Source organism: Delphinapterus leucas, chromosome X, assembly GCF_059928025.1.
Source record: "Delphinapterus leucas isolate spDelLeu-1000000601 "Yukka" chromosome X, BTC_Dleu_Yukka2, whole genome shotgun sequence".
In the NCBI taxonomy this organism is placed as follows: Eukaryota; Metazoa; Chordata; class Mammalia; order Artiodactyla; family Monodontidae; genus Delphinapterus; species Delphinapterus leucas.
Genome location: NC_143150.1, coordinates 66417381 through 66994096, shown reverse-complemented (window position 1 = coordinate 66994096; position 576716 = coordinate 66417381). Strand labels below are relative to the sequence as shown.

The following is a 576716-nucleotide window of genomic DNA, read 5'->3' as shown; positions in this document are numbered from 1 at the left end:
AGTTTTATTGATCTTTGCTCTTGTTTCTTTCATTTCTTTTTTATTTATATCTGACCTGATCTTTACGATTTCTTTCCTTCTCTGAAATTTGGGGTTTTCTGTTTTTCTTTCTCTAGTTGCTTTAAGTGTAAGGTTAGGTTGTTTTTTTGAAATTTTTCTTTTTTCTTGAGGTACGATTGCATTGCTATAAACTTCCCTCTTAGAACTGCTTTTGCTGTGTCCCAGAGCTTTTGGGTCATCTTGTTTTCCTGTCTTTTGCATCCAGGTATTTTTTGATTTCCTCTTTGATTTCCTCTGTGACCTCTTGGTTATTTAGTAGTGTATTGTTTAGCCTTCATTTGTTTGTAGTTTTACATTTTTTTTTCCTGAAATTGATATCTAGCCTCACAGCATTGTGGTTGGAAAAGATGCTTGATATGATTTCAATTTTCTTAAATTTACCAAGACTTGATTTGTGACCCAAGGTGTGATCTATCTTGGAGAATGTTCCATGTGCACTTGAGAAGAAAGTGTACTCTTTTGTTTTTGGATGGAATGTCCTAGAAATATCAATTAAGTCCATCTGCTCTAATGTGTCATTTAAAGCTTGTTTTTATTTATTTTCTGCTTGGTTGATCTGTCTATTGGTGAAAGTGGGGTGTTAACGTCCCCTACTCTTATAGTGTTACTGTTGATTTCCCCTTTTATGGCTGTTAGCCTTTGCCTTATGTATTAAGGTATTCCTATGTTGGGTGCATAGATATTTATAATTGTTATACCTTCTTCTTGTATTGATCCCTTGATCATTATGTAGGGTCCTTCCTTGTCTCTTGTAATAGTCTCTATTTTAAAGTCTAGTTTTTCTGTTATGAGAATTGCTACTACATCTTTCTTTTCATTTCCATTTGCATGGAACATCTTTTTTCCATCCCCTCACTTTCAGTCTGTATTTGTCCCTAGGTCTGAAGTGGGTCTCTTGTAGACAGCATCTATATAGGTCTTCTTTTGTATCCATTATGCCAGTGTGTGTCTTTTGGTTGGGGCATTTAATCCACTAACATTTAAGGTAATTATTGATATGTATGTTCCTATTACCATTTTCTCAATTGTTTTGGGTGGGGGTTTTTTGTAGGTCTTTTCCTTTTCTTGTGTTTCCTGCCTAGAAAAGTTCCTTTAGCATTTGTTGTAGACATGGTTTGGTGGTGCTGAATTCTCTTAACTTTTGCTTGTCTGTAAAGTGTTTGATTTCTCTGTTGAACCTGAATGACATCCTTGAATGTGTAGAGTAATCTTGGTTGTAGGTTTTTCCCTTTCATCACTTTAACTATATCCTGCCATGCCCTTCTGGCCTGCCAAGTTTCTGCTGAAAGATCAGCTGGAAGCCTTTTGGGGATTCCCTTTTTTAATTATTTTATTTTATTTATTTATTTTTTCCTGCTTTTGGTCTTCATCCTTGTGCATGGGTTTTCTCTAGTTATGGTGAATGGTGACTACTCTTCATTGTGGTGCATGGGCTTCTCATTGCAGTGGTTTCTCTTGTTGTGGAGCACAGGCTCTAGGCACCTGGGTTTCAGTAGTTGTGGAATACTGGCTCATTTAGTTGTGGCGCATGGGCTTAGTTGCTCCGAGGTATGTGGCATCTTCCCAGACCAGGGATGGAACCCATACCTTCTGCATTGCCAGGTGGATTCTTAACCACTGTGACACCAGGAAAGTCCCTGGGCATTCCCTTGTATGTTATTTTTGCTTTTCCCCTGCTGTTTTTAATATTTTTTCTTTGTATTAAATTTTGTTAGTTTGATTAATATGTTTCGTGGCATGTTTCTCCTTGCCTTTATCCTGTATGGTACTCTCTGTGCTTCCTGGACTTGACTATTTCCTTTACCAAGTTGGGGAAATTTTCACTATAATCTCTTCAAATATTTTCTCAGACCCTTTCTTTTTTTCTTCTTCTTCTGGTACACCTATAATCGAAATGTTGGTGTGCTTAATATTCCAGAGGTCTCTGAGACTGTGCTCATTTCTTTTCATTCTTTTTTCTTTATTCTGCTCTGTGGCAGTTATTTCCACCATTCTGTCTTCCTGCTCACTTATCCATTCTTCTGCCTCAGTTATTCTGCTTTTGATTCCTTCCTGAGTATTTTTAATTTCAGTTATTTTATTGTTCATTACTGTTTGTTTGCTGTTTAGTTCCTCTAGGTTTTGTTAAACATTTCTTGTATTTTTCTCTATTCTGTTTCTGAGATTTTGGATCATCTTTACTATAATTACTGCGAATTCTTTTTCAGGTAGTTTGCCTATTTCTTCTTCATTTATTTGGTCTTTTGGGGTTTTGTCTTGCTCCTTTGCCTGCAAGATGTTTCTCTGTCTTATCATTTTGTCTAGTTTACAGTATTTGAAGTCTCCTTTCCATATGCTGCAGGGTTATAGTTCTTCTTGCTTCTGTTCTCTGCCCCTGGTGGTGAGGTTTGTCCAGTGGCTTGTGTAGGCTTCCTGATGGGAGAGACTGGTGCCTGCACTCTGGTGGGTGGAGCTGAGTCTTTTCCCTCTGATGAACAGGGTCGTGTCAGGTGGTGTGTTTTGGGGAGTCTGTTAGCTTAATATGACTTTAGGTAGTCTGTTTCCTGATGGGTGGGTTTTTGTTCCTGTCTTGTTTGTTGTTTGGTTGAGGTGTCCAGGACTGGGAGCTGCTGGTGGTTGGATGGAACTGGGTCTTGGTTAATCTTCCCTGGGGCCAGGAATTCTCTCATGGTCCAGCATCCTGGCTTTGGTACTCCCACTCCAGAGCCTCAGTCCCAACTTCCTGTCAAGGAACCAAGACCCTGCAAGTCGCTTGTCCTGGCAATAAAGAGGATTTAAAAAAAAAAACTAACAAAACCCCAGACCAATGGTAAAAAGTAAAATCAAACAAACAGAAACAAGGAAACATGCACACACATAAAAGAAACAAAAATAGAACCAAATAAAACAAAAGGCAAGAGAACAACCAGACAAACAAAAGAAACCAAGAATGAAATCAAACAATTAAAAAGAAAACTTTTGTCAGTTATTTAATTTTTTCCTGGAAACACCAGGAAAGGGAAAGGGTAGCATGAAGTGATTTTCCATATTGTCCACAGCAGGCCCATAGCAAATAATCTATAATGACACATCCACTGACTAATCGAACAGTGGCCTTGGCATAGAAACAGAATGTCAGGTGGTCATACTCCCTACAAAAGCTCTGCTTTTAAACCCTTAGCAGAGGTTTTTGCCCATGTAGGGTCTTAATGAATACTTACTCAATTTTTAAAAGTTCTCTCTAAGAGAAGCCTGGTCCAGAAGGAAGCTGCCTTTAGGCTTTGAGACCCTGTCCATATTACATAATAACAAACAGCTAATATTGATTGGAAATATATGCTAGGCACTATTATAAGTGCTTTATGTGAATTATATATTTTTAATCATCTCAGCCTTAGGAGATATGTTATAAAGCTCATTTTACAGGTGAGGAAATTGAAGGACAATGAAGTTAAATAACTAGCCTGAAGTCACACAGCTAGTTAGTAGGGGAGCTGCAATAAAAACCCACGAAGTCTGACTCTAAGGTGTGTTCTTTTAACTGCTATGCTATAGTACTGCCCTCACTTAGAAGCAGAAAGACAATAGCGACAAATAATTATAATTAGAACTTTAAATGACAGTATCTAAAAGATGTACTTTTTAAAAAAAAAAGTTGTCAAAAACAAACAACCTTGTTGTCATAGACACAAAGTCAGTACTATGCAGGTGAGTGTACACGTGATGCTGCCATCTCTGGGAAAACCATATTAATTCTAAGGGAAGTTGGAACTATCACCAGCTGCCTAGGAGAAGGGTATTTGACAGGATGTTTCTTTAAAGTGGGGAGGGAGAATTTATAGAGATTTAAATCAAATGACTAAAGAGTTACAAAACAAATTAGCAGGAAGATATTTTCAGAGTTCAAAAAAATGAGACATCTTTAAGAACAGCATTTCCTAGTTTCAAAAGAATGTAAATTTTTGGTTCCCTCAGTGTTTAATTACTCTTCTCTGTGTACTCAGACAGGTCCTGGCAGCACATTTACAGGCAGACCAGTTTTAATCAATGACCCATAACAGGAAACTCAAATTTAGATAGCTATTGTAGCAATTATTTATTGCTATGTAACAAACCACCTCAAAACTTAGTAACAAAAACCAACCATTTAATTACGCTCACAAATGTTGGGAATCAGGAATTTGGGCTAGACTTAGCAGGGTGTTGTTTCTGCTGGATTCTCTTGGGTCACTCATGTGGCTATAGCTATCAAATAGCTCAGCTGGGGCTAGATAGTCTAAGATGTCCTTCCTCATGTGTGGCAGTGGGTACTGCCTGTCAGATGGGCTTCTCAATATGGTCACTCGTCCTCAAGATCTCTCATCCTCAAAGTGTGGTATATTTCAGATGGTGGCAGAAGAGTTCCCTGGAGCAAGAGATGACAACCACACATCACAAGGATTTTGCAAGCTTCTGTTTGTGTCACATTTGCTAATATTCCAATGGCCAAAGCAAGATATTTGGCCAAACATCAGTGTGGGAAAGAACCATAAAAGTGCATAGATCCCGGGAGGCATGACTCATTAGGAACAATTACTTAAACAATCTACCACAGCTGTTATTTAGAATTTAGGCAGACACATCCAGTGGCTGGCACTATTGTCTGCTTATTTTCCCATCCTGTCTGGGTTACTCATGAAAAACTATTCAAAAGTCTTCCAAAAACAATGCCTAGCAGAAATCCCAAGTGGGAGAAGGCCCTGAGGCTATACTCAGGTCTGCCTCTGGCCTGCTTGTGATGCCAAATGCCAACAAAAGGGAAAGGGAAACTTAAATGCATATTTCTAAGTCAAAGAAGCCTATCTGGAAAGGCTACATACTGTATGATTTCAAGTATATAACATTCTGCAAAAAGGCAAAACTATGGAGATGGTAAAAAAGATCAGTGGTTGCCAGGGACTGGGGGAGGAGGGAGGGATGAATAGGTGAAACAAAAGGGATTTTTAGGGCAGTGAAACTATTTTGTATGATACTGTAATGTTGGATACATGACATTATGCATTTGTCAAAACCCATGGAACTCTATAATACAAAGTGTGAACCTTAACGTAAACTATGGATTTCAGTTAATAACAATGTATCAATATTGGTTCATGAATTTTAACAAATGGACCACACTAATTTAATAATATTCAGCCTTTAAAAAGAAGGAGCGATTCAAGATGGCAGAGGAGTAGGTGGACATGGAGTTCATCTCTCTCCAAGGATGTATCAGGAATATATCTATAGATGCAACAATTCACACAGAACACCAACTGAAAACTAGCAGAAGACCTTGAACACTGGAAAGGACTATAAAGATCCCTGCATAACTAGGTATGACAGAAAAAACAAAGAAGAAAGAGGAGTAAAGGAAGCAGGACAGGACCTGCACCCTGGGGCAGGGGAGCTGAAGCAGAGGAGAGATTCCCGAATTTGCAGAAATCCCCTCTCTGACTGGGAAATCGATTGGGACAGAAGGGAAGCATTTGAGGCTGTCAGTAGAGGGTGAAGCGGCCAATCTGTGGCAGACAGGACAGAGTGAGAAATATGCAGATGGTCTGTACCAAGGCCCTACGTGCCCCAGACTGGGACGTGTGTTCACAGGTGTGCAAGGAGGCTGGGAGCTTGTGCGTGGGGATTGGAGAATAGGCCTGGAGCAAAAACTGTTGTTGGATGTGGGGAGATGGACTGAGGGGAGGGGAGGGAGGAAATCCACAGCAGGGAATGCCTACAGAGGAAGGCCAGACTGCCATGGAAGCAGGGCACTACTGCTGAGTCACACGCAGGGGGAGGAGCTACTATGGTAACCTCTATCTCCCCACATGCTGACGCTTGCCAACAATAATAAAAGAAACCCACTCAAGGCTGGCTCTTGCCCATTGGCTGCCGAGCAATAAAACAAGCCCCCTCAGAGCTGGCCCTCATGTGCTGGCTGCAGGGCAATTAAAAAAAAAATAAAGCCCTCTCAGGACTGGCCCTCATGCGCCTGCTGTTGGGACCAGAAAAAGCCTGGCCCTCACACACCTTATGCCAGGCATGAAAAAAGGCCCTCACTAGGGCCATATCTCTTGCACCCATGGCTGCCGGCTTCCCTGCGCATTTGGCACCACTGGGACTGCCACGATCCAAGCAGTCACACCACGCCTGCACCCTATCCTCATAGGAGCAGACCCAAGAGCTCCAAGGCAGACTCAGGACCAGACTCCTGTGGGTGGACCACATACAGAGGTGAGGGTAAAACCAAACCTGAGGGGCTTCCCTGGTGGCACAGTGGTTGAGAGTCTGCCTGATGATGCAGGGGACATGGGTTTGTGCCCCGGTCTGGGAAGATCCCACATGCTGCGGAGTGGCTGGGCCCATGAGCCATGGCCGCTGAGCCTGCGCGTCCGGAGCCTGTGCTCCACAAGGGGAGAGGCCATAACAGTGGGAGGCCCATGTACCGCCAAAAAAAAAACCAAACCTGAGCCCCAGGGATGGGGCGACTAATGAAGAAGATTGAAAATCTCTCCATGAGCTGTACAAGCTGCAGATTAAATCCCCACAACCAGCTAGGTAGACCCTGTGTCTATGGAATATCTGAGTAGACGATGAGTGTTCCCACAAATGAAAACGGTCTAGCTCCAGCAGCTGTGGACTTTGGGGGCAAGCACACACAGGAATTGGGCCAGATCAGAGTCTGAGTGCTCCCCACAGAGCCCACAGCAGGTCCAGGCACCAGCCCAGAGACAGAAGTGGGCTTTGGCTCATGGTGTGTGCAAGGACACTTACAGCAGAGACCCCAGGAAAATATAATTGTTACTATTAATTTTATTATGTTTTGATTCATTCTGCTATTGGTTCTGGCTTTTTGGGGGGGGGCTTTCTTTTTTCTTTTTTTTGTTTATTTGTTTATTATTGTTTTAGTATTTTTTATTTCATCTTTTGGGATCCCCATGTTTATAACTTATTTTTTATTTTTATTTTTTAAATATTTCTATTTTTACTTTATTTTCTGTTGTCTGTGTTCTTTTCCCTTATTTTTTTCTTCTTCTATTTCTTTCATATATTTTTCTTTTTTTATTATTTCCATTTCTACTTTACTTTTCTGCTGTCTTGTGTTTCTTCCCTTTTTATTTTATTTTATTCTATTATGATTATTACTTTTTTAATCATTTTTATCAGTTTGTTCTGTTTCCTTGCTTTATTCTTCAGTTCGCACAATGATTTGATTTTGTTTTTAGGATACGTGTATTTGTTAGTTTTAATCCTAATTGCTTGATTTCATTTTTGAGTTCTTCTATTTGTCTGGATATTTTCTAGCTGTTTGTTATATTTGGCTCTGTTTTTGTTTTGTTTAATTGTGTGTGTGTTTCCTTGTTTCTGTTTTTCTTTGTCTCATTTTATTTTTATCATTTCTCTGGGGTTTTGCTTGCATTTATTTTTCTTTAATATACTTTCTATTTTATTTTTCTTATAATTCTATTTCTACATTTCTTTTCTGTTGTTCTGTCTTCTTTCCCATTTCTTGTTTTCTTCTTTTTTTAATCATCTTTGTTGGTTTTGTTTCTTTGCTTCATTCTTCAGTTGGCACTCTGCTTTGGTTTTGTTTTTTGGTTCTGTGCTTTTGTCAGGTTTCTTTTTAATTCTTTGATTTCCTTTTGGGGTTCTCTTGCTTGGTTGGCTCTTCCCTTCCTTTTTGATTTATTTGGTTAAGTTTTTGTTTCTTCTGTATGTGTGCATGGTTCCTTGTTTCTGTTTCTGTTTGTTTGATTTTACTTTTTACCATTTGTCTGGGGTTTTGTTAGTCTTTCTTTTTAAATCCCCTTTATTGCCAGCACAAGCAACTTGCAGGGTCTTGGTTCCTCGAGGGGAAATCGGGTCTGAGGCTCTGGAGTGGGAGCAAGGAGCCAGGATGCTGGACCACAAGAGAATTCCCAGCCCCAGGAAAGACTAATGAAGACCTAGCTCCACCCAACTGCCAGCAGCTCCCAGCGCTGGACACCTCAACCAAACAACAAACAAGACAGGGACACAAACACACCCATCAGCAGACTACCTAAAGTCATATTAAGCTAACAGACTCCCCAAAACACACCACCTGACATGGCCCTGCTCATCAGAAGGACAAGACTCAGCTCCACCCACCAGAACACAGGCACCAAAATCTCCCAACAGGAAGCCAACATAAGTCACTGGACCAATCACACCACTGTGGGCAGAGAACAGAAGCAAGAGGAACTACGACCCTACAGCCCAGGGAAAGGAGACTTCAAATACTGTAAACTAAACAAAATTATAATACAGAGAAATATCTTGCAAGCAAAGGAGCAAGATAAAAACACACAAGACTGGGCTTCCCTGGTGGCGCAGTGGTTGAGAGTCCGCCTGCCGATGCAGGGGACATGGGTTCGTGTCCCGGTCTGGGAAGATCCCACGTGCCGCAGAGCGGCTGGGCCCATGAGCCGTGGTCGCTGAGCCTGCACGTCCAGAGCCTGTGCTCCTCAACAGGAGAGGCCACAACAGTGAGAGGCCCGCATACCAAAAAAAAAAAAAAAAAACCCACAAGACCAAAAAAATGAAGAGGAAATAAGCAAATTACCTGAAAAAGAATTCAGAGTAATGACAGTAAAGATGATCCAAAATCTCAGAGACAGAATAGAGAAAATATAAGAAATGTTTTAAAAGGACCTACAGGAAATAAAGAGCAGACAAACAGTAATGAACAATACAATAACTGAAATTAAAAATACTCCACAAGGAATCAATAACATAATAACTGAGGCAGAAGAACGGGTAAGAAAGGTGGAGGACAGACTAGTGAAAATAACTGTCATGGAACAGAATAAAGAAAAAGAATGAAAAGAAATGAAGACAGTCTCAGAGACTCCTGAACCAACATTAAGCTCACCAACATTCTAATTATAGGTGTCCGAGAAGAAGAAGAAAAAAATAAAGGGTCTGAGAAACTATTTGAAGAGACTATAGCCAAAATCTTCCCCAACGTGGGAAAGGAAATTGTCAATCAAGACCAGGAAGCACAGAGAGTACCATACAGGATAAACCCAAGGAGAAACATGCCAAGACACATACTAATCAAACTAACAAAAATTAAATACAGATAGAAAATATTAAAAACAGCAATGGAAAAACAACAAGTAACATACAAGGGAATTCCCAGAGACTTCCCTGGTGGCACAGTGGTTAAGAATCTGCCTGCCAATGCAGGGGGCACGGGTTCGATCTCTGGTCGGTAAGATCCCACACCTTGGAGCAACTAAGCTGACATGCCACAACTACTGAACCTGTGCTCTAGAGTCCACAAATAACTTCTTAGCCCATGTGCCACAACCACTGAAACTTACATGTCTAGAACCTGTGTTCCGCAACAAGAAAAGCCACTGCAGTGAGAAGCCCTCACACAACAATGAAGAGTAGGGCCTGCTCACCATAACTAGACAAAGTCCATCTGAAGCAATGAAGACAAAGCACAGCCAAAAAAAAATACAAGAAAATAAATTAATTTTTTATAAAAAGGGAATCCCTATAAGGTTCCCAGCTGATCTTTCAGCAGAAACTCAGCAGGCGAGAAGGGAGTGGCAGGATATATTTAACATGATGAAAGGGAAAAACCTACAACCAAGACTACTCTACAAAGCAAGGATGTCCTTCAGGTTTGACAGAGAAATCCAAAGCTTTACAAAGAAGCAAAAGTTAAGAGAATCCAGCACCACCAAACCATGTTTACAACAAATGCTAAAGGAACTTTTCTAGGCAGGAAACACAAGAGGAGGAAAAGACCTACAAAAACAAACCAAAAACAATTAAGAAAATGGTCATAGGAATATACATATCAATAATTACCTTAAAGGTAAATGGATTAAATGCCCAAACCAAAAGACACAGAATGTCTGAATGGATACAAAACAAGACCCGTATATATGCTGTCTACAAAAGACCCACTTCAGACCAAGGGACACATGTAGACTGAAAGTGAGGGGATGGAAAAAGATATTCCATGAAATGGCAATCAAAGGAAAGTTGGAGTAGCGATACTCATATCAGGCAATATAGACTTTAAAATAAAGACTATTACAAGAGACAAGGAAGGACACTACATAATGATCAAGGCATCAATACAAGAAAAAGGTATAACAAATGTAAAAATCTATGCACCCAACATAGGACACCTTAATACATAAGGCAGATGCTACAAGCCATAAAAGAGGAAATCAACAGTAACACAATAATAGTAAGGGACCTTAACACCTCACTTTCACCAATGGACAGATCATCCAAAGAGAAAATGAATAAAGAAGCACAAGCTTTAAATGACACATTAGAGCAGATGAACTTAATTGATATTTCTAGGACATTCCATCCAAAAACAACAGAATACACTTTCTTCTTAAGTGCAAACAGAACATTCTCCAAGATAGATCACATCTTGGGTCAAAAATCAACCCTCAGTAAATTTAACAAGATTGAAATACTATCAAGCAACTATTCCAACCACAACACTATGAGGCTAGATATCAATTACAGGAAAAAAATCTGTAAAAAATATTAACAAATGGAGGCTGAACAATACACTATTAAACAACCAAGAGGTCACTGAAGAAATCAAAGAGGAAATCAAAAAATACCTTGAAACAAATGACAATGAAAACACAATGATTGGGATTGACATATATACACTAATATGTATAAAATAGATAAATAATAAGAACCTGCTGTATAAAACAATAAATAAATAAAATAAAATTCAAAAAAAGAAGAAAAGAAAAAGAAGAAAAAGAAAACATGACAACCCAAAATCTATGGGATGCAGCAAAAAGAGTTCTAAGAAGGAAGTTTATAGCAATAAACTCCTACCAAAAGAAACAAGAAATATCTCAAATAAACCACCTAAACTTACACTTAAAGCAATTAGAGAAAGAACAAAAAAAAACTGCAAATTACCAGAAAGAAAGAAACCATAAAGATCAGACCAGAAATAAATGAAAAAGAAATGAAGGAAACAATAGCAAAGATCAATAAAACTAAAAGCATGTTCTTTGAAAAGATAAACTAAATTCATAATTTGATACCCAGATTCATCAAGAAAATAAGAGAGAATACTTCCATCAACATAATTAGAAATGAAAAAGAAGTAACGACTGACACCACAAAAATAAAAGGATCAGGAGAGATTACTACAAGCAACGCTATGCCAATAAAATGGACAACCTGGAAGAAATGGACAAATTATTAGAAAAGTACAACGTTTCAAAACTGGATCAGGCAGATAGAAAATACGAACAGAGCAATCACAAGCACTGAAATTGAAACTGTCTTTAAAAACCTTCCAACAAACAAAAGCACAGGGCCAGGTGGCTTCACAGGCAAATTCTTTCAAGCATTTAGAGAATGTGTACCTATCCTTCTCAAACTCTTCCAAAATATAGCACTCGCAAACTTATTCTACGAGGCCACCATCACCCTGATACCAAAAACAGACAAAGATGTCACAAAAAAAGAAAAATACAGGCCAATATCACTGATGAACATAGATGCAAAAATCCTCAACAAAATACTAGCAAGCAGAATCCAACAGCACATTAAAAGGATCATACACCATGATCAAGTGAGGTTTATCCCAGGAATGCAAGCATTCTTCAATACACGCAAATCAATCAATGTGATACACCATATTAACAAATTGAAGGAGATAAACCATATGGTCATCTCAATAGATGCAGAGAAAGCTTTCGACAAAATTCAACACCAATCTATGATAAAAACCCTGCAGAAAGTAGGCATAGAGGGAACTTTCCTCAACATAATAAAGGCCATATATGACAAACGCACAGCCAACATCGTCCTCAATGGTGAAAAATTGAAAGCATTTCCATTAAGATCATGAGCAAGACAAGGTTGCCCACTCTCACCACTCTTATTCAACATAGTTTTGGAAGTTTTAGCCACAGCAATCAGAGAAGAAAAGGAAATAAAAGGAATCCAAATCGGAAAAGAAGAAGTAAAGCTGTCACTGTTTGCAGATGACAGGACGCTATACATAAAGAATCCTAAAGATGCTACCAGAAAACTACTAGAGCTAAACAATGATTTTGGTAAAGTTGCAGGATACAAAATTAATGCACAGAAAACTCTTGCATTCCTATACACTAATGATGAAAATCTGAAAGTGAAATCAAGAAAACACTCCCATTTACCACTGAAACAAAAAGAATAAAATATCTAGGAATAAACCTACCTAAGGAGACAAAAGACCTGTATGCAGAAAATTATAAGACACTGATGAAAGAAATTAAAGATGATACAAATGTATGTAGAGATATACCATGTTCTTGGATTGGAAGAATCAACAATGTGAAAATGACTCTACTACCCAAAGCAATCTACAGATTCAATGCAATCCCTATCAGACTACCACTGGCATTTTTCACAGGACTAGAACAAAATATTTCAAAATTTGTATGGAAGCACAAAAGACTCCAATAGCCAAAGCAATCTTGAGAATGAAAAACGGAGCTGGAGGAATCAGGCTCCTTGACTTCAGACTATACTACAAAGCTACAGTAATCAAGACAGTATGGTACTGGCACAAAAACAGAAAGATAGATCAATGGAACAGGATAGAAAGCCCAGAGATAAACCCACGCACATATGGTAACCTTATCTTTGATAAAGGAGGCAGGAATGTACAGTGGAAGAAGGACAGACCCTTCAATAGGTGGTGCTGGGAAAACTGGACAGACACCTGTAAAACTATGAGATTACAACACTCCCTAACACCATACAGAAAAATAAGCTCAAAATGGATTAAAGACCTAAACATAAGGCCAGAAACTATCAAACTCTTAGAGGAAAACACAGGCAGAACACCCTATGACATAAATCACAGCAAGATCCTTTTTGACTCACCTCCTAGAGAAATGGAAATAAAAACAAAAATAAACAAATGGGACCTAATGAAACTTCAAAGCTTTTGCACAGCAAAGGAAACCATAAACAAGACCAAAAGACAACCCTCAGAATGGGAGAAAATATTTGCAAATGAAGCAACTGACAAAGGATTAATCCCCAAAATTTACAAGCAGCTCAATAACAAAAAAACAAAAACCCCAATACAAAAATGGGCAGAAGACCTAAATAGACATTTCTCCAAAGAAGATATACAGACTGCCAACAAACACATGAAAGAATGCTCAACATCATTAATCATTAGAAAAATGCAAATCAAAACTACAATGACATACCATCTCACACCAGTCAGAATGGCCATCATCAAAAAATCTAGAAACAATAAATGCTGGAGAGGGTGTGGAGAAAAGGGAACACTCTTGCACTGCTGGTGGGAATGTGGATTAGTACAGACCGTATGGAGAACAGTATGGAGCTTCCTTAAAAAACTACGACTAGAACTACCATATGACCCAGCAATCTCACTACTGGGCATATACCCTGAGAAAACCATAACTCAAAAATAGTCATGTGCCAAAATGTTCATTGCAGTTCTATTTACAATAACCAGGACATGGAAGCAAATTAAGTGTCCATCAACAGATGAATGGATAAAGAAGATGTGGCACATATATACAATGGAATATTACTCAGCCATACAAAGAAACGAAATTGAGTTATTTGTAGTGAGGTGGATGGACCTAGAGTCTTTCATACAGAGTGAAGTAACTCAGAAAAAGAAAACCAATACCGTATGCTAACACATATATATGGAATCTAAGAAAAAAATAATGTCATGAAGAACCTAGGGTTAAGACAGGAATAAAGACACAGACTTACTAGAGAATAGACTTGAGGATATGGGGAGGGGGAAGGGTAAGCTGTGACAAAGTGATAGAGTGACATGGACATATATACACTACCAAAGGTAAAATAGATAGCTAGTGGGAAGCAGCCGCATAGCACAAGGATATCAACTCAATGATTTGGAACCACCTAGACAGGTGGGATAGGGAGGGTGGGAGGGAGGGAGACACAAGCGGGAAGCAATATGGGAACATATGTTTATGTATAACTGATTCCCTTTGTTATAAAGCAGAAACTAACAAAACATTGTAAAGCAATTATACTCCAATAAAGATGTAAAAAAAATGTGAAACACCAGATTAACAAATTGAAGGATAAAAATCATATGATAATCTCAAAAAAAAATCATATGATAAACTCAAAAGATGCAGTAAAAGCTTTTGACAATTCAACACTCATATATGATAAAAACTCTCCAGAGGGACTTCCGGGAAGATGGTGGAAGAGTGAGACGCGGAGATCACCTTCCTCCCCACAGATACACCACAAATACATCTACACGTGGAAAAACTCCTACCGAACACCTACTGGATGCTGGCAGAAGACCTCAGACCTCCCAAAAGGCAAGAAAACCCCCACGTACCTGGGTAGGGCAAAAGAAAAAACAGAGACAAAACTATAGGGACGGGACCTGCACCAGTGGGAGGGAGCTGTGAAGGAGGAAAGGTTTCCACACACTAGAAGCCCCTTCGTGGGCAGAGACTGCAACTGGCGGAGTGGGGAGCTTTGGAGCCGCGGAGGAGAGCACAGCAACAGGGGTGCAGGGGGCAAAGCGGAGAGATTGCCGCACAGAGGATCAGTGCCGGCCAGCACTCACCAGCCCGAGAGGCTTCTCTGCTCACCGGCTGGGGCGGGCGGGTCTGGGAGCTGAGGGTGGGAGAGGACTGGGGTTGGTGGCGAGAACACAGCCTGAAGGGGGTTACTGCACCACGGCTAGCCGGGAGGGAGTCCGGGGGAAAGTCTGGACCTGCTGAAGAGGCAAGAGACTTTTTCTTCCCTCTTTGTTTCCTGGTGCGCGAGGAGAGGGTATTAAGAACACTGCTTAAAGGAGCTCCAGAGAAGGGCGCGAGCAGCGGCTAAAAGCGCAGACCACAGAGACAGGCATGGGACGCTAAGGCTGCTGCTTCTGTCACCAAGAAGCCTGTGTGCAAGCACAGGTCACTATCCCCCCCCCACGCTTCCAGGGAGCCTGTGCAGCCCGCCACTGCCAGGGTCCCGTGATCCAGGGACAACTTACCCGCGAGAATGCAAGGTGCGCCCGAGGCTGGTGCAACGTCACGCCGGCCTCTGCCACCGCAGGCTCGCCCCGCATTGTGCCCTTCCCTTCCACCAGCCTCAGTGAGCCAGAGCCCCCGAATAAGCGGCTCCTTTAACCCCGTCCTGTCTGAGCGAAAAACAGATGCCCTCCAGCGACGTACACGCAGGGGCGGGGCCAAATCCAAAGCTGAACACCTGGGAGCTGTGAGAACAAAGAATAGAAAGGGAAATCTATCCCAGCAGCCTCAGAAGCAGCGGATTAAAGCTCCACAATCAACTTGATGTTCCCTGCATCTGTGAAATACATGAATAGACAACGAATCATCCCAAATTACGGAGGTGGACTTTGAGGGCAAGATTTATGATTTTTTCCCCTTTTCCTCTTTTTGTGAGTGTGTATGTGTATGCTTCTGTGTGAGATTTTGTCTGTATAGCTTTCTTCCACCGTTTGTCCCAGGGTTCTATCCATCCATTTTTTTGTTTTTTGGTTTCATTCTCTTAATAATTATTTTTTTAATAACTTTATTATATTTGAATACTACGTTATTTTATTTTACTTTCTCTTCTTTCTTTCTGTTTTTCCTTTCTTCCCTCCTTCCTTCCTTCCTCCCTCCCTCCATCCCTCCTTCTCTCCCTCCCTCCTTTCTTTCTTTCTTTCTTTCTTTCTTTCTTTCTTCCTATGTCTACTAATTCTTTCTTTCTACTTTTTCTTCTGAGCCATGTGGATGAAAGGCTCTTGTTGCTGCAGCCAGGAGTCAGTGCTGCACCTCTGAGGTGGGAGAGCCAACTTCAGGACACTGGTCCACAAGAGACCTCCCAGCTCCACATAATATCAAATGGCAAAAATCTCCCAGAGATCTCCATCTCAACACCACCACCCAGCTTCACTCAATGACCAGCAAGCTACAGTGCCGGACATCCCATGCCAAACAACTAGCAAGACAGGAACACAGCCCCACCAATTAGCAGAGAGGCTGCCCAAAATCATAATAAGTCAACAGACACCCCAAAACACACCACCAGACGTGGACCTGCCTACCAAAAAGACAACATCCAGCCTCATCCACCAGAACACAGGCACTAGTCCCATCCACCAAGAAGCCTATATTACCCACTGAACCAACCTTAGCCACTGGGGACAGACACCAAAAACAACAGGAACTACAAACCTGCAGCCTGCAAAAGTGAGACACCAAACACAGTAAGATAAGCAAAATGAGAAGACATAAAAACACACCACAGTTGAAGGAGCAAGATAAAAACCCACCAGACCTAACAAATGAAGAGGAAATAGGCAGTCTACCTGAAAAAGAATTCAGAATAATGATAGTAAAGATGATCCAAAATCTTGGAAATAGAATAGACAAAATGCAAGAAACATTTAACAAGGACCTAGAAGAACTAAAGATGAAACAAACAATGATGAACAATACAATAAATGAAATGAAAAATGCTCTAGATGGGATCAATAGCAGAATAAATGAGGCAAAAGAACGGAAAAGTGACCTGGAAGATAAAACAGTGGAAAAAACTACTGCAGAGCAGAATAAAGAAAAAAGAATGAAAAGAACTGAGGACAGTCTCAGAGACCTCTGGGACAACATTAAACGCACCAACATTCGAATTATAGGGGTTCCAGAAGAAGAAGAGAAAAAGGAAGGGACTGAGAAAATATTTGAAGAGATTGTAGTTGAAAACTTACCTAATATGGGAAAGGAAAGAGTTAATCAAGTCCAGGAAGCACAGAGTCCCATACAGGATAAATCCAAGGAGAACTACGCCAAGACACATATTAATCAAACTGTCAAAAATTAAATACAAAGAAAACATATTAAAAGCAGCAAGGGAAAAACAACAAATAACACACAAGGGAATCCACATAAGGTTAACAATTGATCTTTCAGCAGAAACTCTGCAAGCCAGAAGGGACTGGCAGGACATATTTAAAGTGATGAAGGAGAAAAACCTGCAACCAAGATTACTCTACCCATCAAGGATCTCGTTCAGATTTGATGGAGAAATTAAAACGCTTACAGACAATCAAAAGCTGAGAGAGTTCAGCACCACCAAACCAGCTCTACAACAACCTAAAGGACCATGTCTAGGCAAGAAACACAAGAGAAGAAAAAGACCTACAATAACGAACCCAAAACAATTAAGAAAATGGGAATAGGAACATACATATCGAGAATTACCTTAAATGTAAATGGACCAAAAGACACAGATTGGCTGAATGGATACAAAAGCAAGACCCATATATTTGGTGTCTACAAGAGACCCACTTCAGAACTAGAGACACATACAGACTGAAAGTAAGGGGATGGAAAAAGTTATTCCATGCAAATGGAAACCAAAAGAAAGCTGGAGTAGCAATTCTCATATCAGACAAAATGACTTTAAAATAAAGACTATTAGAAGAGACAAAGAAGGACACTACATAACCATCAAGGGATCGATCCAAGAAGAAGATATAACAATTGTAAATATTTATGCACCCAACATAGGAGCACCTCAATACATAAGGCAAATACTAATGGCCATAAAAGGGGAAATCGACAGTAACACATTCATAGTAGGAGACTTTAACACCCCACTTTCACCAATGGACAGATCATCCAAAATGAAAATAAATAAGGAAACATAAGCTTTAAATGATACATTAAACAAGATGGACTTAATTGATATTTATAGGACATTCCATCCAAAAACAACAGAATACATATTTTTCTCTAGTGCTCACGGAATATTCTCCAGGATAGATCATATCTTGGGTCACAAATCAAGCCTTGGTAAATTTAAGAAAATTGAAATTTATCAAGTATTTTTTCCGACCACAACACTACGAGACTAGGTATCAACTACAGGAAAAGATCTGTAGAAAATACGAACACATGGAGGCTAAACAATACACTACTTAATAACGAAGTGATTACTGAATAAATCAAAGAGGAAATCAAAAAATACCTAGAAACAAATGACAATGGAGAGAAGATTACCAAAAATCTATGGGATGCAGCAAAAGCAGTTCTAAGAGGGAAGTTAAAGCAATACAATCCTACCTCAAGAAACAGGAAGCATCTCGAATAAACAACCTAACCTTTCACCTAAAGCAACTAGAGAAAGAAGAACAAAAAACCCCCAAAGTTAGCAGAAGGAAAGAAATCATAAAAATCAGATCAGAAATTAATGAAAAAGAAATGAAGGAAACAATAGCAAAGATCAATAAAACTAAAAGCTTGTTCTTTGAGAAGATACACAATATTGATAGACCATTAGCCAGACTCATCAAGATAAAAAGGGAAAAGACTCAAATCAACAGAATTAGAAATGAAAAAGGACAAGTAACAACTGATACTGCAGAAATACAAAGGATCATGAGAGATTACTACAAGCAACACTATGCAAATAAACTGGACAACTTGGAAGAATTGGACAAATTCTTAGGAATGCACAACCTGCCAAGACTGAATCAGGAAGAAACAGAAAATGTGAACAGACAAATCACAAGCATTGAAAATGAAACTGTGATTAAAAATCTTCCAACAAACAAAAGCCCAGGACCAGATGGCTTCACAGGCATATTCTATCAAACATTTAGAAAAGAGCTAACACCTATCCTTCTCAAACTCTTCCAAAATATAGCAGAGGGAGGAACACTCCCAAACTCATTCTACAAGGCCACCATCACCATGATACCAAAACCAGACAAGGATGTCACGAAGAAAGAAAACTACAGGCCAATATCACTGATGAAAATAGAGGCAAAAATCCTGAACAAAATACTAGCAAACAGAATCCAACAGCACATTAAAAGGATCATACACCATGATCAAGTGGGGTTTATTCCAGGAATGCAAGGATTCTTCAATATACGCAAATCAATCAACGTCATACACCATATTAACAAATTGAAGGAGAAAAAACCTATGATCATCTCAATAGATGCAGAGAAAGCTTTCGACAAAATTCAACACCCAATTATGATAAAAACCCTGCAGAAAGTAGGCATAGAGGGAAATTTCCTCAACATAATAAAGGCCATATATGACAAAGCCACAGCCAACATTGTCCTCAATGGTGAAAAACTGAAAGCATTTCCACTAAGATCAGGAACAAGACAAGGTTGCCCACTCTCACCATTCTTATTCAACATAGTTTTGGAAGTTTTAGCCACAGCAATCAGAGAAGATAAGGAAATAAAAGGAATCCAAATCGGAAAAGAAGAAGTAAAGCTGTCACTATTTGCAGATGGCATGATACTATATATAGAGAATCCTAAAGATGCTACCAAAAAACTACTAGAGCTAATCAATGACTTTGGTAAAGTTGCAGGATACAAAATTAATGCACGGAGAACCGTTGCATTCCTATACACTAATGATGAAAAATCTGAAACCGAAATCAAGAAAGCACTCCCATTTACTATTGCAACAAAAAGAATAAAATATCTAGGAATAAACCTACCTAGGGAGACAAAAGACCTGTATGCAGAAAATTATAAGACACGGATGAAAGAAATTAAAGATGATACAAATAGATGGAGAGACATACCATGTTCTTGGATTGGAAGAATCAACATTGTGAAAATTACTCTACTACCCAACGCAATCTACAGATTCTGTGCAATCCCTATCAAACTACCAGTGAAATTTTTCACAGAAGTAGATCAAAAAATTTCACAATATGTATGGAAACACAAAAGACCCCGAATAGCCAAAGCAATGCTGAGTACGAAAAACGGAGCTGGAGGAATCAGGCTCCCTGACTTCAGACTATGCTACAAAGCTACAGTAATCAAGACAGTATGGCACTGGCACAAAAACAAAAAGATAGATCAAGGGAACAGGATAGAAAGCCCAGAGATAAACCTACGCACATATGGTCACCTTATCTTTGATAAAGGAGGCAGGAATGTACAGTGGAGAAAGGACAGCCTGTTCAATAAGTTGTTTTCGGAAAACAGGACAGGTACATGTAAAAGTATGAGATTAGATCACTCCCTAACACCATACACAAAAATAAGCTCAAAATGGATTAAAGACCTAAATGTAAAGCCAGAAGCTATCAAACTCTTAGAGGAAAACATAGGCAGAACACTCTATGACATAAATCACAGCAAGATCCTTTTTGACCCACCTCCTAGAGAAATGGAAACAAAAATAAACAAATGGGACCTAATGAAACTTCAAAGCTTTTGCACAGCAAAGGAAACCATAAACAACACGAAAAGACAACCCTCAGAATGGGAGAAAATATTTGTAAATGAAGCAGCTGACAAAGGATTAATCTCGAAAATTTATAAGCAGCTCATGCAGCTTAGTAACAAATAAACAAACAACCCAATCCAAAAATGGGCAGAAGATCTAAATAGATATTTCTCCAAAGAAGATATACAGATTACCAACAAAGACATGAAAGAATGCTCAACATCACTTATCATTAGAGAAATGCAAATCAAAACTACAATGAGATATCCTCTCACACCAGTCAGAATGGCCATCATCAAAAAATGTACAAACAATAAATGCTGGAGAGGGTGTGGAGAAAAGGGAACCCTCTTGCACTGTTGGTGGGAATGTAAATTGATACAGCCACTGTGGAGAACAGTATGGAGGTTCCTTAAAAAACTACAAATAGAACTACCATATGACCCAGCAATCCCACTACTGGGCATATACCCTGAGAAAACCATAATTCAAAAAGAGTCATGTACCAAAATATTCATTGTTGCTCTATTTACAATAGCCCGGAGATGGAAACAACCTAAGTGTCCATCATCGGATGAATGGATAAAGAAGATGTGTCACATATATACAATGGAATCTTACTCAGCCATAAAAAGAAATGAAACTGAGCTATTTGTAATGAGGTGGATACACCTAGAGTCTCTCATACAGAGTGAAGTAAGTGAGAATGAGAGAGACAAATACCGTATGCTAACACAAATATATGGAATTTAAGAAAAATGTCGTCAAGAACCTAGGGGTAAAACAGTAAGAAAGACACAGACCTTCTAGAGTATGGACTTGAGGATGTGGGGAGGGGGAAGAGTAAGCTGTGACAAAGCGAGAGAGAGGCATGGACATATATACACTACCAAAGGTAAAATAGATAGCTAGTGGGAAGCAGCCGCATAGCACAGGGAGATCAGCTCGGTGCTTTGTGACTGCCTGGAGGGGTGGGATAGCTAGGGTGGGAATGAGGGAGACGCAAGTGAGAAGAGATATGGAAATATATGTATGTATATAACTGATTCATTTTGTTGTAAAGCAGAAACTAACACACCATTGTAAAGCAATTATACTCCAATAAAGATGTCACACACACAAAAAAAAACTCTCCAGATAGTGGGCATAGAGGGAACATACCTCAACATAATAAAAACCATATATGACAAACCCACAGCAAACATCTTTCTCAATGGTGAAAAACTGAAATCATTTCCTCTAAGATCAGGAGCAAAACAAGGTTGCCCACTCTCACCATTATTATTTAACATAGTTCTGGAAGTTTTACCTACAGAAATCAGAAAAGGAAAAGAAATAGAAGGAATCCAAATTGGAAAAGAAGAATAAAATTGCCAGTGTTTGCAGATGACATGATACTCTACATGGAGAATCCTAAAGATGCTACCAGAAAACTACTAGAGCTAATCAATGAATCTGATAAAATAGCAGGACACAAAATTAATGCACAGAAAACTCTTGCATTCCTATACACTAATGATGAAAATCTGAAAGACAAATTAAGGAAACACTCCCATTTACCATTGCAACAAAAAGAATAAAATACCTAGGAATAAACCTACCTAAGGAGGCAAAAGACCTGAATACAGAAAATTATAAGACACTGATGAAAGAAATCAAAGATTATACAAACAGATTGAAAGATATACCACATTCTTGGATTGGATCAATCAACATTATGAAAATAACTCTCCTACCCAAAGCAATCTACAGATTCAATGCAATCCCTATCAAACTACCAATGGCAGTTTTCAGAGAACTAGAACAAAAAATTTTACAATTTGTATGGAACCACAAAGATCCCAAATAGCCAAAACCAATCTTGACAAAGAAACATGGAGCTGGAGGAATCAGGCTTCCTGACGTCAGACTCTACTACAACGCTGCAGTAATCATGACAGTATTGTACTGATACAAAAACAGAAATATAGATCAGTGGAACAGGATAGAAAGCCCAGAGGTAAACCCATAGTCATATGGTCAACTTATCTTTGACAAAGCAGGCAAGAATATATAATGGAGCAAAGACAGCCCCTTCAATAAATGGTACTGGGGAAACTGGACAGCTACATGTAAGAGAATGAAATTAGAACACTCCTAACACCATACACAAAAATAAACTCAAAATGGATTCAATAGCTAAATGTAAGGCCAGGCACTATAAAACTCTTAGTGTAAAACACAGGTAGAACACTCTATGACATAAATCACAGCAAGATCCTTTTTGACCCACCTCCTAGAGAAATGGATATAAAAACAGAAATAAACAAATGGGACCTAATTAAACTTAAAACCTTTTGCACAGCAAAGGAAACCAAAACCAAGATGAAAAGGCAACCCTCAGAATGGGAGAAAATATTTTCAAACAAAGTAACTGACAAAAGATTAATCTCCAGAATTTACAAGCAGCTCATGCAGCTCAATATCAAAAAACAAACAACCCAATCCAAAATGGGCAGAAGACCTACATAGACATTTCTCCCAAGAAGATATACAGATGGCCAGAAAACACATGAAAGGGTGCTCAGCATCACTAATCATTAGAGAAATGCAAATCAAAACTACAATGAGGTATCACCTCACACCAGTTAGAATGGGCATCATCAGAAAATTTACAAACAATAAATGCTGGAATGGGTGTGGAGAAAAAGGAAAACTCTTGCACTGTTGCTGGGAATGTAAATTGATACAGCCACTATGGAGAACAGTATGGAGGATCCTTAAAAAACTAAAAATAGAATTACCATATGACCCAGCAATCCCACTACTGGGCATATACACAGAAAAAAACATAATTCAGAAAGACACATGCACCCCAATGTTCATTGCAGCACTATTTACAATAGCCAGGTCATGGAAGCAATCTAAATGCTCATCGACAGACGAATGGATAAAGAAGTTGTGGTATATATATATATATATATATATATATATATATATACAATGGAATATTACTCAGGCACAAAAAGGAACGAAATTGGGTCATTTGTAGAGACCTGGATGGATCTAGAGACTATCATACAGAGTGAAGTAAGTCAGAAAGAGAAAAACAAATATCATGTATTAACACATATATGTGGAATGTAGAAAAATGGTACAGATGAACTGGTTTGCAGGGCAGAAATTGAGACACAGATGCAGAGAACAAACGTATGGATACCAAGGGGTGAAAGTGGTGGAGGGTGGTGGTGTAATGAATTGGGAGATTGGGATTGACATATATACACTAATATGTATTAAATGGATAACTAATAAGAACCTGGTGTATAAAATAAACAAAACAACAAACAAATGGGACCTAATGAAACTTTCAACTTTAGTACGGCAAAGGAAACCATAAACAAGACGAAAAGACAACTCTCAGAATGGGAGAAAATATTTTCAAATGAAGCAACTGACAAAGGATTATTCTCCAAAGTTTACAAGCAGTTCTTGCAGCTCAATATCAGAGAACAAAAAGCCCAATCCAAAAATGGGCAGAAGACCTAAATAGACATTTCTCCAAAGAAGATATACAGATTGCCAACAAACACATGAAAGATTGCTCAACATCACTAATCATTAGAGAAATGCAAATCAAAACTACAATGAGGTATCACTTCACACCAGTCAGAATGGCCATCATCAAAAAATCTACCAATGATAAATGCTGGAGAGGGTGTGGAGAAAACGGAACACTCTTGCACTGTTGGTGGGAATGTAAATTGATACAGCCACTATGGAGAACTGTATGGAGGTTCCTTAAAAAACTAAAAATAGAATGACCATACGACCCAGCAATCCCACTACTGGGCATATACCCTGAGAAAACCATAATTCAAAAAGAGTCATGTACCATAATGTTCATTGAAGCTCTATTTACAGTAGCCAGGACATGGAAGCAACCTAAGTGTCCATCGACAGATGAATGAATAAAGAAGATGTGGCACATATATACAATGGAATATTACTCAGCCATACAAAGAAATGAAATTGAGTTATTTGTAGTGAGGTGGATGGACCTAGATACTGTCATACAGAATGAAGTAAGTCAGAAAGAGAAAAACAAATACCGTATGCTAACACATATATATGGAATGTAAAAAAAAAAGAAAAAGGTTCTGAAGCACCTAGGGGCAGGACAGGAATAATGACACAGACCTACTAGAGAATGGACTTGAGGATATGGGGAGGGGGAAGGGTAAGCTGGGGCGAAGTGAGAGAGTGGCATGGACGTATATACACTACCAAATATAAAATAGATAACTAGTGGGAAACAGCCGCATAGAACAGGGAGATAAGCTCGGTGCTTTGTGACCACCTAGAGGGGTGGGATAGGGAAGGTTGGAGGGCGACGCAAGAGGGATGGGATGTGAGCTATATGTATACTTACAGCTGATTCACTTTGTTATACAGCAGAAACTAACACACCATTGTAAAGCAATCATACTCCAATAAAGATGTAAAAAATAAATAAATAAAACAACATATATGTATTATCCTACAGTTTGTTGGTACAAAGTCTGATGTGGGTTTCACTAAGCTAAAATCAAGGTGTCAACCAGCTGCCTTCCTTTTTGGAGGTTCTTGGCTAGAATACTTTTCCTTGCCTTTTGAAGCTTCTAGAATCCACCCACACTCCTTGCCTCATGACCCTCTTCCTCCACCTTCAAAGCCAGCAGCATTGCATCTCTGAATCTCTTGTTCTTAATCACATCTGCCTGTTACTCTCCCTTTACCTCCTTCTTCCACTTTAAGGACTCTTGTGATTACATTGGGCCCACCAGGTAATCTAGGAGACTCTCTCCATCCAGAGGTCAGCTGATTAGCAACTTTAATTCCTTAATAATTCCTGCAACCTTAATTCTTTGTCATGTAACAACATATTCAAAGCTTCTGATATTAGGGCACAAACATCTTTGGGGTTTGGAGGAACTATTCTACTTACCAAGAGCTTCAGGGGTTAGAACTTGGGAGCTCACAAGGATGATAGTGCCACTGATGATGATGGAGAAAACAAGAGAAATCCATTTTGATGGGAAGACAACAAAGTTGTGCAAATTAAGTGGAGTGTCCTAATGGTAACGACACCTAGAACTGTTGGTCTTGAGGATCTGGATCCCAGAAAGCATACCATGATTAGGGACATGAATTTAGGGAGCCTTACACCTGGAGGTAAAGTCTGAAAGCCCTTAAGCCAATGATCCCTTAGTCATTTTAGAAAGAGAATAACACAAGAATGAGAAGGTGAAAAAGGAAGTGCCCTCATCATCTCTTATCTAGAATTAACACTGGGCAAACACTCATTTTTTGGAGAACTGAAAGGACCAAGGGAAGTCCTAGAGGGTCCTGAAGATGGTGCAACAAAATTCCAAAAGGGACCATTTAGCTGGTCCCTCCAACCACATCTGTAGCCCAGATGTTCCGTGTAACCAGAGCACATGCCCACACCAAAAAGCCAACATTATATGCTCCATGAGGTCCGTGGCCAATGTAAAAGTGTGGAAGAACCTGTCCACATGGCAAACCAAATTTGTTATTTGTGTCACATCAAAGCCAGAGCCTCAATGAATTACTGCCCTCTGAGGTCATTTAATTATGATTAAGTGAACTATGAACCAGTGTAAATGGCATTTTATACTCTAGTGAATTAAGGTATGAGATATAGCCGAAGTGAATAAGATTTATGACTCAAATTCATGCAACCTTACAGTAATTTCATGACACTTTTACTATGAGGCAAGCGATGCCAGCTCTTGAAATAATTAAAAGTACATACCAACTCCAAGGCTGGGTTTCAGGCATTTATGGGAAGCCAGGAGACAGAATGAGGAGCAGGCTTCATTGTGACTAATTTACTCTGGATAGCAGCAGCTCTTTCTTTTACCTGCAGCAAAAGTCTTAATTAGGGTGGGAAAACTGCCCCTGAGCAGGCCATGGAGGCTCCGGGAGGTCAGATGACACCACACATCTCCAGGAATCAGGTTCCTCCCCACATGAATCAGTCCCTCCCCAAATGAGAAATGCTTCATAGACAAGTAGCTTTTCAAATCCCTAGGTTCATACACCACTGCCCTCTGCAGATCCCTTTGTTCCCTTGAGATTACCTTAGTCTGGGTTACCATCCACAGAAGCAAGGAATCAGTGTCCATAGATCCCAAGGGAACTGGTAGAGCAGGACAAAAGTCAGCCAGAATATGCCCCATTTACCTTGGGTACTTTTTTCCCATTGCCAGCTATCTCTTGTCTTCTGGCACTTCTGCTTCTTCAGGTTTATGCACCAATTGGCATCTTCCTGACTTCTGACTTTGCACTCCATCTCAGGGATTCTGATCTCACCTCTCCCATTCAATGAAGGGGGTCCCATGGACAGAACCCAGTGCCAACCATAAGGGAAGACCTCCGTTATCTTCAGTTTCTTATATTTCCAATTTAAGAAACTTCAGGTGTGAGAAAGAATGTTTGCCATCATAATCAGTTAAATTCAAATACGGAACAAAATATTTTCCTTGCAGCTCCTGATACTCATGACAGTACCTGATTATATCAGGCATAAAGAAAACAGGGGGATGAGAAGAGTGTTGTTAACCTCTAATCATGGAATAAAACCATATATTTTTATTTATCAGGCCAGATAAGTTGAGGAATTTAGCTATTGCAATATTCTCCTAAAATATCTCCCCATCTTCAATCTTGTCCCCACTCTAATACAGTCTCTTGTAAAGTGAATAATTTTTCTAAACAACAAATCAATTCAAGTTACTTTCTCCCTAAAACATTTCAGTGGATCCCCATTGCCTATTAAACAAAGTCTGTACTCCTTATCATGGTCAACAGCAGAGCTGCTCAACCAGTGTGCCCTAAATGGATTGCAAGTGTACCTAGATATTGATCAACTCAGCCCAGCATAGAGGCCTGGAGTGGCTGAGCCCTAGAGGCCTTGGCCTTAGGAAAGGTCTTTTGACTTATGAAAAAGACTTGAGAGAAGCCTTTCAAAAATGTGGTGTCTGAATCCCTCTCTAATCTTCTATTTAGCTCCTAAATACACACACACACACACACACACACACACACACACACACATTCACATTCATATTATTTTTCTTGATATATGAATGTATAGACACTCACCATATAGACTATATAGGACATTATAGTGCATCAGAATCACCAAGGAAACAAATTGAAATGCAGATTTACAGATCCCACCACAGAGATATAGTAAGTCTGGGACTCTTTCTTAAGAAACAGCTCATGTAACTCTGGTGCAAATGGTTGGTGTATCATACTTGGAGAATGACAACCTACTCTAGCTATACTGGACCATACCATAATTCTTCAAATGCATATGTTCTCTCCCTTGTTTTTGCCCATGCTGTTCCCTGTGCCCGGGATGCCTGTCCTCCATCTGATCACCTAGATAACACTTATTTGTCCTCCAGGCCTATGCTTCGACTTCATTTCCTCTGGAAAGCTTTCCCAGATTCACAAGGTATGTTGGGTGTCTCTCCTATATTCTCTCTGAGGCCCCATACTTCTCTTGTAGCATTTAAATGATTACCTGCCATAGAGGTAAAGGTCACGTCAATCCTTATGTTTATCATTTTATCCCTAACACACTCTAGGCATTTTGTAAACATTCGAATTAATGCCTTATCTTGAACACAGGTCCTAAAGGAAATTTAACTTCAATTGACCATTTCAGATCTAGGTGTGATAACCTCTGTCAGCCTCAAAATGGAGTGAGCCACTGCTCTAGTTCTACACTCAGAGAGCCAGGAACCTAGTTCTTCCCCATCTCCTAGTTTGTATGAGCAGTCCTTATGCTCTGAAGCAAAACTGCTCCTGCTTCCAAAAATTTTATCTTCTATGGATTATCATTTATAAGGTCCACATTTACAACCAGAAGATATTCCTTGTCATCCTTGACAGTTTCTCATTGACCAGCATCTTGACAATGGCTTTAATTGCCCAGTATCTCTCAGAATTTTTTCCTTCTGGCTTCCTTTCTGAATGATTTTCTCCTATCCCAATTAGGGACAAGATTTCACTTTCATCTAAACCAAAGGGTTGTAAAGCATTCCTCAGGCCCTGTCACCATATCTGCTAACAGGGTTGCTAGTTTTAGGGCAACTTGATATAGGGAAAATAGGCCCAAGACATTTTCACTTTTAACATTGAAAGTCCCCCATCTCTCACTTTCCCCACCCTCAGCCTCGGGCAACCACCACTCTACTCTATGGTTCTGTGAGTTTGATTTTTTTAGATCCCACATATAAGCAATAGCATAAAGTATTTCTCTTTCCATGTCTGGTTTATTTCACTCAACATAATGCCCTCCAGGTCGATCCATTTGTCATGAATAAAAGAATTTCTTTCTTTTTCATAGCTGAATAATATTCCATTTTACAGTCATACCACATTTTCTTTACCCATTGATGCATTCATGGACACTTAGATTTTTGGTCAAAGAGTAAAAACTATCAGTTATCAGATGAGTAAGTTCTGAAGATCTAACATGGAGCATGGTGATTATACAAGCATACTTTGTTTTATTGTCCTTTGCTTTACTGTGCTTCACAGATACTGTGTTTTCTACAAATTGAAGGTTTGTGGCAATTCTGCATCAGAACAAGCCTATTGGCACCATTTCTCCAAAAGCATTTGCTCATTTCATGTCTCTATGTCACATTTTGATAATTCTCTCAATATTTCAAAATTTTTCATTATTATATTGATTATGGTGATCCAATCAGTGATCTTTGATGTTACTATTGTAGCTGTTTTGGGTCACCAACAACAGTGCCTATATAAGATGGTGAAGTTACTCGATAAATGTTGTGTGTGTCCTGAATGCTCCACCAACCAGCGGTTCCTTCGTCTATCTATCTCACCTGGGGTCCCCCTATTCCCTGAGGGGTAACAATATTGAAAGTAGGCCAATTAGTAACCTTACAATGGCCTCTAAGTGCTCAAGTGAAAGGGAGAGTCACGCTTTTCTCACTTCAAATCAAAAGCTAGAAATGCTTAAGCACATTCACAGTAATTTCAAAATATTACTGCTATTGGTCACCCAAGAGCTCTGATGGAGAGTGCAATGAGAAAATATTGTTTTTAAGCCTGCTAACACAACATCCATACTGCAGCTCATGGATCAAGGAGTCATTTCAACTCTCAAGCATTATCATTTAAGAATTATATTTGGTGAAATAGAAACAAAGGAAACAATAGCAAAGATCAATAAAAACTAAAAGCTGGTTCTTTGAGAAGATAAACAAAATTGATAAACCATTAGCCAGACTCATCAAGGAAAAAAGGGAGAAGACTCAAATCAATAGAATTAGAAATGAAAAAGAAGTAACAACTGACACTGCAGAAATACAATGGATCATGAGAAATTACTACAAACAACTCTATGCCAATAAAATGGACAACCTGGAAGAAATGGACAAATTCTTAGAAAGGCACAACCTGTCGGGACTAAACCAGGAAGAAACAGAAAATATTAACACACCAATCACAAGCACTGAAATTGAAACTGTGATTAAAAATATTCCAACAAACAAAAGCCCAGGACCAGATGGCTTCACAGGTGAATTCTATCAAACATTTAGGGAAGAGCTAACACCTATCCTTCTCAAACTCTTTCAAAATATAGCAGAGGGAGGAACACTCCCAAATTCATTCTACAAGGCCACCATCACCTTGATACCAAAACCAAACAAGGATGTCACAAAGAAAGAAAACTACAGGCCAATATCACTGATGAACATAGATGCAAAAATCCTCAACAAAATACTAGCAGACAGAATCCAACAGCACATTAAAAGGATCATACACCAAGATCAAGTGGGGTTTATTCCAGGAATGCAAGGATTCTTCAATATATGCAAATCAATCAATGTGCTAAACCATATTAACAAATTGAAGGAGAAAAACCATATGATCATCTCAATAGATGCAGAGAAAGCTTTTCACAAAATTCAACACCCATTTATGATAAAAACCCTGCAGAAAGTAGGCCTAGAGGGAACTTTCCTTAACATAATAAAGGCCATATATGACAAACGCACAGCCAACATCATCCTCAATGGTGAAAAACTGAAAGCATTTCCACTAAGATCAGGAACAAGACAAGGTTGCCCACTCTCACCACTCTTACTCAATATAGTTTTGGAAGTTTTAGCCACAGCAATAAAAGAAGAAAAGGAAATAAAAGGAATCCAAATCGGAAAAGAAGAAGTAAAGATGTCACTGTTTGCAGATGACATGATACTATACATAAAGAATCCTAAAGATGCTACCAGAAAACTACTAGAGCTAAACAATGAATTTGGTAAAGTTGCAGGACGCAAAATTAATGCAAAGAAATCTCTTGCATTCCTCTACACTAATGATGAAAAATCTGGAAGTGAAATCAAGAAAACACTCCCGGGCTTCCCTGGTGGCACAATGGTTGAGAATCCGCCTGTCAATACAGGGAAGAAGGGTTCGTGCCCCAGTCCGGGAAGATCCCACATGCCGCAGAGCAGCTGGGCCCGTGAGCCATGGCCGCTGAGCCTGCACATCCGGAGCCTGTGCTCTGCAACGGGAGAGGCCACAGAAGTAAGAGGCCCGTGTACTGCAAAAAAAAAAAAAAAAGGAAGGAAGAAAACACTCCCATTTACCATTGCAACAAAAAGAATAAAATATCTAGGAATAAACCTACCTAAGGAGACAAAAGACCTGTATGCAGAAAATTATAAGACTCTGATGAAAGAAATTAAAGATGATACAAATAGATGGAGAGATATACCATGTTATTGGATTGGAAGAGTCAACATTGTCAAAATGATTCTACTACCCAAAGCAATCTACAGATTCAATGCAATCCCTATCAAACTACCACTGGCATTTTTCACAGAACTAGAACAAACAAATTCACTGTTTGTATGGAAACACAAAAGACCCCGAATAGCCAAAGCAATCTTGAGAACAAAAAACCAAGCTGGAGGAATCAGGCTCCCTGACTTCAGACTATACTACAAAGCTACAGTAATCAAGACAGTATGGTACTGGCACAAAAACAGAACTATAGAACAATGGAACAGGATAGAAAGCCCAGAGGTAAAGCCATGCACATATGGTCACCTTATCTTTGAAAAAGGAGGCAAGAATATACAGTGGAGAAAAGACAGCCTCTTCAATAAGTGATGCTGGGAAAACTAGACATGTACATGTAAAAGTGTGAAATTAGAACAGTCCCTAAGACCATCACAAAAATAAGCTCAAAATGGATTAAAGACCTAAATGTAAGGCCAGAAACTATCCAACTCTTAGAGGAAAACATAGGCAGAACACTCTATGACATAAATCACAGCAAGATCCTTTTTGACCCACCTCCTAGAGAAATGGAAGAAAACAAAAATAAACAAATGGGACCTAATGAAACTTCAAAGATTTTGCACAGCAAAGGGAACCATAAACAAGAACAAAAGACAACCCTCAGAATGGGAGAAAATATTTGCAAATGAAGCAACTGACAAAGGATTAACTTCCAAAATTTACAAGCAGCTCATGCAGCTCAATAAGAAAAAACCAAACAACCCAATCCAAAAATGGGCAGAAGACCTAAATAGACATTTCTCCAAAGAAGATATACAGACTGCCAACAAACACATGAAAGAATGCTCAACATCATTAATCATTAGAGAAATGCAAATCAAAACTACAATGAGATATCATCTCACACCGGTCAGAATGGCCATCATCAAAAAATCTAGAAACAATAAATGCTGGAGAGGGTGTGGAGAAAAGGGAACACTCTTGCACTGCTGGTGGGAATGTGAATTGGTACAGCCACTATGGAGAACATTATGACGTTCCTTAAAAAACTACGAATAGAACTACCATATGACCCAGCAATCCCAGTACTGGGCATATACCCTGAGAAACCATAATTCAAAAAGTGTCACATACCAAAATGTTCATTGCAGCTCTATTTACCATAGCCAGGCAACGGAAGCAACCTAAGTGTCCATCATCGGATGAATGGATAAAGAAGACGTGGCACATATATACAATGGAACATTACTCAGCCATAAAATGAAACGAAATTGAGTTACTTGTAGTCAGGTGGATGGAACTAGAGTCTGTCATACAGAGTGAAGTAAGTCAGAAAGAAAAAAACAAATACCGTATGCTAACACATATATATGGAATCTAAGAAAAAATAAAAAAGAAATGGTCATGAAGAACATAGGGACAAATACGGGAATAAAGACGCAGACCTACTAGAGAATGGGCTTGAAGATATGGGGCGGTGGAAGGATAAGCTGTGACAAAGTGAGAGAGTGGCATGGACATATGTACACTACCAAACGTAAAACAGATAGTTAGTGGGAAGCAGCCACATAGCACAGGGAGATCAGGTCGGTGCTTTGTGACCACCTAGAGGGGTGTGATAGGGAGGGTGGGAGGGAGGGAGATGCAAAAGGGAAGAGATATGGGAACATATGTATATTTATAACTGATTCACTTTGTTATAAAGCAGAAACTAACAAACAATTGTAAAGCAATTATACTCCAGTAAAAATGTTTAAAAAATCATATATTGAAAAAAAAAGAATTGTATTTTGTAAGGCTATAGATGCCATACATAGTCATTCTTCTCATGAATCTGGGCAAAGTCAATTGAAAACTTCCTGGACAGGAACAGCATTACATGCAACAGAGAAATTGTTCATGAAAGGAAAAGCCAACTGATGTAGCAAACTTCATTGTTGTCTTATTTTATGAAATTGCCACAGCCACCCCAGTCATCAGCAAGCACCAGCCTTATCAGTCAGCAGCCATCAACATGGCGGCAATACCCCTCACCAGCAAAAAGATCACAGTTCACCTCAGCAAGATGATAGTTAGCATTCCTTAGTAATAAAGCATTTTTTGGCTGTGCCACACAGCTTACAGGATCGTAGTTTCCCAACCAGGGATCAAACCTGGGCCCCTGCAGTGAAAGCACCGAGTCCTAATCACTGGACAGTCAGGGAATTACCTAAAGTTCTTTTTTTTTTTTTTTTTTTTGTGGTACGCGGGCCTCTCACTGTTGTGGCCTCTCCCGTTGCGGAGCACAGGCTCCGGACGTGCAGGCTCAGCGTCCATGGCTCACGGGCACAGACGCTCCGCGGCATGTGGGATCCTCCCAGTCCGGGGCATGAATGCACGTCCCTGCATTGGCAGGTGGACTCTCAACAACTGCGCCACCAGGGAAGCCCAGCCTAAAGTATTTTTAATTAATGTATGAACATTATTTTTTAGGCATAGTGCAATTGCACACATAATAGACTACAGCATAGTGTAGACATAATTTTTATATGCACTAGAATGCCAAAAAATTCATGTGACTCACTTTATTGGAATTGAACACATAATATTTCTGAGGTGTGCTGGTAATCAGTTAAGGGGTACACAATATAAATGATGTAAAATGTGACATCAAAATCATAAAACAGGAGGAGAAGCTTCAAGCTGGAGGAAGAGTAAGACGCGGAGATCACCTTCCTCCCCACAGATACAGCAGAAATACATCTACACGTGGAACAGCTCCTACAGAACACCTACTGAACGCTGGCAGAAGACCTCAGACCTTCCAAAAGGCAAGAAACTCCCCACGTAACTGGGTAGCGCAAAAGAAAAAAGAATAAACAGAGACAAAAGAATAGGGACGGGATCTGCAACCACTGGGAGGGAGTTGTGAAGGAGGAAAGTTTTCCAAACACTAGAAAGCCCCTTCATGGGCGGAGACTGCGGGTGGCAGAGGGGGGAAGCTTCAGAGCCACAGAGGAGAGTGCAGCAACAGGGGTGCGAAGGGCAAAGCAGAGAGATTCCCGCACAGAGGATCAGTGCCGACCAGCACTCACCAGCCTGAGAGGATTGTCTGCTCACCCGCTGGGGCGGGCGGGGGATGGGAGCTGAGGCTCCAGCTTTGGTCGGTTGCAAGGAGAGGACTGGGGTTGGCAGTGTAAACACAGCCTGAAGGGGTTAGTGCACCACGGCTAGCCGGGAGGGAGTCCGGGAAAAAGTCTGGACCTGCCGAAGAAGCAAGAGACTTTTTCTTCCCTCTTTGTTTCCTGGCACTCGAGGAGAGGGGATTAAGAGCGATGCTTAAAGGAGCTCCAGAGACGGGCGCGAGCCGCGGCTATCAGCTTGGACCACAGAGATGGGTATGGGACACTAAGGCTGCTGCTGCCGCCACCAAGAACCTCTGTGCAAGCACAGGTCACTGTCCACACCTGCCCTCCCGGGAGCCTGTGCAGCCCGCCACTGCCATGGTCCCGTGATCCAGGGACAATTTCCCTGGGAGAGCACACGGCATGCCCCAGGCTGTTGCAACGTCACGCCAGCCTCTGCCACCGCAGGCTCACCCCGGATCTGTACCCCTCCCTCTCCCCAGCCTCAGTGAGCCAGAGCCCCCGAACCAGCTGCTCCTTTAACCCTGTCCTCTCTGAGCAAAGAGCAGATTCCCTCAGGCAACCTATATGCAGAGGTGGTTCCAAATCCAAAGCTGAACCCCGGGAGCTGTGCGAACAAAGAAGAGAAAGGGAAATTTCTCCCAGCAGCCTCAGGAGCAGTGGATTAAATCTCCACAATCAACTTGATGTACCCTGCATCTGTGGAATACCTGAACAGACAACGAATCATCCCAAATTGAGGAGGTGGACTTTGGAAGCAAAGATGTATTTTTTCGCCACTTTTTCTCTTTTTGTGAGTGTGTATGTGTATCTTTCTGTGTGTGACTTTGTCTGTATAGCTTTGATTTTACCACTTGTCCTAGGGTTCTGTCCGTAGGTTTTGTTTTGTTTTGTTTTTTACTTTTTAAAATTTTTTTCTTAATAATTAGTTTTTATTTTAATAACATTTTATTTTATTTTTCTTCTTTCTTTCTTTCTATTCTTGCTCACTTTTATTCTAAGCCATGTGGATGAAAGGCTCATGGTGTTCCAGCCAGGCAAGAGGGCTGTGCCTCTGAGGTGGGAAAGCCAACTTCAGGACACTGGTCCACAAGAGACCTCCCAGCTCCACATAATATCAAATGGCAAAAATCACCCAGAAATCTCCATCTCAACACCAACACCCAGCTTCACTCAACGACCAGCAAGCTACAGTGCTGGACACCCTATGCCAAACAACTAGCAAGACAGGAACACAACCCCATCCATTAGCAGAGAGACTGCCTAAAATTATAATAAGGCCACAAACAACCCTAAAACACACCACCAGACGTGGACCTGCCCACCAGAAAGACAAGGTCCAGCCTCATCCACCATAAAACAGGCACTAGTCCCCTGCACCAGGGAGCCTATACAACCCACTGAACCAATATTAGCCACTGGGGACAGACGCCAAAAATAACGGGAACTACAAACCTGCAGCCTGAGAAAAGGAGACCCCAAACACAGTAAGTTAAGCAAAATGAGGAGACGAAAAACACACAGCAGATGAATGAGCAAGGTAAAAACCCACCAGACCTAACAAATGAAGAGGAAATAGGCAGTCTACCTGAAAAAGAATTCAGAATAATGAGAGTAAAGATGATCCAAAATCTTGGAAATAAAATAGAGAAAATACAAGAAAAGTTTAACAAGGACCTAGAAGAACTAAAAAGCAAACAAACAATGATGAACAACAAAATAAATAAAATTTAAAATTCTCTAGAAGGGATCAATAGTAGAATAACTGAGGCAGAAGAACGGATAACTGACCTGGAAGATAAAATAGTGGAAATAACTATTGCAGAACAGAGTAAAGAAAAAACAATGAAAAGAACTAAGGACAGTCTCAGAGATCTCTGGAACAACATTAAACGCATGAACATTCGAATTATAGGGGTTCCACAAGAAGAAGACAATAAGAAAGGAACTGAGAAAATATTTGAAGAGATTATAGTAGAAAAATACCCTAATATGGGAAAGGAAATAGTTATTCAAGTCCAGAAACACAGAAAGTCCCATACAGCATAAATCCATGGAGATACACACCAAGAAACATATTTTTTTGTTTTTGTTTTTGTTTTTGTTTCTTGTGGTATTCTGGCCTCTCACTATTTTGGCCTCTCCCGTTGCAGAGCACAGGATCTGGACACGCAGGCTTAGCGGCCATGGCTCATGGGCCCAGCCGCTCCGTGGCATGTGGGATCTTCCTGGACCGGGGCACAAACCCATGTCCCCTGCATCGGCAGGTGGACTCTCAACCACTGTGCCACCAGGGAAGCACAAGAAACATATTAATCAAACTATCAAAATTAAATACAAAGAAAAATATTAAAAGCAGCAAGGGAAAAACAACAAATAACACACAAGGGAATCCCCATAAGGTTAACAGCTGATCTTTCAGCAGAAACTCTGCAAGCCAGAAGGGAGTGGCAGGATATATTTTTAGTGAAGAAGGAGAAAAATCTACAACCAAGATTACTCTACCAGGCAAGGATCTCATTCAGATTTGATGTATAAATTAAAATCTTTACAGACAAGCAAAAGGTAAGAGAATTAAGCACCAGCAAACCAGCATTACAACAAATGCTAAAGGAAATTCTCTAGGCAAGAAACACAAGAGAAGGAAAAGACCTACAATAACAAACCCAAAACAATTAAGAATACGGGAATAGAAACATACATATCAATAATTACCTTAAATGTAAATGGATTAAATGCTCCAACCAAAACACATAGATTGGCTGAATGGAAACAAAAACAAGACCCGTATATATGCTGCCTACTGGAGACCCAATTCAGACCTAGGGAAGCATACAGACTGAAACTGAGGGGATGGAAAATGATATTCCATGCAAATGGAAATCAAAAGAAAGCTGGAATAGCAATTCTCATATGAGACAAAATAGACTTTAGAATAAAGACTATTACAAGAGACAAAGAAGGACACTACATAATGATCAAGGGATAGATCCAAGAAGAAGATATAACAATTGTAAGTATTTATGCACCCAACGTAGGAGCACCACAATACATAAGGCAAATACTAACAGCCCTAAAAGGGGAAATTGACAGTAACACAATAATAGTAGGGGACATTAACCCCCCACTTTCACCAATGGACAGATCATCCAAAATGAAAACAAATAAGGAAACACAAGCTTCAAATGATTCATTAAACAACATGGACTTAATTGATATTTATAGGACATTCCATCCAAAAACAACAGAATACACATTCTTCTCAAGTGCTTATGGAACATTCTCCAGGATAGATCATATATTGGGTCACAAAACAAGCCTTGGTAAATTTAAGAAAACTGAAATCATATCAGGTATCTTTTCTGACCACAATGCTATGAGATGAGATATCAATTACAGGAAAAAATCTATAAAAAAATGCAAGCACATGGAGGCTAAACAAAACACAACTTAATAACAAAGAGATCACTGAAGAAATCAAAGAAGATATCAAAAACTACCTAGAAACAAATGACAGGGAAAAGACGACGATCCAAAACCTATGGGATGCAGCAAAAGCAGTTCTAAGAAGGAACATTATAGCAATACAATACTACCTTAAGAAACAAGAAACATCTCAAATGAACAACCTAAGCTTAAACCTAAAGCAATTAGTGAAAGAAGAACAAGAAAAACCCAAAGTTAGCAGAAGGAAAGAAATCATAAAGATAACATAAGAAAGAAATGAAACAGAAATGAAGGAAACGATAGCCAAGACAAATAAAACTAAAAGCTCTTTCTTAGAGAAGATTAAAAACTTGATAAACCATTAGCCACCTTATCAAGAAAAAAAAGGAGGAGACTCAAATCAATAGAATTAGAAATGGAAAAGGAGAAGTAACAACTGACACTCCAGAAATACAAAGGATCATGATAGATTACTACAAGCAACTCTATGCCAAAAAAATGGACAACCTGGAAGAAATGGACAAATTCTTAGAAAGGAACAACCTTACGAGAATGAACCAGGAAGAAATAGAAAATATGAACACACCAATCACAAGCACTGAAATTGAAACTGTGATTAAAAATATTCGAACAAACAAAAGCCCAGGACCAGATGGCTTCACAGGTGAATTCTATCAAACATTTAGAGAAGAGCCAACACCTATCCTTCTCAAACTCTTCCAAAATACAGCAGAGGGTTGAACACTCCCAAACTCATTCTAAGAGGCCACCATCACCTGGATACCAAAACCAGACAAAGATGTCACAAGGAAAGAAATCTACAGGCCAATATCACTGATGAATATAGATGCAAAAACCCTCAACAAAATACTAGCAAAGAGAATCCAACAGCACATTAAAGGGATCATACACTTATGTTACTGTCTCTCCCACCTCAGAGGCACAGCACTGACTCCTGGCTGGAGCAGCAAGAGCCTTTCATCAACATGGCTCAGAATAAAACGGAGAAAAATAGAAGAAAGAAAGAAAGAAAGAAAGAAAGAAAGAAAGAAAGAAAGAAAGAAAGAAAGAAAGAAAGAAAGAAAGAAAGAAAGAAAGAAAGAAAGAAAGGAAGGAAGGAAGGAAGGAAGGAAGGAAGAAAGAAAGAAAGAGGACAATATAAAATTTAAAAAGTAAGATAAAATAAAGTTATTAAAATAAAACAAATTTTTAAGTAATAAATAAAAAGCAGAGAGACACAGACCTACTAAAAAATGGACTTGAGGATATGGGGAGGGGGAAGGGTAAGCTGTACAAAGTGAGAGCGTGGCATGGACATATATACACTACCATACAAAAATTGATAGCTAGTGGGAAGAAGCCACATAGCACAGGGAGATCAGCTTGGTGGTTTGTGACCACCTAGAGGGGTGGGAGGGAGGGAGACACAAGAGGGAAGAGATATGGGAACATATGTATATGTATAACTGATTCACTTTGTTATAAAGCAGAAACTAACACACCATTGTAAAGCAATTATAATCCAATAAAGATGTTAAGAAAAAAAGGATCATACACTATGATCAAGTGGGGTTTATCCCAGGAATGCAAGAGATCTTCAATATATGCAAATCAATAAATGTGACACACCATATTAACAAATTGAAGGAGAAAAACCATATGATCATCTCAATAGGTACAGAGAAAGCTTTCCACAAAATTCAGTTCCCATTTATGATAAAAACCCTGCAGGAAGTAGGCATAGAGGGAACTTTCTTCAACATAATAAAGGCCATATATGACAAAGCCACAGCCAACATCATCCTCAATGGTGAAAAACTGAAAGCATTTCCACTAAGATCAGGAGCAAGACAAGGTTGCCCACTCTCACCACTATTATTCAAAATAGTTTAGGAAGTTTTAGCCACAGCAATCAGAGAACAAAAATGAATAAAAGGAATCCAAATCTTAAGAGAAGAAGTAAAGCTATCACTGTGTGCAGATGACATGATACTCTACATAGAGAATCCTAAAGATGCTACCAGAAAACTACTAGAGTTAATCAATGAATTTGGTAAAGTAGCAGGATACAAAATTAATGCACAGAAATTTCTCACATTCCTATACACTAATGATGAAAAATCTGAAAGTGAAATTAAGAAAACCCTCCCATTTACCATGGCAACAAAAAGAATAAAAGATCTAGGAATAAACCTACCTAAGGAGCCAAAAGACCTGTATGCAGATAATTATAAGACAGTGATGAAATAAATTAAAGATGATACAAATAGATGGAGAGATATACCATTTTCTTGGAGAGGAAGAATCAATATCGTGAAAATGACTATATTATCCAAAGCAATCTACAGATTCAGTGCAATCCGTATCCAACTACCACTGGCTTTTTTCACAGAACTGGAACAAAAAATTTCACAATTTATATGGAAATGCAAAAGACCCCGAATAGACAACCAATCTTGAGAAAGAAAAACAGAGCTGCCACAACAAGAGAAAACACCGCAATGAGAAACCCACGAACCACAACAAAGCGTAGTGTCTGTGTACTGCAGTGAAAAGTAGCACCTGCTCGACAGAACTAGAGAAAGCCTGCACTCAGCAACAAAGGCCAAACACAGCCAAAATTAAATAAATTTAATAAATAAAAAGTGAATTTAAAAAAAAACCCTCAAAACAAATGCAAGTGGAAACACCATCTACTGAAACCTATGGGATGCTGCAAAGGCAATTCATAGAGTAAAAAATAAAATAATTAAAAATTTAAAAAAAGAAACATGGAGCTGGAGGAATCAGACTCCCTGACTTCACATAATTCTACAAAGCTACAGTAATCAAGACAGTATGGTACTGCCACAAAAACAGAAAGATAGATCAATGGAACAGGATAGAAAGCCCAGAGATAGACCCACGCACAGATGGTCACCGTATCTTTGATAAAGGAGGCAGGAATGTACAGTGGAAAAAGGGCAGCCTCTTCAATAAGTGGTGCTGGGAAAACAGGACAGGTACATGTAAAAGTATGACATTAGATCACTCCCTAACACCATACACGAAACTAAGCTCAAAATGGATTAAATACCTAAATGTAAGGCCAGAAGCTATCAAACTCTTAGAGGAAAACATAGGCAGAACACTCTATGACATAAATCACAGCAAGATCCTTTTTAACTCACCTCGTAGAGAAATGGAAATAAAAACAAAAATAAACAAATGGGACCCAATGAAACTTCAAAGCTTTTGAACAGCAAAGGAAAGCATAAACAAGACAAAAAGCAACCCTCAGAATGGGAGAAAATATTTGCAAATGAAGCAACTGACAAAGCATTAACTTCCAAAAGTTACAAGCAGCTCATGCAGCTCAATAAGAAAAAAACAAACAACCCAATCCAAAAATGGGCAGAAGACCTAAATACACATTTCTCTAAAGAAGATATACAGAATGCCAACAAACACATGAAAGAATGCTCAACATCATTAATCATTAGAGAAATGCAAATCAAAACTACAATGAGATATCATCTCACACCGGTCAGAATGGCCATCATCAAAATATCTAGAAACAATAAATGCTGGAGAGGGTGTGGAGAAAAGGGAACACTCCTGCACTGCTGGTGGAAATGTGAATTGGTACAGCCACTATGGAGAACAGTATGGAGGTTCCTTAAAAAACTACAAATAGAACTACCATATGACCCAGCAATCCCACTACTAGGCACATACCCTGAGAAAACCAGAATTCAAAAAGAGTCATGTACCAAAATGTTCATTGCAGCTCTATTTACAATAGCCCGGAGGTGGAAACAACCTAAGTGCCCATCATCGGATGAATGAATAAAGAAGATGTGGCACATATATACAATGGAATATTACTCAGCCATGAAAAGAATCGAAATTGAGCTATTTGTAATAAAGGGGATAGACCTAGAGTCTGTTATACACAGTGAAGTAAGTCAGAAAGAAAAAGACAAATACCATATGCTAACTCATATATATGGAATTTAAGGGGAAAATGTCATGAAGAACCTAGGGGTAAGACAGGAATAAAGACACAGACCTAATGGAGAATGGATTTGAGGATATGGGGAGGGGGGAGGGTGAGCTGTGACAAAGTGAGAGAGAATCATGGACATATATACATTACCAAACGTAAGGTAGATAGCTAGTGGGAAGCAGCCGCATAGCAGAGGGATATCAGCTTGGTGCTTTGTGACTGCCTGGAGGGGTGGGATAGGGAGGGTGGGAGGGAGGGAGATGCAAGAGGGAAGAGATATGGCAACATATGTGTATGTATAACTGATTCACTTTGTTATCAAGCAGAAACTAACACACCATTGTAAAGCAATTATACACCAATAAAGATGTTTTAAAAAAAAAGAAATATAAAAATAAAACAACTACTCTACGTGGGATCAATAGCAGAATAACTGAGGCAGAAGAACGGATAAGTGACCTGGAAGATAAAATATTGGAAATAACTACTGCAGTGCAGAATAAAGAAAAAAGAATGAAAAGAACTGAGGACAGTCTCAGAGACCTCTGGGACAACATTAAATGCACCAACATGAATTATAGGGGTTCCAGAAGAAGAAGAGACAAAGAAAGGGACTGAGAAAATATTTGAAGAGATTATAGTTGAAAACTTCCTTCATATGGAAAAGGAAAGAGTTAAACAAGTCCAGGAAGCACAGAGAGTCCCATACAGCATAAATCCAACGAGAAGCACACCAAGACACATATTAATCAAAGTGTCAAAAATGAAATACAAAGAAAACATATTAAAATCAGCAAGGGAAAAACGACAAATAACACACAAGGGAATCCACATAAGGTTAACAGCTGAACTTTCAGCAGAAACTCTGCAAGCCAGAAGAGACTGGCAGGACATATTTAAACTGATGAAGGAGAAAAACCTGCACCCAAGATTACTCAACCCAGCAAGGATCTCATTCAGATTTGATTGACAAATTAAAACCTTTACAGACAAGCAAAAGCTGAGAGAGTTCACCACCACCAAACCAGCTTTACAACAAATCCTAAAGGACCTTCTCTAGGTAAGAAACACAAGAAAAGGAAAAGACCTACAATAACAAACCCAAAACAATTAAGAAAATGGGAATAGGAACATACATATCGATAATTACCTTAAATGTAAATGGATTAAATGCTCCCACTAAAAGACACAGACTGGCTGAATGTATACAAAAACAAGACCCATAAATATGTTGTCTACAATAGACCCACTTCAGACCTAGAGACACATAGAGACTGAAAGTGAGGGAATGGAAAAAGATATTCCATGCAAATGGAAATCACAAGAAAGCTGGAGTAGCAATTCTCATATCATATAAAATAGACTTTAAAATAAAGCCTATTACAAGAGACAAAGAAGAACACTACATAATGATCAAGGAAACGATCCAAGAAGAAGATATAACAATTGTAAATATTTATGCACCCAACATAGGAGCATCTCAATACATAAGGCAAATACTAACAGCCATAAAAGGGGAAATCGACAGTAACACATTCATAGTAAGGGACTTTAACACCCCACTTTCGCCAATGGACAGATCATCCAAAATGAAAATAAATAAGGAAACACAAGCTTTAAATGATACATTAAACAAGATAGTCTTAATTGATATTTATAGGACATTCGATCCAAAAACAACAGAATACACATTTTTCTCAAGTGCTCATGGAACATTCTTCAGGATAGATCATATCTTGGTTCACAAATCAAGCCTTGGTAAATTTTAAAAAATTGAAATTATATCAAGTATCTTTGCCGACCACAACGCTATGAGACTAGATATCAATTAGAGGAGATCTATAAAAGATACAAACACATGGAGGCTAAACACTACACTACTTAATAATGAAGTGATCACTGAAGAAATCAAAGGGGAAATCAAAAAATATCTAGAAATAAATGACAAGGGAGGCACGACGACCCAAAACCTATGGGATGAAGAAAAAGCAGTTATAAGAGGGAAGTTTATAGCAATAAAATCCTACCTTAAGAAAGAGGAAACATTCTGAATAAACAACCTAATCTTGCACCTAAAGCAATTAGAGAAAGAAGAACAATAAAGCCCAAAGTTAGCAGAAGGAATGCAATCATAAAGATCAGATCATAAATAAATGTAAAAGAAATGAAGGAAATGATAGCAAAGATCCATAAAACTAACAGCTGGTTCTTTGAGAAGATAAGCAAAATTGATAAACCACTAGCCAGACTCATCAAGAGAAAAAGCGAGAAGACTCAAATCAATAGAATTAGAAATGAAAAAGGAGAAGTAACAACTGACACTGAAGAAATACAAAAGATCATGAGAGATTACTATAAGCAACTCTATGCCAATAAAATGGACAACCTAGAAAAAACGGACAAATTCTTAGAAAAGCACAACCTGCCAAGACTGAATCAGGAAGAAATAGAACATATGAACAGACCAATCACAAGCACTGAAATTGAAACTGTAATTTAAAATCTTCCAAAAAACAAAAGCCCAGGACGAGATGGCTTCACAGGCGAATTCTATCAAACATTTAGAGAATAGCTAACACCTATCCTTCTCAAACTCTTCCAAAATATGGCAGAGATAGGAACACTCCCAAACTCATTCTACAAGGCCACCATCACCCTGACACCAAAACCAAACAAGGATGTCACTTAGAAAGAAAACTACAGGCTAATATTACTGATGAACATAGATGCAAAAATTCTCAACAAAATACTAGCAAACAGAATCCAACAGCACATTTAAAGGATCATACAGCATGATCAAGTGGGGTTTATTCCAGGAATGCAAGGATTCTTCAAAATACGCAAATCAATCAACGTCATACACCATATTAACAAATTGAAGGAGATAAACCATATGATCATCTCAATAGATACAGAGAAAGCTTTCCACAAAATTCAACACCAATTTATGATAAAAACCCTGCAGAAAGTAGGCCTAGAGGAAACTTTCTTCAACATAATGAAGGCCATATATGACAAACCCACACACAGCATTGTCCTCAGTGGTGAAAAACTGAAAGCATTTCCACTAAGATCAGGAACAAGACAAGGTTGCCCACTCTCACTGCTCTTATTCAACATAGTTTTGGAAGTTTTAGCCACAGCAATAAGAGAAGAAAAGGAAATAAAAAGAATCCAAATTGGAAAAGAAGAAGTAAAGCTGTCACTCTTTGCAGATGACATGATACTATACATAGAGAATCCTAAAGATGCTACCAGAAAACTACTAGAGCTAATCAATCAATCTGGTAAAGTTGCAGGATACAAAATTAATGCACAGAAATCTCTTGCATTCCTATACACTAATGATGAAAAATCTGAAAGTGAAATCAAGAAAACACTCCCATTTACCATTGCAACAAAAAGAATAAAATATCTAGGAATAAACCTACCTAAGGAGACAAAAGACCTGTATGCAGAAAATTATAAGACACTGTTGAAAGAAATTAAAGATGATACAAATAGATGGAGAGATATACCATGTTCTTGGATGGGAAGAATCAACATTGTGAAAATGACTCTACTACCCAAAGCAATCTACAGATTCAATGCAATCCCTATCAAACTACCACTGGCATTTTTCACAGAATTAGAACAAAAAAATTCACTGTTTGTATGGAAACACAAAAGACCCAGAATAGCCAAAGCAATCTTGAGAACGAAAAGTGGAGCTGGACGAATCAGTCTCCCCAACTTCGGACTGTACTACAAAGCTACAGTAATCAAGACAGTATGGTACTGGCACAAAAACAGAAAGATAGATCAAGGGAACAGGATAGAAAGCCCAGAGATAAACCCACGCATATATGGTCACCTTATCTTTGATAAAGGAGGCAGGAATGTACAGTGGAGAAATGACAGCCTCTTCAATAAGTGTTGCTGGGATAACTGGACAGGTACATATAAAATTATGAGATTAGATCACTCCCTAACACCATACACCAAAATAAGCTCAAAATGGATTAAAGACCTAAATGTAAGGCCAGAAACTATCCAACTCTTAGAGGAAAACATAGGCAGAACACTCTATGACATAAATCACAGCAAGATCCTTTTTGACCCACCTCCTAGAGAAATGGAAATAAAAACAAAAATAAACAAATGGGACCTAAAAAAACTTCAAATCTTTTTCACACCAAAGGAAACCATACACAAGACGAAAATACAACCCTCAGAATGGGAGAAAATATTTGCCAATGAAGCAACTGAGAAAGGATTAATCTCCAAAATTTACAAGCAGCTCATGCAGCTCAATAACAAAAAACCAAACAACCCAACCCAAAAATGTGCAGAAGATCTAAATAGACATTTCACCAAAGAAAATATACAGACTACCAACAAACACATGAAAGAATGCTCAACATCATTAATCATTAGAGAAATGCTGATCATAACTACAATGCAATATCATCTCATACCAAGCAGAATGGCCATCATCTAAAAATCTAGAAACAATAAATGCTGGAGAGGGTGTGGAGAAAAGGGAACACTCTTGCACTGCTGGTGGGAATGTGAATTGGTACAGCCACTATGGAGAACAGTATGGAGGTTCCGTAAATAACTACAGATAGAACTACCATATGACCCAGCAATCCCACTACTGGGCATATACCCTGAGAAAACCATAATTCAAAAAGAGTCATGTACCAAAATGTTCATTGCAGCTCTATTTACAATAGCCCGGAGATGGAAACAACCTAAGTGTCCATCATCGGATGAATGGATAAAGAAGATATGGCACATATATACAATGGAATATTACTCAGCCATAAAAAGAAATGAAATTGAGCTGTTTGTCATGAGGTGGATGGACCTAGAGTCTGTAATACAGAGTGAAGTAAGTCAGAAAGAGAAAGACAAATACCATATGCTAACACATATATATGGAATTTAAGGAAAAAATGTCATGAAAAACCTAGGGGTAAGACAGGAATAAAGACACAGACCTACTAGAGAATGGACTTGAGGATATGGGGAGGGGGAAAGGTGAGCTTTGACAAAGGGAGGGAGTGGCATGGACATATATCCACTACCAAACGTAAAATAAATAGTTAGTGGGAAGCAGCCGCATAGCACAGCGATATCAGCTTGGTGCTTTGTGACCACCTAGAGGGGTGGTATAGGGAGGGTGGGAGGGTGGGAGATGCAAGAGGGAAGAGATATGGGAAAATATGTATGTGTATTACTGATTCACTTTGTTAAAAAGCAGAAACTAACACACCATTGTAAAGCAATTATACTCCAATAAAGATGTTAAAAAAAAACTATTGTAACTAATAAACAAATTCACTAAAGTTGCAGGATACAAATCAATATACATAAATCTGTTGTGTTTTTATACACTAATAACATGCTATCAGAAAATGAAATTAAGAAAACAATCCCATTTACAATTGCATCAAGAAGAATAAAACACCAAGGGATAAATTTAGCCAAGCAGGTGAAAGACCTGTACACTCTAAACTATGAGACATTAATTAAAGGAATTGAAGACACAAATAAATGGAAAGATATTCCACGCTCATGGGTTGGAAGAATTAATATTGTTAAAATCTCCATACTAACCAAAGCAATCTACAAAGTTAATACAATCTCTATCAAAATTCCAATGGAGTTTTTGCAGAAATAGAATAATCCTGTAATATGTATGGAAGCTCAGCAGACCCTGAATAGTCAAAGCAGTCTTGCAAAAAAAGAACAAAGCTGGAGGCATAACAATGCTTGGTTTCAAAGTATATTACAAAGCTATAGTAATTAAAACTGTGTGGTATTGGCATAAAAATAGACACGTAGATCAGTGGGACAGAATAGAGAGCCCAGAATAAAAACATATATATATGACCAATTAGTTTATGACAAAGGAGCCAAGAATATACATGGGAAAACACAGTCTCTTCAATAGTGTTGAGAGGTTTGGATAACCACATGCAAAAGAATGAAACTGAACATCTTATGCCATATGCCAAAATTAACTCAAAGTGGATTAAATACTGGAACATAAGACCTGAAACTATAAAACTTCTAGAAGAAAGCCTTCTGACATAGTTCCTGGTGATTATTTTTTAAATCTCACATCAAAAGCAAAAATAAACAAGTGAGACTACAACAGACTAAAAGCCTTCTGCATAGCAAGGGAAACCATCAACAAAATGAAAAGGCAACCTACTGAATGACAGAAAATAATTGCAAATCATATATCTGATAAGGGGCTAATATCCAAAATATATTTTAAAACTCATACAACTCAATAGCAAAAAAAAATCTGATTAAAAAATGGGCAGAAGACCTGAATAGACATTTTTCCAAAGAAGGCATACAGATGGTCAACAAGTTCATGAAAAGATGCTCTACATCATTAATCATCAGGGAAATGCAAATCAAAGTACAATGAGATATCTCCTCACTCCTTTTAGAATGGCTAGTATCAAAAAGACAAGAAATAACAAGTGTTAGGGAGGATGTGGAGAAAAGGAAACCCTCCTGCCCTTGCTGGTGGGAATGTAAATTGGTGCAACCACTATGAAAAACAGTATGGAGGTTCCTCAAAATATTAAAAATAGAGCTACCATATGATCTAGCATTTTCACTTTGGGTATTTATTTGAAAAAAATGAAAATGTTAATTTGAAAAGATATCTGCATCCCCATGTTCATCACCACATTATTTACAATAGCCAAGACATGGAAACAACCGAAGTGTCCATCATTGGATGAATGGATAAAGAAATTGTGTATATGTATATACAACAGAATATTATTCAACCATACAAAAGAATGAAATCTTACCATTTGCTACAATATAAATGGACCTCGAGAGCATGCTGCTAACTGAAATGTCAGACAGAGAAAGACACATAACACATGATCTCTCTTACATGTGGAATCATTAAAAAAAAAAAAAGCTCATAGGTACAGAAAACAGATGGTGACTGCAAGAGGTGGATGGTGGGGGTAGGAGAAATGGGTGAACTTTTTAAAATTTAAATAAATTGAATTTAAAAATTTTTAAATATTCATGCCATTTTGGCAATCATTCATGAACAGGCATAGAGCAGTGAGAATTTTGAGTTGCCCAAGGCATGTGTTCCCAGCTGAGGTTGAACAGGGCAATACTCTGCCTTTTGTTTCAGCTCTCATTTTGTAAACAAGAGTCCTATTTGAAATCTATTTAGTGCCATGTTCTTCCCCTTTTATGTGCTTTTTGTTGGTGATTTTGCTATTTAAAATGGCCTTCATGCATAGTGCTGAAGTGCTGTCTAGTGTTCCTAAGCACAAGATTGTGATGTCTTACAGAAAAAATATGTGTGTTTGATAAGCTTCATTCAGGCTTGAGTTACAGTGATGTTGGCCATGAGTTAAATGTTCATGACTCAACAACTTATATTAAATAAACTATCTTTAAACAGAGACACACATAAAACAAAGCTATGTGTTGATCAGCTGATAAAAGCATTGTGACCAGGGGCTCACAGGAACTTAAGTCTGTATTTCGCTGGGAGCAGTGGTTTAGGATTCACTAATTTAGTGTTGGCGGCAACTTTATAGAGTGTAACAACTGTGAATAATGAGAATCAACTGTACTTTGGTCTTTTCCTTCATAGTACTGATCACACGTTATAAGTATATATTTATTTGTGTGATTTTTAAATGTCAGTCTCCTCCAGCAGAATGTAAGCTTCAGGGGAACAGGGACTAGGATTTTTCTCATTTGATTAGATCCCCAGTACCTGATATCCCAGTGCTGGTGCTTGGTAAAAAATTGTTGAATGAAAAATTAAATGAGTGAATGAATGAACAAAGTGCCTGTGGCTGTGTGGCACAGAGGAATACCTGGGCAGGGAGCCAGGCAGGTCATTACAGAGAGAGGTTGCAGACTGTGGTAGGAGGGACCATCAGTCTGTTTCCCTTTTCCATTATAGTAACTCTTGTCCTATAGTGTTGACTATACTCAATGTATAATGTAAGGATTTTCCATTGAGAGTAAGACTTTTCAGGTGCCAAAGCAAAGTACCACCTTCCTCTAAGTAGTTTAACATCCTTTCATTGTGCTGATAGTGAAAACAGTCAAAAGCAGCTCCTGTAACTTGGTGGCTACAAATACCAGACAGATTTAGAAGGGGCATGGGGTTTTCTTCCTCCTTTCCATTGGAGGCCTTAAATTGGCTCTCAGATGTAGTCACAACTCCTTTTGGGGTTCATATCTGTTAATATTCCCCAGGCAGGCCTGGAACACATCTCCACATTATGTGTATTGAAATTGAATCACTCAGGCCTTTCTAGGTGTCCTGACCTAACACAGCTAGACAAATATTTATTTATTTAGTAATCCCAGAAGGTAGAAGATAATCCATCTATCAGAAAGCCATCTTAAGGAACCAGCCAGTTGGGTCATTGTGGAAAGGAAGTCATAATAAGCACAGGGCCAAGTCAGGGAAGGCTTTATCTAACTTAGTAAAGGATTGTTTGAAAGCTGACCTTATATGTAAGCAGAAATGGTAAGTAACCTGCTCTGTGGTCACCTTTGGAGAATGATTTGAGGGTCATCAGGAAGGATCCTCCCACACTTATTCCTTAGTAAGATCTTGTTTTACACCCAAACTATGTTCTTGGTTGTTCTGTTCCCCTAGACTAACCTTCCTTTTTTCTTTCAGCCTCATTAAATCTTAGTTATCATTCAAGGCCCTGCTCCTCCAAGAAGTCTCACTGGACGTTAGGTCTCAGTGCCCTCACTGTCAGACTGTCTGGGCATCCTAGGACTTCTTTGCATGTACTGACTGCCTTTATCAGTGATAAACAGTGATGCAACTAACATTGTATGGCTCTGTTGACATGTTTTCCTGAAGGATGTTATACACTATTGGAAGACAGGGAAAATGTCCAACATTTCCTCTGTATTCCCAACATTTCCTAGCACAATCTTCTGTACATTTTGGTCTTTAGTAAAGATTTGTTCAAAAATGGAGTCAAGCAATTGAACTTTGTAAAGCCTTCTGTGTCCACCTTACCTGGAAGGGACCTCTCCTTCCCCAGAGAACTATATTGCCTTGAGAGTTTACTATATTCCAGAGACAACTATGGATAAAGAAAGTTTGGGTGGTAGGGTCTGATACAAATATGATCATGACCTGGGATTTACCTTCTCCACTGACCAAGCAAGAGTTGATTTTGGCATGTGGGACCAGCCCAAACACATTTGGAATGCAGGTAGAGATGGTCTTTAGTGTCCTTAAATCCCTGTTTGGTCCCTTCTCCCTCTGAGATTCAGCACCCTCTTGCTTATGATCCCGCTACCCCCACCCCTATCCATTCCATTTAGTTGTGTTTACACAGTCCAAATACATGCAGGTTGCTATCATTTCCCTCCTCACGCTTGCTCCAGTCCAGATTTAGTTTCTTTCACCGGTCTTCACCAATCATCCTGGCTGATTCTCCAGGATCATATTTCAAGATCTTCTCTAGGCCTCCCACTGCCAGTCTGCCCAGGTCAGGGTATTTTTCCTAATGACTAGAACCCTGCCTAGAGAACCAGATCTCCCTGTGCCCCAGCTGGACCTTGGGACAGTCCAGGCATCACCAGAATGACCTCTGCAACTCTCCACAGGTTAAGGCCAACCCCTGGCTCATTGGTTAGCAAGGCCAGATATCTCTCAGCCCTGGCGTTCTTCAGCTTCCTCCTACCTCAGAAACATGTCTTTCTTAGATTAATTTTTTCCCAGTTACATGATTTATTTTGTGAGTATCCAAGTAGAATCTCTTTTGGCTATTTCCTGTGCATATTCTGAAGCTTGTTCTCTCTGTATGCTGCCCATGTCTCTATTTCTGTTTCTCTGCTTTTTTTCTCCATGTCCCTTTCTGCTGAGTCTTCTCTCCTTTGTGAGGGTAAGTTACTCTCACTCATAGTAGTGTGAACTGTTCTAAAACTGATGGGAACTGTGGTTCTAAAGACCCCTTTCAAAAGTTCCAGACAAAAGGAGAATTGGTGCATCACTTTTAGGACTCTTTAGCAAAAGACCTCCACAGTATATCTGAGAACCCTATGGCCAGGGGCTGGGCATTGCGGTGCCTGGGCTCTGGCCTTATTTTCTACCTTATTTCTACCTCATTTCTACCTTATTCTCTATTTTTAGCTAAAATAAGCATATTACCCCATCTTCGACCATTTTCTTACACTCTAGGCCAAGGTTTCATTGGCACTCTTGACGTTTTAGGCCAGATAATTCATTGGTGTGCATATGTATATATAGGGGGGGCTGCCCTGTGCACTATAGGAAGTCTAGCAGCATCCTTGGCCTCTACTCATTAGGTGCCAATAGCACCCCCTACCCAGTTGCAGACTCTGACCCAGTTGTGACAATTTAAAATGTCTCCAGACATTACCAAATGTCCCCTGGGGCAACGGTCCCCAACCTTTTTGGCACCAGGGACCGGTTTTGTGGAAGACAATTTTTCCACGGACAGTGGGGGGAGGGGGGCATGGTTCAGGTGGTAATGCAAGTGATGGGGAGCGGCAGATGAAGCTTTGCTCACTCGCCCACTGCTCGCCTCCGACTGTGCGGCCCAGTTCCTAACAGGCCATGGACCAGTACCAGTCCGTGGCCTGGGGATTGGGGACCCCTGCCCTGGGGGGCAAAAAACATCCCAGATTGAGGACCACTTCCCTAGGTTCCCTTGCCTTGGTCCCTAGTCCCTGCCTGATATTCCCTTGTACTCCAGCCCTTTCCCCAGTCTCACTGGGAAGTCACCATCACTTGGCTAATAAAGTCATCAGGGAAGTAGCAAAAGGAACAATAGACTTAGGAGAACTTTCTTTCCATTGCTCAGTCCGCCACTTATCTATGTGACCCTGAACAAGTTGCTGAATCCTCAGTTTCCTCATCTATAAAATGGAAACAATAATACTCCCACACCACAGAGTTTTGTGAAGATTAAATATCTTTCTTCTTTCTAAAATCATTATTGCTAACCATTGCTTTTACCATTCATGGCTTCAAAAAGTAATATGACAGTGAATGGAGCCCAGGGTAGAGCTGACAGCCTTTGACAGTGCTGTAACTCACAGTGGTATAGAAGAAGAATGCCACATATCTGGAAGGAAGAAGAATAGAAGCATTGGTTTGCAAAGCTAGTTGAGCATCAGAATCATCTGGAAACATTTTTGAAAGGACAGAGTCTTGAACTGTACACTAGGTGTCCTGAATGCTGACATCTGGGTGTGGGACACAGGATCTGTACCAAACAAACTTCCCAGTGTATTCTCTTGACAAGCCATGTTTGGATACCACAGAGTTAGATGCTCTCTAATGTCCCTTCTAGCTCTGAAATTTGGTGATTGTACATTGCTATTTATCCTGGAAAATATTATACAAACTGGAATTGCACCTTCTGAGCATGATCTTAGGGAATTTTCATGGAATTTTTTTCAGAGACTGGAGTTGAAGAATGTCACCTTGTTCCAAGAGAATAAAGCAGCTTCTAGAGGCACGTTTGATCTTATAAGTAGGGAATAAGGAGGCAGCTCCATGAAGCTTCAATTGGCAGTTGTTTCCACTTCAGTAAAGAGCACAAATCTACAAACTGGCTGATGAATAAGCTTCAGTCAATGGTCCACAGACCAGAGGGCAGACTAGGCCAGAATAGAAGGTAAGATTTCCAGTGGCAAGAGTCCTGAAAATCTCTCTGACTGGCTGCAGAGGTGACTGCAACTTTGGTGCAGGAAGGTATGTAACCCCAAAGACAGGGTTCAGAAACCTCCAGGACAAAAACAGAAAGGGCCTTTCTGTTCAAGAAGACTAGGTAGTTTGATAGGGATTGCATTGAATCTGTAGATTGCTTTCGGTAGTATAGTCATTTTCACAATGTTGATTCTTCCAATCCAAGAACATGGTATATCTCTCCATCTGTTTGCATTGTCTTTGATTTCTTTCATCAGTCTCTTATAATTTTCTGCATACAGGTCTTTTGTCTCCTTAGGTAGGTAGGTTTATTCCTAGGTATTTTATTCTTTTTGTTGCAGTAGTAAATGGGAGTGTTTCCTTAATTTCTCTTTCAGATTTTTCATCATTAGTGTACAGGAATGCAAGAGATTTCTGTGCATTAATTTTGCATTCTGCTACTTTACCAAATTCATTGATTAGCTCTAGTGCTTTTCTGGTACGATTCTCTATGTATAGTATCGTGTCACCTGCAAACAGTGACAGTTTTACTTCTTCTTTTCTGATTTGGATTCCTTTTATTTCTTTTTCTTCTGTGATTGCCATGGCTAAAACTTCTAAAACTATGTTCAATAATAGTGGTAGAGTGGGCAACCTTGTCTTGTTCCTGATCTTAGTGGAAATGGTTTCAGTTTTTCACCATTGAGAATGATGTTGGCTGTAGGTTTGTCATATATGGTGTTTATTATGTTGAGGTAGGTTCCTTCTATGCCCAGTTTTTTGAACCACCTCCTAGAGGAATGGAAATAAAAGCAAAAATAAACAAATGGGACCTAATGAAACTTAAAAGCTTTTGCACAGCAAAGGAAACCACAAACAAGACGAAAAGACAGCTCTCTGAATGGGAGAAAATATTTGCAAACAAAGCAACTGACAAAGGATTAATCTCCAAAATATACAAGCAGCTCATGCAGCTCAATGTCAAAAAAAGAAACAACCCAATCCAAAAATGGGCAGAAGACCACAGACATTTCCCAAAGAAGATATACAGATTGCCAACAAACACATGAAAGATTGCTCAACATCATTAATCATTAGAGAAATGCAAATCAAAACTACAATGAGGTATCACCTCACACCAGTCAGAATGACCATCATCAAAAAATCTAGAAATGATAAATGTTGGAAAGGGTGTGGAGAAAACGGAACCCTCTTGCACTGTTGGTGGGAATGTAAATTGATACAGCCACTATGGAGAACAGTATGGAAGTTCCTTAAAAAACTAAAAATAGAACTACCATATGACCCAGCAATCCCACTACTGGGCATATACCCTGAGAAAACCGTAATTCAAAAAGAGTCATGTACCACAATGTTCATTGCAACACTATTTACAATAGCCAGGACATGGAAGCAACCTAAGTGTTCATCGACAGATGAATGGATAAAGAAGATGAGGCACATATATACAATGGAATATTACTCAGCCATAAAAAGAAACAAAATTGAGTTATTTGTAGTGAGGTGGATGGACCTAGAGTCTGTCTGTATGACAGACAGTGAAGTAAATCAGAAAGAGAAAACAAATACTGTATGCTAACACATATATATGGTATCTAAAAAAAATGGTTCTCATGAACCTAGGGGCAGGACAGAAATAAAGACACAGATGTAGAGAATGGACTTGAGGACACAGGGAGGGGGAAGGGTAAGCTGAGACGAAGTGAGACAGTAGCACTGACATATATACACTACCAAATGTAAAATAGATAGCTAGTGGGAAGCAGCTGCATAGCACAGGGAGATCAGCTCGATGCTTTGTGACCACCTAGAGGAGTGGGATAGGGAGGGTGGGAGGGAGACGCAAGAGGGAGGGGATATGGAAATATATGTATACATATAGCTGATTCACTTTTTTATACAGCGGAAACTAACACAACATTGTAAAGATATTATACTCCAATAGAGATGTTAAAAAAAAAAAAGCATCCTGACAAACCACATAACTGTGTACTTACTTTCTTGCTTTCTTCCTTCTTTACAAACCTGATGAATGATTGAGGAGCTGAACCACAAACAACAGGGTATTGGCTTTGAGTTGTAGTACAACAAAAGACATATTTTGTTTAAAAACTGTGAATCACTAAGTTGTACAGCTGAAATTTATATAATATTGTACATCAACTACACCTCAATAAAAATAAATAAAGCAATGAAAAAGAAGACTAGGTAGACTTTGGAAGTGAAAAAGGACATAGCCCAGAACCTGAGGTTCTGTGTCTCAGTGGCTTGCTTTAGCACTGACTCCTTCACCCCAGGAATTGCTGAGGTATAAGAAGAAAGAACTGGGATGTTATGTTCCATTAGCTATGTCAGACAGACCAACTTGTCTGAGTTACTCTTCGGTCAGAGTTCAACGTTATATAAAATTACCTGGATCTGTGTTGTTTTGTTTGCCCTTGGTTTCCTGGTAAAAACTCTTTCTGACAAATTCCAAACTTGTCTTCACTGACCTAAGGGAAAAGAAGGAATTTCCACACTGTATTAGTTTTCTATTGTTGTGTAACAAATTACCACAAATTCAGTGACTTAAAACAACACAAACTGATTATCCCACAGCTTCCATGGGTCAGGATCCAAGTACAGATTATCTGGGTCCTCTGTTCAGGGTATCACCAGGCTGACATCAAGGCTGCAGTTTCATTTGAGGCCTTGTGTCCTCTTCTAAGGTCACTGATTTTGGAAAGAATGTATTTCCTTGTGGTTGTAGGACTGAGGTCTCCATTTTCTTTCTGGCTGTTGGTTGGGGACCACTCTCAGTTACTATAGGTTACCTCCCATGTCTTTGCCATGTGGCCTCCTCCACAGGCAGTTCACAACATAACTGTTTGCCTCCCCAAGGCCAATAGGATAACCTATGCTGATTTGAATGTCTCTGACTTATTTTAAGTGCTCACTTGCTTAGGTCAGGCCCACTCAGGATAATCTCCCTAAAATAAAGTCTGCTGATTAGGGACTTTAATTGAATCTGCAAAATCTCTTCACAGCACCACCTAAATTAATGTTTGATTGAATAAGTGGGAGATGTGTATACCAGGAGCGGGAAATCTTGGCAGACCATCTTAGAATTCTGCTTGCTTGGTCAAGAAGTGCGGCAACGGGGCCCAGAGAGAAAACTGTTCAGGGAATTAGGTGGATTGTGTGATTGGATTGTTAGGCAAGTCTCTTCAGCAACATGGCTCCTCTTGGAGAGGGGAGGAATGCCTTTGGTCATAATCTTTACCCCCCCCCACTTGCTACCCTAAGTTGCTTATTTGGCTTACAGGGCAAATATTCCAGTCAGTTTTTTCCTCTTTTTTCAAGTTAGATTGGACTGTGATTTGAAACAGAATCAAGGGCAGTATGGTGTAGAAGAAAGACACTTCCTTTGACAAAGACTGCTCTAGCCCTTTGCAAGTGTTCTGTCCAAGTGACCCTAACCATGATTCAGCAAAGACAGATGAAAAAGGAGTCACACAGGCAAGAGGAAGCTCTATGGCTTCAGGCCACTGTGACTGAGTGCTTAGGGGTGTGAAAGTTGAAGGAAGTTGTCTCTTTGGGGGAAAAGTATAAACTCCTATTGGTGTGGAGACCTCAGAAGACCTAGAAGACAGTTCATGAATTTGTGTGTATGTGGCAATAATGGGGGAAGGAGGAGATGCAATACTGGCACACTGACCTGCGTCTCTTAGGAGCAATTGAATAAGTGGGATTTGTTGGGGGTAAAACAGTAATAACATTTTTTTAAATTAATTAATTTATTTTGGCTGCATTGGATCTTCGTTGCTGCACATGGGCTTTCTCTAATTGCGGCAAGCGGGGGCTACTCTTCATTATGGTGCGCAGGCTTCTCGTTGCAGTGGCTTCTCCTGTTGCAGAGTACGGGCTCTAGGCACATGAGCTTCAGTAGTTGTGGCACATGGGCTCAGTAGTTGTGGCTCATGGGCTCTAGAGCACAGGCTCAGTAGTTGTGGCACACGGGCTTAGTTGTTCTACTGCATGTGGGATCTTCCCGAACCAGGGCTCGAACCTGTGTCCCCTACATTGGCTGGCGGATTCTTAACCACTGCACCACCAGGGAAGTCTCAAAACAGTAATAACTTTTTTGACTACTTTCTATACGCAGGCACTATTCTAAGTGTTTACTTGTATTAACCCTCCCCCAAAGTTTTTGAAGTAGCTATTAATATTATCCCCGTTTTTTATAGATGAGGAAACTTGCACAGAGAAGTTAAATACAAATTATTCTAAATTCTAGTTAATAACATGCATGCTACAGTGTTTAGGAGCAAGTGTGCTGATGTCTGCAACCAGTAAAATATTAATGGTAGAATCTAGAGGTAGATATATGGGTATTCACTGTAAAATTCTTTCAACTTTTGTATATGTTTGGAAATTTGAAAAAAGTGAATTGTCCAAGATCACACAGTTAGTAATGATGGAAACAGGATTCTAACACAAGTAATCTGGCTCAGAAGTATGTGCTCTTAACAACTATGCTAAACTGCTTCTCAGAAGCTGGTTTTCCAAGGATTTGTAATGTATTGAATGCTTGAAATCAGGTTGCTCTCTCAAGTCATTTGTTCTTTATAAGCTTTGCTGTGGAAACTACGGAACAGTGTAACAGTCTCTGATGCAAGGGGCTCAGAGTTTTTTTGGGGAGACAAGATGCACACACTTAAATCAACCTGAGAAGGGATAAAATGAGGGAGCAGAGCTCTGGAGGGAGACTAGGGGGAACTGAATTGAAGGCATTGATTTGGGCACTGGTGTTCTCCTCAAAGACAGGAGGAAAGAAAAGAGGGAGAACAAGGGTATAAAGTTTGAGATACCTGAGGTAGAGTGGAAGGAGTTTGGGTCTGATAAGACTATCTTGTAGGTACATATAGCAGATGAGATCATCTGCCAAGAAAGAATAGGTGAAGGCCAATGAGTTAAGGAAAGTGGACAAGAATTGAAACCATTGTTTTGGGGAGAGAACATGAAATGCCTAGAAAATGTGTTGGACAGTAGGGAGATCCCAGCTTGTATCAGAGGGCAAATATTTGCTATGGTTCTATATTTCTTCAGTCAAGTTCAATGTAATCTATTAGAAACAGGATAGAACAGGGCAGGAAGTGGGATAAGATTGGAAGAAAACAGGAAGGAGACCAAGGAGTCTAAGGTGACTTTGATATCTCCCTCTCCTTGAAAGTCCTCTGGTTGACGTTGCTATTCATGTAAGAATCTGGCTGTTCCCTCCATCCTGTCATTGGTCTGCAAATCTTTCAAACCTGGATGCCAGCTCTGACAACCCTACCTCTCAGATAATAGTTCTCTGCTGCCTAGATTTTGCCCTTAAGGCTTAATTCTTTCAAAGCTCACCAAATCAAGTAGTTTTTATTCTGTGCTCATTTCCTTGACCACTTTTCTCTGTGCTTACCTTCTTTCTAAGAACTGTCTTCCCTAGATTTTCATGATGACGTTCTCTTGGTTCTCCTTCTGCTTTCTGACTGTTCTTTCTCAGTCTCCTTGGTTGAACTATCTGACTTCTTCCTCTCATTTCTCACAATAATTGGGCCCAGGAGCCCTTTCTTGACCCTCTTCCATTCTTGCTCTAGAAGGTATCCCTCATATCTCTGACAAATCCTATTTACTCCCTTGGTTTAACAATGATCTCTTTCAAGATGAGTCTCAAATCTCTACCTCCAGACTTTACCTTTTTCTGGAGCTTCAGATATTCCATTGGTTGGTGAAACCTCCACTTAGATGTCCCTTACGTAGCTCAGATAAAACATGTCTTAAACAGCGAGTCACGTCTTCAAGTCTGTGAGTGTCTCTTTCCCCCATTACAGGTATGAGCTCCTGGAGGACAGAACTTGGGCTCCTTGGCTGTCTTTGTAGACTGACGCTAAGCCAGCATCACAATGAGAGGGGATCTTTTCCTTGCACAAGCCTCAGCAAATGTGTCTTGATGGAGGAGTGAGTTAATAGCAGGTAGAAAAGAGGGCTGGGTGAGGGAGTGAGGATGGGCACTGCTGTGCTTTGTACATGGATGTGACTCATACACTTTAGGCACATTAGTCATTATGCCTCTTGGCATCCCTAGTCCCCCTACTCCAATGATTGCTCATACACATATGGACTCATGCCCAGACCATTCTCGTGTCTGCTTGGGAAGCACTCCACACACACAGTCTTCACATGCCACGTGCAACAGCATCAATTTAAATAACCTTCAGATGCAGGGAACAGAGTGGAAGGTTCTGGGAAGGCAGTGCATGCTTTAACTGCTCCATTGTCCTTCTTGGAGCACTCTTATCTCCAGTCCCAGGGGTTGACTGTGCCCTGGGACTGGGGCTGAGGGATTGTGGGCTTAACAAATTTGTTCCATACTTTCTGTCATTTTTAAAAGGATTTTTCATTTTCTGTGTAACACCCTATAGAGGCAGGCTAGGAAGACACTATTACCTTTGCTTTCTAGATTAGAAAACTTAGGCCTCACAAGGAGTGATTTGAGATAGAGGTGGACCTAGGAGTCTTGGGCTGCTCATTTCCAGCCCAAGGCACTTACCACTGCCCCACAAAGCTAAGCTCAATCAGTTCCTGGTGGCCCTGGTTCCTAATTCAGGTAAGCAGTCAGCAATTAAGGGGGACGCTGCTGGGGCCAGGCTGAGCTAAGATTCTTTTTGCTTTCCTTAGGAGATGTTGGGGCATTTGGAGAGCAGGGGCCTGTGAGTTTCTGTGAGAAGGGAAGGAGGGGTTAGGATTTGGGCCCAGGAATTCCCATCAGGAATGAAACACTTTCCACCTGCTAGCGCCTAAAGCGCCTAACTCTGTCATGGAATTTGCGTGCAGACAGCTAGATCGGACTTTGGAAAGAAAGGATGAAAAACGAGTTTCCTTCTTTCTGTTCACAGAGGCCAGCCAAGAGCCAGAGCTGGAGCCAGGTCTCTAGTCATGAACTAAACAACAGAACCAGTTATCGGTTTCAAGTCTGACTGCCTCCTCTTGTAAGGACTTTGGAACTTGGAGAGGCTCCCTGACCCTTTATAAACCAGCAGAAAGAAGTATGATTGTCAAGACCCCAGATAGAATGGCAGGTATGCTCAAAGGTGAAGTGGGAGGTTGAAAATGCTGCTTAGAATATATTTAATAATTTTATTATTTTAATTCTCTATGTAAAATTTTCTGGGAAAGACCAGATTTAGGGGTGTGGGAGAAGTGTGGGTTAAGTAGGCAATATCAAGGCACTGGGTGCCTTGGAATTCGGAGCTGGGTGCATAAAAAGATATAACTTCCTGGGGCCCAGGGAGCCCATAGCTAACCATCACAAGACTACCAGGAGACTAATCCTCTAGTCAAGTCTTAACAGGATGGGAGTTGAATATTTAACACGTGTCCCCGTCAAGACACCTGTCTTTGACTCTTGGCTCTTCCACCTAACTGTGGGACAAAAAAAAAAATTTCTTGTCACTCCTCTGGGTCTTGATTGCCTTTTATGTTAAATGAGGATGATGTTCTATGAAACAGAAACAGACTCACAGACATAGAGAACAGACTTGTGATTGCCAAGGGGGAGGGGGTTGAGGGAGGGAAGGATTGAGAGTTTGGGATTAGCAGATGCAAACTATAATATATAGGGTGGATAAACAACAAGGTCCTACTGTATAGTACTGGGAACTATATTCAATATTCTGTGATAAACCATAATGGAAAAGAATATGAAATGCAATACACCTGTGTATAACTGAGTCACTTTGCTGTACAGCAGAAATTAACACAACATCGTAAATCAACTATGCTTCAATAAAATAATTTTTTTTAAACGGGGATGATGTTAATCTACCTCACAGGGTCATTAAGAGGATTACAAAGCCACACAAAGCCTGGTGCAGATATGAGGGTCCAATGTCATTATTACCACATGGTCTGGCTTCTCCTACTTAACACCTCTAGGAGGGAATAAGGAAATCCCAGGATTAAGGGGGAAATATAAGTGAGTATATTTTAGTATGGGTGACCTCTAAAGAGGAGAAATGTATGGTTGGTGAGACTAGAGCTCTTCCAATGATATCTATTCCCCTGCGTATATGTTCCCCTTGTCCTCAGGGTGGAGGTGCCAAGTTGGGCCTTCAGTTTGGGCTATAACTCCCTTTTGGGTGTCATCCTCAGTTGCCTCTCTACCTGGCTGGAGTTTGAGAAGGCAAATAACACTAAGCTCAGGAGTTATAGTCCTATCAGAAGTCAATCAACTTTATATCAAAATGAAGATTGACTCTATAAACACTGGCTAGGCCAACAATCAGCCCAGCCAGAGAGGCAGCATAAAGTCAAGGAAGAGAATTTGACTAGGAGTCAAGCCAGAGATTCTGCTCTGGCTCTGCTCTTGACCAGCTGTGAGACCTTGCATGAGTCTGAGAGTTGTATGAGAGAGGGAGTATGTGAGAACCCCTTCTAGGCTGTAAAGCAGCATATAAGTGGAAGCAGTTAATACTATTGCTTATATTATGTAATGTAGGAAATCGTTATTTTTGTTATTCTACCCTCAAATGTGAGCTCTTTGGTTGCAAAGGGGACCCAACATGTTGGATTGATATATCCCATTTCCATTTATTAGATAAACAATTGAAAATGCAGGAACTATTGTTTTTATCATTATTATCACATTTGAAGAACAGGTTTATTCAATAGTGGAGGGAGACCTTAAAGATCTCTTCCCACATACAGGGTTTATTTGAGGGGTAATGGAAATGGTCTGGAATGAGAAGGAGTGATGGTTGTACAACATTGTGAATATACTAAAAAAAAAAAAACTGAAATCACTTTTAAATGGCAAATTTTATCTCAGTTTTTAAAATTACAACAATAAAAAAATCCCTGCCCAGAAGTCATAAAGGCCATGAAGCCTAGATCTGAAGCAGTGAGAACAGACCCAGAGCAGATAAGTCAAACATTGCTTCTTACTCTGTGAATTGTGTACTTGTGAGAAATAGGGGAGTCTTTTGGGTGGTGTGTGTGTGAGAGAGAGACAGACTACTTAGATATAAAAACAGTACATCCCAGAAATAGTTAAGATGCAGTAGTATTGATAATGGGTAAAGAAATGGTGTTCCCAGAACAATTTGAGGGACCTTGACTGGAGGATCCCTATTGGCTTCAGGGATTAGTAGCTCAAATTTACTTATCTGAGGGTAAGGTAAATGCAAACTTAGATTGGCCAACCATTCTGATTTGCCCAGAATTGAGGGGTTTCCTGAGATGTGGCAACTTAGTTTCTTTCTTTCTTTTTTCAATTTTCTAAAAGACTTTACCAGCTTTAGTGAGGTATGACTGCAAATAAAAATTGTATATATTAGCTTGTCCAATGTGATTTTTAAGGAGTATAATGTGATGATTTAATATATCTATACATTGTGAAATTATTACCACAACACATCCATCACCTCACATAGTTACCATTATTTTTTGTGTGTGGTGAGAACACTTAAGATCCTCTCATAGCAAATTTCAAGTATACAATACAGTATTATTAACTATAGGGACACCTCAGAGATATTACGGGATTCCAGACCACTGCAATAAATTGAATATCATAATAAAGTGAGTCACGTGACATTTTTGGCGTTCTAGTGTATATAAAAGATATGTCTACACTATTCTGTAGTTTATTAAGTGTACAATAGCGTTCTGTCTTAAAAAACAATGTACATACCTTAATTTAAAAATACTTTATTACTAAAATAATGCTTGCATCGTCTCGTCATAACCTTTTTGCTGGTGGAGGGTCTTGCCTCCATGTTGATGGCTGCTGACTGGTCAGGGTGGTGGCTGCTGATGACTAGGGTGGCTGTGGCAATTTCTTAACATAAGACAACAATGAAGTTTGCTGAATCGATAATGGCTCTTCCTTTCATGAACGATCTCTCTGTAGCATGCAATGCTGTGTGACAGCATTTTACCCACAGTAGAATTTCTTTCAAAATGGGAGTCAATCCTCTCACACCCTGAAATTGATTTATCAACTAAGTTTATGAAATGTTCTAAATCCTCTGTTGTCATTTCCACCATCTTCACAGCACCTTCGCCAGGAACAGATTCCATCTCAAGAAACCACTCTCTTTGCTCATCTATAAGAAGCAACTCTTCATCCATTAAAGTTTTACCATGAGATTGCAGCAATTCAGTCACATCTTCAGGCTCCACTTCTAATTCTAGTTCTCTTGCTATTTCCACCACATCAGCAGTGACTTCCTACCCTGAAGACTTGAACCCCTCAAAGTCATCCATGAGGGTTGGAATCAACTGCTTCCCAACTCCTGTTAATGTTGATATTTTGACCTCTTCCCATGAATCACGAATGTTCTTAATGGCATCTAAAATGGTGAATCCTTTCCAGGAGGTTTTCAATTGACTCTGCCCAGATCCATCAGTGGAATCACTATCTATGGCAGCTATAGCCTTACAAAGTGTACTTAAATAATAAGACCTGAGAGTCAAAATGACTCCTTGATCCATGGGCTGCATAATGGACAATGTGTTATCAGGCATGAAAATATAATCTCGTGGTACATCTCCATCAGAGCTCTTGAGTGACCAGGTGCAGTAATATTTTAAAAGGAATCTTTTTTTCTGACCAGTACGTCTCAACAGTGAGCTTAAAATACTCAGTAAACCGTGTTGTAAACAGATGTGAAGTCATCCAGGCTTTGTTGTTCCATTTATAAAGCACAGGCAGAGTATATTTAGCATAATTCTTAAGGGCCCTAGAATTTTCAGAATGGTAAATGAGCACCGGCTACAACTTCAAGTCACCAGATGCATTAGCCCCCAACAAGAGTCAGCCTGTTGGGCTTCCCTGTGGCACAGTGGTTGAGGGTCCGCCTGCCGATGTGGGGGACGGGGGTTCGTGCCCCGGTCCGAGAGGATCACACATGCTACGGTGCGGCTGGGCCCGTGAGCCATGGCCGCTGGCCTGTGCGTCCGGAGCCTGTGCTCTGCAACGGGAGAGGCCGCAGAGGTAAGAGACCCACGTACCGCAAAAAAAAAAAAGAGTCAGCCTGTCCTCTGAGGCTTTGAAGCCCGGCACTGGCTTTCTCCTCTCTGGCTGTGAAAGTCCTAAATGGCATCTTCCTCCAATAGAAGTCTGTTTTGAAATTCTATTGTTTAGCATGCCCTCCTTTATTAATTATCTTAGCTACATCTGCTGGATATTTGGCTGCAGCTTCTACATTAGCACTTGCTGCTTCACCTTGCACTTTTATGTTATAGAGATGACTTCCTTCCTTAAACCTCATGAATCGACTTCTGCTTGCTTCAAACTTTTCTTCTGCAGCTTCCTTACCTCTCTCACCTTTTATAGAATTGAAGACAATTAGCACCCTGCTCTGGATTAAGCTTTGGTTTAAGAGAATGTTGTGGCTGGTTTGCTCTTCTATCCAGACCACGACAACTTTCTCCAAATCAGAAATAAGGCTGTTTCACTTTCTTATCATTCGTGTGTTCACTGGCGTAGCACTTTTAATTTCCTTCAAGAATTTTTCCTTTGAATTCACAACTTGGCTAACTGTTTGTTGCAAGAGGCCTAGTTTTGGCCTATCTTGGCTTTCGACATGCCTTCCTCAAGAAGCTTAATCATCTCTAGCTTTAGATTTAAAGTGAGAGACAAACGAGTCTTGCTTTCACTTGAACACTTAGAGACCATTGTAAGGTTATTAACTGGCCTAATTTCAATATTGTTGCCTCTCAGGGAATAGGGAGGCCCAAGGTGAGGGAGAAAGATGGGGGAATGGACAGTCAGTTGAGCAGTCAGAACACACACAACATTTGTCAATTAAGTTCACCATCATATATGGGCATGCTCTGGTGCCCCAAAACAATTACAAGAGTAACATCAAAGATCACTGATCACAGATCACCGTAAGAAATATAATAATAATGAAAATTTTCAAATATTGGGAGAATAACCAAAATGTGACACAGAGACACAAAGTGTGCAAATACTTTTGGGAAAATGGTGCCAACAGACTTGCTCAACACAGGGTTACCATTAACCTTCAATCTGTGAAAAAAAAGAAAAAAAAAACAATATCTGTGAAGCACAAGAAAATGAGGTGTGCCTGTATTGTAATCATAGTGATTTTTACTACTTTTGTCTTTTAACCTTCACACCAGCTTTATAATTAATTAATCTGCTACCTTTACTATGTATTTACTTTCCCAGTGAGGTTCATTCTTTCATTATGTGTTCTTGTTAACCGAATTAGCACCCTTTCTTTTCAGCTTAAAGAAGTGCCTTCAACATTTTAGTGGTCATGAACTCCTTTAGCTTTTGCTTGTCTTAGAAACTCTATTTCTCCTTCGACTCTGAATGATAATTTTTCCAGGCACAGTAATCTTGGTTGGAAGCCTTTTTTTTCTTTTTCCAGCACTTTGAATATATTATGCCACTCCCTTCTGGACTGCAAATTTTGTGCCGAAAATATCTGCTAGTAGTCTTATTGGGGTTCCATTGCATGTAACAAGTTGTTTTGCTGATTTTAATATTCTTTCCTCATCTTTAACTTTTGACATTTTAATTATAATGTGTCTTGGTGCGGGTCTCTTTGGATTCATCTTTTTTGGAACTCTCTGGACCTCCTGCATCTGGATGTATGTCTTTCCCCAAGTTGGGAAAGCATTCAACCACTATCTCTTCAAATAATATTTTTGTCCCTTTCTCTCTTCTCCTTCTGGGAGCCCTATAATGCAAATGTTCGTCTGTTTGATGTTGTCATATAAGTCTTTTAAGCAATCTTCACTTTTTTCCATTCTCTTTTTCTTTTTGATGCTCTGATTAGGTGAGTTCTACTGCCTTGTCTTTGAGCAGAGTGATCCTTTCTTTTGCTTCATCTAGTCTGCTGTTGAACCCCACTAGTGTATTTTTTAGTTCAGTTATTTTATTCTTCAGTTCTTTGACTTTTACTTGGTACTTTATTATATTTTCCATCTCTTTGTTGAAGTTCTCACTGTTTTCATCCATTCTTCTCTGCAGTTCAGTGAACATCTTTGTTACCATTACTTTGAACTTTTTATCAGGTAAATTACTTACCTCCATTTTATTAATGTTTTTTCCTGATATTTTTATCTTATTCTTTTGTTTGGAACATACTGCTATGTTTCTTCACTTTTCTTGACTCTCTGTGCGGGTTTCTATGCAGTAGATGAAACAACCCCCTCTGCCAGTCTTGAAGGAGTGTTCTCATGTAGAAGATGAAACTCTTTATTCAGCCCTGCCCAAGCCCTTTGTCGTCTCTCAGATCTCTGTGCTTGTCCAAGCATCAGATTATATTTTTAATTGCTTCCAGTAGTTGAGGATGTGCCAAGACCTGTCAGTGTCCCAAAGGGAGGATCTCAGCACCTAGATTCAGGCTAACTGGAAGCCAGACCCTCAGGCAGCGGCTTTTAGAAGTATGCAAATATATATACAGTCCTGAGGGACCACAAGCATAAGGCTCACTGGCTGCCAGAACCAGGTGATCTTGGAGATGTCCCCTGGGTGGCAGTCACAAAACTTGGGGCTCCAGAGAGGTGTATAAATTCCTTTCTGGGAGATACTGGAAAGCTGGAGCAAGAGAGAGGGAAAGCGCAAAGATGGTGTCCACAGCTTATGTTCCTTGAAAACAGCTCCATAGGCCACTAAATATGTGCCACACTTGAAGACTACCATCAGTCCAAAGCTCCAGGAGAAGCAAAGTGGCCTCCTTCACAGAAAGACTGGGTGGGGGGGTGGGGCGTGCCTTAGTCCACTGTTTGTGCAGTGCCCTGGGTGTGGTAGCCTGCCAAGAACCACATCTCCGATTGCGACAGTTCTGTGAGACCCAGGAACACAAACCCCTCTGGCCACCAGAGCCCGATATTCAAGGAGTGTCTCTTGGGCATCAGCCGCAAAATGCTGGCATCAGATGCATGTAAAACTCTCCTCCAGGAGACACTGGCTCTGTGGAGCATACCAGAGGGTTAGGGTAAAGATAGCATCCACCCTCTGAGGTCTCTGGGAAGAGTTACAGTCAGCCCCTAGATACATGTTTAATTAGAAGCCTACCACTCAGGCCACAGTCATGATGATTAGCTAATAGGTCTACTTCACAGAAAGATTGAGCTCTTGGGTCTGTTGCCTCTTGCTATACCTGTGGGTGGTAGCTGTTTAAGAATTCTTTCTCCATTGGTTACAGTCCTGAGGGACCCACAAGTGCAAGCCCCACTGGCCACCAGAGCCAGACAATGTATAGGTGTCCCCTGCTAGGAGTCAAAAAAACTGGGGTACCAGACAGGGGTATAAACTCCTTTCTGGGTGATACTGATTATTACAGTCCCATATGACCAGGAATGCAAGTTACCCTGGCCTCCAGAGCCAGGTGATCAAGAGGCATCTCCTGGGTGGCAGCCACAAAAGTTGGGGCACCATACATGTGTAAATGCTTCTTTCCAGGAGCACAGCAAAGGGAGAGTGTGAAGATGTCACCCATAAGTCTCCATCCCCAGAGAGTTTTCCAGCAGGATCCTAGATGTGTGTGCCAAATTACATGCCTGCCCCTCAGGCTGAAGTTTTAATGTAAGCAGGTGAGCCTCCTTCATTTTAAGTCTATGCATGATCAGCTCCCTCTGATCTGGTAGAGTTGGACTTTGGGGTGGGTGAGCCCAAGTGTTTGAGCCCCTTAGGAGGCATTTCTCAGATCACTACCATCTTGTGTGTCTTGGAACACGAGCCTTGCTGATTTTCAAAATTAGATGTTTTAGGGGCTTATCTCTCAAGTGCCTGTCTTAGAAGTTGGGGTGACTGATGTGAGGTTTGAACCCTTCACTCCTCAGGGAGAAGCTCCAGGTTTTGAGTTCTCTCTCAGTTATGGGTCACTGAGCCAGGGGTGGGGTTTATGGTGAGATTTTATCCCAGCCTCTCCTACCTGCTTTGATGTGGTTTCCTTCTCATTTGCCCAATATGTAGTCATTACTCAGCCAGACTTCAGGATTTTTAAGAGGAAATTTTTCCATATGTAGCTGTAGACTCAGTGTGTCCATGGGAGGAAGTGAATTCAGGATCATCCTACATCACCACTTTGAACCGGAACCCCACCATGAGTATTGAGTTTGAGGTTAGAAACAAATTTTATCAAGTAAGCTAATTCACAAATACAGAACCCACAAATAATGAAGATCAACTGTACTATGAGAAACAATAATGGAGAGGGGTACTCTGACCTATCTGAAGAAGTAACATCTGAGCTGAGCTGGATGAGAGGGAGGGGTGAAAAAGAACATTCCAGTACAGGGAGCAGCATGTTCACAGGCTCTAAATCAGAGAGAATTTAGGCCTGCTCTAGGGACAAAAAGGCCAGTGTGGTTTGATTATAGTGAACAAGGGAGAGAGAGTTAGGTGATAAGCCTGGAAAGAAAGGTAGGGGCCTATAAAAGACAAAATGCACTGGACAATTAAGGAGATAATTTTATTCAATCTACTGCAATAAGAAGCATATTCGTAAATGAGGAACATCTCAAAAAAGGAAGGAAACAAGGTTTTATATAAAAGAGGGAAGTCATTGAGGAAGGGTAGAGGTGGGTCTTAAAAGGATAGAAGAGTTCTTATCTATCATTGCTTTCCAGGAGCACAGGGTTCAGATAAAATTCAACATCATCAGTTCCACCCTTTTGTTATAAATAAATAAATATCATTCATTGCTGAACCACTCAGAGGCAGCCACAAACCTCCTGAATGGGGTAAAACAGGGCCTGAGAAGTAGTCTCTCAGGCTACTTTATGCAATTTTGCATAATTTTATGCAAAATTGTTGAACCATCTGTTGAGGAGTGGTGGCAAAGATCAGTTGTTTTAGGATCCTAAAGATTAGGCATCCTCAAAGAGGTGTATATAAAATGAAAAAAAGAGAAATATTAATATAAAAGGTTGTATAAAGGAGTTGAATTCTTAGGGTAACCAGACCAGTAGATTCTAAGAGGCCAGTAGAGAAAGATCTCGGTTATACAGCACCACTCATTGAGTTTTTTGAAACTAGAATGTTGCTACTCTTGGTGATGTTGCCCACAATCTTAGTTACTTCTCATATAAGGGTGTACATGACTCAAACATTTCATTCAAATTCTTTAATGGTCCAGGCAGTGGCTTGTTCAGGGAGAAAATGGACCTATGCATTGTCTGCAGCAGTGATGTCTTCTTCCAAGTTTGTATCAAGTTACTAGGCTTTAGCTTGAAGATCTGCTTCAGATCTTAGATAAAAGGGCAAGCTGCAAGGCAAGCTACAGTTTCAATAGCAGTCTAAACTGTCAGGTTTTAGTTCTCAGTGTACCAAGCCAAGGGGAGGAAGAAAAATTAGAAAGTTAATTTGGAGGGTTGTAGCCAGATATTGAAGGAAGCTAGAAGAATTGAAAATTTGGTAAGGATTGACAATTAACATGATCCAGTCCAGTTTGCAGATAGGTGTCAAAACTGGTTTACCATGGTTGAGGAAAAGTCAATTAAATCTCCACCAGACAAGACAGAGTTTTCATAGTCATCAGTTGCTTGCAATTTACAAAGAGATGCAAAGTAGCTCAAAGACAATAAACAGGACCAGGAATTGATAACCCAGAAGGATTTGATAGTTTCCTATTGAAACACAAAATTTACCTCTACCATCTCCCCATTTTGCATGAAAGATAATCTCAGAGAAAGATTATTCTTGATCACACAAATAGGCTGTTCTCATTAGATTTGATCTAATTATTTACATAGTTGCAGAAAGAATAAGTTACTATTTAGGGCTTCTTAAACTGGCTTTGCTAGAAGTTTTCATAAGGAACCTCAGATTGGAATTTTAAAAGCCCTGAGTCTGGGAGGCCAAATCAAGAACTTCACCACCAGATTTCACCTTAGTACCTATAAATTTAGGCAAATTCCTCTCTTTCCAAGGTCTCCAAAATATCCCATTTTCCTGGTCTGCCAGGAAATGACTTTCCTTACTCACCTGGAAGACTGGGAACCCTGTAAACCAGGTACCAAACAAGTTTCCCCAAGAGAGCTGTGTAATCATTGGTTCCATAAAGTCAATCCAAGTTCCTAAAAAGCATCTGGTCATATCTGATTCAGTGAGCATCATTCTCAAATATAGCATTTGGGCAAGGCCTTTGTTGTATGGGCAAGACCTTGGTTGCATAAGCAATGTTTCCAATCACCTCGTGTTAACCAGGACAACAGATTCTCACTGAGCCTATGCAAATTATCATATTGCCATGAAAATTAAAATACTGAATAAAAGTTTCAGAATTCTGGAGTGTTTAAACAGGATGAATAAGATATCATTTATAAATATTTCCTTTCTGTTTACAAAAGCATAGTCTACTAAATTGTCATGTGTTATAGATAACTTAAGACAAAAGAAAAGAGGGTTCCTTATATATCTGGGAAAGAGAACATTAAAACATTAGTAGTATTCCAAACAAAACCCACAATCTGGGAGTTCCCTGGTTGCCTAGTGGTTAAGATTCTGGGCTTTCACTGCCATGGCCTGGGTTCAATCCCTGGTCAGGGAACTGAGATTCCACAAGCCGCACGGCATGGCAAAAAACCCCACAATAACCCACAATCATCCCTCATCTGTTCATTCAGATTTATGTATTTGTTCTTATTCCATGTAATCTTGGTTAGTGATCTCATGGACCCATCTGTTTTCTGACTGGAGTTCTGGAAATTCAAACTCAGTATATTGGTACATCTCAAAGTTGTTTAAATGATGCCATCAGAACTCTGTACCCAGTAGTACCTGGAATAGTCCTTTTCAAAGGAACTTTGAGACAGTCCTTTGTTGAAGATGAAGCACTCTGGCCTGTAGCTGATTGCAAATGCTTTCAGGGAAGCATCAAATTAAAACATTTTTTTAAAGTATCTGTAGATTACAAAAGACTTACATTAGCTGTGGTTTAATACTGATCATTCTCAAAAGTGAAAGATCAAATGAGAGTTCATTACAAAAATAAAATAACTGTCAAGGAAATTTGGTTGTTTCTGTGGCATGCAAAACAAGACAATAAAGTCAATCCCCCAAAAAGTTTAAAAATATCTATAAACATAATGATTAACACAATTTTCAAAGAAGAGTGTATGTTGCATCTAAGTTATAAAAAAAATGGATTAACATAATCTTTACAAAGAAAAATTACTCAAACATAGTAATCCTAACATAACATGCATGAATATGTTAAGGATATTGTTGGAATATACCAAGAATATATGAAGAATATCAAGTAAAGAGTTTCTACAAGTCTAGAGTAGGTCCTAAACAGGCTTATATTAATAAAACTCCATGGCTAAGTGACATGAATCCCCAATTAATAATCATTGGCTTAGAAGATGCTATATTCAAATTAAATAAGCAAAGTTACAACCAAATTAACATTTTTAAAAAACTGAGATTATGACTGATAATACTATACTGTTGATTTCTATTATCAGGCAAAGCAACACTAGGACTCTGACAAATAGAAACATTTCATGGACAGCAAGGACATTGACGATTCTCTACGAATTTCCCCTACAGCATACAATTTCTGAAATATTTAAATTAATAACATTTACCTATACCACTTTAACCTAGAGAAGGCTGAGGATCTCCTCTGATTTAACCACTCTTCTCATGCAACTCATCAATAGTAATATATCAAAGAAACCCAATTATTTCTAGCAATTCTATTTTACAAGATAAAAGAACAAATTCTTTTTTTCCCCCAGGGGCCCTTTGGGAAATCTGAAAGACAATTGTAGGTGCAAAAGATATCATTTAGGATTAGATTTGGGGAATCCAAAATATCAAAAGTTGTCAGGATATTTGAACACTTAAAATAGGATCATGGGTTACTGAAAAACTACTTGGATGCCTATTTGACCAACTAGACAATAAAAGATTTGGAAAGTAAACATAGGAGGTAACATGATTGTAAAGAACCATACCTCTTTCCTAAGAAGGGAAATACTTTGCTTTCTTAAATAATCAAGGACATCAAAAAGTCAATATAAACCATAGAAGGTTACTCTAGCAAGACACAGAATCTTTGACTTCTAGGCAGATTACACAGAAAGTAAAGAATAATCTTTTACAACCTCTTATTAAGAGCAGACCAATAGTGGCTTCCCTGGTGGCACAGTGGTTAAGAATCCGCCTGCCAATGCTGGTGAAACGGGTTTGAGCCCTGGTCTGGGAAGATCCCACATGCCACAGAGCAACTAAGCCCATGCTCCACAACTACTGAGCCTGTGCTCTAGAGCCGGTGAGCCACAACTACTGAGTCCATGCACCACAACTGCTGAAGCCCACGTGCCTAGAGCCCGTGCTCCGCAACAAGAGAAGCCACCACAGTGAGAAGCCTGCGCACCACAATGAAGAGTAGCCCCCACTCACTGCAACTAGAGTAAGCCTGCACGCAGCAAAGATGACCCAACACAGCCAAAAAAATTTTTAAATAAATAAATTTTTAAAAAAGAGCAGACCAATAATCCAAGAAAAAATTGATGTTTTAACAGAGAGAAAATCCAATTCTACTTTTGCCTCAGTAAGATATTTAACACTAAAGCTCTTTTTGAAAATCTTATAAACAAGCACATCAAGCCTTAGCCAGCTTTGAACTCAACAAAATAAATTCCCTTTCCACAAACCTTCTACAACTGTCTATATCCATATACAACCCTTACATTACTTTTCAAAGTAGCAAAAACCAACACATTTATTAAATTTGCAAAGTATATATAGCCTCTCTGTAGTATGTAAAAATAAGAAACAAAGGTATATAAACTTAAAATTATGCTTAGTAATTAATATTTCAGTATTCTATCTTGGAAATGATCTAAGGTATTTAATGAATATCCATTAATCAAGTCGATTTAGTATCAGTTCAAGGTTTTAAGTTACCTAAATATTTTGGAAATTATCTTCAAGCTAACATGCTACAAAACATAATTACTCTTGAAATAGAGTTTGTCAGAATAATGATTTGATTTGGTTAAACACAAATTTACAGTTTTCATATCTTAAACACTTAATAGAAGTAATACTAGCTTATTTGATTAGTAAACTTATATAAATTTAGGAAGAACATACCCAAGTAGAATAATTATGTATGCTTGTAGCATATTCAACACTGATAAATAAGAAAAAGCATAGCTCTTTTTATTAAATCAAAATATTAAACTACTCTCATTTGCTATATTTATCTAAATTATGTGAACTTGAATTCTTAAAATATTTGAATTAGTTTCTGTAAAAACACTTCTGTTTAGCATATTGAAAGTGTCTAATACAATACAATTCCTTAATTTCTGGGAATTCTAGGAACATTCAATTTATACAAGCACTTATTTATCTCTAAGCCAATCAGAATAGAGCTCCTTTAAGAGATTTTACAATCTAATTTGGTAATACCATCCAGAAGTAGAAAAATATTACATGATCACACAATGAAAGGTAAAGGCCTTTCTGAATTACATATAAACATACAGACAGACATAGATAGAAGGACAGCTTATTGCTTTAATTCTAAAATTTTGTCATGGGTCAAGTGTAAACACAGATTACAAAACTCCCTGATCCATATTAAACAGCCATTCTCTTCCTGATGGGCATGGAATTCTTAATTGATTTGAGCTCAAAATAGAAAAGACTAACCATCATCTTTCACCCAACAGAGATAAGATCTCTATAAACCATTACAGACGGTCCTGGACTTATGATGGTTCGACTTACGTTTTTTGGCGTTATGATGGTATGAAAACAATATGCATTCAGAAGAATCCATACTTTGAATTTTGATTTTTGATCTTTTCCTGAGTTAGCAATATGTGGTGCAATACCCTTTCATGTGCGGCACTGAGCCACAGCTCCCAGTCAGCCACACAATCACAAGGGTAAACAACTGATACACTTATAAGCATTCTGTTGTTCATTTTCAGTACAGTATTCAATAAATTACATGAGATATTCAACACTTTATTATAAAATAGGCTCTATTAGATGATTTTGCCCAAATGTAGTTTGTAAGTGTTCTGAGCATGTTTTTAAGGTAAGCTAAGCTATGATGTTTGGAAGGTTAGGTGTATTGAATGCATAATTGACTTACAATATTTTCAACTTACAGTGGGTTTATCAGAATGTAACCCCATCATAAGTCAAGAGTTGTAATCCACTTACAGAGATCACTGAATGGTCAGACAATGAAACCAAAAGAAGCCAGAGATCAAGCAAACACTCAAAAATAATCAAAATCAAATCCTTAGAGTGCTAACAGTAGACAAGAGTCTGAAACCGAGGATCTGGAGCTGGACTCACTGTTGGGTCCTCTGATCACCCACCAGTCAGGAGAGGAGCACAAGCAGCTCTGAGAGGCCTTATTACCTGGGTGGAGTAAATATGGATCTGAAGGTGAGGTCCAATCCCATTCAAATCATGGCACCAAAGCCCTGAAAGACAAAATGCAACAGACAATTAAGGAGATGATTTTATTCAGGCTATTGCAATAGGGAGAATGTTCATGAATGAGGACTATATCAAAATAAATGGAGAAAACTTGGGGTGGAGCTTATCTGAGTCATTTAGAAAGGGTTAAGGAGGGTCTTGTCTTATAATTTGTGAGGGTGGGGTGGTCCTTTGCTGTTAGTCATTTCTCCTAACACAAAATAGTCACAAAAGGATAAGGGGTTTTCTAGAAGTATGGGGCTCAAGATAAACTTCAACATCATCAGGCCAAACCATGCAGCACCTTGCTGACCATAGTAAGGCTGTTTGTCTTTTTCCTTAGAACAAAGGGAAGTCATCGAGAGTTTATGTAGGACTATGGTGGAGTCACTTGACCTCAAACAGTCTGGCTTTATCCTCCTACTTGCAGAATATTCCTTCCCTTGATGCTTCCTGCCCAGGTCTTCACAAGATGCTAGATTCTGGGCTCCCTTTTGCTGTGATCCCTCTGCCTGACAGGATGCCAAATCATGATCTCCAGCTGACCCTTTCAGGCTTTCAGGCTTTCTCATTATTTTCCAGCCCTACTACTCATCTGGTCTCCCATCCCCTGCAGCAGAATCTCCCCCTAAGGCCTATTCCACCATGATGAGTGTTCAAAGTTCAGGGATCACAAACTGGTCTGTAGGAGCCAGACAGGTAGTCTAAGTAAGAGAAGCACACAGGGTATAATGCAACTGATAAGGAAATGGGGGACTATGGCAAACTGGAAAGTATAGATCTTGCCCAAATGTGGTAGCCACTACTCAGTATAACTGAGTACTATTAAGCAGGCAACTTGCCCAGTGTTATGTGATCCTATTACTTTCAAGTTTCTGAATTTTTAAATGGGGGAAACAATTCAAATGTTTTAAAACACTGTTCAAGTCACAATGGGGTGTGAATGCTGGATTTGGCCTTCAGATTCCCACTTGGCAGCTAGTACCCTCATCAGGAGATCCTGTCCCTCTTAGCCTGCTCCCAACCCCCACCCCAGCTGCCAATAGAGCTCTGAGCTCCTGTTCTGATGCCCTTGGCCCAAGAAGGAATTAACCTACAATCCCACTGCACTGAAAGCAAATCACCTGTCAATCCCCTCCTGGCCCATCAAAAACATTAGTATTCACATTTATATATTAAGCCTGCCCCATTCAGAGAAAAGATCTATCTGAATCTACCACAGAGAGAGGGTACAATTCCAGTACACAAATATGGGTGGAGGCTTCATCAGCGCTCCTGGCAGGGGCTGGAGTGTGGGGCAACCTGCTGACCACTGACCCTACAAAGACTGGGAAATGAGACATTTTCCAACTGAAGGGAGGTGATGCTCACCTCTTTCCCTCTTCAGTCTTCCTCTGGAGAAGTGAGCAAGAGGCAGACAAGTAGAAATGGAAGGCAAGCCCTGCGATAACCTACCAGCCACAAGACAAACAGCCCCTGGCAAATTCAGGTCCTCTGATCCAACCTCTCCTGGGTCACTTTCCCCAAATTTATCCAAGGTCCCCACATTCTGAATGGAGAACATTGATACATAGAGTGGCAACCTATCATGCCCTGGGTATTGTCAGACCTCAACACAATCAGGAACAATGCTCTAAGAAGATTAGGCGGTGATTTTACTTACATATAAGGCAGCAAGGAAGAACCATTTCTTTTCATAGCAAACTCTTAAAGTAGAGAATCCTGAAAATAACCAAAGGGCAAATTCACAGAGCATGAATACAGCGCATGCACGCTCAAAATACACACTTATGCCCACAACCCACAAAAGAACATTCCCCCACCCCTTCGCCCTGTACGTACCTACAAACTAGCCTCAGCCAGTAACCCCCTCACCTTCACCCCCACCCCGGTCCTCAACACACATGAGATCCTTGGCATTGATATTTCAGGCACAAAACTTATTTCTGTTCAACATTAATAGCACTAGAGGAACTTTTAACTAGGAATTACACCTCTCTCCAAAGGAGTTTAACACTAGGCCCCAGGCTATTCTGTGAGCATGTGAAAAGCCTCAGGAGCTGCTTAGGGGGATTAGCAGAAATAATCTTTCCAGACTAATGGCTTTTCTGAGCCCCAGGTCTGATCTCCAAGCCTGGAACAGAGCTCATCAGGCCTCTTGAGTCAGTGTGACTCAAAACTCAGGGAAGGAGCAGGTAAATTGCTAGAAATTGGTTCTTTGTGCTCTCAGAGGCCTCACACAAGAGAAGACCCCAAGGTGGTCCTAGACACCTCAGGCATTTTCTGCACACAAACCACAGTGTGTGCTGCAGAGCAAGTCCTATGCAGAGGAAAAGTAAGTGGCCCCCTACCAGGGCAATCTGAGAAATGCCTTAAGAGGCCCCCTAACAACAGCAACTAAACCTAGCCCTCCCCTGAATGAGCACCTGGAATCCACCATTACTCATTCCTCCTGAAGCAGGGAAATCTCCCTGTTGAAATGTAAATATATCGTCCAATTAACAGCCCTTAACACACTAGCATGGAATCCTTTTCCAGATTTGGAGATAAAATAGCCTAGAGAACAGAAAGTAGAGTCCTAAAGCGATGGTAAATAGGTTTAGGTAAAGGTCAGCAGGGCTGGGAGGGAAGGGGCAGGTAAGAGGCCTGAAAAGCAGTAACTGTGATTCTCTTACAGGTTACAAAGTGCTTGGGCCTCACAATAACCCTGGTAAATTGTTTATCCATCCTCCTCTTATAGGCTTAAAGAGGTTAATTAATTTGCCCAAAGCTAATCAATGGCTAAACTCAACAGTACATCAGCTCATCACTTGAATTGAGCTCTATAAACATTTCCTGCACATCTGCTCCACTCAGGCAATATGCTGTTTGTCCAGGATACAGAGATGGTCAAGACATTGTCCTCACTCTCAAAGAGCTCAGTCTACTGTGGATGACAGTTGGAAGGTAGTGACAACAGAAGCAAATACCATGATAAGGGAAATAGTAGGCACTGTGAGGAGGAAGAGACAAGGCACCTGACCCAGATAGGGAGGTGGGATACCGCAAGGTCAAGGAACGCTTCCTGCAAAAACTAAGACTTGAACCCAAATGTTCTCACTCCAAAACCCATACTCTCTCCATATCACTGATGATAAACATCATGATGCTTTGACACTCCAGTTTTCCCAGCCCACGGATAAGGTACATGGATAAAGTATAGCATGTTCCAAGATCCCAGACCATCGTTCCCAAGTTCTAAGTCAGGTCCTCACAGCTATGGCTGTCAGATCAGCCAGGCTGCCAGGCCCTGCCCTCATAGTCAGGCCTCTGTGAGCTTCCCAAAACATTGATTTTCTTCCCCTTTAACTTGTGGGCCAGTGGGAAAGGGGGAGACCTGAGGAGTCTAGGATATGGTTGAAGTTCACATTCTGCCTCATTGGAAATCAATCATTTGCTCCTCATTGGGATGACCTAATTAAAAACAAAGGTATTTTTAAAAAAGGTATTGTTTACTATGTGCCAGACACTGTGCTAAGCTTTAAGCTTTTTGTAGACATTATCTCATTTCATCCTCCAACAGCCCTATACAGTAGGTACTATTAACACCTCCAATTTACAGATGAGAAAATGGAGAGTTGGAGAGATCACATGACTTGGCAGAGACTGGGATTCTAACACAGGCCTGTAATGTGGTTCACTACACTATTGTCCCTGAATTGTCATAATGCCCCCCTCTCCTGCCTTCCAGCCACTCACTCCATTCAGTCACTCATCGGCTTTTATTAAGCACCTCCTACATTTAAGGTACTACACTTGAATATGCTGTAATTAAGATTCTAAGATATGTAAGCCAAGGAATTTACCTTCCAAGAGTTCACAGAATATAAACTTGCTGATTTTTAAAACTGAAAGGTCATATTGCCCAACCCCTTCATCCTACAATGAGGAAATAAAAGCCCAGAGAGGACAAGTGAGTCACCCAAAGTCACATAGCTGGTTAGTGACTGAGCCAGGATGAAGATGAGTCTCCCTAAATCACAGGCACTCAAACTTTGTGCATCAGAAGGATCTTCTTTCAAATGCAGATTCCAGAGTCCCACCCCAGACTACACATTTTGAACCTTTGGAGATAGTACCTGGGAATCTGCATTTAAAGAAGGGCTGCTTGGATGTAGAGAATGGACTTGAGGACACGGAGAGGGGGAAGGGTAAGCTGGGACGAAGTGAGAGAGTGGCATGGACATATATACACTACCAAATGTAAAACCGATAGCTAGTGGGAAGCAGCCGCATAGCACAGGGAGATCAGCTCAGTGCTTTGTGACCACCTAGAGGGGTGGGATAGGGAGGGTGGGAGGGAGATGCAAGAGGGAGGGGATATAGTTATATATGTATACATATAGCTGATTCACTTTGTTGTACAGCAGAAACACACAACATTGTAAAGCAGTTATACTCCAATAAAGATGTTAAAAAGAAAGAAAGAAAGAAGGGCTGCTTGTCTTCCTTGGACCGCACATAGATAAACTGTTTCCTGTGTCCTGATGCATCCTTTGTATCACTGAATAAGAGCAAACTCATTTTTATTCCAAAGTAAGACAGAAGAGCTAGACCAGATCAAAAGCACAAAGTACTGTGGACACGATCTACTTGGAGAGGTAAGACCAATGCAAAGGAAACAACTGGGAAGGAATACATGACAGTAAAGAAAGAATTAGCAAAATACATAGCAAAGACAGGGCTATAGCAGTCAGAGAAGGAAAAGCTCTCTGTGAGCTGAGGTGATCAAGGGGGCCTTTCGGGAAGAGGTGGGACTTGAGTCCAGCATTGCAGGACAAGAAGGATTGGACAAACAGGGAGAAATACATTCCAGAGATGGGAAATACTTTGAACAAAGGTACAAAGTGAGCACATGTATGTTGTATTCAGGAGACAGAGAAGAGGCCGGCTCAATTCTGGGGACGAAGTGGGGACCAAACACAGTCAGTGCCTGCTCTCATGGGGCGTACACGGGACAGGAGGATGGGGAGGGACAAGAAACAACCAAATAACCAAATGGCAATTTGAGGTAGTAATAGGTGCTATGAAGACAATAAACAGAGTGATATGGCTATAGGTGTTGGAGGAGCTATCAAACTAGTGAAGTGATGGAAAGCCTCTGAGGAGGTGTCACTTTTGCCACAAGCCAAATGAAGGTAGATGTAGGAGAGCAGTGAAGACTATGATAGGAAAAATGTTTGTTGAGACCATAACTGGAGACTCTGCACACTAGCTTTCATCTAAGCCCAGGTGAAAGACACGTAGGGTAGCACTGAGCCTGTTTTGTTCCTTTTTTAATATACAGCAGGTTCTTATTAGTTATCCATTTTATACATATTAGTGTATATATGTCAATCCCAATCTCCCAATTCATCACACCACCACCCCCTCCCCTGCCACTTGAGCCTGTTTTTTTTGATTTGTTCAAGATAGAGTGGGGTCCAGAAAAAGGGAGAATGTATTTCTGGGTCAGTGGATAAAAACAGGCTTGGAGGGGGGTCTAGCCTGGCAGAATGGGCTACATCTAAGGGCACACTTTTCTCTAACATTCCGGTCTGTCACTCAGCCCAAGTCTTCACACACTCTCCTCCTCCCCTCAAATACCTAGAAGTTCCCAAGCTGGTTCAGCTCTCTCAACTCAGTGGGAACCAGAGGTCCTACAGCCAAAGTGTGACCCACAGAAGTTGCCCAGTGCCCAGGGGCTCAGCCTAAACTGGCCCAAATGCATGAGCAGGCAGTCGTCTCTCTCCTTTTTTTGAGGCCAGGGTCTGTCACTCTAGAACCAGGGCCTGAGGCCCATGCTGGGAAAATGGCTCATTAAACTTAAGTGCATCTTCTTTTTACCTCCCTCCCCTTACCATCCCTCTACCTCCCAACCCCCACCCCAGGAACAGACCCCCTGCAGTGGTAGCCATGACCTCTGTCTACAAATAGTTTGTGGAAAAACCATCAGGTTGGTGATTTGTTTGCAGTGCTCCAACATCCCCTTTGTATGCCTTTCTCTTCCCTTGAGGGTGATCTCTCCCTGGCCAGGTGTCTAGTACCCTCATGGTCTCTCCTTTCAGCCCATCTCCTTCTCTCAGGAAACAATAGTAAAAGCCCATTAATATTAAAAATAGAAGTAACTAATGAGGCATTTGAATTTTGACAGAGTGGAATTGTAGGTCTTAGTAAATAGATGTGGAGTTTTTTTTTTAATTAGGTACTTTACTGCATCCCTAAAAATGATATTAGGAAGACAGTGGCCTAGTCTGGCAATATGGAGTTAAACTCTGGTTCCCTAAGGCAGGAGCTAAAAGAAAGACAATGCAGGGGCAAGAAAGAGCCAAGACACAGATTTGTCATAACTTCAGGATGAGTTTATTTGTTTTTAACCATAATAATGATTAATATTATGGCAACACCCTGTATTGCGGGTATAAAAACACAATCCTCTCCCAAAATATGACTCAGCCTCTGTGCTCCCAGATACACTGAAATTCCTTGGAAGGCAGCTGCAGGCCTTTGTGGAGACTCCCATTCTTGCTTCTTTCACAGTTGGACAAACCAAAGACCCACAACCCTGCTGCTAGGTACCCAGTCATAAGGAAAGAGGCACTGGGCCCACAGATCCCCACACAGTACAGTCAAGTATGTTTTGTTCAGACTGACAGTTCCCTACCCCCAACTACCACCCAAAACCAGCCTGCTTCCAGGCCTAACTCTGGGTTTAACAGCAATCCAAACATTTCATCCTGGACCTCTGAGTGGAGGGGCTTGGGAAAGGTCAGGGGGTTAACTGTTTGCCTTTATCCACAAAATTCCTACACTTCTAGAACCTTACGCCTGCCCTCTTCTTGCTTGGTAACTCTCTGTGATTATATCTTTTACACTAAGAAGTGAAAAATAACTCAGTCCCTCTACTCAGACCATACCCTTGGGTGTGGCTTTTCGGTTAAGGAACTGCTTCCTGGGAGGAGGAGAGATAGTAAGGAGGGGGTGGGGCAAGGGCTAGGAAGATCTTAGAAGCCCCAGTATTCTAATTAGCATCACTTTTGAGTGTGGGCTCCAAAGGTTTTCCTTTCCGTTTATCAAATTTATTGAAAGGGAAGCTAAGGCCCCAAAGAGGGTAGAAACTTGCTCAAGGTCACACCAAAAGTATAGAGTAGAGCTTGGGAATGGGAGCCAGGTCCTCTGCCTCCAGCCAAGTGCTCCATCCAAAAAGATGTGTGATTCTCCCCAGTGAGTCAGGGAAAAATGCAGTGAAACAGGGTTATCAGAGGAGAAGGTTGCAGCTCATGTGCTTTCATTCAGCCTCACAAAATGAACGGGAAGGAGAGACACAGAAAAGGCCTTGAATGGATGCACTAGAAATCCTGAACTGTAGAGGAAAAGGGCTGTGCGATTACAGTCTCCTGTTTTCAAAGGTGCTGCTCCAGCATTGGGCCACTTCGAGTGTCCAGATGTCCTTCACTATCCTGGAGAGAGGGAAGGAGGGGAGTGAGAAAAGGGTGGAAAGGGAGACAAGGAGAGGAAGAAGTGGGGAAGAAAAGAAAGGAAAGAAGCTGAGGGAAAGATGTGGAAGAAAAAAGGTTGGCTGAAAGAATGTTTGAAAAAGAACAACATGCCATCCCAGGATGCTTTGGGACCCTAAGTTATAGGGCCCTTTCTCCTCTCTCCCTTTCTTCTCTCTCCCTTCCCTCATTCTGCACTGTCTTAGGTGCATGAACACACACACACACACACACACACACACACACACACACACACACTCATTCTCATTGGTCTCCCTTGGGCCTGCCCCTCTTTCTTTCCCAGACGTGCTGGCCCAGGCTCTGTAGCCTCGGGCTTCAACGGTTGTGAAGGAATTGCTGGGCCAGCCCAGCCTGTATGCTGCTTGACCCATGTATTTCGCAGATGTTAGTTCCCTCTGCCATTCCCCAGGGGACTTGAACAGAGACAGTTTAGCAGGAAAATGTCTATACCAAATGGTCTCATTATATTCAAAAGAAAGATGCCACATTTCCTAACCTCCATCTACTACCAAAACAAAAAGGCCCCTTCCTGATGGCCCTAGAGACTACCCCCTTGGGGCAGGTCCACCTAGACAGTTGGGCTAAAACTACATCTACAGCTCTACCACCTGACAGCTGCCTTTGACCCATAGCAGTGGGGATTCACTGGCCCCAGAGGAGAAGGGGGTCAAAGACAACAATAAAACTGCTGAAGCAAGGCAAGACCCACTCTCCAGAACCAAACAGACTAACACCTGACTCATCTGGAGGTCACTTCTTTGGCAACCTCATATATCTGGAACAAAGCAGAGAATAAAGAAGTGAGAAGGGAAAAAAAGCCTCGAGGAAGTCAGAATAGATGTCAGCATCCATACAGTGAAGTTTTCAGGCTTTACTCATAAAACAATCTTTCTAGGAGCCAATTTACTTTACTTCAGACTAAATCCTTACAAGGGTGTTTATTGTTTTCATAGCCACAGCAAATTGTGAGGAAGCAGAAATATTGATAATAGCAAAAGTGACAGTTGAATATAGATGTAGATGATGAATCAAAGTCTTCAGGTTTTGTCCTCTTAATAATACACCATGACTGACTCCTGTTGTCAGATGTCAAAGAGCAACTTGCTGAGTGATGAGAAATTTGTCAAGTCTTGCTGGCCAATCTTACCCAGCTATCCACTTTAGGGATAAAGTTAGTTGTCTCTAGACTGTCCTTTCAGCCTAACCATTTGCTTGAGGGTGATGAGTTATGATGATGACAGCTCAGCTAAGTTTCCTTCTTTAAAAAAAAATCACTTCACCTAATAAATAAACCAGTAAATCAATTAATACAGTGTTGTGTTAGTTTCAGGTGTACAGCAAAGTGATTCAGTTATACATATACATACATAGATATATTTTTTCAAATTCTTTTCCCTTATACGTTATAAAATATTGAGTGTAGTTCCCTGTGGTATACAGTATGTCATTGTTTCTTATCTATTTTATATATAGATATATAAATATACATAGAGAGAGAATATATAAATATATCCTTTTCCCCCTTCCCCTTTGGTAACCATAAGTTTGTTTTCTATGTCTGTAGGTTTATTTCAATAAAAAAATTAATTTTTTTAAAATAAAAATTATAAATAAATAAACTCCTTAAGCCCAGCTAAAGTAAACCCAAGCTCATTGTCAGAAATTATGGAGCTCAGAGGTGTGATTGCAGGACGTCTGGGATGGGACTCAGAGCATCAGGCTGTCTTTAGAAAAGGAGCTACCACCGACAGGACGCAAGTCTCTTCCCTGGAATGGTCCTGCCAAATCATTGTAGCTGATTTGTAGCTTTCCACGGAGATTTCCTCTGGAAAGAGAGGTGCTGGGCTGAAGGCTGGACCAAGCAGCTCCACCTGCTCTACACTCCTCTCTCCATGTTGCTTTTAGCATTAGAATCTCGCCCAGAGCAGCTAGTATCAACAGTTCCTGGGTATGCTCTTTGCAGAATGGGCAAGATAACAAGATTACACTTTACTGTCACTTGAGTGGGTTTAGGTGTGAGACATGTAATATGGACCAGTGGAGAGGAGGAAGACATTAGAACCGGGTGAGAGGAGAACTAGGAGTCACCACCCTGACTACTGAGGCTGGGCTCTGAGGGAGGAAGCAGTGGAGCAGGACAACGCAACTTGGCTAAAGGGCATGTGGATATCTGGGGTCCATTAGGGACAGAATGTGGGGTCCCAGAGGGAAGGCAGGACCAGGAGCACCTCCCTCCCAATCACAGCCAGAGAACTTAGGTAGCAGGCCGCAACCCTCCAAATTAGACAGATGGTAGCATTGAATTCATTCACAGCTGAACCTCAGCCACTGGCAGGAGAGGACAGGAAAAAGCATTTAGCCTCCAGGGGAGGAACTTGGCCAGAGCCAGGTGGGGAATCAAGGTCCCAACCAAGTGGGCCTTAGTCCAAGCAGAGAACCAAAACCCAGGCAGATGAACCGAGCCACACAGTGGGGAATAGAAAAAGGCTGTCATAAGAGGGCTGCAAGGTACTTGGGACTTTCTTGTGGCTCACTCCAGTCACCAGTGGGCTGAGGCAGCTGAGGCGTCCCCATACCCCATTCAGGACTGGCTCGGTGCGGGGGCGGGGAACTGGGAAAGGCTGGGAAGGCAGAGGCTTGTAGTTTTCTTGAACAAAATAACAACTCCACCGTCAGGGTCATCCTTTGTGGGCCAGTAATTTACCTTGGACTCCTTAGCTTCCCTGATGATCCTTGCACCCACTTTAACAGCTTTATTGAGATATACTTCACATATCATACAATTCACCCATTTAAAATGTACAATTCAATGTGTTTTAATATATGCCCAGGGCTGTCCAACCATTGCCACAAATCTCCTGATTTTTTAATTAAATTTTTTATTTTAAGATAATTGTAGATTCACATATAGTTGTAAGAAATAACACAGAGGTCTCTTGTGCACTTTATCCAGTTTCCCCCAACAGCAACACCTCATAAAACTGTAGAACCATATCACAGCCAGAACATTGACATTGATACAATCTACCCATCTTTTTCAGATTTCTCCAGTTTTACTTGTATTTATTTGTGTGTGTATGTGTGTGTTTCATTCTATGCTATTTTATGACCTGTGTAGGTTTGTGTATCTACCACCAGAGTCCAGACACTGAATAGTTCCATTGCCACAAGGATTCCTCATGTTGCCCTCATCCCTCACACCTGCCTCACTCCCTCTTCCTTCCGTAAACCCTGGCCACCACTAATCTGTTCTCTATTTTTATAATTTTGTCATTGCAAGAATGTTATATAAACAGAATCATACAACATGCAACCATTTGAGAATGACTTTTTTTACTCAGCCTAATACCCTTGAGATTCATCCAAGTTGTTGCATGTTTCGATAGTTCATTCCTTTTTATCTTGCACTCACTTTTAAGTTAGGGAAATCTGCCAGTGGCTTAATACACTGAAGGAAAGGTCCTGGAGATGGCATTGCAGCCCAGTGAAGGAACTATAGAAGCAGAGGGCATGTGCCTCAGTGGAATTCTTCCTTCCTTGAAGACATGCCTGGAATCCTGAACTGCACATAAGCATGTGGCTCCCTCTTTTAGTTGAAAAGTACACAGCCCTGTTCTTTAGCAATCAGCCACCAGCAGTTGTCACCACAAGACATCTGGCATTTGGGGGTTCCACCCAGATCAGACTCCACTCTCTAGAGGAGAAGCCTCAGAGGTAAGAAATCTTTAGCAGAGCCCAACTATTGAGTGCTTAACATTCCAGAAACTGTCCACATACTGAGCAACAGTTACCTTTTGGGGAAGAAAAAAACATGGCAGAAGCCAAGGAGCCTCAGGAAAGCCAAAGGCAAGAGCTGGAATTCTCGAATTATTTTGAGGAAGATATTCTCCAGCAGTCTTCATGGTACTGATTTCGTATTTCTCTTCTTTCACTCATATTGAAACCCTAAAGACTTTCTGCTTCTTCAACTTCTATTGATTCCAGGATCATCAGAATGAGGCACCTGCTATGGTGTCTGTAATTTACTTTAAAATACTAAAGCAGAGACAGTGTGATGTTCTGTGTGATTAGTTTAAATATATATTCTATGTAGGGTTACCTTAATCAAGACCTCTCACTCAAAAGCCGCGCTCCAGAGATGGCTACTACAGCTATCTGCTTCAACTATCATTACTTCCTAGTAATACCAGAGGCTATGATAATTAGCATAATAAATGTTAGAAATAAGTTTTCATTGGAGAAAACAGAGGCATGTTAACTAATATTGAATACAATGGTTGTTAAAATTGGGTTCTTACTGGTGAAATTAGTGGTATTCAAAATATGTGGACAGACTAGAATATTTTGCTTGAACAGGGTATTAAAATCTAGTAGTCTCTACTTTTTAGGGAGGGTACTCTTTTTTTTTTTTTTTTTTTTGCGGTACGCGGGCCTCTCACTGTTGTGGCCTCTCCCATTGCAGAGCGCAGGCTCCAGACGCGCAGGCTCAGCGGCCATGGTTCATGGGCCCAGCCGCTCTGCGGCATGTGGGATCTTCCCGGACCGGGGCACGAACCCGTGTCCCCCGCATCAACAGGCGGACTCTCAACCACTGCGCCACCAGGGAAGCCCCGGGAGGGTACTCTTGACCTGATTCCCAAAGGGTCCTGGGTCCTGCTGCTGTTTCCAGATAATTCTTGGTCCCCTGACCAACTAAATGGTTAATTGAATCTGTGGCTGGGATATTATCACATTTACCTCAGGTGAACCTTTCATACAAGAAGAACCAAAAAGGACAGAGATATGAAGTATCACTGAGCTTCTAGAACAGGTTTTATGACTGTTTTGTACCTGCTTGCTAATAAATATTTACATGTGTGGCAGATTTGGGTGTGATGCTTGCTTTTATTCTAAACCAGCAGCAAGGTTGTGGGGAGGTAGCTAAACCCTTCACCTTCTTCCCACTATTGGTGACTACCGAGATCTACTCACAAAACCTAATAATTGTACAGGACCAAATTTGTTTACATCGGTTCACCACAGGACCTTAAGAATACAGAGAGGGACTTATCTGGTGGCGCAGTGGTTAAGAATCTGCCTGCCAATGCAGGGGACACGGGTTCGATCCCTGGTCCGGGAAGATCCCACATGACGCGGAACAACTAAGCCCGTGCACCACACTACTGAGCCTGCGCTGTAGAGCCCGCGAGCCACAACTACTGAGCCCGTGCACCTAGAGCCCGTACTCTGCAACAGGAGAAGCCACTGCAGTGAGAAGCCCGCGTACCACAACGACGAGTAGCCCCTGCTCGCCGCAACTAGAGAAAGTCCATGCACAGCAACGAAGATCCAACACAGCCATAAATAAATAAATAGGAAAATAAAGAATACAAAGAAGGAGCCCTGGGCTTCCCTGGTGGCGCAGTGGTTGAGAGTCCGCCTGCCGATGCAGGGGACACGGGTTCATGCCCTGGTCCGGGAGGATCCCACATGCCACGGAGCGGCTGGGCCCGTGAGCCATGGCTGCTGAGCCTGCGTGTCTGCAGCCTGTGCTCCGCAACGAGAGAGGCCACAACAGTGAGAGGCCCACATACCGCAAAAAAAAAAAAAAAAAAAAGAAGAAGAAGAAGAAGGAGCCCTTATGGTAGGACCTCCAGAAAGTTCTGAAAAATCCCAAGAGCCACAAAACTTCTGAAGGGAAGATACTGAACTCAGTAGCAAACAGCAGTCTTTGTCACGTGAGCAAACTAGGTATCTAGATGTCAGGTGAGGAGACCTGCAACTTGTGAGTCTGCATATTCGTTGGGAAGGATGTTTCTGTGGCATAATTTCTCAAAGTGGATCTTCTTGAAAAATCAACATTTCAAATCCTTGAAACCGTGGAGTATGAATAAGCCTTTCACAGCCTTAGCTAACCCACACATCTTTAAAAATCTAAAATCTCTGAACAATGATTGAGAGAATAAAAACTTCTCTGTATATTTAAGTGCCAAGCATGTTACACGCTTTATCTCTTTTGATTCTTAAAAAAAAATCCTTCAAAGAAAGTGAAGTTCAGAGACATTAACATGACTTATCTGGAGTTCTATGGCCTGTAAGTGGCACAGTTGGGGTTCAATCCCCATCCGTCTGACTCTTTCTGCTCCACACCATGCTGCTTCTCATCCTTTAAAAAGATAATGGGTGGATAGAAGGGGAAAAGTCAAACAAGCAAGAAGCATGCATTCATAAAACAGTCCTCTATTGCTTCAAAGTCACTCTAACCCACCTCTCAAAAACTTCACTATAATCAACAATCATGGAGATAAAAAAGAATCAAAAGACCCAATAATGTAGAACCACAGGGTCCCTGGCATACATAACCCAGTATAACTGTGTTACTAACTCACTGTCAGAGTTTCAGATAAATATGTATAGTCATATTTTAGTCTCAAAATCACCTAAGAGGTAGCTTCAGTTATTGTTTCAATTTTACAGCAAGAGGCAGAATTGGAGAGGACTCACTGCCTTGCCTAAAGCCACACAGCCAAGGATGGAACCAGGAGTCAAACTCAGATCTGATTCTATATCCAGTACACTCCACTGCTTATCAATGCTTTACCTGATATTTCACACCTTCCACAAATTCACTCTTGGACTCAGAGAGAGCCTGAGACCCACCAGTTATTGTGTGTATCTAATTTTAAGACCATCAGCTGGCCCAGCCCCAAACCCTTGCTGGAGGGCAAGACATCTTGCCCCATGCAAGCAGCCAGTTGGCCCCAGTTATGGTTTAGGAGGCTAAGCAATTCCTGCTAGGATTTTCTCTTTCTCTCTTACTATTTTTTTCCAGGTTGGGGTCAGTAGGTTAAGCACCCTCTGCTTTGGAAATCTTCAAGGCACTTGAAAAGACAAAGCTTTTTATATCTCCAGAAGAGGAGACCCCTATCACATTAAGAGAAACCATGAGTGTTGGTCTCACCCTTGAACCATCTGGGCCTTGCTTGTCTCCCCAGCTCTCAGCTCTTCCATCCCCCACACTGCCATAACCATCCCCTAATCCACACTTGGTTCAGAAGAAAGTCAGAATTTTACAAATAGCTTCATGGTCATTGCTTTGAATTACACAACCCCTTGGGTAAACTATGAGATTACAAAATTTAGCTTTAAAAGCAGTTGTTTTATGGCCAGCCAAGTCATGATACTGTCATTTCATCTCACACCAGGGTGACCTCATCCTCCACTGTGGGCCTGAAATGCTAATCAAGAAAGGCCTGGTTTTGGGGAGGTCCAGACAGTCAAGAGCCAATGAAGTTAACACCCTGAAACGACAATTCAGTGCTCCATTCTTGGGGTGGTGTCAAGGGGGACAGGGGCAGGGGGTGATGAGGAAACATATGTCTCTGGATCCTGCGGCAGAGATTTTGAACAGTAGTATGGCTATGGGAGCTTGCCTGGGTGGCACTGTGATGACCTGTCCAGCTCCGTGGCCCTTCTAAGGCCACCTAACCCTCACTGGTAGGTTTTTCCCCCATTTCTACAAAACCTGGACTCTGGGATTCATTCTGTCCTGAACCAGGGGGAAGTATAAGATATCTCCATCCATACCTTACCAGCTGAGGCTCAAGTGAGTGGCATTTGGCCCTGCTCTGAGCTCATAATTTCAGTTCCAGTAACAGGGGTCTTGTCCCTTCCTGTGTGTCCCTTCCTGCAGGTACGTGCTTTGTACCCAGTTCCTGCGATTGGGCTGCTGTCTTATTTCCTCTATATCCAAGGCCCTGTAGTTTCCCTAGGTCTCCAAATTCTTCCAACACTGAGGGGAGAGGGTTTTTTTTTTGCCAATCCTTCCAATGCCTACCCAACCTGGGTCCTTTATGGCAATTGAAGTACTTTGGAATTTTTAAATTTATACATTTCAATTTTAGATGTTATAAATCGGCTCCCTGGTAGGAAAGATTAAGGACTCCACATTCAGTTATGCTAGATGAATAAGTCCTAGAGAGCTACTCTACAGGGTAGCAACTATGGTTAATAATACTATATTGTATACTTAAAATTCTGTTAAGAGAGTAGATCTTATGTTAAGTGTTCCTATGACAAAAAAATAATAGCAATAATAATAAAGAAATCAAGAGGATAGGAAGACACTTTTGCAGGCGATGGATAGGTTTATTGCATAGATTGTAGTGATGGTTTCATGGGTACATATTTATCCCCAAACACACCAAAGTTGTATATATTTACATATGTACAGGTTTTTGTATGTCAATCATGCCTCAATATTTTTAAAAAATCAGCACTTATTCATTTCTGCTTATTTTCTCTTCCTTCACCTCCTTAATTCTGTTAGTCACGTTAATATTTTTACTTTTTCTGGATTTGTAACCTATTGGTAATGTGTCCCTGCCATTTGCAACTGCACTTGCTTGACACCAGCTTGCTCCCTAGACCTTATCTGAACCCCGCCACCAGGCTCCCAGGATGCTGGCTGTGCCCCCTTCAGGGCCACCTGTGACTGCCTGTTGCCTGGTTCCCTGGTCCTGTGACCACTGGCCTACAACCTCGTTCTACCTGGGCCTATTGTTGAAACCTCCCCTTGTCACCAACTCTGCTCCCCTTGGGTGTGTTTCTCCTTAGGCTCTGAGGCAATGCTGGCATCGCCAACCCCAGCCACCAGCAGGTCCTAGGCAGGTTCCTTCACTCTGGCCCTCACACTCTGCTCTGAGGTGGTGCAGACAGGGGCTGGGAGCTCCCCTGCACCCTAGGCTGCCCTGAGCCACATGCGCTGTGCAGGTACTATCCAGCCTCCCTTGAAGGGAATTTTTACCAGTAAATTAAAGAAAACCAGAGGAAATAGCATGCACCCCAAAGAACGGAAATCAAATGGCTTACAGAATAAGCATACATCTAATCACAGATTGGATTGGATGACAGTATATGAGGTCATGTAGATATCTTTTTATCCTCCACTCTCTCCCCCAAATCCCTTTTGGAAGGTTGTTTTGGTTTTTTCCAGGGATTTCCTACTCCCTGCAGGAGAGGGGATCAGCCCTAGTCACAACCTCCTTAAAAAGAAGACAGTGAACTGATAAGTAGCTAATAATTCATGCCCAGGGGGAGAAAGACCCCATTTCAGCTTTCTGTGTCTCCTGCCACTGAGCAAGACTCTGGCCCCAACCTAAGCAGGCCATGATCCTGACAGCCTCCAGACCTTTACTCTTGCCCTCCTCCCAGCTGGATTGTCCCTCTCCCTCTACTCCATTTACCTGAACTATCATCCTATCACCTCCTCCAAGAAGCACATCTATGTTCTACTTCTCAAACTCTTGCTGCACTTAAAATCCACAGCCCACAGTTTACTACTTAACTCACCAAACTCTTAACCCCTATTGCTTCATGGAAGCTAGATTAAGCGCCACAGTAGTGCCATAAGAATCCCCAGGACAACTTAGCATAAGCCTGAGCCTGTACTTGGGGCTCAGCAAAGACATATTGGAGATGCTTGTTCTAGAAACAAAATCAGAGGTTTCCATTCCTTTTGCATAACTGTCTAGAAAATGGAGTGCTCAGATGGAGCCATTAAAAAAAAAACTCTCTAGCATCCTGGGGAGCAGTTACAAAAGACACCACAGGTATTCCCAGGTCATTGAGCCAGAGTGTTAGAGCGGAAAGGAATCTTAATCATTTACTTCCAAACTTTTAAACCAGAGTATGCATACCCCTGGGGATCCATGGCAGTGTGCCAAGGGGGTCCACAGAGTCACAGGATAAACATGGCATGTTCTTAGAGTGTCAATTTTACTTGAGTATAAGAAATTTAAAATTTTTCTTTATCGGACTTCCCTGGTGGCACAGTGGTTGAGAATCTGCCTGCTAATGCAGGGGACACGGGTTCGAGCCCTGGTCTGGGAGGATCCCACATGCCGTGGAACAACTAGGCCCGTGAGCCACAACTACTGAGCCTGCGCGTCTGGAGCCTGTGCTCCACAACAAGAGAGGCCGCGATAGTGAGAGGCCCGCGCACCACGATGAAGAGTGGTCCCCGCTTGCCACAACTAGAGAAAGCCCTTGCACAGAAACAAAGACCCAACACAGCAAAAATAAATAAATAAAATTAGTAAACTCCTACCCCCAACATCTTCTAAAAAAATATATTTCTTTATCAAAACAAATATGGCTATATCATGGAAGGGAATGCAAATTTTGAACACATTTTTAGGATAAAACATGACACTTCAAGCTCACTTTGACCTTGCAGTAGGCTGCTTTGGATTACCCCCATCCACCCCTCTCCTCCACCCATGCTCCTCTGCCATTAGGGTTACTTCAGTTAAGAAATAAACAAAAGTTTGAGAAGACGGATCTAGTCCAGCTCCCTCTTTTCATACTTAGGAAAACGGAGGCCCACAGATGAGAAATAATCTGGCCAAAGCCCCAGACAGTGAGTTGAGCGAGAGCTAGGACCACAATCCACCCCCTCGGAATGTACATTTCTCCTTAGTGACTTGCTCAGGTGACTACTGACTGAACTACACTTCCTTGCTAACTCTGTTCCACGCTTTGTACCCTTCAACATTTTTTTTTAACTTGCCAAGGGTTCTGTAACCTGTGCTTGTGGCACCAGCAGCTCTGAGAGCAGGACAGAACTGTTAGTCCCTTTCTAAATCTTCAAATGCAGTGAATAATGCTCCATTTCCCAGAAATCAGATTGTAACTGATGAGATTCAAATCCCTTGCAGAAACAAGATGAAGTCCATAGCTTTAGGGAGAAAGAGGAAAAGCAGGGAGGAGGTCCTGCTAATCAGAGGCCAGGAAGCAAAGATCTGATCTTAAGAGTCTGCTTTGTTCCTTGGTTTATGTAAGAAAGAGATTCTATAAGGCCACCTCAACAAGGCTCCAAGGAAACTGGGCCCTCAGAGGAGTCCCCCAACTGGTTTTCCTATCTCCTGATGTGAATGTGCCCTCAGGCTGTGCGACCAAAACAATCACCTTGGGTTTAAAAAAAAGCGGGGGGGGGGGGCTTCCCTAGTGGCGCAGTGGTTGAGAGTCCGCCTGCTGATGCAGGGGGCACGGGTTCGTGCCCTGGTCCGGGAAGATCCCACATGCCGCGGAGTGGCTGGGCCCATGAGCCGTGGTCGCTGAGCCTGTGCGTCCAGAGCCTGTGCTCTGCAACGGGAGAGGCCACAACAGTGAGAGGCCCGCGTACCACAAAAAAAAAAGGAAATGACTTTAGATTCAAATGAACTCAGCTTCACAGCCATCATATATCTTCTTCGTGCAAATTAACAGAGGCTGCCAGTAGATTCACATACTTAAATCCACTTATTCACACCGTAAACCCACAACTCTTGCTGTTACACAGACATATGCAAACTCTTCTGCATCCAGTCACAAACACAAACATAAGCACACATTTGTATTGAGAAAACCAGTACAGTCATGCTCTCTGCCCATATTTCTCCCCCAACACCCAGCCCCAGACACACACAGCCACCATTGTACCCACATTCACAGTCACATACACCAGGTTGAGAAGTGACCCAGATTGCCAGGGTTAGAGCCACATTCCACAGTGTCCCATTCTTCTCAGAGAACTAACAGATCATTTCACAAAGATGTCATCACCTGCCGACTAATGGCAAGTTACAGCCAGAATAAATGGTCCATTACCCACCCCCATTACAGGTAGGCCCAGAGAAGAATGACAGCAGAGACAAAGGAGACTTGTGGCTCAGTGTCACTGCAGGAGACTGACCGGAAAGGTAAGAAGGGGGCTCATTCAAACCAAAGAGATTGGCTTTCCTCTCTGGACGCTAGAGTCGGGGGTGGGGAGATTGGAAGGTGGTCTGACTTTTTGCAGATTTCGCAAACTCTAGCTACAAATCACCTGGGCGGGGAGTGGGAGTGGTATTGCTCTTTTAACCTGGGTTTTCCCTGTCCAGAAGAGGATTGTGTCATGATATAATACTTTCTCTTTTGAACAAGGCCCCAACGCTCTTCAGAGTAGTGTAGTGACCAACAGCATGGTCTCTGGAGTTACTCTCCAGGTTTGAATTTTAGCCCCACCATATACAAGCTGTGTGACCTTAAGCAAGTTACTTAACCTCTCAAGCCCTCAGTTTTGTCATCTGTTAAAAATCGGAATGATAATATCTACCTTGTGCGGGTGTGATGTGAGTTAAATGTAAGGCAACCAGATAATGCCTGGTACTTAGGATGCTCAATAAATGAAACTCTACAGGTGAGCAATTTCCTGTTTCTCTCAGACCTCCACTCCCTCACTACCTGCTTGCCCACACAGAGGTGACAGTTTGGTGACCCCATTTCTGAGACAGGCCTTCTAAAACCCAGAGAGAACAAGACTGGCCCAATATCACACAGAAAGAGTAATAGGATTGGAATTGATTGCTTTGGGGTGACTAGGCCAGTGTTCTCATTCAGTTCATTTCTCCCTTAGGAAAATATGAGCATAATTTGAGGGAACCTGGGGAGGAAATATGACTGGGGCCAGATAGGATGTAAATAATATTAAGAAAAATGACCACTTAATATGTGCCAGGCACCGTTTTAAGTATATTCTGTATATTATTTCACTTAAACCTCATAGCATCTCTATGAGGTTATGAGGACCATCATCATCTGCATTGTACAGAAGAGGAAACTGAGGCTCCAACACCTAGAATGGCTTTAAGCTGGGATTTGAACCCAGGTTGTCTGACACCGGAGATGGAATGTGCAACTGCTGCATTATACTGCTGCCTACAAGGAAAGCAGGAGAGGGGAGACAGGAACAAAAGACAAAGAAGAAATACAAATTCTTTTTGAAGTAAATAGATTGAGGCAGTGTAGTGTCATGGTTAGGTTCGAACTTAAGATCAAAAATTTATCCCTTAAGATCAGAGGTCCTACCTCTGCTACTAGTTATTGAATATCTCTGGGCCTCAGTTTCCTCCTCTGCAAAATGGGAAGAAAACTACTCCTTAGAGCAGGTGTCCCCAAATGGTACTGGTCCGTGGCCCGTTAAGAACTGGGCTGCACAGCAGGAGGTGAGCGGTAGACGAGTGAGTGAAGCTTCATTTGTATTTACAGCCAATCCCCATTGCTCGCATTACCACTTGAGCTCCGCCTCCTGTCAGATTAGAGGCGGCATTAGACTCTCATAGGAGCGCGGGCCCTACTGTGAACTGCATATGCGAGGGATCTAGGTTGCGCGCTCCTTATGGGAATCTAATGCCTGATGATCTGAGGTGGAGCTGAGGCAGTGGTGCTAGTGCTGGGGAGTGGCTGCAAATACAGGTTAACATTAGCAGAGAGGTTTGACTGCACAGAGACCATAATAAATCAATTGCTTGCAGACTCATATCAAAACCCTATCATTGAGTAGCAAGTGACAATTAAGCTGCATCTGGTGGCAGCATTTATAGTGGCAAGTGAGTTGATGTACTTCAACTATACAGCTGCATCTGGTGGCAGGCTTTAAGTCAGAATCCAACACTTAATTTAGTCCGTGCCAGCTACATGTAAAAGAATGAAATTAGAACACTTCCTAACACCATACACAAAAATAAACTCAAAATGGATTAAAGACCTAAATATAAGGTTGGATATTATAAAACTCTTAGAGGAAAACATAGGCAGAACACTCTTTGACATAAATCACAGCAAGATCCTTTTTGAACCACCTCCTAGAGAAATGGAAATAAAAACAAAAATAAACAAATGGGACCTAATGAAACTTAAAAGCTTTTGCACAACAAAGGAAACCATAAACAAGATGAAAAGACAACCCTCAGGGCTTCCCTGGTGGCGCGGTGGTTGAGAGTCCCCCTGCCGATGCAGGGGACACAGGTTCGTGCCCCGGTCCGGGAAGATCCCACATGCCACGGAGCGGCTGGGCCCGTGAGCCATGGCTGCTGAGTCTGCACGTCCGCAGCCTGTGCTCCGCAGAGGGAGAGGCCACAACAGTGAGAGGCCCGTGTACCACAAAAAAAAAAAAAAAAGACAACCCTCAGAATGGGAGAAAATATTTGCAAACGAAGCAACTGACAAAGGACTAATCTCCAAAATTTGCAAGCAGCACATGCAGCTCAATATCAAAAAACAAACAACCCAATCCAAAAATGGGCAGAAGACCTAAACAGACATTTCTCCAAAGAAGATATACAGATTGCCAACAAACACATGAAAGGATGCTCAATATCACTAATCATTAGAGAAATGCAAATCAAAATTCAATGAGGTATCACCTCACACCGGTCAGAATGGCCATCATCAAAAAATCTAGAAACAATAAATGCTGGAGAGGGTGTGGAGAAAAGGAACCCTCTTGCACTGTTGGTGGGAATGTAAATTGATACAGTCACTATGGAGAACAATATGGAGTTTCCTTAAAAAACTAAAAATAGAACGACCATATGACCCAGCAATCCCACTATTGGGCATATACCCTGAGAAAACCATAATTCAAAAAGAGTCATGTACCACAATGTTCATTGCAGCTCTATTTACAATAGCCAGGACATGGGAGCAACCTAAGTGTCCATCGACAGATGAATGGATAAAGAAGATGTGGCACATATATACAATGGAATGTTACTCAGCCAGAAAAAGAAACGAAATTGAATTATTTGTAGTGAGGTGGGTGGACCTAGAGTCTGTCATACAGAGTGAAGTAAGTCAGAAAGAATAAAATAAATACCCTATGCTAACACATATATATGGAATCTAAAAAAAAAATGTTCTAATAAACCTAGGGGCAGGAAGAATAAAGACACAGATGTAGAGAATGGACTTGAGGACCCGGGGAGGGGAAAGGGTAAGCTGGGACGAAGTGAGAGAGTAGCATGGGCATATATACACTACCAAATGTAAAATAGATAGCTAGTGGGAAGCAGCTGCATAGCACCGGGATATCAGGTCTGTGCTTTGTGACCACCTAGAGGGGTGCGATAGGGAGGGTGGGAGGGAGACGCAAGAGGGAGGAGATACGGGGATATATGTATATGTATAGCTGATTTACTTTGTTATAGAGCAGAAACTAACACAGCATTGTAAAGTAATTATACTCCAATAAAGCTGTTTAAAAAATGAAATTTAGTCCGCGCGTGGCCCGCCCATTATTTTATTTACCACTTCCGTCCGCGCCTCTTTCCCGCACTGCGCGCTTGTCTCAGTCACAGTCTTGGTAAGCCCACAAGCTAACCCTAGCCAAAATGAGTAAAAAATAGACGTCGCTGGAGAGATTCTTTGAAAAGGGGGAAAGACCAAATGATGAGACAGCAGAAGACTCTAAGACTGCCAACAAAAGGAAAGCTGCATTTAAAAGAAAATACGAAGAGTCCTACTTAAATTACGGGTCCGTTGCAACAGGTGATTCACATTCTCCAAGCCCACTTTGTATAATGTGAGACCAAGAACCCTGCATTAAAAGACAAGCCTTTGGAGTTTTTCCAAAGAAAAAACACGAAGAACAGAAGCAATTATTGAAGGCCACCACTTCATCAAACGTGTCTGCTCTGAGAGCATCATTCTTAGTGGCTAACCACATTGCTAAAGCTAGGAAGTCCTTTACTATTGGTGAAGAGTTGATCCTGCCTGCTGCTAAGGACTTTTGTCGTGAACTTTTAGAAGAGGCTACAGTTCAAAAGGTGGCACGTGTTCCTCTTTCGGCTAGCACCATAACTAGACGAATTGATGAAATAGCAGAGGATATTGAGGCACAATTGTTAGAGAGGATTAATGAGTCACCGTGGTACGCAATCCAGGTTGACTAGTCTACTGATGTTGACAACAAGGCAACAATGCTTGTTTGTGTGATATATTTTTCAGGAGGATGTGCATGCGGATATGTTATGTGCACTTTTGTTGCCAACCAACACCACAGCTGGAGAGCTATTCAAGCTTTTGGATGATTACATATCAGGAAAACAGAATTTGTCATTTTGTGTCAGTATACGCATGGACGGAGCAGCTGCCATGACTGGACGGCTTTCTGGTTTCACTACTCGGGTCAAAGAGGTCTCTTCTGAATGTGAGTCTACGCACTGTGTCATCCATAGGGAAATGCTGGCTAGACGAAAAATGTCACCTGAACTTAACGTTTTGCAGGATGTGATTAAAATTATCAACCACATTAAAGTACATGCTCTTAACTCACCTCTGTTTGCGCAGCTCTGTGAGGAAATGGACATATAAGAGCACACACGTCTTCTCTTTTACACAGAAGTGAGATGGCTTTCTAAAGGTAGATCACTGGCCAGAGTTTTTGAGCTATGAGAGCCGCTCCAGAGATTTCTTTTAAAAAAACAGTCACCACTGGCAGCACATTTCAGTGACACAGAATGGGTCGCAAAATTTGCTTACTCGTGTGACATATTCAATCTGCTCAACGAACTCAATCTGTCACTTCAGGGGAGAATGACAACTGTGTTCAAGTGGGCAGATAAAGTGGCTGCATTCCAAGCCAAACTGGAATTATGGGGGCAACAAGTGAACATTGGGATTTCTGACATGTTTCAAACATGAGCAGAGATTTTGAAAGAGACTGAGCCAGGGCCTTCTTTCTCCCAGCTGGTGCATGATCACCTATCTCAGCTTTCAAAAGAGTTTGAGCATTACTTCCCAACAACAAAAGACCCCCGAACTGGGAAGGAATGGGTCCGCAACCCATTTGTGAATAAGCTGGGTGAATCAACTTTGTCCATGCTAGAAGAGGATCAACTGCTTGAGATCGCAAATGACGGTGGCCTTAAAAGTATGTTTGAGGCAACTTCAATTCTCCATACATTCTGGATTAAAGTCAAGGCGGAATATCCCGAGATTGCCGCAAAAGCAGTGAAAAGCCTGCTTCCATTTCCAGCATCCTATCTTTGTGAAGCAGGGTTTTCTGCAGTGACAGCAACCAAAACGAGATCATGGAACAGACTGGACATAAGCAACACACCTCGGGTGTCACTGTCTCCCATCACCCCCAGATGGGACCATCTAGTTGCAGGAAAATAAGCTCAGGGCTCCCACTGATTCTGCATTATGGTGAGTTGTATAATTATTTCAGTATATATTACAGTGTAATAATAATAATAATAATAAAGTGCACAATAAATGTAATGCACTTGAATCATCCCGAAACCATCTCTCCCCACCCCCGCCCGGTCCGTGGAAAAATTGTCTTCCACGAAACCGGTCCCTGGTGCCCAAAAGATTGGGGACCACTGCCTTAGAGAATTCCCTGGTGGTCCAGTGGTTAGGACTCCACGCTTTCACTGCCGAGGGCCCAGGTTCAATCCCTTGGGGAACTAAGGTCCCACAAGCTGCATGGTGTGGCCAAAAAACAAAAAACAAAACAAAACTCTTCCTTAGAGTTTTTATAAGGCTTAGGGAGATAATGCATGTAAAGCGCCCAGGGCAATGCTTAACCCAAAGTAAGTACTAAATAAACTGGAGCAAGTGATGGAGTTAACTGCACTTCCTGCTGGATTTGCCAAGCAATACAGCTCCTGCTGTCCGTTATCAGGGAAAATGTATTAGGAAGGAAAAAACATTTATAAGCTGTTGGGAAAACGAAGAACCGGGCAGAGCAACAATTCCAGACATCTTTTCCCCTCTCCGAGGTGTACTGTTGTGGCAGGGGGAAGGGGAGGTGAGCATCAGAAGTATTAGCTTCACCATCTCCTTCTTCAAGGAACAGATCCCAGCAGGCTGCCCTCAGCCTCTGGTCACCTACAGCCTGAGTCAGAACTCCCATTTTTTTAATGGAGTTTTATTTTTCCATGTCCTTTCCACATAGGTTGCTTAATTTTTCACATTAGCCCTGTGAGATATTGGGAAAGGAGGATGGAACCTCAGATGTGTTGAGTTATCTTCCGTGTGCTGGACAGAATGCTGGGCACTTTCCATCAGTTTTTTTCTCTTTTTTTTTGCGGTAACGGGCCTCTCACTGTTGTGGCCTCTCCCATTGCGGAGCACAGGCTCCGGACGCGCAGGCTCAGCGGCCATGGCTCACAGGCCCAGCTGTTCCACAGCATGTGGGATCTTCCTGGACCGGGGCCCGAACCCATGTCCCCTGCATCGGGGACAGTTATTTTATTTCATCTTCGTAATACCACTGTGAAGGGGTACAGTTATCTTCACTTTACAAGTGACATCCCGAATCCAGAGAGGGTCGCTTCCTTTTTTATGTACATTTTCCTCTCATCCCATGCATCCAGCACAATGCTGCCCTGGGGTTGTGCCCTGCTGAGGATATTTGATAAACAAAAATATTCTGAAATCTCACTGTCCTTCACATGCCAATCTTTGCATAATCCCAAGGCCCATAAATTGAGAGTAAATTGCCCCCAGTGGAGCTGAGATTAAATGACGACTCTGCTCCTTATTAGCTATATGATTCTGTGCTAGTCACTTAACTTCACCTCTAAAATAGGGATAATGGTACCGCCTACTCCACAAGGTTGTGAAAATTAAATAACTTTCATGAAAGTGCTCTGTCAATTGGGATACTTCATGGAAACATTACTTAAACAGAATTATCAGTCAGCTTAATCTCAAAAGAGGGAGGCGCAAGAGGGAGGAGATATGGGGATATATGTATATGTATAGCTGACTCACTTTGTTATAAAGCAGAAACTGACACACCATTGTAAAGCAATTGTACTCCAACAAAAATGTTTAAAAAAATGAAAATAAAAAGAACCCAAGAAGGGCAATGGGATGCTTATATCTCTAACATTTGGACAAGTAGGACTCCAGATATGCAACTGCAATTGGTGACTTTGGGAATATTGGGGGACAAAGAATGTAGAAATTCCCTGAAGTGACTGTTGAAGAAATGGGCTTTGACCATTATCAATGTGTAATTTATATAATCATAGAGACATCTAACTCCTTCACATCACATACTTCTCAAAGCAGTTTCATCAACATTATTTCATTTGACATTCACCAAAACCCCCAGGAATTAGTCTTTACCAATTAAAATTTTTCCACTTGCTTCATTACTATTTTCCCCTTCCTGGAAGTGGCCCATCTGAATTTGCAAGATCTTCCCCATCTTCCCTTCAAGGCCCATCCATCACAAAGGCCACTTTGGTCCAGAACCCGGCTCTAAACCCCCAGATCAACCTTCTCTGTGCTTTCTGAATCCACACAGTACTATGCACCTTAAACTGCCTGCATTCTAGTCATTTATACACTTAGCTAACCTCTGCTCCACCTTCCCCACCTCCTCACTAAATCCACAAACTCTTTGAAGGGAAGAATGAAGAAGGAAAGAAGGATTTCTTTGTTGTTTCATGTCAGTCCCATTTTTTAAAGCTTTTAATATGGAAATTTCACGTTTGTGTGTTTATAGAGAGATTAGAGGACATATATAATGAACACCCATGTACCCATCACCCAGCTTCAATAATTAGTAACATGAACAATGTTATTATCTCATCTAAACCTCCATTCCTCCTGCTTTCTCACTCTAGATTATTTTAAAGCAAATCGTTGATAGCCTGCCATTTCATCCGTAAATACTCCAATACAGACACCATTTTTTGCATTTCTGTCCTGTAGAGTCGGAAGATTACTTGCATCTGTGTTCCCCACTACTGGGTGCACACCAGAAGATGATTTCTGAGCACCTACCACGTGCCAGACCTTGTGCTTGGCTCTGGAGGTTCTGTCTGAGCTAGGGAGGCACACCAGAACCAAGCCACGATGTTCCAAACCAAGAACTGCTACAGTTCTGGAGACTGAGCACAGGGTGCCCGTGTGAGCTGAGGAGCAGGACCTCAAATTGCACTAACTGAATTGAGCTGAGTCAGTTTTCTCCTCTCCTGGAGACTGAATTCCAACTCGCCGCGAGACACGGGTTCTCCAGCAGGAGGCGCTGCAAAGGAGTGGCGGGGATGGGGTGCTCGCTCTTGCAGTTTCTCCTGATGGAGCCGGAGCCAGGGAAGGTAGCCAGAGCCCCCATGCGGGTGCAAACTGCAGACAACGTAGTTTAATAGGCAGGCGAGCAGGACGCTGAGCGCGAGGCCCCGAGAGGGGCCCCAGGGTTCTGGTGCCGGGTAGGGGCGCGGGGCGCGGGGCAGGCCGGGCACCTGCTCCCCAGGTCTTCTCAACGCTGCCCGTTGCCCTGGCTGCCTCCAGTTCCCGCCCCAACTGCCGCTCTTCCTGATAGAATATCTCCGAGGAGGGCACAGGACAGAGCGAGGAAACACCTGTTTCCAACAAGAAAAGAGGTGGGGGAAAACCCCCACCAGACTTCCAATGGTCTCTCATCAAGCTTGCTCTCGAGAGCCTAGTAAAAGCGCGCCCAGAAAGCCAGAGATCATTTTTCAAAAAGATCGCTTTCTATTTCTTACTCCCCACCTCCTTTTCCTAAGCTGTAACGTCCCTTTTTAAAAAAATGCCTTCTTTCCTCCGTGGGGCTTCCCGCTCCTCCCAGGCCCCTTAAGGCCCCTTGAGGCCCCCAGCCTGGGTGCCTACAGGAACCACCAACACCCCCAATCCCACGCTTTGCAACTGCATGCGTTTCCGAATCCTTCACTTCCTCAGCCCCCTGCCGACCTACAGGTGGGGAGTGGGACTAGGGGGCAACACAACAAAGAAACCAGGGAGCCACTGACCCAGGCCAGGCGCCCCTTCTGCAGCCTCCGACCGGCCGGGGAACAAGAGAGGCTCACGAACGCGTGAACCCCCCAGCCCGGGTCTCACGCCACTTTCCAAAGGCGAGCAGCCACAGGCCGCGTGGGAGGTGGGTGCTGCCCCAGCGCAACAGGCCTGAGTGGCAGTGGACGCCAACAGCCTCCACGCACTGGGCTCCGTTATTTCATCAGCAGTTTCAGAAAAACCTGCCAAAAGCAGTTATGCCTCACTGCAATGTGTAGCTTTTTCCTGCCATTTTTTCATAATAAAAGAGGGAGTGAAGCTCGCTCGCTCTCTCCCACTCCACCCCCCTCTCCTAAAAAGAGCCAAAAGGATACGAGGAGGAAAAAAAAAAAGAACCCACACACCAATCTCCGAGGGGATGCCATTGAGGTGTGGCTTGTATTTAAATATCCAATATGTCAATGTAAGGGGAGTGGGTATGTATATAAAGTGCCGTTTGCATCTGATAGCTTGACGAAGCCAGCTATGAGAGGCCTGGGGAGATGGATGCGGAGGGGAAGCGGCACTTTGACTGAGCGCAAGGTCAGGAGCGCGCTGCCCCACGCTCCCCGCCGCTGAGAAGTTCCTTGGACAAGAACAGACGTCGACTGCAGCTCGGCAGAGCGCGGAGCGAGCTAGCAAGCGAGCGCCGCCGAGTCGCCCGCGCCCGCGGCGGGGAGAGGCAGTTCGCGCCCCACGGCCCGGACTCGGCCCCGCGCACCCCGCCATGGCTGAGGTGGGGGGGGTCTTCTCTTCCTTGGACTGGGATCTGCACGGCTTCTCCTCGTCTCTGGGGAACGTGCCTTTAGCTGACTCCCCAGGTTTCCTGAACGAGCGCCTGGGCCAGATCGAAGGGAAGCTGCAGCGCGGCTCGCCCACCGACTTCGCCCACTTGAAGGGGATCCTGCGACGCCGCCAGCTCTACTGCCGCACCGGCTTCCACCTGGAGATCTTCCCCAACGGCACGGTGCACGGCACCCGCCACGACCACAGCCGCTTCGGTGAGGACGCGGCCGGGAGGGACGGGAGGCGAGCAGACGGCGCACTGGGGAGCCGACGGCTCGAGGCTCCGGCTTGGGGCCCGCGGACCGCCCCCCCCCCGCCCCTCGGCTCGGCGCCGTCTGAGCCCTTCGAGGCGGGAGGCCGACGGGGACGCGGGGCAGGCGGGACGCGACGGTGCGGACTTGAGCCGCGCAGCGGCGTCGGGGCGCCTGACACCCTCAGACACTCTCGGGAGGAGGCGGGGGCGCCTTGAGGTGCGGCTTCTCCTTTCCCCACTCCACCCTCCCTCCCCCGGGAGCTAGGGGATTGTTCTGGGACCTGGACGCTGCAGGTGGAGCTGGGAGAGGGGTAGGAGCATCCGCCGAGGAGGTCGGGGACCGTGGCTACAGCGTGAGGCTGAGCCTCCAGGGCAGCTGGGTTGTCGCGGCAGATTACCTGAAGCTGGAGCCTTCGTGGGCCGTGGATACGGCGTGTGGACGGTCCGCGCCCGAGTCGATTTTGGCCCGCGGGGACGCGGCAGCCGTGGCGCCTGCCTACCTCTGTGTTGCTCTGCCCGCGTTGAGGTACAACCCAGACAGCACGGCGGGATCTGGGTATTAGAAAAACTAGGAAAGCCTCCCGGTGGCTACTGTGTAAGGGCACAAGCCCTGGGGCAGCTTTTGCCGGAGCTACCTCTGGACTGCTTGCCTCAGTGAGGAAACCGTTCTGGGCCCACTCCCAGCCCCCAAAACAGGTGTATTCTGGGCCCAGGGCAGAAGACACCCAGCCTCCATCCAGGATTTTCTCTGCCTGCCACTCTGCAGATTGTTCAAAGGGCACAGCTGCCTGTCTCACATACAGAACACAATTAGTATAAACCTTGACCTGGGACAGAGATCATTGGGTTTCTAAGCAAATGTGTTCACTCCTCAATAATTTGGCCATTTTCAGTTTCAATTTCCTATCCTCTACTAAACTGTTATTTTGATGCTGTGACAGCTACCCTTCTTTGGGTCCCCGCATCTCCCAATGCCCTCTGCTTCTTCCCAAGGACCCTATGGGCCAAAGACACCATCTAAGCCAGTGAGAGGCTTTGCCTACCATCAGGCGTGATACTCTTCCCTTCTTTTTCCCATCCTCCCTCACTTCCCCCAAACCTCCCTATCCTCCTATTCCCCGTGCCTTGCTAGAGCTGCACCCCAGTGCACCATAAAAAGTCTGGGGTGGATGGGGAGAGGGGCAGAGGCCTGTTCCTGGGCAAGGCTAAGTCTAGCAAACAACTTGGGGCCAGGGCTGGTCTTCCTTGCTGGGAGCAAGCAGGAACCCTAATGAGGTCTATGTCATCTTGGAAAAATGCACTTGGAGAGCTGGAGTACAGTAGGTTGTGTGTGGGATGGGGGTAATGGAGGGGTGCAGGTGTCTGTATAAACTTGCAGCAGGTCCTCAAAAGGGTGACAAGATGGGGTGGGGTGAGGGGAGAGGGAGGGTTAACTTAGCTCCTTTCCCTTCCATCACTAGTGACTTTGCAGTCCCCTTTTGTTCCTCTTCAGAAGGAATGGGACTCCCACCCTAGCCTCAGAGCCTCCCAAAACTCCCAGAAATGGCCTAAAGATATTGGGGTAGCTCATTCCTGAGATGTAGAATAAAAATTCTGAAATGATGGAGAAATGTGAGGTGGGGGCAGCAGAGGTGGAGAAACTGTGAGCTTGACTCCCAGCAGCTACAAGTGTTCGTCTGATTCTGTGCCTAAACTGAGCCCAGTAACCTACAAGGTCAACATAAAGCAGTAATAGGCTCTTGGGATAAGTGGTCTTTAATTACCTCCCTAAGGAACATCTTGATTTCTTTTCATCTCCCAGGTCTGCTAAGGGTGTTAAGTTTAAGGAGAAACCAAAGGAAATAAAACTGGCAGGAGGAAGGGGTGTTTTCACTGCTGCTTAACTGTTTCATTTTGGGTTTTGCCTTAAGCGCATGCGCACACACACACACATACTGACTGAGACCACCTCTGCATCACCTTTTCCCTTTCCTCCTTCCCTGGCTTCCTGGCAGTTCCGTGTATTTCCTGTAAAGGAAATGATAACTGGTCAAAGCTGTGTCTTTGTAACGTCCCCTGCCAACATGCAAGCACACATTTACTCTTTCTCAGTTTAGCTTTTGGCAGAGAAAGAGGTGGCGTTTGAGTTTGCTAACTCTCTCCTCCCTCCACATTTGAGTTAATCAGCCAGGGTATTCAATAAATCGAAACTTTAACATTCCATAAGTGCTTTAGCAGTCAACATTCCAGCAGGGTAAAGTAGGCCAGACTTAAGATATAAAATATTATAGATTTCTGCTTGGGGGGAGGAGGTAGTCTCCAAAGGCCATGTAAAGTAAATAGCTATTTGTTGTAATTGGAGAGCAGGGCCCCCAAGGATTACCCTGGAATCCATGTGTTCGGAATGAGTCAGGCTGAGCCCAAGAGCAGCCTCGACTCCAAATAATAACCTGTTGGCACAGCCTATGCTCCCCCTCCCCTCCCCCACACCCCTCCCCCACCCCACCCCCATTCTGCAATCAGTAGCCAGGAGTATTTCGATCTCCGCCTGGCTGGCTGGTGGCATTTACATAAGGTTCACAGGGATCCTGACATTCCTGAGGGGCACCTGTGGGCTGGCAGAGCGGAGCTTGGGAGCCAGACTGCAGGAGAGGCCTCCCGCCAGGTGGGATGGAACAGGCTCGTGCAGCTGCTTTGGTTTGTGAGCGATATGGTTCTTATTTGGCAAGGTGCCAAAACAGCACTGTCTTGGCCCTGAAAGGCTGAAAGGATGGCTGAGGGCATTCGGGTGAGTTATGGAGCCAGATTAAATGACATACTAGGCCAGTCATCTAGCTAGGTTCTGAAGCAGTGGGACCCAGAACAGATCTGTTTTCACTGAAGCCATAGGGCAAAAGGTGTAAGAAGAGAAGAGTCTGGAAACTGTCGAACACAGGCCAGAACCTGAGGTGGACAGGTCAAATGAGGCAGGGGAGAGGGAGGTCCTGGGCTTTGAAGGGGGTGAAAGTACTGAGGACAAACTTTGTCTACTTAATACTTTGCTTCAACGTTTTGCTGTTAACACCTCTCTCCAGCTGTAGTTGGGAAAATGTGAAAATGGCTTGTTTTCTCTCTCCCTTCAGGCTGGCTGGAATTCAGGAGAAGGTTTAGGAATATCTGTTCCATCATCATGTGCCACTGGGTTCCCACAGTTTGAATCCAGCTAATAGGAAAGTTGGCAAAGGGAAATGATGCCCAAAGACAGCTGGGCAGGGATGATTCCAGCTGTTGGAGACCCCTGTTACTGGACACAACCCAAGTGACTTCCTCTATGATCTGTCCTTTGGCATCAGGGTTAACAGAGAGCTGGAGAAAAACGGTGGTGACTCAAATGGCCACACCTCTTGGGTTTCATGATTTGTTCTCATACCAGGTTTTGGATGGTGAGATCACAAGCTGCCCTCTGCTACTTAATGAGCTCAGGGTGGTCAGAGACATGAGATAGAGAATGAGGGAACTAAGACTCAGAAGCTCAGAAGTAAGCTGCCTAAGCAAAGAACCGAAGGCTTCAGCGGGTTGGTATCCCTCAAAGTTTAGCACCCAGAACTGAATCATGACCTGGCTTCTCGTTTCCTGGCCATACTGGCCACTCTCCTTTGAACACCCTCCTGTGTTTCCATAGCCCTCTTTAAACACAGTAGAACTAAAAACGGCACTCTTGTGATCTGAGGCAGAGCAGAATGGGGCAATCCCCTCCTTTATGCCAGTTACTAGATCTTGATCAATACAGCCTTAGATCACATTAGTTTTTTTTCTATTTTTTTACATTAGCTTTTAGCAATTTTTAATTTTTACATGACTAGCTTCACATTAGCTTTTTAATAATCTCATGAATCAGCCATACTGAGGTTACCTTGTTCAATCAAATTCTGTACTCCATTGTTGTGCATGTTTTGCTAAGCCACGTCTCCCCATTCCAAAGCTGAGCAGACTTGCATTTAGTAAAAATGCATGAAAACACAAAAGAACAGTCCATGTTTTCAAGAAAATATACGTGGTTGCCTGAAGGGGGGAGGAGAGGGGGAGAAGCTTATGGAAATAAAAAGAAAGAGATAGATAAATAAAAAAGCCTTTACGCAGACCAATTATGATAATAGGCCATGAAATAAGGAGTATGATTGACTCATACTGTACTTGAGGCTTGCCCTCCCCCAACAAAACCCCAAACACAAAACATCTTGGGTAACTGGTTTGGGGACCAAAATGCAGGACTTTACTTTTATTCTAATTAAAGCTTATTTTGTTGGAGTCAGCCCATTTTTCCATTCTCTTGAAATCTCTTTGGATTTTTATTGTCGCCCTCTCAGCTGTATGTCTTCTGGAACTAGGGTAAACGGTCCCCCTATGTCCTTTTATAAGTCATTTATTAAAATGTTAAACAGGGCAGAACCAAAATCAGAACCCTGTGCAGTGTAACTAAAGGTTTTGGTCCACTAAATCAGTATCTGCTTAAGCCCTACTTGGCACCAGGTATTTTCCCTTCCCCTCTTACCATCTTGTGTCAATATCCTTTCCCAAAACTCTTTTTTTGTACTACAAGAGTTAGTAACAACCAGACTGAGACTAAAGCTTGGAGGATGTCAATGCTAGAGGACAAAGGCCACGTTCTGAGTGTTCTATACAATGGCAGCAGAAGAGCGTTACATTCTCCAAATAGGTCCGAGTGTGCCCTAAAAGCTTCCATACCTGAATGCCCACCCACCAGCCCAAGTCACTGGGGCTCTTCAGGAGACTTCCCACTGGAGTTCTGAACCTGATTTCACAATTGCCCACTTAATTTTTTAAAGTGATCTTTAAGGAATCAGTCCCACTCCCTGTGTAGATTACATAGAATATTATTACCCTTAAGAATTACATTTTTGGATGAGAAAGACAGCCAGATATGAGCTCATTTCATACCTTTGGATGCCTGTGTGAGTCAATAGTATCACGTTTTGGTCTGTATGTTGAAAAACATGGTTAGAGAAAATCAAAGAGAAATCTAGTTGACCATTACATCTGTATCCAAATAATAGATGTGCTATCTTAGAACAAAACTGTGAAGTCTTCAGTATCACCAGGATTTCAGTTCTGTTTCTTTTTTCCCTCTTAGTAGTCAATTTCTTTTTTCCCCGGTACTGCTCCTGGGTAAATGAAAACTTTTTCAAATCCTCACCTCTAACTTTGTCAGCTAGAGGGACATTTCTGAGTATCTTCCCTTTTCCCTTAAAGCTGCAACATCTCACATCAGTATCAAGTCTAATACTACCTGCCAACTCTTTGCCATAGATAAATTTAAAATCCTCAAGAGGTAAGGGGAGAATGACAGGCTTGTCAGCCTGAGGCTGCACTGGCCAAGAGTACTTTTGAGGAGAAAGCTCTCACCAGGCCAAGTTTTGCTTCCTGCCATAGGCTGGAGGAACAAACTTTGTGAGTGGCCTGTGTGGCCTTTGTTAGAGTCAGTTACAGGCAGTTGACAGCCTCATGTGGCTTTAAGGACATGGGAGCTAAGAGGCTGCAAAACAAGTTCAGCCTAGAGGACAGCAAGGTAATGCTGTGTGCTCTGGGGAGGAGGGAAGTGACTTTGGGAAGATACAGAAACCTGGCCACATTCTTTCATTTTGAAAGCTGCCCTCCCAGTTCTTGAAATGGTGGTATTTAACAGCAATAGTACCTTGTAATTATGGAGCTTCTGTAGCCAAACCCTTCTCATGGTCTTTTCCTTATAATATGCCTAAGAGTGTTGAATAGAGGCAGAGATTATGTCCCCCATTTTACATATGGACAAGCCGAGACCCAGAGAGACTCAGTGTCTTCTCTGAGGTTCCATTCTTGCTGCAAAAGATGGTTTCATCAGGTAACTCACCAAAGGCACACAGAGCTGGCCTCCAGTTGGGCATAAAGGACTAGTAGCTCATGTCACCTGAACAGTTTCCTCTTAGCTTGATATCAGTGATGGAAATGGCATTCACTTTTTTGCTCTAGGAATTCTGGAGTTTATCAGCCTGGCTGTGGGGCTGATCAGCATCCGGGGAGTGGACTCTGGCCTGTATTTAGGAATGAACGAGCGAGGAGAACTCTATGGGTCGGTAAGTTTAAGGTTTTTTGTCCTCGGAAGCTGTTACCACAAGTGTTTGGACAATGTAAGGCAAAACATTCATCTAGCACTTGAAAGCACTTTTGTCAACTTTAAAGGATTAGTGTCTTCTAGTCAGTTCTTGACTGCCCAGGAACTTGCTACATAACACTTTCACTCATTCAGCCTCCATCAAAACAGAAGCTTTTCTGTAGTACATTTGCTTTCACTTCTCCATTAGAGGGCCAGCTCATCTGATAATAATAGGAAGCTGTACTGGTTTGTCAGTAGATGGTAAGGGTTTGGGGCATTAACTCTCCCAAGGAGCACATCTTATTTGTGATGGGTACCCAGAGGAGTAGCCAACTGGCTGGCACAAAAATAGGCAATGGTAAAGCTGGCCTTCAGATTGAGGATTCTGAGATTAACGACACAGTCCTTGATGTCCAGATTGCTTCAGCTGAATCCCAAAGGCCAAACAAAATAAACAAACAAATGAAGAGTGAGGGTTCCAGGGTCTGGTGACAGCCCTAAAGTCCCCAGCTGGAACTGGGTTGGCTGCAGTGCATGTTCACTATTTTGGAAGCCAGCCCAGAGCTGGGGAATGGTGACTTTGCTGATCTTAACCCCTTCAGAGGATCCCAACTCCTGGCTTTGGCTTTTGAGTCACAGAGCATACTTTCTGGCTGCCTGCACCCCATGAAATCAGAGCACATTCTTCCCTGACACCTAAGAGATAGGCCTGTCCCCAGCACTCAGTATCGGCAAAACCCCAGCAAGTAGTATGGTGGCTGGATCAAGTGTGAGAAGGGACAGAGGCAAGAGACCCAGGAGCTGCCAGCTTGAAGTAGCCAGATTTGGAGGAACTTTTCAAGGAGATCTTTTCTGAGCTTTCCAACTGACAGGCCTGAGACCCTTCATTAGGAGAGATCACAGCTCACCTCCCATGGAGCTTTATATAGATCTGAGGCCTTTGCCTGTCAGTTGACATAGTTGACTGCAATCTCAGTGGATTTGAACATCATTAGCCCTAAATAGGGAGAAAACTCCGGGGTGCCAGCGGGGCATTGGGAGGCCATAGCAGAAATTCTCAGGCTCAAAGTGCCAGGTGAGCCCATCTCTTTCAGTCTCCTGCCTTCAGAAAAAAATATCACTGGAAACATTTTTGCGTGGCTCACAAAAGAGGGTGAAAGTGATACCGACAGGGCTGTTTTGTGCTGTTTGGAAAGAAGATGCCTCAGGAATACCGGGAGATAGGACTGAAATATTCTAATATCAATGTGCTATTACTATTTTAGTTTCCCCACCAGCAAGCTGGGATGGGAGAAATAGTCATATAATGGGCTCTGCTTTATTTTCTTACCCTCACAGAAGAAACTCACACGTGAATGTGTTTTCCGGGAACAGTTTGAAGAAAACTGGTACAACACCTATGCCTCCACCTTGTACAAACACTCGGACTCGGAGAGACAGTATTATGTGGCCCTGAATAAAGACGGCTCACCCCGGGAGGGATACAGGACTAAACGACACCAGAAATTCACTCACTTTTTACCCAGGCCAGTAGATCCTTCTAAGTTGCCCTCCATGTCCAGAGACCTTTTCCGCTATAGGTAACGGACCCCTAGTGTGACCTCTGTGACCTGTATACTCTGGGGCCACAGTTGTCTCTGGAAGCACTATATTCATAGCTTTTCAATCTTCTTTCCTATCAATTTAGATAACAGAGAAGCACTTACTGTTCAACTCGACCCAGCTGTTCCCTTGTTGTTCAAAGTGTATATCAAGGTTGGGTTATTTTGGGGAGGGATGTGGGGGGAGGGGGAGGTCTAGAGGGAATCTTGTATATACTTTTTTCTTTACTCATGTTCTTTCCCCTGAGGTGGCACAAGAAAGAATGGGGTCCCCACCAAGGGCCAGAGGTGTCTTGCCCCACAATCTACCCAAATACCTTGACAGTGGGTAAATGAAAGACCAAGGAATCTGCCATAGATGCTACCTACAGAGCTTTGGAGAAGTCTCATTAAGAAAATCCTTGGGGCTACAGCCCTGCTGCAAGCCATCCCTGCACTGGCTCTGCAGATTTCTCATCTGTCCTGACATGCAGTTTCCCTGCCATTGGAAGTGGGAGATGGGGTAGGCTGTAAGAAAATGATATTAAAATGTAAGCATGGATACTGTGCATAAGGACAAACTATTTATGAAATGTATATGCTATTTATTTTATATATTTATTTATTTCAAAATAATTTTATTTTTAATGAGAGATGCTATGACTGGATTTTCATCAGAAAGAATAAGGTCCTACTGAAACAGGATAAATGAGTTAGTAAAGGCTTTTATTGGCAATAAAATTGTCTTTATATTGTAACCACTGTCTAATTCTATTCATTTGTACACTTAGAATTAGAAGGTTGGTTAGCTTCTTTCACTAATCAGAATCTCTTGATGTTGGCATCACACTGCCTAGGCTAGGTGACCCACTATCTACAATATTAGCATTATCTAGGGGCCCTATCTGAAGTTCCTTCTGGTTCTATGACTTTAACCTTAGTGGTGAATCAAAGCTTCAGGAAGGCCCGGACCAACAGCCCTTATGGAAGCACCCATTTGTGCTTAGGACTAAGCATAGAGAAACCCTCCTTTGGGATTTGGTTAGGGCCCAAAGCCTGAAGGTCAGAAACCCTAATTGGTGGCTTCTTACTTAACATATGAAGATGACGGGATTCAAAAAAAACAACAATCAATAGGGAGAATGATTTGTTTTGAACCAGTCAGCTTCCCTTTTGGAGGTGTTCTCCCACTCCCTCTCCAAACCCCCAGCCCCCTCCTCTGCCAGTGTTTCTCCTAGAGAGCAACAGTTCTTAGAGTATATGGTCTCTTCACCAGCAGCATCATCTGAGCACTTGTTAGAAATGTAAGAGATCAGGTCGTATCCCAGACCTGCCAAATCAGAATAACTGGGTGTGGGGCCCAACAATCTGCATGTTAACAAGCCTTCCAGAGGATTCCTATGCACAATAAAGTTTGAAATCTAGTGCCCTAAAAGAATGGTTTTCAAGAAGAATTCTTTTTGCATCTGAATTGTCTATAAAGAAAGTTTTAGGATAAATTCAGTCCATAAAATAAGAGTGGCTGTAGTTGAAGTGGGGAAGGCATTCTTGGAGCTCCGTCTTCTCCAGAGCAGCCTCTGAGATATCTTGCTTTGAAATCCCTGGCCTCTTGACTGATATTTACTGAGGTGGGAGTATAGGGTTATTTACATTTTCAAAGCAAATGCTGTCTGGAAACAAGAACCAAAGGAATAAAAGTCTCATTGAGTACTCAGGCACCATGAAGTACTGGTGGGAGAAGTTTTTGGGTTTAGGATCGTTCCTCCTGGTGCTCCTCAGTCACATCCACTATTTCCCCAACTGATTGGTAAAACAAATAGCTTAGGTAGTGGCTCACTTAAAAATCAAAACCAAAAACTCTATAAAAGTTCACCCAAATCTAAGTACCCAACAGAGAAACCACACGTATGAGCATACACACGTCAAAGAGCAAATACGACTGTATGATTGATAGAAAGTGCTAAGTTGCACAGTGTATGTGATCACAGACTAGAATGCTTGCCCACGGAACCACCAAGGCAGAGATCACACAGGGCTGGGGTGAGCAGGGAAAGTTTCCTGAAAGGGATAATGCCTGCTGCGGAGAACCAACAGGAGGATTTAGAGAGCCAAGAGGCTGATGGCAATGTCTGTGTTGGGCTACAGGGAAGAAACACCACCTCTAGAGGTCTCTGGGAGGAGGGTAAAAATCAGCCGTGTGACATTTTTTATCACATTTTGAATGTGCATCACACCTTTATTTTAAAACCAAAATTTTACCTATATTCTCTATGGTCAGCTACCTAGAACTTCTGATACACAGCCCCAACTTCTGAGGGCTTGTGAGATAAGTGAGATCTGTTTTAACCAATAGGAAGCTGGCACTTCCCTGTGAGTAGGGCCAGTGTTACTCTAGTGAGGCAGTTGACATGGGCCTGGCAATGCCACAAGCACCATACTACACAGGGTGGGATTTACAATGAAAATGCCAATGTAATGAAAAGGCAAAGATTCCAAATCCTAGGGTCAGGCCTCACCTTTTTCCTCTGGGTAGAAGTAGAGGGGAAAAGAAGAGAAGAAGGGTCCCAAGATGCAGAAGGGGTTCATAGGGGAGGCACTCTTGTACTGAGCTTTAGGAATAACAATGAATGGGGCACATTGCCAGCAAATGTCAGTGGGCATCTGTTGTCACAGTCAAAAAGAGGGAAAAGATAAATTCTGGAAATTAAAATGTAAGATGGATGACCTAGTACCACTAGAGCAATCAGCAGCTGATTGACACTGTATCCCCAAAGTGCTAAAGTAATGGATTTTGTGCCAACCTAGAGGGAATTGTAGAGTAGTAAGCTCTGGACCTCTGGTTTTGAATGAAAACATGCACAGAGACTGTTTACTAGTCATCTTTTCATCCCCTCCCAGTGTTTAGGGTGTTCCTGGAACAAAACAAACACTTAGGAAATGGTTGCTGAATAAATGAATGGTTGGCTGAAAGAAAGAATGAGTAAATGAATGAATGGACAAAGACATAGACACCTTTAGCAAATATGTATATGATGCAAATGCCGGGCTAGAGAAAGCAAATGCATTACATACAAGCATCATCTGAACTATTAAGTTCCCAGTACACTTAAATATGCACAATGACAAACTAGGCTGTATCTTAAGAAAGATACTCAGTTCCCTGTCACTGGAAGTGTTTAAGCAGAGGCTAGACAAAGTCTTGAGAAGGATATTGCATCATTTGGATGGAACAGGGTGAATGCTAAATAAAAGTGACCGAATGTGGTGGCATTATTTACTAATTACATACTCCACGGGACCCCCAGATTTCTCCTGGGCACCTATCGTGTCCTAGGAGAAAGAGGATATAAGACCTAGGAGTGCTACACAACTGCTATTCCAGGCCAAGAAAAACACTGTACACCAGAGTTTCCAAACTTGGGGTTCACAAGGTCCTTAATGGTCCATGGAAGGCCCTTTGGACCTGAACTCCCAAAACAGTATGCAAATTTTTATGTGTGTGTACATTTGATCTTCCATTGGTTCTCAGAGGATCCCCCAACATGTTAGGAACCACTACCCTAGGAGTTTCCACAGCCTCAAAACATTTGGCATAAGAACTGGTGGCCACTGCGATCCTGTGTGAAACCTTGACAGAGTTTTAGTTTAGTTTTGTTTTTCTCAAAGACATAGATTTTATGTGTGAAATCTCTGACTCCTATCACCTAAGAGATAGCTGTAAGTTTGGCAACAGTGAGGTAGGAGTGAGGGGAGGGAAGAGCTGGGCTGGCTTCACTGCTCAGTAGTTCTGCACAAAGCTCAACCCAGGGCCAACCCTGACAGCAGTTCTGATGGCAACAAGACTCTCCTTCCCCTGCCTTCCAGCCCTCTTTTCACCCCTACTGCCACAGCCAAATGTTGTTCATGCTGAAAAAACAATCAGAGACTGAACCCACCAGGCCCAGACACAAGGAGCTTATCAGAACCATCAGAGCAGACTCCCTCCCCAGAGGACTTTAATCAAAGGCTTAAGATAATAAAAGAACCCAAGTTTATCTTACCTTCAAGTCACTGTGGTGCTCAGCCACTGAATCCCTGGCTACATAGTCAGAAATCCATCAGGCTTAGGGCTCTAGTGGGGCCACAAGTCACACAGGCTTTGTCCAAGTTGCCTAAAGCACGGGTTTAGCCTTCCTCTCCCTGACTCTTCAGCTGACTTTCGGGGACTGCTGCTTTCCTTCTCTCTGGAGTAGTTGGAGCTGCATTGCCTTTTCCCAGCACTTCATGAACAGGGAGCTGCTGAGGAGGAATGTGGGATGTTAGGGAGAAAGCCATCAGTGAGGAAGGACACTTTCTTTTGGAAAGACACGTTCACGGTCAGTCATCTAACTAACTTCCTTGCTCAGCAGGAGGAACAGAACATAATTTAGTTTGTCATTCCTAGAGCTCCCTCTGTTCTCAAAAGAGAAAATGGAAGACCTTTCTAATAGGCCTCTACGCCAGGGCTCTGGTGTCAACTGCGGAGATACCCAACTCTTGCAACCCAGCACAGGCTGTTGCTCCTCTAAATCTCTTTCCAATTCCCAGACGAAGTATGGGCTCAGCTCTGTTCCTTATCGTTGCAATGTAGCACAAGACATGCAGATAACATGTTCTTCAGGTCCTGAAGTCAGACCAACCTTGTTTTATATCCAGATTCCTTTACTTCCTCTTTGACCCTGAACAAATTCATTAATTAATTCATTGATTCAACGAGTATTTGTTGAGCATTTTTTCATCTTTAGAGACATAACAGTAAATAGGACAGGTGTAGCTCCTCTCCTCCTGATATGGTCTAGTCAGGAAGACAGACATAAACAAGTAAACCTACAAATTGTAACACGTGCCATAAAGAAAGAGTGCAAGGTGCTATGAGAGTATATAGCAAGGCAGGCATAACCTTTTAAGGGGATTAGGGGAAGGCTTCCTGAAAAAGTGATTCTTATGGTGAGACCTGAAGGGTGACTAGGAGGGTAGGAATAGCTTTCCAGGGATAGAGAACAGGAATATGTAAAAGCCCAGAGGCAGGAAGGAGTTAGGCATGATCAAAAAACTATGAGAATGTGATATGGCTCAATTGTAGTAAGCCACAGGGTCTTCACCTGTAAGGTGAAAATAAATACAGAACCTACCTCAAGGGCAATTGCTATGAAGACTAAATAAGATAATGTATTGAAAGTGTAAAGTGCTTAGCACAGCTCCTGGTGCATAGTAAGCGCTCAATAAATGTTTGCTATCGCTATTACACTTAGTTCATTATTTATTAGTAGCAGTATTAATTTGAAGACATATCTCAGAAAGAACATATGCATCACTCCACCCCCTCTCCATATGTACGATTTTGCTGGGGTTTTACAAAGGACAGGTACCAGAAGGTAAGGTGGTACATGAGACAGCCATGCCATACACATGCCAACCTCTTACTAAGAACACATAATGAGAGTACCCACTTGGAAACTCCACTGTCTAATGTACCTAATGAAGCAAACCAACAGAATCTGTCAGCCCTCATCCAACTTCTATTTTAGTTATATTTTAGCAGTGCATCCTATGGTCACAGGAGACTCCCTTCTGCAGGCTCCCATGACCACACCATGAATAGACAGCCTCACCTGGGTCCCACATATCCAGAACCCTCCTTCTTCATTTCTCTTCCTTATAGTCATGCACTCTGAGCCCCATCCCAGTCCTCTTTAACATGCCACACACTATACTCCTAGTAAACTCGTGGTGGCAGATGCATGCTTGCCCTGTCTGTTTCCAATTTCCCTGTGTCCCACCAGTTGTAAATGTTCCAAGTTTCCAAAACCCATCACACCATCCTAACCTCACCTAACACTATATCCTATAGGTTTCTCCATGCTTGCCCCTTAAGCTATTATACCCACACCCAATAGATCCCACAATTCTCCTCCAATATAAACCCAGGGCACAGCCTCCTCAATGTACAATCTGAATGTCATGTATATATACAGGACAGAATAACTTGGAGAGCCCACACCCAAAGCTCCATCCAACTCAGTTTAAAGTGCCCACTTTCTCTGCTTCTGCTCCTGGATTGCCAACATTGCTAGGTAAAGCTATGAAAATTGGGTCATCAAATGACTCCACTACAAATACAGTCACATCAGTCTCAAACAGATCAGCCTTTTCCCACTTAACAGGCCTTTTATTCATTTAGTTTTGAGTCTGTCTGGCATTCACCGTAGCCTATCATAAAAATCCCTAACATCTAAACAGCTTTATATTGGCTTAGTGTTAACCAAACTTTTCTTCTAAGCATCTGGTAAAATTGTCTAAAAATAGACTCTGGGCTCTGTTGGGACTTCCTAAATCAGAATTTCCAGCTGAAAGGCTTGGTTATCTATATCAATATTTCTCAAAATTTTGATCTGAGGAGCCCTTACAAACTTAAAAACTATGTAGGACCTCAAAGAGCTTTTATTTATTTGGATTATAGCTATTGGTATTTAACATATTAGAAATTAAAATTCAGCAATTTTAATTATCTAATAATTCATTTAAAATAACAAACCCATTAACATTAACATAAATTACATTTTTATGAAAAAAGTAACTCTATTCTCAAAAATTTAATGAGTGGTATTATTTTACATTTTTCCAAACCTCTTTGATGTCTGCCTTAATAGCAGACAGCTGAATTCTTATATCTGCTTCTGCATTCAATTTGTTGCTATATGTTCTTTTGGCTGAAATATGGGGAGAAAATCTGGCCTCTCCTAGATCTGTAATTAGGAAAGAAAGGACCTCATGGACCCCCAAGAATCCTTAGACTACCTTTGAGAATCACTGATCTGTATATTTAAGTCCCCAAGGAATTCTTATCAAGAAAATAGGTGGCAAACACTGCATTTTTCATGTGAGATATTACAAATCTCCATTCGTCTCTAGCTCTCAGCTCCAGACTGTTCCAGATCAGGCATTCTCCGGTCTCTCTCTGTAGATGAAACCTCCCTCATGTTTTACTAAGACCTAAGCCATCTAGTAGTGGCTTCCTAGCATTCATTTTTTGATATTGTTTAGTTTGGCCTCTTTCTTTCTTTCTTTCTTTCTTTTATTGGCCATTTGTATATTTTCTTTTTTTAAATTTTCTTAATTTTTTTGGCTGCATTGGGCCTTAGTTGCGGCTCACAGGATATTTCGCTGTGGCACACGGGCTTCTCTCTACTTGTGGCGTGCGGGTTTTCTCTCTCTAGTTGTGGCGCAGGGCTCCAGAGCACGTGGGCTCTGTAGTTTGCGGCATGCAGGCTCTCTTGTTGAGGTGCGTGAGCTCAGTAGTTGTGGCATGCGGGCTTAGTTGTCCACGCATGTGGAATCTTAGTTCCCTGACCAGGGATTGAACCCACGTCCCCTGCATTGGAAGGTGGATTCTTAACCACTGGACCACCAGGGAAGTCCTGGCCTTTTTCTTTTAAAGAAAACAGTTTTTTGAATTTTTTATGGTGGTAAAATATATATAACAAAATTTGCCATTTTAACCATTTTCAAGTGTACAATTCAGGGCCATTAATTACATTCACAGTGTTATGTAACCATCATCACTTTCTATTTCCAAAATTTTTCATCACCCCAAACAAAAACTCTGAAACCTCATTACTTCCTCCTCCCAGCCTCTGGTGACCCCCTAATCTACTTTGTCTCTATGGATTTTCCTATTTTGAACATTTCATATAAATGGAATCATAGAATATGTGGTGTTTTGTGACTGGCTTCTTTCATGTAACATAATATTTTGAAGGTTCATCCATATTGCAGCATGTGTTAATACTGCATTTCTTTTTATAGGAATAGAATTGCTAGGAATAGCATTGCTGAGTTATATGGTACCTCTATGGTCAACCATTTGAGAAACTGCCAAACACTTTTTCAAAGAGGCTGTGCAATTTTCCATTCCCACCAACAATGTAAGAGGGTTCCAATTTCTTCATATCTTCACTATCACTTGTTATTTTCCATCTTTTTTTATTGTAGCAATCCTAGTGGATATGAAATGGCATCCCACTGTCGTTTTGATTTGCATTTTCCTGTTGAGCATCTTTTCATGTGCTTATTGGCCATTCGTATATTTTTCTTGGAGAAATGTCTATTCAGATTATCTGTCCATCTTTAATAGAGTTTTATGTCTTTTTATTATTGAATTATAAAATTTCTTTATACGTGGGGAACCTGGTGCTAAACCATTCGTAGACAACCTGCTTCTGGGTCAGGGTTTCGTATGTAGCAGAGCAGCTCCCTTGCCGCAATCTATTGAAAGTCAGCCCTCAACACAAGGGTTTGTAAAATAAATTTTAAAGAAGAGTATAAGATGAAATAGAAACAAATAAAAGACTTAAAAAGAAAAAAATGATTTCTTTATATATTCTGGACACAGTATATGGGATGAGGTAGAGACCCAACTTCATTCTTTTGCATGTGTATACTAAATGTCATGGCACCGTATGTTGAAAAGACTATTCTTTCCCCACTGGATAGTCTTGGCACTCTTGTGGATAATCAATTGACCATAGATGTATGGGTTTACTTCTCCATTCTCAATTCTATCCATCTATGTATGTGTCTATCCTTATGCTAGTACCACACAATCAAAATTACTGTAGATTTTTTGTAAGTTTTGAAATCATGATGTAGGAGTCCTCCACTTTGTTCTTCTTTTTCAAGACTGTTTTGGCTATTCTGGGCCCCTTGCAATCCCATATGAATTTTAGGATCAGCTTGTAAATTTTTTACAAAGAAACCATCTGGGATTTTGATAGAGATTGTGATGAATCTGTAGATCAATTTGGGGGGTATTGCCATCTTAATAATATTAAATCTTCCAGTCCCTGACCATGGGACGTCTTTCCATTTATTTAGGTCTCCTTTAATCTTTTTCAAGCAGGCTTTAGACTCATTTTTCCTTTCTTCCTCTTTCAGATAGTGTTCCTCCATCTCTGAAAGTTATGTCCTTCCTCTGCATGCTTGATTCCAACTCCTCCACATAGCCTTTCCCTTTCAATATGTCCAAATTTCTCTAGTTCTTAAAGAACTTCCTAAACATACAAGTAAAGGATGGAATCATTAAGGAAAAAAATCAAGAAGTTTGTAAACTGCTAAATATAAAAAAAATTAATAAAATTAAAAGCTTAAAAAAACTGGGGAAACATTTGCCACAAAATTTTAAAAAGTTATTATCATTAACATACTGACTATAGGACCCATACAAATATATAACAAAAACACTAAGCTTCCAATAGAATATGGGTAAAGAAAATATATAGACAATTCACAAAAGAAGATATACAACTTGTAAAAATCATAAGCAACATACTTCAACCTCACAAGTAATTAATGAAATGCAAAACAATGAAATATATTTTTCTTATGACATTAAGAAAGTTTTTTAAAATATAATAATACTTAAAACCAGCAAGGGTGCAGAGAACTAGTTTCAATCATATACTGCTGTTGAGAAAATACTGATGATGCAACTTGATAATATAAATCCAGAACTTTACATTTTTCATGTTTTTTGACCCAGTAATTCTTCTAAAATGCAATCGATGTTCTTTGCAACATTATTTATAAAAGAAAAAGAAAACTAACTTTCCAACAATAGAAGAATAGCTATAAATTACAGTACATTATTGTGATCAATCATTCTGCAGTCCATGATAAATATTTTAATGACATAGAGATATTCTCTCAGGATAATTTAAAGGGAAAAGCAGAATATGGAATTGTATTACACTATGATCTCAATTATGTAAATATACCATACATACATAATATGAATAGAAAAAATAATAGAGGTAAAGGAGACAAAATGTTGAGCGCTTGTCTCTGAGCAGTAGGTTTTTATGATCTTTATCTTCTATATTTTTCTAACTTTTCTACAGTGGGCATGTATAATTATCTATAGTGCCTTGAGGCCATTACAGTATTTAATCAGTCCCCCATCAATGGGCATTTAGGTTGTTTCTAGTCTTCTGTCACTATGACCAAGATTCAAGTGAATATACTTAAACATATATCTTTGTGCACATATGTGAGTATATCTGTAAGACAAATTTCTAAAAGTGAAATGTTCTGGGACAAATGTGATGAGCATTTTAAATTTCAGTAGATAGTGCCAAATTATCCTTCAGTGAGGTTGTACCAATTTATACGACCACCAATAATTTATGAGGGTGCCTGTTTCCCCATGATCTTGTCAACAAAATAAACAATTGTTTTATCTTTGCCAATGAAACATAGATGAAAATTGTATTTGTTTTAGCTCATTTGCATTTTATGACTGAGATTAAGCATCTTTCTATTTGTTTAAAAACCATTTGCATTTCTTCAAATGGGGAGACTGACACCCAAAGAGGGTAATATATTTAAGGGCACATACCTAATTAGTGACAGAATCAAAACTGGCTCCATAGTTTACTGAACATCAATCCTAGACTCTTTGTATCACATCATTTTGTTTTTACCTATACCACACATTACCACCTGATCGTATACTGCTCCAGTGTGCTGTCTTCATATCAAGATCATCAGCTCTATCTTTCCAAGCAGGTTGCAAGAAGTGCCCTAAAAGAAAAAGAAGGGGCTTTGCAGGTGGCAGACTTGGATTTGAAACCCGTGTGTTCCACGTTCTTCTTCTGTGACCTTTGGCAAGGCTCAGTTTCCTCATCTATAAAAAGATGGCAATAATACAGGACTAAATGACATTATGGGTGTAAATAACCTAGGATAGTGCCTGGCACAAAGATACTTCATAAATGGGACATAAACGCACACATACATAGGCTTCTTAATGCCGGGATCCAGACCAGCAAGTTCTCTATAACTTTTTATCATATCCAACACAGTGCAGGGTACTGAGTAGGTGCTAACAAATTTTCTTTGACTTGACTTGACTTGACGGGGTGGGGGCTTACAGTGTAATAGTGTAATACGGTGATTGACTGCACAGTAATGACTCAAAACCCTGAGGCTAACTGACAGAGAAAACAATCACGAGTCCCCACCCCCACCCCCGCCCCACACTCCCGACCCCGCACCCACACTGCTCCTCAAGGCAAATCTGGATGGGAAGGGCAGAACTCCTAGGCTAATGAGGCCGAGCCCTCTAGCAGTTTTGATCACTTTTAGGAGTTTAGTGGCGAATGTACTATATGAGCTATATGGTGGGAAGCAACCTAAGGAAATGTAACATGGTCAGATTTGTGTTTTAATAAGATCATTCTGACTGCAGTGTGGAAGATGGATTGTATGGGTGGGGAGACCAACCAAGAGGCTACTGCAGTTATCGCATCAGGAAGAGATCAGAGCTGGGGAGCTGGAGGTTGAAGGAAGGTATAGGAGAAAGAGGGGATGATGGATGGAGCCAAATCTCTAAGGAAGAGGGAGGAACTTGGCTCCATAGCACAGGTGGAAGAATTCATTTATTGACAGAAGGGAGACACTGAAACACGAGAGAAGGGAAAAGGAAAGGTAAGTTTTTGAAGGAGACTGGGTGGAAAGGTGGTCGAGAAGTTCTGACTTGATGCTCTTGTCATTCAAAGTGAACTGGGAGGCACCATCTCCTGAGCATGGAGAGGAAGGTAGTAGGCAGCTGATTAGGGACACTTAGAAGGGTTTCTAGACAGCTGACTTTAGAGATCATGACTTTGTTGTGGCTCCAGTCCATAGAGTTGTGGGCTTTTCTTTTTGAGAAAAAGTTATATGGTTATGGTGATTAGGATATCATGGGTTCCTGTCAAGAAAGTATTGATATCTTCTGTGGAGGAGTAGGAGTAGAAGGCATATTGCTGGACCTGAGGAATGAAGAGAATGGTGAGGGGAACTGTAGGCAGCAAGTACAGACCACGCTTTCAAGAGGTTTAGCAGAAAAGAGAAGAAGGGAGATAGGGCCATGGCTTGAGGAAGAAGTAAATAAAGAACACTTGTGTTTATTTTTAGGGTAGCAGAGACTTCGAGGTCTAAAAAAGATGCTATGTATGTATTCTAATGGAGGTCATATAAAGTAATGTTTAAGAGCACAGGCTCTGTAGCCATCAGTGCCTGGGTTCAAATTCTGGCTTTGCCATTTTTATTTAAAATTAATTAAAGTCACTTAACCTCTTTGTGCCTCAATTTTCTCAATGGAAAAATGGGAAAAATTACGGTACCTACCTCAGGATTCTTGCAAGTAATAAATGAGATAATATTTCTAAAACACTTAGAACAGTAACTAGAGTATGGTAAGTACTTGATAAGTATTAGATTATTATTATTATTTAAGCAAAAGGCACATGCAGGATATGATTGGGTTTGTTTTGCTTTTGGCAAACCTTTTTCCTTATTGTAAAAGTGATAGATGTGCCCTTTTTTAAAAGTAGCTTTTGAAAAATTATACAAGTATTTTTTTGCTACAGAAAAATCAGAAAATAAAGATTAGCAAAAAATAAGAAAACAAAATTCCCTATCATCTTTAACATTCTGGTGTATATCACTCTGGACATTTTTCTATTCATTCAATAATGGTTTTCAAATTGTCTTTCAGTATGTGTGCCCGCATACAGCAAGGGGTCAGGCAAGTACTTTGGCTGAGCTTTTGAGCTTTGTCTCTGTGGCAGCTAGGGTTAATTACCCTAATACACGTGCTTGCCTCACTTTCCTTAACCCCCTACACACACACACAGGGAAGGCCAGACTCGCTGTACTCTGCCTCAGCCCCTGATTCTGGGGGCCCAGCATATGAGATACCTAAGCCCTCCATCTGCTTGAAAGGAGAGGGGCACTCAGACACCTTCTGTGAGGCTCTGGTTCTAGAAATGACCACCTTCTGGTTCCCCTATGCAGAATGCAGATACTCTAGCTCTGATTGTCCTAGATCCGCTGTCCTCTTGCTCCTCAAAGTGTGGTCCCTGGACCAGATGAATCAACATCACCTGATAGCTTGTTAGAAATGCAAATTCTTGGACCCTACCTCAGACCTACTGTATCAGAATCTAAAGTTTAATGAGCTCCCTGGGTGATTTGCACATACATTAAAATTTCAGAAGCACTGGACTAGCACAGGTCCTTTCAATTCTAGGAATGTAGATTTTCCTAAATGTTCTTGAACATTAGAAATTTCAAGAACTTTCCCACCAAAAGTTTTACCTTTCCTTAGGCCATTCTACTTCATGGAACAGGCTGAGCTTTGTGGATTAACAATAGGCCCAATGCTTTCCTCAGGATTCCAAGTGCATACCATTCAAACATTAAACATCTTTATGATCAAACTCAGTAGCCGGCAGAATGGAACCAGGGAAAAGACTAAATAATTCTGATCCTAAGGGGGGATCCAATTTCTTCTAAGTACACAAGGTCAAACAATTTCCTCTCAGAAGAGAGGAAATTATGTTATCTGGCTAATGTAGGCCATGCAATCAGGGAATGAGTTCCCACCATCAGGTACAAAGGCATAGCTTCTGTGGGATGTTTCTACCCCTGGTTTCTATACACCCTCCTAAGTCAGAAATGAGAAACTTCTATCAGGGGTCACTCACCCACTGATGTCGATTAAACAGGTAATAAAGGAAGGGGGCCCTTGAGTAGAAAGCAATTTTTTCAGTGCAATGAACTATATAACTTATTTCTTTTTAAAAACCATGAACAGATAATATGACCTTATTCCATAAACATAATAGAGAATTACAAGATGTACTGCAGTTCTTTGTTATGGCCAATTAAGAAATAGGGACAGAAGTCAGGAAGAGGGGCTTCCCTGGTGGCGCAGTGGTTAAGAATCTGCCTGCCAACGCAGGGGACATGGGTTCGAGCCCTGGCCTGGGAAGATCCCACATGCAGCAGAGCAACTAAGCTCGTGTGCCACAAGTACTGAGCCTGCGCTCTAGAGCCCGTGAGCCACAAGTACTGAGCTCACACACCACAACTACTGAAGCCTGCATGCCTACAGCCCAGGCTCTGCAACAAGAGAAGCCCAAGCACCGCAATGGAGAGTAGCCCCTGCTCACCGCAACTAGAGAAAGCCCACGCACAGCAACAAAGACCCAATGCAGCCAAAAATAAATAAATAAATTTATATTAAAAAAAAAAGAAGTCAGGAAGAGAGAAGGGCGACTAAAGAAGGGGAAGGAGAAAGACAAAGAGACCCAAAGAAAAAGGCAGAGAAACAGACATACATATACATTTAGGGACACAGAAACAGACATTGATGGTATTGACATTGCCATAATTTTCTCAGGTAATATATGACCACCAAGACATTCACACACCAATTCATCAAACTATCTCATACTTTTTCTGTGTCAGGTGCTGAGGATATTAAAGTGAGCAAAATAGACAGGGTTCTGCCCTTAAAGAGCTCACATATCTAGCAGGGGAGAAAGACATTAATCAAGTAATCACACAAATAACCATTTGATTCGTTTCTTGTTTCTGTTGTAACAAATCACCACTAATTTAGTGGCTTACAACAACACCTGTTTATTATCTTACAGTTCGGCAGGTAGGATAGAAGTCTGATGCAGGTCTCACTGGGCTAAAATCAAGGTGTTGGCAGAGCTGCGTTCCCTTTTGGAAATTCTAGGTGAGAATTCTTCTCCTTGGCCTTTCCCAGCACCACCAGGAAAAAGGCCACACACATTCCTTGCCTCATGACCCTTTCCAACCACCTTCAAAGCCAGCAGCACTGCATCTCTCTGAACCTCTTGTTCCTTGTCACACCTGTCTGTAACTCTACCTCTGCCTCCCTCTTCCACTTTTAAGGACCCCTGTGATTACATTGGACCCACCAGATAATCCAGGAGGTGCTCCCATTTCAAGATCAGTTGATTAGCAACCTTAATTCCTGTAATCTTAATTCTCCTTTGCCAAGTAACTTAACATTCACAGGTTCTGTGATTAGGAGGTGGATATCTTTGGGGGATCATTATTCAGCCTACCATGCCATTTAATTACAATTTGTGTATTCCAGAAACTATTGGCTTAAATGGGGCTTTGACCTTCTGTGCACAAGTACAGAAGCATGGCATTTCCTAGAACTATCCTGAGTTCTGTTCTTTGCTGCCTACATGTGTTTGTGTTTGTGTTTGTGTTTGCTGTTTCCTCTGAGATGCCCTTCTCCTCAATCTCTGCATGTCCATATTCTAGCTCTTTTAAGGCCTTGCTTGAATGGTACCTAGACTTTACCAGGTGGAAAAATGAAAAATAAACTTAGTTCAGAATAGTTCTATCTTTAGGATTCTCAATTGGTGCCTAATTGGACTTGTGAGGAAGCCACTGTATTAAAAATGAGTTCTGATATCTTAAAACAAGAATTTCAAAGTACTCACACTGGATTTTTCAGACACTTCTATTTGGATCACAGAAGGAAATGAAAGGATAAAGCTAAACCCTCTAGGCACCACCAAAGAGAGACAGAAGGAAGTGCCCTGAAAACAAGCTTGTTCAATGGCAAAAACAGAATCCTGCCTCTTCCAGTTAGTCATGTGACACTGAGTGAATAATTTAATTATTTTAAACCTATTTCCTCATCTGTAAAACACAATTATAAAAGTGACTAGTCATAGTGCCTGACACATAATAGGCATTCAATAAATATTGCTATGCGAGAGAAGATTCAGAGAGGTGAAGTAACTTGTCCAAGTTTATAAAAATAGAACCTGGCTCCCAAATTCTAGCATATTAAGATCATTTTGCTGTTTCTTAGTTCTTTGGAAATATGACTATTCATGATCCTTCTGGCACATCTCTATAACTCAAGAATAGTTAGTTGCCCCTATCCTGACAGATGTCACTACACTAACACAGAACTTTGTTTTGTTCCCTTGTGAATACAGCAGCATTTCTCATTTGAAATAGAGGATTTTGAAGTACTTGGTACATCAATCTACCTCATCTGAGGAAGGCTGAATTATTCCATCCTTGGCTCTGAAGGAAACTGAGATCCAGAAAGCAGAACAGTGCTTCCAGATCCTATTGGTCTAAACTGTGCTGAGTGTGGTGAAAGAAGAAACAAATAAAGATCCCATTGTACAGTTATCACACAGGAATTTGTTTCCGTCATCTTGGTTCACATACCCCTCTACTTCCCACAAACAGTTCTCATTTTAAAGTTTAGTTCAGTACCAGTTATTCTGAAAATTTGCTTAACGTGGTCTGACAGATTGAAAAAAAATTGAATTGGAATACAAGTGTAATAGGAAGCATCTGAACAGAGTGGAATGAGAAGTGGAATAGAGGCTAGAAGACGTGGGTGCCCTTGGGCATCTCTTCCCCTCTCTGGACCTTTGTTTTTCCCGACTATAAAGGGAGAGGGATAGGCTACAGGGTCTCTAAGACCCCTACCATCTTTAGCACTGTATGATTCTATAATTATAGAATTATAATTATAAATTATAATTCTAATGTATAATTTATAATAAAGTATAATTTATTATAATAAAGTATAATTTATAAATTACAATTCTATAATTATAGAATAATTATCCCATAATTATTCTATAATTATAGAATATTCTATAATTACAATTATAAATTATAATTCTAAATGATAATTTATAAATTATAATTCTATAATTCCCCTACACAGACACTGAGGTATTAGAATATAAAGGGATGTGTGTGTGGTGAGGTGTGGGGAGATGATAGTTTGGAGAAAGGGAAAAAAATTGCAGGCAGGTACTTCATTTGAGCTTAGCACATACGGTGGAGTGTGCAAGATATGGGAAGAGAGGACAGAATCACTTGCTAATAGAAAAATAGTTTTACTTTGCTAAGGATAGGGTCCAAGCAAGCCTGTATCACTAAAGCCTTTGAAGGCCAACCTCTATGCTGTATATTATTGAAAACCTACCAAGAGCTGGTAATGAATGAACAATACCTCAAATGATTTATATTAACCATGTTTCTTTTTCTTTTTTGTTTGGTTTTGTTTTCATTGAAATGTATTCAGCGGGCCAGACACAAGCTTCTACCTGCTTTGCTACTGGCAGGTGGGGACAAGCAGCTACAGAAAAAAATGATCACTATTTCACTCTTCTATTAGTTTTTGTCACAAGATTTGACTATTATAAAACCTACATCTCAAAAAGTATGCCATATGCATTGTTATGTAAGAGTCAATATAAACAAATATTGCCTCCTACTCACTATAAACTTTGTCCAGACCAATTTAAATATCGGCCTAATTTGGGCTTTACAGTTATGAACAATCAAATGGGAAGTTACCAATTATTTGCTTAAAAGCTGACTTTACAAAAGCGGATTTATATTTACCTTGGTGTTTTGTCATGTATAATATATAACCCAATCAGGTGACAAAGCTATAAGAATCAGATCCTTAAACATGTTTTTTCATTTTCTGCGGAGTTCCAGAAGCAGTAAGAAACACAGCTCTGAGAGTGCCCCTGGGCAATAGATAAAGGTTACAGCTTGTGGAAGTGGTAATTAGAGCCAATTACAACTTGACTTACCTGCTTTGTCATTAAAATGCCTGTCAGACCTCTCATTTTTCTAACCAGAGGAAAAGAAAAGGTATAGCTTAGTAGGGGAGAGGGTTAGCTAAAGGGAAGGGATTTCTAATTGTTCACAAACTTACTGTGTAACTTTAGATAAACATTGCCTTTTGGCTTCAAACTGTGCTTTGCTCACAGCTAAACCCTAACTCTTGGAGCTGAAAAGGACCTCAAGAAATCACCTGGTCCAGCCTCCTGCCTTCAAGAAAGTAAGGTATTATTATAGTCCCATTTTCCAAATGAGACATGAAAGGCTCAGATAAATTGACTAGAATATGTCTTCTGCATCCTAAGTGCCAATAGATTTGATTTTGGTCTTTTAGCTTAACTGTCACGAGGAAAATGTAACTATTCTCCTCACTTTTCTCACAGATACGTTGTACACAGGCTAATACGTAATAAGCACAAAGCACTTTGAAAATAACAAGGGAAGATTATAAATATAACATTATCAACTGAGATACTAGCCCTTGGAATGGATGGGTCTCAAGGAAAAGTAACAGGAATGGATTTAGCTCTTTGAAGAGTTAGCTTGAGGAAAGATGTAGAATTACACTCGACTTAAACGGACCAAACTCACTTTCTGCAAATAATGTATACGGGTTAATTAGGAGTAACGAAAAATTGTGAAAGAACATGAATGCCACTAATGCATTTATCACTATGTTTCAGAGGGTAAACAAAGAGTAAGTGAACTTTTGCATGTAAAATCAGAAATCCTAAACAAATTGGGCTCCTTGGGGAAGGGTAAAAGGAAATAAGGTTTTTCTTACAATTTAAGAAGTTCACTATCCTATACAAGCTCAGATGACTGTGCCTTTTGTCCTTAAAATTGTCAGTAGTCTGGTCACTGAATGCCTAATTATCCATCTTCCTGTCTGCAATCTTTCTTCACCTAACCATTCAAATTACCCCTGCCCAAATCACTATCTTTACCTGCTACTTTGAACACATCTGCTCCCTCACAAACCCTTGTTATCCTCCGTATTGAATTACTCATTCAGGATTTCAAGGTCCTCCATCAATCCACTCCAATCTAGTCTGTCTTTCCCGATCCTTCTCTAACCTTTGTTCTTTTTCTTTCAATACTACACTTTCTCCTCATATACCTGAAACAAATCCCATCCTTGCATCTGATGTCATCTCTCGTCACCTTTCTTGAAAACCAGCACATATCTGATGTGAGAACTATAGGCAGGGGGCTGAGTCTACTTAATAGGTAGAAGTCTCTCAGTAGTTATCTGATATGATTACCCAAAGGAGATTGGAGCCAAGCTCCCCCTCCCTTAACGTGTTTCTATCAGGGAGGAGAAGTGAGGGCATAATGTTCAGGAATAGAATGCGGAAGAGTGCTGCTGAGTAGACTGCTTGGAAAATGTGGCAGTTCTGAGTATTAAAAGAGGAGTATTTTAGGATTTGTCTCACCCTTTCATTCCTTTAAAGCTTTATCTTTATTGTTTTTAATAAAGGTGTCAATATATATGCTGCCTTCCTTGTCACACCTCCCTTGGTGAAGGTATGCAGTGGTCACTATCAGAAAGACAGATCCCTAGAGTGGGGGGAGGAAGAATGATTTCCATAGTCAGCCAAGTAGGCACAATGGTTTCAGGAAGGTTATTTCAAAGAGAGGGTGGCAGTATATATTGTATAGAAATTTTATGGTAGTACATACTCTAGGGAGTAAAACTAGGGGCTGCAAAGGCCATTCTCTTATTAGATCCAACATGAGTGATGTGGGCAGTTTGGTTACCTGGCAGATATTGAGCTTAGAAACAGTATATATTTTGGATTTTAAATTTTTATTCACTTCCATATAACCGCATATATAAAATGTTGCACAGACAAAAAGCATTTCTGGTCACTCCTTTGAGATTGGCAAAGATTACATACTTTTGAAAAAAAAATCAACGGTGGAAGAATTTTCATCTCTAAGGGTAGATTTTATTTGGAGATAGCCAAAAGTCACTTGAGATTAAGTCTGGTGAACTAAGGTGGGGAATAACCTGAAAATAATTTTTAGTGAAATAAGCATGTAAAAGGATGACCTATTTTACTGTTAAAATATCTCACAACATGCCACCCTCAAAGGAAACAATTTTTACTGGGGTATGTAATTAATTGTCTTTAAAGTTTTGTTTAGGGTACAGAAATATGTATCTGATTTTATGATACTAGAGGGAGAATGGGCATAGCTAAGGGAAGACTACAAAGTATTCACCTTCTTTGGAGGTCACGTAACAAGGTTTCCATCAACCTGCTATTGCTCCGGGATAGTAAGCAACTTTTGTATCAAGTGTGGAGTTGTAGCTCTGCTTGACTTAAATGAGTGACGCAGCAGTTGGGAAGCAAGAAATGGTACTGGATTACACACAGACAACCAAAACTAACACAAACACACATAGACTTCCTGGGATGTAAATTATTTTTGAGGTTTGAGATCTCCTTTTACAGAATTTAGTATATAACAGATTTAAAAACCAAACTTCTTGACCTCCCAATATTAAATAACTAAATGTGCAAAAGAACCACCATTAAATAGCACATAAAAAGCTATACATTTTCTATGAAACAATATGTGCACAGATTTTCAAAGCTGTGAAAATGCAATAAAGAGCACAACACATTTTGGTCACTTTATTAAATGACATTAAATAGTTTAAGTTTCAACTACTAAACAGCACTTTGAATGGTGAAAACACAGATAGTATTATTGTCATACTTGAATGCTTTTCTTTAAAAACACAATTCCAGTCCTTATATATATTACAAAACAGCCTTAAAGGAAGAAGTGACATCATTTCTACAGTACTTAAGATACTCAATACGGAACTGAAAAGCAGTCTAACAGAAACAAAGGCAAGTCTTCACAGCTGTATGATTTAAGCAGCCAAAGCTGGATGATGGACTGAAACATTACTATACAACTGGGACAAAACATATACAATATCACAATACTAAGCAAAAACGCTTTACACCCAAAGAAATAAAACAGGTTACAAAATGTGGAGAATTTAGCAGGCAAAACTGTATTACAAGCAACATTTTAAATCGTCATTTTTTTAAGCCATTGCAACTATTTAAAACATCTAAAACAAATATAAAAATGAGCCTTTTAGTATCTTATTGATGTGATTTTGTCTTTAAATATTTGTTAAAGCTTGATGTTATACTCAAAGTACATATTATGTAGCTAAAATGTCAAGTGAAGAAGAGTATGCAAAGTGGTCCAAGTTTTATCTCAAACTTTCTTATTTCCAAATCATTCTTCTATGTATTATCCTTTAAGTCATAGTTTCATTAATGATGAAAAAGGTTTAGAAGGTTGCCTAAAATTTTGACACCTATGTCTTTGAGCAAGCAATCAGACCATGATGAAAGTTCACAGGTCTAGTAAATCAGGTTTAAAGTATTCTGGACTTGTAGAAATACCAACTGATAACAGTTGGCCAAAGTATACTGTCTTCAAATATTTATCTCATAAATCTTGTCTCTTTCATTTCTTCTAAAGTAAAAACACCCCCCCCACACACACCAACTGAATGAACTTGATTATATGGCTGGCATAATATCCAAATACATGGAATTTGTTAGTGATAACTCACCACGGGAAGGTGGAGGGTGGATCCACCAAACCTCAAAATTCTATATGACAAACTTAGTACTCTTGGATGTTTACCACTAGTTTTTCATGATCAAAGTGGAAATCTCTTAATCATCCTAACAATTCAAAACAGTTTTAGCTAATGTTAAACTCATTCCTCATTCTAATCCAGTGATACCTAGAGCAAATCCTCCACCCAGCTTTCTCTTTTTTGGAATTCGTTGGCCATTTCCACTACATGTTACGTCACCATCTCAAAAATAGTTTTGCCATGTTGAGTTGACTCTCATAGTCTTAACAATCTTTTTCTTTAAGAAACTCAAGCAACCAAATTGTACATGAATAAGCTTATAAGTCATTTTTACAGGCCTGGATTAAGAAAAATGACAATGTAATGACTTTCTAGTAAAACCTCATAAAAGGGCATTAGAGATGAATTAATTTTGATCAGAAAATTGCCTCACAGATCTAAACTAAAAAAAAAAAATCGAGCTTTGAAACATAATTTACGTAAGAAAATGTAGTTGGGAAAAAAGAACATACTGATGAGAGAAAAGAAGAAGAGCATAGAAGCCAGTGAACCTTATCTTTAGGAGGAATTATTTCACAATACTGACAGTACTGGGAATTGTTTTAAAGCACATTCCTCATGTGAACTTAAAGTCAGCAATGGTTCTGCCATTTTGATGTTGTTTATAAAACGGTGTGAAGCTAACAACCACAACATCATCCTTAACCTCCTAAAATGCTAGAACTTGATTTTGTTAGTCCACATCCCACTGCCAGCAACAGGATGAAGCACTAGCACTGACACCAAGCAGTTAAGAGATGTGCTTTATATTAGTGCCAGGAGAGAGAAAATTCTTGTGTGGAAGATAATCCACAACCCTGAAATTTTACCAGTAATTATTTCAGCACGTATAACTGAAAATAAAAAATGGCAAAGACTACAGAAGAAAAAGGAATTCTCTTCTTAAGCTGTACTTAAGGCTGTTTATACAATGCTAAGATAACTGCAAGACTCCTCCAAGTTTTAGAGCAGTAGTATTTAAGAATATTGCACACAATTCTGTGTCAAAGATAACCCTTAGTTTCTAATTTTCAGTCACAGATATGATAAAGTAGGAGCCTAGTTTCAGACTTCAGTCAAAAGAACATTAAAACCATTTCAATCACTTTAATCAAGAAATGGATTAATACAAAAGTATTTCGTAACTTGAGGAATCAACTCTAAGAACTCAGCTGTGTGTTTTTATATGTAAAGAATGAATATATAAATCTGTATTCTTTCATAAATCCATTAATTTATGACAATTTTATGGTCGCTAAAAGCAGGCATAAAAATTTAGAGAGGAAATCTGTGGAGTTGTTACTGTTATGGAAGGACTTGTTTTCACTGAAAACAATTTGAAAGATCTTCTGTACTCAGTGTGTGTAAGAAGATTCTAGGCAACATCACTGACAAATGTCAGGAAGAAATGGTATGCCCTATTAAAAAAATTTAAAACTAATATGGAAGATTGCCATTTAAGGGGAACAAACTATTTATACAGTTGAGTTCTGTTAAGTCATTGATTCCTAAAAAAATAAAAGATCTTTCTATGATTTTAGCAATCTTTTAATCTTTTAGTGCAAAATCACATTGATTTCCCTTGGGAAGGTCCCGGATTTTTGCTTCTCATTGGGGGTGGTGCACGCTGTAATGGTGGTGGCTGCATACCACCAGCCACTGACTGATACATTCCTCTCATATCAATCTGCTGGTAGTTAGAAGGATTCATGATTAAATTTGGAGGCTTTGGCATCATGAGGTGACCCAGTGTTGCTTGTTGATAAGTCATTTGCTGCTGTTGCTGCTGATTGTACTGCTGCTGGAGCCTTCGGTTCATAAGTATTCGCTGAACACAGCTGATTAACTAAAGAGAGAAAAGAGAGCTGTTACAAGTGCATGACCTGTCTCAAAGAGGCAGTATCAAGTTTTGAGTTAAAATCAATTTGTTAAGGGGGTACCATACCAAAAGGGAAACACATTATTGTTATCACCATTACTAATTTGATGGCATTCACAGGACCATTACTGTAGAAACCGGTTAGTAACACCATTTAGGGCTAAATTCTCTTAATGACTTGACTATTGTAGTGCAAGCAGCATTTAGGTTAGTTGCCATAGTAACCCATCCTGCACTGTGATTAGTCTCAAGTATTAGTTACAGCACTTTTTTGTCAAGTCTCCTTTCTTTGTCATTCTTTTGAATATTTCACCTGATGACAGACAAACAGTTTTAGTGACAAACACCCAAGGGAAAAGGCACTTGCAGTGGGAATAATTCCTACTTGGAATGGCTCAAATTTCCTAAGATAATTTAAAACCACATAATTCTACAGTGCTTTCTAAGTAAAATTCATGCCACAGAAATTGATTCCCTGGTGTCAAGAGTTGAAATTTCCCAGTGCAAGGCAGATGGCTGGCAAAGACCATGCTAGGAAAGATGATCAAGGATCCTGGAATATGCTAGTCTTTTAAAGAATTACATAATTTAGTAGGAACCTGTGTCATGTATCATTTATAGCTCCACTTTTTATCTCAAATTAAATATATTAAAAAGTATACATATTTGTGGAAGTTGTTTTAAAATAGTAAATGTGGTAAAAAGTCTGGCAAAAATCCCTTTTTAGATGTCCAGAATATACAAAAATAAAATTATAGGGAAGAGAGTCTATGTAAACTTCAAGGAGACCCATTTGGGAAGTTGTTGCTCCTTTGCAACAAAAGACATTACCTTTATTTGACATTACTAGGTTTTTGGATAAAGTTTCTCTGGGAATAACCAATGACCATCCATCCGTCCATATGAGGGAATGGTTATTGACACAGATGTCACACAAACCGATTATTATAAATTCAAGAAAATTAAACATAACCTAGAGATAGTCCAAATTCTTACCATCTGTTGTTTTGTCAATACGTCATTGTAGATTGCTTCTCTTCGTTTAACATCAAGCTCCTGGCTGGCTTGTCTACTTAATGCTAACGCCTGTACCTGGGCCTCTGAGAGATTCATGTTTTCCTTCCACTAAAAGAAAAGTTTCTATTTACTCCTTATTGCAGTAGAGTTGAGAAAAAATAATTAAGGTACTTAAAGATACTGAGGATTTTTTAAGTTTTTTTTTTCCTTTTCCTTTACTCTTTTCTAAAGAAGACAATGATGTAAAAGCTGGGTACTAAGTTGTCCACTATTGTACAAGGGTTACCTATGTCTGGAATAAAACTATTTGGATTTAATTCATGTAACTGGTAATTAAAGTACATTTATGTAAACAATGCACACATTTCTATGATTAACTGATTTCCAAATTCTTAGATTTTACATTTCTCTTTTGTGCCAACATCCAGGTAAAACTGAATTACATATAGCTTGGCACTATTATCCAGTTTATTAGTATTTTACTGTTGCAAATCAAGTTATAAGGATTACGCTCTTTTCCCCATGGAAGTAGTGAATCAAACAACAATTAAAAATTAAAACAAATGGAGGGGGGAGAACACAAACTGCAAGTTGGAATAAACAATTGCCAATTAACTTACTACAGCTGAAATTATATCTTCAAGAGGCTGAATCCTCACTGCTGTCACACTGTTTGTTGCTTCCACAACTTTTTCTCTTCCCTGATTAATGAGGTCCTAGAAGAATGCGAGAAATAACTTTATAAGGGCATGTAAAAGACAGCATAGTTTTAAAGTATAGGGATCCTTTCTCTTGCCAATTTATAGCAGTCGGTCTTAAAACTCTTTAAATAATTGAAAAGAACAGCAAAATTCAGCATCAATAAAATGGAGTAAGACTCATCAGTGAGGGTCTTGTTAGGAAGATAAAAGTTTGGGTTCTATTGCACCAATATTTTAATAATTTAAATGACTCCATAAGCACATTTTAAAAAGAAAACCACAGATTAAATTATTAAAATTATTGGTATATTAAAACCTAGTCCTTCTTATTTAAATCATAACTGATTCTAGTTTTCAATTACTTATTTCAAAATACTGTGCATTATCGTATACTTAATGTTGCATCTACACTGCATTAGAACATAAATCAATGTGTGTATTTATCCTGTTTATTCAAAATATTTTATAACTGAAGAAAGTGCTATTTCCCTAGCCAGTCAGCTGCTCTATTGTTCCTTAATTAAAATTATTCAAACTACATTATTTCAAGGCCTGATTCCCTTGTGCTCTGAACAAACCACATTTTATTATACTATGCTGGTTCAAAAAGGTCAACAAATAAAAGAAAACTTTCTTGGTCTCTTCAGAGGTAATCTTTTGGAGAATGTGATATTCCAGCATAGGGAACCTTCAACAACAGGGCATTTGAAATTGCCTTTAATTCAAGTTAAACTACTTTTGTACTTCACAACATACCTCCAGCTGTTGATTACTCATTGCTGACAGGGCTCCCAAATTGAAAGGAATATAAGGAGTTTGAGAGTTGAAACTGACAGGGGGTAAATTGGTCCCAGTTGGTATGTTGAAACGCATGGTCAGTCCCTAAAAACAAAAAATTATGCACTTTCCACACTGTGATTTAAAACTTGAAATTCTACATCACCTACTGGTTTAGAAAAAAATCCACATTCTCAGATCTAGGAAATTATTAACACTCTTTCACACACAAACAAAACACCCTTTTCACCCGAAACCAAGATCTTCTTACATAGAAAGCTTTAACCCCTAAAGGTGTACTTTTTCTGATAATTCCCACAGAATGGGGCAACTCAGAGAATTCTGATGAGACTACTAAAATCACAACGTTAAAGAAGTTTGGTACAATGAGTTTAAAAAGGATTCAGGCATTAGGATAAGGTTTCCCATATGCTCAGGCATATTTTTGCTCAAGTGGGGGTGGTGTTTAAAACAGATGTAGAACTATTTTAAATAAAGTTGCTGCTGGAGATTGACACTAATGTCTAATAATGGAGTCTTTTTGTGTTCTGATAATCAGTCAAAACTTAGATTTCATGGTACACATGCTAAAAGCAACATTTACTCCTACCTCCAAACTCTAAGCTCCTATATGTCTGTTACTACTGTGAGGGTGTTGATGGAAGTTAAGTGATGCTAAATATATAGCTTCCCACTAATCTCTCAATTTAGCAAGTGCTAATCAGAAATGAGGTTACTACTCTTTAAGGGGAAAATATTTTCTTCTCTCCTCTCCTCCCACTCTATCACCAAAGGTACCGAAAAGCCCATAAACAGAGTCTCCTACTTGGAGACTCTGTTCCTGAAGATTCACTACATTACTACCTGTTCCAAATGTGACGTTTTTCTTCCCCCACTGTTCTTTTAAATGACTAACATAAAAAAAAAAAAAGCATTTCAAATGAACTACCTTCTTCTCTGCTTCATACTCAGCCCAAGCTGCTTTTCTCTCTTCTTCAGTCAACTCTTCTTCTTCTTTGTGGTCCAAAAGAGAATCATGTTCATGATATCCTACAATGTGTTCTTTATGTATTTGAAGAAGTTCTGCAAGTATGGTGTCCTGTTTAGAGGGGTTGAAATAATAATTATTTTCTCCCTCTGGATCATATCTCCATAGTTCTTTGGTCTACTGTTAGACTAGAAGCTAGAAACTGCCTGCTATACATATTTCTGATATATATGACAAATTACCTAGAAAACATTCACAATACATGCAACACCAGCCTCTTATGTAAGAATATTATGTTTATATAGCATGTTTTAGGGGCTCAATTTTTTAATGACTACTTTCCATCTTTCAAGGTTTTTTCCTCCAACTCTTTTCTAACTTTTTCATATGCATTTTGTTTTGTGCTTTTTTCTGAGTTGATAAAAAAATGCTAACAGAAGTCTGCTTAACTCAGAGATTACACTGAATGAATGACTGTGCTAAAAATCATGGCTACTCCTGTTCATACATGTTTAACAACTTTATTTTCATAATCACTTCAGCTACCAACCACTATACTAACAAAAACTAAATTTAAATTAATCAAAACAGCTACAGAACAGTTTAACTGGAACATACAATCCTTATATTTCAATTGTAAGAAGGTCAAATATAAATTACACTGTAAGGACACATGGTTCAAATTTAAACTGATATACACTGTTTATCAATTTATTATCATAGTGTCTTTTTTAAAAGTCATAATGTCTTAAGCCAGTCTTTTAAGGTTAAAAAAACTAAAAGCTTAAAAATTGGGATCATTTATATACTCAGTAAGAACACCAAACTCCTGCTCTGCGTGATTATGATTATGAGAGAGACACACACAAACGGAGATTTGGGGGGCAGGGGGTTAAAGTGAACCATGGGTATGTTACTTGCTAATAAAAAATTAAAATATTCACAAGTTGTTTATTAAGAAATAAAAGATGAAAACCTGGATATATAAAAGGCAAATTAATTCACTTTACAAAAGGATTTTCCATAGCTTCTAACAGCAAGTTTCCTTAGAACACACTTTCTAAATTGAGTGTGAACTTAGTGAAAGAACGTAAATAATATTTGACTGGCCAAAGGAAGGTACAGCGAGGTATATAGCACATTAAATTTAAACTTAATCTGCATCTAATAATGCTTAATGCCTCCATAAGTTTAGCATAGACAAAGCCCACACTTGAAAAGAATTTTGGCTTTACATCTTCAACCATACCTAGAGTATAGCATCCAACACAGGGTAGGGGCTCAAATGTTTGTTAAATAACTCAAGATGAAAAATTCAGCTCATGAGGCCCTAAGTTTTTTTCTGTACAAGAGCAAATGCTGACACCAATTCCAAACATTCTGATATTTGGCATCATGTTAACAAACTTTTTTATCTTGCTACCTCAATAAATAATCACTTCATAATTTCACGAAAGAAAAGGAACTGATTTTCTTAATGGATACAGCTGTAATTGAGATTTTATAATTCATTTTGAAGGCATGTGCTATTTCTTTCGTTGAAAACATTAAAAGACCATACAAGCAAGAGGGCTCAAGAAAGTCTACTGGTGGAACACATATATATTAATAAGTCTATTCTTTTAAAATGTTAAGTAAACATTTCTCTCCTGCACCAGTGTAGAAGTCTTCCATCAAAGCTGACTTCTCTGGCCTATGACATATAGAACAGGTTTATCATCACTAGGTAGATCTCCAAAGTTCAGAGTTACTGACCAGGCAGGCAGGGAGATAGGGCAGTCTGAATTAAATTCTGTTAAAAGATAATGCTTTCTTAGATGTGTGTCTCCCATGCTTACCCCCCAAGCATGATTCAGGAGAGAGGTATGTAATAAAACCAGATAACATTGACTAATATTTTTAGCAAGTGACCATGCCAAGTACAATTAGGAAAGTCAGCTGTTCTACAAAATACCAAATAAATTACAAGGTAGAAATGTTCTATAGATAGTCCCTAATTTTACTTCTGTCTGACAATAGGTGATGTTCTTAACCATAGTCAAAAATCACTTCATTTCTCTAAGACAGCAACCTAAGGGAAAGACCAGGAGAACTGTGTGCTAGGAATTGAATTTATTTTTCAGCTGTGTGGTTTCTCTGTAATACTGGATAATAACTTAATCTAGTTATGACTATAAGTTAAACATGGATGAAATATTCTACCATCACATATGTAATAGGATGAGATAAGAATAGCAGGAATAAATGAAATACCCAATTATTTGGAAATAAACACTATGTCAATCAAGTGTAACGTTTATTTCTCAATTATAAATACCACAATCCATACATTAACTACTTTTTATGGTTAGAGAAAAACCTTTCCAGAAATGCATGTATGCAGTGTGCATACATGCACACACATACACACAAACACACCCATATACACCCTTTTAAAAAGTGTCTGTGATTTCAGGGAGCTTTATCAAGTTAGTCCTTAGCATCCTGTAATTTCAAAGTCCAAACTTATCATCTTGAAATTGGTAGAAACTGATGTCCAGAGAGGCAAAGTAAACTTTTTCCAATCACAGAACTAAGGACTAGCTGGGACTAGAAGATAAATTTCCTGACTCCTATCCAGTGATCATTCTATCACACTGTAAAGAATGACTGTTTTCTTGAGGTATAGTGCCCTCTATTTCCCAGATCTATTCTCTTAAAAAAAGAAAATTCCCTAAAGGATTCCAGGGGAAGGAAAAACTTAAGTAGGTCTATTTTTTCTCTTTTTAACACCTTTGTTCTTTCTGAAGTTTTTAAAAACAAGTATGTGTTAATTTTTTAATAAAAGAAAATATAAAAACTGAAACAAACACAATTCTTAGACAAAAACTTGTGAAAGGCCAGTTCATGCTTAGCCTGAACCTGACATGAACTATTTTTACCATTTTCATCTTCAGGAGATATTCATTTCAGGAAATCCCATTCTAAAACCTTTAAATATCTTCTCCCCACCAATTCCAGATTTAAGATCTATGCTATCAAGTCAAACATGATTGCCTAATTTTAAGGTCAGATTATGATAGAGGTTCAGCTTCTGCCCATGCAATAACTTTCATTTTGACCCACAGTCAACTAAAATGTCAACAAGTCAGAGGAAAAGTGCATGTGACTTAGCTTTTTATCATTAAAAAAATTTGGACCCTTTTCCTAAAACATTACCTCCCTGCTAACATCAAGCCAAAAAAGCAATCATATTGCTACTACTGGCTACAGCACTCCCTTCTTTTCAAAGAATTTTTAAAAATTTTAATGGAAACGATGTTAATATCTATTATAAAAACTAGAGATAACTACTGGTAACATTTGTTGTATATCCCTCCACACATTTACACTTAACACACGTGTGTGCACACATTTTCACATAAAAATGGGATTGTACTATATTTAAAACCTACCTTTTTGCCTTAATATCTTTCCATGAACATTATTTTACATTAAATACAAACTTTCATTGTTTTTAATGGCTGCAAGGTGTGAACATTATATAGATACACTTTATCATCTATTTAATTATTCTCTTCAGAGTTTATCAAGACATTTATGCCACTTCTAGTTTTTAATTATTACCAAATCTGCAATGAAATAGGTTAATGGATAAATTTTAGGGACTTCCCTGGTGGCACGGTGGTTAAGAATCTGCCTGCCAATGCAGGGGACACAGGTTCAAGCCCTGGTCCGGGAAGATCCCACATGCCGCGGAGCAACTAAGCCCGTGAGCCTCTGCTCTAGAGCCCATGAGCCACAACTACTGAAGCCCATGCGCCTAGAGCCCGTGCTCCGCGACAAGAGAAGCCACCACAAAAAGAAGCCCGTGCACTGCAACGAAGAGTAGCCTCCACTCACCGCAACTAGAGAAAAGCCTGCCGCAGCAGCAAAGACCCAATGCAGCCAAAAATAAATTAATTTAAAAAATTTTAATGTATTATTATATGAACCACTTGTTCATACAATAATATGCCGACAATACTCAAGGACTCAGACGAGTATGTTTACCACTATCTTCATTTTAACAAAGAAAAGGCATTACATAAAAGTTAACTGACTTTTATAGGAACAAGATTCATTTATACATTTCAGAAGCATGAAAGCAGAAATCTTTCTTTCTTCCAGAGTGTTGTGTAAGACACAAATAACAGAAAGAAGACACAGGATTTCTGATACAAACTGTTTCTACATCTTTCCCATTTAAATTAATTGCAGCATACTGTCAATACAAGAAACTTGATGAGATTAAGAGGGCAAAAAAGTATTTGTAACAAGATCTTCAGAATATTTCTTTGGGAAAAAGTTTTGCAAAATCTAGAGCAAGTAATAAAAGTTAATAAAGAAAAATTTCATCCCAATATACAATATAATCGTGGAGAGGTTTTTTGTTTTTTCCCCTTGAAGCATGCATTTATATTAGTTGCTATAGTAACACTATTATTGAAAACAATACTGGAACAGAATCTATAATCACTAGGCCAACAGTCATCAAAATGAGGTTTAAATTACATCCAAATGTGTACCTTTACTTTTCTTTGTCTAAACTTTATTTTTTCTTAAATAAGTGAAAAAGCTTACAAGCTGGGAAAAGCATGGTCTATATTCTAGCTAACAACCTAAATTAGTTTGAGCTTCAAAATGACTAGTTCAATTAATAAAATAAAATTAATGATAAACTACAAGTTTAAGTTAATCTATTTAGAAGTTTAAAGTATTTGGTAAGCTGACAAAAATTTCCGTTTCATTAATTCTGAAATTCAACCTTGAAAATAAAATTTTTAAAAAACAATCAAGACTTTGCCTAGAGGTGGGAGCAAGGTTTTGCCATGTTTCAAAATATTTTGCTTGCCATCACTTTGAACTTGAGTTTCATAATATCTGGAAATAAAATGTCACTAGAATACTTAAGTGTCACAGGACCCACTCAAAAAGCTATGAAAAAAATTCCTTTTATTACTTAAATAAGTCTAGATTTTTAATAAATAAACAATATTCCTGGTCAAAAAAGTTTCTATTTTCAAATTTAAAGCCCCTTTCTTCCCAAACTACACAAGAAAAAAATGCAACATATTTGATGAGTAACTAGAGAGCTACTGAATGAAGTTCACATACCACCTCATATCAGATTTTTAGGTCAAGAGCACATAACCCTTGCCAAAGAGCATTTATAAATATATCCAGATTCTCAAATTGTAGGTATGAATAAGATAGTGACAACTACAGAACTTGTAACTTTCAAGGAAAGAAAAGGCAGGCCTGCCAAACTGACACTGGTGGAGGGTAAAAGCCAGAATCTCCTTTGATAAAAATGTTTTATACTCAATTTAACATTTAAAGAACTAGATACTATATTTAGCATTTAACCTTTAAAAACTGGTGATCCATTACAATTCTTATACATGACATATGCCATTCACTGCGAGGTAAAGAGTGTCATTCTGCATTTTATATAACTGTAGTAACTTTCTAGAGGTTGCAGCTTTCCAAGTAGAGCCTGAATTCAACTCAATTCTTATGCTATACAATCTGGAGTTCACATCATCTCTTTAATTTATTAACACTGTTACATCCTCTAACTCAACCATAGGTGTGCTCTAAAAAATATATGAAAATAAGAGGGAAAGCAGTTATTTAGCAGTTCAAATTACATTTAAAGAAAGAAAACATCAGGGACTTCCCTGGTGGTCCAGTGGCTAAGACTCCGCGCTCCCAATGCAGAGGGCCTGGGTTCAATTCCTGGTCAGGGAACTAGATCCTACATGCTGCAACTAGGAGTCCGCATGCTGCAACTAAAGATCCCATGTGCCGCAACTAAGACCCGACCTGGTGCAGCCAAATAAGTAATAAAGTAAATAAATAAATGAATGTTTTAAAAAAAAGTATGATTGATAAAAAAGAGAAAGAAAACATTAAAATATAAAATGGTTTTAAAAATGACATAAATAAGGCCATCTAATGATTCTTATATTGACCAAATCTCTCCCACAATTTACATTCCTTGAAGGGTCCAAAGTAATAAATTTGATGTAAAAAGCTCAGTCATGAAAACATTAGTAATTGAAGAGACAGAAGTGAGACATTCACCTACTTAATTCCCCTAAAAGCATCACAGCTTCAATTTTCCACTGTCCCTACTCCTGGAAGTTTTACAAGACACATTTGAACCAGCCAACCTCAGTTACACACTTTAGGATATTAATACACAGATACTGTGGCACTCAAGTACCTATACTAATTCAGAATCACTGTCACTTCAACATATTAGTTATGTCCTCTGAACTCCCCTAAATGAAAATGGAAAAAACTGGAAGGACATATAGCCATGCTTACCATGTTTCTCTTGACAACAATCTTATGTATGACCAGACTGCATGAAATATAAACATCAGTATAATTTTGTGGGAATCAACTGATTTGATAACAAAAGAAGACCTGTACCAGCCTTTTGATTTTCAGAGGAAAGTTTACTGGCAGAATTTAGATGAAAGAATATATATATACATATATATGTATATAAATCACAGTGGTTAAAATCACAGGCTCTAGAGTACTTCTCCAACAGTACTCTGGGCAATGATGGAAACGTTCTGAGTCTGCACTATCCAATATGGTACCTACTGAGCACTTGAAATGTGACTAGTGTGACTGATGAACTAAAACTTTAATTTATTTAAATGTAAATAGCCACATGTATCTAGTGGCTTTTGTACTGGGCAGTGCAGATCTAGAGTCTTACTGGGTTTAGATCCTAGCACTAACACTTATTAGCCCTATGTCCTTGAGCAAGTTATCTCTCTGGATCTAAGTTTCCTGGTCTGCAAAATGGGCCTAATAAGTATCTACTTCACAGGATTACTATGGAGACTAACTATTACACAGGAAGTATTTAGCAAAGTGCCTGGTTTACCAATGACCTCTGCATTGCTAAATCTAATGGTCACTTCTCAGACCTGATCTGATCCATCTACCAGTAACATCTAACAGCATTTAATCACTTTCTTCACCAAAATATTTTCTTCTCTTGGACAGCTAACTGGGACCAAGAAAAGACTCTACTAGGTGTTAATTTACCACTTACTCTTACTTTCAACACCTTTTCTAAAGGTCTAAAGCAGACCCTCACTTTAAAAAACAATGTATTCCCATACAGAGAGTAGTTTTTACACCTTAACCAAGTCTTCCTATTGAAAAATTCATAAAACAAATCTGACAGGACAAATTATCTGATATCAGAATTGTCCTAGAAAATTCTAGATATATGGCCATCATAATTATAGAAGGACCAATAAGTTATTACTTGTCCTGAGAACGTACATATTTAAAAAAAAATTTAGCTGATGCTCATAGGATACCTCTCATTACCTAAATCAAAGCATGATAAGCCAAAGTAATTTATATATGTGAAGATCAATTTGTTGGGTTGACCAAAAAGTTCCTTCGTTTTTTTTTTTTTTGTTTTTTTTGTGGTACGCAGGCCTCTCACTGTTGTGGCCTCTCCCGTTGCGGAGCACAGGCTCCAGACGCGCAGGCTCAGCGGCCATGGCTCAAGGGCCCAGCCGCTCTGCAGCATGTGGGATCTTCCCGGACCAGGGCACGAACCCGTGTCCTCTGCATCGGCAGGCGGATCCTCAACCACTGCGCCACCAGGAAAGCCCCCTTCGGTTTTTAAGTAAAAATAAAAGACATATTTTTCATTTTCAACAAGAACTTTATCGAACAACATAGTCACCGTTTTGTTCCACTACCTTCTGCCATTTTTCAGGCAACTTCATAATTCCATCTTCCCAAAACTTTCTGTCTTTTGAGCAAAGAACTGTTCCACGTGCCTTTTACAGTCTTCCAGGGAATTGAAATTTTTTTCCATGAGAATTTTGTAAAGACTGAAATAAATGGAAATCCGAAGGTGCAATATCTGGTGAATACAGCAGGTGAATCAGAACTTCCCAGCCAAGTTGTAACAGTTTTTGCCTGGTCATCAAAAAAACATGCTGTTTTGCGTTATCCTGATAGAAGATAACACATTTTCTGTTGACTAATTCCAGACGCTTTTCATCAAGTGCTGTTTTCAGTTGGTCTAACTGGGAGCAGTACTTGTTGGAATGAATCGTTTGGTTTACCAGAAGGAGCTCATAATAGAGGACTACCTTCCAATTCCACCATAAACACGACATTACCTTCTCTGGATGAAGACGGGTCTTTGGTGTGGTTGGTGGTGGTTCATTTTGCTTGCCCCATGATCTCTTCCATTCCACATTATTGTACGGTATTTACTTTTCATCACTCATCACAATTTGTTTTCAAAATGGAACGTTTTCGTTATGTTTAAGTAGAGAACCGCACACAAAAATATGGTGAAGAAAGTCTTTTTCACTTAACTTATGTAGAACACAAACATCAAAGCGATTAACATAACCAAGCTGGTGCAAAGATTTTCAACGCTTGATTTGGACATTTTGAGTATGTCAGCTATCTTCTGTATGGTATAACACTGATTGTTCTCAATTAAGGTCTCAATTTGATCACTATCAACTTCAACTAGTCTACTCGACCGTGGAGCATTGTACAGTGAGAAATCTCCAGCACGAAATTTCACAAACCACTTCTGACATGTTCGATCACTCACAGCATCTTCTCCATACACTACACAAATCTTTTTTGCGTTTCAGTTGTGTTTTTACCTTTCTTGAAATAATAAAGCATAATATGCTGAAAATGTTACTTTTTTTCTTCCATCTTCAATATTAAAATGGCTACACAGGGACTTCCCTGGTGGCGCAGTGGTTAAGAATCCACTTGCCAATGCAAGGGACATGGGTTCGAGCCCTGGTCCGGGAAGATCCCACATGCCGTGGAGCAACTAAGCCCGTGCACCACAACTACTGAGCCTGCACTCTAGAGCCTACGAGCCACAAACACTGAGCCCGCACGCCACAACTACTGAAGTCTGCATGCTCTAGGGTCCGCGTGCCGCAACTACTGAAGCCCATGCGCCTAGAGCCCATGCTCTGCAACAAGAGAAGCCACTGCAATGAGAAGCCCGCCCACTGCAATGAAGAGGAGCCCCCGCTTGCCACAGCTAGAGAAAGCCCGCACGCAGCAGCGAAGAGCCAACACAGCCCAAAACAAATAAAATTTTAAAAATAAATTAATTAAAACAAAACAAAACAAAAACATGGCTACACAAAAATTCACCAATTTTGATAAGTTTTCTTTAAATGTGAGCTGATATGACAGCTGTCACTATACAATCTAACAAAATTGTTTCAAATGAAGTTAAAGACAACTAAGCACTACTAGAGCCATCTTATGGAAAACACTGAATGAACCTTTTGGCCCACCCAATATTTTACCAGAGACTGAAGCACAAAGAACAGTTAAATTAGTAAAAATTTTTGTCTATGTAAAGATAAAGTGTCTTGTTTGACTTTTCCCCCGTTCTCTCTTTTAAAGAATTTTTATCTTATTATATTTAATTGAGGTATAGCTGATATACAATATAAGTTTCAAGTGTGCAACATAGCGATTCACAATTTTTAAAGGTTATACTCCACTTTTACTTATTATAAAATATTGGCTATATTCTCTGTGCTATACAATACATCCTTGTAGCTTTTTTATTTTATACATAGTAGTTTGTACCTCTTAATCCCCTACCCTTATCTTGCACCTCCCCACTTCCCTCTCCCCACTGGTAACCACTAGTTGGTTCTGTATATCTGTGAGTCTGTTTCTTTTTTGTTATATTCACTAGTTTGTTGTATTTTTTTAGATTCCACATATAAGTGACATCATACAGTATTTGTCTTTCTCTGGCTGACTTATTTCAATAAGCATAATACCCTCCAAGTCCATCCACGTTGTTGCAAATGGCAAAATTTCATTCTTTTTTTATGGCTGAGTAGTTTTCCATTGTGCATATGTTACCACATCTCCTTTATCCATTCATCTGTTGAAGGATACTTAGGTTGCTTCCATATCTTGGCTATTGTAAGTAATGCTGCTATGAACATTGGGGTGCACATACCTTTTTGAATTAACATTTTCATTTCTTTCAGATATACACCCAGAAGTAGAATTGCTGTGTCATATGGTAGTACTATTTTTAGTTTTCTGAGAAACCTTTTTTGGAATTCTAACTTTGCTCTTTAATAATTGAGTAATCTCTCAGAACCAATTCCCTTACTACAAAGGGGTGTAATACCACCTGTAACTAATAGGACCATTGTAAGGATAAAAAGAGATAATGGGGGCTTCCCTGGTGGCACAGTGGTTGAGAGTCCGCCTGCCAATGCAGGGGACACGGGTTCGTGCCCCGGTCTGGGAAGATCCCACGTGCCGTGGAGCGGCTGGGCCCGTGAGCCATGGCCACTGAGCCTGTGCGTCCGGAGCCTGTGCTCTGCAACGGGAGAGGCCACAGCAGTGAGAGGCCCGCGTACCGCAAAACAAACAAACAAACAAACAAAAATAAACATACTGTCTTTATGATAAGGGAAACAGACAACACAAGACTATGTGGCAGAATTCTGGGACAGACCAAAGTCTAAAAGATGGGTCCATACCCTTTTTAGCCCAAGTTAGCTCTCTATTTTAGCATATCAAAACAGTTTTCTTAAGCTGGTGTCTGAATCCAAGTCACCATTTTCCAGATTTTTTTTTTTTTTTTTTTTTGCGGTATGTGGGCCTCTCACTGCTGTGGCCTCTCCCGTTGCAGAGCACACACTCCGGACGCGCAGGCTCAGCGGCCATGGCTCACGGGCCCAGCCGCTCCGTGGCATGTGGGATCTTCCCGGACCGGGGCACTAACCCATGTCCCCTGCATCGGCAGGTGGACTCTCAACCACTGCGCCACCAGAGAAGCCCTTTACAGATTTTTTAAAATGCTAAACTGGGACTTCCCTGGTGGCGCGATGGTTAAGAATCTGCCTGCCAATGCAGGGGACACGGGCTCAATCCCTGGTCTGGGAAGATCCAACATGCCGCAGAGCAACTAAGCCCATGTGCCACAACGACTGAGCCTACACGCCACAACTACTGAAGCCCACGTGCTGAAACTACTGAAGCTCGTGCGCCTAGAGCCCATGCTCTGCAACAAAAGAAGCCACAGCAACGAGAAGCCTGCACAGCGAAACAAAGAGTAGCCCACGCTTGCCGCAGCTGGAGAAGCCCACGTGCAGCAATGAAGACCCAATGCAGCCTAAAATAATTACAACTAAAAAAAACAGACAGCTAAAACACTGTCATATAAAATAATGAGGAGGAGACCTTTAAGATGGTGGAGGAGTAAGATGTGGAGATCACCTTCCTCCACACAAATACATCAGAAATACATCTACATGTGGAACAACTCCTACAGAACACCTACTGAACACTGGCAGAAGACCTCAGACTTCCTGAAAGATATATACATTATTTTCCTTTTGCTCTATTTGTGAGTATGTGTATGCTTCTTTGTGTGATTTTGTCTGTACAGCTTTGCTTTTACCATTTGTCTGAGGGTACTGTCTGTCCGTTTTTTTTTTTTTTAGTAAAGTTTTTAGCACTTGTTAGCATTGGTGGATTTGTTTTTTGGTTTGGTTGCTCTCTTCTTTCTTTCTCTTTTCTTATTTTTAATTACATTTTTAAAAATTTTAGTAATTTTTTATTTTAATAACTTTATTTCTTTGATTATTTCTTTCTTCATTTCTTTCTTTCTCCCTTTTCCTCTAAGCCATGTGGCTGACAGGGTCTTGGTGCTCTGGAGGGGTGTCAGGCCTGTGCCTCTGAAGTGCAAGAGCCGAGTTCAGGACACTGGTCCACCAGAGACCTCCCGTCTCCACGTAATATGAAACAGCGAAAGCTCTCCCAGATATCTCCATCTCAACGCTAAGACCCAGCTTCACTCAAAAACTAACAAGTTACAGTGCTGGGCACCCTATGCCAAACAACTAGCAAGACAGGAACACAACCCCACCCATTAGCAGAGAGGCTGCCTAAAATCATAATAAGGTCACAGACACCACAAAATACACCACTGGATGTGGTCCCGCCCACCAGAAAGACAAGATCCAGCCACATCCACCAGAACATAGGCACTACTCCGATCCACCAGGAAGCCTACAGAACCCACTGAACCAACCTTAGCTACGGGGGGCAGACACCAAAAACAACGGGAACTATGAACTTGCAGCCTGTGAAAAGGAGACCCCAAACACAGTGAGTTAAGAAAAATGAGATAACAGAAACACACAGAAGATGAAGAAGCAAGGTAAAAACCCACCACACCAAACAAATGAAGAGGAAACAAGGAGTCTACCTGAAAAACAATTCAGAGTAATGGTAGTAAAGATGATCCAAACTCTTGGAAATAGAATGGAGAAAATACAAGAAATGTTTAACAAGGAACTAGAAGAACTAAAGAGCAAACAAACACTGATGAACAACACAATAAATGAAATTAAAAAACTCTAAAGGAATCAACAGCAGAATAACTGAGGCAGAAGAATGGATAAGTGACCTGGAAGATAAAACAGTGGAAATAACTACTGCAGAGCAGAATAAAGAATGAAAAGAATTGAGACAGTCTCAGAGACCTCTGGGACAATATTAAACACACCGGCATTCAAATTACAGGGGTCCCAGAAGAAGAAGAGAAAAAGAAAGTGACTGAGAAAATATTTCAAGAGATTATAGTTGAAAACTTCCCTAATAAGGGAAAAGAAATAGTCAATCAAGTCCAGGAAGTGCAGGCAGTCCCATACAGGATAAATCCAAGAAGAAACACGCCAAGACAGATATTAATCAAACTATCAAAGATTAAATACAAAGAAAAACATTAAAAGGAGCAAACGAAAAACAACAAATAACATACAAGGGAATGCCCATAAGGTTAACAGCTGATCTTTCAACAGAAACTCTGCAAGCCAGAAGGGAGTGGCAAGGCATATTTAAAATAATGAAAGGGAAAAATCTACAAGATTACTCTACCCAGCAAGGATCTCATTCAGACTCGACTGAGAAATTAAAACCTTTACAGACAAGCAAAAGCTAAGAGAGTACAGCACCACCAAAGCAGCTTTACAACAAATGCTAAAGGAACTTCTCTAGGCAGGAAACACAAGAGAAGGAAAAGACCTACAATAACAAACCCAAAACAATTAAGAAAATGGGAACAGGAACATACATATTGTTAAATAGTTTAAATGTAAATGGATTAAATGCTCCAACCAAAAGACACAGACTGGCTGAATGGATACAAAAAAAGACCTGTATATATGCTGTCTACAAGAGACCCACTTCAGACCTAGGGACACATAAAGACTGAAAGTGAGGGGATGGAAAAAGATATTCCATGCAAATGGAAATCAAAAGAAAGCTGGAGTAGCAACTCTCATATGAGACAAAATAGACTTTAAAATAAAGACTACTACAAAAGACAAAGAAGGACACTACATAACGATCAAGGGATCAATCCAAGAAGAAGATATAACAATTGTAAATATTTATGCACCCAACATCGGATCACCTCAATACATAAGGCAAATGCTAACAGCCATAAAAGGGGAAATCGACAGTAACACAACCATAGTAGGGGACTTTAGCACCCCACTTTCACCAATGGACAGATCATCCAAAATGAAAATAAACAAGGATAAAAAGCTTTAAATGATACATTAAACAAAATGGACTTAATATTTAGAGGATATTCCACCCAAAAACAAAAGAATACACTTTCTTCTCAAGTGCGCATGGAACATTCTCCAGGATATATCATATCTTGGGTCACAAATCAAGCCTTGGTAAATTTAAGAAAATTGAAATCGTATCAAGTATCTTTTTCAACCACAATGCTATGAGCCTAGATATCAATTACATGAAAAAATCTGTAAAAAATACAAACACATTCAGGCTAAACAATACACTACTTAATAACCAAGAGATCACTGAAGAAATCAAAGAGGAAATTAAAAAATACCTAGAAACAAATGACAATGAAAACACGACGACCCAACAGATATGGGATGCAGCAAAAGTTCTAAGAGGGAAATTTATAGCAATACAATCCTACCTCAATAAACAAGAAACAGCTCAAATAAACAACCTAAGCTTACACCTAAAGCAATTACAGAAAGAAGAACAAAAAAACCCCCAAAGTTAGCAGAAGGAAGGAAATTATAAAGTCAGATCACAAATAAACTAAAAATAAATGAAGGAAACAACAGCAAAGATCAATAAAACTAAAAGCTGGTTCTTTGAGAAGATAAACAAAATTGATAGACCATTAGACAGATTCATCAAGAAAAAAAGGGAGAAGACTCAAATCAATAGAATTAGAAATGAAAAAGGAGAAGTCACAACAGACGCTGCAGAAATAACAAAGGATCATGAAAGATTACTACAAGCAACTATATGTCAATAAAATGGACAACTGGGAAGAAATGGACAAATTCTTACAAAAGCACAACTTTCCAAGACTGAACTAGGAAGAAATAGAAAATATAAACAGACCAATCACAAGCACTGAAATTGAGACTGTGATTAAAAATCTTCCAACAAACAAAAGCCCAGGAACAGATGGCTTCACGGGTGAATTCTACCAAACGTTTAGAGCTAACACCTATCCTTCTCAAACTCTTCCAAAATATAGCAGAGGGAGGAGCAGTCCCAAACTCATTTGCAGAGGCCACCATCACCCTGATACCAAAACCAGACAAAGATGTCACAAAGAAAGAAAACTACAGGCCAATATCACTGATGAACATAGATACAAAAATCCTCAACAAAATACTAGCAAACAGAATCCAACAGCACATTAAAAGGATCATACACCATGATCAAGTGGGGTTTAACCCCTAAGTGCAAGGATTCTTCAATATACACAAATCAATCATTGTGATACACCATATTAACAAATTGAAGGATAAAAACCATATGATCATCTCAATAGATGCAGAAAAAGCTTTCAAAAATATTCAACACCCATTTATGATAAAAACTCTCCAGAAAGTTGGCACAGAGGGAACTTACCTCAACATAATAAAGGCCATATATGACAAACCCACAGCCAACATCGTCCTCAATGGTGAAAAACTGAAACATTTCCACTAAGATCAGGAACAAGACAAGGCTGCCCACTCTCACCACTATTATTCAACATAGTTCTGGAAGTTTTAGCCATGGCAATTAGAGAAGAAAAAGAAATAAAAGGAATCCTAATTGGAAAAGAAGAAGTAAAGCTGTCACTGTTTGCAGATGACATGATACTGTACATAGAAAAACCTAAAGACTCTACCAGAAAACTACTAGAGCTAATCAATGAATCTGGTAAAGTAGCAGGACACAAAATTAATGCACAAAAATCTCCTGCATTCCTATACACTAATGATGAAAAATCTGAAAGAGGAATTAAGGAAACACTCCCATATACCACTGCAATAAAAAGAATAAAAAACCTAGGAATAAATCTACCTAAGGAGAAAAAAGACCTGTATGCAGGAAACTATAAGACACTGATGAAAGAAATTAAAGATGATACAAATGGAGAGATATACCATGTTCTTGGACTGGAAGAACCAACGTTGTGAAAATGACTCTACTACCCAAAGCAGTCTACAGATTCAATGCAATCCCTATCAAACTACCAATGGCATTTTTCACAGAACTAGAACAAAATTTTCACAATTTGTATGGAAACACAAAAGACCACGAATAACCAAAGCAATCCTGAGAAAGAAAAACGGAGCTGGAGGAAACAGGCTCCCTGACTTCAGACTATACTAGAAAGCTACAGTAATCACGACAGCATGGTACTGGCACAAAAACAGAAATATACATCAATGGAACAGGATAGAAAGCCCAGAGATAAACCCACGCACCTATGGTCAACTAATCTATGAGAAAGGAGGCAAGGATATACAATGGAGAAAGACAGCCTCTTCAATAAGTGGTGCTGGGAAAACTGGACAGCTACATGGAAAAGAATGAAATTAGAACATTCCCCAACACCATACACAAAAATAAACTCAAAATGGATTAAATACCTAAATTTAATGCAAGACACTATAAAAGTCTTAGAGGTAAACATAGGCAGAACATTCTATAACATATATCACAGCAAGATCCTTTTTGAACCATCTCCTAGAGAAATGTAAACAAAACAAAAATAAACAAATGGGACGTTAAGAACTTAAAAGCTTTTGCACAGCAAAGGAAACCATAAACAAGACAAAAAGACAACCCACTGAATGGGAGAAAATATTTGCAAATGAAGCAACTGACAAACGACTAATCTCCAAAATTTACAAGCAGCTCATGCAGCTCAATACCAAAAAAACTAACCCAATCCAAAAATGGGCAGAAGACCAAAATAGACATTTCTCCAAAGAAGATTTACAGATTGCCAAAAAGCACATGAAAGGATGCTCAACATCGCTAATCATTAGAGAAATGCAAATCAAAACTACAATGAGGTATCACCTCACACCGGTCAGAATGGCCATCATCAAAAAGATCTACAAACAATAAATGCTGGAGAGGGTGTGGAGAAAAGGGAACCCTCTTGCACTGTTGGTGGGAATGTAAATTGATACAGCCACTATGGAGAATAGTATGAAGGTTCCTTAAAAAAACAAAATAGAACTACCATATGACCCAGCAATCCCACTATTGGGCATTATACCCTGATAAAACCATAATTCAAGAAGAGTCATGTACCACAATGTTCACTGCAGCAATATTTACAATATCCAGGAGATGGAAGCAACCTAGGTGTCCATCAACAGATGAATGGATAAAGAAGATGTGGCACATATATACAATGGAGTATTACTCAGCCATAAAATGAAACGAAATTGAGTTATTTGTAGTGAGGTGGATGGACCTAGAGACTGTCATACAGAGTGAAGTAAGTCAGAAAGAGAAAAATAAATACCCTGTGCTAACACATATATATGGAATCTTAAAAAAAATGGCTCTGAAGAACATAGGGGCAGGACAGGAATAAAGACACAGACATAAAGAATGGATTTGAGGACACAGGGAGGGGGAAGGGTAAGCTGGGATGAAGTGAGAAAGTGGCATGGACTTACATACACTACCAAATGTAAAATAGATAGCTAGTGGGAAGCAGCCACATGGCACAGGGTGATCAGCTCGGTGCTTTGTGACCACCTAAAAGGGTGGGATAGGGAGGGTTGGGAGGTAGACACAAGAGGGAGGAGATGCAGAAGGGAATAGATATGGGAACATATGTATAGCTGATTCACTTTGTTATAAAGCAGAAACTAACACACCATTGTAAAGCAGTTATACTCAAATAAAGATGTTAAAAATAAATAAAATAATGATAATAAAAAGGACATTTTTTTAAAAAAGCTAAACTGAATGCATAAATGCATGGTGACACTGTTCTAAGAACTTCAAATGAAATATCAAATTTGTCATAATAACTGTCTGAAGTACATACTATTTTTAACCCCCATGTTACTGATGAGATCTCTAAGATTGCGAATCAGAATGGGCTGCTGGTCCCCTCTCTGAAAATCAACCTGCAGAAAAACTACAGAAGGGAAAAGGAAACATGAAGTCCAGGAACTTACAGACACAGACATGTGTGTGCAATATCACTGGGGTGACACAACAGGCATCATATGCCATCTAAAGCACAGTTACGGGAAAAATAATTCAAATTAATAAGCATGATAGGTGTACTTAAGGAAATAAGGGAAGGCATTACCAATATGAAATTCAAATAAAAATTATCTTAAAAGTGTCAAAATGAAATATTTTGGATAAAAATAATCATTGAAATAAATAATGGATAGTATAAATAGCAGGAGAGGTACAGCTGAAGAATAACTTAGTGAGTTTGGAGATCAGACTGAGACACTTTCCCAGAAGACAGCAGTAAAGGATAAAGAAATAGGAAATGCAAAAGAAAAGCTAAAAGATATGGAAGCTAAAAGCAGATGGGCAGGCATTCAGTAATAATAGTCTCAGAAGGAGATGAAAATAAAAATGGAGAGGATGAGATTTTTGAGGAGTAATGGACACCAATTTCTCAGAACAACACATCAAGAAACTGAGGCACAGAAAAGTAAAATAACTTGATATGGTCAAGATTCAAACCCAGGTCATCTTGTCTGAGTGCTCTTGCCCTTAACCACCATGCTATACTGACTCAGGACTGAAGATCAATAAATTCAACATCAAAGATAATTAAGGAGGACTGGAATCAGCTTTGCCACTCTAGGATTTTGCGGTAACTAAAAGATGAAATCTATACTCTCCAGTATTACACACCTTGATAACATTGCAAATGCCTGTCCATAAACTCACAGCACTGATTAAAAAGGAAGTGTGAAGAAGTAAAGAAAAGGGAACCCTTGTGCACTGTTGGTGAAAATGTAAATTGGTGCAGCCACTATGGAGAACAGTATGGAGCTTCCTGAAAAAAATAAAAATAGAACTACCGTATGATCCAGCAATTCCACTCTTGGGTATTTATCCAAAGGAAACTAAAACACTGACTCAAAAAGATATCTGTGAGATTGGGATTGACATGTATACACTGATGTGTATAAAATGGATGACTAATAAGAACCTGCTGTATAAAAAAATAAACAAAATTCAAATATCCAAAAAGAAAAAGATATCTGCACCACTATGTTCAACGCAGCATTGCTTACAATAGCCAAGACATGGAAACAACCTACATGTCATCCATGGATGAATGGATAAAGAAAATGTGGTACATACAATGGAATATTACTGAGCCATAAAAAAGGAAATCCTGCCATTTGTAACATGGATGGATGGTGAGGGCTTATGCTAAGTGAAGTAAGTCATACTGAGAAAGACAAATATCATATGATCTCACTTATATGTGGAATATAAAAAAGCTGAAATTATAGAAACAGAGTAGAGTGATGGTTTACAGGAGCTGGTGTGTGTGTGAGAGATGGAGAGATATTTGTCAAAGGGTACAAATTTCCAATTATAAGATGAGTAAGTTCTGGTGATATAATGTACAGGGTGTTGGCTATAGTTAATACTGTATTGTATATTTGAAAGTTGCTAGAGAACAGATCTTAAAAGTTCTCATAAAAAAAAATTGTAACTATGTATGGTGATGGATGTTAACTCGACATTGTGGTGATCATTTTGCAACATACACATATATCAAATCATTATGTTGTACATCTGAAACTAACATAATGTTATATATCAATTATATCTGAATGGAAAAAAGTTGGATATAAAAAGAAGAAAGTGTCAAGTCCTAGCAAAGGAGACTGCCTCATTTTACTATTTTCCCAAGTTTATTCACATAACATATTAATGGCAGCATAGTAGAGCGTAGTAGTTAAAGAGCATGGGGTCTGGAATCATTGCACTAAGATCCAATGCAGGTGACACCACTTCTCTCTGTCATAATTTTATCACCTATAAAATAGAAATAAACTCTACTGGCTTTGTAAGGTGGCTATAAGGATTACATGATTCAGTGCTAATAAAGCCCTTAATACAGTACCTGGCTGCTGGGAAAACTGGACAGCTACATGTAAAAGAATGAAATTAGAACATTCTCTAACACCATGCACAGAAATAAACTCAAAATGGATTAAAGGCCTAAATGTAAGACTGCATACTATAAAACTCTTCGAGGAAAACATAGGCAGGATACTCTTTGACATACATCACAGCAATATCTTTTTGGATCCGTCTCCTAGAGCAATGAAAATAAGAACAAAAATAAACAAATGGGACCTAATTAAACTTAAAAACTTTTGCATAGCAAAGGAAACCATAAATAAAACAAAAGGACAACGTACGGAATGGGAGAAAATATTTGCAAATGAAGTGACTGACAAGGGATTAATCTCCAAAATATACAAACAGCTCATACAGCTCAATATCAAAAAACCAAACAATCCAATCAAAACCTGGGCAGAAGACCTAAATAGAAACTTCTCCAAAGAAGAGATACAAGTGGCCAAAAAGCACATGAAAAGATGCTCAACACTGCTAATTATCAGAGAAATGGAAATCAAAACTACAATGAGGTATCACCTCACACTGGTCAGAATGGCCATCATCGAAATGTCTACAAATAATAAATGCTGGAGAGGGTGGTGGAGAAAAAGGAAGCCTCCTACATTGTTGATGGGAATGTAAATTGGTATAACCACTATGAAGAACAAGATGGAGGTTCCTTAAAAAACTAAAAATAGAGCTACCACATGATCCTGCAGTCTCACTCCTAGGCATATATTCAGAGAAAACCATGGGCATATATCCAGAGAAAACTATAATTCAAAAAGATACATGCACCCCAATGTTCACTGCAGCACTATTTACAATAGCCAAGACACGGAAGCAACCTAAATATCCATCGACAGATGAATGGATAAAGAAGACGCGACACACACACACACACACACACACACACACACACACACACACTGGAATTATTACTCAGTCACAAAAAGGAATGAAATAATGCCATTTGCAGCAACATGGATGGACCTAGAGATTATCATACTAAGTTAACTAAGCCAGGCAGAGAAGGACAAATACCATATGATATCACTTATATGTGGAATCTAAAAAAAATAAAAAAATGATACAAATGAACTTATTTACAAAACAGAAAGAAACTCATGGACTTAGAAAACAAACTTATGGTTACCAAAGGGGAAATGGCGGGGGAGGGATAATTTATGACGTTGGGATTAACATATACACACAACTATATATAAAATAGATAACCAACAAGGACCTACTGTATATCACAGGGAACTATACTCAATATTTTATAATAACCTATAAGGGAAAAGAATCTGAAAAGGAATATATAAGACTTATGGAAAAACTCGAAGGAACATTTTTGCCAACCCAAATATTTACATATATCTGAATCACTGTTCTGTACACCTGAAACTAACACAATATTGTAAATCAACTATACTTCAATAAAAGTAAATAAAATCTCCGAAATGCACTCAATACACACATTTCAGAACCACATGCCTGTTTTTCTTCTCATAGCATTGGTTTAACTGTCACACTCTATATTTTATGTATTTACCTTGTTTATCGTCTGTCTCTCCCCACCCCCACTGCAATGGAAGCTTCACAAGAGCAGGGATTTTTGTCTGCTTTATACATTGCTATAGCCCCAGGATCTTGAACAGTGACTGGCACACAGCAGGTACAGAATACATTTTTGTGAAGTGAATGAAAGTTGGTTTCCTCCCTCCCTCCCTCCTCTTCCTCTTATCCTATGAATAGAGGGTTTGAACTCTGTTTTCACTCCCTTCTTTTTTCATAATTTCCAAGAGCTAGGAATAACTTTCTGGATCTTTAAGACAGATTAAATGTCACACACACTCACCTTCTGCCTAATTCCTTAAAACTCCAACCCAGGTCCAGGCATAAAATAGTTACCAGCTTGCTTCACATCCTTGTTTGGAATTAAGGAAACAAATTAATTTGTTCTCACTTTCAACTAAATTAAGGGCAGAAGTCACAGGTTCAGAAACACTGCCTCTGATTTGGTAGCATGAGAACTTTTTCCTTAGTGGGTAGGAGGGGAAGGAATGCCTTTTAAAAATGCCAGCAGTCAGATAAAAATACCTTTGTCTTTGGTGAGTTAGGTAAAAATTGTGTTCAATCTATGTCCAAAATTTCCATGTTTAATTGACTTTGGAAGCAATAATAAAAGTCAAATTTTTATCAAAAAAATACAGTACCTAGCATAAAAAGCACTCAAACATTAGCTACTGTTCATTATTCTTCTTAATTCAAAGATTTAGCTGATAATAATTAGAAAGACGAATCATACTCCTATATACCTTGTACTCACAGCAGTGGTAGAGCTTGTTAAAAATACAGATTCCTAGGTCCCACATCAAGAAATTGATTCAGTAGGTCTTGGATGAAGCCAGGAATCTGCATTTTTTATCAAGCTGTCAGGCAAATATTAATGCAGGTTAGTCCAAGGCATGTCAACCATTGTCTTAGTTTGCAATTTTAGGACAAAAATTTATTTGTTCATTGTCACTTTTATTGACTATTTGCTATGTGCTAGGTATTATACCAGGAGCTGGGGATACAGTGATGAAGATATACTAATACAATCCCTGCCCGCATAGGCTAGTAAGAAGCATATAACCTAGAGAGAACAGATACATCTTTGGATATGTATATAAAACCAAAAAGTTTCTACTACTTAATTCATTTATTCAATGAGCATTTACTAAATATAAACCTGGTATTTTCAATTTCAGAATTTCCATGATCCATAGTAGTAGCTATTTCTAGTGCTTCAAAAGGAGACACATTTCCTTAAGTCTATCCCCAATTGCCTCCACTCCCCCAACCCCTCTCCACCCCTGCAATGGAATCTCACATTCCACCCCCAACTCTGCCAGCAAGACAATTCATTTGTGTTGATGTTTCCATTAGCAGTGATTTGTAAAACAGCTTGCCTGAGTTAGGGAGGTTGCCATTTAGGGCCATCATTGGTACCAAGACCTCTTTAACCCAAATGTTCTCCCTAAAATACTTGTTGACTTTGGCTCCTTAGTTTTTCCTGTGTTATAAGGTGATACAATCAAAGTTAAGACACAAAACAGCACTGTTAAAAATCATGTCAGTCTATTAACATGTATTTATTTTGTAGTTTGAGAAAGCATACTAGAAGCAACCCTTCAGTTTTAAAAATTACTACACTGGTATCACAGCTGGCTGTGAGGCAGACAATTCCTTTAAAGTTTTATGTATTATTTAAGGGGGAAAATCCTTGAATGTTAGAAAAAGTAACAGTTTGTAGTCAAATGCATGCTAATATCACTGGAAGTGATTATCAATGTCTAGTAATTAAATATTATCATATTCCCTCTTCTTGATTATAATTGATCTCTAAGGGAGTTAAAGCCTCAAATACCTATCTCTTCTGCAGCCTAGCTGGGATTATTGCCTCTGGCCTCTAAATGATTTTAGTCTTCTACTGATCTGTCATATGTCAAGCTAAACCTTCTAAGGATCAGGACCTCATATGACTCCTCTGAAATTCCACAAATTTAAGTCTATACTGGTTTCAGAGAAATGAACCAAGTATAATGGCAATATTAATGACGATTATGGAAACAAAAATAGCAGCTAACATTTGAGTACTTACTATGTGCTAGGCAGTGTGCTCTACATGGATTATCTCTTCTGTGAGGTAGGTACTACTGTTTTCTTATCTTCTTAAGGGAAGTGGGGCTTGGAAAGCTTATGTGGCTTGTCTAAAATTACACCCAAAAAAGGGTGATTGGCAGGTTACTTGCAAAAGGGACAGGGCTTAAACCATTTGCTCATTTTACTGGGCATCAACCATCCCAGCAAATACTGAATAGGAGACTTTTACAACCTACAAAGAAATGGTAGAATTAAAACAATTTTTCTAGAGTTTAGCATGATTTCTGGTGGTCTGTTCTTATTCAGGTGAATAATAATCATTTTTATGCCAGTGAATACAAATATAGAAACAATACTAAAACTTGTAGTAAATAATAAACGTACTAAACTTGTGATAAAAGAGGCAGAGAAGTAGGAGATAATGACATCAAACCTCATATATGCTTCAATTATGAGCATAGCTCCTTAGAGGTACATGTCAGCAAAAATTGGGTTCATGTGCCACCATGTGGTTAATATGCTATAGGTTATTAATACTCACCCTACAATTAAATGGGTCCTTTCGAACCTTTATTCTTAAAGGTAAATGCATGCAACTTCCTGAAATAGGTTGATTAGCTATTTTATACTTCACATCAAATTATTTTAATGGAGTATATTTCTCTCTAATGTTAAGAATGACAAAGGTAAAACCTTATACTACCATCTGCTGGCTAATAAAACTGCACAATAACACCTCTGTTCAGTAAACTATGCTATGAGGTATTAAAACTTGAATGAAGGATTAAAGACAAAGGGACAAAATTGTACACAACATCAGGGTAGAGGAAGTAAAGCCTCACTTTAGGTACTTTAAATCCCCATTTTTGTTTTCCCTATAATTATCAACATGCAGTCCATATTTAAAAAGACATAGGTAGTAAATGCTGGAAAAGGGAAGTGCAAAAAAAATTTCTATGCCAATTTTACTGACTTTTGTTTTCTTACTAAAGGGTACAGAACTTAGGCTGTATACCCACTGAAGCATATTATGAAACATGACCTTGACCAAGATTTTTATCTCTGATATCTATATAATTCATAAGTTTATTACCAGAAGAGGTACTTTCCCCTAACATAATTTACATAAACGTTAACAGAGGTCAGATATTACTTTAATATTAAAAAAACAAACAGTTAAGAATCAGTCACCAAATCTTTATCACTAGAAACTTGTGTTAAAGTATTTATCAGTTTAGGTCATGTTGAAGTTTCAAAATGTCTGAGGAACATTATTACCCTGAACAACTGAAGAAATGCATAGACATTTGGTAGCCATGATACAGGAGACCCTAAAATCAATATATTTTAAAATACGGTTCCACAGAACTACAAGACCATTATATTTCAAAAAGGAAAAAGCAACAACACCAACAACAGCAAGAAACCAATGAGGGGATATAACAATATAATTCATGGGGTGTAGTGATGAATAGAGCTAAGATAGCTGATTGAATATAGAACTGAAGACATGAATTAAAGCTCCAATTCTCTTCCTTTTACATACCTGATTCATTTCAATTTTACTGCTTGCAAAAGTAAGTCAAATTCTAACACCGATTTTCAATGATATATGGATCAATATGGAACAATAAAAAATACAGTTAAATATCACTATAAAGGTGACTAAAAAGGCCATATAAAAGTGTTAATACTGCTTTATTCACTATAGATGAAAGAAAAGGAGCAAATACAGTTCTTGCCTTTAAAGAACTTCAGAGATAAAAAGTCAAGTGGTTAATAAACTGAGATAGTAAATCTAATTAGAAAGTGAAGAAGTAAAAGAAAGTAAACAAGAACAGAAATACAGAAGAGGAGTTATATAATAATGACTTTAAGAGGAAGTGATGAGGCAGAAAGAGATAATAATCACATATCAAGTAAGTTGAAAATGAATACTTTTTCAAAGGACAAAGAAAAGTTAACTCAAAAAGGCATGCAACTTAATCATTATTTAGATAATAGCAAGTTAAGGGGGAAGTGAAAATGTACCATTTTTAGCAGTCTTTCATCTTAAAAAATATGTATAAAAGGGCAGGTGTTTGCAATTGTACTATAACATAGTAGGAACCAACTTTGAAATGTCTTTAAATAAGAGCAGGTTCAAACACCAAGAAATCCTTCACTGCAAATATAAAAAACATCTACTTGTACCCATTTCAGAGAGAACTAATTTTCAAAATCCCATTAAAGGAAATGAAAATCAAATAGTATTGGGCAAAGTTAAATGAAATTCTAAATACAAGCCCAGGGAACAAAATTAACATTTATTGAGTACCTACATCATGCCTGGTACTTCTCTATCCCCATTGCTACCACCTTACTCCAGGCCTGCATTACCTCTCTCATGCGGATCATTTTAATAGCATACTAACAAGTATCTTATCCATTTTCTTTTCTCCAATCCATCCTGCACACTGACATCCAAAGTGATTTTTCTAAAATGAAAATTTGATGTTGGTCTTTTGTTTAAAATCATTAAATAGATCCCACAGCCTGTAACACAATGTCCAAGCTCTCTAACTTCTACGATCTGATTCCCATCAACCTTTCTAGTCTTTCTCTCGCCTCTTCCCATGCCCACCCTTATACTCTACACCCCTATCTCCTTACACGCCATTATTTATTTTTAACTACCTGAGGTTCCTAAAACTTGCAATGCTGTTTTATGCACATGTTTCTTTTTTTCTGCTCCTCCCCTTGAAGGGCCTTCATCTTTTGCCCTCATAGCGATGCATAGAGCTACCATGTCTATTTTCAACATTAGTTCAAGTCCCCTAACGTCAGCTCCCCATCCCCAACTTTTCCAAGAAAGAACTGAATATTCCTTCCTGTACAGGGTGCCTATACAGATTTCTATTACAGGACCCATAATTTTTATTGTTACGGTATGTTTATTTAGACTGTAGGCTCCTTGTGAGCAGGAACCTAGTCTTATTTACCAAAGTATCCTTACTAACCAGCACAATAATTGGCACATCACAGGTACCTACAAAGTTTTTAACCAATTAATAAATAACTAAGCTTCATTACTTAGGTTAAAGGTTTTTCACTGCCTACCAAAAGGTATAGTCTATCATCAGTGATTGAGTTCCATCATTTATTTCCTTGAAATGTCTGTTTCACTCCACAATCATCACCTTATTATATGTCCTCATCCTGCATTTTAATGCCACACTAATTTTCCAAAAGCCCACATTCATCATAAAAGAGCCCCATTCATGAACTTACAGTGAATACTATTTTACATCCAAATGTCTCCATTTACCTTTAATGTCTCTCCAAAAGCTGGTCCTACCTTTACCTATCCAATTTCAACTCGTCATCTGGCCAATTTCTTCATCATACCTTGAGTCTGGTACATAAATTCTTACCCTTTCCTTTCACCCAAACTGTTTCATTCTATATTCACACCTTATTCTTACCTAATCCAATCAAATACTAACCATCACTTATGGGCCAGTCTGATTTTTTTCCATTAAAACTGTACCTGAATGCACCCCCTCCATTTTTTAACCATATGCTATAGCGAATACATTCAGTACCAGTCACATCAGCACTTCATTCTTTTGTTTTTAAGAATGTTACTTTTTTCTCTCCAAGTGGAGAGAAAAATTTACTCCTTCAGGTAAATCTCATATACATCCTATTGTATTTCCTTTTAGATCCCTAACAATTCTTAGTTACTATGATAGTAAGCCATCATTATATGGTGTACAGTGTTTTAAAACTTTTTAAAAGCTTTTTTAAAACTAAAAAAGTCCTCTTTTTAAATAAAATATTATGTTGCAGCCCAATACATAAAATTGATAAAAGGAGAGGGACTCTGATCGAAATGGGATGCAGAGCTTGGAGTGCTGCCCATCTGGCCTTCCCCAACTTGCTTAGCCACATGGTAGCCCTGGAGCACCTCTGAAAATCTCCTGAGGATCTTTGGAATACAATTTGAAAACTACTGTGTTCAAGTTCTAGCTCTAACACTTATTGGCCATGTACCCTTGGGTAATCACAAACTCTCTAAGTTTCAATTTCCTGAGATAATGAGTATACGTGAGAAAGGCCTTTGTAAACTTTAAAGCTTTCTATAAATTTGAGGAATTTACAACTTCACAAGCCGTGAGCTAAACTGGTTATATTATACAATCTTAACAATAGTTACATCACCCAATGGTACCGACTGTGAAAGCATTCTATATTTTAAAATCCACCTTTATTTAAAATAAAATAAAGCATTCTAAATATCATCAAATTCTGGGAATCCCAAGTCCTCTGCCTTGTTTCTTGTACTTAGAATTAACTTTCTAATCTCCATTTGGGGGCAATAACGTATAATGATTAAGAGGACATGCTTTTGAGTTGGGCAGACTTGGTTTGAAAGCCAGCTTTACCACTAATTAGGTGTGTAAACTTGGATAAGTTACATAAACCTCCCCAAGCCTTAATTTCCTCATCTCAAAAATGAGAATAGCACTAACAGCTTTTCAGTTGCTGCTAGATTAAGGAAAATAACCTGAACTAATTATTTAGCACAGAGTATGAAACCCAGTAAGAAATCAGTAAGTTAACTATTATTTTCCTCTTGGGAAGAGGCGTGGGAGAGTTGAAGCACTTTGCATTAAAGTAGCATTCAATATTCCTTTTCTTTTTTTTCATGGGCAAAGGGTCATAGCACCAAAAACAAAATACAGTAAGTAAAGTCTATAAATGAAAAAACATGACACCTTTGACAACTCAGAGTGCCAAGTTATAAAACAGATGGTTTCTTTCCAGATACCCTGTAACAATTAAATAGCATTTCTTTACTGCTGGATTTTTTAAATCTTCTTTAAAGCTTAGGCAATGTCTTGTTCTTCTTAATACACCTTCACAATACACCTCAAAGTCAGCAAACAATCAGTAAATGTTTATTAAATTAAACAGATTTCCTACAATCAGACATTTACCATATAACAAATAACTTCAAAGCAACTATCTTTTTTTTTTTTTTTTTTTTGCAGTACGCGGGCCTCTCACTATTGTGGCTTCTCCCATTGTGGAGCACAGGCTCTGGACGCACAGGCTCAGCGGCTATGGCTCACGGGCCCAGCCACTCCGCAGCATGTGGGATCTTCCCGGACCGGGGCATGAACCCGTGTCCCCTGCATTGGCAGGTGGACTCTCAACCACTGCGCCACCAGGGAAGCCCAGCAATTATCTCTATTCAACTTGGAATGGTAGCTTCCTATGAGAAATATTACTAATCATGGGCTATTTCTCATGAAAATTGAAGTTTAAAGTTAAGTTTAATTTTAGGAAAGAGGCTAATTAAATATAAAATCAGTCTCAATTTGAAAAAGGAAACTTCACTATCTTTAAAATTATAAACATAAATGTGTGCAAGTCTTTAAAGAATACTCTTTGCCATACAAAATTAAGTACCTGATAGGAAAGGTGTTAGGGATATAAGAGTTAAATAAAACAAGGCAAGTATACACTACGAAGTTTTTTTTTTAAAGTAGAGATATATGTACCAATATGGAAAGATGTTCAAGAAACATCTAGGTGAAAAGAGCAAGTTGTAAAAGAGTATGTATGGTATGAGCCCATTTGTGTTTGTCTGCTTTTAAAGATACACAAACAAATCTGTTTGTGCACAGAAAATTTTCTGAAGACTATTCAAGACCCCTACTCACATTCTATAATAATATAATTAAGAAAGGAAGCCAAATCACTATCAATTTAGTATTTCGTAACATGGAAAGTGAAATGACTCTTCTTTAAAAAGTATTATAAAAACGATAGATTTTAACCTTCATGTGGCCCTAAGCCATTATCAAAGAGATTTGATAGAGACTGTCACAAAACCTCTTTCCTAAATGCTCTATCAGTAAACTTTAAATGGAAGAAAAGTTCATTGATTACAAAAACAAAATATTTGCTTATATAGACAAAGGATGTTTAAAAAATTTTCCCAAATGCTAAATATTCATGTTACTTTAATTGACTTATATACATTGAAAAATAATTAGAGAAATCACTGATTTATATTAATGTTAGAAATATATTTATTTATATTACCTTTTGTTTTAATTAAATGTTCCAACCATATGAAGAACTAAGATACTGTTGAATTTTCTTTACAAATGACTGAAGTTTGGTAAAGTGACACTGTAACCCAGTAGTTGCTTTCCCAATTCTCTTAACAGCTACATGGAACATTAAGTGCTTAAATTTGAAACCAAGACAACAGGAACAGCACCTCCCCCAATAATCTCCCCCCAAAATTACATTTTAGATAATCAGAATAGGTTTAAATATATAAACTCTTTATTTAGATCAGAGAACATACAGTTTTCTCGCATGTTCAGTAGGGTCAAAATGGTATCTACCATATTAAATTTCTTTATTAATATTAAATACTGTTTTCTTATCCAAGAACAATGGACCAGAAGACAGATGTCGATACTATTCCTGTCTCTGCCACTTATTAGGTAAAAACTGGGCAAGTCATCGAATGCCTCTGACCCTAAGTTTCCCCATCTATAAAATGAGAGGACTTTCACACTTGGAAATGTGAAAGTCCTACTTACTTTATGACAGTGAAAAATATCAAGTAGGAGACACTTTTATTTGCTGATTCTTAATTGCTATATGATAACAAAAAATGTTAAGGAAGAGACAATTAAATCTCATATATAATTATTAAAATTATGTATGCCCTCTACTGGAGATTATTAAAAGAGAACCATACTATTTCCTTTAAGGTTTCTACCCAGAAACCCTTTTCTGCAGGGCTGAATTTTTTATTTGGCATAAAATATGTGTTTCAGATTACACTATCTTTTGTGGTGTTATGTGGAGAATTGACCTCTCATTTAAATACAGTTTTATTCTCTGTGAAAAATTCTGAAATATAGCCTTAGATGAATAACTTTCATAGTAGGAATAAAATTTCCTTGGTCCACGTTAGTTTCTTTTTTTAAGCTAACAATTTAAAGATGTTTACCTTTGGCAGCATGGGAGTATCCCTTTTCTTCTTCTTTTCTGAATTAGGGTCATCTAACAAGTCTGGCTCAAAGGTATAAAGTTCAGTAAGCTCATTCATGGTAAAATGACGTTCAACTTGCTGTTGATCAACAACTCGAAAAGACAGTGACTGCTTAGTTACTTGCCGATCATAAATCTTATCTTCCATGGTTCCCTTTGCAAAAAAGAATGAACAATATGCAAATAAATAAATTTTGTAAACATGAAACTTAATCACGAAGAAATATAGGTTATTGGTTACTACAAAACAGCAGAACTTCATAGTGATATACTGCCATGAAGTAAATTTTATGTACAATGCTGTTTAATTCATGAGAGATTTTTATGTTCAAAGTAGTTTACATTGGCAAAAAAGAAAAATTCTAAATTTTTCACCAATATGCATTCATTTGTTGCTTTAAATAATTCTGTACTTGGTGGAAGCAGGAGAGCAGTCAGATACCAAGGTAAACAGAATAAAAGAGTACATGAAATAAGATTTTAGGAGGTTACTGATGTAAGAATGCAAGAGAACAGTTTAATTCCTTTCCAATGGAATACAATAAGCTCTCAACAATCACTATAAACTGTCTTTATGTAATTTAAGTCTTACTTTCCATAACTTCAGGACAAAAAATTAATAACTAAAATGCCAATATATTATATATTCTATATGGCATTCATATAGAAATATGAAATATGATCAGTTCCACCCAATCTTTCAATATTAAAAAGAGAATGTAGGGCTTCCCTGGTGGCACAGTGGTTGAGAGTCCACCTGCCGATAGAGGGGACAAGGGTTCGTGCCCCGGTCCGGAAGGATCCCACATGCCGTGAAGCGGCTGGGCCTGTGAGCCATGGCCACTGAGCCTCCGCGTCCGGAGCCTGTGCTCCACAACGGGAGAGGCCACAACAGTGAGAGGCCCGTGTACCGCAAAAAAAAAAAAAAGAGAGAGAATGTAAATGATAAACCTACCTGAGCTAAGAACCTATATACATACACAGGTTTAGTTTGTCCAAAGCGATAAACTCTGAATATACTCTGGATGTCATAAGACGGATTCCAAGAAGCATCAAATATAATCACTCGATTAGCAGCTACCAGATTAATTCCAAGAGATCCTGCTTTGGTTGAAATGATAAACAAGCGCCCTCTGAAAATGAAAATACAAAATAAATGTTTAGTAATGAGTGCTACACATATATCTTATTTATGATATGACTTCTTTATTCTAAGGCAGTTTTATGAACAATCAAGAGTTCAGAGAATTCATTACTCACTCACTGAAAAAAAGACATGTCTAAGGAGTCGGGTTGATGATTTACATGCACAAGAAGAATCTTACTGCAGTAAAACGAAACAGTCTATTTAGGAATAAAGATAAATATGGAAACCACATGTTTAAAATGTATTCAACATATTTATAGATTTCTCAGTAAATGTAGAAAATTTACGTACAACTCAAAAAAATATATTCAGTTCACTACTGTTATGAGCACTAACTGCATCAAAATGAAGGGCACTGCCCAAGGAGCTGAGTGTAGTAGCGGAGACTGATATGCAATTACAATATAATGTAACAAATGTAAGAAGAGAAGTTAGATAGATGCTAGGTACTGAGGTAAGAAAAATATGATCAAGTAGACAGAGGGCACCAGGAAGAATGTATTCAAGGAAAAAAAAAACTGATAGATAACCTGCTACGTTGGAACACAAGAATTTATATTTCTCGTTTTTCTAACATCTTTATTGGAATATAATAGCTTTACAAAGTTGTGTTAGTTGGTGCTGTGTAACAAAGTGAATCAGCTAAATGTACACATATATCTCCATATCCCCTCCCTCTTGCGTCTCCCTCCCACCCTCCCTATCCCACTCCTCTAGGTGGTCACAAAGCACCAAGGTGATCTCCTGGTGCTATACGGCTGCTTCCCACTAGCTATCTATTTTACATTTGGTAGTGTATATATGTCAATGCCACTCGCTCACTTCGTCTCAGCTTACCCTTCCCCCTCCCCGGGTCCTCAAGTCCATTCTCTACATCTGCATCTTTATTCCTGCCATGTCACTAAGTTCATCAGTACTGTTTTCTACATTCCATAAATATATCTTAGCATGCAGTATTTGTTTTTCTCTTTCTGACTTACTTCACTCTGTATGACAGACTCTAGATCAATCCACCTCATTATAAATAACTCAATTTCATTTCTTTTGATGGCTGCTAACATTCCATTGTGTATATGCGCCACATCTTCTCTATCCATTCGTCTGTCGATGAGCATTTAGATTGCTTCCATGTCCTGGCTACAGTAAACAGCGCTGCAATGAACATTGTGGTACATGACTCTTTTTGAATTATGGTTTTCTCAGGGTATATGCCTAGTAATGGGATTGTTGGGTCATACAGTAGTTCTACGTTTAGTTTCTTAAGGAACCTCCATACTGTTCTCCATAGTGGCTGTATCAATTTATATTCACACCAACAGTGCAAGAGGGTTCCCTTTTCTCCACACCCTCTCCAGCATTTACTGTTTGTAAATTTTTTGATGATGGCCATTCTGACTGGTGTGAGGTGATACCTCATTGTAGTTTTGACTTGCATTTCTCTAATGATTAGTGATGTTGAGCATCCTTTCATGTGTTTGTTGGCAATCTGTATATCTTCTTTGGAGAAATGGTTATTTAGGTCTCCTGCCCATTTTTGGATTGGGCTGTTTTTTTGATATTGAGCTGCATAAGCTGCTTATAAATTTTGGAGATTAGTCCTTTGTCAGTTGCTTCATTTGCAAATATTTTCTCCCATTCTGAGGGTTGGCTTTTTCACTTGTTTATGGTTTCCTTTGATGTGCAAAGATTTTAAATTTCATTAGGTCCCATTTGTTTATTTCCATGTCTCTAGGAGGTGGGTCAAAAAGGATCTTGCTGTGATTTATGTCATACAGTGTTCTGCCTATGTTTTCCCCTAAGAGTTTTATAGTGTCTGGCCTTACATTTAGCTCTTTAATCCATGGTGAGTTTAATTTTTGTGTATGGTGATAGGAAGTGTTCTAATTTCATTCTTTTACATGTAGCTGTCCAGTTTTCCCCAAACCACTTATTGAAGAGGCTGTCTTTTCTCCATTGTATATTCTGGCCTCCTTTATCAAAGATAAGGTGACCATATGTGCGTGGGTTTACCCCTGGGCTTTCTATCCTGTTCCATTGATCCATATGTCTGTTTTTGTGTCAGTACCATACTGTCTTGATTACTGTAGCTTTGTAGTACAGTCTGAAGTCAGAGAGCCTGATTCCTCCAGCTTCATTTTTCTTTCTCAAGATTGTTTTGGCTATTCGGTGTCTTCTGTGTTTCCATAAAAATTGTGAAATTTTTTGTTCTAGTTCTGTGAAAAATGCCATTGGTAGTCTGAAAGGGATTGCACAAATCTGTAGATTGCTTTGGATTATATAGTCATTTTCACAATGTTGATTCTTCCAATCCAAGAACGTGGTATATCTCTCCATCTGTTTGTATCATCTTTAATTTCTTTCATCAGTGTCTTATAGTTTTCTGTCTTACAGTTTTCTGCTACAGGTCTTTTTTCTCCTTAGGTAGGTTTATTCCTAGGTGTTTTACTCTTTTGGTTGCAATGGTAAATGGGAATGTTTCCTTAATTTCGCTTTCAGATATCTCATCATTAATGTATAGGAATGCCAGAGATTTCTGTGCATTAATTTTGTACCTGCTACTTTACCAAATTCATTGATTAGCTCCAGTAGATTTCTGGTAGCACATTTCGGATTCTCTATGTATAGTATCATGTCATCCGCAAACACTGAACAGTTTTACTTCTTCTTTTCCGATTTGGATTCCTTTTATTTTTATTCTTCTCTGAACGCTGTGCCTAAAGCTTCCAAAACTACGTTAAATAAAAGTGGTGAGAATGGGCAACCTTGTCTTGTTCCTGATCTTAGTGGAAATGGTTTCAGTTTTTCACCATTGAGAACGATGTTGGCCCTGGGTCTGTCATACATGGCCTTTACTATGTTGAGGTAGGATCCCTCTATGCCTACTTTCTGGAGAGTTTTTATGATAAATAGGTGTTGAATTTTGCAGAAAGCTTTTTCTGCATCTATTGAGATGATCATATGGTTTTTATCCTTCAATTTGTTAATATGGTGTATCACAATGATTGAGTTGCATATATTGAAGAATTTTTGCATTCCTGGGATAAACCCCACTTGATCATGGTGTATGATCCTTTTAATGTGCTGCTGGAATCTGTTTGCTAGTATTTTGTTGAGAATTTTTGCATCTATGTTCATTAGTGATACTGGCCTGTAGTTTTCTTTTTTTGTGACATCTTTGTCTGGTATTGGTATCAGGGTGATGGTGGCCTCCTCAAATGCATTTGGGACTGTTCCTCTCTCTGCTATATTTTGGAAGAGTTTGAAAAGGATAGGTGTTATCTCTTCTCTAAATGTTTGAGAGAATTCGCCTGTGAAGCCATCTGGTCCTGGGCTTTTGTTTGTTGCAAGATTTTTAATCGCAGTCTCAATTTCACTGCTTGTGATTGGTCTGTTTATACTTCCTATTTCTTCCTGGGTCAGTCTTGGAAGGTTGTGCTTTCCTTAGAATTTGTCTGTTTCTTCCAGGTTGTCCATTTTATTGGCGTATAGTTGCTTGCAGTAATCTCTCATGATCCTTCGTATTTCTGCAGTGTCATTGTGACTTCTCCTTTTCACTTCTAATCCTGTTGATTTGAGTCTTCTCCCTTTTTTTCTTGATGAGTCTGGCTAATGGTTTGTCAATTTGTTTACCTTCTCAAACAACTACCTTTTAGTTTTATTTATCTTTGCTGCTGTTTCCTTCATTTCTTTTTCATTTATTTCTGATTTGATTTTTATGATTTCTTTCCTTCTAATAACTTTGGGTTTTTCTTGTTCTTCTTTCTCTAATTGCTTTAGGTGTACGGTTAGGTTATTTATTTGAGATGTTTCTTGTTTCTTGAGGTAGGATTGTATTGCTATAAACTTCACTCTTAGAACTGCTTTTGCTGCATCCCATAGGTGTTGGGTCAACGTGTTTTCATTGCCATTTGTTTCTAGGTACTTTCTGATTTCCTCTTTGATTTCTTCAGTGATCTCTTGGTTATTTAGTAGTGTACTGTTTAGCCTCCAGGCGTTTGTATTTTTTCCAGTTTTTTCCCTATAATTGATACCTAGTCTCATAGCGTGATGGTTGGAAAAGATACTTTATATGATTTCAATTTTCTTAAATTTACCAAGGCTAGATTTGTGCCCCAAGATATGATCTATACTGGAGAATGGTCCATGCGCACTTGAGAAGAAAATGTATTCTGTTCTTTTGGGGTGGAATGTCCTATAAATATCAATTAAGTCCATCTTGTTTAATGTATCATTTAAAGCTTGTGTTTTGTTATTGATTTTCATTTTTGGATGACCTATCCATTGGTGAAAGTGGGGTGTTAAAGTCCCCTACTATGATTGTGTTACTGTCGATTTCCCCTTTTATGTCCGTTAGCATTTGCCTTATGTATTGAGATGCTCCTATGCTGGGTGCATAAATATTTACAATCGTTATATCTTCTTCTTGGATTGATCCCTTGATCATTATGTAGTGTCCTTCTTTGTCTCTTGTAGTAGTCTTTATTTTAAAGTCTATTTTGTCTCATATGAGAATTGCTACTCCAGCTTTCTTGTGATTTCCATTTGCATGGAATATCTTTTTCCATACCCTCATTTTCAGTCTGTATGTGTCCCTAGGTCTGAAGTGGGTCTCTTGTAGATAGCATATATATGGGTCTTGTTTTTTAATCCATTCAGCCAGTCTATGTCCTTTGGTGGGAGCATTTAATCCATTTACATTTAAGATAATTATCAATATGTACGTTCCTATTACCATTTTCTTAATTGTTTTCAGTTTGTTATTGTAGGTCTTTTCCTTCTCTTATGTTTCCTGCCTAGGGAAGTTCCTTTAGCATTTGTTGTAAAGCTGGTTTGGTGGTGCTGAACTCTCTCAGCTTCTGCTTGTCTGTAACGGTTTTAATTTCTCTGTCAAATCTGAATGAGATCCTTGCTGGGTAGAGTAATCCTGGTTGTAGGTTTTTCCCTCTCATCACTTTAAATATGTCCTGCCAGTCCCTTCTGGCTTGCAGAGTTTCTGCTGAAAGATCAGGTGTTAACCTTACAGGCATTCCCATTTATGTTATTTGTTGCTTTTCCCTTGCTGCTTTTAAGATTTTTTCTTTGTATTTAATTTTTGATAGTTTGATTAATATGTGTCTTGGCGCATTTCTCCTTGGATTTATCCTGTATTGGACTCCCTGCACTTCCTCAACTCGATTGACAATTTCCTTTCCCATATTAGGGAAGTTTTCAACTATAATCTCGCCAAATATTTTCTCAGTCCCTTTCTTTTTCTCTTCTTCTTCTGGGACCCCTATAATTTGAATGTTGGTATATTTAATGTTGTCCCAGAGGTCTCTGAGACTGTTCTCAATTCTTTCCATTCCTTTTTTCTTTTTCAATTTATTTATTTTTGGCTGCATCGGGTCTTCATTGCAGTGTGTGGGCTTCTCATTGAGGTGGCTTCTCTTGTTGTGGAACACAGGCTCTAGGCACACAGGCTTCAGTAGTTGTGCCTTGCGGGCTCTAGAGCGCAGGCTCAGTAGTTGTGGCACACGGGCTTAGTTGCTCCGTGGCCTGTGGGATCGTCCCAGACCAGGGCTCAACCCATGTCCCCTGCATTGGCAGGTGGATTCTTAACCGCTGCGCCAAAAGCAAAGCCCCATTCTTTTTTTCTTTATTCTGATCTGCAGTAGTTATTACCACTATTTTATCTTCCAGGTCACTTATCTGCTCTTCTGCCTCAGTTATTCTGCTATTGATTCCTTCTAGAGAATTTTTAATTTCATTTATTGTGTTGTTCATCATTGTTTGTTTGCTCTTTAGTTCTTCTACGTCCTTGTTAAACGTTTCTTGTATTTTCTCCATTCTGTTTCCCAGATTTTGGATCATCCTTCCTATCATTACTCTGAATTCTTTTTCAGGTAGACTGCCTATTTCCTCTTCATTTGTTTGGTCTGGTGGGTTTTTACCTTGCTCCTTCACCTGCTGCATATCTCTCTGTCATCTCTAACTAACTGTGTTTGGGGTCTCCTTTTTGAAGGCTGCTGGTGCATAGTTCCTGTTGTTTTTGGTGTCTGCCCCCAGTGGCTATGGTTGGTTCAGTGGCTTGTGTAGGCTGCTTAGTGGAGGGGACTGGTGCCTGTGTTCCGGTGGATGAGGCTGGATTTTGTCTTTCTGGTGGGCAGGACTGTGTCTGGTGGTGTGTTTTGGGGTGTCTGTGACCTTATTATGATTTTAGGCAGCCTCTCTGCTAATGGGTGGGGCTGTGTTCCTGTCTTTCTAGTTATTTGGAATGCGGTGTCCAGCACTGGAGCTTGCTAGTTGCTGAGTGGAGCTGGGTCTTAGCGTTGAGATGGAGATCTCTGGGAGAGCTCTCACCAATTCATATTATGTGGGGCTGGGAGGTCTCTTGTGGTCCAATGTCCTGAACTTGGCTCTCCCACCTCAGAGGCACAGGCCTGACACCCAGCTGGGGCACGAAGACCCTGTCAGCCACACAGCTTTTTTCTCTTTTCCTTTGTGCTTCGTCTAGTTTCACTTGCTCGTAGACTGTGGCGTGCAGAAGCCTTGCCCTGGGTGCTGCAGACCAGAGTTCCTAGTGCGAAAATCTGAACAGAAGTTCTTAATTTTAATGAAGCTCACCTTATCAATCTTTCCTTTTATTGTTAGTAGTTTGTGTGCCCTGTTTATGAAAAATTTCCCACTACAAATCAGGAGAATACTCCATGCTGTTTGCCTTCTAAAACCTTTATGTTTTAGCTTCAACACTGACATCTATGAACTACTGTGAATTAGTTATCAGGAAAATACAGATTAAGACTATGAAGCCTTATTGCTACATATCTATGACAATGGCTTAAAGAAACAGACATCAGGGGTTTCCCTGGTGGCGCAGTGGTTGGGAGTCCACCTGCCGATGCGGGAGACACAGGTTCGTTCCCCGGTCAGGGAGGATCCCACATGCCGCGGAGCGGCTGGGCCCGTGAGCCATGGCCACTGAGCCTGCGCGTCCAGAGCCTGTGCTCCGCAATGGGAGAGGCCACAACAGTGAGAGGCCCACGTACCGCAAAAAAAAAAGAAAAACAGACATCATCAATTGATAGTGAGGACAGATAACAAATGAAACAGGTACTCTACTAGCTGGAGTGTAAATTGGTACTACCATTTTGGAAAAATGTTTTGGCAGTATAAGCTAAAGCTGAATATGCACATACCTATTACGTAGCAATCCCACTTCTAGACATACATACACAACACAAGCACATGCATATGTTTACTCTAAGACAGATATAATTCTTTAAAGGTGTAATGTTGGGACTTCCAATTCTGGAAAGATGGAACAGACATGCTGTTCCCTATTCCTCGCCATAAGTACAGCTAAAATGCCTGGATATTATATATAAAGTGAACATAAGATTTTTCTGAAAAGTGAGGAGAAGGAAGCATACTGGCTTGGGACCTAAGACAGAACATGGCAGTGAGTTCCACAGGCTTTCTTTTTGCCTCATATATTCCAGACTGAGTGTTGAAGAGCCCAGCAATCTGGAAATATCAGTGGGTGCTGTCAAAATAAATCTCCAAGAAAAGTCTTCTCTCTCTAGCAAAAGGACCAAATGAAAGGCAGACTAGTAAGACAGAGAGCTTTAAAACAACAACCGTTTGACTCCAGTCAAATGGTACAGAAAAAATGCAGTGTACCTCCACCCCTGTCACTAAAGGCTGAGTGGGAAGCCCAAACTTCTACCCTCATGTAGTTGTAACAAGGCATACTGCCAGACAGTGCTGTCAGATAAGTCTGAGTTAACCAAGTCCTCCCACCAGCCCAGCAGTGTCAGATAAGACCACACAGGGATCCAGGATATCCACCCCCACCCAGTGGTTATAAGAAAAACCCTCTCCCCCACTACTGGGTTGGTATCAAAGGAGGTCTATTGGAGAATCAGGAGTTATAACACAACCCATACAGAAGAACAAAATGGAAATTTTAGAACTGGAAAGTACAGTAACAAAAAACTCAATAGATAGGCTCAACAGTAGAATGTAGAGAAGATTCAATGAACTTTGAAAACAGAAGAACAGAAATGACCCAATCTGAATAACGAAAATCAAAAAAAAAGAAAAGAAAGAAATAACAGAGACTCTGGGACCTATAGGACTATAATAAAGATCTAACAGTCTTGTCATCAGAGTCCTAAAAGGAGAAGAGAAAAAAAGAACAGGCTATAAAGGTATTCAAAGAAATAACAGCTGAAAATTACCAAAATTTAGCAAGAAACACAAACGTAGAAATTTAAGAAGCTGAATGAAACACAACATAAAACCAAAGGAATCCATGCCAGGACACACCACAGTCAAACTTCTAAAATCTAAGATAAAGAAAAACTCTTGAAAGAAGCGAGAGAGAAACAAGACCTTAATGACAGGAGAAAAAGCCAATTTGAAAAACAGCAGGTTTTTTAAAAATTAAAATATATCTGACATAATAACTTTGTATAAAATTAAGGTATACAACATGTTAATTTCATACATTTATATATTGTAATATGATTGCCATTGTAGTGACAACTAGATTCCGAGGTTACATAATTATTTCTTTTTAGTGGTTGGAATAATTAAGTTCTAGCCTCTTAGCAAGTTTGATGATTATAATAAAATATTCTCTGTATCACTAATTGGTTCAGCCACTATGGAAAACAACATGGAGGTTCCTCAAAAAATTAAAAATAGAACTACCACATTATCCAGCAATTCCACTTCTGGGTATATATGCAAAAGAAATTAATACAGGATGTCAAAGAAATATCTGCACAGTCGTGTTTACTGCAGCATTATTCACAACAGCCAAGATACCAAAACAACCTAAGTGCCCATCAGTGGATGAATGAATGAAAAAGATGTGGGATATATATACAATGGAATATTATTCAGCCAAGAAGGATATCTTGCCATATGTGACAACAGATAAACCATGAGTACATTATGCTAAGTGAGATAAGTGAGACAAAGACAAGGATTTTATGGTATCACTTACATGTAGAATCTAAAAAAGCCAAACTTGTAAAAATAGCCAGTTTTAAGAAATCATGGAGGCTAGGAAGAAGTGGCACATTTTTCAAGTGCTAAAAGAAGAGAACTGCCAACTCAGAATTCTATACCCAGTTAAGATATTCTTCAAAAATGATGGGAAAATTAACAAATTGTCAAATGAGGGTAATCAGAAAATTTGTTGCCAGTAGATCTGCCCTAAAAGAATGGCTAAAGGAAGTTCTCTTTTTTTTTTTAAAAAGGAAATTATAAAAGAAATATGAAACATTAGGAAGGAGGAAACAAAAATGAAAAGAACAAAAATTATGAGTGAATAAAATAGATTTTCCTTCTCTTAAGTTTTCTAAATTATATTTGATGGTTGAAGAAAAAATCATTATGGTTCCTAATCTATTTATGTAATGAAAACATTTAAGATAATTATAAAGGGAAAAAAAGGAGCAAAGGTTTCTACACTTCAATCAAAATGGTAAAATGATGACACCAGTAGACTATGATCAGTTATGTACGTATAATACTTAGAACAACCACTATAAAAGTTATACAAAGATACACTAAAAAACATTATAGAGGAATCAAAATGGAATTCCAGAAATTGTAAAAGTAACCCACAGGAAGGGTAGGAAAAGAAATCAGAAGCAAAAGAAAACAGAATGAAATAGAACTGAACAAAAACTAAAATGGCAGCCTCAGGCTCTGTATTAAATGTACATGGTTGTACACCTGAAACTAATATAATGTTATATGCCAATTATACCTGAGTAAAAAAAATTGTAAATGGTCTATATGCACCATTTAAAAGAAAGAAATTAACAGAATGGGTAAAAAAAAAAAAATAACGCAACCATACGCTGTCTACAAGAAACTCACTTCAAATATAACAAAATAGGTAGGTTGAAAGTAAAAGGATGAAAAAAGATATAACAAGTAAACATCAATCAAAATAAAGGACTGGATATATTAGCATGAAATAAAGTATGTTTCAGATCAAAGAAAATTATAAGTAATAGTGAGGGACATAAATGTGTATACAGTAAACAACAGAGCTGAAAATATGAGAAGTAAAAACCTTGAGAAACAGACAAATCCACAATTATAGTTGGAGGTTTCAAACCTCCTCTCTCAAAAATCAATAACCAACTGGACATAAAGAAGAATACAACAACCCCATTAAATAACAGGATCTGATCAACATTTATAGGAAACTCTGGTCAACAACTGCAAAAAATACATTGTTTTCAAGGGCCAATGTATGATATACCAAGATGTTCTATATCTTGATCCATTAAACAAAAAATAACAAAGTTAAAAACTGAAATCATAGAGTATATTCTCTGAACAGAACTGAATCAAACTAGAAATCAGTAACAGAAAAATAACAGAAATCTCCAAATGCTTGGAAATTAAACAGTATACTTCTAGCTATGACTCAAAATAGAAGTCTCAAAAGAAAAAATACACTGAACTGAATGGAAATGAAAATAAAACACATCAAAATTTGTATGCCAGCTAAAGCAGTGCTGAAAGGGAAATTTACAGCACTAAATGCTTATATTAGAAAAGAAGAAAAGTCTTAAATGAGTAATTTGAGGTTCCACCTCAAGGAAGTAGAAAACGAGCAAACTAAGTCAAAACAAGATGAAACTGAAAACAGAAAGAAAAAATAGAGAAAATCAATTAAATAAAAAGCTGGTTCTTTGAAAAGATCAATAAAATTGACAAACCTCTAGCAAGACTGACAAAGAGAATACACAATTACCAATACCATGAATGAAACAGAAGCTATCACTATAGATCCTAAAGCCATCAAAAGGATAATAAGGGAATGCTATGAGCAGTTCTATACATAAATTTGAAATGAACCAATTCCTCAAAAAGCACAAACTATCACAACTCATTCAATATGAAATAGATTATTTGAATAGTCCTATAACAATTAAGGAAATTGAATTAATGATTTAAAAACTCACAAAAAAAGAAATTTCCAAGGCCTGAAAGTTTCACTGGCAAATTCTACCAAAAATTTAAGATTAATTAACACAAATTCTACACATCTCTTTCAGAAAACAGAAGGGGGAACACTTCTCAACACATTTTATGAGGCCAATACCATCCTGATACCAAAATTAGACAAAGACAGTATAAAAACAACTGGATACAGACCAATATCTCACAAATATTCCCCAACAAAATATCAGCAGATAGAAGCCAGCACTATGTAAAAAGAATTATACATCATGACCAAATGGGTTTTATTCCAGGGATGCAAGGCTGTTCAGCTTGAAAATCAAGCTATGTAATATACCATGTTAACAGGCTAAAGGAAAAAAATATATTTATCAAATTAAATGAGAAAGAAAAAGCATGTGACAAAATTATACATCCATTCATAGTAAACACTCTTAGCAAACTAGGAATAGAGATGAATAGCAGGGAACTTCAACTTAATAAAGAGTATCTACAAAAAACCTACAGCTATATCACAGTTATCAACACTGAATGCTCTTCTCTTAAGATCAAGAAGGCAAGGATGTCCACTCTCATCACTGCTATTCAACATGTTACTGAAGTTCTAGCCAGTGCAACAAGGCAAGAAAAGAAAACAAACTACATTCAGATCGGAAAGGAAGAAATAAAACTATCCTTACTTGCAGATGACATAATGGTCTAGGAGAAAATCTCAAGGAATCTATAAAACAAACTCCTAGAACAAATAAATGAGTTCAGCAAGATCACAGGTAAAACATCAACACAAAAATCAACTGCATTTCTACATACTACCAACGAACATGTGAAAAGTAAAATTAAAAATACAATATCACTTACAATTCCCAAAAAATGAAATATTTAAGTGTAAATCTAACAAAACATATACAGGACTTACATGCTGAAAATTACAAAACAGTGATTAAAAACATCAAAGATCTACATAAGCAGAGATACTATGTTCATGGGAGACTCAATATAGTAAAGATATCAATTCTCCCCAAACTGATGACAGGTGTAATGTAATTTCTAATAATTCTTGCAAGATTTTTATAGATTAGACAAGAGGATTCTAAAGTTTATATATAAAGGCAAAGATATTAGACTAGCTAAAACAACTTGGAAAAAGTAGAATAAAGTGGGAGATATTGACTTGATACTAAGGCCTATTACATAGCTACAATAATCAAGACTATGTGGTAATGGCAGAAGGACAGATATATGGACCAATGGACTAGAACCAAAAAATAGTCCCACAGAAGTATAGCCAAATGATTTTTCACAAAAATGCAAAAGCAATTTGGTAGAGAAAGGATGGCTTTTTCAATAAATGGTGCTGGAGCAATTGGACATCCACAGGAAAAAAAAAGAAAGATAAAGAAAAGTGAACTCAACCGAAATCTCACATCTTATACAAAAATTAATTTAAAATGCACCTTATACTTAAATATAAAAGGTAAAGCCATAAACCTTTTAGAAAATAACATAGGAGAAAATCTTCAGGACCTAGGGCTTAGGGAACAATTCTTAGACTTGACAACAAAAGCATGACTAAAACAAAAACTGACAAACTAGATTTCACCAAAATTAAAAAGTTTTGCTCTGTGAAAGACCTTGTGAAGGAAATGAAAAGACAACCCATAGACTGGGAGAAAATATTTGCAAACCACATATGAAAAATTACTCATACCTAAATTATATAAAGGATTTTCAACATTCAACAATAAAAAAGCAAACAATCCAGTTAGAAAATGCGCAAAAGATGTGAAGAAACATTTCACCAAAGAGCATATACAGATGATAAATAAATACATGAAAAAAATGTTCAAAATAACCAGCCACCAGGGAAATGCAAATTAAGACCACGAGATACCACTACACACCTATGAAAACAGCCAAGATAAAAAACAGTGATAAAATCAAACGTTGGTGAGGATGCAGAGAAACTTGATCTCTCACACTTTACTGAAGGGAAGGTAAAACGGTGCAGCCACTCTGTAAAACAGTTTGGTAGTTTCTTAAAAAATGAAATAATCACTTACCATGTAAACTAGAAATCGCACTCCTGGGCATTTATCCTAGAGAAATGAAAACTTAGGTCCACACAAAACCTGTACACAATGTTCATAGCAGCTTTATTTGTAATAGCCAAACCTGGAAATGAACAAAATGCCCTGCAGTAGACATTCAGTTTGTATTATACAAGCTGGTACATCCAATCCATTGAATACGACTATGTAGTAAAAAGGAATGAACTATTGATATACACAACAACTTGAACGAAACTAAAGGGCATTATGCTGAGTGAAAAAGGCCAATCTCAAATGGTCACATATACTATGATATAATTTATATAACAGTCTTGATATGACAATTATAAAGATGGAGAAAAAATGAGTTATTGCCAGGAGTTAGGGATTGTGGCAACGTTGGTGGTCAGGATGGGTATGACTATAAAAGGTCAGAAAGAGAGGAATCTCTGTGGTGATGGAATATTTCTGTACCTTGACTGCAGTCATGCTTACAGGAATCTCTACATATGTGATTAAAAAAAAACATAGATATACACACACATTGAAACAGTGCCAATTTCTTGGTTTTGATATCATAGGTAAGATGTAACCATTAGGAGAAATTAGGTGAAAGGGTCACAGTACCTCTCTATACTGTCTTTGTAAGTTCCTTTGACTCTAAATAAAATAAACATATAAATAAATATAAATAAAATAAAGTAAAAAAAAAGGGCCCTGAGACTGTTAAAACTGCTTCCTCGCCACATAAGACAACATTAAGTCACTATCTTAAAACTTATTTTAATGTGTCTTTCTAACTGGTTAACAATAAACAGAATTATTTATATTCTATTTCTGAACATTACTGAGTCATGAGAAAACAGAAGATAGGTAGAAAAACAGACATAATCTCTCACATTTGTGAATTTAATCCAGACAAGTTTACAGATTTAGCTATTCAAGAGTAACCCCTCAAATCCATGGTGTGTGTGTGTGTGTGTGTGTGTGTGAGTGATATGTGTATGTGTGTGTATATATATATATACATGATGAATCTGAATCAGAGACACTTTCTGGCATATGTTTAGGAGGCTTAATTTGTTAGTGAAAAAGCCAAGCTGACAGCTCAACATCCACATTTCAATGTTGTTCCCTACTAGTTATCAAATATGACTATTATGGGACAAATCATATGCTATTACGATATTTACAAATTTGGGAAACTGAGCAAGCCAAACGTTTAGATTAAATTTGACAAATTAGACTAGGATAACTCAATAAAATTACTTCTTCACACTCATGCACAAATAATAATTGTTTAAAACATGGCAAACAAAATATAAAAATGTACTTATTCTTTAAAAAGTTATGTAATCATTTTTAAAGTAACTTTACTGTACTCGAACAATCCCTTTGTAAGCTCTCTCAGACTCTACAGATTTTAAATACGTAATAAGAATATACTCCTCCTATGGTCTAACTGGAATTTCCCTAGTTTTAACCCTAGGTGTAGTTCAGGACTCTGTTAGAATTAAAACACGTTTTACACACAAAATATAATACCTTTCATACTTTAGAACATTTAGTAAGTCATATCTTAGCCATCTTTGCATTAAACTCACCCCATCTCTTCATCACTTTCTTAAAGGCAATGCTTTCAACGTGTATGTGTCTGTGCAAATGTTTATATGTATGTATACACATAAATTTTTCTCTTCCAAATGCAGTTCAAGTATGTAATTGCTGATAGTTAAAAGCAACATCAACATCACCTATAGAACACAACCTCTACCTGCAGTTGTTTAAAGTATATTATTCAAATTATTACAATAAGTAAAGAGATCAAGAATACCTCATTAACCTTAAGACACTCTAACAGATGTATCACCAAAGATGATATAAAAATGGCCAATAAGCACATAAAATGATGCTTGACATCAACTAACATTAGGGAAATGCAAATTAAAATCACATGAGATTCCATTACATACCTATTAGAATGGGTAAATTTTTTTATTTTTAAATATGATAATACCAAGGACGCAGAACAACTGAAACCCTCATAACATTGCTGGTGGGAATGCAAAATTGTACAACCACTTTGGAAAACAGTTTGGCAATTTCCTACAAAGCTAAACATAAATTTACCATATAACCCGGCAATTGCACTCCTGGATTTTCATTTCACTTGGATAAATATCTATGGTCACACAAAACTTATACATGAATGTTTAAAGCACCTTCAATTTTAATTTCAAAACCTGGAAACAATTCCAATGTCTCTCAAATGGAAATGGTTAAACAAACTACTCATTCACACAACGAATATGTCCATATAATGAAAACAAACCATACATCCATACAATGGACACATCCATACAATGGAATACTACTCAACAATAAAAAGGAGCAAGCTATTGACATATGCAACAATGTGGATGAATCTCAAATGCATTTTGCCATGTGAAAAAAGTGAGACTGAAAAGGCTACAAATTGTATGATTCCATAAGTGAATTTCCTAAGGGGTGATGAAACCATTTTATATCTTGACTACATCTTGCATTTGTCAAAAATTATAGTAGTAGACACTAAAAAGAGTAAATTTTACTATATGTAGATTTAAAATGATTTTTAAAAAACTATCTATACATTCAGAAATGCTTCCTACCTCACATTAGTTTCATCATTAAATTCTTCAGCCCATTTTTTCCTTGATTGAGCAGTTGTAGAACCATCTAAACGGTAATAGTCTATGTTTCGGAGCCACTTCCCTTCACCTGAAAATTCAACAAGAAAAGAAAAAAGAGACATATATTGTTATCCTAGTACTAAAAGACTTTCTTCCTTGCTTGCCATTTAAAAGCTGGTCATAGGCCTTCCCTGGTGGCACAGTGGTTAAGAATCCACCTGCCAATGCAGGGGACACGGGTTTGAGCCCTGGTCCAGGAAGATCCCACATGTCGCAGAGAAACTAAGCCTGTGCACCACAACTACTGAGCCTGCGCTCCAGAGCCCATGAGCCACAACTCCTGAAGCCCGGGTGCCTAGAGCCCATGCTCTGCAACAAGAGAAGCCACCACAATGAGAAGCCCGTGCACTGCAATAAAGAGTAGCCCCCACTCACTGCAACTAGAGAAAGCCTGCGCACAGCAACAAAGACCCAACACAGCCAAAAAATTTTTAAAAATTTAAAAAAAAAGCTGGTCATATATAGTCAATTTGCATAGCAAGACAAATTTTTTAAATCAAGGGATAATTCATTGTATTACAAATAAATTCACTACAGATTTCCTTCCAACAGATATTGAATAGCAAAGGTACTTTTCAAAAGTATTTCATCTACATGTAAATGTCTGAAAATATTTCCTTGATTAGAATCCTATAAAACTTTCAAAAGTATGATTAAGCTGTATTATGCTCATGAAGCTTCTTTTTAATTAAATCTATAAATGACCAGGTTTCCCACCTTGTTATCAACAAGTTGATACTAAACAGATAAAAACCAGAGACATAGAACACGTTTATTCATTCACTGAACAAATATTTACAGAATGCCTATTTATGTGCCAAAAATATTCTATGATTTAGCCACAAATATCAGCATATGTTCCTATTTCATGACAATTACATATTTGTGAGCATGTATGTACAAGTAAAGAACTGTGATTTTATAAGTTAAACACTGATCAGACATGTCAACATTTGCACAGTGCGGTAAAATTTTACCCAAGCCTGACATTCATACTAAAACACCAATGGATAAAGTACTTATGACACTTTTATATTTTATCATACATAATTTCCATTCTAATTTTTTTTCTTTCTAATTCTTTAACTGCAAACATAATACTACTACTTCCACTCCAAGCAAAATTCATATCATCACACCCTAGAGTCTTAATATAAAACAAGTTGACAACACTGAGATTTATGTCTTTCAGCAAACTTTTTAGTTAAATTCAGTACGTTAGTTTAAAAGATGCTTCTTGGTAGTATGGTCATTTTAGTAATGTTAATTCTTCTGATCCAATGGCCATACTACCCAAAGCAATCTACAGACTTAATGCAATCCCCATCAAAATACTCAGGACATTCTTCACAGAACTAGAATAGATAATCCCTAAAATTCATATGGAACCACAGGACCCCAAATTGCCAAAGCAATCCTGAGGAAAAAAAGAACAAAACTGGAGGTATCACCCTTTCAGACTTCAGACTATACTACAAAGCTACACAGTAATCAAAACAGTGTGGTACTGGCAGAAAAACAGATGCATAGATCAATGGAACAGAATAGAGAGCCCAGAAATAAATCCACATACCTATGGTAAATTAATCTACAACAAGGGAAGCAAGAATATATATGGAGAAAAGTCAGTCTCTTTGGTAAGTGGGGCTGGGAAAACTGGACAGCTACATGTACAATGAGATTAGAACATTTCCTCACACTGTATAAAAAAATCAACTTTAAATGGATTAAAGACCTAAATGTAAGACCTGAAACCATACAACTCCTAGAAGAGAACACAGGCAGAACACTCTTTGACATAAAGTGTAAAAATATTTTCTTGGATCTATTTCCTAAGGCAAAATAAATAAAAGCAAAAATAAACAAATTGGACTTAGTTAAACTTAAAAGCTTTTGCACAGCAAAGGAAACCATTGACAAAACGAAAAGAAAACCCACAGAATGGGAGAAAATATTAGCAAACAATATGACCAACAAGGGGTTAATATCCAAAATATACACACAGTTCATACAACTAAATATCAACAAACAAACAACAGTATCAAAAAATGGGTGGAAGACCTGAACAGACATTTTTCCAAAGAGGACAAAGAGATGGCTGACAGGGACATGAAAAGATGTTCAACATAGCTAATTATTAGAGAAATGCATATCAAACTCACAATGAGATATCACCTCTCACCTGCCAGAATGGCTATCATCAAAATATCTACAAATAACAAATGTTGGCGAGGATGTGAAGAAAAGGAAACCCTTTGTATACTGTTGGTGGGAATGTAAACTGGTGCAACCACTATGGAAAACAGTATGGAGGTTCCTCAAAAAACTAAAAATAGAACCACCATATCATCCAGCGATTCCACTCCTGGGTATATATCAGAAAACCTGAAAACACTAATTCAAACACATACATGTACACACATACATGTACACAGCAGTAGTCAAGATATGGAAGCAGCCCAAGTGTCCATCAATGGACAAATGGATAAAGAAGATGTGGCGTGCACACACACACACACACACACACACACACACACACACACACACAGAGGAATATTACTCAGCCATAAGAAAAAGAATGAAATTCTGCCATTTTCAGCAACATGGATGGACCTAGGGAATATTATGCTTAGTGAAATAATTCAGAGAGAGAAAGACAGATACTGTATAATATCACTTATACGTAGAATATAAAAAATAACACATACAAAGGTATATTGCAAAACAGAAACAGACTCAGAGGTATAGAAAACAAACTAGTGGTTACCAGTGGGGAGAAGCAAGAGAGGAGGCGTAAAGGAGGCATAAGGGATTAAAAGATACCAACTACTATGTATAAAATAAATAAGCGACAGGGGTATTGTATAGCACAGGGAATTATAGCCATTATTTTATAAAACTTTTAATGAAGTATAATCTGCAAAAATACTGAATCACTATGCTATACACCTGAAACTAATATAATATTATAAATCAACTATACTTCAAAAAAAAATCTACTCCTTTGAGAATTTGGACTAAAACAAACAAACAAAACAGCAAAAGTAAGTATGTCTCATCAAGTCAAATTTTGTTTATGTCCTAAGGACTGTAATATCCTACAAGATTCAAATATTAAGGATTTCTGGAATAAATGATCTAGTTTTATTAATGATATTCCTACAAACAGGATGTGTTTCAATTGTTTTCCTTTTAAATAATATTAAAAGTTTAGGGCTTCCCTGGTGGCGCAGTGGTTGAGAGTCCGCCTGCCGACGCAGGGGACACGGGTTTGTGCCCCAGTCTGGGAGGATCCCACGTGCCGCGGAGCGGCTGGGCCCGTGAGCCATGGCCGCTGAGCCTGCACGTCTGGAGCCTGTGCTCTGCAACAGGAGGGGCCACAGCGCTGAGAGGCCCGTGTACCGCAAAAAAAAAAAAAAGTTTAAAAGTCTTAGGATACATCTTAAAGTATATAAGAATAAATTATTCCTGAAAAAAAATCTAAAACTAACGAATTAATAAAAATAAAACCCCCACATGATCATCTCAGTAGACACAAAGAAATCATTTCACAATGTTCAATACACATTCATGATAAGAAAAACACACTCAAAAAACTGGAAATACTGATACAAGGAACTTCCACAACATGATAAATGATATTTATGAAAAAAATACAAATAACACCATACAGAATGGTGAAAGATCAGATGCTTTCCCTCTAAGATTAGGAAAAAGAAAAGGATGTCTGGTTTTGTCACTTTATTTTTTTTTTTTTGATTTTTTTTTTTTGCGGTACGCAGGCCTCTCACTGTTGTGGCCTCTCCCATTGCGGAGCACAGGCTCTGGACGCGCAGGCTCAACGGCCATGGCTCACGGGCCCAGCCGCTCTGCGGCATGTGGGATCTTCCCGGACCGGGGCACGAACCCGTGTCCCCTGCATCGGCAGGCAGACTCTCAACCACTGCGCCACCAGGGAAGCCCTGGTTTTGTCACTTTAATTCAACACCATACTAGAGGTTCTAAGGAGGGAAATGGTCAAGAAAAAGAAATAAAAGTAATCCATATTGTAAAGGAAAAAGTAAATTATCTCCATCTGCAGATGACATGATCTTGTATAAGGAAAATCCTTCAAAAATCCACAAAACACTATTTGAACTAATAAATGAGTTATTATGAAAGACTTAATTTATACATTTGCAATGAAGAATCTAAAACTAAAAGAGCACAATTCCATTTAAAATACTATCAAAAAGAATAAAATAAATTTAACATAAGAAATGCAAAATGCATACACTGAAAACTATAAAACATCAGTGAAAGAAATTAAAGACCTAAATAAATGGTAAAACATCCCATGTTCATAGATCAGAAGACTTAACATTGTTAAGAAGGCAATACTTCCTAAAATGAACTACAGATTCAATGCAATCACTATCAGAATCCAAGCTGACTTCTCTGTAAAATTTACAAGCTAATTCTAGAATTCATATGGAATTGCAAGGGACCCAGAATAGCCAAAAAAATCTTGAAGAGGAACAAAGTAGGGGGACGCACACTTTCAAAACTTATGTTCAAAGTAAAGGTAATCAAGACTGCTACTAGCATGAGGAATGACATACAGATCAATGGAATAAAACTCAGTCAAGAAATAAACCTGTCTCTTTGGTCAACTAATTTTTTGCAAGGGTACCATGAACAGTGAATGGGGAAAGAACAGTCTTCTCAACTGGTAGACTGAAGTTGGACCTTTACCTCATACCAAATGTAAAAATTAACTCAAAATGCATGAAAGAACTAACTGTAAGAGCTAAAACTATATAATTCTTTGAAGGAAACATAGGGGTAAATAGTCATAGACTTGGATTTGGCAATGATTTCTTAGATATAACACTAAAGGCATAAGTAACAAAAGAAAAAAAATAAAATTGGACTTCATCAAACTGAAAACCTTTTCCACATCAAAGAATACTACCAAGAGAATGAAAAGACAATGAAAAGAATGAGAAAATATTTATAAGGCATGTATCTGATAAGGGCCTGGTATGCAGAAAAAAATTTTTTAATTAAAAATAATTTTTTTAAGTCTTTCAACTCAATAACAAAAAGACAAATAGGCAAAGGACCTGAATAAACATTTTTCCAAAGATATACAAATGGCCATGAAAAAATGGTCAACATTATTAGTCATTAGAGAAATACAAATCAAAATCAAAATGAGATACCATTTCACACTCACTAGGATGGCTACAATTCAACAACAACAACAACAACAAAAACAAGTGTTGGTAAAGATGTGGGGAAATCAGAACCCTTGAACACTACTTCTTGAGAATGTAAAATAGTGCAGCCAGTGTAGAAAAGAGTTTGGTGGATCCTCAATACGTTAAACTTAGAATTGCCATATGGCCCAATAATTCCATTCCTAACTAAATATTCAAAAGAATTAAAAACAGATGTTTAAAGAAATGAAAACTTGTATATGAATGTTCATAGCAGCACTATTCACAATAGCCAAAAGGAGAAAACAACTCAAATATCTATGAATTAATGAATAATCAAAATGTGGGTATTATCCATGAAATGGAATATTATTAGGCCACAAAAAGGAATACAGCACTGACACTTGCTACAACTTGGATGAACCTTAAAAACATGCTATGTGAATGAAGCCAGTCACAAAAGACCACATATTATATGACTCTGTTTATATGAAAGATCCAGAATAGGTCAATCATACAAACAAAGTAGATTAGTGATTGCTTAGGGGTAAAGAGGTAGAAAGGGGGTTAGCAGAGTGACAGCTAAAGGGTACAGGGTTTCTTTGGTGTTGATTAATTTCGAAAATTGACTATGGTGATAGTTACACAACTCTGAAAATGTACTAAAAACCATTGAATTGTACACTTTAAATGGGTAAACTGCATAATATGTGAATCATAACTCAATAATGCTGTTTAAAAAAAACAAAAAAAATTTTGCTACAACTGCAGCAACAAACACCACATTTATATGGATAAGGACAAAAAGAAAGGACAGAAAAAATAGGTATATTAGGGTTGTGGGTCTGGGTAATATTGTTTTCTTCTATTGTTAAAATGTGTATACAATACGTTTAAATGAATGTTTTTAAAATTATGATATACAAATGTAACTCACCCTTATAAATAAGAGGTTTATCTTTATCTTCTGTCTTCTCCCTACTAGCCAATTCAAGAAAATCTTCAATCAGGTCCAGAGATATGAGAGACTGGCTGAAAACAAGGCTAAAAAGACAAGTTAGTATTCATGGATTAGAAGATTCACAAACAACATGATTCTAATCTAAACCTCAGTAAATATCCAAAAGAATTAAAAATTAGAAATTTGTAGAAATTAAAAAGCTGATTCTAAAGTTTATATGGGTATGCCAAGTACATAGAGTAGCCAAAACAATTTTGAAAGGAAAAAAGTTGGAGGCCTAACTCTACATGATTTCAACACAAAGCTAGTGTAATCAAAATAGTGTAGTACTGAGGAGGCCAACACAAATCAGTGGAACAGCATATAGTCCCGATATAAAGCTACACTATAGTTAATTGGTTTTTGAGAAATAGGCAAAAGCAATTCAATGGAAAAAATTAGTATTTTTAACAATGGTCTTGGCAAAATTGGATATTCATATGCTAAAAAAATGAATTTCCGCCTAAGCTTCAGCTGCACAAATAGGGAATAGAAGAATCTGATTTGACAAAAGTTCTTCTTAGAAAAAAAAGTCTTAGTTGACCACAAGTCAATATGAACCAATAGTGTTATTTGGATGTTGGAAAACTGCTCCATCAGACTGCAGGAATGGAAAGAAAGGTCCAGAATAAACAAGAACCAGCGTCACTATAATTCTGTGTTAATAAAAATTCAGCTGAAGTGTTTGTGACCATATTTTGAGATAAGTGCTAAAAAAATGAAGTATATTCAAGACCATGTCAGGACTGAAATTATGCCATATAAAGAACAGATAAAACAACTGAGAAGAAAAAGCTAAAAGTAACGAGAGATAAACCCACCATTATCTGAAGAGACAATTGAAATAGTAGTAGTGATGTCTGCAACCTACTTTGAAAGGCATCAGGAAAATAAGATGGATGATGGATAGATATGTAATAAATGAAGTATGATAAAATATAGAATATAGTATAGATTCTAGGTGACAGGTATATAGGTATTCACTCTAAAAATTCTTTCTACTTTTTGTTATGTTTGAAAATTTCCATAATGAAATGTTGGACAAATAAAGAATAGTGGTAATCACAATTCCAGAAATGCAGTTTTATAGTCTTAACGTTGATAACACCTATCAGTTGGGTTAATAACTAAAAATGATCATTATAACAGTAGTTTTAAAAAGCAGTAGATATATTCTATTTTAGACCAGGGGAGAAATAGCTATAGGAAGAGTATAAACTAAAGATAAGGATCCATTTTCTAACACTTTGAAGTATTCAACTATAGGGAGCCTTCTGAGATGCAAAATATTCTACCCAGGAGAGATCAGGAGAACATCCATGATGAACATGGTAGAAGAGATTCTTGAACTGGTTAGGAAATTAAAAGACTACTAAAATTTCCCCTATACTCATAAAATTCTTGTATGGTATCCAATAAAAATTAACTTTAAACTACAGAAGTTAATAGATAAGAAAGCATAAGCATGTCTAGAGCATTAATCTCTCTTGGTCTTTCAGGAACTCTGAGCTCAAATATCCACTTTCTACTTGACATCTCTCACGGACATCTAATAGGCCTTGGAAACTTAACAAAGCCAGAGCAGGACTCCTTACTACCTCTAATAAACTTACTTCTCCCTTAATCTTCTCCATTTTAGTAAATAACACCATAATCTACCAGCCACTTGGGGGAAAGCCTGAGGGTCATCTTTGACTACTCTCTCCTTCTTACTGCCCTGCATTCAATCTACCAAGTGCTGTTGTTTCTACTCCAAAACATACCCTTCATCTCCACTACTACCACTCCATTCCAAGCCAACATCACCCCTTATCTGAACCACTTGTTTCTGTATAAGTGGCAATATGTAACAAAAATAAGTTATAGTGAGTACTTATTAGATGCCAGGTGAAGGAGTTAATTAAAAAGGAATAAAACAGTTTGTGCCTTCAAACAACTCACTATCCAGCGAAAAGACACAAGTACATCAGAATGTGTTAAGTGTAGAGTAGAGGTATATTAAAAGGTGGTATGAAAATATAACAGAGCTACCTCTTTCCAGGAAAGTTAAAGAAACTAAATTTGACATTTTTTAAGATAGAAGATTGTTTTATTTTAGCCTTATGTTAAAGTGCTTAAATTTTTTAACAAAAAAATGGTTATATCAAAAGCATTATATTTTAAAAATATTTTATGACCAGAACTTGGGATCTTATAAAAGCCTAAACAGTAGGTCTGGTTCAAAACTTTGAAAGTATGTTTTTTAAATAATAAAATGAAGGATAAGATTGGGGGTTCGAATCCAGGGAAGGGAAAGGGGGCACAAATGCTAGAAGTAAAATAAACAGGAACAAAAAACAAAGGAGAAATAATAAAGAGAGTAGCCAAAGAGGAGAAATAAAGTCTGAGAGGTGTCCACTAGATTTGGAAATTAGAAGGTCATTAAGTGACTTTAGGGGGGAAAACTCAGTAAAGTAATAGGGTAGAAGCCACACCGCATGGATTGAAAAATGATTCTGAAAGTGATGAAATACAAACATCAACTAGAGACTTGGCTCAAGGAAATAAGTTCAAGATACTATAGCCAGAAGGGGAAAACAGCACTGAAGAAATAACCAGAATATGCACTCAGAAACAGTGACTTAGAAGGAAGATAGCTGTCACTAAACTAACCATGAAATTACACCTTTAGAAAAGAAGAAAACAAAACAGATTGCTTTAAATAAATTGTTTAAACAATAAAAATGTTATCAAAATGTTCATATAATAAAAATAGGAAAAGAACTTACACTTTATCCCCAATTTCCTCTGCCATTCGAAGAATTTCAAAGAGAAGCACCATTTTTCCAGAATGCTCTAAAACCTCAGCATCAGCATCTGTAACAAAATCTTTGTACCAGTCTGGAGCTGGGCTGCTTGGATTAGAAGAGGAAGTAGCTTTACCTAAACAAAATAAATGAAACATAAATAAGTAGGCAAATAAGGGAAGAAGCTGAAAGACTCCAGAGAGGGATTAAGACAGAGATTAAGAGAAAGACATATAGACCAACCAACCCAGGGAGAGAGTGAGAAAGAAAGAGATTGGTAAGGATGTGGGAGATGGGTGCAAAACACACACACACACACACACACACACACACACCCACAGAAGAAGAGAGAGAAAAAAGACAACCCTAGGAGAGAAAGAGCTCTATACTCTGAGAGAAAGACACAGGAGGTAAGGTAGAGGGGACCCTGGAAGAGGGAGGTAAAGAGACAGAGAATCAGAAAGACACACAAAGGCACATATAAACATACACATATGTACACAGAGGAAGAAAGACATGGGGGAGGGGCACCAAGTGAGACAGTAAGCAAGAGACAGACCCTGAGAAAGTGCAAGTATGAGAAACAGAACGTGGGGGCAGGAGGGCTCAGAAAGACAGAGACCCAAAGAGATGAAGCCCCTCAGGTCCTGAGACAGTATAACCCCCAAAGCATACCCCAAGAGATAGGGACCAGGAGAGAAAGACCTAGAGACCCAAAGAGAGAGGAAGAGAGGAAAAGAAAAAGGGAAGGGAGTTTGACTCGCGTAGAGATCAAGGGAGAAAAGATCTTAGGGGCAGGCAACATTTCACTGTGCTACTAGAATTCTGGAAAACTCAAACAAGGATTGATCCTGGCATCACCATATCATGTTAAATCATTTTGCTCTTACTTTCCCCACAAACTTTGATTATAAAAGGTGTAAACAGATTGCCAACAGACACATGAAAGAATGCTCAACATCATTAATCATTAGAGAAATGCAAATCAAAACTACAATGAGGTATCATCTCACACTGGTTGGAATGGCCATCATCAAAAAATCTACAAAAAATAAATGCTGGAGAGGGTGTGGAGAAAAGGGAACCCTCTTGCACTGTTGGTGGGAATGTAAACTGATACAGTCACTATGGAGAACAGTTTGGACGCTCCTTAAAAAACTAAAAATAGAACTACCATACGACCCAGCAATCCCACTACTGGGCATATACCCTGAGAAAACCGTAATTCAAAATAGCCAGGACATGGAAGCAACCTAAGTGTCCATCAACAGATGAATGGATAAAGAAGATGTGGCACATATATACAATGGAATATTACTCAGCCATAAAAAGGAACAAAACTGAGTTATTTGTAGTGAGGTGGATGGACCTAGAGTCTGTCATACAGAGTGAAGTAAGTCAGAAAAAGAAAAAATACTGTATGCTAACACATCTATATGGAATATTAAAAAAATGGTCATGAAGAACCTGGGGCAAGATGGAAATAAAGACGCAGACCTACTAGAGAATGGACTTGAGGGTATGGGGAGGGGGAAGGGTAAGCTGGGACAAAGTGAGAGAGTGGCATGGACATATATACACTACCAAACGTAAAACAGATAGCTAGTGGGAAGCAGCCACATAGCACAGGGAGATCAGCTCGGTGTTTTGTGACCACCTAGAGGGGTGGGATAGGGAGGGTGGGAGGGAGGGAGATGCAAGAGGGAAGAGATATGGGGACATATGTATATGTATAACTGATTCACTTTGTTATAAAGCAGAAACTAACACACCATTGTAAAGCAATTATACTCCAATAAAGATGTTAAAAAAAAGGTGTAAGAAGAGAATAACAAAATAATCTATGAAAGATATAAACAGTTCAGTTTAAAATAAGGAATGTACAGGTTTAACCTGTTTCTGTATCTTCTCTCAATTGCCTTTTAATGCAAAGTACTTTAAATTTTTATATATTTTGTTATATTTTACATATTCAGAAAAGTATATAGAATATAAAGAACAGCAGTGTTCCCATATCCCATCTTCATCAAATTTTAAAACACGTTAAATCTACTTCTGATGCAACTGAAGCCTAATATGTGACCCTAACCAATACTGTTCTCTTCTTTCCCCCCTTCTTTTGGAAAAGTAATAAAACCCTAAACTTTATATTTACTATTTATGTTGTTTTTATATTTTCACTACATTTGTATTAGTAAACTGTAATTATGTATCATGTTTTTAAACTGTATGTAAATGGTACCATACTGTTTGCATAATTTTACAACCTACTTTTTCACTGAATGGAGTTTTTCATTTTCCACTCAAAGTGAGACTTATTCAATAATTCTAACTGCCATATAGTATTCCACTGCATGAATATACCATAATTTATTAGTTCTCCTGTTCATAGACATTTAGATTATTTCTCATTTTTGCCTACTGTGAAATAACTGCAATGAAGACTCAGTGTTGTATTTTTCTAGAATGTTGTCTACTTCATCTAAGTTTAAAATTTTCTGTTATAAAATTATGCTCATGACTCATATCATATTAAACATACCTACTTTATATTCTTATCAAATAGTTCTAATATCTGTGGTTCTTGACAATCTGATCATGTTGTTTGTTTTTTGTGCTAACTTTGTCAAGTTGGCTGATAACTTATTTTGTTGCTAACTTTTCCTAATGTTGATTGCTTCTTTAGGTACTCTATAACTTTTTCTTGTCATTTCACTTTCAGTGTAGCTGTAATATGAGAGAATTCTCGGTAGCCTGGGTTGACATCATACAACTCCACAGTGATTCTGCATCTGCTTCTCTCAGATGCTCCAGGGGATCACCAACCCAGAATTACTTTTGAGGTTAGTATTTCAGCTTGAGATTTTTAGACTATGTAAATAATGTAAATTCAAACCATAAACCATGTGAGGGAAAGCCCATGATTATGAATCCAAGAAAACTATTTTTGAAACCCACAGCCCAGCGTGACACAGATAAGCTTCCTTGTCATCTCCTTATCATCTCCCTGGATTGATGGGAAAATTTTTTTCTATCCTATTCTTCTATGGAGTATGTACCTATGTTAAACAGATTCAGCTTAAATCTGAGTTCTAAGAACTCTCCACCTTATAGAGCGCTCAAGGCCTTGAATCTTACCCCTGAGTAGGTGAAAACCAAAGCTGCTACTCTCAAGACTAGCCTATCCCTAGAGCTTCCATAGCATACTTTCTTGAACTTACTGTTTATCAGTTCCTTCTTTTTAGTCTGGGTCCTGGTGATTTCCATTACTTTTACAGAGCTCATTATGCATTTGTATTTAAACCACAATAAACTATTGCCTAAATGTACCGCACATTTTCACGATTCCATGCCGTTCCTTGAATGTCTTATATTACGTTCTCCCCCTCTTTTCTTGACCAACTTCCAGGCATATTTTACTATCCTTCAAGAGTCAACAAAAATTTCATCTTAGAAGAGCCTTCTTAAGAGGGTGACCCTTGGCTGTTGTCTGGGAACTTGAATGGTAAACCGTTCCCTGTACTGATTTTAAACTTTCCCTGAGAAGGGATTGCTGCACCTCATCTAGGCACCTAGAAAGAAAACACCTGTTTTCGTTCTGGGAGTCTGGAATTTGGTAAGAGCCAGGCAGAAAGTGCCTATGTCACCAGTCCCCAGTAAAAACCTTGGGTACTTAGTCTCTAATGAGCTCCTCTGGTAGACAACACTTCACATATGTAGCCATAACTTGCTGCTGCAGAAATTAGTACATCCTGTGTGACTCCACTGCGATAGGACTCTTGGAAGGTTATGCCTGGTTTCCTCTGGACTTTAACCAATACGTGCCTTTTCCCTTTCCTGATTTTGCTTTGTACTCTTCTGTTGTAATAAACCATAGTCCTGAATATGACTATATGCTGAGTCCTATGAATCACCAAACCAGGGGGTAGCTTTGAGGAATCCTGACACGTAGCTTATCAAGCATATGCTAACTAAAATTCCTTTCTACAATTAGTCAACTGGCAAATAATCAGTGCCTTTGGGAATTTTGCAGTTCCACAGACTGAACACAACTTCAGCAATGGTTACCCAATTTAATTAAGGTAATTTATATACAGTAAAAGTGTAAGCAATTATTAAAAAAAGCTGGCAGATAGTACAAATGTGGCAGCTAAATAAGAAGTGTAAAAGCTTAGCACAGGTGACAATTTCTGTGCAAATACAATACATTCATTCTAACTGTAATCCTGTTGGATATAATCACAACAGAGTAATCTCTAAAAAAATAAAAAGTGACCCAGAGGGCTTCCCTGGTGGCGCAGTGGTTGACAGTCCACCTGCCGATGCAGGGGACACGGGTTCGTGCCCCGGTCCGGGAAGATCCCACATGCCGCAGAGAGGCTAGGCCCATGAGCCATGGCAGCTGAGCCTGCGCGTCCGGAGCCTGTGCTCCTCAACGGGAGAGGCCACAACAGTGAGAGGCCCGCGTACCGAAAAAAAAAAAAAAAAAAGTGACCCAGAGAAATATGGGCTACTCCAGTTCATAAATATCCTGAATAAATAATTAAAACCTACAAATAGATATTTCATGCTGAATATTCTTACTTCATCATCGACATGGATTAATCATTCCTCCTGTTATAACTCTGTATTGTGTATGCATACATGACAAGTAACAGTGAATTAATAAATCAAAGCCACTTCTAAATAACCACTCTGGATATCAAAAAATGCTTACAAGGCACAAATGAAATACAAACAAATAGAAAGCAACACTTTTACCCCTAATTTCTTCAAGCAATTTAAATATATATTTAAACACCGTATTTGCAGCAAGATACACTGTAGTTTTTTTTCTTATAATAACGAACTTTATTTTATTTTATTTTTTCGAACTTTATTTTATACCAGAATTCTACTACACAAGAATATTGAGAGGAGTCATTGGAAATGCAGATTATTGTTAAATGCAACTTAAAAAATACTCTTCCCATCCCATTTAGGTAGCACAGATGTTTCTATGCTTACTAAACTCACTGGTGCTATTGGAAATGCAACATATTTGCCAGTCTAGTGAAGAACATTCCCCACCAGACCAAGCACCTCTGAAGACCAGGCCCCTTTGCTTTTCCTTTGATTTCTGGTGTCAGCATATTGATATGCACCAGGTATTTTTGAATCAACAGAATGACTGAAAGAATTAGGCTATAAATTCATCTATCAATCAATCAATCACCATCATCAATGTCTTCAAAATGTATCCCAAAGTAAAAGACCAGCAGAACCAAAGAATCAGAGATACTTCTTACCACCTCCTAAAACTGAACTCTTTCCTGACTCCACCCCCTTTTCAGGCTACCACCTCACCCCTTAACTCTTCTTACCTTTTCTTAAATTGAAGTGCAGTTAATTTACTATGTTGTATTAGTTTCAGATGTACAGTAAAGTGATTCAGTTACATATATATATATATATATATATATATATATATATTCTTTTTCTGATTCTTTTCCCTTATAGGTTATTACAAAATATTGAGTATAGCTCCCAGTGTCATACAGTAGGTCCTTGTTGATCATCTATTTTATATATAGTAGTGTGTATATGTTAATCCCAAACTAATTTATCCCTCCTCCCCTTTCCCCTTTGGTAACCATAAGTTTGTTTTCTGTCTGTGGGTCTATTTCTGTTTTGTACATAAGTTCATTTGCATCATTTTTCTTTTTTGATCTTCCACATATAAATGATATCGTATGGTATTTGTCTTTCTCTTTCTGACTTACTTCACTTAGTATGATAATCTCTAGGTCCATCCATGTTGCTGCAAATGGCATTATTTCATTCTTTTTTATGGCTGAGTAATATTCCACTGTATACATATGTATGTGTGTGTTTATGTATACACACACACACACACATGCACACGCACACACACACACACACACACACCCCACATCTTCTTTATCCATTCATTTGTTGATGGACATTTAGGTTCCTTTCATGTCTTGGTTATTGTAAATAGTGCTGCAATGAACACTGGGGTGCATGTATCTTTTCAAATTATGTTTTTCTCTGGACATATGCCCAGGACTGGGATTGCAGGATCATATGGTATCTCTATTTTTTAGTTTTTTAAGGAACCTCCATCACCTCACACCAGTCAGAATGGCCATCATAAAAAAGTCTACAAATAATAAATGCTGGAGAGGGTGTGGAGAAAAAGGAACTCTCCTACACTATTGGTGGGAATGTAAATTCATACAGCCACCATGGAGAACAGTATGGAGATTCCTTAAAAAACTACACTGTAGGGCTTCCCTGGTGGTGCAGTGGTTAAGAATCCACCTGCCAATTCAGGGGACATGGGTTCAAGCCCTGGTCTGGGAAGATCCCACATGTTGCAAAGCAACTAAGCCCGTGCGCTATAACTACTGAGCCTGCACTCTAGAGCCCACGGGCCACAACTACTGAGCCCGTGTGCCACAACTACTGAAGCCCGCATGCCTAGAGCCTGTGCTCCGCAACAAGAGAAACCACCGCAACTAGAGCCCCGCCCACTGCAACTAGAGAAAGCCTGTGCGCAGCAATGAAGACCCAACACAAACAAAAATAAATAAATTTTAAAAAGCCTACACTGTAGTTTTAGAAATAAAGGTAGAATATCATTAAAATATATGTATAAATAGTAGTACTAGTAGAATGGTAAACTCTGTAAGTGTATTTTGCACATTGATATAACCCAAGCTTCTTGAGCTGTCCCAGGCACATAGTAAGAACACAATAAACATTTGTTGAATGAATAAATATGGTATGTTAATGCTAATATTATGGTCCTATATAATATACCAAGATTCTATCACAAAAGATTATATCCATACAATAAATTATATACATTTTGTTTTTCAATTGCGTTACAATTAACATACAATATATTAGCTTCAGGTGCACCACATAGTGATTAGATGTTTTTATACAGTATGCAATGATAACCACAATAAGACCAGTTATCATCCATCACCATATTTTTCAATATTACTGACTACATTCCCTATGTGCACATTAAATGCCTGTGACTTATTAATTTTATAGCTGGAAGTTTGTACCACTTAACTCCCTTTACCTATTTCATCCATCCCCCCAAGATGCACCCCCTTCTGCCAACCACCAGTTTGCTCTAGATATCAACGAGTCTGCTCCTATTTAGTTTAGTTTGTTTGTTTTGTTTTTTACATTCCACATATAAGTTAAATCATACAGTCTTTGTTTTTCTTGGTCTGACTTATTTCACTTACCATAATACCCTGCAGGTTGATCCACGTTGCCATAAAGGCAAGATTTCATTCTTTCTTATGGCTGAGTAGTATTCCATTACACACACACACACACCCCTCCTTTATCCATTCATCTACTGATGGACACTTACGTTGCTTCCATATCTTGGCTACTGTAAACAGTGCTGCAATGAACATGGGAGTACACATATATTTTCAAATTAGTGTGTTTGTATTCTTCAGATAAATACCCAGAAGTGGAAATGCTGCATCATATGGCATATGGTAGTTCTACTTTTAATTTTTTGAGGAACCTCCATGGTTTTAATAATAGCTGCAACAATTAACATTCCCACCAACAGTGCACAACAGTACCCTTTTCTCCACATCTTCACCAACACTTGTTGTTTCTTGCTTTTTGATAACAGCCATTCTGACAGGTGTGAAGTTGTATCTCACTGTGCTTTTGATTTGCATTCTGCTGATGATTAGTGATGTTGAAAGCCTTCCCATGTTCCTGTTGACCATCTGTATGTCTTCTTTGGAAAAATGTCTATTCAGGTTCTCTGCCCAGTTTTTAATCTGGTTGTTTTTTGATATTGAGTTGTATGAGTTATTTATATATTTTGGATATCAACCCCTTATGGGATATATCACATGTAAATATATTCTCCATTTAGTCCCATTAAACAAATGGGACTACTTTGATGTAGTCCCATTTGTTTAATTTTACTTTTGTTGCCCTTGCCTGAGGAAACAGATTCAAAAAAAATATTTCTAAGACCCATGTCAAAGAGCGTACTGCCTATATTTTCTTCTAGGAATTTTAAAGTTTAAGGTCTTACATTTAAGTCTTTAATCCATTTTGAGTTTCTTTTTGTATATGGTGTAAGAAAGTGATCCAGTTTCATTCTTTTGCATATAGCTGTCCAGTTTTCCCAACACCATTTTATTTCAAGAGACTGTCTTTTCCCCACTGTATGTTCCTTCCCCCTTTGTTGTAGATTAATTGAACATATGAGCTTCAGTTTATTTCTGAATTCGCTACTGTGTTCCATTTATCTATGTGTCAGTTTTTGTGCTGGTACTATACTGTTTTGACTACTAAAGCTTTGTAGTATAATTTCAAGTCTGGAAGCATATTATCTCCAGCTTTGTTCTTCTTTCTCAAGATTGCTTTGGCTATTCGGGATCTTTTCTGTTCCATACAAATTTTAGGATTGTTCTCATTCAGTCAAAAATGCCACTGGTATTTTGACAGGAATTGCATTGAATCTGTAGATGGCTTTTGGTAGTATCAACATTTTAATGATATTGACTCTCCAATACATGAGCACTAAGTATATTTCCATTATTTTTGTGTCATCTTCCATTTTGTTCCTCAATATCTCATAGTTTTCAGAGTATAGGTCTTGTGCCTTGGTTAAATTGAAACCTAGATATTTTATTCTTTTTGATGCAATTGTAAATGGAAAAGTTTTCTTAATTTCTCTTTCTGCTAGTTCATTACTAGTGTACAGAAAAGCAACAGGTTTCCATATATTTTTTTATGCTGAAACTTTACTGAATTTATTAGTTCTAATCGTTTTTTGGTAGAGTCTTTGGGGTTTTATACATATCATGTCATCTGCAAATAGTGACAGTTTTACTGCTTCCTTTCCAATCTGGATGCTTTTTCCCTTTTTCTTGCCTAATGGCTGGGGCCAGGACTTCCAATACTGTATTGAATAAAACTAGTGAGAATCCATATCCTTGTCTTGCTCCTGATCTTAGAGGAAAAGCTTTCAGCTTTTCACCACTGAGCATATTACCTGTGGGTTTTTCATAAATGGCTTTTACTATGATGAGATACGTTCTGTCTGTACCCACTTTGTTGAAAATTTTCATCATAAATGGATGTTGAATTTTATCAAATGCTTTTCCTGCATCTACTAAGATGATCATTTGATGTTATCCTTTGTTTTATTAATGTGGTATATCACATTGATTGATTTACAGATGTTAGACCATCCTCGTACCTCTGAGATAAATTTCATTGATCATGGTGTATGATCCTTTTAATGCATTTTAAAATTCAGTTTGCTAATATTTTGTTAAAGATGTTTGCATCTGTGTTCATCAGGGACATTAGCCTGTAGACTATTTTTTTGGTGGTGTCTTTGTCTCATTTTGGTATCAGGGTAACACTGGCCTCATAAAATGCGTTTGGAAGTGTTCCTTCCGTTTCACTTTTTTGGAATATTTTGAGAAGAATAGGTACTTACTCTTCTTTAAATGTTCGAGATAATTCACCTGTGAAGCCATCTGGACCTGGACTTTTGTTTTTAAACTACAGATTCAATATTGTTACTAGTAACAGATCTATTCAGATTTTCTATTTCTTCATGATTCAGTCTTGGAAAATTGTTCATTTCTAGGTATTTATCCATTTCTCCCAGGTTGTCTAATTTGTTGACACACAATTGTTCATACTAGTCTCTTATGATCCTTTGTATTTTGGTGGTGTTGTTTGTAACTTCTCTTCTTCCATTTCTGATTTTATTTATTTGGGCTCTCTCTCGATGGGTCTGGCTAAATATTTGATTTTGTTTATCTTTTCAAAGAAACAACACTTAGTTTCATTGAATTTTCCTTTTTTTTAAAGACTCAAATTCAGTTATTTCCACTCTGATCTTCATTATTTTGTTCCTTTCACAAACTTTGGGTTTTGCTTGTACTTCTTCTTCTTGTTCCTTTAAATGTACGTTTACATGGTTTATTTGACATTTTTCTTATTTCTTCTAGTAGGCCTGTACCACTATGAATTTTCCTCTTAGAACTGCTTTTGCTGCATCCCATAGATTTTGTAATGGTGTTTCCATTTTCATTTGTCTCAAAGTATTTTCTTATTTCCTCTTTCATTCCTTCGTTGATCTATTGCTTGTTTAGTAGCATGATTTTTAGCCTCCCCATATTATTGCTTTTTCCAGTTTTTTCTTGTGCTTGATTTCTAATTTCATATCACTGTGATCTGAAAAGATGCTTGATATGATTCCAATCTTCTTAAATTTATTAAGACTTGTTTTGTGACCTAACATGTGATCTATCCTGGAGAATGTTCCATTTTGTGACCTAACATGATCTATCCTGGAGAATGTTCCATGTGCAACTGAAAAGAATATGTATTCTGCTGCTTTTGGATAAAATGTTCTATATTTATCTATTAAATGCATCCGGTCAAATACCAGATTTAAGGCCAGAGTTTCCTTACCGATTTAGTGTCTAGATGATCTATACACTGATGTAAGTGGGGTATTAAAGTCCCCTATTATTACTGTATCACTGTCAATTTCTCCCTTTATTTCCGTTGATACTTTCTTTATATATTTAGACACTCCTATGTTGGGTGCATGAATATTTACAAATGTTACATCCTCTTGTTTGGATTGACCCCATTAACACTATGGCATGCACTTCCTTGTCTTTTGTTATAGTTTTTGTTTTAAAGTCTATTTTGTCTGACATGAGTATTGCCACCCCAGCATTCTTTACTTTTCAATCTGCATGGAATATCTTTTTCTATCCCCTCACTTTCAGTTTATGTGTGTCTTTAGATCTGAGGTGAGTCTCCTACAGGCAGCATATAGATGGGTCATGCTTTTTTATCCATTCAGCTACCCTATGTCTTTTGATTGGAGCATTTAGTCCATTCACATTTAAAATAATTATTGGCAGGTATATACTTATTGCCATTTTTTTAACTTGTTTTCTGGTTGTGTTTTTAGTTCTTCTCTGTTCCAGTCTTACTCTCTTCATTTCTTCCCTTATCGTTTGATGGATTCCTTTAGTTTTATGTTTTGATCCCTTTCTCTTTATTTTTTTGTGTATCCATTGTAGGTGTTTTTGATTTGTGGTTATCATGAGGTGTGTGTATGGGTATGTATGTATGTATGTGTATATACATCAACCTGTATATATACCCAATTATTTTAAGCTGACAGTCACTTTAAGTTTGAAGGCATTCTAAAAGCACTACGTTTTGTTCTTTCCCTTCATCATGCTTCTGAAAATCCTGTTGTCACCATGGGCTGCTGCCATGCCTGGTATTACTAGTATTGTAAGAACAATCTGTACCCAGAGTCTTGCTTCTGCCAAGGTGACCCTGATGCCAAGATCCACATCTTTTACCTGGGGTAGAAGAAGGCAAAAGTTCCCACTCTGTGGCTACATGGTGTCAAATGAGTATGAGCAGTTCTCCACCGAAGGCTGCCCGTATTTCTGCCAACAAGTACACGGTGAAAAGCTGTGGCAAAGATGGTTTTCACATCCAAACACATCTCCACCCCTTCTACATCATCCACATCAACAAGACATTCTCCTGTGCTGAGGCTGACAAGCTCTGGGTAGGTAGGTAGGGTGCCTCTGGAAAGCCCCAGGGCACAGTGGCCACAGTACACACTTGTCAAGTCATCATGTCCATCCCCACCAAGCTGAAGAACAAGGAGCATGTGGTTGAGGCCCTATACAGGGCCAAGTTCAAGTTCCCTGGCCACCAGAAGATTCACATGTCCAAGAGTGGGGATTTACTAAGTTTAAAGTCGATGAATTTGAACATGTCGTGGCAGAAAAGTGACTTAACCCAGTTGGCTGTGGGGTTAAATACATCCTTAATCACAGCCCCTTGGACAAATGGCAGGCCCTGCACTCACAAGAGCCTTGGTGTTGTTGTCCATTCCTTGCTCATGCCCACCAATAAATCCTACTTTCCTGTCTGTCAATCAATCAAAAAAAGCACTCCATTTTCACTTGCCTGTCACGTTTTATTTTTTGTTGTTATATTTTACTTCTTTTTATTTTGTGTATCCCTTAACTACTTACTTCAGTTACAGCTGATTTTTTTTACTACTTGTCTTTAAACCTTCATACTAGCTTTTTAAAGTGACTGATTCAATTCCTTTACTATATATTCTCCTTCACCAGTGATTTTTTTTCCTTTCATATATTTTCTTATTTTTAGTTGTGATCTTTTCTTTTCCCCTTAAAGATAACCCTTTAATATTTCTTGTAAGGCCAGTTTACTGGTGATGAACTCCTTTCGCTTTTGCTTGTCTGAAAAACTCCTTATCTCCCCTTCAAGTCTGAATGATAACCTTGCCAGGTACAGTGTTCTTGACTGTAAGTTTTTATCCTCTCAGCACTTTAAATACATCATGGCACTCCTATCTGGCCCACAAAGTTTCTGCTTTAAAATTAGCTGATAGGCTTATGTGGTTTCGCTTGTATATGATTAGCTGTTTTTCTCTTGCTGTCTTTAAAATTCTCTTTTATTCTTAAATTTCTGCCATTTTAATTATGATGTATCTTGGTATGGGTCTCTTTGGGTTCATCTTGTTTAGGATCTCTATGCTTCCTGTACCTGGGTGTCTGTTTCCTTCCCTAGGTACGGATGTTTTCCACCATTATTTCTTCAAATAAGTTTTCTGTCCCTTTCTCTCTTCTCCTTCTGGGACCCCTACAATATAAATACTAGTATGGTTGAAGTTTCACAGAGGTCCCTTAAACTCTCATTTTTAAAAATTCTTCCTTCTTGTTGCTATTCTTATGGGGTGATTTCTACTATTTTATCTACCAGATTACTTATCCCTTCTGTATCATCTCATCTGCTTCTGATTCCCTCTAGTGTACTTTTTATTTCAGTTACTGTATTGAGTTCTGATTCTTTCTTACATTTTCTAAGTCTTTGTTAAAGTTCTCACTGAGTTCCTCCAATCGTTCCCTGAGTTTGGTGAGCACGCTTATGACTGTTTCTTTGAACTCTTTTATCAGGTAAACTACTTATCTGTTTCATTAGGGTTTATTTTTTCCCCGGGGTTTTATTTTGTTATTTTGTTTGGACCATATTCCTCTATCTCGTTACTTTGATCTTCTTTTGTGTTTCTATAAATTAGGTGAAACAGCTACCTTCCCTGATCTTGAAGAAGAGGCCTTGTGTGGGAACATTCCCTGTGTAGACTACTTGTGCCTAGAGACTTTGCCAGGCCAGATGGGGCTGCAGTGGGCACCAGTTGGGGTTAATCCCTGAGGACCACTATGCCTGAAGCTGCCTTGGTGGGACCACAGAACCTGGAGGAGGGCCCAGTCCAGAGGCAGCCCCCTGGGAAGTACTGCACCCAAGGGTGCCTTAGGAGGATAGCTGGAGCTGGAGAGGACCTGGTCCAGGGGCAGTCCCTGAAGAGTGCTGGGCCATAGGCTGCCTTGATGGGGCGGCTGGAGCTGGAGCAGATATGGGGCAGGAGGAGTCTGGGGAGGGAACTCCCAACAATAGTGATCACCAGTGCCTCCTACCCAGGCAAGGGCTCCAACAGTTCCCTGTCATTTTGGCAGAAACTCTAGGGTTAGGAAACAGATTTCCTTTACATATACTGTAGGTGCCTTTAAAGTTTTTTCACTGTGTCCCAGGGTGAGTGTGTCTGCATTTGGATCCCTCAGCAATCCATCTCCCTACTGTAGATCACTGCGAAAGAGGAGGGGTTCCCATGGATACCATGTCTCTGACTTTCCTACCAGTTTCTATGTGGTTCTTCTATTGGCAGCACCAGTTCATTCAGCCCCCAGATCTTCTTCAAGAGGAAATGCATTGTGTTTAGGTGTAGATCACTGTGCTCAGGGGAGGAGGTGAGCATAGGGTCTTCCTGTGCCGCAACCTATCCAAGTCCACTCTATGTTTGTTTTCAAATATAATGCTCACTGATAAAGCTTACTCTGAAAACACAGGCATACCTCAGAGATGTTGCAGGTTTGGTTCCAGACCATCACAATAAAGCGAATTATCACAATAAAGCGAGTCACACAATTTTTTTGGTTTCCCACTACATATAAAAGTCAGGTCTACACTATTCTGTAGTCTATTAAGTGTACAATAGCATTATGTCTTAAAAAACAATGTATATACCTTAATTTAAAAATACTTTATTACTAAACAAATGCTTGCATCGTCTCGCTGAAGCAAGTCATAATCTTTTTGCTGGTGAGGGGTCTTGCCTCCATGTTGATGGCTGCTGACTGGTCAGGGTGGTGGCTGCTGATGACTAGGGTGGCTGTGGCAATTTCTTAACATAAGACAACAATGAAGTTTGCTGAATCGATAATGGCTCTTCCTTTCATGAACGATCTCTCTGTAGCATGCAATGCTGTGTGACAGCATTTTACCCACAGTAGAATTTCTTTCAAAATGGGAGTCAATCTTCTCACACCCTGCAATGGATTTATCAACTAAGTTTATGAAATGTTCTAAATCCTCTGTTGTCATTTCCACCATCTTCACAGCATCTTCGCCAGGAGCAGATTCCATCTCAAGAAACCATTCTCTTTGCTCATCCATAAGAAGCAACTCTTCATCCATTAAAGTTTTATCATGAGATTGCAGCAATTCAGTCACATCTTCAGGCTCTTCTAATTCTAGTTCTCTTGCTATTTCCACCACATCAGCAGTGACTTCCTACCCTGAAGACTTGAACCCCTCAAAGTAATCCATGAGGGTTGGAATTCACTTCTTCCCAACTCCTGTTAATGTTGATATTTTGACCTCTTCCCATGAATCATGAATGTTCTTAATGATACCTAGAATGGTGAATCTTTTCCATGAGGTTTTCAATTGACTCTTCCCAGATCCATCAGTGGAATCACTGTCTATGGCAGCTATAGCCTTACAAAGTGTACTTCTTAAATAATAAGACTTGAGAGTTGAAATGACTCCTTGATCCATAGGCTGCAGAATGGATGTTGTGTTAGCAGGCCTGAAAACAACATTAATCTCGTTTTACATCTCCATCAGAGCTCTTGGGTGACCAAAAGCAGTAATATTTTAGAATTACTGTCAATGAGCAGAAATATTTTGAAAGGAATCTTTTGTTTTTCTGACCAGTCAGTCTCAACAGTGAGCTTAAAACACTCAGTAAACCATGCTGTAAACAGATGTGAGGCCATCCAGGCTTTGTTGTTCCATTTATAGAGCACAGGCAGAGCAGATTTAGCATAATTCTTAAGGGCCCTGGGATTTTCCAAATGGTAAATGAGCAGTGGTTTCAACTTGAAGTCACCAACTACATTAGCTCCTAATAAGAGACTTAGCCTGTTCTTTGAAGCTTCAAAGCTAGGCATCGACTTCTCTCCAGCTATGAAAGCCCTAGATGGCATCTTCTTCCAATAGAAGGCTGTTTTGTCTACACTGAAAACCTGTTGTTTAGTGTAGCCACCTTCATGAAATATCTTAGCTAGATCCTCTGGATGACGTGCTGCAGCTTCTACATCACCACATGCTGCTTCACCTTGCACTTTTATGTTATGGAGATGGCTTCTTTCCTTAAACCTCATGGAACCAACCTCCATTAGCTTCAAACTTTTCTTCTGCAGCTTCCCCACCTCTCTCAGCCTTCATACAACTGAAGAGAGCTAAGCCTTACTCTGGATTAGGCTTTGGCTTAAGAGAATGTTGTGGTTGGTTTGATCTTCTATCCAGACCACAACAACTTTCTCCATTATCAGAAATAAGGCTGTTTCACTTTCTTATCATTTGTGTGTTCACTGGAATAGCACTTTTAATTTCCTTCAAGAACTTTTCCTTTGAATTCACAACTTGGCTAACTGTTTGGCAAAGAGGCCTAGTTTTGGCCTATCTTGGCTTTTGACGTGCCTTCTTCACTAAGCTTAATCATTTCTAGCTTTTGATTTAAAGTGAGAGACAAGCAAGTCTTCCTTTCACTTGAATACTTAGAGGCCACTGTAGTGTTATTAATTGGCCTGATTTCAATACTGTGTGTCTTAGGGGATAGGGAGGCCTGAAGAGAGGGAGAGAGACAGGGGAAAGGCCAGTCGGTGGATCAGTCAGAACCCACACAACACAAAATTTATCAATTAAGTTGCCTGTCTAACATGGGTGTAGTTCATGGCTCCCCAAAACAATTACAATAGTAACATCAAAGATGGCTGATCACAGATCACCATAACAAACATAATAATAACAAAAAAGTTTCAAATACTGTGAGAATTACAAAATGTGACACACAGATATGGAGTGAACAATTGCTGTTGGAAAAATGGTGCTGATAGACTTGCTTAACACAGGGTTGCCACAAACCTTCAATTTGTGAAAAACACAGTATCTGTGAAGTGCAATAAAACAAGGTATGCTTATGCTGAAATAATAAATCAAATATTTTGAAGTAGTTAATATACAGTCATTTCCTCATCATAAGATGTCCTAATACGATACTAAACTAAAACACAGAGATGTGAATGCTGTAAGGTAAACTTAAATGACTTATTGAAGGTGTTGCTTCTCAAAAAGTTCAGAAAGCTACTGCAAAAGAATTAAGCATAAACTCTTTGAAGTGAAAGTGAAGTATGCAGTGAAAATCATAGCTCAGTTATAGCCATCTACTTATTTAATATCCATTTCAATTTCCAGGTGCAACATTTTGGCTCTCTAATACTTCCTATTTAGGTTTTCTTACATTTACTATAAGAAAGTGATTTGCAAGGGGAATTCCCTGGCGATCCAGCAGTTAGGACTCGGAGCTTTCACTGCCGGGTCCCAGGCTGGATCTCTGGTCAGGGAACTAAGATCCCACAAGCCACGCAGCATGGCAAAAAAAAAAAAAAAAAAAAAAAAAGAAAAGGTGATTTATTTTTAACACTTACATAGTACCAGGTATATATGATCATGTATTATGATCTACTCAGCCTTATATAGAGTTAATCTAGATGTAAAGAACAAAAATAGATTTTTATCATCTATTTGTTCTAGAAAATGTTTCTGATCAACTATACATGTAGATAGCTACAATAAATAAAAAATATATCCATCTATGAATGACTTCTATTTGGCTGCACAGAGCTAAAATGAAACAAACACAATAGAAAAGTAGGCAAAGTTTGTCATCTGAAACCCACAGCCTTACCTGTCTGCTTTTAAGTTCATAACATGTAGCAACCTACTCTCTACTCCAGTTCTTTTCAAATTTTTTCATATTATGGCATATATGGAAAGCAATAGAACTTACAATAGCACACCAGGAAAACTGGAAGATGCTATTCATTTCTGAAGGTGACCCAGCTGCATAAGACCCCATCTATAGTTCCAAGTGATGAACACATCAATACCTCAGCATACTTTTATGTAATCCATTTAGAGCACAGTATGAGACACACTGGTTAGTCTACTCTCTCTTTTCTCTTAACCATAAGTTATGAGAAAAAATTAAGAATATTTTAAGAAAATCATTCCCAGGAACACATAAACTTTAAGCTATTTATTTCTAATTATGAGATGAGAGACTGAGGAGAACTTAAGTGAAAATGCAGGTCAGGAGACCAGGGGAGGAGATAACAGGAGCTTCCCACTACCTTAAATTAAACTATAACCATTCCTTTACTATTCTTAGAAAAGCATACTTTAAATCTAGTTGGAAGATGAATGCTGATAATAAACTGCCTTTATGGGGTAACAGGAGAGAAAAACAAGAAAAGAAATTTTGTAGTTTAAGTTTTACTATTCCCCTGATTTCTTAGAGAAGTAAGCCAGGGTCTGTGGTTAGGCTGCCATCTGTCTATTCCAAGGAGATACTGAAGAGAGAAATGTTTATCAAGGAATCACCAAATTTGTTCAGCTGCAGGCCTGAGACCAGCTAAGCTTGTCTGTGCACAGGATCATTCACCTAGCTGGCATTCACATCTCTTCTCAGATGGTCTCTACTGCTTTGCTCCATGATTCGCAAATGCCACATATTTAGAGTTACTTACACTGTTCTGTTTTCAGATATTTGATATTTCAAATATTCAGATATCTGTTCCCAGCACGGGAGTTCCTAAACACCCAGTCAGGCTGCACTAGGAGTATACAGAGCCTGAACACTAAACCTTCAAATGTAGATATGAGTAAAGATAACTTTAGCCATTGGGAAGTTCAATGGAAGACTTTCACTGAGTATACACTCATGCACAAGAGAAAGAAAGAAAGAGAAAGCGAAACATATGACAAACTGTACCTGACACAGGGGAAACCTAGAGACAATAAATATAGATTATGAAGAATTAAAAAGACTAAAGGAAAGATTAAAAGGAAAAAGACTAAACCAATGAAACTAGTTTTACTGTATAAAATGAATTGTAATCATAGTTTATCATCTGAAATGCTTCCACTTATTTATATAGTAGTTAAGTGAAATTACCCTGGTGGGTTTGAAATGGGCTATATCTAGGTCTGAATCCCACTTCTACCAATCATTTATAAAAATAAAGATAACAGCATTGCAAGGCTGCTCAAGAATTAAGTTAGCTAACACATGGAGTGAAAATAATAGAGTTTAGGCACATACACGTAAATAAATGTTAGTTTTTCTTTTCTCCCTTCCTCTTAAATACCAGAGAGAGCACAATGGCTTGCTTGTAATTCAATATTCATCAAATATTTGTTATTACTTGTATCTGATTATCCTAGATGCTTACCAATTGAGGAAAGATATTCCTTTGAGCCAACCAGTGAGGATAATTAATAACTGAAAAAAGCACTGACATTACAATGACATGATATTTTCTAAATCAATGTTCCATGATAAACATAACATTTATCAGACTCACTTTCTTCCAGCTTTAAAGAAACTGAGGGATTGTTTCCTGTTTCATCCACATTTCCTTCACCACCTCCTCGAGATCTTGAATTCCAGACTTTAATCACTTCAACATCATTGTCACTGCCACTTCCACTTGAGCTACTATCTTTTTTCCCCTTTTTCCCCTTTGTTTTCTTCTTTCTAAAAAAAAGGAACAAATTCAAAGTATTAGGAAAACACAGGAAAGATACAAGTGCCAATTATTATAGGATGATCAGCAAGTAGGGATTTTAAACATGTCAACACAGGGCACAAAAAGTATTCAATTTACTTTGTATAATCATCAGAGCTTAAACTCATGGAGGTTTCTTCAGAATCTGAAGCTATAAATTCATCCATACTGTCTTCATCAAAATATCCCTAGAGAGAAAAAAAAGATGAATGTTTTAAGAATTTATATCAATTTATACTGGAAATTATAATAATGTTTATTTCATTTAAGGATAAGTTAATTGTTATAAGGAAGAACTGAAGAACTATCATAGATTAGAAAAAATAAAGGAGACGTCACAGATATGAATAATAAACAAAATGTGAAATCTTGGATTGAATCAAGGAAAAGAAAAAGGATGTAAGTACAAAAACTGATGAAATCCAATTAACGTCTATTGTTTAGTTAATAGTACTAACCAATGTTAATTTCTTAATTTTGACCATTTTACTATGGTTATGCAAGATGTTAATCTATGACAAAGGAGGCAAGAATATACAATGGAGAAAAGACAGCCTCTTCAATAAGTAGTGCTGGGAAAACTACAGATACATGTAAAAGAATGAAATTACAACACTCTCTAACACCATACACAAAAGATAAACTCAAAATGGATTAAAGACTTAAGTGTAAGGCCAGATACTATAAAAATTCTTAGAGGAAAACATAGGCAGAACACTCTGACATAAATCGCAGCAAGATCTTCTTTGACCCACCTCCTACAGTAATGAAAATAAAAACAAAAATAAACAAATGAGATCTAATGAAACTTAAAACCTTTTGCACAGCACAGGAAACCATACACAAAACAGAAAGACAACCCACAAAATGGGAGAAAATATTTGCAAACGAAGAGACTGACAAGGGATTAATCCCCAAAATATACAAACAGCTCATGCAGCTCAATATCAAAAAAACAAACAAACCAATCAAAAAATGCATGGAAGATCTAAATAGACATTTCTCCAAAGAACACATACAGATGGTCAAAAAGCACATGAATATATGTTCAACATCACTAATTATTAGATAAATGCAAATCAAAACTACAGTGAGGTATCGCCTCACACTAGTCAGAATGGCCATCATCAAAAAATCTACAAACAATAAAGACTGAAGAGGGTGTGGAGAAAAGGGAACCCCCTTCTACACTGTTGGTGGGAATGTAAACTGGTACAGCCACTATGGAGAACAGTATGGAGGTTCCTTAAAAAACTAAAAATAGAGCTACCATATGAGCCAGCAATCCCACTCCTGGGTATATACCCGAAGAAAACCATAATTCAAAAAGATACATGCATCCCAATGTTTACTGCAGCACTCTTTACAATAGCCAGGACATGGAAGCAACCTAAACGTCCATCGACAGACGAATGGAAAAAGAAGATGTGACACATATATACAATGGAATATTACTCAGCCATAAAAAAGAATGAAACAATGCCATTTGCAGCAACATGAACGGACCTAGACTGTCATACTGAGTAAAGTAAGTTAGAGGACATATATCACATGATATCACTTATATGTGGAATCTAAAAACAGGGTACAAATGAACTTATTTACAAAACAGAAATAGAGTTACAGATATAGAAAACAATCTTACGGTTACCATGGGGAAGGGTGAGGGATAAATTGGGAGATTGGGATTGACATATACACACTACTATATATAAAATAGATAGCTAATAAGGACTTGCTGCATAGCACAGGGAACTCTACTCAGTACTCTGTAATGACCTATATGGTAAAAGAATCTAAAAAAGAGTGGATATCTGTATACATATAACTGATTCATTTTGCTGTACACCTGAAACTAATACAACATTGTAAATCAGCTATATTTCAATAAAATTTTTTAAAAAGATTAACATTTAACACTCCTTCCATAATCACAATGCATTCAAACATACAGTAATTAACTAGAAATAAAATAAGTTGAATTACTGTACCAAAAAGAAAAAAATTTTTGAATATACAGGACGTCTATACAGATCAACCTTTTTCCTAAAGTTATTCTGCTTCCGACAGATACCTTTTGATCAACTTTAGGTTAGTTGATTTACCTTATTTTCTTTGCTAATGTAGTCCAGCTGCAAACACCAAGGATGAGTCCAGATTCTACTTAACATCTGAAAATCTTGGAAAAGTTTTGCACCTGCCTTTCCTCTTCCACCTTCACTGCTATTACCTACACCTGATCAAAAGAAAAAAAGAGTTAATGTTAAGACATAAGAATTCTCTAATTCATCCAAGGTGTTTCTAAATTAGGGCCTTAACTTTATCTGTGCCTCGGACTCCTTTGCCCATGTAGAGAATCTTATAGGCCCTCTTTCTCAGAAAATTTCAAAACATACAAAATAAACAGGATAACAAAAGAAACCCATTATACAGAAATTATCAAGATGTTTAAAAACAAACTTTTGATATAGTGGTATGTGTACCTTATTAATGCATTAAATAACAAACTATAGCAGTAATTTTAACAACTGCCTGAAATTCTGAAGCATTGATAAAGGTAAATTTGAGATATCGGTAATGACAATAATATATAGAAATATTTCTGATTTCTATTGGTAACAAAGTCACAATTAACACTAATACTACTTTGGTTTGTTGCCTATATTAATAATTGGAAAAATGCTGTATTTTTGATAGAGGTTAGTGAAAATGTAATTTTTTTCTTATTCAGGTTTTTCTTATTCAGGTCCTAGATTCTAACCATAGACCCTAGATTACAAACTTCGGCTTTAGATAAAGCCACTCTCTGTATACAGTATTTTAGCAACTCTCTCCAATTATTCTTACACCAAAAAAAACTACTTCTAAAACTTACGTTTCTCCTGTTGAAAAAAATGGATTTCTTTTGCCCAGAGTAATTTCAACAAAATTATATTTTTCATATGAAAATGAAGTGAAAATTAAATGAATGCACGTTTCATTAATATGACAAAATCATCAAGAGGGTAAAACAGAAGAACAAAGCTGACTTTTTTTTTTACTAAATTTATTTTTGGCTGTATTGGGTCTCCGTTGCTGCGCACGGGCTTTCTCTAGTTGCAGCAAGCGGGGCCTACTCTTCATTGCAGTGCACAGGCTTCCATTGTGGCAGCTTCTCTTGTTGTGGAGAATGGGCTAGGCACATGGGCTCCAATAGCTGTGGCACGTAGGCTCAGTAGTTGTGGCTCACGGGGTCTAGAGCGCAGGCTCAGTAGTTGTGGCGCATGGGCTTAGCTGCTCGGTGGTATGCTGGACCTTCCCTGACCAGGGCTCGAACCCGTGTCCCCTGCATTGGCAGGTGGATTCTTAACCACTGCACCACCAGGGAAGACCAAAGCTGACTTTTTTAAAAAACAGCATTTAAGCAATAACATTTTTCTGTCCACAGTTTTAAAAGATGTAAATTCACTGATAATTAATGTCTTGTCTCCATGAGGGACAAGAGTATATTCAGTAATGATATGAAATATGAATAAAAATGCATAAAAGCCTGGTACTGATTATTTTGCCTGATAGAGGTATTTCCACTGTGTATGACAGAAATCATTGCTGTGAAAATGAGGCATCTAATTACTTGATATACAACTGTTCATAGCATTCCCTTATAATTCTTTTATTTCTGTAAGGTCAGTAGTAATGCTCTTTCATTCTTGATTTTAGTTATTTGTATCTGCTCTATTTATTACTTTGTAAGTACAACTAAAGAGTTATCAATTATCTTGATTATTTCAAAAAAACAAGTTTTGGTTTCAATAATTTTCTCTACTGTTTTCCTTTTCTCCTTTATACTTATTTCTGATTAGTCTTCATTATCTCCATCCTTCTTGCTTTGGGTTCAGTTTGCTCTTATTTTAGTTTCTTAAGGTAGAAAGTTAGTTATAAATTTGAGATCTTCTTTCTTGATATAGGCATTTACAGCCATAAACTTCCCTGGAAGCATTGCTTTACCTGCATCCCCTATTTTAGTATCTTATGTTTTCATTTTCATTTACCTCTAAATGTTTTCTAATTTCCTTTGTGATTTCTTCTTTTGACTCACTGGTTACTTAAGAGCATGTTATTTACACATATTTGTGAATTTTCTCACTTTCCTTCAGTTATTGGTTTGTAATTTCATTCTAATGTGGTTAAAGAAAATATTTTGTGTGAATTTTATCCTTTTATATTAAATGAGGCTTGTGTTATGCTCTAAAATATGGTCTATCTTGGAGAATGTTCCATGTGCACTCGAGAGGAATGTGTATTCTGCTCCTATTGGACAGACTGTTCTACAGATGCCAGTTAGGCCTAGTTGATTCATAAGTGTTTTTCAAGTCTTCTGTTTCCTTGCTGATCTTCTGCCTAGCTGTTCTATCCAATATTGAAAGCCTTATGAGTTTTTTAAATTAATATGCAGAAATGAGAGATTTCAAAAAAAAGTAAGCTAAACAACTACCATTTATTCTCCAAGAAAGGCTGATTAAAAAGTCAATTTTTATTTTGTGGGTGGGAACTACTCTTGTATATACCATAAACATCTTCTATTATAAAAAAATTTCATAAGACTTTTAGGCCTAACTGGCTAGTGTAGAATGTTAAAGGGGAAAAACTGAAGTCTCCTCTACCTACAGTACTGATATGTGTTAGAGTTGTTATTCTTTGTGAGGAATGGGAACCACATAAAAAGAATATATTAATAAGTTAGCCAAATAAACATCCACAGAAAAATGTTCTCTATACAAAAGAGAATTGACAATTATTATTGAATCATTCTATCCTAAAAAAAAATGTTTTGACGCCAAATGGCTTTATTTGGAAATACAAGCACAAAAAAGGGCAAGTAAATACATAATGACAAGTGAGTCTTCCTTTCACTTGAACACTTAAGAAGCTGAGGTATGCCTGTATCTTGTTCTGGTTTTGATTTACATTTCCCTGACGGCCAATCATACTGAGCATCAGTTAGAGCAGTGATACTCAAGCAGAGGGTACATCAAAATCACCTAGAGGGCTTATAAAAATGCAGCTGCCTGAGCCCTACTCCAGAACCACTGACTCAACCTCTAATGTGTGGCACTTAGACCCATTCATTTTTAGAGACAAAAGGATATTACCGTTCTCTATTTTTAAGAGTACAGTTCAGTGGCATTAAGTATAACTGAAATGTTGTGCAACCATCAGCACTCTCCATTTCTAAGACCTTTTTCCATCACCCTAAACAGAAACTCTGTACCCATTAAATGAATCTGACTATTCCAGTCACCTCTAAGTGTAATCACACAGGATTTGTCCTTTTGTGTCTGGCTTATTTCATTTAACATGATGTCTTCAGGATCCGTTCATGTCAGGATTTCTTTCTAGACTGTAATATTCCATTGTTTGCATATATCATATTTTGTTCATCTATTCATTACTTGATGAAGACTTGGATTGCTTCCATCTTTCTGGCTATTATGAAATAATGCTATGTAAACATGAATGGGTAAGTATCTATTAGAGTTCTTGCTTTCAATTATTTTGAAAGTGGAATTCTACCTAGAAGTGGAATTGCTGGATCATATGGTAACTCTCTGTTTAACTCTTTGAGGAACTGCCACATTACTTTCTCCACAGAAGCTGTACCATTTTATATTCCTAGCAGCAATGCACCAGGGTTCTAATTTTTCCTTATCATTGCCAACACTTATTATCTTTCTTTATCTGATAGTCATCCTATTGGGTGTGAAGTGGTATCTCTTGGTTTCAATCTACATTTCCTGAATAACTAATGATGATGTAGAGCATCTTTTAATGTGCTTATCAGTCATTTGTATATCTTTTTTGGAGAAATGTCTATTGAAAATTTTGCCCATTTTTGAATCGGCTTGTTTGGTTTTTCATTGTTGTTGTTAGGTTGTAAGAGTTCTTTATATATTCTGGATATTATCCCCCTTTTAGGAAAGTGACTTACAAATATTTTCTTCCAATTTGCGGACTGTCTTTTTATGTGCTCCATTTTTGCATTCCTTAAGACAGTGTATGGATTTTAATACTGATTTAAGCTTAAAATCAGGCTGTTTGAAAACTAAGTATTCACACTTGTAAAATCTAAAGTTGTTTACCGAAGGCAGAGGCTTACATGTAAATATAAACTTCTGACACTTGATAGTAAAAAGGAAGATTGCAGGATTGTACTTTTTAGAGAACAAAGGAAAATTAAGAGGATGTTAATTTCCTTGAAATTCATTAAATTTAGCCTCTCATGACTTTAATTCTGTAAATATTAAATATATTATAAATTATCACTACTAAAATTAACATCAAATTGTTGCTAGTATCAAAAGCAAAATTTATGTGAACTTTTAAAAGCCAAGTCAAATATAAAAAGAGTCAAATATAGAAACAAAAGAATTTCTGGAATATGTAACAGAAAAAATACCAAACATTTTAAATGCAAGTGAGATAGGTGAATGACATTTTGGGAGAAACACTTTGATGGTTTGTAGTGAGAATCAAGATAAAGTAACCTTTAATATAATCCATTTAGCCTTTTATGGAAGTTTTTTAAGGGGGCTATTAACTCAGGTTAACTTTAAGGAAAATAAAACATCACATTTAGTAGGGGGAAAACCCAAGACATTCTCATGACTCAAAGATTCATGGCATCAGATAATAATTTAGCAATTATACCTTTCTGAGTTTAGAAGCGTTGGCAATTAGTACTTTAGATATATACTCCTATCAAGTGAAGTCACAAAGAATGAGGTCCCTTTAATTCTTAAATACTGCATTGCTCTCAAAAAGAGTACATTTTAATATCTATACATGAGCTATTAACATTTTGCTGTTGGTTATTAGAGACAACTGATTCTTTAATAATTGAAAACATCTAGTACATTCCTCACAATAAAACAAAATTTCAAATGGAGAAAATATTAAATGACCAAATTTAGTACCCTTTATTACTCAGAGATTAATGAAAGATAGGTCTGATAATCCCTCTCTTTCTCTCTCTCACTGGAATTTCTACATTTGGTTACTTAATCATGTCTGCAATTTTTGTCATTCAAAACAGAATGGTACTGATACAATAAATCTAATAGCTTATGATTACTATACAAATGAAACTGTATGCCTTGCTGGAAATGATCTCCTTCCAAAAGTCAGTCAGAAAATTCTGTTTTTATAATACAGCAAAACAACATTTCTATAAAATACAAACATTCAAATCCTCTTTTCCCCAAAGCAGAACAACTGTTGAGGACTATCATCATTATTCTACTTTCTAAAATGCACTGCTGTCACAAAGAGTATTACTTTAACTATTGATAGGATATGAAGTATCATTCTAATATGTGTGTATACACCTCCACCCTCCATTATTTTTTGATCAACTATTGTATCCACAATGGCTGAAGGGTGCCCTCTAACCTGTAGCTCCTAAATAAATCTGGCACATCACTTGGGGAAAGGTACCAGAATAAAGTGACTAACAAGTAAAAAAAAAATCACTCCAGACCAAACAGAAACTAAAGTTTTGCTCTGTGAACAGTGACAACCTTGGGCACACAGGCACACACAAACACACGAGTTTACTGATGATGAAACAATATCTATTCATTGTATTTTTAAAAAGCACATAGAAAATAGTACAAAATAAAGTTCTGCATAATGTCATCACCCAGAAAATAACCTATTATTAACATTTTTGTGTATTTTAGGCATTTGTGCATATTTTTACTGTAACATTGGGACATAATATGTGCGCTGCTTTGTATTTTGCCTTTTTTTCCCTTCAAACTTTGTCAATTTGATACCTAAGAAATGATTTCATAAATTTAATTTACAGGTTTTTATTATTAATGTGGTTGGATATTTTTAATAATACACCGGAACTTTATTTATCTTGGATATTAGTTTTTTTAATTAGAAATATTTTGTGCTTTTACAATATAAACATACCCATTTTATGCAAATGCAAAATTGCAAAAGAACAACTGACATGGTGAAATTATCAAGACAGCATTCTTCAGAAAAAGAATGCTTTAAGAGAGAAAACAATAAACTAAGTGTATTTGTTACCTGTCAAGTGATCTAAGTAGTACTGATAGAGTTTGCACTGAATAGGAGTCATTCTCACAGCTAACACGTATTCATGTTTTGGAGGCAAGAACTTTGTTAATGCTGTATAATCTTTCCTCTGCAATTAATAAAAAGAGAATGAAAATTAGTTAAATATATGACAGTAACTAACTGTTCTAAGAATTATCATTGCTTGCAACTAAAAAATGTACATAAATAAATAGGTACCAGACATATAAGAAAACATTTACTTAAACATATTTACCCTCTTTAATCACACAATGATCCCATATAATTGTAGTTAATGTATTTCATGTGACTATACAATATGACGCACTGGTAAAAAGATACTGCAACACACCAGGCAGGTTTTAAATTGAAGTGGCCATATTACCAAGTGAGCAATTTAGGTTTTCAAATGGTCTCCTCTATATAGAAAACAAGAAAAGAAAAAAAGGTGGGGAGGGGATATAGTAGGTAGTGCTAGCAAAAAGACTTGCTTTAATCATACAGTAAAACCGTTGAATCAAAGTTTGATACAGTCTGGGTTATCCTTTGGGTAAGATGTGCCAACATGCCAGAGGATAACACATAATGTCAGGGGGAATGTTTGCCCAACTGAGAAAACAAGCCAAGTATAGGCACTCTTGAAACCATTTAACATAGGAACAGGAAAGAAAGAACACTAATGTGCTAGATACAAATGACTACCTAAACAAGAAAAACGCTGCCTAAGTAGCAGCAGTAATACAGAAATACAGTACCTGCTAGTACCTCTGGCTAACCTGAACAAACAGGATGATTTCACCTTATGTAATGGTAGTATATTCAGTCAAAATGATAGCCTGTCTCATCTGTTGCATCTTTTTTGCTACCATTAATATCTAGTGTCTTAAGAAAAATACAGAACTAAGATAAAATGCAGACTGACCAACTGGTCAGTCTCTACATACTTATCTACTCATTTTAACAAAGGTTTACTGAAGATCTGTGTGTAAACAACACTATTAGCCCATTAAGGTTACTGTATGTACTTGGAATTAATAAAACTGTTTCTTCAGGATTACATTAATATGGCTTCACTCATAATTCATAATTGCCTTTCCTAAAACCATTTCAAACAAATGAGGCTTGGAATACTATACTATAGAATTAGGTGAGCACAGAAATTTCTTAATCATAATAGCTGTGTTCCTTTTACATACTCCCTATCTTAAGGATGAGAAAATCTAAACATGAACATATTAACACATGAAGTTATACACCCAGCAAATGAATTAATCAATTATGTTCTAAACCTCTCAAGGCAATTTTTTTAAAGTTCAATGCTGCATAAACTTTGGAAGAGACTGCAAAGAGATTTAACTATAAAACTATTGATACATGCTGAAAGGAGAAAGAAAACACAAAGTTTGAATTCAGAAAACATTTTGAGATTGCAATATACCAAAGTAACAATATTTTATTACTGTGGAATGTACTTGTACCTGAACACATCCAGCTAACATTTCATAGAGAATGTGAGCACGTTTTTTCATTACTCTGACATCTACCATGGTAGAATCTGCACACTGACCATTTTGGATTGGATTTATAAATCGATTCCTGAACTCCTTAATGGATCCAAGCAAATTTTCTTTGATAAAGTTAACCATGCAATGATCTAAGAAAGAAGATATTAGTTCATTAACAACAGTAATGGCTAAAAGAACTGAGAACAATTCTCTGATAAAATGCTCGTGTCTAAAAGGCATGCCATGGAAGCATTACAATTAAGCTACAAAGAAAGAACACCAAACTGAGTGTAGACTAATACTGGTTATCAGTATGATTTAGAACTGGATTACCTAAATCAGATGAGAAACTCAAATAAAACCCATCCCAAAATTCTAGACATGAATGTTTAAGAAAACACCAAAGAACATTTTATTTGAACTCACTAGTCTTTTTAATAGATACTGAGTATAAAACAACTGCTCTATAATTCTAACCATGATTTTATGGTCAGCAAGGGAATCTCGTGAAAAAAACATAGATACTGAATCAAAATAATAAAATCAGGTAATAAACTACTATATCAAATTTTGTATTAACTGATTTAGTTCCAGAAATCCTTAACAGAGTAATCAGTTGCCCTATACTATACAGGACCACAATGTGAAACAGGGCAACAGTCTATAAATGGGGCAACAGAAAAGGGGGAAACTGGAACAGACAAAAATAAAGATAAAATATAGATACATATTATAGATAAATATAAACAAGGACAAAGTGAGACAATAACCAGTATTACAAATAATAAAATAGAAAACAGTAACTATAAATACACCAAAAGAATATAAATAACATAAAAATAACAAAAAGCTATTAGAACAGATTACAATGGGAAATTTCAATTTGTTATTTGCTGAGTAACTCACGTTCCCTCTTTAGTGTCACTGCACACATATGAAAATAAGGGAAATTCACAAGTCACTTCCCTGGGTTCACATCATCTATCCTCAGCCTCAGCAAACTGTATCCTGACATCAATTCAACATAGCTCTCCTCCAATCTCCACCTTCCTAAAACTTTCATGCTTAGCATTTCTTTTCAATTTCCTATCAGTACCTCCTCCAAACCTGGATATATTTTATTACAATATCTCCTGAATAGTCACAAATGCATTTGTATTTTTTAAGCAATCATTAAGACTTCTGATACCTTGCATATACTTTAAATTCTATATTTGTATTTGAACACTCATAATGGCACACCTCTTGATTGTGGTTTACCATTTATATTTATAAAACATTCCACTTGATGGGCTTCCCTGGTGGTGCAGTGGTTGAGAGTCCGCCTGCCAATGCAGGGGACACGGGTTCGTGCCCCGGTCCGGGAGGATCCCACATGCCGTGGAGCAGCTGGGCCCGTGAGCTATGGCCACTGAGCCTGCGCGTCCAGAGCCTGTGCTCCACAACGGGAGAGGCCACAGCAGTGAGAGGCCCGCGTACCGCAAAAAAAAAAAACAAAAAACCCCATTCCACTTGAAATGAATGGTATACTTTCACAGTAGACTAAGAATGGACCTATGTAGTTCATGGTCAGAGACTATACTAGAATAAACTAAAGACAGGCAGATGGCGATGTGGCAAAAATATATCTGAGGCAATGCCAATACTCTATAGCATAACTACAGATATTGACTCACACTCAATTAGGTTATTTTGAAGTGGGGTTCCCGTTAAAATAATCCTCCTCCTTGATCGTATAGAATTCATAGCTTTTGAAACAGCAGATGCTTCATTTTTTAGAATATGGCCTTCATCACAGACAACAAAGTCAGGGCCTAGAAAAAACAACATTTAATTAACATATAATAAAACTAAAAATATAAGCCATTTAAGTTAATCGTTTTACAGTGCTGCTCTTGTGGAAAGATAAAACAACATCCTGATAAGTTATATTTTATCTGTATATGGTTAATGTGGCTCTCACTAGTATTAATTTTATTAGAGTATTAAAGTACTACTATGGATGGTACTTAAGGTTCTCTGAGAGTACAAAAATAGGCAAGAATAGAAATAATCACACAGATGAAAAGATCCCAAGAGATCTGGGGTATCTGAAAAAAATAGTATCTTTTACAAATGAAAAACAGTATCTAAAGATACATTTCAGCACTAATGTATCAAGTTAAAACTATCAACTGATATGTTTATGTACAGCTGATTCACTTTGCTGTGGAGAAGCTAACACACCATTGTAAAGCAATTATACTCCAATAAAGATGTAAAAAAAAATAAAAAATAAAAAAAACCTATCAACTGAGACTAAGAGCAATTTATATATACATGAAATGACAAATTTCAAAAGTTACATTTTAAGAAATAATATGTAAATCACAATAGGCCAAGTAGTATTTCCCATTTGACTTATTCCTAATAACTAATACCCATTGCTGGGGAAAAATTTAACTGATAAAGGGCCGCTAAACCGATTGTTACATGGGTATTGGGGTTGGGGGGAAAACACTTTCCAAGCTGTAAAAGATCTCATAGCTGAGAGTGACTCTTTCAAAAGAAATACATATTATTATTTTATGAAAATAACCATATGTATTCTTTGCTAAAGTATCCTATAAACACAATTTGCTTGCTGCTTAACGTACACACAAGTTACTTAAATATTGATTTAAACAATAGCAGTTGTCAAATTATCCCCTATATGTTAGGCATTATAGAAAATGCATCTTCTACATGATTTCAAAAGTAACTGCTTCAGCATGCCTGATCAAATAACACAATTGCTATTCAGTATTTAGATGGGGCTACATGAACAGTAAGACATTTTTAAATTACTAATCGACTTTCTAAAAACTAAAATATGTATCTTGCTTTGTAAATTACCTTTTACACAAGTGATTTAAATGATTTCTACCAGCTAATATTCAGTGTTCATGAGGGTGTGGTGAAGCAGGTACTCTCATATACTCTTTGTGGAAGTCTAAATTAGTATCAAACATTTTGGAAGACAATTTTACAGTATCTCTTAAAATGTAAAATATGTGCACCCTTGACCCAAATTTCAATTTCTAGAAATTTATCCTTAAGATATACTTCCACAAGTACCCCAAGATACATAAAATATTCTCTGAAGTATTGTTTGTTTACGGTGGAAAATTGGAAACAACTTAGAAGATTGGCAAAGGGGGTTAATAAAACTATGCTATAATGGAATGTCACAGAACTAAAATTAATGATGTAGATTTCTATGTAATAACCTTGAAAGATATACCAAATATGTTCTTTATATTATTAAACAAAAAGAAGAGTTTCAATATCTATGTTATGATCCCATTTGTATTTAAACAACCACCTCAAACAGGGTGATTTTTATCTACATATACATATATGTAGTAAAGTAAAGGATTAATCTGGCCCAAAGAAAAGTTTAGCCTTTGCCTCCACCTCTAGGGAGGTAACCTCTAAACTCCTGGAATGTCTGACCTGATAAAAATATCTCTGTTCACCTGGATGGTTTGGGACACATCAGATAGTCTATGCTAACATGATGTGGGGTGAAGGGAGAGCAGCTTTGGTCATGTGGCATCTTCTCAACTTCTGGAGGAGCTAGAGACTAAGATCACCTGCATGGGTGGTCAACCATGTCTATGTGACCAAGCCCAAACTCTAGACACCAAGGCTCGGATGAGTGTGCCTGGTTGGCAATACTCCACGTGTATTGTCACACATCACTTCTGGGAGAAGTAAGTGCTGCCTGCATGACTCCACTAACAAACTGGGTGTGGAACTCTCCTGGGCCCTGTCCTATGTGCCTTTTCCTGTGGCAGATTCTAATCTGTATCCTTTCACTGTAATAAACCATAACCATGAGTATAAAGGCTTTTCTGAGTTCTGTGAGTCCTAGTGAATTACTGAACCTGAGAGTGGCCTTGGGAACATCCAAATATTGCAATATAAAATACATGCTTGCAAAAAAATATATAATTTAAAAATGGGCACAGGATCTGAAGAGACATTTTTCCAAAGAAGACATACAAATGGGCAACAGGTACATAAAAAGCTCCTCAACATCACTAATCATCAGGAAAATGCAAGTTAAAACCACAATGAGATATCACCTCCCACCTATCAGAATGGCTATGATAAAACAAACAAACAAACAAACAAACAAACAAAAAAAACGAGAAATAACAAGTGTTGGTGAGGATGTGGAGAGAAGGGAACCCTTGTGCACTGTTGGTGAGAATATAAATTGTTACAGCCACTATGGAAAACAGTAAGGAGGTTCCTCAAAAAACTAAAAATAGAACTACCATATGATCCAGCAATTCCACTACTGGGGATATAACTGGAAAAACTGAAAACAATAATTTGAAAAGATACACACCCCAATGTTCACAGTGCCACTAATTGCAAGAGCCAAGATATGGAAGCAGACCAACTGTCGACAGATGAAAGGATAAAGAAGATGTCTCTCTCTCTCTCTCTCTCTCACACACACACACACACACACACACACACACACACACACAGAGAAATGTTACTCAGCTATAAAAAAGAATGAAATTCTGCCCTTTGCAGCAATATGAATGGATCTAGAGAATACTATGCTTAGTGATATAAGTCAAACAGAGAAAGACAAATACTGTATGATAACACTTACATGTGGGATCTAAAAAACAAAACAAACAAATGTATATAGCAAAACAGAAAATGACTCACAGATATGGAAAACAAACTAGTGGTTACCAGTGGGGAGAGAGAAGGGGGGAGGGGCAAGATAGGGATATGAGACTGAAAGATACAAACCACTATGTATAGAACACATAAGCAACAAGGATATATTGTATAGCACAGGGAATTATAGCCATTATCTTGTAATAATTTTTAATAGAGTATAATCTGTAAAAATAATGAATCACTATGCTGAACACCTGAAACTAACATAATGTTGTAAATGAAGTATACCTCAATTTTTTAAAAAAAACATTAAACTCGACATTACAAAGAATAAACTTTCATGTATGCAAATAAAATGAAGGAACTGACCTATGTAACTTTAGAAAATGATGCTTGGAAATTATAAAGCTACAGACAAAAGCAATCATACATAAGCACTGTACTCTAGTTGGTAAATTTGTTTCTCACGAGGGTATAGGTTAATAATTCTAAAACTACTTTACATATAAGATGAGGCTGAATAAATAAGTAAATGGATAGTGGATGGTTGAAGCCAAGATTCTCACTGTTGAAAAAGACAAGTAACAGAATAACAAAATAAGACTAAAATGAACCCTATGATACTGAATTAGAGTCAAATATATCATTATGACATCATGTTTATACACACACACACACACACACACACACACACACAGATAGATTTGTGTATATACCTGGATTCGTAGACCTATCACCTAGTTCTGTCTGCTGAGTGAACCTAGAAGCAATGACACTGCAGTAGCAACAAACACACCCAGTGCCCAGATCTTGGTTCGTAAACACCATTTTTCAGTGAAAGGAACCACGCATGGTTCCTTGTTGAAATGATGGACTCCGGGGCAAGGACAAATTAACATGATCCTAGAGCACACTACCAGAAAGTAATGAAGTGCTCAAAAAAATCAAAAGGATGAAACATCAAAGGGATACAGGAACCAATCTGAAAGAGCTCCCAGTGGACAAACTGGAACAATCTGAGCAACAAAATAAATAATACAGTGCTAGTTCTAACATATAAACTAATAATAGATGATTAATCTATCCTGATATAAATGACTGATTAAATAAATGGGTAAGAAGTGACAAATCTTTCTTAAAGAAAAATTAAAGAAAAATTCCAAATTTAAGTGTAGCCCACTGTAAGAGATGGAGCTTAATTTTTGCCCTCCCCCCACTTGGATGGGCTAGACTTAGTGACTGGCAAAGAACAGACACAGGTGAAAACAGTAACTCTACAGCAGAGAAACCTGGCAAACACTACCTTAACCAAGTGATGAAAATTAACATCACTAGTGATGTCCTGTGGATCTAATTTACCCTTGATATAATGTGAGGAGAAGGATACTACACCTCTAGTACATTATTTCAAAAACCTATAACCCCAGTCTAATTACAAGAAAAACAACAGATACTAGTGAACATCCTACAGGATACTTTAACAGTACTCCACAAGACTGACAAGATAACAGAAAATAAAAGAAAGACTAAGAAACTGTCACAGACCAGAGGAGACTGTGGAGACATTACAATTAAATGCAATGTGGTACCCTGGATGAGATCCTGGAACAGAAGGTGAACAGTAATATTAAACTGGTAGAATTCAAATAGAGTTTGGAGTTTAGTTAATAATATACGAATTTCTTAGTTTTGACAAATCTGCCATGGCAATGTAAGATGAACAGTGCAGGATTTGGGTTCAAGGTAAATGGGAGTGTTCTTTACTATCATTCAACTTTTCTGTAAACAAAGAAAACACAAAACTTTCCAAAATAATTTTTTTAAATGTCACTAAATGACTTACATGGAAATAACAAACATTACTCTTCATGTTATGAGCTTTAATTTCTTTTTAATTCATTTCCTCATGATCACCATATTAAGCATCTGAAACTTGTTTAAACTGTTCCAAGGAAACCTTCTGAAAAACATGCTATTCACTAGCTCACAGCTCTCTGACAACAAAACAACCACAGGACTTCTAGACGACTATTTTAATCATGAGAAAATGATAAACTTATTATTAGGCCTTAACACTTACAATGGCAATTAGTTTGGTACATGCTAATTACATCATTATCTAAAAAAAAGAGGCAAAAGTGTACGAACTTTCAGTGATAAGATTTATAAGGTCTGAGGACCTAATGTATAAAAAACATCGTAATAACATGGCAACTGATAACAATGTATTGTAACTGAAATCTGCTAAATGAGTAGAGCATAAATGTTCTGAACAAAAAAGAAAAAGAAAACTAAGTGAGGTAATGATGTGTAACTCAAAGGGGGTTATTCTTTCACAGTGTATACATATATCAAATCATCACATTGTACACTTTAATTATGTTACAATTTTACTTCTCAATTAAACCTCAATAAAGCTGAAAAACTAAATTAAAAGTAAAATTATAAAGGGGCAAAGCCAAGGATTCTAAATAATACTTGGATTAAATAATTCTAAATTATTTTGGCAGTGAAAACAAACAGTTTCTCAACAAACATCTAAAGCCTCAACAGTGTCTTAAAGTAATTAGATATGACAAAATGAAGTTTGATAAGGAAAAAATATAGGATACAAACAACTAAATATTAATTGGTTCTGTGGATCGTACAACTTGCTGCTTTTACAAGTCGCAAGTAAGAATCAAATATTTGGATCTTGCATCATGAAGATTACTGTTAGAAGGAATGACAACATTGCAAATATTAACCTTCCACAGTGATGACTATTTAAAAGACAGAAAAAATGCAGCCAATTCTTCTAATGACATAAAGTTGGGAAAGAAACGTAAAGAACTGTTTTCAGAGTATGGAGAGAGAGAGCTCTTGTAATCATCTAATATTCAGACAGTCAGAAGAATCTGCGATTGTGACACAGGTACCTGGTGAATTTTTAATCATTTACAAGGTCTCCCCTGAAAACCTCAAACACTTCCAGACTCAGCAAATGAATTCTGAACATCTGGCAATATTAAGGGTGATTTCATCTTAATGAAATTATACTAAGAAACAAACAGAAGGCAAAAACCTGAATGATAAACAAAAACCAGCTACTCAGTAGTTGGTCAATTAGTATTTGTTAAATATAAGCATATTTTTCATTCAACTTGTTTCTTTATCTCAGTGCCTGTTAATATCTTACCTGGATCAACCAAAGCTTTGTTAAATATTTCTTTAAGTTTCCTACTCTTCACATTCCTTCCTTGAGCAAGATTTCTGTACATCTCATAGCCTATGATCATAACACCACCATCTTCTTGCCATCTCTGCAGCATGTAGCTTCTCTCCTGAGGACGTTTCACAGTTGCTAATTCAGAGACCTTTTGTGAGGAAATAAAGATTTTTTAAGGTAGGAATGTATGAATACTAAATATCCCCACTGAAATATGCATCACTGGTAATTAAAAATCTTTTTATTTTACTATATGAATTTCATGCAGTTATTCTGATAATAGAAAACATTCTAAATATGATACCTCAAGCTTCTCATCATCTTTTAATCCCTCTTGCCACTTCTCAAATTCATTCATCCAATTCAAAGCAGTATTAAGAGGACAAACCACTAAAGCTGTGCTGAAATCCAATTTGTCGCACAAAAGAACCGTATGAAGAAAGCTTACCACCTACAAGAAAACAAATTAAGTTGCCACCTTCATTTAAATATCTGCAAAAAAAGTTAATAAATCGAGCAAACTTACAATAGTTGGGTTTTTGGATTTTGTTTTTTTGTTTTAAACAATAAAGCAACCAACCAAAGGTCAACAGGGAAAGAGATAGGTACAATAAGGGACTTCAACTAGATGATATATAAGATCCTTCCAACTCTAAAGCTCCATGATTCTGTGATCGGTAATAATAATATGAATATAAAAAGTAACCACACCAAAACAGCTACTAAGTCCCTAGTCCCCAGAGAACATCCCTACGATCTTCAGAAAATACCACTGCCCATTTAGAAGAGAATTATGTTACCGAGTATTTTTCTATGTAGTGTTCTGACTCACTGAATCTATAGTAATTGTCTTATGGCTTGAAATTTTATATATATATATATATATATATATATATATATATATATATATATAAACTAATTCCACATCTCTGCTACAACTCCTGCAGTCTTCCTGCAACTTCCTGCATTCAGAAATGTAGTATTTTAATAGTGAAAAATATATTATGTTCTCATTACTATAGGATCACAGACTGTTAAAAAGTCGGGAATTCCCTGCCGGTCCAGTGGTTAGGACTCAGTGCTTTCACTGCCAAGGGCGCGGGTTCAATCCCTGGTTGGGGAACTAAGATCCCACAAAACCACGCAGCATGGCCAAAAAAAAAAAACACAGTGTTGTAAAGGAACTCCATTTCCACCTCAGACTCTTTGCAGTTTTACTGGCTATGCCTGTAACCCTACACCTTCACTTCATTAGGATCTCTGCTCAAAGATCACTTCCTAAAAGATGCTTTCCCTCTCTATTCTTCCTTAACATTTATTATCTGAAAGTACATATTTCTTATTTTATTTGATTAAAATCTCTCTCCCCCACCAGAATATAAGCTTCTTGAGGGAGAAATCTTGTTATTCTTGTTCATTGCTTTATCTCCAGCTCCTACAACTGTGCTGGAACATAAAAGAATACATATTCTTAAATTAATGAATGCACAAGAACAGAACACCTTCATGTTCTTACCTGTAAAGTCTTACCAAGGCCCATGCAGTGGGCGAGAATGCATCCTGAACCTGGAGATTTCTTTGTTTTTTTTACAGACTCACAGCAGCAATCCCACATAAACTGAACACCTAAAAATGACAGTTTCGTTATGCTCAATTTAAAGGCTCAAGTTAAAAAAAAAATCTTCCATCGGGACTTCCCTGGTGGCACAGTGGTTACGACTCACACTCCTAATGCATGGGGCCCCAGTTCGATCCCTAGTCAGGGAACTAGATCCCGCATGCATGCCACAACCAAAGTTCGCATGCCACAACTAAAGAGCCAAAGAGCCGCAACTAAGGAGCACGCCTGCCACAACTAACACCTGGCACAACCAAATAAATATATAAAATAAAATAAGATAAAATAAAATAAATCTTCCATCATAAACACATCAAAAACATAACCAAAACTTCTAAGAAATAGAATTTTTTAAAAAGAGAGATAAAAATCTCTTAAATGTAAATGAGATTTGTTTTACGCCCCCCCCACACACACACTAAGGTTAAATAGAAAAAAATGTGAACACAAGCACACAAGAGGGTAACTTTCACTCCTCTAAGCTATCACAGCAGACCTTCTCCATTCCCTGGGATGGTCCAAAGAGACATATGAATAATCTAAAATAGAAACTTTATCCAAAGGGAGAATAGATTCCTATCAAATATACTTTCAAGTTTATTGAGTCAATCAGGAAAAAAAAATCCAGGAGATAATTCATCATTTCTCCCTTTATTCAACATTAAAAACTGAACAATAAAGGGGCTTGCTACCTAAGGAGTAGGAACTATAGAACTTCCCTTATGAATTCATTCATATACACAATCAAAACTGACTTACTGATTCCACTCTGACAAAGCAGAGGATAGGGATAATTTGGTAGCTTTCCAAAACCAATGTAGGAATATTATTAACAAACATACTTGAAAAAGCATTTCCTGAAGAAGGCTTTTAGCTAACTGTACCTCTCCCTACCCCACAGCTGCCTTTAGCCAACCACTGCAGATTAGGTGAAATTCACTTGCTATATATACCCATTTGAGAGGGGCACACTTCCCCTTTCATAATACTCATTTTCTTTGCAATTGTCCAGTTTTGTTCTTCATTTGCTTATGCACTCCATAAGGGCAGGGATCATATCTGTTTTGCTCACCAGTAGAAGTAACTCCAGTACTTAGCAGAATGTGAGGCACACAGGGGACACCAAATATTGGTAAAATTTAACTAAAAATGCTTTAATCATCTAATAGTTTCTTACCATCTACTTGATGGGGTTTCAATTTGATAACCATATTTCTATGAACCTGCACTAAAGGTTCTTTGGTTTCTTCATCTTCATCTAAAACCAACTTGGTTGTTATTGGGCACTTAGTGGGTGAAGCATCTTCAATTTCTATCACCTACAAGAAAGACAATTATAGTTAAGCTCAAAGAAATCTTTCAAGCAATGGTGGAGTATGAGGCTTACTAAGGGAAATTTTGCAAAATACAGACACATCTACTTCCATACCATACATCCAATATTCTGGTTCAGTAAGACCAGGACAGATCACAGGTTTATATGTTGTCCAAAATCAAAAACCTCCACAAGATTTAGAATCACTGTGGTAATGTCGCTGATTTAGCTCATCGGTTCTCACCTTGAACATCTCAACACGTTTTAGGTAGAAATGTGACAAAAATAGTACTCTAAATTAATCCATGGCACCACCATTAAGATTTGGCTCCCCAAAAGGGATTTTTCTATTCTTCTACAGGACATGTGAAAATGTGCAAGGGCACTTATGGTTATCACAATGACTGGTTAGGACTGGTATTTAATGTAGGCAGAGGGGAAGATAAATATAAATGTTCTACAATGTGAAAGACAGTCCCAAACAAGAACTGTCCCACCCAAGATTCCAGAAGACTCCCATTGAAAAACACTGTAAATATGTGTTGTGAAAGGGAAAAACTTTCAGAAACACCGGTTTGAGAACCTCAGGCTCAAAAGCATGACAAGAACATATAATAACCTCTAAATGCAAAAGGGAAACAATTACCTCAAGTTTCTTACTTGAAAGAAAACTTAAATAGATATAAATACATATGAATACATGTATCTGTATATATTTTTTGCTTTCTTATCCCAGTATCTATCCATTACATAGTATACTCAAGAACTATATAAGCTAGGTACAAGTGTTGCCATTTTACATATAAAAAAATGAGAGACTGAGAAGTTAAATAACTTACATGAGGTCATACAACTATTAAGTATCACAACACTAAGATTTATACCCAGAGGATGAGGGTCCAGAGTCCATGCTCTTAACCACTATGCATTACTACTTTAATAAATGAAATACTTGTATAAACAGGTTTATGGTTCAATGGCAATCAATAAAGATTCATGATTTTAAACTGTACACAATGTGCTGCTTAAGGATAAAATATTAGCTGGTATTCTTTGCCTTATTTAGAACTGTAACTAGAAACGAATGGATTATTTGATACTCACTACTGAAATTTTCAAACATAAGCAAAAGTAGACAGTAGCATAATGAGCCCTGTTACCCATTATTCAACCTCAAAAATTATCAACTTCTGGCCAGTTCCGTTTCACTGACAGCCTCGCACCCATTCTACAACTCCTTTGATTCCATAAATGATTTTGAAGCAAACCCAAGCAAGCATGTTATTTCATCTGTAAGTGTTTTAGAATGTCTCTTTAAAAGGACACTCTCGAGAGGTGCTCCCGCTCTCGGCTTGCATGTATCCCCGGGGTGTTTTGCCCTCCACAGGGTACTTTTGGTCTCATGTCCCTTCTCTGTGCTGTGCCCATCTAAGAGGTCGGGAGAGAGGCAAGGAAACACCCAAGACTGTAGCCGAGGGGTGGGGGAGGGGGATGAGAAGGAAGAGGAGACGCTCCCCCTCACATCTGCCTGCAAAGGTGGCAACCGGGCAGCGTTTTTCCCGGAGATGAAGCTCCCCAAGAAGTCAGCTTAGTATCCCGACCTTGGGGACTCTAGGATAAAAGAGACTGGATCCACAGATGGAGACTTTCTTACTGTCCTTCCGTCCCTGAAATTGCGTTACTGTGAGATTTTATAAACGTTTTGCACCAACTCACAGAACGTCTCAGGAACCTAAATGACCAATACACTTCGAACTCCCTGTCTGAGCCGTGTGAATGAAAGGCTCTTGGTGCTGCAGCCAGGAGTCAGTGCTGTGCCTCTGAGGTGGGACAGCCAACTTCAGGACACTGGTCCACAAGAGACCTCCCAGCTACACATAACATCAATTGGCGAAAATCTCCCAGAGATCTCCATCTCAACACCAGCACCCAGCTCCACTCAACGATCAGCAAGATACACTGCTGGACAACCTATGCCAAACAACTAGCAAGACAGGAACACAACCCCACCCATTACAAGAGAGGCTGCCTAACATCATAATAAGTCCACAGACACCCCAAAACACACCACCAGACGTGGACCTGCCCACCAGAAACACAAGATCCATCCTCATCCACCACAAAATAGGCACTAGTCGCCTCCACCAGGAAGCCTACACAACCCACTGAACCAACCTTAGCCACTGGGAACACAAACCAAAAACAAGGGGAACTACGAACATACAGCCTGCAAAAAGGAGACCCAAAACACAGTAAGATAAGCAAAAGGAGAAGACAGAAAAACACACAGCAGATGAAGGAACAAGATACAATCCCAACAGACCTAACAAATGAAGAGGAAATAGGCAGTCTACCTGAAAAAGAATTCAGAATAATGATAGTTAAGATGATCCAAAATCTTGGAAAGAGAATGGACAAAATGGAAGAAACATTTCACAAGGACCTAGAAGAACTAAAGATGAAACAAAAAACAATGAACAACACAATAAATGAAATTAAAAATACTCTAGATGGGATCAATAGCAGAATAACTGAGGCAGAAGAACGGATAAGTGACCTGGAAGATAAAATAGTGGAAATAACTACTGCAGAGCAGAATAAAGAAAAAAGAATGAAAAGAACTGAGGACAGTCTCAGAGACCTCTGGGACGACATTAAACACACCAACATTCGAATTATAGGGGTTCCAGAAGAAGAAGAGCAAAAGAAAGGAACTGAGAAAATATTTGAAGAGAATATAGTTGAACACTTCCCTAATATGGGAAAGGAAATAGTTAAGTCCAGGAAGCACAGAGAGTCCCATGCAGGATAAATCCAAGGAGAAATACGCCAAGACACATATTAATCAAACTTTCAAAAATTAAATACAAAGAAAACATATTAAAAGCAACAAGGGAAAAACAACAAATAACACACAACGGAATCCCCATAAGGTTAACAGCTGATCTTTCAGCAGAAACTCTGCAAGCCAGAAGGGACTGGCAGGACATATTTAAAGTGATGAAGGAGAAAAACCTGCAACCAAGATTACTATACCCAGCAAGGATCTCATTCAGATTTGATGGAGAAATTAAAACATTTACAGACAAGCAAAAGCTGAGAGAGTTCAGCATCACCAAACCAGCTTTACAACAAATGCTAAAGGAACTTCTCTAGGCAAGAAACACAAGAGAAGGAAAAGACCTACAATAACGAAACCAAAACAATAAAGAAAATGGGAATAGAAACATACATATCGATAATTACCTTAAATGTAAATGGACTAAATGCTCCCACCAAAAGACACAGATTGCCTGAATGGATACAAAAACAAGACCCATATATATGCTGTCTAAAAGAGACCCACTTCAGACCTACAGACACATACAGACTGAAAGCAAGGGGATGGAAAAACATATTCCATGCAAATGGAAACCAGAAGAAAACTGGAGTAGCAATTCTCATATCAGACAAAATAGACTTTAAAATAAAGACTATTAGAAGAGACAAAGAAGGACACTACATAATGATCAAGGGATCGATCCAAGAAGAAGATATAACAATTGTAAATATTTATGCACCCAACATAGGAGCACCTCAATACATAAGGCAAATACTAAGAGTCATAAAAGGGGAAATCGACAGTAACACATTCAGAGTAGTGGACTTTAACACCCCACTTTCACCAATGGACAGATCATCCAAAATGAAAATAAACAAGGAAACACAAGCTTTAAATGATACATTAAACAAGATGGTTTTAATAGATATTAATAGGACATTCCATCCAAAATAACCAGAATATACATTTTTCTCAAGTGCTCATGGAACACTGTCCAGGATAGATCATACCTTGGGCCACAAAACAAGCCTTGGTAAATTTAAGAAAATTGAAATTGTATCAAGTATCTTTTCCGACCACAACACTATCAGACTAGATATCACTCACAGAAAAAGATCTGTAAAAAATACAAACACATGGAGGCTAAACAATACACTACTTAATAACGAAGTGATCACTGAAGAAATCAAAGAGGAAATCGAAAAATACCTAGAAACAAATGACAATGGAGACACGACGACCCAAAATCTATGGGATGCAGCAAAAGCAGTTCTAAGCGGGAAGTTTATAGCAATACATTCCTACCTTAAGAAACAGGAAACATCTCGAATAAACAACCTAACCTTGCACCTTAAGCAATTAGAGAAAGAAGAAGAAAAAAGCCCCAAAGTTAGCAGAAGGAAAGAAATCATAAAAATCAGATCAGAAATAACTGAAAAAGAAATGAAGGAAACGATAGCAAAGATCAATAAAACTAATAGCTGGTTCTTTGAGAAGATAAACAAAATAGATAAACCATTAGCCAGACTCATCACGAAAAAAAGGGAGAAGACTCAAATCAATAGAATTAGAAATGAAAAAGGAGAAGTGACAACTGACACTGCAGAAATACAAAAGATCATGAGAGATTACTACAAGCAACTCTATGCCAATAAAATGGACAATCTGGAAGAAATGGACAAATTCTTAGAAATGCACAACCTGCCAAGACTGAATCAGGAAGAAATAGAAAATATGAACAGACCAATCACAAGCAAGGACATTGAAACTGTGATTAAAAATCTTCCAACAAACAAAAGCCCAGGACCAGACGGCTTCACAGGTGAATTCTATCAAACATTTAGAGAAGAGCTAACACCTATACTTCTCAAACTCTTCCAAAACATAGCAGAGGGAGGAACACTCCCAAATTCATTCTATGAGGCCACCATCACCTTGATACCAAAACCAGTCAAGGATGTCACAAAGAAAGAAAACAACAGGCCAATATCACTGATGAACATAGATGCAAAAATCCTCAATAAAATACTAGCAAACAGAATCGAACAGCACATTAAAAGGATCATACACCATGATCAAGTGGGGTTTATTCCAGGATTGCAAGGATTCTTCAATATACGCAAATCAATCAATGTGATAAACCAAATTAACAAATTGAAGGAGAAAAACCATATGATCATCTCAATAGATGCAGAGAAAGCTTTTGACAAAATTCAACACCCATTTATGACAAAAACCCTGCAGAAAGTAGGCAAAGACGGAACTTTCCTCAACATAATAAAGGCCATATATGACAAACCCACAGCCAACATCGTCCTCAATGGTAAAAAACTGAAAGCATTTCCACTAAGATCAGGAACAAGACAAGGTTGCCCACTCTCACCACTCTTATTCAACATAGTTTTGGAAGTTTTAGCCACAGCAATCAGAGAAGAAATGGAAATAAAAGGAATCCAAATTGGGAAAGAAGAAGTAAAACTGTCACTGTTTGCACATGACATGACACTATACATAGAGAATCCTAAAGATGCTACCAGAAAACTACTAGAGCTAATCAATGAATTTGGTAAAGTTGCAGGATACAAAATTAATGCACAGAAATCTCTGGCATTCCTATATACTAATGATGAAAAATCTGAAAATGAAATCAAGAAAACACTCCCATTTACCATTGCAACAAAAAGAATAAAATATCTGGGAATAAAACTACCTAAGAAGACAAAAGACCTGTATGCAGAAAATTATAAGACACTGATGAAACAAATTAAAGATGATACAAATAGATGGAGAGATATACCATGTTCTTGGATTGGAAAATGACTCTACTACCCAAAGCAATCTACAGATTCAATGCAATCCCTATCAAACTACCACTGGCATTTTTCACAGAAGTAGAACAAAAAATTTCACCATTTGTATGGAAACACAAAAGACCCCGAATAGCCAAAGCAATCTTGAGAACGAAAAACAGAGCTGGAGGAATCAGGCCCCCTGACTTCAGACTATACTACAAAGCTACAGTAATCAAGACAGTATGGTACTGGCACAAAAACAGAAAGATAGATCAATGGAACAGGATAGAAAGCCCAGAGATAAACCCACGCACATATGGTCACCTTATCTTTGATAAAGGAGGCAGGAATGTACAGTGGAGAAAGGACAGCCTCTTCAATAAATGGTGCTCGGAAAACTAGACAGGTACATGTAAAAGTATGAGATTAGATCACTCCCTAACACCATACACGAAACTAAGCTCAAAATGGATTAAATACCTAAATGTAAGGCCAGACACTATCAAACTCTTAGAGGAAAACATAGGCAGGACACTCTATGACATAAATCACAGCAAGATCCTTTTTGACCCACCTCCTAGGCAAAGGGAAATAAAAACAAAAATAAACAAATGGGACCTAATGAAACTTCAAAGCTTTTGCACAGCAAAGGAAACCATAAACAAGACAAAAAGACAGCCCTCAGAATGGGAGAAAATATTTGCAAATGAAGCAACTGACGATTAATTTCAAAAATTTACAAGCAGCTCATGCAGCTCAATAACAAAAAAACAAACAACCCAATCCAAAAGTGGGCAGAAGACCTAAATAGACATTTCTCCAAAGAAGATATACAGACTGCCAACAAACACATGAAAGAATGCTCAACATCATTAATCATTAGAGAAATGCAAATCAAAACTACAATGAGATATCATCTCACACTGGTCAGAATGGCCATCATCAAAAAATCTAGAAACAATAAATGCTGGAGAGGGTGTGGAGAAAAGGGAACACTCCTGCACTGCTGGTGGGAATGTGAATTGGTACAGCCACTATGGAGAACAGTATGGAGGTCCCTTAAAAAACTACAAATACAACTACCATATGACCCAGCAATCCCACTACTGGGCATATACCCTGAGAAAACCATAATTCAAAAAGAGTCATGTATCAAAATGTTCATTGCAGCTCTATTTATGATAGCCTGGAGAAGGAGACAACCTAAGTGCCCATCATCGGATGAATGGACAAAGAAGATGTGGCACATATATACAATGGAATATTACTCAGCCATGAAAAGAAACGAAATTGAGCTATTTGTAATGAGGTGGATAGACCTAGAGTCTGTCATACAGAGTGAAGTAAGTCAGAAATAGAGAGACAAATACTGTACGCTAACATGTATATATGGAATTTAAGAAAAAAATGTCATGAAGAACCTAGGGGTAAGACAGGAATAAAGACACACAGACCTACTAGAGAATGGACTTGAGGATATGGGGAGGGGGAAGGGTAAGCTGTGAGAAAACGAGAGAGAGGCATGGACATATATACACTACCAAACGTAAGGTAGATAGCTAGTGGGAAGCAGCTGCATAGCACAGGGAGATCAGCTCGGTGCTTTGTGACTGCCTGGAGGGGTGGGATAGGGAGGGTGGGAGGGAGGGAGATGCAAGAGGGAAGAGATATGGCAACATATGTATATGTATAACTGATTCACTTTGTTATAAAGCAGAAACTAACACACCATTGTAAAGCAATTATACTCCAATAAAGATGTAAAAAAATAAAATAAAATAAAAAAGTCAATAAATGAAGCTAAATAGTAGTCTTCTAAAAAAAAAGGACACTCTCTTTTTAAAATCATAACTACCGTACCATTATTGCATGTAAAAAATGTTAAATAAGTCACAAATTTGTAATAAATCACCTGGATAGATACTTCACTTATATAAAACTGAAATTATATACAAATCAAGATTAGTACTAGGATAAAGTGTGGTGGAGTATAAATAGCACAGGCCATTTAGATCCCAGCTCCATTTCAACAAGTTACTTAAACCCTCTTAGCTTCAGTTTCTCCATGTGCAAAGTAGGAAAGATTATAAACAACCCACATGGGGTTGTTGCAGAAATTAAATAAGGCAAAGAATAAAAAGTATTAGGTATAGACTAAGTATTCACTAAATTTTTATTGTTTTCTAGCTTGGATGTGTCCCAGCTTCATATTGCTGGGGCAAAGCCTTTAGCCAAAATGTAAAATTCTCTGAATGTCTTGTCCTATTTGCAAGGTGTGGTAGGCAGAATCCTAAAATGGCCTCCAAGATTCCCACCCTCTGGTATAATCCCATCCCCTTTAGTGTGACTGAGATCTGTAACTATGATGAGATATCAACCCTATAATTGGGCCACTAATCAGCTGGGTTTGGTTTAATCAAAAGGGACATTCTCCTAGGTGAGCCAGACCTGATCAAGGTAAGCTCTTTAAAAGACTGAAGGGTAAGAGATGGTCTCTTCTGGTCTCCAAGACAAGCACACTGCCATACTGTGAGAAGTCTCTAGTAGCTAAGGACCTCTCTGCTACAATCACAAGGAACTGGATTCTGCCAATATGTGAGCTAGAAAACAACAAAGTCTTAGATGAAAATTGCAGCTTTGGCTAACATCTTAATTTCAACTTGGTGAGACACTGGAATGAAACTAGAAATCAATAACAAAAGGACAATGGGAAAAATGCAAATATGCATAAATTAAACAAGATACTCTTAAATAACCAATAGGTCAAATAAGAAACCACAAGGGACATTAGAAAATACCTTTAGACAAATTAAAATGAAAACACAAAATACTAAAACCTATGGGATTCAGCAAAAGAAGTGCTAAGTGGGGAATGTATAGTGGTAAACACACACATTAAAAAGGAAATAAGATCACAAATTGAGAACTTAACTTTACACCTTAAAGAAGTAGAACAAGAGGAGCAAACTAAACCCAAGCTAGCAGGTGGAAGGAAATAATATGGATTAGAGCAGACAGAAATAAAACAGACACTAGAAAAAGAGAAAATCAACAAAATCAAAAGTTGGTTCTTTGAAAAGAATAAAATTCACAAATCTTTAGTTAGAATGAGTAAGACAAAAAGACAGAGGATTCAAATTATTAAAATCTGAAATAAAGGTGATGACATTACTAGCAATTTTACAGAAATAAAAATAATTATGAAAGAATACTATGAACAACTATACAACAAAATGGATAACATAGATGAAATGGAAAAATTCTTAGAAACACAAACCACCAGATCAGACCCATGAAAAAAACAAAATCTGAACAGACTGCTAAACTAGTTAAGAACACTGAATCAGTAATCAAACTTCCAACAAAGAGCAAAGCCTAGGGCCAGATGGGCTTCCCTGGTGAATTTTACCAAACATTTAAAAAATAATGACAATTTTTCTCAAACTCTTCTAGAAAACTGAAGATGAGGGAATATTTTCTAATTCATTCAATGAGACCAGCATTACCCTGATTCAAAATTCAGACAAATAAACTATATGAAAGCTACAGATTCTCTATTAATATAGATTCAAAACTCCTCAACAAAGTACTAGCAAACCAAATTCAATAGCATATTAACAGGATTATACAAAATGGCAAAGAAAGAAACTGTCATGACAAAGGATTTGGCAATGATGTCTTAAATAAAACATCAATAGCACAGACAATGAAAAAAAATTTGATAAACTGGACTTCATCAAAATTTCAAACTTTTATGCAAAGGATACTTATCAATAGAATTAAAGATAATCCACAAAATGGGGGAATATATTTGCAAATTACATATATGATAAGAGACTGATATCCAGAATATATAAAGAACCCCTACAATACAACAATAACAAAAAAAGCACAATTTTAAAATGTGCTAAGGATTTCAATAGACATTTCTCCAAAAATATACAAATGGTCAATATGCACATGAAAAGATGATCAACATCATTAGTCATTAAGGAAATGCAAATCAAAACCACAATGAGGGCTTCCCTGGTGGCGCAGTGGTTGAGAGTCTGCCTGCCGATGCAGGGGACATGGGTTCGTGCCCCTGTCCGGGAGGATCCCACATGCCACAGAGCGGCTGGGCCCGTGAGCCATGGCCGCTGAGCCTGTGCGTCCGGAGCCTGTGCTCTGTGGCAGGAGAGGCCACAGCAGTGACAGGCCCGCGTACCGCAAAAAAAAAACAAAAAAAAAAACAACATAATGAAATACCACTTCACAATCATTAGTTGGCTATTACAAAAGACGGGAGGGGCAGAGAAGAAAGAAGAGAAAAGAAAGAAAAAGAAAAGAAATATTGTAAAGATGTAGAGAAATTGGAACCTGTATGCATTGCTGGTGGAAATATAAAATGGTGCAGCTGTTGTGGAAAACACTGTGGTGATTCCTCAAAAAATACATCAAGAATTACCATATCTTCCACCATTCCACTTCTGTATATATACCCCGAAGACTGGAAAGCAGGAACTTGAAGAGATACTTGTACATCCATGTTCAAAGCACCATTATTCACAATAGCCAAAAAGTGGAAGAAACCTAAGTATCCATCAACAGATAAATGAATAAACAAAATGTTGTATATGCATAAAATATACTATTCATCCTTAAAAAGAAATTAAATTCTGATAGTTGATATAACATGAATGAATCTTGAAAACATTCTGCCATGTGAAATAAGACAGACAGAAAAGGACAAATACTGAATGATTCCACTCATATGAGGTACCTAGAATAGCCAAATTCATAGAGACAGAAAGTAGAAGAGGGGTTACAAGAGACTAGGGAGAAGGGGGAATGGGAATTTATTGTTAAATGGGTACACAGTTTCTGCTTAGGATGATAAAAAAGTCATGAAAAAGGATGGTGATGATGGTTACACAACATGTATTTCACTGAACTGTGTACTTAAAAATAGTTAAAATAGTAAGAAATTTTTTAAAAAAACCCAAAGAAGCACAAACAAAAATAGTCATGCCAATATGTAACAGGATACTCCAATTTAGTGAAAACGTTGGAACAACCTAACTGTACCTCAAAAGAAGATTTGGGGAGGGGAGGATTGACAGTGGTACATCCATTCAACAGATAAGCTGTTTCACAGTTAAGAGCAGACACAACCTAGGGAGGACAGAACACTCTCGAAACATTAAGTAAAAGGAAAAAAGGCAAGCTGAAGAAAAACACAAAAATACGTAGATGTGTGCATTCCATGGTATGTCAAAAGCAAATGTACACTTAAGATTGGTACATTTCACTCAAAATAAATTTTACATAAAAAGAAAAATTTTTAATAAATATGAATTCTAGCTAATGACATGCAAGCTAAAGCATTAAGGTTAAGTGAAATGATGTCTGCAATTGACATTGAAATGCATAAAAATATAATGATGGATAGAGAGATTAGTAAATAAATAGGAATGTAACAAACCAAGTATAGTAAAATGTTAACAGAAAATCTAGGACCTGAGTTTATGGGAAATCACTGTGAAATTCTGTAAACCTTGCAGTACGTTGGAACTTTTCATAGTAAAATGCTTGAAAAGAAAGATGGTGTGACTATACTATCATCACATAGAGTAGATTTCAGATGGTGAAAAATCACCAGAGGTAAAAGGGGACAGTACTCATTGATAATGGGTCAATTCACAAGAAAGGCATAACAATCATACATGTACATGTACCTAATAACAAACTATAAGCAAAAAACTGAGAGAAGTGCAATGAGAAAATGACAAATTGACAATTATAGTTGGAGACCTCAACACTGCTCTCTCAATATGAGACAAAATATCATTAAAGATAAACAGGACCTGGGACTTCCCTGGTGGTCCAGTGGATAAGATTCCACGCTCCCAATGCAGGGGGCCCGGGTTCGACCCCTGGTCAGGGAAGTAGATCCCACATGCATGCTACAACTAAGAGTTCGCCTGCTGCAACTAAGACTCTGCATACCATAACTAAGAAGTCCACATGCTGCAAATTGAGAGTCCGCATGCTGCAACTAGAAAAAAAAAAAAGATCCCACATGCCACAACTGAGACCTGGTGCAGCCTAAATAAACACTTTTTTAAGTGTTAACTTAAAAAAAAAGGATACACAGGACCTGAATGTAATAAACCATCATAACCTAATTGAAATTTATAGAATATTTCACCCCACAATGGCAGAATATATACATGGAACGTTCAGAAAGATACATCATTTTCTGGGTCATAAGAAAAATAGAAAAGAGCTGAACAGAGAAAAAGGAAAACACAAAACATCAAAATTCATACACTGCAGCATTTAAAACAGTATGCAGAGTGGGGAACTTTATACCTTTAAATGTATATATTAAAAAAGGAGCAAGATCCAAAATTCACCTTAAGTAGCTGGTAAAAAAGCAAATTAAACCCAAAGAAAGAGTGATAACATAAAAATAGAATGGAAACCAATGAATTAGAAAAAGGTGAAAACAATAAAGGAAATTAAATCCAAAGCTGGTGTTTTTGAAAAGATAGTAAAATTGCTAAACCTCTAGAGAGACTAATCAAGAAAAAAAAAGACAAATTATCAATAACACAAATGAAAGATGAGATATCATGACAGTGCCTACAAAAAACAAAAAACTTAATAAGGGAATACTGTGAACAAATTTACATCAATAAATTAGACTACATAAATGAAATGGACAAATTCCTTAAAGACAAAATTGACCAAAACAGGCCTAAGGAGAAACAGATAAGTCTAAATAGCCCAACATTTATTAAAGTAACTGAATCTGTTTAAAATTTTCTAAAAACTCAGAAAACATCAGACCAATAGCTTCACTGGAGAATTCTATCAAACATTTAAGAATGAAATAATATCTATCTTACAAACATCCTTTTAAGAAGACAGAGGAGGGCTTCCCTGGTGGCACAGTGGTTGAGAGTCCGCCTGCCGATGCAGGGGACACGGGTTCGTGCCCCGGTCCAGGAAGATCCCACATGCTGTGGAGCAGCTAGGCCCGTGAGCCATGGCCACTGAGCCTGCACATCCGGAGCCTGTGCTCCGCAATGGGAGACGCCACAACAGTGAGAGGCCCGTGTACCGCAAAAAAAAAAAAAAAAAAAGAAGAGGAGATAGAGCACTTCCCTACTCATTTTACATGAGAACAGTATTACTGTGATAGCAAAAACAGAAAGATCTTACAAGAAAAGGAATTTACAAACCAACATGTCTCCTTAACAGTGAGGTAAAACTCCTGTTAAAACAATATAGCAAAAGAAATACAACAATATATAAAAAGAGTAATATACCATGACCAAGCAAGGCTTATTCTAGCAATGCAAGACTAATTTTCTAGATCACCAGATACATTTAAAAGCATTTGACAGCTTCCATGGTGGCACAGTGGGTATGAATCCGCCTGTGAATGCAGGGGACACAGGTTAAGCCCTGGTCTGGGAAGATCCCACATGCTGCAGAGCAACTAAGCCCATGGGCCACAATTACTGAGCCTGCACTCTAGGGCCCGCGAGCCACAACTACTGAGCCCACGTGCCCTAGACCCCATGCTCCAGAACAAGAGAAGCCACCGCAATGAGAAGCCCGCACACCACAACAAAGAGTAGCCCCCGCTCACTGCAACTAGAGAAAGCCTGTATGCAGCAACGAAGACCCAACACAGCCAAAAAGAAAGAAAGAAATTTATAAAAAGAAAAGCATTTCAAAAAATTAACTATCCTTTTATAATTTAAAAACAGAAATGAACAATAAATTTGAAAGAAATTAATAAAATGGTTTCTGTGTATAGACAACATGACTGAATATGTAGAAAATCTTCAGGAATCTACAAAAAAAGCTACTAGAACTCGTAAGAGAATTTGGCAAGGTCACAGAACACAAGGTCTTTAAATCACTTAAAATTTCATCTACAATGACATCAGAAAGTATAAATTACTTAGGGATAAATTTAGCAAAATATGTGCTAGGTTTGTACAATGAAAAGCATAAAACATTGCTAAGAGAAATAAAAGGAGCACTAAATAAATGGAGAAATATACTATATTTATGTAACAGTAAACAAAATACCGTTAAGATGTCACTAATCTAAATATCCAACACAATCCCAATAAAAGTTCCAGGAAGATTCTTGTTAAAAATTGACAAGAGGATACTAAACCATATGCAAATAATTGAGTAGAGCCAAAACAACTCTAAAAAAGTAGAACAGGGCTTCCCTCGTGGAGCAGTGGTTAAGAATCCGCCTGCCAAGGCAGGGGACACAGGTTTGAGCCCTGGTCCGGGAAGATCCCACACGCTGCGGAGCAACTAAGCCCATGCTCCACAACTACTGAGCCTGTGCTCTAGAGCCTGTGAGCCATGACTACGGAGCCCATGTGCCACAACTACTGAAGCCCACACGCCTAGAGCCCCTGCTCCGCAATGAGAGAAGCCACCACAACGAGAAGCCTGTGTACTGCAACGAAGAGTAACCCCTGCTCACTGCAACTAGAGAAAGCCCGCACACAGCAATGAAGACCCAACGCAGCCATAAATAAATAAATAAATAAAATTTTAAAAAAAGTAGAACAAAGTTGTAGAAGTTACAGTATCTGATTTCAAGACTTACTATAAGGTTACAGTAATCAAGACAGTGTGGTATTAGCTTAAGGATAAACATAAACATAAGTATCCAAATGCAACACGATATGTAGTGAGACTTTCTTAGGATCCTGATTCACACCAACTATTTTCAAAACCACTATCATGTTTGTGAGGAAAATGAAATTATTTTGAATTTTAACTGGATATTTGATGATATTATGGAATTACTGTTAAAGTTTAAGTGTAATAATGGCACTATGGTAATGTTTAAAAAGTCCTTATCTTCCAACAATATATTCTGAACTATATATAAACAAAATGATATGATTTCTGAGACTTCTCCAAAATAATCTGAAGGCAAAAGAATAGATTAAACAAAACTGGCCACGTGTTAGTAATTATTGGAGCTGGGTAATGGATACATGGAGATTTATAACACTATTCCTTCTGCCTGTACCTGTGCTTAAAATTTTTTACAAGAAAAAGTTTATTCAAAAAATTGAAATGCTTTATGGATTTAAGCAATAACCTCTTAACAGTTTTCTACTCCAAATAAAACACAATCACTCTGGTGATCAAGAATCTCAACTCTTTTCTGTACCTAATTCATATAATCTAATGAAGATTTATAAGTTGCATAAAATATTGCTAATAGGAAAAAGTAACTGTAACTAAAAATCTGTGGTTGATTACAACATCCTATTCTTGAAATACTAAAGTATATCTATGAAGGTCATATATTAAAAAAAATCATAAATAAAAATTGGTTTACCTCTCTCAATTTCTCTCGCTCACGTTCCCGCTCAGCAATACGCTTTCGCCTCTCTTCCTCTTCCTTAAGAGCATTTTGTGTTTCTGTTCTTAGTTTATCATCTTTAAGAATCTTTCGAATTTTCTTTCTGCCTTTTCCAGGAGACTTGGAATCGTCATTTTCATCTTCTTCTTCTTCTTCTTCATCTTCTTCTTTATCATCTTCTTCAGAATTACTCTATGGAATTTAAATGATCAAAGGTTAATACTATAAAGTTTTCTAATTTGTCCACTTGAAATTCCAATTAACATACCAAGAAAAGGTGGAAGAAAACGTCCTGAAAAGCTTCAGAATTACACTTTGTAATATAGAAGAGTATTAATAAAACAACCCTAAAAAGGGGGCAAAGGACTGAACAGACCTTTCTCCAAAGGAGACACAGAAATGTCCAATAAGCACATAAAAAGATATTCAACATCACTTGTCATTAGGGAAATTTAAATCAAAACCACAAATGAGATACTAACTCACACCCATTAGCATGGCTATTAAAAAAAAACAGAAAATAAAAAGTGTTGGTGAGGATGTAGAAAAACTGGAAGGCTGGTGCATTGGGAAAACAGTGTGACAGTTCCTCAAAAAGTTGAACACAGAATTACCATATGATCCAGCAATTCCACTTCTCAGATTATAACCAAAAGAATTAAAAGCAGGGACTCGCCTGCATTCACAGCAGCATTATTCAAAATAGCCAAAGGTATAAACAACCCAAACATCCATCAACAGATGAATGGATAAACACAAAGTGATATATACATACAATGGAATACTATCCAGCCTTAAAAAGAAAGGAAATTCTGACATATGCCACAACGTGGATAAACCGTGAAAACATTACGTCAATGAAAGAAGCCTGACAGAAAAGGACAAATACTGTGTGATTCCATTTGTATGAAATACCTAAAACAGGTAAATTCATAGACACAGAAATTAGAATTAGATGTTATGAGGGGCTGCAGATAGGTGGGAATCGGAGTTACCGTTTAAGTGGTACAGAGTTCCCAATTATGAATGTAATTAAGGCCACTGAATTGCACGTTAGAAATGGTTAAAAGGTTCATTAAAAAAATGAACTCCCCCCAAAAGAGAACAGGATTGACAAAACATTACAGAGAACTTGTACTCTAAATAATTCTGCTTATATATTGTACAAGAAACTTAAATTGACTGACTTCACTGGTAAAAGAAATTTAATCACATATGAGTCATTATGTTTTATGTCTTCAGACAGAATACTTCACATCAAGTCTATAGCCCTAAGAATGGAAATAATGAATTAGAACAGCTTAAAACTTCCATTAGATTCAGTTAAGGAAAAGAAAAATATTGATAATATATCAAAGTTAATACTTCTGCATATTTATACATTCAGTAAGTCAATTCTTCCACAAAATTTAAAATGTAAATAAATGAGTAGACAGGGCGAGAGAGAGTTATGGATATATACACACTAACAAATGTAGTAAGGTAGATAGCTAGTGGGAAGCAGCCGCATGGCACAGGGATATTGGCTCGGTGCTTTGTGACAGCCTGGAGGGGTGGGATGGGGGGGTGGGAGGGAGGGAGACGCAAGAGGGAAGACATATGGGAACATATGTATATGTATTACTGATTCACTTTGTTATAAAGCAGAAACTAACACACCATTGTAAAGCAATTATACCCCAATAAAGATGTTTAAAAAAGAAAATAAATAAAAAAAATAAATGAGTATAATTTAACTAATGAATGGAATGCAGAAGATGTAATAACATATTTACAATGGTCTACTGTACCAGTTATAATTCCAAGCGCACACAGTAAATCTCATTATTTACTACCTTGTTTTCACTGGATGAATCTTCTTGAACCTTGATGCGTCGCCTTTTCTTTTTCTGTTTATAACTTCGCTGATTTTCTTCCAACTCTGCTTTCTTTGCAGACCTAAAGAATATTTAAAATGCAAAATAAAATACTTCACGATGAATTTCCTTAAGTAAATTATGAACTATTTTAGAACTGCTTTACCTGTGTGTACATTCCTAAAAAAGATAAAGGAAAAATCAAAGAGCCAAAAAAACCTTCACTAGGTTCAAAAAGGAGAACCCTTAATTTGAAATCCAGTGATCAAAAAAATAAAGTTAAAAAAAATCAAACAGAAATCCAATTGACATTTTAATTTATTCAAGGGGGAGATTTAGCATATGAGTAATAAGATGGATGGAGGGCCTTTAGAAATATAAATGGTCAATATACACATGAAAAATATTCACCATCTCTTTAAATTAAAAAAAAAAACAGATTACAAAGCTTAGATATGATTTTCTTCATACCAGCTCACACAAATTAAAACAAAAACAGCAACAACAATTTGTGGTGAGAAATGTATTTTTGCGCTTAGGAACTGGTATACAAAGTTACATTAATCAAGACAGTACGTTCCTGGCATAAAGGATAGACATGCAGATCAATGGAAGAGAAATGAGAGTCCAGAAATAAAACTTTATGTTCATGGTCAATTGATTTTCCACAAGGAGGTCAAGACAATGCAATACGGAAAACAGTCTTTTCACAAACGGTGCTCAGACAACTGGCTATCTACATGCGAAAGGATGAATCTGGACCCCTATCTTACACCATACAGAAAAATTAACTCAAAATGGATTGTAGTTCCCCTAAGATATACGTTCTAGTTAATAGACTGCTCATTGTTTTATTGTTGAAAGAATGAGGAAATGGCTATTTACATACTCTGCTGGGAGAAGAAAAAACTGACTTCTATAAGACAGCGTGAAAATATATATGAAAAGTCCTAAAATTGCAAAACTTTAACCCAACAATGTCACTTTTTGAAATTTACTCTAGGATTTAGGTATGAGGGAAGAGACAAGATGGCAGAGTAGAAGGACTTGAGCTCACCTCCTCTCACAGAAACATCAAAATCACAGCTAACTGCTGAACAACCATCAACAAGAAAAACTGGAAACTACCAAAAAAGATGTTCTACATCCAAAGAAGCCACAATTGAGACAGGAGGAGGGGTGCTTTCACCACACAATCAAATCCCATACTGGCTGGGAGGGCAACCGGTAAACAGGAAAATAATTATATCACAGATGTTCTCTGACAGGAGTGAGACTTCTGAGCTCCACATCAAGCTCACCAGCCTGGGGATCTGACATCAGTAAGAGAAGACCCCAGAGCATCTGGCTTTGAAGGCCAGCGGGGCATGAGAGCAGGAGCTCCACAGGACTGGGGGAAACAGAGACTTCACTCTTGGAGGGCGCGCACAAGGTTTCACATGCACTGGGCCACAGGGCAAAGCAGTGACTCCATAGGAGACTGGATCAGATGAACCTGTGGGTCTTGGAGGGTCGCCTGGGGGGGTGGAGGTCAGCTATGGCTCACTATGGGGGGCAAGAACAGTGGTGGCAGAGGCCCCAAGGAATATTCATCAGCAAGAGCTCTCCCAGAGGTCACCATTTTGGCAACAAGACCTGGCCCCACCCAACAGCCTGCAGGCTCCAGGGCTAGGATGCCTCAGGCCAAACAAACAACAGAGTGGGAACACAGCCCCACCCATCAGCAGATAGGCTGCCTAAAGTCCCCCTGAGCCCACAGCCGACTCTAAACACACCCCCTTGACATGGCCCTGCCCATCAGAGGGACAAGACCCAGCTCCACCCACCAGTGGGCAGGCACCAGTCCCTTCCAACAGGAAGCCTGCACAAGTCCCTGGATCAACCTCACCCACCAAAGGGCAGACACCAGAAGCAAGACAAACTACAATCCTGCAGTCTGCAGAACAGAGAACACTAACACAGACAGACAAAATGAGATGGCAGAGAAACATTTTCCAGACGAAGGAACAAGATAAAACCCCAGAAGAACAACTAAGTGAAGTGGAGATAGGCAATCTGCCTGAAAAAGAATTCAGTTAATGATAGTAAGGATGATCCAAGATCTCAGAAAAAGAATGGAGGCACAGATTGAGAAGATACAAGAAATAAGTTTAACAAAAAGCTAGGAGATTTAAAGAACGAGCAAACAGAGATGAACAACACAATAACTGAAATGAAAAATACACTAGAAGTAATCAATAGCAGAATAAGGACTTCCCTGGTGGCACAGTGGTTAAGAATCCACCTGCCAATGCAGGGGACATGGGTTCAAGCCCTGGTCTGGGAAGATCCCACATGCCGCGGAGCAACTAAGCCCATGCGCCACAACTACAGAGCCTGCACTCTAGAGCCCGTGAGCCACAGCTACTAAGCCCACATGCTGCAACTACTGAAGCCCACACACCTAGAGCCCATGCTCCGCAATGAGAGAAGCCACTGGAATGAGAAGGCCAAGCACCGCAACAAAGAGTAGCCCCCATTCACTGCAACTAGAGAAAGCCTGCGTGCAGCAACAAAGACCCAACACAGCCAAAAATAAATAAATACATATATATATATTTTAAAAAATAGCAGAATAAATAAGGCAGAAGAATGAATGAGTAAGCTGGAAGACAGATTCCTGTAAATCACTGCTACAGAACAAAATGAAGAAAAAAGAATGAAAAGAAAGGAGGACAGTCTCAGAGACCTCAGGGAAAACATTAAATGCACCAACTTTCAAATTATAGGGGGCCCAGAAGGAGAAGAGAGAGAAAGGGCCTGAGAAAATATTTGAAGAGATAAGAGCTGAAAATTCCCCTAACGTGGGAAAGGAAACACTCAAGTCCAGGAAGTGCAGAGTCCAACACAGGATAAACCCAAGGAGGAACATGCCGAGACGCATATTAATCAAATTGACAAAAATTAAAGACAAAGAGAAAATATTAAAGGCAACAAGGGAAAAGCAACAAAAAACATACAACGGAATCCCCATAATGTTATCAGCTGATTTTTCAGCAGTAACGCCGCAGGCCAAAAGGGAGTGGCATGATATATTTAAAGTAATGAAAGGGTAAAACCTACAACCAAGAATCCTTTACCCAGCAAGGCTCTCATTCACATTCAACAGAGAAATCAAAAGCTTTACAGACAAGCAAAAGCTAAGAGAATTCAATACAACAAAACCCACCTTTATAGCAAATGCTAAAGGAACTTCTCTAGGCAGAAAAGGCCACAACTAGAAACAAGAAAATTATGAATGGAAGAGCTCACTGGTAAAGGCAAACATACAGTGAAGGTAGGAAGTCAACCACACACAAATATGATGTCAAAATCAGCAATCGTGAGAAGAGTACAAATGCAGGATATTGGAAATGCTCTGGAAATTAAGAGACCAGCAACTTAAAACAATCTTGTATATATATGGACTGCTATATCAAAACCTCATGGTAACTGCAAACCAAAAATCTACAATAGATACACACACAAAAAAGAAAAAGCAATCCAAACACAACACTAAAGAGTGTCATCAAATCACAAGAGACACTGATAAAAGAAATCAAAAATGACAAAAACAGATGGAAAGATATACCATGTTCCTGGATTGGAAGAATGAATATTGTCAAAATGATTGTACTACCCAAGGCAATCTACAGGTTCAAGTCAATCCCTATCAAATTACCAATGTCATTTTTCACAGAACTAGAACAAAAAATTTTTTAAACTTATATGGAGACACAAAAGACCCTGAATAGCCAAAGCAATCCTGAGAAAGAAAAACAAAGCTGGAGGAATCAGGCTCCCTGACTTCAGACTATACTACAAAGCTAGAGTAATCAAAACAGTATGGTACTGGCACACAAACAGAAATATTGATCATTTGAACAGTATAGAAAGCCCAGAAATAAACCCATGCACCTATGGTCAATTAATCTACAACAAAGGAGGCAAAAATATACAATGGAGAAAAGACAATCTCTTCAATAAGTGGTGCTGGGAAAACTGGACAGTTACATGTAAAAGAATGAAATTACAACATTCTATAACACCATACACAAAAATAAACTCAAAATGGATTAAAGACCTAAATGTAAGATCAGACACTATAAAACTCTTAGAGAAAAACATAGGCAGAACACTCTTCGACATAACTTGCAGCAATATCTTTTCAGATCCACCTCCTAGAATAATGAAAATAAAACCAAAATAAACAAATGGGATCTAATTAAACCTAAAAGCTTTAGCATAGTGAAGGAAACCACAAACAAAAGGAGAAGATAACCCACAGAATGAGAGAAAATATTTGCAAACAATGCGACTGACAAGGAATTAAACTGCAAAATATACAAATAGCTCATGCAGCTCAATAAAAATAACAAAAAATCCCAATCAAAAATATGGGCAGAAGATCTAAATAGACATTTTTCCAAAGAATACATACAGATGTCCAGAAAGCACATGAAAAGATGCTCATCATCACTAATTATTAGAGAAATGCAAATCAAAACTACAATGAGGTACCACCTCACACCATTCAGAATGGCCATCATTAAAAAGTCCACAAATAATAAATGCTGGAGAGGGTGTGCAGAAAAGGGAGCCCTCTTACACTGGTGGTGGGAATGTAAATTGGTGCAGCCGCTATGGAAAACAGTATGGAGTGTCCTCAAAAAACTAAAATTAGAGTTACCATATGATCTAGCAATTCCATTCCTGGGCATATACCCAGACAAAACTATAATTTGAAAAGATACATGCACCCCTATGTTCCTAGCAGCACTATTTACCATAGCCAAGACATGGAAACAACCTAAAATGTCCGTCTACAGATGAATGGATAAAGATGTGATGTGTGTGTGTGTACATACACACACACACACACATATACACACAATGGAATATTACTCAGTCGTCAAAAAAGTGAAACAATGCCATTTGCAGCAACTTGGATGGACCTAGAGATTACCATACTAAGTGAAGTAAGTCAGAAAGAGAAAGACAAATACCATATGATATCCCTTATATGTGGAATCTAGAATAGGACACAAATGAACATATCTATGAAACAGAAACAGACTCACAGACGTAGAGAACAGACTTGTGGCTGCCAAGGGGGAGTGAGGGGGTGAAGGAGGGAAGGACTTGGGAGTTTGTGATTAGCAGACACAAACTATTATATATAGGATGGATAAACAACAAGGTCCTACTTGAACTATACTCAAGTTCCACAGGGAACTATATTCAATATCCTGTGATAAACCATAATGGAAAATAATACAAAAAAGAATATAAATATGTATAACTGAATCACTTTGCTATATAGCAGAAATTAACACAACATTGTAAATCAACTACACATCAATAAAATACTTTTTTAAAAAGGAATAAAGTACTGAAACAAGCTACAGCCCTGGATAAACATTGAAAACATTATGCTAACTGAGAAAATCCATTCATAAAAAAGACACATATTTACGAATCTATTCATATGAAATGTTCAGAATAAGTAAATCCATACACAAATAGATTAGTTTTTGCCAGGGGATGAGAAGCAGGAAGAACGGGAAATGACGGCTAAGGGGTACAGGATTTCTTTCTGGGATGATGGAAATGTTCTGAAATTAGATAGTGGTAGTAGATGCACAACTTTGTGAATATTCTAAAAATCCCTGTATTCTACTCTTTAAAATAGTGAATTTTGTGCTATATGAATTCCATCTCAGTGCTTTAAAATTCTCATTGTATCCTATTGTTATTTTATATTTCCCTGAAGTACAGTATGTTACTATACTCCAGGCACAACCTGGTATTAATCTAAAACAACCTCAAATATTTTAAAATTTACAAGTGCAAACAGCTATGTAGATATACATATACACACTCACACAAACACAAATTGATAAGTTGATAGAAGTATCATATTATTCTGGAGGAAATAAAAAATTTCTTAGAATGGTTATTATTATCTAAAATACTATGCTAAGAAGGAAGCAAAATTTTAAATAACTTGTAATCTAGATCAGTAGCTATGTGTATTGAGAGAACAAACACATCTTAATTACTATAATACTAGTAGTACTACAAACAGCAATAATTAGCATTCATGGAGCACTTACTAATTACCAAATAGGCACTATTATAAGTCCTTTACATGCACCATCTCATTTAATGCCCACAATAATCAATAAGGTAAATAATAATGTAATCCCTCATTTTACAGATGAGGAAACTGAAGCACAGAGTATTCATACAAACAGGAAGTAGTAAAGCCAGGAGTTAGAGTGCCGTAGTTTGTCTACAGAGCCTCTTACCTACTACAACTTCTCACCACAACAACGAAAAATTACAGTTAAGTGTGTTTTTGCACACTGAAAGTCCACCTAATTTAGAACATACAATTCAAGTATATATAGCATGTTTATACATACTATTTTTAAATTAATAATTTTAATAATTAGTTTCAAATCAAAATGTTAAATATTTTACTTTATTAGTAACAGCAAACTTTCTACAAATAATTTGAAGTATGGTTATTCAGATTAATTCCTAAAATTTTAGAAAATACTATATATTTACCGTGTTCTTGGCCGTTGTTCATCTTCAGATTCACTAACTTCTTCACTAACTCCTGATTCCTGAAAATCAGAATCTTCAGAATCTTCACTGCTCACTTGAATAAAAATATATATTAAAAGTTATTAAATACTTCCCAATAGAAATGCAATTTGTCAATAACTTTACATTAAAACTTAGAGTATTATGAGAATAATATCTGTAGTACATACTATGTCATATAGATTAGACCAGTTAATGACACAAGTGGTATTTATAAAAAAATCAAGTGAAATCCAACTATGGTTATAAAATTATGATTCTACATTAAAATATAAGTATTAATTGTATACGAATTGACAAAATGAGAAATTGCCTGTCAATAAAAGAATTCTGGTTATTTAAAACAAGCAAAGTAGGCTGGCCAAGGTGGAATAAGGGCGATTACAGACCCTCTGCCATTTATGACAACTGAAAACTATAGACAGAATACATAAAATAACAACCTAAGAACTGAAAAGGAAACAAGAGCAGGCAGACTAGGGACTGAAATCAAAACCTGAATAATGATCCCCATATAATTGTGGAGGGATGTGAATGTCATGTGTTTTATTTTTTCCTCCTTTCTTTCCTGGTTTTGACAGGAAGGCTGGCTGAATTCCAAAACTATGCAGAGGGTGCTGACAGCAAAACTCTGGGAGGACTGCATTTCTAGCCACAGCACTGGGAAAAGGAGCAGAGCCCTGCATATCACAAGAATATAAGGTGAATTCCCAATTTTATTTTTTCTCTCCAAAATTTTATTTTTCTGTACCAAAACTGCCACTAAGACACAGGCATCTGAAACCCCAGGAGAATACCCATATCTTTCTGGCCAGAGGAAGCCAGGCAGGGAAAATATAAGATGAGCCTGGACTATCTTGTGGTGCCAGAAAGTAAAGCAGTGCTCAAAAAATGATGGGGATATATTCAAAGGACACAGGATCCAACTTGAGAAGCTCCCAATAAGCAAAGCTGGAACAATGTGAGCAACAAAATGAACAACTGGATTATAACTCATAGAATAAAATAAGTATCTATCTATAAGTCCATATTAATATAAGCAATGCAATAAATAAATAAATAAACGGGGGAAACAACTCTTCCTAGAAGTAATGAAAGAAACTGAAAATCACCACTTACACATACATCACAGTAAAAACTGCTCAGGCAGTTGGATGCTAAAATTAGTGGGCATAAGTATGATGAGAAACAGGACATTTGCATTGTCTCAAAGTATCTCCCCACAAGATATTAAATATGAACAGAAAAATAGTTTTTCTTTTTACAGTGGAAAAATCCAGCAGACACCAACATAAGCAGCTTAAATCAGGTTAGCATTACCAGTAATAAGACATATTGTCATCATACACCCTTGGTATGATACACTGAGAAAGATTCAATATCACTTTTGTAGTACTGTTGTCAAAATGCCTAATAACCTAAATCTAACCATGAGAAGACACTAGACAAAAACATATAGATGGACAGTCTAGAAAATAATTGATAATAGACTTCAAAAGCGTCAAGGTCATGAAAGAAAAGACAAAGCAACTGTTACAGATTGGAGTAGATTAAGGAGACAAGTGAATGCAATGTGGGATCCTAGAATGGATTCCAAAGTGGTAAAAGAACATCAGTGGGAAAAATAATGATAACCAAATAAAATCTATAGTTTACATCAGAGGTCAGAGGTCTGACGGTAAGTATTTTCAACTTTGTAGGCTATATGGTCTCTGCTGCAACCACTCATCTCTACACAACTTTGCCACTGTAAACACATGAAAGCAGTAACTGAATAAGTATAACAGTGCCCCAATAAACCTTTACTTATAAAAAAAGGCAGAAGGTCAGATTTAGCCTACAGGTGTAGTCTGTCAAACCCTGGTTGAACTAATAGTATTGCATCAATGTTAATTTCCTGGTTTTGATTGTTGTGCTGTAATAAGTGTAAGGTATTAAATTAGGGAAGCTGGGTGAAGGGTATATAGGAACTCCACACTATTTTTCTGACATTTCTATAAATCTAAAATTATTTCAAAATAAAATATTTTTAGAATATCATGAGCTGACCTCAGAATCAAAGGTCTATTCTATCTAAAAAAAACATAGGCAAGCATAAATAATATAAAGACTTGCTATGGGAGAAGAGGGGAATGAGGAATTACTGTTTAGTGAGTTTCAGCTTGGGATGATGAAAGAATTCTGGAGACAGATAGTGTTAATGGTTGCACAACAATGTGAATATATTAATGCTACTGAATTACTTCAAAAACTTAAAAATGGTTAAAATTTTATGTTATGTATATTTTACCACAATAAAAAAAACAATAGTAAAAAAGAACTGCTAAGCAACTGGGAATTTGGGAGAACACAGGTGTCCACATGCACACACAAACTTATCCTGTAATCAAATACAATTTTAAGTCTAGTATTCATTTTTCATCAAACATTTTATTTTAAAAATTTTCAAACCTACCAAAAGTTTTAAAGAATTTTTGAATGTATCCTTTCTCCTAAATTCACTTACTGTTAAGTTTAGCACATTTGCTTTATCTCTCCCTAAACATATACACACCCTTTTTTGCACTGAACTATTTGAAATTAAGTGCTGATATCATGACAGTTAACCCTTAAGCATAAGGACACTGTCCTACATAACTAAATACCACTATAATGCATGAGAAAAATAACATCAATTTTAATATCTACTATAAAGGCAATCAATAACTACACTTTTGAAATTATCACCAAAATAACTTTTATAACTTTTTAAAAATTTAGGTGAAAACTGAAATCCACATACTACACTTGATTTAATATTATAATTCAGCTATTAGCTTTTGATTTCTCCCCATTACCCAACATTAAGTTTCCAGACAATACAGGGACACCAGAGTTTGCAAAACTTGGAAAATCATGCAACTCCAAATGTAGTATCAATCACTATGATCATAACCTACATTAGAAAAATTAATATGATGGGATTTTAGTTTACTCCCTTCTACACAAACGAACCAAAAAAAAAAAAACAGCTGGGTAATAAGTTACCCACAGAAGAGAACAATGGAAACACAGGTCACAGAAAACTTGGGTTTCAATAAAGCATTTCAAATGTATTTGACCCACTAAAGGACTCTATATTCCTGAGCTAAGCCTCAGAGGCAAAATCAGTATTTCTCCTTTTGTTGAAGATGCACAGGAAATCATGTTGTTATGCTAAATCACTCAGTTCCTTTATAGAATGCTAAATCACTCAGTTCCTTTATAGAATCTGAAAGACCGGCTTGTACTCAGGCTGCAAAGAAATTTATGAGAAAAGCATTCACAAAATGAGGTACTATTATTTATTTGTCTACATGAAAATATCCATGAAATATTAAGTATATGTGTGGGTGGGGGGGTACCTTCCTCCTCTTCTTTAATGGATAGCTGCTGCTCTTTAGCCCTTTAAATGTTCAGGATTCCAAGATTCTTTCCTTAGCCCTCTATTTGCACAACATTACAGCTCCACTGGGTAATCTCACTATAACACTTATACCAGAACCACCACACTTGACATCAACTATGGCAATATCCTTCAAATGGATTCAAAGCCTTCAGTCTCACAGAATAACAGGCAACTAATCTGAACGTATTACAACCTTGGTTGAAATCTTTCAATGGAAAAAATGAGTGGTTGTGCTGAAGTTGTGATTCTTGAGTGCTGGTAACGAATGTCCTGTGTCTTGAGGTGCCATACATGTTCATCAAGCTATCCACTTATGAAATGCACACTTTTCTGTATATATACCTTAGATAAAAAGTTTTTTAAAAAGTGGTGGCACTCCTCTGTGACTACACTAAAAACAAATTATACACTAAACTGGTAAACTGTATGGTTTGTGAATTATGTCTCAATATAGCTATGATATAAAAATAATTTTTAAAATTAAAAAAAAATTAAACCTTTCAATGGCTCTCCATCCTATAGAGCCTACTATACTTCTCAGACACTTCCAAAAACGCTTTCTTATTCCTAGTGGCAAAGAAGAGTTAATCTGCCCGACAGGAATTGGCTAGTAAAGTCTTCAGAATCTGCCCCAAAGAAGAAAAAACTTTCTTTAAACTTCTTGTTAGCCGAAATTCTCAGGAAAAGTTCACATTTAATTGCTCAATATATGTGATTACTTAATATAAGAATGCTCTCCACTAACTCTCAAGTAAAATGAACACACCAAAGAGATGTACCGCGTTTACTCTATAGCCTGATATACCCATGAGTCCACTGCCAAGTACTTCAGTTTGAAAAACACAGGCTTACAAAGGTCTCTCGTATCTGGTCTCTGTCTTATTGGCCCAGCCTAATTTCCTGCTGTTCCTTTCCCTACTCCCTCCTATACTCCAACTATACCACATTAATTGCATCCCCTCCACCATGTGCTAAACAATTTGCAGAGGCTTTTATAATTTTTTCCCTGCTTGTATTATACATCTTCACAACACATCTACCTGCTCCCCATTTAAAACTTGATCTGCTGGGTGAAAATCTTCATCTTTGTGATGTCTTCTCTGATGATAACCCCTAGCCCCCAAGAAGCTAAAGAAATCCTCTCAGTGCCACACTTTATAATACCTCTGTTATACAAAACAACCCTCATGGTACTATAATTTCGTATAATATTAATGTCAATAATTCTTATTAAACCAATGACTGCCAAATCATATCAGAGATGCTCTTAAAACATATGGATACATAGGTCCCACCACCACCAATTATGCTGTAATTGGCTTGGGGTGCAGCCCTGCCATAGGTATATTTTTAAATCCAAGTTAACTGCATGTGTAGTCAGGTTGAAAACCATCACATAAGACAATGATTTCCTTATTCATTTTGTATCCTCGATGTTTACCATGATGCTGGAAACAGGTAAGTAACTCAGTGCAGAAGGTCTCAGACTTTTAATGTAATAAAAATTTAATCTGGCTAAAGTTTTACATATAAACTTGCATAAATTTATCCAAATTAATTGTATGTTCTATCTTTCCTCATTATTTCTTCCTGCACTTACAGGCAGTCTTAAATTTTCTACATAACTTTAATGCATATTTTATTTATTGTCATATTTCTTTGTCTTTTTAATCTAAATGTATATGACTACTAAAGGTCAAAAATAGTCTTTGTGTCATCTCTCAAGTTTCTGGGTTATCTTCCCACTCTAAATTCTTTATTTCACTCTCAGAATAGTTGTTGTCAGTGTGCTGATACTCACCTAATATAGGTGGTCAATTGTTGGAGCCAATATGCTTAAATTTCACAACTATACTTAGTTTATAAAACCAGTATGTTCCTTGCTATCAGAATTAAAATGTCTTACCCTTCCTTCTATTTCTGCCTTTGGCTTCTTTGTGCTCTTTAGGCTTCGTCTTTTTTTCTTCTCCAGATTCTCCATCACTCACAGTCAGCTTGTGCCTCAAAAGCCTATGTCTGTATCTCGGCTTCTTAGATTCTTCAGAATCTGAATCTGATTCAGAATTGACTTGATTTTTTGCTTCTAAATGGAGAAAACAAATCAGTAAAACCTTCAGCGTTTTTTCCTTTAAAATGTTGTAAAACTACATATTTTGTTTGTTGACAATTATCATGATTTATGGAACTGATCAGAGCTGTGTACTTATCTGGGTTGCATTGGTGATAACAGGCTATCTCATACATCAAACTTGATCTATTACTATTATTAAATATTGATTAAATATCACCAGTATACATTTATAGATTTTTTTAAAAGGTAAAAAAATTTTCCTTTAAAAATCATCTGTTTATTGGCAGTAACTGACAAAACTTGCACAATTATTACCAGATATTCAAACGGAGTAAAGGTAGTAAAGTCTTCAACATTTTAATAAACTTCAAATGCATGTGTTAAGAGATTTCATGGTCAGACAGTCTTCAAAGCCTGAATTGGTCAAATAATTATGACATCCTATACTTCTCTTTGGGGAGCTCACCCTCATCTCCAGGGTTTTCTTCATTGTGTTTTCCACTTCTTTTTTTCCCTTCTTCTGATTCATCATCTGAAGATCCATCCTCATCGGAGGAAAGATTGGCTTTAATTTCTTCTAAAAGCATCTTCTTGGCAATTCTTGAGTAAAAAGACAATAAAAACTATATATTTGGTGGTGAAGTGTAACAAATTAAAAACAAAAAGAATTATGTGTATCAAAATAGAAATAAATGTGTCAATAGATATTTTATTATAAAGAAAAGGCTATCAAAACGATATTTTAACCTAAACTACCAACTGAAATTTCTGAAAATGCTCTTAGCACTGATTTTCTCCCAGTTCTATACAATTCTGCAATATAGTGAAAAATCTCAGGGACATTTCTACTAATTATTTTGACCAATTCCAACTTCATGCTGGATAACTTTCCAATCCTACACTTGCTCTGCTGCCACCATCCAACAACTACAATATCAAGACAGGCCCACAAAGGTAAATCAATTCATTCAGACAAATGGCATTCCAACACTGAACTCCACATGAGAGGATTTATTCAACAGCAAAACATATTCTTATAAAATCAGTGTGTAATAAACCACTTTATTGTGAAACAGTACCTCAAACTAGTGGATAATATTTTGGCCCTTAAATTTCAATTTGCTTCATAAATTCTTCTAACCAAATGAAAGAATACAACACATAAGTAGTGAAGCAATCAAAAATCCCTAATAATATTCAAACTAGGGCAGAGAAGGGGCAAGAGTGCTATTAACCACATACATAGTAAAAAGAACAAAAACTACCATAAATGAGTTTCCACTTTCCAAAGAAGTAGATAGTGCATTAGCCTCAAACATATCAAAATTTTTCAAGATGCTCCTCAAAGACCAATTTGCTAATGAAAAAATCAACTGCTAAAAGCATGAGAAAATAATTCTTTAATACCATCTTATGTTAAAATAAAATATATTCCTAAAAAATCTCCATATTTGCACTAAAGGAAGATATCTGAAAGTGTACGATAAAAGCAGTTTTTGTGCAAGACGAGGTGTTTTGCACCTTTTGATATAAATTCATAAATCACAGTTAACAAACGAATACCTTATAGAAAGGCTCAAAAGTTGACATGATTCTTGGTTTTCCATGAACTAACTTCTATGTGGATAAACATCTACTCTGCAATCAAGAATGACTCTAGCTCAGTCAAAAACTTGCAACTGGAATTATGAAACTTTTGTTATTTTTGGATTTGAAACTCCTCTTTTTATTTCTTAACAAGCACTCACATTTAAATCAAGAATACATTCAATGGTAGGAGATGCCAATGCATGTTAATGCCTTAACTTTATTTGATACATTGTTCATTGCTATTTATACTCAAAGATATATAGCAAAGGCACCTAAACAGACTGAAGCAAACAAAATAGCTAATCACTTCCATAAATGCTTATTATATGCCCTTTGGTACTTCCCCCCTAACCAGATAGATAAGGAATATTTACACAACGTGGAGAGTTACCAATTGCAAGAGGAAACCACAGATGAGTTAGCTTTTCTGAGGGTTTCCAACTTGATTTGCTAAAATTAGATCACTCCAATTAAAATCCTACTGGAGCTGGGGACTTCCCTGGTGTTGCAGTGGTTGGGACTTCGCCTTCCAATGCAGGGGGTGTGGGTTCAATCCCTGGTCAGGGAGCTAAGATCCCACATGCCTCACGACCAAAAAAACCAAAACATAAAACAGAAGCAATAATGTAACAAATTCAATAAAAGACTTTAATAATGGTCCACATCAAAAATTTTAAAAATTAAAAAAAAAAACCCTACTCGAGTTGAGCAATAAAGTCTTCGTTGCTCTTAAACTTCTACATCAGTGGTTTGCTGACTTCGGTTGCACACGGTAAACATTTTAAAAATGGGGACTAATATAGGGTTGCCAACTTTTCATTTCGTCAAGAAAAAAATTTAAACCCAAATATCATTTACTTTTATCATTTTATAAAATAAACAAACACACCCTCCACAAATTAGGAAACAGTTTCAAAATAAACAGTGGTTCTTTAAATTTATTAAAAGCATCTTTCTGGAAAAACTCTAAAATCATATTTAATACACACCACATTACCATTTCCCATGAACAAGGAAGAACTTTCTCAAGCCAGTTTGAGTAAAAACACTGTTTTGGAATGAATAAATGTGTGTGCGTGCTCGAGTGTGCATATAATGTGAAGCACTGTATAATAGGTTACAAATAGGAAAACATAGTTTACCTGCAGTTACAAGATCTTATATACCCATTTGGGTGGTACAATAATAGCCAACAAAAATACAATTATTAATTTAGTTACTCTAAAGTTTAGTTCAATCACCTGATTTCAGTTTGTATTTACAAGTTCAAAAAATGTCTTAAATTCTGTATAATCTGTAAAGACTTGGTTGTTAACTTTAACAAACCACATATTTCTTCTTTCAAACTCTAGACTCCTAATATGTCTACTAAATGGAAAGTCAAAATATGTAAACCTACAAATACTAAAGTTCTAGACTGTCATGAAGAACTATGAAATATATAAAACAATAAGATTCTATACCAACTTAAAATAATCACATAAGTCATGGAAAATAAAATGAGATCCACATAATGAAGAATTAATTGATTTATCAACAACCTTCAGTAAGACCATAATATATAGATCACAGATACTTTAGAAGCAAAAAGAATTTACAAACTTCAGAGAATGCCCATTTTTCTCCAAACTGACAGTTATACAGAGTGATAGAGACTCCCTAAGCTTTACCTCACTAAGATGTTTTAAATTTCCCCTCTAACACCTTTTGAGCAAAGGAAAGTCTAATGTACAGCCATATACATTAAGCCCTAAAAAGAATAATAAAGTTAAATTATTTTGCATAAATTATGGCTGATGGCTCATGTCCAATATGTCAAAGACCTACTGTATCACACACCTAGCCTATCGCATAGCCAACACCTCAAAGTTAGAACTTAATTTGAAGGATCTAAGTAAGGGCTGAGGCTGACCTTCAACCTGAGTATTCAGCAAACATGTTGAGGTGAGATGTGTCCCATCTACAGAGCCTGCTGTGAGATGCTTTAAGGGAAACTCCACTACCTTAACTCTTGAGTCACAGGCCACAGAGACTTCAAGGACATCATCACTTGAGAACCAGCTGAGGCTGGCAAAGCATCATTTTGGAGACCTCGGCTGGGCCCGTGCTGGTATGCATGTGATGGATGTATAGTCATAATCCCTAGTTGATTCTGTTTCTGAGAAAATCATCCAAGCAACAAGGTACTGCCCCTGGAATCTCAAAGCTCAACATTGCATCTTGGGGCAGGTGTAGCATCCAAAGCAGTCACGACTCTATCAGAAGCATTAGAGGCACAGGCTGTGCCACTCTTGTGGCAGAAAACCTGGGCAGAGCTGGAAGTAATGGAGCCAGTCCTCCATTTTCCTGAAAGGGAGGGAAGGGAGAGGGGAAGAAAGCAAAACAATATGGGAGGGAGGGTAAAAACCCACAAACAAACAATGATCGGAACTGGTGCATGAAAGAATAAATAAAAGAACTGCAAAACTCTAACAAGCTAAGTCTTCTAAATCACATAATGAATACCAAGATACAATAATGCCTTATTACACCGTCCACCTTCGTCTACTAAAATAAAGCAAAACTAAAATAAGGAATGAGCCCAACAATGCAAAGACAAACAAGCAATCAGAGAGGGGGGGAGGGAGGGAGGGAGAGGGAGAGGGAGAGGGAGAGGGAGAGGGAGAGGGAGAGGGAGAGGGAGAGGGAGAGAGAGAGAGAGAGAGAGAGAGAGAGAGAGAGAGAGAGAGAGAGAGAGAGAGAGAGAGGGCGCCAAGAAAGCCTTTAGTAATTCTGATCCTATCTAGAAAGGAAATCAGTAATGCCTCTTGTTTAAGCACTCAAACAGGAAAAGAAAGTAAACTGCCTCTTGCTGGTAGGTAAATCAAGAATTCAAAACACTGAGTTTCTAAGAAAGGAGTGATCAAGAGAAAGATCTCTTGCACCAGGGAATTGTAGAGAAACAGCCATTACAAAAGCAACACAAAATGTTAGAGCTAGAAGAAGGGACCTTAGAGTCCAACTCTGTCATTTTACAGATGAGGAAACAGGCTTAAAGAGGGGAAATAACTTGGCCAAAGAAACAAAGCTAGTTAGTGTCAAAGCCAGGAGTAGTACCTAAGATCCTGAACCCCAATCTGCTACTAATTTTACTATGCCAGTGCTATATTCTCTACTAATTCACTACTACTGTGCTAATGAGTGCTTGGGGCAATAGACTAAGGTCACATTCTTAAAGTTTTCTGTATTTCACTGATTTAGAAATGAAAGAATTCAAGTTTTGATTAAAAAAAATTTTTTTTGAAAGAGTTCTAAACATCTTTCGGCCAGTATGCACCATCTCTAAAATGTACTGACAGGTCATCTTGAATACACCCTACAATCTACTGCTTTATCTTTTAAGAGGTTCTGAAAACAGGCTTGAAGAAAATTGCTAAATGAAAAATACATTTTTAGAAGGCCAAAATACTGTGCATCCATACACACAGGTGACAAAATTTTAAATTTCTTTTTACATTCTGTGCACAATATCACAAGTTAAAACAGAGAATTCTGAATAAGATTATAAGTGTCGAGATAAAAAAAAACTGTGTAAGTAAATGTAGTACTAAAACATCATACCATATATAAAAGGTTGATATGTAAAACAATTCAAATGACTACAGTCCAAAAATCGTTGAATATTTTTTGTGAGGAACACACGTTCTTCTAGTAGGGAGGGAGGCTTTGTTTTAACAAATGCTACATACTTCAGGTTGAGAATTAAAACATTTCGGGGACTTGGTGGTCCAGTGGTTAAGACTCTGCACTCCCAATGCAGGGGGCACGGGTTCAATCTCTGGTCAGGGAACTAAGATCCCACATGCCGCACAGCATGACAAAAAAAAAAAAAAAAAATCAATCACAGAATTACAATGGAATTCCTCATCTTCAAAATCTGTATTAGTGATTTTTTAACTCCTTGGTTCAAAATTATTATCTTTTCTTTTTTTTTGACGGTGCCACTCAGCTTGCAGGATCAAACCTGGGCCTCCTGCAGTGGAAGCATGAAGTCCTAACCACTGGACCGCCAAGGATTTCCCCAAATTAGTACCTTGATATAAACCTTTCTATGAAAAACTATAACCAAGGCATAATGATCTGCACCTAAAGATAGTGCTATTCATGAAACAATGATGAAGTCACTAAATAACCAAAAAGCTGAACAACAGTATGAAACTATTTTTTAAGTCACATGTTCTACAATGTGTGCAGTTAATGAAAAACATCACTGTTTTCGTAAAATTAATATCAAATAACTTTTTAAAAAAATCTTAGGAGTACGAAAATAAAAGCTGTATGAAATCAAGAACCCACAGTTTATTAACAATTTATACATGGGCTCAAATTACAAAATGTGTATTCCCTGATTTTATGTAAAAATCTAAGTCAGCTTTAGAGGAAATTTTAACAAGAAAAAATTTATTAACATTGATATAAATTTAGAAAATTTGATCATACTAAAGATCATACTATTTAAATAGTTCAATATTTTTATAACTGAAAAGTAAAAACAAAGACTTATGTGTTTCAATTTTATTTTTAAAATTCAAAGTAAAAGGGCTTCCCTGGTGGCGCAGTGGTTGAGAGTACGCCTGCCGATGCAGGGGACACGGGTTCGTGCCCCAGTCCGGAAAGATCCCACATGCTGTGGAGCGGCTGGGCCCGTGAGCCATGGCCGCTGAGCCTGCGCGTCCAGAGCCTGTGCTCCGCAACGGGAGAGGCCACAACAGTGAGAGACCCGCGTACCGCAAAAAAAAAAAAAAAATCAAACTAAAAGACAAAGACAATACAGTCAGAAAAATGAAACTTTTTTGCTAACACTAGAAAAATCCAAACTCTCCTTTTGGGCGGGGGTGCTTTTTCTCATCTAAAAGTCCCATTACAATATCACCAAAGAATAGACAATAGAACAGAAGGCTGAACATAATATTTATATCTTAAGCAGAGAGATCACCACTAATGACCATATTTCTTTCATTGCTGGGAATTCTAGCATAAAAGAGAGAGCTGGTGGCAACTGTAACCAGTTTAGATATCTAAAAATAGATCCTATCCAGTGTCTAGACACCTGTATTATACTTGAGTTACAATACTTACCTGCACTATAAAGACAAAATAAATTGAACAAGAATTACCTCAAAATTGCCAGACATTTAAAACCCTTACTCAAACATGAAACAAGTAAAATACTCATTTAAAAAGCTACCTTTGTTTTTCAAACCCAATAAAGGAGAACTAAAGCAATTTTGCTAACCAAATAGGACCATCATGAAAGAAAATTCACAGAAAAAAATTATTCCAGATTCAGCAAATTTGTATAGAGAACAGATAAAGTCATGTACAGAAAATGAACATTTGGAAAAGTGTTTAAAACAGAAACCAAAGTCATATGTCAAAGGAACATGAGATATACTCATGCCATTAATCTTTGCGGAAATCAGGTAAACAATCATCAAATATCTTTATTAGCACGAACAATATCCAGGAATCATTAATCACTTCCAAAAATATGCTGGATTAACAGCACAGAGCCTGCATCAAAAAAATACCTATGACTTCCGGGAAGGTGGCGGAAGACTAAGACACGGAGATCATCTTCCTCCCCACAGATACACCAGAAATACATCTACACGTGGAACAACTCGTACAGAACACCTACTGAACGCTGGCAGAAGACCTCAGACCTCCCAAAAGGCAACAAAACCCCCACGTACCTGGGTAGGGAAAAAGAAAAAAGAATAAACAGAGAAAAAAGGATAGGGAAGGGACCTGCACCAGTGGGAAGGAGCTGTGAAGGAGGAAAGGTTTCCACACACTAGGAAGCCCCTTCGTGGGCGGACACTGCGGGTGGCGGAGGGGGAAAGCTTCGGAGCCAAGGGGGAGAGCACAGCAACAGGGTTACGGGGGGCAAAGCAGAGAGATTCCTGCACAGAGGATTGGTGTGGACCGGCACTCACCAGCCCAACAGGCTTCTCTGCTCACACGACGGAGCGGGCGGGGCTGCAAGCTGAGGCTCGGGCTTCGGTCAGAGCGCAGGGAGAGGACTGGGGTTGGCGGCATGAACACAGCCTGCAAGGGGTTAGTGCGCCATGGCTGGCCGGGAGGGAGTCCTGGGAAAAGTCTGGACCTGCCGAAGAGGCAAGAGACTTTTTCTTCCCTCTGTGTTTCCTGGTGCGTGAGGAGAGGGGATTAAGAACGCTGCTTAAAGGAGCTCCAGAGACGGGCATGAGACGCTAAGGCTGCTGCAGCCGCCACCAAGAAGCCTGGGTGCGAGCACAGGTCACTATCCACACCCCTCTTCCGGAGAGCCTGTGCAGCCCATCACTGCCAGTTTCCCGGGATCCAGGGACAACTTACCCGCGAGAACGCAAGGCGAGCCTCAGGCTGGCGCAAGGTCATGCCAGCCTCTGCTGCCGCAGGCCCGTCCCACACTCCATGCCCCTCCCTCCCCCCAGCCCGAGTGAGCCAGAGCCCCCGAATCAGCGGCTCCTTTAACCCCGTCCTGTCTGAGCGAAAAACAGACGACTTCCAGTGACCTACACGCAGAGGCGGGGCCAAATCCAAAGCTGAGCCCCTGGGAGCTGTGAGAACAAAGAAGAGAAATGGAAATCTCTCCCAGCAGCCTCAGAAGCAGCGGATTAAAGCTCCACAATCAACTTGATGTACCCTGCATCTGTGGACTATATGAATGTCAGACAACGAATCATCCCAAATTGAGGAGGTGGACTTTGAGAGCAAGATTTATGATTTTTTCCCCTTTTCCTCTTTCAGTGAATGTGTATGTGTATGCTTCTGTGTGAGATTTTGTTATGTATAGCTTTGCTTCCACCATTTGTCCTACAGTTCTATCCGTCCGTTTTTGTTTTTAATTTTTTTCTTAATAATTAATTTTAATAACTTTATTTTATTTTACTTTATCTTTTTTCTTCCTTTCTTTTTTCTTTCTATCCTTCCTTCCCTCCTTTAGACAGTGAATCATCCCAAATTGAGGAGGTGGACTTCGAGAGCAATATTTATGATTTTTTCCCCTTTTCCTCTTTTTGTAAATGTGTATGTCTATGCTTCTGTATGAGATTTTATCTCTATAGCTTTGCTTCCACCATTTGTCCTAAAGTTCTATCTGTCCGTTTTGGTTTTAATTTTTTTCTTAATAATAATTTTTAATTTAATAACTTTATTGTATTTTACTTTATTATATTTTACTTTTTCTTCTTTCTTTTTTTCCTTCCTTCCCTCCTTGCTTCCTTCCTCCCACCGTCCCACTCCCTCCCTCCTTTCCTTCTTTCCTTTCTTTCTTCCTTCCTTCCTACCTTCCTTCCTTCCTTTCTTTCTTTCTTCCTAGTTCTACTAATTCTTTCTCTCTACTTTTTCTCCCTTTTATTCTGAGCCGTGTGGATGAAAGGCTCTTGGTGCTGCAGCCAGGAGTCAGTGCTGTGCCTCTGAGGTGGGACAGCCAACTTCAGGACACTGGTCCACAAGAGACGTCCCAGCTCCACATAACATCAAACGGCGAAAATCTCCCAGAGATCTCCATCTCAAAGCCAGCACCCAGCTCCACTCAACGACCAGCAAGCTACAGTGCTGGACACCCTATGCCAAACAACTAGCAAAACAGGAACACAACCCCACCCATTAGAAGAGAGGCTGCCTAAAATCATAATAAGTCCTCAGACACCCCAAAACACACCACCGGACGTGGACCTGCCCACCAGAAAGACAAGATCCAGCCTCATCCACCAGAACACAGGCACTAGTCCCCTCCACCAGGAAGCCTACACAACCCACTGAACCAAACTTAGCCACTGGGGACAGAAACCAAAAACAAGGGGAACTACCAACTTGCAGCGTGCAAAAAGGAGACGTCCAAACACAGTAAGATAAGCAAAATGAGAAGACATAAAAACACACCGCAGTTGAAGGAGCAAGATAAAAACCAACCAGACCTAACAAATGAAGAGGAAATAGGCACTCTACCTGAAAAAGAATTCAGAATAATGATAGTAAAGATGATCCAAAATCTTGGAAATAGAATAGACAAAATGCAAGAAACATTTCACAAGGACCTAGAAGAACTAAAGATGAAACAAACTACAATGAACAACACAATAAATGAAATAAAAAATACTCTAGATGGGATCAATAGCAGAATAACTGAGGCAGAAGAACGGATAAGTGACGTGGAAGATAAAATAGTGGAAATAACTACTGCAGAGCAGAATAAAGAAAAAAGAATGAAAAGAACTGAGGACAGTCTCAGAGACCTCTGGGACAACATTAAATGCACCAACATTCAAATTATAGGGGTTCCAGAAGAAGAAGAGAAAAAGAAAGGGACTGACAAAATATTTGAAGAGATTATAGTTGAAAACTTCCCTAATATGGGAAAGAAAATAGTTAATCAAGTCCAGGAAGCACAGAGAGAACCATACAGGATAAATCCAAGGAGAAATACGCCAAGACACATATTAATCAAACTGTCAAAAATTAAATACAAAGAAAACATATTAAAAGCAGCAAGGGAAAAACAACAAATAACACACAAGGGAATCCCCATAAGCTTAACAGCTGATCTTTCAGCAGAAACTCTGCAAGCCAGAAAGGACTGGCAGGACATATTTAAAGTGATGAAGGAGAAAAACCTGCAACCAAGATTACTCTACCCATCAAGGATCTCGTTCAGATTTGATGGAGAAATTAAAACGCTTACAGACAATCAAAAGCTGAGAGAGTTCAGCACCACCAAACCAGCTTAACAACAAATTCTAAGGGAACTTCTCCAGGCAAGAAACACAAGAGAAGGAAAAGACCTACAATAACGAACCCAAAACAATTAAGAAAATGGGAATAGGAACATACATATCAATAATTACTAAATGTAAATGGACTAAATGCTCCCACCAAAAGACACAGATTGCCTGAATGGATACAAAAACAAGACCCATATATATGCTGTCTAAAAGAGACCCACTTCAGACCTACAGACACATACAGACTGAAAGCAAGGGGATGGAAAAACATATTCCATGCAAATGGAAACCAGAAGAAAACTGGAGTAGCAATTCTCATATCAGACAAAATAGACTTTAAAATAAAGACTATTAGAAGAGACAAAGAAGGACACTACATAATGATCAAGGGATCGATCCAAGAAGAAGATATAACAATTGTAAATATTTATGCACCCAACATAGGAGCACCTCAATACATAAGGCAAATACTAAGAGTCATAAAAGGGGAAATCGACAGTAACACATTCAGAGTAGTGGACTTTAACACCCCACTTTCACCAATGAACAGATCATAGAAAAAGAAAATAAATAAGGAAACACAAGCTTTAAATGGTACATTAAACAAGATGGACTTAATTGATATTATAAGACACTCCATCCAAAAACAACAGAATACACATTTGTCTCAAGTGTTCATGGAACATTCTCCAGGATAGATCATATCTTGGGTCACAAATCAAGCCTTGGTAAATTTAAGAAAATTGAAATTGTATCAAGTACCTTTTCCGACCACAACGCTATGAGACTAGATATCAATTACAGGAAAAGATCTGTAAAAAATACCAACACATGGAGGCTAAACAATACACTACTTAATAACGAAGTGATCACTGAAGAAATCAAAGAGGAAATCAAAAAAATACCTAGAAACAAGTGACAATGGAGATACGACGACCCAAAACCTATGGGATGCAGCAAAAGCACTTCTAAGAGGGAAGTTTATAGCAATACAAGCCCACCTTAAGAAACAGGAAACATCTTGAATAAACAACCTAACCTTGCACCTAAAGCAATTAGAGAAAGAACAAAAACACCCCAAAGTTAGCAGAAGGAAAGAAATCATAAAAATCAGATCAAAAATAAATGAAAAAGAAATGAAGGAAACGACAGCAAAGCTCAATAAAACTAAAAGCTGGTTCTCTGAGAAGATAAACAAAATAGATAAACCGTTAGCCAGACTCATCAAGAAATAAAGGGAGAAGACTCAATAGAATTAAAAATGAAAAAGGAGAAGTAACAACTGACACTGCAGAAATACAAAAGATCATGAGAGATTACTACAAGCAACTCTATGCCAATAAAATGGACAACCTGGAAGAAACGGACAAATTCTTAGAAATGCACAACCTGCCAAGACTGAATCAGGAAGAAATAGAAAATATGAACAGACCAATCACAAGCACTGAAATTGAAACAGTGATTTAAAATCTTCCAACAAACAAAAGCCCAGGAACAGATGGATTCACAGGTGAATTCTATCAAACATTTAGAGAAGAGCTAACACCTATCCTTCGCAAACTCTTCCAAAATATAGCAGAGGGAGGAACACTCCCAAACTCATTCTATGAGGCCACCATCACCCTGATACCAAAACCAGACAAGGATGTCACAAAGAAAGAAAACAACAGGCCAATATCACTGATGAACATAGATGCAAAAATCCTCAACAAAATACTAGCAAACAGAATCGAACAGCACATTAAACGGATCATACACCATGATCAAGTGGGGTTTATTCCAGGAATGCAAAGATTCTTCAATATACGCAAATCAATCATTGTGATACACCATACTAACAAACTGAAGGATAAAAACCATATGATCATCTCAATAGATGCAGAGAAAGCTTTTGACAAAATTCAACATCCATTTATGATAAAAACCCTGCAGAAAGTAGGCACGGAGGGAACTTTCTTCAACATAATAAAGGCCATATATGACAAACCCACAGCCAACATCATCCTCAATGGTGAAAAGCTGAAAGCATTTCCACTAAGATCAGGAACAAGACAAGGTTGCCCACTCTCACCACTCTTATTCAACAGTTTTGGAAGTTTTAGCCACAGCAATCAAAGAAAAGGAAATAAAAGGAATCCAAATCGGAAAAGAAGAAGTAAATCTGTCACTATTTGTAGATGACATGATACTATACATAGAGAATCCTAAAGATGCTACCAGAAAACTACTAGAGCTAATCAATGAATTTGGTAAAGTAGCAGGATACAAAATTAATGCACACAAACCTCTTGCGTTCCTATACACTAATGATGAAAAATCTGAAAGTGAAATCAAGAAAACACTCCCATTAACCACTGCAACAAAAAGAATAAAATATCTACGAATAAACCTACCTAAGGAGACAAAAGACCTGTATGCAGAAAATTATAAGACACTGATGAAAGAAATTAAAGATGATACAAATAGATGGAGAGATATACCATGTTCTTGGATTGGAAGAATCAACATTGTGAAAATGACTCTAATACCCAAAGCAATCTACAGATTCAATGCAATGCCTATCAAACTACCACTGGCATTTTTCACAGAACTAGAACAAAAAATTTCACAATTTGTATCGAAACACAAAAGACCCCGAATAGCCAAAGCAATCTTGAGAACGAGAAATGGAGCTGGAGGAATCAGGCTCCCTGACTTCAGACTATACTCCAAAGCTACAGTAATCAAGACAGTATGGTACTGGCACAAAAACAGAAAGATAGATCAATGGAACAGGATAGAAAGCCTAGAGGTAAACCCACGCACATATGGTCACCTTATCTTTGATAATGGAGGCAGGAATGTACAGCAGAGAAAGGACAGCCTCTTCAATAAGTGGTGCTGGGAAAACTGGACAGCTACATGTAAAAGTATGAGATTAGATCACTCCCTAACACCATACACAAAAAGAAGCTCAAAATGGATTAAAGACCTAAATGTAAGGCCAGAAACGATCAAACTCTTAGAGGAAAACATAGGCAGGACACTCTATGACATAAATCACAGCAAGATTCTTTTTGACCCACCTCCTAGAGAAATGGAAATAAAAACAAATAAACAAATGGGACTTAATGAAACTTCAAAGCTTTTGCACAGCAAAGGAAACCATAAACAGGACCAAAAGACAACCCTCAGAATGGGAGAAAATATTTGCAAATGAAGCAACTGACAAAGGATTAATCTCCAAAATTTATAAGCAGCTCATGCAGCTTAATAACAAAAAAACAACCAGCCCAATTCAAAAATGGGCAGAAGATCTAAATAGACATTTCTCCAAAGAAGATATACAGACTGACAACAAACACATGAAAGAATGCTCAACATCATTAATCATTAGAGAAATGCAAATCAAAACTACAATGAGATATCATCTCACACCCGTCAGAATGGCCATCATCAAAGAATCTAGAAACAGTAAATGCTGGAGAGGGTGTGGAGAAAAGGGAACACTCTTGCACTGTTGGTGGGAATGTAAATTGATACAGCCACTGTGGAGAACAGTATGGAGGTTCCTTAAAAAACTACAACTAGAACTACCATATGACCCAGCAATCCCACTACTGGGCATATACCCTGAGAAAACCATAATTCAAAGAGTCATGTACCAAAATGTTCATTGCAGCTCTATTTACAATAGCCCAGAGATGGATACAACGTAAGTGTCCATCATCGGATGAATGGATAAAGAAGATGTGGAACATATATACAATGGAATATGACTCAGCCATAAAAATAAACGAAATTGAGCTATTTATAATGAGTTGGATAGACCTAGAATCTGCCATACAGAGTGAAGTAAGTCAGAAAGAGAAAGACAAATACTGTATGCTAACACATATATATGGAATTTAAGAAAAAAAATGTCATGAAGAACCTAGGGGTAAAACAGGAATAAAGACACAGACCTACTAGAGAATGGACTTGAGGATATGGGGAGGGGCAAGGGTAAGCTGTGACAAAGCGAGAGAGAGGCATGGACATATATACACTACCAAACGTAAGGTAGATAGCTAGTGGGAAGCAGCCGCCTAGCACAGGGAGATCAGCTCGGTGCTTTGTGACCGCCTGGAGTGGTGGGATAGGGAGGGTGGGAGGGAGGGAGACGCAAGAGGGAAGAGATATGGGAACATATGTATATATATATAGCTGATTCATTTTGTTGTAAAGCAGAAACTATCACACCATTGTAAAGCAATTATACTCCAATAAAGATGTTTAAAAAATTAAATTAAATTAAAAAAAAAAGAATACCTACACCGAGCTAGTAGGGAAAAAAATAATCATTTGCATGTTTTCCAGTCTGAAAAGCAAAGTATTACCAAATGATAAAATACTTGGAAAATTTGAAGGGTACGGTGTAGTCCCACAATAATTAAACAGAACTTCTATTAACATTGGGTAATTTCTTTAAGTAATCTCTAAATCAAATTTTGCTTCAATGAAAAAAAATCATTTAGCCCCACTGAGAGAGAAATTATGAGAAAAATTACGCAGTATTTGTAGACCCAACTAAGCATTTTTCAACTACGAAGTAAATACATGTATCTGTGTGGCAGGAGAGGGTATCCATATAAAAACCTCAGCTTTTAAACAAAATTGGGATTAAAAAAAAAGAATGCTGATTTAGAAAAAAATGTAGCAATCTAGTTTTCTCCTCTTAAAAGCTCAGTTTTAAATATTTTCCACGCCCTGTAAAAAATACAAATGAAGAATATTCTTAAAATATTTCTTTTTTGGGAGGAATGGATTCTTCAGTGACTGTTTTAGTATGCAACCCCTAAAGCAAAGCCTGGTTTAATAATCCTCAACACTATCACTGTTGAACTTGAATACACTACCATCTTATGACTGAGGCTAATTCACAGTGCAGGTATTAAAATATAGGACATTAAATATCCTTTCAATGAAAGAACCAATTTCAAACATAACTAACAGGTATTTGAAAGGCAACATTAACATAATGGCACATTCAAATAAATGACTTTAAAATTTCATGTATAATTTAAATAACCTGACAAACTGTTTGATATTATTATTCTCCCTTTCAAAAAGTATATAAAGTCTAAGCTATAAAATTTGAAGTAAATTCTCAGTTATACAAAATTGAAAGTATAAAGTTCGTCCACTATTTAATTTTTTCTAAAAAGCTCAGTCAAAAACTCGTAAAAGTTAACCTGTTATTCAACCTATAATTCTTGTCATTGTTTATTAAATAAATGCAATTAAATAGAAATTACAAGTTAGACCACTCTATCTCACAACAGCATATATTTACTTTCAAATATGAATGATACTACATAATAGACTAAATACATAATAGACTAAATACATAATAGACTAAATACACTAAAATAACAGAAACTTATTTATTCACACCTACTGAAATATTCAGGACATGACTAAGTTCTTTAAATGACCTCAAAAGCTATTATAACTTTAAAACCGAAAAGATAAATAATGGTGAAATCTGTTGTAAAACTTTCACACACATATATAAGTAAATATGTCATATATAAGTACATATGTTTTGGGAATTATTACTTCGTCAATTTTAGAAATATCAAAACTTCTTTGGCTACAAACTAGCCTACATATCTTGGTTCTATCAAATTCTTTCAACTCTCATGAAAAGATGGATAATTAAAATTAAATGCTTGAACAAGCAAAAAGTTTTACAGAAATTTATTGCATCCAAATAGTTAACCATTTGCATTAATACACTATTTACCTCTCCATAAACATTAACACTGAAAATGTATTACAATACTGCTAAAAAGGCAAAGCATATGAAATTTATACACAATTACACAATTGTGTACAAATTTATACACAATTACAATATGCTGTCTACCAAAATACATCCTACTCAAAAATGTGAAAGGTAAAAATAATTCCAAGACTTTATCATGATCTGAAAACAAATTTTTAAAAGTTGCTTAGTGCATATGCAAATATGCTCAAGTACGCTGTCTATACCAAAATAATTCAAGAAGGTATTTGTACCCCCATCATTAGATAACCCATGGGTATTAGATACCTCACTGGTATATTAGATATGAAACAAGTTATTAATGGCATATTTTATAAAAGCACACTAAACTGAATATAAAGAAAAACATGCTCAAGGTAAAATTCAATTCTTCTCAAAAGTACTCAACAGGGCTGTATTTTTTAATCACAAATGCAAGATGGAAAAAAAAAATGCAAGATGGAATTAAAGATACCTTTCAATAAAATAATTGCCAGTTACAGAGAGATATGATCAAGTAACTTAAAAGATAAAAATGATATTTATATTTTGACAAGCTCTAACACAAATAAAAAATTATCATACCTTAATGACACTCATTTGGTGTTTAAATATGAAATTAAGATTCTAACTCATAAGTAAATTAGGATATAGCATGTTTTAAACATTATTAGCCTTTCAATAACATTTGAGGCCTTAAGATTTACAAGAAAGCAAATGGTAGCATAAATAAATGAAGAGGAATTAAAGCATTTTAAAAGAGAATAAAATTTTAAAGGCTTTCATAATCTCACTGTGATCATATCATATACTATATAAAATGCCTGATGAATAAAATGTATGCCTTCACCATTCCATTATGGACCCGACCCCGATCCCACAAAATAATTGGATATATATTTTTAATTAAAAAATAAGTAGGTAAAGCAGCATCTGAGTCTTTGTATCTGTGATTAAGCTCTATTCAAAAGTGCAAAATAAAATTGTTCATTCACCTTAATAAAAACGCCCTCCTGTTAATTAGGAGAATGCTGATCTTTGAAACAGAAAAATCTATCAGCACCAGCAAGATATAAAACAGCTAGAGTGACGGTTGGCCCCACAGTATTTACCAACTCAAAGTTAATTCCTTACAAAATTATGACACAAAAATTACATGTTTATTTTCATGTTTTCTTAATTATTAGAGTTTACTATTAGGAATAAATGGATGGTTAATACAGTATTATGTAGTAAAACCTCAAGTCTATTATAGATTTTTTGGTGCTAGAATTAATCAGAGAACATTTCATCCAATCCTTTTGTTTTAAAGAACAGAAAATTTTGGCAAAGAGTAGTTAAGTCACTTGCCCACGATCACACAGAAAGGTTAGAACTAGAAGTCAGATATTCTTATCCCCATTATTCCAAAATTCCATCCACTACACCACACTGTCTTCTTGTTGAAGATTATGAGTGTGGGAGATCCTATAGTCCAGGAAGGGTTTAAAAAATATGTAAAAACATTATGGTTATACTCTTTAATACCTTTGTTTTCTGTATTCCTCATTGCTAGAATATGGGTGTATCTTTATTTTTTTTCTTCTCCCAGCTATTCCTTAGTTAAGTCAATCTGTACAGGCTACACTCTTCCCATATAAACCTATTAAGTATTAAAATTAATACTATCATACTGTCTACTTCTATTTTATTTGACAAACTGTTAAAATCTAAATCAGTCTAGATACTTTGCAAATTCATACTTATTTTGAAAGCAATTTCTTAATCTTAAACATCTTAGCAGTCTCTTTTTCACTTTGAACAGGTTTTAATGAATAGGACCACCACACTGGATGGCAATTTAAAACAATAATCAAATATTGAGAAGAGAGATGTCTGTTGTCACCAATTTATTGAGATATGATTTACTTTCACCAATAAAATAATCTGTCAAAATTAAAATATTCTCAAAAAACTATCACTAAATTACATGGAAACATAAAAATTGACAGTGCTGTATTTATAACACACCCTATGCTAGGTATGTTACTATTTATATTTACTTTCTTTTAAGGTTTCTGAGTTTTAGCCCATTTTCTGGCCTTTCTTTCAAACTTGCAGGAAGACTGTGAGCGAGTCTTTCTAAGGCAGGCACTCCTGGTTTTTAAACCTGCTTGTGGTTCCCTTGCTGCTGTCTGTGCCCACACCTAGGGTGTGTTATAATCTTTTTAAAGTCCTTACAGATGGAATCATACCTATTCTCAGGATCATTGTCATCGTCGTCATCATCCACTGTGACAGGCATTGATTTAGATAAGGCTTCATCTCCTTGAAGGAACAAAAGTGTACTTAAAATTAGCTTTAAATTATCTTTATAAGTAAAACCATGTAAAATAAAACTGAAAGCCAAAAACTTTAAAACAACTAGTCAGTTCTAAACTATACTCTGGGATCCAAAACATGAATAAAAAGGATTTATAAGGAAAGTACAATGGGGAATTTAAGAAGTGCCAGCAGCAAAATAATAAATAGTTGGATGTTACATATTTCAAAGTTCCTTCCCAGAGCACAAGAGTTTTAAAACTCATCCTTCGCAGTAACAAATCTTTTATCATTCACCACCATATTAGCATAAGTTTGTGGCTAAAATAAGCTTTGTAGTGATCCATTTTAAGTTTAAAGTTAACAGATGTCTAATTTTTCCTGTATCATTGAAGAACTTTTTAAAATGCTATTCATACTTGGTAGTACCAAATAATTTTAAAATATACCTGAATTTGTATGGTATCCAGGAGTAGAATCATCCAGAGATATATTCAAGTACAGTAAAACTTACTTCCTTACAAAAAGCAACGTTTCTATCCTTTGATTAAAACTATAAAGAGATTAAGATTTGTGCATTTCACTGTATGTAAATTTTGCCTCAAAAACAAACTTAAACATTGTACTCTAGTTAACACTATATACGCTGAAGTAACCAGGGAGAATTATGTTAATGTTTACCATTTACTTTCAAATGCATCAAAGATTTCAAGGGCATTACACTGAGTGAAAAAAGACAATTTCAAAAGGTTACACACTTCATGATTCCATCTCAAAATAACAAAATTACAGAGATGGAAATCAGATTAACAATTGCCACAGGTTAAGAATAGAGATATGCTAGGGAGTGTGCATAAGGGGTAGCACAAAGGAACTTGTGGTAATGAAAGTTCAGTATCTTGGTTGTCTGTGGTGGTTATATTTACAAAGCTACACGTGACACAAATTTTGCACAGAACTATACTTACACACACACACACACAAATGAAGGAGTACATGTAAAACTGGTGAAATCTGAATAAATCTTCTGTTTCCTGGTTCTGAGATTGCACTATAATTATGAAAGATGTTACCATTGGAGGGAAATTAATGAAAGGCATACAAAACCTCCCTGTACATTTTCTTGCAACTTCCTGTGAATTTATAATTATTTCAAAATAAACAGTTAAAAGGGGGGAAAAAGTTAGGTACACTGATGGATAGATAGGATATATAGATAAGTATGTGATAAAGCAAATACAGTACAATGTTAACTGTAGAAAGTCTTCTGCATATTTAATATTTTTTCATAATAAAATACTGGGGGAAAATATTGGAGAAAAAATCCCATAAGGAACACAGACACCTACAGGTTCAGGATAGAAATATGCTAAATATAGAAAGGCAATAATAAATCTCACAATATCTTAGCAAACTCACAATAAATACCTCATTCAAACAGACCAATCTTCAAATGAAATATTACTAGTGATATTACCATTGTTCCTCTTTACTACACCTTTGAAAATGTTACCCATCCTTCAAAGTCAAGTTCAAATGCTACCCGTTCTTTTAAGTCTTCCTCCAATATTTATATTAAGTGGCTCACTTGCTATTTATCACACAGCCCCATTTTAGTTTTATATCTTTCTTCTGGTATTTTTTTTAAAAAATTACTTATCTATGTCTATCTTGCTCATTGGACTATAACCTCCTAGGATCGTGTTCTTCATCTTGGTTGGTCATGCCATGCCACAGTTTCTAGGAAAATGTTGTACCCTGTAACAGGATACCCAACTATTGCTGAATAAATTGGAATCCTCTAAATTCATGGGAGCAGGGGAGGCTTTTTAAGAGCTCATAAAAACTGTCACCTAAATTAAGTTGGACATATTAGGAGAATAAATAAATTTAGCAACTATTATATTATGTTTTGAATACAAGTCCACAATCTCATACACAATTTGAAAATCCAAAAAGTTCTCAAAATTTAAAGTTTTGTAAGGTGGTGCCAAAGTTCATTTGGCAGCAAAATCTAATCTGAACTGTTTATTCCTCTTACATGTAAATGTTCATATGTTTTGCTGCGGAAATACTAATGTGTTTGATTATGGGGCCTCAGGACCTACTGGGGCTACTATATAATATATGATAACTACTCTATATTACCTTCCTAAAAACAAAAGAGTTGAAAATCCTGAAATACATTAAGCCCCAAGAATATGAGGGACTGCGGACCTGTAGTTAAAACAGCCATACAAGCAGAACTCCATCTAGGTATCTGATATAGCAGAGCATTAAAATGAGTATACCATGCATATCCCACTTGGTTTTCAAACCAACTCACTGGAGCTCCAAAAAAGGGATTTAAAGTTTTACTAAAAATCAAGATTCAAGTGAATTCCACTAAAATCCAACTGGGATAAATGGAAAATCACAACAAAAGGAAAGAAAGGAAAATTTTTTAACATTTCACTTGTGCTGGGAAAACAGTTACATAAGAAATCTACTTTATATTTTAAAATTAATTTTAAGTGTCCCTGGTTAACTGATGGGTTTTACTGACTTAAAAAAAAAGACAATATGACCAACAAGTGTACATTTATTATACAACTGATTTTTTTTAAAGAACTGCCATAAGGATAAATATTTTTAATTTTTTTTGGGGGGGGGCGTATTATTGACCGATTGACCCAAACCCTAATTGTCCTAGTGCTCTATCTCATCAGGGTAGGGTAATCCACCTACTTTCTGGATTTCTTTCTTCCTCTATTTTGTTAGTGTTAAAAATGGAAATATCTTTTCATGTCATTAGAAAAAAAATTGATGAGCATAAGCAAAGGGTTTCAATAAATAAACTTAAATTTTTCTGAGGATTTCATAGGACACAAAGTTACTCTGCCCAATTTAAAAAGTCAGATGAATGGCAAAGCAGTTAAAACTTTCACACACATTATATCCATACCAAGCACTCATTTCCATTACTTGAATAAATATCTACTGAACTACTAGCACCAGTCTGATCTTCCTTCATAAATTACTTTTCATTACTCCAAATAAAAGCATTAAACATTGATAAATTTACCCAACACACTTGGTATAGCTGATACAGAATACTAACAATGCTGCAAATACCTCCCAATGATGACCAAAAACTGGAGAAAGAGTTTCTAGTAAATCTCTATAAAGAATTTTTAAATGGTGTTTTCCTAAACAGTAAGTAACCTTGCGTTTGATTGACTTCAGAGAAAATTAAACAATGTAGTTATTCAAGAGGGAGAAAGTACAAATTTTCTATTTATTTTCTCATACCTGAAGATTGACAAAATCCAGTATGTGAAGACAGCACTAAATTTTCAGTCACAGGCTTTATTTTCTGCTCATCACTGCTCCCCTCACCTACAGAATTCTGATCATCATCTCCTATATCAGAAGAAGATGAGGAAGAAATGTCAGCCTGCTTCCTTTTAGTGCTTGTTCTTAGTGAGTTTCTCATTTTCTCCTTCATATTGCCTGCCTTCTTTTTAGCTGAAGCTCTTTGTTTCTTCAGCTTTTTATTATCTTCGGAACTCTCCTCAACATCAGAAGATGATGAGCCATTTTGTACTTCCTTGGTATTTCTCTTTGAATTTAAATTTCTTCTTTCCCTTAATTCGATTCTTTTTGGTCTCTTATCAGAAGAATCACAACCATCTTCTTTCATGGAATATTTCTCAGTATCAGATGATGAACAATCTTGTCTCTTCCTTGAACTCTTTTCAGGTAAGTTGCACCTTTTCTTCTCTCGACTGGATGTTCCATTCTTACTCCTCTTATCTTCGGAAGAATCACAACTATCTCTTTTCCCTGGTAACTTCTCAGCATTATCGGATAATTCATCCTTCTTTTTAGAAGTTTTATCTTTTATTTTTTTACTCTTCTTTTCCCCATCAGTTGTGTCATTCTTATTTTGTTTTATGCCTTTAGGAAAATGACAAATTTCTTCTCCTTCGGGTAATTTCTCAGTGCTATCAGATGATGATTCATACTGTTGTTCCATCTTAATTACTTTTTTCTTCAAGTCTGTAGTTTTCTTTTCTTTTTCTTCAGTTCCCTTTTTGCTCTGCTTGTTATCATCTTCAGAGGATTCATCACTCTGTTCTTTCTTTGGGAACTTCTCAGCAACATCAGATAAGCCACCTTGTACTTTCTTACACATTTTGGTTTTCAGATACTTACTCTTTTCTTTAGTTTCAGCAACCTTTTTGTCTTCTGGAGAATTAAAACTCTCCTCTTTCCCAGAAGAAAGCTTATCAGCACCATCTGAGGAAACACTTGGCTGCTGCTTCTTAGAGAGTCGATCTCTCAATTCCATGAGAGTCTCGTCTTTATCAACTATGCCTTCTGCTGAAGAGAAATTCTCTCTCTCTTCTTTCCTTTCAGCATCATCAGATGATCCTTCCTGGGCAGTCCTCAAACTTTTCTGACCTTGATTATCCATTCCTTTTTTGCTGTGTTTTTCATCTTCAGAAGAATCATAATCTTCTTTATTTGGAACTCTTTTTGTTGTTGTTCTGGCAGCCCCAATTTTACTCATACTCTTTATCTCCTTTTCTAATTCTGAGTCATAATTAGAAGATTCAGACTGGTTTTGTCGTTTCTTTTTAGAAATTATAGACCTTTTAGCTGATTTGCCTTTTTTAATATCAAAATCTGAGCCAGAAGTAGAACTTTTTCGTTTCCTTTTTCCTTTATCATCTTTTCCTGTTTGAGTCTTTACATCATACAAAGTCTTCTCATGATTTGTATGAGGTTCATTAATATCAGTATCTGAAGAAGAACTGTGACTCATCCTGGATACTTCTTTGAGGATTGCTAGCATTTCATCAGAATCTGAATTTTGATCCACAGTCTCTGACTGCTTAGATTTAGGCAATTTATTAGGTTTAGGATTATCTATAGCACTGTCAGAAGAATTCCGCTTATCCTTTTTTCTCATTGAAACTGATAGTTTTTGTTTCTCCTTAACGGTGTCATTATTTTCTTCATCTGAATTAAATGTTGTAGGGTTGGTTTCTGTCTGTCGCCTCAAGGGTGTAGTCTTTACACGTGGGGATCTTCGAAGATCAGATTCTTCTGAAAGTAATGGAACTTCACTTTCAACCAAATGCTCATTATCATTCTTTTCCTGTTCAAGTCCACAGTTCTCCAGCTTGGGGTTCAGACAAGAACTTCTATAGCTATCTTTATCTTGTGGAACTTCCGGACAATCAGCACCTTTAATTGGGGAATTAGAAAGGGAAACAGGGGTGAGTTTAACATATAATTCTTTTGTTACTTTAGCTGTTGTTTTTGATTTAATACCTCCTCTGTTGTCTTTTGAAGTAATATTTAATTTTACAGAACTCTCCAGTTCTTGCTCAGTTCCACTGTTGCCATCTCCCTGATAATCTGCTGAACTCTGAACTTCCATAGCAGTCTCAAGATTCTCAAAAATGTCTTCTGGAACTGAGGAAGGAACAGACACAATATCCATGTCTAAGTCTTCAGAAGTGTTAGCAGGTTCATACTGAGGTTCTTCTTTTTTATCAGATTTTTTATGTTCACCACTGGGATTTTTATTTGCTCTTTGTTCCTCTACTGCAACACTCTGATCCACACGCTCACTATCTACCTGCTTTCTTGACAGTTTAGCTTCTGATTTTGAAAAATCCTTCCTTTCCAAAGCACAGGGTTTTTCCCCTTTTCGTACTTTTGTTTCAGACTTAGCATCTATGACTTTATGCTCTTTGGTATTTTTCTCTTTGTTTACAGCATCCAAAGCTCGAATCTCTGAATTCAAATCTTCTTCTAACGCAAGATGAGCTTTCTTGATATCAGCCAACACAGATTTAAAAGCCTTAAGCTGACGTAACTTTGTAGCAGAATTGATTTCTGAATTATCCGTTGCCTGCTTCAAAAACTTAACGTAACTGGAGTTCATGTTGGCAGTAGTCTCAATCAGTTTCTTTGCCTTCTTAATCATCTCCTTGGGCACAATTAGTGCTGAATAAGAGTAGGTTACAGAACCAGAACATGAATCATCTAATTTCTTTTCTTCTCCATTACAATTTGAACTGTTTTTCTTTGGAGAAAATCTGGGTGTATGGTCATATACTTTACTACTCTTTTCATTGTCAACTTTTATCTTCTTCTTATTTTGTTGCAACAACTGTTCTAAGTTTTCAAATACGCTGTTACATGCTGTGACCAAATCCAACAAAGGCTCCGGGTGACAAATGTAGCAATACCATTGGTTGTTTTCATCCATTATTGTAGACAGCTCCTTTCGACCAAGGTTGCGTAGAATGCATTTCTTGCAGAAGGCATTATGGCAAAAGTCACAACAAATCAAGTTTCCACCTTCTGCACACCATCTGAAATTATTTAAAGATTAAAATATTATTCTGAAATGAAACACATTTTAAACCTTTACAGTATTAAAGCAATTTAAAATTTCCTGGCAGCAATTTTAATAGCAAAGTAATTTTGGTTATTTACTTATTCTTTATTAGAAAATTAAAAGACATAAACCAAGGACTTCATGGAAAAGAACAACCTTTCACGAAAGATATCAATGATGATACTATAAAAAATAGATCTAGTAACAGACTATGTAAGAATTTCGCCTCAAAAAGCAGACAACACTGAATTTTAGTTCATCTTGATTTATTACCTACCTACACTGTTCATCCATTCCATCTGAGTCACGGCTAATATCATCACTCATGTAATATTTAAAGCAATTCTATTAAAAAAGAAAAGGGAAGGGAAATTTATTCAAAACTGTTAACATTCATAAAGGAGAAAAACTTTATTTTTTAAGTCATTAAAAAAGTACAGGGAATGTGTGTGTGTGTGTGTGTGTGTGTGTGTGTGTGTGTGTTTTAGAGAATCAAAGCGATAACACTGTATTACCCCTACTAGTACTTTCCAGACCCAGGAATAGCTCAAGAAATTAATTCCTTGAAATAGATTTCCATATCATCAAGTACCACTTTTCCTTACATAAAAGTTGATAAAAGATTTTGGTAAAGCAAATTTCTGATCTCATATGACTAGCTACCAAAGATCTACATAAAAATGTATTAGATGTTGCTATTAGTTAATAATAATTTACTAGTCATCATATATAAACAGCTACTATGTATAGAGCTGAGCAACAGTATCCTACATTAACCCATATTATCTTTAAATCTCAAATACCTACTGTGCAAGGTAGGAGGTATTACAGCCCAATTTGAGAGAAAAGGCTTTGGCTCATTAATATGTAACTAAATCTCCTAAAGTTATACAACTGAAAGAGGCAAAACTGGTATTCAAATCCAAGTCTGAATGACTTTAAATTCCTTTTCACTGGGACTGGAGAAAAGGGAAGGTTCCATGCCCACTGATGAAAACTACTGATTACTGAAATGGGCTAGGCACAACAGACTGGCCCTTAAAAAAAAAAAAATACCAATCACGTATGTAAGAAAAGAGAAAAGCAATGCACATTACAAATCCAACAATATAAAATTCAGCTGTCACAATTTAAAACTAGAAGCTACAACATGTACCCTAAACAGGCTCCTGGCTGAAATGAATTCAAGGAAAGGAGGACACAAATTACTAAAAGATGGAGTAAATTTAGTACATTTATGGAGGTCTACATCTACCAAAAATTCATACAAGATCTAGAACTGGAACTCTAATTAAGGAAAGTCTGGTCTGCCCCTGCAATTCAAGGAGGCATTTTATTAGGAAGCAAACTAACAAAGGATTAATTTTAGCAGTAATATGAGTTGGGGAAATGATAACCTTGATATTATAGATATTTAAAATTAATTCCAAGGTATTACTTGTAAAAAAGTTTACACAGACTGTTAAAACTATCTTCAATACATGTGAAACATTTTTAATTCTATTATCTCCAAATTATGTCAAAACCCTGCTCCACATGGAGAGTTCAGATTTGGGTAATTAGGCTATGTAAGAGGGAATGTTATAAAACATATGTGTGCACACATATATACTCTGCAGTTTCCCAAGACACCACACTCTCCCTCACCTCTGAGCCTTTGAATACCATGTTGCCTCTGGCCTAGAATATGCTGAACCAATCCCACTTTGCCAAGCTAATTCCTATTTATATTTCAGGTACCACCTACATCATCTCCATTATAAAGCCCCCCACCACCCAACTCCAAATTACAAAGGCTTCCTGTGTGTTCCCAAAGTACACAGTAACTCCCCTATCATAGCACTTATTGGGCCTTTCATGTCTGTCTTCCCCACTACATTATATGTCCTCCAATGGCAGAGACCATTTCCATCTTCATCACTGTGCATCAAAAGTCTGACACATGTTAAGCATTCAAATATTTGTGGAATTAATTATCAACAGATCATTACATACCTTACAAATAAGTACTTGCAGTGAAGGATGTCTATAAATGGAATCTTTTTGAAAATGATTGACCTGTTGTCCACAAGCGGTACAGCTCACAATCCCATGAAGCCCATCTTCTAGGAGAAAGGAGTGACCATTATTCACACATATACACACATACAAAAAGATATATACTTTAGTCAGCATTTCCCAACATTCGAATTGAAAATTAAATACCTCATAATCCTTGAGAAAATGACATTTTGGACACAAATACAAAGGTTAATAATTTTACAGACTTACTAAAAAAATGACAACCTTGACAAATTGCAGAGCTAATTTGCTCCCTTTTACAGAAACCCTGTTTCTTACAACAACTTGATATAACATGAAGAGACTCCATAAAAAAAGTTCTAAAAATAGGGGTCAAGAGCTCTTTTTCATTTTGCTACTGCTTCACAAAGAAACTCAGGATCAGTTCTTAAAGAATGGGGAAGTGAAATATATGGAATAGATTTTTTGGAACCCTGTACTTAAGTTAGGTATGCCATAAAGTTTTTATTCTCAAAATGGAATTGTCTACACAGATCCTTTCAATATTATGTGAAAACCTGCTAACTTTATATTACCAATTTCCTTCCTAAGATTCCCTTCAATACTATCCACAATCCCCATTAACCTGCCTTTTTTCTATGTCTATTCCATATCGGCACTGTCTATTATTTCCAAATAACGACAAATAAGATTTGCAGGTATATCTATCTTGACAGCAAAACTTCAGAATGGCTGAAGAGCCATTCTGTTTTGACAGAGCCCCATTCCACAGTTTCTGCAGAAAAACAGATGGAAGATAACCTACACAAGAATAAAGGGGACCTCTCCTGCCTCACTCTCGTCCATAGTTCTGCACGGTGCTTCACAATCTGAGTTGAACATTAGAATCAGCCAAAGAATCTTTTAAAAACAGGGACAGCCATTCCCACCCCTAACCCACTGAATGGGGATCTCCTGGACACTTTTTTCTTTTTTAAGTTTTACAGATGACTCTGATGTGCAACCAAGACCTTGATCCAAATAAGATGGTAGATTATGATTCAAAAGAGGCCAGTGAAAATGCCTGCATTCACCAAAAAAAAAAAAAAGGTGAATGACTTAAAAAAAGAAAAAAAACCTGTCTCTATCCCTAAATAAAAGACAAAACAATAAATACATTTCTCACCTTTTAATTTTGTGTTTTTCTTAGTTTTAAGATCCAAAGCACCATGGACCCAAGCATTATCACAAATATCTTTATTTGCATAAGTTAAAAAGTTTAACCAAGGTATAAAGGCACCATGATACTCTTCCAGAAAATACAGAGAATTTGAAGACCTACTATATAAGCTGCTAATATTTTCCTTTAAATCATATTCTCCTCCATTATTTTTGATCTTGAGTATTCATATATTCTGTATTTCTTTTAACATAAATATACAGTGTGCTTTTTCATGTCAAATAATGATTGCATTCACATAAACAAGGTAACAAAAAGCTAGAGTTTGAATGCTCATCCACTGTTAGATAATATTAAGTATCTTCTATGTGCTTTTGCACATATATCACTCAAGAATTTAAAAAAACTAGGTGATCCATTGGAGACTTTCTCCCATATGTGCACAATGACTCATATAAAGGATATTCATTGCAGTGTTAATTAGCAAATTTGAAAAATTTGAAAATGAAAATTAGAAATAATTTCACATTTGGAAAATGGATAGTGGTTTACTCATACAGCTAAATTCTACAGAAGAGCGAAAAATAAAAAAACTAGATTGTACATTTACTGATATGAATAGATGTCAAAATCAATATTGGATGAGAAATGCTACAAAAGGATATATACAAGATACTACTTTGTATACTTTTAAATGAAAAATAAATGCTGTAAGAATAAAAATATGTAAAGAAAAATATAAAAACATGCATGGAAACACCACACATGCATACAAACGTCAAATAATCACAACCTGAGGTGTGAAAGGAAGGATATATAGATGAGAGTAGGACTAAACCAATTAGTTTAAGTGAGATCTTATTTAAGTGAGATCTGAAACAAATATTGTAAAATGCTCAAGTGTTACTTTAGTATACATACTTGTTTCTATGCATGCATGTTTTAAATTTTTATTTTTAGCTATGAAATATCTTCATGGTTATAATATATATAGTGTATAAATGGAAAAGAGGCATTTTCAATTCTGAGCTCAATACATTTTATCAGTTTTAAAGAAAGAACAAAATTATTCTGCCATATAGAAAAATTAGGTGTAAAATATGTTTTCTAACAATTAAACTAGGGAAAGGATATCAAAATAGGCTATGGTATTTAAAAAACAATGGCTCCTGAAATGATCAATATCTTTGTGTTTAATTTTGTTTCAAATCATTATAAGATTATTTTATGTATAAAGTTTACCTTCTTGACAGTTTCCTATATTAGACTTCAATTTTAGAACTAACTTTCCTAGGAAGTTTGAATATTAACTAGAAATTCAGTACCTCAGATCACTAGTTTATTCGTACATGTGTATATGAGTAAACATAGTTAAATTTCCTGTGTGATTTCTGACAGCTTAAAGATGTAGCAAATCATTAAGACAAAAATTAACATGAAAGACTTTAAGTGCTATTACATGGCTATAAACATACATTTTCCCTTAAGCACAATATAAACATTCTTACACAGAACACTCAATAAAATGTTCCAGAGACATATCAGCTCAGACCAAATACCAGCAGCATAGTAAAGTGTCACTAAAAACACCCTCCCCAATGACTGTGGTTCTTTTTTATTCTCCTTTTAGCTGTTATCTACATTTGAGACACTGACTGCTCCAGCGTCCCTCCCCCAAAGCCACCAATTAGATATTAATTTTGACACAATACACTTAGTTATCTGTCTTCCCTAGAGGACCCATAATCAGAAATAAAAAGAAAGAAACTCTTACTACTGGTCCTTATCATCACCTTCTACTTGCAGATTCTCTTATTTTAAATACTTCTTAGCTTTGGTGAGCTCTGTTGTTGCAATGGCAGTTTCCCTACTATGAATTAGATTCTCAATGAATCTTCCTTATGCTTGAGAGGGGTAGAACACCCCCTTGTGGACAAAAGACTAAACAACATTTCCTTGATTTTCTCTAACAATCTAATGAATTATTGAATCTGAAAACCTATATATATATATATATATATACATATACACACACACATACACACATATATACATATATGTGTATATACACATATATGTGTATATATACTATAAACACATATATATTTTACTAGTACCATCAAGATATCACATAGCACTGAAATTAAAATCTTCACAAAATTTCACCAAGAACTATGCTATAATTTCACAATGTACATGATAAATATTTAACAGACACGCTTCCATTACACTTCTATTTAGAAATTTAGTGTCATGTTCTATCTTTTAGAGATTCATTCTTCCTACAGTAATGGATTCTGACTCTCTTAATCTGCCCAAAAAATACATACAGGTACTATTTTAAACTCACACACAAACAAGTGGGACACATACTCCACTGTCGTAAATTTTTAAATGAATCCTCCTTATGCTAACTTTCTACAGATGATTAGCCAATGGTTGTGTGTATAAGTGAGGGTAGACATACAAAGGGAAAGGCGGCTCAGACAGATGGAGGGAAGGTTACTAGCTCTAGTTCCCATCTCCTTCCTACTCATCTCTGCACTGGTATCCTTAGATCAATAGATCTCTGACTTGAACGCACATAAGAACAAACTGGGGCAGAGTCTTGACATCATCCTCAGAAATTCTAAATTGTTATGAGTGGAGTCAAGGGACGTGCATTTTTAATAAGCACCCCAGGTGACACTAATGCAGATGTCCATCACTCTGTGAAACAATGTTTTAGATATGTATAAAGTTACCTGAAGGCCACAGGCAAGATTTTATCCAAATCTAAAATTCTTTCGGGGTGAGAGGGAACACATGGTATTCTGGCATATAAGCATTACAGAACTAACATGTGTAAGAAGGAAATAGTAAGCTTCTTGAGATAACTTAATAGCCACTGAAGGCAAAGGCATTTTGATAAATGGTGTTTAACCTTTTCTGCTTCAGAGCTCAGAAAGAAACAGAAGTTATTTTTAAGTAGTGCTTTTAAAAAACAATGGGCAGAAAAGTGGAGGTATTTTTAGTAAGCACATCAGATTTTCCAATATGGTCATAAACAGCACTTTAAACTCATGTTTTCATTTTCACTTGTATTTACCTCCGCGTTTTTTGAGATTTTCAGTTTTCATTTTACTTCTGCTTCTAAATTCAGGCCCTTTAAAATCATCTTTGTCTTCATTCAGCACTGGCTCTGGTTGTACAATCACTGTACCTAGAATGATTTCATTTAAAAAACCATTACACATATTAAATGTGCAAGTGAAGTACAAGACTTCAGTTCAGATAAAGCCAACATTGCTGGTACATAGTTTTGTTTCTTTCAAGTTTTCAATATTTGTATAAGGACCTCTCAAGAATAAATAAAACAGGGAAATAGTAAAAGGGCCAGGTGTCAACAGATTACTTTTTGGAATATAGTTCATAAAAATGGCGGGGGCAGTATTATGTACTGATTCATAACAGAAATGTGTGAATAAAGTATAAAGCCTTAGCCCAGTTCTGAATTTTATACTGCCTATCACAAAAGCTGTTCTGAATATGAACATCCATGCTAAGTTCCACAGTTTAAAAAATAAAAGGATCAAAAGAGAAAATTTTAAAAAGACATCCTATTCTTCTCATAAGCCAAATCATAAATGCAGAAAAAAGATTTTTAAGGGGTTGTTTTATATTGCTTTGGGGGAAGATAGTGGGGGACAATGTGAGAAGTTAATTCTGCTATTACTGCTATACCTATTCTGTGGCATTTCCCAAATAATACATCCAAGTTTCAGTACCCTGCAAAGTCCTTAAAGAGTTTTAAACAAAGACTGCCTTAAGATACTTAAGCTCAAGTGCTATGACAATAAATTGCAGAATGAGATCAATTGTTGGTCCCTATGGAAATCTTTTAGAAAGAATGTACTTTCTTAGCTATAAAACATGTGAACTGAGGAGAGAGGTTGCTAATTTAAGTTTTCATTTTAATCTCTCAAGAGCAAATAAGGCAGGGGCATGGTAAAAAGGGTCCAGGTCTCACATTTACCTACATTGCTGGGCTTAGTAATTGGGCATTACTGACAACAATTAAGAAAGTACAGTCATCCCTCAGTATCCATGGGAGATTTGTTCCAGGACCCCTTGGATACCAAAATCCGTGGATGCTCAAGTCCCTTAAATAAAATGGCATAGTATTTGCATATAACCTACGTACATCGTCCTGTATACTTTAAATCATCTCTAGATTACTTATAATACCTAATACAATGTAAACACTATGTTAATAGTTGCCGGCCAACGACAAACTCAAGTTTTGCATTTTGGAACTTTCCAGAATTTTTCTCCCCAAATATTTCTGATCTGCAGTTGATTGAATATGCAGATGCGGAACCCACGGATACGGAGGGCCAACTGTAAAATCTGGTAGTTGTCAGGGGCTGTCTCCCTGAAACATGGGTCTATGTTATTTAGTGAGCAAGTTTTAGCAAGGTATAGCACCTACTTAAATGAACTTCTGAGTCTCTGAAAAAAGGGGGGAAATAGGGCACAGAGGATTGAGTTTTTACAAACTGGTAAATATAAATAATCTCCACACACAGAAAAAACCTTTATTCACAACAACCATTTCACATATATACTCTCAGAGAAGCCCTGGCATTTGAAAAAAGCTAAAGATTTATAGTTAACCAAAAAAAACCAGATTTCTTTCTGAAGATTCTTCTCTAAATGGAAGCAAAGCAGCAGAGTGGAAAGAGCACTCACTAGCTTTGGATTCAGGCAGACCTGGGTTCAAATCTTAGCTTCTCAACTTAAAGCTGAAAAAGTTCCTTGAGCTCTGAATTTGTTCTTTCATCTCTACAAATAGAAACAGTAACTACCTTACAGCATTGTTTTGAGGATTAAATAAGTTAACTTTTTAAGAGTCTGGTACTTACACATACTCAATATAGTATTATAACAATAATTATAATCAATCAAATTTAACCTTATGAAACAGGTCTATTTTTGGTTTGGTGGGAGACAATTACACTTAGTTCAGGTTCGTAACATCCCATACTAACTCTCTTCCACAATATCATTAAAACAAAGACTGGTATTCCTAGTTCTTAGCTCACCCAGTGACCATCCTAAGGACTCCCAGTGACAACCACTGAGAATGTAATAATCCAAAGTGAGTCACTGCCTATGGGACTCAGACTCCCATGTTAGTTGTTTCTGCTGTAGGCCACCAAAAACATTACATAAAATTGTCACAGGTGATTTTCAAAGCCAAGTAAATGGTAGGCCCATCAATTTTCCTTCTATCTCTCTTCTTTCTCTCATTCATTTCTTTTCCTCATTTCATTTCTCATCTATTATAACTCCCAATTTGTCCTAGTAAAGCAATGTATTATTCTCCTAACTCATCATTTTTTTAAATTTCCATAATCAAAAAATGTGTCACATAAGCATAAGTAGAGAAAGAGAATAAAGTAGTAAACACTGCTGTAAATGATCTGTGAGAATAAATTTGAAAAATCTGCTAAGAGCCTTTAAACATATTATTCAATAAAGAAAAAAATCTAAACTGTTGATTTCTGAAACACTATGAAATTACCAAGACCCCTGTCATTCTCTCATCATGTAATCACACTGCTCTCAGACTTGGGCTATGAAAAGTCCAAGATTTTCATTTGGCTTCCCCCCTCCCACCCCTGCCCAGGCCCCAATCTAATCAATGCACTTTTAAGGTTAGAAATGCAACGGTTGAGAGGAAATGTAACAAGGAGTTTTTAAAAACATAATTACAAGAACTATACCTAAGTCAAATTTAATAGGTAACTTCAGCTTTGCGTCTTAGGGAATTTAAGAATGCAGTAAGACTAAACTAGACTTTAAATGTTTTCTAAAGAAGTTTTCAGAGTATTCATTATGTTTTTCTATAAAGCAAACACATTAAAATTTACTGAACCAAAACTTAATATACTAAACTTTTAAACCAACTTCCACATTCAAGTATAATTTGGAAAATAAAATCCCTTTTCTAAAACCCAATGGAAAGAGAAAATAAGTCTTTTTCTTATCAAACCTGACTGAATATTCTAAATTTTGAACCTCAGTAACACACATTATCATTACCATACTAATACATTTCCAGACCATCACTATCAAAATATTAGGTTTGGTCCTTCACACACAGCTTAAAGTAATCAAGTTCCAATTTTATAGTAATGACATTTAAAAATGCATTTCAACTTTAACTTCATATGAAAAATTAATACACTTTACCTTTTGGCAAGCTTTGCATAGTAATATCATTTTCTGAATTTTCATTAGAAGCATCTTCATTTACAGTTTCATCCAAAGGTTTTTCATCATCAGATTCTACATACTTTGTTACAATTGAAGGTTTCCTATGAGAGAATTAAGTCCACAGAATTATGGACATTTCTGCTATTGGAAAAACACCCAAGTAACATAAATAACATGTTTAGATTAAGCAGTGGCTCTTAACCAGGGATACATATCAGAATCACCTAGGGAAGCATACATCTCTATACCATATAACTGAATATTATGATTTAGTAGGTCTTGGGAGGATCAGAGCATGTGCATTCTGAAAAAGCTATGAGGAAGATTTTAAAGGGAACACCTATTTAAGAATCACTACTTTAGGGAATAAGTTAATAACAAGCAAACTGTGATTATTAAGAGACATTTCCACTGGTTCAAAAAAGTAAAAGTCCAATAGAATAAATTGCAAACTTCTAATACAAACTACACTCCACAGTTATATTATGCATTACATTATGCTTTGAAGTAGTTTCAGTTGTTACGTACAATTCACTTTGACAATTTAACACAGACAAGTATTTGAACCACTCTTTGATCTTCTTATAACTTCCTCATAACTATGATGGCTACCAGTCCCCATCCTAGACAATTTCATATAACCCTAAAAAACTCATATTGCCTCATGAGGCATTCAACATTTCATTTCCCCTTTTCTCCTTGTTTTTAAAGCACATATATTATCTGACAGAAATTATCTACATATTGCCAGGGCCACTAATATATAATAAATCCCCTCCTGGGAAATTTTTAATTAAAATTAAAAGTCAAGTGATGGATACAAGAGATTCATTATACTATACTGCTCTTTTAAAAATATATATGTTTGTATAAAATAGGTCACTGAGAACAGAGTGCTTTAAGTTTAGAAAAAAAGATTATTCTAAGAAAAAGAAAATAAAACAACCTGAAAAAGAAAGTAACTTTTTTTCCCTTCAACATCAACCAACCTCTTTGATCGTGATGATCCTGATGATCTGGATTTTTCTGAAGAGCTAGCTCCCTAAATGCGAGAAATAAATACAAAGGTGAGTAAAACTCTCAGAGAAACATCCCTACAATTAACTGTTTCCCTATACCAAGATGTCTAATATAATGATAGAATGAGATATAATTTTTATGCCTAAAGTATTTTTCTAAAAGGAACTTCAAAAACTAATTCTAATTTACTCTCAAGTTTCCTTGATTTAAGATTAATTTTTTTCATTAAATTGTTACTGTTGAATTTTGAGGTACAGAAGATGATACACTGCTATATCATGATCTCGGCCTAAGCCAACAAAGACAAAACAAAGGTGTAGAGGTAATCAGATCCCAACAGGGGCAGAGAGTTTTAAGGATCTAAACATGTGTCACTTTCTCTATCCTAACATATGGCACAGAATACCTTCTACAATTTCCTTTGAGATACTAAATTTACCTTGGTTTTGCCAATATAATCAGTATATTTTATTGGATTCAATTTTTTACACTAGGTGGGAAGAATCCTAAAACTGTAGTGTAGGCTGGGGTATCAGGTGAAGGACCTCAGGATGGGTTCCAATAATACTGCTTAAGAGACTCTAAAATATTCAGTTTTGAGAGATCTCAGAACCATGGGGTCATGCCCATAACAACCACCTTGGGCACCACTGTTGCAATATAATAACACTCACCTATCTGTTAGCAAGCCTTCAGTTGTCTAACTTTAGCTATACAGGTGAAGCAAACCACAACAATAACAAAAACAATGAACACCATCAAAAAGTGGACAACGACCCAAAATGAAGTACTGTAATAATACTTGGGTATAACAGTAAACTCAAACACATGCATGTATTAAATAAAAGCAACCTGATGACATACTCTAGTTGATTAGCATTAACTAATAAATATATTTTAAATGCTTCAAATTATTCTTACCTCTTCCTTGCTGTTTTCCATCATATCAGAGTTATTTCCAGAACCACTGACTTTATCTTAAAAGAGAAGAAGTAAAAACATTATTTATCTCTTTGGTGCATTATCAAATAGAACACCAATACCTACGATTCCATGAACCTATTTTTCAATCTATGTAGTATGGCAGTATTGGCAGTACTTTACTCACATTAAAATATAAGAGTTTTCTATCAACTATACTCCAATAATTTTTTTTAAAAAATAATATTGCTTTGGTTAAAAAAGAGTTTTCTGAGTGGCATGGACATATATACACTACCAAACGTAAAACAGATAGCTAGTGGGAAGCAGCCAATAGCACAGGGAGATCAGCTCAGTGGTTTGTGAACACCTAGAGGGGTGGGACAGGGAGGGTGGGAGGGAGGGAGACGCAAGAGGGAAGAGATATAGGAACGTATGTATATGTATAACTGATTCACTTTGTTATAAAGGAGAAACTAACACACCATTGTAAAGCAATTATACTCCAATAAAGATGTTAAAAAGAAATTCATGTAAAAAACCAAAAAAAAAGAGTTTTCTGATTAAAATCACTCTCTTTTGACACACTAATCCCTTCTGAAACAGCATTTCTGAAAAGAGCAGTTTGTAATCAAACTATTTCCTACTGTAATTGTTCAAGGTTTTTCTCTTAGAAGAAAATTTAAGTTCCATCTTCTACTAAAAATAAAATCACATTAATTGTATTTTCCTTTACCATAAGACACTAAAAAAAGAAAAACAACTTCCTAAAGGAAGCAGAGGGAAGGAAATAATAAAGATTAGAGTAGAAATTAATGAAACAGGGAATAGAAAACAATAGAGAAAAATCAACAAAACCAAAATAAGTTCTTTGGAAAGATGAATAAAACTGAAAAAAAAAACTTAGGCTAGATGGACCAAGAAAAAAAGGAGACAAGATTCAAATTACTAGAATGAAAAATTAAAGAGAGGATGTCACTACTTACCTTAAAGAAATAAAAGGATTATAAAGAAATATCATAAACAACTGTATGCCAACAAATTAGATAACCTAAATGAAATGGACAAATTCCTAAACACACACAAACTACTGAAGTTGACACAAGAATAAAGAGACAATGTAAATAGACCTATAACTGAAAAGACTGAATTGGTAATCAAAAAACTACCCACAAAGAAAAGCAAAGGTCCAGATGGTTTCACCACCAAATTACACCAAACATTCAAAAAAAAAAAAGCATTAACACCAATTTTTCACAAACTCTTCTAGTAAAATAGGAGGGAACACATCCCAACTCATTCAATGAGACCAGTATCGTACCAAACCAGAAAAGATACCACAAAAAGACCAACATCACTTATGAATACAGATGTAAAAGTCCTTAATAAAATACTAGCAAACTTCAAAAGAATGAAAGACATGTCTTTCTGCTACAGACTGCGAGAAAATACTTGCAAAAGACATATCTAATAAAGAACTATTATCTAAAATATATAAAAAACCCAAAACTCAACAATAATAATATAAACATGATTAAAAGCAGGCAAAAGATCTGAAGACATTTTACCAAATATATGCAAATGGAAAATGAGCATATGAAAAGATGCTCCACATCATATGTCATTCGGGAATCGGAAATTTAAAAAATAAGATAACACTATATACCTATTACAATGGACAAAATGCAGAACACTGACAACACAAAATGCTGGTAAGGATGTGGAGAAACAGGAACTCTCATTCACCGCTCAAAATAATGCAAAATGGTCCAGCCACTTTTGGCAATATCTTACAAAATTAACCAAACTCTTACATGATCCAGCAATCACACTCCTTGATATCTACCCAAATAAGTTGAAAATAAAGTCCACTCAGACTGCACATAGATGGTTTTAAATATTTTTACTTATATAAACACCTTCGAGTTCCGGCAGAGAGCGCGGTGAGAAGCGGATCGCGGCCTTCTAGCCCGGGGCCCTCCGGGGCCCTCCAGGCCCTCCGGCCTCTGGTCGGCAGGTGAACTGGGGGGCCCCAGGGACAAGCTCAGGCTGTGTCTTACCGAGCCCCAGAGCCCTCGCCGCAGCCGCCCACTGGCAGGGCCCGAGCCTGGAAGCAGCAACAAACTGCTCCTGCACCCCCGCATCCGCGACCTAATGGTGGCAGCCCCTCAGAGCCCAGATCCCGCCCACCGCCGGGTCTCCTGACCCCACGCTGCAGGGGTTAGGCAAGCCTCCGTCAGGTCACCGAGGACGTGGCGCCTTTGGGCGTTGGACGTCGCCGGGCAAGAAGAATGGCGGCCACTGGAACACTGCGGAGGGCCATTAGAGCCTCGAGGGCCCGGGAAGAGGGCTCTATGTGGACGCCAGCTCAGCCACCCTTAGGCCTTGGAGCCCGCGCATATCTGGGACCTGAGGTGACCTCTCTGCCCCGGTTGGACGAGACCTCACATCGTCCGGACAATGACAGACAAAGGCCTTAACGGGCCCGGAAGGTGAGGGCAGCCCCGGTCGACGACGGGTGGAACGTTAGCAGGTCATCGGGCGGTTGGTCATCGTTTTACCAAGACCTCGATGTCGGAAGATAAAAATGGTATTATAACGTACCACATGCGGCCAATAGGAAGTGCCAGCCACCTTTTGGGAAGATTTACTGGCCGTTTATAGAAGGCCTGTGTATATAATATGAAAAAGCTGCTCTCAACTTTCCCCCCAACCTTTGGAAAGAAAACTTTTCACTACATATAGGCCTTCTAGATGTGAAGAGGTTGCCGACGTATGATAGAGTTAAAGTCACATGTCTTGTAAATGCCCATTTGTTTTAAAAAAAAACCGTAGAAAAGAAATGTCCTCTGGAAATGACTTTTCGAAATGGAGTTGTTTGACCACCTCTACAGGCGACATCAGGAGCCACAGAGGTCCACGTTTGTTCAGTGGGTTAGAGGACATGGAATGGAAGACGTTGAGGAGGAAGAAAAGAAGGTTCTGTGCCAGACTGGTCCCAGAAGACATTTGCATATTAGAACCATTGTTTTGTGTGTGCATTTTACTCCTTACTACTGTATGTGTAGTTGACCATAAGTACTTTTTTGAAATATCTAGTCTTTCTAGATCTTCTAAAGTGCCTGATATATGTTCAAAGTAGAGGTAGTAAAAAGACATTTTGTAAATATCTTTTTGTTAAAATTCGTATGAAATGTTGTTTTGTGGGGGGAGGGGTGGCCAAACCACCTTTTTGAACAGTACGCAGTATGCAGTGTTTGTGCACTGGTTCAAGGTCGCGGGGAGAAGAAGGAAGTGCAAAGAGCTCTGTGCCAGTGTGTTTATAGTGAGGCAAGATTAACCATTGTCTTTTTTATGTTCCTGCATTTTGTTTCACTTTGCTGTGTATATAGTGCATATAATGGACAAATGAGTCCTAATTTACAACATCTAGTCTTTCTAGATGTTAAAGAGGTTGGCAGTGTATGACAAAAATAGTAAATAATACATTTTGTACATTTTGTGTTAAAATTTCTAGGAAAGATTGTCTTCTGAAAACTTGAGCATGATAGCCCTCTGGGTTGGTGGAGGGGGGAGAGAGAGAAGGGGGTTGGTCTTAGAATGGCTAGAATGCTGGTATTTTGAAGACAGTTTCAGATTATAACTGTTACATGTGTGCAGTTCATTCAGTACTGCTCTGTATATAGTGGACAAATTAAGTCCTTATTTGAAACATCTAGTCCATCTAGATGTTTAGGAGTGCCCAACGTATGTTAAATGTAGAGGTAGTAAAATATCACTTTGTAAACATCTTTTTGCTAAAATTCACAGGAAGTACTGTCTTTGGGAATGTTAAACCACCTGTCTGAGCAGTATACTATTGTCTATACTTGTTCAGTGGTTTGGAGGAGGGAGGGAAAGAATTGCAAAAGGTAATATGCTAGTGTGTTCATACCAGGACATTTTCAGACAAAACCATTTTTTGTATGTTCATTTTGTTTTGCTGGGTATATAGTGTATATAATGGACAAATTGAGTCCTAGTTTTGCAACATCTAGTCTCTAGATGTTAAAGGGGTTGCCAGTGTATGACAAAGTAGTAAAATTAGCACATTTTGTATACTTTATTGAAATTCATAGGAAAGCTTGTCTTCTGTAAATGACTTTTGGATATGAATTTGTTCAGCCACCTCTAAGCATTACATATGCATGTACTTGTCCACTGGATTGGCGGTGGAGAGAAGGAAGTGAGGGAGGAAATGGTTCAGGCCAAAATGGTCATATTTAGAAGATACCTCAGATTATAACCATTGTTACATGTGTGCAATTTTATTTAACAGTGCTGTGTACATAGTGGACAAGTAAGTTCTTATATGAAATATCTATTCTTTCTAGATGTTTAGAAGTGCTTGATGTATTTAAAAGTAGTTTTAGTAGAATAATGCTTCTTGTAAATAGCTTTTAAAAACTGATGGGAAACACTGTCTTTGGAAATGGAATTGTTAAACCTCCTCTCTGAACAGTATACTCTGTGCTTGTTCATTGGGCTTAGGGAGGTGGGAGGGAAGACTGCAAAAGATGTTTTGCTAGCAGGTACTAGAACATTTCAACTTATCCATTGCTCTATATGTTACATGCATTTTGTTTAACTTTACCGTATATATTTTGTATATACTGGACCAATGGGTCCCAATTTTATAATATCTAGTCTCTAGATATTAAAGAGGTTGCCAATGTATGACAAAAGTAGAGTTAGTAAACTAACACATTTTGTACACTTTGTGTTAAAATTCATTGAAAGGCCGTCTTCTGAAAAGGGCCTTTGGAAGTGAAATTGTAAATCACATCTAAGTGACACCTGTGCCTGTACTTGCCCAATGTTGGATGGATGGCAGAAAGGAGGTACTGGGAGAAATGAAGTGTTCTAGATTAGAATGTTCCTATGTAGAAGACACTTTCAGACCTAACCATTGTTACATGTGTGTAGTTTATTCAACACTACTGTGTATATAGTGGACAAACTTTAGTCCTTATTTGAAACATCTAGTCTTTCTAGATGTTTAGAAGTGCACAAAGTTTGTTAAAAGTAGAGGCAGTGAAGTAACGTATTTTGTAGATATATCCTTTTGTTAAAATTCATATGAAATACTGTCTTTTAGAAATGGAGTGATCAAAATGATCAAACCACATCTCTGAGCAGTACACATTATTTTATTTGTGCTGGTTCAGGGAGAAAAGAAGAAAGTGTAAAGGGCTTTATACCAAGACTAACCATTGTCTGGTGTGTCTCTGCATTTTGTTTTACTTGGCTGTGTACATAGTGTACATAAAGGACAGAGGGTCCAAATTTACAACATCTAGTCTTCCTAGATGTTAAAGAGGTTGCCAGTGTATGACAAAAATAGCCGATAAATACATTGTGTACACTTCGTGTTAAAATTCATAGGAAAGACTTCTGAAAACAACTGGAGGAAGTAAAATTGTTAAAATCCCCTCTAAGCATTACAGTTGCTTATTATTCTTGTCCACTGGGTTGATAGAGATGGGAAGGGGAAGCTTCTAGGCCAGAGTGTTCCTATTTAGGAGACACTTTGTGACTATAGCCTTTGTGTGCAGTTTCTTCAGTGCTACTACGTGTATACATAGTGGACAAACTTAAATCTGTATTTGAAACATCTAATCTTTTTAGATGTGTAAAAGTACACAACATATGTTGAAAATAGAGAGTTAAAAGTAACACCTTTTAAGGTTTTTTTTTCTGTTAATCCATAGGAATGGTTGTATTGGGGAGTGGAAATTGTTAAACTTGAGTCTTGTAGAGTAAGCTGACTATTCACTGGGTGGTGGGGAGGCGGGAGCGGACAGGAAGGAAGTACAGAGAAGGGATCTGTGCCCATGAGTCTTTAGACAAGTTCAGATTGTCTAACCATTGTTCTATTTGTGTGTTTTAGTTAATATTGCTGTGTATCAAAGAATAAGCAAGTCCTAATGCCCAAAGTATATTAAAAGTAAAGGTAGTAAAATAACCCCTTAATAAATGCCCTTTTGTTGGTTTTTAGGAAGGGCTGTGTCTTCTGGGAACATCTATGTTAATCCACCTCTTGGAGCTAGATATAGTCCTGTACTTAGTTGCTGATATGCTGGAGGAGGGGTAAGAGGAAGGGTGAAGGGAAGGGCTCTTAGCTAGTATCTCCATATCTAGAAGACAGTTTTAGGTTATAACCATAGGTCTAAATGTGCATTTTTGTAAAGTACCAATGCTTACTATGGACAAGGTTCATTCATTATTTTGCAACATCTAGGCTTTTTAGGAGTTCTGAGGTGACAATGTATGATAAAAAGTAGAGCTAGTGAATTAACCAATTTGTAAATATCTTTGTTATAATTGGTAAAAAAGTAGCATCTTGGACATAGAATTGTTAAACCGTCTGAGAAATGTACACCAGGACTTGTTCATTAGGTTGGCAGCAGAGGGGCAGAAGGGAGTATAAAAGGGAGGGAAGTACGTGGATGTGTTCCTTTTTCTATTTTGATGATAACCATTGATGTGTGTGCATCTCTTAGCTGTACTATAGGAATACATTGTTAAGTAATTCAGTGGAAACATACCTCCTTGCTAATACTTTAATAGTTTAGATCAGATAATGAATCCTCTTAAAAGCATTATACTTTGGGTACGCTGTTGCTTTATGTCTCATTTTTAATTGAACGTTAAGGGAATGTAGTATTTTAATCATAACTCTGCCAATATCTTTATCTAGAGGCCTGTTGCCATTTTTGTCTTTTCTGAAGTTTTTGTCGCCAAAAAAGGATTACATTTTTTTCCTTCCAGATTGAGTTGGTGTAGTGTATCTTTGGTTATCAAAATACTCATAACTTTGGGACTCTGAAATGGTAAATATTCATGATGTGTGAAAAAGCATGATACATAACTGTATGATCTTAATTACATAAAAATGGATGCTTAGTTGTGTTTAAATACACAAACGACACCTAGAAGGACACATCAAATGGTAAACTGCTTGTGATGGAGGATGACTTTGTTTTTTGCTTCTTGTGTTCTTTGGTTTCCTGTTATGCGCATGTTAACTTTTAAGAAATAAATGTTATTTTGAAAACCTTAAAAAAAAAAGAAAACACCTTCGTAAGTAGCTTTTTTCCCATAATTGTCAAAATTTGGAAGCAACCAAGATATCCTTCAAAAGGTGAATTGGATAAACTGTGTTACATCCAATCAATGGAATAATATTCAGCTCTAAAAAGAAATGAGCTACCAAGCCATGAGAAGACATGAAGGAACTTTAAATGTATTGTATATTACTATGTGAAAAAAGCCAATCTGAAAAGATTACATACTGTACGATTCCAACTATATGACGTTCTGGAAAAGACAAAACTATGGAGACAGAAAAAGATCAATGGTTGCCATGGATTTGGGGGCAGGGACAGGGGGAAGGATGGATAGATGGAACAGAGGATTTTTAGTGCACTTGAGACAGGAGGGAGGGTGGCAGGGCACAACCATTAAAAGAATGAGAGCCATTGAGGATACGACAAAAACTGGTTAGAACCAAATAGGCCCAAGATGGTGGAAGATTCGACTTCCAGTAGACCTTGAGCCTTGTTATACACTCACTGTAATACATTAGCATGCTAAATGACACACCCACAAGGCACCATGACAGTTCCTAGGCTAATCATAAAAGGCCAAAAAGTAGGCAGTGACTCAATTCCTGGAAATCCCCGCCCCTTCTCCAAAATAGTTGGAATAAACCTCTTACTCATTAGCCTATGAAATTACCAAACCCATAAAAAATAAACACCCCCCACACCCCAGGGCCTCTCTACTTCTGAGGTGGCCCACACCTTATGGATTGTGTAGCTCCCAGGGCTGCTCTCTCACCTTCTGAGATGAACCGCATTCTGCCTACGGAATGTGTATCTCGCTCAATAAACCTACTTTCACTTCACTATGGCTCACTCTTGAATTCTTTCCTGCACGAAGCCAGGGACCTTCACTTGGCAGCACATCCCAGGAACTCACCTGAGACCTGAAACATGACCATCCTCTTGCACCCCATTTTCCTGCAACATCTTTACAAAGTAAGAGGAAGAAGGTGGTCTTCTCTCCTTTCCCACTTTTCCTTTGATTGTAAAAATGTAGCCAACTTAGTTCTCAGGGCACAGCCCTCTTGCCTGCCTGCTTGTATACTTCACATGCACCTTACGTTAATAAATCTACTTCTTGCCTGTCACTTTGCCTCTCGCTGAATTCCTTCTGTGCTGAGACATAAAAATCTGAGCTTCACTGAGTCCTGAGACCAGGTGTGCGGTTTCAGCTTGGGAGGGTTTGAGTCCCCTCCTAAGCCAGAGGTTGCAGGTTCAAGTCCCATCTGAGGCACAACTGGGTTTTAGTCCCATCTGAGTGGGACTGAGTTCAAGTCCCAATCTGAGGTGTACGGTTTCACAGTGAAACTAACCTGTATAATACTATAATGATAGATAGATGTCATTATACATTTGTCAAAATCCCTAGAATGTACAACATCAAGAGTGAAATCCAATGCAAGCTATGGGTTTTAGATGATAATGACTTGTCACTCACTGTAGGTTCATCAACTGTAACAGATGTACAACTGTGGTGCAGGATGTTTACAGTGGGGGAGGCTGTGCATGTGTGTGGACACATAATAGGAAATTTCTGTACGTTCCACTCAATTTTTCTGTGTACCTAAAACTGCTCTAAAGAATATAATTTATTTTTTTAAACTCTTAATAAAGGGAACTTCCACAACAAGCTACAAAATACCCACAGGTAACATCATACTTAATGGTAAAAGACTGAATGCTTTTGCTCTAAGATCAGAATACGAGAAGGAAATCCTCTCCTGCCACTTCCATTTAACATTGTAATGGAGATTCTAGCCAGAGCAAGTAAGCAAGAGTAAAGAAATAAAAGGCAGCCAGACTGAAAAGGAAGAAGTAAAACTGTCTTTGGAGACATTATCTTGAATAGAGAAAGTCTCAAGAAATCCATTAAAAATATTACAACTAGTAAATGAGTTCAGAAAGGTTGAAGGATGTGAGAACAATATACAGAAGTCAACTGTATTTCTGTACACTTGCAAAGAATGATCTGAAAATAAAGAAAACAATCCATTTATAATACCATCAAAAAGAATAAAATGCTTAGGAATAAATTTAACAAGAGAAGTTAAAAACTTATACTCTGAAAACTACAAAACATCATTGAAAGAAATTAAAGACTTAAATCAGTGGTAAAACACTGCATGGTCATGAAATAGAAGACAACATTAAGATGGCAATACTCCACAAATTGATCTACAATTTTTAAAAAAAGGCAATCCCTGTCAGAATCTCACTTGACTTCTTTGTAGAAATTGACAAGCTCATTCTAAAATTCATGTAGAATTAAAATGGACCCAGAATAGTCAAAACAACCTTCAAAAGGAAAAACAAAATAGGAAGACTCGCACTTCAAGATTCTAAAACTTAGTGTAAAACAACTATAATCAGTACAGTGTACTACAGGCAAAAGAACAGATATAAAAATCAGTCGAAAAATGAAAGTTCAGAAATAAACTCATATATCTATGGTCAACTGATTTCCAACAGCATGCCAAGACCATTCAAAAGGGAGAGAATAGTCTTTTCAACAAACAGTATGGCACAACTGTGTATCCACACGCGAAAAGTTAAGTTGGAGACCTGCCTTACACCACATACAAAAATTAACTCTAAATGCATCATTAAAAACCTAAACGTAAGAGCCTAAACTATAAAACTCTTTGAAGAAAATATTGGGGTAAATCTTTGTGACCCCAGATTTAGAAACAGATCCTTAGACATGACACCATAAGTATGAGCAACAAGAATAAAAATAGATACGCTGGACTTTATCAAAACTAAAAACATTTGTGCTTCAAAGGACATCATCAAGAAAATTAAAGAAATACATACATATACACAACAGAATGCTATTCAGCCTTAAAAGGGAAGAAAATTTTGATACATGCTACAACACTGATTAACCTTGAAGACATTATGCCAAGTAAAATAAGCCAGACACAAAAGGACAAATACCGTATGACCCCACTTATATGAGGTTCCTAAAGTAGTCATATTCATAGAGAAAGAACATAGAATAGTGGTTGCCAGGGACTGGGGGTAAAGGGGATTGGGAAGTTAGTGATTTTAATGGGTACAGGGTTTCAGGTAGAGAAGACAAAAAAGTTCTGGAGATGGATGGTAGTGATGGTTACACAACAGTGTGAATGTACTTAATGCCATAGAACTGTATACTTAAAATTGGTTAAAATAGTAAATTTTATATTGTGTAATTTTATCATAATAAAAGTCTAGAATATATAAAGAATTCTTATAAATCAATGATAAAAAGACAAACACCCAATTAAAAATGAGCAAAGGATCTAAATAGATAATTCTCTAAGGAATATATACAAACTACCAATAAGCACATGAAGAGACGCTCAACATCATTAACCATTAGGCAAAATGAAAACCAAAACCATAATAAGACACGACTTCACATGTACTACGATGGCTAAAATTAAAAAGTCAGATAACAACTACTGTTGGCAAGGATGCAGAGAAATCAGAATCCTCATACACTGCTGGGGGGAATGTGCAATGGTGTAGCCACTTTGGGAAACAGTTTGATATTTCCTCAAAGGATTTAACAGAGTTACCATATAACTCAGCAATTCCACTCCTAAGAGAAATGAAAATATATGGCCACACACAAACTTGTTCACAAATGTTTATAGTAGCATTATTCATAATAGCCAAAAGGTAGAAACAAGATGTTATTATCCATCAACAAATCAAACAAATGTGGTATATCCATATAAAGGAATGTTATTTGGTCATAAAAAGAAATGAAGTACTAATATGCACTACAACATAAATACACCTTAAACACATTATACTAAGTGAAAGAAGCCAGTCACAAAGAACCACATGTAATAGAATGCCATTCATAAGAAAGTCTGAAATAGGGAAATCTATAAAGACAAGAAAGTAGATTAGTGGTTGCTTAAGGCTGGGGGTAGGGGGTGATATCTAAAGAGTACAGAGTTTCTTTTTCAAGTGATAATAACATTATAAAATTTACTGTGGTGACGGCTTCATGTATTTGTGAACATACTAAAAACCACTGAATCGTACACTTTAAACTGGTGAATTGTATCATAAGTAAATTATATCTCAATAATGGTGTTAAAAGTTTTAGTAGTCATTAGGGAAATGCAAATTAAAATCACACTGAGATATCATTAGGTATCTATCAGAATGTCTAAATTTTTTTTAAAATAGTGGCAAAACCAAATGCTGGAGAGGATGCAGAGAAATTGATCCTTCTTACATTGCTGTGAGAATATAAAATGGTATAGCCACTCTGGAAAACAATTTAGGAGTGTCCTTAAAAAAAAAAACATGCAACCATCCTATGACACACCAACTGCACTCCTGGGTATTTATCCCAGAGAAATGAAAACTTATGTTGACACAAAATCCTGTACACTAATGTTTACCAGCAGCTTTATTTGTAACAGCCCAAATCTGGGATCATCCCAGATGTCCCTTAATGGGTAAATGGTTAAACTGTGGTACATCCATACCATAGAAAACTACACATTGCAATAAAAAGGAGAGAACTATTGACACATGCAACAACCTGGCTGAATCCCAAGGGAATTATGCTAAGTGAAAAAACCCAATCCCCAAATGTCATATACTATAGGATTCCATTTATAGAACATGTTTAAAATGAAAAACAATTTAGAAATGGAGGACAAATTAGTGATTTCCAGGTGTTAGGCACAGGTAGGAGTAGGGGTAGGGAGTTGAGCATGATTATAAAAGGGCAAGATAAGGAATCTGCATGTTGACTGTGGTGGTGGATACATGAATCAACTCAAGGTAATCAAACTGTATAGGACTTAACAAAAACACAAAAGTACAAGTAAAACTGAGGAAATCTAAATCAGATTGGTAGATATCAATAACATGGTTAACTGACAATATGTCATACTTCTGTAGAATGTTGCTATTGTGAGAAACTGGGAAAAGTGTGTAAGAGCTGTGTGTGTGTTACAACTGCATATGAATCTACATCCATCTCAATAAAAATACCACTTTAGGGAAAAAACTCAGAAAACTAGGGGAGGGGAACTTCCTCAACTTGACAGACTATTTACAAAAATCTTATACAGTAACCATCATACTTAATGGTGAAAGAGCTGAACGCTTTCCTACTAACATCAGAAACACCAAGATGTCTGATATCATCATTCTTCTTCAACGTAGCAATGGAAAATACAGAAAGTCCTACCCAGCATAATGAGGCAGGAAAAGGAATTAAAAGGCAAAGAGATGGAACGGAAGAAATAAACGTGACCCTATATGCAGACAACCAGATTAGGTAGAAAATTCCAATAAATCTAAAAGATGAAAAAGAAGCTACCTAGAGCAAGTTCACAGGATACAAGGTCGACATAAAAAACATAACTGAATTCCTGCAATGAACAATTGGAATCTGAAATTTAAAAACCAGGGAATTTAAAATAGCACCACAAAAATGAAGTAAGGAGGTAAAAATGTATCAAAGTATGTGCAAGATTAGTATATGGCTAACTACAAAACACTGGGCCAACTGAGAGTTTCTATCAACATTTTTTTCTCTATCATTAAACATTCCTATTCTTTACATGTATTTGGTGGATAACTACACAGATTTATTGGGGAAAGGATCTGAAGAGCAAGTGTTCTGCACACTTTTTATTTTTCAATGTTTTCTATTCTCATTTTGGATAATTTCTATTAGACTATCATCAAATTTACTGACACTACTACAGCTATCTCTAATCTCCTGTTAAGTACAAACAATGATTTGTTATTCAGAAATTTATTTTTCAGTTCTAGAATTTCAAATTGGTTCTTTTTTACATTTTCTATGTTTGTACTGAGATTTCTTACCTGTCCATTCAACATAAATGTATTTGCTTTATTATACTAAAGCATAGTTGCAATAGCTGCTTTAATATTCTTGTTTGCTAATTTCAACATTTGAGACATATGTGGATTGTCTCTACTGCTTGCCTTTCCTTTTGAATATGAGTCACAATTTCCTCTTTTTATTTCAGATTGGGTACTGGACATTTTTAAAGATACAGTGAAAACACTGCATGCTGTTACAGTTGTTATTTTTGTTAATAGTGGATAGTCAACTTACCTGAAATCAAACCCCAAAATATATACCCTCTAGTGTAAGCAGCTGAAAGCTTTATTCTGTTCTTTTAGCCCTAACTGGGCTACCTAGAATCTGGGCTGCACTTGTGAATCAACCAGATATGGCAAGAGTTTTTGCAGGTTCCAGAGCTCCCAAACTGTAGCTCTCTTCTAGGTGGGATCTCCCCTCTCATTTTACTAAACCTACTGTGGTCTCCCTAAATTCCTTTATGCCTCATCAAGAATGCAGGTTTCCATTCAACTCTTTTAATTGAAAAATAATTAACTTAATATATTAGTTTTAGGTGCACAACATAGTGATTCAATATTTTATAGGTTACAAAATGACCACCCCTACAAGTCTAGTTATCATCTGTCACCATACTAAGCTATTACAATATTGATAACTATTAATTTTTCTTTAAATGTTTGATAGAATTCACCTATGAAGCCAACTGCTCTTCAACTTTTGTTTGTTGGAAGATTTTTGATCACTAATTGAATTTCATTAGTAATCAGTCTGTTCAGATTTTGTATTTCTCCATGATTCAGTCTTGAAAATTGCAAGTTTCTAGGAATTTATCCATTTCTTCGATGTTGTCCAATTTGTTGGCACAATAGTCTCTTAGGATTCATTGCATTGCTGTGGTATAAGTTGTTACTTTTCCTCTTTCCTTTCTCATTTTATTTATTTGGACTCTCTTTTTTTCATGATGAGTCTGACTTAAGGTTTTTCAATTTTGTTTACATTTTCAAAACGAAAACTAGCTCGTAGCTTCATTGATCTTTTCTATTATTTTTTAGTCTCTATTTCATTTATTTCTGCCCTGATCTTTATGGTTTATTTCCTTCTACTAACTTTGGGTTTTGTTTGCTCTTCTTTTTCTAGCTCCTTTATATGTAAGAAAAGCATGATCCTCAAAAGGAAATCTATAAATTAGACTTCCTCAAAATTCAAAACTTTCACTCTGCAAAAGACCCTGTTAAGAGGAAGAAGACGAGCTATCAGTTGCATTATTTCCAATCTGACCTATATTATTTCCTTCCTTTTACTAAGTCAGGCCTTGTTCTGTTCTTCTTTTTCTAGTCCCTTTAAATGTAAAGCTACATTTTTTTTAATTTGAGATTTTTCTTTTTTCTTGAAGTTGGCCTGTATCACTATAATCTTCCCTCTTGGAACTGCTTTTGCTGCATCCCATAGATTCTGGAAAGTTGTGTTTCCATTTTCATGTGTCTCAAGGTATTTTTTAATTTCCTCTTTGATTTCTTCATTGATGCATTGGTTTTGTAGCATTTTGTTTAGTACCCCTGCTTTCTTTTCGTTTCCTTTTGCATTGAATACCTCTTTCAATCACTTCAGTATCACTCTGTTTGTCTTTAGATCTGAAGTGAGTCTCTTGTAGGCAGCATATAAATGGGTCTTGCTTTTTAATCCATTCAGCCATCTCTATTTTGATTGGAGCATTTAGTCAATTTATATTTAAAGTGGTTATTGATAAGGATTTACTTATTGCCATTTTGTTAATTATTTTCTGCTTGTTTTTATTGTTATTCTCTATTCCTTTCTTCTCTTGGTTTCTTCCCTTGTAGTTTTTTTTTTTAATATTTTATTAATTTATTTTTTGGCTGCCTTGGGTCTTAGCTGCGGCGCACGGGCTTCTCTCTAGTTGTGGCGTGTGGGCTCTCTAGTTGCAGCACACAGGCTCAGTAGTTGCAGCACACAGACTTAGCTGCCCCGTGGCATGTGGCATCTTAGTTCCCTGACCAGGGATCAAACCCACGTCCCCTGCGTTGGAAGGCAGATTCTTAAACACTGGACCACCAGGGAAGTCTCTTCCCTTGTAGTTTGATGATTTTCTTTATGTTTGGGCTCCTTTATTTTTTGTTTATCTATTGTAGGTTTTGGGTTTGCAGCTACCATCAGGTTGATACGTGCGCACACATACACATACACCGATTTAATTTAGGCTGACAGTTGCTTAAGTTCAAATATATTCTGAAAGTACTACATTTTTACTACCCCCCCCAACATTTTGTTTCTGACATGATATTTTACAACTTTATACTTTGTGTATCCCTTAGCTACTTATTGTAGTTATAGTTGATTTTACTACTTTTTGTCTTTTAACCTTCCTACTAGCTTTGTAAGTGGCTGATTTACTATATATTTACCTTTACCAGTGAGATTTTTTTCTTTCATATATTTTCTTATAACTATTGCCTTTTCTTTTCCACCTAAGAATACGTTTTAACATTTCTTGTAAGGCCATTTTAGTGGTGCTGAACTCCTTTAGGTTTTGCTTGTCTGGGAAACTCCATCTCTCCTTCAATTCTGAATGATAACCTTGCCAGGTAGAGTATTCTTGGTTGGAAGTTTCTTTACTTTCAGTACTTTAAATATATCATGCCACCCCCTTCTGACTTGCAGAGTTTCTGCTGAAAAATCAGCTAATAATTTTATGGGATTTTCCTTGTATATGATTAGTTGTTTTTCTCCTGCTGCCCATAAAATTCTCACTTTATCTTTTGCCATTTTACTTACATGTTTGGTGTGGATCTCCTTGGGTTCACCTTGTTTGGGACTCTGTGATTCTTGTACCTAGATGTCTGTTTCCTCACCCAGACTAGGGAAGTTTTCAGACATTATTTCTTTAAGTAATTTTTTGTCCCTTTCTCTCTCTCTTCTCCATCTGAGACCCCTACCCCTACTATGAGAATATTAGTACTCCTGATGTCCCAGAGATCCCTTTTTTTTTTTTTTTTTTTTTTTTTGCAGTACGCAGGCCTCTCACTGTTGTGGCCTCTCCTGTTGCGGACCACAGGCTCTGGACGCGCAGGCTCAGCGGCCATGGCTCACGGGCCCAGCCGCTCCGCGGCATGTGGGATCCTCCCGGACCGGGGCACGAACCCGTGTCCCCTGCATCGGCAGGCAGACTCTCAACCACTGCGCCACCAGGGAAGCCCCCCAGAGATCCCTTAAACTCTCATTTTCTAAAATTCTTCTTTTTTTCTGTTCTGATTGGGTGGTTTCCACTATTCTGTCTTCCAAATCACTGATGTGTTCTACTGTATCAACTAATCTGCTGTTAATTTCCTCTACTGTATTTTCCAATATTGTGTTCTTCAGTTCTGTTTCTTTTTTACATTTTCTCTTTGTTGAAGTTCTCACTGTGTTCCTCCATTCTTCTACCTAGTTTGGTAAGCATCTTTATGACCATTTCTTTGAATTCTTTATCAGGTAAATTACTTATCTCCATTTCATTAAGATTTTTTTCTGCAGTTTTACCTTGTTCTTTCACTTGGAACATATTCCTCTGTCCCCATTTTGTTTGACTTTGTGTTTCTTTCTATACATCAGGCAAAACAGGTACCTCTCCCGGTCTTGAAGGCATAACCTCAGTTAAGAGCATCCCCTGTGTAGTCTGCGTGTGCCAGGCAGCTTTGGCAAGCCGGCTGGAGCCTAATAAGTCATGAGCCGGGGGGTCCTGGGGCACTGTATACTCAGGCTGCCTTGGTAGGACGCCTATAGCTTGTGTGGGCCAGAGGTATGCTGAGGTGGCCTTGGAAGGCCACCTAGAGAACGTGGACTATGTTCCCACTTGTGCTATCAAGGTAAAGGAGGAACACAAAAAATGGTGCTCTCTAGCACCTTCAACATTGGAGATAGTTCCAGCAGTTCCCTGCCCATTTAGCAGACACTCTAGGGTTAGTAAGTGGATTTCCTTCATGTACAGTCTAGATCCCCTTTAAACCACTGTTTTTTCTCTGTGCCCCAGGGGAGGCAGGTCTGTACACAGGCCCCTTAGTGATATCCCTTGCCACGGCAGTACACCACACTGAAGTGGGGCTCCCATCAATACTCTCTCTCTGTGTCTCCTACCAATCTCTATGTGGTCCTTGTATCATTTGTTGTGGAGAAGCTGTTTAATCAGACCTCAGTTCTTCTGCAAGAGGCATCACTCTTTACGTAGCTGTAGATTCGGTGTGTCTGTGGGGAGGGGTGAGATCAGGGTCTTCCTACACCACCACCTTGGACCAAATGCTGAGTTTTATGCTGGTTCAACCTTAGTCGCAAGAAGGCTATCAGAAGTAGTGGGGTTGCAAGCTCAAACAGCATATCCAGAAGGACAGAGCTATCCAAGTCTTAAATTCCACTGATGGAGCTAACTGGCACCTTTCCTAAGGAAAAAAGGCTTAACAATTGGGAATTCAGCCATTAATACTTCTTTCTTCCATGGGTTGACCCTACTCCAATTTGTGTCTGCTTTGTGTCACTGTTCAGTTTCCCCACATCATTGTGTTCAGTATTTTGGCCAGAATTAATAATTGGTATCTGTGAGAGATATCTGTTTATCCATACAGAGCTACTCTGCCACTACCAGAAGCAGAACTCCCCAACTAACTACTGAATATAGAACTGTGACACTATGATTTCATTCTAAAGACAAAAGGAACTTTAAACAAATATTTAACACTAGTTAGGTTTCTTTATTGTGATGATTTGGTTTGCAAATTTGAAACCATGTGGATACAATGAAGACTGATCAACTGAGTACATAAACTGAGGATAATGGGAGCCATCTTTCTGTTGCAGTAAGAAGTTAAAATACAAAAAGAGGAAGACTAGAATGGTGTCTGTAGTCCAAAGTAAAATTAAAAGTATCAATATCAGTGCATGAAAACATAACACATATACTGGCTTTCTCTGCTAAAGGGCCTGGAAGCAGACATCCTGGCGGCAATAAGCACATCATACACCCAGATATTGCTTTCTAAATACCATATCCCACTAAAAGGAATCAGAACTCCTTGGAGAAATAACTGATTCCAGGGCTGGGGAAGGGACAGTGCAAAGTAAATAATGAACATCTTGTGAGAGCAGAAAGTAAGAAAGTGCTCAAGGTTGATGAAGACTTGTGAAAAGGTCTGCAGGAGCCATACAAAAGGGGTTCCCACTAGCCAATACTGGTACAATTTGGATATTAAAATAATGACAGTAAGAAAATGTTCATGGAAAAAGAAAAAAAATAGTATATACTAATGTAAACAAATGAATACAGAGCGTAGAAATGTAAACTTCTCCCTTATAGTAATATGCCAACTAAAACATAGGAGGAATGATAGATCAGAACATCATGATTTTGAACCCATCATAGTAACATATCATTGAGCCACAAGAATCGTGAATGGATGTGGTGTAGGCAGAATTTCTAGGAATGGTCCCCAAGATTTCATGATCCCGAATCTTGAGAACCTGTGAACGTGAGGAAATAACACTCCCATGGTTTTGCTATGTAAAATGGCACAGTTGACCTTAAAAATGGGAGCTCATTGGGAAGTGGTGAGAAGGAGGGGGTCTAGTCTAATCACATGAGACCTTTAAAGTAGAAAAATGACTCCAGCTCGTGCAGAAGGTGCAGAGAAGCAAAAGGATTAAGTCAGAGAAATTCAAAGCATGAGGAAGACACATGTTTTTGATGTCTTTATAGATGGAGGGGGCCATGTGAGAGGAAATTAAGGAGCTGAGAGGATCCTGGCCAATAGTCAGCAAGAAATGGGGACCTCAGGCCTACAACCACAATGAACTGAACTCTGCCAACAACCTGAAAGAGCATGGAAATGGATTTTTCCACAGAGTCTCCAGAAAGGAACATAGTCTTACTGTCACTTTGACTTAGACCTTGTGATTCCCTTAGCAGAGCTCATCAAAATCCACCTAGACTCCAAACCTACAGAACTATGAGATAATAAATTTGGGTTGGGACTTCCCTGGTGGTGCAGTGGTTAAGAATCCACCTGCCAATGTGGGGGATGCAGGTTTGATCCCTGTTCCAGGAAGACCCCACATGCTGCAGAGCAACTAAGCCCATGTGCCACAACTACTCAACCTGCGCTCTAGAGTCCGCAAGCCACAACAACTGAGCCCACATGCCACAACTAGTGAAGCCCGCACACCCAGAGTCCTAGAGTCCGTGCTCCGCAACAAGGGAAGCCACTGCAATGAGAAGCCTGCACACCACAACGAAGAGCAGACCCCGCTTGCCACAACTGGAGAAAGCCCACGTGCAGCAACGAAGACCCAATGCAGCCATAAATAAATAAATAATCTGGGTTGTTTTAAGATGCCAAGTTTGTGGTAATTTGCAGTAAGAAACCATAAAAGCTCACTACTGATGATGAAAAGAATACCTAAGGGGGCTTCCCTGGTGGCGCAGTGGTTGAGGGTCTGCCTGCCGATGCAGGGGACACGGGTTTGTGCCCCAGTCTGGGAGGATCCCACATGCCGCGGAGCGGCTGGGCCTGTGAGCCATGGCCGCTGAGCCTGCGCGTCCGGAGCCTGTGCTCCGCAACGGGAGAGGCCACAGCAGTAACAGGCCTGCGTGCCGGAAAAAAAAAAAAAAAAAAAAACCTAAGTTAATTTCAAAGTAATCTTCAACAAATTAGTTACAAAGGAATAAATCATACCTTTACAGTGGCTTAACTTAGAAAAACAACCATAACCAAGTAACCTAAGTTAACATCACCAATAAACAGGGAGATTACATCACGTGCCTTGTGATATGATGCATGGACAAGAACATAATGCCACTTACATGGCAATCCTGCCAAAAATTAAAAATCCCAATCTAATTATAACTAATCAGACAAATCCACATTGAGGGACAACCACCAAAATAATACATCTGTACATTTGAAAAATGTTATGGTTCCAGCTTGTTTCAGATATGAAAAGGCTAAAGACCAAATAACTATTTACAATGTGGCATCTTCAACTGGATGCTGTACTTGTGGGGGGCGGAAGTTACCTATGAAAACACTGTTGGGGCAATTTATGAATTAAGACTACGGACTGTGGATTAGATAAAAGTACATATTTCATTTTATTCACCTATTTATCCCTCCCATTGTTATTTGTAACTTCCTGTATTTTGGTGTCACCATTTCGAATTATTTTCCTTCTCATTTAAGAAAACCCTTTACTATTTCCTCTAGTGTCGGTGTGCTGACATCAAGTTCTCACTTTTTATCTTTACTCCACCTTCACTTTTCAAAGATGTTTTCACTGAGAAAACTTTGACGCTGGCAATTATTTTCATTTCTCGCTTTAAATAAATCATTTCTTCATCATCCAGCTTCTAAAATTCCTGTCGTCAAATGAGCTTGACATCAGTGTTACTGTTGTTCAGAAACATTCAACATTCCAAAAGCAAAGACATTTTTCCTCTGGCTGCTCCTAAGATTGTTCTCTTTGTTCTCGTTCTTTAGGAGTTTAATTATGATATTCATAGTTGTAGTTTTCTATTTATCCTGCGTGGGGTTCATAGTGTTTCATGAATCTACAGCTTGATGTCTTTCTTCACTTTTATAAAATGCTCAGCGAGGGACTTCTCTGGTGGTCCGGTGGTAAAGAACCCACCTTACAATGCAGGGGATGCAGGTTCGATCCCTAGTCAGGGAGCTAACTAAGATCCCACATGCCATGGGGCAACTAAGCCTGTGCACCACAACTACTGAGCTTGCACACCTCAACAAGAGAGCCTGCATGCTGCAAACTACAGAGCCCTGGAGTCTGCGCGCCACAACTAGAGAAGAGAAAATCCTCACGCCACAGCTAGAAAGAAGCCTGAGCACCACAATGAAAGAGACGGCACACCACAACTAAGTCCCGACACAGCCGAAAATAAATAAAATAAATAAATAATAAATAAATCTTTAAACAAAAAAAAGAAAATGCTCAGTGAATATCTCATCTCATCAAACTCAGCTTCTGACCCATTCTCTCTTTTCTCCTTCTGGTAATCTAATTACACATATGGCTGAACTTTTCACTGTGATCTACCACTCTTCACCCTTTTTGTACATATTGTGTTTGTGTGGAAGTACGTGTGAGTGTGTGTGTGTGTGTGTATTCACCTTTTATATATGTGGCTACCCTTAAAAGCCTCAAAACAAATGATGGTAATCATCATATATGATACAAGATACTTTTAAAAAGGAAAAATGGAGGTAGAGAGGAGATGTTGTTTTTTATTAAAAAAAATTTATGTACCAAATCTACTCAAAGAAGTTATCAAACAATATAAAAATGTAACTCATAATACATGAATAACTTCTAGGATAATATATTTCTGTACTATTCCTACAACTTCTAATACTATCTATTTTAAACAGATAACCTCATCACCCACCTCTATAAAACATTTCTATTACACACAAAACCCTAAGTATATGCTTCTCTAAGCACCTATAACCATAAAACCTTATACTTTTTACTTATCTGAATTAAAATCTCAAGTATCAGATATTATCTAACTACTAGATACACAGGGGCTATTAAAGACTTTAATAACTGCACCTGCTCAAAAATAAATGGAAAATAGACTAGAAGATGTTACACATCCTTTTTCAATTTACCTGTGCTTTGGTTCATCACAAGTCTTGGAGGAGAACTTGTTTCTTCAGATTCTTCTGATGAGTGTGCCAGAAAGTCATGAAGCTTCTGCACCAATGTATTCAACTTGCTTTCACTGTCAAAATAAAAATTTAAAGAATATCCTAACTTACCAGGTCATATAGTAAATTAAATATAAAGTTTAACAAACTGAAAATATATCTACACTGTAAGTGGTCTGAAAGAATGCATACTTAAAATAAGAATTAAAGAAAATGAATTTTCTTTATTTCACTGAGGATATGAAAACATGAGTAACAAAATCTACCTGTACACTTATCTACAATCAAAGTATAATTCAAGGACTGTGATAAACCATAATGGAAAAGAATATGAAAAAGAATGTATATATATGCATATATGTATACCTGAATAACTTTGCTGTACACCTGAAACTAACACATTGTTAATCAATGATGCTCCAATATAAAATTAATTTTTTTAAAAAAAGTATAATTCAAGGACTGTGATAAACCATAATAGAAAAGAATATGAAAAAGAATGCATCTATATACATATATGTATAACTGAATCACTTTGCTGTACAACAGAAATTAACACAACACTGTAAAATAACTATACTTAAATAAAATAAATTAAAAAGTACTAATCAAGGAAAATGCTGGTAGTATGAGATTTTGCTTTACATCATTTAAAATAATAATCCAGTAATTTATCAAATATATTTCCTGAGCACTTAGTCTCTGGAAGCCTTCAGTAGTTCTTTTGTTTATTATTCTATTTTCTGCTTAGAACAGAATAAATGTATAAATGACCAACACTAAGATGAATAGAACAGGACCTAGAAGAGCTCACAGATTCCCATGGAAATATTTATATAACTAAATTATCACAGCATATCCTATTAAGTTACGTAATAAGTGTATCTGTAATCCAACAAACAGGGTTATAAAAAGTTAAAAGTTTAGGGCTTCCCTGGTGGCGCAGGGGTTGAGAGTCCGCCTGCCGATGCAGGAGACACGGGTTCGTGCCCCGGTCCGGGAAGATCCCACATGCCACGGAGCGGCTGGGCCCATAAGCCATGGCCGCTGAGCCTGCGCATCTGGAGCCTGTGCTCCGCAACGGGAGAGGCCACAACAGTGAGAGGCCCGTGTACCGCAAAAAAAAAAAAAAATAGTTGAAAGTTTAAAATGCAGAAAATAAACATATACCCCATTTCTAATAAAAGATTTCCTAAACTGAAAAGCAAGAAAGAAAACAGATAAAACTTATTTCATTGGAATTCAAAACTTCTGTGTATGAAAAGATAACATCAAGAAAGTGAAGAGACAACCCACATAGCTGATGACAACTATTTTCAAATCATATATCTGAAAAGGCATTAATAATCCTTTTATAGGGCTTCCCTGATGGCACAGTGGTTGAGAGTCCGCCTGCCGATGCAGGGGACACGGGTTCGTGCCCAGGTCCGGGAAGATCCCACATGCCGCGGAGCGGCTGGGCCCATGAGCCATGGCCGCTGAGCCTGCGCGTCCGGAGCCTGTGCTCCGCAACGGGAGAGGCCACAACAGTGAGAGGCCCGTGTACCGCAAAAAAATAATAATAATAATAATAAATAATAAAATAATCCTTTTATAAAATATATACCCTTTTAATAATGTAAAGAATTCTTACAATTAAACAGTAAAACGGCAAATCCAATTTGAAATGGGTTTTAAAGAACTTAGATATACAACAACTCAACAACAAAACACCAAACAACCCAACTGAAAAACGGGCAGAAGACCTAAATAGACATTTCTCTAACGAAGACATACAGATGGCCAGCAGGCACATGAAAAGATGCTCAACATCGCTAATTATTAGAGAAATGTAAATCAAAACTACAATGCAGTACCACCTCATACCAGTCAGCATGGCCACCATTAAAAAGTCTACAAATAACAAATGATGGAGAGGGTGTGGAGAAAAGGGAACCCTCCTACACTGTTGGTAGGAATATAAGTTGGTGTAGCCACTGTGGAAAACAGTATGGAGGTTCCTCAGAAAGCTAAAATAGAATTACCATATGATCCAGCAATCCTACTCTTGGGCATATATCCAGACAAAACTATAATTCAAAAAGATACATGCACCCCTATGTTCATAGCAGCACTATTCAGAATAGCCAAAACATGGAAACAACCTAAATGTCCACCAACAGATGAATGGATAAAGAAGATGTGGTACATATATACAATGAAATACTACTTAGCCATAAAAAGAACAAAATCATGCCATTTGCAGCAACACGCATGCAACTATAGATCACCATACTAAGTGAAGTAACTCAGGAAGAGAAAGACAAATACCACATGATATCACATATGTGGAATCTAAAATATGACATATATGAACCTATGTATGAAACAAAAACAGAATCACAGACATAGAGAGCAGACTGGTGGTTGTCAAGGGGGAGGGGGTTGGGGAAGGGATAGCGTGGGAGGTTGGGGGTAGCAGATGTAAGATTTTATATATAGAATGAATAAATAACAAGGTCCTACTGTATAGCACAGAGAACTATATTCAATATCCTATGATAGACCATAATGGAAAAGAATATTTTTAAAAAAGAATGTATATATATTTATAACTGAATCACTTTGCTGTGCAGCAGAAATCAACACAACTTTGTAAGTCAACTATACCTCGATAAAAAACAGAAGTTAGATATACAATTCTAAGAATATACACAAATAGGAAGCACATGAAAAAATGCTCAAGATTATTAATCATTAGAGCAAAATATAAATCAAAACCACAATGAGATACTATTTTACACTCTTTAGAATGGATATGATAATAATTTTTTAAAAAATAAGGGTTGGCAAGGATGGAAAGAAATTGGAACTTACGTACACTGCTGGTGGGAATGTAAAATGGGACAGTCAGTATGAAAAACATTTTAGTAGTAATTCAAAAAGTTAAACACAGAGTTACCAAATAACCCAGCAATTCGACTCCTAGATATATACCCAAGAGAATGAAAACATATGCCCACACTCAAAAAACTAAACACAAAAGTTCATAGCAGCAATATTCATAACAGCCAAAAAGTGAAAAGTACCCAAATATCCATCAACTGATGAAGAGACAATGGGATATTATACCCCAATTAAAAGGAATGAAATATTCATCTATACTAAGCACGGATGAACATTGGAAACTTTGTGCTAAACAATGCAGACACAGGGCTTCCCTGGTGGCGCAGTGGTTGAGAGTCCGCCTGCCGATGCAGGGGACAGGGGTTCGTGCCCCAGTCCAGGAAGATCCCACATGCCGCAAAGCGGCTGGGCCCGTGAGCCATGGCCACTGAGCCTGCGCATCTGGAGCCTGTACTCCGCAACGGGAGAGGCCACAACAGTGAGAGGCTTGCGTAGTGAAAAAAAAAAAAATGCAGACACAAATTCCTACATATTGGATGATTCCATTTATATATGTAAAATGTCCAAGTAGGCAAATCCAGAGAGGCAGAAAGTAGATTAGTGGGTGCCAGGGGATAAAGGAAGGGGGAAATTGGGTGGTATAAGTTATCTTTTGGGGGCAATGAAAATATTCTAGAATTAGAAAGTGGTGACAATTGTACAATATTGTGAATTTAGTAAAAACTTTAAAAACTAAATTATATACTAAAATGGTTTAAATGGTTAATTTTATTTTATGTGAATTTCACCTCAACGGAAAATGCAAAATAGAGGAAGGCATTCAAGAGTGTATGTAAGTAGGGCTTCCCTGGTGACGCAGTGTTTGAGAGTCCACCTGCCGATGCAGGGGACACGGGTTGGTGCCCCTGTCCGGGAAGATCCACATGCCGCGGAGCGGATGGGCCCGTGAGCCATGGCCGCTAAGCCTGTGCGTCCGGAGCCTGTGCTCCGCAACGGGAGAGGCCACAATGCGAGGCCCGCGTACCACAAAAAAAAAAAAAAAGAATGTATGTAAGTAATAAAACTTTACATAAGAAATAAAACTTCTGCATGCAACCTCCAAAAACATAATCAAAATTTAATAGGCAAACTCATCTGAAAATAAAGAGATAAAGATTCTTATTATACTAAATAATACTGGGAATTCCCTGGCAGTCAAGTGGTCAGGACTCCATGCTTCCACTGCAGAGGGCACGGGTTTGACCCCTGGTGGGCGAACTAAGATCCCGCACACCATGTGGCATGGCCAAAAAATAATAACAATACTAAATTCCCAGTAGATAAATGAATAAAAGACAAAAAATTTTTTAAAAACGGAATATAACTGTGTAACCAAAAAAAATGGGAGAAAAAGCACACCAACCTCACTAATCATCAAAAGAATGCACATTAAAACATTAGGGGCTTCCCTGGTGTTACAGTGGTTGAGAGTCCGCCTGCCGATGCAGGGGACACGGGTTCGTGCCCTGGTCCGGGAAGATCCCACATGCCGCGGAGTGGCTAGGCCCCTGAGCCATGGCCACTGAGCCTGTACGTCTGGAGCCTGTGCTCCGCAAAGGGAGAGGCCACAACAGTGAGAGGCCCGCATACCGCAAAAAAAAAAAAAAAAAAAACTTTAGGAAACAGGTAACATCTCAGTCAGGCCTTCATGGGCCAGATACCACCCTGATTCAAGCAGGGTGCTGGGCTCCAAACCCAGTGGCCCCTCTGTACCATTTTTCTACGTTTGGTTAGGAAGATCCCAAGATATTTAGTGAACGAAAAAGAAATGAAATTAACAGGCATACTGCAACTAGACATTGTGTGTGGGATTTTGGTTGTTTTGGTGGAGAGGGTTGTTTTAAATAATCTTAAAACAAACTTGACTCTAGAATATAGGTACCAAGAGGGTATGGTTTCTACTTTTTGCCATAACCTTCCTTTGGAAATGAGCCAAATGTACAAAAAAATTATCATCAAGTCACTCAGTATCCTTAATCTTCAATTAGAGAATGGAACCAGAGGAAAAGATGCTACATGTCAACCAATGGCACACAATATTCCTGGTAACCAAAATCTAAAAATAAGAATGGACGATGTCATTCTACATCTTGTTTCATCAACAGATTACCAAACAGCAAAAGCGCTGTACTTTAGAAATGAAAGAGTACAGCAAACCAGCATAATGATTATCGCACTCATTCCTAGAATTCACAGCAATCCAACCACAAAGCCAGCTATCACATGAATTCATACTGTATCTGAACAACGTCAAGACTATGGATAAATCAATGCAGCCCATTAATAGTACCTCAATATGCAAAAATTAAAACAAGAGGATACAATCAGAATTTTTTTGTTCTCTGAAGGACAGCATTCTTAGGAATGAACATATTTGTGTAATATTATACATTATGAGACCAGCTATAAGTCCAATGGTGAAAAAAAATTGATACTTAAAAAACTTGCCCACTCATTTGAAAAATCCTCTCTAAGGCCAGATGTGATATTTGGAAATAGCCAAATGTCATTTAGAGTCAAGTATGGTGAATAATGAAAGATTATCAAGTGCATTAAAAATAGTTTTTGCCAAAATTCAAAGTATTCCTGAAGACTTAATTTCTTGCATGTCTTCTAAATTGGTTACAAAAGGAGAGTTCTTGAAGTATCCTCAGGAATGACATCATCATTGGTTTCAGTATGGCCTCCAAGGGTGACTATTTAGAAGGGAAATATTCATTCATTTATAAAAGCTCTGATGTCAGCTTTTAAAATCTGCCTCATTTCTAGAGTCATACATTGGAGATGGTCCTTGGAATTGAGTCTTATTTGTGGAAATGATATTTTAAACACACCAAATAAACTGTTTAAAAGACAACACTTATCAACCCTTTTGTAAATTGAAGGATCTTTTCGTAAGGCAAAACTGCACACATTAACTTATCAGTTTTATAATTGTGAACTATTCTAAGTTATTTTTATTAAATCCAGACGTGGCTGTCACTCTCTTCCTCCTCCACCAAAATGTGAAGCTTACTCCACCAGTACTATACACTACTTAATTCTAGGTTCTAGGTACAAGTCCTTAAAATGATCCTTAAGAGTAGTTAAAAATCTTGATTGAAGAAGAATCTGATCAGCCTTCATACTCACAAACACACAATTACAACATGGGCTTGATGTAAATGACCAATGACATCTAATCTACCTATCTTCAAGAGGACCAAAAAAATTCTAAATTCCTAATGTAAGCTAACCATATCATAAATAACTGGATTTCAGACAAGTCTTAAGTACTAATGTCAGTGTTTTTAACTATGGGCCATTTTCTTCACCCTGAATGTTTTACAACATTTCTTCCATGAGAAATGTGGAGTTCTAAAAATTACTAGTGTTTCACCTCTTCTGCATTATTTGGAGAAGTATATGTGTAAAGGAGCTAGCCTTTTTTAAATTAAACTTTTCATTTTGAGATAATCGTAGATTCACATGCAGTTGTAAGAAAGATCCTGTGTATGCATTACCCAGTCTTCCACAATGGTAACATCCTAAACTATTTTTCGGGAATTCCCTGGTTGGCCAGTGGTTAGGACACAGCGCTTTCACTACTGTGGGCATAAGTTCAATCCCTGTTTGGGGAACTAATATCCCACGAGCCTCATGGCATGGCCAAACAAAAACAAAACAAAAACTATTTTTCATTTTCCCCCATTCATCTACCTGCTCACACAGATGGGTGGCTGTCTTCTAGCAATGGACCATATAGAGTCTCTAAAATTTGGACATGTGTTCATGAGTATACTGACCAAAAATGGTCTTTTTTATAAACAAATCATTGGTAATTAACTTTACATTTTTGTTCACTTAACAACTGTTTAAAATAGTACATTATAATCCAAACTGGAAAAGAAGAGTAAACTTATCTTTGTCCACAGATGACATCTTACATGTACAAAACCTTAAAGATACCACAAAAAATTCTTAACAGTTAATACACAAATTCAGTAAAGTCGGTGGATACAAAATTCACACGCAAAAATCAGCTGCATTTTTCCAAACTAACAATGAACAATCCAAAAAGGAAATTAAAAAAACAATGCCATTTACAATAGCATCAAGAAGAATTAAGTATTTAAGAATAAATTTAACCAAGGAGTTGAAAGACTTACGGAAAGCTGCAAAACAGGAAAACTTTCACTGCTGAAAGAAATTAAAGACACAAATAAATATTGTTAAGATGACAATACTACCCAAAGTGATCTAGAGATTCAATTCAACTCCTATCAAAATTCCAAGTTTTTTCACAGACACAGTAAATTCCATCCTAAAATTCATGATGAATCTCAAGGAATCTTGAACAACCAAAACAGTTGTGAAATACAACAAAATTAAAGAACTCACAATTCCTGACTTCAAAACTAACTGCAAAAGCAACAAGGATTTACTGTATAACACAGAGAACTACATTCAATACCATGTAATAACCTATAATGGAAAATAATCTGAATATATATATATATATATATATATATACATATATATATATATATATAAACTGAACTACCTTCCTGTAAACCTGAAACTAACAGAATATGGTAAATCAACTATACTTAAATGAAAAAAACAAAACTAACTGCAGAGCTAAAATAATCAAAACAGTATGGTACTGGCAAAAGGACAATCATATAGAACAATGGAATAGAGAACCCAGAAATAAAGCCTTGCATATATGTGGTTAACTGATTTTCAAGAAGGGTATCAACAACATTCAATGGGAAAACGACAGTCTTTTCAACATGGGGTGTTGGAAAAAATGAATAACCAAATGCAAAAGAATAAAGTGGATGCCTGCTTCACACCACATACAAAAATTAACTCAAGATGCATCAAAGACCTAAAAATAGTAGCTAAAACTATGAAACTCTTCAAAGAAAATAGAGGGGGAATCTTCATGACATTGGATTTCGTCATGCTTTCTTGAATATGATACCAAAAGCACAGACAACAACAAAAAATAAACTGGATTTCATCAAAATGAAAAACTTTTGTGCATCAAAGGTCACTATCAAGAGAAGAAAAGACAATCCACAAAATGGGAGAAAGTATTTCTGAATCATATATCTGAAATGGTATTGATAACCAGAAAACATAAAGAAATCCTATAACTCAACTCCAAAAAAACCAAACAACCAAATACAAAAATGGGCAAAGGCACAGCAATCAGATAAGAAAAAGAAATAAAAGGTATCTGAATTGTAAGAGAGAGGTAAAATTGTGATTATATGCAGATGACATGATACTCTATACAAATATTCCTAAAGAGGCCACAAAAAAAACTATTAGAACTAATAAATGAATTGAGCAAGGTAGAAAGATACAAGATTAATATACAGATAGCTATTGCATTTCTGGGGACTTCCATGGTGGTCCAGTGGCTAAGACTCTGCTCCCAATGCAGGGGGCCCTGGTTCGATCCCTGGTCAGGGAACTAGGTCCCACATGCCGCAACTAAAAAGATCCCGCATGCCGCAACTAAAGATCCTGCATGCCACAACGAAGATCTCGCACACAGCAATGAAGATCCCACGTGCTGCAACTAAGACCCAATGCAGCCAAATAAATAAATAATTTTTTTTTAAAAAAGAAAAAAGAAATCTGTTGCACTTCTTTACACTAACAATGAAATATCAGAAAGAGAAAGTAAAAAAAATCCGATTTAAAATAGCATCCAAGGAGTTCCCAAGCGATCCAGTGGTTAGGACTCAGTGCTTTCACTGCCATGGCCTGGGTTCAATCGCTGTTCTGAAACTAAGATCCTGCAAACTGAACGGTGCAGCCAAAGAAATAAACAAAACTTAAGATAATTTTTAAAAATAAATAATATGATACAACAGCATACAAAAAAATAAAATACCTAGGAAAAAACCCTAGGAGGTGAAAGACCTATACCCTGAGAACTATAAAACATGGAAAAAGGAAACTGAGAACTAGGAAAAAGGAAACTGAAGTTGACTCAAAGAAATGGAAAGATATCCCATGCTCTTGGTTTGGAAGAATAAATATTGGTAAAATGGCCATACTATCCAAAGCAATCTACAGATTTAATATGATCCTTATAAAATTACCCATGACATTCTTCACAGGACTAGACCACATAATCCTAAAAGTAACAGGGAACCACAAAAGACCTGGAATTGCCAAAGCAATCCTAAGGGAAAAGAACAAAGCTGGAGGCATAACTCTCCCAAATTTCAAACAATACTATAAAGCTACAGTAATAAAAACGGTGTGGTATTGGCACAAAAACAGACATACAGATCAATGTGACACAATAGAGAGCCCAGAAATAAACCCACACACCTAGGGTCAATCAACCTTCAACAAAGGAGGCAAGAATATACAATGGAGAAAAGACAGTCTCTTCAACAAGTTGTGTTGGGAAAGCTGGACAACCTCATGTAAATCAATGAAGTTAAAACATTCCCTCGTACCATATACAACAAAAAAATGTAAAATAAAGACCTAAACATGAGACACGACACCATAAAACTCCTAGAATAGAGCATAGGTAAAACATTCTCTGACATAAATCATACCAATGTTTTCTTAGGTCAGTCTGCCAAGGCAATAGAAATAAAAACAAAAATAATAAAATGGGACCTAATCAAACTTAAAACCTTTTACACAACAAAGGAAACCATGAACAAAGTAAAAAGAAAACCTACGGACTCAGAAAAAATATGTGCATGTGATGTGACCAACAAGGAATTAATGTCAAAAACATACAAACTGCTCATACAACTCAACAGAAAAAAATACAAAAACAACCCAATCAAAAAATGAGCAGAAGATTTAAACAGACATTTCTCCAAAAAAGAAATGAACAGGCACATGAAAAGATGCTCAACGTTGCTAATCATTAGAGAAAAGCAAATCAAAACTACAATGAGGTATCACCTCACACCAGTCAGAATGGCCATCAGCAAAAGTCTACAAATAGTAAATGCTGGAGAGGATGTGGAGAAAAAGGAACTTTCCTATACTGATGGTGCGAATGTAAACTGGTGCAGCCACTATAAAAAACAGTATGGAGCTTCCTTCAAAAACGAAAACTACAGTTACCATACAATCCAGCAATCCCACTCCTGGGCATATATCTAGAAAAGACAAAAACTCTAATTCAAAAACATACATGCAGCACAATGTTCATAAAAGGACAATTTACAATAGCCAAGACATGGAAGCAACCTAATTGTCCATCAACAGATGAATGGATAAAGAACATGTGGTATATATACACAATGGTATATTACTCAGCCATAAAAAAGGAATGAAATAATGCCATTTGCAGCAACATGGATGGAGCTACAGATTATCATACGGAGACAGAAAAAGGCTAATATTATATAATACTATGTTTGTGTGAAATCTAAAAAATAATACAAATGAATCTAAATATAAAATAGAAACAAACTCACAGACATAGAAAACAAACTTATGGTTACCAAAGGGTAATGGGGAGGGATAAATTAGGAGTATGGGATTATGAGATACATACCACTATATATAAAACAAACAACAAGGATTTACTGTATAGCACAGGGAACAATACTGAATATCTTTTAATAACCTATAATGGAAAAGAATCTGAAAAATAATACATATATACATACACATGTACACATATGGGGTTGGCCAAAGAGTTCATTCTGTTTTTTGCATAAGATGGCTCTAGTAGCACTGTCATCTTTAACTTCATTCGAAACAATTTTGTTAGACTGTATTTTGACAGCTGTCATATCAGCATGCATTTAAAAAAAGACTTACTAAAATTAGTGAATTTTTGTGTAGCCATTTTAATATCGAACATGGATTAAAAAGCAACATTTTTTGCATAATATGCTTTATTATTTCAAGAAAGGTAAAAATGCAACTGAAATGCACAAAAAGATATGTTCCGTGTATGGAGAAGGTGCTGTGACTGATCAAATGTGTCAAAAGTGATTTATGAAGTTTCGTGCTAAAGATTTCTTGCTGGATGATGCTCCACGATCGGGTAGGCCAGTTGAAGTTGACAGCAATTAAGACACTAATTGAGAACAATCAACATTATACCACGTGGGAGATAGGCAACATACTCAAAATGTCCAAATCAAGCGCTGAAAATCATTTGCACCAGCTTGGTTATGTGAATTGCTTTGATGTTTGGGTTCCACATAACTCAAGCAAAAAAAAACCTTCTTGATGGTGTTTCCACATGCGATTCTCTACTTAAACGTAATGAAAATGTTCCATTTTTAAAATAAATTGTGACAGGCGATGAAAAGTAGATACTGTACAACAATGTGGAACAGAAGAGATTGTGGGGCAAGCGAAATGAACCACCACTAGCCATACCAAAGGTCAGTCTTCATCCAAAGAAGGTGATGTGTATATGGTGGGATTGGAAGGGAGTCCTCTATTATGACCTCCTTCCGGAAAATCAAACGATTAATTCCAACAAGTTCTGCTCCCAATTAGACCAACTGAAAGTGGCACTCGACGAAAAGCACCCAGAATTAGTCAACAGCAAACGCATAATCTTCCATCAGGATAACACAAGCCAGCATGTTTCTTTGATGACCAGGCAAAAACTGTTACAGCTTGGCTGGGAAGTTCTGATTCATCTGCTGCATTCACCGGATATTGAATCTTCAGATTTCCATTTATTTCGGTCTTTACAAAATTCTCTTAATGGAAATAATTTCAGTTCCCTGAAAGACTGTAAAAGGCACATGGAACAGTTCTTTGCTCAAAAAGATAAAAAGTTTTGGGAAGATGGAATTATGAAGTTGCCTGAAAAATGGCAGACGGTAGTGGAACAAAACGGTGACTACGTTGTTCAATACAGTTCTCGGTGAAAATGAAAAATGTGTCTTTTATTTTTACTTAAAAACTGAAGGAACATTTTGGGCAACCCATTATATACACACATATATATGTGTATGTATATATATGTATGTATACGTAAAACTGAATCACATTTCTGTACACCTGAAAGTAGCACAATATTTTAAATCAACATACTTCAATAAAAAATAAAAATATGCAGTTCAACAAAAAAAAATTTAATGGGCAAAGGACTTGAATAGACATTTCTCCAAAGAAGACATACAAATATCCAATAAACACACAAAAGGATGTTCTACATCACTAGTCATTAGGGAAATACAAATTAGAACCATAATGAGATAACACTTCACACCTGTTAAGAGGCTATTAACCCCCACCCACACACAAAAAAAGAGTAAAGAAAATAACAAGTGTTGGTGAGGATGTGGAGAAACTGGAACCCTGAGTGTGATGCTGTTAGGAATATAAAATGGCGCACCCACTGTGGAAAAACAGTATAGCAGTACCTCAAAAAGATAAACATAGAAATGCCATATGATCCAGTAATTCTACTTCTAAGTATATACCAAAAGAAATGAAAGCTGGGACACAAACAGATACTTATACATCAATGTTCATAACAGCATTATTCACAAGTGGCAAAAAGGGAAAACAACCAATACATCCATCAACAACAGATGAAAGGATAAGTAAAATTTAATATACTGGATGGGCCAAAAAGTGCCTTCGGTTTTTTAAGGAAAAATAAAAGACACATTTTTCATTTTCACCAAGAACTTTATTGAACAACGTAGTCACCATTTTGTTCCACTACCTTCTGACATTTTTCAGGCAACCTTATAATTCCATCTTCCCAAAACTTTTTATCTTTTTGAGCAAAGAACTGTTCCACGTGTCTTTTACAGTCTTCCAGAGAACTGAATTTTTTTCCATTAAGAGAATTTACGTAAAGATCGAAATAAATGGAAATCCGAAGGTGCAATATCTGGTGAATGCAGCAGATGAATCAGAACTTCCCAACCAACCTGTAACAGTTTTTGTCTGGTAATCAAAGAAACATGCTGGCTTGCGTTATTCTGATGGAAGATTATGCGTTTTCTGTTGACTAATTCTGGATGCTTTTTGTCGAGTGCCGCTTTCAGTTGGTCTAACTGGAAGCAGAACTTGTTGGAATTAATTGTTTGGTTTTCCGGAAGGAGGTCATAATAGAGGACTCCCTTCCAATTCCACCATATACACAACATCACCTTCTTTGGATGAAGACTGACCTTTGATGTGGTTGGTGGTGGTTCATTTCACTTGCCCCGCAAGCTCTTCCGTTCCACATTACCATACAGTATCTACTTTTCATGGCCTGTCACAATTTGTTTTAAAAATGGAACATTTTTGTTACGTTTAAGTAGAGAATCGCACATGGAAACAGTCAAGGTTTTTTTTTTGCTTAAGTTATGTAGAATCCAAACATCAAAGCAATTCACATAACCAAGCTGGTGCAAATGATTTTCAATGCTTGATTTGGACATTTTGAGTATGTCGGCTATCTCCCATGTGGTGAAACGTTGATTGTTCTCAATTAATGTCTCGATTTGATTGCTGTCAACTTCAACTGGACTACCTGACCGGGGAGCATCATCCAGCAAGAAATCTCTAGCATGAAACTTCACAAACCACTTTTAACACATTCGATCAGTCACAGCACCTTCTCCATACACTGAACATATCTTTTTGTGCATTTCAGTTGCATTTTTACCTTTCTTGAAATAATAAAGCATATTATGCCAAAAATGTTGCTTTTTTTATCCATGTTCAATATTAAAATGGCTACCAAAAAATTCACCGATTTTGATACCTTTTTTTGAATGCATTCTAATATGACAGCTGTCACAATACAATCTAACAAAATTGTTTCGAATGAAGTTAAAGACAACTAAGTGCTACTAGAGCCATCTTATGGAAAAAACTGAACAAACCTTTGGGACAACCCAATACACATGGTATAAAAAGAATGATATTCGCTAAAAAAGAATGGAATTCTGATACATGCTACACCACAGGTGAACTTTGAAAACATTGTACTAGCTAAAATAAGCCAGGCACCACAGAAGGAGAAACATTGTATAATTCCACTTAGATGAGGGTCCTAGAGTAGTCAAATGCACAGAGACAGAAAGCACAATACAGGGCTGGAGCGGGGAGGGAATGCAGAGTTATTGTTTAATGGGTACAGAGTTTCTGTTTTGGAGATGATGAAAAAGATCTGGAAATGGAGAGTGTGGATGGTTACAAAGGACTGCCAATGTAGTTAATGCCACTGAATTGTACCCTTAAAAATGATTAAAAGAGTAAATTTTTAAAAGATATTTAATATATCAGGCAAATATTAAAAGAAAGCTCATGCTGTATGTGGCCACTAAAGCTATGAATGAAGACATGTACAAACTGCAGTACTGTTTGTACTAGAGAAAATTTGAAAATAACCTAATTATCCATAAAAAACAGGATAGACAGATTATACATTCACATGACGGATGACCATATATGAATTAAATGAATGAACTAGAGCCATATGTATCAATATAGATACATCAGAAAATAGTTCAAATGGAACTTAAGCTTTAGATACAATATTCTAATAACTTAAAGTCTGAAGGAAATGCAATTAATTTTAACTAGCATATTATTTTAATAATAAAGCAACTTAGCTTGCAGGAAGTACCTGAGGAGTCCTGAGCGGAGCTAGTTTGCACCTCCTGGCTCAGGAGAATGGGGGTCAGGGGTTAGAAGGGGTAAGGCAAAGCACCCCTCCCAGGACCAAGTGCCCTGCTTCCCACACAAGACACTGTTCCCAAGGCCAACCATGGCTACCTTTCAGCAGCTAATAGGAAAATGGCTTTGATGAATATATGAAGGAAGAGTAAAGACTTTGAGGAATACATGAAGGCAAGAGTGGGATTGGCACTGTGAAAAATGGATGCAATGGCCAAGCCAGACTGTGTCATCACTTCTGACAGCAAATCTCTCACCATAAAAACTGAAAGCACCTTGAAAACACAGTTTTCCTGAAAACTGGAAGAGAAGTTTGAAGAAACTACAGCTGTTGGTAGAAAAACTCAGATTGTCTTCAACTGACAATGCATTATGAACAATGTAACCTGTACTAGGATTATGAAAAGGTATCATAAAAATTGCAACATCACTTTAGAGAGGAACTAGCTTGTTAAACAATCTCAGTTCAATGGGCAAATCTTCACAATACTTCTTTTTTTCATTACTATATTCTATTATCTCTATCACACACAATTTGCATGCAACTATTTCCAAGCATTGACTTAATTAAGATCATCCCAACATAGAAAATCCTAAAGATGCCACCAAAAAACACTACTGGAGCTCATTAATTTGGTGAAGATGTTGGATACAAAATCAATATACAGTAATCTGTTGCATTTCATAAAATAACAATGAACTATCAGAAAGGGAGATTAAGAAAACAATCCCATTTACCATCACATAACAAAGAATAAAACACCTAGAAATAAATCTCACTAAGGAGGTAAAAAACCTATACTCAGAAAACTGTAAGACACTGATGAAAGAAAATGAACATGACAACAAACAGATGGAAAGATATACCATGTTCATGGGTTGGAAGAATTAATATTGTTAAAATGACCATACTACCCAAGACAATCTAGAGATCCAATGAAATCCCTACCAAAATACCAATGGCATTTTTCACAGAACTAGAACAAATAATTCTAAAATTTGTATGTAAATACAAAAGACCCGGAATAGCCAAAGCAATCTTCAGAAAGAAGAACAGAGCTGGATGTATCACACTCCCTGACTTAAAACTATACTACAAAGCTACAGCAATCAAAACATTATGGTAACAGCACAGAAACAGACACATTGATCAGTGGAATAGAATAAAGACCCCAGAAGTAAACCCATGCACTTATGATCAATTAATCTATCACAAAAGAGACAAGAATATACAATGGAAAAAAGAGAGTCTCTTCAGTAAGTGGTGCAAGAAAACTGGACAGTTACATGTAAAAGAACAGAATCAGAACATATTCTCACAACATATACAAAAAAAACGTAAAATGGATTAAAAACCTAAATATAACAGTGGAAAACATAAAACTCCTAGAAGACAGAAGATTCTTTGACATAAATCATAGCAATTTTTTTTGGATCTGTCTCTTAAGGCAAAGGAAACAAAAGCAAAAATAAACAAATGGGACCTAATTAAACTTAAAAGCTTTTGCACGACAAAGGAAACCATCAAAAAAATGAAAAGACAACTTACAGAATGGGAGAAAATATTTTCAAATGACATGACTGATAAGGGGTAAATATCCAAAATATATAAACAGCTCATATAACTCAATATTAGAAAAAAACCCAAAAAAGATAAAAAATGGGTAGGAAACCTGAATAGACATTTTTCCAAAGATATACAGATGACAAACAGGAACATGAAAAGATGCTCAACATAACTAGTCATCAGAGAAATGCAAATCAAAACCACAGTGAGGGACTTCCCTGGTGGCGCAGTGGTTAAGAATCTGCCTGCCAATGCAAAGGACACGGGTTCAATCCCTGGTCTGGGACGATCCCACATGCTATGGAGCAGCTAAGCCTGACAGCCACAACTACTGAGCCTGCACTGTAGAGCACATGAGCCACAACTACTGAGCCCACAAGCCACAACTACTGAAACACACGTGCTTAGAGCCCGTGCTCTGCAACAAGAGAAGCCATGACAATCAGAAGCCCATGCACCGCAATGAAGAGTAGCCCCCACTTGCCGCAACTAGAGAAAGCCCACATGCAGCAACGAAGACCCAACGCAGCCACAAATAAATAATTTTTTTAAAAAAAAACCCACAATGAGATGTCACCTCGTACCTGTAGAATGGCTATCATGAAAACATCTACAAATAACCCATGTTGGAGAGGACATGCAGAAGAAAGGGGACCCTAGTACACTGTTGGTGGGAATGTAAATTGGTGTAGCCACTATAAAAAGCAGTATGGAGATCCCGCAGAAAACTAAATGTAGAACTGCCATATCATCCAGCAATTCCAATCCTGGGTATATATCCAAAGAAAACAAAAACACGAATTTGAAAGGATACATGTACCCCAGTGTTCAGAGCAGTATTACTTACAATAGCCAAGATACGGAAGCAACCGAATTTCCATAAACAGATGAATGGATAAGGAAGATGTGGTATATATACACAATGGAATACTACTCAGCCATAAAAAATGAAGATTTTGCCATGTGCAAAAACATGGATGGACCTGGAGAGTATTATGCTTAGTGACATAACTCAGAGAAAGACAAACACTTCATGTTGTCACTTATATGTAGAATCCAAAAAATAAAATGAATGAATGCAACAAAACAGAAACAGTTTCACAGACATAGAGAACAAATTAGTAGTTACCAGAGGGAAAGGGGAGGAGCAAAATAGGAATAGGGGATTAAGAAGTAGAAACTACTATACATAAAATAATTAAGCTACAAGGGTATATTGTACAGCACAAGGAATACAGCCAATATTTTATAATAACTTTAAATGGAGTATAATCTATAAAAATATTGGATCATTATGTTGTACACCTGACATTAATATTGTAAATCAACTATACTTCAATTAAAAAATTAGAATCAGAGATCAGATCAAGATGGCAGAGGAGTAGAATGTGGAGCTCACCTTCTCCCACAAATACATCAAAAAAAAAACATCTACCTGTGGAACAATTCTCACAAAACATCTACCAAACACTGGCAGAAGGCCTCAGACTTCCAAAAAGGCAAGAAAATCTCCATGTAACTGGGTAGGGCAAAAGAAGAAAGCAGAAAAGAAGAGAGAAAGGAATCGGGACAGGACCTGTGCCCCTGGGAGGGAACTGTGAAAGAGGAAAGGTCTCTGAAGACTAGGAAGCTCCCTCACTGGTGGGGAGATCAGACAGGACAAAGGGCGAGATTCAGAGCCTCGAAGAATAACACAGCAACTGGTTTACAGAGGGCAAAGCAAAGAGAGACCTGCACAGACAGTGCTGCCCAGCACTCCCCAGCCTGAGATGCTCATCCACTGGGGAAGGTGGGGACTGGGCGCTGAACCTCGGGATTTAGAGGTCAGACCCAGAGGAGAGGACTGGGGTTGGCTGCATGGAGACAGCCTGAAGGGGCTAGGGTGTGGTGTGGAAGGTCTGGGCCCACCAGAGAGGCAAGGCGACATTGTTGGGGGGCATGCCGCCATAGGAGCATCCTTCTCCACACACACTCTCAGGCACTGCCTACATGAGCTCTGGGGGCGGGCATGAGCTGCCGCTGCCATCTCAGACTCCAGAGGCGGGCACAGACCACTGCCACTGCTGATGGTCCCACAACTGGGAGCCAACCACTGCCCCCGCCTTACTTGGAGCGTGCACAAGCCACACACCTACACACCCCCTATCAAGCGGATAATGGCCAGCAAACACTGAGGAAAGAGACTGCAAGGATCCAAATCAAAAACAGCCCTCACGCCAAAAATCATTAAACCCATACGACCTATGCAGGAATGCTCCCGCATATAAATAGGGCTCCAAGACTACAGGATATAATTGTTTCTCCTAAACTCACAGAATAAGATAAACATAAGCAAAGTGAAGAAGCAGAGGAACCACTCCCAGTTAAAAAACCAAGAGAATTCCCCTGAAGAAACAAACAATGAAACAGACCTTTTCTGTCTAACAGACACCGACTTCAAAAAGGAGGTAATGAAAATACTGAAGGAATTAGGAAAGGTTATTGGCAGAAATGCAGATTATTGTAAAAAGGAACTAGAAACTATAAGGAGGAGACAAGAAAAATTAGAAAATTCATTTGCCAAGACGAAAGCTGATCTAAAGGCAATGAATAGCAGAATGAATAATGCAGAAAAAAGAATAAGCGATCTGGAAGATAGAATAATGGAATTTACTGAAGCAAAACAGCAGACAGAAAACCAAATGAAAAATAAAAGAAAGCAGTATGAGACCTAGGGGATAATACATAGCATCCCAATCTACTAATAGGGATTCCAGAAGGAGAAGAAAGAGAAAAGGGAACTGAAAATGTATTTGAATAAATTACAGCTGAAAAGTTCCCAAGCCTAAAGAAGGAAAAACATATCCAGATACAGGAAGCACAGAGAGTCCCAAACAAGATGAACCCAAGCAGACCTACACCAAGACATATTATAATAAAGATATTAAAAGTTAAAGATAAAGAGAGAATTCTAAAGGCAGCAAGAGAAAAACAAAGAATTAATTAAAAGGGAAGCCCCATAAGGCTATCAGCTGATTGCTCAACAGAAACACCACAGGCCAGAAGGCAGTGGAAAAATATATCCAAAGTCTTGAAAGGGAAAAATCTGTAACCTAGAATACTCTACCCAGCAAGATTATCATTTAGAATAGTAGGAGAAATAAAGAACTTCTCAGAAAAGCAAAAACTAAAAGAATACAGCAATACTAAACCTATCCTAAAAGAAATATTGATAGATCTTCTCTAAATATTAAAGAAGCAAGAAGATATAGGAAGGAGGAATTCAAAATTTGAAAGTAAATCACTTTAATTAGCCAGTAAACAGATCAAAAAGAGAAAGAGAAAAAAAAACCTATTTGTGAAATTGATAATAAACACCAGGAACAGCAAAAGGATAAACACGAAGATGTAAAAAAGGACATCAAAATCACAAAATGTGAGGAAGGAGAGTAAGAAAATGCAGCTCCTTTTGGTTTTTTTGTTTGTTTGTTTTTGGTTTTTTTTGTGTTTTTTTTTTTTGCGGTACGTGGGCCTCTCACTGCTGTGGCCTCTCCCGTTGTGGAGCACAGGCTCCGGACGCACAGGCCCAGCGGCCATGGCCCACAAGCCCAGCTGCTCCGCAGCATGTGGAATCCTCCCAGACTGGGGCACAAACCCACATCCCCTGCATCAGCAGGCAGACTCTCAACCACTGTGCCACCAGGGAAGCCCAAGTTTTTTTTTTAAGAATGTGTTTGAGCCTATATATCTAAAGCAAGTAGACAGAGGAAGGGGTTAAGATACTTGAAAAACAGAACAAACACAAATCAAAAACACACAATACATTCACAAAAACCAAAAAGGAGAACACACAAGCATAAAATAAAAGGAAATCATCAAACCACAAAAAGAAAATGAAAGGATCAGGGAAGAAACAAAGAATCAACTGGAAAACAAGGTTTAATATGGCAATAAATACATATGTAACAATAATTACCTTAAATGTCAATACTCCGATCAAAAGACATAGAGCAGCAGACTGGATAAAGAAATAAGAGCCTACAATATGCTGCCTACAAGAGACCCACTTTATGGCAAAGGACACACATAGATTGAAAGTGAGGGGATGGAAAAAGATATTTCATGGAAATGGAAATGAAGAGAAAGTGAGCGTTGCAATACTCATATCAGATAAAATATAGTTTAAAGCAAAGGCTGTAAAGAAAGATAAGGACGGACACTATATAACGATAAAAGGATCAAAACAAGAGGAGGATTTTACACTCATCAACATATATGCACCTAATATAGGAGCACCCAAATACATAAAACAAATACTAACAGACATCAAGGGAGAAACTGATAGGAATACAATAATGGTAGGAGACTTTAACACCCCACTCACATCGATGGACAGATCTTCTAGACAGAAAATCAATAAGGCAACAGAGATGCTAAATGATACAATAGAACACTTAGACTTAATTGACATTTTCAGGACATTACATCCAAAAAAAAAAAAGACAGAATACACATTCTTTTCAAGTGCACATGAACATTCTCTAGGATTGACCACATGCTACGGCACAAAACTAACCTCAACAAATTTAAGACTATAGAAATTATTTCAAGCAACTTCTCTGACCACAAAGGCATGAAACTAGAAATCAACCTAAGGAAAAGAAATGGGAAGTTCATAGCGATACAAGCCTTCCTCAAAAACACAAGAAAAACAATGTTTTTTTCTGACATAATAAATTCACTGCATTACTCCTAAGTGCATGTGTTTTTTTAGGTTTAAAATTATCATATGTGTTTATAATGCATTATAAAATATACAGTTCATTTATTTCTTAGTATCTGTAATTTCACTTATAAATTAACTAGTAATTCACAATTGGCTTTTCACTAATCCAACAGATTTTCTACACTTCCTTTATTTACCACAAGTTTAGTATTCATATAAGTGTTTAAAATCTTCTAACTTATGTCCTTATTCAAGTAAAATTATAAGAAATCCTTTTAACAGCTGCCCAATATTAACTATGTAAGCATATAATATAAAGCCTAATTCCCTATAAACTTTTTATGCCTTAATTTTACTCCCAAATGTGATAAAGGTCCATAGAGGTTTCTACTATGCCAATGAGTATCAACCACTGGAAGATCAAGTGTTAGGGTAAAAGGTGGAATTTTTCTTAGTGAGTCTACGCTGCCTTGGGTTTCCTTACATAACCATGACAAATTTTAACATGCATTTTATACACGTTGGCCTGATTTAAACCTCATGAAACCTCCCTCCTTATTACAGAGAACTGAGGCTCAGAAAGGCACTTATTTGCTAAATACAGTAAGGGAATTAAATAATTTGCACTTGCGTTGGAAAATCAGGAATTCTATCTCTAACCAAAGCCCACCCTATACCACATCCCTTAAGAAAACTCAAGGCACAGTGACTAATATAACTTAATGAACAGAAAAGTAGTTATCACACTAGTAGATAATCCTCAAAAGTCAGAACACTTCAAAGGACTAAGGATAAACTAAGATGTCCACAAAGTGCCTTCAGTTACTACAGCATACTTTTCCAAAGTTTTTCATCTTCGTTCATTGCTATCTTTGTTATCATTTTGAATACACTCATTGATTTTTTCTTTAATTTTTAATAAAAACACTATATGAACACTTTAAATTACCTAAGTTCTCTAGTTTTACTGTGCATGCTTAATCCACTGAGCTTACCACACTACCCTTATTTGGATGCAGCAGTAACTAAACATAAGGTGTTAACAATAAGAAAAACAAATCATCTTAAAATCAATTCCTAAAACTTCCAACTGAAATTGGAACCTGATCCTCACAAAGACCAAGACCTGAAGGATGTAACAAACAAAGGAGAGCACCCCCAAAAAGCCACAGATAGCTATGTCATCTCACATAGGTTCATTTATTTTAAAAAGTCAAAAACAAACAAAAAAACTAACCAGTCAGCTACAAAAGGTAAGGAGCTTAGAAGTCCTCACTCCTATTCTCACAACAAGAAAAAAGATAAACAAATTGAAAATCAGCAAGTTATCTTAGATCCATTAGAGAACTGAGGTCACAGGACAAATCACCAAAAAGAAAAAAAAAGGAGAGACAGGCAGATACAGAGAATCACATTTTATCTGAAGTGCAAACACTTCAATAGTAACTGACGAATTATTGGAGGCCAAATACAGATTAGCTTGAGTGTTAAAAAATCCTGGGGTCCCAGCTGGGAAGGGGGGCACACTTTCCTGGGTTTTACCTCCAGAAGTGCCACAAGCTTTTCAGGTATTCATGAGGAAGATCTGAGGGGAAAAAATCCTCTTGTGCCTTGAGCAGGAGGAGGGAAAAGTAAACATATTAAAACTCACCCAGAGCATTCTCTTTTTAACAAAGTCATGCTCTCAAGGTAAACTACTTTACCAGAGCATTATGTACCTGGAGGAAGAGCAATTAGACAACCTCAGCCTCCTCGAGGTTTCCTGTCTCACCTAAGTAGTGTTGGGGGGGGAAAGGCTAAGAAACATTTCTGAAGGTCACAGCCCAGGGACCACTTAAAAAAGAAAGATGTAATTCGTAAGATTACAGATCACTTTCCCTCTCCAACTCCTGGGATCCAATATGGTAACACTGAATTATAAATGAGAAAGCTACAAGATACAGACTCTGTTTGAGAAGGAATTCTTGGGCTTCCCTGGTGGCTCAGTGGTTGAGAGTCCGCCTGCCGATGCAGGGGACACGGGTTCGTGCCCCGGTCTGGGAAGATCCCACATGCCGCGGAGCGGCTAGGCTCATGAGCCACCGTTGAGCCTGCGCGTCCGGAGCCTGTGCTCTGCGACAGGAGAGGCCACAACAGTGAGGGGCCCGCGTACCGCAACAAAAAAAAAAAAAAAAAAAAAAAAGGAATTCTTAAGGAAACCCAAAGACAAAAGGGAAGGAAAAAAAAAACTAGGACAAGGGAACTAGAAGAAATAATGTGTTTAATGTGTGCTGTAGCACCTACAGCTACAGCACACGTTAAACACAGCCCCATTCCTAGCCAGATTAGCATAAAATCTCACACTAAAAGTCTGATTTCCTATTACCAGAAATATCACATAGAGCTTTCAAAAAAATTACAAGTCCTGCTAAAAGGCAAGAAAAAACACAATCTAAAGATACAAAGAGAGCATGAGAACCAGACTCAGAGAAGACACAGATTTTTGGAATTATCACACAGGGAAATTTAAAATAACTATGACTAGAATGATAAGGACTCAATAGATAAAGCAGGCAGTGTGCAAGAATAATTGGGTACTGTAAGCAGAGAGATGAAAACTCAAATAAATAAAATAAAATGCTACAAATCCAACACACTGTAAAAGAAATAAAGAATGCCTTTGATGGGTTCATCAACAGAATGGACATAGTCAAGGAAAGGATCAATGAGACTGAAGAAGAAAGAATCTGTGAGGCTGAGGACATGTCAACAGAAACTTTCCAAACTGAAATGCAAAGAGAAAAAAGAACAAATAAAAGGGAACAGAAAAACTATAACTGTAGAATAATTACAAAAGTTGTAACATACATGTCATGGGAATACAAAAGAGAAGAAGGAAAAGAGAAGAAATGTTTGAAATAAAAGAATGGTGGAAATACTTCCAAAATCAATGACAGATACCACAGAAGCAGGATACCAAGCAGGGTAAATAGCAAATATCTACACCTAGCTATGTCATATGCAAACAGCAGAAAACCAAAGACAGAGAGAAAAATCTTTTAAAAAGCCAGGAGAAAAAAAACCATCTTATCTATAGAGGAACAAGGATAAGCATTCCATCTTATATGTTGTCAGAAACTATGCAAGCAGGAAGACAGTAGAATGAATTATTTAAAGTGTTGGGGGAAAAAAACCCCACCAAGCTAGAATAATGTACCCAGCAAAATGATTCTTCAAAGGTAAAAGAAAAATACTTTCTCAGACAAACAAAAACCAAAGGCATTTGTTGCCAGCAGACTTTCCTTGCAAGAAATGTTGAAAGAAGTTCTTTAGAGAGAAAAAAATTATATGGGACTTCCGTGGTGGTCCAGTGGTTAAGACTCCACACTCCCAATGCAGGGGGCACAGGTTTGATCCCTAGTCAGGGAACTAAGATTCTGCATGCTGCAGGGCGTGGTCAAAAAATAATAATAAAAAATATATATAAGGCAGAAACATGCATCTACATAAAGTAAGGAAGAGCGTTAGAGAAGAAATAAATGAGGGTAAAATAACATCTTTTATGTTTCTTATTCTTTTTTTTTTTTTTTTTTTGTGGTACGCGGGCCTCTCACTGTTGCGGCCTCTCCCGTTGCGGAGCACAGGCTCCAGATGCGCAGGCTCAGTGGCCATGGCTCATGGGCCTAGCCGCTCCGGGGCATGTGGGATCTTCCCAGACCGGGGCACGAACCTGTGTCCCCTGCATTGGCAGGCGGACTCTCAACCACTGCACCACCAGGGAAGCCCCTATGTTTCTTATTCTTAACTGACCTAATAGTTAACTGTCCAAACTAATAATAGCAAAAATGCATTGGATGATTATAGCTTATGGATAAGGAGAGGAATTGGGAATACTATTATAAGCTATCTACAGTACTTGTGAAGTGGTACAGTGTCATTTAAAAATGGACTTAGACTAGTTATAAATGCATATTGAAAACTATAAGGCAACCAATAAAATGTTTAAAGAAGTATAATTTATAAGTTAAAAGAGGAAGGAAAATGAAATCATATAAATGTTCAATTAAAAGCAAAGGCAGGATAGCTGATTCACTTTGTTATACAGCAGAAACTAACACAACATTGTAAAGCAATTATACTCTAATAAAGATGTTAAAAAAAAACAAAACAAAGCAAAGGCAGGGACTTCCCTGGCGGTCCAGTGGTTGAGGCTTTGCCTTTCAACGCAAGGGGTGTGGATTTGATCCCTGGTCCTCCCAGCCAAAACCAAAACATAAAACAGAAGCAACATTGTAACAAATTCAATAAAGACTTAAAAAAAAAAAAAGGCAAAGGGACTTCCCTGGTGGACCAGTGGTTAAGAATCCGCCTTCCAATGCAGGTGATGTGGGTTCGATCCCTGGTCGGGAAACTAAGATCCCACATGCCACGGGGCAACTAAGCCCCCGCGCTGCAACTACTGAGCCCATGCGCCACAACTAGAGAGAAGCCCGCACACAGCAACTAGAGAAAAGCCCGTGCGCCGCAACGGAAGATCCCACATGCCACAACAAAGATCCTGCAACTAAGACCTGATGCAGCCAAAAATAAAATAAATAAAATAAATATTTTTTAAAAAGACAAAAAAGGAGAAGATAAAAAACAAGTACAATGAAAAGTTACAAACATGGTAGATATTAAACCAACTATATCAAAATTCACTTAAAATGTGAATAATCTAAGCACACCAACTAAGAGAGTGTGTCAGAGTGTGAGGTGGATACAGTCAGATGTCAGAGAGGACTAAAACCAAGACCCAAATATATGCTGTCTACAAGAAATCCACTTTAAATATAAAGACAATGATTATAAGTAAAGGGAAGCCAAGGGAAATGGGGAGTTGTTGTTTATAGGGTGTAGAGTTTGTGTTATTTTTTCTTTTAAAATATTTATTTATTTATTTGGCTGTGCCAGGTCTTAGTTGCGGCATGTGGGATCTTTTTAGCTGCGGCATGTGAACTCTTAGTTGCAGCATGTAGGATCTGGTTCCCTGACCAGGGATCGAACCCAGGCCACCTGCACTGGGAACGTGGAGTCTTAGCCACTGGACCACCAGGGAAGTCCCCAGAGTTTCAGTTTTCCAAGATGAAAAGGTTCTGGAGATTGGTTGCACAACTATATAAAAATGTACTTAACATTATTGAAATGTACACCTTAAAAAGGTTTATGTTATGTTATTTTATCACAATTTTTTTTAAAAAGTAAAGGGATTTCTATTCAAGTCCTTTGTACACTTTCTGAGTTGTCCTTTTGGTGCTGAGTTGCAAAACTTCTTTATATATTCTGGATATTAAATCTTTATCAGATATATGATTTGCATACATTTTCTTCTATTTCTGTGGGTTGTCTTCACTCTCTTGATAGTGTCCTTTAACACACACATTTTTTATTTTAATGAAGTCTGTATTATCTATATTTTTCTTTTCTTGCCTGTGTTGTTTCCATCTTATTTAGAGACCACTGACAAATCCAAGGTCCTTATGTTTTCTCCTAAGAGTTTTATACTTTTAGCTCTGAAATTTAGGTATTTTTAGTTGTATATGGTGTAAAGTATGGGTCCAACCTTCTTTCACATGTAGATATCCAATTGACACAGCACCATTTATTAAAGAGACTATCAAGATGGGTACAGAGTTTTTTGTTGGGGATGATCAAAGAGTTTTGGGTACACATGGTGGTGACTGTTACATATTGTGAATGTACTTAATGCCACTGAACTGCACATTTACAAATGGTTAAAGTGATAAATATTATGTTATGTATATTTTACCACAGTAAAAATAAACACAAGATACTACTTCATACCCACCAGAATGGGTATAATTTAAAAGATGGTCAACAGGAGGTATTAGTGAGGATGTGGAAAAATTGGAACCCTCATACACTGCTGATGTGAACATAAAATAGCACACTTTGGGTATTCCCAGGTGGTGCAGTGGTTGAGAGTCCGCCTGCCGATGCAGGGGACGAGGGTTTGTGCCCGGGTCCGGGAAGATCGCACATGCCGCGGAGCGGCTGGGCCCGTGAAGCATGGCCGCTGAGCCTGCGCGTCCGGATGCTCCACAACAGGAGAGGCCACAACAGTGAGAGGCCCGCATACCGCAAAAAAAAAAAAAAAAAGCACACTTTACTATTTGTAAAATAATACAAAACTGAAAAGCAGTTTTGACAGTTGCACAAAAAGTTAAACATAGAGTTTCCATATGACCCAGGATTCCAAAAAGAAATGAAAATAAATGCCCACACAAAAATTTATACACAAATGTTCACAGCAGCAATGATTCATAATAACCAAAAAGTAGAAACAAACCAAATATCCATGAAATGATGAATGTATATTTTTCAGCAATAAAAAGGAGTAAAGTTCTGAGTCATCCTACAACATGGATGTACCCTGAAAATATGCTAAATGAATGTAGCCAATCACAAAAGATCACATACTGTATGATTCCTTTTACAGGAAATGTTCAAAATATGCAAATCCATAGAGATAGAAAATAAAATAGTGGTTGTCAGGATCTGGGGTAGGGATATGGGGGAAAATGAGGAGTAACCACTAATTGGTATAGGCTTTCTTGTTGGAGTGATGAATATTCTGTTGATGGCTGTACAGATTTGTGAGTATACTAAAACCACAAAATTGTACCCTTTAAATGGATAGACTGTGGTATGTGATTTACATCAATAAAGTTGTTAATTTTTAGAAAATGACTTGGACATTAGCTGAGTTGTTCAGAGATCTTTTGACAGCAATTGCACTAGAATTTAGACCTTTCATACAATTTCTACCCTGAACAAGTGTTAGGGGAAAAACTGACTCAAACTAAAAGTTTTAACAAGATCTGAGGATATTACTTGAATATCTTTAGCTTTAAAAGCAGTGAATAGGAAGTAATCGATCTGCTATACTGCTTGAATTTTTTGGTTCAGCACAGATTATAAAACTATGGAATAGAAACAGAAATTAAAATAAATCTGTTATCTATATCTTTTTAAAACTCATCTGTCAAACTAGATAGCTACTTTGGTGCTTTGGAGGCCAAGTAGCAGTGAACACTGATTGACGATATTAAAAATGAGGTAGAAAAAGCACAAGGTTCTTCTACCCAGGATCTCACCGTAGGATATCAAGCCTTTCATGAAGCTCTGCTTCTGAAAAATTCCACATTCAGTATTTAAAAAAAGAATCAAGGGCTTCCCTGGTGGCGCAGTGGTTGAGAGTCCGCCTGCCGATGCAGGGGACATGGGTTCGTGTCCCGGTCCGGGAAGATCCCACATGCCGCGGAGCGGCTAGGCCCGTGAGCCATGGCCACTGAGCCTGCGCGTCTGGAGCCTGTGCTCCGCAACGGGAGAGGCCACAACAGTGAGAGGCCTGCGTACTGGAGAAAAAAAAAAAAAGAATCAAGTGTCCACACTTCATGTTCACAAGAGCACAAGGTTTTACAATATGGTTTTACAATTTCTGTTATCTACAATAAGACTTTTCCAGCCTTCAACTCTACCTGAATCTTATTATTGTAATATTCTTTCTATTTAACATTGTTTAACAGTAATTTTATAGTGGAACATAGGAAGGATCAATGTACCACACAGTCTGGTATAAAACTTGTGCCGCAAATAAGGGAAGTTAAATGGTATCTACCCTCTAAATTCTTCAGAGATTCCTCTAGGTATCCTCTAAAAGACCTAGACTTTTTAAAGCCACATGCTTCTCTTGACCCTTGGGAAATGTTATTAACATCTTATACTTGAAGAATTTCTGGGAATACAACAAATTTTTGTTCCTTTACAAAAAGAAGAAAAGGGAGGGGAACAAAAAAAATACTGAAACAGGAAATAACACTGGTATCTCTTTTACATCATCTCAAAAAATCATTCAGGCCTCTTAGCCATCTAAGGACATAAAAATTAAGTATATGAGATGACAGGGCATATCCAGCATGGGCACCATAGAATAATCATCTTAGAAGATAAATTTTATTTTTCTGAAAACAGAATCCAAAATTTACCACAACAAACAAGGCACTACTAAAATGTAAGACCTTTTCTTTGAGTCCCAAAACAAGAAGATATATTAAAAGTTAGTCTTTCATAAATAAGTATACTGAATACAAAGAGCCATTAAAAATCTCTTGAGTACCATTGAACATTTCTCTAAAAGCAAAAAGGAGGCAATCTCTTTTTTCACAAAAACTTGGATCTAACTTATTTGAGTTAAAAAGCAGAACAGTCGTTCTAAATTTTGTAGAAAACATCCCTTTATAGAAGTGAACAGAATAATCCAAAAGGAGTTGATCAGAAGCGAACTAATTATATAAAAAATGCTTAGATATCAAAGTTATATAAAGATTAGCATGAAGAAAGGACTCAACTAAGAAACAAGAGAAAATCAGTAAGTTCTACATTCTGATAGATGAGTAGAAAATAACCAAACAAACCTGTTCAACATCAACTCTAATCCTCCTATCTCAAGACGACTAGCGCTCCTAGTCTGTGTGTACTCATCCTAACATTTGAGTATCTTGTGCTGTATGTGTAACCTAACTCTATGACAGTCTTACCACCCAAAACTACAAATCATTCCTTGTCCTTCTGGTTAAACTTCCTCATTCATTTCTTTCAGTTGATGGATCCAATCCTGGAAATTTTAAACTAATACCAGCTATCAGAATGGTATTATCGTAAATAATAAATGGTAAATATCATATCTTCTTTAACTATTAAATGATTTTCCTATCATTCTGCAAGACTAAATAAAAGAGATTCAGAAAAGGCTAACATCCTGAGTTTCTAATTTTCCAGTCCGACTTTAACATCTGAAAGTCATATCAATCTCTTTCTTTCAGTGGGCTGATGCCTCAGTGGAAAGATGAGCCATAATCCAGAAGTTATAATATAAGCAAATCAGATATTTGTTAATTTAAGAGATATAACTTTGTTGAGATATAGCTCTCTAATTGTTCAAGCTTTTTGGAAAATCCTTGAAAGCATCTGTAAAGCATTAAAATTTCAAAACAAAGACAATTCAGGTCAGCTTCACAAATATCACTTGCCTGAAAAACTTCCATTTAAACTCTTCCCAAACTGACCTAAGAGTTTTAACCGTAAGTCAGTCAGATTTCACTTTTTATTCATGAGGAGTAAGATTCGCTTATTCATTTTACAGTATTTACCAAATGCTGAATATATTGTGAGTACGTAGTATTGCAATAAAAAATAAATACATAATACCTGACCCTAAGGAACTCACAATCTAATGGTAAAGAAAGGCTGTTAAGTATCCCAGGAATAATCTAGGGAAGAAAGGGGAACCATCCTTATAACTGTGAATTTCCTAATGCTTTAAAATCTCTCATACATGTAATTTTTTTCATCTAATTTTTATACAGCTTCCTTTAGGGTTAAAACTCTTAACCTTATTTCAAACACCTACTAACCTCCATTTTAAAAAGCAAAGTTTGCTAGAGAATCAGGAATTTCCTGAAGAATACCTTGGGAAAGCAAACACTGAACCACGGATATTCCCTGTATTAAAAAGAGAAAGGTGTAATGGTTTTATACAGAATCAAGAGAAAATAAAAATCAGTTGAGGGTGAGAAATATGCATAAATATTTGAAAAACTTAGATTTATTCCATTCGAGGCACATCTATCTAAATTCAATATATTCTATTCACTTTAACACAAAAATTAATAAGTGCAAGTATTATATCACTATCTTTATTTTCTAACAAAAGCATACTAAGTTCCCTCAAAAAAAGAAACCTTTGGAAAGTTTTTATTGGGATGAAGTACATTTTAGCTCAAAGGGAATGAACTTAGATTTAAATAGGTTAAAAAACAAACTATCCTCTGATGAAGCAGAAATGCAATTTTACTTTGCCCATTGTAAGAAAATCAATTTTCTTCTACAACTTGAATCAGAGTGAATCTATATACCTATATATTGTAATGCAAAGAGTACTGAAATCCAATTTAAGTAAGATTCTCATTTCTCTTTTGGTAAAGAGGAAAGGGAGAAAAACAAAATCTAGGTTTTCTGAGAGAAGACAAAGTCACATAATTCCTATATCTATAGCTAAGCATTCAGTGCTTTAACGAAGCCCATCTACAAGCCATTGAGCTAATAATTTAATTTGTGGACTCCTACTCAATTTTGAGGGAGTTATAAAAAGCAAATCTCTCCAGATAAAAATAAAGCTTAGGTCCCTAATCAATAAAAACGGAATCAGATAAAGTCTGCAATGCAATCACTAGCTAAATGGAGTTTTGATAACTGCTGATCAAGGTCTAAGATAGTATTAATGTTTTTACAAGAGCAACAAAACCATCATTCCAAGGGAAAAAGATATATAAACAGATTAGATAATCTTTGAAAATACAGTGTTTGGTTTATCTTTAGAATCTAGTGAACTCAATGCTCCAGGTAATAGAAACCTGAGGGGGAAGGTATGAAAAATCAGAATCAACTTATAAGTAACTTCTCTACTTTTTGATATGTACATCAGAGCTACTCATACCTCTTTTCATGAAATTGATACCTAATCAGTTCTGTCTCCAGCTATTAAGTGCATCCACTCTGAAAAATAGAAAAGGAGGAGATAAAGCAACTCAATTTTGTTAAGTGCTTACACTATGCTATACAGCTCATAAAGATTTTCATTTAGGTATTACTGTCTCCACTGCATAGATAAAAAAACAACGCAAAAGTTGGGTAACTTTCCAAAGGTTACAAAGAGAACTGGATTTGAACCCAAATCTAGCCATACATGAGGTAATTCCAAATGAAAGCAAGTTGAGACCGGAGCTCAAACTGTCTGAATTTTATTCCAAAGGACTGGAGAATAATCCATTTTCCACTATTTCTTTTCCCCAAGAGTAGAACACATCAAATGCAAATGGTCTTCTTACTGAAGTTAAATGACAATCCCTAATTCTTGGAAAACTTCCTGTAATACTGGAAAAACAACGGGTATAGAATAATATAGTTGGGTCCATTTGTATCTTAAGGAAAGCCTGATATTTAATATCTAGAATGGGAACAATTACAGCTCATTTACTCTCCCTTGCCTATAATAATATTCCAGATGTGGAAGTTTTAGCTGATTGTTGCTAAGGACTCCCTCCACATCCTCCTTCCCTAATAAGTCCACTATAGAAAGTGCAATATAAAGAAAAGTGTGAAGTACAAAATAAAATGTCAGCTAAAATCCCACCATGCAGAGATAATCATAGGGGAAAATATTAGCACACATTTTCATTGTTTTTAACAAAATCGAATGGTTACTTTACTGCTTTGTAACCTCTTCCCTCTGTTAATACACAGTGAATATTTTCCTGCATCGTTATTTTCCTAAAACAATTTTAATGGCAGTATAGTATTCCATCATGTAAAGATGCCAGAAGTTTTTTCTCAAGCTAACAGCACTTAAAGACAGATATGCTTTTGTTGCAGGAATTGCAGCTGCCTCCTAATAGGATCTGTAGCATGGCTGCTAAATTTTAAAATCAATTTTTATTTATTCAGAACATAAATAGTGCAGAAAAAAAGGGCTATGTGCACTGACTATTACAAAAGATTCACAAAGAGAAATAAGCTGACACACTTAAAGAATTACCAATGCTTGCTTCAGCTGTTAACTTATAGTTGTCTACAAAACCACATTGGCCAGGGTGAACAACTATAGAATAAGAAAATTCTCAAACTGCCACTGGAAGTGTAAATTAGTAAAACCATTATGGAGATCAATTTGGCAATCATCTTACAATAAAAAATAAAATTGACCTCCTAAAGAAACTCCAGCATATATGCAAAGGAGACACATTTAAGAATGTTCTAACACTTTTTAATAGCACCAAATTAGAAAAAATTCTAAATACCCACCAACGATAGACAGATGAATTGTAATATACACATTCAACTCAAAACTAATGAAATGAAAAGTGAGCATTCCAGATCAGTTTGTTCAACAGAGATATAACGTAAGCCACGAATATAATTTAAAATTTTCTAGAAACATTTTGAAAAACGAAAAAGCAGGGGAAATTAATTTTAATCTTATTTAACCAATATATGCAAATTATCATTTCAATATGTAATTAATATAAAATAATCAGTAATAAGATATTTTACATTTTTTTTGTACTAAGTCTTTGAAATCCTCTGAGCAAATACACTTCCAGCACATCTTAATTCACACTGGCCACATTTCAGGTGCTCAACAGCCACAGATAGTTAATGGCTATTATATTGAACAGTGCAGATCTAAAGTTACCTCAAAATCCCAAAAACAATACTGAACCGAAAAAGGAAGTTGCAAAATCATATGTATTATATGGCATCACTTAAATAAACTTATAAAACTAAAAAACTTCTAAATTATGTCTCTGGGAACTTCCCTGGTGGCACAGTGATTAAGAATCCACCTGCCAATGCAAGGGACACAGGTTCTAGCCCTGGTCCGAGAAGATCCCACATGCCGCGGAGCAATTAAGCCCGTGCACTACAACTACTGAGCCTGCACTCTAGAGCCCATGGGCCACAACTACTGAGCCCGTGGGCTACAACTACTGAAGCCCGTGTGCCTAGAGCCCATGCTCCACAACAAGAGAAGCCACCGGAATGAGAAGCCTGTGCACCGTAACGAAGAGTAGCCCCCGCTCACCGCAACTAGAGAAAGCCCACCTGCAGCAACAAAGACCCAATGCAGCCAAAAATAAAATAAATAATTTTAAAAAAAATCTGTATTGGGGGCTTCCCTGGTGGTGCAGTGGTTGAGAGTCCGCCTGCCGATGCAGGGGACACAGGTTCGTGCCCTGGTCCGGGAAGATCCCGCATGCCGCGGAGCAGCTGGGCCCGTGAGCCATGGCTGCTGAGCCTGCGCGTCCGGAGCCAGTACTCCGCAACGGGAGAGGCCACAACAGTGAGAGGCCCGCGTACCGCAAAGAAAAAAAAATCTGTATTGGTACTTTCCTGTTGGCACAGTGGTTAAGAATCCGCCTGCCAAGGCAGGGGACACGGGTTCGAGCCCTGGTCCGGGAAGATCCCACATGCCGCGGAGCAACTAAACCCATGTGCCACAACTACTGAGCCTGCGTTCTAGAGCCCGCGGGCCACAACTACTGAGCCCATGTGCCACAACTACTGAAGCTGTGTGCCTAGAGCCCGTGCTCTACAACAAGAGAAGCCACCGCAACGAGAAGCCCATGCACCGTAACGAAGAGTAGCCCCTGCTCGCAGCAAGTAGAGAAAGCCTGCGCACAGCAACGAAGACCCAACGCAACCAAAAAAAAAAATCTGTATTGATAGTTCATAAGTGTGCATGTATAAGCTATCTCCATATTTGTTGCCAGAAAAATATGTTTATACAATTCACTAAATATCTTCTTGTCTTGTGTTATCAGCTTAGTTTTATTCTAAAAGCACTTAAGGGCAGAACCTAGGTATTTCTGGTTTTATTAGACTCAGTACCAACAGTACCTACTTTGGCAAATAAACACTATTCAGAATTTGTCAGAAAACGTCAAACTTTCCAAAACAATGAAGAAACAATGGAGGACTGAACAAATTCCAGTCTACTGGTTTGAATACAAAGATATAAGTGCTCTAATGCAGGTAAAAAGATGCAAGTTTGAGTAATAAAGCAGCAACATTTGAATAAGACCTACATTTTACCTTATGTATAAATAGTGATCTCTGCGTAACATTCAGAATTTTTTAATTGCAATAACAGTCACCATGTTCACATGGGCCAAATCAGTAATTCCCAGTAGGAACTTCAAGAAATGTTTCATTCTATTTGGCACACTGATTAAATACAGTTCATTTCATCAATATGCCACACCCCATCCCCACCCAAACGCAGTCTTCAAATGGAGAAAGGAGGCAAAGAACGTGGCAAGATCAAGAAAGCAGGGGACTTCCCCGGTGGCGCAGTTGTTAAGAATCCGTCTGCCAATGCAGGGGACACAGGTTCGAGCCCTGGTCCAGGAAGATCCCACATGCCACGGAGCAACTAAGCCCGTGCGTCACAACTACTGAGCCTGCACTCTAGAGCCCACAAGCCACAACTACTGGGCCCATGCACTGCAACTCCTGAAGCCCGCGTGCCTAGAGCCCATGCTCTGCAATAAGAGAAGCCACCGCAATGAGAAGCCTGTGCACCACAACGAAGAGTAGCCCCACCCCAAAAAAAGAGTAGCCCCCACTCGCCGCAACTAGAGAAAGCCTGCACGCAGCAATGAAGACCCAACACAACCAAAAAAAATAAATAAGTAAATAAATAGTTGCCTATGTGCAGCAAATTCAAGTTTTGCTTTCTGGAACTTTTTTCCCCAAATATTTTCAATCGAGTTTGGTTAAATCCACGGATGCAGAATCCAGTATATTTGGCATAGTTGAGCAGACTCAAATATCTGTCACGCCCATGCTCAAAACATTCAGGGGCTTCCCATGTTTATAAATAAGGATAAAGTACAAATGCCTAAGCAAGAGAGACTGCCCTGGTGGTCCAGTGGGTAACATTCCATGCTCTCAATGCAGGGGATCCGGGTTAGATCCCTGGTCAGGGAACTAGATCCCCCATGCATGCCGCAACTAAGAGCCCACATGCTGCAACTAAACATGCCGCAATGAACATCCCACGTGCGACAACTAAGACCTGGCACAGCCAAAATAAATAAATACATATTTTTTAAAATCCTAAGCAAGAATTTGAAGGTCTCTGCAAAATAATTCACAGATGACCTTCCAATCTCATCTGACCACAACTCTAAGCTCAAAGAAGGTTCTCTTTCCCCTCTTCACCCACTGAATATTGTTTTACTTCTCTTTAAGAGCAACACATTCTGCTTATAGTTCCTCGTTTAAAACTCAAGAGTACTCCCTACTGGAGTGTAAACGCCTCAAAGGAGGAAACTGGTCTGAGTTCACCTCTTTTTCCCATGTGAGAAATAGCAAATTTCCTTGAACAGAGGAATACTAAATGTTTATTAAGATAAAGATAATGCCTGCTCAGGGATTCCTTAAGAGAAAAGAGTGTTGATTTGTTGAGCATTTTTTAAAAGCCCTGAAGTCATTTAGTACAATCAAATATTTTCCCTTCTATCTCTAAATTGAAATATTCAATAAGCTGTGTTGGATGCTCTACAGGCAGCCTTCGAAAGAAATGCATTATTTCATATACTTAACAGTAACAGGTCCAGTCACTGTAATATGAAACATTTACTCTTAGTTCTCTATTTTTAGGAGATACTCAGAAAACACAATGAAAATTCATAAATAGGGTGTTTTGATTTTGAATGTTGGGGGTATCTGAGGAAAGGGGAAAGGCAAGAAAAATAAGAGGTGGGCAAATTCTCTCTAACTCTACAGAAATTAACCAAGCCTAGCTTCAAAATCTCTAAAGTGGGCTGATAATATTAGTATTAAAAGTAAAACCATTTTTAAAATATACTAGGGACTTCCCTGGTGGTCCAGTGGCTAAGAGTCCACCTTCCAATGCAGCAGACAGGGATTCGAGCCCTGGTCGGGGAACTAAGAGCCCACATGCCACGGGGCAACTAAGCCCGAGCGCTCTAGAGCCCGCGTGCTGCTACTGAGCCCATGTGCCCAGGAGCCCGCACGCCAAAACTAGAGAGGAGCCTGCATGCCACAATGAAGAGCCCATGCACCACAACTAAAGACCCTGCATGCCACAACGAAGATCCCGCATGCCACAACTAAAGACCCGACACAGCCAAATAAATAAACATTTTTACAAAATAATAATAAAATATAGTAAAAGCAAAGATGTGCCTCCTGATAAAATGTGCTCAAAAAGGCGTATCACTTCATACTATCCCTAGCAAAATACATAAACACAAGGAAACACCAGACAAACCCAAATTAACTGGCCTGTGTTCTTCAAAAAACGGAAGGCAAGAAAAAGGCACGGTGAGCTGCTCCAGATTAAAGAAGATTAAACAGACATGAAAATAAAATGCAATGCATATTCCAGAACTAGATCCTGGACCAGAAAAAATGATATTTTAGTCTTTCACTATGAAGGACATTATGAATTAATTGGCAAAATGTAAATAAGGTCTGTAGATTAGAAACAGTACTGTATCAAGGTTAATTTCTAAATTTGCTAACTATATTGACGTTATATAAGACAATATTCCCATTTTGGGGAAACTTTTTTTTTTTTTTGGCTGTGTTGGGTCTTCGTTGCTGTGCGGGCTTTCTCTAGTTGAGACAAGCAGTGGCTACTCTTTGTTGCGGTGCACAGGCTTCAGTGGTTTCTCTTGTTGCAGAGCACGTGCTCTAGGTGCATGGGCTTCAGTAGTTGTGGCACACAGGCTTAGTAGTTGCTCCACGGCACGTGGGAACTTCCCGGACCAGGGCTTGAACCCATGTTCCCTGCACTGTCAGTCGAATTCGTAACCACCACGCCACCAAGGGAGGTCCCTGGGGAAACTTTTAATTTTGAAATAAAGTAAAAAGGAGATATTCTTTTTTCTTTTTTTGGCCACACCACACACAGCATGTGGAATCTTATTTCCCAGACCAGGGATCTAACCCCCTCCTGCTGCAGTGGAAGTGCAGAGTCTTAACCACTGGCCTGACAGGGGAGTCCCAGGAGATGATTATTCTTTATCTCCCTGAAGGTAGGATCAGGTTCACCTCCTGAGGTTACAGTTATAAAAAACATTCACAAAAAATCATTCAATAAAATGGTACATGAGATGAATGAGACATCAACTAGAAACTTAAGGAAGTATCTTCGATCTGTTGAGAGACTTTTTTTTAACATCTTTATTGGAGTATAATTGCTTTACAATGCTGTGCTAGTTTCTGCATTATAACAAAGTGAATCAGCTATACATATACATATATCCCGATATCTCATCCCTCTTGCGTCTCCCTCCCTCCCACCCTCCCTATCCCACCCCTCTAGGAGGTCACAAAGCACCGAGCTGATTTCCCTTTGCTATGCGGCAGCTTCCCACTAGCTATCAATTTTACATTTGGTAGTGTATATATGTCCATGCCACTCTCTCACTTTCTCCCAGCTTTCCCTTCCCCCTCCCCATGTACTCAAGTCCATTCTCTACTATGTCTGCATACTATTCCCGTCCCCCACTAGGTTCTTCATAACAATTTTTTTTTTAGGTTCCATATATATGTTACCATACGGTATTAGTTTTTCTCTTTCTGACTTACTTCACTCTGTATGACAGACTCTAGGTCCATCCACCTCACTACAAATAACTCAATTTCGTTTCTTTTTATGGCTGAGTAATATTGCATTGAATATATGTGCCACATCTTCTTTAACCATTCATCAGTCGATGGACACTCAGGCTGCTTCCATGTCCTGGCTATTGTAAACAGAGCTGCAATGAACATTGTGGTACATGACTCTTTTTGAATTATGCTTTGCTCAGAGTATATGCCCAGTACTGGGACTGCTGGGTCGTTTGGTAGTTCTATTTTTAGTTTTTTAAGGAACCTCCATACTGTTCTCCATAGTGGCTGTATAAATTTACATTCCCACCAACAGTGCAAGAGGGTTCCATTTTCTCCACACCCTCTCCAGCATTTATTGTTTGTAGATTTTTCGATGATGGCCATTCTCACTGGTGTAAGGCGATACCTTATTGTAATTTTGATCAGCAATTCTCTAATGATTAGTGATGTTGAGCAGCTTTTCATGTGTTTGTTTGCAATCTGTATTTCTTTGGAGAAATGTCTATTTAGGTCTTTTGCCCATTTTTGGAGCATGCTGTTTGTTTTTTAGATATTAAGCTTCATGAGCTGCTTGTAAATTCTGGAGATTAATCCTTTGTCAGTTGCCTCATTTGCAAATATCTTTTCCCATTCTGAGGGTTGTCTTTTCATCTTGTTTATGGTTTCCTTTTCTGTGCAAAAGCTTTTAAGTTTTGTGAAGTCCCATTTGTTTATTTTTGTTTTTATTTCCATTTCTCTAGGAAGTGGCTCAAAAAGGAACTTGCTGTGATTTATGTCATAGAGTGTTCTGCCTATGTTTTCCTCTAAGAGTTTGATAGTGTCTGGCCTTACATTTAGGTCTTTCATCCATTTTGAGCTTCTTTTTGTGTATGGAGTTACGGAGTGTTCTAATTTCATTCTTTTACATGTAGCTGTCCAGTTTTCCGAGCACCACTTACTGAAGAGGCTGTCTTTTCTCCACTGTATATTCTTGCCTCCTTTATCAAAGATAAGGTGACCATATGTGCGTGGGTTTATCTCTGGGCTTTCTATCTTGTTCCACTGATCTATATCTCTGTTTTTGTGTCAGTACTCATACTGTCGTGAGTACTGTAGCTCTGTAGTATAGTCTGAAGTCACGGACTCTGATTCCTCCAGCTCCATTTTTCTTTCTCAAGATTGCTTTGGCTATTCAGGGTCTTTTGTGTTTCCATACAAATTGTGAAATTTTTTGTTCTAGTTCTGTGAAAAATGCCAGTGGTAGTTTGATAGGGATTGCATTGAATCTGTAGATTGCTTTGGGTAGTAGAGTCATTTTCACAATGTTGACTCTTCCAATCTAAGAACATGGTATATCTCTCCATCTATTTGTATCATCTTTAATTTCTTTCATCCGTGTCTTATAGTTTTCTGCATACAGGTCTTTTGTCTCCTTAGGTAGGTTTATTCCTAGGTATTTTACTCTTTTTGTTCCAATGGTAAATGGGAGTGTTTTCTTGATTTCACTTTCAGATTTTTCATCATTAGTGTATAGGAATGCAAGAGGTTTGTGTGCATTAATTTTGTATCCTGCTACTTTACCAAATTCATTGATTAGCTCTAGTACTTTTCTAGTAAGCATCATTAGGATTCTATATGTATAGTATCATGTCATCTACAAACAGTGACAGCTTTATTTCTTCTTTACCAATTTGGATTCCTTTTATTTCTTTTTCTGCTCTGATTGCTGTGGCTAAAACTTCCAAAACTATGTTGAATAATAGTGGTGAGAGTGAACAACCTTGTCTTGTTCCTGATCTTAGTTGAAATGGTTTCAGTTCTTCACCACTGAAGATGGTGTTAGCTGTGGGTTAGTCATATATGGGTTTATTATGTTGAGGCAAGATCCCTCTATGCCTACTTTCTGCAGAGTTTTTATCATAAATGGGTGTTGAATTTTGTCGAAAGCTTTTTCTGCATCTATTGAGATGATCATATGGTTTTTATTCTTCAATTTGTTAATAAGTGTATCACATTGATTGATTTGCATATATTGAAGAATCCTTGCATTCCTGAGAGAAACCTCACTTGATCATGGTGTATGATCCTTTTAATGTGCTGTTCGATTCGGTTTGCTAGTATTCTGTTGAGGATTTTTGTATCTATGTTCATCAGTGTTAGAGGCCTGTAGTTTTCTTTCTTTGTTACATCTTTGTCTGGTTTTGGTATCAGGATGATGGTGGCTCATAGAATGAGCTTGGGAGTGTTCCTCCCTCTGCTATATTTTGGAAGAGCTTGAGAAGGATAGATGTGAGCTCTTCTCTAAATGTTTGCTAGAATTCGCCTGTGAAGCCATCTGGTTGTGGGCTTTTGTTTGCTGGAAGATTTTTAATCAGAATGTCAATTTCAGTGCTTGTGATTGGTCTATTTATACTTTCTATTTCTTGCTGGTTCAGTCTCGGAAGGTTGTGCTTTCCTAAGAATGTGTCCATTTCTTCCAGGTTGTCCATTTTATTGGCATATCACTGCTTGTAGTAATCTCTCATGATCCTTTGTATTTCTGCAGTGTCAGTTGTTACTTCTGTCTCATTTCTACTTCTATTCATCTGAGTCTCCCTTTTTTTCTTGATGAGTCTGGCTAATGGTTTATAAATTTTGTTTCTCAGGCTTCCCTGGTGGCGCAGTGGTTGAGAATCTGCCTGCCAATGCAGGGGACACAGGTTCGAGCCCTGGTCCAGGAAGATCTCACATGCCGCGGAGCAACTACGCCCGTGCACCACAGCTACTGAGCCTGCACTCTAGAGCTCACGAGCCACAACTACTGAGCCCGCGTGCGACAACTACTGAAGCCCGCACGCCTAGAGACCATGCTCTGCAACAAGCGAAGCCACCGCAATGAGAAGCCTGCACACCGCAACGAAGAGTAGCCCCCGCTCGCCACAGCTAGAGAAAGCCCGTGCGCATCAACGAAGACCCAATGCAGCCAAAAATAAAATTAATTAAATAAATAAATTTATACATTTTGTTTCTCTTCTCAAAGAATCAGCTTTTAGTTTTACTGATCTTTGCTACTGTTTCCTTCATTTCTTTTTCATTTATTTCTGATCTGATCTTTATGATTTCTTTCCTTCTTCTAACTTTGTGGTGTTTTTGTTCTCTTTGTCTAATTGCTTTAGGTGTAAGGTCAGGTTGTTTACTTAATGTTTCTTGTTTCTTAAGGTAGGACCGTATTGCTATAAACTTCCCTCTTAGAACAGCTTTTGCTGCATCCCATAGGTTTTGGGTCATCCTGTTTTCATTGTTATTTGTTTCTAGGTATTTTTTGATTTCGTCTGATTTCTTCAGTGAACTCTTGGTTATTAAGTAGTGTGTTGTTTAGCCTACATGTGTTTGTATTTTTTACAGACTTTTTCCTGTTATTGATATCTAGCCTCACAATGTTGTGGTTGGAAAAGATACTTGACACGATTTCAATTTTCTTAAACTTACCAAAGCTTGATTTGTGACCCAAGATATGATCTATCCTGGAGAATGTTCCATGAGCACTTAAGAAGAAAGTGTATTCTGTTGTTTTTGAATGGAATGTGCTATAAATATCAATTAAGTCCATCTTGTTTAATGTATCATTTAAAGCTTGTGTTTCCTTATTTATTTTCATTTTAGATGATCTGTCCATTGGTGAAAGTGGGGTGTTAAAGTCCCCTACTATGATTGTTACTGTCGATTTCCCCTTTTATGGCTGTTAGCATTTGCCTTATGTACTGAGGTGCTCCTATGTTGGGTGCATAAATATTTACAATTGTTATATCTTCTTCTTGGATCGATCCCTTGATCATTATGTAGTGTCCTTCTTTGTCTCTTCTAATTGTCTTTATTTTAAACTCTATTGTGTCTGATATGAGAATTGCTACTCCAGCTTTCTTTTGATTTACATATGCATGGAATATCTTTTTCCATCTTCTCACTTTCAGTTTGTATGTGTCCCTAGCTCTGAAGTGGGTCTCTTTTAGCCAGCATATATAGGGGTCTTGTTGTTGTATCCGTTAAGCCAGTCTGTCTTTTGGTTGGAGCATTTAATCCATTTACATTTAAGGTAATTATCGATATGTATGTTCCTATTCCCATTTTTGTAATTGTTTTGTGTTTGTTATTGTAGGTCTTTTCCTTCTCTTGTGTTTCCTGCCTAGGGAAGTTCCTTTGGCATTTGTTGTAAAGCTGGTTTGGTGGTGCTGAATTCTCTTAGCTTTTGCCTGTCTGTAAAGGTTTTAATTTCTCCGTCGAATCTGAATGAGATCCCTGCTAGATAGTGTAGTCTTGGTTGCACGTTTTTCCCTTTCATCACTTTAAATATGTCCTGCCACTCCCTTCTGGCTTGCAGAGTTTCTGCTGAAAGATCAGATGTTAACCTTTTTGGCATTCCCTTGTATGTTATTTGTTGTTTTTCCCTTGCTGCTTTTCATACTTTTTCTTTGTATTTAATATTTGATAGTTTGATTAATATGTGTCTTGGTGTGTTTCTCCTTGGATTTATCCTGTATGGGACTCCCTGAACTTCCTCTACTTGACTATTTCCTTTCGCATATTAGGGAAGTTTTCAACTATAATCTCTTGAAATATTTTCTCAGTCCCTTTCTTTTTCTCTTCTTCTTCTGGGACCCCTATAATTCGAATGTTGGTGTATTTAATATTGTCCCACAGGTCTCTGAGACTGTCCTCAATTCTTTTCATTCTTTTTTCTTTATTCTGCTCTACATTAATTATTTCCACTATTTTAGCTTCCAGGTCACGTATCCATTCTTCTGCCTCAGTTATTCTGCTATTGGTTCCTTCTAGAGAATTTTTAATTTCATTTATTGTGTTGTTCATCATTGTTTGTTTGCTCTTTAGTTCTTCAAGGTCCTTGTTAAACGTTTCCTGCATTTTCTCTATTCTATTTCCAAGATTTTTGATCATCTGTACTATCATTACTCTGAAGCTTTTTTCAGGTAGACTGCTTATTTCCTCTTCATTTGTTTGGTGTGGTGGGTTTTTACCTTGCTCCTTCATCTGCTCTGTGTTTTTCTGTCTTCTCATTTTGCTTAATTTACTGTGTTTGGGGTCTCCTTTTCACAGGCTGCAGGTTTGTGGTTCGTGTTGTTTTTGGTGTCTGCCACCAGTGGCTAAGGTTGATTCAGTGGGTTGTGTAGGCTGCCTGGTGGAGGAGACTGGTGCCTGTGTTCTGGTGGATGAGGCTGGATCTTGCCTTTCTGGTGGGCAGGTCTGCATCTGGTGTTGTGTTTTGGGGTGTCTGTGACCTTATGATTTTAGTCAGGCTTTCTGCTACTGGGTGGGGTTGTGTTCCTGTCTTGCTAGTTGTTTGGCATAGGGTGTGCAGTAATGTAGCTTACTGGTCATTGAGTGGAGCTGGGTCTTGGTGTTCAGATGGAGATCTCTGGGAGATTTTTGCCATTTGATATTATGTGGCACTGGGAGGTCTCTAGTGGACCAATGTCCTGAACTCGGCTCTCCCACCTCAGAGGCACAGGCCTGACACCCGACCAGAGCACCAAGATCCTGTCATCCACATGGCTCAGAATAAAAGGGAGAAAAAAAGAAAGAAAGAAAGAAAAATAAAATAAAGTTATTAAAATTTAAAATAAAAAATTAATAAAAATTTTAAAAATTTAAAAGAAAAAAAGAGAAAGAGAGCAACCAAACCAAAAAACAAATCCACCAATAACAAGCGCTAAAAACTACACTAAGAAAGAAAAAAAATGGGGGGGGGCCGACAGAACCCTAGGACAAATGGTAAAAGCAAAGCTATACAGACAAAATTACACACAGAAGCATATACATACACACTCACAAAAATAGAAAGAGGAAAAAATATATATATCGTTGCTCCCAATGTCAACCACCTCAATTTGGGATGATTCGTTGTCTATTCAGGTATTCCACAGATGCAGCGTACATCAAGTTGATTGTGGAGATTTAATCCACTGCTCCTGAGGCTGCTGGGAGAGATTTCCCTTTCTCTTCTTTGTTCGCACAGCTCCTGGGATTCAGCTTTGGATTTGGCCCCGCCTTTGCGTGTAGGTCGCCGGAGGGCGTGTGTTTTTCGCTCAGACAGGACGGGGTTAAAGTAGCAGCTGATTAGAGGGCTCTGGCTCACTCAAGCCCGGGGGAGGGAGAGGTATGGAATGCAGGGTGAGCCTGTGGAGGCAGAGGGCAGCGTGATGTTGCAACAGCCTGAGGCGCACCGTGTGTTCTCCCTGGGAAGTTGTCCCTGGATCACAGGACCCTGGCAGTGGCGGGCTATACAGGCTCCCTGGAGGGGAGGTGTGGATAGTGACCTGTGCTGGCACACAGGCTTCTTGGTGGCTGCAGCAGCAGGCTTAGCGTTTCATGCCCGTCTCTGGTGTCTCTCTGATAGCCATGGCTCATGCCCATCTCTGGAGCTCATTTAGGTGGTTCTCTGAATCCCCTCTTGTCGTGCACCCCGAAACAATTGTCTCTTGCCTCTTCAGCAGTTCTACACATTTTCCCAGACTCCCTCCAGACTAGCTGTGGCACACTAGCCCCTTCAGGCTGTGTTCACGCAGCCAAGCCCTGTCCTCTCCCTGGGATCCGACCTCCAAAGCCCGAGCCTCAGCTCCCAGCCCCCACCCGCCCCGGAGCGGGAGCAGACAAGCCTCTCAGGCTGGTGAGTCCTGGTCAGCACCAATCCTCTGTGCAGGGATCTCTCCGCTTTGCCCTCTGCACCCCTGTTGCTGCGCTCTCCTCTGTGGCTCCGAAGCTTCCCCGCCGCCACCCCCTGTCTCCACCAGTGCAGGGGCTTCCTACTGTGTAGAAACTTTTCCTCCTTCACAGCTCCCTCCCAGTGGTGCAGGTCCCATCCCTATTTTTTTGTCTCTATTTTTTCTTTTTTCTTTTGCCCTACCCAGGTATGTGGGGAGTTTCTTGCCTTTTGGGAGGTCTGAGGTCTTCTGCCAGAGTTCAGTAGGTGTTCTGTGGGAGTTGTTCCACATGTAGATGTATTTCTGATGTATTTGTGGGGAGGAAGGTGATCTCCACCTCTTACTCTTCCACCATCTTGAAGGTTTCATGGATAGACATTTTTTAAGTATCATTTATAAAAACAGCAAAACATCTTTTTTTGTTGTTGTGGGGGAACAGAGTTACTAGCCAAAATGTAAATTAGTACCGATTTTTTTAAGTATAGTGTAAATTATAATGTAAGCTCCATGGGGAGCCTTAATTTAATTTGTCTTGTTCACCTAAGCAGTACTTAGAACAGTTCTTGGCAATGGTAATAGTAATTAGTAACAACTAATATTTGAGTAATTATTATGTCACACTTACCTAAGTGTTTTGTGTCCATTAACTCATTTAGTCTTCACACAACCCAAGAAATGTTTGGTGAATGAATCAATACTTTTTGCAGTATCACAATTACAGTCAGTTCTGCAATAATATAACATGAGTTCCTAAAAATCACCAGGTAATGCAAAATTGTGCAATGAACACCATAGGATTCACGGGAAAAACGGGGTTAAAAGCACAACACTGAAAAAACTTCATCAGTGACACATTTTTTTTAAAAAGACAGAAACCTAATAGAAATGGTAGCACAATTTTACACAGTTTACACATATTAAGTGATTAAGAAATACACAAGCACAACAATAAATATGGCACGTTACCTTGAAAAAGACCTGAAGTTTGCTTGTGGAAGTGGGCATCAGAAGGGTTGCAGCTCATGAATTACTGTGAAGTGATGGAAGGAGAGTTATCTGAAATCGGATGGAAAATTGTAACAATAGGTGTGGATGGGTGTGGCTCATAACACAAGGGGTGAACTGAGGTATGTGATAGATATCTGAGGTATGTGCCTATATATGCGTGTATTTTAATGTAACATCCAGTTCAGCTGGATGCAGTTTCCTGCATTCACCCAGGGCAAACTTTCTATAAAGGGCCAGATAGTAAATATTTTAGGCTTTGTGGGCCACTAGGTCTCTGTTGCAACTATTCAACTCTGAGACTGTGCTACAAAAGCAGCCACAGGACAAAGTAAACAAATGGGCTTGGGTGTGTTCCAACAAAACTTTATTTACAAAAATAGGGCACTGTTTAGTGGCCATAGTTTGCTGAGCCCTGAACTTGCAGACAAAATCCTAAATAAGCAAATGCAAATTTTGTCTTATGCTCAAATTGTCCCCCGATACATCCATCTTGTTGGAACAAATTCACTTTTCAAAACAAGTTTTATAGCAGAACTAAGTTTAGAATGCTATCAAGTAAACCAAAAAATAACTGATATAATTCAAATAAGCAAAATAAATCCAGTATTACTCAAAAATAAACTATTTTTGATTTTGGATTTTATAAATCAAATGTCACCCAAAAGTCAACTGACAAATGACCAAAATAAAGACAACTAATGGTACATTTTGAACACTCATAGTCATTCAAAATCTGTGCATTAAATTCTACACAATCTTCAAAGAAAATGGGTTATGCTTTTGATAGCTCTTCTGAATTAAAATTATCGGGCTCAGTCACAAGGGCACATGTGGCTTTTACAAGATCATCGAGCAATCAAAGTTAACATATGAACTGCACTGTAAGATAAATAAGTTCTGAAGATCTGATGTACAGCATACAGCATGGTGACTATAGTTAACAATACTGTATTATATCCTTGAAAGTTGCTAGAGAGTAGATCTTAAATGTTCTCTCCACAACAATAACAAAAAAAGGTAATTATGGTGACAGTCATTTCAAAATATATACACATATCAAATCATCACATTGTACACCTTAAACTTACACAATGCTATATGTCAATTATATCTCAATAAAGCTGGAAAAATACTAATTGCACATGGTTATACAATATTTGCCCAGGAACTGAGTTAAAAAGTCTAAGTTGACCTCCTTTCAATTAGACAACACTAATATATACAACATTTCTTTGCTCAAGCTGCTATAACTCACATCTGAAATCCTCCCCCAGTCTTCTTTGTTAAAAGTAGATGCATCCTCCAAGGGTCACATCCAAATGCTACCTCTCTATAAAGCCTTCCCTGGACCCCCATCAGAAATGTCTTCCTACTCTAAACTCCCACAGCAAGTCACTTTTTACCCAACACAGCATGTAGCACTTTATATCCTGCTTCAAATTTATTTGTGAACATGTCTTATTTCCTCTGCTGTGTGGAAAATAAGCCTAATCTTTAGCCATACTAATCCCTCTGCTGGACTGCCCTTTTTCACAGCCAACCCTTAACTGCTAACTTACCTTCAAGACCCAATACAGATACCACCTCCTCTGCAAAACTTTCCTAAACATCCCCCAAATTAGGCTTTCATTCATTCTGATCCCTAGCACAACTAATATACCTCCATTTTAGCACTGCTTTGTAACTGCTTATTTACTTACTATTTCCCTCCTTAGATTAAGAATGCTCTAAGGAGGCAGGAATTTTGTGTTTTACCCTTTGCATACGCTAGTACAATGCCTGGCACCTAGTTGGTTCTCAAGTATTTGATCAACTAATAAAGCATTCCTCAAAAATATGGAATATAGGCTATATACAATTGAACACCACTACCATACCAATAAATTTCTTAAACAAATATTTTATGTAACAGTTCACAAGAAAGCTGGACTACTGATACCAAGAATGGCTACTTCAAGCCAAAACTCAGAGACAAAGTCTCAGAGACAGGATCTGAAAACAGTGGCTAGAGAACAAAATTCACAGAACCTTTTCCCAGGGCAAAAATCACAATCAGCTAGAATATACGCCTTTTCAGAAGTATCATCTCCAATCATAAAAGAGCAGAAATACACTGCATATAATAATCTTTCAAAACAGAACATATCCTGAGCCGTAATAATTATTAACGAACTTCCCAGCAAAGTTTTTCTGTTCTAATAAATGTCTGTGTATGTGACAGTATATGAGATTATATTAGCAACAAAACACCTGTATCCTAACCATGTACGCTTCAAGGCAAAAAAGATATGCATACATTGAATAAAGAAACTTTCCCTCAACACTTCTTCTCCCTACCCCCAAAAAGGCAAACAAAGTCAAAAAATGATCGACACTAACATAACCAGGATTATGTTTTTAATAACTCTGTAGACTATCTAGTACAAGTTCACTCTGTAAATGACAAAGCAGAGGCCTAGAAAGATGAATGATTTGTCCACAACAATCAGTTGAGCAACAGAGCTGTGACTAGAACACCCAGGTTTGCCTCGAGTTAAGCATTCATTCCTCTACAACCTGCAGTTCTCAAACTTCTAGTCTCAGGACCTCTTTACACTCCTAAAACACTTAAAAATTAACAAAGACCCCCAAAGAGCTTTTAGTTTACTGTCTTTTAAGAACCGCTGTTATAACCATGTTATCTCCTCCAGAACTGCAGGCTTTATCAGTATCTTTTAAACTTACTCCTATTTTACAGATGAAGAGCTATGGAGATTAATCATCCTGCATGTCAACTATCAAGCCAATAAGACAAGCATTAGGATACATGTACAGAGAGATCCTACTTAGACACTCCTTTTACTGCCCTGCTATATTCAACATTCCTAAAGGAAGAGCTATACATCATTTTCCAATGGCTTAACCCATTTTAACAGCTTCTGCCAATGTCCAAGAGAACATTCAAGCTCTGGAGGAAAAAGACTTCATGTAAACCCAAGAATTGCCTGTATTCTGTCGCCCAATCCGTAAATTTATTCAGATTTCAAAAGTGAAATAGGCACATAAATACACACAATTTCTTACAGAAAAAAATATTTCACACACCTAAATCTATATACAAATACCTTTAAGTACTACATTTATCTTATCCCTAGAAATACAATATAAAAGTGAAGGCTCATGGTCAACTATACCAAGGGTTGCCAATAATGAGAACTGGCCTGATCACAATTAAAATCACAAATGTCTTTCTTCTCATCCCCACCAATAACATAACGAAACAGCTGACATTTGAATATTTTCAAAACCCTTTGTAAAATTTGCATGTACTCCGCTGCCACAGGCCTGGCTTAATAATTTCCACACAGTGGGAATGCACATATTTCACAGATAACATTTTTCAAAAATAGATTAGTATGCAACTGATTGTGAACTACCACAATAACAGACACTTTCTAAGACATTTTCCAAACATCTCTCAAGTAGGACCACTTCTACCTTTTAAAATTTAAGACCAATAACTGGTTATATTGCTTTCAGCTTTTCAAGTAATCAATTGCCACAAGGATTAGAATGACAAGTTCCATCAAATCTCCAAGATCTTTATATAAAAATAAATGAGGGCTTCCCTGGTGGAGCAGTGGTTGAGAGTCCGCCTGCCAATGCAGGGGACACGGGTTCGTGCCCGGGTCCGGGAAGGTCCCACATGCCACGGAGCGGCTGGGCCCGTGAGCCATGGCCGCTGAGCCTGTGCGTCCGGAGGCTGTGCTCCACAACGGGAGAGGCCACAACAGTGAGAGGCCCGCGTACCGCAAAAAAATAATAATAATAATAAATAAATAAATGAAAGTTTACCTGTCAATCAGAGGCTGATCTTTCAGGCCAAAAAACTGAAGAAATAACCTTATTTAAAACAAAATAAATAACAAAAAACTCTTTTAACAGGGCTTCCCTGGTGGCATAGTGGTTGAGAGTCCGCCTGCCGATGCAGGGGACACGGGTTTGTGCCCCAGTCCGGGAAGATCCCACATGCCGCGGAGCGGCTGGGCCCGTGAGCCATGGCTGCTGAGCCAGCGCGTCCAGAGCCTGTGCTCCGCGACGGGAGAGGCCACAACAGTGAGAGGCCCGCGTACCGCAAAAAAAAAAAAAAACAACAATAACAAAACCTTTGAAAACTGAGCCACTGATTTTTCAGTGTATATTTGTCCCTCGGTATCTGAGGGGAGTTGGTTCCAGGACCCACCACAGATACCAAAATCTGAAGATGCTCAAGTCCCATAGTCAGCCCACCATATCAGCAGTTCCGCATCCTCGGATTCAATCAACCACAGATTGAAATCCTTTGTACTGAGTGGAGGAACACAGAGCCAACTGTATGATTTAGCCAAATCATCAATTTATTTTCCTCCCTCTTGCCTTTTGGCTATTTTTTTACCACAGAATCCTAGGAATGTTCTTTTTTTATAAATGTAAGTAAAAATTAGAAACTAATCTTTGCTCCTATTTTTAAGTGCTGGACAGAAGATCTGATAAAGAAAAAATCTGGAACAATTGTGCAAAATAAAATTAATGACAATTCATAGAATTGTTCATATTATTTCTGCCTCACATTAGAAGAGAATCAAGAGTGATTTGGTATTGTGGGTTCAACTCACTCAAGCATTACCTGTCAGATTATCCTTTAACTACAATTATGGCTTGAGATGAATGACACTTCAGACTGAGACAGTTCTTCTGAACACCCACTTGGAGCACTTTCATAGTAAATAATCAGCATCACACTTTTTAAAATTAATTCTTCACATTTATACATGTGTTCTTTGCAAGGGGGTTTTCACGTAGCTTAAGATTCTCCTGGAATTAAATGCTTCAGTTATCTTACTATCTCATATGAACATAAAAGACAAAATATTATAAACACCTACAAACTCAAAAGACCTACAACAAATGACAATAGTAGCTAACATGAACTTCTTCCATTGTAATACTTGGGCTAAATTAAAATGGTCATAATCACATTATATCTGGCAGCTCAAGGAGGTATTAATGCCTGTGGTTAAGAACATAAGCTCTGGAGTCAAGACTGGGTTCAATTCCAGCTCCACCAATTACAAACTATATAACTTTGATCAAGTTCTTTGATCTCTCTATGCCTCAGTTTCCTCCTTATCTGTAAAAAGGGGAACACCAAGTGCCTACCCATAGAGTTGTTCTGAGAATTAATCACGATTACACAGGTAAAAGTCAACAGTAAGCACTCAATTTTAGTTATGATTATTACTTTTACCACTAAGATCAACAAAAATTCAAGGCTTATAAGGAAAACTGACCCTGGCATAAAGTGAATAATTCTATTCAGAAAGTCTATACATAATTAATTTGCTCACCCTAAAGAAAGGGAGAAAATCCAAGTTCAAGCTACGGTTTTAGAGGCAGACTTTGTGAGATTTAGTAAAATCTAGAGGTCATATTTAACTGTAAGGTACACCCTTCATGTACAGGAACATGGGCACCTGATAATAACTAACCAACAAGTTGTACTGGGTACCTCTTATGTGCCCAATACCCCTTATGTAAAGGCTTATTGCACTTTGACCAATTAACACAAATTCAAAAACCAAGGCCACAGTCCTTACACAACTAGGGATCTATAATCTAAGAACTAAAGTGCATTTTTTTTCCTCAAAGGAAGGAAAACATCTTCCATCTACTGCTTGTTAATGCAGAAAAATAGGCACAATAAATATCATAGGTTCATTCCCAAATTCTATACACTAGGTAAAGTGCTCTAAAAACATATACACCTATATACTATTAAGATGATGTGTGTGTATATATATACACACACACACACACACACACACATATATACACCATCCTAATAGTTACTCAAAAGCATATTTTGCCAACTACGAATGCAATTCTGATCTATGATCCCTGTAATTTTACTCTGCCACTAGGCACCAAGGATACATCTCAGAGCAGAAAAATTACTTAATTCACAAGGGATGAAAAGTCAACTGTCAAACTGTCTGAAAAGCAAGCCAGCCACCTGTGTAAAAGTGGTATACATTTCTTATTAACAACCCATTATTTTTAGACACTATCAAGAGGCAAATCAGAAGCACAAGAGAAAAGCAGCCTCAACCTAATATAAACGTGCTTGATTGGTAAGAGGTGGCCTGCCAGGCACTACTTCCTTGCAATAGATCTTACTTCCCATCAACCCATGTTAACGTGCTCCCCACCCCTCTTGGAATATATAAATAAATAAACAAAAATAAGGTCTAATTACTTTTGCTCAAAATTTGCCCACAAATTGGAGAAACATCTAAGGACTGCCTTACCACCCATTTAAAGCTGGACTACACAAAAAGTAGTATACTTGGGTCCTCTGGAAGCAAAACCCTGCATTAGTATCCCTTTGCCTAGAGGTAAATCCAAGGATACCCCTCAGGGTCTGGGATGGATAAGGAATACTGGCAAGACCCACCCGTTCACCCCACAAAATGGTCTTGTCCCCAGGGGCTGAAGAAAAAAAAATAAAATTCCGCAAGGACGGGGTACTTCCCGTCTTCAGCAGTCCAAACGCCACTAAGTCGTCCCAGGATCTCACATCCTCCCGACCGCCCCTCCCCCTCTTCCCACCCCTCACCCCCACCCCTTCTTCCCCTAGCAGTCTCTAGGCCCAAAGATTAGGAAGAAAGACCGGGATACCAAAAACCGCCTCCCACTTCAGGGTCTCAATTCCACAAGCACCAAAGAATAAACAGAGGAGACCAACTAAGCTCCGCGGTTCGGGGAGGCTGGAGAAAGCGCCCGACACGCCAGGCCGCGCCCCCCACCCCCACCCCGGGTTGGAGCCTACCGCCGAAACCCCGAAACCCTCCTCACCTAAGGAGAAAACGATGCCTCTTTCCGCTCAGCAAAACACAGGCCTAACCCACCAAGCCAAAGCTTTCCCAAACACCCGGCTCAGAAGGCGCGTAGGCCGAAACCACTGGGATCCGTGAGACGGGGTTGTGTTTTACCTCATGGGCTCAGCAGTCATGTTTTCGCTTCAACGCCTTGTCGGCTTCAGCGACCGTAGGGCGCCACTCTGCGCTCCCCGGTGCCCAGTTACGATAGAAATGCACTGGACTCTTAGTCGTCACTACAGCTGGCGCCGGATCCTCCCCACAGCTCAAAGGCCGCCACCGCTGCCACCTCCGCAGGAGCCGCGGAAACAAAGCGACGCCGCCGCCGCCGCCATTTTGTTGGGCCGAGGCTCAGGCAGCAGAATTGGCGCGTCCTCCCTCTTCCTCCTTCCATCATCCATTGGCTGCCTTCTCCGCAGCGCAGATGCCTATTGGGTACAGAAATTCACCTTCTTTGGGGGCCTGTTGCTAAGGCGGTCTACGTCATTTGATACCCTCCACCTTTTCACAGGGGGTCCAATTCAGTCCCATTGACCTGAAAGTACTAGTGACGTATTTTGACTTTATTCTGAAAATGCTTTTTAACCCGTCCTCTTTTCTTTGACATATTGACAAAACAAGAACAGCAATTTACATTTATTGAGAGTTTACTATATACCCAGCACTATACTAATCCTTTATCCAGATTGTCTCATGTAATCCTTATACCCTTTGAGTCAGACAGCCGCTTGTTACCTACATTTTCTAGACGAGGAAACCAAAACACAAAGTCACACAGTAGTGGAGCCAAGATTCCGATCAGACACCACACTCTTAACCACTAATCTACGTGGCCATCCTATACATTTTCTTTCCTATATTCCAGGTTATCATCAAGTTCTTTACTTTCCTAGATGATTTATATATAATATTAATCATTCCAGCATGCTTACATATATATATATATTATAAATATAAAACATAAGACCAACTTGAGATCTGCACACAATTTTTTCAATATTGAATAAATTGCCGCTTGGAACACACACGTGGACCATTTCCCCAGTCTGATGTGATGTTTGGCTCACAAACTAACCAATCTAGGTCTATTTCCACCTCATTACAGAGGTTCGGCTGTATCATCTCTAAAAGGCTTTCCAGGGAATTCCCTGGCCATCCAGTGGTTAGGGCTCTGCGCTTTCGCTGCCGAGGGCCAGGGTTCGATCCCTGGTCGAGGAACTAAGATCCCACAAGCTGTGCAGCGTGGCCAGAGTAAATAAATAAAAATAGAATAAAAGCCTGTCCAGTTTTCACGTTCTATAATTTAATTGTCTATTGGTAATCTCTGCAAGTCACAAATCAGTTCTCTAAAATCAAATAGTTTCAAGTTTTATTTCTAAATTTATTCTGCCATAAATAAAGTTCATTCTACTCGCTTTTTCCTGAAATCTGCAAGAGCTCCTGTTGTGTTTAGGTGACAAGGTTGCTACTTTCTACTGGAATAGCAAGCGATGAGCATTTTTTGAATGGAACACTTTGATAACCTGATAGACTTGGGCAACTTTTTAATCAAGAGAAGCCTGTACACATTTCAAGTCATCTTTCAGATACTGAAGTAACATTGCAAACTGTAGAAACCAGCCTTCTGTATCTGGAATACTGATTTTCTTCTTGTCTTTTATACATTAAATATTACTTAAACATACAATTTACAGAAGTTATGTTTTCCTGGTTAGTAAATGCAGTTAATTTGAAAGGAGATCCACTCCGTTAGAAGACGTCACACAACTTTCAAATGAGCTCTTGGGGACAAGACTCAACACTAAGCAGATTTAAATGGCAAATTCCACAAATAGAAAAACATCTTAATAACAAAATTATAATCACACAATTTTAAAAGTATAAAATAACTCACTATTTGTGAATCATAAAGAATATCTTTGCTATTAAAGGATGACTAACAAAGTTTTACTGATGTATTTATAGGGGGATCACTTTCAATATATAATTTTCAAAGACTTTCCTTCAGCTGTATTTTAGAAAAAATTCACTGGTACACATCACTTTCACATTTTTCATCAAGTTGCCACAGAAATCAACACAGACCCCTTTCTTGGACTCTTGAACATAAATGTGTGATTTGTGAATCTACTTATTTGCTTTGGAAGAAAGACAAGGTAAATTACCTTTAAAGTGCAAGTTAGAAGAAAAAGTACTCTCATAATTTTAAATAAACAGCATCACAAATTCTGACTATCTTATGTCAAAATCATAATGCTTTGGTGATAATCATGAAATTTTTGAACGTATATATCCTTTAATCCAGAAATTTAACTTCTAGAAATTTATCTAACAGATAAACTCTACATGTGAAAAATGAGTTGTTCACAAGACTATTCATTGCAACATTGTAACATCAAAGATTTAGAAACAACATAGATGTTCCTCAATAGAGGACTGGTGAAATAAAGTATGCTATCCATATAACATAATACCACATAAGTCCTTAATATAAAAATTTTTCAAAAATCACTTGTGTTTCTATGCACTAACAACAACCAATCCAAAAAGGAAATTAAGAAAACAATCTCATTTTCTATGGCATCAAAAGGGATAAAATACTTAGGAATAAACTTAACAAAGGCTGTGAAAGACTTGCACACTGAAGTCTATAAAGCATTGCTAAAAGAAATCAGAGAAAGACAAAAAGAATGGAAAGACATCTCATGCTCATGGACTGCAAGACTGACTGTTGTTAAAATGTCCTACTAGCTAAAAAGACCTACAGATTTAATGAAGTCTGCATTAAAATCCCAGTGGCATTCTTTGAAGAAATAGAAAAAAAATCCCAAAATTAACATGGAAGCTCAAGGGACCTTAATATCCAACTCAGTCTTGAAAAAGAAGAGCAAAATTGGAGACCATACTCTTCCCGATTTCAAAATATACTACCAAGCAACAGTAATCAAGATTGTGTGGTATTGGCATAATATATAGAAAATGGAACAGAAAAGAGAGCCCAGAAATAAACCCTTGCATATATGGCCAAATGACTTTCAGCTAAGGTGCCAAGACTACACAATGGGGAAAGGATAGTCTCTTCAATAAATGGTGTTGGGAAAATAGGATATCCAGCTGCAAAAGAGTGAAGTAGTACCCTTAACTTATACTATATACAAAGATTACCTCAAAATGGCTTAAAGACCTAAACCTGTAACATTCTTAGAAGAAAACATAGGGGGAAAGCTTTAGGTCATTTAATTTGGCAACTGGTTTCTTGGATGTGACAGCAAAAGCACAAGCAATGAAACTAAAAAAGATAAATGGGACTATATCAGATTTTAAAACTTATGCACATCAAAGGAAACTATCAACAGTGTAAAAAGGCAACTTACAGAATGGGAGAAAATATTTGCAAATCCTATATATGATAAGGGGTTAATATACAGAATATATAAGGAACTTCTACAATTAGCAGCAATGACAAATAAAGAATAAAAAATGGACAAAGGAATTGAATAGGCAGTTTTCTAAAGAAGATATACGAATGGCCAACAAACATATGAAAAGATGCTCAACACCACTAATCATAAGAGAAATTCAAATCAAAATCTCAATGAGGTATTATTTCAGGCTGTTGGAATGACTATCATCAGAAAGACAAGAGATAAGAAATGCTGGCAAGGGATTTCCCTGGTGGCACAGTGGTTAAGAATCTGCCTGCCAATGCAGGGGACATGGGTTCGAGCCCTTGTCTGGGAAGATCCCACATGCCACGGAGCAACTAAGCCCATGTGCCACAACTACTGAGCCTGCATGCCACAACTACTGAAGCCTGCGTGCCTAGAGCCCATGCTCTGCAACAAGAGAAGCCACCACAATGAGGAGCCCGCGCACCGCAATGAAGAGTAGCCCCCGCTCGCAGCAACTAGAGAACGCCCGTGTACAGCAACAAAGACCCAAGGCAACCAAAAATAAATAAATAAATAATTTTTTTTAAAAAAAGAAATGCTGGCAAGGACACAGTAAAAAGGGAATCCTTGTGCACTGTTGCTGGGAATATAAAATGGTGAAGCTGCTATTGAAAACAGTATGGAGGTTCCTCAAAAAGTTAAAAAGAGAATTACCATATGATCCAACAATTCCATTTCTGGTATATAACCAAGAGAACTGAAAGCAGGATCTTGAAGAGATAATTGCCCACTGATGTTCATTGTAGCATTATTCACAATAGTCAGGAGGTGGAAGCAACCCAAATGTCGATTGGCAGATGAACGAATAAAGAAAATGGAATATTATGCAGCCTTAACAAAGAAGGAAATCCTTTCGTATGCTACAACATGGATGAAAATTGAGGATATTATGCTAAGCAAAATGTTACTCACAAAAGGACAAATACTGTATGGTTCCACTCATATGACGTATTTTAAATAGTCAAAATCCTATAAATGGAAAGTAGAAAGTGGTTGACAAGGGCTGGGGCGATGGGTAAAGGAGAGGGCATTAGTTTTTAATGGGTATAAAGTTTCAGTTTTTCAAGATTAAATAGTCCTAGAGATCACGACAGTCTAAATATACATAACACTGCTGAACTGTACACTTAAAATGGTTAAAATGGTAAATTTAATATTACATGCTTTTTCACCAAATAAAAACTTTTTTTTTTTTTTTTTTTTTTGCGGTACACGGGCCTCTCACTGTTGCAGCCTCTCGCGTTGCAGAGCACAGGCTCCAGACGCACAGGCTCAGTGGCCATGGCTCACGGGTCCAGCCGCTTGGGCTGGTAGGATCTTCCCGGACCAGGGCACGAACCCGTGTCCCCTGCATCAGCAGGCGGACTCTCAACCACTGCGTCACCAAGGAAGCCCTAAAAACTTTTTTAAAAAGGCAGGTATAGATGTACATATATGAGATGTTTTTCTAGTTATATTGTTAAATGAAAAAACAAAGCAAGTTGCATAACACTGTATTTTAATATTTGTGTTGGGGAGAGAGGAAGAGCAAGAGTAAGAGCCAGAGTGAGAATGAGAAAGAGAGAGGATAAGAAATAAAATAACTCTGAAAGAATGAAAATTATATTTAGTAATAGTGATTACCTGGAGAAGATAACCTGGGAGCAGGGGGACCAGGGCAGGAGGAAACTTCACTACACTATATACTCTTTGCACCTTTTATATTTTATAAATACATGTGGGTGTATTTCCTGTTCAAAAAATGAATGTGAATTTAAAATTAAGACAGTTTGATATTGGTGAAAGAACAGACAAATAGATCAATGGAAGAACAGAGAGGCCAGAAATAATCCCACACAAACAGAATCAATTGATCTGCGGCAAAGGACCAAAGGCAATTCAACGGGGAAAGGACGGTCTTCAACAAATGGTGCTAGCAAAAGACACTACTAAGATAATGAAAAGATTAGCCACAGATTGGGAGAAAAATCTTTGCAAAACATATCTGATAAAGGACTAATGTCCAAAATACACAAAGAACTCTTACAACTCAACAATAAGAAAACAAAAGCCCAGTTTTAAGATTGGGTTCTTCTTGGGCAAAAGAACCAAAGACACACCTCATCAAAGAAGATATACTGAGAGCAAATAAGCTTATGAAAAAATGCTCAACATCACATGTCACTGGGGAATTGCAAATTAAAAGAACAATGATATACCACTACACAACTATTAGAATGGCTAATCCAAAGCACTGACAACAACAAACGCCAATGAGAACGTGGAACAACAGGAACTCTCATTCATTGCTGGTAGGAATGGAAAATGGTACAGACACTTTGGAAAGTTTCTTACCAAACCTAAGGCTAAACATACTTTTACCATATGATCCCACACTTGCAGGAATGAATGCACGAACGAATTGGAAAATGACATCCACACCAAAACCTGCATACAGATGTTTATACCAACTTTATTCATAGTTTCCAAAACCTGGAAGCAACCAAGATGTCCTTCAGTAGGTGAATGGATAAATAAACTGTGGTGCAGCCAGACAGTGGTATGTTATTCAGTCCTAAAAGAAATTAGATATCAAGCCATGAAAATACATGGAGGAAACTTAAATGCCTATTACTAAGGGAAAGAAGCCAATCTAAAAAGCTATATACTGTATGATTCCAACTATCTGATATTCTGAAAAAGGCAAATCTATGGAGACAATAAAAAGAGCAGTGGTTGTCAGGGGTTGTTGGGGGAAGGATCGATGAAGAAGAGCACAGAGGATTTTTACAGCAGTGAAACTATTTTGTATGGTACTGTAATAGTAGATACTTGTCATTATACATTTGTCCAAACCCACAGAATGTACAACACCAAGAGTGAACCCTAATGTAACCTATGGATTCTGGGTGATAATGATGTATCAATGTAGGTTCATCAATTGTCACAAATATACCACACTAATTTAAGTAATTAATAACAGGGGAGGGACTTCCCTGGTGATCCAGTGGTTAAGAATCCGCCTTCCAATGCAGGGGACGTGGGTTCGATCCCTGGTCAGGGAACTAAGATCCCACATACCACGGGGCAACTAAGCCTGCACGCCACAACTACTGAGTTCACACGTCGCAACAAGAGAGCCCAAGTGCTGCAACAAAAAGATCCTGCGTGCCGCAGCTAAGACCTGACACAGGGGCTTCGCTGATGGTGCAGTGGTTAAGAGTCCACCTGCCAATGCAGGGGACACGGGTTCCAGCCCTGGTCCGGGAAGATCCCACATGATGTGGAGCAACTAAGCCCCTGCTCCACAACTACTGAGCCTGCGCTCTAGAGCCCATGTGCCCAGAGCCCATGCTCCACAACAAGAGAAGCCACTGAAATGAGAAGCCCACACACCACAACGAAGAGTAGCCCCCACTCGCTGAAACTAGAGAAAGCCCGCGTGCAGCAACGAAGAACCAATGCAGCCAATAAATAAATAAAATAATAGAGAAAACTGGAGGGGTGGTTAGGCGGCATATGAGAAAGATCTGTACTCCCTGCTCAATTTTCCTGTAAAACTAAAACTTCTCGAAAAATAAAGTCCATTTAAAATGAATATAATTAAAAATCATAAAATAATTCACTTTTCCTCATAGGTCTGTTTAGGTTTTTTAACATAAAAGATATATTAAAACGACCTCTCCATTCACTTTATGAAAATTATGGGGGAGAACAGAATATTTAAAAGTAAACCAGGTACAAACTTCCAGTTATAAAATAAATAAGTCATGGGGATATAATGTACACCATGGTGACTATAGTTGATAATACTGCATTGCATATTTGAAACTTGCTAAGAATAAATCTTAAAAGTTCTCATCACATGAAAAGAAGTGGTAACTACATATGTTGATGAAGGTTAACTAGACTTATTGTGGTGATCATTTTGCAACATCCACAAATATTTAATCATTATATTGTACACCTGAAACTAATATAATATCATACGTCAATTATACCTCAATTTTAAAAAGTACACCAAACGAGATTAATCTTATAGCTCCAAATGAAATAATGTTTCCTTCTCATAAACCAGTGGGAGTTTAATAAATTATGCAATATTTTTGAAGAGTCTAAACCTAAGGCAACCTAATAATTTGTTGCTATTTTCAAAAAGCCAATATTTCATTTGTTGATTTTCTCTGTTATTTTTCTATTGTCTATTTTGTGTACCTCCATTCTAATCTAATCTTTAGTATTTCCTTCCGTCTGCTAGCTTTGGGTGTAATTTCTTCTACATATCTTCTATATCTAGTTTCTTCTATACCTATAGTTTCTTCTTTCCTAGTTAAGCTGTAATGTTAGGTTATTGATTCGAGATTTTTTTCTTTTTAATGTAGACATTTACAGGTATAATTTTCCCTGAGCAATGCTTTCACTACATTCTGTGTTTTTGTATGATATATTCTTGTTTTCACTCATCTCAAAATATTTTCTAATTTCCTTTGTGGTTTCTTCTTTGACCTATTGATTGTTTAAGATTATACTGTTTAATTTCCACATATTTATGAATTTTCCAAATTTTCTTGTTATTGATTTCTGGTTGTGTTCCACTGTAATCATGGAAGATATTTAGTATGATTTTAGTCTTTTAAAATTTACTGATTCTTGTTTGTGGCCTAATATATAGTCTAACCTGGAGAATGTTCCATGTGCATATGATAAAAGTGTGAATTCTGCCTTTGTTAGGTGAAGTGTTCTGTGTAAGTCTGTCAGTCTAGTTGGTTTACAGTGTTGTCCAAGGACTCTGTTTCCTTAATGATCTCCTTTCTGCTTGTTCTACTCATTATTAAAAGTGGAGTACTGAAGTCTCCAACTATTATTGTAGAATTGTTTACTATTTCTCCCATCAAGTCTATCAATATTTTCTTCATATATTTTGGGGCAATATTGTTAGGTGTATATGTTTATAATTATCATATTCTCTTGATGGATTGACACTTTTATCAATATATAATGTCTTTATTGTCTTTTGTAACAATTTTTGACTTAAAGTCTATTTTTTCTGATATTAGTATAGCTACCCCAGCTCTCTTTGGTTACTATTTACATGGAATATCTTTTTCCATCCTTTCATTTTTTATCTATTTGTGTCTACATCTAAAGTGAGTCTCTTCTCACAGATATAGAGAACAAACAAGTGGTTACCAGTGGGGAGAAAGAAGAGGGGAGGGACAATACAGGGTTAGGGGATTAAGAGGTACAAACTGTTAGGTATAAAATAAGCTACAGGGGACTTCCCTGGTGGCATAGTGGTTAAGAATCCGCCTGCCAATGCAGGAGACATGGGTCTGGGAAGATCCCACATGCCACGGAGCAACTAAGCCCATGTGCCACAACTACTGAGCCTGCGCTCTAGAGCCCACAAGCCACAACTACTGAGCCCACACACCAAAACTACTGAAGTCTGCATGCCTAGAGCCTGTGCTCCACAACAAGAGAAGCCACTGCAATGAGAAGCTTGCACACTGCAACGAAGAGGAGCCCCCGCTCGCCGCAACTAGAGAAAGCCTGCGTGCAGCAACAGAGACCCAATGCAGCCAAAACTAAATAATAAAATTAAATAAATAATAATAAATAAATAAATAAAATAAGCTACAAAGATATATCGTACAACACGGGGAATATAGCAAACATTTTACAAGAGCTATAAATGGAGTATAACCTTTGAAAATTGTGAATCACTATATTGTACACCTGTAACTTATATAATATTGTACAGCAACTATACTTCAATAAAGAAAATAGAAAAAAATGAAAGTGAGTCTCTTGTAGACAGCCTATAGTTGGATGGTGGGGCTTTTTAAAAATCCATTTTGCCATTCTCTATCTTCTTATTGGAGAATTTAACCCATTTACATTTAAGTAATTAGTGATAAGGAAGGACTTACTTTTGCTATTTTGCTATTTGATTTCTATGTCATATATACTCTGTTCTTTGGTTCCTCCATTACTGCTTACTTTTGTGTTTAATTGATTTTTTGGAGTGTATTCCTTTCTGTTAGTCTTATTGAGCATCTCTTCAAAGTGAAAAATCATTTTTGTCTTGGTACTTTCAAAATTCTTTGTCTGTCTGTCTTGGTGTGGATCTCCGTGTTTATTTTGCTTAGAGTTCGATGAGCTTCTTGATGTGTAGACTCATGTCTTCCATCAAATTTGGGAAGGTTTCAGCCATTATTTCTTCATTTTTTATTTCTGTCTTTTCTCTCTCTACTCTTCTGCTGGGACTCTCTTTATTTGTATATTGGTGTGTTTGACGCTGTCCCCCAGGTCTCTTAGGTTCTGTTAATTTTCTTCATTCTGCTTCTCCAATTGGATACTTGTAATCAACTCATCTTCATGCTCACTATTTATTTCTTCTGTCTGCTCAAATATGTTTTTGAAGCCCTCTAGTAAACTTTTTTCACTAATGTATCTTTCAGATCAAGAATTTCTATTTTTTTATATCTCTTTTTTCTCCCCATGAGTAATGTGTTTTACTTTTATCCAGCTTTATTGAGATATAATTGACAGATAACATTGTGTAAGTTTAAGGTGCACAACATGATGATTTCATACACATATATATTGTGAAATGTTTACCACAATAGGGTTACTTAACACATCCTTTACTTCATATGATTACCATTCTGTTGTTATTCTCTTTCTTTATTGATATCCTCTGTTTGGTGATACATAGTTTACCTGGTTTCCTTTATTTTTGGGGTATGATTTCCTTTAGCTCTCTGAACATATTTTAAATAGCTGATTTAAAATCTTTTTCTAGTAAGTCCAATGTCTGGGCTTCCTGAGGTATAGTTTCTGTTAATTTCTATGTTTCCACTGTGAATGAGCTATATTTTCTTATTCCTTCATGTGCTGCATCATTTTTTGTTGAAAACTGGACATTTTGAATATTATAATGTGGTAACTCTGGAAATCATATTCTCCTCCTTTCCCATTAGTTGTTGTTTCTGCATGTTGTGGGTTATAGTTTTTGCTTAGTGAACTTCCTAAACTATTTGTGTAAAGACTGTATTCTTTGTCATATGTCGACACTGAAGTCTCTGTTTCACTAGCTTAGTGGTCATCTAGTGATATGAGAGTGATTTCCTTAAACACCTGGAGGCAAAAAAACAAAACAAAAACCCTCTTTCAATCTTTGCAGATTGGCCCTGTCTGGGTACAGTCCTTCAACACTTAGCCAGTCTGTTTACAACTCTGCCTTAGTTTTCACTTCCTGCTTGCACTGAGCATAAAGATTAGTCAGAGGTAAAAGCTTAGAGAACTATTAAGTCTATTCTGAGCATGCATCCTGTTAAGTCTATTCTGAGCATGCATCCTGTTTCCCAAAGTAAGTCTCTTCTCAGCTTTTGCTCCTAGACTTTTGACACATCTATTGATTGCCACAACAGCAATGTTTTGCCTCAGGCAGCAGTGGCTTGTTCATTTGTCTTTTAACATTTTTGAGGATAGCTGCTTTTTGGTCCTGAATGATTTCTGAGCTGGGCAAACTGAGGTAAGTCTCTTGTGTCATTTCTTAGGGAACCCACAGACAGGTCAAAACAGACAAACACAATTTCTTGGAAACAAGGTCTGCTCTGCTCTCTTTGGGACCAGCTACCCAAACTGGAAACACAGAATGCCATCTTCAAAACTCTGCCACACCAACATGGGGAGACAGGGCGAGGCTAAAACACCACAAAGTTCTCCTACCATGCTTAAGTTTCCTTTTTCTAAAGGAAACTTTTTCTGATTTAGCATTCACTTTGTTGTTTCAAACCTTTGCCTATTTTCCAGAGTTACAACAGAGTTGATTCTGGCAGTCTTTACATCTTTTTCAGTGTTTCTGTGGAGGGATGGGCCCTCTGAACTGTTTACTCTGTCATTTTTCTATCTTAGCTATTTTTTTGTTTGTTTTGTTTTTTGATTGTTATGCAACATTTTATTTTTAATTAATTTTTATTATAGTTGATTTACAATGTTGTGTTAGTTTCTGCTGTACAGCAAAGTGAATCAGTTATACATATATCCACTCTTTTTTAGATTCTGTTCCCATATAGGTCATTACAGAGTATTGAGTAGAGTTCCCTGTGCTATACAGTAGGTTCTTATTAGTGATCTATTTTATATATAGTAGTGTGCATATGTCAATCCCAATCTCCCATTTTGAATATTTCAACCACTCTCCAAAAAAGAACACACTTGAAACGTACACCATTTAAAGAATAGCAACTGGGCTTCCCTGCTGGCACGGTGGTTGAGAGTCCACCTGCCGATGCAGGGGACACGGGTTCGTGCCCCGGTCTGGGAAGATCCCACATGCCGCAGAGCGGCTGGGCCTGTGAGCCATGGCCACTGAGCCTGCGCATCCGGAGCCTGTGCTCTGCAACGGGAGAGACCACAACAGTGAGAGGCCCGTGTGACACACACACACAAACACACACACAAAAAAAACTATGAACAGGGTATATCCCTTATTTGTGTTCTTTATTTATTTATTTTAGCCATGCCACGTGGCATGTGGGATCTGGGTTCCCTGACCAGGGATCAAACCTGTGCCCCGTGCAGTGGAAGTCCGGAGTCTTAACCACTGGACTGCCAGGGAAGTTCCTATTTGTGTTCTTTAATTTCTCTCAATAATGTTTTGTAGTTTCCAGTCAATATGTCTTGCACATCTTTTATTACATTTATTCCTGATACTATCTTAATTTGAATTAACATTTGATAGAACTAGCTAGTCACTATCAGGGAATTCCATCTTACTTTCTTCTGCTAAGCTGTTGGAACTTGAATCTGTCAATAATATGTATGATACTAGACCAAAATGGTTGTACTAATATTTTAGTATTTTGTATATTATCAAAACATTGGTATTTTATTAAAATCTGAGATAAAATTGTCATAGTCATCTACATGTCCTCAAATGTTGTTACACCTGCAAAAGGACCAGGACCTAGGATTAAGGATCCCTTGTATGTCTGGCTTTCCAAATAGAATGAATAAGGAAGAAAACCTTGATTAAAAGAGGTGATGAGGGGTCAGACTTGTGAGAATGAATTTGACCTTTGAGGGAAAGAAAGAGAGGTAAGAGGAGGAAATCTAACCATGGAGGAAGAGAAGCATTTGGGTTTCAGGGGTCCTGGAAACCTGCCTCCATCTTTTTTCTTTTTTACCTCAAATTTCACTACTATCTTCTCTTTTGCTTTCTTTCTTTTTTTTTTTTTTTAAGTTTTTGGCTGCGTTGGGTCTTCATTGCTGCACACGGGCTTTCTCTAGTTGCGGCCAGCGGGGGCTACTCTTTGTTGCGGTGTATGGGCTCGTCATTGCAGTGTCTTCTCTTTTGCGGAGCACAGGCCCTAGGCGCACGGGCTTCAGCAGTTGCAGCAAGCAGGCTCAGTAGTTCTGGTGTGTGAGCTCTTGCAGGTTCAGTAGTTGTGGTGCACAGGCTTAGCTGCTCCGCAGCATGTGAGACCTTCCCGGGCCAGGGATTGAACCCGTGACCCCTGCATTGGCAGGCGAATTCTTAACCACTGTGCAACCAGGAAGTCCCTATCTTCTCTTTCTGTTTCCATAAAGTTTCTCTACCTCAATTCTAAGAAGACTATGGAAGACCTTTGGAATTAGACGAAGGCCCAAATTGGTTCTATGGGATATACAAATGACTAAGAAATAAGAGAAAAGATGTTCAGAGTTACTAATAACTTGAGAATTGGTCATTAAAATGAGATCCCTCAGAAGACTTTGTAAAACAGGCAGAGGGATAAGAATGGTAAGAATATTTTTAAAGTAGTGCATTTTTGTTCATTTAGAAATTGTCACATACCATGTAACCCTTTGGGTATGATTTGGGATGTAAATGACTCTGACTTGAGATTTTCTTAAAAGTACTAAAATGATACTATACTGATAAGAGTAATTTGGCATTTCAGTACTTTAAAAATGTATCTTGTGAACTAATCAATCATCCTTTAAAATTTCATTTCCCATCACAGAAACCTCTCCTTTCCCCTCCCACCCAACCTCAAGAGAGTGATCAAACCCTCCTCTGTATCCATGATATAAAACATATTTTCTCACTAGGATTGCATTTGTTTACATGTTTGTTTCCACCACAAGACTGCAACTTGAGAGTAAAGACTTTTCTTTATTCAATCAGTGAAAATTTACTGAGTGTGTACTATGCGTGCATTTTAGAAAAGGAGTATACAGAGATGAGTAAGACAATGTCTCTGTTCCCAAGGAATTTACAGTTTATGGGAGGGACAGGGCAATTACAAGATAGGATAACAGAGATGCACCAAGGAAGAGAAGAAGGGTATAAAACCCAAACTGGGAGGTCAGAAAAGCTTCCAGGAAACTATAATATTCAAGCTGTGTTTGGAGGGAGAGAAAATATTGCATTTATTTTATTTGATGATCATAAAAAGAACTTCAGACCCAAAGTTCTCTAGGTACAACTGCTAGCCACAGAGCCACAGCCAGGCATTATAAACTGGAAGGTTCAGACCAAATGCATCATTTCTGAGTCTGGGTATTTGGTGGAGCCAACACATCTTAGTTTGTTTTTCTTTTTTTCAGCTGGAAGTCATTATTTATAAAGCACTCATAGGAATATACTCATCACTGATTCTGAAGGCAGGGTTTATCTGCATGTTCTTAAATTGTCACCCAAAGAGCCTGAAGACCATACTCCAACATTCCCACCATGAGTCATACTCTATTCAGCTGTAATCATTTTCAGGACAATGATCAAATACAAAGTGGTGTCAGTAAGGATATGCTAATATGGGGTTGGTGCCAAGGCAATAGTATTTGTCTTAATTTTGAGTTGTGGTAAAATATACATAAAATATACTTTCTTTACCATTTTTAAAAGTATAGTTCAGTACTGTTAAGTTCATTCACACTGTTGTGCAACCAACCTCCAGAATTATTTTCATCTTGCAAAACTGAAACTCTAATTATAAGCAACAACTCCCCATTCCCCTTTCCCTAGGTCCCTGCAATCTAGATATCAGGAAGCAATCAAGACAGGCTAACTATGGTTTCCATTTCTCCAGGGAGTAATTTGTATCCTGAAGTGAAACCTAATCCATAGGAAATTTGCAGCTAAATAGGAAACCTGTAGGAATTTCCTTGGAATAACCTTCAGTAAATTGCTTCACCTCTCTAGGGCAGGTTTTCTTTAGCAGTCAAAACGAAGGGAGTGATTAAATGGTATCTAAGGTCCCTTTGGTTTTGACTTTCTATGATATTAGCATACTATTACAGTTATTCATCTCATCCTTGCTCAAAATTGGGCAGAACCCACTTAAATCAAGATCTGATATTAACATAATTGTTTCAAGTATATTCTTTCTAAAAAAATATTTCAATGCATATTATTAAACAATTTTCAGCTATAATGGCTTCCACAAGCATTTCATAGCTTCTTCCGAAATCTGACTACAAAACACCCTGCATTTCAATTGATCTAATTCAACACCAAAGCTGAATATCATAAATGATATCCATTCAAAATTGAAATACATCTTTAATATTTTACATCATAGAACAGTAGTGCTGAAAGGAACACTGAGGTGGTTTAATCCAATGCACTCACATTAGAATAAAGAAACAGGTCCAGAGGGGTTCACTGATTTGCCTATGGTCACATAGCTAAACAGAAACAAAGTAAGGACTAAAAGCTGTTTAAAAGCCAGATTTCTTTACTTCCTGTCCAGTGTTTCTACTCCATATTTGCAAATTTACTGCTGCCCAGTCTTATATAACTTGATAATCTGTCTGGGTAACTGTTTCAAATTAATTAGTGCCAAAAGGGAATTACCTAGTCACAGCATTCACTGACTAGGGCAAAATGTAATGAACCATTAAAAACAGTCATTCATTTACTTATCTTGGTTGTTTTGACTAATCTAATGGGTGACAGCATTAATGAAGGATAATGTATGGAATCCTGGAAGAATGTATCTCAGTCCAGAATACCTAAGTAAATTGGCCTATCAAATTCACTGTCATTAGGACAATAAGAAATTTAACTATAATTTCAAAATGGTATGTCCTAATATTACAATTCTAGTTTAGTGTTTTAAATTCACCTCTCCTTAGTTGTTAACCAGAAACTCAGAATTTAGATTGTAAAAGTTTATTGATATGATCAAAAAGCAAACAGCCAGACATTTGGTTATCTTTGTCACTACAATGTGTCATTTTAAATAGTATTTTTAAATGCATAACAAATAATATTTAAACAATTGCTAGAAAAGTTAATTAAGAGTCTACTTAAGGCACTTCAGATGAAAGCTAATTTCAACATTTCCACAAAAGTAACACTATTCTAAGTGTAGTAAATCTGCTTTCTACAGATTTTAGCCAGAATGCAACTTCTCTCCTTAAAGAAGAAGAATGTGCTCTTAAGAGACAAAACAAATACAAAAAAACTGTCATTCTTTCAATGTTCATTGCAAATTATCTGGAGCTATACATTTTACATGGCAGTAATATTCCCCCGGTTAGTATGTACAAATCAGGGTATATTCATACAAGTCTCATAAGAATCACAGCATAAATTTACTTGGCCTGAGACAAGTACAAGAACAGCAGATAAGGAATCCAGAATCATACAATTTACAGTGGAGTAACAAAAACAGGCTCCACTAGAGAGTAAATATCCCCTCACCCACCAAATCTACTAACAAAAACAAAAACAAAACCCCCACATATAACATTTCTTCTTAGGCAATTATATCCATCTCTTTCTTCAAACCTCTATTATATAAGACTTCCAGACCACGTGGGAGAGTTATTAGATGGTAAATAGTAGCAGGCAGTCACAGTATTATTTTAATGTAATAATACTTCTAAGATTTATTAAACATTTTTTTCATTATCAGAATTCTCATATTTCCATTAACAGTGGCATTTCTGGATACTCTTTATAACTATGGGGGAGGTTATAGCTAGATCTAATGATAACCATCAACTTCCACTCTTCACAGAAATTTGGTTAGCACATACGGTTATTTTCACTGACAGAAAAAAAGATAAAACTCAAAACTTCTTCAAATGATTACTTTGTTCTCCACTTAAAGTGAGAAAATGAAGGCTAAAATAATAGCAAAAACCAGAACAGTTTTCAAGAAACATTTACTTTCTATTCACAGGCAACAGCTTAATATTTCATGATTTTATTTTCCCAACCTAGGGGAGTCCTTTTCCTAAACACAAGGGTTAATGAAATATGTTGCAACTGTAATACAGATATCAACTTAACCAGATGAACCTAGCTTTTTCTCTTAGGTACAAATGAAATAAGTGATGAGCTCTAATTTGCAGAAACGTTTTAGGCCATTTAAAATTTACACTGATTTTAGCACTAAGCTACATTTTTATTAGAAAGGCGCCCACCTTAAATAAAACAAAACTAGGGAGACAGAATGAGCCTGAAATCTTTCCAAATACAGGTAGTTAATACCACACTCATGCAGAAATCATAATCCTGCATTTAGAGATATTTCTTAATGTCTACAGCTACCAAGAAGCATAGTTTGCACTGCATTTCTGGAGGAAAGATGGAGGAGGACTGGCTAGTCTTTTTTTCTGAAGTCTAGACATGTACTCTGAAGAATGGTGTTCCATTTTCAGAAGACACATAGCACATATGATTTCTCTGCCCAAAAGGAAAGATGTGCAAAGTATACACATCCATGCAAAGATGGAAAAGTTAAGAATGGATTCTTGATGTTGTTATCAGAACTGCCCGCCACACCTTTGGATAAGATAATAAAAAATCAGATGGTCAAAAGTTAACTAAAGCAGTTTTGAACCTTGTTGTAACTAAAATGAAGTAGTAGCTTTAAAATTTTTAAAAAATATTTAATTCCACTAAATTAAATATTCCACAAAGTTTACTGGGAAGGGAGGGTTAAGAGGAGAATCATATCCAAATACTTCATGATTTTGATGGAAAATTGCTTCTTAAGGCACTATACATCTTCTTTGGTTAAATGATTAACTATTTTAATCACTTGAAAAAAAGAGGTAATACAAAATACACAAATTGCATTCTTCTTTTCACACACACGTTTTTCATTTTTCAATTTCCATTACTCCAGTGTCTACATATCTCTGGAATCCTTTTTAACTCATCAGAAAGCTGAAACAAAAATATATACCAATCTATTAGTCTCTGAAAGAAAAGTAGTCTTTACTTCTAATAAATATCTTGATGTTTTTCAGATCAAAGAACGTTTGGGTACATGTATAATAAACTTTGAGTATCAATCACAAAAAGTGAGAAACACTGAGATATTGAGGTAGTCTTAGGAGAAAAGGAAATAGAAATAACTTCGAATTAAAATATCTCCTGGAGACACCAATTAATAACTGAATCAACCACGCTGATCAAATACGTAACAGAAGTCCCAGCTTCTGGGGAGCAGAAGATTACCCTTGTATCTCAGCTAGTATTCTATAGGGGATAAATTATTTTAAAATGTACATACACAGAAGAATAAAAGTATAAAGCTAGAGGATTATAAGTCAAGGATCAAAGTTCTAGTAGGTTTTGGTCTTAAAATTAAGTAAGTCTGCAGAAAATGCAAAAGAAGATTAAGTTGTTCACTAATCAAAATGCATTTAGGAATGTGACAATATAATGAACTGATCAGGGAGTGTTTCAAAATTACCTACTAAAAACTTGTGTTAAAAATACGAAGAATGAATGTGTCTCAAAAATATCACTTGATATACTTTACCTTTAGTGTTCATAGTCGTTTATACAACAGGACAATGTTGTATTAAAAGAATAGGAATTATAGTAAATGGCACTCAGATTATAAAACTAACTTACAACATTCCCCATTGTGTACTGGTACATTTATTTTGGCTAGTAACAGAATAAAACCAAGAACTTATAACCAGGAGAATAATGTCTTCCCTGAGCCTCAGAGATCTCTATGAACATTATAAGCCAATTAGACCTTCTTAAACACTCTTTCTTATTATACACTCTACAAACTGGATTCTAATCAAATGTTCTGTTTATGCCAGCTAAAGAGCCTGAAAAGTAGAGTGAGAAGTTTTAAAAAACATTAGAAAAATAATTCTGTCATCAAAAACACGTAAAGTATGCAGATAAGGAACTGTATGAGTAGACAGGGTATAAAATGTCCTAATCATTATGTGTTTGATAGATTTCTAGGTTAAATTAGGAGATGTCAGAATAACCCTGAATGATGTTCCTGAGAAATCACATGCTATTGTTCATTGTATCATAATTATTTTAATTTCTATATGCAACATACCTAAATTAAAGCCTACCTCTTTGCTTTAGAAGCCAGAGTAATTTGGCAATACAGTCAAAAATACTATAAAGCAACATCAACTCTAATCATTGTAAGTATAGATAATCACTATATAAATGAAAAATAATCATACCTATATGGATATCCATGATATTTAGATCTGAAAATAGAGAGCATCCAACTGAAGAATAATACAACGAGTCCAATACCAGCCACACACATTACTGCAGAAAAATAAAAGGACAGTAAAATGAGCATGTTAAGCATAATAAAGAGCAAGAGCATAACTTGTAGGCTATAATTCCAAGAGTAAAAAGCAAGGGCTTTAATTTACTGGTAAATCTAAACTGTACAACAAAGTTCATCCCCATTCTTCAGCAGTCTGCCTTCTCCTTTAATTTGCTCCATTACAATATAATAGAATAGTTCCATTTACATACTTGTGTAATTTAATTGTATGAAATAATGAATTTCATTAAAGCCATCACAGTCAAGAATTTAGTGTTAAATACACTGTTTTATGACTGACAAGAAAATAACTCAGTTATTAAACTTCTTTTAAATCCTTAGTATGATCTTATTTATTATTGATAAATATTCACTTAAAGACATCTGGCAATATCATTGTGAAAGCCTTACTTGAAAGTATTTTATTCATTCACTGGTAACTATACTGCTTGTATGAGGAACTCCTTCAACATGGATTCCTCATTTGAATTATGAGGGGAAAAAACCCGCCCAGATTCCTAGTCCTAAATTCATAGCTCTCTCCATTAATCCCACATGCTCTGGTTTAGCATAGCAGTTACCAACCTTAACTCTAGATGCTGACCCTACAATGCTCAAGTATGATTCCCATAACATGAGGCTCTTTGAGTCCCTGGACTAAGACTGGCTAAGAAGCATAGAGGGAGGGGTGTGGGAAAGCATGTGTGCTACAGCAATGGAAGCTCCAGGGAAACTGGAGCTCCATATTTATTGGCCGATACCAAAAACAACTTTTAGTTTTGTTATACTTAGAGAATAATTCTTTTTCCTTTTAAAATTTTCACACAATATGATTAGGGGCCAAAATGTAAATGTTAAATATATTATATCTGAGTATTAACACATGCTCTTTGGAGAAGTCTATTTTTTCCCTAATCAAATGCACACATACATGTATATATACAGTTTCACTCTGAATATATATTTGTACTCTACTTTTTTCACGCATCTAAGAGTGCTTCAGGTAGTTCTTGGTACATAATAGGCACTAAAGAAATATATATTATTACTATTTGTGACTATTTCATTAAGTTAGAATCTTAGAAGTAGATCAAATTGTGACTATTTTAATATATGTCACCAAAATGTTTTACAATTTAAATTCATGCCAGCAGTGTAGTACCCAGATGGCCTTTCCCCAATAATGAATACTGAAATAGGCAATTTTTCAAAAGTCAGGAATGAAAGGATGTATATTGACTAGATAAAAAATTGTTACATTAGTTCTATTTTTCTAATATGTAAAAATTCATTTCAATTCAGCAAAATACATATCTCCCAAATTTAAAATCCAATGTCATCATCTTTTTTCTAGAAGAAAAAGTAAATAGATTTATTAACCTAGGTTAATTTTGATGACATTTAACTCTTTAACCATAAAAAGAAAACCCTTAGACTGATTTCATGTAAAACTCTTAGACATAAATTACATTGTTTGCATTTCTTTGTAACAAATACCAGTGTGTGAATATTCTAATATATAAAAAGTCTATGCAAACCAATAGGAAAAGGAATAAGACTCTAATACATAAATGGCAAAAGACATTTTACAGAAGGGAAAACGCAAACAGCTAATAAACATCTAAGAAAATATTCAACTATACTAATAACCAAAGAAGTACAAAATAATGTATTTCCCCCTTATCTGATTAGCAAATATACACATACACATTTTTAATGAGGTTATCTAATGTTGATAAAGTTACAGTGAAACAAGCATTCTGAAATACCACTGGTAGGAATCTAAATTATTAAAATATTTGGGGAAAGAATTTGGCATCGTCAGCTTAAAACATCAAGATAATTGAAAATACTCATACACAGGACCCAGTCATTCTACTTTAAGGAATTAATATGAAAGAGGATAAAGTTTAATATGCACCATAATAGTCACTAAATAAGTATTACAATGAAAGTTAGGAAAAAAGTAAACACTTAACAAAATCAGATAGGTTAAGTAAATTACAGTATAGACTATAAATTAAAAATTATGTATGGGAAAGTATTAGTGAAATATTTTAACTCTGGTTAAAAAGGGGTGGTATAAGATTCAAAGTATTATACATACAGTTGAAAAGATGTTTTTATAAATGGAAGGAACTTATATTACGTTAAAATTATTAGCTTTTCAATGGTGGAATAATGGGTAACTCTCCCCTGAAATGTTTCATTCTCCTATTTTCCCCCACATTTTCTACAATGAGCACATATTATTTTTATAATCATAAAGAAGTAAAATAATATAACTAAGAGGGGAAGTGATTAAAAGGACATTCTTTTTTCTGTATTAAAGGCAGAATTGCTACATTTTGGCATATGATATGACTTACTCTTTCGCTTTCCAATATCCATGTCAGATGTAGCAGCTTCACATAAAAGCACCATCCCTAAGGTAACCCCACCATCTTAGAAAAATTGTTTAAGGAGAAATTCACACAGACAAAAATAACATACAACTTTAATATTTCTAGAATAATATAGAATGAATAAATATATAAACCTTCTACTCTCAATTACAAAAAATTATAACTACATAATCTGGTGTCTACATAGTATGACAATTATTTACTATGAAGATATAATAAAAAATTAAGGTTAGAAAATTACTTTATTTGCACAAATAAAAACTGATATTTTAAACAAATGTCTGATATTTGTTTTTAAATACTGTCTGATATCAGTATTTAAAACTGATATTTAAACTCATAGATGAAATATGAGTTTTCCTCTAAAATTGTACTTTGAAATAAACTTCTGGAACATTCTTCCAACTATTGTGCCAATCTCATACACATTTAAAAAAATTAAATAGCCATTTTGAATATTTCAACCACTCTCCAAAAAAGAACACACTTGAAACGTACACCATTTAAAGAATAGCAACTGGGCTTCCCTGCTGGCACGGTGGTTGAGAGTCCACCTGCCGATGCAGGGGACACGGGTTCATGCCCCGGTCCGGGAGGCTCCCACATGCCGTGGAGCGGCTGGGCCCATGAGCCATGGCTGCTGAGCCTGCGCGTCCAGAGCCTGTGCTCCGCAACGGGAGAGGCCACAACAGTGAGAGGCCCGCGTACCGCAAAAAAAAAAAAAGAATAGCAACTAATTTTTATTTGAAAAATAACTTATCAAAATTTTCCAGAATTTCAATAATTAACCTTTAAAGCACAAATTACTACTAAACTACCTAAATTGTCCTATTCTAATAAAAAGAGAAAATCCTGCGAGCCATAACCTCACTTTTATTCAGCTTAATATAGAAGCTATATAAATACAAAATAGACTTACTCGTGCAAAAGGTAACACATGGCATGGCAGAACAGTAAAATAAGAAAAATCACATTTTGAAACAAATAGAATGTGTTCTAGTAGAAAAGAGAGACTCACCCTGCAGTTTGGTGAATACAAACAGCAGTTTAAAATGCTCATATTAATTATGCATATACACATGCACATTGTATGCTACCTCATGTGGGTATAATTAAACAGAAAGGGGCATAAACTCATTCATGTTTTTTGTTTTTTAGCCAAGTTGTCTTCTCCAGTGATTATTTTTTTTCTTACTGGGGTTCTTTGTATGCATGTAAGCATAAAGACTGATCATTTCTATAGGCTTTGGCTATAGGTACTCTGATTAATGGTTGAGACTTTTGTTTTTGGAATGGTTTGCTTCTGTATAATGGTCTATGAGCTTTCCATCTTACAGTATACCACCAAGGTCCAGCTATCAAGAGCTATGATGCACTTCCATATGTATTGTTTCATTTCATTTATAGACTCTTTAAACTTTTACTATTATACTTTTACTGCCTATTATAGGGAGGCACTATTAGTTGCAGTCACAAAGTTAGAGGAAATACAGACCACTCCTTGGACAAGTTTACACTCTAGTGGGGGGATACAAGCAATAAATAATAAATAATTACATAATCATGATGACATGTTACCCTGAGAGAACTAAATAGAAAAGAGAGGAGGTGGTATTCCATAACGTACAGGAACTAGGCTACTAAACGAGCTACTAGGGGGACTTCCCTGCTGGTGCAGTGGTTAAGAATCTGCCTGCCAATGCAGGGGACACAGGTTTGATCCCTGGTCCGGGAAGATCCCACATGCCACGGAGCAACTAAGCCCGTGCTCCACAACTACTGAGCCTGTGCTCTAGAGCTCATGCACCACAACTACTGAAGCCCACATGCCCTAGAGCCCGCGACCCACAACTACTGAGCCCACGTGCCACAACTACTGAGCCCACGTGCTGCAACTACTGAACCCATGTGCAGCAACTACTGAAGCCCGCACACTTAGAGCCTGTGCTCTGCAACAAGAGAAGCCACAACAACGAGAAGCCCCTGCACCACAATGAAGAGTAGCCTCCGCTCACCGCAACTAGAGAAAGCCTGCATGCAGTAACAAAGACCCAACGCAGCCAAAAATAAATTGAAAAAAATTAATTAAATAAATTAAATAAAAGAAATAAATGAGCTAGTAGGTTTGGGGTTCAAGATGGCAGAGTAGGAGGATGTGAGCTCACCTCCCCCAACAAACATATCAAAAATACATCTAAATGTGGAATAATTCTCATGGAAACATAACTAGACACTGGCAGAAGAAATCCTATACAACCAAAACTGAAAGGAAGATCTCCACTTAACCGGGTAGGTCAGGAAAAAAAAAGGCGTTGGGTCAGGACCTACTCCTCCTGGAGGGATCTGTAAGGAAGAGAAGGTCCGCATGGGTGGATCCTCACCCTGGGGAGTGAGCAGGTCATGTCACAGTCTGGGCATCCCAGTCCTTGCCTGCTAGGAAATTTGCTGGGACAGACAAAAGGGCTACAGAAGCTTAGACTCTACTTGCAAGGAGCACACGAGTGATGGCTTGCTAACCATCAGGGCAGAGTGAGCCCTGCACTGATGTCTGTCACCACACCACAACCCCAACCTGAAGGGGCGGACACCCCAGCTGTGCTCACTCCACCCTACAGCCTGGCGTGAGATCTGGGCAAAGACTTGGTCTAGCTACGCAGAGACAGACCAGGTTGCCTAGGGTGGTACCACAAGAACATGCAGCAGCTAAGTGCTGAAATCTCAGGAAGACAGGTCCTGGGAGAGGACTCATCTAGCTATACAAAGACTGCCTGGAGGGCCTGGGGTGTGGTCCAGGTGTACACAGTCGTTCCTACCGCAGTGGCACCTAGGCTCTGCCAATTCCACACCCTAGCTTAGCTCTAGATATGGGGCAGACAGGTCCTGGGAGAAGACTGCCACAGAGGCAGCCCAGATCTCTCATGGCAGTGCAGCCACCTCAATTCCTGCAGCCACAATGCTCCAACCCCCACAGCCTTGCACTAGATCTGGGACAAACACAACAAAGGGACGCAACCTTGTACTGCTTCTGAGCGGAACTGTGGATAGCTACACAGGCAGCACATAAGTCCTCTGTGACTGCATAGGCCTCACTTGCTTCAGCAATCACCTCCGATGGGGCAGGGCACACATTCAAGGGCAGTGGAGCCTGATTAAACCCGACCCTCAGGGCTTCTATTCCAAGAACTGGGGAGCAGACCCTGCCCCTAACAGGGTAGGGATAGCCATGGAGCAGAGAGGAAGCCCACCTCATATCCTGCATAGTCTCTAGATACTCCAACACCAACCAAAACCCCCATCAAGGGGATAATGACCAGCACACCCTGAGGAAAGACGTGGCTGGTATCCACAACAAAACCACCCTCGCAGCAAAAACGTTGGACACACACAGTCTACACCGGGATGCTCCCACTTAAAAACACCCCTTTAAGACCACAGAAGATAACTGTTTCTCCTGAAATCATAGAGACAGAGAATGTTAAGTAAAATGAAAAGGCAGAAGAACTACTCCCAATTAAAGAACAAGAGAGGGCTTCCCTGATGGTGCAGTGGTTGAGAGTTCGCCTGCCGATGCAGGGGACATGGGTTCATGCCCCGGTCCGGGAAGATCCCACATGCCGCGGAACGGCTAGGCCCGTGAGCCATGGCCGCTGAGCCTACGCGTCCGGAGCCTGTGCTGCGCAACGGAAGAGGCCACAACAGTGAGAGGCCCGCCTACCGCAAAAAAAAAAGAACAAGAGAAATCCCCAGAGAAAACAAATAATGAAACAGAGCTCACCAGTCTACTAGACCCCAAGTTCAAAAAGGTGGTAATAAAAATAACTGAATTAAGAAAGATTATCGATAGAAATGCAGATCATTATAACAAGGAACTAGATAAAGAAAGGATTCTAAAGGCAGCAAGAGAAAAACTGTCAGTTACAAGGGAACCTCCATAAGGCTATCAGCTGATTTCTCTGCAGAAACTTTGCAGGCCAGAAGGGAGTGGCATGATATATTCAAAGTTCTGTAAGGGTAAAACCTGAAATCAGGATAGCCAGCAAGATTATCATTTAGAATAGAAGGAGAGAGAAAGAATTTCTCAGACAAGCAAAAACTAAAAGAATTCAGCAATACTAAACCTACTCTAAAAGAAATATTGAAGTGTCTTCTCTAAATAGAAAAGAAGCAAGGATCTATAGGAAAGGGAAAACCACAAGAGGAAAGGCAAATATATAAAAGGGTTTAAGGTCACTTAAATAAACCAGTACAGGGCTTCCCTGGTGGCGCAGTGGTTGAGAGTCCACCTGCCGACGCAGGGGACATGGGTTCGTGCCCCAGTCTGGGAAGATCCCACATGCCGTGGAGCGGCTGGGCCCGTGAGCCATGGCCGCTGAACCTGTGCGTCTGGAGCCTGTGCTCCACAATGGGAGAGACCACAACAGTGAGAGGCCCGTGTACAGCAAAAATATAAAATAAAATAAAATAATAATAAACCAGTACATAGATTTAAAAAACAATTTAAAAAATTTTAAAAGTGACTGTAACTACAATAAACAGTAAAAGGTTAAGCATGAAGATGTAAAACAGGACATCAAAATCACAGAATGTGGGGGAGGGGAGTATATGCATATAAATGAATATATATATATATATATATATATATGGTAGGCTGAAAGGTTCGTTCGGTTTTTTCCGTAAGATGGCTCTAGTAGCACTTAGTTGTCTTTATTCATTTGAAACAATTTTGTTAGACTGTATGTGACAGCTGTCATATCAGCATGCATTTAAAAAAAACTAATCAAAATTGGTGAATTTTTGTGTAGCCATTTTAATAATGAAGATGGGGGAAATAGCAACATTTTCAGCATATTATGCTTTATTATTTCAAGAAAGGTAAAAATGCAACTGAAATGCAAAAAACGGTTTGTGCAGTGTATGGAGAAGGTGCTGTGACTGATCGAACATGTCAAAAGTTGTTTGCGGGGCTTCCCTGGTGGTGCAGTGGTTAAGAATCCGCCTGCCAATGCAGGGGACACGGGTTCAAGCCCTGGTCTGGGAAGATCCCACATGCCATGGAGCAACTAAGTCTGTGTACCACAACTACTGAGCCTGTGCTCTAGAGCCCACAAGCCACAACTTACTGAGCCCGTGCTCCCTAGAGCCCGTGCTCTGCAATAAGAGAAGCCATCTCAATGAGAAGCACGTGCAGTGCAATGAAGAGTAGCCCCCACTCGCTGCCACTAGAGAAAGCCCGTGTGCAGCAACGAACACCCAATGCAGCCAAAAATAAAATAAATAAATTTATAAAAACAAAAAAAGTGATTTGCAAAGTTTCGTGCTGGAGATTTATCGCTGGATGATGTGCCACGGTCGGGTAGACCAGTTTAAGTTGATAGCAATCAAATCGAGACATTAATTGAGAACAATCAACGTTATACCACGTGGGAGATAGCCGACATACTCAAAATATCCACAACAAGTGCTGAAACTCATTTGCACCAGCTTAGTTATATGAATCGCTTTGATGTTTGGGTTCCACATAAGTTAAGCAAAAAAAACCTTCTTGACCGTATTTCCACATGTGATCCTCTACTGAAAAGTAACGAAAACGTTCCGTGTTTAAGACAAATTGTGACAGGCAATGAAAAGTGGACACTGTACAACAATGTGGAACAGAAGAGATCTTGGGTCAAGCGAAATGATCCACCACCAACCACACCAAAGACCAGTCTTCATCCAAAGAAGGTGATGTTGTGTATATGGTGGGACTGGAAGGGAGTCCTCTATTATGAGCCCCTTCCGGAAAACCAAACAATTAATTCCAACAAGTACTGCTCCCAATTAGACCAACTGAAAGCGGAACTCGATGAAAAGCGTCCAGAATTAGTCAACAGAAAACGCATAATCTTCCATCAGGATAACGCTAGACCGCATGTTTCTTTGATGACCAGGCAAAAAGTGTTATAACTTGGCTGGGAAGTTCTGATTCATCCTCCTTATTCACCAGACATTGCACCTTCGGATTTCCATTTATTTCAGTCTTTACAAAATTCTCTTAATGGAAAAAATTTCAATTCCCTGGAAGACTGTAAAAGGCACCTGGAACAGTTCTTTGCTCAAAAAGATAAAAAGTTTTGGGAGGATGGAATTATGAAGTTGCCTGAAAAATGGCAGAAAGTAGTGGAACAAAAGGGTGAAGATTTTGTTCAATAAAGTTCTTGGTGAAAATGAAAAATGTCTTTTATTTTTACTTAAAAACCGAAGGCACTTTTTGGCCAACCCAATATATATGAATCTATGTACGAAACAGAAACAGACTCATAGACATAGAAAACAAACTTATGATTATGAAAGGGGAGAGGGAGGGAGGGACAAATTAGGGTTATGGGATTAACAAACACAAACTACTATACATAAAATAGATAAGCAACAAGGATTTACTGTATAGCACAGGGAATTATATTCAATATCTTGTAATAACCTATAATGGAATATAATCTGAAAAAAACTGAATCAGTATGTTGTACACCTGAAACTAACACAAATATTGTAAATCAACTACACTTCAATAAAAAAATAAAAGAGCCAGTAGAAGAAAGTACATTATATATGATGAAGGCAAAGATATTTGTATAAAAGGAAGCATAAGTATAGAATTGTGGAAAAATGTTTGTTACTTTGATTATTATTGTCCAAGCTATATTTAAACAATTTCTTTGCCTACTGAATTAGCAGTTTAAAAAAATAATACATAACGATGGTTAGGACTTGCCAGGGAAAGCAGGGCACATATATATTTCTGGCAGCAAACCTCCCTACCCCACCGCCTTTTTTTTTTGGCCTCACTGCGTGCTATGTGGGATCTTAGTTCCCTGACCAGGGATTGAACCCACACCCCCTGCACTGGAAGCACAGAATCTTAACCACTGGACCGCCAGGGAAGTCCCTCCTACCCTTAAATTTAAGCAAAAGCCTTTCGGAAAACAATTTGGACAAAACACGAAGAGCAACAGACAGATTTACACACTCTGTTTCATACTTCTGGAAATTCAGAGATATGCCAATTATTATTATTATTTTTGGCTGTGCCGTGTGTCTTGCAGGATCTTATTTCCCTGACCAGGGATCGAACCTGGGCCCCCAGCAGTGAAAGCCTGGAATCCTAACCACTGGACCACCAGGGAATGCTGTCAATTATTTTTATACCCAAGAGAACATTCTTTCCAATATTCACCAATAGGAGAATAATTGAATTATGATATATCCATTATAAAGACATTGATAATGATGACTATTTTTCCTTTTCCTTGCCAATATTTTCTTATTGCTCTGTAATTCTCATGCACTTTTGTAACTTTGAAGGCCATATACAATTTATTAAATGCTTATAATACATTAAAAAACCAAACTGTGTGTGAAGTATGTCTATAACTATAAAAAATGGAACTCCTCTTAGTCATCTAGATGATGGGATGACAAGGCAGGGCAAATGACATTACCACCAAGTCACTGGGCAGATTCTCTAACAGCCTGGGCTACAATTGATTCCTGTATGTCAATGTTAGGACCCCTTGGCTGAGAAGCACAACTCTAGGAACATTACATTTATTCCCCTTGTTGATTTGCTCTGCAGAGTCACTGTTTATGCATTCAGGTGGGTAAACTATGATCAGTAATACTAAGAAATGTAGACTGCTGCCTATCTGATATCACTGTTACCTATTCTTCAGCTTACAGAGACATCAATTTTCAGATGTGAGAAAGTAAAAATCTGCCCTGCCATTCGAGAGGATGGGCCAACATACATATAAAGTAGCTGCACAGTTTACAGGAAATAATATTTCTCCCTAGGGCATGCTGCAGCTGTAAAATGTCAAAATAAACCCTGTCTTTGAGTAACTACAGTTTTCTTACTCAATGAGGAACCTTGTTCTCTAAAATCGTAGACTGATTCAAATTATATCAGTAAGAAGGAAACATTCCATTCTTGACTGGAGGATCTAAGTTACTCAATTTACAAGTACAATTTCTAAGTAGCCTCAATTTACAACCAAAGTACAGAGCTTTAAAAAAGGCGTTTCTGGGTTTCCCTGGTGGTGCAGTGGTTAAAAATCCACCTGCCAATGCAGGGGACACGGGTTCGAGCCCTGGTCTGGGAAGATCCCACATGCTGCGGAGCAACTAAGCCCACGAGCCACAACTACTGAGCCCATGTGCCACAACTACTGAAGCCCACACGCCTAGAGCCTGTGCTCTGCAACAAGAGAAGCCACCGCAACAAGAAGCCCGCCCACTGCAACAAAGAGTAGCCCCGCTTGCCACAACTGGAGAAAGCCCACATGCAGCAATGCAGACCCAATGCAGACAAAAATAAATAAATAAATTTAATTTAAAAAAAAGGAGTTTCTGAAGACAAATTCCCAAATTTATCTGAACGGTGTAGTGTCCAGGAAACAGAACCCTGGGTTCACTTCACAGTCCAGACCTGATTCTGATCCCTTTACACTTAGCCTGGCTTTGCTTTGAGCTCATCAAAACATTGCTTCATTTACATTTCATCTAAGCTCCACCTTTCCTTAAATCCTATAACAACTCTATCTTTCCTTAGGTAAGATATCCCATGGTCCCACTGATTTGTAGTCTCCTTTGTAGCAATGATCCAATAAACTTGGCTTTATCAGACTTGCAGGTTTGTCCCTGGTGGTCTTTAGCTGATCAGGCTAAGACAGATGACACAGTAATATGATTCCAAAGATATTATGACTTGCACTAATAAGAGAGCAGCCTCAACCAAATGCTGTAGAATGTGAGAAAACAGACAAATTAAAATGTGGCACCAAGAACTTATTGTAAAGAGGATACTAAACAGAAGAACAATGTGTGTTTCAGCTACAAACTGGGCTTGGCTGCTTCCATGGATATAATTCTGGGGGAAAAAAGGACAAAATTTAATCTTTAAATATACAGTAAATTTTGGTGATTTAATCCTAAAATTGACTACTTTCAAACACTATGAAATTAATAATTTACCTGATGTATGTAAGCATTCATCAGTAAAAAGTTTGATTAAAATGAAAGCTATTTCTGTGTTATTTATTATTATTTGTACTTATATTTATTTGTACTTATTCACTGTACTTATACTGTGTTTTCAACAACAGAATATATGAGAAAACTAGTTTTTCAGTGTAGAAGACCATGAGGTACAATAAAATAAACTCCATGAAAACAGGGACTATGTTTTTCTTATCACTATACCTAGTAATACCTAGTACAGTGCCTAGAAAGGATAGATGCTCAAGTACTTGATCGTCTATTATTCTATTTAGTTGAAGGCTATCTTTCATTCTTAGCCACCTTACTCAAAAGAACTACCAAATGGGATAAGGAACTTCCCACTTTTAAGAGTACTGCACAGCTTTTTAGCAATTGAAGCTCATTAATACAAAGAGATTGAAAAGTCAAAACTAAACCTAGTTCCTTCATACACTGGCACTGATCTCACAGGATAATAATAATTAAGGTTAACTTTGGTATAAGATGAAAAGAAATCCTGGACTTTCCCTTACCACATGTCCTGTGTGGGGATTCTTATGAGCATATGGTGGTCCTCTTATATGGTTCCACATTTGACCAGATGTCATAGCAAGCACAAAACACTAGGAAACAAAAAGTAATGAAATACTCATATAACATGGTGTAGCTGTTCCCACCTTGATTAGACTCATAGGTGTATGAAAAGTGCACCCTCTCAAGTAATATATGAAATAAATTTTTTCAGATAAATGATAAAAGATAAAAGGCTTATATTTCATCACAAGGATCACAAGAATCAATAATATTTACTTTGAAAGGAAAACACTGTTTTAACATTATAAATAAACTGACACAAGTTTAAAATTGAATATTGAAAACCGTTTTAGAAGAATATTTTCAAAAGAACTGGAGATTTTCGTAGGGGTGACAGTCTTTCAGGTTGAATAAAAACTGGGTACAATGAGTTCCTTCAAGCTCTGGCCATCCTAATGAGATAATGGAGGAAACAAACTGATTTTAAGGTATAAAATAAAAATATATCATATCTTTTCCCACAGGTAAGAAATAAACAAAATGCCACCTAACAATGTAATATTAGGAGTTTTATTCAAGCAATTTTTCTTCTAAAATTCACTTACCAGAGCAGCAAAAGCCCATCCAGTTTTATTAAAGAGAAATTCCATATTGCTTCTTCGAAGATACACAAGTCCACCAATAACAGCCAAAAGCAATCCCAACATAAGGGGGCCAGCATAATTTGGGGGTCTAATTACTCTAATCTAATGGAAAGGAGAGAAAAACACTTTAAAGTATGAATTTTATCCATTAATTATACAGTTCAAAATACTTTGAAATGAAAGCAATCAAAATTAGTGTGGTCATTTTCAAGAAAATTACACTTTTTCTTTTCATCCTAATGAAAAAGTCTACAATGTACCCGAAAATGGGATGGATACAATATTCTCTTTAACCACAACATAACATCTTTTATTTATCTATTTATTTATTTTTGCTTTTTTTTTCTTTTTCGTGGCACGCGGGCCTCTCACCTTTGCGGCCTCTCCCGCCGTGGAGCACTGGCTCCGGATGCGCAGGCCCAGCGGCCATGGCCCAAGGGCCCAGCTGCTCCGCGGCACGTGGGATCTTCCCGGACCGGGGCACGAACCCGCGTCCCCTGCATCGGCAGGCAGACTCCCAACCACTGCGCCACCAGGGAAGCCCTATTTTTGCTTTTTGAAAGCCATTTTTTTTCACAACATAACATCTTTTAGATTAAGAAGAATTTGCCAAGTACAACTAGACAGTCCATGGACTTAACAAGGGCAAAAGAGTGGTTTCCATGCTGAATTGACTACGTAATAGAGGATTTTTTTTTTTTTGTGGTACACGGGCCTCTCACTGTTGTGGCCCCTCCCGCTGCAGAGCACAGGCTCCAGACGCGCAGGCTCAGCGGCCATGGCTCACGGGCCCAGCCGCTCCGCGGCATGTGGGATCTTCCCAGACTGGGGCACGAACCCGTGTCCCCTGCATCAGCAGGCGGACTCTCAACCACTGCGCCACCAGGGAAGCCCAATAGAGGATGTTTTGTAATGTCATTCTTTCATCAGGATGATTCTCTTAAATGCTACTTATGAAGGGACTGACAAACTATCACTACCTCAGTGATATGGGGACAAGACCAATTAGGACCTCCCAGAAAGATTCAAAGTGGATAATGACAAAGTAACTTTCTACTGTACAAAGCAAGGAAACTTACATTGACATCAGTCCTGTCAGCAATCCACCGGGCAATCTGCTCAGCTGAAAATCCACGCACCTGCAATTCATATGTATCACCCCGTTTGGGTTTCCCTTTTGCAGGAAAGTTGATGAAAGTTGGAGCTGAATTCATGTTTAGCTGAATAAAAAGTATTGCGTTAAAATATAAATTACCAAGAAAATAATCTTAACAGCAAATATTATCTTGAAATTTAGGCATTTTACAAAGATGAGGAAGCCCAGGTTTAAGTAGGTTAAGTGATTTGCCTAAGGAAAGTGGTAAGTGATGGAGACAGGATTCAAACCGAAGGCTGCTTGTGACCTTAACTAGTACACTTTACTTACCAAATATAAATTCCTAGCTAAGAAACCAACATTTTACTCCTTTAGAATGGAAAATTTCCCATACTGCAATCACTTTAATCTGTTCAGAGATTATGCAAAACATAATACATTTATGAGAACTAAAATTGTCTCATGTAGCTTAGGTAAGCTCCAAATAGAGCACACTCTCTATTTTTTTTGGCCGTGACATGTGGCACACGTGGGACCTTAGTTCCCTGACCAGGGATGGAACCTGCACCCCTTGCAGTGGAAGTGCAGTGTCTTAACCACTGGACTGCCAGGGAAGTCCCTAGAGCACATTCTCAATTTGGAGGAAACAAGATCAGGATAAGAGAGTGCTCTATTGTAGTGAAAACCAATACGAAATGATAACCAATATGAGAAATAGTCAATTCTAAAAGGTTCATAAATGTTTAGTGATAAGCATCACGTTTCTCTGTTCTCTGTCATGAGACCATGGTACTCTTAAGAAGATAACACTGGAATTGCTAAGGTAAAGAATCTATGACCTACTCATCCGCATTATATCTTTCCTGACGTGATATAACTATACTTGTGGAAAATAAAAAGTCTAAGTCCAGGGAAAAGATGTTGACCAACGGATGCAAGTGTTCAGGTCCCCTCAGCAGGTAATCCTTTAATAGAGATTGGCTTGTATAAAACAATTATAACTTAAGACATCAACCAATAAAATAACCCACTCCCTTGCTTTGATTCTATACTTATTACAGTAACCCTTCTAACAGTAATATTTTTAGATATTCTCATAAGGGGAGAGGGTATACCAATAGTGGACATGATTATTTTGGTCTCCTTGGCAGTAAAATATGGTGAATTGGTGAATTAAAAGATTAGGTCTTTGGTTACCAATGTCCATGGATTTTTATGGTTTGGTGAGTATATACAAAGTCTGCAGAGCTAGATAAATTCTGGCTACACTGTTAAAAATTCAATTTGAGTCTGCAAAACTTAAGAACCACACCCTGGATAGTGTTCACGCCACCAAACTGCTGCCCAAACTTTAGGCCAAACTCTTCAGTATTTGTTTAGCTATACAGCAGTTCCCACTTGTCTGCAGTTTCACTTTCCAGAGTTTCAGTTACCCATGGGCAACTTCAGTCTGAAAATACTAAACGGAAAATTCCAGAAATAAACAATTCAAAATTTTTACATTGCAGCCATTCTGAGCAGTGTGATGAAATCTCTCGCCATACCACCCAGGATGTGAATCATCCCTTTGTCCAGCATATCCCACCCATTAGTCACTTAGTGTTGGTTATCAGATCAACTGTCGTGGTACCACAATGTTTATGTTCAAGTAACCCTTATTTTACTTAATAATGGCCCCAAACACAAAAGTAGTGATGCTGGCAATTCAGATATCCCAAAGAGAAGCTGTAAAGTGCTTCCTTTAAGTGAAAAGGTGAAAGTTCTCAACTTAATAAGGAAAGAAAAAAAATCATATGCTGAGGTTGCTAAGACCTATGGTAAGAGTGAATCTTCATGAAATTGTGAAGAAGGAAGATAAATTCATGCTGACTTTGCTGTCCACCTCAACTGCAAAAATTACAGCCACAGTAAGTGATAAGTGCTTAATTAAGATAGAAAAGGTAAGATGGAAAAGATAAATTTGTACAACAAAATATTCTGAGAGAGACCACATTCACATAAATTTATTACAGTATATTGTTTTAATTCTTCCATTTTATTATTATTGTTGCTAATCTCTTACTGTACTAATTTATAAATTAAACTTTATCATAGGTATGTATGCATGTATAAGAAAAAATACAGTTACATATAGGGTTCGGTATTGTCTGCAGTTTCAGGGTCTTAGAATGTATCCCCTGTAGATAGAGGGGACTATTGTACCTCCTTTGGATTTAAAATATATATATGCATCTAAAAGAACTAGGTAATATATGAAATCCATTTCCCTTATGAAATTAAAAATAAAAAATTACAGGGTTTTGAGGATCAACTCCAGTCCATTCTGGCAGCCGCTATTACCATTTCTAGACCTTTCTGAATTTATTCATATACATGTGTATGTACCAACAGAAAACATATAATATTGCTTTGTGTGTGCTTTATTTTAACACAAATGGTATCACATTAACTGTAATATTCTGCAATTTGCTTTTTATTATTCAACCATGTTTGAGAGATCTATCCATGACAGTATGTATATATATATTGACCTCACTCTCACAGTTTATTAAGTAATTATGCTATTGTTGGTATTTTAGTTCTTTTTTTCCAATTAAAAATGATGTTGTAATGAACAGCCATGTACATATCTCCCTGTATACATCTGAGAGTGTTTCTCTAGAAATGGAATAATTAGTTCATAGGGCAGAAACATCTTAAATTAAAATGGATAGAGCCAACTCGCCTTCAGAAGTGGCTGTACCAATTTACACTCCTACCCAGAGACATAGGAAGGTATCTGTTTCCCCACATTCTTGCCAAAAGCTGATCTAATGGATGAATATTGTGTATCACCATTATTGTAATTTGTATTTCCATGATTACTAGTATAACATCTTTATACCAAATCAGCTTTGTAAAAATATCTTGTAGGCTACAGACACAATCAACAGAGTGAAAAAGCAATCAATGGAATGGGAGAAATATCTATAAATCATATGTCTGATAAAGGGCTAATATCCAGAATACATAAAGGAATCCTACAACTAAAAAACAAACAAACTGATTAAAAACTGGGCAAAGAATATGGATAGACATTTCTCAAAAAAGATATACAAATTGCCAACAAGCACATGAAAAGATGTTCTACATCACTAATCATTAAAGAATTACAAGTCAAAACCACAATGCGACACCATCTCACACTCATTAGGACAACTACTATCAAAAAATCAAAAATAATGCAAAATGGTACAGACACTATGGAAAACAATATGGAAGCTACTAAAAAAATAATAAATGGAACTACCATATGACCTAGGAATTCTACTTCTGGGTATAAATCTAAAACAACTGAAAGCAGGGTCTTGAAGAGATATTTGTATACCTATGCTGATAGCAGCATTATTCACAATAGCCAAAAGGTGGAAGCAACCCAAGTGTCCATCAACAGATGAATGGATAAATAAAATGTGGTATATACATTCAGTGCAACATTATTCAGCCTTAAGAAGCAAGGAAATTTTGATGCATGCTACAACATGGATAAACTTTGAGGACATTATCCTAAGTGAAATAAGCCAGTCACAAAAAGACAAATACCGTATGATTCCACTTATATGAGGTACTGACAGTAGTCAAATTCATAGAGACAAAGTAGAATGATAGTTGCCAGGGGCTGGAGGAAGAGGGAATAAGGAATTATTTAATGTGTAAAGAGTTTCAGTTTTACGAGGTGAAAAGAGTTCTGGAGGTTGGTTGTACAACAACCTGAATGTACTGAACACTACTGAACCACATTTAAGAATGGTTAAGATAGTACATTTCATGTTATGCCTATTTTCTCACAATTTAAAAAATTTTTAAAGTCTTGTAGGCTTTGAAAATCCTTAGATGTTAAAGAACCAAAATAAGATGTACTGTTTTTGGTAGGTACCACTTTTCATCCATGCTTAGCTTTTGTATACTGTGGCATATGACATTGTTCTTTGGAGAAAGGTTTGAATTTCTTCCACAGATGGACACACTGCCATCCTTATACCACTAACTCTAAATATAGCTCTAAAATGGACATTGATATTAAAAGGTATTTGACATAGGAGAAAATTGGTTTTGTATTTTTACAAATCACTAACAGAAATTCTTTATGTGTATCTTGTTCAAACAAATGGAATTACAATTTTTAATTTCCAAAACAGTCCTTGCTCTAATAGTAGAGAATGAGAAAGCAGTTCTTAAACTTTAGAAATTGTTTCCTTTGGTCTAAAAAGCCCTAAATGCACTAACCTTTTAGGCTATAGCATGTTTTATGAATATACTGATTTTGTTTTATGGAGCTGTGTGAGACTAGAATATGACCAGCATGATGACATACTGTAAAATGGAACATTAATCCATCCGTTTGACATTTACTGAACATCTATTATGTGCTTAGCACTAATAGCTACAGGATGTTGGCTCTGCCCATAAGTAAGTATATTCTAAGAGGGACTGTCAAACAACTCTAGGGTTAATTCTACTATAAGATAGAATCTGGAGATATATATATATAATAGAAATATAAGGAAAGTAGTGTGACAATACAAAAAAAGGGTTGACTCACATTTGAGGATTTGAAAAGGCTTCAGGGGAATATCTGAAATGAGGCTTAAAGGGTAAACAGAACTTTGAAAGTGGAGAGAAAGGGAGCAAGAGAGAAAAGATACTTTATGTTGTAGGAAACGATCAACAATGTTGAAATAAAACAACGACATAATATTAATATGGGAAAGGTGGTTATGTGTTTGGAGTAAAGAGGGCATGAAGTGAGGAGGACTAAGGAATTTTGGCTTTAGTCTATATGCCACTATTTCCAAAAGTGTGTTCCATAGAATACAACTAAAATGCTCCATTAAGTGGTCCAATACTTGGGGAAATTCTGCATATTACAGCTCACTATTAGAATGGAAGGAATAACACATTTCAGCATGTTGAAGTCTATGAGAAGTCCTGTGTTGGAAAACAGTTTCTCATGTTTATGCATGTCTTGTGAGCAGAGGCACTGACTGCCTTTGTTCTGGATGATCTTCTCAAGGATGTTTGTACAGCCTTAGAAGATAGTAACAGAGTCTCCCTCCAAAGCAATGGGCATGCATGCTTACTAGCCTTTATAGAAGATTTGGGTTCCCAAAGCTTAGAGTTCCTCTTCCATAATGCAACCCACTCGTTTTCCTTGCATTGTCCTATGGGAAGTGGGGCTTAGGGAACCAGTGCAATGAAGTGTTGATACTTTGGATTTTGTTGTTGTGAGTAATAAAGTCCTTTAACTCCAACCCAGGAGTGTCATGTCATCTGTGAGCATCTATGAAACTGTGGCAGGGTCACTTGTTAGTTTGCAAGTAGAATAAAACCTCAAGACCCTTCATAGTTCTTGATACCCTGAAGTAAAAAATAAAATTTAATTTGTTTAAATTAAGGTTTCCCAAATTTTATTTTCCCCCAAGTTTTCTTATTAATACCCTCTAGGAAAAAACCTCTAGGAACTGTTACAGCAGGCAATATCGAGAGAGTATTATATGGATGGTAAGTTCAAATGAAAGAAGATGAAGGCCTTGGAAGTAAAGGATGATGGATGTTGTAGAAAAAGAGGAATGACAAAAAAGTGTCACCAATGATACAGAACCCAAGAGGACCGGGTTTGAGTGGAAGTGGGAGAGACAGGAGTTTTATTTGGGACATAATGAATTTTTGGATTGGGAAGTCATTCATATAAAGGTGTACAATAAGAAGTTATACCCAAATCTTTCCTTTCCTGTTTTATACAATTGTTGAGTAAAATATGTCCAAATATATGAGTTAGACAGATTTATAAACAGACAAAACTCAATCTATGTCCTTGAATCTACTGATTGCATCTATGTCCCCTTATATGCAAAGGGGAAAGAACTACTACAGGGCTTCCCTGGTGGCGCAGTGGTTAAGAATCTGCCTGCCAAGGCAGGGGACACGGGTTCGAGCTCTGGTCCGGGAAGATCCCACATGCCGCAGAGCAACTAAGCCCGTGCGCCACAACTACTGAGCCTGCACTCTAGAGCCCACGAGCCACAACTACGGAGCCCACGAGCCACAACTACTGAAGTCCGCGCGCCTAGAGCCTGTGCTCCGCAACAAGAAAAGTCACCGCAATGAGAAGCCCACGTACCGCAACGAAGAGTAGCCCCCGCTCGCCACAACCAGAGAAAGCCCGCGCGTAGCAACAAAGACCCAACACAGCCAAAAATAAATTAAAAAAAAAAAAACTAGTACAGATGCTGAAGTTAAAAATACAGTTGAAAGTTATGATTTCCAGTTCTGCATGTAAGGAGCTTGGAAGTCGCTACTCTATCATATTAACAAGTAAAAACCTGAACAAACTGAAAAGCAGACAACTCTTCTGGGTATTCCCTAAGAGAGAGGAAGACACAGGGCAAACGACTGCCCCCAAGATTGGAGAGACAGACAGGCAAATACAGGGAGTCACGGCTTATCTGAGCAGAGACCAACAAGTGGAAACCGCCTCAGGAACATTGCCAGAGTAGGAAAACCTGATCTGTAACTGACAAATTACTGGAGGCTCAGTGTGGACAACTCTGAGAGTTAAAAACTCCAAAAGCACACAGTTTTGGGGAGGGGGGTAAAAATATTGTGAGATTTACCTCCAGGAGCTTGACTAGGTTCCCACAGTAAATACTGGAGAAAAATCACCTCATGCTACTGTCAGGGTGAGGGGAAAATAAAACATTTTGAAATACCCCAGAGAACTCTGCTCTTCTTAACAAGGTCTGTCCTCAGAGGAAACTAGTTAACCACAGCCTAACCTGCTGGGGTATTATCAGAGCCTAACTGACCTGGAAGAAGGGAAATACCGAACTCTAGTTCACTCCAGCCATCCTGTCCTCTAAGAGGGGAGGAAAAAAACTGAGAAACTCTTGTGAAGCTCACAGTCCAGAGGCATATGCTCACTAAAAGACTGAGATCTAATTATAGGACTATAAAACATCCCTCTCCCCTCACACCACATTACTAAAGGCCACTTTACAGCAGTTCCTTTCATCTAGTACATCATGTCTGGCTATGAAGAAAAAAATTACAAGGGATACCAAAAGTAAAAAAAAACACAATTTGAAGAAACAGAGCAAGTATCAGAACCAGACTTGGAAGGGATGTTGCAATTATCATACCAGGAATTTTAAACAAAACTGACTAATATACTAATATCTCTAATGGATAAAGTAGACAACATGCAAAAACAGATGGTTAATGTAAGCAGAGAGATGGAAATCCTAAAAAGAACCAAAAAGAAATGTTGGCGATGAAAACCACTGTAACAGAAATGAAGAATGCCTTTAATGGACTTAGTACACTGGACATGTCTGAGGAATCTCTGAGCTAGAAGATCTATCAATAGAATCCTCAAAAACTGAAAAGCAAAGAGAACAAAGACAAAAAAAAAAGGAAACTAAAACAGAACAGAATATCCAAGGACTGTGGGCCAATTACAAAAGGTGTAACATACACATAATGGGAATACCAGAAGAAAGAGAAAGGAATAGAAGAAATATTTAATGACTGAGAATAACCCAAAATAACGTCAGACCCCAAATCACAGATCCAGGAAGATCTAAGAACATGAAACAGGATGAATGCCAATAAAACTATGCCCAGGCATATAATTTAACTCAAATAAACCAAAGATAAAAAAAAACTCTGGGGCTTCCCTGGTGGCGCAGTGGTTGAGAATCTGCCTACTAATGCAGGGGACACGGGTTTGAGCCCTGGTCTGGGAGGATCCCACATGCCGTGGAGCAACTAGGCCCGTGAGCCACAACTACTGAGCCTGCGCGTCTGGAGCCTGTGCTCCGCAACAAGAGAGGCCGTGATAGTGAGAGGCCCGCGCACCGCGATGAAGAGTGGCCCCCGTTTGCCACAACTAGAGAAAGCCCTCGCACAGAAACGAAGACCCAACACAAGAAAAATAAATAAATAAGTTAATAAACTCCTACCCCCAACATCTAAGGAAAAAAAAAGAACTCTGAAAGAAGTCAGAGGAATCTCTCTTCCTCTTACCTATAGAGGAAGAGAGATAAGAATTACACCCAATGTTTCTTCAGAAACCATGCAAACAAGAAGAGAGCGGAGTAAAATATTTAAAGTGTTGAGAGGAAAAAACAACACCAACTTAGAGAATCCTGTACCCTGTGAAATTATTCTTCAAAAGTGAAGGAGAAATAAAGACTTTTTCAGACAAAGAAAAATTGAGGGAATTCCAGGCAGGAAATGTTAAAAGAAGTTCTTTAGAGAAAAGGAAAATAAGGTAGGTTGGAAACTTGGATCTACATATATTAAGGGAGGGACTGAAGAGGGAATAAGTGAAGGTAAAATAAAAACTTTTGTTTTTCTTATTCTTAATTAATCTAACACATAACAGTTTGTTCAAAATAACACCAGCAACATATTCAATTGTGTGTGTGTGTATGTGCCTATATATAAGTGAAATGAATGACAGAAATTACACAAGGGATGGAAGGGGGGGATTAGGATTATTTTGTTATTATAAGGTATTCTTGATACCCATGAAGTGGTATAGTGTTATTTGAAAGTGGGCTTTGATTAGCTGTAAATGTATTCTGCCAACTCTAGGGCAACAACTAAGAAAAGCAAAAAAAACCGTATAACTAATATACTAAAAAAGGAGAGAAAAATGGAATCATATAAAATGATCAATTAAAGCCACAAAAGGCAGAAAAAGATTGGAAGACAAAAATAGGAACAAAGGGCAAAAAACAGAAAACAGTCATGAATATGGCAGATGGTAATCCAACTATATCAATAATCAACTTGAATATCAACGGTCTAAATGCACCAATTAAAAGATAGAAATTGTTAGAGTGGTTCAAAAAACAAGACCCAAGTATATGTTGTCTTCAAGAAACCCACATTAAAATAGACACATATATAGATTAAAAGTAAATAGATGGAGGAAACATACCATGCTGTATCTTCTGAGTCATTATCATCATCATCAAAGAAGAAGAAAGCAAAGCTAGAACACGGAGGATCATCAAGCTCTAAACAAAATTCTGATCATAGCAATGGATCATTTAACTCGGAAGTTCTATCAGGACACTCTGGATATAAGTTTGGCGTTCTTGCTAAGATTTTGAATTACATGAAGACATGGCATTAGCAACGAGATACACATCCTCTTACTAAAATTTTGGATGAAACACAACATTTAGATATTGGACTCAAGCAGAAACAACGGCTAATGACAGAGGCAATAGTCAGTAATCCCAAAACTGAAGTAATAGATGGAAAGTATGCCTTCAAGCCCAAGTACAACTTGAAAGATAAGAAGGTCCTACTTAGGCTCTTAAATAAGCATGATCAGCAAGGCTTAGGAGGAATTCTTTTAGAAGACTTTGGGGAAGGACTGCCCAATTCCCAGAAAGCAGTTAAGGATTTAGGGGACCAGATACCATTTGTAAACCTTCCTGATAAGAAGAAAATTCTTTTCTTCAATGATAAGAGCTGTCAGTTTTCTGTGGATGAGAAGTTTCAGAAACTGTGAAGGAGTGTCACCGGGGATTCAATGGATAAGGAGAAAACTGAAGAATATCTAAAGTGACAGGGTATTTCTTCCATGCAGGAATCTGGACCAAAGAAAGTGGCCCCTATTCAGAGAAGGAAAAAGCCTGCTTCACAGAAAAAGCGATGGTTTAAGCCTCACAATGAGCACTTGGCCTGGGTGCTGAAGGACTACTCTGACATCACTCCTGGCAAGTAGTGAACAGTTTTGTCTGAGAGCAAAGAGTTACAAAGTCAAGATCTTCCTCGTTGATGCTGGGATCTGAAGACTGACTGTCTTCCCATTCTAGTTCTTAGGACCAAGGAGAGGAGCAGTTCAGTTTACAGAACTAGTGCAAATTACCATACTCGAAGCTTATTTTCATTAATGCGCTAATGAGAAATGTGATGTCCCCGTTAACCTCCTGTTACTTCTTGGGGGAAAGGCAGTCAGCATGGCATGCAGGTGTCTTTGCTATTTATCTCTACTTCTAAGTGGTTCCTGGTTCCATTTTCCCTCTTTTATTACCTTAGAACAAGTTTGCTGATAGTCTTGAATGCAATATTTGTTTATTTCAAAAGAACATATTTATAATAAAATCATTGTAGAAGGGAAAAAAAGTAACTGGAGGAAATATACGAGCTAACACTAATCAAAAGAAAGCAAGAGTAGTTATATTCATTTCAGATAGAGCAGACTTCAAAACAAGGAAAGATATTAGGGATAAAAAAGGGCATTACGTGATGAAAAAGGGGTCAATTCTCCAAGAAGAGATACAATCCTTAACATGTATGTGCTTAACAACATAGTGTCAAACTATGTGAGGCAAAAACTAATAGAACTGCAAGAAGAAATAGATAAATCTACTATCGTAGTTGGAGACTTCAAGACCCAATGGACAGATCCAGCAGGCAAAAAATCAGTAAGGACATAGCTGAACTCAATAATACCATCTAAACAACTGGATATAACTGACATCTATAGACTTCATCCAAAACAACAGAATTTGCCAAGCAAGACCACATTATGGGCCATAAAACACACCATAACAAATTTAAAGAACAGAAATCACACAATGTCTGCCCTCAGACCACAATGGAATTAAACTGGACACCAATAACAGAAAGATAACTGGAAAATTCCAAAATACATGGAAACTAAACAGCACAATTCTAATTAACACATGGGTCAAAGAAGAAATCTCAAGAAAACTTAAAAAGTATTTTGAATTAAATGAAAATGGAAACAGAACTTATCCAAATCTGTGGAATACAGCAAAAGCAATGGTTACAGGGAGATTTACAACACTGAATGCATATACGGCAAAAAAAGAAAGGTCTAAACTCAATAATTTAAGTTTCCATCTTAGGAAACCAACAAAAGAGCAAATTAAACCCAAAGGTAAATGAAGAGAAATAATAAAAATTAGAGAACAAAGTAATGAAACTGAAGGTAGAAAAGCAATAGAGAAAAATCAATGAAACCAAAAGCTTGTTCTTTGAAAAGATCAGTAAAATCAATAAGCCTCTAGGCCAAGCTAACTAAGAAAAAAGAGAGAAGACACAAATTACTAATATCAGAAATGAAAGAGGGGGGACTTCCCTGGTGGCACAGTGGCTAAGAATCCACCTGCCAATGCAGGGGACACGGGTTCAAGCCCTGGTCCGGGAAGATCCCACATGCCACGGAGCAACTAAGCCCGTGTGCCACAACTACTCTAGAGCCTGTGAGCCACAACTACTGAAGCCCACGTGCTTAGAGCCCGTGCTCTGCAACAAAAGAAGCCACTGCAATGAGAAGCCCATGCACTGCAACGAAGACCCAACACAGCCAGAAATAAATAAATACATTTATTTAAAAAAAAATAAAGTGGTAATTTTTTATTATATTTTACCACAATAAAAAATACATAAAAGTTACTTGATTTCTACCCAATTTCCATATTCTAATAAGCTAGTATTGACCACTACATTTCATGTTTAGCTTAAGTTTAGCTTTTATCTCATTAACTACTCTAGATCTTAGGTAAGACAAATCTTATTTAACTTCTTGCAGCCATTGAAATAAAGGTATTCCATATTAGCCATATGTTATCTATTTCTATTTAATAGAATAAACCAAATAGCTTACCATCTGAAATACATCAGAGCCTTCATCAAAATCCACCATAGCAAAAAATATCCTGTTGGTAAATGCACTGGAATATCGCCAGGAGTTTGCCAGGATCTGGAATTCTTCATCAGCTTGCCTGGATGCAATCGGATTTGTGAAGATAACATATAAAACATTTTTTAAAGCAATCTAATGCAAGTCAGGCTCTGCTGACAGGGTTAGGACAAACCTTAGGACAAACCTTGGAAAACACTGCCACTGTTTTGGCATAAGAGAAGCCTTATACCAAGTGTTGGGGATTTCACCATGAAGTAGTGATTACTTGACTCTGCTTCATACTTTGTGCCTACTCCTTATCTCAAAGCTCCTTCAACATTCGCTGGAAGAAAGTCTAACTAGATTGTTTCTACACCAATTTTTAATACCCTAAATTACTTCTAAGAGTTCAAAGACAAGGTTGAAGTACTTCTCAGAGAAATTAGACTATAATATTAATCTATTTAAGAAATCTAAAGTACAAAATGCTACTTAGTAAGAATACAGTCTGATGAATTATTACAGTGAAAAAGAAGAAGAATCTAAGGAATTGAGATTAATTGAAACCTCAGGCCATATTTTACTTTTCCCTGATCTCCCATATGCTTTCAGTTTTTAAGATCTGACAATTTTTCATTTCTGATTTTCTTTTAACTCTATCCTTCCCCATTTATTTTCATTGTTATCATCTAAAGTCAGATCCTTAATATCTGAAATGAGAACATTAAAACCCTAACCCTACTTTCTCCTCCTCCAATCCTTCTTACATTGCAATATATATCAGTCTTCCTAAAAGACTACTTTCTTGATACTCCTCCTCTTCTCAGAAACCATTGTTGCTTTTCTATTACCTTCAGAACAGTCTCCAAGCTCTTTCACTGGTTATTCAAAGTTCTTTATCATCTATTTCCAAATAATGCATCTAGCTTTTACATAGCCTTACTACTACTCAACCTCAAACAGGATCTCTTAATTCCAGCACTTTACACCTATCTCTGTACCCTTGCACACATCATTGCTTCTAATCAGAATATCCTACTGCTATGTAAATCTGATCCATCTGTCTAGCCCTAGTACAAGTCCTATCTTCTCCATTAGGCCAACCCTAACCACTCCTCTTATATGTCCTTCCTGAAATTTTATAGCATTTATTATGTACAGAATTCATTTGGTACTTAATCATAAATTGTCTTATATTGCCAGCTAAATTTTCATATGTGGAACTGATTTCCCTAGCCGGATGATAAGGATAGCATATCTTTCTTATACTTTTCATCCTGATAGCACCAAATATATAGTATTACACACATCGCTGTTGCTTAGTTTTAATTATTTGAATGAGTTTAGGAAAATGTGCTAATTTACAATTTGGTCTTGTAAAAAGTAAGACAGTATTAAAAACTTTAGTTATTAAGAACTCCATTAATCTGCATTTAATACAGAATTATGAAGGACTTTGTTCATTCCCTGACATTTTTGTATACTCATGATTGCTAGTGAGTAAACTGACTGAATTATAGAGTAATTCCAGAGTTTAAGTTTATTCACAGTTAATACCTACTATTGTTTTTCCTTCTTCTACTTACTTTTAATTTATACTCAGCATAACAGCCATCCCTAAAAAAAAAAAAAAAAAAAAAAAGCACTCTGGTACCAAATCCCTTGACTATCTCTGGGGAGAAAATCCTTTTAAAAGAGTTAGAAAGGCTTGGGGTAGCATAACACACTATTCTGAAAGAAGGCTGTCTATTCCTTCACATGGGTTCAGGCTATCAGAATTTGGAAAGCCTCCAAGATTTTACTAAGTTAGTTTTTCACAGGGTAACTTTGTCGTTTCATTTAAAGTGAATTCCCAGATCACAATACTGATCTAAAAATTAAGTAAATAAACAACAAAAAGCAAAAGCGATTTTATTTTTTAGTAGCCACTATTTTTAATTATCTATAGTGCTTTTGTTTAAAGAAATGTCTTTTTTCCTAAGATCATTCAGAAATTGTAAAATAAAATCAACAAACCATTGTTTGATGAAATTTTAAGTGAGATTAGTCTCGATTTCTAAGGTTTAAAATTACTACAAAATAATCTAGAAAAAAGAAATACCTCTAAATCATGCATCTTTGTTTTCTAAAAAAGTTCTCTTGTAATTCCAAATTTTGGATGTAGCCACCATTATTGCATTAATAAATATCTATAGCTTTGGGTAGACCAGTTAACATATTGGAACCTGTTTCTTCCAAAAATGAGAGAATATTTGCTTTATGTACCTTCTGGGGTTGTTGTGATAAAACAAGAGTATGAAGTTGAAAGCACACACAAATAATAAAACACTACATCAATGCTATTGACACGCATTTATATAAGTTGATACCAATTTATAAGATGATTGTTAGATTTTTTTATGTTATTTCTAGGATGGTTACCATGAAACTTTATCCTTGCTCTTTGTCCCTCCCCCAATAATACGGACCATCAAGAAAAGACTATAAAAGAGTAGTACTATTATGTGTTACTACAGACACTCTAAGTAACGTATATACATTAATTGTTTATGTACCCACTGAACTAATTTCATTCTTCTGGGGTTGAGATATGGTTAAAATCTTATGAGTTATTTAATTTTTAAAGTGTAGTTGAAAGTTCATACTTGCACACGACACATTGTCTATGAAGTTGGAGAGCAGTGAACATGACAATAACGGAGTAGTTTCTTGGTGGGGCTTTAACAAGGCGACGGAACTTGTCTCCATTCATTCTTATTACAGGCCTTTTATTGGTCCATTCCATCAGTTGACTAACCTTTTCAGATAACACCATCTAAAAAAAAGACAAAGACAGCATGCCATTAATACTCTCAACTTGGCATTTAAAATTTCTTTTAGCTAGACAACTTACTTAAAACCAAGACTAATAAGCAGAGGTACATAAAAAATGTGAAAGAACTAAAAATTAAATTTAGTACTTGTGCCTGATGATGATAATTATTCTTAAAATTACATTATTTCATGATGAGATTTAAACGTATATTGCGATACTACATTTTTTTGTGAATTACATATTTCCTAATAAATAAAATAAGATAAAATCAAAAAACCTTTCATTGGCTAAAGATTCCAAAGAAAGTGAGAAAAGCCACTCTACCTGATTTTAAGGTTTATTATATAGCTACATAAAAGGATAGATACATATAGATCAATGGAACAGAAACAAGAGCCAGAAACAGACCTACACAAGTATAGCCAACTGATATTTCACAAAGGTGCAAAATCAACTCAGTACAGAAAGGACGGCCTTTTCAATAAATGGTGCTGAAGCAACTGGACATCCATAGTCAAAAATATGAACCTCAAACTAAACTTCACACCTTATACAAAAATTAATTAAAGGGGCTTCCCTGGTGGTGCAGTGGTTAAGAATCCGCCTGCCAATGCAGGGGACACGGGTTCGAGCCCTGGTCCAGGAAGATCCCACATGCCGAGGAGCAACTAAGCCCGTGTGCCACAACTACTGAGCTTGCACTCTAGAGCCCACGAGCCACAACTACTAAGCTTGCCTGCCACAACTACTGAAGCCCTCGTGCCTAAAGCCTGTGCTCCACAACAAGAGAAAGCCACCACAATGAGAAGCCGGCTCACCGCAACAAAGAGTAGCCCCTGCTCGCCACAACTAGAGAAAAAGCCTGCACAAAGCAACGAAGACCCTACACAGCCAAAAATACATACATAAAATAAAATAAATAAATTTATTTTAAAAATTAATTAAAAATGGATCACATACCTAAATGTAAAAATGAAAACTATTTAAAAATTAGGAAAAAAATATGGGAGAAAATGTTCAGGATCAAGGGGTAGGCAAAGAGTTCTTAGACCTGACACCAAAAGCACGATTCATAAAAAAGAAAAAAAAAAAAGGTAAACTGGCCTCATCAAAATTAAAAACTTTTGCTCTGTGAAAGACCCTGTTATGAGGATGTGAAGACAAGCTACAGAGTGGGAGAAAGTATTTACAAACCACACATCTCAAAAGGATTAGTAGCTAGAATATATTTTCTAAAACTATCAAAACTCAACAGTAAAACAAACAAAATAGGCAAGACATGAAAAGATTTCATCGAAGATGATCTACTGATGACAAAGAAACACACAAAAAGATGTTCAACATCATCAGCTGTTACAGAAATGCAAATTAAGAGCACAATGAGCTATCACTACACACCCGTTACTAAAATAAAATATAGCGACAGTACCAAATTCTGGCGAGGATGTAGAGAAACTGGGTCTCTCATACATTTTTAGTGGGAATGTACCATGGTACAGTCACTCTGGAAAACAGTTTGGCAGTTTCTTTAAAAAATTAAGCAAGCACACCATTGTAAAGCAATTATACTCCAACAGAGATGTTAAAAAAATTAAGTAAGTAAAATATACACTAACCATACAATCCAGCAACTGCACTCCCAAACATTTATCTCGGAGAAATGAAAATTTACGTCTACACAAAGAAAAAGCTACATTTTGTTTGTTTCTTTTTAAAAGCCAGTCATCATGAGGCAATGGAAGAGAAGCATGGTTAGTCAATGAGAATTTCAGTTTGAGATAAACGCAATCATATTCATTTATCCTTCCCCTCACCTCTACCCTTATGTTCAAACTTTGCAAGAGTAGTAAGAAGATGGGAAAAGATAAAAAAAGAAGTGCAGAAGAATCTCAATGCAGAGTTAATGCTAATTTATGGTTTTGTTCTTCTTTACAGGGATATGTTTGTAAAGGGCTGGGAAATCATGGAGTGGTTCACTATTCAGAAGCATTTGACCAATTACATTTCCCATTACTTACACTGAAGTTTGGCCAGGGCACTGGCATTCAAACTTTAAAAATAGTTCCTTCTCATTAAATTCAATCATCAAAGAACAGATGTTAGGATGTGCCTTTTCAGTTGGGAAGTGGATCAGGAACCTAATAGAAAGATAGCACTCTTTGAAAGATAGGTGTCAGTAATGCAAATGAGTTGCCTCAGACTTAGGCTAAGAAAAATAATCCCTGGAACCAATAAGAATAGCTTCTGTGGCTTTAGTCATCCCAACAAAATTCTCAAAGAATGCACGTCTAGTGGGTTTAGTGGGTTTTAATTGAATGACCCTAAATGGTTTTCCTAGGTGGTCAAGGAACCAGGACACAAGCATATTAATCCCCCCACCCCTGCTAGATGTTTCACAACACTTTTTACCTGTGTTATAGCACTTATCATTCTAAGACAATTTGATATCTGTTTCCTTCTCTAGATTATTAGCTACTAGAGAGCAGACACACATAGTACTTTACCATATAGTAGGCATTCAGTTAGTGTGTACTGAATTTCTATTTAACAGAACCCAGCTGGGAATGGACTCACTTGCATCATTAACATATAAGGAAAAAAAGACGATTGCACACATAAACACTTAATAGAAATGGGATTTTTTTTTAATTTCAGGAAGGCAACAATAACATGGATTCTAAAAATGCATGATTTATCTTTAAAGCATGCCTGAATTCAGGCAATACTGAAAAAAATTTTACTTCCTGAGTACACTTCTACGAACAATAGAGAAAGATGGCATAAAAAAATAGTTTTGTAGCAGATATAAAGTAATTCCAGTAAGAGCCACAAAATGAATATGCTACACATGGAAAAATGAATATAGTCTCTAATAAGCCCACAGAGAAATATATACACTCGCAGAAGACTGGTATAACAAATAATTAACAAGACTTGTGGAACAATGAATGATACTAAGGAAACAGGTTGTTGGGGGAGGGGTAAATTAGGAATTTGGGATTAACATATACACAGTACTATATATAAAATAGATAACCAACAAGGACCTACTGTATAGCACAGGGAACTATACTCAATATTTTGTAATAACCTACAAGGGAAAAGAATCTGAAAAAGAATACATATGTGTATAACTGAATCACTGTGCTGTACATCTAAAACTAACACAACATTGTACATCAACTATACTTCAATTTTAAAAAAAAGGAAACAGGTTGGTGGTAAAGGCAGTGGAAGAGAGTGAACTAGAAGGCAGATAGGACAAGGAACAAGGGGTGGAGGCTAGTTCATCTTTAGCAGTAGAATTAGTTACCAAAAATTGTCAAGAATAGGGATATTTGATTTAAAATAAGGCTGCATAAATTAAACTCAGTTTTTCTAAAAAATGAATTCTTATTATTTGATACAGACTTAATGATCCTCTTGGCTAAGAGAACAATATTAGTTCACAGAAAATATGCATTCTATATTCTAAAGCAGTCATTAATTTTGTTATATTTTCAAATTAAATTTGACAGTTACCAGCAAATTCAAACATAATTTGCCTATTTTATTCACCATGGCTACAGATACTATTTCGGGCTCTTTTAGAAAAAAAAATGTAAAGCAGTAACAGGTATAGTTTCATATAGTCTATCTCTATTCAACCACATAGATATATGATCATTCCAATAAAACAAATGTATGTGCTTTGAATTAGTGGTAAACATGTGGAGTCTTCTTAAACAAAGTCTTGAATAGGTCTATGTAAAAAATGTATTATATTCCTCTTCTTGTTTATTAACAGACTGGAAAGACCAGATTTCTGGCTATACAATCCCCAAATAACTTATCAAGTAGAAGAAATTAGTTCAAAGGAATTACAAATTCTCTTTAAAGCTCTTATAAATGGGATTATTACCTCAAAAGACTGCTTATTACCGAGGCAATTAATTAGGTTACTTTCTCAGTTCATTTTTTTTAAATGAACTAGTTTTCAACTTCTACAATAAAAGTACATGAACATAGCTTGGGACATGATAATTAGAAGCTATAATCCTTATTCACAATGACCTAATCTTTTAACATTTTAATATATATTAAAGTAAGCTCATCTTGATTTTATGGAGAAAATAGCAGTTACTATTTGGAATGCTTAGTACGTATGTGTCAGGCAGCAACTTCTCTCCTTATAGAATGAGTATTTAATTCAATCCTCAGAACAACACTATGAGGTTAAATACTCTATTTTTAGTTCATTTAAATGTTGAGTAAATAGGATCAGAGAGGTTAAGCAACTTGGCCAAAGTGCCATAGTAAGACACAGAGCTAGGATTCAAACAGATAATTCTAAACCAAGGTTCCTCAGCAGCAGGGTAACTGACATCTTGGGCCAGATAATTCTTTTGTAGGGAGCTGTCCTGCACATTGCATGTTGAGCAGCATCCCTGACCTCTACCTATTAGATGCCAGTAGCATCACCAGCTGCCAATAACCAAAAATGTCTCCAGACATTGCCAGATAACCCTTGGGAAGTAAAATTCCCCACTCCCTCTTAGAGAGAACCACTGTTCTAAACTGAAAAGGATTTTCACAGTCCGATTTAAGCTTTTATAATCTTATTATGTATTCAAAACTATTTTTATTAATTACCGATTGGAACACAATGTAAAAGAAAGACTTGGTGATAAAGTAAATCAAAACTTCCCAGAGCAAGCCCTTAGCATAATGGATAATACACTTACTAGGTCCATGTTTCTCAAAGTGTGGCTAGTATAAAGGAGCCTGTTAAAAGTGCAGACTTCTAGGTTTCATCCTCCAGTAAATTTGATTCAGTAGATCTACATAAGCCTTACTCAAAGGATGCTGATTAGCAGGGTTAGCTGATAAAAAAGACCAAGCAGCATGCCTGAGTGAGCCACATACTGTCTCCAATACCCAAAACTGTCCAATAAGGTGCTGGGTTTCCTGTTTGGTTTGGTGGGCCAAAGTGACAGCCGTTTTTCCATGACCACAACAGGAATTGAGTATTATAAATCCACTCCCTTAGACCTAAGGAACTTTGCTTGGTGAGCAGGCCCTTGGACTTTGTCGGGTTTATCAGCTACTGCTCCTGGCTACCTCTGTAGTATGAGAGCACCACCACCAAGGTCATTGAGACTGAGGCTTTTACTTGCCAACAAGGCATCATCCATATAGTGAAAGCTTTAAACATGGAAGGGTAGAGGAACTTATGCTAAATCCTGACTCACCAACTGGTAGCAAATGGCACAGGACCTTAGGTACCCTAGAGAATACTATAAACATATATAAGAGACCTTGCTACCTGAAAATGAACTGACCTTGATCCTCAAATATCAGTAAGATGGCACAGAAGGTGTTAGTGATGTCTAAGACTGCATACCACTTGTCATCAGTCTGTGTAATAGATTCAGTTGCAGTCGCAATGTCTGGAACATCCTGGGCTATGGGAGCAACAATTGAAATCAGTTGGTAATAATCTGCTATAAGGCTTCAGTTCCTGTTAGTCTTTTTTCACTGGCCATTGAGGGCTGTTGTTGTGAGATATTGCATCACTTACCACCTCTGATGCCTTTAAATCTTTAATCAAGGCTGTGATTTCCCTTTCCCTTCCTGGGGGGCTCTTTAGCTTCTGGTGGATTCCAGGAATACGGAATTTTAACATGTACCCCAAGTGATTCCTTTTTTAAAATTTTATTTATTTTATTTATTTATTTTTGGCTGCATTGGGTCTTTGTTGCTGTGGGCAGGCTTTCCCTAGTTGTGGTGAGCGGGGGCCACGTGCATGGGCTTCTCATTGCGGTGGCTTCTCTTGCTGCGGAGCACAGGTTCTAGGTGCATGGACTTCAGTAGTCGTGGTGCGCAGGCTCAGTAGTTGTGGTTCGCAGGCTCTAGAGCGCAGGCTCAGTAGTTGTGGCACACAGGCTTAGTTGCTCCACGGCACGTGGGATCTTCCCGGATCAGGGATCAAACCCATGTCCTCTGCATTGGTAGGTGGATTCTTAACCACTGCGCCACCAGGGGAGTTCCCCAAGTGATTCTTTATACACTGAAGTTTGAGTACTACTGCTCTACATTTTAATTCTTAAGGGTAAGGACTACGTCTTATATAATTTCTATGCAATTACACAGGGAAATTAAATAAACATTAAGCAATTCAAATTATACACAACAGGAAAAAATACACCATTCCTAAAAATAAACCACCACCTGATCTTCCTGAAATGGTTGAAGAATGTGATATATTCTAGATAACTCAAATATAACACCTTATCTAGGAATAAACCTACCTAAGGAGACAAAAGACCTGTAAGCGGAAAATTATAAGACACTGATGAAAGAAATTAAAGATGACACAAATAGATGGAGAGATATACCATGTTCTTGGATTGGAAGAATCAACATTGTGAAAATGACTCTAATACCCAAAGCAATCTACAGATTCAATGCAATCCCTATCAGACTACCACTGGCATTTTTCACAGAACTAGAACAAAAAAATTCACAATTTTATGGAAACGCAAAAGACCCCAAATAGTCAAAGCAATCTTGAGAAAGAAAAACGGAGCTGGAGGAATCAGGCTCCCTGACTTCAGACTATACTACAAAGCTACAGTAATCAAGACAGTATGGCACTGGCACAAAAACAGAAATATAGATCAATGGAACAGGATAGAAAGCCCAGAGATAAACCCACACACATATGGTCACCTTATCTTTGATAAAGGAGGCAAGAATATACAGTGGAGAAAAGACAGCCTCTTCAATAAGTGGTGCTGGGAAAACTGGACAGCTACATGGAAAAGTGTGAAATTAGAACACTCCCTAACACCATACACAAAAATACACTCAAAATGGATTAAAGACCTAAATGTAAGGCCAGACACTATCAAACTATTAGAGGAAAACATAGGCAGAACACTCTATGACATAAATCACAGCAAGATCCTTTTTGACCCACCTCCTAGAGAAATGGAAATAAAAACAAAAGTAAACAAATGGGACTTAATAAAACTTAAAAGCTTTTGCACAGCAAAGGAAACCATAAAGAAGACCAAAAGACAACCCTCAGAATGGGAGAAAATATTTGCAAATGAAGCAACTGACAAAGGATTAATCTCCAGAATTTACAAGCAGCTCATGCAGCTCAATATCAAAAAAACAAACAACCGAATCCAAAAATGGGTAGAAGACCTAAATAGACATTTCTCCAAAGAAGATATACAGATTGCCAACAAACACATGAAAGAATGCTCAACATCATTAATCATTAGAGAAATGCAAATCAAAACTACAATGAGATATCATCTCACACCCGTCAGAATGGCCATCATCAAAGAATCTAGAAACAATAAATGCTGGAGAGGGTGTGGAGAAAAGGGAACCCTCTTGCACTGTTGGTGGGAATGTAAATTGATACAGCCACTATGGAGAACAGTACAGAGGTTCCTTAAAAAACTAAAAATAGAACTACCATATGACCCAGCAATCTCACTACTGGGCATATACCCTGAGAAAACCATAATTCAAGAAGAGTCATGTACCACAATGTTCATTGCAGCACTATTTACAATAGCCAGGACATGGAAGCAACCTAAGTGTCCATCAACAGATGAATGGATAAAGAAGATGTGGCACATATATACAATGGAATATTACTCAGCCATAAAAAGAAATAAAATTGAGTTATTTGTACTGAGGTGGATGGACCTAGAGTCTGTCATACAAAGTAAGTCAGAAAGAGAAAAACAAATACCGTATGCTAACACATATATATGAAATCTAAGGAAAAAAAAAAGGTCATGAAGAACCTAGGGACAAGACGGGAATAAAGACACAGACCTACTAGAGAATGGACTTGAAGATATGGGGAGGGGGAAGGGTAAGCTGGGACAAAGCGAGAGAGTGGCATGGACATATATACACTATGAAACTTAAAATAGATAGCTAGTGGGAAGCAGCCGCATAGCACAGGGAGATCAGCTCGGTGCTTTGTGACCACCTAGAGGGGTGGGATAGGGAGGGTGGGAGGGAGGGAAATGCAAGGGGGAAGAGATATGGGAACATATGTATATGTATAACTGATTCACTTTGTTATAAAGCCGAAACTAACACACCATTGTAAAGCAATTATACTCCAATAAAGATGTTAAATATATATATATATATAAAACACCTTAATAATTCCTAGACACTTCTTTCACTAGTCCTCTTTTGTCTCTTCTGTTATATGATTTTATAAAGGAATTTCTCTTTTTTCACATTTGAGTTAAAAGTTTTCTTGATCTGAGTAAATCGCTAGTACTGAAGAACCTTCTTCCTTAGGATGCCTCTTATCCGTTGTCAAGAGCCCATTGTTTGGGTACTGAAAGCTATGCCTTAGAAATAAAAATTTTGTTTCTCTATAGGCTCTACACTAAGTCCCACTATTCGCTCTCTAAATATTCCTTTATCTTCCAAAGTCATAACCTTCAAAAGTAAAGGATTAATATATCATCTGTGACCTTCAGGTCCTTCTATTTACTATTTAATACTTTAAAGTTGTTAGTAGGAAAGGTATTTTCCAGGGACTATAGTACATAAAGGTAGGAGGTTTATCAAGTGAGCTCAACTCAAAAAAGTAATTGATTTGGAAACAACTCCTACTGCAAATACTTTTTCCACTACGGTTTTAAAAAAACATTTGAGAAAATATACCCATCCAGTTTTAAAATTTGCACTGGATATATTTATTTAAAACAAAATAAAAGTTTACTATGAAAAAACATTAAATTTATAAGCAAAGACTTTCACCATCAATTGGTATCTCCCCTTCTTGGAGTACATTACTCTACTTTCAACTATTTAAATAAAACAAAAAGAAGACTAATAATATTCACAATTAAAATATAATACTTACCAACAAAGTTAAGTAAGCTTAAAGTCTTTCTCTTCTCTTGAAGCATTTAAATTATTATGGCCACAAAATAATCCCACTAACAGAAGTCAATTAATATCTCTAATTCTGTTAGTAATAATCAAGTACGATGAAAATTTTAGGACTACAAGGGATTAAGAGGACAAAGAAAGTGCAGTAACACAACACTGCACTAATTTAACTTTATTCTACTTGCTTGCATAATATGTATCCCAATTAGCTCTAGCATAATAGATTAAGCCTTAACAACTACAAATTTTCCTATTATCACTAAATATCACTCAGCAAAGATAGCATATAGCAGTCAGTGGTCCCCAACCTTTTCGGCACCGGGGACTGGTTTCGTGGAACAGTTTTTCCATGGACGGGGTGGCGGGGGATGGTTTCGGGATGATTCAAGTGCATTACATTTATTGTGCACTTTATTTCTATTATTATTACATTGTAATATATAATGAAATAATTATACAGCTCACCATAATGCAGAATCAGTGGGAGCCCTGAGCTTGTTTTCCCTTGCCACTCACTGATAGGGTTTTGATGAGTTTGCAAGCAATTGATTTATTATGGTCTCCGTACAGTCAAAGCTCTCTGCTAATGATAATCTGTATTTGCAGAGCATCAACGCCTCACCTCCACCTCAGATCATCAGGCATTAGATTCTCATAAGGTGTGCGCAACCTAGCTCCCTTGCATGCGCGGTTGACAGTAGGATTCGCACTCCTATGAGAATCTAATGCCCCCGCTGATCTGACAGGAGGTGGAGCTCTGGCGGTAATGCGAGCAATCAGGAGCGGCTGTATTTCGCTCGCCCGCCCGGCGGCCCGCCGCTCAGCCCCTGCTGTGAGTCCCGGTTCCTAACAGGCCACGGACCGGTACCAGTCTGTGGCCCGGGGATTGGGGACCCCTGGTATATAGGAATCCACTATAATTTAAATCTAAATTCTGATGCTGCCATTAAGATTACTTTTGAATTTCAGAAGTAATAAAGCTAAGCATCAACAGTCTGAATTCCTCTAAAATGCACCTCCCTTTCCCCCAAAACTTATTTCATTATATCTGTGTTCTAGACCATCAGGGTTTATTCATAAAAATTCTTGATATTTTTAGCTTTCTTAATAATCCACTAGCCTACAAATGTTAGTTTAAAAAATTCCTGGTTAAGGAATAAATTTTCAACTCCATCCTTAAATTACAAGTGAGACTGAACAGACCTGGAAACATAATTGGCAGATAATGACTGAAGGAGAAAGACAGTGAACAGAGAAGAGAGTATCTGTAATCCTTAAATGCTATCTGCTCCATTCTCAGTTCACATACTTCTTGCACAGGGCTAAAATATACCACTGTCCCCTCTCCTTGATGTTTATTTTTGGAGGATGTCTCAATTTGTTTGTTTTGCAATGCTACTGAGCCTTTTGTTCTTGGTAATAAGGTATTTTCTAAGTAATTGCTGGGGTTTTGCGCATGTGATACTTTCATGCATCACTTCTCAAAGCAATGTCAAAGAATACAGAAGTTTTTTCCAATAATTGCCTGCCTTGTCAAAATATGCAGATAATTTTATTTTCTGAATAATCTTCATAAAAACAATATAAGAAGATCAATTGAAAAATATTTTATACTGCAGAGGAACACAATCTTATTTTATTTTCTATCAATAATATTCATCTAATGTCTTCTACATACCAGGTACTGCATTAGGCACTTTACAGCCCTCATCTCCTTTAATTCTCACAATACAAAAGAAGATAGGCATTTTCCCATTCTACTGATAAGGAAAATGAGACTCAGAGTAACTTGCTAAAGATCACTTGGGTTGCATTAACATACATGATCTTTAAAATTTTACACAATTTTTTGAAAACTGAGCAAACGGGAGGAAAACTATCTGCCACCCTAGCATTATTAAGACCATTTTTTAATGTTTCAGTATGCTTTGTGCATTCATTCTTTTCCAGGGAATTCCCTGGCAGTCTGGTGGTTTGGACTCAGGGCTTTCACTCACAGGGCCCAGGTTCGATCCCTGGTCAGGGAACTAATATCCCACAAGCCACACAGTGTGGCCAAAGAAAAGAAAAAAAAGACACTCTTTTCCATATTCCATATTATTTTTCTATTACAGATTCCCAGAAGTAGATCAAGAAATATGGATAATTTTTTACAAGTGAAGAATTGTCAATTATTATTTTTTTAAAATATTTATTTTCGCTGTACCGTGTCTTAGTTGCAGCATGCAGGATCTTCCTTGCATCATGTGGGATCTTTAGTTGTGGCATGTGGACTCTTAGTTGCGGCATGCATGCGGGATCTAGTTCCCCGACCAGGGATCGAACTCAGGCCCCCTCCATTGGGAGCTCAGAGTCTTACCCACTGGACCACCAGGGAAGTCTTGAAATATGGATAATTTTGTCAAAGACCATGCCTTTTCATTTTTATCATGCTGCCTCCCTAAAATGACACCAGTTGCAAGAATAAGCAACTTTCTTTCTACCAGAGGGGGAAATAATTCACCATAAAAATAAAATAAGTCACTGCAAAATAAGCCTTTGTGGCCTAGCAGAGAGCATATGATTTGGAGTCAGACAAGGGGTAGAATCCCAGCTCAGCCTCTACAGCTGTGCTTCTTTAGGCAAACCCCCAACGTCTCTCTTGCTCAGTGTCAGTTTCCTCACCTTTCAAAAAGGGCTAATACACTGCAGGGTTACTGTGAGGATTAGAGATAATGCATGTAAACCATAGTGCATGACATGTAGAAGGCATTGAATAAATATTAGAGAATAAGTCAATGTTCCAGTGAAAACACTGTTACGAGTGTAAGTAATCCGATAAGTAGGGTAGCATTTCACTTAACAACAGACAACTATGAAGAACTTGAGTGATTTTTAATTATATTCATTTAGGAGAGGTGTCTTTTTTTGTTGTTCTTCTCTATTTTTTTAAATAAATTTATTTATTTTTGGCTGCATTGGGTCTTCATTGCTGCACGCAGGCTTTCTCTAGTTGTGGCAAGCAGGGGCTACTCTCCGTTGCGGTGCTTGGGCTTCTCATTTCGGTGGTTTCTCTTGTTGCAGAGCACGGGCTCTAGGCACACAGGCTCAGTAGTTGTGGCTCTCAGACTCTAGAGCTCAGGCTCAGTAGTTGTGGTCCACAGGCTTAGCTGCTCCGCGGCATGTGGGATCTTCCCGGACCAGAGCTCAAACCTGTGTCCCCTGCATTGGCAGGCAGATTCTTAACCACTGCGCCTCCAGGGAAGCCCTCTATTTTTTTTAAATTGAAGTGTAGTTGATTTACAAAGTTGTGCTAATTACTGCTGTACAGCAAAGTGACTCAGTTATACAGGAGAGGTGTCTTTTTAAACATAATACTTAGATTATAAGATCATACATTATCCTACCATTTAAAGCCAAATCTACTATGGTGGATAGACCTGGGATTTTTTAAAAATAATGTTTTCAAAAATTGTAAGCATTTTGCAACAGAACGTCTATATTTTTAAACTGTCTCTAAGTAGTATCACAGTAATCTCATTATTAAAAAGTCCAAAACATGCTCAGTTACAGGGGAAAGGTATAAAAACGAAACCAACTTTACCAGCCTATGTTTATTCCTTGTTTACTGATGAGAAAATCCAATTTTAGATTGTGAAACCTAAACAAACCCTCAAGTGAAAGAACAGATTGCTGACTTTATATGTACACAGTTAATTAATTAATTAGATGTTTATTGACAGATACTGCTAGGTGTGAAAAAAAATTAATTTAGAAGTGTCTGTATTCATAACCAATATTTTATAATAACTATAAATGGAGCATAATCTTTAAAAATGGTGAATAGCCATGTTGTACACTTGAAACTCATATAATATTGTAAATCAACTATACCTCAGTTAAACAAAAGTGTCTGTATTCAAGATGCTCACAGTCTAATGGGAAAGACTGGTACATAAACAATGACAATACAATGTGCTGAATTCATCTCAATTCACCTAGGGGAACCAGGAAAAGCTTAGTTGAGAAGGAAGGTAATGTTTGAGCTAAGAGTTGAAGAGTAGGAACCCTCAGGTGAATGAGGGAGTGGGGTGAGGGAGAAGAAGGGAGATACTCCAGCAAGTATAGATACTTGCAAGAGAGTATAGAAAGATCAAGGCAGGAATTCCCTGGCAGTCCAGTGGTTAGGACTCGGCACTCTCACTGCCGGGGCAAGGGTTCAATCCCTGGTGGGAGAACTAAGATCCCGCAAGCCATGCGGCCAGTAGAGGGCGGAGCTTGAATTGAGATGAGCCTGGAAAAAGCAGACCAGGGACAGACTACAGGAGTCCTTTTATACTTTGCAAAATAGGTTATTTTAACCTTTCGGTTGTCAGTTTTTTACCTTAGCATCTCTGGCAACACTATGAAGGATGAGTTCAAGGATGACCAGTTAGGCAGTTATGGCAAGAGATTTGCAAGAGCGATAAGGGTCTTGAACAGTGGCATGATGGGAAGGGAGTTAGAATCTGATGCCTTAAAAACATTTTTTTATTGAGATAAAATTCATGTAACATAAAATCCACCGTGTTAACAATTTTAAAGTACATAAAACATTATTAATCATTAGAGAAATACAAATCAAAACTACAATGAGATATCATCTCACACTGGTCAGAATGGCCATCATCAAAAAATTTACAAACAATAATTGCTAGAGAGGGTGTGGAGAAAAGGGAACCCTCTTGCACTGTTGGTGGGAATGTAAATTGATACAGCCACTATGAAGAACAGTATGAAGGTTCCTTAAAAAACTAAAAATAGAACTACTATATGACCCAGCAATCCCACTACTGGGCATATACCCTGAGAAAACCATAATTCAAAAAGAGTCATGTACCACAATGTTCACTGCAGCACTATTTACAATAGCCAGGACATGGAAGCAATCTAAGTGTCCATAAACAGATGAATGGATAAAGAAGATGTGGCACATATATACAATGGAATATTACTCAGCCATAAAAAAGAAACGAAATTGAGTTATTTGTAGTGAGGTGGATGGACCTAGAGTCTGTCATACAGAGTGAAGTAAGTCAGAAAGAGAAAAACAAATACCGTATGCTAACACATATATATGGAATCTAAAAAAACCAAAAAGGTCATGAAGAACCTAGGGGCAAGATGGGAACAAAGACACAGACCTCCTAGAGAATGGACTTGAGGACACGGGGAGGGGGAAGGGTAAGCTGGGACAAAGTGAGAGAGTGGCATGGACATATATACACTACCAAACGTAAAACAGATAGCTAGTGGGAAACAGACACATAGCACAGGGAGATCAGCTCGGTGCTTTGTGACCACCTAGAGGGGTGGGATAGGGAGGGTGGGAGGGAGGGAGATGCAAGAGGGAAGAGATATGGGGACATATGTATAACTGATTCACTTTGGTATAAAGCAGAAACTAACACACCATTGTAAAGCAATTATACTACAATAAAGATGTTTAAAAAATAAAAAATCAAGTACATAATTCATTGCTAATTCCTTTTGAAAGTAATCTATCCCCTGCTAGGCTCTTCTGCTTCTAGTTTAGTGAGAGGTTAAATGAATAAATAATTTAACTGGTAGAAATACTAGTTTTTAACATTTTTCACTGTTTTATTAAAAAATGATGGTTGTCGAAATTTAGACAATACCAACGTATAAGGTAAAAAGTTACAGTGTTCCCCTAACGAACAATCCCAACTACCCAGAGATATCCACTGTTGTATATCCTTACAAAGGTTTCTCTCTCTATATATATACGCTCATATATATATATATATATATTAACATAAAAGGCCTCTAGAATATAAAACTATGTATTGCTTTACATCTTGTTTTCCATGTAAAAATGGCTTGGAACCCTCCTAAAAAAGCACATAGATTTCTAGTTCCAGTGTATGAGCCTGCTCATTTCACCATTACTTTGAAAATTGTATATTTTTAATTTTACTTTTTGCCAATCTATTAATTAACTCGTTTTAATATGCTAGCTTATTTTTTTCTTATGGAATAGTACACATATTCAAAAACAGAGAAGGTAGGTTCTCTTAAATTCAGCTCAAGTTGACAAGCATCGGAGATGTTTAAATGGCATTTTAAAAGTGCCTGTACAGGTATCGTGTACTAGAAGGAGGCACAGAATGTACAGGAAATAGCATAAGACTGACTGACCTAGGATTTCAGTCCTTGTTCTGCAACAGTTAACTGTGTAAGTTTAGGACTTGGGTTTCCTCATTTATAAAATTAGAGAGCACAAAGAATCGCTAGTAATCGGTAAAGCTCTAAGAGCATACGGCTCTACACATGTTTCAAAACAACAATGTTAAAATTCCTCAGCTTGGATTGCTTAATGGTGAGTAAAGAATACTGTATCTCCTCCACTTACCAAAGTCAGTAAATTCCACGAGGAGGAATCTTAGTTTTGTTCACTTATATACACTAAGCTTCTCACAACAGCGCCTGGCGCGCTTGATATTTGGTAAATCATTGAAAATTGTTTAAGAGCTTCACTCCGGTAACTTGCTTTGAATCAATTATTTGGACAATGAAATAAATTTGGCACAGCTCCGCTCTTCTGTTTACTCCTCTCATTCCTGAAGTGAAAATGCTACAAAATATATAGTTCTCACACGTCTAAAAGGGAGTTACATCTACTGACAGAAGAAAGACTCAGATATTCTACCCCTTGGACCTAAAGTCGAACTTCCCGCCACCACCTGATGGGGCCCATACTCAAAGAAGTGTCAAAACTCGTAGCTATGTACATCCACAGGCCTATAGAAGCCAGCTTGTCACCTACCCCACCCCACTCTCAGGCTCTACAGTCCCAGAAGACAAGGTATTACAGTTTCTTCTCTCGCGAACCCCACAATTCCAAAAACGGCGGAATTGGAGCCGCCAAAGGTACAGAATCGGCGGGGAAAAGGGATCGGGAAGGACAAAACAGACCCTCTCAAGCCCCACTCGTTGGGAGAAGCCCGTGTTGCTGGAAACAGCGTCCTCACCTCCTTCTTTCTCTGGGCAGAGGCTGAGGGAACCCCGTAAACGAGCAGCAGTGCCACCGCTACGGTCGCAGAGACGCACCAAATCCACCAACGCGCTGCCATGTTCGCTTCTCTCCTTCCTAGAAGGGAAACTTTCCTGGGGCTGGGTCTGAGGGTTGGGCGTGAGAACAGACAAACCAGCCCCCTCGCGCCTCCTCATTGGTCCAGCTCAACCCTGCCCGTAGTCCCCTCACATTACGTCAGGGCGCTGTACAGCCAGACGCCCGCTAAAAGACGTTTCACTTCTAATTGGTCTCTGTTAGCCAATAGAAAAATGACAATCTGGAGGTTTTACATTGGTCCGCTAAGGATGAGAGACCGCCCCTTTCATTAAACGTAAAGATGGCGGGCTTAGTGGTTCTTCAAATACGCGTGCGCAGTTGTGAAGCATTGCGGCTTTTCAGCGTCCAAGCTGGTTTAGGGTTGTTACGACAGAAACTTTTTCCCGGAGACTCTTTAGAACTCTTTGAACACCTCTTTCGTGTAATATTCTAGAAAAATTGGACCTAGCCACGTGATTGATAGGAGCTATCCAAGTCCCTTATTTGGCCTCCAAAGTATTTCAAATAAAAAAATAAAAAGAAAGCTGGGGCTTCCCTGGTGGCCGTGGTTAAGAATCCGCCTGCCACTGAAGAGAACACGGGTTCGAGCCCTGGCCAGGGAAGATCCCACATGCCGTGGAGCAACTAAGCCCGTGTGCCACAACTACTGAGCCTGAGCTCTTGAGCCCGCAAGCCACAAATACTGAAGCCTGCGCACTTTGAGCCCGTGCCCTGCAACAAGAGAAGCCAGGACAATGAGAAGCCCGCGCACCGCAGCGAAGAGTAGCCCAGGCTCACCGCAACTAGCGAAAGCCCGCACACAGCAAGGAAGACCCAACACAGCCAAAAAATAGGTAAAAGCAGGAAAGCAAAAACAGTGTTACTGAGGGATATTTTCAAAAGTGAATGAACAAGAGCTTGTTGAATACCTTGTGTGTCCCAGGAACTGTGCCACATGTGCTGAACACAACAGACATCAAAAGTTATATTCTAAAGTGTTTATTCATGGCAAACCTTTAGGTTTATTAGGTAGGCACCAACAAGTACTTAAATTTCTGTTATAGACAGCAACATTTTTTTTTAACTTGCCGTTCTTTTGTTTGAGGGATGGACGCAGCACTAAGGTTGTAAGAAAGCACTTCTGTCTTTTTAAAGTTTTTGTGTCATAATCGGTTTTCTTAAATATCCAGTTCCCTTATCTAAAAAATAATAAAAATCCTACATAGCAGAACTTTCCACTTTTTTGGCCCAGTTCTGTTTACCATTGTGGGTTGTAAAACTGGGATAACAGAGAAGAATAATATACTCAAGAGGAAAACCACCAACAAAACCAATTGCATGTAATTTGGATTTATTTTGATGCTGTGGAATATCATATGACCATTCTTTTAGGCCCTGCTGAGAAACACACGGAGAGGAAAATAATTTCATTAAGTTGGAGAGACAAAGAGATGGGTATGGAAGGGAAAATAGTTGCTTCTGAAGAGATGTGATCTAGAGATATGTAAAAAATTAAAACGTTTACAGACACTCGTAGTAAGAAAACTTTTTAAAAAGGACACTGAGACATGCCATATGATTCCATTTATATGACATTCTAGAAAGGTAGAGAACAGATCAGTGACTATCGGGCTGGAGGTGGGGAGAGGGACTGACTACAAAGGGGCCACACAAGGAGATTTTTTGTGAGGATACAGCCTTTCTCTCCTTAATTATTGGGGTGGTTACACACTGTTTGTATTTGTCAAAACTCAGAAGACTACACTAAAAAAGAGTGAATTTTACTGCATGTAAATTTAACAAATAAAAAATTAAGGTAAGTTTTTTAAGTACACAAAAATCTCACCTATCATTTTGGCAAAAATTCAATACGTGATGTCACTGAGTCTGTGGGGAAACAGGCACCCTCATACATTGCTGGTGGGAATGAAAAATGGAGGATAACTTAATATCTAATGCATTTCTCCTTTGATTCAGCAATCCCACTTCTAGGAATCTACTCCAACAATAAGAAAATATATGCTCACAAATTTGTTCATTTCAGCATTATTTGTAATTGAAATATTCTCAAAACCACCTAAATGTTCAAATATAGGAGAATGATTGAATATACTATGGTACATAAATACCATGGAGTATTTCACAGCTGTAAAGAAAAGGAATGAGGAAGAACTCTGTAAATGATATGGATTTTCAAGATCTGTTGTTAAAGTGAAAAAACCAAGTGCAAAAGTACATACATATTATGCTACATTTGTGTAAAATAGAAGAGGAAATAAGAAAATATATATGTTTGCCCATTTTGCAAAAGGAAACACAGAAAGCTTAAATCAGAAACTAATGAAATTGGTTACCTACAGAAGGTGGAGAAAATGGAGTAGAAAAGTTATGAGAGGGAATGACACTTCTCTAAGTACACCAGTTTTGTATAGTTTTGACTTTTGAAATAATGTTAATATTTTAAAAATAAAATATAAAAGCAAATCATATGGTTTTGCAAGATGAAAAAAGTTCTGGAGATGGATGGTGGTGATAGTTGTACAACAATGTGAATGTACTTAATACCACTGAACTATACACTTTAAAATGGTTAAAATAGTAAATTTTATGTTATGTATATTTTACCACAATTTAAAAAATAAGTTAAACATTTAAAAATCACATCAGTAAGAATGGGTTAAAAAACTGAAATTGAATACAAACAGAAAAAAGGGAGCACAACTCTATTTCAAATGAAAAAAAACCACACTAAAAAAAAATAACTAATCTGAAAAATTTATGAACACAGTACCTTGATTACATACCATTAGTCTAAAGAAAAAAACACAACTACAAGCAAATCTTAAACTCTACGAGGTAGATTTGTTTTTCATAGTGATATGAGCAAAGCAATTCTGAAAATATATTGTGTATAATGTAATATGTAAAAACACTGATGTTGAGAGCCAGGATTCTCACTGTGTAAGAAGGGAGATACAAATATGAAATGAGGGAAAGTAAAAAAGAACTTTTGGGGGTTGGACTGGAATTGGAAGTATTTGTATAAATTTATCATTCATGATATATATTCCTAGCTCTATTCACAGGAAGGACTAGAAGCAATGACACTCCAATATCAATGAGCAAACCTAGTGCCAAATCTAGGTTGCTAAATGCCATCCCTGAAATAAATTGGGGCTCCTTAGGGAAATGGTTGATTCCAGTGCTGGGGCAGGGAAAGTACAAGATGAGCCTTGTGTCAGAAAATAAAGATGTGCTCAAAAAAAATGATGGTGACGTCAAAAAAAGACATATAAGCCAGCTTGAAGGGAATCCTACTGACCACATCTGAGACTATTGAGCATTAAAATAAATCATGATAGCAATGGATTATAACCTATGGAATCCATGGATCCACACTGATAGTGAACAAATAAATAGGGGAGAAGATCAAACTCCTCTTTATAGTAGAACACTCAGTATTAAATATGGAAGGAATGATAGAGTTAGAAAATCACCATTTTGCAACTTTCATACTAATAATTCTTTTAGGCAAAAATCATCAATGGATACAAAAACTAGTGGGTGGAAGTTTGATAAAGAACAGGATATATACATAGTCTGAATGTATTCCTCACGTTACTTATTAATGACAAAGAGAAAAACAGTAACTTTATACTATAGGAACTTGGAGGTCACCCTTTTGATCAAATGATTAAAGTTGGCATTATCAATAATGGGACAAGCTAATATTATAGGCTTCCTGATAAGATGCCCTAAGAAGACATATCTGTCATGTAGTATTCCTGTCAGAAGTGCATTAACTGAATCTAATTAGGAGAAAACGTCAAGCACACAAAATTTGAGGGAACTTTTACAAAATAACTGGCCTGTACTCTTCAAATATATTACAGAGCACAGACCTGTGGAGTCAGAAGGTCCGTTACCAGTTGTCACTTACAATTGCCTAATCTTGATTCTGCACCTCATTTCCTTCATATGTAAGCTTGAGAGTATAAAGTTTACCTTAGTAAGAAAAAAATTAGTGCCGTGAAAGACAAAGAAAGGCCGAGGAACTGTTTGATTTTCTAGGAGACTAAAGACATAACTTATATGTAATGAGGTGGCTGGACCTAGAGTCTGTCATACAGAGTGAAGTAAGTCTGAAAGAGAAAAACAAATACCTTATGCTAACACATATATATGGAATCTAAAAAAAACAAAAAGGTTCTGAAGAGCCTAGGGGCAGGACAGGAATAAAGACGCAGACGTAGAGAATGCACTTGAGGACACGGGGAGGAGAAAGGGTAAGCTTGGACGAAGTGAGAGAGTGGCATGGACATATATACACTACCAAATGTAAAACCGATAGCTAGTGGGAAGCAGCCGCATAGCACAGGGAGATCATCAGCTCGGTGGTTTGTGAGCACCTAGAGGGGTGGGATAGAGAGGGTGGGAGGGAGACGCAAGAGGGAGGAGACATGAGGATGTGTTTATATGTATAGCTGATTCACTTTGTTATAAAGCAGAAGCTAACACACCATTCTGGAGCAATTATACTCCAATAAAGATGTTTAAAAAAAAAGACATAATTAAATTCAATACAGGGAACTGGATTGAATTCTGGATAGAGATATTGGGGTAATTGGTGAAATTGGAATATGAGCTGTACTGTCTCAATATTAAAATTTCTGAATTTAATAACTGTACTGTGGTTATGTAAGAGAATAGCTTACTCTTAGGAAATGAACCCTGAAGTATTAACAGGTAAAAACACATGACGTATGCAAGTTATTCTCAAATGGTTCAGAAAAAAAGAGATGCATTTATATATACATCTTTTATGTACATGTATTTAATCACACACACAAAGAAAACATGTGGCAAAATATTACCAAGTGGTGTACCTTGGTAATGGGTGTACAGGAAGTCTCCCTCCCCCAATATTTTATTATGAAAATATCCAAATATACAAAGTGAAAGAATTGTACTCTGAACACACACCGCTAAGATTCTACAATCAACAATTTGTTAAATTTGCTTTATCACATATTTATCTACATATTAATAATTCTTTTTACTGTTCTTGCAAGTTTCCTCATAACTTGAAATCATTTCAAAATTAAAAGTTAAACGAGTTAGTAGGTAGTAATAGGAAAAAAATTAAAGAAATGAAGGAAGTTTGGAGGGAACAGAAAGTACTGCTAGTGTGAAGCGAGATACAAGCTCAGTCTTCTAAAACACTATCTTGAAGCTGGTGCCTTTGATGTCTCAGTCTGAGATCAATGTCTCAGCTCTCCTCTATAGATCCCTAAACCTGGCTTCGAGGCCAGGGATTCTCTCATTGTTACGTAAATATCTTGGTATGTCATATACAAAGTGTAAAACTTCGTTTCCCACAAGGCGTTTATCCTTCCGTGCTGTAAAGAGGACAAATTCTATAGGTTTTTTACAGGTCTCGCGAGATTCATCAAATCTCTTTAACGAGCTCAGCAGGAAGCCATTTTGTTTCTCAGGGCGCTTTGCAAGGGTACTAGAGGTGAAATTGCAAGAAGTTAGCAACTGCAGTTGCCGCCGTTCTGTCTTCAGCTTCACGATGTTTCCCTTGGCCAAAAACGCACTAAGTCGTCTCGGAGGTGAGCAAAAATTGTGAGCACATCTTTTCCAACTGCCTTTTTCCGTTGTCTTCGTGGTCTTTCGTGCCCCTTCCTTCCATGTGCATCTCGACTTTATTATTCTAAATGCTCTGTCTCCCACCTCACCCCAAGTAATTGGGAAAATGTTCTTAGCATTAGCCTAATCGCTCAGCGTTTCTGTTTGGGTTCCCAGCTCTCTTTTGTTACTGGAGTCATAACCCAGCTCTGCTTTTTTTTTTTTATTTTTCGGTAGCCTACGATTTCAAGGGAGACACTTGGTGAACACTTCTCGTTCCTTAAGTAATTCCGTAAACTTTAGCTTTGGGGACACGTTTACCCGCAAATGGAAGAGCCTCTTCCCCAATTCTTGGTTTCATTGCAGGGAAACAACCTAAATGGTAGCACTGCAGCTTTTATGTTATTTGTGGATTATTAACTAAATAATTGTGGTCCTTTTTTTCTTACCTAAAAGTTAGGCAGGTACAGGGAAATTTTGAGACCAGCATTATGTACTAAGAATGCACTAGATTGGAGAGATAAAAGTTATTTCCATACTTGATTTGCGCTGAAGGTGACCTTGAGTAACGTGAGCAGTTTTACAATGAAAGTGACCTTAAACAACTACCATTTAGCTTCTTTAGCCATCTTTTTATTTTCTGTTTATGGAGTCATTAGAAGTATTACTAGATTGTGTTCTAAACGCTCAAGCACCTTTGACAATAACCAAAAAATAGTTGTCTGACCGGTTTTTCATATTCCAAAAGCCACGTCTATTATCTCTTTCACTTTGGGCAAATGATTTAACCTCTCTCAACTTCATTTTCCTCCTTTGTAAAATAGGGGCTTAGTAAATAATACCTACCTCGTAGAGTTGTTGAGGATTATATGAGATTACCAATAGGCGGTAAGTGAACCATTTCTTGTCACAGAGAAGAGGTCCAAAGAAATCCACTTGGGTGACCTGAGTGTTGAGGTCATGAGGTGTTTCAGAATTGCTTGCTTGGTAATCTTATTTTCTTTGCTTTTTGAGCAGGTAGGGCCTTGTACCTCAGGAAAGGGGTTTGGAGGTTGTTATTTTCAATGTGGAATTCACATGCTCACTTTTTAACTGCTCTAGAGCAGATTATATTGGGAAATGTTTGTAAATTTGCTCATCCCAAGTGTGACTAAAGGTGAAAAATAACTAAGGCACTTAAGCGAAGAAACCATTAAATGGTCAAATAACTATCCTGAAATAACCCATTGTATCACATTATATCAAATAACCCATTGTATCACATAACCCATTATATTCATAAGTACTAGTGAATGGGCAACATTGCTGTTTCTTTAATACGTTTTTCATTACATACCTTTTGAGGCTCTAAAACAATAAGGACCTGCTACTTAGATTGGAGAGGAAGAAAAAAGCAGCTGGAAATATGCATTTTCCAGTCTTGGCTCTTTCCCAAGCCCCCCAAGTACCTCCAGAGGCAGCTTGAAACTCTTTCTACTAAAATAGCAGTAATAGCAAAGCTTTCATGTTGTCATTCTGCTCAACAGCTTTTACCTCTACCAAAAAAGTGGTCCTCCATGAACCTTTCTAGTTTTACCTCCTGTTACTAATTTATTTACCTTGTCCTTCAAACGTAATTTGTTTTCTAGGACACTGGGTTTTCTGTCTCTGCTTTTTTCAGATTCGCCTTTCCCATGCCTATATAACCAAATCCTACCTGCTATTCAAAGTGCTTAGCTAACATTCTGCTTCCTTGTATTATAGTGGTTGTGTCTTTGTATCTAATAGCCTGGCTACATAACCAAATCCTACCTGCTATTCAAAGTGCTTAGGTAACATTGTACTTCCTTTTATTGTAATGGTTTGTGTCTTTGTATCTAATAGCCTCCCCTAGAGTGGAAGTTACCCAAGAACAGGGTCTGTGTCTTACACATTTCCATATACCCCATTTCTTTTAGCATGGTGCTATATTCATTAGTCACTTTTTTAAAAAGTCAAGATTACTCTAGTTTTTGGGGTAATTTTAAGGTCATAAACATTTAGCGTGCTTTAATGATTTTGAGTTTATTTACCCCTTTATGTTGTAAGTTGCTGAGCACTGCTGAGTAAACTTTAGTGAAATTCAAAGTAATAAATACTCAAATTAATGAAGTAGGAGCTAAGTTCAGAGGTTATACAAATACCAATTTGTCATGGATGTTACTGACATCACTTTTTCTTGGTTTTTCCCCTCAACATTTTATTGTGGAAAGTTCCAGACATATCGAAAAGTTGGAAGAATTGTATAATGAATACCCACATACCCACCACATAGATTCTACAACTAACATTTTGCTGTATTTGTTATATCACATATTTGTCCATCTGTCAATCTTATTTGTGAAGCATTTCAAAGTATGCTACTTTGCTTTTAGCTGCAATATGTTTTAACATTTTATTATACTGCATAATACTGTGGAGTTAACTACCTTGGCTTTTGTGAGTGGCAATATCAATTACACATGTTCTCTTTTCCTGATAATTGATAGATATGCTCCCGTATTCTCTTTCCTTTCCCCCTTTAAGTTCGAAGCATTCCGCAAACAATGGCAAGGCAGAGCCACCAGAAGCGGGCACCTGATTTCCATGACAAATATGGTAATGCTGTATTAGCAAGTGGAGCCACTTTCTGTGTTGCTGTATGGGCATATGTAAGTACTGTTGATTGATAACCTGTTTTAGATGTTTTTTATTCCCATTTATCTCATGTATTCAAAATGTTTTCACACAGTATACATTTCTAGTTAGGAGGGGCTTTAGAGATTTTCTAACGTAATTACCCACCTAGTGCAGGAATTTCTTCCTCAACATTGAGCATTCATCCGTCATCTGTTCTTAACATTTCCAATAACAAGTTGCTTAGTGGATCAAAAGGCAGTCTTTTCCATATTGTGTAGCTGGTTGAAAAGATCTTATGTTGAGTTAAAATCTGCCTCCTTCATTTTTACCCATCATTTCATTGCAATACAGAAATTCTGATCACATTTCCATGTATCAGCTGTTAGATATTAGAAGATTCCTATCATGTCTCCTGGATCTTCTCTTTCATATTAAACATTCTTAGTTCTGTTGATCATTTTTTTGTTATATGATTTCCAGGGTTTTCACCATCTTGGTCACCTTTCTTTGCTTAATCAACCTTTCTTCTATAGAAGAACTGAGTACAGCATTTCTGATGGATGACATATAAAGTGACTTGCTTTTAATATTTTAGTTTTTTACATCTTCATTTACCAATCTACTTACCAGTCACTGTACTTGCTGGTTAAAAATAGGAGTCTTGAAGTTATAATAAATATATAAACTGATTTTAAAAGATATGAAACAACCCTTGCCTTAATAATCAAAGACTTTATTAATAGGCCTTTTTCATTCTTATTTTGATCTTCCTGAAATCAGATATATTATTAAAATAAGTGTGTGTACTTAATTGGAAGAGTAAACAGATGTTGAACAAATGTGTGATCGGGGGCACTTTTGGAAGTGAAGTGCTACTTGAAGAAGGGATATTATAAAAGTCCTCTTTGGCAGTATTTAGGTAGTCGTGGTTGAGTGCAACAGTGTTTTTGAGGATGTAGTATAGAAATGTGATATACAAATTTGAATTAATTAAATGAAATTTAAAATGTAGTTGCTGAGTCACACTAGCTACATCTTAGTTGCTCAATAGCTGTATGTAGCTAGTGGCTAACTGTATTAGACAGTGCAGATATAGAACATTTCCTTCATCTCTGGAAGTTCTACTGAACAGCACTGCTCTAGAGAATTAGGACAGCAATTAGGTTTGGCCTACCTGGAGGGCACTGTATCCCAGGTGACTTTCTGTGTGTTTTTAACCTATAGTGCAGAATACCTTTGCCACTTTAGGAAGTACTCTCCAAGGGAGAGTGGGCTCTGGTTTAAACATATAACTGACAGCATTTTAATTCTTACAGACAGCAACACAAATTGGAATAGAATGGAACCTGTCCCCTGTTGGCAGAGTCACCCCAAAGGAATGGAGAGAACAGTGATCATCCCAGCTGGTTTAATACTGAATTGTTTCAAAATCAACTCATAATTGATGCCAAGTAAAAGCATTATGTACCCATTAAAATATGGCGTGATTGAAGAAATAAAGTACATTTGAAAACCTCATTGTAGGTTTGTTTGTTTCTTTTGTTAATGAAACCAAGCTTGATCATTTTTATTTATTTAACCTTTGTGTTAATATTAAAGTCAAAACACTGTACAACTTCTTGAATAGCTTTTCTCTATTAGATAGTGTGAAAGGAAAGTTTGGCTGTCACCTAGGAGTCAACTTTATAATAGGCTGAAATTACAGTTTATGAATAACTGATCACAGTTATTTTAGGGCATCTATGAGTTTAAAATTTGGTGTCCATATCTTGGTTATACCTACTACTTTCAGCCTCTCATATATGTTTGTATTTAGAATTGGCGTTAAGTCCTTTGTACTCCTGCCAAGAGAACTTAGGGTGTCACCAGACCCATAGGAAGAGTGGTCCTATCAAATGAACTCCTAGGATGTCTGAAGACTAGCTAGCTCCTTGGCTCCCTTGGTACATTTATCTTAGAGCTCTATTTTATTTTTTATTTTTATTTTTTGCGGTATGCGGGCCTCTCACTGTTGTGGCCTCTCCCGCTGCGGAGCACAGGCTCTGGACGCGCAGGCTCAGCAGCCATGGCTCACGGGCCTAGCCGCTCTGCGGCATGTGGGATCTTCCCGGACTGGGGCACGAACCCGTGTCCCCTGCATCAGCAGGTGGACTCTCAACCACTGCACCACCAGGGAAGCCCGAGCTCTATATTTTTCAGCATATTTATTTGAGATGTTTATGAGGTTATTAAAGAAAGGATCTGTTTTACTTATCTAACTACTAGTGACCTCTGCTGTTGGCTTTCTGTAACTATACCAGTTTTTGGATTAGTGGATTATCCTGAATTCACTATGACATTGGATTTTATGTGTAAGATATTAACTGAAGAAAACACAGTATCTACACCATGTGCTTCTTTATTTCCTCAGCCAAAGGCTCTGAAGTAAGCGTCAAGTAGTGGCTTTTTAATAGTGCTCAAGCAGAAAATTGAAATTTCAGTTGAGTAACCTATCTATATTGGCTAAATTTGAGATTTCTAAAATTCACTTACCTGATACTGTAGGTTATCAGGTAAGTGGCTTTTAGGACTCTCCAAATTTTCCTGATGTAGATAAGGATTTATACTTAACCAAACATTTGAAGAATGTTTACTCAATAGGTGAAATACTAGAATTGCTCTTATGGCAATATGTCCTGTTTTCTCATTAATGTACCAAAGCCAGTAATTTCATGACTTTTTAAAGTAGGAATAAGGATTTGAATGTCATTGCAGCACAGTAGGTTGCAAGATTAGTAACTACATAGTAGTGACACCATTTGGTAAAATTTGAACACTTTATATCATATTTAGAATGTTAAAAGAGGACTAAAGTATTCAAATGCACGTAACCCTCCAACATGATTAAGCAAAATAAACATGTCTTTAAGAAAGTTTCAACCTTCTGTTTTTGTTCCTGAGTTGGCACTGAGAATTTCTAATGACTGGAGGTAATTTTCAGTATGATTTATACCACTTCTGTCAGATAAGTAGTAATTGTCAGCTATTCTGATAGGCAAAAATAAATAGTATGGGGGCTTCCCTGGTGGTGCAGTGGTTGAGAGTCTGCCTGCCGATGCAGGGGACACGGGTTCATGCCCCGGTCCGGGAAGATCCCACATGCTGCGGAGCGGCTAGGCCCGTGAGCCATGGCTGCTGAGCCTGCGCGTCCAGAGCCTGTGCTCCGCAGCGGGAGAGGCCACAACAGTGAGAGGCCCGCGTACCGCAAAAAAAAAAAAAAATAATAATAATAGTATGACTTTTTTAAAAAATAAATTTATGTTTTGGCTGTTTTGGGGTCTTTGTTGCTGCACGTGGGCTTTCTCTTGTTGCGGCGAGCGGGAGCTACTCTTCGTTGCAGTGCTCGTTGCTGTACACGGGCTTCTCATTGCGGTCGCTACACTCTTGTTGTGGAGCACGGGCTCTAGGCGTGAGGGCTTCAGTACTTGTGGCACATGGGCTCAATAGTTGTGGCTTGCGGGCTCTAGAGCGCAGGCTCAGTAGCTGTGGCGCACAGGCTTAGTTGCTCCGCGTCATGTGGGATCTTCCCAGACCAGGGCTCAAACCTGTGTCCCCTGCATTGGCAGGCAGATTCATAACCACTGCTCCACCAGGAAGTCCTAGTATGACATTTTAAAATGTCTATTTGTCAGCATACGTGTTGCCTTGTGTGATAAAATCGTGGTGGTAGTCAGCATCTTTGAAAATACTTACAAAACTTAGTTTTATGATTAATCTTGTCCTGATGAGTAGTTATAAAACTACCACGGCCACTACCAGAAATGAAGCTGTGGTTTAAGTCGAAGTTATTTTGTGTCATCACAATATTCTGACCTTGCAGCTTGCTTAGTGTACTCAAAGTTTTCATCCTGTGTGAAGGTTGTCAAATTAGTCTCCCTGTAAAAATCTGTATGTTTGAAGAATTTAGATAAGTGACTTAATTTAGAAGCATTGCCAATCCTTCAAATGTTATTTATTCGGGGAGTTATGAAGTATTTTTTAAAAAGGGTGAATGTTGTAACTGCCATTCTTAATTTGACTCAAGCTATTTTAGTGCATGTGTTCTGTTCTTTTAAATTATTAAACTTACTTAGAACTAGGTATCGTGGTAGTTGTAGAGGCACAGATGTTGTGTTCTCACCCTCCTGACTATTAACTTTATTGGTGATATTAATAAGCATTTCATAAGCATTTGGGGGGTACCAACTATCTGCTCAATGCCAGGAAACCTGATATACTTCTTGAAGACATTCCCTTCTATTTGAAAGCTCAGTTTAATATAGTAGTAATTTAAAAAGTGTTGGTATGCTCATGCATTGATACGGGAGATTAGGGATGATTCATTTAGAGATACGAAGTGGTTTATTTATTTTTATTTATTTATTTATTTTTTGTGGTAAGCGGGCCTTTCACTGTTGTGGCCTCTCCCGTTGCGGAGCACAGGCTTCGGACGCGCAGGCTCAGTGGCCATGGCTCACGGGCCCAGCCGCTCCACGGCATGTGGGATCCTCCCGGACCGGGGCACGAACCCGTGTCCCCTGCATCGGCAGGTGGACTCTCAACCACTGTGCCACCGGGGAAGCCCGGTTTATTTGTTTTTAATTATCCAGGTTCTATTTTTTTTCTAAATAAATATTTTATTTATTTGGTTGCACCAGGTCTTAGTTGTGGCAGGCGGGCTCCTTAGTTGTGGCTCACAGGCTCCTTAGTTGAGGATCGCCAACTCCTTAGTTATGGCTTGCTGGCTTCTTAGTTGTGGCCAGTGGGCTCCTTAGTTGCAGCACACAGGATCCTTAATTGTGGCATGCGAACTCTTAGTTGCAGCATGCATGTGGGATCTAGTTCCCTGACCAGGGATTGAACCCAGGCCCCCTGCATTGGAAGCTCAGTCTTATCCACTCCACCACCAGGGAGGTCCCTGAAGTGTTTTCTTTTCTTTTTTTTTTTTTTTACATCTTTATTGGAGTATAATTGCTTTACATTGTTGTGTTAGTTTCTGCTGTACAGCAAAGTGAATCAGTTATATGTATACATATATCCCCATATCCCTTCCCTCTTGCATCTCCCTCCCACCCTCCCTATCCCACCGAGCTGATCTCCTGTGTGATGTGGCTGCTCCCCACTAGCTATCTATTTTACATTTGGTAGTGTATATATGTCAATGCCACTCTCTCACCCTGAAGTGTTTTAAAGTCAGGGAAAGGCCCAGTGATTAAGAATGTAGAGGATGTTGCCGCTCATAATGATGAACTTTACCTAAAAACTAGAGAGCCTAGTAGATTTGATATTCTTCTGATAAAGCTTTATTTCTGGTTTCTGCCTTTCAGTGAATTTCTCTGAAAGCTTAACACAGTGTTAATGTTGAAGTTAGAAAACAACTTGCTAATAATTGGAAGCCCACTTAAAACCCATCTTAATTTCATGTGATGTGAGTTAAGATTTTAAATTTGGGGCTGAATTTATATCTTAATAGTTAAGACTATGCACATTGATTGACAACTACAATTGAATGTCCAGGAAGGCAAGGAGTCCTGAAGTGAATTTTTATGTGGATGGGTGTAAAGCGGCAAAGAATAATTCTTTCTGAAATACTTAATTGTAGGCCTAAAATTTAAATCTATGGGCAGTGTTGCCTGTCAAGGCTTATTAGGGATTTCAAACAGGTAGGATGAAAATTATTAAACATATAAATATGCATACTGTGTGCCACTTTCCAAGTCTTTTACAGTTTTACAATAATATTTGCACTTTGCTTACTGAGTTCTGCAACGTTATTTGACTTGATACTCTATGGTAACTGGGTTGAAATGGTTCCAGTTGAAAATATAAATAATCCTATGATTATTTTCCCCCTACATCTTACGACAGATATTTAATGAAAGGAAGTATGAAAAGACCACATCTTACTTCAAAATTAGTGAGATGGAGCCCCTCCCTCTTACTGTTAATGTTTACAGTTTTAAAAATTCTAGGATTTTGCTGCTTTTTAAAATGACAAATTGGAACAGGAATAAAAAATACACTTTTTTCTGAAATGCTTTCTGTACTGCTTATTTATTGCATTGTATTGCTACATTTTAGGCATCTCAATTCTGTCTAAACTCAGGATGATAGATACTTTAATATTCTTTGCATCCTTGGAATCCTGTAAGTTTTTAAGATCATGGACAAATGAATAAATAAATGGGGAAGTGTTTGAGAGCTTTAAATGGCGATGTGAAGGTAGTGTGAGGTGAGATCCCTGCCCCAACTCAAATACACTCATACATAAAGATTATGAATTTAAAAACATGAATTAAAAAAAATTGAGATCATTATTTTGGGGGGGATAGCTTTCCATTTATTTGTATCTTCAATTTCTTTCATCAATGTCTTGTAGTTTTCAGTGTACAAGGTCTTTCACCTCCTTAGTTAAGTTTATTCCTAAGTGTTTTATTTTTAAAAATTTTATTTTTATTTTTGAATTTTATTTTTTCATACAGCAGGTTCTTATTAATTATCTATTTATCCATATTAGTGTATATATGTCAATCCCAATCTCCCAATTCATCCCACCACCGCCCCCCCACCACTTTCCCCCCTTGGTGTCCATACGTTTGTTCTCTACATCTGTGTCTCTATTTCTGCCCTGCAAACCAGTTCATCTGTACAATTTTTCTAGGTCTAAGTGCTTTATCTTTTTATGCTATTGATTTTGTATCCTGCAACTGTACTGAATTAGGGTGCCAAAAATACACAGTGGGGAATGGATAGTCTCTTTAACAAATAATGTTGGAAAACTAGGTAGCCACATACAAAAGAATGAAATTGGGCCTTTATCTTACAGCACAAATGGATTAAAGACTTAAATGTAAGACGTGAAACTATAAACTCCTAGAAGAAAACATAGGGGAAAAACTTCATGACATTGGTCTTGACAATGATTTCATGGATGACACCAAAAGCATAGGTAACAAAAGCAAAAATAAACAAGTGGGACTACATCAAACTAAAAGGTTTCCACACACCAAAGGAAACAACAGAGCGAAAAGGCAATCTAAGGAATAGGAGAAAATATTTGCAAACTATATATCTGATAAGGGGTTATGCTCCCCAAAATATAAAGAATTCCCACAACTCCACAGTAAAAGTAATAACTCAATTTAAAAATGGGCTAAGGGGGCTTCCCTGGTGGTACAGTGGTTAGGAATCCGCCTGCCAATGTAGGGGACACGGGTTCGAGCTCTCGTCCAGGGAGATCCCACATGCAGCGGAGCAACTAAGCCCATGTGCCACAACTACTGAGCCCGCGTGCCTAGAGCCTGTGCTCCGCAACAAGAGAAGCCATCGCAATGAGAAGCCTGCGCACCTCAACAAAGAGTAGCCCCCGCTTGCCACATCTAGGGAAAGCCTGCGCACAGCAACAAAGACCCAACGCAGCCAAAAATAAATAAATTAAAAAAAAATGGGCTAAGGACTTGGTTAGATATTTCTTAAAGATACACAAATGGCAAACATATATATATATGGAATTTAGGAAAAAAATGTCATGAAGAACCTAGGGGTAAGACAGGAATAAAGACACAGACCTACTAGAGAATGGACTTGAGGATATGGGGAGGGGGAAGGGTAAGCTGTGACAAAGCGAGAGAGAGGCATGGACATATATACACTACCAAACATAAGGTAGATAGCTAGTGGGAAGCAGCCGCATAGCACAGGGAGATCAGCTTGGTGCTTTGTGACCGCCTGGAGGGGTGGGATAGGGAGGGTGGGAGGGAGGGAGACGCAAGAGGGAAGAGATATGGGAACATATGTATATGTATAACTGATTCACTTTGTTATAAAGCAGAAACTAACACACCATTGTAAAGCAATTATACTCTAATAAAGATGTAAAAAAAAGATAATCAGCCTCACTAATCATCAGGTAAATGCAAATCAAAACCACAATATCACCTCAAACATGTTAGAATGGTTATGAACAACAACAACACAAAAAAGCAAGTGTTGGCAAAGATGTGGAGAAATTGGTACTCTTGTACACTGTTGGTGCAGCTGCTAAGGAAAACAGTATGGAAGTTCTTCAAGAAATTAAAAATAGAACTACCATATGATTCAGCAAACCCACTTCTGGGTACTTATCCAAAAGAACTGAAGAGACATTAGCACTCACATGATCACTGCAGCACTATTCATAACAGCGGGGATGTGGAAAGCACCTAAATGTCCATCAGACAAATGGCTAACGAATACGCATATACATACAGTGCAATGTTATTCAGCCTTAAAAAAGAAGGAAATCCCGCAGTATGTGGCAACATAGATGAACTTTTAGAACATTATGCTAACTGAATAAGCTAGTCATAGAATGACATATACTGCATGGTTCCACTTAGATGAGGTATCTAAAATAGTCAAACTCATAGAAGCAGAGAATAGAATGGTGGTTGCCAGGGGCAGAGGGTAGGGGGAAATGGGGAATTGCTAACCAATGGGTATAAGGTTTCAGTTATGCAAGATGAATAAGTTCTAGACATCTGCTGTACAATCTGCCAGGGAATAAAGTAGCTTTTCCTTGAATGCTAACCATCGTGTAAGTTCACTAGTTTCCTCAAAAGTAAATGGTGTGCTCTGCTTCCGTTTCTGGTTTTGCTCCAGTGTTTGGGTTTTCTCTGTGGCCGCCTAAGACGAACCAATTCTTCGGGAAAGCAAAACCCAAGGCTCCGCCGCCCAGCTTGACTGACTACATTGGCACCGTGGACAGCAGGGCAGAATCCACTGACAAGATTTGTCGGCTGGATGCTGAGTTGGGACAGACCCCTCAGTGTCCCCCGCATCTGTTTTGCAGAAAAGCTTTAGCCTTCTGGGCCTTCCAAGTTTACATAAGTGGTATTCTCACTCAGAATCTAATGTCACTCCTCCAAGCCTCAGCCACCGATTTTTTTTTAAACTTTTGATGCACATCTGTTCACCTTTCTGTTGGAGAAACACGGAAGTGAAGCAAAGCGCATTCCATTTTGCGCGAATGAGCGCGGTTTCCCACGACCTCACCGGAGAGCGCGCAGAGATCATTTTTCAATTGAGGGATATGGGTAAATTCATCTGGAGTCAGGCTACACAGTCTAACAGGAGCACGTTAATGTCATGCTATGAGAGGCTGAACTATCCAGAAGAAGATTATAAGTAGGTCTAAGGTCCTTCTTGGCTTCAGGTTAGGAAACTGCAGGTTTTGGTGGTGGTGGGGGGGTTGTTTTGTCTTTGGTGAGCGGGGAAGAGGACTCTCTACAGCGCCAAAAAGGAAGATTTTCGCTGGCGGCTGTGTGTCAGGCCAGGCGCTGCAGGGAGAGGGAGATGCTTGACTCTAGTCTGGGCGTTTCCCCTTTCACGTGACGCGTCCCCCACCGCCTCGCCGGCTGCTTCCGGCCGGGGCATCACCCGGAAGTGGGGGAGGGGGAAGGTGGGGTAAAAGCGGCGGCCGGGCGGCTCCGGGAAGAAGCGGAGGGAGGAGTTGGCGACGCCGTCGCCGCCATCGCCGCCGCGGCTACTGTGACTTCTCGTGGTGTGTGAGATCGGAGCCTATGCGCCTGGATTTGTCGCCGCTGCGTAGCTCCGGAGGTTTAACCACAGGACAGAAAAAACAGGTAAGTCCTATGTCGGCTTCCCGTCGTCCCCTTCTGCAGAAGGGGTGTTCTGTACTGTCAGTCTGTACTACCGAGTGTGGCGAGAAGGTGATTTTAATCTGCGGGAGTTTCCAAACTCTCACTGCTTCACAACTCAGGTATTCACTACACTCTTGTTTTACCTCCCCTAACAGGGGATAGAGGAGGGAAGATTGGGTCCTGACCCCTGTCGCTTTCTTGTCCCCTCCTGAGGAAGTGTCCTGATCATCCATAGCCCATGTTACCTAATTAATTGAAGGTACAAGAAGGTCTGTGCCCGATTTTGGAGGTCACATGGACTGATCACCATTATTAATGAAATAATGTAAAGAAATTAGATATTTTGCTTCTTGTCTCGCTCTGGGAGCATGAAGTAAACTGAGAGAGCACTCTTGTTTCCATTTCATTTTGTTTATTCTGACCCCTTCCCAGTAAAGTTACTCTCCATCCTTGTTGCACCCTGTGGCATCTTTTTCTTTGACACTTTTTCTTGTAGACGTTGAAGTTATTTATCCTAAGCACCGGCAACTCTTTCATCGTTTCGCAGGTTAATATTATTCAGCATCTGGTTTTTGTTTTAATTACACCCTCTTCATCTACAGTGGTATGACTTTGTATTGAGACTTAAGATGTGCAGAACAATGAATTAGGTGATATTGAGGTGTGGGGGGTGGTAGGGGGGTATACACAAGAAATAAGATGAAGTCCCTAGCCTCAAGAGAGTTTGCATTCAAGTTGAGTTCAGTTATGAAGACAATGGATTCTAGCAGCCCCACTTACTGAATAACTACATTGCTTATCTCATCCTTTTTAAAGGATATTTTGAACTGAGATTTTATTTTTTAATCTTTCAAACTTTCTTGTTTCTACAGTCATGACATAAGAGGGTTTTTTTCCTTTTTGTACTGAAGGGTCTCACAATGTAGTAGGAAAGACAGATACACCCTTTTAATCTCAGTAATGTATATTAGAAACAGAAAGTGTTATGAGAGTGTAGGGAAGGGAGCTTTTGAGCTGGGCCTTGAAAAACGGATAGGATTTAGCTTTGCAGGAATGGAGGTAGGGGAGACAGCCCAGGTACATGAAATAATGTGAGCAAAGGCTTGGGGGGCTGGAAAGATGCCTCCAGCAATACATTGTACATCAACATCTTTAACACAGCCACATCTTCCAAAATGTCACTGTTTAAAAGAAAAAAATATAGAATTAAAACTGGTAAGCTTACAACCATATCCGACTACCCTCCAGCCAATAAAAAAGCTTATATATAGGAAGAAAACCCATGAAGTGACAAAAGCAGTGTTAATGTGTGAGATTTAATTCTGATGTAAACTCAAATATAAAAGAGAAAAAGTAAAGCTTGCTATATTTTAATTCTGACTGAGTGTCGTGTCTTAAATATAATTTGGAATCTTTTTTTAAAAATTGCTGGGAATGAATAACAACACTGTGTGAAGTCAGAAGGCGTTCCAGTTTTTCCCCAAGGAATTTCTGTATTTCCTTGTCTCCTACAAAATGATTTCTCTACTGGCCTTCTTAACCTGATAGAAACTATTTTTTTACAACCATAGTCTTAGATCTTGATTCTTGACCTTTAGGTAGCGTTAGATTAAACACTAATTCCTCCAAAGGATAGGTTAACACCCCTGGTCTCTAATGCAGAAGGTTGTTTTTCTTTGAAAAATGCATGCAGAAGTGGTAAAATTTGTTTGAAAGTGAGAGTGAGAGAGCAAGCAAAAATAACCCTAACTAACATACCACAACCTTTACTTCTGGGAGGGATCTAAGGCAACACATTCCTTTTTATAAATTCCTCATTATAACTGCTTTTATCTACATGTTTAAAAATGCTTGGCAAACTTTAATCAAGACTTTTGACATCCCAATGAGTGAAAATAATTTTCTTTGGCCAGTTGGGAAAGTAAATTGTGAGGAGAGGTTTGTCTGACATGATATAGGCACTGGCATAAATGAGAATAATATTTGGGAGTTTTGTCTCAAAATTCCTTCTACTTATCTTTGTTAAAGGGAAGTTCAGCTTTTAAAGGTTTTACAGTTTTGTTTTTAAACAGAAATCTTTCTTAGGACATAAATCACAGTGAGAGTGGGGGGTGGGAGAGGCAGGCAAGAGTTGGCCTATTTCAGTTCAGTCTATTGTCCCAGCAACCATGTGGTTCATTTATAAATCACAGTGTTCAGGTTGATTTCACGTGATATAACTTGCTTACTTACTTGCTGAGATAGTATGGCAGAAATAGTGCCACAATACTTTTAGAATGTGTTCCATTAAAGTGAAAGGGTAGGATGTTTCTGGTTTCATAAATATGTTTCTAGTTTCTCCAGCACTATTAGAAAATGGATTTCCTAGGACTTCCCTGATGGTGCAGTGGTTAAGAATCTGCCTGCCAATGCAGGGGACACAGGTTCGAGCCCTGGTCTAGGAAGATCCCACATGCCAAGGAGCAACTAAGCCTGTGAGCCACAACTACGGAGCCTGTGCTCTACAGCTCGTGAGCCACAACTACTGAGCCTGCGTGCCACAACTACTGAAGCCCGTGCACCTAAAGCCTGTGTTCTGCAGCAAGAGAAGCCACCGCAATGAGAAGCCGGCGCACCACAATGAAGAGTAGCCCCTGCTCGCTGCAACTAGAGAAAGCAGGCGTGCAGCAATGAAGACCGAACGCAGCCAAAAATAAATTAAAAAAGAAAAAAGAAAATTGATTTCCTCATCTTTGTGGGCTCATATTTGTGTGGGATATTGGTAGATTGCATCAGTTTTCACAGATATTTCTATCCTTGAAGGAAATGAGGATAAAATGAGCCAATTATCTGTGCTTTGGCCTGTGTTTTCCATTTATATTTATAATTATACAGGTATGGCTGAAGGATTAAATTTTTTTTACCTGTTTTTACTTTATAATTCTCTAGTGTAGAAGTCCACTTTTCCAGACCTATAATCAGGAGAACGTTTAACAATTTACTAATTGGAATAAATGGGTTATTCCACATCTTAGGGAAATTGTTTTAGGCTGACCATTTACCTTAGTTGATTTTGTTTGTAGAAAAGTTCAAGTGTTTTGTTTTATGCTCTAGTAATTGCTCCTGATCTGCTTGTGCATTTGATGTCACAACCAAAGCAGATAGGGAGCAAATAATACTGGAATTACTTCCTTCCCCTACTCCCACCTGAGTTTGCAGAACCCTGTATATTTCTTATAATTTTGGAGAAATGGTTTCTGATCTCTTGAACATTCACCTGAAGCGTGCTGCCCACCACTCAGGAGAGGAGGGCATAAAAAGGGCTTCTGTTAAGACCTGAAACAGTGTCAACAGAGGTTGAAGAACAGAGAGGAAGAATTCCACAGCAGAGAGCCTGCTAAACAAAATTCTCAGGACTACTTAGGATAAATTTGTAGCTGATCTCTGGGGTCATGAGGATACTTAAGAGTTGATCCTTGGACTTCCCTGGTGGCACAGTGGTTAAGAATCCGCCTGCCAATGCAGGGGACATGGGTTCGATCCCTGGTCGGGGAATATCCCACATGCCGCAGAGCAACTGAGCTGGTGTGCCACAACTACTGAGCCTGTGCTCTAGAGCCTGTGAACCACAACTACTGAGCCCCCACGCCACAACTACTGAAGCCCGTGTGCCCTAGAGCCCACGTGCCGCAACTACTGAGCCCACGGGCTGCAACTACTGAAGTGCGCGCACTTAGAGCCCGTATTCCGCAACCAGAGGATCCACCACAGTGAGAAGCCCCTGCACTGCAACGAAGAGTAGCCCCCGCTTGCCACAACTAGAGAAAGCCTGCACACAGCAACAAAGACCCAGCACAACCAAAAAATAAATTAAAAAAAAAAAGAGTTGATCCTTGAGCTAACAAAAGCTTAGAGAGCTTAGTTGTTACAGAGTTCCACGCGTAATTTCTTTTTTTGTTTCCATGCGTAGTTTCCTTTGTTGATCCTTGCACTGAAAATGGTAGTGGAAAAAGGTGTCTAATTTTTTCGTGATGATAAAGTTATTTGCGCTAAGAATTCTAATTGAATTATTAAATTAATCATTAATCTAATAGTATTAAATTAAAATAGAAAGTATATTGTATTGATTATTGGTAAATATATTAATAATATCAAAACACTAATATTAAATTATTATTAATTTCAATTAATTGAATTTTATATTAATTATAATTATGCTTAATATAATTATAACTATATATATAAATATAGTATATATAATAAATATAATATATAAAATATGTTTAATATATAGTTATAATTTTAATTTTATTATAATTAATAAAATTAGCTAATTTCATTTTGGCCAATAAATGCTTTCTCTTATTTTACTATACCATTTCACTGTTAGTTCTAAATATCACTTTTTAGTTCAAATTTATAGCCACAGTATCTTGGTATTAAGTACTAATCACAAATGTAAGTACTTTTTTATGTATTAACAATCAGATTGGTGTCATATGTCATTAAGTATTGTGCATCAAAAGCGAAGTATTTTGTCTTCTCTGTTTCTAGCTAGGTGATAACAGGATTAATTTTAGTCATAAAAACCTTCCTAGCCTTCAGAGAGTTTTAAAGCCTTAAATTCATCATATAATGATGGATAAAGGAATAAATTAATATTTGACCTTGAGTGTCAGGGTATGATTCATATGATCATATGATTCATATGTCAGGGTATGAGGATGTGGAGAAAAGGGAACCCTCATACACTGTTGGTGGGAATGTAAATTTGTGCAGCCACTGTGGAGAACAGTATGGAGGTTTCTCAAAAATCTAAAAATAGAACTACCATATGACCCAGCAGTTCTACTCCTGGGTATATACCTGAAAAAAACCAAAAGATACATGTACTGCAATGTTCATAACAGCGTTATTTACAATTGCTGAGATATCGAAGCAACCTAAGTGTCCATCAACAGATGACTGTTTAAAGCAGCTGTCTGTATGTATCTGTATTTCTATAGATACATACAGACAGCTGCTTTATCTAGATATAGATATATACACAGACACTCATACACACACACACACACACACACACACACACACGTACAATGGAATATTACTCAGCCATAAAAAAGAATGAAAATTTTGCCATTCACAACAACATGGCTGGACTTGGAGGGTATTACGCTAAGTGAAATACGTCAGAGAAAGACAAATACTGTATTATATCACTTATATGTGGAATCTAAAAAATTCAACAAACTAATGAATATAACAAAACAGAAAAAGACTCACAGACATAGAGAACAAACTAGTGGTTACCAGTGAGAAGAGGGAAGAGGGGAGGGGCAAGATAGGGGTATGAGATTAAGAGCTACAAACTACTATGTATGAAATAAATAAGCTACAAGGATATTTTGTACAACTCAAGGAATATAGCCAGTATTTCATAATAACTATAAGGGAATATGACCTTTAAAAATTGTAACACCTGAAACCTATATAATATTGTAAATCAACTATACCTCAATAAAAAAAAAAGATTGCTTAAGAGTTTGTCCGCTGTGTTTATTTTAAAACTAACCCGTTAATTCCTGTTTCTTAACTTTAGGGCAAATGGTAAGTCATGGGATTTTGAATCTTACATTTTTTGGAGGGGGGTGCACATAAGTAAAGGAGACTGGAACTGTTCCTTTGTCTGGTATGAAAAAAAATAAATCTGGTACTTTGTCTATTGTTTGCAGTTTGGTAAGTGTTGACATATTCTTTCATAGGGCCAAATTGTATTCCTAGACCTAGCAAGTGGCTAAACTGAGATTTAAAGCCAGTCAGTCTGGCTTTAGAACCTATGCTCTTATCTAACATAAAGGAACTGTATTTTTTAAAAAAATACATAGGGCTTCCCTGGTGGCACAGTGCTTGAGAGTCTGCCTGCTGATGCAGGGGACACGGGTTCGTGCCCTGGTATGGGAAGATCCCACATGCCGCAGAGCGGCTGGGCCCGTGAGCCATGGCCGCTGAGGCTGCGCGTCTGGAGCCTGTGCTTCGCAATGGGAGAGGCCACAACAGTGAGAGGCCCGCGTACCGCAAAAAAACAAAACAAACAAACAAAAAAAAACATAGACATTTGAGCAAAATTAGGTCTATTGGAATTAAGTTCCTTGTTTGTCCTAAAGAGGGAAACACTCATTTATCTTATTTGAAAGTATGAATGAGCAAATTGATTTGATGATTAAAAATTAAAGTATCATTACCTCAAAATTTCCTTGGTACTTACAAACGAAGTTCAAAAGTAAAGACCATAGTTTTGTTTTTAGCTAATTACATTTTTTAAGGATAAGCTAAATGACCTAATACTTAAAATGGTGTTAGTCTTATTTGTATTCTCAGAGTCCCAGGAAAAGAAATGGACTATGCGTTTTTTTCATCTTTACAATAAACACATCTTTGCACTTGGCCAGACTTTGATATTTACAACATGCTTAGAACTTAAACTGTACTAAGAGAACATATAATAAAAGTTAATAAGCAAGCATAAATTGGGACATTGCTGGTTACATTTTCTGGATTATTGGATATTATTCTCTTGATATTTTCAAGGCATAACGTCACCATTTTATTGTGATCTACTGTTTTGGGGAGGCAGTATAGTATAGGGTTAAGAGTAGGGCCTCAGGCCCACACTGCCTGGGTTAGAACCCCAGCTCCTCTGTTTACTGCTTATATGACCCTGAGCTGGTCTCTTTCCTTTTGTGCCTCAGTTCCTTCAGATTTCCAAAATGGCAGCAATAACGGTGGGATTTCAATGAATTAATACATATAGAGCCCTAAGAGCAGTGTGTACTATATAGTGATTCACAGTTTTTAAAGGTTATACTCCATTTATGGTTAGTATAAAGTATTGGCTATATTCCTTGAGTTGTACAATATATCCTTGTAGCTTATTTATTTCATACATAGTAGTTCGTAGCTCTTAATCTCCTACCTCTGTGTTGTCCCTCCCCCCTTCCCTCTCCCCACTGGTAACCACTAGTTTGTTCTCTATATCTGTGAGTCTCCTTCTGTTTTGTTATATTCACTAGTTTGTTGTATTTTTTAGATTCCACATATAAGTGATATAATACAGTATTTGTCTTTCTCTGTCTGACTATGTCACCAAGCATAATACCCTCCAAGTCCATCCATGTTGTTGCAAATGACAAAATTTCATTCTTTTGTATGGCTGAGTAATGTTCCGTTTTGTGTGTGTGTGTGTGTGTGTGTGTGTGTGTGTGTGTGTACACCACATCTTTATCCATTCCTCTGTTTATGGACACTTAGGTTGCTTTCATATCTTGGCAATTGTAAAATAATGGTGCTGTGGACTTTGGGGTGCATATAACTTTTCGAATGTGTTTTTGTTCTTAGTAGATATATACCCAGTAATGGAAGTGCTGGGTCATATGGTAGTTCTATTTTTAGTTTTTTGAGCCACCTCGATAATGTTTTCCACAGTGTATTCAGCTTTTTAAAATTGCGGCATATATATTGGTGATTAAAAGCACAGACTCTAGACTATGCTTGGCTTCGAATTTTGATTATGTCCCTTAATAGCTGTGTGACCCTGGGAACGTTTCTTTCCCTCTCTGTGTCTCAATTTCATTATCTGTAAAATGGAGGTAATAATAGTACATATCCCGTTGGGTTGTGAAGATTAAAATAGTAAAAAGTATTAGGTATTATTATATATTAATATTTACTGACATAGAAAAATGTTCATTATAGTGTTGTTGATCAATAATCAATAAACATTCTATAATAGTAATAGAGTTTTATTTGATCCAAACTGAGGGCTATAGCCCAGAGACAGCCTCTCTGAGGAACTGCTCCAGAGAAGCATCGTTTTCAGCATGGTTTTATATCTTGTCAGAATAAAGAACATCAAACAAATCAGGGATACAGTCCTTCAAGGTTTCAAAAAAAAAAAACAAAAAAACTGAAACACCAGAACAGATCAGCATGTACACAACTAGTCAGTATGGCATTGGCACCTGAAAAGGAGGCTTATCATTGAATGAGTACCAGCATTGCTGTCCAGGAAGGGAGGCATTTAATCTTTATTTTTAACATGGACATTCTTTACTTCTGGTCAGTGTGCTCTTTTCTTTAATAATCAAAGCAGATGTACAATGTATGTTTGATAGGCCACAAACAGGCTGTTTTAGTTAGCATAAGATTCGAGTTAAATCATATATAAGTCAGAATGACTTCCCCATACCTCGGTATGTGGACATTTCTTTCATCAGTGTTGAATGAAAAGGAGCATGTTATAAAATAGAATAGCATATCATTTTTATTTAAAATGTGTGCTTATACATACATACACATAACCTCATAAACTTACACGTACACACATGTATACATCCCTACCTCAGAATTCTAACATTTGTTGTTTCTTGTTGGTGGACTAATTTATTGTTTATTTTTATATTTGCTTGTCTATATTTTCTCTTTTTATCCAGTTGATATTTATTTCTTATTTTTTTAAAAAAATATTTATTTATTTTGGCTGCGCCTGGTCTTAGTTGTGACACATGGACTCTTAGTTGTGGCATGCGTACTTCTTAGTTGAGGCATGCGGACTCTTAGTTGTGGCATGCGAACTCTTAGTTGTGGCATGCATGCGGGATCTAGTTCCCTGACCAGGGATTGAACCGAGGCTCCCTGCATTGTGAATGTGGAGTCTTACCCACTAGACCACGAGGGATGTCCCTTCCTTTTATTTTAAAGGAAGGAAAAAGACACAATTAAAGCATCTCTTCTGTGAAGTCTTCACTGAACTCCCTTCCTTCATCTCTGAGCCCCTTGAAAGCAGAGCCCATGTCATATTCATTCACCTTTGTATCCCCAGCTGGGCCTAGCGCAGAACCTAAAAAGATACTGGGCACTTAGCAATGTTTGTAAGGTTAAGAGGAGATGGAATTATGTGACAAGAACTTTACATATGTTATCTGATATACTCCTTTTAACAGTCCCATGAGTAAGAGTTATCTGTATTGTTCTGATGAGGAAACTGAGCATCAGAGAGATCAAACAATTTGCTGGAGGTCACAGAGCTAATAAATAACAGAATTTGGATTCAAGTCCAAGTCTGTCTGAAGCCAAAGATGTATGTCCAGTTAAAGAACTGCCTAATGAATATACCTGTTGTCTTCAAAAAATCTATTCATATATATATATATATATATATATATATATATATATATATATATATATAAATTTTTTGGCTGCATCAGGTCTTAGTTGCAGCATGTGGGCTCTTTGTTGTGGTGCACAGGCTTCTCTCTAGTTGTGGTGCATGGGTTCCAGAACACGTGGGCTCTGTTGTTGTGGCACATGGGCTCTCTAGTTGTGGCACGCAGGCTCAGTAGTTGCGGTGCGTGGGCTTAGCTGCCCCGCGGCATGTGGCATCTTAGTTCCCTGACCAGGGATTGAACCTGCATCCCCTGCATTGGAAGGCTGATTCTTAACCACTGGACCACCAGGGAAGTCCCTCCAATGAAATAATTTTTGAAAGATTTCTTTGTAAACAGAAATGAGCTATATGAATGTAAAGTTATGTTATTCTTATTTCCTGCTATAATCCTACCTGTACCCTCGATTCTGACTTGGCAAACCTGCTTTCCTGCTCCCATGTAAGACTTTTTCCTCTCTATTCAACTGGTGCTTTAGTTCTCCATATATGTCTTTTTATATTGCCCAAGTTCTACCCACTTTTTAGGAACTTGGCTTATAATTATGATATGAAGCTTTTCAGATTAATCCAGCCGTTTCCATCAAACTCAGTATTGGATTTGCATGTTGAAGAGACTGATTTGCGAGTATCTAGCCAGGTATTTGTTTCGCACCAAAGTATGGCAGTATCATCTTTGAACATAGATACTTATACTTTTCCTAATTTGATCTGTTCACTTTTCTCTGTGCTGTGTTCAACTTTAATGTCCCACATTCATAGCCATACCTTTTTCAAAAGGAGGTGTTGTCAGAATTAGTTTTTAGCTGAAAGATGTTAGTACGTTCAGTCTGTGTCTTATGTATATGCATGTGTGTGTTTGTGCACATGAACCCTTGATCAGAAGTAGAAAAAAAGGGCAGGTAAGGGAAGAGAAGGAGTGCTTTAATAATTTATTTCAAAGACCCAACAGCATACACTAAACCAAAATTTAGGATTTAGTTATAGCTTGACTCCCCATGGCTTTTTAAGAATTAAGAAGGTGAACCCCTTTAAATTATTAACTAACTAAAGGGAAGCATCCACTTTGTGAAAACTGCATGTTTTAAATGGGGAAAAAATAGCTCTTTGTAGTAAAGAATATTTTTTTAGTCTACCAGAACCAACTTTCTAAAGATTTCAGCCTATTTTATTTTATTTTTTGAACATAAATCGCTCAATTAATTATTATTATTTAAAAAAAATTATTTTATATTGGAGTAGAGTTGATTAAAAATGTTGTGTTAGGGCCTCCCTGGTGGCGCAGTGGTTGAGAGTCCACCTGCTGATGCAGGCCACGCGGGTTTGTGCCCGGGTCCGGGAAGATCCCACATGCTGCGGAGCAGCTGGGCCCGTGAGCCATGGCCGCTGAGCCTGTGCGTCTGGAGCCTTGCTCCGCAACAGGAGAGGCCGCAACAGTGAGAGGCCCGCGTACCGCAAAAAAAAAAAAAAAAAAAAAAAAATGTTGTGTTAGTTTCAGGTGTACAACAAAGTGATTCAGTTATACATATACATGTATCTATTCTTTTTCAAATTCTTTTCCTATTTAGGTTATTACATAGTATTAAGCAGAGTTCCCTGTGCTGTACAGTAGGTCCTTGTTGGTTATCTATTTTTAATATAACAGTGTGTACATGTCAGTCCCAAACTCCCAATCTATCCCATCCTTCAACCCTTCCCCCCGGTAGCCATAAGTTCATTCTCTAAGTCTGTTTCTGTTTTGTAAATAAGTTCATTTGTATCATTTCTTTTTAGATTCTGCATATAAGCGATATCATACAATATTTCTCTTTCTCTGTCTGACTTCACTCAGTATGACAATCTCTAGGTCCATCCATGTTGCTGCAAATGGCATTATTTCATTCTTATTATGTGTCCACATCTTCTTTATCCATTGCTCTGTCGATGGACATTTAGGTTGTTTCCATGTCTAGGCTATTGTAAACAGCAGCAAAGAACATTGGCGTGCATGTATCCTTTTGAACCATGTTTTTCTTCAGATATATGCCCAGGAGTGGGATTGCAGGATCATATGGTAGCTCTATTTTTCATTTTTTAAGGAACCTCCATACTGTTCTCCATAGTGGCTGTACCAATTTACATTCCCACCAACAGTTCAGGAGGGTTCCCTTTTCTCCACACCCTCTCCAGCATTTATTGTTTCTAGATTTTTTGATGATGGCCATTCTGACTGGTGTGAAGTGATACCTCATTTTAGTTTTGATTTGCATTTCTCTAATAATAATTAGCGATGTTGAACATCTTTTCATGTGCCTCTTAGCCATCCGTATGTCTTTTTTGGAGAAAAGTCTATTTAGGTCTTCTGCTCAGTTTTTGATTGGATTGTTTGTTTTTTTGATATTGAGCTTCCTGAGCTGTTTGTAAGTTTTGGAGATTAATCCCTTTTCTGCAGCATCATTTGCAAATATTTTGGCCCTTTCTGTGGATTATCTTTTTTTCTTTTTTAAAATATTTATTTATTTATTTGGCTGCGTCGAGTCTTAGTTGTGGCATACGAGATCTTCATTTCGGCATGCAGGATCTTTCATTATGGCGTGTGGGCTCTTAATTAGGTGCACAGGCTTCTCCCTAGTTGTGGCGTGCAGGCTCCAGAGCACACGGGCTCAGTAGTTGTGGCACGTGGGCTCTCTAGTTGTTGTGTGTGGGCTCTGTAGTTGTGGTGCACAGGCTCTAGAGCATGCGGGCTCAGTAGTTGTGGCATGTGGGCTTAGTTGCCCCGCAGCATGTGGGATCTTAGTTCCCCGACCAGGGATCAAACCCACATCCCCTGCATTGGAAGGTGGATTCTTAACCACTGGACCACCAGGGAAGTCCCTGTGGGTTGTCTTTTCATTTTGTTTATGGTTTCCTTTGCTGTGCAAAAGCTTTTGAGTTTGATTAAGTCCCATTTGTTTACTTTTGTTTTTATTTCACTTACTCTAGGAGATGGATCGAAAAAGATATTGCTGTGATATATGTCAAAGAGTATTCTGCCTATGTTTTCCTCTAAGAGCTTTATGGTATCTGGTCTTATATTTAGGTCTTTAATCCATTTTGAGTTTATTTTTGTGTATGGTGTTAAAGAATGTTCTAATTTCATGTTTTTTACATGTAGCTGTCCAGTTTTCCCAGCACCATTTATTGAAGAGACTGTCTTTTCTCCATTGTATAGTCATTGCCTCCTTTGTCATAGATTACGTGACCATAGGTGAGTGGGTTTACATCTGGGCTTTCTATCCTGTTCCATTGACCTATATTTCTGTTTTTGTGCCAGTACCATACTGTTTTGATGACTGAAGATTTGTAGTGTAGTCTGAAGTCAAGGAGCCTTATTCCTCCAGCTCTGTTTTTCTTTCTCACGATTGCTTTGGCTATTCGGGGTTTTTGTGTCTCCATTATAAATTTAAGATTTTTTTGTTCTATTTCTGTGAAAAATGCCATTGGTAATTTGATAGAGATTGCATTGAATCTGTAGATTGCCTTGGGTAGTATAGTCATTTTGATAATATTGATTCTTCCTATCCAAGAACATGGTATACCTTTTCATCTCTTTGTGTCATCTTCGACTTCTTTCATCAGCATCTTATAGTTTTGGGGTTATAGGTCTTTTGTCTCCTTAGGTAGGTTTATTCCTAGGTATTTTATTCTTTTTGATGCAGTGGTAAATGGGATTATTTCTTGAATTTCTCAGCCTATTTTAGAATCTTTGTTTTGTGAGATGACAAAGTTCATCCTAGTGCTTCCTAACAAAGCACAGAATCACAGAACTAAGGAATGAATTCTGAAAAAAAAACATCTTCTTGACAATCGTAATGAATTTGCACTTCAAATTCTAAAAATAGTAACTATTGTTGATGGCTATTTGTCTTGATTTCTGTTCAACAACTGTACATTGAGTTTAAAATAACATTTTTTCTCAGCAATTCAGTGGATTTGATATAGCCATCAGTATTAGGGCTTCTGCTTGTGATAACAAAGCACTTGAAAATTGCCAGTTAAAAACTCTTAAGGATGTGAAGTGATGTAGGCCTTCTCTGAATTTGTTCTCATTCATCTACATAAAAATACCTGGCTAGGACTTCCCTGGTGGCACAGTGGTTGGAGGTCCGCCTGCTGATGTGGGGGACACGGGTTCGTGCCCGGTCCAGGAGGATCCCACATGCCGCGGAGCGACTGGGCCTGTGGGCCATGGCCGCTGGGCCTGCGCGTCCGGACCCTGTGCTCGGCAGCGGGAGAGGCCACAACAGTGAGAGGCCCGCGTACCGCACAAAAAACAAAACAAAACAAAACAAAAAAACCTGGCTAAACAGTTGTCCTTGACAATTTTGAATTGCTAGTTCCTTTTTATAAACTGAACTCCCATATATTTCCAGTACATAATTTTTCATCCTTATCTATTCTGATAGTGATTCATCTTTGAACAAGAGGCGTGTTATCATATTTTCACCTTTGTTAACCAGAGTCTGTAAAACAGGACATTAAGGGAATTGAGAAGTTGGGTGTGGATGGGGATATAGATCTGGGCTATCTTTATGGAGTATTTGATTACTTCATGATGAAAATTGTTCTTTGGACCTTGATCTGATAAAAACAAAATTTATGAGAAATATGGACGTTAGGAAAAGTCAAAATATTCTGAAAAATAGATATGTTTTTTTTTAGGTTTTAGTTATACCACATGAATGTTTCAACTATAAAAATGAAGACAAAATACTTTTTCTATCAACATATTAGCTGCTTTAAAAAAAAAGTACTGGCACAATTGATTATATTCTTACCTGATAGGGGAGATATCTTTGCTTAATCAGCAAAGTGGGTCACCGAGTTATACCACATATGCTGAGTATTACAGTATTCTCCAACATGAGTTGAATGCTGGCGTGTATGGGGTTGGTGGTATAAATCTACTTGGTACCTTTTTGGTTTGGCTGATTAAATAGTGTTAATGAAGACAGAGTTATAGTCTTCATCTCTGTGGGAGGCATTTGTCCTTTGGAGTCATTAGCTATACCTCTAACTCTGCTGCACAGTTATCTGAATGCAGTCTGTTAGTTAAGAGGGAGGGTAGTCCAGAGAAAAAATATCTCAGTAAAAAACCATCATCAATGGATAAAGCAGCTGTGGTATATATATACAATGGAACATTACTCAGCCATAAAAAAGAATGAAATTTTGCCATTTGCAACAACATGGATGGATTTGGAGGGCATTATACTAAGTGAAATACATCAGAGAAAGACAGTTACTGCATGATATCACTTATATGTGGAATCTAAAAAATACAACAAACTAGTAAATATAAAAAAAACAGAAACAGACTCACAGACATAGAGAACAAACAAGTGGTTACCAGTGAATGGGAGGGGCAATATAACGGTGGGGGAGTGGGAGGTACAAATTATTGGGTATAAGATCTGCTCAGGGATGTATTATACAACATGAGGAATATAGCCAATATTTTGTAATAACTGTAATTGGAAAGTAACCTTTAAAATTTGTATAAAAATTAAAAAATATATATTTTGGTTAAAACCAAACAAACAAAAACCCCATTATCAATGCCAAAGCCCTTGTTCTGCTTATAGAAGAGTCTATAATATCCAGGCTTTCAAAGACATCATACATATTTTCATTGTATCACTCAACAGTGGAGGCTGCACTTAGAAACTTATTCCTTCGGATTTCTGGAATATTCTACTCATAATGTCTCTCCGATTTCAACTCTAGATCCCTTTTTGCCTTTATCTCCAGACTCTTTTGTCTCAAAACTTTTCAGTCTCAGAGAACCAAAGGAAAACCTTGGCTCACTATATACATTTGTAGAAAGTAATAGAGCTTTTTTTTTTTTTCCATCTCTGTAAAGTGATTTTAACAAATGCCTCTGAGTTATAGATTTTTGGTTTTGGAATTAAAACGTAACAACTTTCGAGGGTTTAACAGGATCTTCTATATTGAGTAGAGAAGTTTTAGGTGAGCCTCTGGGAATCCCATGATATTGAGCCTCCAAGTGCAACCCATGGTCTTTTGTGATCTATAGTACCTTTTCTTGATCATCGTTGAGAAATGAGGCATTTTGCAGAAGTTAATTTTCCAGATAGCTGAAGTCTACCCTTTAAATATCATTATAAAAGTAATACATGGGGTTAAACATGGTCATCTGACTACACATGTTTAGCTCTTGTCCTTCTCAAACTCCACTAATATGTCAGTAAACAACTTTTTTTTTTTTTTTTTGCTGTACGCGGGCCTCTCACTGTTGTGGCCTCTCCTGTTGCGGAGCACAGGCTCTGGACACGCAGGTTCAGCAGCCATGGCTCACGGGCCTAGCCGCTCCGCGGCATGCGGGATCTTCCCAGACCGGGGCACGAACCCGTGTCCCCTGCATCGGCAGGCGGACTCTCAACCACTGTGCCACCAGGGAAGCCCAGTAAACAACTTTTAAAAGGCTTAAACCTGCAAGGACAAATAGAACAGGAGAGGGACATCAGCACAGGTGTGGTTTGAACACATCATTGGAAGGTAGGAAGCAGAGGAAGGGGGAGCCCTGCCTGCAGAAGGATATCAATGAGAAGTGAGTTCTTTTATCACACAGTACTCATGAGAGGCTTAGAACTTGAAGGTAGGTGTTTTTTCCTGAAAGGTAAGGAGGTGATCCAGGGCTAAAAATAAGGGAAATGTTTTAAAAACTGACAGAATGGGGTTGGACCCCTCAGGTCTCTTCCATTTTCTGCTGCAGTAAGGTGATCCACCTGCCTGCCCCCCACCTCCACCTGCCCTGGGTGGTAGGAGACCAGGAGGAGAGTCTCTGGCCTAAGTGAACCTGAAAGGCTCTGAGCTCTCAGATGATGGGCAGAGTGGAGGGCACTGAAACACAGGGCTGAGAACAGGGCGATTGAGTGGAAGGCTGCAGACTGAATGGTCAGCCCCTTCCCCTCACCTTGCTCCAAACATAGTGTCCTGGTATATGCTTCCCAGGCAGGAGATTGGAGAATTCTTCTCTTGAAAAACAAATGACCCTAGAGAAAAGAATTCCAGACACTAACATGTCAGTGTTCTACAGTGAAAAAGACAGCTAGCTGCTAAAAGCATGGGCTCTAGAACTAGACTTCTTGAGTTTGAATTCAGGCTTAGCTACTTAGTAGCTACATGACCTTGCTAAAGTTACTTAACCTATTTGTGCCTCTGTGTTCCCATCTGTAAGATAGGGGTAATTGTAGTGTTTACCTCAAGGTTGTTGTAAGGGTTCAATTAGTTAATACATGCAAAGTACTACTCATAGTAACCACTCAATAAATGTTAGCTGCGGAAAGAGGTGGTACCCAGGGACTTCCCTAGCTGCCAAAGGTAGTTCTAGAATTTAGGTGATATCCCATGGTGACCAGCGGCCTTTTTTACTTAGGGTGGAAGATAGGTTCTGAACAGAGGCTTTGACCCCACAGAAGGTACCTTACCCTAGTCTCTCTCCCTCATTCTTAACTCTTTCTTTTAGAAACACTTTTGAGCTATAAGGCTGGCTCAGCATTGAGATCTTCTAATTCATTTATTCAGTAAATGTTTATTGGGTCCCTGCTCTGTGCCAAGGACTGTTCAAGCTGCTGGAGCGACAGCAGTGAAGTAGGTCGATAATAATAGTAGCATTTACTGAGTGCTTATTGTGTGGTAGGTTTTGCTAAGTGCTTTATATAAAGTCATTTAATTCTCATAATGACCCTATGAAACAAATGCTATTACTATCCCTGTCTTACAGATAAGGAAACTGAGGCAGAGAGCTTCAGTAATATGCCCGACGTCACACAGCTAGGAAGCCGCAGAGATTGGAATCATATCCAGTCAGTCTGGCTCTCGAGTCTGTCTTTTTAACCATTATGCCTCCCTACTCTCATGGAGCTTTCATTTTGGAAGGAGAAGACAGTAAATAAGTAAACAGAAAATAGATATCAAATAGCAATAAGTGGTATGATGAAATATAAAACAAGAAGATTGTGATCCAGAGGGACTGGCAGAGGGTAGCTTTTGACAAAGTGGTCTATGTTTATGAGCATCAGATGAGATAAGTTACAGTTCTCTAAGAACCGATTACTTAGAGTATTGGTGTCTCTGCAGATTTGCAAAATGCTCTTGCCATGATTTGATTCCTAATGCTACTTACACATTTTAATATTGCTAATAAAAAATAATAGCAGTTCATATGCACTGATGGCTTATTGTGCATGGGACTATACTAAGCAATTTGCATAGATTGCCTCATTTTAACCTCATAGTAATGTTATAATTATTCATATTTTCAGCCATGGAAAACTGAAGCTTAAAGAGACAAAGTGACAGGCCCAGGGCTTAAAATGTGGCAAGTAGCAGAGCTAGGATTAAAACTAAGGTAGCCTGATTCCAGAGCTCTTGTTCTTAAATACTTACCATTTTATAGAAGAAGTGATATGTCCAAGGTAACTCTTTTTTTTTTTTTTTGGTAACTTTTTTTTATAAACAAGAATAGCTAAGTTTTATAGAGATTCAAAATACTATTCTAAGCATTACTGGGTCTTCACAATATCAAAGAGGCTTATGCATATTTTGGAGCTTTGAGATAGGATAAGTAACACATTTTGAGTGAATAAGCTTCTAGTGCTATATGATTTTATCACCCCAGTTGGAAATTTTATTCACATGAATTAATATGCATAAGTTATTTCAGCACAAAGCCAGAGCCAGGGTTTGACACCAAGCCATTTGACTTGAGGTGTAGAGCTGTTACCCACTCCACTGCAAAGTAAAAGATAGTATATAGCTTATCTTTGTTCAATGTACGTTGAGAAATCAATCTAGTGAAATTACATTTAACAATCCCCAAGGAATGTTTGTTAAATTATTTGTAATTTCCTAAAACTTTTATATATCTCAAAGTAAAAGCTGAATAAAGAGAGTTTGTCTTCATGGATTTGGAAACAGTGTAAGGGAATGGTCTGGAGTGAGAGCTCTCAGGTCAGATTGTCTGGTGGTTTTCTCTCATCTTCACTCCTTGATTTACTGACTCAAACATGAACTTGAACAGGCAACTTTGCCCTCCAAGCCTCAGTTCCCTTAATTGTGAAAGAAGCATAGTATAGTTTCTTCCTTATAAGTATGAAGACTAAATGAGAAAACCTGTCTATAAAATGCTGGGCAATGTCCCTTTTGGCTGGCTACCTCTCATCTTGGAAATGGACCCTCATTCATCATCCATGGGTCCAAAGTGAAGCTTTGGCTCCATTACCTTGGTTTCACCGCTGCCAAACAGTGTCCGTGAGCTTTAGAACAGAGACTTCCCTGACATATTGTTGCTCGATGGCAGTTTTTTCTTTTTATTATGGTAAAATTATATAACAAAACTTACCATTTTTAAGTGTAAAGTTTGGTGACATTAAGTACATTCACATTGTTATGCAACCAACCATCACCACCATCCATCCCTGGACCTTTTTTTATCTTCCCAAGCTAAAACTCTGTACCCATTAAACAGAATTGATGGCAGCTTTTATTCGTTCTCAGCTTTATGTCCGAGGCTGCTAGTTAGGAGAAATGTTACTCTATATAAGGAAAGACATAAACAAAGAAATGTGATTAAAAATCTGTATTATCCCCAAAGTATAATCCATAAATGAAAAAATGGGTACATGGACTTTATTAAAATCAAAAACTTCTGCGAAACAAAATGAAAAGTCAAGTCACAGACTGGCATAAAATATTTGCAAAAAATTATATCCAGAATAAAAATTTAAAACCCTTAAATATCAACAATGATAAAATAAACAATCCAGTGGGCAAAAGATCTGAATAGACACTTCACCTAGAAGATACACAAATAGCAAATAAAGGAAATGCAAATTAGTCAGGTGCAAATTAAAACCATTAGAGAAATGCAAATTAAAACCACAGTGGTGATTGTAACCAATGTACCAATCTGATTCAGGATGTTGATAGTTGGGGGAGGTTGTATGTGGGGGCGAAAGGAGTAATTGGGAAATCTCTGTACTTTTCATTCAGTTTTGCTCTGAATCTAAAAATGCTCTGAGAAGTAAAGTAAAAAAGAAAAAAATCACAGTGAGATACTCTGATACACCTATTAGAATGTCAAAACAAAAAACCGGCAATACCAAATGTTAGCAAGACAGAGCAATTGGAACTTTCATACATTGCTGGTGAGAATGAAAAATGGTATAGCCACTTTGGAAGACAGTTTGTTAGTTTCCTACAAAATTAAACATATTTTTACCATATTGCTCAGCAATCTTACTTCTAGGTATCTATCCAAGAGAAATAAAACTTATGTTCGTACAAAAACCTGTTACATGAATATTTATAGCAGCATTATTCAGCGTTAATCACTCCAAATTGGAAACAACCCAGTTATTTCAACTGATGGATAAACAGATTGTTGTATATCCACACTGTGGAATATTACTTTATGACAGAAAAAGGAACTACCTGTTGATTCATGCAATAACATAGGTGAATCTTAAAATGCATTTAGCTAAGTGAAAGAAGCCAGACTTAAAAAGGCTACATAATGTATGATTCCATTTATATGACAATCTGAAAAAGCAAAACTATAGGAAGGGACGGAGATCAGTGGGTGCCAGGGTTTGGGTGTGTAGGGAAGTGTTAGTTTATAAAGGAGCAGCACGAGGGAAGTTTGGAAGTAATGGGATGGTTCTCTCTCCCTCCCACCCCCGCCCTTTCTTGCCTGCTCTCACCAAATTAATAGACATGCTGTTGGTTAGTGTTAATATTTGTTCTGATCTGTCAGCTTTCACAGGCAGAAATAAAGGGAACTAATTATCCTTTTAAGACCTATATTATCAACTTGGTAGCATATAAAGTGCAATTCAATTAATGAAAGTAAATGTAACTTCATTAACTCTCGTATCATATGGAAAGTCATAGAAATGCCCTTTTCAGTTAAAAATGGGGAATCATATATTAACAAAACAAAACAAACAAAAAAACCTTTTCACTTTGCTGGAATTTGCTGGTCATACCAGAAAAGGTTTTACTACTGCTAGGTCATTCAGTAGACAGTTTGTGCAAGTTAATGATAAATTTTGTGAGCATATCTACTTGAGCTTCTTGGACTCTCACAGAAAAGCATTTATCTTGCGCTCTAGGCAGCCGAAGATGGAAGGTGCTAAAAAGAGATAAGTACTTTTCTTTCAAAAGTATCCTGAAATTTTAAATGTTATAGAGAACAAGATTTTAACATACATTTTCAGAAGGCTCATTCAGTTTTGGTGCCTCTTTTTCTAATAAACTTAAATCTTCTCATAAACATCAGGTATCATATGACCCTTGTGAAACAGCTTGCTAGAACTAGATATATCCCAGGATTCTAACAGGATTGGATTAACCAAAGTGGAATTTGAACATTTTTGAGGAATATACATGGGCAGCAAGCTGAATTTTCTAATTCCTAGGATTTATGGGTTTGATCCCACATAGGTTGCCAGTCACTCTCTTTCAGTAAACAACATATTCACTGTAGAAAACTTCATAAAGTACAGCAAAACATCATAACACTGTCAGAATTACTACTCTCCAAGATAACTTTATATAGTCTTCCAAACTTTTTCCTATGCAAACATACACACTTTTGTCTGTCTCCTTCGAAAACAACAAAAAAGACTTATTCAGTATATTGACTGTCTTTGTATGTCAGAAAATTTAAAGTTCATAGCTGTATAGTATTCCATTGAATACATGGGTCATCATTTATTTTACCAATCCTCATTTTTTGAGTCATTTAACTTGTATCCACTTTTTTGTGATGAATATTCTTGTGTTTATATCTTTGATTGTCTCTCCATTTATTTCCTTACAATATATTCCTGAAAGCAGTACTGCCGGGTCAGGGAGTGGTAGTTGTTTTAAGCTTATTTTTTTATAGCAAAAGTAATATATATGTTCATAGTAATAAAAAGTCACAAGGTACAAAAATTACAATGCTCAGAATCCCAACCCCTCCTCAGAGAAAGTATTAGCACTTTCTTGCGTATTCTAGAAATTTTCAGTGCATTTTCAAGCCTATGTAATACCTATCTCTTTTTATTTCTCTTTACACACATGGGATTATACTATACATATACTATTTTGCACCTTGCAATTTTCATTGAACAGATCTTGTACATCTTGTATGAAGAAATATAGACCTACCTCATTTTATAAAATGATTATATGATGTTTCATTTTGTGGATATGCTGTGGTTTATTTAATTAGTTCCTTTTTGATTAGCATTTAGGTTGTTTTCAGTTCTGTGCTATAATAAACAGTGCTTCAGTGAATATCCTTGTATATGTATATTTATGAGCCTGTCTTCTAGATAAAATTCCTAGAAGTGGAATTGCTAGATCAAAGGGCATGTACATTCTAAATTTTGGTAAATAGTGCCAAACTGCCCTCCAGAAAAGTTGTACACATTTATACTTTCACTAACAGCATATAAAAGTGTTCAGTACTTTTAGAGACTTTTGATATATACTACCAAATTGTCCTCCAGAAAAATATCATTTCATGCTTCCACTAGCAGTGTAGGAGTGTCAGTCTAACCACACTTACAACAGATACTGTTAAGATTCTTTTTAAGCTTTGTCAGTCTGTTATGTGATTGCCCTTTTATGTTTATGTCCCATGACTAGTGAGACTTTTTTGACCATTTCTATTTCTTTGTTTGTGAGTTGCCTGTTTATTTCCATTGTGCATTTTTCTTTTGGGTGTTCACCTTTTTATTACAGATATGGAAGAGGCCTTTGCCTGTCATATATATTGCTAGTCCTCTTTTACAGTTTTTTTAATCTTTTATCTGTTTGTATTTTTCCCTATACATAAGCTTTTGATTTTTTATGTATCATGCTTAGAAAGGCCTTCTCTATCCCAAAATTATACTCATTATTGCTTATGCTTTCTTCCAGTACCTTTTGTACTTTATATATATATTTTTTAAATTAATTAATTAGTTTAGCTTCATTTTTGGCTGCATTGTGTCTTCGTTGCTGTGCGTGGGCCTTCACTAGCTGTGGCGAGCAGGTGCCACTCTTCGTTGCGGAGCATGGGCTCTAGGCGTGCAGGCTTCAATAGTTGTGGCACGCAGGCTCAGTAGTTGTGGCTCGTGGGCTCCAGGGCACAGGCTCAGTAGTTATGGTGCACAGGCTCAGCCGCTCTGCGGCATGTGGGATCTTCCCGGACCAGAGATTGAACCCGTGTCTCCTGCACTGGCAGGCGATTCTTAACCACTGTGCCACCAGTGAAGTCCCCATACTTTATATTTAAATCCTTAATTCATATAGAATTTGTTTTAGTTTAAGTATATTATACAGGGAACTAACTTTATTTTTTTTTCAAAATGAGTAACTGGTTGTCCCAAAGCCATTTGTTAAGTGAACCACTGTTTCCTCACCTACTTGAAATGCTGTCACTATTTTATGTATAGTGATATAGAGAGTTGTGTATATATAGACACCCTCCTTATCACTCTTTCAAAATTTGTGTGTCCTCAAATATTTATTTTTTCATGTGAACCTTAGGATCATTGTGTCAGGTTCTCCCTACCTCAAAATTCCACCGACTCTATTAAATTTATAGACTAATTTGGGTAGAATTAACCTCTTTTAACAATATCTTCCTACACATTTCTTATTAAGTTTATTACTGAATATTTAAAATATTTTTTCGGGGAGATGTAGAGTGCTATATGAATGGGATGTTTTACCATTCTATTTTCTAGTTGATTATTGTCAGTGTATAAGCAATTGATTTTGATATATTTAACTGCCAGTCTTATTAAACTCACTAATACCTGTCTGTAGTAACTCAACCTTAATAAACTCTGTAGTTAGAGTGGAATTTCAGGAAAGCAAACATATCACCTAATACACATAAATTTTCTATAAAATGTATAAATTTATATAAATATCTCTGCTTATTTTACTTGCTTTTTTCATTAGATCCAAATAACAACTCTATGATATAGGTTAAGTAGCTATTCATTCCCATATTATTTAGGACTATGTTTATCAATGTATATAGTCTCTGTCTTTACCGCATTAGAATCTTCAGAGGTATTTGTTAAAAATGCAGATTCTTTGATATCATTTCTCTCCTAATGAATAAGATCTTTGGGTGTAGAGCTTGCAAATCCAGAATGTAAAAATTCTCCCCTAGATAATTCTTAAGTACATTGAAGTGTGGGAACCATTGGAGCAAAAACTGTGGCTCTGAGAGCAATTAAATGACTTCCCCAAATTCATGTAGGTAATTTATTCTTAGCCACAGGTTTCCTGACTTCAGGTCTAGTGTTCACCACATGTCTGTGTGTTCTGTCTGCGTGATTCCTAAAATAATAATAAAGTTTTCATTTGTATCCTTATAATTCAGGAATAAGTTATTTTCACTTCTTTCCAGTTGTGTTAAAAGTTCTGTTGACTGGACATGAGAGCTAGCATCACATGCTCTCTAATCTAAATATAAAATATCTTTATATTAGATACCTTAAAGGTTATGAGAATATTAGAAGTAATTACTATATTCCTTTGCTTATCAATTAAGTATATTGCACTAAGAGAATTTGTTTCTCTGGGAACAATGTCAACCTATAAGTCTCAGGATGGAAATGATGTGACAGGGTAGAGATCCAGGTCTTTCAGCCTTTTGAGTAGAAAGAATGGTCAGAAAAGTGATTTATCAGTTTTACCATTTTTAGGCAGGTTGAAATGACTGTAATGTTTTAATTATCAAGGCAGTATAACCTCTAAAGTTATTTTGCCCAAGGCAGATTTATTGGTGTTATATGTTGTTGAGCCTAAAAAAAGAAAGAGATTCTCTCAAAATCAAACTACCATATTATCTCCTAATGTCAAAATTTTCATTTAATATGCAACCCTCTGTAACTGCTCATTCATAGGGTTTTATAAGTAATTTATATGCATCTCATTTCTAATTTGATAGACTTTCTATACTATTAGGTTTGAAGAAAACTTAATTCATTTTGCTTATGGAAATTTTACAAATTCCTTTGTCCCAAATCCATCCCTAAAGTCAGATTATTAGAACGTGCTGTTTCTTTTCCTTGTTATCCCAAAGATTCTCAACCAGTTTGGGAACTAGTTTGTTCCTGTTTTTCTGAGAGTACGTATAATTTCCTGATCACAGTTGGATTTTTCTAGTCTTTTAAAACTGATTGTAGTGAGATTTATTGTTGTTGTTTATTTTAAACTCTCCTTCTGTGATTGAAGAAACCTATATCTCAGTTTTTCTTTTTTGCTTCTCTTTCTAATTTAAGATTAAAGAATTATATTCTGTTCATTATTTTCACGCCTAGCACTAAAATAATTCCTTTTCCCACACTTCTCTATCAGCCCTCTCATACTCCTGTTTTCCTCACTTCCTTTATTTTCTGCAATCTCCTTTTTCTTCATCACCCTTACTTAACCTTTGCTTGTCTTTAAAACAGGAACTGTATGTGACCTGCTTCCTCTTGTGTTTGGGAAAAAGCTATCTGCAGATGTCTAAGGCTCTGGAAAAAAATAGATGCATCCAGTTCAAGCAAAGGCAGTATGTTTGGCCAATTGTAGCTTTTTCTTTATTATTTTTTTCTGAATACTAAAGTAATACATGCTTATTTTAATGAAATTATAATAATACAGAAGGATATAAAGTAAAAAAGGAGAAATTCATCCCCCCAAAGGGTAATCACTTTTAATGGTTTGTCTCTTTCTAGACCTTTTTCTCTTCATGCATGTGCTTCCATGTCAGTGTATACAGATTTAGCTTATTCTCTTTAACTGCTATGTAGTCTTCTATAGTATGAATGCATCATCATTTATCTATTTCTTTATTGATGAATGTTTAGAGAGTCTCCAAGTTTTAACTCTTTTAAGTATGCTTACCCTATACCTTTAAACATCTGTGTAAACATTTTCATAGGTTACAGTCTTTTAAGTAAAATTGCTGGGTTAAGGGTTATATATACATGTGATACCTTGATAGGCATTGAAGAATTGCCCTCCAAAAAAAGGCCATAGTGATTTACACTTGATTGACAGGATGGTAAAATATTTTTCTGCATCCTTGACCATATTGAATAGATACATTGGTCTTTTAAGTTTTTGCCACCATGATAAGCAAAAAACATGATGTCACTCTTTTAGTTTATATCTAATTTGTATTCACCAAATTTGTATTTTTAGCTAGTTTAAACGTCTTTTCATTTAACAACTAAATTGTATGTTAAATAAAAAAGGTTGTAAGCATACACTATAATCATTCAGCAAGAAAAAAAATGTACATATTAGAAGAAAGCATGTAATCTTCCCTCTTTTCTTGCATATGCTTGGAATAAAGTAATGAATGTATGAATTGGTCATCTTTTCAGGTGTATATAAAGAAATCCCAACTTGTAGATTTCAGCATGTGTTGGGCTAATAAACCAAGTGTCTCTTTCCTAGGCTGCTCTCTCACCTGTTATCTCCCTGAACAGGCCGCCTCTCAAGTCTGTCAGTGAGAATGACTTAGCTTTGTGGATAATTATGTTCTTCCTGATAGTGGGCTAATTTTTTTGACTTTATAAATCTTTTTTAACCTGATTGATTAGCTCACTACTATTTAACATCAACCTGCCATAAGAACTCTTTATTTATTTTGTGCTTATAGGCCAAAGTCCCTGTAGGCATAAGCACTAAATTGATCAGAATTACACAATAAATCACAGAGTCATATGGAAGCAGAAGTGTAATTTGCCAAATTATCTCAGTAGGTCAACACTGAAATGATAAGTTGTGAGTCACTAGGATATGTTATCTTCAATGAAACTTCAAAAACTGGGCAGATTCTTCTCTCCAGTGATTACAGTACAACACTGCCTTCACATGAGTGATTTTATTTGCTGACCTTTATTAAGACTTCTATTAAGATGCTATATTGTTATATTTCTAAGGCTACAAATTATATTTTTTTCAAAAGAACAGATATAGATTTAATTCTGATGTTTACTGTCCATCAAGAGGTGTGATTTAAAATAACTTTACAGGTATAGTAAGATGGACTGCAGGTAAGAGTCTTTTTTTCTTAAAGGTTTATTGAGGTATCATTGACATACAACATTGTATAAGTTTAAGGTAGACAGCATAATGAGCTGACTTACATATATTGCAAAATGATTACTACAATAAGTTTAATTAACATCCATCACCTCTTATAGATACAAGAAAAAAAGAAAAAAAATTTTTTTCCTTGTGATGAGAAGTTTTAGGATTGACTCTTAGCAACTTTCAAATATATCATACAGCAGTGTTAACTATAGTCATCATATTGTACATTGCATCCCTAGTACTTATTTATCTTATAACTGGAAGTTGTACATTTTGACCACCTTCATTCAATTTCCCTACCCCTTACCCCCTGCCTCTGGTAACCACAACTCTTATCTCTTTTTCTGAGTTTTTTTTTTTTTAAGATTCCACGTACAGTATTTGTCTTCCTCTGTCTGACTTATTTCACTTAGCATAATGCCCCCAAGGTCCATTCATGTTGTCACAAATGACAGGATTTCCTATTTTTTATGGCTGAATAGTATTCCATCGTATATATGTGTGTGTGTGTGTGTGTGTGTGTGTATACATCTCACATTTTCTTTATCCATTTATCTGTTGATAGACACTTAAGTTGTTTCCATGACTTGGCTATTATAAATAATGCTGCAATGAACATGGAAGTGCAGATCTCTCTTTGACATAGTGATTTCATTTCCTCTGGATATATACCCAGAAGTGGAATTGCTAGATCATATGGTAATTCTATTTTTAACTTTTTGAGGAACTTCCATACTGTTTTCATATAGTGGCTGTACCAGTTTACATTCTTACCAGCAATGCACAAGGGTTCCCTTTTCTCTACGTCCTCGCCAAGATTTATTATCTCTTGTCTTTTTGATGACGAGTTATACTCTTGTAACCTCAAGATATGTTGATGGGTAGTTCCAACCCCCATATGTTCATATATGTTAAAGCTTTTTTTTTTTTTTTGGCGGTATGCAGGCCTCTCACTGTTGTGGCCTCTCCTGTGTGGAGCACAGGCTCCAGACGCGCAGGCTCAACGGCCATGGCTCACGGGCCCAGCCGCTCCATGGCATGTGGGATCTTCCCGGACCGGGGCACGAACCCACGTCCCCTGCATCGGCAGGCGGACTCTCAACCACTGTGCCACCAGGGAAGCCCCATATATGTTAAAGATTTTATCCTTTAGATTTTGCATTTCAATCACAGACATATTTGTCAAAAAAGATGAAGTAATCACTTATACTTGCATGTATTGATAAGAAAATAGTTTTGTTTTATAAATCCCAAAAGACATGGGTTTTTTATTCCCACATCCTCTAGTTTAATGCCTGTGTAGAGTAAAAATTAAGTAAATGCTGAGTGAATCAGCTTTATTATAAAAGCATAAATATTAGCTATTAAAATTTGTCAGCATGTTTCAAGAACTTTCAAAGTGCTTTTTTTCCCTTTAGAATATCCTCCCATCCACACACAAACACAGAAAAATGTCAAATAATCATTACACAAGAGAAGAAAAATGAGTGGTTAAGAAATGTATGAAAAGATCATCAACCTCATTTAATAATCTAAGAAACACATAAAAAATAAAATATTTTTACCTGCCATATTGCTAAACATTAAAAAGAATACTTGGTTATACAATTATCTGTTTGAGTCCTTGCTTTCTATTCTTTTGGGTATATACCTAGAAGTAGAATTGCTGGATCATACGGTAATTCTATGTTTAACTTTTTGGGGAACTGCCAAACTTTTCCACAGTGAGTGTACCATTTTACATTCCTACCAACAAGTGTTCCAGTTTCTCCACATCTTCACCAATGCTTGTTATTTTTTGTGTTTTATTTATTTATTTTTATTATAGTCATCCTCAATAGATATGATGTGGTAGCTCCTTGGGGTTTTGACTTACATTTCCCTAATGGCTAGTGATGTTGAAATCTTTTTATGTATTTGTTGGCCCTTTATCTTCTTTGGAAAAATGTCTGTTCAAGTCATCTGCCCATTTTTCAACTAGATTTTTTGTTGTTGAGTTGTACCATTTGTTTATATATTCTGGATATTCAGTCTCTTATCAGATAAATATTTTGTAAATATTTCTCTCATTCTGTGGGTTGTCTTTTCACTCTCTTGATAGCATCCTTTGATGCATAAAAGTTTTTCATTTTGATGAAGTCCAGTTTACCTATTTTTCCTTTTGTTATTTGTGCTTTTGCTGTCATATCCAAGAAATCATTGCCAAATCCATGTCATGGAACTTTTCTACTGTGTTTTCTATTAAGAATTTTATAGTTTTTGCTCTTAAGTTTAGGTCTTTCAATCCATCTTTAGTTAGTTTTAGTGTATGATGTAAGTGACTTTATTCTTATGCATGTAGATATCCAGTTTTCCCAGCACATTTGTTGAAGAGACTGTCCTTTCCCCATTGAGTGGTCTTGACACCCTTGCTGGAGATCATTTGACCTTATATGGGAGGGTTTATTTCTGGGCTTTTATTCTATTCCATTGGTCTATATGTCCATCTTTATGCCAGTACCACACTGTTTTTTTTAAATTTAATTTTATTTATTTTTTTATACAGCAGGTTCTTATTAGCTATCCATTTTATACATATTAGTGTATATATGTCAATCCCAATCTCCCAATTCATCACACCACCACCGCCCACCCTGCACTCGCTGCTTTCTCCCATTGGTGTCCGTACGTTTGTTCTCTACATCTGTGTCGCAATTTCTGCCCTGCAAACCAGTTCATCTGTACCATTTTTCTAGGTTCCACATATATGCGTTAATATATGATATTTGTTTTTCTCTTTCTGACTTACTTCACTCTGTATGACAGTTTCTAGATTCATCCACGTCTCTACAAATGATCCAATTTCGTTCCTTTTTATGGCTGAATAATATGCCCTTGTATATATGTATCACATCTTCTTTATCCATTCGTCTGTCGATGGGCATTTAGGTTACTTCCATGACCTGGCTATTGTAAATAGTGCTGCAGTGAACACTGGGGTGCATGTGTGTTTTTGAATTATGTTTTTCTCTGGGTATATGCCCAGTAGTGGGATTGCTGGGTCATATGGTAATTCTATTTTTAGTTTTTTAAGGAACCTTCATACTATTCTCCATAGTGGCTCTGTCAATTTACATTCCCACCAACAGTGCAAGAGGGTTCCCTTTTCTCCACACCCTCTCCAGCATTTGTTGTTTGTAGATTTTCTGATGATGCCCATTCTAACTGCTGTGATATGAGGTGATACCACATTGTAGTTTTAATTTACATTTCTCTAATACTTAGTTATGTTGAGCAGCTATTCATGTGCTTCTTGGCCATCTGTATGTCTTCTTTGGAGAAATGTCTATTTAGGTCTTCTGCCCATTTTTGGATTGGGTTGTTTGTTTTTTTAATATTGAGCTGCATGAGGTGTTTATATATTTTGGAGATTAATCCTTGTCGGTGGATTCATTTGCAAATATTTTCTCCCATTCTGAGGGTTGTCTTTTCGTCTTGTTTGTAGTTTCCTTTGCTTTGTGAAAGCTTTGAAGTTTCATTAGGTCCCATTTGTTTATTTCTGTTTTTATTTCTGTTACTCTAGAAGGTGGATCAAAAAAGAACTTGCTGTGATTTATGTCAAAGAGTGTTCTTCCTATGTTTTCCTCTAAGAGTTTTATAGTGTCCGGTCTTACATTTAGGTCTCTAATCCATTTTGAGTTTATTTTTGTGTATGGTGTTATGGAGTGTTCTAATTTCATTCTTTTACATGTAGCTGTCCAGTTTTCCCAGGACCACTTACTGAAGAGACTGTCTTTTCTCCGTTGTATATCCCTGCCTCCTTTGTCATAGATTAGTTGACCATAGGTACATGGGTTTATCTCTGGGTGTTCTGTCCTGTTCCATTGATCTATATTTCTGTTTTTGTGCCAGTACCATATTGTCTAGATTACTGTAGCTTTGTAGTATTGTCTCAAGTCAGGGAGTTTGATTCCTCCAGCTCCGTTTTTTTCCTGCAAGACTGCTTTGGCTGTTCAGGGTCTTTTGTGTTTCCATACAAATTTTAAGATTTTTTGTGCTAGTTTTGTAAAAAATGCCATTGATAATTTAATAGGGATTGCATTGAATCTGTATATTGCTTTGGGTAGTATAGTCATTTTCACAATATTGATTCTTCCAATCGAAGAACATGGTATATCTCTCCATCGGTCTGTATTATCTTTAATTAATTTCATCAGTGTCTTATAGTTTTCTGCATATAGGTCTTTTGTCTCCCTAGGTAGGTTTATTCCTAGGTATTTTGTTCTTTGTGTTGCAGTGGTAAATGGGAGTGTTTCCTTAATTTCTCTTTCAGATTTTTCATCATTAGTGAATAGGAATGCAAGAGATTTCTGTGCATTAATTTTGTATCCTGCAACTTTACCAAATTCATTCATTAGCTCTAGTAGTTTTCTGGTGGCATCCTTAGGATTCTCTGTGTATAGTATCATGTCATTTGCAAATAGTGACAGTTTTACTTCTTCTTTTCCAATTTGTATTCCTTTTATTTCTTTTTCTTCTCTGATTGCCATGGCTAGGACTTCCAAAACTGTGTTGAATAATAGTGGCAAGAGTGGTCATCCTTGTCTTGTTCCTGATCTTAGAGGAAATGGTTTCAGTTTTTCACCATTGAGAATGATGTTTGCTGTGGGTTTGTCGTATATGGCCTTTATTATGTTGAGGTAGGTTCCCTCTCTGCCCACTTTCTGGAGAGTTTTTATCCTAAATGGGTGTTGACTTTTGTCAAAAGCTTTTTCTGCATCTGTTGAGATGATCATATAGTTTTTCTTCTTCAGTTTGTTAATATGGTTTATCACATTGATTGATTTGCATATATTGAAGAATCCTTGCATCACTGGGATAAATCCAACTTGATCATGGTGTATGATCCTTTTAATGTGTTGTTGGATTCTGTTTGCTAGTATTTTGTTGAGGGTTTTTGCATCTATATTCATCAGTGATATTGGTCTGTAATTTTCTTTTTTTGTAGTATCTTTGTCTTATTTGGGTATCAGGCTGATGGTGGCCTCATAGAATGAGTTTGGGAGTGTTCCTTCCTCTGCAATTTTTTGGAAGAATTTGAGAAGGATGGGTGTTAGTTCTTCTCTAAATACTTGATAGAATTCACCTGTGAAGCTATCTGGTCCTGGACTTTTGTTTGTTGGAAGATTTTAAATCACAGTTTCAGTTTCATTACTTGTGATTGGTCTGTTCATGTTTTCTCTTTCTTCCTGTTTCAGTCTTGGAAGGTTATACCTTTCTAAGAATTTGTCCATTTCTTCCAGGTTGTCCATTATACTGGCATAGAGTTGCTTGTAGTAGTCTCTAAGGATGCTTTGTATTTCTGTGCTGTCTGTTGTAACTTCTCCTTTTTCATTTCTAATTTTATTGATATAAATCCTCTCCCTCTTTTTCTTGATGAGCCTGTCTAATGGTGTATCAATTTTGTTTATCTTCTCAAGGAACCAGCTTTTAGTTTTATTGATGTTTGCTATTTTCTTTGTTTCTATTTCATTTATTTCTGCTCTGATCTTTATGATTTATTTCTTTCTGCTAACTTTGGGTTTTGTTTGTTCTTCTTTCCCTAGTTCCTTTAGGTGTAATGTTAGATTGTTTATTTGAGATTTTTCTTGTTTCTTGAGGTAGGCTTGTATTGCTATAAACTTCCCTCTTACAACTGCTTTTGCTGCATCCCATAGGTTTTGAATCGTCATGTTTTCATTGTCATTTGTCTCTGGGTGTTTTTTGATTTCCTCTTTGATTTCTTCAGTGATCTCTTGGTTATTTAGTAACGTATTGTGTAGCCTCCATGTGTTTGTGTTTTTACGTTTTTTCCCTGTAATGGATTTCTAATCTCATAGCATTGTGTTTGGAAAAGATGCTTGATATGATTTCAATTTTCTTAAATTTACTGAGGCCTGATCTGTGACCCAAGATGTGATCAATCCTGGAGAATGTTCTGTGTGCATGTGAGAAGAAACTGTAATCTGTTGTTTTTGGATGGAATGTCCTATAAATATCAATTAAATCTATCTGGTCTAATGTGTCATTTAATGCTTGTGTTTCCTTATTAATTTTCTGTTTGGATGATCTGTCCATTGGTGTAAGTGAGGTGTTAAAGTCCCCCACTATTACTGTGTACTGTTGATTTTATTTTATGGCTGTTAGCAGTTGCCTTATGTATTGAGGTGCTCCTATGTTGGGTGCATATATATTTATAATTGTTATATCTTCTTCTTGGATTGATCCCTCGATTATTATGTAGTGTCCTTCCTTGTCTCTTGTAACATTCTCTATTTTAAAGTCTAATTTATGTGATATGAGTATTGCTACTCCAGCTTTCTTTTGATTTCCATTTGCATGGAATATCTTTTTCCATCCCCCCACTTTCAGTCTGTATGTGTCCCTAGGTCTGAAGTGGGTCTCTTGTAGACAGCATATATATGGGTCTTGTTTTTGTATCCATTCAATGAGCCTGTGTCTTTTGGCTGGAGCATTTAATCCATTCACGTTTAAGGTAGTTATCAATATGTATGTTCCTATTACCATTTTCTTAATTGTTATGGTCTTGGTTTTGTAAGTCCTTTTCTTCTCTTGTGTTTACCACTTAGAGAAGTTCCCTTAGCATTAGTTGTAGAGGTGGTTTGGTGGTGCTGAATTCTCTTAGCTTTTGCTTGTTTGTAACTCTTCTGATTTCTCCGTCGAATCTGAATGAGATCCTTGCTGGGTAGAGTAATCTTGGTTGTAGGTTCTCCCCTTTCATCACTTTAAATATATCATGCCACTCCCTTCTGGCTTGTGGAGTTTCTGCTGAGAAATCAGCTGTTAACCTTATGGGATTCCCTGGTATGTTAGTTGTCGTTTTTCTCTTGTTGCTTTCAATAATTTTTCTTTGTCTTTATTTTTTGTCAATTTGATTACTATGTGTCTTGGCGTGTTTCTCCTTGGTTTTATCCTGCCTGGTACTCTCTGTGCTTCCTGGACTTGGGTGGCTCTTTCCTTTCCCATGTTAGGAAAGTTTTTGACTATAATCTCTTCAAATATTTTCTTGGGTCCTTTCTCTCTCTCTTCTTCTTCTGGGACCCCTATAATGCAAATGATGTTTTGTTTAATGTTGTCCAAGAGGTCTCTTAGGCTGTCTTCATTTCTTTTCATTCTTTTGTCTTTATTCTGTTCTGCGGCAGTGAATTCCACCATTCTATCTTCCAGGTCACTTATCTGTTCTTCTGCCTCAGTTATTCTGCTATTGATTCTTTCTAGTGTAGTTTTCATTTCAGGTATTGTATTGTTCATCTTTTTGTTTGTTCTTCAATTCTTCTAGGTCTTTGTTAAACATTTCTTGCATCTTCTCGATCTTTGCCTCCATTCTTTTTCGGAGGTCCTGGATCATATTCACTATCATTATTCTGAATTCTTTTTCTGGAACGTTGCCTATCTCCACTTCATTTAGTTGTTTTTCTGGGATTTTCTCTTGTTCCTTCAACTGGTACATAGCTCTGCCTTTTCATTTTGTCTATCTTTCTGTGAATGTGGTCTTGTTCCACAGGCTGCAGGATTGTAGTTCTTGCTTCTGCTGTCTGCCCTCTGGTGGATGAGTCTATCTGAGAGGCTTGTGCAAGCTTCCTGATGGGAGATACTGGTGATAGGTAGAGCTGGGTGTTGCTCTGGTGGGCAGAGCTGGGTAAAACTTTAATCCGTTTGTCTGCTGATGGGTGGGGCTAGGTTCCCTCCCTGTTGGTTGTTTGGCCTGAGGGGACCCAACACTGGAGCCTGCCCGACTCTTTGGTGGGACTAATGTTGGACTCTGGGAGGGCTCACGCCAAGGAGTACTTCCCAGAACTTCTGCTGCTGGTGTCCTTGTCCTCACGGTGAGCCACAACCATCCCCTGCCTCTGCAGGAGACCCTTCAGTACTAGTAGGTAGGTCTGGTTCAGTCTCCTATGGGGTCACTGCTCCTTCCCCTGGGTCCCAATGTGCACACTACTTTGTGTGTGCCCTCCAAGAATGGAGTGTCTGTTTCCCCCAGTCCTGTCAAAGTCCTGCAATCAAATCCCGCTAGGCTTCAAAGTCTGATTGTCTAGGAATTCCTCCTCCCGTTGCCAGACCCCCAGGTCGGGAAGCCTGACGTGGGGCTCAGAACCTTTACTCCAGTGGGTGGACTTCTGTGGGATGTGTTCTCCAGTTTGTGAGTCACCACCCAGCAGTTATGGGATTTGATTTTATTGTGATTGCACCCCTCCTACCGTCTCATTGTGGCTTATCCTTTGTCTTTGTATGTGGGGTATCCTTTTTGGTGAGTTCCAGTGTCTTCCTGTCGATGATTGTTCAGTTAGTTGTGATTCTGGTGCTCTTGCAAGAGGGAGTGAGTGCATGTCCTTCTACTCCACCACCTTGAACAAGTCCTCTGAGAACCACTATTTTAGTTCATTCATTTTAAGTACTGTGTCATGCTCCATGATGTATATATCCCCACTTATTTTTTCATTTTCCAGTTGATAGACTTTTAGATTATTTCCAAAGTGTTGGGTTTTTGTTGTTGTTTTGGTTTTGGTTTTTTTTGCAATGGGCATTCTTGTTCATGTGTCCTTGTACACATGTGAGATTTTCTCTAGGGTAATATGCCTAGGAGTGAAAATGTTGAGTTCTAGTATATGCATATCTTGAACTCTGCCAGATATTACCGAACAGGTTCCATAATGGTTGTACTAATTTATGTTCTCACCAGCTGAATATGGGAGATCCTGTTGCTCCACATTCTCATTAACACTTCGTATTGTCATATTTTGAAAGTTTTGTTTACCTGATGGGAGTAAATGATATCATTGTTGTTTTAATTTGCATTTTCTTGATTACTGTAGTGATCAAAAATTATCCATGTAGAGCTGTATCCAAAAAAAGAATTAAATTTTACCATATAATATATTAAGAATCCAGAAACCTTTCTCAAATTATGAGGCCTCATTATTTTAGGGTGATTTAAAAATAATGTTTGAGGGCTTCCCTGTGGCACTGGTTGAGAATCTGCCTGCCAATGCAGAGAACGTGGGTTCAATCCCTGGTCCGGGAAGATCCCACGTGCCATGGAGCAACTAAGCCCGAGCACCACAGCTACTGAGCCTGCACTCTAGAGCCCGTGAGCCACAACTGCTGAGCCTGCGTGCTGCAACTACTGAAGCCTGAACGCCTAGAGCCTGTGCTCTGCCACAACAGAAGCCACCACAATGAGAAGCCTGCACGCTGCAACGAAGAGTAGCCCCCGCTCGCCGCCACTAGAGAGAGGCTGCATGCAGCAACAAAGACCCAACACAGCCAAAAATCAATTAATAAAATAAATAAATTTAAAATACTAATAAAAAAATAAAAATAATGTTTGAGCTTCTTTGATCAGCTTTAAGAAGTGGTTTTGTGCAGTCAGACTTCGTATGTGTCATGTTTGTTTGTACTCAACTTATGCAGTTTCTGTTTCCAAATCAGAGATGATGATCTAGTTCTTCCTCTTAGAAAATGTTATTACTGATGGTGATTACCATCTGTGTTTAGGGAGTGGCTCAAAATACTTTAATAACTGGAAGTTATTTCCCTCAGTGTTGTTGGATGCTCTTTTTCTCAGAGTCACCTCATTGCTAATAACTGCATGCCAGATTTGTTTCTCTGATATTGTCATCTCCCGTAAACATACATTTTTTTCCACACCGTATGAAATTATTTACACTCTTACTCTGTTTTCTTAGTCATTTTGCTAAATGCAGTGGGAGGTTACAAAAACTGTTCTTGACTTTGTACCTATCATTGAGACATTTAAGATTCAAAAGATGGTTATACATATATTATAAAATCAATTAGAGTTGTGTGTGTTATATTTTATATAGAAAAAATATATATATAAATAATATATGTAAAATAGAGTAGTATGAGGGGAATGGAATTCCTCTGAGGTTTTGAGTGTAAGGTCCAATTTAAGTATAGTTTTGAAGAAAAAATACAGGCAAATTATGAGGGCAGAAGAAATACATATTATTCATTGTTGATTTGACATGCTTAAATTAGGATGTAGTGGGAAAAGTAGCTGTATTAATGTAATTTTCATTCATGCTCAGAATTTCTTTCCTCCCTAATACATATTTCCAGGGTGAATTATCCACTCACTTTAAAAGTGCCTTTCAGGGGCTTCCCTGGTGGCGCAGTGGTTGAGAGTCCGTCTGCCGATGCAGGGGACACAGGTTCGTGCCCCGGTCCGGGAGGATCCCACATACCGCGGAGTGGCTAGGCCCGTGAGCCATGGCCGCTGGGCCTGCGCGTCCAGAGCTTGTGCTCCGCAATGGGAGAGGCCACAACAGTAAGAGGCCCACATACAGCAAAAAAAAAAAAAGTGCCTTTCTGCTTAACTAGTCTTTTTCAGTTCCTCAGTAAGCCTGAGAGATGCTCCAATACTTCGGTCTGGAGCATACCCGATAATAAAACTGTATTTCAGTTTTACATTCCTAACTAACCAGGTAAACTAGCCTTCATCTGTTGAGTGTATTGTATTCCAAAAGTTTGTTACCAATTCTGTTTTTTGAACTTGACAGTTTCTTATAAAACAATTTAGTCAATTTTGGTAATGTACCTGAGTCAACCCTCAAAAGCCCCATTTTGACCCATAACATATTTGAGCCATATAGGTACTAAGTCTGAATGTTCTGACCTTGAGGCAGGCAGCCATGTGCTACAAGAGGAAAGAGGAAACAACTCCTTTTTTAGGCACAGGGCTAACAGTAGACAAAATATTGATAGGATCTGTTTGTTTTAGACATTATCACCTTCCCTTTTCATACTCATTACTGCTTCCCAGTGACCCTCTCCCTAGTTGGAGCCCCTAATGCCTTCATGCTTGCCTTAAGTACCCTGCCTTGGACTTTTCACCTAGGCCCGTGAGTTCTTACATCCCAAGGATCCTTTGCTCACAATTACCTGCCTTTCCTGTCCCATTTGGGCTTCTGTTCTATTGTAGTAACTGATCATACCTAGATATTAGGAGGTGTAATGCCAGCTATCAGCCCCTTAACCTATCAAAGAGGAGTTTGTATTTTAAAAAGAGGATACAATGTCTATTAAGACAACTGACCTAGATTCTTCAAAAAGTTACTTGGGGGAAAAGAGATAAAGGAGAGAGGCTGTTTTAGATTAAATGAGACAAAGGAGACACAACCAAATGCAGAGTGTGAACCTTGTCTGGATCCTGGTTTGGAAAAAAATAAAAGCTGTAAGGGATATTCTTGGGACATTTAGGACAATTTAAATAGAGAATTTATATTAAAGGATGTACAATGATTAATTTTCTTAGCTGTGATCATAGTATTGTGGTTTTATAGGAGTCCTTATTGTTTGGATATGCGTGCTGAAGTATTATGATCTCTAAAACTTAAAAATAGTTTAGGAAAAATAGAGCAAGTATAGCAAAATGTTAACAATTGTTGAATTCATGCAGAGGGTATACAGATAGATGTTCATTGTATTATTCATCTTTTATGTGTGGTTGAAAATTTTCATAGTAAAGATTTGGAAAACAGGGAAGCTGTTCATTAGTATAATATTCTTTAGATTGTAAAATTTCATGCAATGGAGAATTCAGGCAATATGGAGAACTTCATTTTTTACTACTTCTTCCCTATTCCACTTATCATTCATTCAAAGATTCACATATTGTCCTATTGACAGCAGCTGCTCTGGCTAGAGGAAGGAAGAGTTTCTCAGGGCAACAACAGCTTATTTTTACATATAGATTGTAAGTCATAGATTACCAGAATGTGAAAATCTTTGGCAGTGTGGTTCATTAGAATCATTATTTTTTTTGACTTTGAATAAAGGCTGTTTCAAGTCATTAAAATCAAAAGTTAGACAAAATGTATTCTTTTATATTGAATATATATTGTAAGTCTTTCTATGTAAAAATAGACAGTAATTTAATAGTAATTTCATAAGAAGAATCAGTGGACATAACTGAATTGTTAAGTGTTGCATTTGGAATAACTTTAGCTCTAACTTTAAAAGTAAATAACAAAAATAGACTAATAATTATGAGTCTATTTCAGATCAAATCACACTATAAGTTACAGTTGTTCCATAATTAATGCCATTTGAAGTTAAGACTGAGACTGATGCACCTAGGGATGAATTTTTCTTTCAACTTTTCTAAGATTTTTACATTTCAAAAATGGATATGGAAAACAGTATGGAGGTTCTTGAAAAAAATTAAAAAACAGAACTATCATGTGATCCAGCAATTCCACTTCTGGGTATTTATCCAAGGGAAATGAAATCACTTCACAAAGATATTTGCACCCCTGTATTCATTGAAGCATTATTTACAATAGCCAAGACATGGAAATAACCAATGTCCATTGATAGATGAATAGATAAAGAAAGTGTGATATACATATACACATTCTTCAGCCGTAAAAATGAAGGAAATCCTGCCACTTGTGACAATATGGATGGACCTTGAGGGCATTATGCTAAGTGAAATAAGTCAGACAGAGACAGACAAATACTGTATGAGTTCACTTATACGTGGAATCTGAAAAAACCTGAACTCATAGACACAGAGAACAGATTGATGGGTTGGTTACCAGAGGTGGGGGGTAGGGAGTGGGCAGAATGGATGAAGGTCGTTAAAAAGTATAAACTTCCAGTTATAAGGTAAATAATTCCTGAGGATATAATGTACAGCATGGTGACTATAATTAACAATATTGTATATTTGAAGGCTGCTAAGAGAGTAGATCTTAAAAGTTCTCATCACAGGAAAAAAAAATGTAACTATGTATAGTGATGGATGTTAACCAAACTTATGGTGGTAATTTTGCAATATATACATATATCAAATCATTATATTGTATACCTAAAACTAATACAATATTATATGTCAATTATATCTCAATAAAATGGCAGTTTCATGTGATTCAAACTAATTATCAGTGAAAAAAACAAAGATTCCTGCCTTCATGGAATTTTCATTTTAGTGGGAAGTGTATTGCAGTGTAACAAATTATTCCAAAATTTAGTGGCTTAAAACAACCAACAATTATTATCTCACAGTTTCTGTGGGTCATGAATTTGGGAGTGGTTTAGCTGGGTGGTTCTGGCTCAAGGTCTGTCGTGAGGTTGTAAGTCTATATGTTAGCTGAGGCTACAGGCATCTAAAGACAACTGATTCTGAAGGATCAGCTTTCAAGGCAGTTAACTCACCTGGTAGGAGGCCTTATGTCTTTGCTGGTTATTGACAGGAGGCCTCAATTTCTCACCATGTGAACCTCTCCAAAAGGCTGCTTGAGTATCCTTATGCCATGGCGGGTAGCTTCCCCTAGGTGGGGTGATTCAAGAGAGAGGACAAGGAGGAAGCCACAGTGACTTGTTTCCCCTCCTGCAGTGCCTTTTATGTTCAATCTTGGAAGTCACACTTTGTCACTTCCACTATTGACTTGGAAGCAAGTCACTGAGTCCAGGCCACACTCAAAGAGAAAGGAGTTAAATTCCACCTCTTGAAGGAAAGGAGTAGCAAAGAATTTGTGAACATATTTTAAAACCACCACAGGAAGACAGGTAATATGCAATAAACATAGTAAGTAAATTATGGAGTTTATTAGAAGGTTATAAGTTCTATGAAAATAAGAAAAAAATAGAGCAAAGGTAATGGGAATCAGAGTATCTGTGTGTGGAAGGGGTGTGGGATGCAATTTTCAACAGGGTGGTCATTGAAAGACTCATTAGTAAGGTTAGATTTGAGTAGACTTGCAAGAGATGAGGAAGTTAGCTAAGCAAATATCTAAGAGAAGAAAGTCCTAAATCAAGGGAATAGCTAACCCAAAGGCCCTGTGGTGGGGGTAAAATGAGGTGAGAGAAAAGAATGTTAGCCATATTTTATTAGTAGGGTATTTTCAGCTGGGGAGGTGGGAAAGTTGAGGAAGGATAATTTTTTTTTTTAACTTAAAGTTTTTTGTTTTTTTCGGTTTTTAAGTTTTTATTTTATATTGGAGCATAGTTGATTAACAATGTTGTATTAGTTTCAGGCCTACAGCTAAGTGACTGAGTTATACATATACATGTATCTATTCTTTTTCAAACTGTTTTCCCATTTAGGTTATTACAGTGTTTTGAGCAGAGTTCCCTGTGCTATACAGTAGGTACTTCTTGGTTATCTTTTTTTTTTCTTTTTTTTTTTGCGGTACGCAGGCCTCTCACTGTTGTGGCCTCTCCCGTTGCGGAGCATAGGCCCCAGACGCGCAGGCTCAGCGGCCATGGCTCACGGGCCTAGCCGCTCTGCAGCATGTGGGATCTTCCCAGACCAGGGCACAAACCTGTGTCCCTTGCATCGGCAGGTGGACTCTCAACCACTGCGTCACCAGGGAAGCCCAGTTATCTACTTTAAATATAGTATTGTGTACATGTCAGCCCCAAACTTCCAATCTATCCCCCCCACCCTTCCCTCCTGGTAACCATAAGTTCGTTCTCTAAGTCTGTGAGTCTATATCTGTTTTGTAAATAAGTTCATTTGTATCTTTTTTTTTAGATTCTGCATATAAGCAATATCATGTGATATTTATCTTTCTCTGTTTGACTTCACTTAGTATGATAATCTCTAGGTCTATCCATGTTGCTGCAAATGGCATTATTTCATTCTTTTTTATGGCTGAGTAGTATTCCATTGTATATATGTACTACATCTTCTTTATCCATTCCTCTGTTGATGGACATTTAAGTTGTTTCCATGTCTTGGCTATTGTAAACAGCACTGCAGTGAACATTGGAGTGCATGTCAGAGGAAGGATTATTTCCATGGCTGAAATTAACAAGTTCATTGTTTCTAATAGGAATATAAAGAAGAAATCAAAATGGATCCAAGTATGAGTGTGAATTCTGTCACCATCTCTGTTGAGGGGATGACATGTAGTTCCTGTGTTTGGACCATTGAACAGCGCATTGGAAAACTGAATGGTGTACATCACATTAAAGTAAGTTACTCCTTGGAAATCAGTGAAGTCAAATGCTGTTGACTGGAATTCTTCTGGGAAATTACTTCTAACACTGAGACAGATGCAGACACACTGACACGTACGACATAAAGACTATCACACTTTTAACCTTGAAGCTGAATAAGCTTTCTTCAGCCCATTAACTTATTTTTTTGTTAAAAAATAAGAAATAATACATTTTTAAAATTTAAAAACATCTGAAGATGGAATCTGGATGTTATGTTTGTATATTTATCAATATATATTTTATAAGTATATAGATGCTGATATAATTTTTATTACTCTTAATCTCATGTTGATCTAAAATATATGTTCTCAGAGAAAGGATTGTGAGGTTTCTTTCTCTTTTATAGCATGACAGTTACTATGTTTAGTAATAATGTAGTCTTCTCTAAGAGCATGCATACAAAGTGTAACTAATTTTCTAAACATTTTCACTTCAATGTTATTTAATCAATAAATCATTTTATTTAAAAGAATACGTTACAATTAATTACATTAAGTGACATTACCAAACAGTTTTAGAGTGGTTAGCTCTAGAACAAGGAATGAAAGAAACACTGTTAACCATTATGTGTCTGTGTATTTTCTCTTCACATTTCTTAAATCACAAAATATAACAAGATACTGCAGTGAAAATACAATTAGTTTCTCGCAAATAAATTAAAAGTGTGTATGGTCTGGGGAAAACTGAAGCCCAGCTCACCGGCTTACAAAGGGGGTGTGATATAAAACTGGTGCCTCCACCCATATCACTCCCCTCTTCGATTCTGTTCTTCCCCAGAGCCATAAGCTTCCCACACACCCTAGATTACTGCTGAGGAGTGAGCTGACACCACCCTGTTTGAGTGAGGCCTGGCATGATGCGCTCAGGTTTAGGGCAAGGGGAAGGCCGTAGGTGAAACTGGAAGATGGGGAACTAAAGACGTGCACCCACTGCCTCTGCTCTCTGAGTATTCAACCACATCACCCTCCCTCCAAAAGGAAGCTAATGTGACACAGTGACTCTGGAAGGAACCTAGCGGTATGTTGGAGTGCAACAGACCAAATGGTTTCTACAGCTGAATCAATCCAGCCAGAGAACATGAAGGAGAGAAGGGAGGGCACAATTGTCCCTCTAGGTCTGGAGACTTTGGGTCACCCAGGATGCAGTCCCCTTTAAGAAAACTGCCTTCCAGAGCCAGGCCCCTAAGTTGGCAAATTCTGAAATGAAAGAGAGAGGTATCACCTGTTAGAGCCCTATGCTGCTGCTCCAAGCATTGGGTTTGCAGATATAAGAGAGGATAACCCGAAGCTAATGGCCTGGGTAACTAAAGAATGAAACTAGATGGGCTAGGCACGGGCATGCTGAACATTTATCTAATTCCTCCCTGAGAGCTGTCCAGGCCTAGGAGCTGCCCTGAGCACTCGTCTTTGCTGAGCTTAGACTTAGGGCAAGGGGAGGGCAGAAAAATGGAGATTAAAATAAAAATATAAAGAGCAGAAAACCCAAAGCATGGCCCAAGGGAACCTTTCTGCAGGGATAGGTTTCTCAGGGCCTGCATTTTCTCCTGATCCATAAAAACTCTGAGCTTTTATCAAAGAGGATAGAAACTCTCTGTTGGGGAGGGAGGACAACAGGAGATCAGGGAGATCCTGCTGGCTATCCTGGGGCAAAGCAGGGGGAAAGGGAGCCTCTCCATTTCCCAGAGACAAACTGCCAAAAAAGACTGTGTAGAAGCCTCCCTGGGCAGAGCCCAGGACTGAGAAAGGTGGTAGGGATTTGAGTTCGCTTCAGTTTTTAATTGCAAAAATAAAATTGACTTTTGTTAGACTATCTTAACACATTCCTGCTATAATTCGTCTCAGAATCCTACTTAGTGGAAAAGAGTGGTTTATTTGTATATTCTAATTTTTCTGCAATGAACATGAATTGTTAATATAATTGTTATAAATAAATAAGAAAACCTAAACTTTGTTTAGCGCCTTCTAAACACAAAAGCCAAAAGTACCAAAGTCAACACAAAACTACCCCAAAGGGAACAAAATGATACTGTGCCCCCTCATATCCTGTAAAAAATGTATTTGAATGTGTCCTGTGCTCATTTTTTTGACATAGACATAGTATGTTAAGGCTGCAAGGGGTCTTAGATATGACTTAAGTCGTCTAGCCCCCTCATTTTACAGATCAACAGATTGAAGCCCAGATAAGGAAGTGACCTGTGCTAAGTTACACAGCTACCTAATACCAAACAAAACTAGAACTCAAGTTCCATGATTCCTGGGCCAGTATGTTTCGTGGTCATACAGTGTCTACAGATGCAGTTTAATTTGTATATGGTTCTCAAACTTGTGATCTCCAATTTATTCTTTCACATAACTTCTAAAAATAAAGGAACCTGGTATTTTCATCATAAAGGTGCCTCCTACCACCAAATTGCTGTTTTAGCTCTGTATCACTAGTCTCTATAAATTCTCCTCAGAATAGTTCTAGTATTTTTAGTATGAGACACCTTGAATTATATTTTATTTGTCACTACCTTTTTAATCTTTTTATTTCCATGTTTGTAAAAATGTCTTTGATTTTAAAGCCTTTGGGGTTAAAAAAATGTTTTGATTAAGTCCAGCTTTCTCAGCCTCAGCACTATTGACATTTTGGGCTGGATAATTCTTTGTTTTGGGGGGCTGTTCTGTGCTTTCTATGATGTTTAGCAGCATCCCTGGCCTCTACCCACCAGATGCCAGTAGCCTCTCCTCCCACTTGTGACAACCAAAAATGTCTCCAGACATTGCCAGTGTCTCCTAGGGGCGAAATTGCCCTCAGTTGAGGATCACTTCTGTAGTCCTTTCTCAGAGAACCTACTGTACACCCTTTGTCTGTTCAGTTAATATTTGATGATGGTGAATTGATATATCAAACAGGCTCATGTGCCCCTTTCTCTTCATATTAGCTTCTTATGGTTCTTTTTTTGCCAGTTAGAGGTATAGTGAACAGTGGTTCTCAAACCATACCATGAGAATCACCTGGAGGGCTTGTAAAACATAAATTGCTGGTTCCATGCCCAGAGTTTCTGTTTTAGTAGATCTGAATGGGGCCTGAGAATTTGCATGCCTAATAAGTACCCAGGTAACTCTAAAGGTGCTGGTCCTGGGACCACAGTTTAAGAACCATTATATTGCATGAGCTATACTTACACTGAAGATTATTTATCATTTATCTGAAATTTAAATTTAACTAGGTCTGTCCTGTATTTTTATTTGCTAAATCTGGTAACCCTTCTTTGAAATCATCCTTCCCCTTTACTTTTACTTTTTGTTCCTGTAAGTTTTGCTTTTTAAAAACTGCCATGTAAATGGAATCATATATTATATAGCCTTTTGAGTCTGGCTTCTTTCACTTAGCATTATGCATTTGAGATTTGTCCATGTTCTTGCATGTATAACTGGTTCTTTCCTTTTCATTGCTGAGGAGTATTCTGTTGTGTGGATGTACCAAAGTTTGTTTACCCATTCACCTTTTGAGAGACATTGGATTGTTTATACTTTCTTTTGTGATTATGAAAAGCAGTGCTCTGAATGTTCACATCCAAGTCTTTGTGTGGACATAAGTTTTAATTTCTCTTGGGCAAATTCCTAGGATTTGATTTGTTCCATCATATGATAAGTGTATGTTTAACTTTTTGAGACACTGACAATTGATTTACCACAGTGGCTATACTATTTTATCTTCCCACCAGCAATGTTTGAGGATTCCACTTTTCTCACATTCTCTCCAACACTTTGTATTAACAGTCTTTTTAGTTATAGACATTCTAGTGAGTATGTAGTGGTATCTCACTAATTCGCATTCCCTTAATAGCTAATGATATTGAGCATCTTTTCATGTGTTCATTAGGCATTTGTATACCTTTTTTGGTAAAGTGTCTGTCAAACCTTTTGTGAAATTTTTAGCTGGGTGTTTCGTTTTCTTATTATTCAATTTTGATTGTTTTCTATGTATTCTGAATTGTCTTCTCTTAGATATGTTTTGCAAATAATTTTTCCAGTCTGTGGCTTGTCTTTTTAATCTCTTAAAAGTATCTTTCCCAGGGCTTCCCTGGTGGCGCAGTGGTTGAGTGTCCGCCTGCCGATGCAGGGGACACGGGTTCGTGCCCCGGTCCGGGAGGAGCCCACATGCCGCGGAGCGGCTGGGCCCGTGAGCCGTGGCCGCTGAGCCTGCATGTTCCGAGCCTGTGCTCTGCAACGGGAGAGGCCACAACAGTGAGAGGCCCGCGTACCTCAAAAAAAAAAAAAAGTATCTTTCCCAGAGCAGCAGTTTTTACTTTTGATGAATTCCACTTTACCTACTTTTTTTCCTTTATGGAGCATGCTTTTGGTGTCATATCTAAGAAATCGTGGCCTCACCCAGGATCACAAAGATTTTTCTCCTATGTCTTCTAAAAGTTCTTTCATTTTAGGTTTTGCATTTAGATCTATTATCCATTTTGAATTAATGTGACTACATTATGAGGTATGGGTTGAGGTTAATTTTTTTAATATGGATGTCCAGTTTTCCAGGCAGCTCTATTTGTTGAAAAGTTTATTCTTTCTCCATTGAATTGCCTTTGCCCCTTTGTTGAAAATCAATTTACCATGTATTTATGGGTATATTTCTGTATGCTCTGTTCTATTCCATTGATCTGTATGTCTGTCCTTTGGCCAATAAATACCACAGAGTCTTGATTATTGTAGCTTTATAATAAATCTTTTCTTTTTTTTGGAGCAGAGAAAGATTTATTGCAGGGCCAAGCAAGGAGAATGGGTGGCTCATGATTGAAAAACTCCTTAAGTCCCTAATGGTTTTCAGGGGGAAGTTTTTAATAGGAAAAATTTGGGGTGAGGGCTGCAGGGTGTGTGACTTTCTTCTGATTGGTGGGTGGTGAGGTAACAGGATGGTGCTCCAGGAATCTCGTATTCAGCCTGAAGTTAGCATCCTCCACCTGGGTGGAGGCCTTAGTTCCTGGTCTCAGGACTTAATGAAGCTCAGGTTCTTTACGTCTTGTCACAGAAAGATTTCAGTGAGAGATAAAGTGATAGGTAAGAAGTGGATTTACTTAGAGAGATACACATTCCACAGACAGAATGCGGTCTGTCTCAAAAGGTGAGAGCAGCCTATGATAAATCTTAAAATCAGGTAGTGTAATTTCTCAACTTTGTTCTTTTTCAAAATTGTTTTGGCTGTTCTATTTTCTTTCCGTTTACATATACGTTTTAGAGTCAATATATAGGTTTCTACAAAAATATTTGCTGAGATTTTGATTGCAATTGTGTTGATTCTGTAGATCCATTTGGATAGAATTAACATCTTAATATTGCGTATTCAACCCTGTGCACATGCTATATCTCTCTATTTAGGTATTCCTTGATTTCTTTTATCAGGGATCTATAATTTTCAGTCTTCAGATTCTGCATATATTTTGTTAGGCTTATATTCAAGTATTTTCTGTTTTTAGATGATGTTTAAATGGTACTTTGTTTTGTTGTTTTTTTTTTTGCGGTACGCGGGCCTCTCACCGTTGTGGCCTCTCCCATTGCGGAGCACAGGCTCCAGACATGCAGGCTCAGCGGCCATGGCTAACGGGCCTAGCCGCTCTGTGGCATGTGGGATTTTCCCGGACCGGGGCACGAACCTGTGTCCCCTGCATCGGCAGGCGGACTCTCAACCACTGCGCCACCAGGGAAGCCCCGGTACTTTATTTTTAATTTAAATTTCAGTTGTTCATTACAAACATACAGAAATGCAGTTGGTTTTTGTATGTTGACTTTGTGTCCTGAACTTTGCTAAACTGACGTTAAGTCTATTAGCTCTTTTTGTAGATTCTTTGGAATTTTCTACATAAGCAGTTATGTCATCAGGGCATAAAAATAGTTTTATTTCTTCCTTTCTAGTCTGTATGTCTTTTATTTCTTTTCTGTCTAGAACCTCCATTACAATTTGGAATAGGAGTGGTAGCAGTGAACATCTACGTCTTGTTACTGATCGTAGGGGGAAAACATTCAGTCCTTCACCATTAAGTATTGTGTTAGTAGAGGGTTTTTGTAGATGCCCTGTATCAGGTTAAGGAAATTCCTTTCTCTTCCTGGTTTTCTGAGAGCTTTTATTTGTAATCATGAATAGATGTTGCATTTTTTCAAGTGCTTTTTCTGCATCTCGATATGATCATATTATTTTTCTTCTTTAAGGCTGTTAATATGGTGAATTACGTTGATTGATTTTCAAATGTTATACTAGCCATGCATTCCCAGGATAAGCCCCACTTGGTCAAAGAATACTTTTAATGAAAAATTTCAAACATACACAAAAGTGAAGACCTAGTACAAGGAACCTCCCTGTACCTGTCACCCTTGCTACTTATTTTCATGATATCCTTGCTACTTATTTTCATGACATTCTCATCATTTGAATTTGATAATGTATTTTGCTGATGTTTTTAAGAGTTTATCTGGACCTTCCTACCTGTTGTACTATTTGACTAGTGGATTGGAATTTCCTAGTATATCTCCATGCCGTTTCCAAGCCTTTTTGCTGCCCCCTGCCCACCGTTTTCCTTGTCACTCTTCAGGATTATCAGCACTGTTTGGAGCACAGAACTCTTTCCCATGCTTCATTCAGTTTGGTTCCCCACCTGTTCTCTCCTATTTCTCCGCAACTTGTATCTAAGGGCCCAAAGAAATTAACAATATCTCCTTGCCAAATGATTGGGGATTTCTACTATAATGATGGTAATATATGAATGGTTTTTCTTAAATATTTTACTGTGAATTGCTGACTCTTCAGCATGTTTATTTTCACTGCCAGGGCTTAATGAGTTAATGTGTAATTTTAACTGGCTTGTGTCTTCATTTGTATAATGTACTTATTATTTTAATATATTTAAGTTTTCAGCATCATTAAAACAACTTTATATTGGCAGTGGTTCTATAATATTTACCGGAAGTTTTCTATAAATTTGCTTTTATACAATATTCATTATAGTGATGATGGAAAGTTAATGCAACTTTGGAATTTGATCAGCTTGCATCAGTCCTAAAATGCTTTTCTTTTGACTAGTTCATATCCACATGTAAAAGATAAATTTTAGACACACTGCCCAGAGTAGATGTTAATATTCTGAAGGGAGCTTTGTCTAACTGGACATCAGATTTAGTGCAGGATTTTAAATTAGGAATCTGATGGATTCTTTCTAATAATCAGAAGCTCATTATATATTTTAAGTGCATGAATCATTAAATTTGAACCAGAATATTTTTTTTACTTTTTATTTTATATTGGAGTATAGTTGATTAACAATGTTGTGTTAGTTTCAGGTGTATAGCAAAGTGATTCAGTTATACATATACATGTATCTATTCTTTTTCAAATTCTTTAGGTTGTTACATAATATTAAGCAGAGTTCCCTGGGCTATACAGTAGGTCCTTGTGGGTTACCCATTTAAAATATAGCAGTGTGTACATGTCAGTCCCAAACTCCCTAACTATCCACCCTCCCCACCCTTACCCCCGGTAACCATAAGTTCCATTCTCTCAGTCTGTAAGTCTGTTTCTGTTTTGTCAATAAGTTCATTTTTATCATTCTTTTTTAGAATCCACAGACAAGTGATATTATACAATGTTTCTCTTTCTCTGTCTGACTTACTTTACTCAGTATGACAATCTCTAGGTCCATCCATGTTGCTGCAAATGGCACTATTTCATTCTTTTTAATAGCTGAGTAATATTCCATTGTATATATGTACCATATCTTCTTTTTCCATTCCTCTGTCAATGGACGTTTAGGTTGCTTCCATGTCTTGTCCATTGTAAACAGTGCTACAATGAACATTGGGGAGCATGTATCCTTTCAGACCATGTTTTTCTCCAGATATATGCCCAGGAGTGGGATTGCTGGATCATATGGTAGCTCTATTTTTAGTTTTTCTAAAGAACCTCCATACTGTTCTCTATAGTGGCTGTACCAATCTACATTCCCACCAACAGTGTAGGAGGGTTCCCTTCTCTTCACACCCTCTCCAGCATTTACTGTTTGTGGATTTTTTGATGATAGCCATTCTGACTGGTGTAAGGTGGTATTTCATTGTAGTTTTGATTTGCATTTCTCTAATAATTAGCGATACTGAATATCTTTTCATGTGCCTCTTGGCCATCTTGTATGTCGTCTTTGGAGAGATGTCTGTTTAGGTCTTCTGCCCATTTTTTGATTGGATTGCATTTCTGTACACTAACAATGAAAGATCCGAAAGAGAAATTCAAGAAACAATCCCATTTGCCATCTCATCAAAGAGAATAAAATACCTACCTAAGGAGACAAAAGACCTGTACTCTTAAAACTACAAGACACTGATGAAAGAAATTGAAGATAACACAAACAGATGGAAAGATATATCATGTTCTTGGATTGGAAGAATCAATATTGTCAAAATGACTGTACTGTCCAGAGCAATCTACAGATTCATTGAAATCCCTATCAAATTACCAATGGCATTTTTCACAGAACTAGAACAAAAAATCTTAAAATTTGTATGGAGACACAAAAGGCCCCAAATAGCCAAAGCAATCTTGAGAAAGAAAAACGGAGCCAGAGGAATCAGGCTTCCTGACTTCAGACTATACTACAAGGCCACAGTCATCAAAACAACATAGTACTGGCACAAAAATAGAAATATAGATCAAAGGAACAGGGTAGAAAGCCCAGAAATAAACCCACACACTTATGGTCAATTAATCTATGACAAAGGAGGCAAGACCATACAATGGAGGAAAGACAGTCTCTTCAATAAATGGTGCTGGCAAAACTGGACAGCTACATGTAAAAAAAAAGAAATTAGAGCATTCTTTAACACCATGCGCAAAAATAAACTCAAGATGGATATAGACCTAAATATGAGACCAGACACTATAAAACTCTTAGAGGAAAACATAGGCCAAACCCTCTCTGACATAAATAACAGCAATATCTTTTTTGATCTCTCTCCAAGAGTAATGGAAATAAAAACAGAAATAAACAAATGGGACCTAATTAAACTCAAAAGCTTTTTCACAGCAAAGGAAACCATAAACAAAACCAAAAGACAGCCCACAGAATGGGAGAAAATATTTGCAAATGATGTGACCGACAAGGGATTAATTTCCAGAATTTACAAACAGCTCATACGGCTTAATTTCATGGAACCAGAATATTTTGTGTATCTCCAGATCAAATACTTTTGATCTGTCTTTTAATCTTAATCTAAACATTAATCTTTTACCTGTTTATTCTTCAGAGATTTCAAAATGGGTTTTAGCTTTTCTGTGAAGTACAGGATTCATGCTTTCTTGTCCTTACAGTATTCTTTTTTATTTTTTTTGGCTGTGCCGCACGGCATGTGGGATCTTAGTTCCCCGACCAGGGATCGAACCCGTGCCCCCTGCCTTGGAAGCGTGGAGTCTTAACCACTGGACCCCCAGGGAAGTCCCCTCCTTATGGTATTCTCGTCTGTGATTCAGACGTCTCATGAGATCTTGAGCAGATTGGCTTCAGTTTGTCTTGTTTTTATTACAAAAAGTTGGCTAATTGGCGCATAGTGATTCTTACCACATGTGACGTGTGGTGCCAATATGTGGGCAATTCTTTTCTATATCTGAAACTCTTGGTGATTTTTTGCATGTCTGAGTTTCATATTCATCTTGGCCAGAGAGCACAAAGTAAACTTTGTATCCATTTTACATGTATGGGAGGGAGGAAAGCAGTGTTTCTCATTTGCTTACTAAACTACACACTCTGGTCAGTTAAGACTATGTTGATGGTTGTGGCAGGGAAAGCTTTCTTTACACAGTGTAATATGCCTTCTGCTAAGTTTTCTGTCCTGTAGGCATCCATGTGAATACTTGGACATGAATTTTTCCCTTTCACATTCTCCAGAAGTAGGATTTTCCTTTGTATTCACCATCTACCTTGGCATAACTACACTTCAGAGGCTTCCTCATTGCCTCCTCCCCTCCTCCCCCCAAGGATGCTCCTGCCTTTAATTTGCTTTGGGGAGAGAACCAAGTTGGAAAAGCTGAGAGATGACAGGTAACTTTTATTAACTATACTGCAGGTTTTCTCAAATGTGTTTATATTTAAAATACATTTATAAAAACATTTTGTAATTTTTTTCACTAATTGTAACTGTCCGAAAATCAAATGGATGTTTTTTCAATTTGCTAATTAGAAAAGAGGATGGCAAAGTAGTTCTGCAACCCGCAGTCCCAAACTTTAAAAATGAATAATTTAATTTCAGTGAATAATAAATATGGCACTTCCACTTGATTTATCCTCAAATGAAACCAATTAAACTTCCTCCGCTTGATCTAACATGGCTGGTGCTGAAGGCCAGAATAGAAGCTAAATCTTACTAATTAAGTGTCTGTGCTGATTGAAGTAAAGCTGTTTTAACCATCCAGAAATTAGTTCACAAAGTTTCTCCAAGTGATTTAGGTTCTTATTGTCTACTGACAACTAATGCATTTTCCAAAACCCCCAACTCTCTGACAAACTATTTTTGATTATTAATTTTTTGCCAGCATATCTATGTATAACTAAAGGACTAGATTCTGTTTTGACATTTGCAAGTACATTCCTGTATAAATTTTCCCCAAAGACTGTTGCACCCCACTCATATGTAAGGCTTCTATGTTTACCGCATCTTCCCAGAATTCACCACTGCTTAATATGACCTATTTAAGGTCAGAAAAATGCAATTAAATTGGATTAAGTTGTAAAGGAAGAGTAGCAGAAATATAATATGAAAGCACTTTGTGTTATCAACAGTGATTTATATGGATCGCAGTGACAGATACTTAAGGCTATACTTTCCAGGGCACAGTCATAATTTGTTTGCTAAAAATGAAAGGAAACACACTTTTTCTGCCTTTTCCAGCTCTGCCTCTCCTTCTTTAGTCAAAAGCCCACATGATATAGAGTATACTAGTGATCTTTCCTCTTTTCTTATTCCTTTAAAAAAGGAATGTTGTCTTCTAGGCCCAGAGACAGATTTATAGTGATGTTAATGAAGTTTAGGTTTCAGAGCCTCTCACTGGCATTGACCAGTTCTGAGACCCTGGAAGGAGTCTTAGTGTGTTCACATGGTTATCTGTTTTTGCAAAAGTAAAACATTTTGACCACAGTCCTTTAATTAAGTCCACAAAAGGTGGATTCACCTCTTTCTAGGCACCATATAGAAAATTGTCCTTGGGACTTCCCTGGCAGTCCAGTGGTTAGGAATCTGTGCTTCCACTGCAGGGGGCCACAGGTTCAATCCCTGGTCAGGGAACTAGGATCCCTCATGCCCTGCAGCGTGGCCAAAAAGAAAAAAAAAAGAAAGAAAATTGTCCTTGTCCAAACATAATTTATAGTCATAATGCAGCCTAACATGTTAATATATAAATATTGATCACTTTTCAAGGACTGTTAAGGTTTGAAATTTCTGGATCATAGTTTGTGAGATTATAATTAAGACCAATGTGCAGTCAGTTTAGAAACCAGATTTGAATAGGACATTGTTTCGACTAAGTCAAGGAGCTCTTGTAGTGTTTGGAATAAAACTCTGATATGAAGTAATGTAATTGTGATGTTAAATTGAGTGGGGTTGCTTTATTTAAAAAATGTTACAGCGGAACAGATTAGAGCTTTAACAGAATTCAAGGAAACTGAATAGTCAAGAAGTCTCTAATTTTGGAAAAGTAGAATGAATATGATTATATGTCTTTGCAGTTTCAGCGTTTAAATACATTTTGGGAATTGTGTCTTAAATTGTGAAGTTTATAAATGAGTGTAATACTCTTGTTCTGCCAGTGTCAAGACTGTAGACTTTAAAGGGATTAACCTGAAGGTTTATTTAATCACCCCAGTGGTCTGTTCAGGGGAAAAATAAAATGGGCAGATAATGTGAAGGTCTTTCTCTGGGATTGTCTGGCCTTTTGAAAGTGGTAATGTAAAATAAATTTAATTAGATATAAGTACTGAATGGCTCTAAAGGTTAATGCCTTATTAACAAATTACTTTGTCCTTGAAATTTAACTGCATTTTGAGTGCTTTTTCCCTTTACTCAGTTAAAGGCTGCAGTCCATTTTCCTAATACAGACTATCCTTTAAAAAAATGACCACCTAGGGAATTCCCTGGTGGTCCAGTGGTTAGGACTTGGCACTTTCACTGCAGAGGGCCAGGGTTCAATCCCTGGTCAGGGAACTAAGATCCCACAAGCTGCACAACATCGCCAAAAAACCCCTTAAAAGTAACTTTAAAAAAAATTATTGGAAAAATAACACATGTCCAGAGTAAAATCCCCTTCCCAAAAGAAACCAGTTATCAGTTTAGTATGTATAGATTCTTCCAGAAATAGTCTCTGAATATAAAATGATTTACATGTATATATCTATATGTGTGTGTTTATACAGTTGACCCTTGAACAACACGGGTTTGAACTGCACAGGTCCACTTATACATGGATATTTTTCAAAAAATATGAACTGTGGTACTACATGATCGATGGTTGGTTGAATCCGAGGGTGTGGAACTGAGGATACAGAGGGCCAACTGTAATAGCCTCAGGGGTGGGGCGCCCTTAATTCCCCCAATTGCTTGTTGTTTAAGGGTCAACTGTATATGTGTGTGTGTTTGTGTGTGTGTGTATCCCCTTTTTATATAAATGGAAGCATACTATATACATACTGTTCTATACTTTGCTTTTTTCACTTAGCAAATACATCTTAGATACTGTTCCCTATCAGCATATAGAAATCAATCTTTTTGTTTCTATTTGGAACTTTCTCCCCCTAACTTTTGCTATGGCAAATGATGATAGTACACTGAACATTTCTTTTTTCAAACACCATGTTAGAGTAATATAGGCATTTTGCCTTATATAAATTCTTAGGTAATACTCGTCCATCCACGAAGATGCAGACAGTTATTCAAAGAGGCTTGTGTTTCTGATTTAGTTGAACTTTATCCCAAGGGTCAAAGAAATGTCAAATCCAAGGTAGAAACTAGCAGTGGAGGAATGATGTAAAGAGGGACTTTCACTATTTCCTTTCTTTGTATTTAAATTGTTATAATGAATAATCATGCATTGGTTGTATAATTTAAAAAAATTAACATATTTATTTTGGCTGCGCCAGGTCTTAGTTGCAGCACGCGGGATTTTTAGTTGCGGAATGCATGCGGGATCTAGTTCCCTGACCAGGGATCGAGCCTGGATCCCCTGCATTGGGAGCGAGGAGTCTTACCCACGGACCACTGGGGAAGTCCCAGTTGTATAATTTTTGAAGCAAAATAAAATTATATTAGCAATGAAAATTCTGACAAAGCACTCAGTTTACAGAAAAACAATGCTACAACTTAAACTAGCAAAATCTCCACATCTTTTTCATTTTAAAGCATTTGGCTTTTAAAATTTTAGATTGGTTTTGGGCTATTTTCTTAGTCTCTTAAGAAATTGTCTTTTGCTAGTTCATACATTGATTTAATAATTTTAAGTGGTAACCTTTATTTAGGTTGGTCAAATAGGATAAATATTAATATAACTTGATGGCTTACTCTTATCTTACTTTAATTTTCAGTATGCTATATTGAAGCATCAAAGTAGAGTGTTAATATATATACATTATTTTTTCAACAAACAATAATAGAATTTGTATTCAGACATATGTAATATAAATAAGATTCCTATTATGTATTTTATATAGTTTTTAGTTGTCAAAATTGTGGGAGGAGAATCAAACATATTAGAAAGTCAAGATTATTGTAAATCATTTTACTTTTCTGACTTTAGTCTGAAAAATGACAGAATCCTTTCAAGCTCTCAAAAACCTCAGAATCACTCTATGTTGAGTTGTTATGAAAATGTTAGAAAGTGGGCTTTAAACCCTTTGAAGACTCCCCCACTGGCTGAGTAGCATGCTAATCTGAATTTATGATGACATATAAATTAATTCCTGGGAGGATAAAAAGGAACTTCAGTGTGCTGAAACTTTAGCAAAGGACCTTTCCCAAAGTGGCTTTTGAAAATGGAGAAATGTTAGAATGTAGTAATTGTCAAATCCTGCTAAAAACCCAAAGAAATATATTCTCTAAATTATTTTTTATTTAAACTGGTATGGGAGTAGACATGAAATGTGTGGGGCGAAAGTAAACATAGAACTAAAATTTGGTTCACACACTAGAAATATTTCATACTTTTCAGGTGTTTTTATTTATGTCACACATTGCTCAAAGCATAGGCACAGAATTTTAGTTTTTCAAGGAAATTGAAGATCATCTAGCCTCACCATTCATAGATGGAAAGAACATGGACTTTGGAGTTAAATCGACCTACGTTTGAATCCTAGCTCTTTCGTTTTCTTGCTGGGTTTCTTGGGCAATTTATTCAATTTCCTAGCCTTCAGATAGGAAATTGGATCACTTTTTATAATCTGTAATTATAAAAGTATACAGAAAACACATGCAGATAAAGTATACGGTGCTTGACTTGCAAGGTTTAGACATTTCAGCAGACAAAGAGCTCCATTAAAATAATGGATCTTTACAATTCCTATGGACAATAAGCACCCTTTACACCACTGTTAATGCTATTGAGGCCACAGAGTACGTTTGATTTGTTCTCTTCAACTCCTACCTTCATCTAAATATAGTGAACAGTCCTCCATCTTGAGTCCTTCATAGGAGCCACATTCATAACTTGTAGACTGTTAGATGTTTATTTTCAGAGGAACTATTGATAAAATAGAAAAATAGTTTCTCTGGGAAAAAAAAAAACAGAACAACAGCATTGATTCCTAATGAAAGATTCTGAGAAAGAGAAGCTGTTGAAACTTTCGAGCACTGTGGGGAATAGGCGAAAGTGGTTTACATTGGTGGGGATCATGTGAAAGGAGAGTGGCACAGACCCAGAATCAGACAGACTGCTGCCAGCAATTTCTGGCTCTACGGAGTCTGTGCCTGCTTTTGCTCACCATTGGACCCCTAGCAAGCTAGCATGGTGCTGGGTACATAATAGGTACTCAGTAAATATTTGTTAAATAAATAAATGCTATTTTAGCTTCCTGCCCAAGGATTTGGCATCCAGAACAGTATTGTGATAATCACTATGTGAATTTCCTCTTAAAAGAAGCAAAGGTGCTGCCTGTTTTTGTTTCCTTTGAGACCTTAGGCTTGAAAAGTCTCTTTGATATCTAAAATTCAGAGGAAAAGTTGAGTGCTGTTATCCCAAAGGGGAACATTTTTGTGCTAGGTGTGGTCGATCCAGCTTTAAAACACACAAATGGAAGCTACTAAATAAGGAAGTGTTTTCTGGTTTGCAGCATGAAAACAACATAGGGTAATACAACTATTTTGTGTAGTATTTTATATACATAGTTTCCTTATTTTTTTATGTCTTTTATAAATAGAAGACAGGCTATAGCAGTAGAAAGTATAGCAAACCATGTAGTGACAAAGTGATTTTTGCTTTAAAAATCAGCTTTAAGAACACTTTCTCATAGCTAGTGGGAAGCAGCCACATAGCATAGGGAGATCAGCTCTGTGCTTTGTGAGCACCTAGAGGGGTGGGGTAGGGAGGGTGGGATGGAGACGCAAGAGGGAGGAGATATGGGGATATATGTATATGTATAGCTGATTCACTTTGTTATAAAGGAGAAACTAACACAACAATGTAAAGCAATTATACTCCAATAAAGATGTTAAAAAAAAAACTTTCTCATTGCGTATGTTGGTAAATTGAAATTGTGAGGGGAGGATAAGCTCAAAACCAGGTTTTGTTTAAAAGATACCAGATACAATGTATTTAAACATAAAGGGAAAAAAAATCCCCTTCCCTTTTTTAAAAGTTTGGCGATTTATCATAAAAAGTATAGTAGTACATAGAGTAGTACTGTCCAATGGAATATTCTGTAATGATGAAAATGTTCTGTATCTACTTTGTCCCATATGGCAGCTACATTGGCCACTGAACGCTAGAAATGTGGCTAATGCAATTGAGGAACTGAATTTTTAATCTCTTAACTTTTTTGTTTTTAAAATTATACCAAAATATTGACTTCTTTTTGGTATATAGTTCTATCAGTTTTGTTTGTTTTTAGGTTTGGTAAATTTTAACATATGTATAGATTCTTTTAACTACCCCCACAGCCAGGACAGCACAGTTCCATCACTCACGTCACTCCAAAATGATTCTTCACTAAATGCAAATATAACTATATCATTCCCCTGCTTAACTTTTCCATGGCTCTCTATTACCTACAGGATAAATTACAGACTATTATTGGCATACAAGAGGCCCCATAATAAAGCAGTTGCCTAATTCTGCAAGCCTGTCATCTTTCTCTACTTTTGTGTTTCCATTTGTCATAAATTCTCTGCTTCATGTATCCTTGCTGATTTCTGGTTTTCCTTTAACACTCAGGTATTATCTCCTCTAAGAAGCCTTTTTTGACACATATTCCTAGGAATGGATGGGTGTCTGTTTTCTCTATCCTCTATTCTAGTATTGCTCCCTGTGACTGTGTCATGATCAGCTTTGTATCATGAGAATCTCAGTTACTGGCACATATAATAAGTGCTTGATAGGAACTTACCTGGTGGTGCAGTGGTTAAGAATCTGCCTGCCAGTGCAGGGGACTCGGGTTCGATCCCTGGTCCGGGAAGATCCCACATGCTGCAGAGCAACTAAGCCCATGCTCCACAACTACTGAGCCTGTGCCTAGAGCCCGCGAGCCACAACTACTGAGCCTGCGTGCCACAACTACTGAAACCCTTGCACCTAGAGTCTGTGCTCCGCAACAAGAGAAGCCACCGCAGTGAGAAGCCCGCTCATCGCAACAAAGAGTAGCCCCCACTTGCTGCAACTAGAGGAAGCCCGTGCGCAGCAACGAAGACCCAATGCAGCCAAAAATAAATAAATGCTTGATAAATATTCATTGCTCAGTGTTTACTTTTATATGACTTGCTGCTGCAAAGAACTACTTTCCTGTCTATTTACTCATATCATCCTTATAACAACCCTGGAAGATAATAGGGCACATTTCTTCATTTTTCAGACGGTAGAACTAATGAGTGTGGTTGACTAATAAGTGGCGAATTGACACTGGAGCTCAAACCTTCTGACTCCCAATCCAGTTTGTGTGTGTGTGTGTGACTACTTCATAAATCTTTGTAACCTGTTAGCAAAAGAGATGCAGGGTAAGATGTCCCGGTAGTAGTTAAATTTATATACAGTTGCTGAGCTTTAAGAATACAATCATTGTTTTTATAATCAAATCAGGCAGAACAATAAAGATGTTCTTATTTTGAACAAAAATAATACTAGACTGTAGTGACTTAGAAGGTTATAGAAATATTTGCTGCAAAACCCTATGAATGTTGCCAGCATGTTTATACCTTTTCTTGCCAACAAAGTTGTCTTAATTGAACATTTTAAAACTTTAAACTTAATATCAAATTTGTTTTCTGTAGCTGATCCTGTTTCCTATATTAACTTTTGAATTGGTAGAGTGTGGAGTGTTGGAATAAGTTGTGAAAGGAGATGGAAGAAAAAGTACTTTGTTCTCTGTTATGAAATTCTAGGGCACGTTTTGTCTATGTACGTTTCAAATGCCTGATCAGTACATGAGTCACGTACCTACATAGAGCTTTACCATTCCTGTAGGTACACAAGACATTTTGTGTTTCTTTCCAAAGAGAATAGTAAAGATAAGAACTATTAGAGAACCTCCATTTGAATTATTTGTTTCGTTCTTTTTTTTTAATATGGTTTTTATTCTTCAATTTGTTAATATGGTGTATCACATTGATTGATTTGCGTATATTGAAGAATCCTTGCATCCCTGGGATAAATCCCACTTGATCATGGTGTATGATCCTTTTAATGTGTTGTTGGATTCTGTTTGCTAGTATTTTGTTGAGGATGTTTGCATCTATATTCATCAGTGATATTGGGCTGTAATTTTCTTTTTCTGTAGTATCTATGTCTGGTTTTGGTATCAGGGTGATGGTGGCCTCATAGAATGAGTTTGGGAGTGTTCCTTCTTCTGCAAGTTTTTGGAAGAGTTTGAGAAGGATGGGTGTTAGCTCTTCTCTAAATGTTTGATAGAATTCACCTGTGTAGCTATCTGGTCCTGGACTTCTGTTTGTTGGGGAGACTTTTAATCACAGTTTCAATTTCATTACTTGTGATTGGTCTGTTCATGTTTTCTCTTTCTTCCTGGTTCAGTATTGGAAGGTTATACCTTTCTAAGAATTTGTCCATTTCTTCCAGGTTGTCCATTTTATTGGCATAGAGTTGCTTGTAGTAGTCTCTTAGGATGCTTTGTATTTCTTCACTGTCTGTTTTAACTTCTCCTTTTTCATTTCTAATTCTATTGATTTGAGTCCTCTCCCTCTTTTTCTTGATGAGTCTGGCAAATGGTTTATCAATTTTGTTTATCTTCTCAAGGAACCAGCTTTTACTTTTATTGATCTTTGCTATTGTTTTCTTTGTTTCTATTTCATTTATTTCTGCTCTGATCTTTATGATTTATTTCCTTCTGCTAACTTTGGATTTTGTTTGTTCTTCTTTCTCTACTTCCTTTAGGTATAAGGTTAGATTGTTTTTTTGAGATTTTTCTTGTTTCTTGAGGTAGGCTTGTAGAGCTATAAACTTCCCTCTTACAACTGCTTTTGCTGCATCCCATAGGTTTTGGATTGTCGTGTTTTCATTGTCATTTGTCTCTAGGTATTTTTTGATTTCCTCTTTGATTTCTTCAGTGATCACTTGGTTATTTAGTAACATATTGTTTAACCTCCATGTGTTTGTGTTTTTTTCCCTGTAATTGATTTCTAATCTCATAGTGTTGGGGTGAGAAAAGATGCTTGATATGATTTCAATTTTCTTAAATTTACTGAGGCTTGATTTGTGACACAGGATGTGATCTATCCTGGAGAATGTTCCATGTGCACTTGAGAAGAAAGTGTAATCTGCTGTTTTTGAATGGAATGCCCTATAAATATCAGTTAAATCTATCTGGTCTATTGTGTCATTTAAAGCTTGTGTTTCCTTATTAATTTTCTGTTTGGATGATCTGTCCATTGGTGTAAGTGAGGTGTTAAAGTCCCCCACTATTATTGTGTCACTGTTGATTTCCTCTTTTATAGCTGTTAGCAGTTGCCTTATGTATTGAGGTGCTCCTATGTTGGGTGCATATATATTTATAATTGTTATATCTTCTTCTTGGATTGATCCCTTGATTATTATGTAGTGTCCTTCCTTGTCTCTTGTAACATTCTCTATTTTAAAGTCTAATTTATGTGATATGAGTATTGCTACTCCAGCTTTCTTTTGATTTCCATTTGCATGGAATATCTTTTTCCATCCCCTCATTTTCAGTCTGTATGTGTCCCTAGGTCTGAAGTGGGTCTCTTGTAGACAGCATATATATGGGTCTTGTTTTTGTATCCATTCATCAAGCCTGTGTCTTTTGGTTGGAGCATTTAATCCATTCATGTTTAAGGTAATTATCAATATGTATGTTCCTATTACCATTTTCTTAATCGTTTTGGGTTTGTTTTTGTAGGTCCTTTTCTTCTCTTGTGTTTTGCACTTAGAGAAGTTCCTTTAGCATTTGTTGTAGAGCTGGTTTGGTGGTGCTGAATTCTCTTAGCTTTTGTTTGTCTGTAAAGCTTTTGATTTCTCCATTGAATCTGAATGAGATCCTTGCTGGGTAGAGTAATCTTGGTTGTAAGTTTTCCCCTTTCATCACTTTAAGTATATCATGCCATTCCCTTCTGGCTTGTAGAGTTTCTGCTGATAAATCAGCTGTTGTCCTTATGGGAGTTCCCTTGTATGTTATTTGTCATTTTCCCCTTGCTGCTTTCAATAATTTTTCTTTGTCTTTAACTTTTGATAGTTTGATTACTATGTGTCTCCACATGTTTCTCTTTGGGTTTATCCTGTATGGGACTGTCTGTGCTTCCTGGACTTGGGTGGCTCTTTCCTTTCCCATGTTAGGAATGTTTTTGACTATAATCTCTTCAAATATTTTCTTGGGTCCTTTCTCTCTCTCTTCTCCTTTTGAGACCCCTATAATGCAAATGTTGTTGCGTTTAATGTTGTCCCAGAAGTCTCTTAGGCTGTCTTCATTTCTTTTCATTCTTTTCTCTTTATTTTGTTCTGCAGCAGTGAATTCCACCCTTCTGTCTTCCAGGTCACTTATCCATTCTTCTGCCTCAGTCATTCTGCTATTGATTCCTTCTAGTGTATTTTTCATTTCAATTATTGTATTGTTCATCTCTGTTTGTTTGTTTTTTAATTCTTCTAGGTTTTTGTTAAACACTTCTTGCATCTTCTCCATCTTTGCCTCCATTCTTTTTTGAGGTCCTGGATCATCTTCACTATCATTATTCTGAATTCTTTTTCTAGAAGGTTGCCTATCTCCACTTCATTTAGTTGTTTTTCTGGGGTTTTATCTTGTTCCTTCATCTGGAAATAGCCCTCTGCCTTTTCATCTTGTCTATCTATTTGTTTCATTCTTGTCGGTGGTGAGATGATTGATATTTTTAAGTTCCATGTCATGTAATTTAATTAAACTGACTTCTGAAATTTCCTTCTGAAAGGTTTCACTGGAAGAAAAAAATGCAGCCATTATTTATGACCCTAAACTGCAGACTCCAAAGACCCTACAGGAAGCCATTGATGACATGGGCTTTGATGCTGTTCTGCACAATCCTAAGCCGCTCCCTGTTTTAACTGAGACCTTGTTTCTGACTGTTACTGCTTCACTGGCTCCGCCATGGGAGCATATCCAAAGCACATTGCTCAAGACGAAGGGTGTGACAGACATTAAAATTTCCCCTCAGCAGAGAACTGCAGTGGTGATAATAATCCCTTCTATAGTGAATGCCAGTCAGATAGTAGAGCTGGTTCCAGCTCTCAGTTTAGATCCAGGAACTCTGGAGAAAACGTCAGGAATCTGCGAAGATTTCAGTATGGCTCAAGCAGGCGAAGTCATGCTGAAGATGAAGGTGGAAGGGATGACCTGCCATTCATGTACTAGCACCATTGAAGGAAAAATTGGGAAACTGCAAGGTGTTCAGCGAATTAAAGGTAGTATGCCTGATGTTATTTGTTTGATTGATCTGCGAGGCTTAGTTTTCTGTTTTGGCCTTTTTAACTTTTGCTTTTTTCTTAAGCATGGGTTTTGAATATGTGGGACTAGAATGTTACTGCTTCATTGAAGTCTGAGGTACAGTGTATTCCCAGCATTAATGTTGGTAAAGTTAATGGTTATAAATAAAAGTTATGTGAATCTTGAACTAGCATAAAAGGCAGCCAGCGTGGTGATTCATGAAGTTCAGGGTTCTTAACACAACATGCCTAGGGTCCTCTTGACCTCTAATATGTTTCTATTCAGGCATGCAGAAACTTGGAGACCACAAATGTAGTGGTCACATCTTTTACTTTCTTACTATTCCATATCATTAACATTTTCTGAAAAGAACAGAATTATTTTAAGAAAGGATAATGAGAACAATGAGAGAAACAGTTATATATGGTATTGATTTGGTCGACAGAATGTTTTCTGAAGTGGCCCAGGAATGACTGAAGTAAATAATTATTTTCCTTTTTATTAACTAGTTTCCCTGGACAATCAAGAAGCTACTGTTGTTTATCAGCCTCATCTTATCACAGCAGAGGAAATAAAAAAGCAGATTGAAGCTGTGGGCTTTCCAGCATACATCAAAAAACAGCCCAAGTACCTCAAACTGGGAGCTATTGATATAGAACGTCTAAAGAACACACCAGTCAAATCCTCAGAAGGATCACAGCAAAGGAGTCCATCATATACCAATAATTCAACAGTCATTTTCATCATAGATGGCATGCACTGTAAATCATGTGTGTCAAATATTGAAAGTGCTTTATCTACACTCCAGTATGTAAGCAGTGTAGTCGTTTCTTTAGAGAATAGAACTGCCACAGTAAAGTACAAGGCAAGTTTAGTCACTCCAGAAACTCTGAGAAAAGCAATAGAGGCCATATCACCAGGGCAATATAGAGTTAGTAGTACAAATGAAATTGAGAGTACTTCAAACTCTCCCTCCAGCTCATCTCTTCAAAAGAGTCCTTTGAACATAGTTAGCCAGCCTCTGACTCAAGAAACCGTGATAAACATTGATGGCATGACTTGTAATTCTTGTGTGCAGTCTATTGAGGGTGTCATATTAAAAAAGGCAGGTGTAAAATCCATACGAGTATCACTTGCAAATGGCAAAGGGACTGTTGAGTATGATCCTTTACTAACCTCTCCAGAAACCTTGAGAGAAGCAATAGAAGACATGGGATTTGATGCTTCCTTGTCAGGTAATATCATTTTTTTCTTTGATTCCTTCATTGTTCTTTTATTAACACTTTGCTGGTTCTTTTGGCTTTTATCAATGAGAAATGAGTAATAGGCACTGCTATTCCACTTTTTGGAAATAAGACATATGGAAGTAGTCAGCAGTGTATACAAGGATGCATAAGGATGTTTGCCTAATTATTTATAATATTTAAAAACTAGAAACATTAAATAAAGCATGATACCTTCATATGATGAAATGCTAAGCAGCCATAAAAAATTATGGTATTGAAGATACTTAATGCCACGGGAAAGTGTCTGAGATATTTTGTTAACTGAAAAAAAAGCAAGCAAAAAAGCTGTATGTTCAGTATGATCAAAATTTTATAAACACATGTATAAGGATTTATACCATGTATACGTTATTTATGTATATGAATGAATAAAATTCCTGGTAGGACATGAACTAAATTTTAACAGTAGTTATTTGTGAGTGTAGTTATTTGTGAGTGGTAGGATAAAGGTGATATTTTGTTTTCAATTTGCTTTCTTATGTATTTTAAGTTTGTGTGTGTGTGTGTGACAAGGATGTATGTATGTTTGTTTGTATGTATTTTTGTATATATAATATAGGAGAAGCAAATGTTATTTTAAAAAGAAAAAAGTAGAAATAAATAATAGAATTTTAACTGTAGTTTTGAACTTAGGCATTCAAATGAACCTGACTCTAGAACTGGCCCAAAGTCTTCCTGTTTCCTGGCAGCACTTACTTTGAACTAAAACCAAAGACGTATATCCAATGGAATTTGCCCATGTGAACTTGTTTTAAACTAGAATTGAACCTTGCCTTGAATTAAACTGGAAATTCCCTAAATGAAATTTCTTGCTGTAAATAACAATGGAAAAGTTGAATAACTAATTTCTAGACAATGTCATTAACCTTTGCTCTTCTGGTCAGAATGAAAGATATCAAATAGCAGTGTTCTCTTTTCAAGCTCACTAAAACTGAGAAGCATAAAAAATTAGTCACATGCTCAAATTATTATGGTAGATAAGTGTCAGTGGAAAAGGACCCAGAGATGTAAACATTCTTAATTTTCATGTTCATGACAAATGGTAGAAATTATAGAACTGTCACTTCTTAAAGTCAAGATGTAGTTCACATACCATAAATTCACCCTTTTAAAGTACACAATCCAGTGGTTATTAGTATAGTCATAGGAATTTGCAGCCATTACCATTATGTAATTTTAGAACATTTTTATCAGCCTCTCAAAGAAACCTCATACTGGTTAGCAATCACTCCCCATTTCCCCTTCACCTCCCCCTAGCCCAGCCCCTTTTATCTACTGTTCTGTTTTCTGGCTTTATGAATTTGACAACTCTAAGTACCATATAAGTGGAGTCAGAATATTTGTCCGTTTGTATTTAACGTATTTCACTTAGCATAATGTTTTCAAGATAACAAACGTTCATCCATGTTTGTGATATGTATCAGTACTTCATTCCTTTTTACTGCTGAATAGTATACCATTGTATGCATATACCTCATTTTGTCTCTCCATTCATCAGTTGCTGGAGATTTGGGTTGTTTCCACTCCTTGGCTATCATGAATAATGTTGTGATGAGCATCTGTTACAAGTTTTTGCATGAATATATTTTTTTATTTCTCCTGGGTATATACTAGGAGTGGAATTTCTAGGTCATATGGTGAATATGTTTAACTTTTTCAGTAACTGCCAAGCTGTTTTCCAAAATGGCTGCACCATTTTATATTCTCACTTAGAAGTCTCACTTTGATATAGAAGATCTCAAAAGACCAAGATTCTTGTGCCTTAAAAAAGATACACACACACACATGCGCGAATATGCGTGCACACTGGAATACTACTCAGCCATAAGAAATGAAATAATGTAATTTGCAGCAACATGGATGGACCTAGAGATTATCATACTAAGTGAAGTGAGTCAAAGACAAATATCATATGATATCGTTTTTATGTGGAATCTAAAAAAAATGATTCAAATGAACTTATTTACAAAACAGAAACAGACTCACAGACATAGAAAACAAACTTATGGCTACCAAAGGGGAAATGGGGGGAGAGATAAATTAGGAATTTGGGATTAACAGATACACACTACTGTATATAAAATAGATAAACAACAAGGACCCCTGTATAGCACAGGGAACTATATTCAATATCTTGTAATACCCTATAATGGAAAAGAATCTGAAAAAGATGATATATATCTGAAAAAGAATATATATATATATATATATATATATATATATATATATATATATATCTTCTGGTTGATAACAAATGACTGCATTGTGTGTTTCTACCAGAGATCAGAGTTTAAGATGCCACCAGAATTGTGGCTACCCATTTTCTGAATGCCAGTGTCAGTGCTGATCCAGGCTTCACAGTCTGCCACTCTGACCTGTTCCTAGAGGTACAGGGATCAGTGCATTTCGCCTTCATGTTATACCAGTCCTGGGTGGGCCATAAATATTAAAGGAGGTAGTGAGAAAAATGGGAGGTGTTTTTTTATCATGACCATCAATCTCATCATTCTCTTAAAAAGACAGTATATGAAGTTGTCTTCACTAACCAATTAAAGCAAACACAATACTCAAATTCCTTTTCCTTTTTTGTAACTTTTTTATCTTTAATTTCAAACTTACAGAAAAGCTACAAGAATAGTACAAAGAATTCCTGTTTACCAATTTTACTCAGATTCCACAGTTGTTAATATTTTGCCACATTTGTTTTATCATTCTCTTTCTCTGTCGACAGACAGAGACATATATTCAAACACATTACCCAGACACGTATATACATACCATTTTATGAATCATTTGAGAGTAAGTTGCAGACATGATGTTTATAATTGTTTTTAAGCCATTTTCTGATTATGTATTTATTCTTCATATTACTTTAGACTGAACCTGCCAGTTTTGAGGATCAGATTGGAAACCCTTTCTTGAAATTTTTGGAATCTTTTCTGATTGTTGCCTCAAGTGCAGGAGAGTCAGCCTTCCTTTTGAATTCATTTAAGCATAAGTAGTGTGGCTACAGCTTATAGAAAAGCTAATTTAAAGAAACTAGCCATTTAATTCATTGTGGCTTTTTAACACCTGTACTGCCTCTGTGGCAGATGGAAGGTTTTGCTCTTCTTGCCACACTCACTGGGGTAAAGGTCACAATTTTATGAATCTTTGTTGAGAAGTCATGCCAATGTAGCTAAAAGGGATCACCTTGGGGCTTCCCTGGTGGCGCAGTGGTTAAGAATCCGCCTGCCAGTGCAGGGGACATGGGTTAAAGCCCTGGTCCGGGAAGATCCCACATGCCGCAGAGCAACTAAGCCCGTGGGCCACAACTATTGAGCCTGCGTTCTAGAGCCCGTGAGCCACAACCACAACAAGAGAAGCCACCGCAATGAGAAGCCCACGCACAGCAACGAAGAGTAGCCCCCGCTCGCCGCAACTAGAGAAAGCCCACGCACAGCAACAAAGACCCAATGCAGCCAAAAAAAAAAAAGGGGGGGTCACCACTACGACTTATTTTAATTTAATACTGTACTTCTAGAGTGTGAAAATTGTAGATGGTATTTAGGTTACTTCTGGTACCTGAAAGAACTAAATTACTCTGGAACAAGACTTAAAGTAATTGGTAGTATAAACTTTTTTTTTCATTGTCGAAGTTCAAATTTAAGTCTTGATAGTAATAATTATGAGAGAATGAATAAGCTCCTGGCTAGATTAAAATAATGTTTTTTTTCAAAGCCAAAGCTATTTCCTTTGGGCAAATGAGCCTCCTTTTTGAATTTTTGGTACTATTTGGTAAATTTTTCCTCTTTGTTCTAAATAATACTCTCGTAATCTTAATGAATATCGTTTTCTGAACTGATCCACTTAAGACCAGAGACTGACTCATTTCAGAATTGGGAGAATCTTGTCCTTTGCTATTCAGAGTGTCCTTTGCTCTACTCAGACTGACAGTACTGCCGTCACCTGGAAGCTTGTTGGAAAAGTAGAGTCTCAGGCCCCACCGTAAATGTACTAAATCAGAACCTGCATTTTAACAAGATCTCCCAGGTGATGGTATGTGTGTTAAAATTTAAGAGCCATTATTATAACTGATTTGAGAAGTCTAGATCATTATTCATTAGGGAAATGCTAAGGCTTTTGTTAAAGTTTCTTCAAAAGATGCCCTTCTTCAGCACCCTAAAAACCAACTCTGCTATGCAAGCTTTCCTCTGTCGGCTAGCCAAACAGACCTGAACCAGTTTTTTGCCCAAGGGGAAGAAATAACAAGTTAGGTTAGTGGAAATTTCCACATCACTTCTTTTCCTCCTTATCTGTGCAGGAGAGTAGAAACTCTAGCTTTTTTGCATGTATTGATACATGGATGTGCAAAAGGGAATACTTTCTCCCTTCTTGGGAGGTGATTAATACTGCAGTGGATAAAGTAAAACAGAATAGCAACTTTCCTGAGACTGCAGGGGAGCTTCTTGGATGACAGAAGCTTTCCACTGTTTTACAGTCCATAAACATTCTATGGAAAGAGTCTCTGAACACTCCTTTGCGAAAAATGAATATTACTGCTGACTTACTCTTTGCCTCTTCTTCCATTGTCCACAAAGGCATTTTAATTTTAAAAATACGATATATTGGTGTTAAAAGTTCAAACATACAGAAGTGTCTGTAGAGGAAATTTGTTCATCTGTCTGTTATTCTGTTCCTGCTTTAACCCCATTCCCCAGAAGGAGCCACCATTAATAGTTTGGTATGTACCCTCCTAGGCTTTCTTTTGCAGGTTCTCATATATACACTCTAACAATTTTTAAATGACATTATACTTCAATGCTGTTTTGCCGACTGCTTTTGGTTCCACTTACTATATCACGAATTGCTTTACTGCTAGTATGTAAATTGTTAACATAATGAGAAAAATTCATGATAAAAATAAGAGCTATCGATTAACAAACCATTGTCTACTCGGGTTTGGGGTAGAGATAACGGCTTGAAGATATTGATGTATAGTTTTGTTTATTCAGTTCAGATTTTCCCGAGAATTGGGACGGGCAGTGTTGAACTTGGAAGTCACTTCCTAGAAAGTGTAGAGATAACATTGCACTGGGCTCTAGGTCCATTACAATTTTAAAGGAGTGGATTGACAGTGCCAGGTGGTGTGGATTGTGATGAGTGACAAGGATGCAGCTGGAGAATACCTCAAATGAAAAGAATCTTTTCCTGTCCACCAGATACAAATGAGCCACTGGTAGTAATAGCTCAGTCCTCATCGGAAATGCCACTTTTGACCTCAACTAATGAATTTCATACCAAAATGATGACACCAATTCATGACAAAGAGGAGGCAAAGACTTCATCTAAGTGTTACATACAGGTCACTGGTATGACTTGTGCTTCCTGTGTAGCAAACATTGAACGGAATTTAAGACGAGAAGAAGGTAAGACACTCTTAAAGCCTGTTATTTTATGTACTAGTTTGAGGACTCTGTCCTTTTTGTCTTCTTATGTGTTTTGTAACCATGTTTATGACTCTTGCCAAGGCCTCATAAAGACTATCAGTGATTTTCAGGACAACCTTGACTTCCTGACAACCAATTTTTGTTAGTGTTTTGTTCCCTTAGATATAGTTCCTGTCTTGTTTACCTCATGGCCACATTTTAATATCAATGAAGTTTGTAGTCAAATAGCAAAAGGAAATACATAAGATTACTATTCTTTATGGACCTTGGCTGCAATGGATGTTAAGAAACATGAATTTTCTGATAAAGTTATGCTTAAAACTAACAACTACAATCCATAAGTTTCAATATTACTATATCCAGGCCAAGCACTGGACCAAAGCCAAGTTTGTTTAGAATTGTTCTCTTCCAACAATTTGATCACTGATCTTTGCTTGCAGTAAAAGTGTTCAAAAGTTACTTAATATTGTGTACAAGTTGTCATTTTAGGTTACAAATTCTTAGAATAGCTATAATATATATATATTTAATTTTTGAATTTTATTTTTTTATACAGCAGGTGCTTATTAGTTATCCATTTTATACATATTAGTGTATATATGTCAATCCCAATCTCTCAATTCATCACACCACCACCCCCTCACCACTTTCCGTCCTTGGTGTCCATACGTTGTTCTCTGCATCTGTGTCTCAACTTCTGCCCTGCAAACTGGTTCATCTGCACCATTTTTCTAGGTTCCACATATATGCATTAATATACGATATTTGTTTTTCTCTTTCTGACTTACTTCACTGTGCTTGACAGCCTCTACATCCATCCACGTCTCTACAAATGACCCGATTTCATTCCTTTTTATGGCTGAGTAATATTCCCTTGTATATATGTACCACATCTTCTTTATCCATTTGTCTGTCGATGGATGGGCATTTAGGTTGCTTCCATGACCTTGCTATTGTAAATAGTGCTGCAATGAACATTGGGGTGCATGTGTCTTTTTGAATTATGGTTTTCTCTGTGTATATGCCCAGTAGTGGGATTGCTGGGTCATATGATAATTCTATTTTTAGTTTTTTAAGGAACCTCCATATTGTTCTCCATAGTGGCTCTATCAATTTACATTCCCACCAACAGTGCAGGAGTGTTCCCTTTTCTCCACAGCCTCTCCAGCATTTATTGTTTGTAGATTTTTTGATGATGGCCATTCTGACTGGTGTGAGGTGTTACCTCATTGTAGTTTTGATTTACATTTCTCTAATGATTAGTGATATTGAACATCCTCTCATGTGTTTGTTGGCCATCTGTATATCTTCTTTGGAGAAATGTCTATTTAGGTCTTCTGCCCATTTTTGGATTGGGTTCTTTGTTTTTCTTGATTTTTTTTTTTTTCTTGCGGTACGCGGACCTCTCACTGCTGTGGCCTCTTCCGTTGTGGAGCACAGGCTCTGAACGTGCAGGCTCAGTGGCCATGGCTCACGGGCCTAGCCACTCCGTGGCATGTGGGATCCTCCCGGACCGGGGCACGAACCTGTGTCCCCTGCATCGGCAGGCGGACTCTCAACCACTGCGCCACCAGGGAAGTCCTGTTTTTCTTGATACTGAGCTGCATGAGCTGCTTGTATATTTCGGAGATTAATCCTTTGTCACTTGCTTTGTTTGCAAATATTTTCTCCCATTCTGAGGGTTGTCTTTGTGTCTTGTTTGTAGTTTCCTTTGATTTGCAAAAGCTTTTAACTATCATTCGGTCCCATTTGTTTATTTTTGTTTTTATTTCCATTACTCTAAGAGGTGGATCAAAGAAGATCTTGCTGCGATTTATGTCAAAGAGTGTTCTTCCTGTGTTTTCCTCTAAGAGTTTTATAGTGTCCGGTCTTACATTTAGGTCTTTAATCCATTTTGAGTTTATTTTTGTGTATGGTGTTAGGGAGTGTTCTAGTTTCATTCTTTTACATGTAGCTGTCCAGTTTTCCCAGCACCAATTATTGAAGACACTGTCTTTTCTCCACTGTATATCCTTGTCTCTTTTGTCATAGATTAGTTAACCATAGGTGTGTGGGTTTATCTCTGGGCTTTCTATCCTGTTCCATTGATCTATATTTCTGTTTTTGTGCCAGCACCATATTGTCTTGATTACTGTCCCTTTATAGTATAGTCTGAAGTCAAGGAGCCTGATTCCTCCAGCTCCGTTTTTTTCCCACAAGACTACTTTGGCTATAAGGGGTCTTTTGTGTCTCCATACATATTTTAAGATTTTTTGTTCTAGTTCTGTAAAAAAATGCTATTGGTAATTTGATAGGGATTGCATTGAATCTGTAGATTGCTTTGGGTAGTATAGTCATTTTCACAATATTGATTCTTCCAATCCAAGAACATGGTGTATCTGTCCATCTGTTTGTATCATCTTTAATTTCTTTCATCACTGTCTTATAGTTTTCTGCATACAGGTCTTTTGTTTCCCTAGGTAGGTTTATTCCTAGGTATTCTATTCTTTTTCTTGCAGTGGTAAATGGGAGTGTTTGCTCAATTTATCTTTCTGATCTTTTGTTGTTAGTGTATAGGAATGCAAGAGATTTCTGTCCATTAATTTTGTATCCTGCTACTTTACCAAATTCATTGTTTAGCTCTAGTAGTTTTCTGGTAGCATCTTTAGGATTCTCTATGTAGAGTATCATGTCATTGGCAAACAGTGACAGTTTTACTTCTTCTTTTCCAATTTATATTCCTTTTATTTCTTTTTCTTTTCTGATTGCCGTGGCTAGGAGTTCCAAAACTGTGTTGAATAATAGTGGCAAGAGCGGTCATCCTTGTCTTGTTCCTGATCTTAGAGGAAATGGCTTCAGTTTTTCACCATTGAGAATGATGTTTGCTGTGGGTTTGTCATATATGGCCTTTATTATGTTGAGGTAGGTTCCCTCTCTGCCCACTTTCTGGAGAGTTTTTATCCTAAATAGGTGTTGAATTTTGTCAAAAGCTTTTTCTGCATCCATTGAGATGATCCTATGGTTTTTATTTTTCACTTTGTTAATATGGTGTATCACATTGATTGATTTGCATATATTGAAGAATCCTTGCATCCCTGAGATAAATCCCACTCAATCATGGTGTGTGATCCTTTTAATGTGCTGTTGGATTCTGTTTGCTAGTATTTTGTTGAGGATGTTTGCATGTATATTCATGAGTGATACTGGTGTGTAATTTTCTTTTTTTGTAGCATCTTTGTCTGATTTTGGTATCAGGGTGATGGTGGCCTCATAGAATGAGTTTGGGAATGTTCCTTCCCCTGTACGTTTTTGGAAGAGTTTGAGAAGGATGGGTGTTAGCTCTTCTCTAAATTTTTGATAAATTCATCTGTGTAGCCATCTGGTCCTGAACTTTTGTTTTTTGGAAGATTTTTAATAACAGTTTCAATTTCATTACTTGTGATTGGTCTGTTCGTATTTTCTCTTTCTTCCTGGTTCAGTCTTGGAAGGTTATACCTTTCTAAAAATTTGTCCATTTCTTCCAGGTCGTCCATTTTGATTGGCACAGAGTTGCTCGTAGTAGTCTCTCAGGGTGCTTTGTATGTCTGTGGTGTCTGTTGTAACTTTTCGTTTTTCATTTCTAATTTTATTGATTTGAGTCCTCTCCCTCTTTTTCTTGATGAGTCTGGCTAATGGTTTATCAGTTTTGTTTATCTTTTCAGAGAGCCAGCTTTTAGTTTTATTGATCTTTGCTATTATTTTCTTTGTTTCTGTTTCATTTATTTCTGCTCTGATCTTTATGATTCCTTTCCTTCTGCTAACTTTGGATTTTGTTTGTTCTTCTTTCCCTAGTTCCTTTAGGTGTAAGGTTAGATTGTTTATTTGAGATTTTTCTTGTTTCTTGAGGTAGGCTTGTATAGCTGTAAACTTCCCTTGTAGAACTGCTTTTGCTGCATCCCATAGGTTTTGGGTCGTCGTGTTTTCATTGTCATTTGTCTCTAGGTATTTTTTGGTTTCCTCTTTGATTTCTTCAGTGATCTCTTAGTTAGTAACATATTGTTTACCCTCCATGTGTTTGTATTTTTTATGTTTTTTTCCCTCTAATTCATTTCTAATCTCATAGGGTGGTGGTCAGAAAAGATGCTTGATATGATTTCAGTTTTCTTAAATTTACTGAGGCTTGATTTGTGATCCGAGATGTGATCAATCCTGGAGTATGTTCCATGTGCACTTGAGAAGAAAGTGTAATCTGCTGTTTTTGGATGCAGTGTCCTATAAATATCAATTAAATATATCTGGTCTATTGTGTCATTTAAAGTTTCTGTTTCCTTATTAATTTTCTGTTTGGATGATCTGTCCATTGGTGTAAGTGAGGTGTTAAATTCCCCCACTATTAGTATGTTACTGTCAATTTCCTCTTTTTTGGCTGTTAGCAGTTGCCTTATGTATTGAGGTGTTCCTATGTTGGGCGCATATATATTTATAACTGTTGTCTTCTCCTTGGTTTGATTTCTTGATCATTATGTAGTGTCCTTCCTTGTCTCTTGTAACATTTCTTTACTTTAAAGTCTATTTTATGTGATATGAGTATTGCTACTCCAGCTTTCTTTTGATTTCCATTTGCATGGAATATCTTTTTCCATCCCCTCACTTTCAGTCTGTATGTGTCCCTAGGTCTTAAGTGGGTCTCTTGTAGACAGCATATGTATGGGTCTTGTTTTTGTATCCATTCAATGAGCCTGTGTCTTTTGGTTGGAGCATTTAACCCATTCACGTTTAAGGTAATTATCAATATGTATGTTCCTTTTACCATTTTCTTAATCGTTTTGGGTTTGTTTTTGTAGGTCCTTTTCTTCTCTTATAGTTCCCACTTAGAGTATTTCCTTTAGCATTTGTTGTAGAGCTGGTTTGGTGGTGCTGAATTCTCTTAGCTTTTGCTTGTCTGTAAAGCTTTTGATTTCTCCATCCAATCTGAATGAGATCCTTGCTGGGTAGGGTAATCTTGGTTGTAGGTTTTTCCCTTTCATCACTTTAAGTATATCATGCCACTCCCTTCTGGCTTGTAGAGTTTCTGCTGATAAATCAGCTGTTAACCTTATGGGAGTTCCCTTGTATGTTATTTCTTGTTTTCCCCTTGCTGCTTTCAATAATTTTTCTTTGTCTTTAATTTTTGATAGTTTGATTACTATGTGTCTCGGCGTGTTTCTCTTTGGGTTTATCCTATATGGGACTGTCTGTGCTTCCTGGACTTGGGTGGCTCTTTCCTTTCCCATGTTAGGAATGTTTTTGACTATAATCTCTTCAAATATTTTCTTGGGTCCTTCTCTCTTTCTTCTCCTTCTGGGACCTGTATAATGCAAATGTTGTTGAGCTTAATGTTGTCCCAGAGGTCTCTTAGGCTTCTTCATTTCTTTTCATTCTTTTTTCTTTATTCTGTTCCATGGCAGTTTTTTCCATCATTCTGTCCTCCAGGTCACTTATCTGTTCTTCTGCCTCAGTTATTCTGCTATTGATTCCTTCTAGTGTAATTCTCATTTCAGTTATTGTATTGTTTATCTTTGTTTGTTTGTTCTTTAATTCTTCTAGGTGTTTGTTCTTTAATTCTTCTAGGTGTATGTTAAACATTTCTTGTGTCTTCTCGATCTGTGCCTCCATTCTTTTTCCAAGATCCTGGATCATCTTCACTATCATTATTCTGAATTCTGTTTCTGGAAGGTTGCCTATCTCCACTTCATTTAGTTGTTTTTCTGGGATTTTATCTTGTTCCTTCATCTAGTACATAGTCCTCTGCCTTTTCATCTTGTCTGTGTTTCTGTGAATGTGGTTTTTGTTCCACAGGCTGCAGGATTGTAGTTCTTCTTGCTTCTGTTGTCTGCCCTCTGGTGGATGAGGCTATCTAAGAGGCTTGAGCAAGTTTCCTGATGGGAGGGAGTGGTGGTGGGTAGAGCTGGGTGCTGCTCTGGTGGGCAGAGCTCAGTTAAACTTTAATTCCCTTGTCTGCTGATGGGTGGGGCTTCGTTCCCTCCCTGTTGGTTGTTTGGCCTGAGGCGACCCAACCCTTGAGCCTACTGGGCTCTTTGGTGGGAGCAATGGCGGACTCTGCTAGGGCTCACACCAAGCAGCACTTCCCAGAACTTCTGCTGCCAGTGTCCTTGTCCTCACTGTGAGACACAGCCACCCCCTGCCTCTGCAGGAGACCCTTCAACAGTAGCAGATAAGTCTGATTCAGTCTCCTATGGGTTCACTGCTCCTTCCCCTGGGTCCTGATGCATACACTATTTTGTGTGTGCCCTCCAAGGGTGGAGTCTCTGTTTCCCCCAGTCCTGTCAAAGTCCTGCGATCAAATCCCGCCAGCCTTCAAAGTCTGATTCTCAAGGAATTGCTCTTCCCATTGCCGGACCCCCAGGATGGGAAGCCTGACGTGGGGCTCAGAACCTTCACTCCAGTGGATGGACTTCTGTGGTATAAGTGTTCTCCAGTTTGTGAGTCACCCACCCAGCTGTTATGGGATTTGATTTTATTGTGATTGCGCCCCTCCTACTGTCTCATTGTGGATTCTCCTTTGTCTTTGGATGTGGGGTATCTTTTTGGTGAGTTCCCGTGTCTTCCTGTTGATGATTGTTCAGCAGTTAGTTGTGATTCTGGTGCTTTCACAGGAGGGAGTGAGGGCAGGTCCTTCTTGTCCACCATCTTCAAGCCATTCTACAATATTGTTTTTTAATCAGTCACACTCAGATGTTTTAGCTTAAAATTTTGCACTCACATTAATGGACTTCACAGTATGCATAGTAGATTTGTTAACTGTAGAGATACGTGAGTATGTTTAATGAGCCTGAAGTCATAGGTTTGGTACTCAAACAGCCCTCGCCCAAGATGTCTTAATGATACATGCTGTTAGTCAGAAGGGCTGAATAAATATGATTATTATAAACTTATCCCCACTATTGGGGAAATAACTCAAAGTATATACTGTAATAATGGAATTCTCTAGCCAATGGAATCACCTTATATGTAAAGGCCAGAACATTATTGTAACAAAATGTATGTTATACACTAGAGTCATCTTCAGTTCAATATTATCTTGTTTGCATTCTGTCATTTCTGCGTCCTTCATTTCAGCCTCCATTATATCTAATTATAATGCAGTCAGGGCTAAATTACACTTTGAGTGATTAAAAAAGAACAGGAGGGAAGTTGCAAGCAAATGAAAGCAAAAAGAAGTTTTCAAGGGGTCTGTTTAATTTTAGAACAAACTCTTCTGGGGCAGTTCAGAAATAGCCTTTCTCATGAGACAAGCAATGCCTGTTACAAATTACAGTTACAGATCTTTTTTCTTCTTTAATCCACTAAGCTGATACTTCCAGTTACCTTCTACTACCCCTTTACTTTCTCCTAACCCAGTTAGGCATACCGTTGCCCTAGCTGGGGTCACTACATTCACTTTTGTTTTTTTAATTAAGTGACACTGGTCTTCCCTCAGTTTCATCTGCATTATATTTTTTAAAATGAATTGATAGAGTTCTAATTATATTTTGAAGTAAGAATTTTAAAAATTTTCCATAATTTATATAAGTATGAAACATGTTTTTGAAACTTGAAAAACCAGATTTTCTCTTTCTCTTTGGCTGTAGATTACATTCAACTGAAGCAAGAAGATTTTTTTCCTACTTTCTCTATACCCTTCTCTTATTACTGATACTTTCCTGTGATCTGATTTTCTGAATTATTTGGTACCCACAAAACCCAGTGTGTAACCATTATTTTTTTCCAAAGAAAAGAATAGTATTTTATTTTATTTTTTAACCACTTTTACACAGAAAACTTAGATTATATTAGATACTTTGTCTTCTTATTAAAAACTATTATTAAATTAATATTTGGATGTTTTTTCTTTTTTTCAAAACCCAGATCTAACCTATGGACTGTTGATCCCTATTCCCTGTCCGGTAGCCACCAAGGGTTGCTGATTCCTAGAAAGAACTGACGTTTCTGCTTCACGTTATTAATTTTCTTCCTGGCAGTTACAGCAATAGCTGGCCTAGAGAAGTGGGATGGTTGTTAACAAAATGCTTACACCAGAGAACAGCATGACTGCCATAAAATGAACTTTTTTGTTAAGTTGTGTGGCACTTTTTTTTTTCTTAGGAATAAGAGCATTTTAGATTAGTGTGTGTCAGACAATAAAACTTGAGAAAGAAATTACTGTTATTTGGCAATATTGTAATGTGTATGTTGGTATATTCTTGGGTTCTTTGCTACAACTGCAGTCATTTCCTAAGTACACGAGTTCCTTTCTCTAGGACTCTGTCTTACGAGTTTCTAAAAATACTTTATATTTACATGATAAGGTCTCAATGGATTACAATTCATGGGCATTATTTGGATCCCAATTCAAGCAAACAAACAAAGAGTGTTAAACAGTTGTAAGACAGTTGTGGAAATGTGAACATTGCCTGGATATTTGATGATATTGAGGAATTATTTTAGGTTTGATAATGGTATTATGGTTCTTTTTTAAAGAAAAGAGTCTTATCTTTTAGTGATATGTATTTAAATATTTACATATGATACAATATCTGGGATTTGCTTCAAAATAATCAGGGTAAAGGGCAGAGAGTGAGTGGGTAGGAATATATATGAAACAAGAGCAGCCCAGTGTTACTGATAATTACTGAAGCTGAGAGATGGGTACATCAAGTTTATTATGTTGTTCTCTCTTTTGTGTGTGTGTGTATGTATTTGAAAATTTCCGTACTAAAAAGTTTTTTAAAATGAAGCCTTCTTTTAAAATAGTTTTATTTGATTTTGGCTCAATACTGTACAAAAGTTAAGAAATAAATTTCTCCAGATTCACTTAATCCTTTCACAGTTAAATGAAAGAAAAACTATTATAAGATTATTATTTTTATGAGAAATGTTATCTGAATTGTTTTTCTTATCAATATTCCTAGGAATATATTCTGTACTTGTGGCTCTGATGGCTGGGAAGGCAGAAGTGAGATATAACCCTGCTGTCATACAACCCCCGATGATAGCCGAGTTAATCCGAGAGCTTGGATTTGGAGCCACTGTGATAGAAAATGCTGATGAAGGGGATGGTGTTTTGGAACTTGTTGTAAGTAAGACGTTTTGTGTGGTTAATAGAATTTGCAGGAAAAACTTGGCAAGAATTCAGAAAAGAGTTTGAAAGATAATTAAAATGTGGGGACAATAAAACATAAAATGAAAATTAAGGAAACTGGAAAGATATGACAATGGTGGCCTTCAAGCATAGAATGTAAAAGATAATCATCTCAGACTTCCCTGGTGGCACAGTGGTTGAGAGTCCGCCTGCCAATGCAGGGGACACGGGTTCGTGCCCCGGTCTGGGAAGACCCCACATGCCGCGGAGCGGTTAGGCCCGTGAGCCATGGCTGCTGGGCCTGCACATCCGGAGCCTGTGCTCTGCAACGGGAGAGGCCACAACAGTGAGAGGCCCGCATACAACAACAACAACAACAAAAAGATAATCATCTCTATTAAGAACCAATAAACAAGAATTGGGTTTGAATGAATAAATGAAAACTTCTAAAATATAGTATGATTCCTACATGAAATTACTAGAAGAAATATTTGGAGCTTTTTTCAATATTCTATTTTAAAAATTTCAGACATCAGGAAAGTCAAAAGAATTGTACAGTTGAACATTCTTACACACACTGCATAGATTCTACAATTAACATTTTACTATATTTGTTTTATCATACATCAGTCCATCAGTCCATTGTGGAAATAATTTTAAACTCACAAAGAAATTGCTAAAATAGTACAGAGGATTTCCCTGTAGCCTCTACCTAGCTTTTCCCAGTGATAACATCCAATCTATCATTTAAAAAATAATATTAGAGTAGGAAGAGTCTTTCTAAATATCATACAAAATCCATAAAAGACAAGGTTGATAACTTCAGGTACATAAAAATTTCTTCTTGGGAGAAAAACACCATAAACAAAGTCTAAAGGCAAGTAAAATAATTGTAATTCATATCATAAATGAAGGTTAATTTCCTTAATATATGAAGAAGTGTTGTAAATCAATAAGAGCCATCAAACCAAAAGAAAGATGGTAAAGGATATGAACTAACAGTTCACAGAAAAACCAAAACAGTACCTCTTTAAATGAAAAAATGTTCGATGTCACTTTTTTTTTTTTTTTTTTTTTTTTTGCGTTACGCGGGCCTCTCACTGTTGCGGCCTCTACCGTTGCGGAGCACAGGCTCCAGACGAGCAGGCTCAGCGGCTATGGCCCACGGGCCCAGCCGCTCCACAGCATGTGGGATCTTCCCGGACCGGGGCACGAACCCGTGTCCCCTGCATCGGCAGGCGGACTCTCAACCACTGCGCCACCAGGGAAGCCCCTCGATGTCACTTTTAATAAGAGTAAAGCAAATTAAAACTGCACTGAAATGCCATTTTCCACCTGTGAGATTGGTAAAGATAAAAAGCAATTTTGTTAACACTGTGTTTGATCTCTCATATATTGCTGGTGGAATGTCAATTGAGACAAGGACTCAACAGAAGAATTTGGCAATATCTATCAAAAGTAAAATTGCGCATAGCCTTTGCTTCAGAAGCTCCACTTGTAGGAAATTATCCAGCAGACATATTTGGATATGTATGAAATGATATGTGTGCAAAGATGTTCATTATAGTATTATTTTTTTTTGCCTATGCCACACGTGGCATGTGGGATCTTAGTTCCCTGACCAGGAATTGAACCTGCGCCCCCTGCATTGGAAGCACAAAGTCTTAACCACTGGACTACCAGGGAAGTCCTATTGTAGTATTTTTATAATAGCAAAAGATAGGAAACAAACTAAATGTCGGTCATTGGAGACTGATATATACATCCATACCATGGGATACTAAGCAGCTATTACAAAGAATGGGTTGGTTTGTACTTTTTAAAGACTTCTAAAAATTAATAGCTTTATCGAAATATAATTTACATACCATAAAACTCACCCTTTTAAAGTGTACAGTTCAGTGGTTTTTAATATATTCTCAGAGTTGTACAACTAATCACCACTATCAAATTTCAAAACATTTTCATCACCCCAAAAAAGAAACCCCATACCTATTACCAGTCAGTCCTCATTCTTGATATTAATCATTTGAGCCTTCCTTTTTTTTTCCCTTCATCACTCCAGCCAAAAGTTTGTCAGTTTTGTCAATCTTTTCAAGTAACCAACTTTTGGTTTTGTTGATTTTCTCTATTCTCTCTTTTGTTAATTCTCACTCTAACCTTTGTTATTTCCTTCCATCTGTTTGCTTTAGGTTTAGTTTGTTTTACTTTTTCTAGTGTCTTAAGGTAGAAAGTTAGGTTATTTATTTGAGATCTTTCTTACTTTAAAATATTGGCACTTATAAATTTCACTATAGGTACTGATTTCATTTCAGTTATTGTACTTTTCAACTCCAAACTTCCATTGGGCCTTTCTAATAATCTCTCTGTCTTTATTGATACTCTCTGTTTGGTGGGATATTGTCTCATACTTTCCTTTAATTCTTTTTACATCATTTCCTTTAGTTCAGTGAATATATTTAAAATAGCTGATTCAAGATCTTTGCCTAGTAAATCCAATGTCTGGGCTTCATCAGGGAAAGTTTTTTCCTGTGTATAGGCCATACTTTCTTGTTTCATTGTATGTCTGACAGTTTTTGTTGAAAATATAATGTAGTAACTCTGGAAATAAGATTCTTCCCCTCTCCTCAGGGTTTGTTATTTGTTGCTGTTTGTCATTGTTATTGTTTGTTCAGTGACTTCTGAACTAATTCTATAAAGTCTGTGTTCTTTGTTGTGTGTGGCCACTGAAATCTCTGTTTGGTTAGCTCAGTTGTCAGCTAATGATCAGACAGTGATTTCCTTAAATATCTGGAACCAATAAGTCTCCCAGTCTTTGCTAAAGAGCTCTTTGTAAATGTTGGGGCATGCCTTGAACACTCAGCCATGCAGCTGTCAGTTTTGCCTTACCCTTCGACTCCTGCTTCTATGGAGCCTAAAGGTCAGCCTGAGGTGAGAAGTTAGGGCCTTTTCAGTTCTTTTTTGAACATACACACAGCCCTGGACATGTGCATAACCCTATGCATGTGCATGGCCTTCTAGATTCCTAGGAATATGTTGCAGCGCTTATGGACGTCTTGCTTCCTGGCTTTCCTTTTTAGGCTTTTTTGTTAGTCTGTTGTTTGCTCCAACTGTTATCCATTGGCTCAGGCAGCCACAAGGTTAAATAATTTCCTCTAATTGTTTCTGACAAATTCTCCTGGGGAAAAGGCTTTTTGTATTCACTGGGTCATCAGGACAAACAGACATCTTTGCAAGTGGAGAACCATCAGACAAGCCAAATAATGACAGTTGTCTGGGAATGAGGCTTTGAAGGTACTCCAATCCTTTTCTGTCCTCTCTGGTAGCTTTCCTGATGCTGTTTTTCACCATGATCGGTCTTCATGGCTACCCCAGAGCTGGAGGAGAGGGGATGGGAATATGGCAAACTGTAATGCCATATAGCTTGATGTTTTATTGGAATTTATCTGATTTTCTTGAATAAATGCTTCCTGCATTGCTGTAAGCTTTTGTTTAATTTTCAGATTTCTTTTTTAATCAGTTTTTTAAATTGAGGTGTAGATGATTTACAATATTAGTTTCAGGTGTACAGCATAGTGATTCAAAATTCTTACAGATTATATATACTCCATTTAAAGTTATTGTAAAATATTGGCTGTATATCCTGTTCTGTACAATATATCCTCATAGCTTATTTATTTTGTACATAGTAGTTTGTACCTTTTAATCCCTACCCCTATCTTGCCCCAACCCCTTTCCCTTTCCCCATTGGTAACCACTAGCTTGTTCTCTATGTGTAGGTTTCTGTTTATTATATTCATTTCTTTGTTTTATTGTTTAGATTCCACATATAGATGATAAGATACAGTATTTGTCTTTCTCTGTCTGACTTATTTCACTAAGTATAATACCCTCCAAGTCTATCCATGTTGTTGCAAATGGCAAAATTTCATTCTTTTTTATAGCTGAGTAGTATTCCATTGTGTGTGTGTGTGTGTGTGTGTGTGTGTGTGTGTGTGTGTGTATCACATCTACTTTATCCATTCATCTATTGATGGAACTTAGGTTGCTTCCATATCTTGGCTATTATAAATAATGCTGCTATGAGCATTGAGGTACATGTATCGTTTTAATTAGTGTTTTTGCTTTCTTTGGATATATACACAGGAGTGGAATTGCTGGGTCATATGGTAGTTCTATTTTCAGTTTTTTGAGGAACACCCATACCATTTTCTATAGTGGCTGCAGCAATTTACATTCCCACCAACAGTGTACAAGGGTTCCCTTTTTTCCAACTTTTCTGAAAAAGGTGGTTCCAACAACTTTTGCCAGTTTTCTAATTGCTTTTGTGGAGGAGAGAATTTTCAGAAATCCTCACTCCACTATTAATGATATTCTTTTGGTGGATATTCTTGAATAAGTACTTTGTAATTTGTTGTGTACTCTTTTTGGTTACTTCCCATAATCTTTCAGTGGTTGGTTTTTGAAACTTTTGTCCAGTTATATCATTGCTCTTTGGGGAAAGGATTTGCTGAGCTTCTCACACAGTCATTCCAGAAGTCCTGCCCCTCCATTTTAGAATTTAATACCCAACTAAAGTATAACCTCACTCAAGACATAGGGCAAAATACATTTTTGGACAAAGGTAGAACACTTTTGTTATCCATTAACCTTCACTAGAAGTAATACTAAAGGATATATATATATATATATATATATATATATATATATATATATACACACACACACACACACATACATACTTATATACATTAGCAGGGTGAAAAAAATCTAGAGGGAAGCAAGACATTGAATACAAGAAGCAATGATAGTTGTCAAATCCTCTGTCACTGAGTAATAACAGGAAGATGGAGACTTAATGAGATCCTTAATGTTGCAGCTGGGACCATATCTTTGTTCAATGTGATATAAAAACAGTGATCTAATGATCATAATCTAAAGCATATTAATAGTGCAGATAAGATCTTGTGTGTTAATCCCTTGTTACAAGAGTTCTTTTAGTTTAAAGTAACAACACACATTTAATAGAGGAAAAAAGTATATTTCTGAATAACAAAACCTTTGTCTTTAACAGGTGAGAGGAATGACATGTGCCTCCTGTGTACATAAAATAGAGTCTACCCTCACAAAACATGGAGGGATCTTCTACTGCTCTGTGGCCCTGGCAACCAACAAAGCACATATTAAATATGATCCAGAAATTATTGGTCCCAGAGATATTATTCATACAATTGAAGTAAGTGCCAAGACTTTGCATTTCTGTGTTCTTACCTATCTAGTCAGCACTACCTTGAATCACTTCTGGTTTGTATCAGATAGAGATGATGAGAAAAATCTGATTCCTTTGTTTACCTCTATAGACAACGTCTGTCTCAAAATTTAATATAAGAGTGTCTGCCTTTTTCTTTCTTTTTTTTTTTTTTTTTGGTCTTCGTCAGGAGGAATTAGGTAAAGGCACATTGGCATTATTAATCAGGAGCAGACTTAAGGCAGAACCACAGATCATTTAAAAATATTTAGAAAATGTAAGCAAAGTACAATTTGTTATGAGTAAAATTCATGTTAATCACTAAGAAAGTGAAGCATCCTGCTAGATGCTGTATTGTTTGTTAGGTCAAAGCAAATGATATCATAGTTAAAGTAAGAAATTTAAAAGACCAAACCTTTTTCTCTGTGACAAATTCATCCTGCAGTCTTCAGTAAATCTTAAGTGGTAATACATGTTAAAGTGCTTTAGAAGTTTCACTGTGGTCTAGCATTGGTGTTCTAATGATCTAAAAAGCATATTAATCATTCAGGTAAGATCCTGTTAATGTAGATAGTAATACCATTAACATCTTTGTGAAGCTAGCATTATTGAGTATCTACTATGTGCCAGTTACCAAAATTGCAAAGCTTCAACTCTTGATTTAATTCTCACAACAGTGCTGTCATCTTCATTTTGGAAGTGAGGAAACTCAGGTTATGAGATGTTACTTCCTCAAAGTCACATAGGTAGTAAGTGTCATAGCTGGGATTTGAGCCTAATCTTTCTGACTCCAATGCTCATGCTTGCTCTTTTCACTGTGTTATACTGCCAAGAAATGTAAGATGGCAGCATTTTCCCTAGCAGTTTGAAATATAGTGTATGTTACTGTCTATGTTCATATGAGTCTTACTTAGGTGTAATTTTCTTTCAGTACTTTATTTTATTGCGGAAAATTTTCGTTCGTGTTCTTTTTTCGGGTACAACAAGAATAAAGACTGCATATGCAAACCCTTGAATAATATATTTAGTATGGTGCTAGCTTTTGTGGCCTATTATTCAGTTTTCTGTACTTTTAGGGGATGGATGGATCAATGACTTGATAGATGTCAAAGCTAAAATTAAAAATAAAGTGATTAATATACATCAGTACTAGTAGATGCTTGTCTAAGTGTACGATTTATGATTTTACTGCTGAATTCTCTTCTTTTTATTGGAGTATAGTTGCTTTACAATGTTGTGTTAGTTTCTGCTGTACAGCAAAGTGAATCAGTTATACGTATATCCACTCTCTTTTTTTTTTTTTGCGGTATGCGGGCCTCTCACTGTTGTGGCCTCTCCCGTTGCGGAGCACAGGCTCTGGATGCGCAGGCTCAGTGGCCATGGCTCACGGGCCTAGCCGCTCCGCGGCATGTGGGATCTTCCCGGACCAGGGCACGAACCCATGTCCCCTGCATCGGCAGGCAGACTCTCAACCACTGCGCCACCAGGGAAGCCCTCCACTCTTTTTTAGATTCTATTCCCATATAGATCATTACAGAATATTGAGTAGAGTTCCCTGTGCTATACAGGAGGTTCTTATTAGTTATCTGTTTTATACATAGTAGTGTATATATCTCAATTCTGTCTTTATTAGGTCATCATACACTCTGTCGGCCTGACCAAGTAATAGATTCTGCTTTTTTCCAAAATTACTTATTGGAGGCTTTAGTTGACTTCTTGATATAAGAACCTCTACTGAGGACAACTGCACTTGAGTTAAATCAGTAGTTTGAGAACAGTAGGATAGACATCAAATAGAGTTGAGAAAATACTCATTTCTTTGATGAAAGATTAGAAACAAAGGTAATTAAGAGAAGGAAGTACATCTTCATCTTTATATTCCCCAGAATGACTTGCACTTAGTCATTGAATTGAGTTGTTCTTAATGACAATACCACAGCTTAGAATTTCTGTAGGTAATATTTATACATTCAGTGAAATAATTGTTTTCTCATTAATTTCCTTAGAGCTTAGGTTTTGAAGCTTCTTTGGTCAAGAAGGACCGGTCAGCAAGCCACCTAGACCATAAGCGAGAGATAAGACAGTAAGTACTTTTGGAATGTCAATGAAAAACAGATTTTGATTCCTCTTTACAAATTTAATAAACTGTTAGCATGTCAGTTTTTTCAATATCATCCTTACACTGGGTGGGAACTGGTCACAAGTTATATTTCCTTATAGTACATAGAATCTTTAACCATTACCTATTTACTCAAATGATTTTTCTTTTCTATATTAGATGGCGACGGGCCTTTCTTGTGAGCCTGTTTTTCTGTATTCCTGTAATGGGGCTGATGATATATATGATGGTTATGGACCACCACCTTGCAACTCTTCACCATAATCAGAACATGAGCCAAGAAGAAATGATTAGCATTCATTCTTCTACGTTCCTGGAGCGCCAGATCCTGCCAGGATTGTCCATCATGAATTTGCTATCTTTTTTATTGTGTGTACCTGTACAGGCAAGTGAAATGTTAGCAAGTATATTTGTTAATAATGAAAAATAGCCAGAATGTGATAGGTGAGGCTATTTTCAATCGTACAACAAATATTGGCCAGAAGTACGATCATTTTATGCTGGATGCTTTACAAAAAAATAATCTTAAACTGAGTGGTTAAAGTAGATAATAATAAATTCCATTTTAACCCCGAAGGATACTGTTTAATGACAGAGCAGAGAATAAGAGTTCAATTCATCTTCAGTTATGAATTTGGTATTCATATCTGCTATTGTATGTAACTTTATATTTAAAGTTATTATAATAATAAAATGTTATACTTTATTTTATTTTTATTGTCTTTTTTTTAACTTTTTATTTTATATTGGAGTACAGTAGATTAATAATGTTGTGTTAGTTTCAGGTGTACAACAAAGTGATTCGGTTATACATATGCATGTAGGAAGTCTGGGATTGACATGTACATGCTGCTATATTTAAAATGGATAATGGCCAACAAGGACCTACTGTATAGCACAGGGAACTGCCCAATATTCTTTTTTTTAACTTTTTATTTTATATTGGAGTGTAGCCGATAAACAACGTTGTGATAGTTTCAGGTGCACAGCAAAGTGACTCAGCCATACATATACATGTATCCATTCTCCCCCAGATTCCCCTTCCATCCAGGCTGCCACATAACATTGTCTGCTCAATATTCTGTAACAACCTAAGTTGGAAAAGAATTGATAAAATGTTATATTTTATTTCTTTATATTTATATTTTATATTAAATGCATTAAAATTCTCTTTATATAAATTATATTAAATATATTTTATTTTGATATACTTATTATTAATTTATTCTGTAAAATAATCATAATAGTTATATTATTTCTCCATGGCACTTAAGTTCATTACTCTCTGTATGTTTTTTTTAATTTTATTTTATTTCTTTTTTTTGTACAGCAGGTTCTTATTAGTTATCCATTTTATACATATTAGTGTACATATGTCAATCCCAATCTCCCAATTCATCATCCTCCCCTGGCCCCCACTTTCCCCCTTGGTGTCCATACGTTTGTTCTCTACATCTGTGTCTCCATTTCTGCCTTGCAAACTGGTTCATCTGTACCATTTTTCTAGATTCCACATATATGCGTTACTATATGATATTTGCTTTGTTTTTATGACTTACTTCACTCTGTTTGACAGTCTCTAGGTCCATCCACGTCTCTACAAATAATCCAATTTAATTCTCTTTTATGGCTGAGTAATATTCCATTGTATATATGTACCACATCTTCTTTACCCATTCGTCTGTCAGTGGCCATTTAGGTTGCTTCCATGACCTGGCTATTGTAAATAGTGCTGCAATGAACATTGGGTGCATGTGTCTTTTTGAATTATGGTTTTCTCTGGGTATATGCCCAGTAGTGGGATTGCTGGGCCATATGGTAATTCTATTTTGTTTCTTGAGGAACCTCAATACTGTTCTCCATAGTGGCTGTATCAATTTACATTCCCACCAACAGTGCAAGAGGATTCCCTTTTCTCCACAGCTGCTCCAGCATTTATTGTTTGTAGATTTTCTGATGATGGCTATTCTGACCGCTGTGAGGATACCTCATTGTAGTTTTGATTTGCATTTCTCAAATAATTAGTGATGTTGAAAATCTTTTCATGTGTTTCTTGGCCATCTGTATGTCTTCTTTGGACTTTTCAACTCTTCTTTTGAGATAAACTTTTACTGTGGAACACTTCCATCTAATAGATCTATTCCTTTTTCTGATCCTTATAAAAAGCAATAAGTATTTTTAAAACACCTTAGTATGTTTCTCTATACTAATGAACAATAAGCTTTTGGGTTATGTTTCCTAACGAAAACAGTGGACAGATCCAATAGCTTGTGATAGGTTGAATTTGAAAAGAGGGAGGTGAGTTTTATATAAAAAATCATTGTCAAAAGAATGTAATTCTTTTCCTGGTTCTTGTTTTTGCTGGCTTCAAAAAGAAGAATCCGAGAACCACTTGACTTTCTTTATATTATGGAATATCCATTGGATCATAGCAGAGAGCTGCCAAGGGCTTGTACAGCAATTTGAATCCACCCCCCCCACACGCACACACACACGTATCTGCTAAAATACAAGCACTATTGTTTCAGCTTAAAAAAAAAAAAAAAAAAAAAAAAACTCTCCTTAGGGGAATTCCCCATGGCCCAGGTTCGATCCCTGGTTGGGGAACTAAGATCCTGCAGGCCGCATGGTGCAGCCAAAAAAAATTATCTCTCCTTAGTTGTTTATGGATTAAATAAAAGCCAAAGGAAATTAACATTGATACTATATCTTAGTTATTGAGGTATATATGTGAATTTCAGCTTTTTTTAAAAGCACTAATCACTGTTTCTATATTACAGTTTTTTGGAGGCTGGCACTTCTACATTCAGGCCTACAAAGCATTGAAACATAAAACTGCAAATATGGACGTACTGATTGTGCTGGCAACTACCATTGCATTTGCTTATTCTTTGGTTATTCTTCTGGTTGCAATGTATGAGAGAGCCAAAGTGAACCCTGTTACTTTCTTTGACACACCTCCTATGCTATTTGTGTTTATTGCACTAGGCCGGTGGCTGGAACATGTAGCAAAGGTAAAGTAAGAAAGGGTGACATTTATTAAAATCTTGGGTGGGTAAATGACCATAATATTTTCTAGACCAATTATTGGAAATATACATTGATTTATGTAGTTAACGATGTACTAAAAGAAGTATTTTTGTTTTGGCAGTATTTTAGGTTAACTATTCCTTTAGAAGATTTACCAAATTTATGGAATTAATACTTTAGATAATACAGTGTGTCCTTGTTTATTTTAAGAGACATTTAAGAGTACTTATTTTACTTATATCACATTATTAATGGAAAAATTGATGCGACCACAGATTTAAAATAATGATGGAAAAAAATTCACCCACAATCCCATGGTATAACGGAAATCACTTTCTAATCCTGTTCTACATACGTTTATATTTTACGGTGTGGCAAACATGGTATCCATACCACTTTGTGCCCTTAACACTTTAAAGTTTTTTCCCCATTTTTGCAGTCTAGATAATTACTCAGTGTTTCTGAATAATATTCTCTCAAATCAATGTGCTATAATTTACTAAACCATTCTGATTTTATTCTCAATTAGATTGTTTCCAGAGTTTAATTTTAGGTAATCCTGCATTAAACATGGTTAATAGTTATTTCTACTGAATTACTATCTTAGGATAAATTACAAAGGATATGATTAAAGGGCATAAATCTTTCTATGGCTCATGCTACTAATCTTAACAATTTTTGCCATCAAGGGTATGTTAGTGAAGTAGTTTTACTACAACTTCATCAGCACTGACTCCTATCTAAATTTTTGCCAAGTTAGTAGGCATTAAATGGTATCATAGAGTTGCTTTAGTTTGCATTTCTTCCATTAATAGCAGAGGTAAACATTTTCTACACAGCAGGTATTATATTTCTTCTTAAATGAATTGCCTATTTATGTCCTTTGCTCATGTACCTATTGGGTTCTGATGTTTTTCTTATTAATTTACATTATTTATTTATAAATTATACCTAATAATACATTTTATATTCTGTGTACTTCATATTTTCAAAGTGAAACATTTTCTGATTTGAATTAATTAACATTCCTAAAGCTGTCTTTTAAGTAAATGTTAAAGATTATGCCTTTATTTTACATAAGACTTTTTCTTTCTTAACATTGTTAACGTATGTGTTTTAATTTATAGGGCAAAACATCAGAGGCTCTTGCCAAACTAATTTCACTACAAGCTACAGAAGCAACTATTGTAACTCTCGACTCTGATAATATCGTCTTGAGGTATTTACCTTCATTATTCTTCCTTCTCTTTTTAACTTCTTAGGAAAAATATCAAATATACACAGAAGTAGAGAGAAAGGTATAATGAACTCACATAATCTATCTCCCAGATTTAACAATTATTCACATTTTGCCACACTTTACTTCGTCTATACAATCTATTTTTCTTTCTGTTGTTGCAGTAGAATTTTAAAGTAAATCCCAGTTATATGGTTATATGGTTATATGGTTTTACTGCAGATATTCCTGTTGTATTTCTAAAAAAGGACATAGTCTTATATAATCATAATGCCCATACTGCATCTAACAAAATGAACAATTATTCTTTAATGTGATCTAATACACAGTCCATATTAACATTTCTCCTGTTGTCTCCAAACTGTTTTAAGTTTCTTTGTTTGAAATGGAATTCAGAAAAGGTCCATGTGTCACTGCATTTGACTGATATGTTTGTTTGTTTGTTTTAAGTTTTGAGTTTTTTGTTTTGTTTTGGCTGTGTTGGGTCTTCATTGCTGTGTGCGGGCTGTCTCTGGTTTCAGCGAGCGGGGGCTACTCTTCGCTGCAGTGCACGGGCTTCTTATGGTGGTGGCTTCTCTTGTTGCAGAGCACGGGCTCTAGGTGCACAGGCTTCAGTAGTTGTGGTGCATGGGCTCGGTAGTTGTGGCTCACGGGCTCTAGAGCGCAGGCTCAGTAGTTGTGGCGCATGGGCCTAGTTGCTCCACAGCATGTGCAATCTTCCCGGACCAGGGATCGAACCCGTGTCCCCTGCATTGTCAGGCAGATTCTTAACCACTGCGCCACCAGGGAAGCCACTGTTTGGTTTTTTTTTGATTTTTTAATTGAGTTATAGTTCATGTACAGTAGTATATAAGTTACAAGTGTACAATGTAGTGATTCACAATTTTTAAAGGTTATACTCCATTTATAGCTATTATAAAATATTGGCCATATTCCCCATGTTGTACAATATATCCTTGTCGCTTATTTATTTTATACATAGTAGTTTGTACCTCTTAATCCTCTACCCTATATTGTTCTTCACCGTTCCCTTTTCCCACCGGTAACCACTAGTTATTTCTCTACATCTGTGAGTCTGCTTCTTTTTTGTTGTACTTACTAGTTTGTTGTATTTTTTAGATTGCACATATAAGTGACATCATACAGTATTTGTCTTTCTCCTGACATGTTTGTTTTAATGTAGAATAGCTCCTCTCTCCAGTTCTCCCTCCCTTGTTCCTCCCTGCTCCTCCCTCTCCATACATTTGACTTGGTAAAGAAACATCTATCAGTAGTCCTTTAGAAAATCCCACAGTCCAAATTTGTCTCTGTTTCTGTCTGGAATCATTTAACTTGTTCTATAACTCCTATATTACCTGTAAACTGGAAGTTAGAGCTAAAGACTTGATTAGATTTCATTCTTTTGTATTTCTCATTCCTTTCCTCATAAAATTATTTAGGCAAATGTATACAATAAATTAGTTGTTTTGTTCAGTAAAACCCATTACATTCTTTCTAAAGCTTTCATTTATTAGTTCAATGACTATTCAACAAATACTTAGAGTGCTTCTTTGTGCTAGCTACTGAGCTATTCCCCAACAGTGAAAAAGACTGACACTGTAGCTCCTAACTTAAATGTTGGTTTTAACTTCCATTGGTAGCAATTATGGGGCCACAAGCTTGATGTCAACTAAAAAGCTTGCATGGAAAGATCAGGGGGAGAAGCATACTGTCATGGTGCTTTTTATTTTAACTCATATCCAGTGAAGAGCAAGTGGATGTGGAACTTGTACAACGTGGAGACATCATTAAAGTGGTTCCAGGAGGCAAATTTCCAGTGGATGGGCGTGTTATTGAAGGACATTCTATGGTAGATGAGTCCCTCATCACAGGTATGTTCTTTCAGAGGATCATGACATGAAAGTGAAGTGAATCCAAAGTGTTAATTAAAAATAGGCATGAAAGAAGTCCAAAAGATGGCGTACTAGGAGGATGCAGAATTCGCATCTCCTCACAACTAGGGCACCTACCAGGCACCAGTGGGGAACCACAGACACCTAACGGGATGGGAGGAGCCCCCAGCCACCGGGTAGGACATGGGGCATGGGGGGAGTGAAGGGGGAGGAGAAGTGGAGGTGGGATGGGACTGGCGCCCCTGAGGGGCAGGGATCCCACACCCGAAGGAGGAAATTAGGGAACCACTGGGAGGACAGAGGATCAAAAGGGAGCATGGCCAGGCTTCCCCTGCACACTTGGGCCCTGGAACCTCCTGAGATCCCGGGCCTGATTCTCTGCCCACCTAGGCCCCCTCCAGCTGTGCAGGTCCTGAGGGAGTGGGAGGGAAGGGGAAGCAAAAGTAAAGTCCGGACCTCTGGGACTGGCACCCCTGAGGGGTGGCTGGGGGAGGGGAGGCGTTCCTACACCCAGTGGGACCCACCCACGGTTAGGAGTCCATCAGGAACAGGGGAGACCCTGGGGGAGGCGGTGGGGGAGGGGCAAGAAGGAAAGGGAGGGAAGGGGCCAGTGCTTTCCCTGTCCACTTAGGCACCGGGGCACCTGTTGGGCTCCCAGGCCTAATCCTCTGCCCTTGGAGCCTCCCTCCTGCCACACAGAGCCCAAGCCCTGCCCCACACCCCCACCCAGGGCCCTACCTCTACACTCGGAGACCCCCTCCAATGAGCTGGGCCTAAACTCCACCCACACACCCTCGCCCAGGGCCCTACCTCCAAACTCGGGAACTCCACACTCCAGAGGCCCTCATTTCCACGTGCTGCCTGTCCCCTTTAGCGCAGGTCCTAAGCAGAGGCCCCTCCCCATGCTTGAATGTCTCCCTGTCTAGGCCCCACCCCACGCTCAAATGTCACTTCCCCACCCGCCTAGGTCCTGCCACACCGTAAACCCTGCCCCTGCCTAAGTTCCACCCCCCCTAAACTCCACCCCCATAGCCAAGTCTTTTTTTTTCCTTTTATTTTTGTAATTTTATTTTATTCTTTATACTTTGTTAGTGATCTCTCCTTTTGGCTTCTTCCCTGCCCCCCACCTTGTTTTTTTTTCTTTTTTCTGTTGTGGTTTTATTTTATCTTGTTGCAGTTGTTTCAATTATAATTTTATTTTTCCTAATACAATTTTTATCTTTCTAATTTTATTTTATTTTTTATTCGTTGATATTGTACTGCTCCTTTTTTTCTTTCTTTCTACCTTTTTTTTTCTTTTTTTACCACACCACAAAGCTTGCGGGATCTTGGTTCTGAGGCTGGAGGTTTGGCCTGAGCTCCTGTGGTGGGAGCTCAGAGTCCAAGCCACTGGACTAACAGACAACCTCAGACCCCAGGGAATATCAATTGGAGTGAGGCCTCCCGGAGGTCCTCATATCAGCACCAAGACCCAGCTCTATCCAGCTGCCTGCAAACTCCAGTGCTGGATGTCTCAGGCCAAACTACCAGTAAGACAGGAATATACCACCACCCATCAAAGAAAAAAAAGTGAAATGACAAAAAAATATGTTACAGATGAAGGAGCAAGGTAAAAAACTACAAGACCAAATAGATGAAGATGAAATAGGCAACCTACCTGGAAAAGAATTCAGACAAATGATAGTAAAGATGATCCAAAATCTTGGAAACAGAATGAAGAAAATACAAGAAACATTTAACAAGGATCAAGAAGAGCTAAAGAGGAAACAAACAGTGATGAACAACACAGTTACTGAAATTAAAAATACTCTAGAAGGAATCAGTAACAGAATAACTGAGGCAGCAGAACGGATAAGTGACCTGGAAGATAAAATGGTGGAAATAACTGACAGGGAGCAGAATTAAGAAAACAGAATAAAAAGAATTGAGGACAGTCTCAGAGGCTTTGGGGACAACATTAAATGCACTAACATTTGGATTATAGGGGTCCCTGAAGAAGAAGAGATAAAGAAAGGATCTGAGAAAATACTTGAAGAGATTATAGTCGAAAACTTCCCTAACATGGGAAAGGAAATAGTCAATCAAGTCCAGGAAGCACAGAGAGTACCATGCAGGATAAACACAAAGAGAAACATGCTGAGACACATTAAATAACTATCAAAAATTAAATACAAAGAAAAATGTTAAAAGCAGCAAGGAAAAAGCAACAAATAACGTATAAGGGAATCCCCATAAGGTTTACAGCTGATTTTTTGGCAGAAACTCTGCAAGCCACAAGGGAGTGGCAGGACATATTCAAAGTGATGAAAGGGAAAAAACTACAACCGAGATTACCCAGCAAAGATCTCATTCATTTTTTTTTCTTTTGTTTTTGCGGTACGTGGGCGTCTCACTGTTATGGCCTCTCCTCTTGCGGAGCACAGGCTCCGGACACACAGACTCAGCGACTATGGCTCACGGGCCCAGCCGCTCCATGGCATGTGGAATCTTACCGGACCAGGGCACGAAGCGTGTCCCCTGCATCGGCAGGCGGACTCTCAAACCACTGTGCGACCAGGGAAGCCCCCTCATTCAGTTTTGATGGATTAATTAAAACCTTTACACATAAGCAAAAGTACAGAGAATTCAGCACCACCAAACCAGCTCTACAACAAATGCTAAAGGAACTTCTCTAGGCAGGCAAAAAAAGAGAAGGAAAAGACCTACAAAAACAAACCCAAAACAATTAAGAAAATGGGAATAGGAACATACATATCAATAATTACCTTAAATGTAAATGGATTAAATGCACCAACCAAAAGACATAGACTGGCTGAATGGATACAGAAACAGGACCCATATATATGCTGTCTACAAGAGACCCACTTCAGACCTAGCGACACATACAGACTGAAAGTGAGGGGATGGAAAAAGATATTCCATGCAAATGGAAATCAAAAGAAAGCTGGAGTAGCAATTCTCATATAAGACAAAATAGACTTTAAAATAAAGACTATTACAAGAGACAAAGAAGGACACTACATAATGATCAAGGGATCAATCCAAGAAGAATATGTAACAATTGTAAATATTTATGCACCCAACATAGGAGCACCTCAATGCATAAGGCAAATGCTAACAGCGATAAAAGGTGAAATCATCAGTAACACAATCATAATAGGGGACTTCAACACCTCACTTTCACCAATGGACACATCATCCAAAATGAAAATAAATAAGGAAACACAAGCTTTAAATGGTACATTAAACAAGATGGACTTAATTGATATTTATAGGACATCCCATCCAAAAACAACAGAATTCACTTTCTTCTCAAGTGCTCATGGAACATTCTCCAGGATAGATCATATCTTGGGTAACAAATCAAGCCTTGGTAAGTTGAAGAAAATTGAAATCGTATCAAGTACCTTTTCTGACCACAGTGCTGTGAGACTAGATATCAATTACAGGGAAAACAATGTAAAAAATACAAACACATGGAGGCTAAACAATACACTAGTAAATAACGAAGAGATCACTGAAGAAATCAAAGAGGAAATCAAAAAATACCTGGAAACAAATGACAATGAAAACACGACAACCCAAAATCTATGGGATGCAGCAAAAGCAGTTCTAAGAGGGAAGTTTATAGCAATACAGTCCTACCTCAAAAGAAAGAAAAATCTCAAATAAACAAACTAACCTTACATCTAAAGCAATTAGAGAAAGAAGAACAAAAAAACCCTGAAAGTTAGTAGAAGGAAATAAATCTTAAATATCAGATCAGAAATAAATCAAAAAGAAATGAAGGAAACAGTAGCAAAGATCAGTAAAACTAAAAGCTGGTTCTTTGAGAAGATAAACAAAATTGATAAACCATTAGCCAGACTCATCAAGAAAAAAAGGGAGAAGACTCAAATCAACAGAATTAGAAATGAAACAGAAGAAGTAAAAACTGATACTGCAAAAATACAGTGGATCATGAGAGATTACCACAAGCAAGTCTATGCCAATAAAATGGGCAACCTGGAAGAAATGGACACATTCTTAGAAAAGCACAACCTTCTGGCACTGAACCAGGAAGAAGCAGAAAATATAAACAGACCCATCACAAGCACTGAAATTGAAACTATGATTAAAAATCTTCCAACAAGCAAAAGCCCAGGGCCAGGTGGCTTCACAGGTGAATACTATCAAGCATTTAGGGAAGAGCTAACACCTATCCTTCTCAAACTCTTCCAAAATACAACAGAGGGAGGAAGACTCCCAAACTCATTCTATGAGGCCACCGTCACCCTGATAGCAAAACCAGACAAAGATGTCACAAAAGAAACTACAGCCCGATATCTCTGATGAACATAGATGCAAAAATCCTCAACAAAATACTACCAAACAGAATCCAACTGCACATTAAAAGGATCATACACCATGATCAAGTGGGGTTTATCCCAGGAATGCAAGGATTCTTCAATATACGCATATCAATCATTGTGATACACCACATTAACAAATTGAAGGAGAAAAACCATATGATCATCTCAATAGATGCAGAAAAAACTTCTGACAAGATTCAACACCCGTTTATGATAGAAACTCTCCAGAAGGTAGGCATATAGGGAACCTACCTCAACATAATAAAGGCCATGTATGACAAACCCACAGCCAACATCATTCTCAGTTGTGAAAAACTGAAACCATTATCCCTAAGATAGGAACAAGAAAAAGTTGTCCACTCTCACCACTACTATTCAACAAAGTTTTGGAAGTTTTAGCCATGGCAATCAGAGAAGAAAAAGAAATAAAAGAAATATAAATTGGAGAAGAAGTAAAACTGTCCCTGTTTGCTGATGACATGATACTCTACGTAGAGAACCCTAAAGATGCTACCAGAAAACTACTAGAGCTAATCAATGAATTTGGTAGAGTTGCATGATACAAAATTAATGCCCAGAAATCTCTTGCATTCCTATACACTAATGATGAAAAATCTGAAAGAGAAGTTAAGGAAACACTCCCATTTACCATTGCAACAAAGAGAATAACATACCAGGAATAAACCTACCTAAGGAGACAAATGACCTGTATACAGAAAACTATGAGACACTAATTAAAGAAATTAAAGATGATACAAACATATGGAGAGATATACTATGTTCTTGGATAGGAAGAATCAACATTGTGAAAATGACTATACTACCCAAAGCAATCTACAGATTCAGTGTAAGCCCTATCAAACTACCAATGAAATTTTTCACAGAACTAGAACAAAAAATTGCCCAATTTGTATAGAAACACAAAAGACCCTGAATAGCCAAAACAATCTTGAGAAAGAAAAACGGAGCTGGAGGAATCAGGCTCCCGGACTTCAGACTATGTTACAAAGCTACAGGAATCAAGGCAGTATGGTACTGGCACAAAAACATAAATATAGATCAATGGAACAGGATAGAAATCCCAGGTATAAACCCACACACCTATGGTCACCTTATCTTTGATAAAGGGTGCAAGAATATACAATGGAGAAAGGACAGCCTCTTCAATAAGTGGTGCTGAGAAAACTGGACAGCTACATGTAAAAGAATGAAATTACAACATTCCCTAACACCATACACAAAAAATAAACTGAAAATGGACTAAAGACCTAAATGTAAGGCCAGACACTATTAAACTCTTAGAGGAAAACAGAGGCAGAACACTCTGTCACATAAATCACATCAAGATTCTTTTTGACCCACCTCCTAGAGAAATGGCATTAAAAACAAAAATTTTAAAATGGGACCTAATGAAACTTAAAAGCTTTTGCACAGCAAAGGAAACCATAAACAAGACAAAAAGACAACCCTCAGAATGGGAAAAATATTTGCAACGAAGCAACCGACAAAGGATTAATCTCCAAAATATACAAGCAGCTCAATATCAAAAAATCAAAGAACCCAATCCAAAAATGGGCAGAAGACCTAAATAGACATTTCTCTAAAGAAGATATACAGATTGCCAACAAACACATGAAAGGATGCTCAACATCACTAATCTTTAGAGAATTGCTGATCAAAACTAAAATGAGATATCATCTCACACCGGTCAGAATGGCCATCATCAAAAAATCTAGAAACAATAAATGCTGGAGAGGGTGTGGAAAAAAGGGAACACTCTTGCACTGTTGGTGGGAATGTAAATTGATACAGCCACTATGGAGAACAGTATGGAGGTTTCTCTAAAAACTACAAATAGAAGTATCATATGACCCAGAAATCCCACTACTGGGCATATACCCTGAGAAAACTATAATTCATAAAGAGTCATGTACCAATATGTTCATTGCAGCTCTATTTACAATAGCCAGGACATGGAAGCAACCTAAGTGTCCATCATCAGATGAATGGATAAAGAAGATGTGCCACATATATGCAATGGAATATTACTCAGCCATAAAAAGAAACGAAATTGAGATATTTGTAGTGAGGTGGATGGACCTAGAGTCTGTCATACAGTGTGAAGTAAGTCAGAAAGAGAAAAACAAATACCGTATGCTAACACATATATTTGAAATGTAAGAAAAAAATAAAAGGTCATGAAGAACCTAGGGGTAAGACGGGAATAAAGACACAGACCTACTAGAGAATGGACTTGAGGATATGGGGAGGGGGAAGGGTAAGCTGTGACAAAGTGAGAGAGCGGCATGGACATATATACACTATCAAACGTAAAATAGATAGCTAGTGGGAAGCAGCCGCATAGTACAGGGAGATCAGCTTGGTGGTTTGTGGCACCTAGAGAGGTGGGATAGAGAGGGTGGGAGGGAGGGAGATGCAAGAGGGAAGAGATATGGGAACATATTTATATGTATAACTTATTCACTTTGTTATAAAGCAGAAACTAACACACCATTGTAAAGCAATTATACTCCAATAAAGATGTTAAAAAAAAAAGCACAATGAGGTATCACCTCATACCGGTCAGAATGGCCATCATCAAAAAATCTGCAAACAATAAGTGCTGGAGAGGGTGTGGAGAAAAGGGAACCCTCTTGCACTGTTGGTGGGAATGTAAATTGATACAGCTACTATGGAGAACAGTATGGAGGTTCCTTAAAAAACTAAAAAGAGAACTACCATTATGACCCAGCAATCCCACTACTGGGCATATACCTCAGAAAACCATAATTCAAAAAGTCATGTACCATAATGTTCATTGCAGCACTATTTACAATAGCCAGGACATGGAAGCAACCTAAGTGTCCATCATCAGATGAATGGATAAAGAAGATGTGGCACATATATACAATGGAATATTACTCAGCCATAAAAAGAAACAAAATTGAGTTATTTGTAGTGAGGTGGATGGACCTAGAGTCTGTCATACAGAGTGAAGTAAGTCAGAAAATGCAAAACAAATACATATGCTAACACAGATATATGGAATCTAAAATAAAAACAAAAGGTTCTGATGAACCTAGGGGCAGGACAGGAAGAAAGACACAGACATAGAGAATGGAGTTGAGGACACGGGGAAGGGGAAGGGTAAGCTGGGACGAAGTGAGAGAATAGCATTGACATATATACACTACCAAATGTAAGATAGATAGCTAGTGTGAAGCAGCTGCATGGCACAGGGAGATCAACTCAGTGCTTTGTGAACACCTAGAGATGTGGGATAAGGAGGGCGGGAGGGAGATGCAAGAGGGAGGGAATATGGGGATATACATATGCTTATAGCTGATTCATTTTGTTATACAGCAGAAACTAACACAACATTGTAAAGTAATTATACTCCAATAAAGATGTTTAAAAAAATAGACATGAAAGGTGAAGAACTTTTTGTAGAAACTATGGACCGAGTAAATAATGAGCGAAGAGAATATGAGTTTTTTTAAGAATGTATTAAATCAGTTTCTGCAGATTTTCTTTGTGGTTTTATTTATGCTACTGAAGGCTCTTTTCACTGAGGATTGTTAATTACTAGAATGTATAACCAGAGGAAGTTGTCACATTCTGCTGTAGAGCCCAGTAGACTTTGGCAAATTTTCCTGAGCAGATACCTATTGGGTCTTCCTGCCCTAAAGACTGGTCTAGTCTGAGCTGGTATAGGACTCCAGGTTTTCCACATCAGGGTCCGCTCTAAAGAGAATAAGCCTGGAGTAATTTTAGAGATCTTAGATAACTAAGGCCAATACAGAGCAGAACCAAAATAACACCTTTCCTACCTCAGTCCTTAACGATAGTGGCTCAGTTTATGAATTGTGTGGAAATAATTTAGGATTCTGTGTTTCTCAGTAGGGGTGCTATTGCTAGTTTGGATGGGACAGTTCTTAGTTCTGATTGACTATCCTACACACGGTACATTTAATATCCGTGACCCTGACCTACTAAATTGGAGTAGCAGTACCCATGCTCCACCTGTAGTTATTACAGGCAAGAACTCTCTCCTACATTTATAAAGGCTCCTTGGGAACAGGTTGAGAAGCAATGATCTAAGACTAGGGTGGAAGTCCAAAAGTACCTGCCAATAAAAGTTAACACATTAGGTTTTTCCAGTTTAAGATATATATCCCTGGGTTTGGCCCAGAACTGACATAAGGAAAGAGAGAGGGCAACCTTCACCTAGGCATTTGTCCAGATTCTATTTCAGGAAATAAGAATCTCCTTTCTAGATATTGACAATTGACAAATAACTGTATATTTCAAGATAGTATTTATTTATGCTCCCTAAATGTATCTTTACTCCTTATATAGGGGAGGCAATGCCTGTGGCTAAGAAGTCTGGCAGCACAGTGATTGCTGGTTCCATTAACCAGAATGGGTCACTCCTTATCCGTGCAACCCATGTTGGAGCAGACACAACCCTTTCTCAAATTGTCAGACTTGTAGAGGAGGCACAAACATCAAAGGTAAATTAACTCCCTAGGAGAAACAAAGTATTTTCATGAAAGCCCACTCAGTATAAATCTTGATCTAGTTTTTATGTGTTCCTTTGATTAATTCTAGCTGTATTAATATGGAGTTTATTAAAATATTTGTGCTCAATACCAAATATGCTCTGTATTCATTATCAAAAAAGGAGACTTTGATATACATATCATTTTTTTTTTAATTCTAGGCTCCTATCCAGCAGTTTGCAGACAAACTCAGTGGCTACTTTGTTCCTTTTATTGTCATTGTTTCCATTGCTACCCTTTTGGTTTGGATTATAATTGGATTTCTGAATTTTGAAATTGTGGAAACCTACTTTCCTGTGAGTGACTTATAACACCTTTTTTCATATGTAAAACTGTGTGAATCTTTTGCATAAGTAAGTAATTGGAAAATAACTAATAATTACTGGTATCTTTAACAGACTGGAGTGAGAGGATGATAAGAATAACATTTGCATTTCTGTAAATATAAAAGAAAACATAAAAGGTTTTTTTCATTATGACTTGTGATTTTCCAAAAGCAAGTACAGGCATACCTCGTTTTATTGCACTTTGCTTTATCGTGCTTTGAAGATATTGTGTTTTTTACAAATTGAAGGTTCGTGGCAACTCTGCGTCGAGCAAGTCTATCGACGCCATTTTCCCAACAGCATTATTTTTTAATTAAGGTATGTACATGTTTCTTGCGACATAATGATGTTACACATTTAGTAGACCACGGTATAGTGTAAACATAACTTTTACATTCATTGGGAAACCAAAGAATTCTTGTGACTCACTTTATTTCGGTGGTCTGGAACTGAACCCACAATATCTCCGAGGTATGCCTATAGTGACCTTTCACATTTTATACTTAGTCTGAGTCCCAGCATGATTTTGCTTTCATAAAGGACAATGGATATATTGAGGAAAATCTTGGGATCTCAGCTCTGCCACATACCATCAGTGTGATCTTAGGTCAACTTGATTTCTCTTTGAGCTTCGGTTTCCTCACCTCTCAAGTGAGATTTTAATAATGCTCATCCAACATAACTTGCAGTTGTAAAAGTTAGAAAAGATGATATATATTAGGCATGCTTTGTAATTTATTAAGTGCTTTATAAATATAATATTAGTGTCTGCTTTTCTCTAGTTCTATGATGTTCTCTAACGTATGGGACCTGGACTGTACCTCATGTTAGAGATAAAACCTTTAAGTCACTGAATTTCTCTTATCTTCAGTTTTGTCATCTGTAATATAGTGATAATAATACCTAAATTTCAGGGTTGGAATTAGTGTAGATGAAAACATACACTTATGACATATATGAAAGCATAAGCTTAGATGTCTATGAAAATCTCTTCCAACTCTGTCTCTCTCTATATATATAACTCTTAGATGATCACTTAGTTTAAGTATTTGAGAACTTAGAACATAGCACTGTAAAACCATTATTTCTAAGAAAGTCTTACTTTGTTGTGTTTCTTTCTTTTAAAAATGCCATGCTGTACACTGTTTCATGCTGTTTTTCCCTTCAATTAAAGAACAGGTAGAATCATAACATCTATGTATCTATTACATGATATGGTCATTAGTATAATATTAAAAAGTTTTTTTAAATGATTCATATTGGTTGAGTACTCATTGAACAAGAGGATTGCTGGGAAGTATTTTGGAATGTGCCTCCTTCAGGAATTTTTCTCATGAGTTCAGGGAGTCCTTAGGAGATTTCTCCTAATACTATCGATCACACTTAACCACAGAAGCAAATACTCAATGTCACTAAGAGCTATACTACCAGATATACTCAGTTCACGTTGTTTTGTCCAAAAGAATTTTATTGAAATGTGGTGAAGCAACCTTTGCAAACTGGGTGATTTTTTTCATTGTCTTTAAAGAATAGTGTGAAAGACAGCTTTATGGTGTTAGTGTACAGAAGTACAGAATTATTTTTGTTCAGGATCAAATATGTTGAGAATTGGGTCGTATGTTTGCAGCTATATTTGAAAGTCCCTAATAAAACACTTATTCTCTCAATATGGGGGGGGGAGTTGACTTTTATTATGTTCCTTATATTCACTCCATAGTTTGTAACTCTGGAATCAGCAAAATTGAAATCTTGATTTTAGGACTGTAACTTGTTTACCAGTTATATCAACAATATCTTATATTCATAAAAGAAAAAAAGTGTTTTCTTACTAATAGCTAAAACGTATGTTGGTAGCTAAGCAGGATTATGTGTGACTCCAAAATTTTGGTTTTATTTAAATAGAGTTAAGCTTTGTTCCTTTTGTTTTATCCAGCTCTGAATCAGTAATCAAAATTCATGCGTTTCTTCTCAAGGGCTACAACAGAAGTATCTCCCGAACAGAAACAATAATACGCTTTGCTTTCCAAGCCTCAATCACAGTTCTGTGCATTGCATGCCCCTGTTCACTGGGATTGGCCACTCCAACTGCCGTGATGGTGGGTACAGGAGTAGGCGCTCAAAATGGCATACTAATCAAAGGTGGTGAGCCATTGGAGATGGCTCATAAGGTAAGATACTCCCCAGAACTAAGAGTTGTCTCATTCAAACTGGCAATAGCACCCGTATTGAAAAATAGAGTCTTAAATTATTTCTACATAGCCCATAAGCTGAGCCTCTTCTGGCACTATCGTGAGGGTTGAGGTAGGAAAGGTGTCAGTTTGGTTCTGCTCTGGATTGGCCTTAGCTATATGAGACCTCTAAAACTACTCCAGACCTACTCTCTTTAGAGTAGACCCTGGTGTGGAAAACCTGGAGTCCTATCCCAGCTCAGATTAGACTGGTCTCTAGGGCAGGAAGACACCATAGATATTTGCTCAGGCAATTTGCCCAAGTCTGTCAGGCTTCTAACCCGTTTGTGTGTGGCTCCATGTTTGTGCTGTTCACCATTAGATAGGGCTTGCTGTTCCTCTGCCTTTGCTGCCACCAGCTGACAGTTTGCAACTATGACTTGAGGAATATAATCCTGTCCCTGATCTCTCTCCTATTGGAATTGCCATCACAATCTCAATCAAGGCTATTTGACTTAAACTAAAACCATGTTCCTTCTAGTATGTTCTTATTATGAGGATATAAACTATAAAGAGATGCATGTAGTAAACACAGAACACAACTTAGAACAGATTTGGAACCTCATCTAGCCAGTGAATACGGGCTACTAATTTTTATAGTAATTTTAAATTTTGATATGATTTCAAACTTAAATAAAAGTTGAAAGAATGGTATAAAGAACTCCCATATACCCTTTACTGCAGATATGAAGCCCCTTTCCTAAGAACAAGGGCAATCTCTTACATAACCACAGTACAAAGATCAAAATCAAGAAGTTGATATTAATACTCTTGTTTAATCTGTTGTCCATATTCCAGTTTCCTCAGCTGACTCCATAATCCTTTATAGCTGTTTTTAATTTCAACCAGAATCATGCTTTGTACTTAATTGTCATATCTCTTTTCATCTCAGTTCCTCAAGCTATTCATTTCTCAAGTTTCATTATCCGAGTTTACTGTGAGGTGACTGTTCTTTAGTTCCAGACTCTTCCTTTTTCCTACCTGGTCTGAGTGTCCCTCGTTGGTTCCCAGCTGTCTCTTCTCAGGGCAGGCTTCTCATCTAGAGCCAATAAAGTCAAAGCAACCCAGAAGGTCTTATCTGGTGCACACTTCAACTTAATTACTTACTTATAATCATTTGCCTACTGCCCAGATTTCCCCTACAGATCTATTCATTAGTACTGAAAGCCTTTCTCTTTCCCTGGAAGCACTAGAGGCATCTCTTAATTACCTATTAACAGTCAACTCTTAACAAGTAGTTCTAGTTATTTAACATATGTCCACAGTACGTTGAACATTTGCAAGGGAGGGCTATTAGGTGTAACTAAGGATATTTCTTCCCTTTTTCTCCCTTCTTTTTATTCTCCCAAAGACAGTTTATTTAGTCCAATTAAATCAGAGGTCAGCTTATTACGAAACAAGATAGTAATGTGTTTGTCAAAGTAAACCTTTTTCTCATTTCTGGAAAGCTAATATTAAGAATTATCAAGCCATATAGGTGCATTGTATGTTGATTTTCTTACAGGTAAAGGTAGTGGTATTTGATAAAACTGGAACCATAACCCATGGAACCCCAGTAGTGAATCAAGTAAAGGTTCTAGTGGAAAGTAACAGAATGTCATGCAATAAGATCCTGGCCATTGTGGGAACTGCTGAAAGTAACAGTGAACACCCTCTAGGAGCAGCAATAACCAAATACTGCAAGCAGGTACAATTTTTCCCTTGTTTATTCATGATTTACATATATATAGTTGGTATGAAGCTAGAGAGACTCATGTTTTCTCATTTTATTTTGTATGTCTTAATTTCTTCATGCAGGAAAGTATAAAGATGAAAACAAAAATTAACTATAACCCTACCACACAGATAACCCCAGTCAACTAAAAAATTAATATAGAAGTAATACATATTTATGGTAGGAAAATTCAGATAGTTCAGCATTACATAATGAAAAAGGAAAACCTCATTCCCTGCCCCCTTCCATAATTCCTCTCTCCAAAGTTTAACAAGTATTAACCTGTTAACAGTCTTTTTAAATAACAGCTTTATTGAGGTAAAATTCACATACCATAAAGTTCACCCTTGTAAAGTTACAATTCAATAATTTTTAGTATATTCACAAAAGTGTGCATCTGTTAACCATTTTTAGTTCATATACCAGCATTTATTATTTTTTAAACTTTACATAGAAAGGTGATACATTGACCAATCTTTGGTACCTTTTAAAAAGACTTTATTAAATGATTTTTCCATATCAGGACATATAGATCTGCCTCATTGTTTTTAATGACTATATTGTATTCTATTGTATGATTGGTTTTTTGGCCCTTACAGTGTACAGTTAACATCCTTGTCAGCTTTTGCACATTTATCTCTAATGTTCAATGCCTATCAATGCAACTGCTAGATCAAAGGATACATGCTGTTAAATTCTGATGAATATTACCAATGCTCAAATGACAAATATTATCAACACCCACACAAAAAGGTGTACCAGTTTATATTTTCACGAGAAGTTGAATGCCCATTTCCCCACATTCTCACCAACAGTTTATTTTTTCCAATTCAATAAGTAAAAAATATTTATTCATTGATGGTTTACTTTGCATTTTTTAATTATGAATAAGGTTGAGCATCTTTTCACATGTGTATTGGCCATTTGAATTTCTTTTTCTATACCCTGTTTGCTTGTATCCTTTGCCTATTTTTTCATAAGATTGTTTACCTTTTTCTCATTGATTTGTATAAGTTCTTTGTAAATTATCTCACATAGTTTTTCAGTTAGAACATGGCAGTTTCACCATTGGTGTTCCCATTTCTTTATTTGTTCTTTCCTTTTTACCTATTAACTATTACTGACCTGGCTTCTTTACACCCAAATCAAATAACAGAGAGGATGAAGATATAAAGAGACAGGAAACAGTGATGGTCACCAGAATTCTTTGGCTCACTAAGGACACAGAATCATACTAGAGAGACCCTCTGGTAACTGAAGGCCCTGTTTTTTGTTACCCTTTTCCCTGTACTGAATAGAAAATCTGACTTGAAAATAGAATTAAATATGTAACTTGTAATTCTCTACTGGAAAGGACAGAGAAAATTGATAAACCTTCCACATTTTCTTTCCTTAAAGTTGGTATAAATCTTATAAAGTGGGATTTAAAATAAGTATTGTGAGCTTCTCCTCTAACTTTGAACATTATACGCAATGCTCTGTTCCTTCGTCCTTATCAAAAACCCACTGTCAAATAGGCAATGATAAGTGATAGTTTTATTCTAAACATTCAGAATTAACCAGGCATGTAGATTGTGTCTAAACATTTAGAATTAACCAGCAGTAATCTTTGATCTTGCTAATGAGGACCTTGGATTATTAGAACAGCAGAGGAAATCCTTCTGTTTCTATCCGTTAGGAGCTGGACACTGAAACCTTGGGTACCTGCATAGATTTCCAGGTTGTGCCAGGCTGTGGTATTAGCTGTAAAGTCACCAATATCGAAGGCTTGCTACACAAGGATAACTGGAAGATAGAGGAAAATAATATTAAAAATGCATCCCTGGTTCAAATAGATACAAGTAATGAACAGTCATCAACTTCATCTTCCATGATTATTGATGCCCAGCTCTCAAGTAAGCTAATTTTCTTTGTAGTACCAATTATGGGACAGTTATTAACAGATGTCTAACTTTATAATCTGAACTGTTATATAAGAAACAAGATTGGTGTCATGGTTTCATTTTCGTAAATCAGTTTCACTGTAGGCCTTCTAATTATTTTACTCAGTTACTCAAGAACATTTTTCAGCTGTGCTCCTTGATTACAGTAGAGGGTGATAAAGTCTATCCTTAGCTGATCTTCCATCTTTTAGTTCAGCTTTCTTTCTTTTATTTCTCACCACAGCTGCTCCAAACCTTTTGTATCCTTCACAAGCTCCTGTGGCCTTCCCCCTAGTTCCCTAAGTAAATTGTCCTGCTTATTTTTCACACAGAAATTTAAGGTTCTCAGACATGTGTTCTTTCAGGTTTTTTTGCTCAGAATGTTTCCTTTTTCAGGGAAAGTAGTATCCCTCATCTTGCCTAATGAATCCCCTCATCTTTGCCCTAGATCCCACCCTCTCTTGATTCCTCAGGAACCTCATGCTCTGTTATGTCCCCTGGTTTCTTTTTTTTCCAACACACTGTTGTAGCTCCTTCTCCTAAACATATAAACATTTCTTCCATCAAAATCACTGTATTCCCATCTAGATTTTATCCTACCTGTCTTTCTTTTCCTTAATATCCAAGCTTCTAGAAAGAGTAGTCTAGGCTGGCTGAATTCACTTCTTCACTGCACAGTTTGGCTTCTGCCCCATCCATACTAGTGAAACTGTTTTAAGTCCACTGGTGATCTCATTTAGTCCCCTCTCCAGTGGTCACTTTTTTTTTTTGCGATAAGTGGGCCTTTCATTGTTCTGGCCTCTCCTGTTGCAGAGCACAGGCTCCGGACACGCAGGCTCAACGGTGGCTCACGAGCCTAGCCGCTCCGCGGCATGTGGGATCTTCCCAGACCGGGGCACGAACCCGTGTCCCCTGCATCGGCAGGCGGACTCTCAACCACTGCGCCACCAGGGAAGCCCTCCAGTGGTCACTTTTCAGTCTTCATTGCTGTATGACCTCGCTAAGGCATTTGACAATGTTGACCATTTCTTCTTTCCTAAAATGTTTTTCTCCCTTGATTCCGTGACCCTGCTTTCTCTAGATTCTCCTCTCACCTACCTGGCTGTTCTTTCTAATCCTCTTCTGATTCCTCTTTTCTCCTGCTCTCACATGTTGGGTGTCCTCAGAGTTTTGTTCTTTGTCTTTTGTTCATTTTACATACTCTCTCTGTACAGTCTTTTTTTAAAAATTTTATTTATTTTTTGGCTGTGTTGGGTCTTCGTTGCTGTGCACTGGCTTTCTCTAGTTGCAGCAACCGGGGGCTACTCTTTGTTGTGGTACACAGGCTTCTCATTGCGGTGGCTTCTCTTTGCTGCAGAGCACGGGCTCTAGGCATGTGAGCTTCAGTAGTTGTGGCACGTGGGCTCAGTAGTTGTGGCTCGCGGGCTCCAGAGGGCAGGCTCAGTAGTTGTGGCGCACGGGCTTAGTTGCTCCATGGCATGTGGGATCTTCCCGGACCAGGGCTCGAACCCATGTCCCCTGCATTGGCAGGCGGATTCCCAACCACTGCACCACCAGGGAAGTCCTCTCTGTACAGTCTTGTTCATGCTTATCACTTATTCTACCACCTGTAGGTTTCCACTGCCCCTCTAAAATCCATATCTGCAGCCAAGGCCAGTTTCCCGAGTTTCCTGTTGGTCTATCCATCTGACCAAAAACGTGCTATACATACCTAAGTGTGCCAGCATCCCCCCCACCCATCTGTGCTTGAGTAATTTTTCTAACACGCAAACCTGAGTATATCACTTTCTGACTAATACCTTTTATTGCAGTGGTTTATAACCTATTTTTGAATCATGAACCTTTGGAGGAAGGTGGTAAAAGCTATGCCCACCACTCAGAAAACTTCTGTTTTGGACGTTTGTATGTATCCAAAAGCCCCTCCATGGAAATCTGTTAAGGACCCTGGCTTTACAGGCTCTCCATCTCCGACAGAACAGAGTCCAGTCTCTGTGGATTTTGTTCAAGATCTGTTCCCCATGATACATCTCCTGCCTGTCTGCACCACCCATCTTGTCTTTTACCACTGTCACCCACGTACACTGTGTTTTGTCCATATGGAACTACTTAGAGTTTCTCCTTACATCGTGTCGTTTCATGCTCATTAGATCACCTCATTTGCTATTTTCTCATCTTTGAAGACCTAGCTCACATCTCTCTTTAGTGAAGCCTTCACTGACTGACATACATAGGCAGAGATATTTGCTCTTCTTTTTTAGTCATAACTGTACTTAATCTCTAGATGTGCTAGGCACACTGCATGAGAATTCTTTATTTGCCTGCCTGTTTCTACTAAACTGTGATTTCTTTATTATCTGTCTGTGAACTCACAGTATCAAGCACACTGACACACAGTAATTTCATTCACCTGACAGGTTTTATTAAGCACTGTTCAAGACACTAAAGAATCAGCAGTGAGCAGAATAGACGAAGTCCCTATGTCATGGAGTTTACATTCCTGGTGGGAGAACACAAGACAGTGAGGAAATAAATAAGCAAATATAGTCTGTCTGATGGAGATAGTGCTGTGAAGAAAATGAAGAAGGGCAAGAGATATAAGGAATGCTGGGAGTAGCAGGTCCTGTTGATATAGGCTGGTCAGGGTAGGCCTCATTGAGAAGATGGTGTTTGAGCAGAAACCTGAGGAGGGGGAGGGAAAAAGTTATGTGAATATCTGTGATGAGAGCATTCCAGGAAGGAGGAATGTTAAGTACAAAAGCCTTGAGTCAGGAGTGTGCTTGACTAGTTTAAGGAACAAAGTGGCCAGTACAGAGTAAATGAATGGGAAGGAGGTAAGGGATGAGGTAAGGACATTGAAAGGACTTTGGTTTTTACCCTGAGATGGAAAGCCGTTGGAGAGTTTTGAGCATAGGAATGACAGAATCTGACTTAATGTTTAAAAAGTATTATTTGGGCTGCTCTGGGAAAAATACACTGTTGCAGGGGGTAGGGGGAAGGGCAGAAGCAGGGAGATAAGTTAGTGGGCTATTGCCATAATCCAGGTGAAAGATAATGGTGGCTTGGACCAGTGTAATAACAGTAGAGGCTGTTAAGAAGTGGTCAAATTCTGGACATATCTTTTTTTTTTTTTTTGCTGCGTGACATGTCTTGTGGGATTTTAGTCCCTGACCAGGAATCGAACCCGTGCTCCCTGCAACAGAAGCTTGGAGTCCTAACCACTGGACCGCCAGGGAATTCCCCTGGATGTGAGCTGGCTGACAGATCTCACAGATTGGAAATGGGGAATTAGGCCAAAGTTTGTGGCCTAAGCAATTTAGAAGGATGGAGTTACCATTTAAACAAGATGGAGAAGATCACAGGAGGGGCAATATTGAGGAAAAGTGATCAAGAGATCAGTTTTTGATATGTTAAGTTTGAGTGCCTGTTAGGTATTCAAGTGGAGATGTCGTATAAATGGAACTATCAAGGAGGCAGGTGGCTGCACAAGTCTGGAGTTCCAAGGAAACAAACTGTGTTGGAGATGTAGACTTGGGAGTCATCCACTTATAGATCTGTGCTGGCCAATATGGTAGCCACTTAGTTACGTGTGACTATTTAAATTTAAATTAATTAAAATTTAATTTAATTTAAAATTCAGCCCTTCAGCCATACTAGTCACATTTCAGTGCTCAATAGCCGCATGTTGTTAGTGGCTACTGTATTAAACAGAGCAGATGTACAACATTTCCATCATAACAGAAAGTTCTGTTGGACAGCGCTGATATAGATGGTATTTAAAGCCATGAGACTGGATAAAATCATCAAGGAGTTGGGAATTCCCTTGTGGTCCAGTGGTTAGGGCTTGGCGCTTTCACTGCCATGGGCCTGGGTTCCATCCCTGGTCGAGGAACTAAGCTACCACAAGCCGCGAGGTGCGGCCAAAAGAAAAAAAAATCATCAAGGAGTGAGAGTAGATAGAGGGGGAATGAGATTAAACCTGAAGAGGTTTAAGGACTGAGCCCTGCAACACTACAAATTAAGAGGTCAGGGAGATGAGGAAGGATCAGCAAAGAAGACAGAAGAAGTGGTGAGTGAGGAGGTAGCTCATAAGAATGTGGTGATCTAGAAGCCAAATGAAGAAAGTATTTCAAGGCGGGAATGATCAACTGTGTTAAAATGCTACTAATAGGGTAAGTAAGATGAGGATGAAGAATTACCCATTAGATTTATTAAAGATCACTGGTGTACTGTATGAACAATTCTTTGGAGTAACAGAGACAAAAGCTGTATTTGAGTGGGTTCACAAGAGAATGGGAAGGTATGAATTGGAGGGCAGCCGATAGAGACAACACTTTTGAAAAGTTTTGCTATGAACAGAATCAGAGAAATGGGGTAGTAGCTAGAGAGGTAAATGAGATCAAGAGAAGATTGTTTCATTTTCTTTTTTAAAGATAGGACTATGTACAGCAGAAGTCGAAAATATGATTATGCAGGAGAGAGAGGGGAGAATTGTTGGAGAGACGTTCTAAAATAGGCGAAGGGGGACTTCCCTGGTGGGCCAGTGGTTAAGACTCCGCACTCCCGATGCAGGGGGCCTGGGCTCGATCCCTGGTCAGGGAACTAGATCCCACATGCTGCAACTAAGAGCCCTCATGCCACAACTAAAGATCCTGCATGCTGCAACTAAAGATTCTGTGTGCTGCAACGAAGATCCTGTGTGCTGCAACTAAGACCCGGCACAGCCGAATAAATAAATATAAAATAGGCAAAGGAGGGGGATCTAGTATGCAAGTGGAGAAGTTGCCCTTAAATAGGAGTAGGGGCCATTTATAATAACAGAAGAGAGGCTAGATCAGTATGTACACAGGCACAGGCAGTTGGGTAGATGTGGCAATAAGAGCTTGTGGAAGTTCTCTTCTGATTGCTTTTATTTTCTTCCTGAAGTAAGAAGCAGAGTCATCATCTGGTATGAGAATAGGAGAAGAGAAGGTATAAAGTAGCCATCTAGAAGGAATGGAGAATGAATGGACTAGGGAAATGTAGTAGAATAGCCAGGCATCACTAAGGGCCCGCTTAAAGTTAGTGGTCACACATTTAAAATGAGACATCAGTATGGTTGTGTGTTCTTGTCCAACACTGATGGTTGTACTGACGCACAATAAATATTTTTAATTTAATTCAGTTGCTATGGAAGATCATAAGGAAGTGTCACATGGAAAGCGTCACCAAGAAAGTAACGTTTGAACTGGCTCTTAAAGAATATATATGATGCAGTTTGGTATTTGAAGAGGGAGGGATGAGGACCTCCAGGTGGTCCTCACTCCTCATGTGCAAAGGCCCAGAGACATGGAAGAGCACAGTATGTTCCTTGAACACTTGGAAATTACTGTTGTAGGCTGTTTTCTACCAAAAAACCAACGTAGTGACTGTGCAAGATTAGAGAGGAAGACTGTCCCTAAAGGGTTGTTATAAATATTAAACAAGTTCACTAAATGTCATTTCTGTACTTTCTTCAGATGCTCAGCAGTACAAAGTTCTTATTGGTAACCGGGAGTGGATGATTAGAAATGGTCTTGTCATTAATAACGATGTAAACGATTCCATGACTGAACATGAGAGAAAAGGTCGGACTGCTGTATTGGTAGCAGTTGATGGTAAGGTTTTCCTTAAGTACACTATGACTCAGTGTCATGATTTCACTTGTTTTCTGTGTATTTTTGAGAGACATCTGAACTATGAGGGTTATTCAAAAGCAGCCTGAATGCAAAGTAAAAATGTCAGCAATACATAATTGTTACTGATTAATTTAAAATTCTCTTGCATTTGCCTGGCTTTGTTATTTTCCTCCATAGCCTGTGGTTTTAAAAAAAGCTAATCAAGGATTTTTTTTAAAACCTAAAAATAACATTATAGCAAAGTAAAAGAATATTCATAATCTCATCATCTAAACACAATGTCAGTTTTAATTGACATTTCTGGATATATATTCATACACATCACACAGAATTACAATATTAGTACATATACTGTTTATAAATGGGTGCATTTTATTGTATGTAAATTTTACCTCAAAGTTGAATAAAAATTTAAAATTCCTTGTACACATACTGTTTTATTTTGTCTTATTTTATTTAATAGTAAATATTTCCAATTGTATTTTAATGTGGCACCATTTGTCATACTTATACACTATGACTAACTTAATCATTCCCCTGTTGGAAATTTAAGCTACTCCTAATATTTTATTGTTGTAAGTAACACCACAGTAAACATCTTTGAGGTTTTAGGTATTTTGTTAAATTATTTCTTAGGGTACATTTCTAGCTGTGAGATTAATTAGTCAACATTTATAATCCTTGCTAAGTATGAAGGCATTATCTTACTATGGCCTTTTTAGGCCCAGGAAGAAGCAGAAAATACCATTTATTTTTGTTTTTAAAATAGCTACTTGTAGTGATTTTTTCCCAGTATAAAATGCCAGTTTTGTTTCCATCCACCCCTTCACCTTAAAAAGGGTGAAGTATGAATTTTCAGTTTCATTTGCCTTTAAATTAGCTAAAGTGGGGCTATTGGCCAATACTTCTCTAAAGAAAGAAAATAAGTATTTTAGTATCCAGTAAAGTCTCTTCAGTTTCCTATCATTACCTTCATTAGTAAGCCCTACCTCACTCTGAAATTTTCACAACCAAGTATGGAGGCTTGTTGCAGGGTTTGTGGTATAAAGTCTATGTGGTCTTGGAGATATTTTGAGTTAAGCCAAGTCCTGAACAACTTCACTTAACAAAATTCATTTCTTTCTGAAATTTTAAGTCAGAATATTATTCTGCTTTCACCATATTCCAAATTCTATCTTCTGGTGCTCCTATATTAGATGAGCTGTGCGGCTTGATAGCTATCGCTGATACAGTGAAGCCTGAAGCAGAATTGGCAGTCCATATTCTGAAATCTATGGGCTTAGAAGTAGTTCTGATGACTGGAGACAACAGTAAAACAGCTAGATCTATTGCTTCTCAGGTAATGGGTTTACTTAGTTGTTGGGGTGGGAGTATGTGGTAACTTCTCATTCTTCACATACGTTTCCTTTCTTGCCTTCAGCTGCTAAAGAAGTATCATTATCCCCGAGTAGCCATATCTGGTTCCTTAAAGAAAAATTGGCATACTATGCAGGAAGGACTTTGGGTTTTGTCTGGAACTGTTATAAGTAAAAAGCTATTTGCTTAGTTCATGGGATGCTTGAGTGACATTGTACACAGTTTCTGTTGATGCTTCCTTTGAAATGTTGCTGATAGTCTCCACCGGTGCTGCCAGCCTAAGCCAGGCTCTCATCCTCTCATGCCTAAAGTACAGCAGTAGCTCCACGCACGTTCCTCTCTAGTCCATCCTGGATACCACTGATAGAACCATCTTCCATAGCATTCTTCTGCTACTCACCCCCACATTTGCCTTCCCTCTAAAACTTTTCTCATATTAGTCTTTTCTATTTTGCAATGCCTTCTCCCCTCTTCTATTAAATAATAAAGATAATATATAAATACATTCTTGTATAAAAAATACAGAAGGCTGTAAAGAAGAACGTTTAAGTCACCATTTTCCCAAGCCTCCCTGTCCAGCCCTACCCCCTTACACTTTTTCATATGCTTATATGTTCATATACAGATGTATAGTTCTGGTACTTTGAACATAAATTGGATCATTTTTGTACAACTTGTTCAGCAGTTTGCTTTCTTTCAGATAGCAATATATATGCCTTGGAGCTTTGTCCATGTCTGAACATATAAACTTATTTCGTTCTTTCTACATCATTGCATTGAATTCCATAGTACAGATGCGTCACAATGTACTTAACCATTCCTCTAATAAAAAAAAAATTTATGTGGTTTTGAAAATTTTGTTTTACAAATAAGGCAGTAATATACATCCTTGGACATACTTATTTTTATACATGTACAGGTATGTCCAAAATATAGCTAGGGGTGGAATTGCTGAACCAAATGACATGCACACTTTGATAGATGCTGCCAAATACCCTCCAAAAAGACAGTACCAACTTACACACCCACCAACAGTATATAAGAGAGCTCATTTCCCCATATCCTTACTATCCCTGGATATTATTAGTCTCTTACAATTTGGACATTTGGTAGGTGGAAACTGATGGCTCATCATTGCTGAGTTATATTTCAGGTACTCAGTAATATTTCTTGAAATGAATGGAGTTTATTTTTGCCCATGTAGGTTGGCATTACTAAGGTGTTTGCTGAAGTTCTACCTTCCCACAAGGTTGCTAAGGTGAAGCAACTCCAAGAGGAGGGGAACCGGGTAGCAATGGTAGGAGATGGAATCAATGACTCCCCAGCTCTGGCGATGGCTAATGTTGGAATTGCCATTGGCACAGGCACAGATGTAGCCATTGAAGCAGCCGATGTGGTTTTGATACGGGTAAGTCCTATGGTCTGACCTTTGAGGAGTGTGAGACTGCTCTACACGGTCAGGGATAGTGTCGTATATTGAACAAAATGATTGTGCCCTTCGAATTCCCATGCTCCTAGCCATTGAGACTGGGAGAGTTCAAGATGGAAGTATGAGAAGTCTTAGTAATTACTTCCAGACTTTCTCATTTCAGCGAAGCAAATGAGAATGACAAGCTTCTAAAGTGAAGCATTAGATTTGGGAATATACGTATGATACTCTTATCTTCAACAAATACTTGCTGAGGTTATTTTAGTGGGATTTAGTCCCTGTACCAGCATACAACCCTAAAAGTATTTTCAGAACCCTGAGAAAAATTCCTGAAAACCCCCTTCCAAGACAGCCTCAAATTTTTAGCAATATCTCAGATTTGTAGTTAATTCACATATTACCGTAAGGTACACATCATCTTTGGTATACACAGTATCAAATACAAGTTACTGGTCAAGTTACAGTCTCTTGCTAATATCACAAATATTTCTGTTCTCAGAATGATCTTCTGGATGTAGTGGCAAGTATTGATTTATCAAGGAAGACAGTCAAGAGGATTCGGATAAATTTTGTCTTTGCTCTAATTTATAATCTGATTGGAATTCCCATAGCTGCTGGTATGTGACAGTTAACTTGTATTGCTTTTTTCATGAAGTCGTTAGAAGCCTACCGTATTGGAAGTTTTAGTCTTCTTATTATTAGTTTTGAGCTCAGTTTTGTATGTAGCCTGCTGGTATGGTGAGAGGTAATATTAAAATCAATAATTTAAATTTTCAGCATGTTCATTATGGCCTAGAATGTATAAGCCTTCTGATAGGTTTATTTTATTTTTACCTTATTTTTACCTTCAACTTTGTATTTTGAAATTTTCAAATGTACATAAACAAGGAGAAAAATGATACAATAAAACAAAATACCCTTCACCGAAATTCACCAGTTAATAATATTTTGCCACATTGCTTCATCTTTTTCTCCATACACTCTCACACACATACGTACTTATTTGCTTACTCATTTAGTTTTTGCTGAAGAGAATAAATTTAGCTTTAATCTCACTACCCGAATACAACTACTGTTGGTATTTTAGTATACATCTTTCTGGTCTTTTTTACTCTGTATTGGTTTTTGTCTTGTTTCATTGTTGTAATTATAGCATGCAGAGAATTTTCTTAATGTTCTAATAGCCAACAGTTTTTTTTAAAGTTTGGGAACCAGATGTGAGAAAGACAGAGAGAGAAATTGAACAAAGGAATACGACCAAGAAAAGGCAGTTTAGAATTATTTAATAAGCATCCGATCATCCCCATTACTTAGGGGCTTGGTAGATGTTAGTATTAGTAATAACATAAGAAAAATAGTTATCACTTTCTTCTTGTTCTCTCTGGTTTTAGAGCCAAAGAAGGACATGAGATAACATGAGAACAATTACAAAACTGTTTATCAACAGGGACACACAGATGGAGAGGACAAAGAGTAAAAGAACAAAGTCCAGAGAGATTAATTCATGGAGCAAGTTATTTTTTAAAAATTATACAAGTAATATACGGTCACTGTATAAAAAGTAGAAAAAATACAGATAAGCACATAAAAATTACAAGTACAGTAAGTCTATCTCATCCCCATCATATGAACAAATTTTAAAATGTCTGTGAAAACCAAGTGTGGATGAGTTTGTAGAATATGAACTCTCATACACTATTGGAGGGTTTGTGATCTGGTACAGCCACTTTGGAGAGCAACTGAGAAATATCTACCTAAAGTTGAAGGTGTGCCTATGTTATAATCTAGCTGTTTCACCTCTAGGTATATACCCTAGGGAAATTCTCAAACACATGCACAGGGCGGCATGTACAAGAATGTTCACAGCAACACTCTATTAGTGAAAAATTGGCAACGACATAAATCTCTACCAACAGGAGGATAAATTGCTGAATAAATATCAAAGAAGGAAATTATTTGTATATATGTATTAGGAACACAGTGGTAATCTGTTTAGTACTGTTTGGTCTAACTAATCCAAAATTGTTTTCTAGGAGTTTTTATGCCCATTGGTTTGGTTTTGCAGCCCTGGATGGGATCTGCTGCAATGGCTGCTTCATCTGTTTCAGTAGTACTTTCTTCACTCCTCCTTAAACTGTAAGTATGATAGCTCGCTCATGCTTCTCTTTTATATTCCTTTTATCACCCACAGTCAGTCTTGCTAGGTTTTATTCTTGTATTGGTCAATGATAAGCCCAAACTGTTCTTAATAATAAATGTTAACTACGTAATTATCACCTTATGTAGTATATACAGAGCAACCACAAGCACTGAGTGGGGTAAAATCTAGTACACTGGCTCTCAGAAGTAGGATTTCTGATCATGTGACCTCACACAACTCCTTTTGACCACCTTTATACATTTCAAACCAGGTTAATCTCTTTTCATTTTTGAATGTAACAAGCGGATAGTTCACATTTGATTATTTCAAACTAGTATACTTTTGCATCTTTTCAGTTACAGGAAACCAACTTATGAGAATTATGAACTACATGCCCGAGGCCAGATGGGACAGAAAAGTCCTTCAGAAATAAGTGTTCATGTTGGAATAGATGATACCTCAAGAAATTCTCCCAAACTGGGTTTGCTGGACCGGATTGTTAATTACAGCAGAGCCTCCATAAACTCACTGCTGTCTGATAAACGATCACTGAACAGTGTTGGTACTAGTGAACCTGACAAGCACTCACTCCTGGTGGGAGACTGCAGGGAAGATGACGACAGTGCGTTGTAACAGGCCACAGAGAGTGCTGCTAGATGATGTTGTTCTGCACTGACACAGCATTCATGGTCACCTTAGCTTTTTAAAATATTGCAGGGCTTTATGTTGGTCTCATGCTCTTATGTTAGGGAATCTATTTGAATTGCATTTGTCTAATGGCAAAAATATCTTTTTCAGGGCATCAGCTTGGAACCTAGCTTTATTGAAAATGAATTTCCAGTATTTTTTGTTTTCACTAGCAACAGATAAGGTAGACCAGGGAGGTTTACAAGTCCTACAGCTGAAGATTGCTGAATTGCTGCTAAGGTCATAGATAATTTTTATTTGACCCAAAAAAAAAAAGTTCAAGAAAAGATCATTGAAAATTTGAAGATTTGAGCGCATAATCTTGAGGAGATTCTCGAGCCCTCCTCCCTGCCAGATTGGGGAGCAACAGCTTTCAAAGCACTGTATAAAGAATCCTGTTTTAGAAGCAAAATAGTAGAAACTGTTTAAAAATAGACAGGCCTATTTATTACAGGCTTTCTTTCCCCCTTCTTCTCCCTGCATCTTTGTCTTTGCCGTTGCTTTCTTTTTTTTTTTTTTTTTTTACAGCTTTATTGGAGTATAATTGCTTTACAATGGTGTGTTAGTTTCTGCTTTATAACAAAGTGAATCAGTTATACATATACATATGTTCCCATATCTCTTCCCTCTTGCGTCTCCCTCCCTCCCACCCTCCCTATCCCACCCCTCTAGGTGGTCACAAAGCCGTCGCTTTCTTAGATGCCCCAATGTGTTTTCTTTTATTATGTTCTTTCAAGTGAGCTAAGTGTAGGTGATTTCTCATCGACAAAAATAACTGACAACTTTTCCAGTAACTTGTTTGTTTCTTTATCTTGTAGCTCAAAAGACCTTCAGGACCTATATGGTTTCCTGCTTCCCACCTTTCCATTGTTGTAAAAAATACATCAGATTCCTCCTTCAGTGACTCCCTAGCTATGTGCATGCTTTCAGTTCGCTCCTGCTGGGTTCAGCTATAAGTTGTTCTTAGTATCATCTATCATCCTCAGTTCAGAAACTTAAGATTTTGAGCCACTTCTACAATTGATTTTTTTCCAAAGATTGACACTACCATGTTTAACATGTACCGGTCATATAAAATTACCTGGATTCACTAAATTTGTCCTTTTCTGGAGAGAATGCAAGACCTTAGCTGATATTTATAATTTAATAGATTTTAATTGTCTTTTATTGTTTTAGATAATCTCTCAAAATGACTTTAAAATAATGCTATTACACAAAGCCCCTTTTACCAAGAAATACAGTAAATCGTAATACAGAAATGAGAATTTCCCTAGGTTGTGATACCTTTTAGCTAAATCTATATTTTTCTCTAGTTTAAAACATTTGCACTTGCTAGTTAGTGTGGTTGGCATATTCACGGGCTTGTTCTCATCAACATATAAATTTAGAAATCCCCCTGTGAGTGCCTGGGAGTTAATACACTGGTCAGAGATCTGGTACTTGTATCACTATTTAAATTAACTTGTTAACTGCAAGGTGGATTTCAGATGCAGAATATGTAAGTGAAGAAAACTCATACATAAATTCCTAACATCTATTCCCATTGTCATATGTAAAGCTGCTAGCACAATTCCTAGCACATAGGATTTGTGCTCAGTAAATGTTAGTTCTTATTTCCCCTTGAGGTCAGTGATAAATATCAAAAATCGCTTTTACAGAGCAGAGTCTAAAATCAGGCGGGAGTGGCGGATGGGGTTCTTCCCTCCTTTCCAACTTCCTTTTTCTCTTGTTCTTTCATACGCACTCAAAAAAGTTTACAACATAATTCCATGCTGACTTTTCAGATTTGGAAGAGATTTCATTTTTATCTCAGCTATCTTAAAGACAGAGCTGAAACTTGATGAAGGTGCTATTAATCTAGAAAAGCAAACCAATTTTAATGAAATATGAATGAGTTTGTAGGTCTAGGCTCTTTTTTAGACCAATGCCTGTGCCATCTTCTATGCTTTCAATTTGAATTTTAATATTTGTTTTTTATTTTAATTCCAGTGGCCCGTCATACCACAACTTGTTTCTTCTAGAAGAAATAGCTAGCACGGCAAAGGTATAATATAGACTTTTGAAAAAGAAACACTTTTCTCTGTGTCTCTCTCTCTCCCTCCCTCCCTTCCTCCCCCTCCCCCTTCCCCTCACTTTCACTCTTCTATCTCTCTGAAGCACTTGAACATAGCCAGTTACTACTTTTATTATTCTGTGTGTGTTAGAGTTGTCCACTTGGCCTCACATGCCAAGGGATCCACATGTCATAGGGCAATGAGAAGAGCAGCCTATATAATCTGGGAAAAATCAAGGATGTAATTTCAGCCCTTAGTACAGGAACAGAAAACATGCTGTTTATAAAGAATCCTGCTTTAAATATCTATAGCCATCTTTGAATTCTCTACCACAAGTCTCTTGCAATTCTGAACTCCCATTAGCTTCATAGAGCAGCTGTAGTCACCGGGAGAGAGACATATGGAGGGGATCAAAAACACTGCTTTCAGTTAGTAACTAGTGAGAACAAATTTTATAAATGTGTGTGTATGCATCTGTGTTTATTCATAGAATACATATATTACCCATATAGAAGGAAAATGGATTTATATTTGAATTTGATATTAGAATATTTGAAGTTCTTTATTTGTTGTTCCTTTGTCACTCTTTTGTATTCACTCAGCAACCACGCCCTCAGTCTGAAGATAACAAGGATGTTTTAATATCCAGTGCTGGTTCAGACTCAACTAAGGGGCACCTTTTATCTTAAATATCCAAAGATGCCTTTTAAATTTCAACGGTTAAAACATAACTGTTTAGTGTTATAGTCTAAAGAAGTATGGTTGTCAGTTGTGAAAATAGAAATGTTATTTTTCATAGTTTAGTATCAACGTTTTAGGTGTTAGATTTGATGCCTTGTGAACAAATAATTTTATATTGTGCTTCATATTTTTAAAAGTTATTCTTTTATTGAATGTATTCTTTGTTCAAAATGCTTAAATAGCATTGTAGGCAAGATGTTTCCATACATTTAAGTGTGCATATCTTTTATGTACACAGCTGAAAATCAAGAATGTATGTTCATTGAGAATTTTTTCCACTACTTATGGATCTTGCTTTAAAATTATTTTTCTTAGTATTTATTTTACTCTATTTTATTATTTTCTTTGGCTGAGACATCTGGTTACTGGTTGTTTTAATAAGGTAAAAACATTCCTGGAATCACTCCTTTTGGATATTTTTGTTTCTTTTCTCTATTTTAAAAATATTATTTTACCAAATATAAAAAATGCAGATTCGTGCCAAATTATTAGCTATTTTTACACTAACTTTCTGTAGTCCTTCTGAAAGTTTATCTGGTATGAGTAACCAGATAAAGCACAAAAGCATGAATTCTTGTTCTTCAATTAAAAGAGCTTCTCTAATGGCACTGATAGTAAATGCCTTTTGTAGCCAAAACCAGGCGTCTCAAACTTATGCTTTTAGTTAAAGAAGTGTTTAACTAACCATTGTTGAACATTGATTGTTTGATACCCAAAACAGCAGTGGACGATGTTGTGCAATAATCATCTACTATAGTCAAGATATTCAGTAGTTTGTTTTTCCATAAGCATGTAATTGAACATATATCTGCCAAGGATGTGCCTTCAACTTTATAATTATAGTATTGTAAAAAAATGATTTTTTTTGTCAGCGTCTCTTTTGTTAAATCATCCAACTCCTCTACCAACAGTTCCAAACTATCCTGTGTTTTTAGGTGTTGTGTTCTGTTTTATTTTATTTTTTTTTTAAATCAAGGGTGGGGCAGGATTGGAGGCAGCACCACACATTCACTAAGAGTGGGAGGGAAGAAATCTATTTTCCTTCAGACTTCACCTGCTGGATCTTTTAGTGCGGATGAGAAACA

General features: G+C 37.8%; 5 protein-coding genes and 2 pseudogenes across 23 annotated transcripts; 5 read left to right on the top strand and 2 right to left on the bottom strand.

The window, feature by feature from the left end:
- Positions 1–103768: 103768 nt before the first annotated feature.
- Positions 103769–111936, top strand: FGF16 (fibroblast growth factor 16). The gene is made up of 3 exons (XM_022580722.3): positions 103769–104042; positions 110063–110166; positions 111525–111936. The coding sequence occupies exons 1-3, from the start codon at positions 103769–103771 to the stop codon at positions 111768–111770; spliced, it is 624 nt and encodes a 207-aa protein (XP_022436430.1). The 3' UTR covers positions 111771–111936.
- A 19750-nt stretch (positions 111937–131686) lies between these two features.
- ATRX (ATRX chromatin remodeler) lies at positions 131687–373869 on the bottom strand. 19 transcript variants are annotated; one of them, XM_089904336.1, is made up of 39 exons: positions 373638–373669; positions 366586–366649; positions 352233–352291; positions 351151–351238; positions 348832–349092; positions 320823–320935; positions 299161–299216; positions 298209–298261; positions 297196–297320; positions 294047–294160; positions 289773–289882; positions 288055–288122; positions 284669–287751; positions 281311–281383; positions 263397–263530; positions 262766–262942; positions 257394–257487; positions 250779–250881; positions 248920–249135; positions 233790–233931; positions 232511–232620; positions 231299–231445; positions 230965–231142; positions 224792–224929; positions 223089–223264; positions 221602–221719; positions 215628–215758; positions 213622–213710; positions 213319–213491; positions 194435–194588; positions 191604–191710; positions 185385–185493; positions 169520–169697; positions 168524–168718; positions 138277–138426; positions 137307–137432; positions 136470–136565; positions 135829–135957; positions 131687–134799 (listed from the first exon to the last, which is right to left on the bottom strand). In XM_089904336.1, the coding sequence occupies exons 5-39, from the start codon at positions 348879–348881 to the stop codon at positions 134521–134523; spliced, it is 7494 nt and encodes a 2497-aa protein (XP_089760462.1). In that variant the 5' UTR covers positions 348882–349092; positions 351151–351238; positions 352233–352291; positions 366586–366649; positions 373638–373669; the 3' UTR covers positions 131687–134520. The 19 variants fall into 19 exon arrangements, with proteins under 19 accessions (XP_089760462.1, XP_022436565.1, XP_089760464.1 ...); XM_022580857.2 differs by lacking the exons at positions 348832–349092; positions 351151–351238; positions 352233–352291 and adding an exon at positions 327935–327965 and having other exon boundaries at positions 284669–286612; positions 286700–287751; positions 366586–366675; positions 373638–373869; XM_089904338.1 differs by lacking the exon at positions 366586–366649 and having other exon boundaries at positions 373638–373868.
- LOC111178194 (large ribosomal subunit protein uL16-like) lies at positions 201131–206443 on the top strand (annotated as a pseudogene).
- Positions 373870–389108: 15239 nt separating the features above from the next.
- Positions 389109–436813, bottom strand: MAGT1 (magnesium transporter 1). Its single transcript, XM_022580848.2, has 10 exons — positions 436672–436813; positions 420564–420733; positions 417901–418018; positions 406189–406329; positions 405071–405211; positions 404465–404554; positions 403758–403821; positions 394881–394955; positions 392417–392507; positions 389109–391133 (listed from the first exon to the last, which is right to left on the bottom strand). The coding sequence occupies exons 1-10, from the start codon at positions 436771–436773 to the stop codon at positions 391118–391120; spliced, it is 1008 nt and encodes a 335-aa protein (XP_022436556.2). The 5' UTR covers positions 436774–436813; the 3' UTR covers positions 389109–391117.
- LOC149744262 (general transcription factor IIE subunit 2 pseudogene) lies at positions 412404–416178 on the top strand (annotated as a pseudogene).
- Positions 436814–442226: 5413 nt separating the features above from the next.
- COX7B (cytochrome c oxidase subunit 7B) lies at positions 442227–446537 on the top strand. Its single transcript, XM_022580847.2, has 3 exons — positions 442227–442366; positions 444927–445051; positions 446336–446537. Exons 1-3 carry the CDS (start codon positions 442327–442329, stop codon positions 446411–446413), a joined length of 243 nt encoding a protein of 80 aa, XP_022436555.1. The 5' UTR covers positions 442227–442326; the 3' UTR covers positions 446414–446537.
- Positions 446538–454456: 7919 nt separating this feature from the next.
- On the top strand, positions 454457–576490 carry ATP7A (ATPase copper transporting alpha). Its single transcript, XM_022580846.2, has 23 exons — positions 454457–454660; positions 495851–495991; positions 516635–517124; positions 517656–518381; positions 523634–523840; positions 532771–532934; positions 538015–538176; positions 540195–540271; positions 540467–540692; positions 543088–543321; positions 544465–544556; positions 546318–546445; positions 555178–555332; positions 555542–555676; positions 557680–557874; positions 559439–559621; positions 561327–561543; positions 567066–567203; positions 568421–568563; positions 569785–569988; positions 570509–570626; positions 572043–572145; positions 572506–576490. Exons 1-23 carry the CDS (start codon positions 454598–454600, stop codon positions 572780–572782), a joined length of 4578 nt encoding a protein of 1525 aa, XP_022436554.2. The 5' UTR covers positions 454457–454597; the 3' UTR covers positions 572783–576490.
- The last annotated feature ends 226 nt before the right edge of the window (positions 576491–576716 follow it).

Bases quoted from the DNA above. Each gene is read 5' to 3' on its own strand.
- MAGT1 (XM_022580848.2), bottom strand. From the start codon at position 436,773: ATGGCAGCGCGTTGGTGGATTTGGTGCGTCTCTGCGACCGTAGCGGTG. The intron at 420,734-436,671 runs GTGAGGACGCTG...TCTTTTTTTTAG, and splicing joins CTGCCCAGAGAAAGAAGGAG to ATGGTGTTATCTGAAAAGGT. The intron at 404,555-405,070 runs GTAAGTGAATTT...TTTGTTTCCTAG, and splicing joins GATGGGCTTTTGCTGCTCTG to TGTTTTGTGCTTGCTATGAC.
- ATRX (XM_022580850.2), bottom strand. From the start codon at position 366,643: ATGAGCTGCAACCCTTCTGATGCCCACTTCCACAAGCAAACTTCAGGT. The intron at 213,492-213,621 runs GTAAATTGAATA...CCTTTTTTTTAG, and splicing joins AGCTCTGATGATTATACAAA to AAAGAAGAAAACAAAGGGGA. The intron at 185,494-191,603 runs GTGAGTTACATT...TTGAATTTTCAG, and splicing joins TAAACCTCTTATTTATAAGG to GTGAAGGGAAGTGGCTCCGA.
- FGF16 (XM_022580722.3), top strand. From the start codon at position 103,769: ATGGCTGAGGTGGGGGGGGTCTTCTCTTCCTTGGACTGGGATCTGCAC. The intron at 104,043-110,062 runs GTGAGGACGCGG...TTTTTGCTCTAG, and splicing joins CCACGACCACAGCCGCTTCG to GAATTCTGGAGTTTATCAGC. The intron at 110,167-111,524 runs GTAAGTTTAAGG...TTACCCTCACAG, and splicing joins GAGGAGAACTCTATGGGTCG to AAGAAACTCACACGTGAATG.
- COX7B (XM_022580847.2), top strand. From the start codon at position 442,327: ATGTTTCCCTTGGCCAAAAACGCACTAAGTCGTCTCGGAG. The intron at 442,367-444,926 runs GTGAGCAAAAAT...TCCCCCTTTAAG, and splicing joins CGCACTAAGTCGTCTCGGAG to TTCGAAGCATTCCGCAAACA. The intron at 445,052-446,335 runs GTAAGTACTGTT...TAATTCTTACAG, and splicing joins GTGTTGCTGTATGGGCATAT to ACAGCAACACAAATTGGAAT.
- ATP7A (XM_022580846.2), top strand. From the start codon at position 454,598: ATGCGCCTGGATTTGTCGCCGCTGCGTAGCTCCGGAGGTTTAACCACA. The intron at 555,677-557,679 runs GTGAGTGACTTA...TTTCTTCTCAAG, and splicing joins TTGTGGAAACCTACTTTCCT to GGCTACAACAGAAGTATCTC. The intron at 557,875-559,438 runs GTAAGATACTCC...ATTTTCTTACAG, and splicing joins CATTGGAGATGGCTCATAAG to GTAAAGGTAGTGGTATTTGA.